This window comes from Geotrypetes seraphini, chromosome 7 (assembly GCF_902459505.1).
Source record: "Geotrypetes seraphini chromosome 7, aGeoSer1.1, whole genome shotgun sequence".
Classification (NCBI taxonomy): Eukaryota; Metazoa; Chordata; class Amphibia; order Gymnophiona; family Dermophiidae; genus Geotrypetes; species Geotrypetes seraphini.
The window spans coordinates 159362050-159938765 of NC_047090.1; the positions used below are offsets into that span (position 1 = coordinate 159362050).

General features: G+C 42.9%; 3 protein-coding genes and 1 long non-coding RNA gene across 12 annotated transcripts in view; 1 reads left to right on the top strand and 3 right to left on the bottom strand.

Moving 5' to 3' along the window:
• Nucleotides 1-1063: 1063 nt before the first annotated feature.
• LOC117363327 lies at nt 1064-34756 on the bottom strand. The gene is made up of 3 exons (XR_004540023.1): nt 34683-34756; nt 5325-5521; nt 1064-1391 (listed from the first exon to the last, which is right to left on the bottom strand). It is a non-coding gene; the product is annotated as an uncharacterized LOC117363327 (long non-coding RNA).
• A 9410-nt stretch (nt 34757-44166) lies between these two features.
• CDC42BPB (CDC42 binding protein kinase beta) lies at nt 44167-388648 on the top strand. 3 transcript variants are annotated; one of them, XM_033950846.1, is made up of 39 exons: nt 44167-45101; nt 85904-85995; nt 102114-102197; nt 110638-110733; nt 112738-112886; nt 117136-117229; nt 123207-123407; nt 135501-135749; nt 147373-147452; nt 160020-160183; nt 160289-160408; nt 170677-170810; nt 177435-177677; nt 188215-188325; nt 209715-209959; nt 216588-216693; nt 228555-228679; nt 237140-237245; nt 240081-240140; nt 249196-249344; nt 256828-256922; nt 257020-257099; nt 273895-273987; nt 299626-299703; nt 304766-304871; nt 305996-306132; nt 312120-312259; nt 316784-316865; nt 327149-327365; nt 328543-328605; nt 338360-338956; nt 339625-339722; nt 340023-340107; nt 343946-344066; nt 348728-348845; nt 375011-375134; nt 375260-375330; nt 386239-386301; nt 386394-386502. In XM_033950846.1, the coding sequence occupies exons 1-38, from the start codon at nt 44927-44929 to the stop codon at nt 386281-386283; spliced, it is 5133 nt and encodes a 1710-aa protein (XP_033806737.1). In that variant the 5' UTR covers nt 44167-44926; the 3' UTR covers nt 386284-386301; nt 386394-386502. The 3 variants fall into 3 exon arrangements, with proteins under 3 accessions (XP_033806737.1, XP_033806735.1, XP_033806736.1); XM_033950844.1 differs by lacking the exon at nt 386239-386301 and having other exon boundaries at nt 44168-45101; nt 386394-388648; XM_033950845.1 differs by lacking the exons at nt 240081-240140; nt 386239-386301 and having other exon boundaries at nt 44169-45101; nt 386394-388648.
• Nucleotides 388649-412931: 24283 nt separating this feature from the next.
• On the bottom strand, nt 412932-493662 carry AMN (amnion associated transmembrane protein). 3 transcript variants are annotated; one of them, XM_033953286.1, is made up of 12 exons: nt 493538-493662; nt 481667-481785; nt 481549-481593; nt 447695-447788; nt 445494-445729; nt 443760-443897; nt 440221-440329; nt 436532-436614; nt 430819-431005; nt 424497-424665; nt 421440-421536; nt 412932-413204 (listed from the first exon to the last, which is right to left on the bottom strand). In XM_033953286.1, the coding sequence occupies exons 1-12, from the start codon at nt 493575-493577 to the stop codon at nt 413097-413099; spliced, it is 1425 nt and encodes a 474-aa protein (XP_033809177.1). In that variant the 5' UTR covers nt 493578-493662; the 3' UTR covers nt 412932-413096. The 3 variants fall into 3 exon arrangements, with proteins under 3 accessions (XP_033809177.1, XP_033809178.1, XP_033809179.1); XM_033953287.1 differs by lacking the exon at nt 481549-481593; XM_033953288.1 differs by lacking the exons at nt 430819-431005; nt 436532-436614.
• A 26242-nt stretch (nt 493663-519904) lies between these two features.
• Nucleotides 519905-576716, bottom strand: part of TRAF3 (TNF receptor associated factor 3) — a 136976-nt gene continuing 80164 nt past the window's right edge. For 4 of the 5 annotated variants that reach the window (XM_033952950.1, XM_033952952.1, XM_033952949.1 and 1 more), the window contains exons 7-11: nt 561869-561943; nt 555568-555660; nt 542778-542918; nt 532854-533022; nt 519905-522438 (exon numbers count right to left, since the gene is read on the bottom strand). In XM_033952950.1, the coding sequence (XP_033808841.1) occupies nt 521867-522438; nt 532854-533022; nt 542778-542918; nt 555568-555660; nt 561869-561943 (1050 nt within the window). In that variant the 3' untranslated portion in view covers nt 519905-521866. The remainder of the gene's footprint in view (nt 522439-532853; nt 533023-542777; nt 542919-555567; nt 555661-561868; nt 561944-576716) is intronic. The other variant, XR_004540177.1, reaches the window with a different exon arrangement.

Below are 576716 nucleotides of genomic sequence, written 5' to 3' on the forward strand. Positions count from 1 at the left end.
GTGCCCTGCGCTGTAACAGCTCAGTACTGAGTCAGATGGGCGAGACTCAGGGAGGAGTAATTCTACCCAGACCTGGCTCAGTTAACAGAGGTCCCAGAGGAAGGAGAGGTCAGGGACAGACATCTGGTGTATATATGCTTGGCTGAGGTAAGCCAGAGTATTTGTCTATTTAGTTTGAGGCAAACTGTAAAGAAATAAAAAAAAGTGTTTTGTTCCTATGCCACGGGTAGGGGGGGGGGGGGGGTGCCGACATCTCCCAGAAATTCAAGACAGGTTGTCTGTTACTGCTTACAGTAATCTATTGCTCCTTGGTGACTTTAATTTTCATTTAAGATCCTCGTCCCCAGGACACATTCTCTCTCTCTCTCTCTCCTTTCTGATCTTAACCTTGAGCAATACATCTTTTACCCCACGCATACTGCAGATCATACTCTCAACCTAATCTTTTTTTTTTTTCATTATAATTATTTCTTTTTGAAATTTCTGTTTTCCATGATCAAAATCAATCATTTAAAATTAACAGTATCAACATACCAGAAAAGGAAGATAATAAAAAATTAGGAAATTACAATTTTTTTGTACTGTTAGCTAGTCCACAATTATGGAGAAGTAGCTAGAGAATACGACGGAGATTAAGTAATTACATCATATTAAACGGAAATAAAGATGGCCAAACCTGAATAGGACCTAGTCGTTTTGGAGTTGAGGAGTGTGTGGCGCAGTGGTTGGATCTACAGCCTCAGCACCCTGGGGTTGTGGGTTCAAACCCCGCGCTGCTCCTTGTGACCCTGGGCAAATCACTCAGTCCTCCATAGCCCCAGGTACATTAGATAGATTGTGAGCCCACTGGGACAGATAGGGAAAATGCTTGAGTACCTGATTGTAAAAAACCGCTTAGATAACCTTGATAGGCGGTATATAAAATCCTAATAAACTTGAAACTTGTTTTCGCGGCAAAGATTATACTTGTAAGTCAATAGGGGTACTAGCGGATACAGCGTCTTTACACAAAATAAATCTGGATAACTGTGAAGATTTTTTTAAAAAACGTATTTAACACCTCGAAAATTAACCATACATTTACAGGGATATCTAAGAACAAATGTAGCTCCCAGTTTTTAAGACCTAAAGTCGCAAAAGTAGAAATTGGCTCCTCTTCTTCTGGATTATTCTTGATACGTCCGGATACATTCTAGTTTTGCGATTCATGAATAGTTTATCTTGATGTTTAAAGAACATTTTTAACAGCCAATCTCTATCAGAGTCCAATGCTAAGTGGCTAAATAATGCAGCCGCTGGAACTGGTTCCACATCTGATCTCTCCAGTATGTTTGTCAACTCCAAACTGTCTACTACGAGGCCCTGCTGGACTTCTACTGATTTCTTCTTTCCTGTAGAGAGACAAAAAAAAATATCTTTGAGTTTGGTAGATAGGAAGTTTCTGAAACTTCTCTCAACCTAATCTTATCCCCTCATTTCTGCCCCCTGTTACAGGTCTCCTATCTTTCACCTTCTCCTATTCCCTGGTCTGACCACTTCATGGTTTCATTTTCATATCATTTTTCTTGGCCTCCAGTTGCTCCTGTAATTCTACTGTCTTAAGTCATAAGTACATAAGTACATAAGTAGTCGCCTCCGCCGGGGCAGACCAGAGGTCCATCCAGCCCAGCGGTCCGCTCACGCGGCGGCCCATCAGGCATATTGCCTGGTCAGCGGTCCCTGACTAATTTTATGCCTACCTCTACACTTATCTCTAAACCTTCCACTGCTCTTATCTGTACCCCTCAATCCCTTTGTCTTCCAGGAACCTATCCAGGTCATCTTTGAAACCCTGTACTGTGCTATTTCTTATCACGGCCTCCGGAAGGGTGTTCCATGTGTCCACCACCCTCTGTGTGAAAAAGAACTTCCTTGCGTTTGTTTTAAACCTGTCCCCCTTCAATTTCATCGAGTGTCCCCTTGTTCTTGTGGTTTCTTTCAAATTGAAAAATCTGTCTTTGTCAACCTTTTCGATGCCCCTCAGGATCTTGAAGGTCTCTATCATATCTCCTCTGAGTCTCCGCTTTTCCAGGGAGAACAGCCCCAGCTTCTTCAGTCTGTCAGTGTATGTAAGGTTTTCCATACCCTTAATCAGTTTAGTTGCTCTTCTCTGGACTCCCTCAAGCATTGCCATGTCCTTTTTGAGGTACGGTGACCAGTACTGTACACAGTATTCCAGATGCGGGCGCACCATAGCCCGGTACAGTGGCAGGATGACTTCCTTCGTTCTGGTCGAGATACCCTTCTTAATGATACCTAACATTTGGTTTGCTTTCCTCGAGGCTGTGGCGCATTGTGCCGACGCCTTCAATGTCGTGTCTACCATCACTCCCAAGTCTCTTTCCAGATTACTGACCCCTAGCATTGATCCCCCCATTTTGTAAGTGAACATCGGGTTCCTTCTCCCTATATGCATGACCTTGCATTTCCCTACATTGAAGCTCATTTGCCACTTTTTCGCCCATTCTTCCAATGTCGTAAGATCTCTTTGGAGATTCTCGCAGTCAACCGTGGTTTCAACCTTCAAGAAATATCTACCTTCTAGACCCCAAATCAATTCACCCACGTTTTGCAAAATTTCTGTGATGCTTTTGTATTGCTTCCTCAGAATGAATAAGTTACAATCTGGACCTTGGTTTGTTGAGCAAACCTAGATCAACATGCCCCAGAGCGACTGCAGTCAACGAAACGCACCTCACAAGCCTTGGCTTCACGCTGACCTGCGCCTCCTATGCCACCCACATAAAGCAGTAAAAATGCCTTTGGTGCAAATCTCCCGCAGGATTTCCTAGCACTTCTTACAAGAATGATTATTCCTTTTAATCATGCTGTGTTGAAAAAAGAAAAGTGGGACTATTTCACCACCCTGATCAACAATGCCCACAATAAAATGCCGGAAAGAAATGTTTTCCATCATTACCCAGCTGATTTCCCTTCAAAGAACCTCACACCTCCTCCTTTTTTCATTACTGACATTGAGTTTGCTATTTTCACCAGGTCACATCCTTGCACCTCTCTCTCCTTGCACTTGCCACTCACCCAATACCTTCAGACACCACTACCCCTACAGTCCACTTCCTGTCCACAATGCTTCTCTCTCAGGCCAGGATTTTCAAAAACCCACGTTAAAAAGGGACGGTCTGCTACCGCAGCTTTTTTGATACTGAATCTATAAACCTGAGACATTCTTTAAAAAAATCACGCATGCAAATAAGATCAGCAGACAACAGCGAAAATTTCCCCAATAATAAGACAGTGTCTTATATTCATTTGGAGCCCAAAAAAGGCATTAGGTCTTATTTTCGGGTTATGTACATGATAATCTCTCCCTTCCTCTTCTTCACCCTAATTCTTCCTCTTTCCTTTCTTTCCCCCACATGTGCAGCATCTTTCCTCCCCTCCTTCCCTCCCTCCCATCCCCCTTAACAGCAGAACCCTTGAGCACCCTCCGCCCCCACCGTGCAGCCGAACCCCTGCTGACCTCCATCCCTCCCTCCCCACCGACCGCGAGCGAGCCCTACCTTCATCCAAAGCAGCGTCGGGCTGGCAGCACTCTAAACAGGCTGCTTGGTCTTGTCTGTCGGGGATTTCATTCTGCCGCATTATTGATGATGTTACTGATGACATCATCAGTAACGCGGCAGAGTGAAATCACCGACTGACAAGGCCAAGCAGCCTGTTTAGAGTGTTGCTGGCCTGACGATGCTTCGGTTGAAGGTAGGGCTCGCTCGTGGTCGGTGGGGAGGGAAGGATGGAGGGTCAGCAGGGGTTCAGCTGCGCGGGGGGGTTGAAGAGTTGCCAGCGAATCGGGGAAACACGGTATAATACAAGTAAATCTTGTAATTTGTTTTTAATGTAAAACTTAATCAAGACCCACAGCCAGAAAGACACAAGACAAGGGTATCATACAGGCGCTCAAGAAACGTTGACTTTTAACAAACGCACATGAAACATGCCTGCCTCACCCAAAAACTCAGAAAAAGCGTGATTTTACTACCCTCCACTAAAAATATATAGATACACATTTTGTTTTCATTAGCCACAGTCAAAACACAAGTGCTGGCACTGTAATGGCACCCCCGGACCAGTCACTGCTTTTTGTCGCCAAAAGCCGAAGCCGCTCTTTGAAAATGCCTCTGCGATTTTTAAGAATCCACCCTAGGGTTCATTTCAATGTTAAAGAGTCCATTTGCATGCCATTGCCGGAGACTGCTAGAAACCTCGCTAAAGACAATCCGTTTTGATAATCTGCCGCTAAATTGCGTGCAGGCTAAACTGCCGGAAAACAGTTTAGCGACGGCGTTAAAGTTTTGAGAATCTAGTCCCCAGTCTTTCATTACCGTAGCTTTCCATTACCCAGTTGACAAAACTAATTTAATCAACGTGATCCACTGCTTGTGCTTCCGATATCATTCCTTCACCTTGATCTCTCGTCACGGCTTCCTTCCATTGATCCTTTTGATGATTAATTATAGGGCTCTTTTTACTAAGGTGCGCTAGCGTTTTTAGCGCACACACGAAATTTCCGCACGCTAAACCGCGCGGTATGCTTCTAGAATAACGCTAGCTCAATGCTGGCGTTAACGTTTCGCACGAGCGGCAATTTAGCGCATGCTATTCCGCGCGTTAAGGCCCTAATGCTTTTACTAAGCGAGGCCTTAGTAAAAGGAGACCATAGTCTCAGCTCTGGAGTTTGCCCTGACAGCTGGAAACACACGAGCATGCGTCCAGTCCTGACGAAGCCCACTCTTGACTCTGCATAAGTTTCTAATTTTCAACTGTCAACTGATCTCCAATCTTTCATTTGTTTCGCAAATTGCAAAAAAGGTCACCTAAAATCAGCTCTCTCGGTTCGCCGATTACACCCATATTCCTCCAGACAGTACAGGAAATTAAATTCCAGGGCCGGGGATGAGCTGTTTTACAACTGTTGCAAATCAAAATGACTTGCAAGTTTTTACGTTTCACTGACCTTATCCGTGCCCAATACTTAAACTGAGCTCTTAAACCCTTGAATGCAAAATTGTGGCCATTAGTTCGTTAGTTATCAGGATTTTAATCTGTCCTTTTGCAAAATTATAAACTGAAACTAAGAATATCACCAAGAGAGAGAAAAAGAGCCAAGAAAGTAGCATAGTGATATATAGAGGAAAGTAAATAGTGTTTCTGCTTCTGTAACTGAACTGTCAAGTATATTGTCAGTACTTCTCCTGACACAAACCATATATTTTTGCTCAAAAGGTATAGCTTAAACTCAAATTAATCAAGCCACTCTCACACTTTACCTTGAATAATGGTGGAGAAGGGCCAGAATGGCTTGGAATGCTACTCAGGAAGTGGAAATCACAATGGAAGAGAATTCCTGTCTCGTTTTTTTCAGCACTGACTCTAAATCTGATCATCTTCTCCAAGGCAATGTGCCATTGAAATGGGGAAATGAGGCAGGAAACAGGACACCAGATCCCTATAGCTGCAGTTGGCTCTGAAAATGAGAAACTGATGAGGTTTGCAATCATCTGTGATGCAGGCAGAATTGAAGCTAAATCTGAGTGCTGTCTTATGCCACTGCTATCATTGATTTCTATTAAAATTAAATTTATTGCATTCTTAAAATCCTGGTCACCACAGCTGAATAAGACACAGATGTTCTCTTAGGCTTCCACAGATAGAAAAGCACAGCTCTTAATGCAAATATGCCAAGGGTGAAACATCCCAGAAACTGAGACTAAAGGGGTAGGCAATTCTAGTCCCTGAGAGCCGGAGCCAGGTCAGGTTTTCAGGATATCCACAATAAATATGCATGAGCTAGATTTGCATCTCAAGGAGGCAGTGCATGCAAATCCATCTCATACATATTCATTGTGGATATCCTGAAAACCTGACCTGGCTCCGACTCTCAAGGACCGGAATTGCCTACCTCTGATCTAGGGTATCAGTCTAGATGAAGATCCAAGTGTTGTATTGCTTTGCAAATGAATCAAGGCAGCATTAAATGATATCGGATTTTCTTTGGAGCCTCTGAAAGAATAAAAATAAATTGGGGAGCAACTGGGGTAGATTTTTTAAGCTAAAAATGGTCTTCCACCCAGTAGTTAAAAGTGTACTTGCAGTAAAGCAGGGGTGTCCAATGTCGGTCCTCGAGGGCCGCAATCCAGTCGGGTTTTCAGGATTTCCCCAATGAATATGCATTGAAAGCAGTGCATGCACATACATCTCATGCATATTCATTGGGGAAATCCTGAAAACCCGACTGGATTGCAGCCCTCGAGGACCGACATTGGACACCCCTGCAGTAAAGGGAGAAAGGATAGGACAGGGGGAAGCGGTAAGCAGAAAGATGTACTCAGATTTCTTCTTACTGGTAGGCCCACTTGGTTTAATTCTCTTTGCCTCTCATGAAAGCAGTAGGGGTAAAGCCAGAAGTTGATGGGGGGGGGGGGTTTGGAGGCCTGAGAGTGAATTAGGGGAACATGCATTTCCTTAGTCTTTTATTCACTGCCCCTGTTGCTGCACCCCCTCCCCCAATCATATCTATGCTGGCAGGGATGCGCTAGCCAAAGAATTTCCCTGCCAGAGCTCGGCTCACACTGCCTGAGCAGCACAAGTCAGCAGGCTGCTCCAGCCTCTAAGGCCAGCACTTCTGCGCATGCTCAGTTCAAACATATGAACCTAGCATGCACAGAAATGCCACATCAGCTGTACCAATTTCCTGCTGCTCAGGCCTTTGCAGGAAAATTCTTGAATGCCTCTGCCAGCCGCGCACTGGCTACCACAGTGTTTGGAGGGGGCCTGGTGGTTTCTTATCCAGATCTGGAACATAACTGGAAATATCAGTTCACACAGAGGATGTTCAAAAAAATTCAACAATTTAGAATCCAGTTGTGACCCTGGTGAGAAATCACAGCCTATACCAGTTCCCAAATTCTTTGAAAAGTCTTCCATCTGTCAGGATGAATCCAACCAACCTTATGACGTTCCATGACCACAGTGGCATACCTCAAATATTCATTAAAGTACAAAAACACCACTTGAAAGGCTAAGGGTCTCAATCCTACGAAAGAAAAATCCTCAGGTCTTATTGTTTGAGCCCAATGCTCATACCACCTCCGCCCACATCATGGGCAAAAAGCTTCTGTTAGAAGTGACTATATGCTGCAAAAGTTATCTTGGGGGAACTGAGATTATTAACACCGTTACAAAAAACTGTGTTTTCAAAAAATTATTATTTAGAGGAGTCCTTCATCTAGCCAACGTTTCACAGAGTCAAGCCGTTTCCTCGGGGCTTATGGACTTCCAATGTACAAACACAGCTCTGTGGAGATCATTGAGAATGCTATATATGCTGCTTCCTTCTACTATTTAACACCAAATATTGCCTTTGCATTACATTAGGTGGTGTTACTTGTCTCTAATGTAACGGAATGATTCTACACGCCAAAAGAAACAAATATCGGTGCTATAACAAAATATGTTTTATTTTTTATGGCTTAGTGGTTAAGGAGAAATAATTATCAAACAGCACAATTTGATGCACCAAAGGGAGAGGAGATACTAACGTTTGTGAAATCTTAACAGACTCAAACTCAAATAATCCAAAACTGTTGAATGAACTCAGAAGACCAAAACAGATGGCCTAAACTTTAAGTAGCATCAACTGTACCACATTTAAGACAAGCAAATGACTAAGCAATTCCCATCAAAAAAATGCTTGATTTGGAGAGATATAACCTCTATGAAGTGATAGGCTTTTCATGTAATTATTTTTTTACATATTGCAAGGACTCAAATCCACATCTGAGGTTTTTATGGCATGCTACTCCCAACCCACTTAATTTTTATACCAACCTTTTTAACAATATCAGTTAGCATAGCGGGCTTTCCAAAAGGTTTGGATAACTTCCTAAAAGAGAAGTCCATAGACCATTATTAAGATGGTTGGGGAAAATCCACTGTTATTCCTAGGATAAGCAGCATTAAATCTGGGAACTAGCTATGTACTTGGGACCTGGGTTGGCCACTGCTGGAAATAGGACACTGAGCTTGATGGACCTTTGGTCTGTCCCAGTATGGCAATTCTTATGTTCTTATAAATGTTTTACTGTTCTTTGTGTGGAAGTTCCTTAAGGTTCTTTTTCATTAAGTATCTGAGATATTACAAGAGATATACCAATGAGTTTTGAGATGTTCCTTGAGGTTCTGAGTGTTTTAAGAATGGTTTACTGTATTTTTAGAGGGTTTTCAGTAAACCTCGAGGTTCCCACAGGTAATGACGTCACAACAATGTGATGACACCACTGAAACGCACAGAGTGGAAGAATAGCATTCCAATTTTGTTTATTTTATATTCTTTTTAGAGTGTAATCATTGGATTTATATGGAAATTGGGACTGGATAATCCACAGGAACATTCAGTATTCGGCCCTAGAATTTCAAGGTTTTAAACCTTTACTCAGGGGTGTCCAATGTCAGTCCTCGAGGGCCGCAATCCAGTCGGGTTTTCAGGATTTCCCCAATGAATATGCATGAGATCTATTAGCATACAATGAAAGCAGTGCATGCAAATAGACCTCATGTATATTCATTGGGGAAATCCCGAAAGTCCGACTGGACTGCGGCCCTCGAGGACCGACATTGGACACCCCTGCTTTACATATACTCGATATCTACAAACAGCTCATAGTGCTTCAAAACAGCTTTTAAGAGCACATGAGTTAATATTGACCAATGTGATGTAGAGCCAGCATAAGGCTTTGCAGGTGTTTTCATGGAATTTAAAAGTGTTTCTTTGAATGATCATGCAAATTAGAAGCCCTCCTGAGCAATAAAGGGCCTCTTTTATCAAGCCAAGCTAGCAAGTGCCACATGGCAAATGCACTAAAGCCCTTTGAATCCCTATGGGCTTCAGTGCATTTAGTGCACCAGCCCACCCTATTGGGCTTGATAAAAGAGACCCTAAGGGCTCCTTTTACAAAGCCACCGTAAAGGTTTCTACCATGGGCCAGTGAGGTAAATGCTCTGACACTCAGTGGCGTAAGAGGGGGAGGGGTTTTGTTTTATGACACTTATTTATTGTCCTTTCTATATTAGATTTTACCAGTTGGTCAAGGTTGGATTTTTAAAACCAATTGGGTGACTTCACTTTTTTAAGTGGTTTCTGTCTAAGTGGCAGTTGTGCTTTTAATGTGTCTACGCCAATCTTTGGTTACAGTGTTCTTAATTGTATACTTGTTGCCTTTTTTTTATAGTTTTAGATTATTTTTTGAATTTTCAACCTCTTTATACATGAATTAAATATGAATTTATAATTCTATGAATATGTTCTACAAGTTATAGAAATGTATCACTTGTTACAGAAATACAGAACATAAAATTTTTTTCAAAGAAAAAACATATTAGAAAGGTAATAGTTCAACAAATAACTTATAACTGGAAAGATTGTAAAAGATTAAATTATTGTTTTTGGTGGAATTCGGTATGTCATGTGTATAAAATGGAAAGAACATTAGCTGTTAAAAAAGGATATTTTAATAAATTTAAGGATGTATGGGGGCCATTAATAAATTATTATAAGGAATAATTAGCATTTTTCCCCAATTAATATATGTGTTTGATGGGTGGGAGGGTGGGTTATTAGTTTTTCAATGATAAATAAAAAATGAATGATATAGCTATTATACTATGTGATATTTATCTATAAAATATGTTTCATGTGGAATGGGTTGGGGGTAAATTCTTTTTTGTGTGAAAATTTTAGAATTTCAAGTGGAATTGTATATTAGTTAATGAATTTTTTGTACACTTGCTGAAAAATTTAAAATGAATAAAGATTTATAAAAAAAAAAAAAAAGAAAGGTAATAGTTCAATTCCTTCCTTAGACCGAAATGAAACAGGGTAATCCATAAAATTCCATGGAGAGAATAAACAGGAAAATTAATTAATTACAGGAAAGCTGACTACGCTTGACAAACCCCAAGAAACTTAAAATCCAGCTGATTGTCTGAATTGAATTACATTACTTCAGAGATCTTTTTAAGGTCTAGAAAGACTCAATTATGATGGTAAAAAGAAAGTGTACTTAATCCCCAGATAGCGAATCAAACATTAAAGGGGGTATGCTAAAAGATAAGAAGCCCCCAATCTTTTTGTTTCATCTCGCATAGAAAGAAACTCTTTTCTGCGATCTTGTGTTATCTTGGATACGTCTGGATAGATCTAAATTCTTTGTCCGGAGAAATTTTGATGTAAATTCCTAAAGTAAAGTTTTATTATATATAGTTCAAGTCTTGTTCAAAAACAAAGGAGACCAAGAACGTCCCCCTTTCCTTTACATCAGAAAGGGATTCCTCCAAAATTGCAGTCACGAATATGTTTTTATGTAGACTGTGACGTGTGTTTACAGTATATTATATGCCCCTGAAGCAGCCCTAAGAAAAACATGGCCATGTCTGGCATCTGCTTTTAACAACCTGGTGCAAGTGAATAAAGAAAAATTTTATTCTTCTCATTGGCTTACTATTTGTTTTCTTAACATTAATATATGGTGTAACCGGGACTGTGGTCTGAGCGAGACTCAACAGCGCCCCTCAGTGGTTACAAAAACAATAGCACTAGCGTGTGACCCGGACTGGAGTCACCCTGCAGGCTTGGACTGACACCAATAGGAAAAACAAAAATAAACCACAATCTTCTCAAAAAGGGAAGTAAATCAAAATCTCAGGTTTATTCCTTCCAAAGCATCAAAGTCAGGATAATTATGAGTTCCACAGAACAGGTAAGTAGAACATCCAACTTCAAATTGTTCAAATTCCAAAAGTAAGAGTAATAAACAGTTCAAACATAAAGTCCCAAAGTGTTTTTCTTTTTCACACCTGAGGTTTGTGCTCACCTCAGCATTCAAATCAGCCTGCTCCTAAGCAGGATATTCAGTTCATCAAAAAAAAAACAATAGGGTTAAGGCACTGGATACCCTATTCTCAGTGCTTCAAAGTGAGGCCTCTGGCAGCCTTTCACTAAACTGCCAGGCAATGGAGAGTGCCTTAGGTTTGCTTTCAATTAGCTATCATATAGCCTACAAAATTGCCCTCCCAGGTAACAGCAAACCTCTCCCAAATATCAGACACTATCAGCTTCACAAAAAAAAAAAAAGCAAAAACAGTAAAAGAAAAGAAAAGCAAAATCCCAAAAGGTTCAGCTTCAATAAACAGTCTCTCAAACAAAGCAAACTGAAACACACTCACAGTTTCTGCCAATTAGGATCTGCAGCTGGTGGAAAGACCAACCTCCATGGCTTCCTCAGTAGGACTCACTTCTTCAGGCAGGTTGTCAAGTTCCATTGGAAGTTCAGTGTCAGAAAGAACTTCCTCCAGCAATTCACTAGCCTCCATGGGTGAGGCTGTATCGTCCCTGCTTAGCCCAAGGAGACTCTCAGGGAAGAAAGGTCTCAACCTTCTCCCTAGCCTGCCTCCCTGCTTGTGCTCAGGTGCTGGCTTTTGTACTGCAGGGGCACGCCCTACTCTACCTGAGTCAGCAGACCTGCCTGTGGCTCTTGGGCTCCTCCTGTGGTGACCTAGATATGGCTCTTCCAGGAGATCCTGGGAGATTTCAGGCTCCCCCTGGTGGTTAACCTGCAAATCATCCCTATTTTTCCTAACACAACCCTGGTCCATTCCCTTCCGGGTTTTACTCTGTGTCTTAGAAGGAACTTTAACTGGAACCAGGTCAGGCACAATGTCTGTCTGGTTACAATGGCCATTAATACAAAAAATAGAAACTTGGCCATTTTAGGGCTATGGTTAAAATGGGCTTAGCACACAGGAAAACCCCATGCAAGGGCACACTAAGGACATTGTTTACTGCAGCTTAATAAAAGCTCATTGCGGTAATTTTCCTGTTTCTGCATCAGAGGCATAGCCTTGAGGGAATGGCCTTAGAGGTCTGGTCTGGGCTCGGGCTCGGGCTCGGGCTCCCCCCCCCCCCCCGAACTGCAGCATCTCATTGCCTTTGCTGGTGGGGATAAGCAATACCTCCGCCGGGTCAGACCTGAGGTCCATCGTGCCCACCAGTCCGCACATATGGCGGCCCAACAGGCCCAGGACCTGTGCAGTAATCCTCTATCTATACCCCTCTATCCCCTTTTCCAGCAGGAAATTGTCCAATCCTTTCTTAAACCCCAGTACCGTATTCTGCCCTATTATGCCCTCTGGAAGCGCATTCCAGGTGTCCACCACACATTGGGTAAAGAAGAACTTCCTAGCATTCGTTTTGAAACTGATCCCTTTCAATTTTTCCGAATGCCCTCTTGTTCTTTTATTTTTAGAAAGTTTGAAGAATCTGTCCCTCTCTACTCTCTCTATGCCCCTCATGATCTTATAAGTCTCTATCATATCCCCTCTAAGTCTCCTCTTCTCCATGGAAAAGAGACCCAGTTTCTCCAATCTCTCAGCGTATGAAAGGTTTTCCATCCCTTTTATCAGACGCGTCGCTCTCCTCTGAACCCTCTCGAGTAACGCCATATCCTTCTTTAAACTGTTCCGTAGAAGCTGTGTGCAGGACATGGGCTCAAAAAGCCGAGTGAAAAATGCCTAATTTGATTCAGACATTGTTAGGCATGAATCTATAAACGGCGTCTAACTCTGAATGACGCGTGAGAGGTGCCATTTTCCTAGGCACTTACTCAGCTAGGTGCCATTTCTAGAATCAAGCCTGTTAAGCCCCACTTTAGTAAAAGGGTCCCTTAGAAATATACATGTGGAAAAAAATAAGTAGCATGTACCTGACAGCTTCCACGTGGAAGTGGTGATTTTGATACTCCCAGGTGTAAGTGGCACAGCTTCTACATGCAGCTAGCCAGTTTTATAAACCTTGACGTGCTAGTGCAGCCAATTAGGTAGTGAAGCCAAAATTTTAATTTTGCTTAACTTTGGAGGTGGAAATAATGAGGGATTAAGGACAATTACTCCCTTAATCCTTCATATAAAGCCCTGGCCAAAGCAAGCACTTTTAAAAATTCTCTGCATGCCTTTCAGTTGATGTAAAATCCATCAGGGAAATCGCTTCCCCTAGAAGTGCGTTCCCTGAGAATATACGTGCAGATTTGTGCTGCCTATCATGTCCTCACCACACTCCCTTGAAGTTTCTTCATGGCTGGAATCTCTGTTTGTAAATATCAGTTTTCTGAAATCACCGTTTAGATGTGTGTGTAGTATAGACATGTAGATGCTGCTATTTACACATGGAGATGCTTCTAAAATGACTCCCTATTTCAAGGGTCTTACCATTATCCACTTATTTATTTACAACTAGTATTTAAGCCCGTTACATTAACAGGTATTAGAATATATGCCTGTCTATCTTTCTTTATTTCTGTCACTCTCCCTCCCACTGTCTTTCTTTCTGTCTCTCTCTCTCCTTGGCCTTGTTACAATCCTCTCATTTCATTTTGCATAATGCTTACTGGACTCCTGCAGAACTTGCTAAGTTTCCACGTAAAATACCTGGCACCCGTTGGTCTTGTAATACCTCAGTATGTTCATTATTTCATATGATTTTCTTTTGTACTAATTTGTCATAATATTGGTCTCAAGTATGGCATACTATATGTAATGTATTTTCTATATCTGTTCTGTTATCATATGACATTGTTATATTACGATCCTCTAATCCTAAGATTGACATTACAGCCACTAGTTCCAGGTTATTTTATTTTATGATAGCTCTGGCTCTGCATATTGTGATCCTCCATTGGAAGAATAATCAGTATGTCAACTATCGTAAATGGTGGAATAACTTATGTGCATATAATAATAATAATTTTATTTTTTTATATACCACCCAACCAATAGTTCTGGGCGGTTCACAACAAGAGAACTAACACATTTCAGTGAAAATAGAATCAGAGAATACATTTCGATAAAAATATAAAATCAGAGAATATAACTATAAAATTAATGTACAAATCTTTCAAACAGGTAAGTTTTCATCGACTTTCTCAGAAAACTCATCCAAGAATTTGTTTTTCCAGCTTGGAAAGCGAGTGTCTTTTCCAAAGAACTCTTGAAACATTACATTACTTACATTACATTAGTGATTTCTATTCCGCCTTTACCTTGCGGTTCAAAGCAGATTACATAAGAATTGTTAAGAAAATGAGAGGTACATATTGTTAAGATATTAAGAAGTAGTTAAGGAATAGTTTGAACATTTTCTAATTTGCTAAGGAGTAGTTGGTAATTGCAGGAAGTGTTCGGAACATGTTTGGTTGTGTTATATTGGTTTTATGTATTTTTTGAAGAGTAGGGCTTTTGTTTCTTTTGTTTCTTTTTTGTAGTCTGTGGTCGAAGTCAGCATATTGATGAATTGTTGGTCCAGTTTTGCTGCTCTGGTGGCCAGTAGGTTATCATACATTTTTCTTCGTTTTATATTTTTGGTTAGCGGGTGTGTGAATATTGAGTGGGTTCCCCTGTGTTTGGTTGAGGCGGATTGAATAAGTCGATTGTTCCAGTAGGTAGGGCTGTCTCCGTTTATAGCTTTGAATAGTAGGCATTGGGAGCCAATGTGATTTGTGGTATACTTCTGTGATGTGGTCGTATTTTTTCAATGAATAGATAAGTCTTAGGGCTGTGTTTTGTATTGTTTGAAGTTGTTTTATCATGGGTGCTGGGCAGGGGAGATATAGTATGTTACAGTAATGCTTTTGGAGTGGGATGCATAAACATACCAGAATTTCTTGTATTCTTACTTGACATGTATAATTTAAATTGAGAGGATAGGTATGTTGGTATTAAACCAAAGAGAGCTTTAAAACAAATGCAACCAAATTTTAAAAATGACTCTGGCTTTGAAGGGAAACCAGTGGAGCTGCAAATAAAAAGGACTCGCGTGATTATATTTTTTCAAGTCAAAAATCAAATATACTGTTGCGTACTGTACTAGACGCAGTCTGGTAAGTGGTTTCTTATATGACCCCAAATAGATAATATTATAATAATCCAGGGTAGATAGGAAATTTGATGAGATTATTGCATTAAAGCACAATCATATATCATCCTTTATTAGAAACTGGAACATCTTAGGCACACATTGTACTCATTGACATAGTTAACTTTCAAGGTTGTTATGTATACATTTGCAATTTATATTATTAATGCAGCTATTATTATATTGTATATGTGTTGAAAATTTATATTAAAAAAAAGAAGAAATTCTATGAAAAGGAATGGAGAACAAAACTGGGAACAATATGCCTCTGTATGGACCAGTGTTTCTCAACTCGGTCCCAGAGCACTTCCTTGCCAGTCAGGGTTTTAGGATATCCAAAAAGAATATGTATAAACTTGATTTACATATACTGCCTCCATTAGATGCAAATTTTGTTCATGCATATTCATTGTGGATATCCTAAAAACCTGACTGGCAAGGAAGTACTCAGGGACTGAGTTGAGAAACACTGGTATAGACTACTGGTGCATCTCCATTTTCAGTAATGTATGCAGTTGTGATTCACACAAGAATTATATAAAGAAGGAAAGAGTAGAAAAACTATACAATATAGGACAAAAACTACTCTCTTCTGGAGCTAGGGAAGGTAACTTAGGACTCCTTTGTCAGGCAAATCTCAACAAGTGGAGAAAAAATTACCTCCGTTAAAGCTAATAATGGCTAGGGACCTAAAGCAGGTACTTATAAGCATACACAGTGGTCCCATCATAGTCATAGGTCTTAGAAAAAAAACTTCACTTTATCTCAGTGGATGAAAATATTGGTCCATTGTCCATTCCTCCCCCAGCATCAGGGAATTCAGAGTCTCGCCCTCAATTGTATAGAATACAAACCCAGTCATTTGTAGTATACAACAGCACAAGTATCTTGTGTTGGTCAGTCAGAAACCGTGTCAGAAGTTTTTAAATCCTCCATCTCAAAAAAGATATAATGCAACTAGAAAAGGCTCAGAAAGAACCAAATTACTAATGAGGTTGAGCATCTCCCTTATGAAGAAAGGTTAAACAGGTTAGGCAAGGACTTTCCAGTCTGGAGAAAAGATGACTGAGAAGGGATACGATAGAAGTTTATAAAAATATGAGTAGGGCTGGAATCATTAAATAGGGAATGACCAGCAGATTGAAAACAAATTGCATAAAGTTGGGGGGGGGGTTTTTTGTCAAGGTGAACACCACTGATGAGATTCAAAAGAGGATTGAACAAGTTTCTGGAGGAGGAACTCGTTAGCCTGGTAGTAGAGAATGACACGGTGACAAAATTCATCACCATTCCCGTCCCCGCGGATAACCGCGGGAAATAATCCCATGTCATTTTCTAGTGTCTATTTCAACCTCAGTCCTTCTACACCAGCATTCTTCAAAGCACAGCTTGCGGGGCAGAAGCAGTGCTTATGTGAGCCAAGGATAATGAAGCCATTGTGACATCACTGATGTGATTGGTTCTTAGGCACTGGTGGAATGAGGCATTATGACATCACAATATCTGCTCTGGATACCAGAGACTGTCATTCTGTAGTGTCTGTTTCAACCTCAGTCTTTCTACACCAGCATTCTTCAAAGCAAAGCTTGCGGGTCAGTGGTTGTGGCCATTCATACTCTGATTCTTCCCTCTCGCCTTAAAGAATGACATGAAGATGGTTTCCCGCGGTTATCCGCTGGGACGGGAACGGTGATGAATTTTGTCACCGTGTCATTCTCTACCTGGTAGATTTGGATATGAGGAAGAGATCTACATTATAGGATAAACTGGATACTTGCAACTTGGACTGGCCAGTTGGAGAAAGGATGTTGGGCGCTATGAAATAAGGCACTCATGTCTTTTTAAAAAATGAACTACCAGAACCACCTCCAACAGCATGCAAATACCAGCACACACAGTTACACCTGCTCTGAAGTTGATATAAATGTATGCATGTACGCTACATGTGTATCTGTGCATTGCATATAATACATGCATACAACACCACCTCCATTTCACCCAAGCAAGCCAAAAAAAAGCAAATAAAATGCTAGAAATCGTCAGGAGATGAATGATGAATTGTAGCAGTGTGAGAGAGGGTGCGGTGCAGAGCTTCAACAGACACAATCACTCAGAGGGGTGAAAGTAAACAAAACACTATTTGTATTCAAAAGAATGTTAAAACCTGTTCCTTTCACAGGCTTGATAAAAATAAGAAACGGAATTCAATTATAATCTTCCAGCAGTCTTATCCCTGACAGAATCAGTCTCAATGTGAACTAGTTTTGGCTTCAAGGTTGATCAAAACCAAGCCTGGCTTTGGCTTGAACTCTAGGATCGGGATTTCCGAAGGGTCCAAGCTAAAACTTGGCTTATCTGCATTAAGCTTCAGCTGCTTGCATGTCTGTGGAAAAGGCTTGTGCTGAAGGGCTGCTATTGTCTTCTCTGGGCCTCTCTAGTCCTCCAGTGATTAGAGTTTTTATCTAGCTGTCTGAACTAGTGCTGCCTGATTCAGGAAAATAAATTTGATTCGATTCAGCCTATTGAATTGGTTTTTCGATTCGATTTTCCTGCCCAATTGGGTGTTTTTTCAAACATCCTGGTGGGTTTACTTTATAGCCTCTTCACCCCCTTTGCCTTCTCCTAACCACACTGACGCTGTGGTATAAACAAAATAAACAAACAAAAAAGACTTTTCCTCTCAGTAAATTCTAGCTCATGTTTGCGGTCTAACACCAGCTCTGGCAGGATACACATTTCAAATCTGACATATTGTAATCACAAAATGGAAAATAAAATTATTTTTTCTACCTTTTGTTGTCTAGTCATTATTCAAATCTTGTTGGTCCCAGGCTCTGGTTGTCTTCTGATAACTTGCTTGCCAGGATCTCCTTCTTTCTCCGTGGTAACCATCCATCTGTTATCTCTGTCCTCCCCTTCCGTTTCCCTTCCCTCCCCCGGAGGTCTGGCATCTTTCCTTTTTTTCATCTCCATCCACAGATCCACCTTTTCTTAACTACCCTTTCATCCAGCATCTCTCCCTCCTTCCCCACCACCCCAGGGTCCACCATTTCTCCCTTTCTTTTCCCAACTACCCTGCTATCCAGTATCTCTATCTACCCCCCTCCACACCATCCCTTGTGTCCAACTTCTCTCCCTGTCTGTTCCTTCCCTCCCTAAATCCCATTGTCCATCATCTCTATCCCTCTCCTCTATTTTTAGACCCATTATTTCTTCCTCCCCAAAGTCCAGCATAAGCACATCTCTTTGAACCCCCCTTCCCTCCCTCCCTCCATGTACTTCTACACTAGGGCCCCCCTCCCCTGAAGGTCTGTCCCCCCCTGAAGGCCTGCACTTCCCCCTGAAGGTCTGTCCCCCCCTTGAAGGCCTATGCCACCATCCCTGGCCTGTTCCCGCTTTGAACGATTACAAACTGGTCAGGACACGATCGGTGAGTTTAGTGAATCTAGGCCATAGTGCAAGACTCAGAAGGTGGTGTCCAGCTCAGAAGACCAGTAGGCTACATCTGGGCCTTCTGCTGAAGATGAGTCAACGGCTTTGCTTTCTCAGTAAGGTGATGTGGAATGACATTTTAGATATGGCGTAAAAAATCAGAGTTTGGACATTTTGTATAACACGCACAAAAATCAAACTGCGAATATGGCCATTTTCAAAACAGAAAAATTTATTTTTGTTTCAAAAATGGCCATTTCTCAGATGTACCTAGAGCCACTTAAGCTCGCCTAAGGCCACTTCCAGACAAAACCATGCCCAGCCTTGGGCGAGCTTAAGCATCCCTACGCGTCTTCCTGAACCACAACAGACTCCCACAGTATAGGTGGCCTGCCTCGGGTTGGTTTTTTTTTAGAAAACGTGTGTCCCTATTGGCTGGTTAGTGGTAGGATGCTTACCACTGTCTACAATCTGGATGCCGTTTATAGAATATGGCTCAGAGAGTCTCAGTGATCGAACTGAATTGCCCAAGTTTGAATCTTATATAGGTAGTTACGGGAGGCTTAAGAGAATGCATTAGTGAATAAGAATGATCTTTCTTAAAATGCGTTTAGTGAAGCCTGTAGGGTGGGTTGGGAGAAGTTTCCACCGTCCAGGGCCTTGACAGAAAAGATTGAGCTGCAATTAGTATCTGAGATAATTTGCCGAAAGGTAGGAACAACCAAGCTATTTTGACTGGTGGATCTGATAGATTGAGATGGACAGTAAGGTGTTAAATGTCTGCTAAGGTAAAGGGGTGAAAAACAGTCATTACATATCTCTCCCTGATAACCAAAACCTAATTTACTATCACTAATTTTTTTAGATCAATTTACCTGTCAGCATGCACTCTGGTGAACATACATTATTATAAAGTGTATGGAAACGAGTGCCTGATTAGCTGAATCTTCTAACAAAGTTATATTTCCTCCTAAACTTCCACTCTGTTAAAGGTGGGTACCCACTTTGCGTTCAGGCATAGTTTTGAGGGTGGTCTTCATGCAAATGGCTCTGTACTCAAAACCCTTAAAATGTATGCCCTCCCAGCTACCTTTCTAAGCCTCTCCTCTTCAAAATGGAGATAATTTCTAATACTCCAAGCCTTTCCTGGCCTCCCCCCAGCCCCCTACCAACATGCAGATTAGTGAAATTTAGTACATAACAATGTTCTGGCATAAAAAGAGAACTTGATTTTGCACCATTTGCTGAGGGTGCCACACATGAACCCACTGTTCTAGGTGTAGATCACCCACTTTATTTAAGAAGTGTGTAGTTTCCTCTGGACCTAACCCTTTGGCCTCTTGTGTAACTGATAGCATTGCCACTACTTCTGATATTGAAACAAAAATTGAAAATCACTATTCATTATATTCAGTCAAATCAGAGCATAAAAGAAATGCAGATTGTCTTTGGTTAACATGGTCCATATGTAAGACAATGTTAAAGGAAAGTTCAGAATTGAAAGATAAGTTGCAAGCAAAAGAGAAAGAATGTGTTATAATAGAACAGGAAAGAGTTTTTGGTAGGGTTACCAGATTTTACTTTACTAAAATCCGGACTCTAGGCTCACCCAATTCCACTCATCCTATGCCCCAATCCCATGTCTCAATCCTGCCCTAGCCCCCCCCCCCCCCCCCGACTGCCTGCTCTCATTGGGCAGGAGGGCATCCGTGCATGTGCAGATGTGATGCAATTATTTTACATGCACGTGATATCATCACATGGCTCTTGCATACTTTATCAATCAGACCCTTCGAAGGAGCAGGTACAGAAGCAAATAGCTCCGGAAGACCAAAAAGCAAATAGCTCCGGAAGACCAAAAAGCAAATGCAAATTGCAGCTTTGCAAATGCAAGCAAGCCAAGTTCCAGGCTTAAAACATTTGGTTAAGGAACTAACATTGCAGACTCCCACCCTAGATGAAAATACAGATCATGTCCATTGTCATAGGGAAATACCAGAGCAGAAATAATAGCTTCAGGATTCCCTCTTGCAAATTTCAGCCATTACTGGGCTTCCATTTAAGCAGTCAGACACAAATAGAGCTGCAGCTAAGCCTGTGTCAGCAGTGATAAAGGTATTACAATCTCAGCCCACAGAAGGAGGAGTCACTCGGACTGTATCTCCCAGCCCTTAACCCAGAAGTTATCGCTAAGCAGATAGGCAAGATAGATCCCAATAATTTTCCCGGTGCCTGTGTGGTGCTGTGGAAGTTAGAGCAGGCTGAAAAACTGGATACAGAGGAATTTATGAAAATTCTTCACCTCTGAATTAAGTCAGGATATGCAGAGCAGATGGAGAAGGCTATTAGTGTGGCCATACAGGTTGGCTTCTCCTTGCTCCACTTGGAAACTGCTCCTTGTGTCTCTTTTGACATGAGAAAGTTCAAGAATGAGGGTACTGAGAGCAGTTTTATTGCTGGTAATGACTGGGCTAGCTTAAAGAGGCCTAGTGCCACAAGATCTCTTAGATTGCAACATAAGACACAGAGGACCCCAGGGAAATTTATCAGGGCAAGCATCCTACTATATAGCAAGAGCTTTCTGTTCTTGGGCAAAGCATCTGCTAGAGATTTATGTATGAAAGCCATGAATGTCCAAAACTACCAGCCCTATAATTCACACCCAGTAGCAGCAGCTGGACCTGATTTATGTTTATTGAAAGCTTCTATACTGCTACTAATGACTGGGGAGTCAATTCAAAGAGGTTTACATGAGCTTCTGTAATGGTGTTATAGTACAGTTAGTGCTTTCTGAGATGGTTTATGCAGACACATTTATACCATAGTCAGTTATCCTATGCATATACTGTGATGGGGCCAGGGGTAAGCCTAGCGCTGGCAACCTGGTTCCCGCCCCAGGCGCAAGTATTAGCGCTTTTTGGAGGACCACTCTGGAATAAGCACAGCAGAGAAAAAGAAAAACCCCCCACAACTTTCCACCAATAATTTTCAGTTCCAAGTTTTATTATTCAGTTCAGTTTGCACTGGTTCTAATACAGTCACACCGGTTGATGATGCTTGGAAGAGATTTATCACAAACAAAAGTTCTCCTTACAGCCACTTTTTGTATCAATCAGAAAAAAACAAAACAAGTCCCTTTTAATCCGGGTTCTTTGATCACAGTTCGGCTGTCATGCTTTGCACAGTTCTGGGCAGCATTCTGGTTTCAAGAACTTATATACAAGAGCCCCCATGGACCAGCCAGCCCTGGCTTAAGCTCCACTCTTTTTAGGTTTGGCACAATTATTGTATTGAGCATATTGTATCTTCAGGAAGTTCTCCCCACCTGACTGAAGTATGAATATCCCACTGACCTTTCTTATTTCTCGGCAGTGGGCTGGGAACCATCCACCCTTGTTTTAATGGTCTAAGATTCCCCTCCCAAATGTTCCCACTATCAGGGATGTGCAATGTCAGGTCACTGAATCCACTCTGGGCTTTATTTCTCCTTTTAAGGTTAGTTAGCATTAACCACCCCCACTCACTATGCTTTGCTTGCATACAGGGATTCTGATTTAATTTCTGCTATTAGGCAATCCTCACATTCACACATCAAACTTTCATTCATTATACAGTCCCACATAAGGACAGAAATGTTTTCTAAAGTACTTTAGACCATTGTTATAGAAGAAACTTTCATTCCCTTCCCCCACACAGTACTTTACTGACTCATGCTGCATTCAGACATATAGTCTAAGACAGGGGTGCCCAATAGGTCGATCGCGATCGACCGGTAGCTCGCCAAGGCAAAGTGAGTCGATCACCCAGGACTCACTTTGCCTTGGCGATCTATCGGGCCGATCAGTCTTCCTCTCCCCGACGTCAATTCTGCCGTCGGAGAGGAAGTTCGGGCCAGCCAATCGCTGCCTGGCTGGGCGGAACTTCCTCTCCGACGGCAAAATTGACGTCGGGGAGAGGAATGCTGGTCGGCCCGAAGCAGGGAGAGCATGGGGCGGCAGCGGCTTTGGGGCCTGTTATCCATTGGTGGCGGTTTGGGTCCTGTTCCCTGATGGCAGCGGCAGTGGCTTGTGGAAGGGCAGGGAGAAAGAAAGGTCAGGGAGAGAGGAAGAAAAAGTTGGGGGAGGGAATGAGGTGTGGAGGAGAGGAAGCATACAGGCTGAAAGAAAGATTGGATGCACAGTCAGAAGAAGAAAGTGCAACCAGAGACTCATGGTAGGAAAAATGATTTTATTTTAAATTTAGTGATCAAAATGTGTCTGAATTTATATCTGCTTCTATATTTTACAATATGGTCCCCTTTTACTAAACCGAAATAGTGGTTTTTAGCGCAGGGAGCCTATGAGCGTCGAGAGCAGCGCTGGGCATTCAGCGCAGCTCCCTGTGCTAAAAACTGCTATTGTGGTTTAGTAAAAAGGGAGGGGGGTGGGTATTTGTCTATTTTTGTATGGTTGTTACTGAGCTGCCAGTGCATAGAGTCATCTGCTTTGACCTCTTTGAAAAAACCCCGGAATAGGAATGATAATTAACAATGCGTACAGTGTGCGTTGTGTTTTTTTAAAAATTTTATTGTTGGTAGATCATTTTGACTTGGTCATTTTAAAAGTAGCTCGCAAGTCAAAAAAGTGTGGGCACCCCTGGTCTAAGACTTCAGGGCTGCAGTCCACTTCATTCCCCTCAGAGACATATCCCTCTAATTCCATAAGGGACTCCTCACTCTCTGAAGCTGGGTACAAGCTATCTTCTGGAACAGCATTAGGCCAGCCCTGCTCATGGAGCTTTTCCCTTCCCTTGGAAAGCAAAGTTTTGTCAGCATGGCAGTGCTGTGGGACTGGAAGTTTCTTAGGAGAAGGCAGTAAGACAGAGCTCTTAGCCTTCAGTTCCCTGTTCTGTGAGGAACGTCCTTCCCTCCAGGTTCCTGATTGCCTGCTTGTGTTCTCAGCTGGCTTTGATTTATCTTGTTGGGGAACTTTCACTGGTGCTCTAACCACGTTCTGCCAGTCAGCTCCCTTTCCTTACTGTGTCAGATTGCCCGACCAGAGCTTTTACAGGATAATTAACAGATGGTTTATAAAAAGGATTATAGTGACTTAGAACAGGTATTCTGTTCTTCTGTGCCATCCCTTCTCTGTTCTGCCCTGCCTGTCTGATCTTAGCACTGGGAACAGAGTTAATGGGCAGCTTCCTTAGCTTAGGAATAATAATAATAACTTTATTTTTGTATACCGCAATACCACAAGCAGTTCAGAGCGGTTTACAGAGGAAGAGACTGTATACAGACAGCGATGTTACAAAAAAAACCAAAAAAAAAACCAAAAAACTTTTGAAGTACATTAGTAGGCACATTTGCTTTAGTGGCAGGATTTATAGCAGGTTTTAAGCCAGTGACAGCGGCATCCCTGTCACAGTACACATATAATACTAGTATCTTGCACTATGTTCCTAATAAATCCTACTTATTTACACACATAATACCTGTATTGTGTTCTATGTTGTGTTCCTAATGGGGACTAGTCAGCTATCTCCTTTATGTTGCTTTAATAGTTAGTATGTGAATAGGATGGTCTTTATACTCTGATTGAAAACCATATCAGAAACAAGCCCCAGCACAGCAACCACAGCACAGCAACCACAAGCCCCAGCACAGCAATCAGCAAACATGATGCAGATAAAGGCCAAATGGCCCATCCAGTCTGCCAATCCGCAGTATCCACTATCTCCTCCTCTCCTTAAGAGATCCCATGTGCCTGTCTCACGCCTTCTTGAAATCAGACAGTCTCTGTCTCCACCACCTTTTCCGGGAGACTGTTCCATGCATCTACCATCCTTACTATAAAAAAGTATTTCCTTAGATTACTCCTGAGCCTATCACCTCTTAACTTCATCCTATGCCCTCTCATTGCAGTTTCCTTTCAAATTAAAGAGACTCGACTCATGCGCATTTACATTAGGTAGGTATTTAAACGTCTTTATCATATCTCCCCTCTCCCACCTTTCCTCCAAAGTATGAAGATTGAGATCTTTAAGTCTGTCCCCATACGCCTTATCACGAAGACCACCACCACGAAGACACCAAGTAGCCTTCCTATGGACCGACTCCATCCTTTTTATATCTTTTTGAAGGTGTAGCCTCCAGAACTGTACACAATACAGTAGTACCTTGGATTACGAGTATAATCCATTCCAGGAGCATGCTCGTAATCCAAAATGCTCGTTTATCAAAGCGAGTTTCCCCATAGGAAATAATGGAACTCACTTTGATGCGTTCCCCCCCACCCCGAGAACCGGCATTGCTCCCCTCGAAGGCCCCCACTGTGATCAGGTACCCCCCCTGCCTCGAATTGGCACCCCCCCTGCCTCGAACCGGCACCCCCCCGCCACGATCCGACCCCCCCGCCACAATTGGGCACCCCCCTGACACGATTCGACTTCCCCCCCGACACGATTGGGCACCCCCCCGCCACTTCTTACCCTCATCTGGGCACTCTAGAACACAGTTCTTCAACCGCCGGTCCGCGGACTGGTGCCGGTCCGCAGAAAATTTCTGCCGGTCCGCGCAGGGCTGGCGAGATCAAGTCGGCAGTTAAATTTCCTGCCGACTGTGGTTCCTGCTGACTAATGTTCCTCCCAGCCTCAGGCGATCAAGACAGGCTGCCAACGTCGGGGCCTTCCCTCTGTGAGTCTCGCCTGTTCGGAAACAGGAAGTTTAAACAAAATAGGCGGGACTCAGAGAGTGAAGGTCCCGACGTCGGTAGCGTGTCTTGATCGCCGCCCCTGCCGAGTTGCTGAAGAGGGCCGCGGGGAAGTTGCGATTAGACCGGAGAGAGCTGCAGATTCAGGTGCAGGTGGAGGGAGATGGTCAGCGTGTGCAAACAAGGTCCTGGGGAGCCTTCACAGTGGCTATTTGCCAGGGCAGTGATTTACCGGCAACTTCCTGCAGGCAAGTACTGAGAGCTGCTGGAAGGAGAGGAAGCCACTGTAGGAGGCTGGGAAGGTGCTGGATAAAGGGAGAGCTGTTACTGGACTTGAAGGGAATTAGAAGGAGAGATGCTGCTGGGAGGGGAGGAGGGAAAGGGATGGGAAGAGAGTTAATGTTGGATAGAGGGAGGAGGGAAGGGAGAAGAAGGAGAGATGCTGCTGGGAGGGGAGGAGGGAAAGGGATGGGAAGATAATTACTGTTGGATAGAGGGAGGAGGGAAGGGAGAAGAAGGAGAGATGCTGCTGGGAGGGGAGGAGGGAATGGGATGGGAAGAGAGTTACTGTTGGATAGAGGGAGGAGGGAAGGGAGAAGAAGGAGAGATGCTGCTGGGAGGGAGGAGGGAAAGGGATGGGAAGAGAGTTAATGTTGGATAGAGGGAGGAGGGAAGTGAGAAGGAAAAAAAGGAAGGAGGGTAGGGAGAAAGAAAAAAGGAAGGAAACAGCTGGCAGGGAGATTACAGGAGGGGAAGGGGGTCAGGGTGGAATGGAGAGATCAGATGAGAGAAAGGGGGGAGAGAGGAATGAGAAAGTAGAGAGACATTGATGCTGGAAAGGGGGTCAGCAGAGAAATAAGAGAGGGATAAAGATGCTAGATCTGGTGTAAGAGAGATAAAAATGAAGAAGGCAGTGAAGCTGGAATGAATGATGTAAAAAGGAGAGAGGAGGATGGACAAGGAAGAGGGGCATAGAAAGAAGTCAGATACATATGGAAGGGGGAGAGGGCAGACATTGGATGGAACGGGCAGATGCTGGAAGAAAAAGAGTGAAAAGAAGATGAAAACAGAAACCAGAGACAACAAAAGGTAGAAAAAAATAATTGTATTTCTATTTTGTCATTAGAATATATCAGATTTGAATTATATATCCTGCTAGAGACATAACTGGGGACTGCAGTATTCTGTTAGCATGATATTTCTATGTAGCATTCTATAATAACTTGGCTTGTTCAGTTTTCTTGATAGTAGGGGGGATATATGTGAAGGGGAGGGGAGACAGGGGTTTTGTTGGTCTGTGCTCTGTATATTTGTATTTATAAAATCACAATTGTTCAGAATATTGTTTCTTTTTATACTTTAATAAAATACGTTCAATATAAAATCATAATTGCGGCTTGTGCAGATGGGACCAGATGGTTTGCGGGGACCGAGCTTGCGGAGATGGGGCGTAAACGGGGTTTTTAAATTTTAGTCCTAGTAGTTTGCCGGTCCACAAAATAATTATTTTATTTCTGCTGGTCCACGGGTGTAAAAAGGTTGAAGAACACTGCTCTAGAAGATCGGACTCCTCATCTGCTGGGCCTTGAGCATCTGAGCATGCTCAAGGCCCAGCAGACGAGGGCCGATCTTCAAGAGTGCCCAGATGAAGGTAAGAAGTGGCAGAGGGGTGCCCAATTGTGTCGGGGGGGTCGGATCGTGTCGGGGGGGTGCCCAATCGTGTTGGGGGGGGTCGGTTTGTGGCGGGGGGTGCCGGTTCGAAGCAGGGGGGGGTGCCAGATTGCGGGGGGGGGGGGGGTGCTCGTAAATCGAGCCATGCTCAGTTTCCAAGGCACCGATTTTGCAAATGTTTTGCTCGTCTTGCAAAACACTTGCAAACCGGTGCACTCGTAAACCGAGGTACCACTGCATTCTAAATGAGGTCTTACCAGAGTCTTATTCAGGGGCATCAATACCTCCTTTTTCCTATTGGCCATATCTCCCCCAACCTAATTTGCATTCTGATTTAAGCTCCCATAAAAGTGGGCCTTTAACTGAAAAGTCAACATCTCAGTACTTAGATGCTGAAAACCGCATACTAGCTTGTGACATTTTAAAATCTTATGGTGAGAACATAGAATCTTATGGTCTGGACCCCTAGACCCGCCCCCAGTCTCACCCCAGCCCCGCCCCCCCCATTGCCTGCTCTTGTCGTACAGGAGGACATCCACGCATGTGCAGCTGTGACGCGATGATATCATGTGCACGGTCATCTTGTGGCATCCGTGCATGTGCAAATGCCCTCCTGCTCGACGCAATGTGGAAGAAAGCTTTTCAAAACACGGACAAAGTGCTGGGTTTTGAAAAGCCATCCGGACATGTCCAGGGAAATATGGACGTCTGGTAACCGTACAAATGAGAAACAAGCCATGTCCTCATAGCCTGAGTTTTGCACATTGTTACACAAAACTTCCATAAGGAGAAAAATCTGCCCCCAGACAAGCAGGAAGTTATAATTGCCTCTCCCACTCTGCTAAAACAGACATCCTCTCATCCCCTCCTCAAAAGACAGATTTTTATGAAAGATGAGATGTGTCCAGCCTGGACTGGACTTTTCCACAAAAGTATCCACTCTGCAGATTGCAGTGGGATCCAGGTGGCAGACATATAATAAGTTTATTCTTGTATACCACCCATCCGTGAGGTTCCGGGCGGTTAACAGAGAAGAACTGTACAGTGACATATACATAAAATTGGATAAAACATAATAATAAGATAAAAATGCATGATTATTTGACAAAGGTTTTGCTCTAAGTGACCTTGATGTTTAGGAGCTCTCTTTATGACTTGCTTGATACCACTCAGATAAGTGGATTTTTATATTTTGTATTATTTATCACCATAAAGCGTGATTTGGCACATTAATTGGAGGTGGCGGAGGAAGGCCAGTGATTAAAATCTTTGTCCGCATTGGCCATTAGGCTGGCATGTGATAGGGACATATGGTCTGAGACTTTACCTCCTTGCCACGGATGATCTATTTATGGAATCATCTGCTTTAAGATCTTAACTCTTTGAAAATGTTTGATATTTAAGGACATACCTATTGAGGTTCATATTTTGAATTATATTTTTGTTTTGCTTTTTGCAATTGCTGATTGTGGAATTTTTGTTTTGGGGTTTTGTTATTGCTATGAATAAAATAGGCAGAACAATTAAGCCAATGTGACTAAGTTTTTCTTTTTCAGAGTTCAAGCAACCATTTTTTTTAATTGAAATTTTACAAATATAAAAGAATAAGAATAAAACAAAACAATAAGCTGTAGATACCAAACTATGCATAATAATATGCAAAATATAGTATAGTTAATATACAAAGTAAAGTTAATTAGGATTTATATGAGTCCTTACATATTCATGTTATTTTGTTTGAATGTTATTTCCTCATACTTTCTGATGACACAAAGGTGATTCCACCATTCGTAAAAATTAAGCCTAGAATTGTCTTTCCAATTGGAAACAATATGATGGATAGCTAAGGCAATCATGAAATCAAATATTTTTTATATAACAGTGGTATTGATATATCTGGATTAGAGGAACGCAATATAATTGATTTATATGACATGGGCAACTCATTAATATTCAAGTTTAAATTGAGCAGATTTTGGACCAAATGTCTGACCAGTAAACTTGTACATTAGGGCATTCATATAAGAGGTGTATTAGAGTCCCAGGTTGCTGTTGGCATGACCAACAGAGCTCTTAAGTCGCATGTAACACTTTAGCCATTTTAGCAGGGGCCCAGTAAGCTTTATGCATAATGAAAAATGTAGACTGGCATATGTCATATTTAGAATCCATACAGCACAGTTACTTACTGTAACAGGTGTTATCCAGGGACAGCAGGCAGCTATTCTCACATGTGGGTGATGTCATCCACGGAGCCCGGATGTGGACAGCCTCGCAAGCAGACTTGCTTGAAGAAAATCAGAAGTTTTGAGTCTGCCGCAATGCGCATGCACGAGTGCCTTCCCACCCAGCACAGGGCGCATCTCCTCAGTTCAGATAGCTAGCAGAGAAGCCAACCTGGGGAGGTGGGTAGGTTGTGAGAATAGCTTCCTGCTGTCCCTGGATAACACCTGCTATGGTAACTGTGCTTTATCCCAGGACAAGCAGGCAGCCTAGTCTCACATGTGGGTACTTCCAAGCTAACTAGAATGGGATGGTGGGAGTGTTGGAAATTCAGGAGAATAAATTTTGTAATACTGCCTAGCCAAAATAGCCATCCCGTCAAAAATGAGAGGTGAAAGTATGAACCGAGGACCAGGTGGCAGCTTTGCAAATTTCTTCAATAGGAGTAGATCTGAGGAAAGCCACTGAAGCCGCCATGGCTCTGACTTTGTGGGCTGTGACTCGACTCTGTAAATGCAGTCCAGTCTGAGCATAGCAGAAAGAGATACAAGCAGCCATCCAGTTGGAGATGGTTCGCTTAGAAATCGGATGTCCCAACTTGTTCGGATCAAAGGAGACAAAAAGTTGAGGAGCAGATCTATGTGGTTTGGTGCGTTCTAAGTAGAAGGCCAAAGCACGCTTACAGTCCAGAGTATGAAGAGCTGATTCTCCAGAATGAGAATAAGGCCTTGGAAAAAAACACTGGAAGTACAATGGATTGATTGAGATGAAATTCTGAAACCACTTTAGGTAAGAATTTAGAATGAGTATGGAGAACCACCTTGCCATGATGAAAAACTGTGAAAGGTGGATCAGCAACTAAATCTTGCAGCTCACTAACTCTTCGAGCAGATGTGAGGGCAATGAGAAATACCACTTTCCAAGTGAGATATTTTAGATGAGCTGTATCCATTGGAGCAAAAGGTGGTTTCATCAATTGAGCAAGAATAACATTGAGATCCCAAACTACTGGAGGCGGTTTGAGAGGAGGCTTGACACTGAAAAGTCCTTTCATAAATCTGGAAACTACAGGATGAGCTGAAAGGGGTTTCTCTTCGATAGACTGATGGAAAGTAGCAATTGAACCAAGATGGACTCAAATGGTTGTAGACTTGAAGCCAAAGGAAGATAAGTGCAGAAGATAATCCAAGATGGAAGACAAGGAGTTATCTCGAGGCTCCTTGTTATGAGAGATGCACCACAAAGAAAATATAGTCCATTTTTGGTGGTAGCATTGTCTAGTAGCAGGCTTTCTGGAAGTCTCTAAAATGTTCCGAACAGGTTGAGAAAACTGAAGAGGAGTTATGTTGAGAGGTACCAAGCTGTCAAGTGTAGAGACTGCAGGTTGGGATGAAGAAGAGATCCTTGACTCTTTGTAAGCAGAGATGGAAAAACTGGTAGAAGGTATGGCTCTCTGCTGCTGAGCTGAAGTAGCCCCCTCAGCCCCCTCAGCCATCGTCCAAGCAGCCGCAGGTGTCTCCAAGGTAGAGAGAACGAGAGGGCTCCCTCTAAAGTTAAAAGTGGATAGATTCAGTAGAAATATAAGGAAGTTCTTCTTCACCCAGAGAGTGGTAGAAAACTGTAATGTTCTTCCGGAGTCTGTTATAGGGGAAACACCCTCCAGGGATTCAAGTTAGACAAGGGATTCAAGTTAGACAAGTTCCTGCTGAACCAGAACATATGCAAGTAAGACTAGTCTCAGTTAGGGCACCGATCTTTGACCTAAAGGCCGCCGCGTGAGCGGACTGTTGGGCACGATGGACCACTGGTCTAAACCAGCAGCGGCAATTCTTATGTTCTTATGTAAGGGAGAACCAGGGTTGCCTGGGCCACCGAGGAGCTATTAGAATCATGGTGGCATGATCGTTCTTGAGCTTGACAAGAGTCTTGAGAATGAGAGGGAATGGAGGGAACGTATACAGGAACAGATTCGTCCATTCCAGAAGAAAAGCATCTGCCTTAAGGCGATGAGGAGAGTATATCCTTGAGCAGAACTGAAGCAGTTTGTGGTTGTGGGGAGACGCAAAAAGATTTATTTGAGGAGTTCCCCACTGAGAAAAAAACGTGATGAAGAGGCGAGGAATTGAGTGTCCATTCGTGAGGTTGCTGAAGATGACTCAATTTGTCTGCCAGACAGTTTCTCTCCTTGAATGTAGACTGCTTTCAGGAAGGTGTTGTGATGGATCGCCCAGTCCCACACCCTATGAGCTTCCTGACACAGAGGGAGAGATCCTGTTCCTCCCTACTTAACGTAGTACATGGCAACTTGATTGCCTGTCCGAATAAGGATTACCTGGCCATGAAGAAGATGTTGAAGAGCTTTGAGAGCATTGAAGATCGCTGTGAGTTCCAACAGATTAATGCGACACTGATGATCCATGCTGGACCAGTAGCCTTGAGTATGGAGACCATCGAGATGAGCCCCCCAAGCATAGGTCAAGGAATCTGTTGTGAGAACTTTCTGATGAGGGGGTGTCTGAAACAGTAAACCTCTGGTGAGATTGGAAGAGAACATCCACCAGTGGAGAGATTGTCTCAACGAAGGAGTGACTGTAATGTGTTGAGAGAGTTGGTCGCAAACTTGCGCCCACTGAGATGTCAGGGTCCACTGAGGAATTCAGAGGTGAAGTTTGGCAAAAGGAGTCACGTGAACGGATGAGGCCATGTTACTGAGTAGTACCATCATGTGTCTCGCTGAGAGTGAAAAAAGGGAAGACACTTTGCAGCAAAGCTGAAGAAGAGCATCCAGATGCTGCTGAGGAAGGAATGCTCTGAGTTGGACAGTGTCCAGAACAGCTCCGATGAACTGTAGGCTCCGAGAGGGTTGAAGGTGGGATTTGGGAACGTTGTTTTGAATCCCAAGCTTTGTAGGAACCACGTAGTCCGTTGGGTCGCTACAATAACCCCCTGAGATGTTGAATCTTTGATGAACCAGTCTTCCAGGTAGGGGAACACCTGAAGACCATGGTTCCGCAGAGCTGCTGCCACCACCGCTAGGCACTTGGTGAACACTCGTGATGATGCCAGACCGAAGGGTAGCACTCTGTATTGAAAATGCAGATTCCCCACCCGAAATCTGAGGTACTGATGGGAGGCCGGATGAATGAGAATGTGTGAGAGAACATAACATATTGTTCTGATCTAGAAGGGGATAAAGAGATGCCAGGAACAGCATGCAAAATTTTTCTTTGACCAAAAATTTGTTTGAGAGCCCTGAGATCCAGTATGGGCTGCAGATCGCCCATCTTCTTTGGAACTAGTAAGTAATGGGAGTAAAACCCCCTACTCTGCTGTTCCAAGGGAACTTCCTCGATGGCACGGAGACAAAGCAGAGTTTGAGCTTCCTGAAGAATAAGGGCAGTCTGGGATGGATTGGAAGGATACTCTCTTGGAGGAAGCTCTGGTGGAATCTGAGTGAAATGAAGAGAGTATCCTTCCCTGATTATTGACAACACCCAGAGGTCAGATGTAATGGTCTCCCATCGATGTAAAAATGATGGAGACGACCTCCGAAGGGAAGAGGAGAGGACAGAGGCAGAACAATGGCAGAACTGTTTGAGACAGTCAAAAAGGCTGAGAAACCTTTGGTGCAGCAGAAAGCTGAGGTTTCTGTTGCTTCTGCTGTTGTTGCAGTTTCTTGGGAGGAGTTTGAGTGTAAGGAGCTGCCCTCGGAGGATAATGCCTCTGATAGGATGGAAGAGTTTGAGAAGGCTTGGAAGGAGCTGGCTTAGGCTTTGGTCTGACGATGGAAGCAAAAGATTTCTCATGCTCAGACAACTTCTTGGTGTCAGCCTCTATCGATTCATCAAAGAGGTCATTGCCTTCAAAAGGAATATTGGCCAGACAATCCTGAATGTTGGGATCCATATCAATGGTATGAAGTCAGGCAAGGCGGCGCATCGCTACTGAGAAAGCAGTGACCCTCGAGGAAAGTTCAAAGGCATCATAAGATGACTGAAGAAGATATAACCTGAGTTGTGCTAAAGTAGCAATGACTTACTGGAACTCTAAAAGCTTGTGTTGATCAAGGTCTTTAGAAAAACCAGGGAGTATATCAATAAAATACTTGAAATAAGTAGTAAAGATAAAATTATAATTCAAAACCCTGGAGGCCATCATCGAATTTTGGATAAAGATGACGGCCAAACTTGTCCATGGTCCTGCCCTCTCTGCCAGGAGGTACGGTAGCATAGACCCTGGAAGAATGACTCCTCTTTAAGGAAGATTATACAAGAAGGGACTGATGAGATAGTTGTGAATTCTCAAAGCCCTTGCAATGTACAGTTCTATACCTTGATTCCAACTTGCCTGAACAGCAGAGATGGCATAAGGAGTTTGTTTGAAAGTTTGAGAAAGAAGCCTGTTAAGAGGAAGTTTGAGAGACTCCGCAGGAGGCCGAGGCAAACTCATTTCCTCTAAATACTTCTTAGAGTACTTAGAACCAGAGTCCAATTTAAGATCCAAGTCCTCAGCCTTTTGACGGAGGAAGGAGGTAAAGGACAACTGATCCACAAGAGGATGGCCTTGAGAGGGACTCGATGACCTCCAGGCGCCTCGAGTGGAAAACGAAAGCGAGGCTTCTCTGGAGTATTGATATCCCAGCGAATAAGCAGCCTGGGATGAGGCACTGGGAGAAGTGGAGCCCTCAGGTTCTGCTATTGGTGTCCTGGATCGAGGAGTTGGAGTCCTCAAAGAGCTAGAAGACCTGGATGAGGAAGGCTTCTCTCTTGGAGAAGGACCTGCACCTCGATGAGGGCTGTGACCGGGCCGATTTCTAGGTTGGTGGAAAGCCGGGCCCGGGCCACAGGTAGATTCATGTAGCGCCTTTTGTATGGCTGGCAGAAAGGAAAACCAGGAAAAGGGATTTCTCAAAAGAAAAACAGCTTCACTTTATTTGTAATTCCACGAGCATGGTAAACCAATAATATGTTCATCAAGGCAATGTCCTATAAGTCCTTTGGAGCAATCCCTCTTGCTCCAGTGTGGGCAACTTGCCCTGTACTTGTCAGCAAAAGCACAAAAAAAAAAAAGTTTTTCCAAAACCACCATTCAGGAGTGTGCTTTAGTTTTCTGGAGCTCACATGTTCCTGGGCAGGCTGGCAACTTCCAGCCAGTGTTCATGAGCTCACTCAGTCAGTCATCCCTGCTGCTGGGCTACTTGCTCTCCCCCCACAAGGGTCTCCCTCACTGAGACAATTACAAACTCCTAACTTTGCCTCTGGAGTCCTTTGGGCTCATTGGAAAGCCTGGAAAACAGACTTCCCCCAAATTGCCTTTAATTAGGCAGAGCTGCTTCTGCCTTTCTTACAGCCTGCTTTAGCTAAGGGTTTTTAGAACCATCCTTCACATTTCATTCCCCCCTATCTCCATGTCCTCCTCCCATTCACTGTCCTCATGAATACTGGGCATTTCCTCTTCATTGGACAGGGAGTCCAGGTTGTATTGGCAAGTTCCTCTATCGTTCTGTTCCTCCCCTCCCCCACCTTGCCTGCCTGTCAGTTCTCTGCCAAAGTGCTCTTTCCCATACACAACTCCCGGGTCACCCTCCCAGGGTCTGTTAGGCAAGGCAATAAACCTCCCAGGGCTTATAATCTCCCTCCTACTAAGCTGACCTTTGTATAGCGTCCTGGGCTGGGGAACTGGAACTCTGGAACTGCCCCTTCGGCAAGTAGCTGCACTCTCTCCATTAGAGCCAGCTGAGCCCCTGCTTGCTCTGCCTCCTCTCTATTTGAGGCAGCTGGTCTCCTCTATCACGAGTGCTGACCCCACCCCCTCCTGGGTTGGGTTTAGGTTTTCTCACTCTGAGGAAAGGATCGATAGGGGAGATAATTGGTTTGCAGTGCCCTTCCCCCCTGGCTGTTGTGTTGTACTGAACCTTGCCTCTGCCCCTTCCCTCTGGGCTGAGTCAGCTGAGTCTGCTCCAGGCCAGGTTTTACCAAGCCCTTTGATGCCTGCTGGGGAAGTTTAACTGTTCTTTTCCTTGGGACAGGGGCTTCCCTGTCACAGGGCCTAGACCGGCGATGAGAGTGCTGCCTGGAAGCAGGTCTTGTGCGAGATCGAGGAGACTTCACCCTATGCCTCGAAACGGGCAATGCCTTATGTGAGGATATAGGGCTGGAAGCTGTAGATCGAAGTCCCTTAGACTCTGTGGGCTGGATCGAGGTATCTTGAAGCACTCGCAAACACTCGGCTCCTTGTATGGAGTGTGAAAATTCCAGACCAGACACTCGCAAAGACTCGGCTCCTTGTATAGAGTGTGAAAATTCCAGACCAGACACTCGCAAAGACTCGGCTCCTTGTATAGAGTGTGAAGATTCCAGACCAGACACTCGCAAAGACTCGGCTCCTTGTATAGAGTGTGAAGATTCCAGACCAGACACTCGCAAAGTCTCGGCTCCTTGTATAGAGTGTGAAGATTCTAGACTAGACACTCGCAAAGACTCGGCTCCTTGTATAGAGTGTGAAGATTTAGCTCGAGGCACAGTCAAGGACTCGACCTCTTGTGAGACTGCTGAGTGCCCAGGCTGGACTGCAGGAAGCAGAGTCGAGGCAGGACCACATTTGGTCAGTAACTGAACAAATTCTTGCTCTAAAATGGTCTGGATGGTAGCTTGCAATTGTGGATCCGAGTCTGAAACTGGACCACTTGCCGAGACTAAATGCTCCGAGGACGAAGAGGAAGAATGCTTTGACTTGGAGGAATGATGTTTAGGTATCTTGAGGAACACCGCTGGAACTGTCTGCTGAGGTATCTGACCTGAGGGAAGCTCAGGAGAAGATTTGGCAGATTTACTCAAGGTCGAGGACATTCCAAACGAGGAAAGTCTAATGAGAGTCAAGGTCAAAGTCGTGGAGGCAGAAGGACACCCTGTAGCAGGCCTGACCAAATCGGAGGTCGAGGGTGTAGCAGGGGTTTCCATACCGAAAATCTTCTCCACTTGAACTCGACGACGTGTGAGGGCTTGAGGTTGAAGAGTTGCACAGCGAACACATGACTCAGGGCAATGGTCAGGCCCCAGACACTGAAGACACCAGGGATGTAGGTTAGTGAGGGAGATCACACGCTGGAACTGGCTACATTTCTTGAAGCCCGTGACCGGCCAGGACATAGAAGAAAAGATAGCTGCCAAAAAGTCGAAGCCCGCAGGCTGAGGTCGTGCGACAGGCCCCGCCAGTCACTCAATGAAAAAATTCAACTTTTGTTTTTTAAACAATGACCGAAAGAAAAGCACAGCAACACGGTAAGAAGAAAATAAAACACGAGCTGCGGTGAGAGAAGGCACGAAGCGAACTAAGTTCAGTGCTGAGCGTCAAAGACGGACTTCTTGGCTCCGCAGAACACTGAGAACTGAGGAGACGCACCTGTGCTGGGCGGGAAGGCACTTGCGCATGCGCGATGTGGCATACTCGAAACTTATGAGTTTCTTCAAGCAAGTCTGCTTGCAAGGCTGTCCACATCCGAGCTCCATAGATGACGTCATCCACATGTGAGAATAGGCTGCCTGCTTGTCCTGGGATATCCCAGACCATTTTTATTGTGCCTTTTCTGAATATGGGATGGTTATGCCATGTATCTATAAATCTACTTTGTTCATGCATGCACACAAGAAGTATTTCTAGCTCTATGAAACTGTATACTGTATATGTATACTGTATAAAGATGCATTTGAGACATAGATAGGATAACTCGTCTACCATTAAATCTTATGCTCTAATACTTAATCTTAATTAGACCCAATATATAGGTCGCAAACTTTTCCACTTTCTCTTCTACGCTTATCCATTTTCTTATATTTATTCTTTGTCACCCTCCAGATGTATTCTCCTTAAATGTTTCCTTATTTTCTTTAAAGATTGCAATTCATCCCCCTCTCCTTTTGTATCGGTAATTAAATTTGTATGTATATACTTATGTTTATTTGTAATAAAATTGTTTTATTTTTGCCTCCTAGTTTTAAATTGTTATATGCATTGAAATACTTGACAATGCATGTACAACAAACTTTTAATAAACTTGAAACTATTGGGAATCCAATTGGATAGCATTGATATAATAGTATGTTTATTTGCAGATTAAGTTCAGCCCTGAATCTTTGACAGACTGAAGATAAAGCTTAAAGCCTGCTGGAACTCTGTCTTGTTTGTGTCATGTGGTCTCCGCTTTGTCTGTCTGTTTTAGCTTATGGGGTATCCCATTGGCCATTTCTAGAACCTTTCCATCATTTCGCTAGTCCAAATTATGCCATGTCCTTTTGCAAAAGGGATTTTCTCACCTGCAAGAAAGCTCTGTAGAAAAAAACATGCTCAAAATAATTTAAAATATAGCTCACACATTCTAATTATAGCTCAGTTAGGGGTTATACTAAAGCAGGGGTGTCCAATGTCTGTCCTCGAGGGCCGCAGTCCAATCGGGTTTTCAGGATTTCCCCAATGAATATGCATGAGATCTATTTGCATGCACTGCTTTCAATGCATATTCATTGGGGAAATCCTGAAAACTCGACTGGATTGCAGCCCTCGAGGACCGACATTGGACACCCCTGTACTAAAGAAAAGAAAATAGGTCTCTTTATATAACCTACCAGATATAATCGGTACAGTAAACATTTCTAACAAATTATTTTGTATTACAATCAATGTGTGTTTATGGTCTCTCCTGAGTGACGAAAACTGCAGACCATGTACAGGATGCAGGCAATGTTTATTATACCATTAGTAAAATGCAGTGAATATACAACCTTATTGTGACGCACATTCATTTTTACTTTTATTTTGAGCATCAGAGTTACACAGGCGTTTGTTTGATATCTTTTTATTGCGGTTTGTTTCAATACCTTATCCACCATGGACCCCTGAGGAAAGTGTGTTGTCCGAAACACGGATCGTGTCGGGTCCCTTGGTTGGCAATAAGGTTGTATATTCACTGCATTTTACTAATCCTGTACATGGTCTGCACTTTTCGTTTTGTTTTTTTGCTTGCTGCTTGTTCTACTGCAGATTTTGTTGGATTCTGTTTTTGTGCTCTCCTGAGTGACATCATAATATTTGTGTGCCGAACATAAAAATATATCTCTTCTGAATGTCCTATTAAACTCATTAAGTAAATGAATATTATTATTTTTTTGTCAAACATATGCATTAATATTGTCACATTTAAATGCATTAATATTGTCACATTTAAAATGCATTAATATTGTCACATTTAAATGCATTAATATTGTCACATTTAAATGCATTAATATTGTCACATTTTACCAAACTCCATACATGAACATGGTCTCTTTCTCTCTCTCAAGGTTTATTTCACTTGGAGGAAATCTTCTGGTACCCTTCCAGGACAATTAGAAGTATTCTTATAAGAATAAGTATGTTGTATATAATAGTAATCTAGGAATTTATTATAATAATTGCATGCTTAGTATAACATGTGCCTTTTGTCTTATATTCCCATTATTATTTATCTATTAGAACTGGGTGCCCGTTTATTATTGCTAATAGTAAGTGTTTATTGTAACTGAAGAGTTGAATCTAAACATTCATGGGATATTTTCCTTTTAAGTCACATACTGGGAATGGTATTCTAGATGAATTGTTTCATCCCATTGTGGTGATATTGATTGGGCAGTTCCTCACTCTTATTCTTATGATTTGGCTAGCATGCTGGGTTAAGAGAAAGTTTCACCAGATCCAGAAGATGACATTGTACAACCGGACCTACAGTACAATACCATGAAGATATCATGTGACATCAATTTGGGAGTAGGAGTAAACCTATATCCCACAGCTGCAAACAAGGGCTGGTCTCTGGAGCTGGGTCATATGACTCTTACATGATTGAAGGCATGTGAGTTGCACTGCAAGCCTATTAACACTGGGGCAAAGCCAGACTCTTACCAAAGTTGCCAACTATAACTGGATATCGGATGACTACAGTGATCAAAAGGTGAATACTTAGCAACCCCAATGTAAACCATAAGTAGGAGCACAAACATAATAATAATGGTTATTAGTTTCATGATTCCTGGTAAGTAACATTTTCCAAGATACAATATCCACAGTTTATTATTTTCTAACATAGTTTTCCCAATATACTTTTATTTATATATTTTGAAAGATATATATATATCATGGTCCATTGAGGTTTGGTTAGTGTCAAGATTGTCACTTTTTCCATCATATACTGATTTTATATTTTTGATTCTTCATTCCAATATTGATTTTAATATTGTCTCTAAGAATCAAGAGAGGGAAATATGTAGCATGATATGATTAGTTTTTGCTGGATTTAGCAATTATAAAATATTGCTGGAACTAAAGTGTGTCTCTGAGAAATCCCAAGCCATCTACCTTCAGCCTGAAACCAAAAGGTGTTAAGTACCCCTTTTAGTGAAAACAAAAGGCAGCTACTCTGTATGATATGCACCAGAATAAAAGATGTATCTGTAGCAAACAGAGGCTGGAGTAGAACAAAAGACACAGAGCCTAAGCCATTCAAAACTGAAATAATACAAAAGTCCTAAAACTCCAAGGCAATGATTCTCTGTAAACCTTAGCCATCAGAGACAAAGCCAGCCATTTCCAAAGACCCTATTAAAATTCAATCATTCAGTCTGAATTGAACTCCTGTATTGTGATTAGCCACTATGTCTGAATTGTGACTGTACAATATTGAGCTCCTGCCATGATGATTGAACCAGACTTTAAGCCCCTAGAGTCTATAAAAAGTGGATTCACCTATTTTTTTCTCTCTTTGGATCATCACTGAATAAACTGTGAATTTCCCAAAGCCCCAAGGATGACCAGGTAGAAAAGCCAAGGTAAAACTCCAATTTTTAGCTAGACTTGCTCTTCTAGGGTTTTGAATGAAACTTCAAAAGTCAGGTACTGCCTCTGGTCTCCATGTATTCAAGATAAAATTACTGTCTTTTAAGCCACTTAGTCTTCATGCTTCCAGAATCCACCAATGCCTGGAACAGACTCCCATCCAGCACAACTCGAAAAACAAAGTTCCATACCCTGAGTGGGAAGCCTCCATGAAATTAAGGGAACGTGGACTCATATCCAAAGCATCTTCATCTCCGCTGGGGCAGTATCTTGCAAAATGTCCTTTTCCTCTACATTTGAAACAACCGAGGAGATCCTGATCCCGTAATTGGAATGGCTTTGGGCACTGAGTCCTTAGCAAGAGTGGCACTAAGTGCTCCGGTTTTCCTGTGTCTCTAGACTCAAGTGTAGTTGCTTCTTTTGAAATTTACAGGCCCAGTCTTGGCCACCAGTTTCCCCAGACTCTGGACTGCTTTCTTTCCTTTGGAGGTTTCAGGGATAGGTTGAACTTAAAATTTCTACCACCTCCAAGGTATTGTCTGGTGTCAGTTAGGGATGTTGGCATACCCATTGCCTCAAGGGCAGAGTCAAACCATCCATGAACTGCTTGAGAATGCCTTTGGCTATCTCAATTACTATCTTCCCTGCTCGCTGTAACCATTTCCAGGCAACTTCTTTAATTTGGGGGGGAAAAACCCTTCCTAAGTGCCTCTGTCACTCCAAGATGGCAGCCTTAACTTCTGTATACATGGGTTGGCATCTTGGAATGTGGCTTACCTGTTGCTGGTTAGCAGATTTTCTAAATAGCCCTTGTTGCCTCTGGGCAGGTGGCCATGCAAGCAGTTCTCTCAAAATTTCTAAAACTAATCTGGGGCATCCTTGAGAGTCATTTTAGATAACACAGAGATGAACAGGTTCAAATGGGATGCAGATCTCTGCAGGGTCTAGGACATCAGAGCCAGAAAGATCTGTTGCAGCATGAATTATTGCTATTGCTTCTGGTTCTCCACTATGGCACAGGCAAGGCTATAACATTCTCCCTACTAGTGCACCCTCTCACTAAACAAAGAACAAAAAATATCCTGCCTATATGGCTCTAGCTACAGGGACATAATTTGGTCCCATCCTCTCCCAATGACTTTTGATTCAACCCATCCCATCCCTGCAGTAGCAATGATTTGCCTCCATTTCCAGGTGTTTCCTGTTCTCCCCATCCCGGTATATACCTCTAGCGTATATGGCATATAATATAGTCAGTCTTGTAGGTGCACATAAATGGTCACACAATTTTATAAAAGTTTTATTTCTACTTATAAAATCAGTCTTGCATAAAAGAACCTCTAAAAAATTATCCCCCCCACTACTGACAGAAGCACTTAAGAATGCCTTAACCAATACAGCAACAAAATAATCACCAGTCTATAATTCTCACAAGTTTAGTCCCCAGCCCCATCCTTCAAAATCAGCTTTATTATTGAACATTTTAAGGAAGCTGGGACCAATCTCTGTTCGGGTGAGACATTAATGTCTTCTCAAACAATCCAAATAAGCCAGAGAAAGTTGTTTTACCAGGATTATAGCAACAATTTCCTGACTTCATCTTCTTTAGATATACAGAAACCTCTTCTACCACCTCCCCAAGAAACATTTCTATCCTTAGATGTCCCTCTAATCATCCTCCCCCCTCACTACGCATTAAGGATGTGTACTTTCAGTTGGAAATATTTTATGCATTTAAAGAATACTTACTGAGGAAGTATTTTTATAAAGCATTTTCCTGCATATAAATGTGGCGACATGATCGAGACATTCAAGTATCTCACGGGCCGCATCGAGGTGGAAGAAGATATCTTCTTTTTCAAGGGTCCCGCGGCAACAAGGGGGCATCCGTGGAAAATCAGGGGCGGGAAACTGCACGGGGACACCAGGTTGATCGCTGGAATAGTCTTCCACTTCAGGTTATTGAGGCCAGCAGCGTGCCTGATTTTAAGGCCAAATGGGATAGACACGTGGGATCTATTCACAGAGAAAGGTAGGGGAGGGTCATTGGGGTTGGCAGACTAGATGGGCTGTGGCCCTTATCTGCCGTCTATTTCTATGTTTAAAATAGTTGCTATATAATTGTGCATGGATATACACAATAAAAAATAAACTACAAGACTGTATCTAGGTTTATGTGATTTACACATAGATGTTCCTGGGGATACAGTTTTTGATGAGTTGTGTTGTACACACATATCTTATAAAATACACCTTTGAAACAGAACTGGAGGTGAAGTACATGCATATAAAACAAGTTGCCTTTATAAAATATCATGTTAAAATGCCATATTTAAAAGGGTCTAAATTTATTCTTCAATATTGCAATCAATTTATCTTCACAAGCCAACGTTGACATTTCTAGTCAGTCTACAAACTTACTACAATTCCAGTTTTCTCCACATCAAATGCAACTAGTAGAATTCAGAACCCCCATAAACATCTCATGCCCAATAGCATTCTAAAATTAAACAATATTTTATGTATGTTGACTTAGCTATTATTTAATTGACTAAGATTATATTTGTGAATGCTCATTGAAATTACCTAGTTTCACTTTGTGAAATATTGACCTGGGGCAGTATCAGTTGATATTCAACTGCTAGTAAGAATCTGAGAAAAAGTCTTTGAAAATAAGGTCACTGTAATAACCTAAAAGAGTCAGGATTTTGAAGCTGAAAGACAGGTATTTTTCACATAGCTGTTTTGCATTCCACATGACTCATACTTGCAAATATATTCTGCATCACATTACATCACATTTTGACCTAGATGCCAGTTTTGCATAAATGTCCAAGTTAGGTGCACAATAAGGTACTTTACAAAAGGCCCTCTAATTCAAAAAATGAAACCTAATTTGAAAACACATCCACGATCGCTCCCTAACCACTTTGAACTAGGTGCCTAATTTTTATAGAACCGTGCTTTATGAGCTAGGTCCTTAACTTTCAATGAAGTCCCATTAAAGGCAATTACGAGGTGTTAAGTGCCAAATATTGGCATCAATTAAACCTATTAATCAATTAAGTTAGGCACTTACATTGGCTAGGCACACTGATGTAATTACCTAACTTTAGGTGGACTACAGGTACATCAAGAAAGAAAAAGGGGGCAGAGAAGAGGTAGGGGAAGTACATTAGGGGGGGGGGGGCCTTCAGAGCAGTGTTTGTTGTTCTCTGCAGTGAAGGTATAGATAAAGTCAAATGTAGCCTCCCTTCATTATAAAAGCACCGGAAACTGGGGCAGAACAACATTCTGCCCATATAAGAAATCAATATAAAGTCAGTAGGCAAATGAATGTTTAACACAGAACCAATCTTTCTTTAAAAGATGTTATTACACTTAATTGCGCTGCTTGCTATACCTAAACATATTCAAAACCCTCTCACCAAACCAATTCAACTCTAGGTGGGTATATCATAAGACAATTGAAGGTCAGATCATATAACTTATAATTGAAGGTCAGACCTCCTATAACTTATATGCTAGCTCAGGTCCTCATCCTGTGACCGTCGCTTTAATCATGTATACTCACTCCTCCTTCCCTTACATTGATCAACTGATACTAATATTGTCTATTCACCACTATGGCTAGTGTGTTTTACTGCTCAACAACTGCTGATACTTTGTTGGCACTTTATCTCTTCATTACAACACTAAACATAACGTCATAAAATGTGAGCTGCATAACATTCAGTCAGTGAACTTCAATCGCTTCTGTTGCAACTATAAACAATAACATTTCAGTTTTTATGATTCCTTGTATAAGCTTTTCGTGTTATTTTATACATGGTTCTCTGAGGATTATTTGTTTGTTTGTCCGATTATGTGTTTTTTGTTTTTTTTTTTACAATTTTATGTATGTAAAATTATGTAAACCGTTTAGTTTTAAACGGTATAGAATTTTTGAAAATAAATAAACGTGTCAACTAGTGTTGGAAAACAAGAGAATGGCAACATTTATCTTCAGTGGTTCTCACCACTTCCCGCGCCGGCGTTAATTTAAATTCGCTATCGAAGCCTTTTAGGAAATATCGAAATAAAAAAAAGAGAGAAATAATTGCACCCGGTTCCGGTACTAGTTGTGCTTTTTCACTCGTATACTACAGTACAACTACCCTAAACCGTCCCCTTCACAGCGCTCTCATTGAGTATTTTCAACGAAGAGAACGGAAATGATATCACCTAAGAAAAGCGAGGAAGAGGGCCCACTAGTTTCCCCCGGGGGAATCACAGCTGAGCGCTCACCCCGGGGCGGAAGTTCACCTCGGGGTCGCCGGACACGGAAGAGGGCGCCGTGGGATTGGGACGAGAGGACATTCCCTCACTTTTGTCACTCAGCAGCTGACGTCACGTCGCCCCTGACGGCTGTTTCCGCTCGCGGCCCCGGGGGGCGGGGCTGCGTTGGACGGTGCGCTCGCGCTTCTCCTGGCTTGTGCGAGGGGTGTGCGCGTGGAGTTGTAAGCGGTAGTCATGTTCGCGGGGGGCCGAGGACCGTCCTTCAAGCTTGCCGCCCTCGAAAGCCCCTTTCCCGACAGCCGCCGAGGGACGCCCCTAGAGAGGCGGAGCTGATTGGGGGGTGGGGGGAGGGGAGAAGGCCCAGCTCTCCGCGCGGAAGGCGGTTGCGACCGTCAGAGAGAGAGAGAGCGCTCACCGGAGTGAGACGCACGGATTTGCGGGAAGGCAAAAAAAGGAGGAGGAGGAGGGGGAGGTCGGCGCGGAGAGGAGGCGTTCAATGGACCGGCTGGGCCTGGGAGCCGCGCGGCCTCTGGGAAATGGGATAAAATGTCGGCCTAATGTGTACTAACGCCGCTGTCCCCGGCAGAGAGTTTCACCTCGATTGCTTCCATTAGGATTATATACATACATGTTGGGAGGCTTTTTCTTCTTCTTCTTCTTCATCCCTTTGGAAATTTAAATCCGGTTGGAAACATTTTTGTTTTCTTGTGGGTTGTTGTTTTTTTTTTCCTCCCCTTCTCAACTGCTGTGGAAAATGTCAGTGAAGGTGCGGCTGAAGAAGTTGGAGCAATTGCTCCTGGATGGACCCCAGAGGAATTCGAGCTCCCTGAGCGTGGAGACCCTCCTGGACATCTTGGTCTGTCTGTACACGGAGTGCGGTAGTTCCCCTTTGCGGAGAGAAAAATATGTGACCGAGTTCCTGGAATGGGGTGAGTGACCCGACACTTGTTCTCTGCATGTGCATGGAATAAACTCCTGAGTCTCCCTCAAGTGCTCTCTGCCCCCACTTGTTGCCATCCAGGCCGATGGCACGATATTATAAAACTCAATTAAAAAAAAAAAAATCAAAAAAATCATTCTAGTCTGTCTAATCCCAGAGCTCCCAGAAATTGTGTTAGAAAAAAAAAAAAACTCTGCCCGGATGGTTTGGTTTGCTACGCGAACACACCTTTACAAATAGTTATGGTAGGATCTGTTATTTCCTGTTCACTTCGCTTTGAGCGCTTAATGTCCTCAGGAATGGGGCAGTGCCGGGGAGGGTTGTCCCAGCCAGACTTTGGCCTAGAGTAGGCACGGATGCTTCCCAAGTTTGTGTGCCTCAGAAGCCAAACGAAAACGAGCTGGGTCGAAAGGAAGAGGACGTTTTAGGATGAAAAATAAAGGCCATTTTCAAATAGGTGTTTCTAATGTTAATTTCCTTCGGCTGACCTGCAGGTGTTAAAATGATTGGTCTTTGTGGCTATTATGTCTTTATTTTAAGTGGCCCAGGATTAAGGTCCTGCAGGGAAAATGTACAGACCAGCCGACAACAAATAATGACCCACTTGATTCTTCCATTCATATACAGTACTGCATTTTCTCGTAGAAAATCCGGTGTTTTGTTTATGCTCAGAAGAAATGTAAAATTAAAGACGGAATGGTTCTTTTTGGTCTCCAGCCTTTACCTTCCGCCGAGATAAGAGACTGCATACTCAAAAGGCTTAATGACAGCTGCTTCTATGTAATTGGAGGGGGAGGGGGCACCAGCCTTAGCTGGTTCTCGTCTGAGACCCTTAACGGTCAGTAATAAGGCAGCTGAACGGTGCGTTATTACAGTATGTATTTTCTGTTGTCGAAAGGTTCCATTTTCCAGACTGGAGCATCCTCTTGAAAGGAAAGCAGATTCATATTTTAGCAATATCCTTCCAAGCACCAGATTAGAGTATTGAATGCATGTGGTGCTGATAATTTACATACAAATTCCAGTTACTGATTGTGATTGAAGGAGAAAGATGCAGTCAGCCTTGAAGATGAACTGCTGCTTTTTTGACATTGCTGTATCTAGGCAAGCTCCATATTGCTATCCATTGTGTGACTGAAAGACACAGAACTCTGTTATGTTCTCAGTTTGGAGGATGTCCCTCCCCCCCTACAAATCAATTTTTGAAATTTTCATTTAACAAACTAATAAACATTAAGGCCGTTGCTTTTTGGTAAGTGGTTGAAAGGGCAATAGAAAAGGAATCTACAGAAATATTCAGTGTAGCATTTTGCTAGAATCACACATGCTGCTTGAGTTAAGAATTTGCTCATAGAACATTGGAGATCCACCCTAACTGATTAGTCAATACAAATTTATGATGTAAATTGTTTATGCCTCTGGAGATTGCTCTCTATCTTTGTATAAGTTTCATGCAATCAGTTGTTGAATAACTGATGCAGCTTATTTTGGAAAGCTGCCTGGAACTACATGTTGGTTTGTTTTATTTGTATTTAAATCAGTTTCTAGTCTTAATTGGGTGTCAAAACTACTTACAAAATCTTTGTATTGTTTTTCACTGGCCCTAACTTTGCAGTCTGTTATCAGTAATAGATCATTTAAGTCAGTATGACAGGCACTATTTAATCCTGTTTCAAGTAAATGCAATAGTCCTCACAGGAGTTCTAATTTTTAGGAACCAGTTGCCACATGGTATGTGAAATATTGCTACTACTCGGCAGAATATTCATACAGGCACAGCAAATGACAATGAAAAGATTTTATTCTACTGCCAATTGAAGTGGGGCAAACCATGCATGTATATGTTCTGCTGATAACAATTTTGTTTGTGCATGGTTTAGAAAAGTGTTTCTTAAGCTGGATTACTGCCTAGCCAGTTTGGTATTCAAGATATGCACAAAGGATATGTAGGCTATATTTGCACAAAGTGGAGACAGTGCATGAAAATATCTCATGCATATTCCTTGTGGATATCCTGAAAACTAGAGTTTCTGGTGGGTTCTCCAGGAATGGCTTGAGATACAGTGGCCTTGACTACTATGGCACTGGGTGCTTATGAAGCTAGAAAGTAGTCTGAATCTAACTAAGGCAATAGAGAGAACAGACAGCTCTTAGTGAACCTTTCAAGTTGAGAGTGAAGACAGGACATGGCATTGTATCATTCTGTAAAACCTATTTGTGTGTGCTCAATTTCATCATTTTCATTAAAAGATAGATTTTTTCCTTCTAATTGCAAAGTCTACTTATAGTTATCACAGGCAGAGAAATGGCATTGATCGTAGCTTAGAATGCTGAGATGGAAATCTTGTGTTGGCCAAAATGTTGCCAGCAATGATGTATATTCCGAGAAACCTATTCTCTCTCATCAATACTTTAAATAGCAGTCAGTGATGAGCTATTTGTGCAGTTTGCTTAAATGATAAAGTTATCTAGCTAGTGCTAGCTGTATAACTTTTGTATATTCCTCCTCTCTCTAAATGTGAAAATTTTAACTATTCATATTGGCTGACTCCATGTTTTTTGAAAAACATAAAAGGATTTGTACTGTTAATGCCAAACTCTACTGCATTCATCCTTTTGAATATAGATATTGTTTTTTGTGACTTTAGTCATGTTTTCCCAGACAATCACATTTTATTCTCCAGATGCTTAATAGTAGTGACATAAACTGGCTTATTCAATTTGCCTGTTGATCTCATATATTGAAAGTAAAAGTAAAAACTATCCCCCCCCCCGCTGTTTTTTATAAATTGCAGACCGCTGCAGTAAAAGTTCCGATGCTCATAGGAATTCTATGATGTCGGAGCTTTTACCGCAGCAGTTTGCGATAAAAAACCTCTTATGCAGCTTGATAAAAGGGTTAAATGTTCACTTGGTTGCCATTCCACAAGGACTTGATGTGAGGAAGGTGATTTAATGTTTAGCTGACGAGTATATAGGCTCCTAAGATGCTGCATCAGTCCTAAAGAATTGCTGTAGCCAGCACTTAAATGGACACGTGAGAAGTGGATATGGACAGTCCTGAAGGACTGAGTTTCATGTGAAAGGGAATTTGTTTTTAAATCCTTGTGAACTAAGATCTCAACATTAATTATGTATGCAGCCCAGTGTTTTTTCTCCAAGCAGTAAATTACATTGCTCTGTTATGAAAAATGTGATGCAAATTCAGTCCTGGTAATATTTGAAAGATATTCATAATATTTTCGTGATGAATAACTTGGATTACTAGCTTAAAATCAGAATCAAAACAGCAAATCTTTCTCTGCATTTATTTTAAACTATTTACTGAAGAGTAATTCTGCTGTATATTTAATTCCAATTCTTCCTTTTATTGTAACCATGAATAATCTTGTCTTCCAATAATTTAATGGTCAACAAAAAATATAAGGCAATATCTTTGTATTGGATTACCTAATGCATTTCTTGACTTACTTTAGGAGTCTATACAATACTTCCATTAGCAGGTCAAAATAGAATATACAAAAACAAAGAATGGTGGTGCTTGGCTATATCAATGATTTGTTAAAATACGTCATAAAATGCATTAAGTTCAATAACTTAACATGGTAAGCTAAGCATTAGTAAATAGAGACCTATAACAAGATGGCAGCCGATTAAGTCAACATTTGTGCTGTCTCCCTTTGCTCTCTTTATTTCTTTTATTTTTGGTTTATTTTTGGTCTTCTTTCCTGCTGTTTTTTGTTTATTTATTTAATTTATTTTATTTGTGTTAATTTTTTGAATCTTCTTTGTTTTTTACTTTGATTGTCACCCATTTGTGGACTCTGAACTGACAGTTCAGATTAGACCGTTATTCTTGGTCTGTCAGAAAAGGCCTCGTTCTCACCTGATGTTCCTGCACCTTGGCGATCCTGAGTTGTGCCTGGCAGCTTGCCTTTTTTCTCATCGGGTGTTTGCTGCGCATTGGCGATCCTATATTATGTCTGGCGACCGATCCATGACGGGCGGTGCTGGTGCTGAGTCGGAGAGGGAGTGTTGCCGAGGTCGATGGAGGGTGACTGAGTCGCCGAATGGAGGCGGTTGCCAAGGCAGAGGCGCCGTGGCTGGGATAGTAGAGTGGACTGTAATCTCCCTGCAGCTATGCAGTTTCGGTTCTCCTACTGACAGTGCGACATCAGCAGGATGGGAGGACTGGAGAATGGCTTTTTTATCTTGCCGGAGTCTTACAACATTAGATGTCCCACAGCCAATCTGGATTAATGTTTTTGAGTGACGGTACCATCAAGGGTTGATTGAACTGTATTATCCAGACCAAAGAGCAGAGTATTGAAGCTGGAAGATCTGTGAGCTGTTGAATATAATGAACAGTATTCCAGAAAATCGAGAAATGCTTCTCTCTGCTTTAAAAAGTGATCCCATGGCTGATGTGTAGAGATCATTGATGGTGGTTGCCCGGCTGAAACAACTAAAGCTCTGGAGACGATAACATTGATGACTGAGGGAATTGAAATCAAGTCCTTCCTGACTTTTGTTCTACTATGCATATCATATCTATTTCTTTTTATTTCTTTTTGTTTAGTTTTCATTTAAAATTTTCTTAGAATTCTATTGTTTAACCGTTATTTCATTCCATTCTATTCATATGCCATCCTCTACCTTTTCTTTTCTCCTCACTTCAAATGCTTATTTTCTTCCTATATTTTTATATTTGATTAATTCTTAAAATTATTTTCTATTTAAATTAGTTTCTTTCTATTACTTTATTACTTTGATATGTACACTTTGTTTTTAACAGTATGATATTGAGAGTTTTTATGTATTCTTGTTAGAAGCTCTACATCTCATTTCCGCTATCTTTATTTTCCTATCTACTACTTGCTAATTTATTTGTCCTTGGTACTTTAGTTAGATTGTGAGCCTTCGGGACAGTAAGGGAATTTCAAAGTACCCATTCTTTATTTATTTATCTTATTTTATTGTATCCTTTATTGTATATTTAATGTATATTTCTCTGTAAACCGCTTAGAACTTAACGGATTTAGCGGTATATAAGAAATAAATAACATAACATAACATATAAGTACTGCAGAGCCCAGTATGAGGATAATTTGTATATTCGAGGCATACTAGTATGTTAACTTCATAACCTTTCATTATCTTATGTTGCATCCATTGCATATAAAAAGTAGTAGAAATAAGGGAACTTAAGTGTGCATTCTGTTAATGCTCTTTAGTAAACGGAAACCTTATCTGCCACAATGTATATTGTATAATGAAACACAGGCGATTTAGAGGTTTAATTCCTGACTTTCAATAGTAGCTTGGAGCTTGAGGCATTCAGATATAGTAGGTATTATTTTACTGTTGCTAATGGACTCCCAACTAATTTGTACCTGGGGCAATGGAGGATGATAACTTTCCTAAGATCACAAGCAGCATTAGTGAGATTTGAGCCCTGGTTTTCAGCCTTCAGATATAACTAGTAGGCTACTCCTCTCTGCAGTGGCTAGGATGTTTTTTGTCCACACAGATAAAGGCGAGTGAGATGTCGATACCACCTAGAAATTTATTATGAAATGTCCACAAAATACATCAATTAATAATAGTCTTCCTGCTTATGCATATAGCAAAATACCAAACTGATAGTTGGAATCGGAGAAGTCCCCCGTGTCAGCATTTGATGTCATCGGAAATGCTAAGGTGGGAGCATGCATGAGAGATCGGAAGATAAATCAAAATCTAATGCATATGCAAAAGCTTACATAACTGATTTGAAGGGGCCACATGACGCAATGAACCTGAACAGAAATGATGGTGCTTGAAAAGAATGCAATGTGTAGCCATCACCATGTTTGTGTGCTAAACCAACATACATTTGTGATAGATCAACCACATCATATTATGAGAAGAGCACAAAAACTGCATGTTACAATGCTGTGATATGAGACAGATATACAGATGGCAAACTATGTATTTTAATTTAAGCCTTAACATATTGTGCACATAGCATTGATACCAAGGCATGAAAAATATGTCCAAATGCTGAGATCAGAGACAAGCAACCAATGAACATAATCTAAAAGCTTTCTTCAGAAACATATGTGTATTAAGATGTCATTAAGTTCATGTCCTTTGTCTTCCCAATAAAGTACTAATGGTTCAGATGTGATCTTTCTTCTAATATCGACCATATGTTGTTTGCACATTAAGATATACACACTTGTCCAAAGATATCAATAAGATTATCAGAATGGAAAATTCTTGAAGGACATGAATATTTCAAAAATAAGAAATTGGTAATTGCTCATTCAAGAGACAGATATTTAAAAAAAAATTAGTACCATCCAGACTTCCAGATGCCTTGAGTAGAGAATGACACGGTGGCTGTTACCTGTGGTTAGTCCGCCGAAACGGGAACAGAAAAAAAGTGGTTGCCGCGGGTATGGGGACAGGCCATTCACAGCCCCGTCGACGGTGAATGGCCTTGTCTCCACAGTTAAGTGAGGGAACGTGCGGTCCAGCACACCCTCCCTCCTTCCTTCCGATTGCCGCTGTCTGGGCATTTCCCTCTCTCCCTTCCCCTCACCTTCGTGGCGATTTTTATTTTCTAGCAGTATGAGCCTTTTAACAAGTCTTGCGCGACTGCTTCAAACTTCCCTGATGCAACCAGAAACAGGAAGTTGCATCAGAGGAGAAGTTTCGGGCAGCCACATGCAACTTGATGACAGGCTCAGGCAGCTGGGAGAGAAAAGAAAATCGGCACGAAGGTGAGGGGAAGGGAGGAGGGAGATGCCCTGGCCGTGGCAATCAGGAGGGGTTGCTGGACTGCGAAGAGCGCTGAAGGGAAGTGGAAAGAGAGGAACAGATGCATGGACATGTGTAGGAGAGAGAGAGGGGAACACGCTGCAAGTTAGTGGGTAGGAGAAAGAGAGGAGAAGATTCTGAAGTAAAGTGGGGAGGGGAGAGAGTGGAACATAAGCTGAAGGGAAGGAGAGAGAGAGGGAGCACATACTGGATGGAAGGAGGGGCTAAAGAAAAAAGCACAGTACTGGATTGGGATAAGAGGATAGATTTAATGAGCTACTGGAAGGGGTGAGGGAAAGAGGTGGCAAGCAATAGGTAGACACAATGAAAGGGAAATTGAAGACTGGAAAGTAAGTAAGTAGACAAGAGGTAGAAAAATTGTGAAGGAAAGGCAGAAATGGAAGAGAGAGGAGGGAGAGATACCAGAGCATTGGGGGGTAGGGGAGGAGACAGATACCAGATCTGAAGGGAGGAAAGGAGAGATGTTAAAAACCACCTAAGGAAGGGAGAGATGGAAGGGAAGAGGACGGATGCCAGACCATGGGGGGAGTGGAGGGAAGAAGATGGGTGCCAGACCAATAGGGGGAGAGGGAGAGGTGGAAGGGAGAGATAGACTGTTTCTGGTAGAGGCATAGAAATAGAGTAGAATGATGCCATAAGGAAGAGGCAGAGAGAAGGCAAGCAGTGGATGGAAAGAAGAGAATGACAAGAAAATGAGGAAAGTAGAAACTAGACAACAAAGAAAAAAATGTCTATTTCTTTTCTTTTCTTTAGGATAAAGTAGTATTGTAGCTGTGTTCAGTATAAAACTATTTGAGACTTGTGTGGATGGGATCCGGTGGTTTGCGGGGACGGAGACCAAGCTTGCGGGGATGGGATGGGGATTGAGTTCGCGGAGACAATTGTGCCATTTTCTACCCTTGAGCTCCACAAATCCTGCAATAAACACCAGGCATAAAAGATGCAGTAAATGCACAATCTGCGCAGTGAGCCTTGAGATTGAAAAATTCATATATCCTGCTACTAATAGAGAATACATTTTACATCACTCTTCAGATTGCAATACAAGCTGTGTCATTTACAGAATCCTATGTCCAAATGACTTAATTTATGTTTGAAAAATTAAGAGTGGTTAAAACACGTATTATAGAACATCGGAGTAACATTAGAAGAAAGATCACATTTTCACTATTAGTACTTCATTGGGAAAACAAAAGACATGACCTTAATGACCTGAGATTTTTGGTATTCAGAACTATCAAGCAAAATCCTAGAGATGATGATATTGATAAAACCCTATTACAGGTTGAATAGAAGATTATTCATGACCTTGATATTCTTCAACTATTTGGCCTTAATACAGAAATCGATTATAGTGCCTTTTTGTAAATTTGAGGCCCGATTCAAACATCTGTTTATTTAACATTTCCTCAGGATTAGACTTCATTAAGAACATAACATAAGAATTGCCGTATTGGACAGTCCGAAAGTCCATCAAGCCCAGTATCCTGTCAACAAGCAACAGACATGCATTAAAATTGTGTACACAAAGATAAATTTGCTGTACTTTGAGGTCCTTATTAGCCTATTAGGAACAGTGGGTCTAAGACAGGGGTAGGCAATTCCGGTCCTTGAGAGCCACAGGCAGGTCAGGTTTTCAGGATATCCACAATGCATATGTATGAGATAGATTTGCATGCACTTCCTCCTTGAGATGCAAATTTATCTCATGCACATTTATTGTGGATATCCTGAAAACCTGACCTGCCTGTGGCTCTTGAGGACTGGAATTGTCTACCCCTGGACTAACATGTTGCTGTGAGTTTTGTAGCTTAAAAATTACTCTTTCTAATGGTGCAAAAAAGAAAAGGATTAGAGAATGTACAATTATGATATATGGCTTCAAACATAGCTACAAATTTGCATAAAATATTTTTATCAATTTTGATGAAGCTTTATCTCATTAACATCATAGCAGGCTTAAAATTTTGTGGGACATCCCCTGGCTGTAGTCTCTTCCATTTCCTGAATTCTTAACCCTTGAATGCTTCTAGATTAGGAAGCATGACTAGTCAAGCATGCACTTGCACATTCCACAACAAACTCTTTTACCAACTTTGTGGCCGCCTAGTGAACCAACAAAGCATCTGTCAGTGTTCTGAGCAGTATATTTGGATTCAGCCTAAAATGTCCTAGAAATGTGGCTTTCACCCTGGTTGACCAACTGTTCTTTCCATAATCTGAATCCAAAGTTGACATCTTTTTAGTATCTTCTGGGGATTCCAGAAAAAAGGCCTAAATAAAGAGGCCCCTAACTCTGGATCTAGTTGAGATCATGCCTCAAAACCTTTGATGTCTTAGAGGTCCCAATTTATCCCCTGTAAAAGTTTCATCAATTTCTGAGATGGCCTTCCCTCTCATTTCCTGTCTTGGTTAAAGACACAGAAAGCATGAAACACATTTACAGACATATGTACACCCCCCCCCCACACACACACACTTACATGTAAGCATGCACAGACTCACAAGCATGTACACTCCCTCCACTCAACACATGTACTCCCTCCCCTCAACACAAGTACACAACTATGTACACCCCCCTTACATGTAAGCATGCACAGACTCACAAATATGTACACTCCCTCCCCTCAACACATGAGCGCACACACATATCCCAACACACAAACATAGGAAAGACTGGATGCGCTGTGCAGATATTTATCTGTCATTATCTACTATATTACTATGCACACATGCACGCGCGTGCACACACTCTTATATGCAGAGGAGTTGGAAAGAATTCCACGACCTATCTGCTACAAGTTTTCCATACTTGTTCTCAGTTAATGGTGAATTGTTAGAGCCCATATTTTAGATGTACAAAAATGGTTTTCTTCCAGCTTTCTTGTGAAAGCACTGAAGTTCTTTGACCAATTCTTACAGGAAATTCCTCCATTTTTTGATGACTAAAGCAATTCTGTAATAATTTAATTGTAAAGCTATAAGATCTTGTTCATTTTAGTACACAAATCTAAGAGCATTTTTTTCTATTTCTAACTGATTTTGGTTGTAATGTGTGAAAGTTTGACTACACATCACCACTTTAAAGAAATCGGTTAAAATGTTTGTGATCTCAAATCAGATGCTTCCTGTTCAATGGCTGCCTGCAGATGGTTTTAAAATATTTGAATATAGCCAGAGTTCATTGTTCACAAACTAATGGGATTTAGATAGCATGATTGTCAGAGTTTACCTTAACCAGAATAATCTTAGAAGTCAGTAAAGTGAATGATTAAAAAAATGTTTTTTCAGTCTGTTTAAACTGAGCTTTATCACACAGGATGGCACGCTCCTTGGTCAACCAGTATTCTCTATCTACAACAGGCGGATGGATAAGTCTTCCACAAGCTCCTGGTTGTTTTTGATACTTTGCTCCTGTTCTGAGTTACTCATTCTTTTTTGCTGAGTGTATTTAGACTCAGTGCTGCCTACTTTAGGGGTGCGCTTGGTGGTCCAGGTTCCTCCCCATTCCATCCTCTCTTAATGCTGCTACCCATTCTCCTTCCTCATGAAAAAAGAACATATTTTTGGCATCTTCTAAATGCTTGCAGCCACAGTTTGGAGGGCGCTGAATTGGTTCTGAGCCACTGAAAACTGCTTCGGGTCAGTCAGCCCTTTATAGTGGTGAGCACATCCCTTTAAGTTTCTTTAGCTTTTGATCTCGTCTGAGACTATTAAGTGCTGCTCTCATGCTGGGAAGTGAAGAGCAGCAGCAGGGCATATTTTGGGATGTCCCTCAGGCTTAGAGCCTTCAAACTTGGCATTGGTGGTGGCCTGAACATTAGGTTCCTATGCAGTCTTGTCACTGGCACCCAAAACCATTTTGAAAACCTGCATTTCAAACTGTGGATGAAAGCTCTCTCTGCTCTTTTCTCAGTACAGTATATGCACAGCTTTCTTTTTCTTATGGCTTACATTACTATTCCTCTCTTGAGTTTATTTTCTTGCTTCAAGTTTATTCTTACTTTCTCACGTCTGCCCTCAAGCTCTCGGGATTTATCACGGGCATCTTTTAAGGTCCTGGACTTTGTTCTTGAACCTGAGCTTTTGCTACCCCTTTTCCCATGCTTTCTGAAGGGCATTCTGTGATTCGTCTGGTCATTTCTGTCAGCTGTTGTTTCTGCATCTAATTATGCTGCCTGATTTTAATTCTGGTCCTTTTTAATAATAATGAAACCCCCTAAGGAGGGGAGGGGGGTTAATTGAGAATTTGGAGAGAGTGGTGTTTTTGGTCACAGTGAGTTTTAAAAGCAGATTTGCTTTCTGTCTAAACTATGTTGGAAAATATGAGTAGTTTCTGCCACTGCAGCAGAAGTATATCAAATTTGAAATGGTTGCATCCTTGAGCTAATATTAACAGTAAAAATAAAAGGCAGCTTACATTAAGTGCCTCCCCTAGAGTCTTTCCATTTTATCATTTCCCAGGTATGGATCCTGAGGTCAGTTACTTGCTAGCTGATGAGCTGTATTTGTGAATATTCTGGAACATATTACTAAAAAAGCCAGGGAAGCAAAATACAATCTCGTAGCACACTTCTAAAATTTGAGTATATAGTATATGCAAACAAACAGAGACTATAGTTACATGTATAGTACATATAACTGTGATTAACACACTTTTCTTCAGTGCTCAGAGATTACTTGATATCAGACCATGGGACAAGCCTGAGCAGGTGAACATCTATATTTCTCCTCTAATCATAACACTGACTTTTGAATTATAAATACTTTCAAGATTGAAATATGAAAAACTGCATGAACTTATCTGAAATAATTGAAGGTGTATATCAGATTCTGTGTTCTGACGCATTTCACTACTCTGCTTCCTCAGAAAACCCACAAACTGGGCATCCCTCCTGCTGCTAGTCTTTGCAGGGAACCATGCTGCCACTAAACTTAGCATGGCGAGTCTTTGTAGGACACCCGTGTGCAATTCGCAAAAGCCACTTAGGCAGCTTCTGAGACTGGGCGCCCTATACAGAATCCAGCCTTTATTTTCCTGTTCATGCACTACACAGTTTAGATTCTCATCTACACCCATGTTTGAAAGACAGTTTAATTACATTCCCAGATGATGTAAAAACATAGGCAACTGAATCTTTGGGAAGGTTGTATCAAAACCAGATCAAAATGGAATGCTCTATTTGTGATTTAAAAACAGTTGTACAGAATATTGTTCCTTTTTATACTTTAATAAAAAGATTTAAATATAAAATAAGTGTTCTTGGCTTGTGCAAATGAGAACAGAGCTCGCAGGACGGGGTAGGAAAAGAGTTGGAGCCTGCTGGGAGGGGGTGGATATGGGGACAGATCCAGTGGGGATGGGGACAGACTGTCCCCATGCCATTCTCTACTGTTGGCTTCTATCAATGTTCCTTCTAATTTTTGCTGGCACACATGTGCAAGAAAACCATTTTGTGTGAATGTTATGCCAGCCAATAGGACCACCTGTTAATCAGTTTCTCTATCTCCACCTGCTGGTAGATGTGTGCTATCCCAATGGTCTCTGGATTCATCTGCTGCATCTAAAGGAAAGAAAATTAACAGGTAAAAACATAATTTTTCCATCTGCCTCCTAAAAAATCTTCACATACGTGACCCAATTGCCCCAGCACTGTGTGCAGCTCACTGGCTACCTATCAACAAACAATGTTTATTCAAGGGCCTGGAAATGGCCTACAAAGTCTTTCGTAACATGGTACCAACCTATATGACCTCCAAACTACCACCTTATTCCCCAAACCAGCAACTTAGCTCACAAGAAGAAAAAAGATTACACACACCTTTAGGACGCTCCCTCAGGCTTGAGAACGCCAGGAAAAGATCCTACTTGCTCTGCCTATCACGCCTCTGGAACCAACTACTACTTCGCATCAGATCACTAGAAGGACTACTGAACTTAAGGAAGGCAATAAAAACTTATCTCTTCTTCTAACCTTCTATGAAATAGCTCCAGTCTAAATACCACTGTCTTAAGCAACAAGATCAACCATCACTGATACTACCATACCCTTCCATACATTCCATACCATGTCATACCTAAACATATTATCACATGTGGTTATGACTATCTTATCGTGCACTGTCATTGCCAATACTTCCGCACTCTGCCAGGCATTCCATGCTATACCACACCTAGCATATATTTTTATTCACAGGTTTGTATTGTACTGACATGCCATGCACACTCACATTCTTTCCATGCTCCTGTGAATATTGTCTGCCATACCATGTACTATCATGCATCTTAATACACTGCCATGCTCTGTTATGTTCTGCCTTGGCACGCTTTGTAGTGTCAGGCACTATAAAGTACTGTCAAGCTCTATTAGTTACCTCGGTGTCATACCAACCCATGTTGTATGAGGTCTTGTCCTGTCATATCCTATTGCCATGTGTTTTGACTACTGTCATGCTATATATTATCCTAGTTTCAAGTTTCTTTATTTTTGATATACCGTCTATAAAAATACATGTCTGGATGGTGTACATTATAAAAAATTATAGAAAACAATTAAAATAAGTAAATAAAAACAATAATTTATCAAATATAAAAAAAAAAAAAATTGGACAAATTAAAATTAACATACATGAAATGGAAGGAAAGTAAGGGAGGGAGAGGTTGTTTAAAATACATCGAAGTAAAATTAATAAAAAAGGATGGTAAATGAGGAATGGTAAGAACATTAGGAAGGGGGATCATTTCAGAAGAAGTGTTAGCAGTTACAAAGCTACATATGAATCAGGGAGTTAAAAGGTGGAGGCTGATGCTAAGGAGTAAAAGCATGTCAGTACCTAAAATGTACTGTCATGTTCTACATTACTATATCCTATTCTACTTTATTATGTAAACCCATTCTGAGCTCTTCTGGGAGGACGGGATATAAATATAAATATTTATTTATTTTAGGAATTTATATACCGCTAATCAAATTTATCTAAGCGGTTTAAATAAATAAAAGAAGGCAGGGAATGTATCCTCAAAGCTAAATGTGTGTTGCACTTATGATTTTATATTTAAATCTTTTCATTAAAATATAAAAAGGGACAACATTCTGTACAACTGTTTTTAAATCACAAATAGAGCATTCCAAAGTCTCAGCAGCAAGTACTACGATAGATACTGTCATATAGGCCAGCTCCCTGTCGCTAACCAAAAATATAATACAGGTGGAGAAAAAAGCCAAATGGTATAAAAAGAAACTCCACCACAAAAAGATAGAAGTAGAGGTAGGTTATAGGATTAGACAGAAACCACTTCACAGGTCACGGACCTGATGGGCCGCCGCGGGAGCGGGCCGCTGGGCGCGATGGACCTCTGGTCTGACCCAGTGGAAGCAACTTATTATGTTCTTATGTTTTTATGTTCTTAAGTGTGAACACTCACATTATGCCAGACAGTCACTACAAACCAGCATGAATGCAGGAGTAGCCTTCTTTACTTTCGGAGCTTGGCATAGCTGCTAGTTCCATGTGCTTGGCTGTAGGCTCTTCGCAGTCTATGAAATGCAAAATAAGTCATCAAAGTGTGACTCTACGCCCAAGGAGCTGGGCACTTTGGGCAGGATTCACTAAAGTCCCGAAATTATCCAATTCGTGTCCTATCCGTTTCCGAGTCATTGTAGCCAATTGATTCAGTAAAGCTTGTCCATGCAAATGATCCCAATCGTAAGCACGCCGCTATTAGCGCAGAAACATCGATCGACACACATGCACACTGTAGCCTTGTTGGTTTTGAAGCACATAACTCATTTGCTAGCTCTTTAGGACGTGACAATCTAGCTGGAAGGAAGGGGGGGATGGATAGTTGGCCCTTAAAAGTTATATTTGATTTTGGATTTTTTTAATTATTTGCCATTGATATTTGAAATGTACAATGTGCAAGGAGAGCACGAGGTTAATCTGCGATTTTCTCACCATGCACATTACAAATCCGAGATTCACTCCCGTGCTCGCTATGCGCATTCCCCCCCCAAAAAAAAAATTTCTAACACTTATGTACATGAAAGTTTACATATATTTAAAAGTTTTGATATATTTTGGATTTTGGGAGGGGTAGATATATATTTTTAATGGGGTTCTTAACATGCACGCGTCAGTTGCTAGGCAGAAATAGTCGGCAAAGATGTAAACGACTGGTCCTCAGCAGTCATAACTTTTTGGGCAGGATAGGCCAGCTGATTTGGACGAAATGGTTTCATGAATCGACGCGTTAAGAAATTTACATGCCTTTTTACACAATCAGTTTGCTTAGTGAATCTAGCCCTTTCTCAGAATTTATGACACTTATGTGGAATGAGTTTCAAAGCCAGCATTCTCCCCCTGCGCAGTCCCAATCTGCCTCCGAGGCATCTCTCAGTGGCGTTGGTCCTTTGGACATGTCCTCAGCTCAACCAGCTGCTGTTCTTGCGCTGCCTGATCCTGATCTGGGGAATCCTGATGATGATGGTCAGCTTGCTGACCTCTTATTTACAGGCACAGTGCTTCCCATGATGGGAGATCAGGGACTGTGTGCTGGATCTGTGGATCCCTCTGGGGTTTTGGAACCTGACGATGATCCCATGGTTTTGCGTTCATTTAAGCCTGCGGCTTTGCCAGATCTTATTCTCAGCCGGCTCCATCCTTTTCTTCTCCTGACTTTGTGGTTTGCGCTCACAGTCTGCTACCTTTCCCTGGCATTCTGTTTGAGTGTTCTGGTCTTGGAGCAGTATAACTCTCTTGAAGGTGCTCTTAAGATAGCCAGAGGCATGTCACATTTGTATCATCTAGCACAGGAGTGTCAGCAGCTTTTGGTGTGGTGCTGAAAGATATGCAGTACCGTCGTATGGATGTGGTCCTCCAAAGACTCTTTGATGCAGCTGCTTTAGGCATCAAAGCTGCTTCAGTGATTTCCTTTGTCATATGCACCTGTCTCTCTCAACTGTGCACACTGGAGAGTGAAGCTGTGAATCCTCCTCCTCATCTTCTTATCCCAGGACAAGCAGGCAGCATATTCTCACATGTGGGTGACGTCATCTACGGAGCCCCAACGCGGACAGCTTTTCAAGCAAATTTGATTGAAGTTTCAAGCTTGCTATACTGCACCACGCATGTGCATGCCTTCTTGCCCACTAGAGGACGCATCCCCACCTCATGGTCCTCAGCTCTGTTTCTTCCGCGGAGCCAGAAGCCCTGTTGAGTTTTTGCTCCGTGCTTTATTGCCTTCTGTCACTGCGGCTGGGGTTTATTTCTTAGTCGCTTTGTTTGTTTGTCGCTTTTTTTGTTTTTTCTTTGATCGCGTTGTAATCCGTCGAAAAAAAAAAAAGTTTTCGTTCCAGGCTCTGGGGGCTCCCGGTAGCCGCGGCCGCGGGACCTTGTTCGTTCGCGGCCTAGTTTTTCGTTCATGTCCCGACCCTTGTCGGGCTTTAAAAAGTGCACCCGGTGCGATCGGTTGTTTTCCATCACCGATTCCCACCGGTGGTGCCTTGTCTGCCTGGGTGCGGATCACCCGACGGACTCTTGCACTAGGTGCTCCACTTTTCAACCTCGAGCGCTCTGCCGCCGGCGCGCCCACATGGCGGAACTCTTTATTGTAGAACCCGCGGCGGGGAAGGCCTCGACGTCTGCCTCGGCCCCGGCCTTGACCTCGGCCTCGGCAACCTCGACCTTGCCGCGGATGCCTTCAACTTCGAAGCCTGCGTCTTCGACGCCGAAGTCGGCCCCGGGTAAGTCTCCGCTTCCTTCCTCTACTCCAGGGTCCTCTAAGAAGCCGACCTCGGGTTCCTCGACGGGGGCGGGTGGGTCGTCCTCGGCCCCGGCCCGGACGTCGAAGTCGGGTGCTCCACGGGAATACTCGCTGCCGAGGTCGCCCTCGAGGGAGCACCCGCCAGCCATGGACATGCCGTCCATGATGGCCATCCCCGTGTTTCAGGACATGCTCCGAGCGCTTATCTCCTCGGAGCTGTCCTGTGTCCTGGCCCACCTGCAGCCGTCCTCGGCCCCGACTGCAACCCCGGCCTCGGCTCCGGCCTCGGTCCCGGTGGTTGTTCCTGCCTCGGCCCCTGGCCTCGGCCTCGACTATTGACCAGCCTGCGCGGAGCGTGCGACCTTGGGACAAGGTGCGCCGGGTTCGCAGGATTTCGTCTTCTGAGTCCTCGACGGGGTCCTCCCGGGGTTCCTCGCCCTCGGGTTGGCCTCGGGCGAAGTGCCGGTCCCGTAAGTCCAAGCGCCCTCGTGGGTCGCCTCGGAGGCGCGGTCGTTCCTCGCCGGACTGGGAGGCGTAGACTCTGCGGGTTTCGGAACTCAGCCTGACTAATCCGCGGCTGTTCCGTTCCCCGGCGGGGAAGGGATCGAGGGATTCCTCCCCGAGGAGGAGGAAGGCTTCGGTACCCCGTACCCCGGGGACTTCCCCGAGGGGCTCCTCGGGACTTTGGAGGTCTCCGACCCCGACGCAGTCCCTCGGGGCGGCTTCCTGGGGGTCCGAGCCCAGATACTCACGCGAGGCTTCTCCGTCCTTCTCGGTGGCGGGCCTCTCGCTCCCCTTCCCCTCCCTTGAGGCCCTCCTCGTTTTCGAGGTTTGTGGTGGATATGGGGAAGGCTTTGGACCTGGACCTTTTGACGGGGTCCCAGTATTCCAAAGAATTTTTGGAGGAACAGGATTTACCCTCTCCTCCGAGGGAGTCTCCACGCCTGCCCTTAAACAAGATCCTGCAACAGACCTTCTTGCGGAATTTGGATGCCCCTTATGCGGTCACGGCTGTCCCCTCAAAGATGGAATCGAAATACCGCACCGTCCCCTGTAAGGGGTTCGAGAAGGCTCAATTGTCCCACCAGTCTTTGCTGGTGGAGTCGTCATTAAAGAAATCCCAGCCTTCTCGAGTGTCCGCAGCGGTTCCGCCCGGGCGTGAGGGGCGTACCCTGGATAAGTTTGGGCGCCGCCTCTACCAAAATTCCATGATGGCGAACAGGGTGCTTAACTACGCATTTACATTCTCTTCGTACCTGCGCCATCTGGTCAAGTCCATGCCCCGTTATCACGGGGTCATGCCTGACTCACATAAGGGGGACTTTGGCAAGCTCATGGATTCTCTGTCCCAGCTGCGCCTTTTCCTTTTCCATGCAGTCTACGACGCTTTCGAATTAACATCACGGGTCTCCGCGTTTGCGGTGGCGATGCGCCACCTAGCGTGGTTGCGCATTGTAGATATGGACCCCAATCTGCAGGAGCGCCTGGCAAATTTGCCCTGTGTGGGCTCGGAGCTCTTCGATGAGTCCCTGGAGGCGGCTCCTTCGCCTCCCTGGTACGCCCCAAGGCGAAGTCGTCGGCTCCAAAGCCGTACCAGCATCCACCGTGGCGTTATCCGCAGAAGTCCACGCCGGCTTTCTCCTCCCAGTCGGCCCCCTCAGCAAGCCAGGGCTCCACAACAGAAGCCTCAGGCGCAAGGGGCGTCCAAGCCGGCGTCGTCTTTTTGACGCTCTGAGCGGATGGGGCGGGCCCCCTCCGCGCTGCAGTTGACCCCGCTATCCATCGGGGGTCGGTTGAGGGCATTTCATCCTGCCTGGACTCTCATCACCTCCGATGCTTGGGTGCTCCGAGTCGTCTCGGAGGGTTACTCCCTCAACTTCAGAGAAATCTCGCCGGACAGTCCACCCGGTGCGTGTCCTTCAAACAGGTCGCAGCTCCCCCTGCTCCTTTCGGAGGCCAGGGCCTTGTTGGGTCTCCGGGCTGTGGAGCGGGTGCCCCCCGACCAGCGGGGGAAGGGTTTTTACTCCTGCTATTTTCTGGTCCCGAAAAAGACCGGGGACTTGCGCCCCATTCTGGACCTCCGGAGGCTCAACAAGTTCCTTGTCCGGGAGAAGTTCCGTATGTTATTTCTACCGGTCCTGTACCCACTGCTGGACGAAGGGGACTGGATGTGCTCCCTGGACCTAAAGGAAGCTTATACCCATGTTCCGGTGCATCCCGCCTTCCGCAAGTTTCTACGGTTCCAGGTGGGGGAGTTGCACCTTCAATACCGGGTCCTCCCCTTTGGCTTGGCTTCGTCCCCTCGAGTCTTTACGAAGTGTATGGTGGTAGTTGCGGCAGCCCTGCGATCCCAGGGTCTGCAGGTCTTTCCCTACCTGGACGATTGGCTGATCAAAGCTCCTTCCAGGGAGGGGGTTATCTTAGCGACCCGACAGACTATCATCTTCCTTCAGCGTCTGGGGTTCGAAGTGAACTTTCCCAAGTCTCAATTGTGCCCTGCTCAATCCCTTCAGTTCATCGGGGCCATGCTGGACTCGGTTCGCCTCCGTTCGTTCCTCCCTCCTCCACGGTTGGAGGTCCTGCTTCGACTCAGTTGCCAGATATCGCTGCTGCCCTCAGTATCGGCGCAGCGCCTGATGATTCTACTGGGCCACATGGCATCTACGGTTCATGTCACGCCGTTTGCCCGCTTGCACCTGAGGCTTCCTCAGTGGACGTTGGCCTCACAATGGCGTCAGGACCGGGACCCGGTCTCCTCCCCTGTGACAGTGATTCCCTCCTTGAGACGCTCGCTCCGTTGGTGGACCAACTCTTCCAATCTTTCCGGGGGTTTGCTCTTTCTCGTCCCTCCGCATCGCAAGGTCCTGACCACGGACTCTTCAGAGTACGCTTGGGGGGCTCATCTCGACGGTCTGCGGATTCAAGGACTGTGGTCGGCGGAGGACCGTCTTTGTCACATCAATGTCTTGGAGCTTCGCATCATTTTTCTGGCTGCTCGAGCTTTCTGCCACCTGCTGCACGATCAGATAGTCCTAGTGCGGACGGACAACCAGGTGGCAATGTACTATGTGAACAAGCAAGGGGGGACGGGCTTTTGGCCCCTGTGTCGGGAGGCCCTCCGCCTTTGGGAGTGGGCGGTCTCTCAGAACATCTTTCTTCGGGCGGTTTACATTCAAGGAGAGAGCAACTGTCTGGCTGACAAACTCAGTCGTCTCCTCCAGCCGCATGAGTGGTCGCTCAACTCCCGAGTTCTGCACGAGGTCTTCGACCGCTGGGGGACCCCTCAAGTGGATCTGTTTGCTTCTCCGGAGACTCACAAACTGCCTCTTTATTGTTCTCGGATGTACTCCCCGGACCGTCTCGAGGCCGATGCCTTTCTTCTCGACTGGGGAGAGAGGTTCCTTTATGCGTTTCCTCCTTTCCCTCTGATCTTGAGGACGTTGGTGTATCTCAAATCGACCAGAGCCACTATGATTCTCATTGCGCCTCGTTGGCCTCGTCAACACTGGTTCTCCCTGCTCCTTCAACTCAGTGTCAGGGAGCCTCTGCTTCTGCCTGTTTTTCCCTCTCTGCTGTCTCTGAGTCGGGGTTCGCTGTTGCATCCCAATCTTCAGTCCTTACATCTGACGGCTTGGTTCCTTTCCCCTTGACTTCGGTTCTTGTTTCTCAGTCTGTAAGGGAGGTTTTGGAAGCCTTGCGCAAGGTTTCGACTCGGCTTTGCTATTCCCAGAAGTGGACCAGATTTTCATCCTGGTGTTCCTCGCACCATCTGGATCCGAGCTCGGTTCTGGTGACTTCGGTCCTGGAATATTTGCTTCATTTATCCCAGTCTGGGCTGAAGACGACTTCCATTCGGGTGCATCTCAGTGCTATTGCTGTTTCCATCGGCATCTCGAGGGTAGGTCTCTCTCCCTTCATCCTCTGGTTACTCGTTTAATGAGGGGTCTTTTGAATGTTCATCATCTGAAACCCTCCTCCTGTAGTTTGGGCTCTTAATGTGATTTTGGCTCAACTGATGAAGCCTCCTTTCGAGCCTATTGACAAATCTCATCTTAAGTTTCTCACTTGGAAGGTGATCTTTCTGCTTGCGCTCACCTCTGCTCGACGGATTAGTGAGCTGCAGGCTTTGGTTGCGGACCCACCTTTTACAGTGTTCCATCATGACAAGGTGGTTTTGCGCACCCATCCTAAATTTTTGCCTAAGGTTGTGTCTGATTTCCACCTCAATCAGTCCATTGTCCTCCCAGTGTTTTTTCCGAAGCCTCACTCTCATCCTGGTGAGGTGGCGCTTCACACACTTGACTGTAAGAGGGCGTTGGCTTTTTATCTTCAACGCACTCAGTCTCATCGGAGGGTTCCTCAATTGTTTTTGTCCTTTGACCCTAATCGGTTGGGACGTCCTGTTTCCAAGCGCACCTTGTCCAATTGGTTAGCTGCTTGTATCTCTTTTTGCTATGCTCAGGCTGGTCTCACGCTCCATGGTCGAGTCACGGGGCATAAGGTCCGGGCTATGGCAGCTTCTGTTGCTTTCCTCCGGTCTACACCTGTTGAGGACATCTGTAAGGCTGCCACTTGGTCTTCGGTTCATACTTTCACCTCCCACTACTGTCTGGATACTTTATCCAGGAGCGACGGCCGGTTTGGCCAGTCGGTTTTGCGTAACCTGTTTTCCTAAATTGCCATCCTCCCACCTGCCCTTTTTTGGTTGGCTTGGAGGTCACCCACATGTGAGAATATGCTGCCTGCTTGTCCTGGGATAAAGCACAGTTACTTACCGTAACAGGTGTTATCCAGGGACAGCAGGCAGATATTCTCACAACCCGCCCTCCTCCCCGGGGATGGCTTCTTTGCTGGCTATGGAACTGAGGACCACGAGGTGGGGATGCGCCCTCTAGTGGGCAAGAAGGCATGCACATGTGTGGTGCAGCATAGCAAGCTTGAAACTTCAATCAAGTTTGCTTGAAAAGCTGTCCACGTTGGGGCTCCGTAGATGACCCACATGTGAGAATTAGAGAATGACACGGTGACGGTTTACCCGCGGCCACCGCATTTAAGCCGCGGGTCACCGCCGAAAACGGGGAAGAAAACTAGCAGTCGCTGCGGTGACGGGGACAAGGCCATTCACCGACCGCGGAAACGGTGAACAGGTTTGTCCCCGCGGGCCAATGTACCCCCTTCTAGGAACCGCTATTTACCTGTGTTTCACCGTGCTCCTCATTTGTCAGATCAACCCTTCCTGCCAATCGCAGCAGAAGGGTACCCAACCCCTCCTGCCGGTCCTCCCAATGGCCTCCCCTAAGATCGCCGGCAGGAGGGTACCCAACCCCTCCTGCTGGACCCCCCCCCCCCCAACGAACCCTCCCGCCCCGGAACCCCCTTAGTCTTACTTTCCAAGTTGGACCGGACAGCTCCTCGCTCGTCTGGCCAGCAGGCCTGCCTCCGTCCAAATGAGGCGGGCCCGCCCCTCCCCTCCCCTGCCTCCCAATGGCCTCCCCTAAGATCGCCGGCAGGAGGGTACCCAACCCCTCCTGCTGGACCCCCCCCCAACGAACCCTCCCACCCCGGAACCCCCTTAGTCTTACTTTCCAAGTTGGACCGGACAGCTCCTCGCTCGTCTGGCCAGCAGGCCTGCCTCCGTCCAAATGAGGCGGGCCCGCCCCTCCCCTCCCCTGCCTAACCCACAGGATCCTAGTGCCTGATTGGCCCAAGCACCTAAGGCCCCTCCTATAGCGGGAGTGGCTTTAGGTGCCTAGACCAATCAGGCCTTAGGATCCTGTGGGTTGGGCAGGGTAGGGGCGGGCCCGCCTCATTTGGACGGAGGCAAGCCTGCTGGCCATACGTGTGAGGAGCCGTCCGGTCCAACTTGGAAAGTAAGACTAAGGGGGTTCCGGGGTGGGAGGGTTCGTTGGGGGGGGGTCCAGCAGGAGGGGTTGGGTACCCTCCTGCCGGCGATCTTAGGGGAGGCCATTGGGAGGACCGGCAGGAGGGGTTGGGTACCCTTCTGCTGCGATTGTCGGGAGGGCCGTTGGGGGGGTCTACAGGAGGGGTTGGGTGCCCTCCTGCCGTGATCGCTGGGGGGAGGGGAGACTTGCAGCCGTAGCCGCGGTCACTATGCTAATCACGGCAGCATTTAAAGTACATGTCGTGTTTGTTTTTGCATTGCTAGCCCCAGGGGTGGTGGAAGATTAGTGATTGAAAAACTGTATGAAAAATAACTATTTTAAATTTAGTGATCAAAATGTGTCAGTTTTGAGAATTTATATTAATTAATTTTTTCTCTGCGTGTTTTGTTTTTGTATAGTTATTAACTAATATTTAACTAAGTTTTAAAGTTTTAAAGAATGTTTCCTTTATACGTAAATAAAGAAAAGTGAATGGGATTGCAGTGGCGGTGACGGGGCGGTGAATGGGGTGGCAGTGGCGGTGACGGGGCGGTGAAGAGGATGGTGAGACGGGGACGGGGCGGTGATGGGGATGGTGAGACGGGGACGGGGCGGTGACGGGGATGGTGAGACGGGGACGGGGCGGTGACGGGGACCAATTTTTTCACCGTGTCATTCTCTAGTGAGAATATCTGCCTGCTGTCCCTGGATAACACCTGTTACGGTAAGTAACTGTGCTTTTTGGCTGGAACATATTATATTGCTGACGCATTGTATGACCTTATTCGAGTTTTGGCAAAGGTTGTCAGCCTACTCCATCTCTGCTTGCAGGATGCTCTGGATCAGACAATGGACTGGTGATTTCGCTTCCAAGGCTACTTTCGCTAGACTTTCCTTTAAGGGGCAGTTATTGTTTGGCAAAGGCCTGGATGACCTCATGGATTCTGTGGCGGACCGGCGGACCTCTAGAGGTTCTGGTCGCTCTAATTTTTGTGGCTCCCAGCGATCCTATCCTTATGAAAGTGCCATATCGCTGAGATTTTCCCAGGGCTTCCGACAACGGTATGCTGGCTACATGCGATCCCAGCCTTCCACCTCCCATTCTGCGCCCTCTTCCAAGAAGGCAGAATGACGCCATGTCAAGGGATGCTCCTCTATAGATAGGAGACAGGCTCTCAGCATTTCTTCCCACCTGTATTCACATTTCATTTGACCAGTGGATCTTGGACATTATTTAGTCGGGCTACAAACTGGAATTTGCCCACCGTCTGGCGGATTAGTTTGTAAACTCTCCCATAGATCGTCCGGACAAAGTGCTCAAGGTTCAAGCCACCATTCAGCGCTTGCTGAATATTCAAGCTATAGTTCAGGCTCAGGCAGATACTCTATATTAGAGAATGATGTGGGGAAAAAAATTTGTCTCCGTCCCCGTGGACTTTGGCCCTCTCCCCGTGGACTCTTTCTGATCCCATCCACACAAGTCTTGAATAGCTTTTTTATATTGAAATCATTTTATTAATGTATAAAAAGGAACAATATGCTGTTCAATATTTTATAAATCACAAATACAGAAAAAGGATCAACAAAACCCATCTCCCATCACAATTTCCCCTCCACTGTCAGGAAAACTGAATGCTACATAGAAAATTCATTCTAACAGAATACCTCGGTCACACATACAGAACACAAATGCCAAATACATAATAACTGACCAAAATGATAAGCATAAATTAAACCAAAATCCCAAGAAGCCACACCTTCCATATAGTATAACACCAAAGAAATAAAAAGATTAATTTTCTCCTATACTTTGCAAAATATAAAGATCACACATGCCAGGGATGGTGTTAAGCCAAGGAGTGCAATTAGAGCAACTACCCCCCTGGCTAGAGAAAGCCCTAAGCCTGTTGGAAGCTGAAGATAGCACGGGCTAGTAGAAGGCTTTGGGGTTCCCTCCCAAATTTCTGCCCTGGGCCCTACTCATGTCTAACACCAGCACCAGCAGGATAAACATTCCAGTTCTTATATATTCTAATCACAAAATAGAAAATAAAATTATTTTTCTACCGTTTGTTGTCTGGTCATTATTCAAATCATGTTGGTCCCAGGCTCTGGTTTCTGTTTATTTTCTGTTAACTCGCTTTCCAGGGTCTCCTGCCCATTTGATGTTTTCTTCTTTCTCCATGCTCACAATTCATCTTCCATCTCTATCCTCCCCCTTCCATCCCCGCAGTCCAGCATTTCTCTAATTACCTCCCCCCTTACTACTACTACTATTTATTATTTCTATAGTGCTGAAAGGCGTGCACAGCGCTGTACATTCTAACACACAATAGACAGTCCCTGCGTTCCTCTCCTCCATGGTATCCGATAAGGCACTACTCTTGCGCTCTTTGAGCCACCAGCAGCATGAGTGAAGATTTCCCACTGCTACTACTTCGCACCTAAGCGGGGCCAGTAAACACACTGCCTTCCAGCCTCAGAAGGCAGTGTGTTTACTTCACTCATGCTGCTGGTGATCCGAAGAATGAGAGTGTGGCTGCAGCGATGGATCCCACCATCCCCACATCCACCATCTCTCCTTTTCTCAACTACCCTTTCATCCAGCATCTCTCCCTCCTTCCCCTCCACCCCAGGGTCTATCATATCTCCTTTTCTCTTCCCAACTGCCCTCCTATCCAGTAACTATCCCCACTCCCTCCACACCACCTCTTGAGTTCAACTTCTCTCCCTTTCTTTTCCTTTCCTCCATCTCTCTCTCTCTTCTCTGTTTTCAGACCCATTATTTTTTCCCCTTCACCTCCGCCCCCCACCTCAGTCCGGCATATGCCCCTCCCTTTGGACCCCCTCTATGTGTACTTCTAATAACTACTACACCAGGGAGCTCCCCAAAGGCCGGAATGCTTTTCCCTTCTCTCCACCAGCATCCCCCTGGTCACCCATTCTCACTTTAAACACTAATTACGGCCTGTGGAGGATCGCTTGTGCCCTTTCCCTCTGCCGCGATCCACCCCAGACCAAAACAGGACAGTAGGTCAGAAGAGGGCAAGACCATGGCAGAGTTAAAGTACACTAGCGATCCTCCACAGGCTGCAATTAATTTTTAAAGAGAGACTGGTAGGCGAATAGGGCAGCACTAGCTTGCAGGTCCAGACGGCTTCCCTCCCTTCCTGCCGCTAACACAAATCTTGCAGAGCAACTCTGGGAAAAACCGAACAGGAAAGGGACCTGGGCGTATTAATTGATAGGACCCTGAAACCGTCGGCGCAATGTGCGGCGCTGGCAGCGAAGAACGTAAATAGAATGCTAGGCAAAAGAAGGGAATCGCGAGTAGATCAGAGAAAGTAATACTACCGCTTTATAGACCACACATGGAATATTGCATCCAACATTGGTCTCCATACCTAAGAAGGATTTAAAAATACTCGAGAGGTTGCAGAGACGAGCAACAAAGCTAATAAAGGGCATGGAGAACTTGGAATATGAGGAACGACTTAAGAGACTGGGATTGTTCTCCCTTGAGAAGAGGAGACTGCAAGGGAATATGATCGAGACTTTAAAAATACTGAAAGGAATCGACCAAATAGAGCAGGATAAAAAATTATTTACAATGTCCAATGTGACACAGACAAGAGGATATGGACTGAAGCTAAGGGGGGACAAGTTCAGGACAAATATCAAGAAGTTCTGCTTCATGCAACGAGTGGTGGACACCTGGAATGATCTCCCAGAAGAGGTAATTGCGGAATCCACCGTTCTAGGGTTTAAGGGTAAGTTAGATGTACATCTTATGAGTGGCATAAGGTGACATAAGTAAGGGTAAGCTAGATGCACATCTCTTATGAGAAGCTTAGAGTGATATGGGGATTAAAACTATGCCAGGGTACACCTGTCGGGGCCTCCCCGTGTGCGGATCGCTGGACTTGATGGACCTAGGGTCTGTTCCGGAGATGGCACTTCTTATGTTCTTAAGAGCCATTGAACGCAGGGTTGCTAGATGATGCTCAAGACCTTGGAATACTGTGTGCAATTCTGGAGGCCACACTACCGAAAAGATGTGCTGAGAGTAGAGTTGGTGCAACGGATGGCCACCAGGATGGTCTTGGGGCTCAAGGATCTATCGTTCAAGGAAAGGCTGAAAAATATGCGGCTGTACTCACTCGAGGAACGTAGGGAGAGAGGAGACATGATCGAGACGTTTAAGTACATTACCGGCTGTATCGAGATGGAAGAAGAGATTCTCTTTCTCAAAGGACCCTCAGCCACAAGAGGGCATCCGCTCAAACTCAGGGGCGGGAAATTTCATGGCGACACCAGGAAATATTTCTTCACCGAGAGAGTGGTTGATCCTTGGAACGAGCTCCCGGTGCAGGTAATCGAGGCAAACAGCGTGCAAGAATTTAAGAGCAAATGGGATGCCCATGTGGGATCCCTTAGAGCAGGGGTGTCCAATGTCGGTCCTCGAGGGCCGCAATCCAGTCGGGTTTTCAGGATTTCCCCAATGAATATGCATGAGATCTATTAGCATACAATGAAAGCAGTGCATGCAAATAGACCTCATGTATATTCATTGGGGAAGTCCTGAAAATCCGACTGGACTGCGGCCCTCGAGGACCGACATTGGACACCCCTGCCTTAGAGGGTTAAGCCAAGGGAACCTGTCACCCACCAGGAGTGGGATCCCTAGGATAGTAGACTTGGGGGTGGGTCAGTAGAGTGGGCAGACCTGATGGGCTATGGCCCTTATCTGCTGCCATCTTCTATGTTTCTATGACCTTCCGTCTGCCGAGCTCTTCCTTATGATGTGACTTCCTTTCTTTGTGAATAAAGGAAGTTGCATCATAAGGGGGAGACCGGCAAAGGGATGGCCGCTTTGAACACCATTCAGCAGCCCTGTGTAGAGATAGGCTCGATCTGCAAGGTGTGTGCCAGCGGCAGGGAGGAAGAAAAGCCGGCTGGAGCTGCTGGACCAATGAGTCAGGGGGGTGGGCTGGAGCAAGGGGGGGGAGCTGGGTGGATCCACTGGACCCACAATGGTGGGATATCGTGGAGCTGTGGTGAGTGGGGTTCCCCACAGGAACAAAGCTTTTTACCACTCGGTGGAGCAGTGAAAAGGTTTGACCTTGTGCCGGTGGTGAATAGATATAGATGTTACCTGTTCTTGCAGTTTTACTGCAGTTAGCTATGGGAACAGGTCACTGTGCCATTTTCTGCTCTATATACTATATCGTGCCAAAGAAAGGCTCCAAAGATTTGAGGCCTATTCCGGAAAGCGGCTTTCGAGGTTCCATGCTTTCGCATGGAGACAGTGCACTTGGTCATTGCAGCAGTGCCCCTGGGAGAATTTCTTGCCTCTAGATCTCACGGAGGTGTACTTGCACATTCCTATTTTTCCAGCCCACTGCATATTCTTGTGGTTTCATGGTCTGGAACAGCATTACCAATTCGCAGCTCTGCCTTTTGGGCTGGTGACAGCTCCCTGGACTTTCATTAAGGTGATGGTGTTTGTGGCAGCTTACCTACAGAAAATGAGTCTCCAGGTTCATCCTTACTTAGAGCTCCCTCATTGTCCGAGGGACGACGCGTGGTGGAGCAGTACTGGGGGACCTGGGCTGGATTGTGAATTACAGAAAGAGTAATCTGATGCCTACACAGTCACTAGAATATCTAGGAGTCTTTTGACATGACTGCGGGCTGCATTTATCTAACAGAAGCCCATAGGCAGAAACTGTGTGCCCAGATTTCTTCCCTTCTGGAGCAGATGGCTCCTTTGGCATGGGACTATTTTCAACTCCTGGGGTCCATGGTTGCCACGTTGGATGTGGCTCTTTGGGTGAGGGTGCACATGCGTCTCTTCAGCATGCCTTACTTTCTTGCTGGGCTCTGCAGAGGGATGCCTTACAGGCCTGTCTTCCTTGGACTCTGGAAGCTCAGGCCAGTATGGACTGGTGACTTCTCCCACAGTTGCTCTCCAGGGGCATATCACTTCAAATTGCCTCCTGGATCGATTATATTATTGATCACTTTAAATTTATTGACAAAAATTTTTTTTCTCTGCATTTTAGATTATTTACATTTCCTAGTATAAAAGGTTGCATATACAAAAGATTTTTCCATAGAATTTTATCTTTTCAAGCTGGATCATTGGATAAACCCTTTTCTGTCCTGATAACAAACTCCAACTCATATCTTTCCTTTAGAAAAATGTTGAAGACATACTTATTTGACAAATTCTTCTGAATGTGATTATAATACATTGTGCTTGTACAGTCCCTTGATTGTTGTTAACCACGTTGAACTAAGAGGTTACTACAGTATATAAGTGAATTTGTTCTGTTATGTGATGATGGATACCACCTTCAGGGCTGGGGAGTCCACTGTAATTGTTATCCTGTTCAGGAGTGTTGGATGCCTTATCAAAGGAAATGGTCAATCAACAGGTTGGAGCTGAGAGGGCCAAGCAGTCAGGGTCTTCTCTGACGGCAGTAGCCTATGTCCATCGCCAGGGAGGGACCAAGAGCACTCCTCTGGCTTAGGAAGCCTGCCTTCTTTTTCTTTGGGCAGAACATCACCTCCAAATGCTAATGGCAGTGCATGTGTGGGAGTCGACAATGTTCAAGCAGACTCTGTATCCAGGCAAGTGGGCCCTGTCTGTAGCCACATTCCGAGCCACAGTGCAGTGCTGGGGCTGGCCCCATGTCTACCTCATGGCCATGGCAAGAAACAAGAAAGTGGATTGCTTCTTCAATCGAAGATCCGAGCCCAGAAGCGAGAGGCACGACGCTCTAGTGCAGCCTTGGCCTCGGGAGTTTCTCCTGTATATCTTTTCTTCTTGGCTAGTAATAGGCTGGGTCATTCTGCGGATCACGGTCCATCAGGGCTGGGTCATTCTGGTGGTTCCAGATTTGCCTCGCAGACCATGGTATGCAGATCTGATGCATTTGAACAGAAGTCACAGCCTTTGAGCGCCCTCCCGGATTTGCTTATGCTGGATCCAGTCTGCATGCAGGTCCTGGGTTGCTTTGCTTTTGTGGCATGGCTCTTGAGTGCGCAGTCTTAGAACACAAAGGATATTCTGATGTGATTATTGATACTTTTCTCAAGTCTAAAAAGTTGTTCACAGTTTCTGCTTACGTTAAGGTGTGGAAGGCCTTCCAACATTGGTGCACTTGGGACCAGGTGGACCTTTTTTTGGCTCCAATCTCATTTGTTCTTGCCTTTCTTCAGGCTGGCCTGGACAAGGGCCTCACTGTGGCATCTCTCCAGGTTCAGGTAGCCAGGCTCTCTTGTTTTAGATCATGGGATCATCAGTCCTTGTTGGCATCCCATCCTGATGTTGCTAGATTTCTGAAAGGGGCTCTTCGTGTTAGACCGCCGATTAAACAGCCTTACCAAGGCTCCCTTTGAGCCCCTTTGAGATGCTTCCCTCTTGGACTTGATGCTCAAGACCATTTTTCTGCCTGCCATTACTTTGGCGCAACGTGTGTCGGAACTACAGGCTCTTTTTTGCAGAGAACTGTTTCTTCGAATCTTGGAGAGTGGGGCTTCCCTATAGATGGTTTCTATCTTACTGCTGAAGGTGGTTTCGGCTTTCCATGTTAATCATTTGCCTGCCTTTCAGCCTGCTGATTCCAGGACACAAGATTGCCTGTTGAGGAAACTAGATGTGCGCAGAGTACTGCTACGTTATTTGAAGATCACTAACGAGTTTCATCTCCTTGATCATCTCTTTGTGCTGTCTCATTTGGTTAAGTAGGGCCTCCAAGGCCACGATTTCCAGATGGATCCATAGGGCCATTTTGTCAGCCTACATTCTTTATGGGAAACAGTCTCCTTCTTCTGTCAAGGCACATTCTACCAGGACTGTGGCTTCTTCATGGTCCAAAGCTAGAGCTGTCTCCCCTGAGGAGATCTACACAAGTTTGTCAAGTTTTACAGAGTGGATGTGGTGGCGAGACAGGACTCTCTTCCTTTGGGTCCTTGGTCTTATTGTCTGGTTCAGCAAGCCCGCCCTAGCTTTTTGGGGACTGCTTTTGTACGTCCCATCTTTCTAGAATGTCTCTCCCATTGTACTGGAAAAAGATATTATGTACTTACCCTGGTAAGCTCTTTCCAGTAGATAGGTGAGACATTCTAGTCTCTTGCCCTGCCTTTCCTGAGCCTGCCTACTGTTTCAGTCAGTTTATGCTTCTCCAAGCTGAATCTTGGATGCCTGTCAGCCCTTGAGGACTGGGAAGAATACAGTATATATGTTTCCATTTTTATGGGAGTAGTTTCTGAGTTCCTTTGAAATCTTTGTTGGTAGTTAATATTATTGTTTCATTTTACTTATTGAGCAGAACAGTTGTTTCTGAGCCTGTTTGCTACAGGTGCTTCTGCTTCACGCTTATTTGGTGGCTCCTAGGGCTTGGGAACTAACTGCAGGTGGAGCTAAGGAGCCCAATGAAGTACAACAGAGGCAAAAAGAAAAATCCGGAATGAATTCCTTCTGCAGATGTGGTCCTGGGGACACACTACCCATCTGTTTCAAACAGCGGTCTCAAAACTCGTGACCCATTGGCCGCATGCGGCCCTCCAGGTGCAATTTTGCGGTCCGCGGTCGCTCTAAGCAAGGTGACAACTCAGATTTTTTTGTGACACATTGGGCAGGAAGAGAGGCGCCAGCGTCGGCTGTCTTGCAACTTCCTGCCTTTTGCTGCCAGGACTCCTGCTTTCCTCTTCTCCGCCAATCAGTAGCCCCGTGCCTCTCTCTACCCCGTTTCTGGCGCGTGCTGAGGCGGGAAAGAGGGTTGGCGGCTGCCATTGGAGAATCCAGCGGAACAGCGTCTGTGCCGGCGTGTGGTTTGTATGGGGAAGGAGAAGCGGGAGAGCGGGCCTCATTCTTGGCGAGCGTTAAGGAGACGGGCTGAGCTCAATAAAATGGGTCGTAGGAAATCAAAAACTCTGGAGACATATAATTTCTTCTCTCCCTAGCCCCAGACCAGCAGCGGCAGCTCAGTGTGATTTTAACTTAGCCACACAGCTGCCGCTAGTAGTAGTTTACATGTGGTTTCATCAGGCAGCCTTGGGGTCCTTGCTAGGCTGGCGGGCCTAGCAAAGGCCCCAAGGCTGCCTGATGAAACCGCGTGTAAACTACTGCTAGCGGCAGCTGTGTGGCTAAGTTAAAATTACATAGTGAGCTGCTGCTAGGCTAGAGAAGGGAGGGGTATTGCTGGAGACGGAAGTAGGGAAGGGAGAAGGGGTACTGCTAGACATGGGGAGAGGTGCTGCTGGACAGGGGGGAGGGAAATGGAAAGGAGGAGAGTTACTGCTGGACAGAGGGGGAGAGAGAAGGGAGGAGAGTTACTGCTGGGTGGGGGGGAGATAAAAGGAAGGGAGCAAAGGTGCTGCTGGACCTGGCAGAAAGGGAGGGAGGGAAAGGAAAGGTGCTACATACTGGAGGGGAGAGTGTGAGGGTGCATGGGGAGAGAGCATGTTGGGTTGAGTATGGGAAGGAGGGATGCCACTCAAGGAAAGAGGCAAGGACAGAGAGAGAAAGCATGCAAGAGGCAGAAAGTGTTGGACTCATAGAGAGGGCGAGATGGATGGAGAGGACTGAAAGGGAAGGAGAAATGTTACACTGAGGAAGGGGGAGAGGACGGAGAGTGAAAAATTGGACTCGTGGAGAGAGAGAGAGAGAGATGTTGGTTGGGGAGGGACGGAGGACCAGAGGAGAAGCATGCAGGAGGAAGAGAGAAAAAAATGTTGGATTGGTGGATTGGATTGGTGGAAAGGAGTGAGAAATGTTGGACTGGGAGGGGTCCAGAAAGGAGGAAGGGAAGGGACATGGAGTGCAGGGGGCAGAAAGGAGGAAGGGAAAGAGAAATGTTACACAAGGAGAGAAGGAGAGAGATGTCATACCATGGAAATAGGGATGGAAGCAGAGAGAGATAGGAAGAGAAGATATGAACAAGTAGATTTTGAGAAGAAAGCAGAAAAATGTAAAAAATGAATATTAAGTTAATGCCAAAGATGGATGCAAGGCAGAAAGTGAAGACGGAGAGAAAAAAAAGTCAATGGATAAGAAGGCCCTGGAAACATAGTTAAAAGCACAGAAAAATAAAGTCACCAGACAACAAAGGTAGGGAAAATTATTTTATTTTCAGTATAGTAATTGAAATGTCAGTTTTGAGAGAGGAAAGATGTTAAAACGCCGCAGAAAAAATAGTTTTTGTCTTATTAAAGAAATGACAATTTTGCATGAGGTATAAGAACATAAGAACATAAGAAATACCTCTGCTGGGTCAGACCCGAGGTCCATCGTGCCCAGCAGTCCGCTCACGCGGCGGCCCAACAGGTCCAGGACCTGTGCAGTAATCTTCTATCTATACCCCTTTATCCCCATTTCCAGTAGGAATTTGTCCAATCCTTTCTTGAACCCCAGTACCGTACTCTGCCTTATAACGTCCTCTGGAAGCGCATTCCAGATGTCCACCACACGTTGGGTAAAGAAGAACTTCCTAGCATTTGTTTTGAATCTGTCCCCTTTCAACTTTTCCGAATGCCCTCTTGTTCTCTTATTTTTCGAAAGTTCGAAGAATCTGTCCCTCTCTACTCTCTCTATGCCCTTCATGATCTTGTAAGTCTCTATCATATCCCCTCTAAGTCTCCTCTTCTCCAGGGAAAAGAGACCCAGCTTCTCCAATCTTTCAGAATATGACAGGTTTTCCATACCTATTATCAGAAGTGTTGCTCTCCTTTGAACCCTCTCGACTAACGCCATATCCTTCTTAAGATACGGCGACCAATATTGGACGCAGTACTCCAAATGCGGGCGCACCATCGCCCGATACAACGGCAGGATAACTTCTTTCGTTCTGGCTGTAATACCCTTTTTGATTATACCAAGTATTCTATTCGCTCTCTTAGCGGCCGCTGCACACTGTGCCGACGGCTTCATTGTCATGTCCACCATTACCCCCAAGTCCCTTTCCTGGGTACTCTTATTCAATAACATCCCTCCCAATGTTGTTTAACATTATCAGATGTAGACTGCTTTACTCTTCAATTCATTGTACGAGAAGTATACTGCTATACTCTTTAATTCATTGTACGTAAAGTTTCTCTTTATTGTATTGAGATGTACACTGCTAAACTCCTTAATTCATTGTACGTAAAGCTTCTCTTTATTATATTTACATTTTCTTTTACTGTATTCACAATCTCTTTTACTGTAAACCGCCTAGAAGTCGCAAGATAGCTGGCGGTATATAAAAATAAAGTTATTATTATTATTATTATTGTATAGTTGTACCTCGAGTTTCTGCTCCCCACATGTAATACTTTACATTTTTCAATGTTGAACTTCATCTGCCATTTCGCCGCCCATTCTTCTAATTTGTTCAAGTCCCTTTGCAACTTTTCGCAGTCCTCTGTAGTCCGAGCTCCATTAAATAGTTTGGTTTCGTCCGCAAATTTTATTATCTCGCATTTCGTTCCTGTTTCTAGATCATTTATGAAGATATTAAATAGCAGCGGCCCGAGCACCGAGCCCTGCGGGACACCACTCGTGACCCTCCTCCAGTCGGAGTAGTGACCCTTCACTCCTACCCTTTGTTTTCTACCCTCCAACCAGTTTCTGATCCATCTATGTACGTCTCCTTCCACCCCATGGTTCTTCAGTTTCCGGAGTAGACGTTCATGGGGCACCTTGTCAAAGGCTTTTTGGAAATCTAGATATATGATGTCTATGGGGTCTCCTTTGTCCATCCGTTTGTTGATCCCTTCGAAGAAGTGCAATAAGTTCGTTAGGCACGATCTTCCCTTGCAGAAACCATGCTGGCTGGTTATCAGAAGTTCATGTTTTTCAAAATGTTGATCGATGTTTTCTTTTATCAGTGCTTCTGCCATTTTCCCCGGAACCGAAGTCAGGCTCACCGGCCTGTAGTTTCCCGGGTCACCTCTTGATCCCTTTTTAAAGATGGGCGTAATGTTGGCTATCTTCCAATCTTCCGGGATCTCGCCTGTTTTCAGGGATAAGTTGCAAATTTGCTGCAGTAGTTCCGCTATCTCCTCCTTTAATTCCTTCAGAACCTTTGGATGTATGCCATCCGGACCCGGGGATTTGTCAGTTTTTAGTTTTTCTATCTGCCTACGAACGTCCTCAAGGCTCACTTCTATGGATGTTAATTTTTCTGCCTGACTTCCGTTGAAGAATTGCTCAGGTTCCGGTATGTTGGACGTGTTTTCGTTTGTAAATACAGACGAGAAGAACATGTTAAGCCTTTCTGCCACTACCTTCTCCTCCTTCACCACTCCCTTCCTGTCTCCGTCGTCCAGCGGTCCCACTTCCTCTCTAGCCGGCTGTTTCCCTTTAACATATCTGAAGAATGGTTTGAAATTTCTTGCTTCCCTGGCTAGCCTCTCTTCATACTCTCTTTTGGCTTTCCGAACCTCACGGTGACATTCTTTTTGATGCTTCTTGTGCTCTTTCCAGTTCCCCTCAGTTTTGTCCTTTTTCCATTTCTTGAATGATTTTTTCTTTTTGCCTATCGCTTCCTTCACTGTTTTGGTTATCCACGTCGGGTCTTTTGTTCGATTCTTTTTACACCCCTTCCTGAATCTGGGGATATACAGATTTTGCGCCTCGCTCACCATGTCCCTGAAGAAGGACCATTAGCCATGTTTTGGAAGTGTTCCTAAGTTAGCCATGTTTTGGAAGTGTTCCTACGTTTCTTCCTTACCAATTCCCTCATTGCTTCGTAGTTTCCTTTCCTGAAGTTAAAAGTTGTCGCAATGGATCTCTTGCCTTTTGACACTCCTACCTCAACCTTGAACTTGATCATATTATGATCGCTGTTTCCCAACGGTCCCACTACTTCTACTTCCTTTGCAGGTCCCCTTAACCCATTTAGGATTAGATCCAGAGTGGCATTTCCTCTCGTCGATTCTCTAACAAGCTGTTCCATGAAACAATCCTGTGTAGCTTCCAGGAATTTTGTCTCCCTAGCGCATTTCAAGCTTCCAAGCCTCCAGTCTATCCCAGGGTAGTTGAAGTCTCCCATAATAACCGTGTTGCCGCTTTTGCATTTACGCTTCATCTCGGCTTCCATTTCCTCATCGATATCTCTGGTTTGCCCCGGTGGGCGATAAAATAGGCCCATCTTTATTTCAGGCCCTTTCCTTCCCGGTATTTTAACCCATAGAGATTACGGCTTGCTGGCCGTCTCTGCTGTGTCCATTTGTGTGGATTGTATGCCTTCTTTTATGTATAGGGCTATTCCACCTCCTTTTTGTTCTGTTCTGTCCTGGCGATAGAGCAGTGTTTTTCAACCTTTTTTGGGCAAAGGCACACTTGTTTCATGAAAAAAATCACGAGGCACACCACCATTAGAAAATGTTAAAAAATTTAACTCTCTGCCTATATTGACTATATATAAAGTAATTCTCTTGAATAGGAATCAAATAAACACAAAGAAAGTATTTTATAATTACTTTATTACGAAATAAAAATTATAAAAATTATAAAATACTTTATTCAGTGCGAAACCTGGGCCTGTTTGGCTGAACACAAAGCTGATATTCTGGCTGGAATCGAAGAAAGACACACACGTAGCTCTTCGTCAACAGCTCTCAGTCTCTCTCTGTATTTGGTTTTTATAGCATACAAAAATAGACAAATATACCCTCCATCCTTTTTATTAAACCACAATAGCAGTTTTTAGCGCAGGGAGCTGCGCTGAATTTCCAGCGCTGCTCTTGACGCTCATAGGCTCCCTGCGCTAAAAACCACTATTGCGGTTTAGTAAAAGGTGACCATATTGTAAAATATAGACAGCAGATATAAATTCAGAACTGTGCATAGTAAGTGAAGGGAAGTTTTCATCTCTGGGAATTTACCCAGTTAACTATTAAGTTATTTGGGCAAATTCCTTTGAAAACTGTGGTAATACTGCCTCCACTTTGCTAAATTTAAAATAAAATCATTTTTCCTACCTTGTCTGGTGATTTCTGGTTGCACTTTCTTCTTCTGACTGTGCATCCAATCTTTCTTCCCTTCTATCAGCCTGTATGCTTTCTCTCCTCCACACCTCATTCCCTCCCCCAACTTTTTCTTCCTCTCTCCCTGACCTTTCTTTCTTTTTTTCTGTTTCTCTTCTTTCCTTCTGTTTCCCTGCCTGCCCCCTTTCTTTCTTTCTCCCTGCCGTTCCCCAAGCCACTGCCACTGCCGCTGCCATCGGGGAACAGGACCCACCAATGGATAACAGGCCCCAAAGCCGACGCCGACGCATGCTCTCCCTGACGTCAATTCTGCAATCGGAGAGGAAGTTCCGCCCAGCCAGGCAGCGATTGGCTGGCCCGAACTTCCTCTCCGCCTGCAGAATTGACGTCGGGGAGAAGAAGACTTATCGGCTCAATAGATTAGATCGCCAAGACAAAGTGAGTCCTGGGTGATCGACTCACTTTGCCTTGGCGAGCTACTGGCGCCCCTGCCTCGGGCCCCCTGTCAGCTCCGGGCCCGGCGGCCCTGCGGCACACCAGGCAACATCTCGCGGCACACTAGTGTGCCGCGGAACAGCGGTTGAAAAACACTGCGATAGAGCTTGTATCCCGGTAGTGCTGTATCCCATTTGCTTTCCTCATTCCACCATGTTTCAGAGATTCCAATGATGTCGATGTCTTCTGCGTTGGCCAAGGCTTCTAGTTCCCCCATTTTGTTTCTTAGGCTCCTTGCATTAGCATATATCACTTTAGATCCTGGTATTTTGCTGTCCTCCTTTCTTTTCCCTGTGCTTCGGTCCATATTTTCTTCTCTTTTGCTGCAGACATTGTAACCACTTCTTCTGGGTTAGTCGACTCCTGCAGTTTGTCCCTTTTTCCTTCCCAGCCATTTTTCCCCTCGGTATCTTCACAGGATACCGTCTTCCGAATCGTCGACCCTTTGTCAACTGTCGGCTTTCCCCTTCTTCTTAGTTTAAAGCCTGTTCTATTCCTCTCTTGACGTTGTTTGCTAGGAGTCTAGTTCCTGCTGCGCTCAGGTGCAGTCCATCTTTCCTGTAGAGCTTGCTCTTGCCCCAGAACGCCGTCCAGTTCCTCACGAAGTGGAATCCTTCTTCCTCACACCATCTCCTCATCCACGTATTTATTGATTGTAGTTCCTCCTGCCTTTTCACATCTGCCCTCAGTACTGGTAGGATCTCTGAGAACACTATCTTCTGGGCCCTCATCTTCAGCTTCCTTCCCAGAATCTTGAATTGTTCTAACAGCGTGCATCTTTTGTAGTCTCTCCTGCTGACATCGTTTGTCCCGATGTGGATCACTACAGCGGTCTCTTCTGTCTCCGCCCCTTCCAGGATCATTCCAATTTTGTCCACGATGTCCTTGGTTCTTGCTCCCGGAAGGCAGGTCACCAGTCGGTCCTCTCTCCCTCTTGCTATGTGGCTGTCCACATGCCTAAGGATCGAGTCTCCCACTAGGATCGCTGACTTTCCTCTCTTCAATTTTCGCTTCGGTCTCAGGTCAATGTCCTCAATGTACTTCACTCTTTCTTCTTTTGGGCCTCGACTAGCCAAAATCTCCCCCTCTTGCGGTAGTCCTCTGTGGGTGTCATCCTTGAGGTAATCTTCTTCTTGCTCTCCCTTGCATGTTGGTATCCGTGTAGCTTCTTCTGTCATCTGAAGTTCGTTCTCTTCCACCTTCGTCCTGTATGCCTCTTCAATGAATCTCTCGAGTTCCCTGACTTCCTCCTCAATGTGTCTCTCCGTGGTGTGAAATCCTTCTAGCTCCTGAATCTTGTCCTCTAGTCGCTTGACCTCCTTCTTCAAGCTTTTCAGTTCCTGACACCGACTGCATACATATGACTGTCTCCCCGAGGGGAGATAGTCGTACATATGACAGTCTGTGCAGAATACTGGAAAGCTCATCTTCTGGCTTCCTTCTGCTTCCATTGTTGTTCCTTCTTTAAGATATCAGTTGAGATTACTTGTGACTTGTGCCCGCTTTGTGTCCTTTCTCTCTCCCTATCTGCTGTTGGTGTCCTCCCTGACTCTCTCTTTGTGCTGGTGCCCTCTCTTTCTTTCACTAACTGTCTCTGGTGTCCTCTCGCTCACTGCCTGTTGGTGGTGTCCTCTCTGTCTCTTCTCTCTCTGTGTTGGTGCTCTGTGCTGGTGTCTCTCTCTCTCTCTCTATCTGCTGCTGGGGTCCTCTCTCTCTCTCTACCAGCCGCTGGTGTCCTCTCTCTCACTCTCTCCCTCTGCCTGCTTGTTATACTTGTGTGAACGGCTTGGCCCTTTGTGTCTGTCTCTTTCTTACCTTCTGTGCTTTCCTTCTGTACTTGTCGCTTCTTTACTCTTCTGTCTTACTCCGTTGCCTTGTCCCTTCTCAAAGGCCCTTCGCAAAGGCGCTCTCGCTAAGGCGAGCGCCTTTGCCGCTTGCCTTCGCCGCATGCCGAACGGCTGCGTGCCGTTGGCTCCGCCCCCTTTCAAGGGGGAGTCCGACGCTGCCTCTGACGCGGTGGAGGTGGGCGGAGCGTACTCTCGCCGCTTCCCCGAGTTCTGTGCTTCTTCCTGCCTCCTTCCCCTGTGCAGAACTCTGTGTCTCCGACTCTCCCTCTCTCAGTCAGGCTACCAGAGCACGCTGCCTTCTTCTCCTTTGCTCTGGCAACCCGATTCAGCGCTCGCCGCGTTGGCTCCGCCCCCTTTCAAGGGGGAGTCCAACGCTGCCTCTGACGCGGTGGGGGTGGGCGGAGCATACTCTCGCCGCTTCCCCGAGTCCTGTGCTTCTTCCTGCCTCCTTCCCCTGTGCAGAACTCTGTGTCTCCGACTCTCCCTCTCTCAGTCAGGCTACCAGAGCACGCTGCCTTCTTCTCCTTTGCTCTGGCAACCCGATTCAGCAGTTAAAGGAAAGATTTATTAACTATGAGTTTTACCTCATGCAAAGTTGTCATTTCTTTAATAAGACATTAACTATTTTTTCTGTGGCCCTCCAAGTACCTACAAATCCAGAATGTGGCCCTGCAAAGGGTTTGAGCTTGAGACCACTGGTCTAGAATGTCTCACCTATCTATCTATCTTTTTATTATCTGAAATTAGAAAGTCTTCCTAATTCAGCATTTTATAGAGTTGAAAAAAAGAAGAAATTCTTTTTGAGTGATCTTTGTGCTTAAAATGCTCCCCCCCACCCCAACAAGAAACAAAAAAACCACAACCCTTACTTTCAGCCTAACAAATGACAGCAGTGACTGGCAGTATTACACTACTATTCTACAGTATATATAAGGAAGTTTGTCTTCTAACAATTCCTTCACAGATTTTCTTTGGATCTGGAGCCAGTGAATGAGAGAGCTCTTTCCATATCTTTCACTCTACATCTCCACACATCTCCAGTCCTCCTCCCTTCTCCCAACCTAGTCTCTACTAATTTCCCCCTTTCAACCTTCTGTCCTCATCTGCAGTAATCCTGCCCCTCTCCTCTAATTATCCCTAGCTAAACAGCCTCTACCCCTAGTGTACTTCTCATTGGTCTCTCCCGTTCTCTCCCTTCCCAACCAGTCTTTCTCCCTAGCTAACTAGGCACCCACTCATCATCTTCAATATTTCCACAGCAGTTAATCTTCCCAGCCATTCACCCCCAGCTGGTTTGTGAGACACTCTAGTGTTAAAATCTAATACTTGACTACATTAAACTGATTTTTTAAAATCTTTGCTTATATTTAAGTCGTTGACTTTATTGAGTTGGAGATGAAAAATGTCTTCATATATTGAGAGATCGGTTCAGTATGAAGGGATGCTTATGGCTCTATTAATTCCATAACAAATTGAATCATTCTTGGTTTTATTTCACTGCATACAAGGACTTGATTTTTTTGGTAAAATCGGAATTTCATATTTCTTCAGCACACAGGGGGTAAAGCCAAGTCTGGATTAGCCTATGCTTTAACTTACTTTTTTTTTTTTAAAGGCACTAGATGGTAAACACTTTGTAGGTGGTAAGGGCTTCTGTATTTTCTGTACACTAATCAGTTGGCACATAGTAATGTAGATGCATAAATTGGTTAGCGCAAGAATGCCCACTGTCTGTCCTGACGTCCTGTCAAAAAAAATTTAGAAATATTTTTTTAACACATGGTTAGTGTGCGCAGATTTCAGTTACTGCAGAATGCTTGAGTGCGTCCCATAGCACTCCATTTTTTTGCTGTGTAGACACACGTTAGCACCTAACGCAGCTTAGTAAAAGGATCCCACTTTTACCTATGTGTCTTGAGTCCACTTGCATATCAGTGGATGTAAATTTCATGTTTGATATTCATAATTAAACTAATTGTCCATTTTGATTTCTTTACAGTAAAACCATTTACACATTTAGTAAAGGAAATGCGACTTCATCGAGAGGACTTTGAAATTATCAAAGTAATTGGCAGAGGTGCTTTTGGAGAGGTAAGTAAATTTTGTGTAAAATAGAAATATGTGGCCCTTGTAGTATTGCTGTACTTTTTTGATTTTGTAAAGCATCTCCTGTAACATCATTGCATAGCCTACATCAACGTGTTGTTAACCAATCAATACACCCTCAGCTTTAAACAGTTGTTTTCATCACTTCATTAGTAAAAGAGCTGCCATTCAATACTAGAATTGAAAATCGAAGGCGACACAGATTTTAGTTGGATATTCAAACTAAAATCAGATTGTGTCTGGCTCTCAAAAGAAGTGGTGGCTCTAAGAAGAAGAAATGATATAGAAGCAGTGGCTCTGTGATATCAAAAGATTTCACTGAGATATGTTGTCTTTTGATAACACTAAAGCTGGTTGATGAATTTGAAATAAGTGAACAAATTGAAAAATATATAACAAAAGAAAGAAAAGATGGCCAAACAAGTTGAAAAGGTGACAAGTTGAAAAGGCGAAAGCTAAAAGGATGCTAGGGTGCATAGGAAGAGATCTGTCCAGTAGGAAAAAGGAGGTATTGATGCCCCTGTATAAGACTGGTGAGACCTCATTTAGAATATTGTGTACAATATTTCAAAAAGAGATAAAAAGGTTGGAGTCGGTCCAGAGGAAAGCTACTAAAATGGTGCGTGGTCTTCATCATAAGGCATATAGGGACAGACTTAAAGATCTCAATATGTATACTTTAGAGCAGTGTATCGCAAAATGTGTGCCATGGCACACTGGCGAGGAGGAGAGTCGTCCACACTGGCTGACTGCCTATAGGATGTGCCTCTCGCGACGAGAGGCATGTCTTGTAGGAAGTCAGCCAGCGTAGATGACTTTCCTCTTGGTCAGCATTTCTGGTGGGCCGCCGCGTGAGCGGACCGCTGGGCTGGATGGACCTCTGGTCTGCCCCGGCGGAGGCGACTACTTATGTACTTATGTACTTATATCTTCTCCCCGCTCCTCCTGGATCCCTCCACTGACAGGTCGCAGCTGTGCGGATGTTGACATGATGAAGAAGTGGTAGAGACAGAGACTGTCTGAATTCAAGAAGGCGTGGGATAGACACATGGGATTTCTCAGAGAGAGAAAGAGAGAATGAATACTGGGGATGGGCAGACTAGATGGGCTATTTGGCCTTTATCTGCCATCATGTTTCTATCTATATGAATGAATATGAGGAGATATAATAGACCAATACATATAGAATTTGTTTTGAAAAAATAATTTTGTAGAGGGAGAAGTTTTTATGCCATTGAGTAGAGTTGGAACTGACCTATTTCACCTAAGTATGGTGTTCCACTGAATAGAGTGGAGTGCTCAAAATCAGACTTTTCCTACCCTCTTTAGAATAGACTACACAGGTCATTTTTGGTAGGATTTTGCTATTTGCTTGTTGATTGTATGTTTAGGACCACCATAATACATTTTAGGTTTTTTAACCAAACCACTTTTAGAACAATCAAAGCTTAAAGTCTAAGAAACAAGACAAAAGATCATAAGTAAAATAAATATTTTTAAAATGGTACATTATAATAAAATTATCAGTGGCTCAATAGCAAAATACCACAGCTCTCATTGTCGGAAAAACTTACAATACTGCAATACATATGGCATGAATCTCCAAACAGCTAGATAATAAGCAGTAGGGAGGTAGATTTTTCACCTATACCCCTAATAGCATGCATGATAACCAACTGGGCTACCCATCTTGAGTGGTCATCAGATAATGACCCACCAGATTGTAATTTTATTGTAAGCCAAAGGTATTGAGTAGCAATTTCCCAGTATGCTGTTCCATAATAAGATAGAAATTTATTACACTACCAAGAGTAGTACTGGAGGACTGGAGAAGGGTGGATGTGGTCCCTCTCCATAAAAGTGGAAGTAAGATGTAGAGAACTACAGGCTGGAAAGTCTTTCTGTTTTAAGAAAATTAAAGGAAACACTTTTAAAACAGAGAATAGTGATGTTTCTGGAATTCAGTGGATTACCAGTGGAGGACCAGAGGCAATATGGATTCAATGGAGGCAGGTCTTTTAGGACAAAACTGATCAATTTCTTTGACTAGGTGACCAGAGAATTGGACGGAGAGAGCGCACAATATGTGGTGTATTTAGATTTTAGTAGTCTTTGACAGTGTTTCAAAGAGGCATCTAATAAATAAACTGAGTGCCCTTTGTATGGGCCCCAAAATGACAGACTGGGTCAGGAGCTGGTTGAATGGAAGGTGACAGAGGATAGTGGTTAATGGAGATTGCACTGATTAGTTGAGTGGAAGGTGACAGAGGGTAGCGGTTAATGGAGATTGCACTGAGGAAAGGGATGTTGCCAATGGTGTGCTTCAAGGTTCAGTTTTTGGGCCTGTTCTTTTTAACATTTTTGTAAGTGATATTGCTGAAGGGCTTGCCTCTTTGCAGATGATACCAATAGAGTAGATACCGCTGATGGGGTAAATAACATGAGGAAGGCCCTAGTGAAGTTTGAAGAATGTTCTGAAATTTGGCAGTTAAGATTTAATGCTAAGAAATGCAAGGTCATGCATTTGAACTGCAAAATACTGAGGGAATTGTACAGTTTAGGGAGTGAAGAACTTTTTGTTCTCAAAAGAGAAGCAGTATTTGGGTGTGATAGTATGTGATGATCTTAAGGTGTCCAAATAGGTTGAAAAGGCGACGACGAAAGCTAGAAGGATACTAGGGTGCATAAGGAGAAGTATTACATTTGGTTAATTTATTAAGGAGAAGTATGGCCAGTAGGAAAAAGGAGGTATTGATGACCCTATATAAGCTCTGGTGAGATCTCATTTAGAATATTGTGTACAATTCTGGAGACTGCACCTTCAAAAGATATAAACAGGAATGAGTCAGTCCAGTAGAAGATTGCTAAAATGTTTGGTGGTCTTTGTCATCAGGAGTATGGGGACAGATTTAAAGATCTCGATATGTATAGTTTGGAGGAAAGGCGGGAGAGGGAGATATAGAAGTTTAAATACTTACGTGGCATAAAAGCGAATGAGGCAAGTCTCTTTCATTTGAAAGGAAGCTCTGGAATGAGAGCATTAAGAGGTGATAGGCTCCAGTGTTCTCCCCAGAAATTTTTTCCAGCCGGGTGGCATGAAAAAGTAGCCAGGTGGGCGGGGCGGGGAAATTTGGTAGTGGGGAAAATTAAATGTATACTATTTTTATTAGTTAATTATTATTATTTTCCAATGCTCGATATGACTTCCTTTTTTAAGTTTTGACACTTGTGCCAGAATATTTTTACTAAATTTAAGAAGTATCCAATTCTAGAAGTGAATAATTAGATATTCACCCTCTTTCAAATAGTATAGAGGTTTAAAAAAGGGAAATGCGTTAATGAAGTCATTAGGTTCAATCTAACCATTTATTTCTGCATGAATTTAAACAACTAAAAAAAAAGATCAATATAGCTCATCCAGTCATACAAGAAATGGCTGTACAACACCTCTAATAATGTTTTGATCACTAGGTTCCTTCCTGAGGTCTCACTGAGGATATGAAATAGATGCTATCCCCACTTCCAGACCTCTTCCACATAATTTATGGAGAGGTGTTACTGAGCCTTGAAGGGCACCTGTGTGATTGATCTTTATCTGCTTCTTTTTTATTTTGCTATAGTGCAAAGTAAGAGCTAGGGCAAAACAGTATAGGTAAAGATGCAGGTAATAATTAGCAATGTATTAAAAATATTTTATTTTTATTTGCTTATAATGTCATTTGAAAGCTACTTGATGATAATACAACTTTAATTTAATTCTTTATAATGTGTGTCTGTGTGTTGGGGGGGACAACACCTACGTCAACAGTAAAGTTAGAATAGAGTCATTAAATCCAGTGGTGTACCTAGTATATATGACAGCCAGTGCTAATCATTTTTTTTACAACCCCCTCCTCTATATAAAAAAATATCTTTTTAGTAATAATCCATGAGTCACACAATAAGGGTGCATCTAGGAAAAGGCAGCATCTTAAACACTGCAGTGAGCACTAGAACACCAACACATGCATTGTAAAACTAAACAAACCAGATCCTACACAGTCGATTGATCCTGTAGTCGATGCTAACAGAAAGCCTTGTCCTTTTCATACACACAGAACACAGATACACCCTCGCCCAATATGGAATAATCACAAACTAAAAATAGAAATATGTAGTCAAAAGTTAAACTGAACCAAGAAGCCAGACTCTGCATACAATGCAACACCACAGAAACAGTGACACATGTCTCCTAATACTGTGCAAAATATAAAGACAGTAGATGTAAATTTGAAAAAAACTTCTACATAAGTCACCACTTTACTAATTAACAAATAGAAATAAAATAATGAGAAATATGAAAATACCATTTTATTGGACTAATCCATTTTTCAATTAGCTTTCAGAGGCCAAATCTGTCTTCAAGACAGTACAGTATACAGCTGTTATGGTATCCTGTCCTGACCTGAGGAAAGGGGTTTATTCCCTCCCAAAATTGCCTTTTCCATCCAGTGTCTGCCCTCTCTCTGTTCCATATGGTATTTTCCTTCTTTCTATGTCCCTTCAATAAACTCTATATCCTGTGTCCTTTCTCTCCTTTGTACATGATTTATTTCAGCTTCAACCCCTCTCCATTTTTTGTCTCCACCCCTATGCTCTGGCATCTCTCTCTTCTCCTTTCCTTCCTTCCTTCCCACTCCACCCCATGGTCTGACATCTCTATCTCCTTCCCTTCTGTCTTCCCCCCTCGCCATTATCTGCCTCCTGTCTTTCCCCTTTAGTCTAGGCCTCTCTCTTTCTCTCCGTCTTTCTTCTGTGAGGAGATCATGTTGATCTTGAACACTGAATAATTCTTCCACATTATCCATATCACTGTACTGTACTCTGGTCCAGCAGACTGCTTTGGCACTATTACATGGGTAATAGTAAATTCATTATGCATCAGCTTTCTACACAGAATGCCACAAGTCTCTATTTCATGTGCTGTGCTTACATCTGCCAGCGTCAGAAACTTGTGAGACAGATCCCTTGGCAATACTACACTTCGGAGCCCTTTGACCATCTGGTTCTGTATGGTTGCAGGCTTTAAAGCTCTGTTTATTGGAGGAGACGGTCCAGCATACATAGTTGCATCACTTTTAAGGATCTGATCAGCGATTACATTAGACAAGGTGGTATTTTTAGGCATTGGAAAACAGGACGTGTTCTCAATCTGCTCAGATGCCTTCAAATGCCCTTTAATATTCGTCTGATCTCGGGCTAAATTTTGCCTCCTGAGCTGATCTTCAAAGGAGAACGGAGTGAGAGCCATATCGGCAGTGAGATCCGTTTTGGGCCGCATGTTGTGCAGGGCTGGACTAAGGCAAGTTGTAAGCTTCCTTCCATCGCTGACCTATCTTCCATAAGTCAGCAACGGAAGGAAGCTTACAACTCGCTGCTCTTGCTTACTTCGGGCTTTCCTCGTTGCCGGGTCCTGCCTACTTTCGGAAACAGAAAGTAGGCAGGATCCGGCAGCGAAGAAAGCCCGAAGCAAGCAAGAGCAAGTTGTAAGCTGACCTGTCTCCTATAGCGAACCCATGCTCCGGGGCGTGTGCATGCCGACTTCCCTTCTCTTCCTCCCTCAGGACGTGACTTCCGGTTTCGGAGAGAAGCGGCATGCATATGTTAGAGCCCCGGAGCATGGGTTCAAGTCACTTGCTGGCGTTAAAAACTTAAAAAAAAAAAAAAAAAAAAGTCAGGCTCCTGCGATTCAGGCTGTGCCGAGTCAGCCCGGTAAATCTCCAAGCTGGTGAGAAGGGTTGTTTTTTTTAAATGTTGAGCAGAAGGCGGTAGCAGCAGCAGGATTGCGATCGAGATTACAGCCGGGCGCTCATCTAAATTAGCTGGGCGGAGCGCCCGGCTGAAAGGCCCTGGGGAGAACACTGGGCTCAGGAGTAATCTTTCACAGAAAGGGTGGTAGATGCATGGAATAGTCTCCTGGTAGGGGTGGTGGTGGAGACAGACATTGTCTGAATTCAAGAAAGCGTGGGACAGGCACAAGGGATTTCTTAGGGAGAGGAGGATATAGTGGATTCTGCGGATTGGCAGACTGGATGTACCATTTGGCCTTGATCTACTATCATGTTTCTATGTTTCTAAGATTACAAACAAAATCCTTCAATTGATTCTGAACCTCTCCAACCTTTCCTATGTGGAAAGACTAAAGACGTTAGGGCTCTTAGGCTTGAAAAAAGAAAAGACTGAGAGGTGTTATGATAGAGATCTCAAAAGTCCTGAATGATGTAGAATGGGTAAAAGTAAGTCAATTTTTTACTATTTCAAAAAGTACAAAGATTAGGGGGAACTCAGTGAAATTACATGATAATAGATTTAAAATGAATAAGAGAAAATATTTTTTCACTCAGTGAATAGTTCAGCTATGGAACTCATTGCTGGAGGGTTTGGTAAAAGCAGTTAGCATATCTGGGATTAAAAACTGTTTGGACAAGTTCTTGGTGAAAAATCCATAGTCAGCTATTAAATTAGACATGGGGGAAGACATTGCTGTCTGTGATCAGTAACATGGACTTTTGCTACTATGGGATTCTGCCTGGTACTTGTGATTGCTGATCTGAACTAGTATGGCTATTCTTTTGTTCTTATGTAATCATAGGTTGACCATTGGGTGAACTTTGTCCAGATCTCCATCCTATAAAAGACTAGGTTTTTTTTCCAAACTAGTTTAAATGAGCTGCCTTCTAAATAATAACTCTGTTGACCCTGAAAAAAAAAATCTGTTAATCAAGTCAAATGACTGAACAAACGAAAAAATGGAGAAACAAATGGAGAGACCACCGGAAACAAGTGAAATAGTCCCAGAAAACATAAAAAGGTAAAATCACTGTCGTTATGTTGTGAACACACTTTATTAAACTTTATTCTCAAACACCTAACATGGCCATATTATGTCCAAATGGCTGCATCAGAAATAACAATTCTGTAAAATGGAAGTGAATGAGGTGATAACATCCCAGAAACAGGAAGAGCCAAAGCTCAAAATCTCCAAATATACCGGATCACTGATCACTATGAAGAGAAAGGTACTGGTGTTGGCTGATACCCTTCTGAGGGGACCAGAAGTGTCCATCTACCAACCTGACATGATGTTTGGGAGGTATGCTGTCAGCTTGGTGCCAAGATTCAAGATGTTACAGAGGGTTTGCTGAAGCTCATCAAACTAATGACCATTATCTGATATTACTCCTCCATGTTGACATAAATAATACTGCTAGATATTACATTACATTACATTACATTAGTGATTTTTATTCCGCTTGTACCTTGCGGTTCAAAGCGGATTACATAAGAAGAGAACTGGACATTTCCAGGATGGTACATGACAATAGAGAATACAGTTTGAGGATAGAGACTTAATAACAGAATGATAGTAAAGACTTAATAACATCGGAAGATGTTTTGGACGGCAGTGTTTTGGTTTCTTGGGGGATGGGGTGAGGGAGGTTAGGTAGATTGTATATATTTTTTGAACAGCAGTGTTTTGATTTCTTTACGGAATGTCTTGAGGTCTGATGTTGTGGTTAACAATCTGGTGATGGAAGGTTCGAGTTTTGCAGCATGTGTTGCCAGGAGGCTATCATAAAGCTTTTTGCGGTGAGTACCCTTGAGTGGTGGGTATGTGAATGATGTCAGTGTTCTTCTTGTTCTGGGAGATGTCAGTGACTTCATGGCTCTGGGAGATGGGGGTAAAGCATATGGGTGCAGAGGTAATAATCTTGTCAATTCTTCCTGTAAAGGCCAAGGCAGAGATCCCTTGCATTATGACGTGAATATATGCTTATGTGTATTGTGTCCTTGTATGTATTTTGGCTTCCTGGACCGTGCGATGATTTTCCAAGGGATATTGATCAGTGATGGGGTTCACTTACCAAAGAAGGGTTGAAGTATTTTCCAAGTAGAGTTGGCTAACCTACTGAAGAGGGCTTTAAACTAGAATAATTGGAGATGGGTGAACAAAGCTCCCAGGTAAATAAAATATTGAATACTTCTAAAGAAATGGGGAAACATCTGAAAGGCAGTATATACTAATAATACCCTTTGTATGGGAAATAAGGTTCTGGATTTAGATGCTGTGATAGAAGAGGTTGACTTACATTTGGTGGCAGTCACAGAGATATGGTTCATTGAGAACCATGACTGGGATATTATTGTTATACTGGGCTACAGTCTATTCAGGCAGGACAGGGTAGGAAGAAAGGGAGGAGGAGCAGTGTTAAAGATAATTTCAAAGTGACAGAATTTTGTGATTTACAGGGGAATGAGGAAATAAATAGTATAAATGCTCCACTAACTGGTTTGAGAGCACTATCGCCATGGAAGAAAAAGCCTCAGGTTTTTGTTTAGGTAGGGCATAAATGCTCAAACCTCCTCCACCCACATCATTGACAAAAAATCTTCCGAGGGGAATGTTCAATTACCACATTCAGTTGTTTGTGCAGGACTGAGTCGGCTGCTATCTCTATATTGCATGGAAACAAGTGATATTTAAGTGATAGCCAACGTTTCATGGTAAAAACCATTTCTTCAGGGCTTGTCCACTTTCACTCTCCAATACATTTTGAGTTGCTTGCTCATTCTCACCTGCGTCCAGGGGAAGGAGGAGCCATTGTGGGTTAATCTGAAAAGAGGGAATAGAAAATCTATTTGTGATGGACTAGCCTCCTTTACAAGCAGCAGTGGACAAAGATTTACTTGAAGACAATCAAAATATAGCTATGAAAAGGGGAAGTACTACTAATAGGTGTTTTTAATATGCCAAATGTTGACGGGGACATCCCTGTTGCAAGGTCATCTAGAATTAAGGAGATCCTTTATTTTCTATAGGGAGAACTGTTCCAGCAGTTGGTACTGAAATCACAAAGGATTGGCCCATATTGGATCTGGTGCTTACAAATGGGAAGAGTATTTCTGGTTAACAACTTACAAATGGGAAGTGTATTTCTGGTTAACAGCTAACATACAATGATCACCAGATTTTATGCTTTCATATTAATATAAAAATGAAGTTTCTAGACTTCAAAAAAAGATGAAACAACACCTCAAGGAGGAGTTAACTAGATGGGAACATCTGGGGAAATCGAGAAGCAGTGAGAAAACTGAAAGGTGGCATTTTAGGAGTAACCATTTTGTTAAGAGTAAATAAAAAGAAGAGGAAAAGAAGGCTCTTTGGTTCTCAAAAGTATTGTTTATTGTAAGACTTACTATACCACCTTTCTAAAAGGTCAAGACAGTTTACATTCTAAAATCAACGGACAGAAAGGAGCTCCAAATTATAAAATCAAAGGATAGGTATCATTTATTCAGATACACAGTATAGTGAACAATCAAAAATTTAAAACAATAGTGTCTGCACTAGTGCTGCCCGATTTCTGATTCGAATTGATTCGTTGTTAAGAAAAAACGGACTCACCAATTCAAAGTTGGCCCCGAGACACATTCAGGCTTACCCTCTGCTGCTGTGAAACCGGAAGATCCATCAGAAGAAAGGATTTGGGAGTGCCGAGCGGACCTCGTGCAGATTGGTGCTGGCGGCAGCAAAGGTGATATTTTTATTTTTTGGCTGGGTCCTTTCTCTTTTGTGCCATGGAAGTATTTCTCCTCTCCTCCCCGCAATTCCACAGTGTAAGTATGAGAATTGGGCAGGGGGCTGGGGAAGCTTAAAATTGGGTAGGGGGGCTGAGGAAGCTTAGGGGATGATTTGCTTTGGGGCTTGGGAAGCTGAGAATTGGGCAGGGAGACTGGGGAAGCTTTGGGGATGATTTACTTTGGGAATGTTTTGCTTTGGGGACGCTGAGAAGCATGATTTGCTTTGGAGAAGCTGAGAATTTGGAGGGGGCTGGAGAAGCTTTGGGGATGGTTAAATAAAATGTTTAAACTTAAAAAACTCTGCCATTGATAGTGAATTGAATCGAAGTGAAATATTTTTCCCTGAATCGCACAGCACTAGTCTGCACAAATCCAATAAACAACCCTCAGTCAGGTGAACCATATGCTGTAAAGGTAGTTTATAAAAACTGATCTCTTTTCCTTTACAGATAAGTAGTGCAAGGGTTAATATTGCAACTTGCTTTATCTCGGAATAGCAAAGACAAAATGTAAGGTATTATAGTTGTTTAATTCATTCACGAGGCTAATTACTAGGGTCTTGAGAATAACCCATTTTATACCCATTTTGAAACGGTTACACTGGCTTCCAGTACAGTAGAGAGTGCAATATAAGGTGTTATCAATAGTACATCAAGTTTTATATAATAATAATAATAACAGTTTATATACCGCAGGACCATGAAGTTTTATGCGGTTAACAATGATTAAAAGATACTACAGATTGAGCAGAATTAACAAAGTTAAGAGCTAGTGATAAACAGCTCTATATCAGATGGCCCCAGTGTATTTTCAAACATTTCTTGAAATATATTGACCAGGAAAAATGTTGAGGTCTGAGGGTGGGATGAGATTGACAATGACTAGGGAATTGGGAGTGCACTATACTGTGATGAGGGCTACAAGGGTCTCAATAGCTGGAGTGGAATACACTAACAGGGATCTTGCGACTCTGCTAATCGTGTAAATTTCAAGAAGTTGCTGAAAACATTTATTTGTTAATACATTTATGTAATCTCTCTTAGCAGTTAGTAAAGAAGATGTAAAGTAAGATGTTCTTGTCTTCGTAATGATATTTGCCTTAATTATATGTATGTTTAATTGGAAACTGCTTGGTAACAGGCGGTATATTAAATTTTAAAATAAATATCTGTAAATGCTAAGGGAAGCTGTTAAAAATAGTAAAGAAAGCAAAGATGCAGATGGGAGAAAATATAGCAAATACAGTAAAATGTTGGGTTATCTAATGCTATCAGTATCCCTATAGTTTTCTTAGAACATTTATTGGAAGCAAAATAAAGGAGATACTTACGATTGCAGAGTTTTTTGTGGCATGGCAGCAGATGTCTCTTAATAAAAGCCACATCTGCTTGCAGACATCAGTTCTTTGAATAAGAGCTGACACTTCATTGGTAAGTTTAAAGTAAACCCCTGGCATTCAGTGTCACAGTTTTTTTTTTTGTTTTTTTTTTAAATCAACCATCAAAAAGTTAAATTCATGATGATGATATTGACTGTACTTTTCTAGGATTTCTGGATGTTGTTTGTATCATTCTTGAAAACAATAAAAATTTTGACCTAAAAAAAACAACAAAACAAAGTTAGTTGTATTTGTAGTCACAAATACAAGCTCAAATCCTTACATGGTCATACATACCCCCAGGGCTGTGGAGTTGGAGTCGGAGGAAATTTCGGGTACCTGGAGTCGGAGTCAGAAGTACAAAAAACTGAGGAGTCGGAGTCGGAACATTTATCTACCGACTCCATTTTTGAACTTGGCATACCAATCACGAGCGATTCTTTCAGCTATAGCATCCACTATATACACAGCACAAATGTTGCGAGCAGCTTCTGCGGCCTTAGAACCTTGATTAAAAGCAAAAAGAAGGTGGTGTCGAAAATGCTCATTTCTCTCAACTTGACATTCCATTTTAACGATCTGAAAATTAACCAGTGCTGCGGAGTCGTAGTCGGAGGAAATTTCGGGTACCTGGAGTCGGAGTCGAAGTCTGAAGTACAAAAAACTGAGGAGTCGGAGTTGGAACATTTATCTACCGACTCCACAGCCCTGCATACCCCCACACACTTTTGCACTTAAGGATGCAAATACACACATTTGTGTAAAGTCCCCAATTCCACCTGCTTACCTACAGTCCCACCACTCTCTTATGCTCCACTCATGCTTCATATCCATTACAAAATCAGATTAAACTTAGTTTTCAGTTGCTTTTCAATAGGGCGTTGAAGTGTAATGATTTCCAAAAGAAACAGTTGTAAAGGGGGCATGTTAAGTGCTCCAACCAGAAATTTAATCTTCCTTCCTCTGCCCACTTCTTGCTTGGTAGAGTCTATAGAAACTAGAATTAAAATGTTTTTTGTTAGATTTTATACAGTTTAAAAACTATTGTTTTGAGTAAAAAAAAAATCAGCATCTTCATCTAATTATAGGATGGCATTTTCCGTATTTAATAGATTCTTTACCATTTGATGCAGAGAATTGGATAAAGGATGTGTGCTAGATGTGGTATATTTAGATTTTAGCAAAGCCTTTGACAGTGTTCCACACAGACGTCAATTAAACTGAATGCCCTTGGGATGGGCCACAAAGTGACGGGCTGGTCAGGAACTGGTTGAATGGAAGGCGACAAGAGGGTGGTGATCAGTGGAGATCGCTCTGAGGAAAGGGATGTTACCAATGGTGCCTCAAGGTTCTGTTCTTTTTAACATTTTTATAAATTATATTGCTGAAGGGTTGTCGGGTAAGATTTGCCTCTTTGCGGATGATACCAAACTCTGCAATAAGAGTAGACACGCTGGATGGTGTGAATAACATGGAGAAAGACCTGGCGAAGCTTGAAGAATGGTCTGAAATTTGGCAGCTAAAATTTAATACTAAGAAATGCAAGGTCATGCATTTGGGCTGCAAAAACCCAAGAGAACGGTACAGTTTAGGGAGTGAAGAACTTATGTGTGTGATGGAAGAGCGGGACTTGTGTTTGATTGTATGTGATGATCTTAAGGTGGCCAAACAGGTTGAAAAGGTGACGGCGAAAGCTAGAAGGATGCTAGGTTGCATAGGGAGAGGTATAGCTAGTAGGGAAAAGGAGGTATTGATGCCTTTGTATAAGACTCTGGTGAGACCTCATTTAGAATATTGTGTACAATTCTGGAGGCCATACCTTCAAAAAGATATAAAAAGGATGGAGTCGGTCCAGAGGAAGGCTACTAAAATGGTGTGTGGTCTTCGTGATAAGGTGTATGGGGACAGACTTAAAGATGTCAATCTGTATACTTTGGAGGAAAGGCAGGAGGATAGTTGTTTAAATACCCACATAATGTAAATGTGCATGAGTCGAGTCTCTTTCATTTGAAAGGAAACTCTGCAATGACATGACATAGGATGAAGTTAAGAGGCTTCGGAATAATCAGAGGAAATGGGTGGTAAATGCATGGAACAGTCTCCCAGAAGAGGTGGTGGAAACAAAGACTGTGTCTGAATTCAAGAGGGCCTGGGATAGGCACGTGGAATCTCTCAGAGAGAGAAAGAGATAATGGTTACTGTGAAAGGGGAGACTAGATGGGCCATTTGGCCTTTATTTGCTGTCATGTTTCTATATAAATCAGATCCATAAATACTGAATACAAATCTTTAGAAATTAGGACTTTGATCTGCCAATTGTATCCTATTCAGTGGTGGCCTCAGATTTCTATTTTATCTAAATAAAATATTTCCCAGAATGGAAATGGTCTTTTATAAGTAAATATTTTTGACTTTCCATTCATGGTTTCCTTGGCCAGCTTTTGAAATCAACTTTTTTATTATTTCTCTTTCTCCCTTTGGCAGCAGCTTTTCCTCTGTGCACTTTTATTGAATGCCACTGTAGTAGCTGGAGGCGTTGTGTACAAACATGGCTTGTCCTTGGCATTTAATGGTATTTCACTGTGCTGTCAAAGGAAAGAATCTGATGCTTACCAGCAACATTTCCTCCTCCCAAGACGCACAACATTGTTCCAGCCTTTAAGTTTTATTTTATTTTTTTTTAACCAAGACCTTTGTACTTCTGCTATTTCATTCCAGAGAAAGTAAATGTAGACCAGTGCTGAATGAAGACCAGATGAATTTTGCCATTTGTTCAATTTTGCTATTTCTCAATATCATATTCCTCTTATAAATCACTGTGCTTGTTACTACTACTATTTAGCATTTCTGTAGTGCTGAAAGGCGTACGCAGTGCTGTACATTTAATAGTCAGTAGATGATCCCTGCTCAGAAGAGCTTACAGTCTAATTAGGACAGACAGGGCTTCTCAGGGTTGGAAAGTTTTTGGTGGAAGGAATGATACAACAGGTATAGTTATCTTTCTTGATAGCGAGTGGGAATTAAGATTTGAAAGTATCTTCAAAGAAGTGGACTTTTTTAGTTTGGATTTGAATACTGCTAGAGACAGAGCATGATGTATTGACTCTGGCAACCTGTTCCAGGCATATGGCGTGGCAAGAAAGAAGGGACAGAGTCTAGTGAAGGAGGTAAAGGAAACAGATAAGAGGGATTTACCCAATGAATGAAGTTCACGGGAGGGAACATGAGGGAGATGAGTGAGGAGAGATATTCAGGAGCTACAGAGTGAATACACTTGTAAGTCAATAAGAAGAGTTTAAACTAATTTCGGAAGTGGTTGGGGAGTCAATGAAGTGATTTGAGAGAGGGGTAATGAGAGCATGGCTTCTCTCACAGAAGATGAGTCATGCAACAGCATTTTGAACAGATTGAAGGGGTGAGAGAAGGATCTGAGTGGAAATGGAGATGGAGGAGTCAAAGATCACCCTGAGGTTGCGAGCTGAAGAGACAGGGAGGAGGAGAGTGTTATCTACAGAAATAGAGAACAGTGGGAGGGATGAGGTGAGTTTAGGTAAAAAGGTAAGGAATTCAGTTTTAGATGGCAGTGAGACATCCAAGTAGCAATGTCAGACAGGCAGGCTGAGATATGGGCCTGGATTCCTATAGAGATATCTAGTGTGGAGAGGAAGATTTGAGAGTCATCAACATAGAGGTGATATTGAAAACTATGGGAGGAGATCAGTGTACCGAGAGAGCAGGGTATATATGGAGAAGAGGAGAGGGCCCAAGACAGAGCCTTGAGGTACACCAATAGACAGTGAGATGGTTGTGGAGGAGGATCCACTGTTACACTGAAAATGCGATAGGAGAGAGAAGAAGAAAACCAGGAGAGAACAGAATCCTGGAATCTCAGTGAGGATAGCATATCGAGGAGCAGTGGTCAACAGTATCAAAGGCAACAGAAATATTGAGAAGGATGAGGATAGGCATTGGATTTGGCTTTAGCAAGATCAGTTTCTGTAGCATGGAGAGAGCGAAAGCCCGATTGAAACAGGTCAAGATTATCATGAGAAAAAAGAAAGTCCAGGCAGTGGCAGTAGACAGCACATTTGAGTAGTTTGGATAAGAAGGAGTGGAAAGAAATGGGGCAATAGTTAGAGGGGGATGTGGGGGTCTAGTGAGGGTTTTTTGAGATGAGGTATAACTACGGCATGTTTGAAGATATCAGTAACTGTTGCAGTGGAGAGTGATAGATTGAGGATGTGCTAGATTGGAGGGATGACAGTGGGAACGATAGCTCCAAGTAAGCAGGTGGGAATCTGATTAGAAGAATAGGTGTTGAGTTTGGATGAAGAGAGAAGATGAGCAGTTTCTTCTTCGTGACTTCAGAAAAGGTGACAGGGGTTTTTGAAGGGCAGCTGGCAGAGTGGACAGCTGGAGAGGGTGGTGGGGGAGGTGATTTGGCTGAGAATTTAAAGTGGATCTTGTGAATCTTGTCATAGAAGAACTCTGTCATCGTCTGGGGGGGAAGTGAGGAGGGGATGGGGGTACTTTGAGTAGAGAGTTGAGTGTGGCAAAGAGCAATGAGGGTTGGCATGAAGAGAGTTGGTTAAATGGTGTAGTGTTCTTGTTTAGCAAGCGAGAGGGCAGATTGGAAGGACGTCAGCATGAATTTGAAGTGTATGAAGTCGGCACACATATGGGATTTAAGCCAAGGATGTTCAGCAGCTTGGTGGGGGTCAACCAGGGCTGGGGTTTGGCACGTTTTAAAGGATGTGAAATGGGAGGAGTGAGGGTATCAATAGAAGGAGAGAACAGAATTATAGGAGAGGACAGCTTCATTGACAGACTTGTGCGACATAGTAGTTGAAAAGAGGGATAAGACAGTGGTGGAAAGCACGTAAGGGTCAATAGTCTGAAGGTTCCTAAATGTATGGGTAGTGATCGCCTGGGTTGGGGGGGAGGGGAAGGTGACGAGTTGTGAAGGTTAGCACTGATAGTCCGAGATGGGAAGAATTGATGTGCAGAATTCAGTGACAGTAATGCTAAATAAATCTTATGTTATATATTAGTAAAGACTGTATTGAAACAATTCCCTAATTTTTCAGTTTCATTTTTTTTGTAGGTTGCAGTGGTTAAAATGAAGAGCACTGAACGTATTTATGCAATGAAAATCCTCAATAAGTGGGAAATGCTGAAAAGGGCAGAGGTAAGGTACTATAATGTATATACATAAGTACACATAAACTTTGAAACTTAAGCTTCAGAGAGAAGTTGTTAGCTTAAGTCTTCTCCAGATTTGAAAATAATTTTTCATGAGTGCTGGCTCATCTGTGTAAGAAGAACGTGATCTAATTAAATGCATTCAAATTTGACAGTTCTTCCAGGCATCTGTTCTTCTTAGTAATACTGTGTAGTGCTTTAGCAGACAGTCTGCCCTAGTTTTAACTTTAGCCATATTTTTTTGTTTACTGCTGAAGCAAGGTACAGATTATCTTGTAATTTCACAGGTTTTCATGTTACTCAAATGAGCTAGCCTATGTGCAAAAATTAAATAAAGGGCACAGATTGTAGTTGCCACTTGTGTTTAGTTTATTTTAAATTTTCCTTTCAAACATTTATATATTTAATTCTTTTGGGTATGTTTGGATTGAAGGAGTAATACAGTGCTTCCTTTTTCTCAACTAGATCAGTCCAGAATACACAGGTTAAAGTCCTTTCAGCAAAGTGGTCTGGTGGAAAAGCTCCTAGCCTCTTTGTTAAAGTTCTGGTGATCTAGCTGAGTAGCCTTGCGGAAGAGAGGTCTAGGATCCAACATAAAAGTTGCCATACTGGGAAAGAACGAAGGTTCATCAAGCCCACTATCTTGTTTCCAACAGTGGCCAACCCAGTGGCAAGATTCCAAGGAGTAAAACAGATTTTATGCTGCTTTTCCTAGGAATAAGCAGTAGATTTCCCCAAGTCAATCTGAATAGTGGCTTATTGACTTTTTTTTATCAGAACCCTTTTAAAACAATGTTAAACTGCTTTCGCCACATTTCTCTGGCAACAAATTCCAGAGTTTTGTTACATGTTGAGTGAAAAAGTACTTTCTCTAGTACTAAGTACAGTAGCTTCATTGTATACCCCCTAGTCCTAGTATTTTTGAAAAGAGTAAACAAGCAATTATGTATACCCATTCCATTCCACTAACTATTTTATAGATCTGTATCACATCTCCTCTGAGCCATCTCTTCTCCAGGCTGAAGAGCTCTAGCCATTTTAGCCTTTCTTCATAGGGAAGTTGTCCCATCCCTTTTATCTTTTTGTCACTCTTCTCTGTACCTTTTCTAATTCTGCTATATTTTTAGTTAAGATGCGGCAACCAGAATTGCGCACAGTATTCGCGGGCAGTATAACTTTCTCATGGGTGCCATGGGTAAGTTTACCCTTTGGTCCCAGAAGAAAAAGAAAAACTGAAGTTGCCAAGGGTGGATTCTTTGGTAACAACATTTGTTGAGAAAGCAGTATGCTTTAATCATAGTTTTGAGATATTAATGTTGGGGGCCTTGAGGTGGTCATCTGTAGTGCCTATATATCTAGAGCATGTTTGCGCTTGGTTCAATATGAAGACAGTTGCTTGGAGAAGGATGATCAGAACTCAAAGCAAATAGCTCACCTACATGTGGTCTTGTCATATGTGGAGGATCTTCGTTAAGAGACATTAACAGAACCTAGGTCAGTTATATAGCAGTGTTCATTTCAGCTAGGCAGCTTCCATGCCTTTGAAAACTGATCTGCAGATACATCCTTGAAGGCCTATCTTAGAAGGCTGCCCTTCAAGGTATAAGCTCTTTCAAGAGGACTTGGAGAAAATAGTTCAAAATCTGAGAAAAGTGAAGCCACAGAGATTGCCAGAAGACAAGCTGAGAGTCTTTTCACATTTGTTGGCAGGAAGAATTAGTTTGAAGGAAGCTATGCTTTACTGCACAGATAAAGGAAATTCTTTATAGTGTGCACAGTTCCTAGATTTGTTATTGCCCTTTTGTTTCATCTGAAAACAAGGTGCCCAAGGTTAGAAGACTACTGGAGCCTCTAGAGCAGGGGTCTCAAAGTTCCTCCTTGAGGGCCGCAATGCAGTCGGGTTTTCGGGATTTCCCCAATGAATATGCATGAGATCTATGTGCATGCACTGCTTTCAATGCATATTCATTGGGGAAATCCTGAAAACCCGACTGGATTGCGGCCCTCAAGGAGGGACTTTGAGATCCCTGCTCTAGAGAAACACGGTGAGATCTTAGAGATCTGCTTGTCTAAGTGGATAAAAGGCTAGTTTCATGTTTAAGGCTTAGACTGAAATTTTCCAGGCAGCCGGTCAGGACTTCGAGTTATGTATCTTGTTTGCTACCTCAGGCTCCTATCTGCACTTCGAAAACTATTGAAAACATCTTTGTTTGTAAGATTTTGGGGAAATTAATGATTACGTCACAAATTTTGTAATTCACTGATTTGTACAGTCTCTTGCTTATGTAAATTGCGTCGATCTGGAAGATTTTGCGGTCTATAAATGTAATGAATTACTTCTGACCAATGGGATCTGAACATGATAAGGAGAGGTTTGTACCCATTAACTCATAAATGCATATATAGAATTGTTGTATCATGTATGCCAGACTGTGGTGGCTTTTGAAGCAATGGTTCCTGTCTCCAAAGATGAATGGGACACAGGCAGCTACTCCATTTAAAGCACAGTTACTTACCGTAACAGGCAACTACTCCATCTATAGCACAGTTACTTACCGCAACAGGGACACAGGCAGCTACTCCATTTATAGCACAGTTACTTACTGTAACAGGAGACAGCAGGCAGATATTCTCACATGTGGGTGACGTCATCCACGGAACCCCTGCATTGACAGTAAATAGTGCATTGGCACTTTAAGACATTCAAAACTTTCAGGCTGCCTGCTACCGCGCAAGCCCGAGTGCCTTCCCAACCATCGAGGACACACGACACCCCAGTTCTTCATTTTCCGCAGAGTGAAGAAGTCATGTTTGTTAGCTGTGCGTCTTTTTTCTAAGAAGTGCCCTCCCTGCTCGTATTTTGTTTTTAAACTATTTAGTTCTTTTTAATTAATTTTATTGGTATTAAAAAAAGAGAAACGTTATTTTCTTTCTTTTCATTTCCTCTTCCTTTGGAAGTGGAGGAGTGGACGTCGGTCGTTAATGGTTTTTTCTGTACTGATACAATTGAGTTTAATTTAGCTGAGTAGGTGTTCCCATCCATGTTGAAACCATTGACAGGGTTTAAAAAGTACTGTTGGTGTCAGCAATATATTTCTATCACTGACCCGCATAGCTAGTGTATCCAGTGTTTGGGGCCCGAACATCGAGTTGATTCCTGTATCCGTTGTTTCTTCAGAAGCGCTCTCTTAAAGCTTGAAGGATTCAACGGGAAAAACTGTTTGGTCCTAACATACTGGATAAATGACAGTCATCAGTGCCATGGGCTTCTGCATCGACATTGGACCTTCCCTCATCTGAAAAACCTGTTAAGAAGCTTTCCATCTCCAAACCAATGTCACTGGCCTTGGCATCGAATCCCTCGATGCAGGCCAAATCTCAATATCAAAGTTTTCCTTCTATACCGCAGTTGTCTCTCATGGGGCATTCATCTTCTTCGAGGTCTCCCACCCCCAGATGTCCTAGGGTACCATTGATGCCCGCTCAGTCTCAGGTATTGGTACAGGACTTTTGATCCCAGGTTGATGACTTCCTGTGGAGAGAGCTTAGTAACATTATCAAACTTGCATCCGCATAAGTGTCAGCACCGAGCTCACAGCAATTAGGTCGCTGTCTTTGCTGATTGAGGGTGTAGCCTACACATTCTGAATTGGTTGATCTCAAGGAAAGGAAGTTAGAAAGTAAAATCAAAGTTTTCCATGTACGTGGCATTTTTTAGAAGTACATAATGCTGTTTTGCCCCTGCTCAGCTGCTTTGCACATAAGCTCTTTTAGCATGTATATTTTGCTCATTTTTAAATGGAAACCTTGCACATTTCTCTTTGAAAATATATTTCCATTAACACTGGTTAAAAGAGCTATCAGACATTGAGATATCATGTCCTCATTCCTTGTAGGTGCTTTAAAGCAGAGTTTCTCAACTTCTTCAAGCCAAGTACCCCTTAAGTCTAACAAATATCAACCATGTACCTTTGCCCAAGCTCCGCCCCAGTCCTATCCAAGCTCCACCCCTGACCCCACCCCCATAATAATAGTATTAATTGTAATGTAATTCCTTCCATCCATTTTTCTTATACACACACTGATAACCACAAAATTTAAAAAACACAAAGCACACTGTACACAGGGAAAATGTTAATCATTTGTATTCATTTTTTTTTTTTCTTCAAAGAGGTCAAGGCAGATGACTTTAAAATATGCAATGTCACCTCAGTAGCAACTATAGAAAAATAGACAAATATAGTGCAAAATATAGACAGCCGATATAAATTCTCAAAACTTACACATTTCGATCACTAAATTGAAAATAAAATCATTTTTCCTACCTTTGTTGTCTGGTGATTTCATGAGTCTCTGGTTGCACTTCCTTCTGACTCTGTATCCAATATTCCTTTCTTTTTGCCTCCTGAAGACTTCCTCTCCTCCGGACATCATTCTATTCCCCAACCAACATCTCTCTCTCTCTGTCCCTTCATGAGTCCAGCTTTTCTTTCTCTCTCCCACCCCTATTGGCAACATGTCTCCCTCTACTTTTCACTGTCCTGCTCTCATTCCCTTTCTTGCTACAAAGGGAGTGGGGCAAGAGAGCGAGATCCAGGGTGCATCTCTCCCACTCCCTCTACTGCAACATTCAACATTTCTCCCTCCTTTCCACCAGTCCAACATTTCTTTCTCTTTGCCTCCTGCACACTTCCTCTCCTCCAGTCCTCATTCCCTTCCCAACCAACATCTCTCTCTCTCTCTCTCTCCCTCCATGTCCAACTTTTTACTCTCTGCCCTCTCCCCCTTCCCCTGTGACATTTCCCCTTCCCTCCTTTCTGCCCTCCCCATCCATCTCTCTCTCCCCATGAGTCCAACACTTTCTGTCTCCTGCACGCTTTCTCTTTCTCCTCGCCTCTTTCCCACCCCCAGTCTATCTCTCCCTAACCCCACTCATGTGTTCTCTCCCCATGCCTAGTTTCTCCCTCTCCTCCACACCATATCCATTTGTCCCTCTCTCATCCATCTCACTCATCCTGCAACAATTTTCCTTCCTTCCTTCCCTCTCCCCACCCTACTCAAAACTAATATGCTGTCTTCCCATGCACCATCTCACCCTCCCCTCCTGCTTGCAGCACCTTTCCTTTCCCTCCTCTTCTCTTTCAAGTCCAGCAGCACCTTTCCCTTTCCCTTCCCCTCCCCTTTTGCCAGGTTCAGCAGTACCTCTTCTTCCTGTCCAGCAGTTCCTCTTCTCCCTGTCCAGCAGTACCTCTCCTCTCCCTAGCGACAGCTCCCTGCATGCTTTTAACTTCCCCACACAGCTGCTGCTAGAGTTAGTTTAGCCGCAGTTCCATCAGACTGCCTCGGGGCCTTTGCTAGGCCGGACCGCCTCTGAAGATGCAACTTCCTCTTTCATCGGCGGTGGTCCAGCCTAGCAAAGGCCCCGAGGCGGCCTGATGGAACCGCGGCTAAACTAACACTAACTGCAGCTGTGAGAGGAAGTTTAAAGCATACAGTGAGCTGTCACTAGGGAGAGGAGAGGTACTGCTGAGCAGGCGATTCCACATGCAGCCTCGGGGCTTTTGCTAGGCCGGCCCGCCTCTGATGATGCAACTTCCTCTTCCGTTGGAGGCAGGGAACGCTGGAGAGCGGTCCAGGCGGTCAGTTGGTGGCGTGATTCTGAATGCCCTCATTTGCATAAGGGCGCTTCATGAATCAGCCCCCCCGGCCATGGATTGGATTGGATCCGATTCATGGCCTTAATAAATCTAGCCCTAAGGGCTAAATTCACTTACCCCCTATTCCGTGTCCGATCCATGCCCGATTGCATGCAGGCCGACGAATTCACAAAAGGCCTGCTTGCAAATGGGGACAATTGTTGACATGCCCCCTACCCACTGCACGGATTGCTAGAGAGCAATCCTGACGCATGCGCAGACCATCTGTAGAGCCGCAATTTTTTTTATTTTTATTTTTACTAACCCAGCAAGCCCATGGTTTTAACCCGCTTTAAACCTGCGGGTTAAAACCACGGGCAGGTAGGAGAGATTCGGGGCGGCAGGCAGGAGAGATTTGGGGCAGAGCAGGGTGGCGATTTGGGGCGGCAGGCAGGAGATATTCGGGGCACAGCAGGATGGCGATTCGGTGCAGAGAGATAAATATTCTGGCTAGCTGAGAGAAGGGCGGCAATGGAGCTGGAGATTTGGTCACAAAGTGATCAGTATACGATGGTTTGCTTAGTGAATCTAGCCCTAAATGTCTTGTCTGGTGTTTATGTACCTGAATTCTCTTTTACAGTATCTTCCTGTTATAATTTGGTTTGTTTGATCTGATGTCTCCTGATTACCAAGGAGGTATGAATTCTTTTGACGGTCCAGCTCTTGAAAACAAGCTGGTTTCTTTTGTTGCTCTTAAGCATTTGTCCTAAAACGTGTAAACTAAGCCCTAAAGGTAGGAGACATGCAGTTTACCTGCACGGACATTACCAAGGGTCAGACTTGTAAAATCTCACAGAGTCCTTTGGTTACACTCTTGGTAGGCCCTGAAGTGTCAGTACACTAACTTGCATAATGCCATGCTGATACTGAGCATCTCTATTTTAGCTGGTTCCTCCTCTGAAATTTGTAATGTTGCACTATGACCAGAATTCCATGCTGTACGCAGGCTTGACCAAGCTAAACAAAAATAAAACATTTATATCTTTAAGAATGAAAAATTACAGGTATGATTTCAATTTTTTTTTTTTTTTTTAGTAATGGCGGTAATCACAGGGTATGCTTTGAGGTCTGCAGTTTGTCTTTATATAGTAGGTCCTGAAACCCAATTGGCTGGAGCTTGAGGTGAATGAGGCAGGAAAGTCCGTTGGTCATCAATTTGAATTTTGATGTGAAAGTCAGCTGGTCTCTTTTTCCCATAGACAAGCATCATCAGTATTGCGGTTTAGAAAACAATTGAAAACTTGTCTATTTCTATGCGCTTTTTCAATCTGTAGCAGTGAATAACGAGCCAGCAGTCAAGTTTCAGTCAAGTATAAGCAATGAGATGTTGGTAATATGTTTTGTGGTTGTCTTTTTTGTCAGTTGCATTGTTGTATGTTTGTTTGTCGTATTGTAATTTGTCTATTGTATTATGATTATCTGTTGGTTTTAAAATAAGTGTTGTATGAGAAGGCTGTAATTTGTGTTTATTTGGATGTTTTATTGTACTCTGCATAGAATTGTAGAATATGCAGAATATAAGTTTTTAAAATAAATAAAAGTCTCTGGTGAATTTAAAGATGTTTTCTCTGTGAAGCAAGGTTATAGGTTCTCTCAGGGTTTCCACAGCTGGCATCATGCTTATTGCAGGTTACCACTGCATCTTGCCCATGATTGGACCAGAGATTGTACATCACCATCTACTCCCTTCTTCTGATGTGTTTTCTTCCCCAACACTAATCCAGCTGATCTGCATATAGCAGTGGAACATTCCATTTTTTTTTTTAAATTTGATTTTAACCTAGTTCTTCAATAAAACACACAAACAGTATCAGTCTCATTAAATGTTTTTGGAACTAAGCCCTAGTAAATTAGACTTGGATAATGACTAGAAGAATTAAATGGTATAGCTTCCTAAAATGTTATTGGATAATTTGGGCCAGAAAAAATGGGGGGTGGGGTCTCTGTTTATATTCAGGTCCTCAGGTCTGCACATCTCTCCCCCCCCTCCCGCCACATAGAACCGTTGCAGGCTTGCCTTAAGCCCTGGTGGTCCAGCATTGAGCTGGGACAGGAGTTGATCTTTCCCGTGTCTTGTCCCAGCCAACTGTTCAACACCCCGCTACCCTCCTGCCTTCTGGACCCGTTGCAGGATTCTCGTGGGCCTTATTAAGCCCTGGTGGTCCATTGGTGAGTCGGGACAGGCGCAATCCCTCCCAGCCAAATGTTAACCACCCCCACCTCTTGGACCCCTCTACAACATACCTTTGAATCCTATGGGTCTAGCGGTGAAGCAAGGCAGGAGCAATCTTCGTTCCCTCCTGTCCCATGCAGATCTGCAATCAGAAACTGTTGCTGGATGATCCTGCAGCAGTCTCGTGAATTCTCACAGTCTCACAAGACTGCCCCGGGAACTTGAGGCAGCCTTTTCTGATAGCCTTTACTGAATACAGTAAAAAGAAAATTGGATTTAAAGGTTGTTTGAAGAAAAAAGGATGAGCATACTTTTAATGTAAGAAGAGTAAATTTTCTTGCAAAACTATAAGCAACAAAATTTGGCAAGTACAATGACTTAATGATGTAGAAACAAGTTCTAGAACAGAGCCAGGACGACAGCAAATATAAATGCAATTACTACTTAAATTAATACCTCAGCACGTCATGTCAAAAATCATTAAGCAAGATAGTAATTTTCATCTGTTTTCAGGGTTAATGCTTAACAGAAATTATTGTTCTTGCTCTCCTTTCCAGACAGCATGTTTTCGTGAAGAAAGAGATGTTTTAGTAAATGGTGATTGTCAGTGGATTACCACATTGCATTATGCCTTCCAAGATGAAAATTACCTGGTATGTCTTCTTTCCCTGCTCTTTAATGCATTTTATAGTGACTTTCCTATAGCAAAACTACTTCTCTGCAGTTAGAGAATGACACGGTGGTTGTTACCCGCAGCTAGTCACGAGTAACCCGCCGAAATGATGACAAAAAAAGGTCACTACGAGTACAGGGCCAAGGCCATTCACTGCCCCTTGGAGCGGTGAATGGTCTTGTCTCCGCAGTTGAACGAGCATGTGGTCTGGCAGCCCCCTCCCTCCCTCCCTTTCCCTCACCTCTTTGTGGCGATTTCTATAAAGCTATCCGTTGTATTGCAGCCAGAGCCTTGCAGTTGTGTCTCATGTGGCTGCTGGAAAAGTCTCCTCTGACACAACTTCCTGTTTCCAGTTGCATCGGAAGAGACTTTTCCAGCAGCCAACGCGATGTGACTTCAAGGCTCCGGCTGCAATACAACGGATTGAAATCACCACAAAGAGAAGGTAAGGGGAAGAGAGATGCATGGCTGGCCGGCGGGAGGGAGCTGCTGGACTGCGCAAAGGGTGCTGGAGGTGGGGGGATGGAGAGGAAAAGACACTGAAGCAGCCTGAAGGGAACTGGGGAAGAAAGAGAGGGGAGAAGACGTTGGGAAATGGGGAAGAGAAAGTGGGGATAAGACGCTGGGAAATGGGGAAGAGAGAGAGTAGGGAGAAGACGCTGGGAAATGGGGAAGAGAGAGAGTGGGGAGAAGACGCTGGGAAATGGGGAAGAGAGAGTGGGGAGAAGATGGGAAATGGGGAAGAGAGAGCGGAGAGAAGAAACTGGGAAATGGGGAAGAGAGAGTGGGGAGAAGGCGCTGGAAGGGAAATGGGGAAGACAAGAGTGGGGAGAAGACGCTGGAAGGGAAATGGGGAAGACAGGGTGGGGAGAAGACAGAGATGCCAGACTATGGGGGGAGCAGAGGGAAGAAGATGGGTGCCAGACCAATTGGGGGGGGAGTGAAGGGAGAGGCACAGTAACAGAGCAAATGGAAGACGCTGAGAGAAGACAGACAGTGGATGGAAGGAATTGAATGAGAAGATGAGGAAAGCAGAAACCAGCAAAAAAGGTAGAAAAAAATTTCTATTTATTTCCTTTTTTTTTTGCTATAGGATAAAGTAGTTTATTAGCTGTGTTGATAAAAATTTATAAACAAAGCCCTGCCAGCTGAACATTTCTTTCTCTAGTTCAGCAGCCAGAACTTTGATTTATAAAGAATAAGCTAAATATTGCAGTACTAAGGCTTGTATGGATGCTGCGTGGACGAGGCGGTGAACAAGGCGGTGAAGGGGATGGTGGTCTGGGGACGGGGCATTGACGGGGACATAATTTTTCCCCGTGTCATTTTCTGTCTGCAGTGTCACAAGACAGGCTCCCCTCATTCCTCCTTTATTATGGTACTGTGGGTCAGACATACCTCATCAGGCTCTTCAGCTTGCTAGAATTTTCTGTGTCACTAGGTGTGAGGTTCTTATGTAGAATGTAGATAGATAACTATAAGAACATACTGCTATTGTCCCTTTTTTCATTTGTAAAATTTGGGAGAAGAAAGTGTTTTGTGAATAACTGGAAATTAATATGTAAATAACATTATTTAGAGGTCAGCAAACAATATTTGTAAATTAATTTTTCATAACTATCCCAGTGGCTGCATAACTGTCCTTGACATATTTCACTTTTTGAGTAACAGTTTATTCTCCTAATAATTTGGAACCATCAAAACTCATATTTTCTTTTGTGGCCTTATGCTAAACTTGAATGCAAGTCCCAGAATTGAAGCTGCTTGCTTTGGGCAGTATATTTTATAGTATTATGATTAGGGATATTACAGTAGAAGCAAAAGCAGTGAGTCAAAGGGGCGTGTCAAGGAAAGAAGGTATCTGCAGTCAACCCTTTGCTCCCTTTATTTGCAAAATTGACAAATGTTGGCTGCCACCTGAATGAGAGTGTATCAACATTTATTAAATTGCTGTGATTTTCTCGATCTTCTCTTTTGTGTATAGTATTTGGTAATGGACTACTATGTAGGTGGAGATTTGTTGACACTCCTAAGTAAATTTGAAGACAGACTTCCTGAAGATATGGCCAGGTTTTATCTTGCTGAAATGGTTCTTGCCATACATTCCATCCATCAGTTACATTATGTTCACAGGTAAGGAAGCGGTATTTAAAATCTGGAAGGTTGCAAGATTCACCTAATTTCCATTCTAGGGGTGATTTCAGGCATGTCCAGATGTTTTGTTATTTAGCTGCTATTCTGCAAGTGTAGTCTAGCTGCTCTCAGCAGATTAAAATTTAAATCAAATGACACCAAACACATAAACCTCATATTTCTGCCACTAACTGTACATCTTCCATTATCATCCAGGTGACTGGGTTACTGTAGTCTGATTTTTGGCAGATTATTATTCTCTGCAATTTATTTCAAAGTGCAAAAATGTATTGATTACAGCTAAACATTCGACTACGCAAATACATTTCTGATAGAACTTGTATTATAAATTGATTTTTCCTTCAGTAGCATACTATCAAAAGATTTATTAGAAACTGTAAATTAAGTACAGCAGCAAGACACGTGGAAGTGACTAGTTTCTATTTATTCCAAAATAAACATTTTTAATTATGCTTTAAAAATGTTTCAGCCCTATTTCTGTTGTGAAAGATATAAAGGAAAATAACCTTCCTTCCTCTAATACAGTGGGAGGAAATTAGTCAGGAAGACAAAGTACACTCTGTGCATTTTTTTATTGTTAAGCTTCACTTCTGAATTCCTGTGCCAGCAAAACATTAGGTAAACAAGTGGGTTATTAGGAAGCAGTGCTGGTGACTCTGCTTGTGCTTGGAGTACTATGATTCATATAGTTGCCAGAAATCATCCATCTGACATTTGGCTGCAACATTGAAAGTAATTTGTGATGGAACCAGTGCTGTGCTTTTCTACTGCAGTAGCTTTGTGTAGACCTGCCAATAGCTAGTAATATTTGCTTACTAGATTTCTTTCTTCTAATTGGTTGAGGATATTGGAGATGTAGCTGAGGTAAACTTTAAAGAACAGGGTTGAGAGAACCTTTTTGCCCACAGGTTAAATTGAGGGCCCTGTCTTTGTAGGGGGCTCAATATTGAGGGTTTGGGAAAGTCTGAGAAGTGCAGGGGAATACAGCATGTTTTCCAGACTCTTATCGCTGTTGCCAAGAAAGACTTGATCCCCCTTGCAGACTTGCTCTGGTTGTCTAGAAGACAGAGAGTAGGATTTGCATGTCTGTGTCCCTATGTAGATTATACATTATGATTTTGGGATACTCTTTTCTCAAACTCTGTGGGTAATCCAGTTTCCTTGACCCCAGTATACAAGTAATGTTTAGTTCTAAATGAGCTTACAATACTCCCGTTTTTAATCAATGTAGGAACAAATCCCTTAACACCTTAGGTCAGATAATATGAGGATAGTAAATTAATTCTCTTTACCAACCTCCAAAGTGAGTACCAATTGCCTAACAATAAACAATCTCTTATTAATATTTGCAAGTGGCATATCAACAAAAGAGATGCAAAATAGGCTGGATATCTCTGAATCTGAGCTAGTGGGATTATGTGAATCTGCATCATTTACCAAGAGTTTTTATCACTATTTTAATTTGTTTGTCTTAATGCTAGCCAATCCCTGGGCAAGCCACTTAATTCCCCCATTGCCCCAGGTACATTAGATAGATTGTGAGCCCACCTGGACAGACAGGAAAAAATGCTTGAGTACCTGAATAAACTCATGTAAACAGTTCTGAGCTCTCCTGGGAGAACGGTATAGAAAATTGAATAAATAAATAAACTGACAAAGGTAAACGAACCTAATCTTTCCTTAGAATATGAAGTTTAGTTTCTAGAGAAATACCTTGGGATTCTGGGACTTTCTATGTTTGTTTGTTTGTTTCATTCATATATCTCTAGGGTGCTATCTCATCACAGGATCGTTAAGACATTGTCTGAATAACACTGAGCTTAATTTGGCCTCATTTTGGATGACATCTACACTGCCACCCATGAAAAGTTGTACAGTCAAACCTCGGTTTACAAGTAACCCGGTTTGCGAGTGTTTTGCAAGACGAGCAAAACACTCAGCAAACTTTTGACTTGTAAACCGAGCATTGACTCGATTTGCAAGCCCCCACCCGACCCAACTGCGGGAATCAACAGTATTGCTCCCCCCGAGGCCACCAGTGCTTCTATCGCCTCTTCCCCCCCTCCCCGACTGGCCCTGTCCTTACCCCTGCACCGCCGGTGATAAAAGTGCCTGCCGCCGGTCTGCTGCTGAGCCTTGAGCATCTGCGCATGCTCAGGCCTTCTGATCTCACTCTCACCTGCAGTGAGAGGCAGCGCACAGCAGCAGAGAAGGAGAATTGGAGAAGCTGTGTGGATGGGTCTGTGGCAGAGGCAGCGGTGGAGGCGACCTTAATGGTAATTAAGTTTTTGGGAATGTGGAACAAATTGTTCAAATTTACATTAACTCTTATGGGAAAAGTTGCTTTGATATACGAGTGTTTTGGTTTAAGAGCATGCTTCTGGAACAAATTATGCTCGTAAACCAAGGTACCACTGTATGTGGCAAACCTACAGTATAATATGGAAAAGTTATGAGCAAAACAAAAAGAATGTGGGATTCTTTTATTGATGTCTGGCTCTTGGAACCTGGGTCTGAGGTTTGCTCTGAGATTAGAAATATGGCTGGTTCTAAAAGAATAATAATAAATTGAGGATTAGCAAAGGACATGCTTTGTTGTTCAAAGTTATATTTTATGATTATTGACTCACTGTTTAGTTATTGAAATAAGCTAAAATGATAATTGTGATATAATAGCTTAGTGTTGACAATATAAGAGATTACTCATCATTTTGTGCAAAGAATATCGCTAGCTTTCTTGTTGATTATGTTGTACATTTGTAACCTGTTCCGAAGGACGTAAAGGAAAAAAAAAGTAAAAAAAAATAAATAGCATCTTTGACCTCTGCTTTTATTCACCATTGTAAAGAATTTGATTGTTGAGTATCCTCTATAATAAATCCCTAAGCGCGCATGTGCATTTAGGACGACGTGTTCCCTGACAGCATGACATGTCCCTCCATGTCGAATTCCATTTTCGAACATGGAGGCAGGGAACATGCCGGTGACCCACCCTCACTCACCACCAGAGAAACCACTGCTGCTGCTGATTCCATAGGCATTGGAACGGGGGGAGGGGGGGCACAGGCGCCCCTGCTGGCATCTACTTCTCACCCTCCTCCCTCTCGCCTGCTCACCCGCCGCCCCGTTTAGCTTCTTAGAAAAGCGCTGCGCCGTCTTCTCTCCACTGTGGCCCGCCCTCTGACAACTTCCTGTTTCCGCTAGGGCTGGCTGCAGTGGACAGAAGATGCCGAGGCCAGCAACAGCGCGGCGCAACGCTTTTCTTTGACGTTAAACACGGCGGGCAGATGAGCAGGCGGGAGGGAGGAGGGGGGAGGAGTAGATGTTGGCAGGGGTGTGTTTATAGAGTGAGAGAAACGGGGGGAAGGGAGAAATGGATGTGGAGGAGGCAAGATGGGGAGAGGATGAGAAATTCAGGGAGGGGACAGAAGGGGGATGGAGAGATATGAACAGAGGAAAGAGAGGGAGAGATGGACATGAGGTTCATGCCGGTGGGCTAGAAGGGGTGCTGCTGGACAGGGGAGATGTAAAACGAAGGGAGAAGGGATGCTGCTGGACAGGGGGAGCAAGGAAGGGGTGCCCCTGGATAGGGGGAGCAGGGAAGAGCTGCTGCTAGACAGGGGGGGAGGTAAAAGGAAGGGAGAAGGCCTACTGCTGGACAGGGGGAGCAGGGAAGAGGTGCTGCTGGATAGGGGGAGGTAAAAGGAAGGGAGAAGGGCTGCTGCTGGACAGGGGGAGCAGTGAAGGGTTGCTGCTGGACAAGGGAGATGTAAAACGAAGGGAGAAGGGCTACTGCTGGACAGGGGGAGCAGGAAAGGGGTGGTGGTGGACAGCCGAGTAAAGAGAGAGACAGAAAGAAAGAAAGACAAACAGACAGAAAGCGGCCATTGAGAGAGAGAGAAAGAAAGACAGACACACACATCTATTCTAGCACCCGTTAATGTAACGGGCTTAAAGACTAGTGGGAGAAATAATTAACTATAGCTTTTCATTTACTCTTTTCTTTGAGGCAACTTATAATAGCCTGTTTGGGTTACAGATGTTCTCAATGCAATCTTACATAACATGTTCAAGTACTAAACAAAAACAGATTAATAATATCCCAAAAGCAAAAATTATGAATACTGAAAAATTATTTAATGGTTGCCCATGTTCATGAGCAGTTACATATGTTTGTTTCTGGATTGTTGTTTCTTGAGAATTGATTTTTTTTTTTTTTTTACCACAGGGATATAAAACCTGATAATGTTCTTTTGGACATGAATGGCCACATACGCCTGGCGGACTTTGGATCATGTTTGAAAATGAACGATGATGGCACTGTATGTATTTGTCATCTTACACGCTTGCTTAGCTGGTAATAGGGATAAGATAACACACTAAGTGCTTCAAGACATGTGAGATGAAAAACTACCAGTTTAGCCAAAGAAGCAAATACGATTTTTCATAACTATGGTACAACAAAGGTGGTTTACATATTATATACAGGTAATTTATCAGTCCCTAGTGGGCTCACAATTTGTTTTGTACCTGGAGCAGTGGAGGGTTAAATGACCTGCCTAGGGTTACAAGAAGCTGCAGTGGGAATCAAACCCAGTTCCTTTTTTAGCCCACTACACTAACCGCTAGGCTTCTACTCCGCTCATAGAAAACTTCAGAAGTCAAGGTAAATAAATAGATATGTTCCCTATTCACAAAAGTGATAACAGAAAAACATAGTAACATATAGTAACATAGTAGATGACAGCAGATAAAGACCCAAATGGTCCACCTGATTCAATTTAAATTTTTTATTTTTTCTTCTTAGCTATTTCTGGGCAAGAATCCAAAGCTTTACCCTGCACTGTGCTTGGGTTCCAACTGTCGAAATCCCTGTTAAGACTTACTCCAGCCCATATACACCCTCCCAGCCATTGAAGCCCTTCCCAGCCCATCCTCCATCAAACGGCCATATACAGACACAGATCGTGCAAGTCTGCCCAATACTGGCCTTAGTTCAATATTTAATATTATTTTCTGATTCTAAATCCTCTGTGTTCATCCCACGCTTCTTTGAACTCAGTCACAGTTTTACTCTCCACCACCTCTCTCGGGAGCGCATTCCAGGTATCCACTACCCTCTCCGTAAAGTAGAATTTCCTAACATTGCCTTTGAATCTACCACCCCTCAACCTCAAATTATGTCCTCTGGTTTTACCATTTTCCTTTCTCTGAAAAAGATTTTGTTCTATGTTAATACCCTTCAAGTATTTGAACGTCTGAATCATATCTCCCCTTTCTCTCCTTTCCTCTAGAGTATACATATTCAGGGCTTCCAGTCTCTCCTCATACGTCTTCTGGCGCAAGCCTCCTATCATTTTCGTTGCCCTCCTCTGGACCGCCTCAAGTCTTCTTACGTCCTTCGCCAGATACGGTCTCCAAAATTGAACACAATACTCCAAGTGGGGCCTTACCAATGACGTGTACAGGGGTATCAACACCTTCTTCCTTCTACTGACTACGCCTCTCTTTATACAGCCCAGCATCCGTCTGGTAGCAGCCACTGCCTTATCACACTGTTTTTTCACCTTTAGATCTTCGGACACTATCACCCCAAGGTCCAATAAATCTTATTTTGGTTGTTGGAACAGCAATTGAGATATTGTTAAAGGAAAGGAAGTGAACTTTTTAGAAACAAATGAGTTGTGAGGTCCAAGGCAGGATGAATTTACCAAAGGAAGATTGTGCTAAACAAATTAAATTGATTAGTTCTGTCGACACCCAGTCAGAGAAGTCAGATCGAAGACACATACTAAATGTAGTTTATTTGGATTTTAGCAAAACTTTTGATACTGTTCTGCAAAGCAGACTCATGGATAAACTGAGTAGCCTAGTCTTGGAGTGCTTATTGTATTATCTTATCCCTTTCCCTGGATAGGAACTTCTGGAGGGAGCTAGGGAATGATATGTTTGTTTGATTTTATTTGTCTTACTGAATTATGTATGTAACGATATGTAAACCATTTAGGTTTAAACAGTATATAAATTTTTAAAATAAATATAGGATGGGAGGCAAGAAGGAGAGGGTACATGGGGGGAAATGATAAAATTTTGACTCAAGGTTTAATACTATTGGGGAATATCTTTATTACACATAGTATTTTACACATTCTTTTCTGAATATTGCTGTTTGTACATATTGGCTGTCATCAATAAAATTGTTTGAAAGATAAACTGAGTAGCCTAAAATTAGGACACAAAATGGTAAACTGGATTAGAAACTAGTTGACTAATGGATGACAGATGGTAGTAGGAAATGGAATTCATTCAGAGGAAAGAGAGATGAGTAATTGAATATCTCAAGGACTGGACCTGGTGCTGATTCTACTCAATATTTTTGTGAGTAACATTGCTTATGACACAAAGGTTTGCAACATGGATGGAAGTGATCTTCAGAAATCAGAAGAATGGTTGGTTTAGTAGTTAAGATTTAATGTGAAAAGGGGAGGAAGTGACATCATCAGCGAAGATGACTGCCTAATCTCGAGGCTCCATCTTCTGGCCATCATAATTTCCCCATAAAGAGATTTTTCATTTGATGAACTACTAATTCTGGTGGGTGGCTGATGCATTAAAGTCTCCTGCAGCTCATGGCATCGAAAAAAAGAGTGGAGGGCAATCGCCAACAGAGTTGCATGTCTGAAAAGACCCACGCATGTTCTCTGTGTGCAGCAGGGCCACAGGATAAAGGCGAGGAACCTACCCATGTATCGAGCACACTGCAGTCGCTGCCTACGAGGACCTCGGAGTAGTGGTGAAGCTATGGAACCTTTCACTAAGGCCAATCTCCGAGATATAGTAACGGAGGTTAAGTTGGCGCTCTCCACAGTGGCCACTCTGGTTACAGAAGCAATCAGGGAGCTGTGGCAGTATCTTGCAGAAATTGGGTCCCACATCGACACTGTCGAGCTTTGAATGGATGTCTGTGAGGAGTCGGCCATAGGGATGCAGTGAGGTCTGGAGGTCATGCAATCTGAATTGCATGAACTGATTGACAAAATTGAGGACCTTGATAATTGGGCCCACCAAAACAATTTGCGGATTCGGGGAGTCCCAGACACAAGTGAATACAAAGATGCAAAGGATGTGATGACTAACTTAGCCAGATGGTTGCTACAGGACAATAGCTTGGATCTGGGCATTGAGAGGGCGCACAGAGCCCTGGACCTTAAGACATCGGAACGACCCAGCGATTTTGTGGTCTACCTTCAAAGTTTTGTGCTCAAAGAGCAAATCCTTCACAGAGCTCGGGAGCCAATGTGCGGTACTGCTGCACATTCCCATTTGAGTTGCTGATCACTTTGAATGGTGTCCCTAAGTGAGTCGCCACTGTTGGAGAAGCCCGGGACTTAGTCGTTAAAGAGGGGATTGACATCCCTGCTGATTCTGCCAGTAGTGTAGCCCCGCAGTCTATTCAACAACGTCTGTCCGGTTTCAGATGGCAGCGCTTGGATCATAGATGGGGACCACCTGCACAGAGGGTGGCGGAAGCTGCTTCGATGGCCTTGGCTGCAGGTCCTTCGTCTTGAACTACTGAGCATTTGTGCCCCCTCCCCCCCATTGTTGTTGGGTTGTTTTTGTTTTTTTTTTGTATTTGTCCTGAAAGTTGGATGAGATCACAGTTCACTGCTCCACAAGTTTGAACTATAAACTGAGGGGTAGGATTTGGGGGGGCTATGGCTCCTCTTATGGGGGGATATGTCTTAACTGTTGTTGATGAGTGCATGTGGTGGTGGGTGTATGTTGGATGGAGGGATGGTGTGGGCTTTCCCTCATGGTTTTTTTGGGGGAACTAAGGGTGCATTAAGGAGTACATTTTCCAGGAGGTACACTGAGTTCACGTTTGCTGATGTTCGTCAACCTTTGGGGTGGTCTTGTGTGCTTGAAGGGTAGTGGAGCCATTCTATGTGTGGTCCCCAATAGACTGGGGTGATCATGGGCTATCTGTAAATGCATGTGTTATTGCGCCTTTGACTACTGAAGATGTTTACTTCCTGTTTGTATGGTGGGAGGTCTGGTTGATCCCACTAGAGGGGTTGTATCGGAGATGGTGGACAGGTAGGTTGGGAGGAGAGGGGGGAGGAGGAACTATCACAGTTTTTATGGGTAGCAAACTCTTTGTCCACTTTGATAGATGTCAGGTTTCAAGGTTGTTTCCTATAATATTAGGGGGTATAATTCCCCTCACAAATGTACAGCATTGTTTAGAGAGCTGGTGTGTCTCCAAGCAGAGCTATACTTCCTACTGGAATCCCATCTCCCCAGAGCCCATGAATGGTACCTGTGGGACTCTGGATTCCCCTCGATGTATTGGGCATTTACTGGGGCTTCCAAAACAAGGTGTGGGCATTCTATTCACCTGGGACCTGCCATTAGAGGTTAAGACAGTGGTTTGGAACCCTCAGGGCCATTATATTTTTGTTGTGGGGGTTCTCCAGGGTTGCACCTATACCTTTGTTAATCTTTATGCACTGAATGAGAGGTAGGGGGGCTTCTTTCATGAGATAACATCTAAGATACTGCAATGCAAAGAGGGCTCGCTGATCATTGGGTGAGACCTGAAAATGACACTCTTTCCATCCTTGGACAACTCTGGCAGTCAGGTGACCTATGGTAGGAGGGATAGGACTGCACTGCACTGCTTCCTCAGAGATCTTAATCTGGAGGATGGGTGGAAATGGCTACACCCTAGGGACCAGGATTACACTTATTTTTCACCCTTACACCGCTCCTACTCCTACAAAATTACATTTTGGTGGAGAAAGAATTGATACACAGGGTGGGTCGAGCCGGAATTGAGCCACAGACCGGTCTGACCACTCATCTGTGTGGGTATACTTGGATGGGGTCTTCCAAAGCACAGGTCGTATTTATTGCAAGCTAAATGATGGCCTCTTGGATGATCCTGTGATCTAACGTAGGGTTCAGACTGTAATTGATAATTATATACAGTTGAATATACACTTCTCCCTCCGTATTCACGGTTTCGATTATTCACGTTTTTTAGCTTGCTGGCTCCTCCCCCCCCCAAATTACATCAGTATGCATAGAGAAATCACTGATTCCAAGCGTTTACAGAGAAAATTGCTGATTCCCAGCACTTTCTTCACCATTTTTTGCCTCTCCTTCATGAACAAGCCCGGTCTCCCACCATGTTATTTGCAGTTTCACCATATTCACGATAGTTTTTAATAGAAAACACTTTTCTGCAATGCAAAACAGGAATAACTTTCAGTTTTCAAAAGTCATAGAGGAGACATCCTACATGGAGCGACAGCTATGAACCTAGGCAAAAGGGGACAACCTATAGAGAACAACAGTTAAGAACCCTAACTATCTTACCAGACAGACTAAATGGTTATGTTAGTCTTTTACCTGCTGTCATCTACTCTTTATCTCCTCTAGAAATTACCAGATATCTTCTTCATGTAATACCTTTTTTGTAATTCTTTTGTAATCCGCCTTGAACCGCAAGACATTGGCGAAATAGAAATCTCTAATGTAATGTAATTATACTGTATGTTTAAAATTCTAACCAATTGCATTCTGGAATGTGTAGTCCTTATTTCCCTGTGGAAAAGCAGGACTTTCAACTTATCTGGAAGTATTTTCTAAAGATACTTGTACAGATTCCATTCCTTGTATCATCTTTTGCAAAGTTTATCAGAACATGGCTGATTACCAGGTTTTAGAAGAACAGCTTCAAAATTTGTTAAAATTAGCCACAAAAGGAATTGATTAAAGAAGGAGCATCTATGTATGTTGTAATCTTGTACACAATATATAAAGAGTACAGCATTCTCTCTTATTCTAACTCCTTTAAGATCTTAGTTTTGAAGAAATATGTTTTTCTGGTTTGTGTTTTCATAGAATTGTAATTACAAAATAGACTGGAAAAAACATGCAGGCTTGCTGATAACAGACTTGGGTGCTCAGGGGGAAGGGGAGTAAGTTTTAAACTTCAGTATTATCAAGCCTTTAAACTAATTTTATAGAGCTTCTGTTATGCGTCCAGATTACCCAGAATGTTAAAAATGTGCTTGTGTTGAAAACTTTTCGTGGCTGAATCCCAGTCTTAACATTCTTTGAAGCACTCTGTACAGAATCAGCTCATTTTAATGCAAGATTTATGGTTTTGTTCCACATTAAGTAAATAAGCATTTCCTACCATCCCAAGTTGCTGGATAGAATGTTCAGAAACTCCTTGAGACTGTACAGCAATTAATTTGTATTTGTATGTGTATATGCATTTGTTTATAGGTGCAGTCCTCTGTTGCAGTTGGCACACCTGATTATATTTCACCAGAGATATTACAAGCTATGGAAGATGGGATGGGGAAATATGGTCCAGAATGTGACTGGTGGTCTCTTGGTGTCTGCATGTATGAAATGATGTATGGTGAAACTCCCTTTTATGCTGAGTCATTAGTGGAAACGTATGGGAAAATTATGAATCATGAGGTATACACTTCTCTTTTATTTAGTATTGTGTTTAGATATGTTTTCAAGATTATATTTATTGGGAGCATGTCATTTGGAGAAATTTAAAGAATGTATTTCCAGCTTGAGTAGAAGCATACAGAATGATGATATTCATTGAGATCTAGCTAGATTCTTGGGTCCTGGGTTGGCCACTGTTGGAAACAAATACTGGGCTTGATGCCCTTTGATGTGTTCCAATATGGCAATTCCTATGTTCTTATATTAACCCTTCTTCATATAGTGCATAGAAAGATATACACACACATCTTTCTATGCACTATATGAAGAAGGGTTAATATAAGAACATAGGAATTGCCATATTGGAACACATCAAAGGGCATCAAGCCCAGTATTTGTTTCCAACAGTGGCCAACCCAGGACCCAAGAATCTAGCTAGATCTCAATGAATATCATCATATATATATATATATATATATATATATATATATATATATATATATATACACACACACACACCTACCTACCTACCTACCATGGATTACGAGCATATTCCGTTCCAGGAGCATGCTCGTTTATCAAAACAAAGTTCCCCATAGACAATAGTGCCAACAGCAAGGATTGGTTCCAGAACCCGGGGTCTGTACATGTCGGGGCCGGGTGCTGCAGCGCCGTCTCCTCCATCTGCCTCCTCCATCTGTCATCAGAAGAAGAACCCGACAGTGCTGCTTCGGAGGGGGGGGATGCCAGCCGCCGGAGAACCTCGCAGTGCCTTCAGAGGGATGCCTCCTCCATCTGCCGGCCAGCCCTCCACGTGGGATGCCCCTTGCATGCTGGAGAGCTCCCACCCGAGCCCACGCAGCCGAGCCGCCCCACCTGCACGCCGCGCATGACATGCACAACGCCGATGATTGACGTTGTGCGCATAACATGCAATGCACAGGGGGGACGGCACCCGGCCACGCAGGCCCAGACAGAGGTCCTCCAACCTGCGGAAGGCACCCGATGTAGAAGGCTGGCCGGAAGATGGAAGAGGAATCCCCTGTAAGTGCTCGTTGAACAGGGCAGTCCTCGGTTTACGAGTCAAAAGTTTGCTGAGTGTTTTGCTCATCTTGCAAAACACTCGCAAACCGGGTTACTTGCAAACCGGGTTACTCCGCGAATCTCGGAGAGAGCGTGAACTCGCAGCCCTTGAGCATGCTCAAGGCCCAGCAAAGAAGAGGATGCAGATTTTCGGGCACCGGCACCAACGCACAGGACATTGCGGTGCCGGTGGCCAGATGGGGGTAAGAAACGTGTTTGGGTGGTCTGGGGGATTTCAGACCATGGCGGGGGGGGGCAGATTGCGGAGGGGGGCCTATAGGGGGAGCAATGCTGGTTCTTGGGGGGGGGGTGGATAGAGCAGCGCCACTGGCCTCGGGGGGTGAGGGTGGATGGGAACGTATCATGCGAGTTTCCCTTAGTTCCTATGGGGAAACTCACTTTGATATACGAGTATTTTGATTTATGAGCATGCTTCTGGAACGAATTATGCTCATAAACCAAGGTACCACTGTATATATATTTTAAGATAGGCGAGCAAAGGATGTGCACCCAAATGAATGAGTGATGTTAACACATGGCAGTGCCTAGGGGATACATGCTTATATTTGTTTGTTTGTCATGACATCGAACTCCTAAAAATGAAACAGCTAGCCAGACGACTAGAAAGAATATGGAAAAAAACAGGAGAATTATCAGACCGTAACAATTGGAGAGCCAATATAAAAACTTACAAACAACTGATAAAAGATAAACGCAAAGCATTCTACTCAAACAAAATCAATCCATCCTGTAACAGCCCACAAGGAGTCAATACAAAAGAGCTGTTCAACCTGATTACGAACTTATTCGACACCACCCGCTACACTCTACCTACACACAACACCAAATTACCCTCTGCGAACGACCTAGCCCTATACTTTGACTCAAAAATTAAAAACCTAAGAAACAATTGCTCAACAAAAGAACCTAATGATCACCACATAGCTAACACACTAGGAAATGAAGCACCTGCAGACATGATCTGGAATTCCTTTCAAGACATAAATTGGAATAACTATACCAAATTATATAACAAATACTCCAAATCACATTGCATCCTAGACTCGTGTCCCCCAGAAATCATGAAAGCGGCACCACTTGAATTTAAACTATCACTATTGCACTAAGCCCATAACCTAAAAAATGGAAAATTCCTCACCAAGAACGGCCACATAATAATAACCCCTATCCTAAAAAATAGCAAAGAATCCTCAGCCCTAGTAACCAACTATAGACCAATTGCTTCCATTCCACTCTTCGTAAAGATCATGGAGGGATTGGTACACTCCCAATTGATGGAATATCTTGACCAGTTCTCTCTCCTAGATGAGACTCAATTCGGCTTTAGACCTCTCTTCAGCACAGAAACTGTAATCGCGGCTATCTTAGATTACTTGCATCTATTGTTAAGCAAAGGCCTCAATGCCCTGATCATGCAATTCGACATGAGCTCCGCCTTTGATCTAGTAGACCATGCGAAAATGCTACAATGCCTAGACGCTATTGGCATCAGGGGTGAAGTGCTAAACTGGTTCCACGGCTTCCTATTGTCCTGCACCTATCAGGTTCGTTTCAATAATGATCTCTCCAACACCTGGAGCAACCCATCCGGTGTACCGCAAGGGTCCCCACTATTCCCACTGCTTTTCAATATATACATGACCACACTAGCGTACAATTAACCAAGCGGGGGATGAAACTATTCAGTTACGCTGATGACTTTACAATCATCATCCCATTTGCCAACTCCATCTCGGAAACCATTCCCAAAGCATCAGAAGCCATAAACTTGATGGAGCACTGGATGACAGACTTCAAGCTCAAGCTCAATACAGAGAAGACAAAATTCTTTGTCGCTTCACCACGCCTGCATGACACCAAAACATCAGTAGGCATTAACAAACTTAACTACCCCATACAGCCCACCATTAAAATACTGGGTGTAACTCTTGACCAATGCCTAACCATGAAAGACCAGGTGGACTCCCTAATCAAAAGGTTTTTTCACCCTCTAGAAGCTCAAATCCATTAAAGCATACTTCGATAACTCTGCATTCAGAATCCTGGTACAATCCCTCGTACTAAGTCAACTTGACTATTGTAACATCGCCTACTTAGCAATCCCCCAAAAGCATATACGACGCTTACAATTAATGCAAAACACTGCGGTCAGACTTATCTTCGGTCTAAAGAAATTCGATCACGTGACGCCATACTACAAACAGCTACACTGGTTGCCGTTGGAAGCTCGTGTAAAATTTAAGTTCGCTTGCTTCTGCTTTAAAGTTCTTTACAGTCTTGCCCCTAAATACATAACTGATCTCTTCTCCTTCTCAGCCTGCCGACACAAGAGAAGCTCCCACTTGCACTTTGTTTCTCCCCCGGTCAGAGGTTGCAAACTAAAAAAACATTATGGACACCTTCTCTCACATCAAGCAGCTTTATGGGGTAAAGAACTAGAACAACTCCTCTCGCCCACCACTTACGAGGTGTTCAGGAAACGCCTCAAAACTCACCTGTTCCTGAAGTACCTAGATAGTTGACCCGTTCCTCCCTTTCCCCTACTTAACAGTTCTCTGGTCATTTCCCCCACACTTGTTCTCCCTTCCCTTAAGTTCTCTCAACTTGTACTTCACTAATCTTTTGTAAACCGCATAGAACTTAATGGTACTGCGGTATATAAACTGTTATTTATTATTATTATTATTACTTACAAGATCATGAAGGGCATAGAGAGGAACAGATTCTTCAAACTTTCAAAAAATAAAAAAAACAAAAGGGCATTTGGAAAAGTTGAAAGGAGACAGATTCAAAACGAATGCTAGGAAGTTCTTCTTTACCCAGCGTGTGGTGGACACCTGGAATGTGCTTCCAGAGGATGTACTAGGGCAGAGTACGGTACTAGGGTTTAAAAAAGGATTGGACAATTTCCTGCTGGAAAAGGGGATAGAAGGATATAGATAGAGGATTACTGCACATGTTCTAGACCTGTTGGGCCGCCGCGTGAGCGGGCTGCTGGGCACGATGGACCCCCAGGTCTTACCCAGCAGAGGCATTGCTTATGTTCTTATTAAAATTCAATAAAAATTTGTCCATTTTAGGGTTCTGAAACAGCAAATTAAAAAAATTATGTTGATCATAATTTGGCACTTACACAAAAAGACGCTTACTCAACGATATGAGTAAAATGCCAACATTAGTATTGTTGTTTTACCATTAAAGTTTGATAAATACGAGTATAACCGCCAAGTTTGCTCCAACAATCCACTCATTACTTACGTTCAAATTGAGGTCACTAGCCATGTGCAAAGCCACTAGGCATGCACACTAGTCATACGCCTAGTGTCTTCCCCATGGTGATTACATTCACATGATAATCGAAAACAAACTTTTTTACCGGCCATAAACATCAAAACAGTAACTAACAAATAACCTGAAGTTGTAGTTGTAGTTACTTTATTTCTATATACTTTTTAATTTCTTAAGATTGTAAAAGATGTCTAATATAAGAAAAATCTACGCCCCCCCCCCCTGTATGTCAGTCACAGCTCCCCAGGGATCTATTAATATCACTTTTCCTTTCATTGTAATCTTGTGGATGTCTTCAAGTAATTCTTGATCTACTACTTCTGTCCGTGGAGGTGGCCTATTTATCACACAAATATAAACGCGTTGTCCATTTGCTCTTTCCAGATTAACTCTTAGTGCCTCTTCCCTTAATGATGGATGTGAATAAAACAGCTGTGTACCTGGGAGGAGCATATAGAGCCTGATTTTTTAAATGGTACCTAGCAGCTAGATACCGCTCAGTGTGGTTGTCAATCAATTGTTAGGCGCCGTTTGTAGAATTGCACTTAGTGGCGCTTAATTCAACAGGTGCTGGTAGGCGTCATAATGTTAGATACAGGCATATTAGGCCAGAGTTTCCTTGGTCTAATTTGCTGTTGCCTAAGCCTAACCATGCCTACTTTTTGTGTAGGTAATTCTTTAATTGGTTTTTAATAGCACTGTTCGATTAACAGTGCTGATTGAACCAATTAAAAATTGTTAGATGAGTAGATGGCTAGGCACACCAATCTGGGTACCTAACAGTAGGCACTTTTTTTTTTTTTTTTTTTTTTTTTTAAATTTTTATTTATAAATTTTCCATTCTTACAATATTTAATTCATACAATATATATTAATTATTACATATCTGAAATATTATCATTATTTATTCATAGTATTTAAAATATAATATGATAAAGATTATTCAATAACATATACAATATAATTCCCTCTCCCTTTTTATATAAATATTTCCATTAATTATTCAAATCCCACCCCATTCATATACTCTTTTTATCATTGTGCTAAGAAACTAATCATTAGAATAATTTGTCAATGGTTTCCATATTTTCATGAAATTAAGAAGATTTCCCTGTTGTATCGCTATTATTTTTTCCATTTTATAAATATGACAAACAGAGTTCCACCAGAATGTATAATTCAATTTGGTATAGTCTTTCCAGTTTTGAGTAATTTGTTGCATGGCGACTCCTGTTAGTATTAATAATAGCTTATTATTGTTTGCTGATATCGGACTCTTAGTTCTCATTGCAGTTCCAAATAATATGGTGTCATATGAGAGTCCTACGTGATTTTCTAGTAATTTATTAATTTGGGGCCAAATTGAATTCCAAAATGCGTTTACACAGGGACAGAAAAAGATTAAATGATCTAACGTCCCTATTTCCAATTTACAATGCCAGCATCTATTAGATCTAGTACTATCTATTTTTTGCAGGCGCGTTGGGGTCCAGAACACTCTATGTAATAAAAACAACCATGTTTGATTCATAGATGCTGACCTTGTAGATCTTAATCTCCAGGACCAAAATCGTGGCCATTGAGATTCAGAAATTGTCTGACCAATCTCAATACTCCAAATATCCCTAAGACCTGTTTTCTTTTTTTTATTTAAAAATCCGTATATCAATTTGTACCATTTTGCGGCTTGGTGACCCAAAAAATCCGTCTGGAAACATAGAATCTGTAAACTATATTGATTATTTAGATTTTTCCATTCAGGGAACCCTACCTGAATGGCCTGCTTCAATTGCATCCATTTAAAATATTGTGTTTTATTTAGTCCAAATTTATTTTGCAATTGTGAAAAACTAAGCAGTGATCCTTCTGATATGACATCTTTCAATGTTCTTATTCCTGCATTTATCCATTGTTTCCAGACGATTTTAAATCCGCCAATCTTGATCCTGGAGTTTATCCATATTGATTGATTTAGAGATTTAGCAATAGGTTCTGATGATAAATTACTGATATATCTCAATGTTTTCCAAGTGTCAAATAAAATTCTGTGATCTTTGTATCTTTTAGGCATTGTTATAGTTATTAACTGTTCTGGATATATAGGGAACAGGAGCCGCCATTCTAAATATAGCCAATCTGGTACATTTTCTAAAAGGTCTGGGAGGATCCAATACATACCCTGTCTTAAGATATAGGCTTGATGATACCTATAAAAATTTGGAAAATTTACCCCCCCTTCCACAATTGGTCTTTGTAATGATACTAAAGCGATTCTTGGTCTTTTCCCACACCAAACAAATTTTGTAAGAACATTGTTAAGTTTTTTATAAAATGACCCCTGAAAAAATATTGGAATCATACTCATTTGGTAACAAACCACAGGCAATATCATCATTTTAACTGTTTGAATTCTTCCCCACCAAGAAAGATGTAGTGGATTCCATTGCTCACACATTTCTGTTATTTTTTTTAATAAAAGTTTTTCATTCTCTTTGACTGTATCTTCAATTGTGTTTTTGATCATAATTCCTAAGTATTTTATTCCATCTTCTTTCCAAATAAATGAATATGGATCAAATAATCCCTTGGTACAATGAACATTTATTGGGAGAATTTCAGATTTGTTCCAATTAATTTTATATCCAGAAAAAGTACCATATTTTTCTATTAAATTAAGTATACATGGAATAGTAGTTTCCGGTTCTCTTAAATATAATAATATATCATCTGCATATGCTGATAATTTAAATTCAAAATCGGTAAATGATATTCCCCTTATCTCCTTAGTTTTGTTTATTGCAATTAATAAAGGTTCTAGGACAATATCAAAAAGTAAAGGAGACAAAGGGCATCCTTGTCTAACTCCCCTATGCAAGTTAAATCTGTTTGATAAATTATTATTAATATATAGTCTTGCACCAGGAGAGCTATACAATGTCTGAATCATTTTAATAAAACCGGATCCTATGCCAAACCATTGTAAAGCTTGGTATATAAAATTCCATTCCACTCTGTCAAAGGCTTTTTCTGCATCTAAAGATATTAAAAAAACTGGATCATTTATATTTTTTGCTAAATTTAATGAGTGGAATGCTAATCTAGTATTATTTGATGAATGTCTTTTAGCAATAAATCCTGTTTGATGTACATCAATAATGAAAGGGAGAGCTTTTGCCAATCTTAATGCTAATACTTTAGCCATTAATTTGTTATCCACATTCAATAATGAAATAGGCCTGTAATTTGAAACCAGAGTAGGATCTTTGTTTGGTTTTGGTAAGACTATAATTATCGATTCTGCCATAGTACCAGAAATATTTTCATTCTTTATTTGATATTGATATAAATTTAACAGATGTGGTAATATGATATTTTGGAAAAATTTATAAAATTCAACCGTATAACCATCTCCACCTGGAGCGGATCCAGCTCTAAGAGATTTCAATGCTGTTTCTAATTCTTTTAAAGATATAGGTTCTTCTAAACTTCCTTTTATATGATCTGGAATATTTGGTCCAATATATGAATTTAAAAAAGTTAATCTGTCTTGTTCTTTATTTTTATAAGAATTGGAAGTATATAATTCTTTATAAAAATCAAGAAATTGTGTTATAATATCTTTTGTGTTGGTATGTGTGTTACCTTGTGTATCTTTAATTGCAATAATCTTAGATTTTCTTTTCTTTGCTTTTAGAAAGTTTGCTAATAATTTCCCCGCTTTATTTGAATTTCCATAATATTGTACTTGTTTGTTGAAAATGTCTTTCCTCACAATTTGAGAAGAAATCTCATTATATTTAACTTTTAATTTTAATAATTCTTGTAGTGTATTATTTTCCCATTTTTCAATTAATTTATTTTCTAATAATTTAATTTGCTTTCCCATCTCAATAAATTGTTTTTTTTTTTGTTTATTAATAAATGTTGAATATGAAATAATATTTCCTCTCATAGTTGCTTTAAAAGCATCCCATAAGATCTCAGCATTAATATCATCTGATTCATTAAATTGAAAGAATTCTTGCATTTTTATTTTAAAGTCTTCAAGAAATTTTGAATCCGCTAATAAATCATTATTAAATCTCCAAATTAAATCAAAATTTTCAACATCATTATTTTGAAGATTAATCCACACACCAGCATGATCTGAAATTATAATAGAATCAATTACTGCTTTTAAGACACGCTGCGCTATATTATTAGAAACAAATATATAATCAATTCGTGAAAAGGATTTATGAACCTGAGAACAAAAAGAAAATTCCTGATCATTAAAATGAAGAATTCGCCATATATCTACTAAATCACAAGATGTTATCAAATTATCTAAGCCTAATGATTTCATAACTTTACTTGGTTTTTTATCCAAAATCGGATCCATTACAGCATTGAAATCCCCTGCTACTATTAAATTAGATGTAGCCAGTGGTAAGAGCAATTGTTGAATTTGTTTAAAAAACTCCATTTGATTCGTATTAGGAGCATACAAATTGAATAAGTTCAGGGTTGTATTTCCCAGGACCATCTCGATATGTACCCATCTACCTAAGGGATCATAATTAATTAATTTAAAATCTGCATTACATTTTTTGTTTATTAGAACAGCCACTCCAGCTTTTTTCTTTAAAGCCGGTGCAAATAAACATTTAGAAATCCAACCTCCAGATAATTTTTTTGATTCAATTTCCGAAAGATGGGTTTCTTGAATGAAGTAAATGTCCGCATTTTGATTTTTAAGGAACGATAATAATTTCTTCTTCTTAATAGAATGATTTAAACCATTGACATTTAGCGAATACATTTTTATATCCATCTGATTAATAATTATATTTTAACCAATATTCTATAATAATTTACACGATTATCTCCTAGCACATTCATTAATAATTCATGTTCTATCCCACCCATTATTTTCCCTCCCCTCCCACCCATTATCATATTCTGATTTGGAACACGCATTGGTCATGCAAAACCTACATCTCCATCTCCAGGCAACTAATAATTCATTATATTATTACTAAAAAAAAAAACACATTTCTAAATTCAATATTTTCTTTATACTTCCACCCTTATATAATTGGAATTTATATCCATTTAATCTATAATATTTTATAAATTTACTAAGAATTATATATATCTAATTTATAAAATTAAAATCAATATCATGCATACATGTAATATTATACTCTTCATAAATAAACATATTACAATATAGCTCTATTTTTCAATATATATCTATATAGATCTTCATATAAATTATATATATTCATTTTTATATAAATATATATATATTAATTTTAATAAAATTTCAAATCAATCATTTTCATAGATCATCTTCATAATAAATTAATTTGAATAATTAGTTGAATAAAATATACATTTTATATCAATAGATAAGTTTTATAATAAATTCATATTTTATTAATTATCAAACAATCAGTTACTTATTTTCTTATTTTTCATTATCATTTAATATGTCTGAATAATTGATTCAAATAAAAATTTTATTTTCGATATCTATTTTATTAATTAATCTTGTCAATAATCAAATTATTTCCTTGTATATATTTCATAAACTTATAATTTTCTTATACAAATTTGAAATATTGTTTTTATAATAAATTAATATATTTCATTTTTTATTCTTATTTTCAATATATCAATAATAAAATTTTCCTATAAATATTTTTAATGATAATTTCTTTGTAAATCATTTCATTATTCCTTAATCATAATAAGTTAATATGCTATATGATTGAATAAATTTTCTATTTTGTTTAAAACATGTAATTTATATAAATTTTAAATTTTTAAAATTTTTTTTTTTTTATATATATATATTTTTTTTTTATTTATTTATTTATTTATTATTTTTTTTTTTTATTAATATTAATATTAATGATTGTGGATGCTAATATTTTATTAATAATTAATTTAATAAAATAATATTATATTATTGCATCCACTATATCAATAAATATGAATTATTTTTCCAGTTAATACCTTTTATTATATCTTAATTTTTATTTTTTTTTATTTTATTTTTTTTTTTTATTAATACTCTTCTTTATTTTCCCTTTTTTCCATCTTCTTTCTTCTTTCTTCTTTCTTCTTTCTTCAACTGAATTGTTCTGTTTTTTATGTAAACTTAGGTTCTTTTTGTGTCAGAAATTCTTTCAGTTTTTCCGGGTCTTGAAAGTATATGGATTTGTTTCCACTGGATATTCTCATAGTGGATGGATAATATAATCCATATATGTATCCTTTTTCTTTCAGCTGCTGTCTGTATGTAAGGAATTGTTTTCTTATGTTTGCTGTATATTTAGCAAAATCTGGTACTAAAATCAGTTTTGATCCTTTATAATTCAAGTTTTTATTTGCTTTTGCCATTTTTAATATTTCTTGAGCTTGTTGATATCTTAATACCTTGAATATCAAAGGTCTTGGAGCAGTCTGATTTACTGGCTTTCTTGTTGGAATTCTGTGGGCTCTTTCAATTTCTAACGGCCATTTTGAATTGAGCTGAAGCAGTTTAGGTAAAAGATTTTCCAGGAATAACACAGGATCTTCCCCTTCAATATTTTCAGCCAGCCCCAAAATTCTGATGTTCTTTCTTTTTCCTCGGTTTTCCATGTCCACCATTTGATTTTTTAAAGCTGTTACTTCTTTTTTATCTTTGTTATATTCCTGTGTGAAGGAATCAAACCTCTCCATTTTTTCTTCCAGCACTGTCATTCTCAGTCTCTCAGTTTGGATCTCTTGTTTCATTATAAGAAGTTCTTCTTTGACTTCAGATATTTTGTTGGCGTTTTCAGTCAGCATTAATTTTATTTTGAACAATTCTGTCATAATGTCTGACTTTTCAGTGAGTTCTTCAGTCTCCATCGGGAACGGCACACTCGATGGTGACAGAGGAGTAACTTTTGTTCTTTTTGCAGAGATACCCGATGTCGAAGGTTTTTCAGCTTTCCCCTGCTTCATATTCGCTATCTCCGACTTTGTTTTATGTATTTTTAATCGCGATTCAAAAAAGTAGAAGTTTTATTTTATTCCGTTTGTTGCCTGGATACGGGAGCGCTGCAGTTAGGCTGCCATATCGTGCGCGCTCCAAGCCACGCCCCCACAGTAGGCACTTTTTAAAGAATCAGGGGGCCTAGAGTTTATTGGAAAGGCCTTTTTGAAATCGGCTATGACATAATCTGATATGACATTTAACCCCTGAGGTAGCCTGTCAGCGAGATATGCCAGTTTCTTGTATTTGATGTACAATAAAAATCTTTTTACATAGAAACACAGAGTTCTCATTCAGTTTTTGTTCTTGATTTGTTTTTATTGTTCATTTTGTGTGCACTCTTTTTTTGTTTGTTTTCTGCTGCGAATACACTTAGATAGCCCCTGCTCGACAGGACTTATATTAAAGTCAGACAAACAAGACAGGGGATTAGAAAGTTACTTGTGAGAGTAATTAAAACATTAATTTTGAATGACTGAATAATGATTTGAGTTAAAACCAACTTTCAGCCTGAATTTGAATATGACTAGAAATGGAGCTTGATGTACCAATTCACAAAGTCCCCTTCTATGACAATCATGTGTCTTTAGGTTTATTTAGCAAGTACCACCCTTACCAATATTTGTTTTACTTTGATATTGTAAATAAAAATGTTAATTTGCCTGTTCAGGTGTCTCAAAATTATGCACATGTATAAACTTGCTTTCTAGGAGCGATTTCAGTTCCCCTCTCATATCGCTGATGTGTCAGATGCAGCAAAAGATCTTATCCAACGGCTTATCTGTGGCAGAGAATGTCGACTAGGACAGAATGGAATAGATGATTTCAAAAATCACAAGTTCTTTGAAGGAATAGACTGGGAAAATATACGCAACTTAGAAGCACCTTATATTCCAGAAGTCAGCAGCCCTTCAGATACATCAAACTTTGATGTAGATGATGATGTGCTAAGGAATCATGTATGTTCTTTTATTTATAATATTTTTGTGTTTACTGTTTTTGTTGTTTAATTATTGAGTAGTAGTGAAATAATAAAGAGAATGATTGCTAGCAATCCATGTATTTTAAAAATTGTTCCCGCTTAATAACAATTTTAATTCTATAGTTAATATCATAATAGAGTTTTATACAAAAAGAGAAGTCTCTTTAGGTCCCCATTTTATTTGTGCACTTGGCAATATCTTGAAACCTAGTGTTATTTTGGAAGTATCCAAAAATGGCGTCCATCTGGCATTACCTACCAAAATGATAGTACAGGGCTGGTGCAAGGGTATTTGACACCATAGGCAAACCTCCAGCCTTGCAAATACTCTAGTTGCCTCTCATATCCTGAGGCCCCCTCCAAAATTTTTATAATTAAACTCACCATAATTATGCTAACATCATCCATTCAAGAGCAATCATGTAAAAATACATAGAGGACATCCTATTTTTTAATATTAATAGTAATAAACAGAAAACAAAGAAAAGTATGATACCTTTTTTTTTTTTTTCTTGGACTAGCAATGTATTTTTACAAGCTTTTGAAAGTAGAGTCGCCTTCAGTTTGTTTATGAGCCAGAGATGATATTAAAATACACAGTGCAACATGAACAATTTAACAATATTGTATGTACATACTTAATGAGGGTAAATTTCCCAGGCCCTCCTGCCCTCGACACAACCCCCCTCCCCCAACGACCGCCCCCCCGAACCCCCGATCGCCCCCCCCTCCGACCCGCGACCCCCCCACCCCCAACCCGTACCTTTCAACGTTCGCCAGACGGATGGGTTACAAGCCTGCCCGTTCGGCTGGCCAGCCGGCTCCAGAAAGGGCCGGATTGGCCCAGGTGGCTGAAACCCCGCCCACAAATGGGGCCTGAGGCGCCTGGGCCAATCAAAATAGGCCCAGGAGCCTTAGGCTCCTCCTGTGGGTGGGGCCTTAAGCCGGGTTGGGCGGGCGTTGGGGGGAGGAGGGTTGTGTCGAGGGCAGGAGGGCCTGGGATCCCTCCTGCCCGTATTGTAGTGGGGGGTGGGGGGGTAGGGGGTCATCGGGGCCAGGAGGGCTTGGGCTCCCTCCTGGCCCGATCGTACTCGGCGGGGGTGGGGCCTGATCGCCGGGGCAAGAGGGCTTGGGCTCCCTCTTGCCCCGGTATCGTCGGGGGGGGGTGATGTATCGCGGCAGGAGAGATTGGCCATCTCCCCTGCCGCGATGCGATCACTCCTCTACCCAAACTGCCACAACCCGCGGCAGGAGAGATTGGGCATCTCTCCTGCTGCGGGTCACAGCAGTTCGGTAGATGGGTGATCGCATCGTGGTAGGGGAGATGAGGCACTTCTCCTCCCGCAATGGTTGCGGTGGGTAGGTTGCTGGGCCACTGAACTGATCGCGCCAGCAGCCATCAGCTCAGCGGCCCCTTTTTCGGCACTTAGACCTGGTTTGACTTTGTCTATGTCAAAAAGGTATAAGTGCCGACTAGGCAACCTGCCTACGGTTTTGGTTATAGCTGCTGCACGCCTAGGTGTAGGTCGGCCCACCTCCTGCCCACCGCCCGCCCTTTACCCTCCTCTAAACATGCCTCTTTTCTCTCTGTGCGTTTAGAGGCAGGGGAAAGGCCTAAGCTGATTTTAGATACGTCTAAAAACCAGCTTTGGTTATGGGTACTTGGACGATCAGGCTTTTTGATCGTCTAAGTAGCCATTTAGGACACTTTTTAGACGTGGTTTTTTTTTTTTTAATTATGAACCCCTTAGCATAGAGAAGCCCCTAATTGTTGAAAATAGACAGAAAAGCAATCATAAGCTGAATTAGAAATGTCTATGTATTTATTTTCAACCATGGAATAGCCATCTCTTATTTGAAAGCCTGGGTAATCTGTAAACCTTTTGGACAATATTAACTTCAGTGTTCTCCCCAGAAATTCGGGTGGCATGAAAAAGCCGGGTGGGGCGGGATGGCGAAATTTGGTGGTGGGGAAAATTAACCCCCTCTTTTATTAAGGTGTACTATCGTTTTTAGCGCACGCAAACCCCCGCACTACGCAGGAAAACTAATGCCAGCTCAATGCTGGCGTTAGTGTCTAGTGCGCATGGCAATTCTGCACGCGCTAAGCGCATGCTAAAATTGCTATCGCAGCTTAGTAAAATGAGCCCTAAATGTGTACTATTTTTATTAGTTAATTATTATTATTTTCCAATGCTCAATATGACTTCCTTTTTTAAGGTTTGACACTTGTGCCAGAATATTTTTACTTAATTTAAGAAGTATCCAATTCTAGAAGGGAATAATTAGATATTTGCCCTCTTTCAAATGGTATAAAGGTTTAAAAAAGGGAAATGCATTAATGAAGTCATTAGGTTCAATCTAGCAATTTATTTCTGCATGAATCTAAACAACTAAAAAAAAAAAAGATGAATATAGCTCATCCAGTCATACAAGAAATGGCTCTACAGTACCTCTAATAATGTTTTGATCACTAGGTTCCTTCCTGAGGTCTCACTGAGGATATGAAATAGATGCGATCCCCACTTCCAGACCTCTTCCACATAATTTATGGAGAGGTGTTACTGAGCCTTGAAGGAGACCTGTGTGATTGATCTTTATCTGCTACTTTTTTGCTGTACACTTCCCCCTCTGTGTTCGCAGGGGTTAGGGGCAAAGCCGGCCTGTGAATATTAAAAAACTGTGAATAATATTCGGACTGGTTCTGCCCCTAACCCCCGCTTCCCCCAGCTATTTTAAGCCCTGAAAGCTCCCCCCCTTATGCCTTACCTGGTGGTCTAGTGGGTTTTCAGAAAGGAGCGATCTTCCCATGCTCTTGCCCCATGCAGATCGCTCACAGGAAATGGCTGCCTTGAGCTCCCGTAGTCTCTCAAGCCATTTCCTGAGAGTGATCTGCACGGAGCAGGAACGTGGGAAAATCGTTCCTTCCCTGAAAACCCTCTAGACCAGGGGTCTCAAAGTCCCTCCTTGAGGGCCACAATCCAGTCATGTTTTCAGGATTTCCCCAATGAATATGCATTGAAAGCAGTGCCTGCACATAGATCTCATGCATATTCATTGGGGAAATCCTGAAAACCCGACTGGATTGCGGCCCTCAAGTAGAGACTTTGAGACCTCTGCTCTAGACTAGAGAGCTGCACGGGAACGGGGATGACGGGAATCCCGCGGGACCCGCGGGGATCCCGCGGGTTCCCCCTTTGGGTCACGGGGATCCCGTGGGGACGCCCCCTAGGGTCGCGGGGATCCCGTGGGGACGCCTCCGAGGGTCGCGGGGTTCCTGCGGGGTTGGATCGCAGCGGGGTTGGTCGAGCCGCGAGGGTAGTCTCCTTCTCCTTACCTGCCCTGTCGCAGCACACAGCCGAACGGAAATCTTCCCGATGTCAGCGCTGACGTCGGAGGGAGGGCTTAAGCAAAGCCCTCCCTTCCTCCGACGTCAGCGCTGACATCAGGAAGACTTCCGGTCGGCTGTGTGCGGCAGGGCAGGTAGGGAGAAGGCAATGGCGAACGAAAGAGGGGGGAGGGGGCGGTCCGCCCCGAAGAATGTGCACAGCCGGTCAGGTCCCCCGATCGACCGACAACAGGCCCGGCCGACAAATCTCCCTGCCCTGTAGCCGCGAATCTAAATTACCTCTTACAGCAGCTTCACTACTCCAGCTGCTGTAAGAAGGTAATTTAGATTCGCGGCTACAGGACAGGGAGATTTGTCCGACCGGGCCTGTTCTGTTGTCGGTCGGGTGCAAAAGCGCCACAAAGGTGGAGGCAGGGAGGGAGGAAAGGTGGAGTGGAGAAGAAAAGACGCTTAAGGGGGGAGAAGGCCGCTGAAAGCACTGGGGAAGACAAAGGGGTGGAAAAGAACGCTGAAAGGACATGGGGTAAACGGGAGATGAGGGGGGGAAGGACCCTGAAAGCACTGGGGAAGACAAAGGGGTGGAGAATGCCACTGAAAGGACATGGGGAAGACAGAGGGGGGAGAAGGCCGCTGAAAGGACATGGGGAAGGCAGAGAGGGGAGAAGGATGCTGCCTGACAGGACATGGGGAAGATGGTGGGGGAGAAGGACACTGAAAGGAAATGGGGAAGAGGGAATGGGAAGAAGACGCTGGCAGGGAAGAAGACAGAGGTGCCAGACTATGGAGGGAGCGGAGGGAAAAAGATGGGTGCCAGACCAATTTGGGAGGGGGGAGAAAGGGAGAGGCACAGTAACAGAGCAAATGGAAGACACAGAGAGAAGAGAGGCAGTGGATGGAAGGAATTGAATGTGAACATGAAGAAAGCAGAAACCAGGCAATAAAGGTAGGAAAAAAATAATAATTATTTTTTTTTTTGCTTAAGGATAAAGTAGTATATTAGTTGTGTTGATAAAAATTTATAAACATTAGAGGCTCTGGTAGAAACCCGTTTACAAAGTATGTATTCTTCCCAATTAATATTTCCAAATTAATAAAGTCTTTTTGCTTATTTTTAAATGGGTTTCTACCAGAGCCTTTAATTCAGTAGCATAATTAAATGAAATAACTATTTCTGTAGTTTATAGGGACAGGTGGGGATGTAGGGGATTCCTCGCGGGGACGGGCAGGGACGGAGGGGATTCCTCGTGGGGACGGGTGGGGACGGAGGGATTCCTCGCGGGGACGGGTGGGGACGGGTGGGGACGGGTGGGACTTTGGCGGGGACGGGTGGGGACGGGTGGGATTTCTGTCCCCGCGCAACTCTCTACTCTAGACCACCAGGTAAGGCTTAAGGGGGCGCTTACAGGGCTTAAAATAGCCAGAAAATGAAACCGCGAATACGGAGGGGGAAGTGTAGTGCAAAGTGAGAGCTAGAGCAAAACAGTTTAGGTAAAGAAGCAGGTAATTAGCAATGTATTAAAATATTTTATTTTTATTTGCTTATAATGTCATTTGAAAGCTGCTTGATGTTAATACAACTTTAATTTAATTCTTTATAGTGTGTGGGGGTGGGACAACACCTATATCAACAGTAAAGTTAGAATAGGGTCATTAAATCCAGTGGCTTACCTAGTATATATGACAGCCAGTGCTGATGATTTTTTAACAACCCCCTCCTCTATATAAAAAAGATACTTTTAGTAATAATCAATGAGTCACACAACAAGGGTGCACCTAGGAAAAGGCAGCATCTTAAACACTGCAGTGAGCACTAGAACATCAATACACCCATTGTAAAACTAGACAAGCCAGATCCTTCACAGTCAGTTGATCTTGTACAGTCAATGCTAACAGAAAGCCATGTTCTTTTCATACACACAGACAGATAACACCCTTGCCCAATATGGAATAATCACAAACTGAAAATAAAACTATGTAGACAAAAGTTAAACTGAACCAAGAAACCAGACTCTGCATACACTGCAACACCACAGAAACAGTGACACGTCCTCTAATACTGTGTAAAATATAAAGACAGTCGATATAAATTTGAAAAAAACCTGCTACATAACAATCACCACTTTACAAATTAACAAACAGAAATAAAACAAATAATGAGAAATAAGAAAATACTATTTTTTGGACTACCGTATTTTCACGCAGATAACGCGCACCCGTGTATAACGCGCACACGGGTATAGCGCGCAGAAACCACGATTTTATGTATAAAAACTTGTATACCGCGCTCACGGGTATAACGCGCATGCTGCCCGACTGTCCTTTCGCCTGCCCCGACTCTCCTCTGGCCACCCCGACTCTCTCAACCCGACCATGTGCCTCAGGCCGCGCCCCCAGGTGGGACCTAAGGCTCCAGGGCCTATTCTGATTGGCCCACGCGCCTTAGGCCCCACCAGTAGGCGGAGCTTTGGGACGGATGGGCCAATCCGGCCTCATTCCGTCGTTGGCTGCCTGCCGGACAGGCGGTTTTGGCTCCCGTCTGTCCCAACTACACAAAGGTACGGGGAAGGGGGGTGGGGGTGTCGTGGGGTCGGCCAGGGGGGTCGCGGGTCGGCTGGGGGGGCGGTCGGAGGTTCTTGGGGGGGGCGGTCGTTGGAGGGAGGGGGGTTTGCGTCGAGGGCAGGAGGGCCTGGGAACCCTCCTGCCCGTAATGTAGTGCGGGGTGGGGGTAGGGGGTCGCCATGGCCAGGAGGGTTTGGGCTCCCTCCTGGCCCGATATTGTCGGGGAGTCGGTCGGGCAAGAGGGCTTGGGCTCCCTCTTGCTCCGATCGTGGATGCGGGTGGGAGCGCGTTCGGGGTGGGGGTGCGAGCGGTCCTGCTGGGGGGGGGGGGGGGGAATCGGGCGTCGGGCGGGGTGGGAACTATGTAGAAAAACTTTTGTATACCGCGCTCACGCGTATAACGCGCGAGGGGTATGCGCGGTAGGTAGGAAAATACGGTAATCAATTTTTCAATTAGCTTTCAGAGGCCAAATCTTTCTTCAAGACAGTACAGCAGGGGTGCCCACACTTTTTTTACCTTGCGAGCTACTTTTTAAAATGACCAAGTCAAAATAATCTACCAACAATAAAATTTTTAAAAACCCAAAGCACACTGTACACAGAGAAAATGTTAATTATCATTTGTATTTGGGTTTTTTTTTTCAGAGGTCAAGGCAGATGATTTTAAAATATGCAGTGTCACCTCAGTAACAGCTATACAAAAATAGACAAATATACCCCTCTCCCCTTTTACTAAGCGATAGCGGTTTTTAGTGCAGGGAGCTGCGCTGAATGCCCCCGCACTACTCTCGACACTCATAGGCTCCTTGCCCTAAAAACCACTATCGCAGTTTAGTAAAAGTGGGCCATAGTGCAAAATATAGACGGCAGATATAAATTCTCAAAACGGACACATTTTGATAACTAAATTGAAAATAAAATCATTTTTCCAACCTTTTTGTCTGGTGGTTTCATGAGTCTCTGGTTGCAGTTCCTTCTTCTGACTGTAAATCCAATATTTCTTTCTTTCTGCCTCTCCCTTTTTCTTTCTGTCTCTCTTTCTTTCTCTCTCCCCCCTGCCTCTCTTTCTTTCTCTCTCCCCCCCTGCCCCCCCAAGCCATCATGCCGATTTCTCCACTTCCCCGATTCTTTCCCTACCCCCCAAGCCACCACGATGATTTCTCTCTGCTGCTTCCCCGAGCCAGGCCAGGCATGTACAAGCGCCAGACTCACAAGACTTCACCTCCGACATCAATTCTGATGTCGGAGAGGAAGTTCCAGGTCAACCAGGCAGGCTAGCTCAGAACTTCCTCTCCGACTTCAGAATTGATGTCGGAAGTGAAGTCTTGCGAGTCTGGCGCTTGTAAACCTTTACGATCTACTAGTCGATCGCGATCGACCATTTGGGCACCCCTGCAGTACAGTATATTGCTGTTATGGTATCCTGTCCTGACCTGAGGAAAGGAGTTTAGACCCAAAAAAATTGCCTTATTTCCATTTCCTATTTATAAACTTTAATCAATACAGTTACAATACTACTTGATTCTACGTAATGCAACAAAAAAAATATTTTTCTACCTTTTGTCGTTTCTGCTTTAATCATCTTCTCTTTGCTCTCTTCTTTCTATTAAGTGTTTGTCCTCGCTCCCTTCCATGCAACATCTGTCCTTTCTCTTTGCCTCTTCCACCCAGCTTCTGCCCTCTCTCTCTCTCTCTACCCCTTCCATCTACTGTCCATCCTCTCTGCCCCTTGCATCCACTATCCATCCTCTCTCTGCCCTTTCCATCCAGTGTCCGCCCTCTCTCTGTTCCATATGGCATCTTTCCTCTTTCTATGTCCCTTCAATAAACTGTATATCCTCTGCCCTTTCTCTCCTTTGTACATGATTCATTTCAGCTTCACCCCCTCTCCTATGCTCTGGCATCTCTATCCTCTCCTTTCCTTCCTTCCTTACCACTCCACCCCATGGTCTGGCATCTCTATCTCCTTCCCTTCTTTCTCCCATGCCCTGGCATCTCCCTCCTCTCTCTCCCTCTCCCTCCTTCTCTGGCACCTCCTCTCCTTACTTTCCCTCTGGTCTGGCATTTTGTCTTCTTTAGTTTCCCTTCCTTCGCCCAATGCCCTGGCATCTCTCTCCTCTCATCTCCCCCTCCCACTCCATTATCTGGCATCTCTTCTCCTTTCTTTTATTTTATTTTATTTATTCGACTTTTTAACCCGTCCTCCCAAAAGAGCCCAGAATGGGTTACAATGAATATATTGGTGCATTAAAATTATAAGTAAGATAGGTACTTCCTTCCACCTGGTCTGGCATCTGCCTCTTTCCCCCTCCCCCCATATGCCCCGACATCTCTTCCCCCCCTCCATGGTATGGTAGCTCCTTTCCTTTCCCTCCCTCCCATGGTCTTGGCATCTCTTTCCGCTCCTCTCCCTTCCCTGGTCTTCCTTCTCCTCTCTCTGTCCTCAATTGGGTGCTGCTGCAGCAGCACTTCTCTTCCCCTCCCCCCTCCCCATTTGGGTGCAACAGCAGCACTTCTCTTCCCCTTCCCCCCCAAAAAATTGGGTGCAGCAACCGGAACATTTCTCTTCTTTCTCCCCCCAAAAATGGGTGCAGCAGCAAAATTTCTTTTCCCCTTCCTCCCTCCCAAAAATGGGTGCAGCAGCAGAACATTTCTCTTTCCCCCTCCCCCATTCAGTGGTGCAGCAGCATTTCTCTTTCTATCCCTCCCAGCTCACACACCCGGCAGTCGCTAGGCAAGTTGTAAGCGTCCCTCCATCACTGACCTATCTTCCATAGGTCAGCGACGGAGGGAAGCTTACAACTTGCTGCTCTTCCTTGCTTTGGGCATTCCAAGCGGAGACTCAGAGGAGACATGATAGAGACCTACAAGATCATGAAGGGCATAGAGAGAGTAGAGAGGGACAGATTTTTCAAACTTTCAAAACATAAAAGAACAAGAGGGCATTCAGAGAAGTTGGAAGGAGACAGATTCAAAACGAATGCTAGGAAGTTTTTCTTTACCCAGCGTGTGGTGGACACCTGGAATGCGCTTCCAGAGGATGTAATAGGACAGAGTACGGTACTGGAGTTCAAGAAAGGATTGGACAATTTCCTGCTGGAAAAAAGGGATAGAGGGGTATAGATAGAGGGCTACTGCACAGGTCCTGGACCTGTTGGGCCGCTGCGTGAGCGGACTGCTGGGCACGATGGACCTCAGGTCTGACCCAGTGGAGGCATTGCTTATGTTCCTCGTTGCCGGGTCCTGCCTTCGCGGAAACAGAAAGTAGGCAGGACCCGGCAGCAAGGAAGGGCTGAAACAAGTTGTAAGCTTCCATCCGTTGTTGACCAGTCTCCTGCCTGTCTCTTGCCTTAGCCCGTAGCAAACTCATGGTTCGTGGCTCTAAGGTGTGCGTGCCGGCTTTCCTTCTCTTCCCCCCCCCCCCGGTACGTAACTTCCAGTTTTGGAGGGAAGAGTAGGGAAGCCAGCACGCACACCTTAGAGCCCCGAATCATGAGTTCGCGTTTCCAAGCCGGTGAGAGGTGTTTTTTTTTATGTTGAGTGGTGGCGGCAGCAGCGAGATTCGCGTTAGATGATAGCCGGGCGGTCATCTAAATTAGCCGGGCTCAGCGCCCGGCTAAAAGGCCCTGGGAAGAACACTGAACTTTAAACAATATTTATAAAAAAATCAGAAGAGTGTCAGTTGTTATACCTTGTATAGTCATTTTATTTTTAATCAATTAAAATTGACAAGGAAATTATAATTATGCATTTCAAGTATATTTAACTTTGCACTATGTAGAGGTTTGTCAGCTTTTGTTTACTTAAGGGATTCACTGAAACATACAGTTTGATCAGGGATGCTTTGCATACTGCTATAGCTTAAGAATGTAAATTGTGATATTCTATTGTCTTCCTTTCTAGTTTTCTATTAGTTTTGGGTAGATGAGCATATAGATAGTTGCCAGGACTTAAATCAACGCTAACATCCCTCACCATGTTTTTCACATAGGGCTAGATTCACTAACCTGCCCAATCATGACCGATCTGTGTCCGATCCGGGCAGGTCTGATGGATTCTTCAAGCAACAATATTCTAATGGGGGCGATCGGTGGAACGCCTCATGTGCCGAAACAGATCGCTAGTGTGCAATCCAGACGCATGTGCAGACCATCTGCTTTCCCTGTAGATGGGCTGCGCATGCGTTCGTGTTTGTTTGCTTTGTTTTGTTTTTAGAGGGGACCCCAACTCGATCCCCAGCGGCAGCAGCAGCCTCTTTTTAAAAAACTTTTTTTTAATCCTCTCATCTTCTTTGCAAGCCCGTGGTTTTAACCCACTTAAACCAGCGGGTTAAAACCATGGGCTTGCTGTGCGGGGCGGCAGGCAGGAGAGATTAGGGGGAGAGAAGGGTGGCAATTCAGGGCGGCAGGCAGGAGAGATTCGGGGCAGAGAGATAATTGTCGGGGAAGCAGAGAGCAGGGTGGCAATGGAGCTGGAGAATCGGAAAGGACGTATGTGACTGGTCCCCAGCAGTCACTTCTTGGGTTGATCGGCCAGCCCAGTCGGTTTGCAAAATTTGTTTTGTGAATCGCGTCCCTGCCTACTTTGCATGCCGTTACCCTCATTTGCATGCGTGGGTCGGAATTGGATCAGCAGAGAGGTAAGTGAATCGGGCTGGAGTCAAATCAGGTTGCTAAGGGGTAGCAAACCGATCGGTACACGATCGGTTTGCTTAGTGAATCTAGCCCATAGTCTATCAATCCTGCTTCCCAGTCCCTCTTGGGTACGTTCAAAATCTTAGTGTTAACCATAATCACCTTCATGGGTAGACAATAACCAATGCAGACAAGTCATGGAATATATATTCATTTTGTAGTCTGCCTTTTCCTAGGGTAAAGGCATAAGGTGGATAATATAGAAGGTATAAAATTCAGAGTACCATATTTTTCACTCCATAAGATGCACCTGACTATAAGATGCACCCTAGATTTAGAGGAGGAAAACAAGAAAAAAATCATTCTGAACCAAATTCTCCCTGCCATGCTCTGGATCCAACCCCACATTCCTTGCCAGGCTCTGCACCCAGTCTCCCCTTCCTGCCAGGCTCTATACCCTATCCCTCATCTGGTGGTCTAGTGGTAGGCCGGGACAGGGTGCATGGCAGGCAGGGACAGGGCAGGCAGGTCTAGTGGCAGGCAGGCAGGCCTAGTGGTAGGCAGGGCCCCCTACTCTGAGGCAGGTAGGCAAGCAGGCAGGCCCCCGTACCTTTTTAGAAATCCTGCCATGCAGCGCTGAATGGCAGGAGTTTTCAGTGATGCTGCTTTTCCCTCTGCTGACTCCCGTGTACCCCCTTACCTTTTTTAAAAATCCTATTGTCCAGCGCTGTATGGCAGGAGCTTTCAGTGATCCTGCTCTTCCCTCCGCTGACTCCCGAGCTAAACTCTGAGCGTCGGAGCGGAGCACGAGGGAGGCGCGAGCTTATCGCGTTCCTGCCTGGTCCTGCTCCGCTCTGTGAATGGCTGCAGTCAGTTCTCGAGAAAAATATGGTAATCAAAAGCAGGTATAAATGCATTAAGTACAGCAGTGAAGCAATAAGATTGATTGTAATAATGGACACTCCTTGTAGCTTACTCCAGCCTGAAATAAGTCAAGATGCAATGTGTCAGGGAGTTGCTTTTTGTCATGATCAAGTGTTGTTTCTGTTATCACCACAGGAAATGGTACCTCCTAGTTCTCATACTGGCTTTTCTGGATTGCATTTGCCGTTTGTTGGCTTCACATACACAACTGAGAGGTAAGGTAATGAATACTTAAAAAGTTATCACATGCTTGATTGAGAGTAAAAATGTGATCGCCATATTAATCACTTGATTATGTACATAGAAATAAAGGTCAATAAATAAGTTATAGGGTAGATTTTTATTAGACTATTAATTCATTTGGAAAATTTTTGGTACGCCACAGTATCATCAGTGGTTTTAAATAATACAGAATGAGCTAGGCATGATGCTTATTTAGACCCAGGAAATTACAGGTTGCATTAATAACCCTGCATTTTGAACAATTGTTGGACCCTAAAGTATCAATTATTGCAGCTTGTAGAACTTAATTGACCCCACTCTACCATGTTGCATGAAATAGGACATCAGTTAGATGTACAGTGATACCTTGGTTAATGAGCATAATTTGTTCCAGAAGCATGCTCGTAAGCCAAAGCACTTGTATATCAAAGCAAAGTTCCCCATAGGCCGTAGTGCAAACTCAGACGATTCGTTCCACAACCAAAGTTCGCTATGATGGCCCAAGGGTGAGTACCTGCCTGTGGGTGCCGCAGCCCCTTCAGCGGGATGGCTTCCTTCCCTTGGGGTCCCCGTGTGGCTACCCTCCCACTTTGGCCGATGCCTCTGCTGTCTGCCAGCGTCTCCCGGCTCCCTATTCAAGCTGGTCACCATCCTGTACAAGCATACGCACGACCTCTCAGCCGGCCACCGCCCCGATAACACGCCGCCACGTGCCTTACAATGTCGGAAGCCCTAAAAATCTTGGCTGTCATATGTTTGGTCAAGACTATTAAAATATTGAGTTGTGATACCAGAATGCAAAAGTTGATTAACCCCTGAGTAAGCTTTAAAAAGTGAAACGGCTGAGCTCTCGTTGAGCCATAACTAAGTACTTTTGCCTTTCTTATGGTGGTTTAGTAAACTTTACAGCATTTAGTCAGTTAAACAGCTTTATTTGGGACACCAATGAACTCATGATGATATTCATACCCCATTAGACACCTATATTTTAGGGTGTTGGGTGTTTGACGTTCACGGATGTACTCGTATAGTGATATCAGTGTATCTGGTTTTGCTATTCCTTGCTTCAGTGTGTACACTTATTGGTTCATAGGCAACCTGAAAAAGTTACATATTTGAACTTCTGTATTTTATTTTCCACATAAAAGGATGGAGTTTGATTGAATTAATGAGTAATATTTGCTCTAACAGAATTCATTAAAACTTTTTTTGTTTCTAGTGACTTTTGTCATATTTTCCCTAGAGATGGTCATATGTTCTGTCAGTGTGGGATTTCTATAGCCTATCTTTCCTTATTGTCCACCAGTCCAGTGCAGATTTGTGGGCTCTGTTCCTCTACCATCAGATAGAAGCAGAATAAAAAGTTTTAAGTTCCACCCTATAATGGGCACTGAGCAACCTACTTACTTTTAGGATTTCTCTTGACTCCAGTAATTGGTAGAGGGGTACTTATGCAGTGGGATTCTGGTTTTCTGTAGATGCTTCTGGGTCATAGTTGGAGAACTGGGTGTCTGCAGTTGACCATAGACAGTGGGGAGGGGTAGAGATCTATCTAGGCACCTATCTCTGGAGCTGGAGGGCTGATAATCTGGAAGACTCCTGGTCTGTTTCCCTGAGAAACGGGCAGTTGAGAAGGGGTGGGAGTACAGTCAAAATGATCAGTCAGTGCCATTGAGGCTCTGCAGGTAAGAAATTCCTGGTGATGAGCCTTGGTGCATTATGCTCACTACTGCGGTTGGCTTCAGAGGCACTGCAGTGATGTTGGGTAGAATGCACTGCAGACAGTTACAGTCGCTCCAGATATGAGGATAGGTAGGCCCTACTGGGTTCAGCACACTTGATCCTTAGCGGAAATGTCATGGCATCACTAGCTGAGAGCACAAAATGGTGCTTCTGATGTGAGGATTCCGTTCATTTTGTCATCAGAGAAACAGGTAGTCAGGTGCTTATGGCCTCCTTGGATCCCCCATTCTTGACCCTGGTAAAAATGTTGGGGAGGAGGTATGAGGAAGGAGCATTTGTATCGGGATTTACCAGGGGCTTCCAAAGAAAAATATTCTCCTGGACAGTTTGTTTTCACAGAATTTGTTATTGCTGCATAAGGCATTTTGATTGAAGCAGGATAAAGGGGGTCCAATCTTTTATTTATTAAAAAAATGTATTCACTAGCATCCAACAATTCTGAATGAGTTACAGTGTAAACATACATAATTAAAATCAACAAGCTAAAACAAACATAATACATAAAAAAACCTAAATTTATAATTAACCCGTCTAAATAGGAGCAGAAATTACACCGATTGCTTTATCACAAAATACAGTCCTTCAAATAAAGAAAATTAGCAGATAAGACTAAATTTCTCATTCCATGTAAAATTTTGCCTTAAGATAAACTTAGGGCTCCTTTTACAAAGGTGCACTAGGGCCTTAACATGTGGAATAGCGCGCGCTAGCCACTACCACCTCCTTTTAAGCAGGCAGTAGTTTTTCGGCTAGCGCACGCTAATCCGTTGCATACGCTAAAACTGCTAACGCACCTTGTAAAAGGAGCCCTTAGTGCATGAACTTAAGTATTTCAGGCATGAGCTCAGTCTAACATAGGACTAGAAATAATAGCACAAGTTTGTTTGACAAGTAACATGAAATCAACCCCACTTAGGTGAATTATAACATCCACCAGGACAGTGTAGCACTTTCAGAAGCCAATGAAGAAAGGTTTGCAGTTGAGCCAGTTCTATTGTGCAAGAATAAAAACTAGAGCTAAAACTTTTTTTTCTGAATTAAAATATCCCTGGTGAAGACACACAAAACCAGAGCCAAATTAATTGCTCATGTAAAGGTGACGAGATAATTGCACGCCAGACACCAGCATGCCGACAATCCAGCGCTGACAATTCGGCACAAGAAAGAAGCGTGCCACGGGAAAACTTATTTTTAAAGAGCTCCGACAGGGAGTGTTTAGAGGGAACCCCCCACTTTACTGCATAGTGTTCGCGCTGCTGTTGGGGGGGTGTAGGGGGTGCAACCCCCCACATTATAGAGAAAACGGAACTTTTCCTGAAAAACATCAGAAAAAGTTCCGTTTTCTCTATAATGTAGGGTTCCAACCCTCCCCCCCCCCGAACAGCAGTGCAAACACTATGCAGTAAAGTGGGGGGTTACCTCCAAACACCCCCGTCGGAGCTTCTTAAAAATAAGTTTTCCCGTGGCGCGCTTCTTTCTTGCGCCGAATTGTCAGCGCTGGATTGTCGGCATGCTGGGGTACATTACATTAGGGATTTCTATTCCGCCATTACCTTGCGGTTTCAAGGCGGATTACAAATGGATTGTCCGGAGATTAGAAGTATTTAGGGAGTAGTTTGTACATTTCTTTGAGTTGCTAAGGATTACGTCTGAGTTGTCATTATTGGAGGTACATATGTAGTAGTTGCAGGTGATGCTTGGGACATTTCTGATTGTGTTAGTTCAGTTTTAAGTGTTTTTTTTTAATAGAAGGGTTTTTATTTCTTTCTTGAAGGTTTTGTAGTCTGTGGTCGTGGTCAATAGGTTGTAGAGTTGTTGGTCAAGTGTTGCAGCTCGAGTGGCTAGGAGGTTGCCACAAAGAAGCAATTAAACAAAAGAACTCTAAGGGGAAAGTAGTAATAGTTAAACTTTGAAAAAAGGAAACAAGTTTACAACAAATAAACTTTTATCTGTCTCTTTCAAAAGGATGTTAAGAGAGCAAAAGATATAATATTGTGTGTCATTTTGGTGGCTATTCTTTATAAATTCAGTTTTTTTGAGAATTAGTAATTGAACTCATATTCTAAGTATGCGTGAAACCATTCTCTTCTGTTTTAACTGATACCGTAGCTTCCGCTAGTGCTACATAATCTAAACCTATGCCTTCCATCCAATAAATCCGTCCAGGCCAGAAGATAAAATTCTAACCAAAGGATTTACTTAACTCAGATGACAAACAAAGGTAAACCACACAGTTCTTATTGTAATTATTTACTGATACAAGTAGTATGAAGATATTCGCCACACTTATGGACTTGTTTTTATTAAACTGTACCCAATGCAGCTTAACCCTTTAATTGGCAGATAGTGAAACAGCTGCTCTACGTAACTTGATGCTGAACGAGAGCAACAGTGCCAAGTAACAGGCATTTAGAGATGCAGATTAGAGAATGACACGGGGAAAAAATCTGTCCCCGTCACCGCCCCGGCCCCGGCCCACCATCCTCTGCACCGCCCCGTCACCGCCATTCCATTCACCGCCCCGTCACCGTCACTGCCATCCCTTTCACCGCCCCGTCACCGCCACTGCCATCCCATTCACCGCCCCGTCACCATCCCCGCAGCATCCATATAAGCCTTAGTACTCTAATATTTAGCGTATTCCATTCTTATAAATCAAAGTTCCTGCTGCTGAACTAGAGAAAGAGATGTTCAGCTGGCAGGGCTTTGTTTATAAATTTTTATTAACACAACTAATATACCACCATAATGTTTCCGACAGAGGACAAGTATGCAATAAATGCATTTTGCTGTTTCAATGCCAGTGCTCAGCAGAACAACAGACAGCAATATGGACATTCACCTTATGTAGTACTTTTTTAATATATAAAAATAGGCAAAATTAGTTGCTGTTTTATCATTATATTTTCTTGCCATTATAGTATTCTTCATTGATCATTTTTCTTTTTAAATTCAAAACAAATTCAACCTATCTTGTGTCCCAGCATGAATTCATGTTTCACTCAATTGGCTGTTTCAAGGGAATTAACCCTCCAACTTCCATTTGCAAAAATGTTGTTTCTTCTATGAGCAATATTTAAATTATGAGGAACAACATTGGGTATTTTTGCTGAATTGTGTGACACCATTTGGGCTGAACATGAAGATTGAAAATGCCTGGTTAGCCCTGGACATATGATTTGAACAGCCAGGAGCCTGTCCTGGCCATTTAAATCATTTGAATATCTAGTCCAATGATAACAGAATTAGGGTGATTATAGAAACATAGAACTTTGTTGATCACTAAAAACAGTGGAGACTAAGGGTCTATCAAGCTCAGCATCCTGTCTTTGACACTGGCCAGTCTTGGTCTTTGGAACTGCCCATTGTGTCAGAAGCAATAGGGATTAAGTGACTTGCCCAGGGTCACAAGGAGTGTAGTGTAGCTCTAACCACTGGATTTAGAAGTTGGCTTCTTTTGGGATCTTTAACTCATCATCGCTAGGACTCGAATCTGAGTCCGTGGCACCTAACATAGAATGGAATTAGTATGGCAAAGTAATGAAGAATGGTCCAGCAGCCCCCACCCTCCCTCCACCTCACCTTATATTCGTTCCGAGTTTGCCGGCTTCCTTTTTCCCTAGCCGCACGCGTTCAAAAAGCCGTGCATTTAGCCAGCTCCCTCCCTCCACCTCACCTTAAATTTCGAGTTTTCCGGCTTCCTTTTTTCCGAGCCGCACGTGTTCAAAAATCCGTGCACGCGCGGCTGCGCGAGTCAATCAAACTTCTCCTCTCCTGCAACTTCCTGTTTCCGGTTGCGTCAGAGGAGAAGATTGATTGACTCGCGCAGCCGCGCATGCACGGATTTTTGAACACGTGCGGCTCGGAAAAAAGGAAGCTGGAAAACTCGAAATTTAAGGTGAGGTGGAGGGAGGGAGCTGGCTAAATGCTACGGGCGGGCGGGCGGTGGCTGCGGGGACCGCGCGATCCTTGATACCTCACTGCGGAGACAAGACCATTCACCGCCCCGCGGGCGGTGAATGGCCTTGTCCTCGTCGCCGCAGCGACTGCTAGTTTTCTTCCCCGTTTTCGGCGGGTGACCCGCGGCTAAAATGCGGTGGCCGCGGGTAAACCGCCACCGTGTCATTCTCTAATGCAGATCTCCCATAAGAGCCATGGAAAACACATGTTGCTTCTGAGCAACAATGCCAAATAAAGGGTTAAAATGGATGCAGCTTAATGTGTCCTGTGGTAAGTCCCATTTTAATCCACCAATCCACACCCCAAATTTTTTTTTTTTTGGGGGGAGGTGGTGGTGGTGAGTGTTCCTGTACTAATCGGCTAGTGTGGGTATATTGCTGCGCACTAACTGGTTAGCATGGGATTACTGCATGAGGTCTTACCACCTACAGAATTGGTGGCAGTTTGTACTTACAGGGTAATATTTTTTTAATAGATAATAATAATAATAACTTTATTTTGTATACCGCCATACCCAGAGAGTTCTAGGCGGTTCACAGTAGTTAATAAGATTACACATGAAAATAACGTTGGAATTTACAATTTTTTGGAATGTACATGTCGTTGAAGTTAACAGGAATTTAACGAGATGAAGTCGATATAAAATACCATCAGTAGGAATATACAAGTAATATACAAGGAGAATACAAGGAGTATGATACAAGGAGAATACAAGGAATATGCAAGGAATATACTGGGAATATAGTACATGGAATATACATGCAAACTAATAGCAATATTAATGCATAGCCATTAATAGAAAAAAAAGGAAAATTGGGCAATTTTACAGCTGAGGCAATAATGGCCTTAGCATGTAGGAAAAATCCATGCAAGGGCATGCTAAGGCTACTTTTTGCTGCAGCTTAGTAAAAGGTCTTGGTAAAGGTTCTTTGTAAAAATGTCCTTCATAGGTATTCTCTCTCTAAACCCAGTTTCCAAAGCTAGCTACTAAAAGGTAGATGGTGTTTCAGGGAGCTGGGCTCATTCAGCCTGCAGATACACAGTCCTTATAGCTGGTTTCTTCCCTGATAGCTGGTGGGCACATTGGATATTTCTAGGCCGGTGGTGGAGATTCCTGTTTGGGAGCCCTTTTGTCCAGCTGTGGCAGACCTCAATTGCAGTAGTTGCCATTCAGATATTATGCCTCTTCTGTCTCCAGACAGTGCTTCTAAATTGGATCTGGCTGATACCCTTGCTGGGACTAGTCATCTCGGCCACTCAGAGAGTCTGGATTTGGGTGATGACCCTTCTGTCCACAGACTAAGCATGGTTCTATCTACCTTTTTATTGCTGATGTTCTGAAAGAGCTCAACTTAAATTCTCTACCTTCCACGTCTCAGGATTCAGTCATGGACCGTTCTAATGTGATGGCTTCCTTTTTTCCATCCCATTCACAGCTTCTTGGTATTACAGAACAATGGGATACTCCAGAAAGCTCTTTCTGACTTTCTAAAGCTATGTCTAAGCTTTATCCACTGCTCCTGATTTTTAGCAGGTTTTTGAATAGCCCAAGGTAGATTTGCGCAGGTTATCTGACGCATGGCCCTCCCTAGTGATGGGGGAGTGATGCTTAAGGATTCTCAGGATCGCAGAGTGGACATTATGTTGAAAAAGCTTTTTGAAGTGGCGTCTTTAGATATCAAAGCAGTGGCGGCTGCTTCCTTTGCGGCATGTGCCTGTCATATGAGACTGCGCAGTGCGTCCTCTGGAGGTGCATTCCTGTCCTTCACTTGTGATGAATGGTGTGGATTATGTGGTGGACACCCTTTATAATCCAATTTGATTTCTGCTTATGCAGTGTCTACGCACCAGACTTTGAATCCCGTCTTTGGGCTGGGGATGCTTCCTCCAAGATTTCCATTCAAGGGCCAGCTTCTTTTTGGTAAAGGTTTGGATAACCTCATGACTATTGTGGCCAAGCACCACTCTAAGTCTTGCCAGACGCTGGGAAGCGTTCGTAGTAATTTTTGTTCCTCCCACAGGTTTCCTCAGGGATCCGCAGGATCTTCCTTCCAGAGATATTCCCAGGGCTACTACCCTCGTTACAACAGTTCCAATTCTAGGCATCCTCAGGCCTCAGGTTCCTGAGCAGCTGCTGCTCCCAAAAAGCCCCAATGATGCCAGAGGTTAGGCGGGGCTTCCTCGTATTGGAGGCCACCTGTCTCAATTTTATCAGGAGTGGACTCACATTTCCTCAGATCAGTGGGTGCTGGACATCATTCAGGAGGGGCATAAGATAGACTTCTTTTGCCTGCCTGGCAGTTTGCCTGGGAGTCCAGGGTTCACACTACTCTGCAATGTCTCTTAGACATCAGAGCAATACAACCTGTTCCAGAACATGAATTGGGCTTAGGCAGATACTCTTTATACTTCATTGTACCAAAGAAAAGCCCATTCTGGATCTAAAGTCAGTCAACCGCTTCTTATGGATTCCTCATTTCCGCATGGAACAATGCACAGTCATAGCTGTTGTCTCTCCAGGAGAGTTTCTAGTGTCCTTGGATCTCTCAGAGGCATATCTCTATATTCCAATCTACCCGGAGCATCACAGATTTATGAATTTCCATGTTCTGCAACAGCATTTCCAGTTTGCAGCTCTGTCTTTTGGCCTTGTGATGGTGCCCCACACTTTCACCAAGCTTTTCTCTGCTGGCAGGGGGTTCAGGTCCATATTTATTTGGATGATTGGTTGATCCGGGCTCCGTCTCATTAGGAGTGCGAAAGTGTGGTGGGGATGGTGGTGTGTCTGCTGCAGGAGTTGGGTTGGATTGTCAACTTCAGAAAGAGCCACTTGACACTTTCCCTGGAGTATCTGGGTCTTCTCTTCGACACCAAGCAACGTCATGTGTTTCTTCCCAAGGCATGCAGACAAAAACTTCAAAAGCAGAAGCAGATCAGAGCTCTCCTGGACTGTCTGGCTCCCATGGCCTGAAATTATCTGCAGGTTCTGGGGTCCATGGCAGTCTCCTTGGAGGCAGTCCCCTGGGCCAGAGCGCACGTGTGCCCTTTACAGGAGTCTCTCCTCTCTTGGTGGCCTCCGCAGGGTCATATACTTCAGATGCCACTCCCCAGGATGGAGACAGCTCACAGCAGCTTGAGCTGGTGGCTTCAGGGGGAGGCTCTCTGCCAGGGCAGGCTTTTTCAGATTTCAGAGTGGAGGACTCTTATGACAGATGCCAGCCTCTCGGGTTGGGGTAATCACTGCGGGAACCGCTCCATTCAGGGGCAGTGGACACAAACTTATTCAGAGTAGTGAAGACACAGGGGGATTGCGAAGATCTGCAACGTGACATCATCAGGCTCGAGGAATGGGCATCAACATGGCAGATGAGGTTCAACGCGGATAAGTGTAAAGGGATGCATGTGGGTAATAAAAATCTCCTGCACTTGGGAGTTCTGATCGACAAGTCATTGAAGCCGTCCGTGCAATGTGCGGCGGCAGCAAAAAGGACGAACAGAATGCTAGGAATGATAAAGAAGGAGATCACGAACAGATTGGAGAAGGTTATCATGCCGCTGTACCGGGCTATGGTGCGCCTTCACCTGGAGTACTGCGTACAGCACTGGTCGCTGTACATAAAGAAGGACACGGTACTACTCGAAAAGGTCCAGAGAAGAGCGACTAAGATGGTTAAGGGGTTGGAGGAGCTGCCATACAGCGAAAGATTAGAGAAACTGGGCCTCTTCTTCCTTGAACAGAGGAGATTGAGAGGGGACATGATCGAAACATTCAAGGTACTGAAGGGGCTAGACTTAGTAGATAAGGACAGGTTGTTCACCCTCTCCAAGGTAGGGAGAACGAGAGGGCACTCTCTAAAGGTGAAAGGGGATAGATTCCGTACAAACGTAAGAAGTTCTTCTTCACCCAGAGAGCGGTAGAAAACTGGAACGCTCTTCCGGAATCTGTCATAGGGGAAAACACCCTCCAGGGATTCAAGACAAAGTTAGACAAGTTCCTGCTGAACAAGAACGTGCCCAGGTAGGGCTGGTCTCAGGGTGCTGCGTGAGCGGACTGCTGGGCACGATGGACCATTGGTCTGACCCAGCAGCGGCAGTTCTTATGTCCTCATCAGAAATGTTGGTCGCTCTCCAGCCCTTTCTGGAAGGAAAAGAAGTGTGAGTATTCTCTGACAATGCCACAAGGGGGCATAAGAAGTGCTCTCCTGGGCCAGGAGGCTCGCATGCTGTTTCACTGGACAGAAGCACATATTCTGTATCTCTCGGCAGCCCATGTGGCCGCAGTCGAGAGTGTTCAGGCAGACTTCCTCAGCTGACAGGTCCTGGACCCAGGAGAATGGTCCCTCTCGCAGAAGGCATTCTGTCTGATTGTACAGCACTGGGGTCAGCCCCAGATGGACTTGATGGCTTCAGCAAAGAACTCGAAGGCCAGGCACTTTTTCAGTCGATAAGCACAGCACAGAAGCCTAGGGCTGGACACCTTGGTTCAGACCTGGCTGGCTCACAAGGTCCTGTATGTGTTCCCTCCATGGCCTCTGGTCAATCAGGTCATCCACAGGATAGCAAAGCATCCCGGCCTTGTGATTGTAGTAGCTCTGGACTGGCCTCATCACTCATGGAATGCGGATCTTGTCCGTCTTCATGGGACGAAAAACTCCAGCTCCGCCTTTTATCAATACCTTCTCAGTCAGGGGCTGGTGCCCTTGGAGAACCCACATCCCTTTGGTCTTACAGCATGGCTCTTGAGCACTCAGTCTTGATGAAGCTCAAGATGTAGTTATTTTGACTCTTTTCCATTCAAAGAAACCCTCTACTATGGCTTCTAATGCCAAAGTCTGGAAGGCTTTCCAAAAGTGATGTGCTAAGGACCAGGTGGAGCCTGAAAGGGCTCCCATTTCAGTAGTCCTGGCTTTCTTAAGGTGGGCATAGAAAAGGGTTTAGCAGTGGCTTCCCTTAAAGTTCAGGTTGCATGACTTTCATGCTTTAGAGCATGCATAGGTGTTTGTTCACTTACTGCTCAACTAGATGTGACCAAGTTTATGAGATGGGTGCTTCGTTTGCAGCTCCCTTTGTGTCATCCTTTCCCTTCGTGGAATTTTAACATGGTTCTGCAGAGCCTTGGGGAAGCCCCATGCAAACCACTGGAGGATGCTTCTCTTCTAGATCTAACTATCAAGACAACATTTCTGGTCGCCATTGTCTCGACACAGCGTATTTTGGAGCTTCAGGCTCTTTCTTGAAGGGAACCCTTTCTCCATATTACAGATGCAGGAGTTGTCCTCTATACTGTACCTTCCTTTCCATGGAAATGTCAACCATGAGGTTTGTTTGCCTATGTTTCATTCCACAGGTTCAGAACGCAAAGATCATATCCTGCGCAAGTTGGATGAAAGGCAAGTCTTGCTCCACTGTTTGGAGAGGACTAATGATTTCAGGCTCTATGATCACCTTTTTGTTCTGACTGCTGCGCCTCACCGTAGTCAGCCGGCATTCAAGTCCTCAATCGCTTGATGGATATGAATGGCCATTTCCGCGACTTACATCACATGTGGCAAGCAGCCATCGATTTCTCTTAAAGCCCACTCAACTAGAAGTCCTGTGTCGTGGGTGGAGTCTTGCACGATTCATCCTGACGAAATTTGCAGGGCAGCTACTTGGTCCTCTCTTCATTCTTTTTACCTGGTTTTACCGAGTAGATGTGGCGGCTCATTCTGATGCCGCTTTTGGGACCTCTGTGTTGAGGGCAGGCTCTTCTGTCCCTCCCTAGCTGCTACCATTTTTTTGGTACGTTACCTAGCATATAGAATCCAGAAGGGTCATTTTTATTTAAAGTATTACTGTATTTCTTAGAATTTTTTTTTTTTTTTTTTTTGCTCGTTGCTTGACCTCTGGTTAACAGAGCGTCTACTGCATTATGGTATACTGTATATCTTGAAAGAAGAAGGCGTGAACATCCGCAGGAGTCTTGTGTTCATTGTTAAAAGTAACAGTTTATTTAACAGAGAATATTTTCTGTACCTTACATAGAAACATAGAGCATGACGGCAGAAAAGGGCTGACGGCCCAACAAGTCTGCCCACTCAAATAACCCACCCCCCTAAGCACTTCCTCGAAGTGACCCCCCATGTTTATCCCATTTATTCTTAAAATCAAGCACGTTGCTGTCCTTTACTACCTGAAGTGGAAAATTATTGTGTAGTGTTACATTACATTAGTGATTTTTATTCCGCCATTACCTTGCGGTTCAAGGCGGATTACAGAAGAGGATTTCTGGACATGTTCAGAGGTGTTACAGAGAAGAGTGGATTGCTTCAGAGGATTGAAATGTTTCATACAGTGTTAGTTAGTCTTCATGGATTTCTTGAATAACAGAGTTTTTATTTCTTTTTGAAAGTTTTGTAGTCTGGGGTTGCGATTAGTAAATTGGAGAGTTGGTGGTCTAGTTTTGCTGCCTGTGTGGCTAGAAGGCCATCGTACAGGCAGCCAAATAACTAGTTACATCAGCAAGCTTTTTATTATTTGATTATTTTCAGTGAAAGATTACAATAGGGGATTTACATTTATCAGAAGTTTATACTGGTTGAATCTCTTGGCAGTAGCAGCCAGTAATATATTCCAGACTTAATAGCAAACCATACTTAAAGAACATCTCCATTATTGGTAACTGAATATTGTCAACTGAATACAGGTTGAGTGCTAATGTAGTTGATCCTGTAATACTTTGGACATACTCAACTCGGTTCTTTTATACTGTATTTTATATCTTGGCTGATATACAGTATTTCAGTATGCATGTGCTATAAAAGATTTTGACAGTATTATGTGCTAGCTTAGTCACAGTTCAACTACTGGTCTTGCAGCTCTTTTTCTGACAGAGGCTCCCTGAAGATTTTGATGTCCAATGCTGTAACCAAAGACGAAGAAGTGCAGAGAGGACTGGAGAACAGTCTGCAAGTGGAGGCATATGAGCGGCGGATACAGCGGCTTGAGCAAGAGAAGCTAGAATTGAATAGGAAACTTCAAGGTTCGACATTTCTCTTCCATAGTGTCATATTTTCTGTTATACTCCTGAATAGCAAGTATACACGTAAGGATTTTAACTGTTCTCTGTTTTATATTTCTACTCCAGAATCCACACAAGCAGTGCAGTCCCTTCATGGCTCAACTCGTTCAACAGGAACCTTGAGCAGAGATAAAGAAATAAAAAAACTGAATGAAGAGGTTGAGCGATTGAAGAATAAAATAACTGGTATGTGTTTAACAACATTTTTACAGAAATGCTATTAGTAATCTGAGTAATACAGAGGAAGATAGTGTACTAGTCTTGCTATTAGAGGATGTAAGAATGATATGAATAGTGTCCAGTTGCCCAATATATAGAGCTACACTCATCATTTATCTTTCAAATAACCTCTTTACTTAGCCCATTGTAGGGAGTGAGAGGTGAAACTTTCACAGCAGCAAAGGTTCTATAAATGAATTAAATAGCATCATCATTTTCCATGAGCAAGCAGACACACGAGTGGGTTGATATCATTTATTGTATGGCAACAGGATGGAACAGCTCTGCCAGAGCTTTTCGAGCAGTGACGTGCTCTACCATACACCACAGTTCACCTACTTGGCAAACTTGTTGCGTATTAACTTTTTTCATCACCATCTTAGGGACCCCTGATGAAGACGTGTTGTTTGAAACACAAACTTTTTTGGGTCCCTTTACCTCTTTAAGGTGGTTCATTTGTGTGTAACAAATTGTTTATTGGAATAAACATTGCCTGCATCTTGTACTGTGCTCTGCAGTCTTTTCTTGTTTTGGTTTCACTGTTCCTTTTCTGCAGATTTGTTGGATTGTTTTTTTGTGTGAAAAGTTCTAAACATGCAGAGCCCTTCTTGAATGCAGCCATCTGCCTAGTCCCCTCTCATTTTTCTTCTCTGCCTAATGAACATGAAACAAAGCTCTCACAAAACTTTCACAATTTTTTCAGTCTTCAATGTTGCATTATTATGATATTGTTGCTTTACCTTTTATTTCTTTGTTGTTGTTTTTTTTTTTAATTTATTGTAATTCCAAAGAAAATGTTCGGGTTTTATTTCTTAGTGCTGTGGGCCTATGCGCAGATAAGGCCCTGCCCAACTTTTCCAAGAAAGATCATGAACTTTGACACTCATGCCAGTTGCCATCTGTGCATGTTTCCCTGAGCCCAAAGTGCCTCAGTTAAAAAAACTGCTGCGAGACAAAAGAAAGACTGCATCTTGCACAGAAGGCAGAGCACACATCCTTATTAATTAAGAGATCGGTGAGTTCGGCATGTTCCAGCAGGCCTTTCTCTGATGTTGTCTACCATCCCTTATGCAGAGACTTTAAGCCCAAAATTGCAGGGTCAGCAGAATATATTCACAACAGTAATGCAGGTCCCATAAGAGTTTCCTTGACCAAAATTGCATTCCTTCTCATGCAGTCGGCACGGCACAAAATAAAGCATCAAAACAGTTGAGATGCACCATCCCAGTGACTGTATTGCCTCTCCAAATGCAAGCAGTTGAATACTCTTCTCGTTTCTTTCTCAGTGAACAAAATGCTTCACCAGTATTGTGATGCAGGCCACCACCTTGCACCATCAGCACAGAAGCACAGAAGCATGAAATAAACTATATCACCGTGCCATCAACTTCAGTGTATCAGATCCTTCTACGCAAGGATGCTTCCAGTGTAGAACTAGTGCAGATGGTGTTTACCAGTACAGATTTGGGTTTTTTTTTTGCATGGGGTACTTGGAATATTCAATTTTCAGAATTTCCAGTTTTAGTCAAAGTGGCCGATTCACAACACTCAGTTTTCTTTCCTGTCATTGATTAAGTCCCAGGCCTCTCAAGCCATAGACCAGCGATGGCGAACCTATGGCACGCGTGCCAGCTGTGGCACGCAAAGGCCTTGCAGCTGGCACGCGGGAAGGTCCTCAATAGAGAGCTGCACGGGTCGCGGGGATCCCGTGGGGACGCCTCCGAGGGTCGCGGGGTTCCTGCGGTGCTGGATGTACTAAGTCGCGCGGCTTTTCTCCCTACCTGCTCTGCTTGCAGCACAGAGCCGAACGGAAGTCTTCCCGACGTCAGTGGGGAGGGAGGGCTTAAACAAAGCCCTCCCTCCCTCCCTCCCTCCGACGTCAGCGCTGACGTCGGGAAGACTTCCGTTCGGCTCTGTGCTGCAGGCAGGGTAGGTAAGGAGGAGTAGCCTCGCGGCTCGAGTGGCTACCAAGGGAGGGGGGCGGTCCGCCCCGCCCCGTGTGCAGCACAGCCGGCCAGGTCCCCTTACTTTTGTGGAGCTAACCCGACCGACCGACAACAGCCCTGGTCCGACAAACCTCCCTGCCCTTAACCGCGAATCTAAATTACCTTCTTACAGCAGCTGTAAGAAGGAAATTTAGATTCGCGGTTAAGGGCAGGGAGGTTTGTCAGACCGGGGCTGTTGTCGGTCTGTCGGTTGCGGAAGTGTCACAAAAGTAAGGGGACCTGGCCGGCTGTGCTGCACCCGGGGCGGGAGAGAAGGAGGGGGGAGAAGGACGCTGAAAGCACTGGGGACGACAAAGGGGTGAAGAAGGACGCTGAAAGGCCATGGGGAAGACAGGGTGGGGGGGAAGGACACTGAAAGCATTTGTGGAAGACAGAATGGGGAGAAGGACGCTGACAGGACATGGGGGAAGACGGGGGGGTGGAGAAGGATGCTGAAAGGCCATGGGGAAGATGGGGGGGGGGGAGAAGGACGCTGAAAGGAAATGGGGAAGAGAGAGTGGGGAGAAGACGCTGGCAGGGAAGAAGACAGAGATGCCAGACTATGGGGGGAGCGGAGGGAAGAAGATGGGTGCCAGACCAATTTGGAAGGGGGGAGAAAGGGAGAGGCACAGTAACAGAGCAAATGGAAGACGCAGAAGGAAGAGAGACAGTGGATGGAAAGAACTGAATGAGAACATGAGGAAAGCAGAAACCAGGCAACAAAGGTAGGAAAAGAATTCTATTTCTTTTTTTCTTTTTTTTTTGCTTCAGGATAAAGTAGTATATTAGTTGTGTTGATAAAAATTTATAAACAAAAGAGGCTCTGGTAGAAACCCGTTTACAAAGTGTGTATTCTTCCCAATTAACATTTCCAAATTAATAAAGTATTTTTGCTTATTTGTAAATGGGTTTCTACCAGAGCCTTTAATTCAGTAGCATAATTAAATGAAATAACTATTTCTGAAGTTTATAGGGACGGGCGGGGACGGAGGGGATTCCTCACGGGGACGGGTGGGGACGGAGGACATTCCTCGCGGGGACGGGTGAGGATGGAGGGATTCCTTACGGGGACGGGTGGGGACGGGTGAGACTTTGGCGGGGACGGGTGGGATTTCTGTCCCCGCGCAACTCTCTAGTCCGCAATTAAGATATGCGGCGCGGCGGGAGGCGAGTGTGCCGGTGTCTGCTTTGCAGCTCACCTGGCAACAGGGCCGGACTGGCCATTGGGAGGACCGGGCATTGTCCCGGTGGGCCGCGGCCCATCCTCCTGTGCTGGCTGTAGTCCTGTGAGTGGATGTTTAGCCTACCTGTCTTCCCCTTAGTATCCTATGAGCCAGGCAGTGTGTGAGGGGGAAGTAGGGGGAGGAAGAGAAGCTTCACACTGAGTCTGTCACAGGAACTCAGTGAGGCTGTAGTGTGACTCCACATGTGACATCTGTAATCAGGAACAGTTCCTAGTGCTCCCATGCTAGAGAGGTGAGGATATGGGGTGAAGTTAATGTGTCTAATAATGTGCTCCTCTGTAAAAACCTCTGTATCTTCCATGGGGGACATGCTAAATTCGAGGAAATAAAAAAGCTGCTTATGATGATTGCATAGAGAAGTTCAGTAAGCTGAGAGGAGGGCTGGGCTCTCTGTGAACAACCAATCCTCTGTGAACTAATCCTCTGCGCTGTACCTTATGGAAAACTCAATATAGCAAAAACAGTAAAGTGTATATGTGGCCCTTCACAGTGCTTTTGTAAACATCATAATAAAATAACAAAGGCTCCAATAATGAAAAATAAAAGTCCTTTTCCCATACACTCAGGTTGCACAAGTCCGGTTTTCACCCGGACAGTATATTTTTTGACCAAAACGGATGTCTACAATTAGTAAAATTCCCCAATCACATATTTTTTTATGGGGACGGATTTGTATACAGCACTTCATTAGATTTTTTTTATTATACAAATTTTATCTTTTTGTAGGCTTGAAGTCTTGAACAAAGAAAATGAGTACAGCAAAAAAAGCAAAAACAGATAGTGGAAGACCATTCCAAGAGGCCTGGACAGAGTACATATGGAGTGATTGAACGCAGTGGGAAAGCATTGTGTATTATGTGTAATGAAAGTGTTGTGTCTCGCACATCAAGTGTCAAACGTCACTTTGAGACCAACCATAACAGTGTTGCTGAACTTGGTTTAGCTCAAAGAAAAGAGTTCCTTGTAGGAAAATTAAAGAAATATCACTCCCAGTCTCTTAGTTTTAGCAACTATCTTTCAAAAACTAATCATCTTACAGTTGCCAGCTTTCAAATTTCACTGTGCATGGCAAAACATGGTAAGCCCCTCTCTGATGGAGATTTTATCAAAAAGGCAATTTTGGCTGGGAGTAATTCACTCTTCCATGATTTCCAAAACAAGGATAAAATTGTGCAGTGCATCTCTGAGATGCCGCTAAGCAGAAATACTGCAAAAGATAGGGTTCTGTGAATGGCTGCTGATGTTAGTCAACAGCTTACTTGTGACTTACAAAAAGCACCCTTCTACTCCATGTGCTTGGATGAAAGTACAGATATTACTAACCATGCAAGACTAGCGCTCATTTTGCGTTATGCTACTGGTGACATCATGAGAGAAGAGCTGGTAAAACTGCTGTCTTTGCCTGGAAGAACACAAGGGATAGATATCCACAATGCTGTGATGGAGGCTTTTTCATCACTAGACATAAGTCCAGAAAAAGTAGTTTCAGTTACTAGTGATGGAGCACCTAGCATGGTGGGGCCAACATCAGGATTCATTCATTTCTTTGCTAAGGAAGCAAAACATCCACTGATTCAATTTCACTGCATAATACATCAAGAGGCTCTCTGCGCCAAAGAAAGCAGCAAAAAACTTGACGATGTCCTCAAAGATGTAACAAAAATGGTGAACTTCATCATGGTGTGTGCTCTTAATTTTCGACAATTTCAAGCCCTTCTTGATGAGGTTCAGGCACAATATAACACTTTACTGATGTACAATAATGTCCGGTGGCTGAGCAGAGGACGAGTGTTAGAGAGATTTGTGGCCTGCTTGGAATAAGTTAGGCTATTTATGAACGAAAAGGGGGAAGACTATCCTCAACTCACCAACATGGCCTGGCTTACCAACCTCATGTTCTTTACAGATTTTACTAACCACTTTAATGTACTAAACAAAAAATTACAAGGCATGGGAAAAACAGCAGAAAGCATGTTTAGTGACATCAAAGCTTTTGAGAGAAAATTGCATGTTTTTGAAAAAGACCTTGAGAGTGGACAGCTAAAATATTTTCCCAACCTAAAAATACATTTGGATAATTCTACAACATTTGTGGACAGTCATAAAAAACACCAGGAAATCCACAAAGCATATTCCACCATTGTAGCCAAAGCAAAGGAGAATTTTAGTAAAAGATTTTCTCAGTTCCATAAGATGGAGACAACCCTTTCATTTATAACTTCCCCAGAAAAGTCCACATTTGAAGATTTTGAGCTTTCCTGCTTACAGTGGTTGGATATTCAAAATTTAGAAATGGAGCTACTGGAATTTCAAGAAAGCTATCTGGAAAAGTAAATTCAATGACCTGCGTGCGGCTCTTGAACGTATTGAGTGTGAAAGGGTGACAAATGAAATCACTGCTAGCAGTTCTGAAAATGAAATCCTAAAAGCGTGGAATTCTCTGCCAGACAATTTTAAGTCCATGAAAGCACTTGGGATTGCTCTTCTTACTTTGTTTGGTTCATCCTATGCTTGTGAGCAGCTGTTTTTGGCTTTGAATCATATAAAATCTGATGCTAGAAACAGATTAACGGATGACATGAGTGCTGCATGTGTTGCTCTGAAATTAACGCACTATGAGCCAAGGATTGACAAGTTATCAGCATGCATGCAACAACAAAAATCACATTAATTTTTTTCAGAGCATGCCCAATGCATATGTTTACATGAAGCAGTGTTTTCAGTTTGCAGTTAAGACACTTTCTAAGTTATTTAAATATTATTTAAAGATGTTATTTAAAAAAGGGACTTTACATGGCCCTGTTGTATTCCAATCTGGAATTTCCAATAAAAACGGTTGGTTTAATTGTAAGCTCTTTTGTTTTCTTTACATCATATTATTAGAAATGTAATGATTTAACTATTTTCTAATTTGATTGTAAATTTTACAAAAAAACATGTATAGACTCTTTGGGAATGCACACCGAGTCTTGACACAGTTAACAGTTTTAAGAAGTTTATCTTTTTTTTTACTCAGGATACATTTGACATGTTATGTGAATAATACATTTAAAATATATTGTGTAACTGAATCAAATTCTTCCTAAATTCATTAAATTGAATGAAATCATTAAAACATTATAAATTGCCAATAAATTGAAATGAAAACCAAAGGATTGTGAATCAAATTGATTCTCTGACAATACAAAGATTCCAACCTTTAAAAATGATGTTACATAGTTCAGGCAACTTTATAAAGAGTTTTTAGATACTAAAATCTTGCTATTAAGGTTTAATTGACGTGCTGGCACTTTGAGGAAATTCTTTGGTTTTGTGCGGCAGTTTGGGCACTCGGGCTCAAAAAGGTTAGCCATCACTGCCATAGACATTACTCCCACAACTGGGGACTTTGGAATGTCTATAAATTTCAGAAGGCCAAAAATATCTGCCATAGGTTCCAGTTCATGGCCCGATTCATATATGACAGACAGCAGTGAATGTGCAGGTGATTTCTAAAATATATGTGTCTTAATAGTCACATAGTAGGTGATGGTAGATAAAGACCTATATAGTCCATCTAGTTTTGCCCAACAAGATAAAATCATAGTATAAGTAGGATTGATACTGCATATGCATACGTGACCTTGGTTTGTCCTTGCCATTTTCAGGGCATACTGTATTTTTCGTTCCATAAGACACACTTTTTCCACCCTCAAAAATGGGGTGGAAATAAGGGTGTGTCTTAAGGAGCGAATGTATAAAAAAAACCACAGACTTTTTTTTTTTTTTTTTTTTTTTTAACCCCGGTGGTCCAGCGTGCTTTCCACGCTCCTGCCTTGGTTCCCCTGCTCTCTTCTGGCAGTGGCAGCGGCACAGCGGTGCATGAGGCAGGCGCGCACTGCACTCCAAATAGCTGCCTGTTAGTTCTTGTCCCGTGAGAACTGACAGGCAGCCATTCGGAGTGCAGTGAGGGACCAAGCAGGCATGCAAAAAGCGCATGCCTGCTACGTGCACCGAAGTGCCGCTGCTGGAAGAGAGCAGGGGAACTGAGGCAGGAGCGGAGAAAGCGCGCTGGACTGCTGGGATGGCAAAAAAAGGTGCCTGCCTGCCTTTGGTCTGGCTGGCTGGCTAGTTTGGGGGTTGGCTAGTTGGCTGGCTGCCTTGGGGGGCTGGCTAGCTTGGGACTGGCGGGTTGGCTGGGGGCTGGCTGGCTTGGGGTGGGTTGGCTGGCTTCCTTGGGGCTGGCTGGCTTGGCACTGGCTAGGGGCTGGGAGCTGGATGGCTGGCTGCCACTACACATGCCTACTATTAGATGTGCCCTGTACCCTGTCCCAGCCTACCACTAGACCATCAGAGGGGGAACAGGGTACACCATTTGGTTCAGAATTTTTTTTTTTTCTTGATTTTTCCTCTACAGGTGAGTGCGTCTTATGGTTAGGTGCGTCTTATGGAGCGAAAAATACCTGTATGTTGTTGGGGCTTAATTCTGCAAACGCGCATCCCAATGGTATGCGACAATAGGCATCCTACTGCTGTCTCTCAGCTAATCGGGTCACATGTTTAAAAAAGGGGGGGGGGGGGAGGATGTGCCTACATTGTAAGCATGTGTTACATGTCTATGGAGACTCTTGGGGATGCTTAAGCACGTCCAAAGTGGGGTATGGGTATGGTTTCACCCAGAAGTGACGTTGGGTGTGCTTAAGCATCCCTACACAACTTCGTAGGCAATATCTTAAATGTAGACCTGCAAAATGTGGCCTACATTTAAGGCGTTTGTTCAGCAATGCAGATGTGATTCTCTTTAGGACACCGATGCATGATTGACAATCGGCAGCTGCCGAGATTGGCGTCCTAAAGAGAATCGGACCTGACTCGCCTTGTTCTCCAACTACTGAAGCATTTATCAAAGCCCAAGTCCAGCCCTTCCAAATCTTTCCAGCCACAATTAAGTTTCAAGTTTTATTAAAATTTGATATAATCACCTATCAAAGAATTTCTAGGTGAATTATAAGTATATATAAAATACAGGTAAAAACAATACAAATATATATATTACAGAACAACAAGTACATGAAATGACATTTGCTGGAGGGAAAACGAATATGAACATGAAGGAAAAAAGGAAAAAACTACAATAATTATAGAAAAGAAAAACATATAAGGTTAACACAACTGGGTGTGGGGAATGAAGGAAAAAGAAGAAGAAACCCCCCCAAAAAAGAGACCGTAGAAGTCTGCCTGGCATTGACCTTGTTCTGCAACAATTAAAGCTGAATCTGTCCAGCCATGATCAAAGCACAGATCACAGAAGTCTGCCCAACACTGACTTTGCTTCTGAAATACTGGTGTTATCATCTAATTGCTGCTAAGCTTGTTTGGTTTACATGCCTTCCATAAAGGACTTCTTTCTGTTTATCCCACACATTTTTGAATTCTGTTACCACATCCATCTCCACCATCTCCTGTAGGTGGGCGTTCCAGGAATCTACCACTCTTTCTGTGAAAAAGTACTTCCTCATGTTATTCCTGAATCGCCCCCCCCCCCTGCAATCTAAATTTATGTCCTCTAGTTCTACTGCCTTACTTTCTCCAGAAAAGGTTTTATATTAATACTTTTCAAATATTTGAATATCTGTATCACTTATATCACCCCTGTCTCTCCTTTCCTCCAGGGTCTTTAAAATGAAAAGATTTAACTAACTTCAGGTTTCAACAAGATGTTAAATACATTGGTGGTAGTTGAGTCAGCCATTTAAAAAATGAAGAAGAAATAGTGATAGTGTAGTGTTGAGACCTCAAGCTGGTTTAATTTTCAACAGGGTGTTTCACGCTTTCAGCTACACTTTATAATTGTGGCTCTTTCTGATCATCTGATATCTTTGGAAATTCAGTGTCAATTTTATACTGTCAATACAGTAATTTTGAAGGTCGCTTGTGATTTGAAAGGTATTCTGGAACAGCTGACCGACGCAATTAATAAAGTAAATAGTAATAAGTTAAATGGAAAAAAGCCCCTGAAATCTTGGTGATAGCCATTATGTTAGTCTTGAAGTTCTCACAATGGTTATGATGGGTGTTCACTCTAATTCTATATCACTTGGTAGACTGGTATAGTCTTTAAGAATGGAATGCCTCACTGCTACCAGCAGGTGGAGACTGAGCACAAACTTGTATATCAGGCTAGAATCTGCCTAGCAACTCAGTCTGTCTCAGTCTCCATAGCAGGTGGGTAAGACTAGATCGGCTCCCCTCTTAGTACTGTTGGAATTTTGTTTTGGACTACTGGGTTCCCCTTTTGTGTCGGATAGAGCTTGGACGGGTCCTGTTTGGGGATCCGTCTGACCTCGGGGAAGTTAACCCAATTGGTCTCGTGCTGGGTCCCTCCCACCACCTTCCTCCACCTCCCCATATTTTTGTAGAGGTGCCTCAGCCGGCAGGCTCCCTGGTTGGTCAGCCCTCCAGCTTTGAGAGCCGTGGAGTCTGTTCTGTAAAAAAAAAAAAAAAAAAAGACAACATATATCACTTCTATCTATAGATCTAGTAGGAGTCACTGCTAAATACATATGTTCAGTGCCTCTGACTTTCTGGAAAGGGTGCTGAATATATGGAATAAATTTAAACGTTGTCACCAAAGTTTAAAAAGAAAAAACAAGCTTACCATGACATTTGAATATTCACTCAAAGGATTAATTGTACACAGAATTCCCTCCTTAATCTATAGAGCTGAAAGGCTGAGGAGATCACTGTACACAGGAAAGACTGCACATACACTGAGTTTTTTCACAAGTTCCGAGTTCTGGTAGAGTTGTTCCATTCTAGTGCTGTGCAATGACATCACCCAATGTGGGATGTCAACTAATGTCTACAGAAAACATCTGTTACAGGTAAGCCACTTTGCTTAGAACAATCCAGAATGAAAGATGTAAAATAAAAATATTTTTTAGTGAAAGCACATGTACTAGGACCCTACAGCTACCTGAAAATATTTTATAAAAAGAAAATTTATCTAGCTTTTGATTCTGTTTAGATTCAAATAAGCTGGAGAAGCAGCTTGAAGATGTGGTGGCACTAAGGCAAGAATATGAGGATTCCACAACCAGACTCAAAGGACTTGAAAAGCATTGTAAACTCCTAAAGCAGGAGAAAGAAGACATTCATAAGGTGTGCCATGTGTGTTGCAATTACATTTTCTGTCAGAAAGTTAAAGGGTTCAGACAAGCTTTGCTACTTTTCAGTGTCCACTTATTTTTATAATTTTGAGCCTTCATCACATTGTTCTCTTCATGCTTCTTTGAAGAACTGCTTTTCAACAAGATAGTGTAATAAAGTGAGCAATTTGATCAAAGTGAGTAAAGTTCACTTGATAGCTCAGCTAGGGAAGCCTGACCCCTTAACTTGGTGGCATCACACTAGGAAGTTGCATGTTCGCATTCAGATGTTCCTATTTGGAAAATAGGTTGGGACACTGTTGTGTGCTTTAATGACAATTGAGCATAACACACAGCTGATTTATCATAATATAATTACAGATCAGTGCTTGTCTAAGTCCATTATAATGGAGAGCAAGATGTTGGAAAAGAATAATGGAGATAATATTCTCAAAACGGGAAAAAAAAGAAATATAAGAAAGTCTAACTGGTATTCATATAAAGCAAGAGTATGTCGATCCAATATGAGCTAACCTAAAAGAGAAGAAATGGCCATTGGAATTGGAGCTATTCTAATTTCCAAATTTTTTTTAGATGTCATGTTTCTAAGAAAACATAAGTATGACTTTGATATTTCATGATACACTTACAAGGAAATTGAAGAAAATAAGTAGCACCCAAAGACACAACCTGCTGATGCAGACCTAAAAAGGTCTTGCATACGCTCTTTTACCTTGGACAAATCAGGAAAAAACAACGCGTTTGAACCACAGAATGTAACATCCTTATATTGAAAATATAGTCTCAAAATCCAATTTCTATCGTGTTCTAAGTCGAAAGTCACTATCAGTGTTAGCCTAGCAGCTATAATCACAGACTGAGAGTTAAAAAAAAAAACAAACACCATAAAAACTTGTCAGATCGAGGCTAGGCGTCTCATTCTTCTTTTCGTCTTTTTCCTTCTCCAACAAACCAGAGGTTAGATAATAGCCCTGGTTAAAGGTGGCATAAAGTTCTTAAGAATCTGTAAAATTTATTTGTAAAAAGTATTTATTTTACCACATTTGTTGGTGACAAGAGAGATGTTTAGGGAAATTCACAAATCTCAAATTTAATCTTCTATTGAAATTCTCAGTTGTCTCCAGTTTATCTTTAATTAGTTCTTGCTGACAATCCAGAACTTTCCCCTGATCTTTTTCTAATTTTTGTAGACTCCCAGAATGTTTATCTAGTTGATCTTGATGTTTCCCAACCTGGTTTTAAAGAAGAAGCAACCCTTCATCAATTTTATCCAAACGTTGACTCACTAAATACTCCAATTTTTCAATAGCTCTACAAACTGCTCCTAAATCCTGTTCAAACCTCTTAAACATGCCAGTTATTCTATCAGACCCCACTTGCTCTACAGTGATGGTACCTGGAGTCTCCCTGGGGCACATTCGATCATCTCCACTTTTTACCTCCTTAATGTATACCAAAAGAGGATTTCATGGGGTCAGAACACCTTAACAGCGATGGGATCCTGCCACCATCAACAGCCATATCAGAACTCTGTGATGATCCTGTCAGCGCGACCAGGAAACCCAGTCTTAGAGGGATCTCGTGTTTGGGATTCAGCGAGGTTTCCAACAACGCCAGAGCGGCTTCTCCAAACGCCGCTCTTGAGTCATCCAAATTATCCACTCCAGCTACAGATGACAAAAAGCCCCAGAAAGTAGTTCACAGGTTGCTGTGAAAACTATCTTTAATGCAGATCCTCTATAACCTCTTTCTTAGAACTAAGCTTATGCACTAGTCCAGCATTCCTCCCCTCAAGGGTCACCTGTGGAACCTGATCTCTTAAGAAAGTCCTCAGAGTTCAGAGGTGGGTCAGCTGGCCAGAGGGAGTAGGCATCCCTCTGGCCAGCCATCTGAAAGTAAGGTAAGGGGGAGAGGGTATCAGAGGCACAAGTTGGAGGGGTTGTGTGATGGTGGGAGAGCTTGGGCATCTGTACTACTGCCAAAGGGTTTTGGGGGATGTCAGTTGGTGGCGGGAGAGATTGGGCATCTCTCCTGCTGCTGCGGGGAGGGAGGGGTGTTCATTGATAGTCAGAGAGATTGGGCATCTCTTCCATTGTCGGGTGGAAGGTTACTTGCAACTCAATTTTTTGTTGTCGTGTTCATTTTTTTTATTTTTTTTTTGCCTATCACCAGCGATGGGCACATTCAAATTTAGCGAATCTTGCTACTCTCCACCATCCTCATTTGCATGAGTGTTTTGGAGAATGGCTCGCATTTTTAAAATCGCTATTATAACAGCTGGGACAGCGGCCAGTTGGTTTTTATTGCTTTCACTTAACATTTCTGCCTTGGCATTGCATGAGATGAAAGACTGAAATATATTCTGGTTGGGTTAGAAATGTTTTCCTAAGGGCTCAGCTTTCTCCTCCTTCTCTTTTGAGTGATGTGTTCTCCATTCATCATATGCAGTGCTTTGTACTGTGCATATTGGCAATCTCTTGCCAAAATAATCCAAATATTATAACATGCATTAACATATATATGTAAAATGATATGTAGATCAATATTAAAGTAAATGAATAATATTGTAATATTATAATATGTAATATTTGCATTATCTGTAATTTTTGAGTTTTATTATGTTTTGCGTATTTTGATATTTGTGGTTTTAATGTGCAATATACAGTGGAACCTTGGTTTACGAGCATAATTCGTTCCAGAAGCATGCTCGTAAACCAAGTTACTCATATATCAAAGCGAGTTTCCCCATAGGAAGTAAGGGAAACTCGCTTGATGCGTTCCGACCCACCCCCACCCCCCGAGGCCAGCGGTGCTGCTCCACTTCCCCCCCTCCCTCCCATGGTTGGGCATACCCCCTGCGATCCGGCATCCCCCCGCCGCGAGTGAGACTAGAAGGCCTTGAACATAAGAACTGCCATCTCCGGATCAGACCCATGGTCCATCTAGTCCGGCGATCCGCAAACGCGGAGGCCCAGTCAGGTATACACCTGATGTAGTTTTAGTCACCCATATCCCTCTATGCCTCTCGTAAGGAGATGTGCATCTAATTTGCCTTTGAATCCTAGCACAGTGGATTCCTTAATAACCTCCTTTGGAAGAGCATTCCAGGCGTCCACCACGCTCTGTGTGAAGCAGAACTTCCTGACATTTGTCCTGGACTTGTCCCCCCTTAGCTTCAAACCATGTCCTCTTGTCCGTGTCACGTTGGACAATGTAAATAATTTATTTTCCTGCTCTATTTTATCGATGTCTCAGTTCCCCTCGCAGCCTCCTCTTCTCAAGGGAGAACAGTCCCAGTTTCTTGAGTCGTTCCTCATATTCCAAGTTCTCCATACCTCTTATTAGCTTCGTTGCTCATCTCTGCACCCTCTCCAGCAGTTTTATATCCTCCTTTAGGTTGGGAGACCAATGTTGGACACAGTATTCCAAGTGTGGTCTGACCATTGCTCTATAAAGCGGCATTATGACTTTCTTCGATCTACTCGTGATTCCTTTCCTAACATTCTGTTTGCTTTCTTTGCCGCTGCCGCGCATTGTGCCGATGGCTTCAGGGTCCTATCTATCAGTACACCCAGGTCCTTTTCTTGTTCGCTCTTACCCAGAGTTGCGCCTGACATTCTATACTCGTGTTCCTTATTCTTACTACCTAAATGCATTACTTTGCATTTCTCCACGTTGAACTTCATCTGCCATTGCTCTGCCCATTTCTCTAACTGATACAAGTCGATCTGGAGTTCCTCGCTATCCTCCTGCGATCTGATTGCCCGGCATAGCTTTGTGTCGTCTGCAAACTTAATGATCTCACTGGATATTCCGTCTTCCAGGTCATTGATATAAATATTAAATAGGATCGGCCCAAGTACCGAGCCCTGGGGCACACCACTAGTCACTTTCTCCCAGTCTGAGAACTTCCCATTTATGCCCACTCTCTGCTTTCTGTTTTCCAGCCATTTGCATATCCACCTTTGTATATATCCCTCTATTTCATGGCTTTGTAGTTTCCTGAGAAGTCTTTCATGTGGAACTTTGTCGAATGCTTTCTGGAAGTCCAAATATATTATGTCCACCAGCATTCCACTATCAATTTGCTTGTTCACGGTCTCAAAAAATTGAAGTAAATTCGTTAAACATGATTTCCCTTTCCTGAACCCATGTTGATTGGGTTTCAGCAAGTCGTGTGTATCTAAGTGCCGGACTATGCTATCCTTGATCAGTGCTTCAACCATCTTTCCAGGGACAGACGTAAGGCTCACAGGTCTGTAGTTGCCCGGTTCTCCTCTCGATCCTTTTTTGAAAATTGGCGTGACGTTCGCTATCTTCCAGTCATCTGGTATCTGTCCAGTTCTGATTGTCAGATTGGCGAGTTTTTGCAATAACTCTCCGATTTCAACCTTCAATTCCTTTAAGACTCTCGGGTGAATTCCATCCAGTCCAGGGGATTTGTCACTTTTAAGTTTGTTGATCTGGTAGTATATCTGGTCCAACTCCACTTCAACTGTGGTGAGGCTGTCTTCTATTACTCCACTAAACACTTTCACTGCTTCTGGTATTTTTGCGGTATCCTCCTCCGTAAAGACGGACGTAAAGAAGGAATTTAGTTTGTCTGCAATTTGTTTATCTTCCTTAATGTACCCTTTTCTTCCTTGGTTGTCCAGGGGTCTCACCGCCTCTTTTGCGGGTTTTTTCCCTTTCACGTATCTAAAGAAGGGCTTGAAGTTTTTGGCCTCTTGCGCTATTTTTTCCTCATAGTCCTTTTTGGCATCCCTCACCGCCTTGTGACATTTCTTCTGATCATCTTTATGTTTTTTCCATGCTTCGGTTGTTTTCATGTGTTTCCATTTTTTGAAAGAGTCCTTCTTTTCTTTTATGGCTTCCCTCACCTGTCTGGTAAGCCATGCCGGTTCTCCCTTACCTTTTGTTCTCCCTTCTTTGGAGATCCTCGTAATGTGAAGATTTTGTGCTTCTGTGATAGTATTTTTCAGTAGGGACCATGCCTGGTCTACCGTTTCAAGTTTGTCCACCTTTTTCTTGAGTCTTTGTTTCACTATGGCTCTCATGCGATCGTATTTGCCCTTTTTAAAGTTAAAGGTTTTGGTTAAGGGTTTGGCACGTTTTCTATTCCCGATGTCAAGCTTAAAGTTGATCACATTGTGATCGCTCGTCCCCAGCGGTACCGTAACTTCTACTTCTTTTGTCAGTCCCGTGAGGTCATTTAGTACCAAGTCCAGGGTGGTGTTGCCTCTTGTCAGCTCTTTTACCATTTGTTCCAGGAAGCAATCCCCTAGCGCCTCCAGGAACTTGGCCTCCTTGCAGCAGTTGGAGGTTCCTAGTTTCCAGTCTATCCTCGGGAAATTGAAGTCTCCCAATATTATTACATTGCCCGTCTTGCATTCTTGTTTGATTTCCTCTATCATTTCTGAGTCAGTTTCCTCTGCCTGTCCTGGGGGAAGATAGTAAAGGCCAATTTTCGTGTCTGCGCTGTTTTGGCCAGGAATCTTGATCCAGAGGGACTCTAGCTTCTCTTTCGTTTCCGTCGTAGCCACTTCAACAGATTCTACTCCTTCCTGAACATATAGGGCAATACCTCCACCTTTCTGCCCTACTCGATCTCTTCTATATAGTTTGTATCCCTGTAGTACTGTGTCCCATTTGTTTTCTTCATTCCATCATGTTTCTGTTATGCCAATGATTTCCAACTTATCATGTCTTGCTATTGTCTCTAGTTCCCCCATTTTGTTTCCTAGCTCAAGGCCCAGCAAAAGGAAGACGGCAGATCTTCGGGCACTGGCATGTCTTGTTCGTTGGTGCTGGTGTTGGTGTTGGTGGAGTAAGCCAATGTGTTTGGGTGCGTGGGGGATGCCAAATCGCGGCGGGGGGCGGATGACACGAGCGGGGGGATGCCGGATCGCAGGGGGGGGCGCTCAGAAATCGAGTCAAGCTCGGTTTCCGAGGTGCCGATTATGCAAATGTTTGGCTCGTCTTGCAAAACACTCGCAAACCGGTGTGCTCGTAAACCGAGGTTTGACTGTAATTTGATTTTACCCATACTACTGATGAAGACTGTTGAAACATGGCCATATTGAAGTAATCTATTAGTTTGATATTTCTCTGTGTTTAGTTTTCTCATGGTATCCTCTCTTTATTCCACCAATGATAGCATTTTCAATAATAATAATTTATTTTTTTGTATGTCGCTATGCCAGAAAAGGTTCGAAGCAGCTCACAACAGAAGAAAAATACATACAGTCAGTGTAGATAAAATAACATAATGAACAATCAATTAAAATTGGAATACATCAATTAAACAAGGATGAATTAAACAGTAACACAGCTAGGATATAAAAAAACATGTCAAACAGATATGTCTAACGATTTTCTAAAATCAGCATAAAAAGCACTAGTGTTCATAATTTTCTGATCAATACTGTAGCTTTGAAAGTAGATCAATAGCAGTATTGTAATATTGTAGAGGCTGCTGTGAAAATGAAATACATTTGTAACAATTTTAGCTGATAACAGAATAGGTGCTTAAAATTCTGGTATCAAATACGTTAGCACCAGTTTTTCTTTGCGTTCACCCAGTTATTTAATGAGGTTTAATTTTCCTCTTTTTCAGCAATTAGAAGAAGCTCTGGAAAGGCAAAAGTCACAGGCCAAAGATCTGAAGGATGCTCATCAGCAAAGAAAACTAGCTCACCAGGAGATTTCTGAAATGAATGACAGATTGGCAGATCTGCGTTCTCAGAAACAAAAGCTCTCCCGGCAGTTCCGTGACAAAGAGGAAGAGGTGGAAGGTGTCATGCAAAAAATTGACTCAATGCGACAGGAAATTCGCAAAGCTGAAAAAGCCAGAAAGGAGGTAACGTGGCTGGTTATTTAAAGACATGTTAACATCTGTAGGCTGACACATAAAAGATTTATGTAATCTGTAAAATCCCCCAAATTGGAATATTTACTGTAAACAGAATAAAACTTATTTTAGATTTTGACTTTCCTATGAAGAAAAGCTAAAGTAGCTAGGACTCTTCAGCTTGGAGAAGAGAGAGCTTGGGAGAAATATAAGAGGTCTATTAAATACTGAGTTGAGTGGAATGAAATGGGTATATGTGAATTGCTTGTTTACTCTTTCCACAAATACTGAGACTAAGGAGTATGCAGTGAAGCTACTAAATAATAGATTTAAAAGACGCTGAAGAAAGTATTTCTTCACTCAGTGTCTACCATATATATTGGAATATAAATTGAGTTTTTTGGGCCAAAAAACTTGACCCAGAAATTAGTATCTTGGTTTATATTTGAGCCACCACCTAGCCAATGGCACAGCTGTCCTTCTCCACCTCTGTTCAACTCCCGAAGACCACCAGGGCTGTAATGTTCCTAGAACAATACCTCCTGCTCTCCCTAATAAACACTGGCATGGCTATTCTCCACATATGCCCCTCCCTATGATGAACATTGGTACCACTATTCTTTGTTCACACAAACCCCTGCCGCTGCTCTCCTCCATGCACTCCCCTCTACCCGGCATCGCGTTTACTATTGGTGCTGAAGAAACCAAAGAAACCTGCTGCCATCACAAAGCAAAGTTGCTTACCTGTAACAGGTTCTCTGTAGATAGCAGAGGAATTCAGCCACACATGCTGGTGAATTCCTGTGATTGAGCTGGAGTGCCGTTGCTCTCCGCAAGGTAGTTTTTTTTTATTTTGGTTTTTTTATTTTTTTTTAACTTACTGAGCATGTGCAGACACCTTGCCTTCTGAGCTCCTCCCCTGTTTAATCAGTTTTGTTACTAGCTTAGAATAAAAGTCTAATGGTGTGGGGATGGTGGGTGGGCAAGTGTGGATGCATTCCCTTCTGCCTATGGAAAACCCCTGTTACAGGTAAGCAACTTTGCTTTCTCTGGAAATAAGCAGGGGAAATGTAGGCATACTTGCTGGTGAGTTCCTAGCTCCAAGCAGAAAATGGGAGGAGGAAATAAATTATAGCTCAAATAAATTGCAGAAGACTGATTATCCAAACTGAATATCTTGCGCTGAACTCTGGTCTAAACAATAGAGTTTAGTAAACGTATGATTCTTGCGCTGAACTCTGGTCTAAACAATAGTGCTTAGTAAACGTATGAACTGAGGACCAAGTCGCTGATTTGCAGATATCTTGAAATGGGACGGATTTCAAATTTGCAATTGAGGAAGCTGTTGCTCGTACTTGATGTGCTCCATTCTGTATGGGAGGAAACAGATGAACTTTAGTATAGCAAAAAGAGATGCAATGGGCAATCCACGAGGATATAGTTCATTTAGATACTGAGTTGCCTTGAGTAGCTGAATTGAAGGAGACAAAGAGCTGATTAGTGTTGCAGATAGCTGCAGTTCTGTCCAGGTAAAAATGTAATGCTCTCCGGCAGTACAATGTTTATAGACTTTGCTCTGCTGAAGAAGAGTATGGAGGAGGGAAAAACAACCTGTAACAATCTGTAACAACCTTTGGGAGAAATTTTGGGTGAGTCCGCATGAGGACCTTATTGGGAAAAATTGGAGGTATGGATAATAGATGGCTAGTGCTTGCAATTCACTAATTCTTCTTGCAAAAGTAAGAGCCATGAGGAAGGCTGTTTTCCATGTTAGGGAAGGTAGTGTGGCAGACCCCAAAAGTTTAAATGGATATTTCATCAACTGGTCCAAAACAATATTGAGTTCCCAAGCTGGAGGTAGAGGCAGAAGGTTAGTGAGATGTCGAAGGAACCGAGAAACTAGACTGTGTGAAATTGACTTCTCATCTAAAAGGTGATGGTATGCAGAGATGGCTGAAAGATGAAAATGTACAGAATTGGTCTTAAGGCCCGAATCTGATAAATGCAGCAAGTATGCCGAAATGTGATTGATCAGGCAGCAAAAAGGATCTTGAGCTTGAGAACATGCCCAGATGGTAAAACTTTTCCACTTAAGTTGACAAGGCTTTCTTGTGGATGGGCGTCTGGCTGCAAGAAGAACTGTTTTCACTGATGAAGAGACTGGGATGTCAGCAAGGATCATCCGTTCAATTTCCATGCCATGAGACTGAGGCTGCAAAGATTGGGGTGTAACAAGTGACCGTTCTGTTGTGAAAGAAGAGATCCCCTAAAGGAAGTAGAGGAGAATCGAGAAGCTCAGGGAGCATCGGATACCAGATTTGCCTGGGCCAATGAGGAGCAATGAGAATCATTTGAACGCTGTCTCCAACAATCTTCTGATGAACTTGGAAATAAGTGGAATCAGTGGAAAGGCATACAGCAGAGTGAGATTCCATGGGATGGAAAAAGCATCTCTTGCGATTGCTTGAGGGGCAGTACATAGGCAGCAATACTTGGTGTACTGAGTTTTGACTTCGGAAGCAAAAAGCTGTATTGCAGGGGTGCTCCATTGTTGAAAAATGTGTTGTACCACTTCTGGATGTAAAATCAACTTGTGAGGATCGAGTTTGCAGCTGAGGGAATCTGCAATGATATTCATCTTGCCTGGAATGTATACCGCTTCTAATTCTGTAGAAAGAGAGAGAGCAAAGGTCCATAGACGGTAGACTTCTTTGCAAAGGGGAAGGAACCCTGAGCCCCCTTCTATGTTCAGATAGATTGTTGGATCTCCACACGGTGGTTCCAGTTCCCCCTCAGAAGTGGGGCACAGGTTGGCACTCGATTTACTTTGTGGTGCTGAAGAAAAAAGGGACTTTTCGGCCCATCCTAGATTTGAAGGGGGTCAACAAGGCTCTTCACCTACCATCCTTCCGCATGGAAACTCTGGAGTTTGTGATTCTGGCAGTTCAGCCGGGGGAGTTTCTGATCTCTCTAGATCTGACGGAGGCCTACTTGCATATTCCAATTCGGGCTTCCCATCATCGCTTCCTGCGCTTTGTGGTCTTGGGGCAACACTATCAGTTCTGTGCACTTCCCTTTGGTCTGGCCACGGCTCCGCGAACGTTAACCAAGGTGATGGTTGTCGTCATGGTGGTGTTGCGAAAAGAGGGCATTCTGATTCATCCTTATCTGGATGACTGGTTGATTCAAGCAAAAAGAGGGCATTCTGGTTCATCCTTATCTGGACGACTGGTTGATTCAAGGAAAGTCGTTCCAGGAGAGCACCTGGGTCATGGCTCAGGTGGTGGAGTTCCTGCAGTCGCTGGGATGGATCGTCAACCCTTCCAAGAGCCGGTTGTCTCCATCTCAGCGCCTGGAATATCTAGGAGTTCTATTCGATAGCTCCTTGGGGAAGGTCGTCCTCCCGGAGGCCTGGGTAAGCAAATTGCAATCTCAGATTCGCCTGCTTTTGGTGTCCCACTGTTCTCGGGCACAGGATTTCCTCCAAGTCTTGGTGTCGATGGCAGCTTCCCTAGATGTGGTGAGGTGGGCTCGTGCCCATATGAGTCCTCTTCAGTATGCTCTTCTTCAGAGGTGGTCGCCTCAGAGGCACAGTCTGGATCATCCTGTTCCTCTTTGGGGTTTGGCTCGTTGCAGTCTTCGGTGGTGGCTCCAGACCTCCCATCCCAGCCAACAGTCGACAACCAGTCGATGGCCCGGACACCAGGATATTCTGAAGAAGAAACTTCAAAAAACCACACAGATATAGGGGAAAAACAAGATGAAACTACGGGAGGCAATGAAAACGAAAAGGTTAAATTGGATACAAAAAGGGGTGGGAGAACCACTAAATCCAGGAAATTAGCACGAGCAGATCTTAAATGTATGTATACAAATGCCAGAAGCTTAAGAAACAAAATGGGCGAACTGGAAGAACTAGCAAGGAATAAACAACTGGATATCATAGGAATAACAGAAACATGATGGAATGAAGAAAATGTATGGGACACGGCATTGCAAGGATACAAACTATACAGAAGAGATAGGATTGGGCAAAAAGGGGGAGGCATTGCCCTATACGTCCAGGAGGAAATAGAGTCTGTTAGAGAAGGGGAGATGGAAGCAAATGGTAAACTAGAGTCCCTCTGGATAAAGATTCCTGGACATAAAGAAGCAGATATACAAATTGGCCTCTATTATCGACCACCGGGAAAGACTGAAGAAACAGACAAAGAAATGATGGAGGAAATTCACACTGGATGTAAATCAGGAAATGTAACGATCATGGAGGACTTCAACTTTCCGGGGATAGACTGGAAACTGGGAACGTCAATCTGCGGCAGAGAGACAAAATTCCTGGAGATGATAGGAGATTGTTTCCTTGAACAAATGGTGGGTGAACCGACAAGAGGAAACGCAATCCTAGACTTGGTTATAAATGGCATTACTGGAAGGACAGCAGATGTAGAGGTTACAGCCCCATTGGGGACAAGTGATCACAATATGATCAATTTTACCATTGGTATTGGAAAGGGGAAACCAATCAAGACTAAAGCCACAACCTTTAACTTCAAAAAAGGGAATTACGACAGCATGAGAACCATGGTTAAAAAATGGCTCAAGAAGGGCAAAGCAGAAATCCATTCAGTTGAACAAGCATGGTCTCTATTGAAAAACACCATCATTGAAGCACAGAATCTTTACATACCGAAAATATCCAAAGGAAGGCGGAAAAAGAACAAAGGTGAACCTGCTTGGTTATCCAAAGAGGTGAAGGTTGCAGTAAGGGAAAAGAGAAACTCGTTTAAAAAATGGAAACGGGAAAAAACGACAGAGGCCTGGAACTGTCACAAAATCGACCAGAAAAAGTGTCATAAAGCGGTAATAGAAGCCAAAAAAGACTATGAAGAAAAGATAGCGCAAGAAAACAAAAACTTTAAGCCCTTTTTTAGATATATAAATGGGAAGAAACCAGCAAGAGAAACAGTGGGCCCTCTCAACGACCAAGGAATGATAGGGTCAATCAAAGAAGACAAACAGGTTGCTGATAGGTTAAATTCATTCTTTGCCTCTGTCTTCATAAATGAGGACACTACAACAATACCAGACACTGGGAGGGTATTCACCGGAGGCATAGAGGAGAGCCTAACAGCAATAAATGTGGAGTTGGACATGATTTACTTTCAGATTGATAAACTAAAAAGTGATAAATCCCCTGGACCGGATGGGATTCACCCGAGAGTGTTAAAGGAACTTAAGATAGAAATTGGGGAACTACTACAATCCATAGCTAACATGTCAATTAGAACCGGGCAAGTACCAGACGACTGGAGGATTGCAAATGTCATCCCAATTTTCAAAAAAGGATCAAGAGGTGAACCAGGAAACTACAGACCAGTGAGTCTCACATCGGTTCCTGGGAAGATAATCGAAGCACTAATTAAAAACCGCATTGTACAACACTTGGAAAAGCACAACCTAATGAGAGCTAGTCAACACGGCTTCAGGAAAGGGAGGTCATGTTTGACAAATTTACTTCAATTTTTTGAGAAGGTTAACAAGCAAATAGATAGTGGAGATCCAATGGACATAATTTACTTGGACTTCCAAAAAGCGTTTGACAAGGTTCCGCACGCAAGGCTTATGAGTAAAATACTAAGTCATGGAATAGGAGGAGAAGTGCACGGATGGATCGGAAATTGGTTAGAGAACAGAACGCAGAGGGTAACCATAAATGGGAAATTCTCGGAATGGGAAAAGGTGACCAGCGGCATGCCCCAGGGCTCGGTTCTTAGTCCCATTTTGTTCAACATTTTTATAAATGACCTGGAGGTGGAAACATCTTGTAATATAATCAAGTTTGCGGATGATACAAAACTATGTCGGGCGGTTGGCTCTCAAAGGGACTGTGAGGAACTTCAGAAAGATCTAAATCAGCTGGAAACGTGGGCGATAAAGTGGCAGAAGAATTTTAACATAGACAAATGCAAGGTGATGCATCTAGGAAAGAAAAACAAAGAACATGAATACAAGATCTCGGGGGTGACATTAGCCAAATGCGAACAAGAAAGAGATTTGGGGGTGCTGATAGACAGAACCCTAAAGCCATCGGCTCAATGTGCGGCGGCGGCGAAGAAAGCAAATAGGATGTTAGGCATGATTAAGAAGGGGATCACGAGTAGGTCGGAAGATGTTATAATGCCACTTTACAGAATAATGGTCAGACCACACTTAGAATACTGTGTCCAACACTGGTCTCCATACCTTAAGAAGGATAAAATTCTGTTGGAGAGGGTGCAGAGGCAAGCCACGAAACTAGTCAAAGGAATGGAGAATTTAAGCTACAAGGAATGCCTCGGAAAACTGGGACTGTTCACACTCGAAAAGAGAAGACTGCGTGGGGATCTGATAGAGACTTTTAAAATATTAAAGGGATTTGATCAAATTAACCAGGAAGCAGCATTACTGACATTTTCAGATGTGACGCGGACAAGAGGTCATAGCCTAAAACTGAATGGCAGCAGGTTCAGGACAAATGTCAGGAAGTTCTGTTTCACACAAAGAGTGGGGGCACTTGGAATGCTCTCCCGGAGGAGGTGGTGGCAGAAAATACTGTGCTGGGTTTCAAACGCAAGTTGGATGCACACCTTCTTGCAGATCATATTGAGGGATACGGGAAATCCGGGTCTCCAAAAAGGAGCATCTAAATGGGCCTCCGCGTGTGCGGATCGCCGGACTAGATGGACCTTGGTCTGATCCGGTGAAGGTGTTTCTTATGTTCTTATGTTCTTATTGTATAAGCGGCGAGTCTGGACCAGCCGCAGTGGACGGTGCTGCTCACTGATGCCAGTCTCCTAGGTTGGGGAGCTCAGTGTCTAGGTCACTCAGCTCAGGGCACCTGGTCCACAGAGGAGGCTTCCTGGTCGATCAATATCTTAGAGACCAGAGCCATCCATCTAGCGCTGTTAGCCTTCCAGTCCTTTCTGATGGGCAAGACAGCCAGGGTTTTTTCGGACAATGCCACGGCGGTGGCCTATGTCAATCATCTTGGTGGCACCAAGAGTGCATTGATGGTGCAGGAGGCAGCTCTGATCATGCTATGGGCGGAATATCATCTTCAGGACATCCTGGCCTCCCACATAGCGGGTATAGAGAATGTTCAGGTGGACTTTCTGAGTCACCACGCCCTAGATCCCGGAGAGTGGTGTCTAAGTCCCACAGTTTTTCAGCTAATAGTTCAGTCTTGGGGTCAGCCCCTCATGGACCTGTTGGCCACAACTCTCAACACCAAAACACCCTGCTTCTTCAGTTGTCGCAGAGATGGTCAGGCCAAGGGGCTGGATGCTCTGGTTCAACCATGACCAATGGAGTGTCTGTTGTATGTGTTCCCTCCGTGGCCGTTAGTGGGCAAAGTTCTTCTCCGCATAGTTCGTCATCCAGGCCTGATAGTTCTGGTGGCTCCGGATTGGCCCAGGTGACCGTGGTATGTGGATCTAGTGAGGCATCTGGTGGCGGATTCCCTTTCTCAGCTGACCTTCTGACTCAGAGTCCCATTCCAATGTTTGATCCGGGTCCCTTCTGTTTTACGGAATGGCTCTTGAAAGGGAACGCCTAGGTAAGAAGGGGCATTCTGATAAAGTGATCTCCACCCTCTTGCTGTCCCGGAGACTTTCTACTTCTTGGGCTTATGTGAGGATATGGCGTATATTTGAGGAGTGGTGTGCTGCGCGTGGAATGGTCTCTTTTCACGCTTCCCTGCCTACCATCTTAGAGTTCTTGCAGGATGGCCTAGACAGGGGACTGGCTTGGTCTTCTCTCTGGGTTCAATTTGCGGCCTTGACAGCCTTTTGTGGATTGTTAAAAGGTCAACATTTGACTTCCATTCCTGATGTGATTCGCTTCTTGCAGGTGGCCAAATTGCTCAAGCCTCCCGTGTGACCCTCTGTTCCATCTTGGGATTTGAATCTGGTTCTGTCAGTTCTGGTTTGTCTGCCTTTTGAACCTTTGGGCGACTGCTCCTTGAAGGATCTTAAAGTGGTTTTCTTGGTGGCAATTACATCTGCTAGACATGTTTCTGAGCTGCAGGCTTTCTCATGTCAGTCTCCCTTCCTGGAATTTTCTAGGGAGTGGGTTGTCTTGTGGCCTGTTCCTTACTTTCTGCCTAAGGTAGTTTCTCCTTTTCATGTCACTCAGGCGGTGGACCTGGGTTGTTGGGAGGGATCTTCCGAGCAGAGACAGTTGTGTAAGTTGGATGTCAGTTGGGTCCTTCGCTGTTATGTGCAGAGGACCTAGGAGATCAGGAAGTAGGAACATCTCTTTGTCCTTCTAGCGGGTCCTCGTAAGGGGGATGTGCTTCCAAGGCTACTATTGTGCACTGGATCAAGGAGACTATTGCTTCCATTTTGCAGAAAAATCCTGTTCCAGAATTTCTTAAGGGTTTTTACACTCGGGGGTCAGGTGGCTTCTTGGGCTGAGTCTTCTCTAGTGCCTCCAGTGGATATTTGCAAGGCTGCAGCTTGGTCTTCTCTGCATTCCTTTGTCAGACATTACCGTGTGGATGTTCTCACTCATCAGGATGCAGTATTCGGTGAGAGTGTTCTGGTGTTGGCCCTTCTGGGGTCCCACCTTTGATGAGTTCTGCTTTGGTACGTCCCATTCATAAGGACTATACTGGTTTAACAGGCGCTACAGAAGGAGAAGTTAGATTCTTACCTGCTAATTTTCTCTGTTAGCCTGTAGACCGGTATAGTCATCCACCCTATCTGTCTTTGTGTGGTGATTACGAGTTTTTTTTGCTCACATGCAGATTTTGTTTTTTTCTGCAGGTTCTAGTATTTTTCTTGGGCCAGGGAGATTTAAGAACAGCGGCTATGGGTCAGCAAGCTTAGCTAGTGAGCTGTGGGAACATTGTCTATGCCAGGTTTTAGTTCTCTACATGCTCCAACAGTTGTTTACAGGTGTTTGTTGTTTTTACGTTCCTGTTTGGAGTCAGTTTTACTGTTTTCAGTTGTAATCTTTCCGAGGTTCTGCTTGGCTATTCGTCAGACTGGATTGCTAGGGGGGAGTCTATCCTAATATACAAGTTTTTGATCTCACTCTCCACCTGCTGGTCACAGTGAGGTATAATACCTATTCGTAAGGACTATACTGGTCTACAAGCTAACAGAAAGAAAATTAGCAGGTAAGAACTTAATTTCTCCTTTTTACTTAAACCACACAATTGGATGAACACTGTTATGGCTTTACAAATGTCCAGGAGCATTCATTGCACCTATAGGGTATGTTATGATTAGTCCTGGCAAGTGAATTTGTAAAGGAAAGGAAATTAAAAGAAAGAGTTTGAATTGCCCATATACTAGAATGAAATGGTATGGTGGCTATGTTGGTCCACTCTTCAAGGTAATATGTAGAAATAAAACAAACATAAAGGAAAAAAAATACCTTTTTTATTGGGTTAACTTAATGTAGTTTATGATTAGCTTTTGAAGATAATCCCGTCTGATCTGAGGAAGAAGGGGTTACCTTGGAAAGCTAATCATAAATAATAATAATAATTTATTTATAACTCACTATACCTTAACAGTTCAGTGCAGTTTACAACAAAGAGAATCTGCCAGATGCAGATGAAATACAAATGGAATTATATAACTAGCATGGTTGGGTTTATTTAGCCAAAATTGTCATACAAAAGAAATTTCACAGGTTTCCATAAACATTTGGTAAGGGGAAGAATTCTCAAAAGAGGTTAGCCCAATTAAAAAGGTATTTTTTTTTCATTGTTTGTTTTGTTTCTACATATTACCCCCATGTACTTGAAAATCCATAATGAAATCACAAGCTGACAACCCTAGTAGTAATTTCACAGTATTGGTGCTAGGAGTCAAGCTGCCATATAAATCATAAGGCCCCCATATACTTCAGCGTGGCTCATAGGAACAGAGCTATGAAACTGCCACCAGAGGTCACGGTACCTTTTTGATCCTTATGCTAACAAGGAATGGAGTAATGGGATTGCTTATGCCTTGTAACCTCGAGACATCAATCATATCAGGTAGGTCCAGTGGAGTGAGGGTGGTGGGAGTTAGTAGAGCAGGAAAGTTCCTTGCAGAGAGGGGTTGCATGGGGGGAAGGGCTTGGAAACGTCATAGTAGGGGGGCTCCAGGATGAAGGGGGGAATTTACCTTTATTATCCATTCCTTTAAGATGTGACCTGAGAGCATCAGGCTTCATATTAGTGGCTTGAGGCTCACAGGCAGTATGATTAGTGCAGCTTGCAAGCTGTGTTTTTGATGTACTATGGGCATGACTAACCTGCATTACTGGAATACCACAGGTTAGTCACTCTCACAAACTGAGGAGTGGTAGAAGTCTGATTTTTACTGTATCTTAATAGCTACCTTCCATTAGAATATTCTTCCTGTACAATACTATGCATGAAAACAGATTGATGCTTTATTAAAATTGGAATTTAAAATGGTTTTAGCTTTGCCAATGCAGCTTGTACACTTAAAGCATTGTTCACTTCTGTTTACTTTGAGAGGCACTAATTGTTAACCTTATCTTGTAGCTGGAAGCACAGCTTGAAGATGCGAGAGCAGAAGCATCAAAAGAACGAAAGCTCCGCGAGCATAGCGAATTGTTTTCCAAACAGCTGGAGGGTGAAATGGAAGCGTTAAAGGTTAGAATGCAAAAGAAGATTGTGCAAGCAGCCATGCATGTTCTGTGCAGCAGGTTCTCGTTACAGTAGGATATCTTTGCTTTCAGCTACCTCATCTGATATACTAATCTACTGACTTTTTAAGTAGTTGGGTTTGATCTCTTTTGGTGCAAAACTTGATGGTAATCTATTTATACATGATCTGTTAAGGAAGTCATTTTAGAAACTTTGTGCATCATGTACACATTTAAATGGCATTCACGTGTATTCCTATGCATTATAAAACTACTTCTTTAGCACTCTCCAGACCAGTAGAGGTTAATCTTTACAAATGGGTATATATCCAATCATGACCAGCAGGTGGAGACTGAAAACAAAACTGTGGGACAGTATATAATATACTCCCTTCTATTTACATTAGTCTTCTTTCAGTCTCCAGCAGGTGTTGAGTGATCTGTACCCATCTCCCTTGGTAGGGCTGTTGGAATTTGTTTAGGGAGTTTCTAGTCCCTGTTTTTGGCCGGACGGAGCTTGGGCGGGCCCTGTTTGGGGGGTCCGTCCTACCTCGGGGGTGTCAAACCCGGCGGGTCTCGAGCGGGGTCCCTTCCCCCACTTCCTCCACCTCCCCACATTTTTCTAGAGGAGCCTCAGCAGTAAGACTTGCCCCCTAAATCAAGCAAGGCATATTGCTTCGAAAGCCTGTGGAGTCTGTTCTGTAAAAAAAAAAAAAAAAATCCTGAGGTAGTGCTGTTCTGGAGGGTTGTTTCCCTTTAAGAAAACTGTATTTTACTGTATTTTTTCATCTAACTGGCACTTTTTTATAGCTAGGTCGCGTATGGAGCAATTGTGCCCTTCTCCGGGGAGTGGGACACAATTAGGTCCAGCCGCGAGGCACTCGCGGCCGGACTGAAATCGGTAGTTTGGCCCGGTGAGGTGGTGGAGCTCTGTCGGCAGCGGCTGCAGGCGCCCAGAGCTCCCCGCCGATGGTGCCTCGCGAGTCGGCTGGGAGCAGTGGGGAAGCCCGGTCTTCCCCAACCACCCACGGAGGGATTCCCCGAAGGATTCCCTCTCAGCTGATTTTTTGACAGCTGATGCCGACTTGTCTGTTTTAGCGGCTGGGACTGTTCAGGCTTCTCAGCCGCTACAGGCCATGGAGGGAGCATTTTTGGCGGGAACTTCGCCATTTTCTCTGTCTGGCCCCTCCATTTTGTCTGCAACCTCAGGTGACCTTCCCCCTGTATTGCAAACACAGGGGCAAGTTTCTGCAGGGACCCCTGCTGGGGCAGGGAGTCCCTGGGGACCCCCAGGGGTTTTTTGTCCCCAATTTAATTTCTTTCTTTGTGCAGACAATTGGGGGTCCCATGTGCACCTGGGGGGTTTCGGGGGTGGTTTCCCTCCGCGCCCCCTATGGCTTGCCTCCCTCTTTTCGTTTGGCGTCCCCTCTTCCTCCTCCCTCATCCAAGCGCCCGCGGGGGGGCTTGGATTGCGAATTGGTGGTCGGAGGAGCGTGTTGGCATGGTTGAGGACCTGGCTGCTTTGGCAGGCTTCCAGGATCCTCTAGAGGGGACGCCCGCTGGCAGCGGGGCGGCGGGTTTCCCGTCTTCCAGAGCAGATGCGTCCGTGGTGCGCTTTTTATGCAGAGGGATGAGCTTTTAGACCTGATGTAGCAGGTCTCCTTGGTGCTGCATTTTTGAAGTTGCGCCACCGGAGACCCCGCATATGGGGGCCCCTCTGCTTCGGGGGGGTCTGTCCTGTTTCCCGCTCTTTTTCTGTGCGTCAGGAATTTCGGGATTTTGTGTTGGCGCAGTGGCCTACGGGCACCGTTTCGTTTGGTGTGCGCCTTGGCTCATGGGTATCCCATCCCGGAGGGGGATAGGGCTACCTTAATTTCGCCAATGGGGGATGCGGTGGTCTCGGCACTTCCTAAACGGCATACCATGCCTGTTATGGACGGTTCTGCTCTTAGGGTCTCTGAGGAGCGTACGTTAGAGACACTTCTTAAGTATAATTTTGATGTCTCTGCCTTGGGGGTCCAGGCGGCTATTTGTGTGGGGCTGGTGGCTCGTACCGTGTTTCGGTGGTCTGAGCATGTCCTGGATCGTGAGTCTGATGACTGGTCCTTAGTGGATCAGGAGGTGGTGAAGTTTGAGATGACTGCCTCGTTCCTCTCGGTTGTTCTTTGTGACTTGGTGCTGCTAAGTCTGGAACTTTTGGTAGCCGCATGCTGTACCTTGTGGCTTCGCGCTTGGTCGGCGGTTGCCGCGCCCAAAACTGAACTTCCCAAAATTTCCCTTTCGGGGGTTGTTTTTTGTTTAGAGAGGACTTAGATCCGGTGGTTCAGACTCTGACGGACTCTGAGGTGCCCCGTCTACCTGAGGACCGTGCCCGCCCGGCATCTCGGGTTGGCATTGCCCGGGGGCGTCTGCGGGAATTTCGCAAGTTTCGCCTGGGGCTTGGGACTGCTTCTTTCAAGGCTTCCGGTTTTTCCCCGGGGTCGGTTGGCTTAGCGCATGCAGTCTTTTCAGGGGGCCCGTCGGGGGGCTGGGAGTTCCCCCCCCGGTTCCCCTGCTGCCCGTCCTGCGCGATGTCTCTTTGCCGGCGCCCCCTTTGGTTCCCGTGGGTGCCCGGCTTCGCAACTTGTTTCCCAAGTGGGCCAAGATCACGTCCGATCAGTGGGTCCTGGTGGTGGTGCGGGACGGTTATGTACTTGAATTTTGCCCGCTCTCTGCCAGATCATATCTAGCCTCTCCATGTCAGGTGGCATGGGAGACGCTAGCCTTTCGCCAGACCCTTCAGCGCTTGCTAGATCTCAAAGCAGTTGTCCAGTGTCCCCTCAGGAGTGCAGTATCGGCTGGTACGCCATTTCCTTTATGGGGCCCTAAAGTGAGGGGACCTTTCGGCCCATCCTTGGTTTAAACTGAGGTCAACAGGACTCTCAGAATTCCCTTTTATTCGCATGGACACACTGCAGTCTGTCCTTCTGGCGGTTCAGCCGGGGGAGTTCCTGACTTCTCTCGCTCTGGCGGAGGCCTACTTGCCTGTTTCCATTCGGGCCTCTCCTCAGCTCTTTCTTTGCTTTGCGATATTGGGTCTGCACTATCAGTTCTGTGTGCTTCCCTTGGGCCTGGCCACGACTCCCCGGACGTTCACCAAGTTGATGGTGGTCGTCACGGCGGCATTGCAGTCAGAGGGCATTCTGGTGCACCCCTTCTGGGATGACTGGTTGTTTTGGGCGAAGTCGTTGCAGGAGAGCGCCCGAGTTACGGCTCGGGTGGTTGAGTTTCTCCGGTCACAGGGCTGGGTGGTCAACCTTTCCAAGAGTCGGTTGGTCCCCGCTCAGCATCTGGAGTACCTTGGGGTTCTGTTCGACACCTCCTTGGGGAAGGTCTTCCTTCCAGAGGCCCGGGTAAGCAAATTGCAATCTCAGATTCGCCTTCTTTTGGCGTCCCGGTGTCCTCGGGCGCAGGATTTCCTCCAAGTCTTGGGGTCGATGGCAGCGTTCTTGGATGTTGTGAGGTGGGTGCGGGCCCACATGTGTCTCTTCAGTATGCTCTGCTCCGTAGATGGTCACCCCAGAAGCTCAGTTTGGAGGTCCCTGTCCCTCTGCGAGGCTTGGCGCGCTGCAGTCTTCTTTGGTGGCTCCAGACCTCTCATCTGGTCCAGAGGATGAGTCTGGATCTATCGCAGTGGACGATGCTTCTCACGGATGCCAGCCTCCTCGGTTGGGGGGGCTCCGTGTCTAGGTCACTCAGCTCAGGGCACCTGGTCCATGGAGGAGGCGTCCTGGTCGATCAACATGTTGGAGACCAGAGCCATCCCTCTGGCGCTGTTAGCCTTCCGCTCCCTCTTGATGGGCAAGTCGGTCAGAGTCCGGTCTGACAATGCCACAGCGGTGGCTTATGTCAATCGTTGAGGCACCAAGAGCGCTCAGGTGGTGGAGGAGGCGGTTCGGCTCATGCTTTGGGGCGGAGTCATGCCTTCTGGACCTCTCGGCCTCTCACATGGCCGGGTGGAGAATGTTCAGGCGAACTTCCTCAGTCACATCTTAGATCACAGAGAGTGGTGTCTCAGCCCTGTGGCTTTTCAGTTGATAATGCAGGCTTGGGGTCAGTCCCTGATGGACCTGATGGCCACGAGTGGCAATGCCGAGGTGTTCCGCTTCTTCAGTCGTCGCAGGGATGGACTGGCCGAGGGTCTGGATGCTCTGGTTCAACCATGGCCAACAGAGGGGCTGTTGTGCATGTTTCCTCCGTGGCCATTAGTGGGCAGAGTTCTTCTCCGCATTGTTCGCCATCCGGGTCTGGTGGTTCTGGTGGCTCCAGATTGGCTTCGACATCCGTGATACGCAGATCTGGTGACACTCTGGTGGCGGATCCTCTTCCTCTGCCTCTCTTGGACGACCTTCTGACGCAGGGTCCCATTCCCATGTTCGACCCGTCTCCCTTCTGTCTTACGGCTTGGCTTTTGAAAGGGGTCGCCTTGGTAAGAAGGGGTATTCAGATAGGGTGATTTCTACACTCTTGGGGTCCTGGAGGCTATCTACCTCTCAGGCTTCTGTTTGGATTTGGCACTTCTTTGAGGGGTGGTGCCAGGTGCGGGGAGTGGTCTCTCTTCGCGTTTCTGTGCCTAACATCCTAGAGTTCTTGCAAGATGGCCTGGATAGAGGCCTGGCTTCGGCTTCTCTCCGGGTTCAGCTTGTGGCCTTGTCAGCCTTTCGGGGGTTTGTGACAGGTCAGCGTTTGACAGCCTTTCCTGATGTGATTCGCTTTTTGCGGGCGGCCTAGGTGCTCAGGCCTCCCGTGCGGTCCTCTGTTCCCTCTTGGAATCTCAGTCTGGTTCTCTCTATTCTGATGCACCCGCCCTTCGAACCGTTGGGCGGCTGCTCTTTGAAGGACCTTACTCTGAAGACGGTCTTTTTGGTGGACATTTCTTCCGCTAGGCGTGTTTCTGAGCTACAGGTTTTCTCTTGTAGGGCTCCCTTCTTGGAGTTTTCTAGGGAGCAGGTTGTCTTGAGGCCTGTTCCTTCTTTTTCTGCCGAAAGTAGTTTTTCCTTTTCATGTCAATCAATCTGTGGTCCTCCCGGTCTTGGGTAGTTGGGAGGGCTCTTCTGAGCAAAGACAGCTGCGCGAGTTGGATGTTGGTCGGGTCCTTCGCTCTTATGTGCAGCGGACCTAGGAGATCAGGAAATAAAATCATCTCTTTGTCCTTCTGACTGGTCCTCTTAGGGGGGCTGGCGCTTCTAAGGCTACTATTGCATGCTAGATCAAGGAGACTATTGCTTCCGCTTCTCTTCTGGGGCAGCAGCCTGTTCCGGAGTTTCTCAAAGCTCATTCTTCTCGGGGTCAGGTGGCTTCATGGGCTGAGTCGTCGCTCGTGCCTCCAGTGGACATTTGTAAGGCTGCGGTGTGGTCTTCCTTATATTCCTTTGTCAGACTCTTTCGGGTAGATGTTCTGGCGCGTCAGGACGCGGTGTTCGGTGTGTGTGTTCTGGTGTCAGCCCTTCGGGGGTCCCGCCCGTGTGAGGGACTGCTTTGGAACGTCCCATTCGTAAAGATTAACCTCTACTGGTCTGGAGAGTGCTAAAGAAGGAGAAATTAGGTTCTTACCTGCTAATTTACTTTCTTTTAGCTTCTCCAGACCAGTAGAGGTCCCCACCCTGTCTGTTGTTGTTGTTGTTGGGGCTGTTTCGTGGGCAGTTTTTGTTTTTTGCTGCGGGTTCTTGTATTTTTCTAGGGACGGGGAGAATTAAAGAACAGCGGCTGTGGCTCGGCTGGCTTAGCTGGCGAGCTGTGGGGACATTTTCCTTCTGGTATTTCTCCTCTACATTTTCCAACAGCATTTGGGTATGTTATTTGTTACTCCTATTCGGAGTATTGTTTTCTTTCTGTTTTCCAGTTCTTAGTTCTGCTTGGCTATTCGGCAGACTGATGTAAATAGAAGGGAGTATATTATATACTGTCCCACAGTTTTGTTTTCAGTCTCCACCTGCTGGTCATGATTGGATATATACCCATTCGTAAAGATTAACCTCTACTGGTCTGGAGAAGCTAAAAGAAAGTAAATTAGCAGGTAAGAACCTAATTTCTCCTTTTTGCTCATATTTTAAAATTCCCTGTGAGCTTGTGCACCTTCTCAAAGTCATGCATCAGTGTCGGGTAACTTTTAGAGTCTGCACGGGAACGGGGATCGCAGGGGTCCCGCGGTGATCCCGCGGGTTCCCCCCCTTGGCCCACGGGACTCCCACGGGGACGCCCCCTGACCCACGGGACTCCCACGGGGATGCCCCCCTGACCCATGGGACTCCCGCGGGTTCCCCCCCCTGGCCCACGGGACTCTCACGGGGATGAAAACAGCCTACCTAAATTCTGGCGATGCAGGCATGCAGCTTACAAGTCCGGCGTCGCAGCGGGAAATAGCCATGCTGAGCAGTGAGCTCAGCACGTACACAGACGAAAGCCTTGCTTGCTGATTGGTCCGGCGGCCCCGCCCCACCGTGCCGCCGGACCAATCAGCAAGCAAGGCTTTCTTCTGTGTACGTGCTGAGCTCACTGCTCAGCATGGCTATTTCCCGCCGCGACGCCGGACTTGTAAGCTGCACGCCTGAAAAAGAAATCATCCTGGCCGGGGTCGGTGTCATGCTCCGGAGCTTCTACAGCCTTCCTTCTACCTGCTTCCAGCCACACCCCCTGCTCCGCGGCTCTCTTCGGCAACTCAGCAGCAGCGATCGACACAAGCTTCTGATGTCGGGGCCTACCCTTTGTGAGTCCCGCTTGTTTCAACTTCCTTTTTCCACAAAGGCGGGACTCTGTAGAGGGAAGGCCTCGATGTCGGCAGCTTGTCTTGATCACCGCTGCTGACGAGTTGCTGAAGAGAGCCGCGGAGCAGGGGGGTGTTGCCAGGTGCAGGTAGAAGGGAGAGGGCCAGATGCAGGACTCATGGGTGAGGGAGGAGAAGAGAGAGAGAGAGAGAGGGGAGGGAAACAAAAGGAAATATTTCATACTGGGCTGGGCCGGAGTGGAGGGAGGGTGGAAAGATTCTGGCTACCGGGTGCAGTAACAAAGGAAAAGGGGGGAAAGCTGAAAATGGAGATAGTGACACAAAGAAGAGAAAGAGTAAGCAGGACCTACTGAATAAGGATAGAGATACAGAGGGGACATGAAGAGGAGGTGAAATAGAGACATATAAGTAATGCTGAAAAAGTGGGGGGGGGGGGAGATAAAGACATTGAAAGGGCAAATGGTGAACATGGGGTAAAGACAAGGACAGAGACAAATGAAGATTCTGAAAAAGTGGTGAGATAGGGATATAGGTGAGATGGACACAAAGAAGGGTGATGCTGGAAAATAGGTGGAATGGTAATTCTGACAAACACAGAAGGGAAATGCTGGATCAAGGAGAGATGGGGCTCAGCCTGGATGGAATGAGGAGAAATGCCTTGTTAGCCCGGAACTTCCTCTCCTACGTCAGAATTGACGTCAGGGAGCGGAATGCTGGTCAGCGCGACGCTTCTGCAGGGAAAGCTTGGGACAGCGGTGGCTTGGGGGCTATTCCCCGATGGCGGTGGCAGCAAACCGAGTGGCTTGGGGGAGGGCACGGAGAAAGAAAGAAAGAAAGGGGGCAGACAGGGAGATAGAAAGAAGGGGGAACAGGGAGACAGAAAGAAAAAGTTGGGGGAGAGAATGAGGTCTGGGGGAGCGGAAACATACAGGAGGCTGAAAGAAAGGAAGAAAGATTGGATGCACAGTCAGAAGAAGAAAGTGCAACCAGAGACTCATGAAATCACCAAACAGCAAAGGTAGGAAAAATGATTTTATTTTCAATTTAGTGATCAAAATGTGTCTGTTTTCAGAATTTATATCTGCTGTCTATATTTTGCACTATGGCTCCCTTTTACTAAACCGCAATATCATTTTTTAGCGCAGGGAGCCTATGAGCATTGAGAGCAGCGCGAGGCATTCAGCGTAACTCCCTGTGCTAAAACCTACTATTGTGATTTAGTAAAAAGGGAGGGGGTGTATTTGTCTATTTTTGTATTTTGTTACCGAGGTGACATTGCATAGAGTCATCTGCCTTGGGAAATGTATATGGCAGATATCTTTGTTTTGTGTTCAAAAGAAAAGGAAATGCATTTCTGGTTTTATTTCTACAGTGTTGAAGTACTTGTTGGCCCTTGCTGTGACTGGTGGGGATCCCCAAGCACCGCCAGCAGAGGACCTCCTCTAGAGATGGTCAGAACTCCCCTCCACCAAGCGCAGCAGTCGCTGGCAGCATCCATGAGCCACTGAGGTGCCAGCATCTGTGACTCAGGGACGCTACTGCTGCCTGCCAAGCTTGGCAAAAGGGACCCCAGGCCAACTGCAAAGGAAGTCCTCAGCTGACAGTTTGTGGGTTCTCATCAGCTGAGTATTTATATTTTATATTTACATTAGAGGTTCTGGTAGAAACCCATTTACAAAGTTCTTCCCAATTAATATTTCCAAATTAATAAAGTCTCTTTGCTTATTTGTAAATGGGTCTCTACCAGAGCCTTTAATTCAGTAGCATAATTAAATAAAATAACTATTTCTGAAGTTTATAGGGAAGGATGGTGACGGAGGGGATTCCTCGCGGGGACGGGTGGGGACGGAGGGGATTCCTCGCAGGGACGGGTGGGGACGGAGGGGATTCCTCACGAGGACGGGTGGGGACGATTCCTCACGGGGACGGGTGGGATTTCTGTCCCCGCACAACTCTCTAGTAACTTTGTTTTCAGAGGAGTGATTGAGGGTCAATTAGGCTCAGTCTTCTGGTATTTATTGTAGAGGGTTATTTTGGAGAAGGGGTGGGTAAGGAGGTGGTGAAAAGGAAGATGGTTTTTATGTTTTATGTTAATTATCATTAATCACTTCAATAGTAACTGACGGTAGATAAAGACCCAAATGGTCCATCCAGCCTGCCCAACCACCCACGCTCTATAAATTAATCATTCAATTTAAATGGTCCTTTTTCTTAGATATTTCTGGGCCAGCCACCAACGGTCAGGGAGCAAAGGGATTCTCTTACCGCCGGTTCAGCTGGGGAATTCCCTTTTCGCGTTGGTCAGTTCCTTGGCCTCAGCGTCAGGAAAGACCCAGGCTTTTCAGACACGACAGGCCGCAGGAGCTCTGATTTTGGCAGTTTCAGGTCCAATTTCGGCGGAAACCTCATTCATTTCGGTTACCTCAGGCGACCTTCCCCCTATTCTGTAAATAAAGGGGCAAGGTATGTCAGGGTCCCCTGCTAGGGCAGGGAGTCTCTTGGGGCCGCCAGGGGTCTTTCCCCCTGAATTTATGTTAGCACTTTGTAAAGCTTATGTGCTGATGGCAGGAGATTCCGTGTCCACTCCGGGGGTGTCGGGGGAGGTGGGGGGAGGTTACCCTTGACATCTTCCCCAGTGCAGCCCCACACAGCGGCGGTTTTGCTCCCCTCTACTGCTCTCTCATCCAAACGCCCAGAGGATTTTTTCCCAGAAGAGCACGAGGTGATTGATGAGGACCTGGATCCTTGGGGAGAATTCCAGGATCCTCTTGGGGGGCCAAATTCCGTCGGCGAGGGGCTCGAGAACCCCCCAGCTGGCGAAGATGTGTCTGTGGTGCACATTTTTCAGTGGGAAGAGCTCCGTGAGTTAATCCTTCAGGTCTCCTCAGTTTTTCACTTTGAGGACCCCATGTTGGAGCCCTCGCATATGGTGGACTCCTTGCTTAAGGGGATTCATCTGCCTCCCACTCTTTTCCTATGCATCAGGATATTCAGGGCATCATGCTTGCCCAGTGTCAGGTGCCGGAAGCCCCTTTTCACTTTGCGCTCTCCATGGCCCGCCTGTATCCCATTCTGGAAGGGAATAGGGATACTCTGAAGTCGCCTGTAGTGGATGCGGTGGTCTCGGCCATCTCTAAGTGGCATACCGTGCCTGTTGAGGACAGTGCGGTCTTGAAGGACCCGGAGGAGTGTAAGTTGGAGTCCCTCCCTAAATAGTTTGATGTGACAGCTCTGTCAGTCCAGGTGGCTATGTGTGGCGGGCTGATACTGCCCCCGTCGGGTCTCCTGCCGCCCGTCCTGTACAATGACTCCTTGCCGGTGCCCGTTTTGGTTCCAGTGGGATCTGAATCTGGTTCTGTCCGTTCTAGTGCGTCCTCCTTTGGGTGACTATTCTTTGAAGTACCTTAATCTTAAGGCGGTCTTCTTGGTGGCCATTACTTCAGCTAGATGTGTTTCTGAGCTGCAGGCTTTCTCTTGTAGGGCTCCCTTCTTGGAGTTTTCTAGGGAGCGGGTTGTCTTGAAGCCTGTTCCTTCCTTTCTGCCAAAAGTAGTTTCTCCTTTTCATATCAGTCAGTTGGCTGAGGGGCCTCAGGCTTCTCCAAGGCTCCTCCCAGGTAGGAGCTTGAGGCGCCTCAGCCAGTCAGTGCCTTAGGCCCCTCCCCATACATCAGATGATGTGCTCGGGCGGGGCCTAAGGCTGCTATTGGGCAGCAGCCGGACAGAGGAGTGGAAGGACTTTTCTCCTGCTCCTGAAGATTGGCATAGGAGCAGCAGGGTCCGGGCACCCCTCCTGCTCCCAACTATTTTAAAGGTACTGGGGTGTGTGGGGGGGCCGGGCCCGACCGCCTGGGCCGACGAGGGGTGGGAGTCCTAGGAGCATGAGGGACTGAGCACCCCTCCTGCTCCCAACTTTTTGGTGTCGGGGGTGGGTGGGACATGCCAGGAGGGGAGAGATTGGGGCAGGGCAGGGCAGGACAGATCAGGGCCTGGGGGGGGTATCGGGCAGGGCCAGTGTGTCAGGCCAGTGTAGGCTCTCCTGCTGCCGTGCTCTGCCCCAATCTCTCGCCTGCTCACCAGATTCTCCTTCTCTCTGCTACCGTTCCCTGCAGTGCAAGTCCACTTTAAAACCACGGGCTTGCACTGCAGGGAATGGCGGCAGAGAGCAGGAGAGTCCGACGAGCAGGCAAGAGAGATCGGGGCTGAGCCCTGACAGAAGGCTGCTACTCCTGTCGGGGTGTGCGCATGAGCGGGGATCGCTCTCTAGTGATCCTGGCGTGTTAACGATCGTCCCCATTTGCATGCAGGCCTTTAGTGAATTTGTCGGTCTGCATGGAAACGGATCACACATGGTTTGGAGGTTTAATGAATCTAGGCCATTGAGTCTGCGGGGTAAGGCAAAAAAATGGCACCCCAGCGTTCTTTAAATCTGTGTAGTGAGAGCTGACCACGTCATTGTTGTCATGTGATCAGCTCACCCAGATCAATTTACCTTAAAGGGCCAGCAAGAGACAACAATTCCTCCATTTTTTGTTTTGATGTGTGTTTATGCACACACATACACTTACACTCACACACACTCACACTCTTTCCATGTAAACTTTGTTTCTGTGAAAGGAAACCCAGCTAGTAGTTGGATGAGGGGGAGAAGAAAGAGGAAATAAAGGACTACCACATTTGGGTAAAATCCACCTGATTGAAATGCTTAGCTACTTGTTTGTCTGTTATACATTTTACATCCATTACAACCAAATCTATTACTTGGCATAAATGAAGCTACTAACTAATAGATATTTCTTCACTTAACATGTAATTAAACTCTGAAATTTGTTGGCAGAAAATATGGTGAAAGCAGTTAGCTTAGCAGAGTCTGCAAAAGTTTGGATAATTTCCTTAGAAAAAGTCCATAAATTCTAGAACTTTGCAGCGCACGAAGATGGCTGGGTAGAGGATTAGCTCTGTTGTGACAGGCAAATTTTATTAAGATTTTGGCAGTTAAAATTAAAGAAAAGTGAAGGAAAAGAGAGAATTGAAGTAAGAAATGGCTTCGGGTAAAACTAGTAAAAGTAATCCGGTGAATTCAGGAGCAGGAAGTAAAAAAGAACAAAAATTGATTCGGTATCCCCGACAGCGGTCCCTTTGCCTCAGGAAGAAATTGATAACAGTGATTTGATGGACAATAGAATAAAAGATGATCTAATGTCCCTGCTTCAAGATGACAAGGCCAGCATCTATTAGATTTAGAGCTATCAATTCTATGTAAACGTGTAGGGGTCCATAAAGCTCTATGTAAAATAAAAAACCAAGTTTGTCTCATAGATGCTGACAGTGTACATCTTATCCTCCAAGACCAAATTCGTGGCCATTGAGATGCATTAATCTGATGCTTAATCTCAATGCTCCAAATATCTCTAAGACCATTTTTTTTCTTTTTATGTACAAATTCAGATATTAATTTATACCACCTTGCGGCCTGGTGACCCATGGAATCTATCTGAAAACATAAGAATTCTATATTATGATAATTATTAAGATTTTTCCATTCAGGGAACCCTACCTGAATGGCCTGCTTCAATTGCATCCATCTGAAATATTGTGATTTATTCAAACCGAATTTATTTTGCAATTGTGAAAATTCAAGCAGTTTACCTTTATTTATTACATCTTCTAAAATCCGAATTCCAGCAATCATCCAATGTTTCCAGATAATTTTAAAACCGCCAACTTTGATCTTTGGATTGAGCCATATTGTTTGGGTCGTTGATTTAGTTATTGGAATAGGAGTTAGATTACTTATATATCTTATAGTTTTCCAAGTATCAACTAATATTTTGTGATCCTTATATAACCTTGGCATTTGAATACTGATAACATGACTTAGACGTAAAGGAAACATTAATCTCCATTCTAACCAGAACCAATCTGGTATATGTTCAATGGGCTCTGGGAGGATCCAATACATACCCTGACGCATAATATAGGCTTGATGGTACCTATAAAAATTTGGAAAATTTACCCCTCCCTCCGCAATTGGTCTTTGTAATGATACTAGAGCAATTCTGGGGTTTTTTCCAAGCCAAATAAATTTTGTTAACATCTTATCCAGTTTTTTATAAAATGACCCCTGAAAAAAAATTGGTATCATACCCATTTGGTAACAAACTACTGGTAATATCATCATTTTTACAGTTTGTATTCTCCCCCACCAGGATATGCACAGAGGATTCCATTGTTCACACATTTCTGACACTTTTTGTAATATATTTTTTTCATTAATTTTCATTGTCTCTTCTACAGTTTTTGTAATCCAAATTCCTAAGTATTTTATTCCTTCTTCTTTCCAAATAAAAGAAAATGAATCAAATAGACTTTTTGTACAATGTACATTGAGTGGAAGTACTTCTGATTTATTCCAGTTTATTTTATATCCTGAAAATTTTCCAAATTTTTCAATCAATTCAAGCAAATTTGGAATGGTTGTTTCCGGATTTCTCAAATAAAGTAAAATATCATCAGCATATGCTGATAATTTATATTCTCTATCTGAATGTGGAATACCCTGTATCTCCCTTGTTTGTTCTATAGCTAATAACAAGGGTTCTAATACGATATCGAAAAGCAGTGGAGATAGTGGGCATCCTTGTCTAACTCCCCTTTGCAAAATAAATTTTTCTGAAATATTATTATTGATGTATAATCTAGCAACAGGGGAGTTATACAATGCTTTTATTATTTGTATAAAACCGGATCCTATACCAAACCATTCCATTGCCTGAAACATGAAGTTCCATTCCACTCTATCAAAAGCTTTTTCAGCGTCTAATGAAATAGAAAATGTTGGGTCATTAATGGATTTTGTCAAATATAACATGTGATGTGCCAATCTAGTATTATGAGATGAATGTCTTTGAGCTACAAAACCTGTCTGATGCATATCAATAATGAAAGGGAGAGCTTTAGCCAATCTTAATGCTAATGCCTTGGTCAAAATTTTTCCATCTACATTTATTAAAGAAATAGGTCTATAATTTGAAACCAAAGTGGGATCTTTATTTGGCTTAGGTAAAACTATAGTTATTGATTCAGCCATAGTACCTGTGATATAACCTTTATTTAGTTGTGTCTGATATAATTTTAATAAATAGGGCATTGTAATGTTTTGAAATGATTTATAAAACTCTACTGTATAGCCATCTCCACCTGGAGCGGATCCAGCCCTAAGGGATTTCAATGCTGTATCTAATTCTTTTAAGGATATTGGTTCTTCTAAACTTCGTTTTATATGTTCAGGAATCTTCGGTCCTTTTATTAACTTTAGAAATTCTAAACCATCTTTTTCCTTTTCTGAATAAGGCTCGGAAGAATACAATTTTTTATAGAATTTCAAAAATTGTTTCATTATGTGATCATTGTGAGATAACATTTCTCTATTCTCATTTTGAATTGCAATTATTTTTGTTTTCTTTTTTTTTGCTTTGAGATAATTTGCTAGCATTCTTCCCGCTTTATTTGAATTTCCATAATACAGAGCTTGTTGTACAAATAAATCTTTTCTAATGATTTTTGAAGAAATTTCATTATATTTTCCTTTAGTTTTTAACAATTCTTGTTGTGTCAAATAATCCCATTTTTCAATTAATTTTGATTCTAGAGACTTTATTAGTTTTTCTAATTCTGTAAATTGTTTTTTTTCTTTTTTTATTTGCATTGCTGAATAAGAAATAATTTGTCCTCTAATGTATGCTTTAAAAGCATCCCATAAAGTCTCTATTGAAATTTCTTCTATATCATTAATTTGAAAATATTCTTCCATTTTTTCCATAAGATTTGTACAAAAGTCAGTATCTGCAAGCAGTGCATTATTTAATTTCCATATAGGTTTATTTCTATTTTGATCTATTATTTTAATTTCAATCCACACTCCACCATGATCTGATAATATAATTGGATCAATGATAGCCTGTGTGACTTGATGTACTAATTGATTAGAAACAAAAATATAATCTATTCTAGAAAAAGAGTTATGGACTTGTGAACAAAACGAAAATTCTCGATCATTAAAACGAAGTATGCGCCAAATATCTTTTAAATCACAAGATTGTACCAAATTATCAAGTCCTAATGATTTTATAAATCTTCTCGGATTTTTATCCATCAATGGATCCATCACAGCATTGAAATCTCCTGCTACTATTAAATTTGAAGTAGCCAGTGGAAGAATTACCGTATTTTCACGCATATAACGCGCGCGTTATACGCGTTTTTACCTACCGCGCATACCCCTCGCGCGTTATACGCAAGTTTTTTACATAGTTCCCACCCCGCCCGACGCCCGATTCACCCCCCCCATCAGGACCGCTCGCACCCCCACCCCGAACGACCGCTCGCACGCGCTCCCACCCGCACCCGCATCCACGATCGGAGAAAGAGGGAGCCCAAGCCCTCTTGCCCGGCCGACTCCCCAACTCCCCGACAATATCGGGCCAGGAGGGAGCCCAAACCCTCCTGGCCACGGCGACCCCCTACCCCCACCCCGCACTACATTACGGGCAGGAGGGATCCCAGGCCCTCCTGCCCTCGACGCAAACCCCCCTCCCTCCAACGACCGCCCCCCCCCCAAGAACCTCCGACCGCCCCCCCAGCCGACCCGCGACCCCCCTGGCCGACCCCCACGACACCCCCACCCCCCTTCCCCGTACCTTTGGAAGTTGGCCGGACAGACGGGAGCCAAACCCGCCTGTCCGGCAGGCAGCCAACGACGGAATGAGGCCGGATTGGCCCATCCGTCCCAAAGCTCCGCCTACTGGTGGGGCCTAAGGCGCGTGGGCCAATCAGAATAGGCCCTGGAGCCTTAGGTCCCACCTGGGGGCGCGGCCTGAGGCACATGGTCGGGTTGGGCCCATGTGCCTCAGGCCGCACCCCCAGGTGGGACCTAAGGCTCCAGGGCCTATTCTGATTGGCCCACGTGCCTTAGGCCCCACCAGTAGGCGGAGCTTTGGGACGGATGGGCCAATCCGGCCTCATTCCGTCGTTGGCTGCCTGCCGGACAGGCGGGTTTGGCTCCCGTCTGTCCGGCCAACTTCCAAAGGTACGGGGAAGGGGGGTGGGGGTGTCGTGGGGGTCGGCCAGGGGGGTCGCGGGTCGGCTGGGGGGGCGGTCGGAGGTTCTTGGGGGGGGGCGGTCGTTGGAGGGAGGGGGGTTTGCGTCGAGGGCAGGAGGGCCTGGGATCCCTCCTGCCCGTAATGTAGTGCGGGGTGGGGGTAGGGGGTCGCCGTGGCCAGGAGGGTTTGGGCTCCCTTCTGGCCCGATATTGTCGGGGAGTCGGCGGTCCTTCGGGGTGGGGGTGCGAGCGGTCCTGCGAGGGGGGGTGGTGAATCGAACGTCGGGGGGGGGGGCATCAGGTTTTCAAGGTGGGGACAGGACTTCAAGGGGGAGAGGAGAGTTGAGGCGGGCGAAAGGAGAGTCGGGGTGGCCAGAGGAGAGTCGGGGCGGGTGAAAGGAGAGTTGGGCAGCATGCGCGGTATATGTGTGTGCGCGGTATATAAAAATTTCTGTACATAAAGTTGTGTTTTTCGCGCGCTATACCCGTGTGCGCGTTTTACACGGGTGCGCGTTATCTATGTGAAAATACGGTAATTGTTGTAGAGTTTTAAAAAATTTGTTTTGATTCGAATTAGGGGCATATATATATTAAAGAGCGTCATGGTGGTATTTCCCATGTCCATTTCTACATATATCCATCTTCCAAGAGGATCAGCTGCCTTAAATTTAAATGAAGCAGTACATTTTTTATTTATTAATATAGCAACACCAGCTTTTTTTCCTATTGCTGCAGAAAAAAACATTGTTTGACCCAATTATCTTTTAGCTTTATGGATTCATTATTTGACAAATGGGTCTCTTGTATGCAGCATATATCAGCGTTTTGTCTTTTTAAAAATAATAATGCCTTTTTTCTTTTAATCGGGTGATTGAGACCATTAACATTTAAAGAGATTATCTTAAGATCCATTATATATTATTGTAATTTGTAATATAACAATCCCATCTTCAGTGTTTTTAATAAACTTCATTTTCCCATATATAAGATAGTTTGAAGAATTTCCTATTTTGCCCGTACCCTTAAAATTTAATACCCTCCCTTTCCCTCCCTTCCCACCCCATATATATACGATCACTTGGAAACGCAAAATAGATCAGGTCTGATATTACTCCATTACAAGCTAAATATTATAATTTTATAATTATTACTCCATATTAATGAACATATCTTATCATATCATTTACTGAATTAGTTTATAATTTTATATCTTTGTTTTCTTTTATATTTACTTTTAAAATTCTATATATTCTTTTATTTCTTTAGTATATAGGGAATTGCCTATATTTGACATCCTCCCTTTACTTTTATCTATCTTATCTAATGAGTATGTTTGATTTCTAATTTATTTATTTATATTTTTTTTTTCCATAAAGAAATATTATCTTAATTTTACTTTGTTATATCTACAAAGCAATATTTTCACCTAGAGACAACATTACAATTTCTCATATATGAATGTCTTTTCTTGAAAGTCTAAGTATGGTTGTATATTACTATATTATTTAAATTATAGCAACCTTTTGGGTTTTTCTGAATTTCTTGGGGTTGTCATACATTGCATTTCTATCATAGAAGAGATCACAACATTTATATTTATCAAAGTAAACTCCATCAGATTCTAAATAGACTTTTACAATTGTATATATTATAGGTGGAGGTGGACTTTATCAATATCCTGTTGTAATATCTTGAAAATAAATAGCCTTTCAATGTATCGATTTCTAACCAGTTGATCAGCAGTAAGCAGTTATGATTACTTTCATAGTAATACAAAAAATTTAAATATCAGTTCTTGCTGGGTTTTTTTTTTTTTTTTTTTTCATCAACCTATTAGTTGTAGAACTAAGCATTTATTATATCAGAATTCTAAAAAGCTGAATTTATTTATATCACTTGAGGTCTATTTTAGACAGATATTTGTACCATGCTCAGTTCTCAGGAGCCCTTGTATTTTGATAGGACTACTTTAACCAAACCCTGCACAATCATCTTTCTACTCTTCCTCATAGTGTATGAGACTGAGATATGAGCTATGGACCTCTTCAGAGTTTTTACCTCTGCTGCAACCTATTTTTCCTTTCCTGTATACAAAGGGGCTAAAAACTGGATTTCCTGATACATTAATATACACCTCTTTCCAGGCATTTTAGTACCCAACACTGCTGATATAAGCCCGTTGATTAAGACATTATGAATAATTGTCTTTTTAAATGCTTTGGTTTTTGCATATTCTTTATCTGAATGTAATGGGTTGCTGTCCCCTGTTAACTTAGAAAAAGTTTTAATATCACTCTTTGTAAAGACTTTGCTGAGTTCTGCTCTGTCTCCAATCTGCATCTACAAGCATCGAAGAGGTACTGGTCTGGAAAGTTATGCAGAAACTGGTCCTCTTCTCAGTAGTTGTTGTCTTAGCTTTATCTTGGTCCACATTTCTCATTCCTTGTGTTTTGAGTGAGCAAGAACAGCTCAGTTTATGGTCAGTTCTCAGTTTTTTTGATTTTTATCGTGAATCAAGTGAAGTGGTGTATTTTCTTTTTATAAGAGTTATTTCTTATCTGTATTTTTCCTTCCACGTGTTATTTTAAACTTCCTTTGAGTTTTTTTTTTTTTTTAGTTTCCTTTTGTCTTTCCGTAGATGCAGTACGTAGAATCTGTCTTTCTTCTTCATTTCCGGTGCGCTTCTCAGCAAGAGGAGACTTCCTGCTTATGCGCAGTTTCTTTCCTTTTACTCAGCGACTGCAGCACTTTCAGTGTTTTTCTTTTTTTCTTTCTTTCTTTTTCACTTCTCCCTGAGAGCATGAAGTGATGATGCCAAACAATTTTTCAAAAGGTTGTCCCATTTCATTCTTCTGGTCTCCATATACTTAGAATTCTCTAGGTAAGTCAATTTTTTTTCCCCCACGTCATTTGGCTATTGACGTGTTTGCATTCTTTTTAAGCTTGTTCCATGCTCTTGTTTGTATTCTCTGTTGTTTTTTAAAGTAATTTGAAAGTTCCAGCATTCTAAACGGTGCATTTTCAAAGCATACATTTTCTGCAGTGAAATTAATTTACAATTTATAATGGAGTAAATCAAAGTGAAAAGTTTTTTATATCTTTTTAGTCTCATTGAAATATTTTAAAATAATTCCAACTTTCTTTTAAGAAGTCATTGGTTGTTCGTATGTGTCAAGGTATTCTGCTAATTTTTTAGGATCTGTAAAATTTTGTGTTTTATTTCCTAATGTTACCTTCATTATTGCTGGGTAGAGAAGTCCGTATCTTGCCCCTAGTGTTCGTAGTTGGGGTCTTAAATCAAGAAGTTGTTTTCTTTTCTGGGCATTTTCTCTAGCAAAGTCTGGTACAATATGTATCCGTGCATCTTGACATCTTAGATTTTTGTTTTCTTTAGCTAGCTGGCATATTTCAACTACATGTTGATATCTTAGTAATTTAAAAATAAAAGTTCTTGGTCCTTTTTGTGTGGTTGTTTTTTGTCCCGGTATTCTGTGTGCTCTCTCTATTTCAAGAGGCATCTTGGATTTTATAGGCAGTATCTTTGGGAGGAATTGTTGTAAGAAATTTATGGGATCATTTTTTTCCACTCCTTCCGGCATCCCAATAATTCTTAAATTGTTTCTTTTTTCTCTATTTACACAGTCTTCCAGATCTTTCTTTAATATTTCCATTTCTTTCCAGGCTTGTTTGTTTTGTATAACCTCAGCATGTACTTCTTCCGATCTTTCCTCCAAGTGTGTCATTTTGTTGTCTATTAGATCAACTCTTTTTGTTAATATGGCAACATCATCAATTGCCTTTTGTAGTTGTTTTTTTATTTCCAGTACTATATCTTTTATTTGTTTTATTTCTGCCATCATATCTTGATCTTCTGAAGGCAATGGTACTTTTGATGGTGTCCCTGGCTCTGGCTTTGATCTTTTGCTACTGCTTGTTCCTGCTCCTCCGGTTCCTGTATCTGTTTTATTTTGTTTGCCCGATGCCATTTTCTTCTTATCTATCGTTTTTTTCCAGTAAAAATTAAATTTTTGGAGTTGTATGTATGAATATTAGCTTGTCTGGTCTGGAGCTCAGCTATTACCCGACCATTTGCTTGCGTGTCCAAGTTCTAGAATCAAAATCTGTGTTGCTTTTTGAGATTTTGCCAGGTACATGTGACCTGGTTTGGCTACTGTTGGAAACAGAATACTGTGGGAGTGCTTGGTGCAATGGTTAGAGCTACAGCCTTGGCATCCTGAGGTTGTGAGTTCAAATCCCACACTGCTCCTTGTGACCCTGGGCAAGTCACTTAATCCCCATTGCTCCAGGTACATTAGATAGAGTGGGAACCTATCATGACAGTCAGGGGAAAACGCTTGAGTACCTGAATAATTTGTAATCTGCATAGAATTATAGGATATGCGGAATATAAATTATTTTTTTTTTTTAAACTGTTTAAATAGACTTTGTCCCAATATGGCAACTCTTATATACTAAGTACAGTGGTGCCTCACACAACGAACTTAATTCGTTCCAGGAGCAAGTTTGTTATGCGAAAAGTTCGTTGTGTGAAACGCGTTTTCCCATAAGAATACATGTAAAACAAAATAATTCGTTCTGCAGCCCTGTTTTCCCATAAGAATACATGTAAAACAAAATAATTCGTTCTGCAGCCCTACATTTCCCTCCCTCCACCTCACCTTATATGCAGAGTTTGCCAGCTTTCTTTTTCACCCAGCCGCACGCTTTCAAAAAGCTGTGCACGCGCAGCTGCTGGAGTTGATCAATGTTCTCCTCTCCTGCAACTTCCGGTTTCTGGTTGCGTCAGAGGAGAAGATTGAACAACAGAGCATGCGCGCATGTGCTGCTCTTTGAAAGTGTGTGGCTGGCCGAAAAAGAAAGCCGGAAAACTCGGCATCTAAGGTAAGGTGGAGGGAGATGATGGAACACTGCATTCAGACAGGAGGGTGCTGCTGTTCCCGGCTCACATTAGGAAGCGGCGAGAGTAGTTCCGCCCCCCCCCGGGCCCCTCGGGCGACTTCGTTGTGTGAAACGAAGTTCGTTATAGGGAGCAAGACAAAAAGTTCGTTATGCGCAGCGTTCGCTGTGCGAGGCGTCCGTTATGCGAGGCACCACTGTATACTGTATAATTAGTTAAACCATATTTTGAGGAACAATTTTCATATATCTGGCTTCTAGAAGTCTGTTTCTTGTCTTTAGAGAGTTCAGGAAACATGCATTCTTTTTGGGCCCCACATGGGGTTATGCAGAAAATAGTTAATTATGACTTAACAAATAAAAAATAAAAATTTTTGTTAAAGGAAAAAAATTGTTTTAACCCTTGGAAAAGGATATGTAGTGCCTATATAATGTAAGACTTTTTACTCGCTTGTCAGAAATGTTTCTTCAGTACTTTGTTATTGGTATAAGAATTTTTCTGAATTCAAGTCTGTGATTCTGAATCCAGGATTTGCAAATTACAAAATTTCTCCATTTGTTAAAGCAATCGGAAATAATTCTATTGCAATTTACTTCTTTCCAATGCTTACTTTTGCAGGTGAAGCAGGGAGGCCGCACAGCTGGAGTCACTCTAGAGTACCAACAGGAATTGTCCAAAATGAAGTCTGAGCTGGAGAAGAAAATCTTATTTTATGAAGAGGAGCTAGTGAGGAGAGAGGCCTCCCACATTTTAGAAATTAAACATGTGAAAAAAGGGATTCATGATTCAGAGAGCCAACAGTTAGCTCTACAGAAAGAAATACTGATGCTAAAAGATAAATTGGATAAGTCAAAGCGTGAGCGGTAAGGTTCAGTGAAAATGGGAGTTGTTTCTGCAAACATTAAGCAAACAAATGTATTTGTTTATGAAGCTAGTAAAATATTTTTGCTTTATATTTCCTGTTGTACTTGGTCAGGGTAGGCAATTCTGGTCCTCGAGAGCCACAGGCAGGTCAGGTTTTCAGGATAGCCACAATGAATATGTATGAGATGAATTTGCATGCACTGCTTCATTGAGATGCAAATCTATCTCATGCATATTTATTGTGGATATCCTGAAAACCTGCCCTGCCTGGCTCTCGAGGACCGGAATTGCCTACCCCTGTACTATGTTAATAGATCAAATCTTGGAAATTGTTCAAAGATTATTTCATTTACTTGAATGACTTGTTTTACGCTGTTATCTGGACTTGTCTGATTTAACTACATTAAGACAGTTTGATTACAAGTAAATTGGATAATTGCAATTCCTTATATATCATAGATTTACAAAGAATGTTTATTTCCTGCAAAATACTGCTGTGAAACTGCTTGCTTTATAAAAATATATATATACTGCATGCTTTATAAAAAAAAAAATATATATATATACTAGTCTTATAGCCCGTTATATTAACGGGTGCTAGAATATATGTGTGTGTGTCTCTCTTTATTTCTCTCTCTCTCTCTCTCTCTCTCCTTAGCCGCTTTCTTTCTTTCTGTCTTTCTTTTTCCTTGGCTGTCCATCACCACCCCTTGCCTGCTCCCCCTGTCCATTCTCCCTTCCTTTAACCTCCCCTGTGTCCACCACCACCCCTTCACAGTTCTCCTTATGCAGCAGCAGCCCTTCTCCCTTTGTTTTACCTCCCCCCTGTCCAGCAGCACCTTCCTTCTCCCCCTGTCCAACATTAGGCCTCCGTTCCTTTTTCTTCACCCCCCCTGTCCATCAGCACCTCTTTCCTTCTCCCCCTGTCCAGCAGTAGACGTCCATTCCTTTTTCTCCCCCCCTCCTCCTTCTTATCCCTATGATACACTTACCTTGCTCTGCCCCTGATCAGAGGTTCCCGACAGCCGCCCAGTTGCACCCATTGGAAAAGTTCCCTCTGCGGCATCCCGCACCCCTCCTGACGCGACTCCCGCTGTCTTTCTTTCTGTCTGTCTCTGTCCCTGGCCCCCTTTGTCTGTTTGTCTTTCTGTATATCTCCCTGCCCCTGTGTCGTTCTTCTTTTCTTTCTGTCTCCCTCTCTCCCTCTGTCTGTCTGTCCGAAGCAGCATTCCCTCCCCCTCCATTTCCCTCCCCCCCATACCAGTTCCCTGTGCACCTGCTCCTGTGTCTTTCTTCTTTTCTTTCTGTCTCCCTTCCTCCCTCTGTCTGTCTGTCCGAAGCAGCATTTCCTCCCCCTCCATTTCCCTCCCCCCACACCAGTTCCCTGTGCACCTGCCCCTGTGTCTTTCTGTCTCCCTTCCTCCCTCTGTCTGTCTGTGCAAAACAGCATTCGCTCCCCCTTCCATTTCCCTCCCCCCACACCAGTTCCCTGTGCAGCATTAGCGTTTCCTCTACCCCCTTTCCCTTCCCTCAGTCACGACTACAAACGCGGGCTCGAGTCCTTTGCCGCCCCCCCCTTCCCTTCCCTTCCCGCGGGCCCGACTACACATGGCGATTCAAGCAGTGTGTGCAGCAGTCTTCACACGCTTCTTCGGGTCCTTCTACTGCCCTGATTTACTCTGGCACGTCCGGAGCAAATCAGGGCAGTAGAAGGGCCCGAAGCAGCGTGTGAAGACTGCTGCTGAATACGCTGCTTAAATCGCCAGTCGGGCCCGCGGTAAGGGAAGAGGGGGGGCGGCAAATGACTCGGGTCCCGGGCAGTGGAAAGTCGCTGGGCTCCTCGCTGGGTGCGCTGAGTGGCCGCGATCCCTCTCCTCCCAGACCCCCTCCCCCCCCCCCGGAGGAACGGAGATCGAGTTGCCGCCATTTTGAAGATCGTTCTGCCCTGCTCCTTGCCTTAGTATATTTTTAATTTGAAAGACACGGTGGCGGCGGCTCCTCTCAAGATCCCCGACTGCATTGGACTTCCGATGCAGGTGGGGCCTCGTCTTTCAACCTAAAAATATAGTAAGGCAAGGAGCAGGGCAGACCGAAGAACAGCAGAGTCTGGTGCAGTTCGAGAGAGGAGCCGGTAGCATGCAGAGTGAGAGGCGGGGGTGAGGAAGGCTGCCGCAGCTGTGTAAGTTTGTTTTTTTATTTGAAAGCTGCAGCCGGGGCCACACTTGCGCACTCGTGTTTTCGCGACGGATCAGGGAACACGACTTTTGAGTGCGCATGCGCGGCCTAGCATTTTATTATATTAGATACATACACACATGATGGCAGATGAATACTGCTGTGAAACTGCTTGCTTTATAAAATATATATACACACACACAATGGCAAATAAAGGCCAAATGGCCCATCCACAGCATCAACTATCTCCTCCTCTCCCTAAGACAGGGGTAGGGAACTCCAGTCCTCGAGAGCCGTATTCCAGTCGGGTTTTCAGGATTTCCCCAATGAATATGCACTGAAGGCAGTGCATGCAAATAGATCTCATGCATATTCATTGAGGAAATCCTGAAAACCCGACTGGAATACGTCTCTCGAGGACCGGAGTTCCCTACCCCTGCCCTAAGAGATCATACGTACTTGTTCCCCACGCTTTCATGAATTCAGAAACAGTCTTTGTCTCCACCACCTCTGCCAGGAGACTATTCCACACATCTACCACCCTTTCTGTAAAAACGTATATTCTTATATTACTCCTGAGCCTCTTATCTTTCTCTTAAGCCCCCTCATTCCGGAGCTTCAATTCAACTGAAAGAGTGTCACCTCTATCATATCTCTCCTCTCCTGCCTTTCCTCCAAAGTATACATGTTGAGATCTTTAATCCTGTCCCCATACACCTTAAAACGAAGACCACCGACTTTTTTAGTAGTAAAAACTATACAAGCACATTTAAATTGGACTCTAAATCAAAACGGGAGCCAATGTAAATTCTTTAACAAGGATGACACATGATCAAATTTTGATTTTCTAAACATCAGCCTTACCGGCAGTATTTTGAATTAACTGCAGTCTTTTCTCATTTCCTTTATTTAAACCAATAAATAGAATTGCAGTAGTCCAGTTGGGCTAAATTGATTGACTGGACCAGTACTGCAAAATGATGTTGGTAGAATAAAGGACGAACACTTTTCAATATACGTAAACTAAAAAAAAACAAAACACATTTCTTAATAAGATGATTTACCTGATGATGGAATGAAAGAGAGGAATCTAAAAAGATTCCCAGTACTCTGGAAGAGAATTCTATTGGCAAAGCATCACCTGCATTAAGAGTAACTGTTCCCAGAAAGTTTACAAGTTCAGGACCAAGCCATAGCAATTTGGTCTTTGTTGTATTTAATTTAATTTGGACCTGAAAAGACCAAAACTCTAATTTGGAAATACAAGTTTGTTTGCAGAAAGATTACTCAGATTTGAGTCTGCTTCAAGTAAGATAAAGATATCATCGGTGCAAGTAAATAACATTTCAATAGGACTCAAATGGTAAAGATTTAATGTGGTCATATAGATATTAAAAGAAAGGGAGGATAATGGTAAGACTTGGTGCCGCAGTCTGAAGACCACAAAGCAGATATTTTACCCCCAAAGTTCACCACATATGAGCGCAGTGAAAGAAATCCTTTAAACCAATTAAGAACTCTTCCTCTAAACCCAAATCTGAAAGAAATTTAACTAGAATATCATAGTTTACTACATTGAAAGCTGCTGATCAAATTGTAACAGTATTGCATAGTTATTCTAAGATAATAAACATTGAATTTTGGAGATCAAGGATAGTAGTAAGGTTTCTGTACTAAAGTTAGAACGAAAACCATGTTGAAATGGTAACAGTATGGAGAATTTGTCTAAATAATTTGAAAGTTGTTTAAAAGTAATAGACTCCATCAGTTTGATTAGTAAAGGGATATTAGCAATTGGGCGGTAATTTGTCAGAACAGATGGATCTAGAGACTTACCGTACCTTTCAATAAAGGGGTAAGAACTATATGACCCATGATTTATCATTGAAGTTAACCTGGCTGGGAATTAATGCTGCCCGATTCAGGGAAAAAAATTTGATTTGATTCAGCCTATTGAATCAATTTTTCGATTTGATTTTCCTGCCCAGTTGGGTGTTTTTTTCAAACATCTTGGTGGGTTTATTTTATAGCCTCTTCACCCCTTTTATAGCCTCTTCACTCCCCCCCCCTTGCCCTCTCCTACCCACACTGGTGCTGTGGTGTAAACAAAATAAATTAAAACGACTTTTCCTCTCTGTTAAATCCTAGCTCACGTTCACGGTCTAACACCACCTCTGGCAGGGTACACATTTCAAATCTGACATATTGTAATAACAAAATAGAAAATAAAATGATTTTTCCTACCTTTTGTTTTCTGGCCATTATTCAAATCATGTTGGTCCCAGATTCTGGTTTTCTTCTGATAACTTGCTTGCCAGGGTCTCCTTTCTTCTTTCTCCGTGCTAACCATCCATCTTCCATCTCTGTCCTCCCCTTCCATTTACCTTCCCTCTCCTGGAGGTCTGGCATATTTCCTTTTTTTCATCTCCATCTCTGCAGCTGCAGCGATGGACCCCACCATGCCCAGATCCACCATCTCTCCTTTTCTCAATTACCCTTTCATCCAGCATCTCTCCCTCCATCCCAACCACCCCAGGGTTTATGAGTTCTCCCTTTCTCTTCTCAACTACCCTCCTATCCAGTAACTCTATCCCCCTCCCACCATCCTTTGTGTCTAACTTCTCTCCCTTTCTGTTCCTTCCCTCCCTTAATTCCATTGTCCACCATCTCTCTCCCTCTCCTCTGTTATTAGACCCATTATTTATTCCCCCCAACCCCCCCATCTAGTATATGCACGTCTCTTTGAACCCCTTCCCTCCCTCTGTGTACTTAGGGCCTCCCTCACCCTGAAGACCTGCCCCCCAAACCCCGATATTGTACCGCTCCATCAAACTTACCAACCCTGCATCCCACCTTGAAGCTTATCTTTCAGAGCACCCATAACGAACTCCGTGGTTTTTCTTCTCAGGTATCACGCCACCTCTAACGCAGTGTCTTTTCCTCAGCCACGACCCACCCCCCTTTGACGCCGCTTCCTGTTTCCGGCGGGGCAGGAAAGATGTTGCATCGGAGGTGGCGGGACGCCGGTGGAAGGAAAACTGTGGGGCCGGTCACGAGCGCTTTGGAAAGATAAGTTTGAAGGTGGGATGTGGGGGTGACAAGTTTGGAGCATGAGGGAGAGATCCCGTAGCTGGGCTTGAGAGAGGTACTGCTACCAGGCGGGGAAGGGGTTGCGTTTGTGTTTTTCAGTGCGTCTTCCGCTTTGCCTCTTGCTGCACTTTGAGACTTAGGGACAGTTTCGACCTCATTGATGTCCCTATGTCGAGATGGTTTGAGAGCCGCCTGGTGGAAAAAAGCGCAGGACCACAGACAGGGAGTAGAGGGAGAAACATGCTGGACTAATTAACAGATATCCCTCCTTTGGGGCCTTCAATTGAATGGACTGAAAATTCTACACGGGCAGAAACATACCAATTGTTTTGTTCCATGTTGAATTCTCTGGTGGATTGCTTGCCATATTGCTTTCTCACATCTAATTTACAGTAGGAATGCAAGTATGCAGGGAAAAATTTCCCATTGGAGTTTTGCAACACCTTAGAGGTATACACGCAGATTTTTAAAAAGTACTTGTTTTCATCCAGGCAGGGTTCTACATGAGGGTTAAAAGATATAAATTGCCTTAATCCTTCAGTTGCCATTTCCAAAATGAAAAAATAAAAATTACATCCTCACTAATTAATTAGCAGCGTTTACATATAAAGGTTTAGTAAAATAGGATGGCTGCACATAGAAATTGAGCCATCTTACAGTAAACTTCCTAATTTCAAACCGTAAAACAAACTCTCACAGCAACAGATTCAGTCCAAATACCGTAGCCAGAATTTCATTTATACCGGCTGAAAGGTTTTATAGAGGACCTAAGGGATATCAGACAGCGTTTGGGGAAATAGCTTGCAGCTGAATGCTAACAAAAAAAGCTAAGTACATCCAATATGCTTAAGAAAAATAAGTTATAAGATTGAAAATAAGAATAAATATACATATAAGAAATTAAGCAAAAGATATATATAAAATAAGGTGGAGAAGGTACCTTGGGACAAATGAGGAATTTACCCATCCAAACTATGCTGTTTGGAGGGCTGTCTGATATCCCTTAGGTCCTCTATAAAACCTTTCAGCCGGTATAAATGAAATTCTGGCTACGGTATTTGGACTGAATCTGTTGCTGTGAGAGTTTGTTTGCACATAGAAATGGCATCATCTTGAAATTGCAAAATCACTTCTGGTGTGTAAGGGCTGAATTCATGCTGGTCATTTTTTCTGTGTGTATAATTTCAAAAAGGCTGTTCCGATTCTGCAAATTTACATACACTCCTGCATGTCCTTATACATTTTATACCAAAAAAATTTGTGTCCAGAAGAACCTTTTGTAAATTACTGCTTGAATTGAGCATATCCTAACCTGGACATCTCAACATTCTATGCAAAATAAAGCCTAAATATCTCTTTCAGACACAGTGAGATGGAAGAGGCGGTGGGGACATTAAAGGAAAAATATGAGCGGGAGCGAACCTTGCTGCTTGAAGAAAACAAAAAATTCACAACAGAAAGTGAAAGGGTAGAGTACAGTGCAATTCTTTGACTCACATAATGAGATTGTGGTATTTTATGTTTTATTCTCTGATTGTAATATATTTTGTAATCCAGATTTTTTTGTTAGACCTTGTAAAATGAGGAATATAAATACAAGGGTTGATTATTTTATTTTATTTTTTTCTCCACCCCTCCCCCCCATCAAAAATATGGCAACACTGGAAATCTGATATATACATTTGGAAACATCTGACATGTACTTCTTTAAAAAAAAAAAAATCTTTATTGATTTTTAATCTTAAAGAGTGTCATACAAATGAAAGAAATAATATGTATTACATACATTACACTAATATCTATACAGGTAACATATATATCTTCAAAATTGTTAGGTTCTTAAATATAATAATAACATATTAAAACATAATGTATACTATAAATGAAAAATAGAGTTACTCAAATATCACTATCAATATTTACATCCCTCCCTCTGACCCCCCACCCCCATGGATGTGTAAAGATAAATTAACCAAAGGAAGATAAGATAAATATACATTATAACATTTTTACAGATTTAGTCAATGGGCTCCAAACTTTATTAAATACATCACTAAATCCCTTACACTCTGCATTAATTTCTTCATATCTGTACGTAGTGCACACATTCACCCACCAAACAGTGCAACTTATTCTATCATGGTTCTTTCAGTTACTTGTGATCAGTTGAATGGCTATTCCTGTCAGAATCATAAATAAACGACTCTTATATTTATCTAGAGTGGGTTTCACATGTAATATTGTTCCACACATTATAGCCTCATATGATAATGGAACATTTGAATCTAAAACTAGATTTATTTGTCCACAAATTGACTTCCAAAATATAAATATAAAAGGACAAAAATATAGCAGATGATCCAAAGTCCCTATATCAATATGACAATGCCAGCATCTATTAGACTTAGGACTATCAATTTTATTTAATTGAACTGGAATCCAGAAAATCCTTTGTAACAAAAATAACCATGTTTGTCTCATAGATGCTGACGCTGTACATTTCAATCTCCAAGTCCAAATTCGTGGCCAACAAGACACAGAGATATATTGTTTTATCTCAGTGCTCCAGATGTCTCTAAGACTATTTTTTGGTTTATTATTCAAAAATCCAGAAATCAATTTATACCACCAGGCAGCCTGATGTCCTACTAGATCAGTTTGGTAGCAAAGGATTTGCAGACTAAAATAAGTGTTTAAATTTTTCCATTCAGGGAACCCACTCTGAATAGCCTGCTTCAATTGCAACCACCTATATTGTTGAGATTTTAGAATTCCAAATGACTGTTGCAATTGTGAAAAATCAAGCAGATTTCCATTAGATATAACATCATCTAGTGTCCGAATGCCTGCCTGCATCCAATTCTTCCAAGCGATCCCAGCACTGCCTATTTGAATCTTGGAGTGTAACTATAAGGACTGCAAAGTAGATTTCATTATTGGAACATCTGTTAATTTATCAATAAATTTAATTGTTTTCCATGTGTCCAATTTAATTACATTGTCCTTAGCATAACTAGGTATTTTAATATTTTAAATATGGGATAGTCGCATTGAGGACATGATTTTCCACTCAAGATATAACTAGTCTGGCTGATGTTCCAAGAGCTCAGGGAGGATCCAGTACATACCTTGACGCATTATATAGGCTTGATGATACCTATAAAAATTGGGAAAATTTACCCCACCCTCCGCAATTAGTTTTTGTAGAGATACTAAAGCAATTTTTGCTTTTTTCCCTAGCCAAATAAATTTTGTCAAAATAGCATTTAACTTTTTGTAAAAGGACCCTTGAAAATAAACTGGTACCATACCCATTTGGTAACAAATTACCGGCAGCATCATCATTTTGACCGTTTGAACTCTCCCCCACCAAGACAAGTGCAAAGGGTTCCATTGCTCACACATCTCTATGACCTTTAATAATAGAGATTTTTCATTTATTTTCTTCTTTTCCTCCAATGTATTTAATCAAAATACCTAAATATTTAATACCATCTTCCTTCCAAATAAATGGAAATTCATCAAATAATCCTTTTGTACAATGTACATTCAATGGAAGAACTTCTGATTTACTCCATTTTATTTTGTAACCAGAGAATTTTCCAAATCTATTAATCAGATCTAATAAATTTGGGATGGTAGTTTCAGGATTTCTCAAATGAAGCAAAATATCATCTGCATATGCCGAAACTTTGTATTCCCGACCTGCATAAGGAATACCACTTATCTCCCTCACTTGTTTAATAGCCAATAAGAAGGGTTCCAGAACAATATCAAATAACAAAGGAGATAATGGATACCCTTGTCTAACTCCCCTCTTCAAACAAAACTACTCTGAAAAAGTATTATTTATATATAATCTAGCAGAAGGGGAACTATACAAGGTTTGAATCATTTGTATAAATCCAGAACCAATACCAAACCTTCCATAGCCTGATACATGAAAGACCATTCTACTCGATCAAAAGCCTTTTCTTCGTCTAATGAAACAGAAAATGCCGGATCCTCCAATTCTTTTGTCAAATTTAGCTTATGAAAGGCCAATCTGGTATTATTTGAAGAGTGTCTATGAGCAACAAACCCTGTTTGATGAATGCCAATAATATAAGGGAGAGCTTTGGCCAAACGTAAAGCTAATAACTTAGCTAATAATTTCCCATCTACATTAACCAAAGAAATCGGCCTGTAATTAGAAACCAATATGGGATCTTTATTTGGCTTTGGCAAAACAATAGTTAATGATTCTGCCATAGTACCTGTTATACAAACTTTTTTCAGTTGATCTTGATATAAATTTAGTAGATGAGGTAACAATATGTTTTGAAATGATGTATAAAATTCTACAGTATATCCATCACCACCTGGAGCGGATCCAACTCTAAGGGACTTCAATGCAGATTGTATTTCTTTTTGTGAAATGGGTGCTTCTAATTTCCTTTTTTCTTGCTCGGGAATTTTAGGGCCCTCAATCAATTTTAAGAAATCTAACCCTTCTTTCTCGTTATTTGTAGAATTCTCAGAAGAATACAAGCTTATATAAAATTTCAAAAACTGTTTTAGTATATTATTATTATTATTTTGAATTTCCATTTTTTCATCCCTAATTGATGTAATATTAACTTTCCGCTTTTTTGCTTTTAGATAGTTAGCCAGTAATCTTCCCACCTTATTTGAGTTTCATAATACAAAGCCTTATGAGACACCAACTGTTTCCTAACCAGCTGAGAAGAAATTTCATTGTACCTAAATTTTGTTTTTAAAAGAGCCTGAAGAATATTTGAATCCCAATTTGATTTCAATTGTTGTTCTAATTTAGTAATATTTTGTTCTAAGAAAAGAAATTCTTTATTTAATTGTTTTATAATATATGAAGAATACAAAATTATATGTCCTCTCAAGGTAGCCTTAAAGGCATCCCATAATGTTTCTATAGATATTTCGTTTGAAGTATTAATCTGAAAAAATTCATTTATTTTCAACTGAAATTCCTCTTTGAATTTAGAGTCCACCAGCAATGTATTATTGAATCTCCATACAGGTCTATTATTTTCTTGTCCATCTATATTACATTCAATCCAAACACCTCCATGATCCGATAAAATAATCGGATCTATGGATGCCCTTGATACCTGCTGAACTAAATTATCTGATACAAATATATAATCAATTCTTGAAAATGATTTATGTACATGAGAGCAAAATGAAAATTCCCGATCATAGAAATGAAAAATCCTCAAAATATCTTTTAATCCACAAGATTTTGCCAAATTATCCAAACCTAAAGATTTTAAAATTTTACTAGCTTTTTTTTATCTAAGATTGGATCCATAACCACATTAAAGTCCCCTTTACTTCTTTTTTTTTTATTTTTTTTTAATTCTTTACTCATTTTTAATCTTACATCAAGTGTACAAATAATAAAACATTTGAAATTAAATACATCACTTGAATTCCCACCCCCCCTTTTCCTTTAACATTTAATCAAAAATATACAATATAAATATTCTTTTTCTTTTGATTAAACCTACAGTAAACTATAAACCACCCTCCTCCCCCCCTTTGCAAATATACTTTCACTAAAAAAATGGTGTCCCCTGTACTTCTTAATGTTACTACCAAATAAGGTTATCATGCTGCTGTACCGGGCCATGGTACGCCCCCACCTGGAATACTGCATCCAGCAATGGTTGCCGTACACGAAGAAGGACATGGTACTACCCGAGAGGGTCCAGAGAAGAGCGACTAAAATGATTAAGGGACTGGAGAAGTTGCCGTACAGTGAGCGATTAGAAAAACTGGGCCTCTTCTCCCTTGAAAAGAGGAGACTGAGAGGGGACATGATTAAAATATTCAACGTACTGAAGGGAATAGATTTAGTAGATAAGGACAGGTTGTTCACCCTCTCCAAGGTAGGGAGAACGAGAGGGCACTCTAAAGTTGAAAGGTGATAGATTCCGTACAAACGTTATGAAGTTCTTCTTCACTCGTGGTAGAAAACTGGAACCCTCCAGGGATTCAAGACAAAGTTAGACAAGTTCCTGCTGAACTAGAACGTACACATGTAAGGCTAGACTCGGGGCACTGGTCTTTGAACTAAGGGCTGCCGCGTGAGTGGACTGCTGTGCATGATGGACCACGGGTCTGACCCAGCAATGGTAATTCTTATGCTCTTATGAGTGCAGTAGTCTTTGGTAGGGGAGAAGCAGAAACATGGCATTTGAAATTATCATTTTATTAATATGTAATAAATGTTAGCTGTTTCACTAAACCAAATGCACAATCAGCTTGAGAGTATGTTTAACTGTTAACATCCTTCAAAGTAGTCTCCCATCCCCAATGCTGTAAACAGTTGTCAGCTGTGTGAGCTGTAGCATTGTCATGTAGGATTATGATGACATGCAACAGTCCTGGATATTTCTCCCGTACTGCACGATGCAGACAACCTGGGAAACTACTTTGAAGAATGTTAACAGTTAAACAGTTTATACTTGCACTTTGTTCATGGTGTACACTGTATGCCATAATAAAACAATTATTTCAAATGTCATGTTTTTTGCTTCTTCCCTACTAGAGACCGCTGCACTCATCTCTCATCTGGTGGCAGCATTAAGAAATACATGTCACACAGTTTAAAATGTATATATTAGATTGCCAGTGCAATAGGAGAGATATTCTAGACAGATGGGTTATTTCCCCATTGCTGCGTGCTGCTGCAGAAGGAATCCACTCTAGATTTTTCACTCTTCTTCTGCTATACTTCACTGGGTTTTCTAGCTCCACCTACAGTTCTTTTCTTCTGCCTGCAGGAGTGTTTTATCTGCTCTCCCCATTTTATTATTTTTAATTCCGTCCCTTTCTTGGGTAATTTGGTGCTTGGAGTGATTTTGAAGTTCTGCTTCTTGAGAATTCATAGACTTCGGTCGGTAGCTGACAGGCCAATCCCATTTGGTACCTATTAGCCAGCCTTTCTGGAGCTCATGGCTGTCCCTGAAGTTTTCTCACCTACTCTTAAGCAGAGATCGAGCACAAGCTGTTAGGCGCTCTTAGGAGGACAGGGTATGGCTGCGTCTTCACGCCTCCACCCATCTCAGTGTGCATCCATTGGTCTGCAGGGGTGAAGGTGTAGTCAGACATAGGAGTCTGATGGGCAGTCCGAAGATCAGCTTTGCAAAAGCGTTCCCAGCATTGTGGCAGTGATTTCTCATCCAGCTACTGTGAGAGAGCTGAGGCAGGCTGCAGCACAGATCCTCTGTCAGGTCACAGTGAGTAAGTACACAGACTTGACAGCCTGTGAGAGGAATTGGGGGAGGTTGGAAAAGCGGGGTTTTGAGTGTTTCTTAATGTTCCCCCTCCTGAAAAATCCTAAAATCATTGTTTTTAGAGTTTGGGAAGAGTGTAAAATACAGTGATTTTTGGCATGAATTTTTTGACAATGACCATCTTGGATTTTTAACTATCTTTTTTTCTAAAGCTCCCTGCTTCTTCAAAACTACAAATTTTGCCTAAATACCTGCTGGGATGGAGTCCTTGGGCTCTCCTCATGTAGATTCTTGCCAGGATTGTGCACATTTAGTACTTTTAGAGCATCCTTGTGCCATGTGGTGCAGCCAGGGACGGCATTGTCCAGCTTATCTTCTCCCCTGCTGAAGCAGATGACCAAATACTCAGCTAGACCGGCAGGGTAGCTTTCATTGTTTTTAGGGCTCATCACAGCTGGTAATTCCGTTAGCCAGGCTGCGGACTCTTCACAGCCTAAGAAACACAAATTTAAGACATCTAAGGACACTTTTTCTAAATTATCAAGTTTTTTGGTCTGAATTTCAGAACAAGTGTTATCCGCCCTCGCGGTGTCACTTAGTGGCGTGCCTTTGGGCACGTCCTTGCCTCAGCCTGCTGAGGCATTTGTGCTACCAGATGTTTCCCTTACTGATCCCTCGTGTGCAGGCACACCGCTTCTCGGGCAGGAGATCAAGGGCTGTGTGCTTGATCTGTGGATCCTTCTGGAGTCGTGGATCCTGAGAATGATCCTACAGTCTTGCATTTATTTAAGTTTGTGGCTCTGCCAGACCTTATTGCTGAGTCTTTCTAGGAATTGAACTTAAGTCACTCAGCCGACTCTGTCCAATTCTTCCTCCTGGCTTTGTGGTGTACACTCGTAGTCTGCTACCTTTCCCTGGCACTGTGATATGAGCGTTCTGGTCTCAGAGCAGTTTGACTCTCTGGAGGGTGCTCTGAAAATTGCTAGAGGTATGTCATGCTTATATCCTCTGGCACAGGAGTGTCAACAGCTTTTGGGTCAGCCCAAGGTGAATTCTTTGGTGGCACAGGTGACTAAGCACACCTCTCTTCCCAGTGAGCGTGGTGTAGAATTAAAGGATATGCAGGACTGCCGTGTGAATATGGTCCTCAGGAAACTTTTTGATGCAGCTACTTTGGGTATCAAAACTGCTTCAGTGACATCTTTTGTTCCACGAACCTGTCTCTCTCAGCTGTGCACACTGGAGAGTGAGGCGGTGGATCCCTCTCCTCAACTTCTGATAGCTGGAACAGATTATACGGCTGATGCATTGTATGACCTCATGTGAGTTTTGGTAAAGGTGTTGGTGTACTCCACCTCTGCCCACAGAATGTTCTGGATCAGACAGTGAGCTGGTGATTCCACTTCCAAGGCTATGTTGGCTAGACTGCCTTTTAAGGGGCAGTTATTTGGCAAAGGTCTGGACGACCTCATGGATTCTGTGATAGACCGTCACCCTAAGACTCTGCCTGATAGAAGACCCAAGACCTCTTGAGGTTCTTGTCGCTCTAATTTTTGTGGCTCAAGGCGATCCCAACCGTATGCAAGTGTCACATCACAGAGATTTTCACAGGGCTCCTGATGACGGTATGCTGGCTACAAGTGTTCCCAGTCTTCGACCTCCTGTCTATGCCCTCTGCCAGAAAAGCACAATGATACTAGGTGGAGGGATGCCCCTCTTCAGATAGGGGGCTGGCTCTCAGTGTTTCTTCTTGCCTGGATGCACATTCCATCCAACCAGTGGGTCTTGACAGATTGATTCGTGGACTCTCCTACAGGTCACTCAGACAAAGCTCTTAGGGTTCAAGCCACCGTTCAGCACTTGCTGGATATTCATGCTGTAGAGTTAGTGCCTCCCAAACACTCAAACTCAGGCAGATACTCAGTATACTTTATCATGCCAAAGAAAGGCTCAGAAGATTGGAGGCCTGTTCTGGATCTTCAGCATGTGAATGCGGCTCTCAAGGTTCCACACTTTCGAATGGAGATCATGCATCTGGTCATTGCAGCAGTGGTCCCAGGAGTTTCGTGCCTCTCTGGATCTCATGGAGGCATACGTGCACATTCCCATTTTCTGACCCAACGGAAATTTTTGTGGTTTCATGTACTGGAACAGCATTAACAATTCTTGGCCCTATCTTTTGGGCTGGCGATAGTGCCCCGGGCCTTCACCAAGGTGATGGTGGTAGCGGTAGCTTGCCTGAGAAGGATGGGTCTCCAGGTTCACTCTTACTTGGACGATTGGCTGATCAGAGCTACTTCATTGGCCAAGGGTCGGCAGATGGTGGAGCAGGTGCTCCAAATGCAGGAGGTCCTTGGCTGGATTGTCAACTTCATAAACAGCCATCTGATGCCCACATAATTATTGGAATACCTAGGAGTTCTTTTCAACACGACGGCAGGCATGTCTTTCTACCAGAAGCCCACAAGGTAGAAGCTGTGTGCTCAGATTTCTTCCCTTCTGAAGCGGCTGGCTCCTTCAGCATGGGATTATCTTCAAGTTCTAAGATCCATGGTGGTTACACTGGTTGTGTTTTCTTATTCTTATTCTTTATTTATATACCACTTATATCCTAAGTAGTTTTACATTCAGGTAATTTATCATATTTCCCTATCTGTCCCGACGGGCTCAAACTCTATCTAGTGACTTTACAGTAGATATCCTGCAAACAACAGGATGTTGGAGTGAGCTTAGATGGCAACTTCAGCAGTTGGAACTTAGGACAATACCAGATGGACTTTAGTCTGTGGACCAGAAATATATAAAAAAAGAGAAGTTAATTTAATCATGTATTTTTAATGATAATAGCTAATAGGCAGACTGGTTAGACCGTTCAGGTCTTTATCTGCCGTCATTTACTATGTTACTATGTAGTGTACATGGTTCTTTGGGTGAGGGTGCCCATGCATCCTGTTCAGCATGCTTTTTCTCTCTTGCTGGGCACAGGGATGCTTTGCAAACCTGTCTACCGTGGACTCTGGAAACCTAAGCAAGCATGGACTGGTGGTTTCTCCTGCAGTCGCTCGACAGGGATGTATTGCTACATATTGCCTCCTGGATCATGGTGATAACAGATGCCAGCCTTTAGGGCTGGGGAGCCCATTGCAATTGTTGTCCTGTTCAGGGGTGTTGGACTCCTCTCCGAGGAAATGGTCAGTCAACCAGTTGGAGTTGAGAACCATTCGGCTGGCTCTGGTGCAATTACAGAAGACTCTGGAGGGTCAAGTGGTTAAGGTCTTCTCCAACAATGCAATGGCTGTAGCCTACGTCAATCACCAGGGAAGGACCAAGAGCACTCCGCTGGCTCAGGAAGCCCACCTTCATTTTCTTTGGGTGGAAAGTCATCTCCTAGCGCTGACGGCAGCTCATGTGGCAGGAGTAGACAGTATTCAAGCAGACTTCCTCAGGAGACAGACTCTGGATCCAAGCGAGTGGACCCTTTCCACAGAGGTGTTCCAAGCAATAATGGGGTGCTGGGGCCTTGGCAAGAAATAAGAAAGCGAATCGCTTCTTCAGTCGAATATCTGAGCCCGGCAGCAAGGGGCTTGGCACTCTGGTGCAGCCATGGCCTCAGGAGATTCTCCTGTATGTCTTTCCTTCTTGGCCAATGATCAGCCAGGTCATTCGACAGATTGTGGCTCATCAGGGTTGTGTCATTCTGGTGGCTCCAGATTTACCTCACAGACCGTGGTATGCAGAACTGATGTGCCTGTTCAGGGGTCACAGCCTACGGCTGAGCTCCTATCCGAACAAACTCACGCAGGGTCTAGTCTCCTTGGAGTATGTGAGTCACTTTGCTCTTATGGCATGGCTCTTGAGCGTGCAGCCTTAGAGCACAAAGGATATTTTGCTATGGTTGTTGATTCTCTTCTGAAATCTAAAAAGTCATCCACAGTGTCAGCTTACACTAAGGCGTAGAAGGCCTTCCAACATTGGTGCACACAGGATTAGGTGGACCCTTATTCAGCTCTGATCTCACTGATTCTCGCCTTTCATCAAGATGGTTTGGATAAAGGCCTCAATGTGGCTTCTCTTTGGGTACAGATAGCTGTGCTGTCTTGTTTTAGATCTCGGGAGTGTCGGTCTTTGTTGGCGTCTCATCCTGATGGCGCTAGATTTCTGAAGGGTGCTCTTCATGTCAAGCCACCGATTAACACCCTTTCTGGGACCTTAACCTGGTGCTGTCAAGCCTTACTAAGGCTCCTTTTGAGCCCCTTCATAAGATGTTTCCCTATTGCCATTACTTCAGTGCATTGTGTGTCGGAACTACAGGCTTTGTCTTGCAGAGACCCTTTCTGCATTTCTGAGACTGGGGTTTCCCTTCAGACAGTTCCTTCCTTCCTTCCTGCCAAAGGTGGTTTTGGCTTTCCATGTTAATCAGGAAGTGTGTTTGCCTGCCTTTCAGCCTACAGGTTCCAGAACACAGGATCGCCTGTTGAAAATGGATGTGCGCAGAGTTCTACTTTATCTGGAGGTCCCTAATGAATTTCATCTCTCTGACCATTTGTTTGTGCTGACTCATTCAGTTAAGCAGGGCGCTCCCACTTCCAAGGCCATGATTTCCAAATGGATCCGTAGGGCCATTTTATCAGCCTACATTTTTTCCGCCAAGGCACATTCTACCAGGAGTGTGGTTGTTTCTTGAGCCAAAGCTAGATCTGTTTCCTCTGAGGAGATTTGCAGGGTGGCAACATGGTCGTCTCTTTACATGTTTGCCAATTCTACAGATTGGATGTGGTAGCAAAACAGGACTCCGCTTTTGAGTCCTCTGTCTTAAGGGTCGGCACAACAAGCCTGCCCTAGCTTTTTAGGGACTGCTTTTGTACGTCCCATCTGTCTAGAATGTCTCACCTATTGCATTGGAAAAAGAGATTATGTACTTACCCTGGTAAGCTCTTTTCCAGTAGATAGATGAGACATTCTAGACTCCCACCCTGTCCTTCCTGCACCTACTTACTGTTTTTCAGTCTGTTTATGCTTCTCTTAGCTAATTCTTGGATGCCTCTATGCTGTTTGGGGCTAGGAAGAATTTGTATATATACTTCAATTTCTGAGCTCCTTTGAAGTCTATGTTGGCAGTTAACATTACTGTTAAGTCCTTCACATGTATTGGGTGGCTCTCAGTGCTTGGGTACTAACTGCAGGTGGAGCTAGAGAACCCAGTGAAGTACAAGAGAGACAGAGTGAAAATTCCAGAGTGGATTCCTTCTGCAGCAGCACGCAGCTATGGGGAAATAGCCCATCTGTCTAGAACAGGGCTGCCCAAGTCCGGTCCTCGAGATCTACTGGCAGGCCAGGTTTTCAGGATATCCACAATGAACATGCATGAGAGAGATTTGCATACCAAGAAAGCAGCGCAGGCAAATCTCTCATATGCATATTCATTGTGGATATCCTGAAAACCTGGCCTGCCAGTAGATCTCGAGGACCGGACTTGGGGAGCCCTGGTCTAGAATGTCTCACCTATCTACTGGAAAAGAGCTTATCAGGGTAAGTACATAATCTCTTTTTCCAGTGCTGGCATATTTTGGAGAGAGATAAAAATAGTTGCTGTGACTTATGAATCAACTTTCATATGGAAATTTATATGCAGGAATTGTAATATACCTGCTTAAGCTGCAGAACATAATTATTTACAAAGGGTAAAAGTGTACAAACGTTTCAGAATGGACAGTGTTAATTAGAACTATTTTAGGATAATTTTTCTGGTCTCCCAAGATGAATTGAGCATATAAATTAGACATTGTTGCCTTATTGTATTCAGTACAGAAGTAGCCATGATGGAAATTTTTTTTTGATTTATTTAATTTGACTGAACTATCTTTTTAGGAAGGAACTCTTCATTTATCTTGGACTTCTGTAAGTTTTGTTTACTGAAAAAAGTATTTTTGTTACAGATTAAAGCAACTGAAATCTCAAATAATTCCTGCTTTCAGTATCAATCTTTTGTGCCAGGTCTGCTTTTAAAAAGCACCTGTAAGTGCTAAAAATTGTATATGGAAACAAAATGATTTGGGGTATATTTTTTCAGCTCTGTTCCTTTGTGGATAAACTAACAGCACAAAATAGGCAGCTGGAGGATGAGTTACAGGATCTGGCAGCAAAGAAGGATTCCGTTGCTCACTGGGAAGCTCAAATTGCAGAAATTATTCAGTGGTACGTTTCTTCTGAATGCTAAAGGGATTTTCAGTTTATGAAATATTGGAATGTTTTTGGTAGTCCAATTGTCTGCAGGCTTTAAATTGCTCTCTGTGCAAATTGATATGGTCATGTGCTTCAGTTGCCTAACGTTTTTTTCTCACGTCAAGTTAATAGAATGTCTTCTGTACTTCTTATTCGTTGGTCTAGAAATAATTTCCAGGTTTTAAAATCTCATGGATCCAAGGAGTCTTTGATAATAACTGCTCTAGCTTGTTAAACTTGTTTTGTACATTTTTTTTTTTAACTTTAACTTTTAGGGCTCCTTTTACTAAGGTGCGCTAGTGTTTCTAGCTCATGCAGCAGATTAGCGCACGCTAACCCCGCGCTTCGCGACTAGAACTAACGCCAGCATCTAGCGCGCACTATTCCACATATTAAAGCTCTAATGCAGCTTAGTAAAAGGAGTCCTTAGTTTGTGTTTTACTCAGACTCCAGACCTAGCTATTTTTAAATGGTCTTGTAAAGCACAGTTACTTACCGTAACAGGTGTTATCCAGGGACAGCAGGCATATATTCTCACATGTGGGTGACGTCATCTACGGAGCCCCGATGCGGAAGCATTTTCAAGCAAACTTGATTGAAGATTTAAGTTTGCTCTACTGCTCCACGCATGCGTGCCTTCCTGCTCCACTAGGGGGTGCATCCCCTCGTGGTCTCCAGTTCACTTAACTAGCCAAGAAGCCAACCTCGGGGAGGTGGGCGGGTTGTGAGAATATATGCCTGCTGTCCCTGGATAACACCTGTTACGGTAAGTAACTGTGCTTTATCCCAGGACAAGCAGGCATGATATTCTCACATGTGGGTGACCTCCAAGCTTACTGAAGAGGGATGGAGGGAAGTTGGCAATTTAAGCAAACAGATTTCGCAACACCGATTGGCCGAACCGGCCATCGCTTCTGGACAGGGAGTCCAGACAGTAGTGGGAGGTGAAGGTATGAACCGAAGACCACGTGGCAGCCTTGCAGATTTCCTCAATAGGTGTGGATCTGAGGAAGGCTACGGAGGCTGCCATCGCTCGGACTTTGTGTCCCGTTACTCGACCATGCAGCGCGAGACCAGTCTGAGCGTAGCAAAAGGAGATGCAATCGGCCAACCAGTTGGACAAGGTGCGTTTGGAAACTGGGTGACCTAACCGGTTTGGGTCGAAGGACAAAAACAGTTGTGGGACTTTCCGGTGTGACTGAGTGCGTTGGAGGTAAAAGGCCAGCGCTCTTTTACAGTCAAGAGTGTGGAGCGCCACTTCTCCGGGGTGAGAGTGGGGCTTGGGAAAAAACACAGGTAAGACAATGGACTGATTGAGATGGAAATCAGACACTACTTTAGGTAGGAACTTTGGATGGGTGCGGAGTACCACCTTGTCGTGATGGAATACCGTGAAGGGTGGGTCCGCTACCAGAGCTTGTAGCTCACTAACCCGCCGTGCGGACGTGAGCGCGAGTAGGAAAATTACCTTCCAAGTGAGGAATTTTGGATGGCATTTGTCTAGGGGCTCAAATGGAGGTTTCATTAGTTGAGCCAGAACCACGTTAAGGTCCCAAACCACCGGGGGAGGTTTGAGAGGGGGGTGGACGTTCAGCAGGCCCTTCATGAAGCGAGTGACTAAGGGATGGAGCGAGAGGGCTTTCCCTTCCAGGGGCTGATGAAAGGCCGCAATCGCACTGAGGTGTACTCGAATGGAGTTGGTCTTTAGGCCGGAATGAGATAGTTGAAGTAGATAGTCAAGGACCAGGGGGATGGGGACCGACACCGGGTCCTGGCTGTGGGAGGAGCACCAGGTTGAGAATCTGGTCCACTTTTGGGAGTAGCAGGTTCTCGTCGAGGTTTTTTTGGAGGCCTCCAATATCTCCTTGACTGATTGAGACACGGGGAGAGCAGTCAGGGGGAGAGAAACCACGCATTCAGATGAAGAGATTGAAGATTGGGATGTAACAGTGAACCCTGACCCTGTGACAGTAGAGAGGGAAGCAGAGGCAGTGGATCTCTGACACTGAGTTGAAGTAGCAGGGAAAACCACGGCTGGCGTGGCCAGCGAGGGGCAATCAGGATCAGGGTGGCTTGTACTGTTTTCAGGTGGACAAGCGTCCGCAGTATCAGAGGAAACGGCGGGAACGCGTACAGGAACCTTCCCTCCCAGTCGAGGAGGAAGGCGTCGGCCTCGAGCCGGTCCGGGGAGTATATCCGGGAGCAGAAGAGAGGCAGCTTGTGATTGTGAGGGGACGCGAACAGGTCTATTTGAGGCGTCCCCCATCGTTCGAACACTCCTCGTAGGGCCTGAGAGTGTAGTGACCACTCGTGTGGCTGGAGGAGGCGGCTGAGTCTGTCCGCCAGGCAGTTTTGTTCTCCTTGTATGTACACCGCCCGAAGGAAGGTGTTGTTGGAGATTGCCCATTTCCAGAGGCGTAGGGCTTCCCGACAAAGGGGCCAAGACCCTGTGCCCCCTTGTTTGTTTACGTAGTACATCGCTACTTGGTTGTCGGTTCGGATGAGAACCACTCGGTCGCGGAGCAGATGTTGGAAGGCTACAGCTGCGAGGTAGATGGCCCGAAGTTCTAGCACGTTGATGTGGCAGCGACGGTCTTGTGCTGACCACATTCCTTGGGTGCGTAGGCCGTCCAGATGGGCTCCCCAAGCGTACTCCGACGAGTCCGTGGTGAGTACCTTGCTGTGGGGTGGGGTGAGGAAGAGCAAACCTTTGGAAAGATTTGAAGAGTCGGCCCACCAGCGGAGCGATCGTTGCAATGAAGGAGTCACTGTCACGGAGTGGTCGATCGGGTCCCGGTCTTGACGCCATTGGGACGCCAGGGTCCATTGAGGGATTCTCAGATGGAGGCGGGCGAATGGTGTGACATGGACGGTGGAGGCCATGTGGCCCAGAAGGGTCATCATCTGTCGAGCTGATACTGAGGTCAGCCGAGAGATCCTTCGGCTCAGACTTACTAACGCCTCCAGGCGCGGAGGGGGGAGGAAGGAACGGAGGTGAACCGTGTCCAGCGTGGCCCCGATGAACTGTAGGGACTGCGAGGGGCGTAGTTGAGATTTTGGGAAGTTTATTTCGAACCCCAGACTTTGTAGGTAGGTAATAGTCTGTTGGGTCGCTGAGATAACCCCTTCCTTGGACTTTGATTAGCCAGTCGTCCAGGTAGGGGAATACCTGGAGGCCCTGGGAACGTAAGGTTGCTGCTACCACCACGAGGCACTTGGTGAAGACCCGAGGTGATGATGCTAGTCCGAAGGGGAGGACTCGGTATTGTAGGTGCCAGTCCCCTACTTGGAAACGCAAAAACTTGCGGTGAGCGGGGTGCACTGGGACATGTGTGTACGCCTCCTTGAGATCGAGGGAGCAGAGCCAGTCGCCCTCGTCGATCAAGGGGTAGAGTGTTGGTAGTAAGAGCATCCGAAACTTTTCCCGTACCAGGAATTTGTTGAGGCGTCTCAAGTCTAGTATTGGGCGTAGGTCTCCCGTTTTTTTCGGTACCAGGAAGTAACGGGAGTAGAAGCCCTTCCCCCGTTGGTCGGGGGGGATCTTCTCCACTGCTTTCAGGCGAAGCAGGGCTCGAGCTTCGGAGAGGAGTAGAGGTAGCTGAGTCCGGTTGGGAGGGCAATTCCTGGGGGGATTGTCCGGGGGAATGGCCCGAAAGTTGAGAGAGTACCCTGATGAGATCACGCCAAGGACCCATGCGTCCGACGTGAGTTGTTCCCAGCGAGGGTAAAAGGCTTTGAGTCGACCTCCGATGGGAAGGCGGTCTGGGACTATGGCGGAGGGGGCCCGCCCCCTTCCGCGTGTCCCGTCAAAAGGACGGGGATGGTTTGGTGGTCGCGGGCGGTTGAGACTTGGGCATGGCCCTGTGATGGGCTTGCGGACGTCTGGGTGGGGGCCGCGAGAAAGCAGGGGTGGACTTTTGTGGGTAGCGGCGCGGAGGGGCCCTGTATGGCCTGGGCGCTGGCGGTTTGGGCTTTTGCCGGACAAGGGAGGCAAATGAGCGTTCATGTTCGGAGAGGCGTTTTGTCGCCGCCTCGATAGTGTCATCGAACAATTCCTTTCCCACGCAGGGGAGGTTAGCCAACCGGTCCTGTAAGTTGGGGTCCATGTCGACCAGGCGCAGCCAAGCTAGTCGGCGCATGGCGATAGCGAAGGCTGCTTCTCTGGAGGAGAGTTCGAAGCCATCGTAGGCCGCGTGGAATAGGTGAAGGCGCAGGTTGGAGAGGGACTCTAGAAGCAGGCTGAACGTTCCCTGCCGGGAGGCCGGTAGGTCAGTCTCAAAGGCTCTCAATAGTCCAATGAGATGTTTGAGGTATGAAGTGAAGGTGAAAGTGTAGCTTTGCACCCTAGAGGCCATCATTGCGTTTTGGTATAGTCTCCTGCCGAACTTGTCCAGGGTTCGGCCTTCTCGGCCTGGGGGGACCGCTGCTGAGACCCGGGACGGGTGAGCCTTTTTCAAGGAGGATTCCACTAGCAGCGATTGGTGGGAGAGCTGTGGTTGCTCGAATCCGGGGTAAGGTACTGTGCGGTACTTGGCCTCCATTTTGGAGGGTACGGCCGTGACCATGTAAGGGGTCTCCAGGTTCCTGAAGAAGGCCTGTTGGAGTACCGGGTTAGGTGGTAAGCGAAGGGACTCTCTGGGCAATGATGGCATATCCAGCTCCGCCAGGTACTCCTTCGAGTATCTGGAGTCGGACTGGAGGTCTAAGTCCAATGCGTGGCCCATGTCTTGGACAAAGCGAGTGAAGGATGGACGAGATGTCCCCGGGGCCCCGTGTGGGGTCGGGGAACGGGACCTTCGTCGGGTGGAGAAGGATAAGGAGGCTTCCCTCGAGTATCGAGGTTCATGCTCTGATCCATGCTCCGAGGCTGGGGAAGCACTGTGAGAGTGTTCCGGGGTTGTCGATCTTCGGCGTCTCGAGGAGCCCCTCGGGGACGATGCCGGGGTTAGGGGTACCGATCGATGTCGGATTGGTGATCTCGATCCGGACTCCCTCGGAGAATGCGTCCGAGGGGGAGTTCGGAGGATGCGTGGGTTGGAGAGTGATAACTCAGCCACCCTTAGTGGTCCTGTACGAGGTGTGGGAGAACGGCCTCGTAGGGTTGGTGAACCTCGGGCCTTCTTGGAGGTACGGCGGTTCGAGGTTTCTGTCGTTCTAGCCCGACGTTTTGCCCCTCGGCGGTCCGCAGAGGGGGAACGTCTCGGGCGTCTCGGCGAGGAGTCCGAGGAGGATGGGATGCGGCGAGGATTGCGCACCTTTCCTCGTTCAGGCTGGTCTGGCACATTCGAGGTCGAGGTCGATTGAAACTGGGCCATTGCAGCGGACAGCTCCGACGTGATCATCGCTCGGAGTAGGTCCTGGAAGACGGGCACGGACAGCATCGAAGGCATGTCCCCTGTCTCGGTGCGCTCCACCGGGGGCGACCTCGTATCAGAGTATTCCCGTGTGGTGGAGGCACGGCCCGAAGGCTTGGAGGGTTTAGACGGGGCTGTAAGCATGGGGCTTCCGCCATGCGTCGCCGTTGTCCCCGAGGCTGGCTTCTTCGCTGTTACAGAACCTGAAGAGGGAAGAGGGGACTTACCCGGGGCCGAGGCTTTCTGTTGTCCCGAGGGCTTCGGGGTCGAGTCTCGAGGCGATGCCGAGGTTTCCGGGGCCGAGGTCAAGGCCGGGGCCGACCTCGAGGCCGAGGTGGAGAGTTGGTCCGGGGTGAAGAGATCCGCCATGCGGGCTTTTCTACGGCGGAGGGCCCGGTTTTGGAAAATAGCGCACTGGGGGCAGGAGTCGGTTGGATGAGTCGCCCCCAGGCAAAGGATGCACTGGCGATGCGGGTCTGTGAGAGAAAGAAGCCGCTCGCACCGGGTGCACTTTTTAAAGCCGCTCAAAGGCCGGGACATTAAATCGAAAGTAGCCGCAGCTCGATTAGCCACGCGGCCACGGGGACCCGGAAGCCTCCGGGTCGTTGAAAACGAAGCAGGAATCAAGTAAAAAGGTAAGGAATTCGCGCACAGTGACTTAATCGTGAAAAAACAAGAAAAAAATCGCGGTGCTAGAAGGCAGTTGGGGCAGAGCCTGAAAAACACGTCTTCTAGGCTCGCGGAAAATTTTGAACTGGAGACCACGAGGGGATGCACCCCCTAGTGGAGCAGGAAGGCACGCATGCGTGGAGCAGTAGAGCAAACTTAAATCTTCAATCAAGTTTGCTTGAAAATGCTTCCGCATCGGGGCTCCGTAGATGACGTCACCCACATGTGAGAATATCATGCCTGCTTGTCCTGGGATAACATAGGGTCCTTCATCCTTTAATATGCTGCTAGTCTTTTAGGGCTTTCCATTGAGTGCTGTTTTTGTGCCTACATTAGTGCTACTGCACTACTTTGTATTCATTTCTTCAATTTATTGTTGAGATGGACAAAAATGTCACATGTGGGTTGAATAGTACAGTGTCACTTGTGTTCGTTAAAGACAAAATGATAAAAGTGATGGAGCTCCTCTCACGAGGAAAGGCTAAAGAGTTTAGAGCTCAGCTTAAAAAAGAGGCAGCTGGGGTGGAGGGCGGTGATATGACTGAGGTCTACAAAGTCCTGAGTGGTGTAGAACGGGTAGAAGTGAAATAAATATTTTTACTCTTTCAAAAATTACAAAGACTAGGAGACACTCAAAGAAGTTACGTAGACATTACCTTTACATCAAATAGAAGGAAATATTTTCACTCGATGAATAGTTAATCTCTGGAACTCGTTGCCAGAGGATGTGGTAATAGGGATTAGCATAACTGAGTTTAAAAAAAGTTTGGCCAAGTTTCTGGGGGGACAAACATGGAGGAAGCCTCTGCTTGCCCTAGGATCGGTAGCATATATTGTTGCTACTACAGTGGTACCTCGGTTTACGAGTGCACCGGTTTGCGAGTGTTTTGCAAGACGAGCAAAACATTTGCAAAATCGGTGCCTCGGAAACCGAGCGTGCCTCGATTACGAGCGCCCCCCCCCTGCAATCTGGCACCCTCCCCCTGCCACGATCCGGCATGCCCCAGGCACCCACCCACCCACCCAAACACATTCCTTACCCCCATTTCACACCGACATCTGCCGATCACCGAGAATCTCAGAGAGAACGGGAACCCGAAGGCCTTGAGCATGCGCAGATGCTCAAGGCCCAGTGCGAAGAAGAAGGCAGATCTTCAGGTACCGGCACCAGCATGTCCTGTGCGTTGGTGCCGATGCCAAATGGGGGTAAGGAATGTGATCAGGTGGGTGGTTGGGTGGGTGGCTGGGGCTTGCCGGATTGTGGGGGGAGGGAGAGGGGGCGCGACACGAGCAAGGGGGATGGTGGATCACGCGGGGGGGCCTTCATGAGCGGGGGGAGCCATGCCGGTTCAGGGGGGGGTAGAGCAGCGCTGCTGGCCTTGGGGGGTGGGTGGGAACGAATCAAGCGAGTTTCCCTTAGTTCCTATGGGGAAACTTGCTTTGATATACGAGTATTTTGGTTTACGAGCATGCTTCTGGAACGAATTATGCTCGTAAACCAAGGATCCACTGTATTTGGTTTTCTGCTAGATACCTGTGACCTGGATTGGATACTTTTGGAAATAGGATACTGGACTACTGTATTTACCCGAAAATAAGACCTAACTGGAAATCAAGCCCTAGCATGATTTTTGAAGATGCTCATAATATATGCCCTACTCCCAAAATAAATCCCAGTTAAGATTGCCCCCCTCCCCCCTGAATATCCGCGGCAAGAGGAGTGCCCAATTCCTCCTGCGGTAATGGCGAACCCTCCTGACATAGTCCAAGTCAGGAGGGATGCCCACTCCCTCCTGCCGCTGACCCCATCATCCCCCAAACACCACGAAAAACTCCCTGACTCCACCCCTGACACTTCCTGACACCCCTTAGACCCCTCTGAGACTCTCCAAATTCATCCTGAACACCTCCCTGTACATTTATCTGATGTACAGCAGGAGGGATGCCCACTCCTTCTTTCTAGCAGGCCCACCACTGCCAAATGGCAGGCCTTCTCGGTGCATTCTGGGATGTACCGGGGAGGTGCCTAAGACCATGATTGGAGGGGCCTTAGGCACCCGGGCCAACCAGTGTCTTAGGCCTCCTTACCAGTACATGACCAACTGGAGTACAGACACAGTGCACTTGATTTAATGGTATATTTAAAGGAAATAATAGCGGTATTTTGACCCCCCTCCCCCCCCCAAAAAAAAATAAGACATCCCCTGAAAATAAGCCCTAATGCATCTTTTGGAGCAAAAATTAATATAAGACCTGGTCTTATTTTCAGGGAAAAATGATAGCTGGACCATTGGTCTAATCCAGTATGGACATTCTTATGTTTTAGTGACACATTGGCCTGTGTGAGGGTTAGTAAGTTTGAAAGGGACTAGGGTACATGCCTAAGTAACAATTGCATAATTCTGTACAGGGTAAGTGATGAAAAAGATGCCCGGGGCTACCTTCAGGCTTTGGCTTCTAAGATGACTGAAGAATTGGAATCTTTAAGGAGCTCTAGTCTAGGATCAAGAACACTGGTAGGTCCCCATTCTTATGATCATTTGAATATGGTGGTGCGGATTTTGTTTTTAATGAAAGGAATGAAAAACTACTGTTAAGGTATTTTGATTGTGTCTTGTTCCTGTGGGAAAAGTTTGAATACCCTGGGTATATATATATATATTTCTTTTTTTTTTTAAGAGAAGAAAGCAAAATGGAGAATCTTTCTATAACTTCCTCTATCAGACCTGTTTAGTTGACATGTTTTAGGGAGGTTCCATTTATTCTGCATTTTAACTGCAGGGTTATAAAGCGGTAAAGATTGTTTGCATTTTTATATAAATATTGCCCAACCTCTTCCTGAAATCCTGCATTGTTTTGTCTGATTTGTGTACCTGGACCCTTCACAAGCAAGAGTAGTGCACAGACTAATAGGTCAAGAAATGAGGGAGTTGGAAAAGCAGAAAATCATTTTTCAAAGCTGTTGTGTACTGAAATTGACATTTGTTTGTTCTGGTACTAACTAAAAGTAGTCAGATACAGCATTAACTTTTAATTTTAAAGTCTATATGGGCATTAAAGGACGGTGACTTCTAACGTGAAACCTTGCATCACATAGTTATAGTTCGGGTTCCTCTTTTCCACATTGCACTTGCTCACATTAAACATCATCTGTTATTTTGATGCCCAGTCTCGCAAGATCCTCTTGCAATTTTTCACAATCCTCTTGAGATTTAATAACTCAATAGTTATTCCCATTTTTAGATCATTGATAAATACATATATGTTAAAAAGCAGTGGTTCCAGCACAGACCCCCAACAACTACCCCTACATAGCCCAAATTCTTCTACCTTCTCAATACTTGTCCCTCTCTAAAACCCAGCTAACTCCTCCATAGACACAACACACACCTATCATGTCTGTTTTGGTTACACATTAAAGCTCTCGCACACTTTGAGAGTCAGATAGTTTTCCTATTGGTTGCTATACGTGTTGCTGTGGGCAGGGTGAGATTGTTATTAGTACATTGTTTGGGCTAGATTCACTAACCTGACTCTCTGTGCCCGATCCGTGGCTGATCCGTACAGGCCAGACCAATTCACGAAACAAAAAAAATTAAAATGAGGGTGAATGGAGGAATGCCCCCCTCCAACTGCACAGATCGCTAGTGTGCAATTCTGACGCATGCGCAGACCATCTGCTTTCCCTGTAGATGGTCTGCGCATGTGTTTGGTGTCCATTTTCGCTGGGTTGTTGTTTTTTACTGGCCTCGACTCTCCTACTCTCCCAGGGAAGGGCGATCCCCAGCGACAGCAGCCTCTTCCCCTTACCTTACCAGCAGGGGACTTTATAGCAACAGCCAGCAGTCCTCCTTGAAAAGAAAAACTCATTTTTATCTAATTGAGAAACTTGTGTAAGCACAAACTGTAGTTTGGTCTCAGTACTTTAAAAGCAGGCAATTATTGACTCTTCTGCTCTCTGCCACCCTTCCCCGCAGTGCATCCCTGCTTTAAAACCACGGGCTCGCATTGCGGGGAAGGACAGCAGAGAGCAGGAGAGTTGGGGCGGCAATAGGGCTCGGTTGGAAGGGTCAGAGAGCAGAGCGGCAGAGATGGGCTGCAGGGCTGGGATTTCAGGCCGAGGACATTCGGAAACGAAGTTTGTGACTGGTCCCCATCGACTCGCATTGCCTTTGCGATCAATCATTTGGGCACCCCTGGTCTAGACAATAGAATAAGTAATGTTTGCAGATATTTGTCAGAGTTTAAAACCTGTATCTGCAGTTCTCTAATTCCTCCCCCCACCCTTAATGAATGAGCTTGCTATGCTTGTGTCTATTGTAATTAGTAGAAGGCATAGGTACAATTGGGGTGGAAGACTAGAAGGCAGCTGTAGTTAGAGGAAGAGAGGAGAAGATCTAAAAGAAGTTTCTGCATCTGGTGGGAAGCTGAAGATAAACTCTTCCAAAAAGATAACAAAGTCCCAATATGAGAAAAGCAGTTCCAAAAACTGCAATGTACAAGCACTGATTCATTATAATTTAGTGTTTAAGGAATTGCACCTTTCAATCTGTCTTTCCCTCTCCTCTTCTGATCAGAAACATAGAAGCTAAATACATGCATCAACACACAAACATTTAAGCAGACACACAATAACAGGCACACAGGCATTTACATAAAGAGGGGTTGGAAAGAATTCCATGGGCCATACTCCCTGTATTTTCCCCACTTGTTATGTTTTCAGATTGTTTTCCCTGTAGCTTAAAAAAATAAAATAAAATAAAATGGATAGTTCCAACAAAAATATTCCTCACTTGGTGGCTAATATTTTTTTATCCTTTCTGCTGACAACACTTACCTAAGGAATCCCAAAAATCCTTCCATTTCCCCTTCAGCGTTTTTCTTAACAACACAATTAAAGTTAAAATATGGAAATGAGGTGAACCCTGCAGCCACTCATTGCTACATGAAAATTACCGCATATGTTTAATGAAAAGTGCTTGCTTTTTGAGAAAGCTCTAGAAAATTCATGTTTGGCAGTGAACAAAGTTGCATGACCCACCTGAAAGACTTGTCAAGTGCTGTCTCCAAAAAATACCTATTATAGCTAAGCAGCTTCTCTTGCTAATCGTTTTTTGTTTGTTTGTTTTTTAATTTGGAGGACTAGGATGTTGATGCAGTTTTATTAACTTCTTCAAAATTCAAGTATGATCTTACAACCCTTTGGGTTAAGTAATGAGAACTTCAGTTAGAAAAATGAATAGAAAAGAACATTTGATAGTTTAATATGTAAAGATGTGTTGTATAGCTAATTTGAATATGCTTCACAAACTTCTAATAATATAGACTGTTTATTCTGATTGTTGCCCTAGCTTCCACCTGTAGACATGTCTTTACATCGGGGCATGGTCCCTTACAGTTCTGATAGGCTGGTGAGTTATGCAAGTGAACCCCAGTGGGAGCCTGATCAATTATTGTATAATCAAATACTCTGCTAATTAAGTGGTGTAATAATTTAATATTGAGGCTATTTACTAATAGTTAACACACACTATTTGCCACAGTGCTTGTTACAAAAAATAGGTCCTGTGGCAAGCAACATGCATTAATAGTGTTAGCACACATTAAACTCTTAGTAAATAACCATTATGTGATTTAGTGGTGGTGACTGATAATCACAAAATTTACAGGGATTCTTGGTGTTATGAATATTGATAAATTAATTTTCTGTATTAACTTCTATAAAATGTCTGAAAATATTCTTGAAATTCAGCTTTCTGGATTGCATATGATTTTTGAAAGGAAAATTAAACATGAAAACTAGTTGACTAAAACGTAGAAAAATGTTGGTGTGAAAAAGATTAGACTATCCTATTTATATACTTTACTAGTATTTTTGTGCTTGTGACCAAAAAATAAGATGTTAGACTGAGGTAGGAAACAAGAGTGCTTATTAGCAATAAATATGCTTTTGCTTTATTCTCATTACAAAATCAGAGTAGCTCTGTAGGAACTACAGTAATTTCTTCCCTGTCTTTATTAAAATGTGGAGTTACTGTGTGGCATTGCAAATTTTTGTTAGCAACTGATTGCAATATGTTTTAATTTTAATCCTATTTAAAATGTAGCTCCTCAGTTACACAATATTATTTAATTTGGCTTCTAAATTGATGATTGAAATAAATAATGTTCCCCTCATTTTGTTTTGGTTTTTTAAATGTACATGGTTTTTCCACATCAAATTTAAACATAAGTTTATTTCTTTCAAGTTTCTTTATTTTTGATATACCATCTATCAAAACCAGTGTCTAAGCGGTGTACAATATAATGAGATTAAAAAAGAAATAAAAAAAGTGAATTAAAAGCAATATAATAATAATAACAGCTTATATACTGCAATACCGTGAAGTTCTATGCGGTTTACAAAAGATTAAGCAAAGGTACAAATTGACTGACTTCAAGAGGGGAAGAAGAAAGAGAAGTAATTAGACAGGAAATTCATTGTTGAGGAGAAAAGTGATCAAAAGGACAGTAGGTCGCTATTGAGGGGAAAGAGATAAGTGGATCAGTTGTCAAGATGTTTTAGGAACAGGTGTGTTTTTAGACGTTTCCTAAATTCCTCATAAGTAGAGGGCGAAAGTAATTGTTCTAGGTCTTTACCCCATGATGCTGCTTGGTGTGAGAGAAGGAATTCATGGTGTTTTTTCAGTTTGCAACCTCTCACTGGGGGGGGGAACGAAGTTGGAATGTGAACTTCTCTTGTGTCTGTTGGTTGAGAAGGAGAAAAGGTCAGTAATGTATTTGGGGGCAAGTCCGTGTAATGCTTTAAAGCAGAAACAGGCAAATTTGAACTTTACATGTGCCTTCATCGGCAGCCAATGTAGCTGCCGGTAGTAGGGTATCACGTGGTCAAAATTTTTTTTAGTACAAAGATTAGTCTAACTGCCGCATTCTGCAACAGTTGTAGGCGTCGCATATTTTTTTGGGAAATTGCCAAATAGGCGATGTTACAGTAGTCAAGCAGACTTAGTACGAGGGATTGGACTAGGATTCTAAAAACTGATGTAACAAAATAAGCTTTAAGGGATCTGAGTTCCAGAGAGTGAAAAATCCCTTTCTGATTAAGGAGTCTACTTGGTCTTTCATGGTTAGGCATTGATCCAGAGTTACACCTAGTATCTTTATGGAGGACTGGATAGGGTAACTAAGGTTATTGATACAGAGGGGTGATTTAATGTCAAGTGGATGTGATGAAGCAATGAAAAAAGTCGTTTTATCTGAATTAAGTTTGAGCCTAAAGTTTGTCATCCATTGTTCCATCATGTTTATAGCTTCTGAAGCTTTGGGAATAGTTTCGGATACAGAATTGGTGAATGGGATGATAATCGTAAAATCATCTGCATACCTAAATAGTTTTATCCCCAGCTGGGTTAGCTTCGTGCCCAGTGAGGACATGTAGACGTTGAAGAGCAATGGGGATAGTGGAGAGCCTTGGGGCACACCGGATGGATTGCTCCAAGTGTCGGAAAGGTCATAATTAAAACGAATATCTTATCAAATATTAAAAATACTAGACGAGTTCACATTGACGTACATGGAACAAAAGGGAAGTAGGGGAGGAGATGTTTTTAAATACATCGAAGTGCCATGCTAGGTTACAGCTCATCATATCTATAACATTGTTCAAGCAGCATCCCAAAACATTTATCTATTCCTTGTTGCTAATTCCCAGGGATAAGCAGGGCTTTCCCAAGTCTGCCTGTCTAATGAACCCCCACAAAGAACTTGTCTAAACCCAATTTTAAATATTGCATTGCAGTACAGTATTCAGATCTATACTGTACTGCTTCTTAGGGCTGTAAAAACTTAGATGAGCACAAAAAAGAGATTTAAATCTAGGGATAATCAGATTTCATTATCTTAAAGTGATCAAATAGGTAGATAGCCAGAAGGAAAGAGACTCGACTCATGCACATTTACATCACGTAGATATTTAAATGTCACATCTCCCCTCTCCTTCCTTTCCTCCAAACTATACAGATTGAGATCCTTTTTTTTAAGTTCAATGTTTTTTATTGGTTTTATGAATAAACAGTAATACAAATATTTGCAGAGACTGTAAAAATGTAATGAGCCATAAGAGAAAGAAGAAAAGAGAAAAAAGGAACACTAGATGACAATCAATCTACAGTGTGTAAAGTTTAACAATTATCCAAAAAAAAAATAAAAGCAAAGAGTACAAACACATCCGGAATCATGTGCACTTAAGTATTCTATCACAGTAATCCAACAGAGGTTGCCAGATATTGTCATGCTTAGAAACACTGTCATGTTTAATAGCAAAACTACGTTCGTATCTCATAGTTAAACAAATGTTATGCCACCATAGAGCATGCGATAAGTTATCTGGATTTTTCCAATTAGTGAATATTAGTTTCAACGCAATCATAATTAAACATCTAAGCAATTTAGCTTTTGGGCCTGGAATAATCTTTGTTAACCCATATGCACCATAAATCACTACAGCTAGGGTTAATTGTTCTTGAATATCAATAATCTCAGTTATAGATTTCCAGACTCGTAACCAAAAAATATGAACTGGGGGACAATGGAAGATCATATGATCTAATTTACCAACTTCTGATTTGCAGGACCAGCAGCAATTGATCTCAGAATTGGGCAACTTAGAAAGCTTATGGGGAGTCCAAAATGCCCTGTGCATCATAAAAAACATAGATTGAGTAATAGCTGCAGAATGTAACGTAGTGTATGTGTCCCTCCACAACTGTGGCCAATTTTTCCTCGCAAGAGTGACACCAGTATCATTTGCCCATGTATCACATAATGCCAAATCATTATTAAATTTGAGATTAATAAGTAATGTATACCAAGCAGCTACATGACCCTTCTGCTTAAGTTTCATCAAATCATAAAGCTTCCAAATAGAGGGTGTGATTTGTTTGAGTGAATTCAATTCATAACCCGCTGCAATAGCATGTCGAATTTGCAACCATCTGTAGTAATGTGTAGAAGGTAAGCTATAAGTTTTACTTAAAGACTCAAATGGAATCCAAGAAGTATCACAATATAAATGTGCAATAAAAGCAATTCCCGCTCTTTTCCAAGAGATCCAATTAATTGTTTTGTTCTGAATGACTATTTTGGGGTTGTTCCAAAGGTAAATGTAGGTAGTGTCTTTATATTTTGTTTTCAGCAGTTTGTCCGTCTCTGTAAGTGCCAAAGTTGAAGAAGAAACTGGATTATGTTGCTTACTAAGGTCAGGACGTGTGAATGTAGAGTGGAGTAGGTCTGTTGAATCAACTGTTTCAGATTCTAGAATAACCCATGCAGGAAGATCATCATCTGTAGATTCACGAATCCAATTAGTGCATTGTCTCAACATCATAGCTGAATGATACTCATAGAAGCTAGGAAAACGGACGCCTCCATCTGATTTATCCCTTTTTAACTTCTGAAGACTGATACGCGGAGAAGAGTTGTTCCACAAAAACTTAGTGAGTACGGACTCAATCATTTTGTAGGTAGACTTGTTAAGATATACTGGTATCATGCTCAATGTATAGTTGATCACAGGTGAGATCATCATCTTGATGGTCTCTAACCTCCCCCACCAAGATAACCGAAGTGGCGACCATCTAGTCGTCATTTTGGATACTACTTCCATCAAATGTTCTGTGTTGAGTTGAAGTATTTCTTCTATAGATGGTGCAAATAAAACACCTAAGTATTTTAGTTTTCTTCCAGCCCAATGTAGACCCAACTGTTGAATCTTTGTGAGCGCCTGAGGAGCGTTCAATGCCATCACCTCTGTTTTTGTAAGGTTCAGTTTGTAACCTGATATTGAGGAGTAGCAATCAATAATTTGCAGAGCAGGTGAGATAGAATCCACAGAAATGTACAGTAAAACATCGTCTGCATAAGCAGATAGTTTTATTTCTTTTTCACCAATGCAGATACCTTTGATGTTAGTATCAGATCTCAAGGCTATAAGTAAAGGCTCCAAAGCCAAATTAAACAGTAGAGGAGATAAAGGACATCCCTGTCTAGTACCCCTCTCTGGTTTAAACGAAGACGAGAATAGGCCATTAATATAAATCCGTGTGTGAGGAGAGGTATATAAAACACGAAGCATGGCGATAAAATGTGATGAGAAGCCAAACCATTCAAGTATGCGAAATAAATAAGACCATTCAATCCTATCAAAGGCCTTTTCCGCATCCAAACTCATAGCGACCAGGGGCTCTTCTATTTCCTTAGCCTTGAGAATAACATTTAGGAAAGTACGTGTGTTATCATTTGAGAATCTATTAATCATAAATCCATTTTGATCCATCGCAATAAGCTTAGGTAGCACAGATTGTAATCTAGTAGCCAACAGTTTAGCATATATTTTTGCATCAGAGTTAATCATTGAGAGTGGTCTGTAATTAGTTACTTTCAAAGGATCCCTATTAGGCTTAGGTAAAACGATTATTGTAGCCTCAGTAAAGGTACCAGCAACATCTTTAGTTGTAACCAAATAGTTGAAGTATTCAATCAAGTGAGGTACCAATTGTTCATGAAAAACTGAGTAAAACTCATTCGTTAGACCATCAGGACCGGGGGTTTTAGATTTCGCCATGGACTTAATTACTTCGCACAATTCAGTGGGTGTGACTGGCTCACTCAATTTGGTATTCTCTGAGTCATCTAAGGTGGCATGTGGCAAGTCAGTAAGGAAGCCCTCTAGATTCCCCGAATGATCCAATTCTGATGCGTAAAGGCTACTATAATAACTCTGAAAGGTTGACAGGATATCCTTAGGATCTGTTGTTAAACTATCATCATCCAGTCTAAGTGCAGCTATATTCGTTTTATCCCTTCTGCCCTTTAAATAATTGGCTAAGCTATGACCACATTTGTTGGAATCGGTATAATAATTAGCATGTTGTGAAAATATTTGATTGGCCGCCGTCTTGCTCAATATGATATTGTAGGAGAAACGCTTGGCCCTTAAATGCACCAATTTGGACATGTTAGAAGGATCAGCACAGTGTTCTCTTTCTAATATTTTAATTTCAGTCTCAAGATCCATCAGTTCATGCATCTCCTTCTTCTTTTTTGATGCGGCATATGATATAATCATGCCTCTGATGTATGCTTTAAAAGCATCCCAAACTATAGGCCATCTGGAATCGCTAGAAGAGTTATTAATGAAGTATTCATCAATAGCTGATTTAATATATAATTGAAAATCTTCCTCTTGCAAAAGAGAATTATTGAGTCTCCATTGTCCTGACAATGAATATTTACCAAATGAGTTAAATTGGAGCTGAACCAGGGCATGGTCTGACACACTAATTTCCTTTATTGTTGAGGACCTGATATATTGAACTAAAGATTGACTGACTAAGTAGAAATCCAATCTAGAATATGAGTTGTGTGGTGCTGAATAAAAAGTAAAGTCACGATCATCCAGATGGGTAATTCTCCAAGCATCCACTAATTTAAACTGAGTAATAATATCTTGTAGTGCAAACCAATTTTTGGATTTCTTGTAAGAAATTGAGGACTTTCTGTCTTTCAGTGGGTCCTGTATGACATTAAAGTCTCCTCCAATAATACAATGTCTATCTCTATTGTCATTTATTAATTCTGCTATATCAGTGAAAAAAGTGGGATCGTCTAAATTGGGACCATAAACATTTAATATCATCAATTTTATGCCAGCAACATCTAAGCATACCTGTATCCATCTTCCTTGCGAATCTGTAATATGTGATTGAATAGTAATGTCCTGCCTTTTCCTGATGAACATCAGAACCCCGTTCTTTTTCCCCAGGGCCGGAGAATATAGAACTGGAAAAGCCCAAGCAAGATGGCATTTTTTAGCTTCTAATTCATTTAAGTGAGATTCCTGAATACAGACTATATCCGCTTGAAATTTTGAGACGTAGTTGAAGATCTTTTTTTTCTTTATAGGATTATTAAGACCCTTAGCATTAAGTGTTAAACAGTGTAAAGGCATTAGTACAATATAAATTGAATTGGCATGAAAAAAGCAGTTTCATATAGGTAAGCACACATTTCAAATATGTGACAAAAAGCATGAAGATTGTCATCTGAAAAGAGTGAAGAAAAAATACAAAAGATGCAGTAGAATGGTAACTCATTAAACATGAATGGCAGTTAAACATAGGTTAGTGAGCACGTGGCGAAAGCTCACGCAACCCCAAACACGAAAGAAACATATTGAGAATATTAACAACAAGGCTACCACAGTTATAAAACAGAACCAAATCTAGAACTTATGGTTCAGTTCAGGTCATATCAGCTGCATATGATACCATTACACCTGAATTAGTATACTTATCAAGTATTGTCAATAAGACTTGGAGACAATTTTTCAAGGTAGTCAGCAAGCTCATCCGGTCTGGTAAAGTCCTTGGTGCAGTTATTCAATGTTACTCTCATTTTTGCAGGGTACATCATTCCGAATTTCGCCCCGAGTTGTTTAAGTTTAGGCCGGTATTCCAGGAGTTTTTTCCTCGCTTTCGCAGTTTGCTTGCAAAGATCTGGGACGAATAGCAGTGTATGGCTTTCAAATTTGATAGGAGCCTGTAATCTTGCTTGTTGCATGATTTCAATCACTTGGGTATATCGAAGTAACTTCACAATCACTGGTCTTGGATATTTGTCTGGGTGAGCAGGCTGCTGAGCAGGTACACGATGTGCTCTTTCTATCTCAAATGCCTGCTTGAAATTCAAAGTTAGCAATTTAGGCAAAGTTTCTTCCAGGAATTGAATCATATTTCTCCCCTCCCGTGCCTCTGGAAGGCCAAGGATACGGAAATTACTCCGTCTGGAACGATTACCATAATCTTCCAGATCAGTCTCCAGTTGCGTGATACGTTTATTCTGACGCTGAATAGTTTTAATGTTTTCAGCATTCACTGCTATTTTCGATTCAGCTGTGTCAAGTCTCGAATTAAGATCAGCGATTTCGGACTTGAAAGTGGAGATTTCGGCGAGAATCTCGTCCGTCACTGTTTTGTTGTCGGCCATTAGGGAGCGGAGTGCACGCAGTTCTTCAAGTAGTGAGGCCGCAGTGACATCGTCGAGCTTGAGCGGCGGTTTGGAAGGAGAAACCGGCTCCAAACTTTTACGTTTTCCCCCCTTGGTAGTCGCCATACCTTTGTTGCAGCTGCCGGTGAGTAATTTAATTTAATTGCTGTGGTTAGACAAGCCGTTTTGAGACTTTCAGGGAACCTCGTGTCGGAGCCGCGCGTTCAGGCAGCCATCACCGACGCGGCACGCTAGCGCCCCCAGATTGAGATCCTTAAGTCTGTCCCTTTATGCCTTATGATGAAGACCACGCACCATTTTAGTAGCCTTCGTCTTCTGGACTATAATGACATTTTTATCAAACCAATATAAGAATAATCATGTTGCAGTATATGAATGTTCAAGGCTACAAAAGCTGCTACATAGGATTGAAAAATTAATTTTTTCTCCTCCCCTTAAAAAACTTGACTAATACAGAAACATTTTCCTTGTTCATACAAATGCAATCATAGTACTTTTATTAGTAATAATGATAATGTAGGGATAAATCAGTAAAAGTCCATACACAAACTGCCAAACTGAAAACCAAAACTTCAACTTCATTCTCTCGGGCTTTCAGCTCTATCAAAGCCAGCTTCAGTTAGGCTAGGTCAGGGGTAGGCAATTCCGGTCCTTGAGAGCCACAACCCAGTTGGGTTTTCGAGATTTCCACAATGAATATGCATGAGATTAATTTGCATGGACTGCTTCCATTGTATGCAAATCAATCTCATAAGTATTCATTGTAGAAATCTTGAAAACCCGACTGGGTTGTGGCTCTCGAGAACCGAAATTGCCTACCCCTGAGTCTTCATGTGTAACTCCCTTGGGGAAGAGGGAGGTTCCCTCCTATGTTATGGTTTTCTTCCCTTAAACTTAATTCAGCCATGATAATGAGGAAAGAGGATGGAATCGGCCTTGATATACCACCATTCCGTGGTTACAATCAGTGATTTTACATATATACAGGTACTTATTTTGCACCTGGGACAATGGAGGGTTAAGTGACTTGCCTAGAGTCACTAGGAATTGCAATGTGAATTGAACTTGCACTAAACATTAGGTTACTTCAATGATGCACAAACCGCAGCTCCTTATGACACCTGGATAATGCAGGCTTCAACCAGGGTTACCAGGTAACACCATTGCATGATGACTGAGACTTGCTTATTGTTCCCTCTCTTCCACCTTAGCAAGAAGCATGAACAATATACCTCCACAGCATCTTCACTCTACAATATTGGACAAGTGTGAATTGAAAACCTCCTCTTATGTTTTGATCTGATAAAAAGGGTCCTTAACTATACTTGGATGTAATGAAAAAAACACAAGAAGACTTTAAATGGACAACTGTTCATAAATGATTTTCATTTTTGATAATAGGATCCACTTTGGAAGATGCGACGCAGTCAGAAACTTGATATGTCTGCAAGATTGGAGCTTCAGTCTGCTCTGGATGCAGAAATTCGTGCCAAACAAGTTGTTCAAGAAGAACTAAGAAAGGTCAAAGATGCAAATATCTCCTTTGAAAGGTACAAAGTCAGTGAGATTCTCAGTCTTGCTGTATATGCTAGTCAATAGTACAATCTACACAGGCTTTATGTGTTATTTTAAAGAATTTTTTAAAAAACATTACTTATTAACAATCACTCACTCCTCCATATCCGCATTCAATCATGTGTGTTAAAGTGCTATGTTCAGATCCGCATATCTCAGTGCTCAAATTGAAATCAATAGTGATATCTAAAGCAGAGGTTTATATATCACTTTAGATCAGAGGTAGGGAACTCCGGTCCTTGAGAGCCATATTCCAGTCGGGTTTTCAGAATTTCCCAAATGAATCTGCATGAGATCTATTTTCATGCACTGCTTTCAATGCATATTCATTGGGGAAATCCTGAAAACCCGACTGGAATATGGCTCTCGAGGACCGGAGTTCCCTACCCCTGCTTTAGATATTACTATTGATTTAAATTTGAGCACTGAGGTATGCAGATCTGAACAAAGCACTTTAACACATGATTGAATGCGGATATGGAGGAGAGTGATTGTTGATAAGAATGTTTTAAAAAAAATTATTTTAAATAAAACATAAAACCTGTGAAGATTGTACTATTGAATTGATTTAAAATCACAGGAAAGTATTAAAGCTATACTCCACATAGTTTGTGGTTGTATATGCTAGTGACAGTTTTCAGAATGGTTTATATAGTACAAATAATCTTCTTTCCAACTCCTCTGCATATGAGTGTGTGTGTATCCATTGTATGCTGTGTGTGTGCGTATGTCTTTGGAGTAAATGGGAGTGGTGGTACAATTTGTGGGGTATTTTGGGGCTGGGGGCATATGTTGTTGGTTTTTTTTTTGGGGGGGGGCAGTTTGCAAACTGACGGGGAAGTTGCAGGGGGCTATGTTATATGAGGTCAGTTGCGGGCCTAGAGCAGTTGTGTGATGGGAGGTTTTGGGAGTGGGGCAATTAGAGAAGAAGTTTATAGATGTTGGTCAGTTAGCAAAAAAGTGGGTATTGCAGGATATATTTTAGGGGTGGGGCTATTTTCAGGGAGTAGGGTAGTTGGGATAGTTCTGGGATGGGATGGTTATTTGGGGGAAGAGCAGCTGTGGAAGGGTAATTTGATTTTGTGGGTAATGCAGTTTGTGGGTATTTTCTGGATGTGGGGCAGTTGAAAGGGATATAATTTTGGGATGACATAGTTTGTTGAGTGATGTGGCACTAGTAAAGGTAATTTTGGAGGGTGGGGGAGTCAGTGAGATAGAGGTGAGATTGTAGTTAGTAGTTTGCAGGTTTTCTGGCAAGTTTCAATGGTATTTTTTGGGAAAGGGCAGTTTGCTAGGAGAGACATTTGCAGGGTGTAGTTTTTTTGGGTGGGGTAGGTGAGAGCAATCTAGAGGGGATGGGTCATCTTGCAGGATGATGGGGCAGTTGAGGTGGTAATTTGGGGGGTAGTTTTTAGGGTGGAGAGTATGTGTGTGGATATATTTCTCGGGGTAGGGTTAATTTGGGTTTCAGAGAGTAAAGAACTTGAGAGACAGTTTGAAAGGAGGAATTTCCTAAGTGCTGCGTTTCCTTTTATGTAAGTTTCTATGCTACAGAACCTGGAACTTCTCCCATAGAAATCCCTTGGGCAATTTTTTGGGAGACCTTTTCTCTGGAACCCTTGATCTGATTTGGCTCATTTTCAAACTTGATGTGTCTTTCTACCAGATGTTCCCCCATACCAACTTAGATGAATTCAGCATTGCTTTGCCAGAGAAAATGTTCAAATCTTGGTTCAGTCATTGATAATCTATCCCAACTAGATTATTGCAATGTCCTTTATGTAAGATGCAAAGAAAATATACGGAAAAAATTACAAATAATTCAAAATATAGCAGCCAGATTATTTTCTGAGCAACCAAATATGAAGTGGCACCCCTATACCTCGAACTACATTGGCTCCCCTTCAAAGCAAGGTGCATTTTTAAACTATGTACACTAATCTTCCATGGCAAAACACCAGACTGCATGTTGAATTTAATCGAAATACCACCCAAAGGCAAATACAACCTGTTCAGCAATCATATGAGAATAAGATTCCCAAATCCTAGAGGAATAAAATACAAAACTATTCACTCTGCAACCTTCCCTTATCTGGCAACAAAATGGTAGAATCCTTTACCAGTATAATTAAGGAACACCCCCTTCCTACCAAAACTTTTATAAAGAAATACAAACTTTTCTATTTGGAAAATACTTTACACCCCTACACGCACACACGCCACCAGAAACCAAACAAGACGCAAATTACCTCTCCTATCTTGATAGATGACCAAGCTCCCTACAAACTGGGAAAGAGAAACCCAGCCCAGAACCTGCAATAGCAAGATTACAGCACCAGGTATAGGCAGTCTTCTCTCCAACCATAAGCCATAATCATACATCTACATGAACACAAACCAAGTTATCTATATCATGAGCCCAAAATAATCCCTGGATATGACCAGGCTCTTCTAAATTGTAAATCAGTTTGAACTCCTGGGGCATATTAATGATCCATAAATCTTAATGTAATTATTTAATATCTAAATGTACTGTAGAATTTATATCTGAATTTTTAAGTCTTACCACAGATCTGAACCATCCACCCTACAGTCCTGACCTGGCTCCTTCGGATTACCCCCTGATCTGCTGCAGAAAACTAGGAGTTGTACACATTGGGTATACTTTCAGAGCTCATTGGAAAAAAAAAATGGAATACCAGTATCTTTACTGGATCTTTTCTGTACACAAATGCAACTCATTCATGTGCAGAGTTGTGGGTTTTTCCACACCCACCAGCTGTGATTTTTTTTTTGAGAAGATTAATTACAAAGCAGATTGATTGAACTTTATAAGGAGAATAGGTGATTACACAAAAAAAGCAACAGAGTTAGAAACGAATATAAAATTAAGAAATAGTTTTATCCCAAATTTTATTAAGGTATGATATGGCATTAGTGTTTAGTGTCACACCACAAAAGAGAACTGGAAAAGTACCTCCATAATGAAGTACAAAGTAGAGATGAAGAGATACTTCCATATGGGATATTGTCACTTGAGATCTTTATTCATTAAAAATTATTGTGATAACATGAGACTCTTGTCACTTGAGATCTTTTCTCATCAGAGATTGTAGTAATAAAACTGGACTCTACACGGCTAGTGTTTCAGCACCTTCGGTGCCTTCTTCAGGAGTCGACTGTACATTCCAATCACTCTTAAGACACTATATTGACAGTCACAAACAAACTGTGCTCCTGGCTGCATCTAGAGGGTGTGATTTGTGAAGAGTTTTGGCTGTTTCTTTAATTGTATGAGAGACAAAATATGAGCAGTATAAGTCAATAGGTTCTCATAGCAGGAACCCTGCAGTGCACCAAATAATAAATTCATTATATCATTCTTTATTATTTGGTGCACTGCAGGGTTCCTGCTGTGAGAACCTATTGACTTCTACTGCTCATTTTTTGTGTCTTTTGAAGTATTTGCAGCAGTATATTTTGGAGATTTATATAGCATTGATAATTGTACTAGAGGCATTCAATAATTTATCTACCTCAGTAGGAAAGAAAAGTTTTCAAAAAACTTTTAATTTTCAGTATAATCCCACAATAGCTCCATGCACCTCATCCATTTTTCCTGCAATGACTTTAACCCCTTTGAAACAAATTCTTCTGTTTGATCTTCAAACCAAGATGTCGCAGCTTCATCATCACTAAAAACTGCTGTCCATGGAGAGATTTCTTTAAAACTTGGAACAGAAAATAATCCGAAGGAGCCAGGTCAGGACTGTAGGGTGGATGGTTCAGCTGCTGAAACTCACATTCTCGGATGGCAGCCGTGATTGTCGTGACATGTGCACTGACACATTGTCATGAAGAAGCAACACGCCTGCTGTGAGTTTTCCTCATCTTTTCTCCTTAATTGACTTCCACAAAATGATCATTGTGTTGATGTAACTCTCCCTGGTTATGGTTGTCTTGTGTGGCATGAACTCCAGAAGCAAAACTCCTTCATCATCCCAGAAGACAATTACCATTACTGCCTTCAGATTTTTCTGTCTTAAACTTTTTTGAGGTGGTGGTTGACTTGTGCTTCCACTGCACTGACTCCATTTTGGACTCAGAATCTCTTTTTGGACTCAAGTTTCATCTCCAGTCACCAAACAATGAATAAATTCACTTGGTCATCACCGAGCATCTCCAAGTTCTCCTGACAGCACTGGAGCCTCGTGGTCTTCTGGCATGGCATCAGCATTCTTGGAACCCATCTTGCACTAAACTTGGACATGCCCAACTTTTCATGAATTATTTTCCAAACTGTAGCTGCTCAAGGTTCTTATGTTCATTTCTTCAGCTATTCAAGAAACCTTAATTCATCTGTCTGACAAAATTAAATCCTTGACTTTATTGCACATTTCTGTGGAAATTGCTACCGTAGGCCATCTAATATGAAGGTCATCTTCAAGGGACTTTCTACCCCACTTAATTACATTACATTACATTAGTGATTTCTATTCCGCCAATACCTTGCAGTTCAAGGCGGATTACAAAAGAAGTTATCTGGCCATTTCCAGAGGAATTGAATAGTAGAGCAATTTGCTACAGAGAATTGGGATGAGTCTTGCGGTGTTAGTTTGTCTTCAAGAATGTCTTGAGTAGGATGGTTTTTATTTCTTTTCTAAACGATTTGTAATCTGTAGTCATTATCAGTAAATTGAAGAGTAGGTAGTCTAGTTTTGCTGCTTGAGTTGCTAGAAGGCCGTCGTACAGTTTTTTTTCGTTTGACGTCTCTGATTGGGGGATAAGTGAACGGTTTGTGCATTCTCCTGTGTCTGGTTGAGGTAGTTTGGATTAGGCGGTTGTTTAGATAGACTGGGATGTTTCTGTTTATGGTTTTAAATAGTAGGCAGTAGAATTTGAATTGTACTCTTGCTTGTATTGGGAGCCAGTGTGAATCTAGGTACGCCACCGTGATGTGGTCGTGTTTCCTCAGTGAATAGATAAGTCTTAGCGCCGTGTTTTGAACAGTTTGTAGTTGTTTTATCATGCTTATGGGGCAGGGGAGATAGAGTATGTTGCAGTAGTCTAGAAGACCTAGGACTAGGCACTGGACCAAGACCTGGAATTGTGTTCTGTCGAAGAATTTTCGAACCTGTCTTAAGTTTCTCATGACCCCAAATGATTTTTTTATTGTTTTGTTGATTTGTAGTTGCATGGTACAGCATCTGTCAATTGTCATACCTAGAAGTTTTAGAGTGGGTTGTATAGGGTATGTGATTGAGTTTATAACTAGATTTGTTATAGTTGGGGTTTTATTATTTTTGAGGAGAATGAATTTTGTCTTGTCTGGGTTCAGTTTCAGTTTGTGATTATTCATCCATGTTGCAGCTGCTTCAAGTGTCCTGTGTAGAGTGTCTGTCATGGAGGACGTTGGTTGGTCAAAAGGAAGGAGAATGGTGATGTCATCTGCATAGCTATAGGAGGTTAAGCCTAATTTGTGCCGAGGGATGCAATGCAGAGATAGTTGGGGATAGTGGAGATCTTTGGGGTACGCCGCAGGGGTTGGACCATGGTTCTGATTTTTCTTTGTTCAACTTGACTCTGTAGGTTCTTGATTGTAGGAAGCCTTGAAACCATGTGTGAACCTTGTCTGTGATTCCTATTGTCTCTAGTATTTGTAATAAGATGTTGTGGTCTACCAGGTTAAATGCTGCGGTGAGATCCAGCTGTATAATCAGCATTTTTTTTTACCTGTGCTGAGGTGTTGTCTAGCTGTGTCTAGGAGGGAACCTAGTAGAGTCTCTGTGCTGTAGTTGGTTCTGAATCCCAATATAGGATGGAGTATGTTGTGGTCTTCTAGGTAGTTGGTGAGGAGTTTGGCTACCTAAATTGCTTGCTCTAAAATTTTACTTTTTAGGATGATGGGGCAGACTCGCCATAAAATGCAGTCATGACTTCATGGATCTCTGTTGGCTTTTTTCCTTCTTTTGTGAAAAATGTTATCACTGAACAATTCTCCAAATCTAGCAGCAGCTTACTTGATTTGCGTGAGGATTCTTCTGACATCCTGTCCCTTGGAATGTTAGACTCGCACTGAGCCGCAACTGTGCATGAGTAACCATAAGACATGTCAAGACATGTCACAACATGCACAGACTTGTTTCAACATGTTTGCTATTTTCTTTCATACTCAGGTAGATAAATTATTGAACACTCCTCATAGTTACACTTAATATATAGGTCTGGAACTGCAGAGTGCCATGATTCAGTAAGATTTAGTAGACCTTGACACTAGGCAAGTTGTGAAGGGTAACACATGACTAGAGATGGGGAGCTCAAGCATTCGTATTATGCTGTTGAAGTATAAGTATATCATATCAATTAGAAACCTGCCAGAAAATGCCAAGTCTTGAGTGGTATATTGAGTTGTTCATTTTTACACTTGAGCCAAGAGACCTAGAATGCTAGGAAAATGAAAAAAGTCACTATGGCCAGCTGACATAAAAAAAATAGCATCCTATATTAGTTATTTCTAGAGTTTGATTTCAATTTAAATAGGTGGGGAGGAGGCAAGATATTGTAGGTGATAGGTACATTAGCCCTTTAATTTCCAGAGCCCTGAGTCTTTCCTAAGTTGGATTACAAATGAAACATGGATAAATGGAAACTAATTATGATGAATAAGTATCAAATAATTGGTTTCATAATTTGGTACAATTGATGCAGGAAAGACCCAGTGTAGGAAGCAGGTATAGCACGGGTAAGGATTATAGTAGATTAGTGGGACTGCATGGTGGAATTTATACATACAATAAATACTTGTTTGCACTTTTTCTAGGTTAAATCATTACCTATTTTAATGAACTCAAATTCATCACTTTCCTCCCCTCTCTACTCCCACAGTTGTACTTTGAAAATCAGAAGTAAAGAATTCATAGAGGAAAAAAAGGTTTATCTTCAAAGGAACAAACATTACTTATGCTTATGATGCAGGGACACTAGCCAGTAAATTTCACTTTAACACATTATTTGGGGACCATTAACAGATTTTTGCAATGATTGATATAATTTTTTCCCATAATAAGATACTTGATAAAGGGGGGGGGGGTAGGTTTATTCTTTTTATCACAAAATAAAAATAAATTATCATAATATTTGTTATATTGTATGCAACTATCAAAATAAGGGGAGGGAAAGGGATTATAATTGAATAATAGTTGATATAATTATTAAATATTATATGATGTCTAAAATTATAGTAAGGACTATATAATGATATGTTGTATTTACAGTAAGTTATGGAAATATCAAGTGTATACTTAATGCAATTGTATGAATTTTTATGATACACTTGTTGTTATATGAAAAATGAATAAAAAATTAAAAAAAAAGAACACATGCATATACTTTCAAAACCTTATTGTTCCAAACATTTTACATCTTTTTCTTACCTTTAATATTTGTATTATATTTTAGTAAATTGAAAGACTCTGAGGCAAGAAATCGGAGCTTGCTGGAGGAGATAGAAAGTTTGAAAAAAAGTCTGGAAGAAAAATACAGAAACGATAGTGGTAAGGGAAAGAAAGTGCTTTGCCAGAAGTCCCTGAATAATTCTGGTGTGTGTTATTTTGCCAACATGCTAAAGCTGGTTCTTCTCCTTTCTTCTAGGTCTAAAACTCCCTGACTTCCAAGACTCCATTTTTGAGTATTTCAATACATCCCCACTTGCACATGACCTGGCATTCAGAGTAAGTGTGTCTGTTAGTTGATTTTAAATGTGTTTAAATGCAAATGTTGTAGACTATTTTAAGTGTAAGATAAAAGTAGTGAAGACCAAAAAGGCTTTGAAAAGAAGGCCTTAATATCCAAGAATCAACTGGTCCATAAATTATAGTTTTAAAAATGTATTATGCATCCTTATGTATGCAAAAGATATATATGTACAATGAGGATAGTTATGCTATGTGTTGTATATCTAAAAAGGCAAATCTAGGACTTGACATGGGTCCATGTTTCGGAGGAATCGCCTGCATCAGGAGTCACATATTCTCTTCCTCTCTTCCCTCTCCCACACATCCAAATGTCTTTTTGTCCAATATCTTTTAGTTTAGTCTAGCAATAGCATTTCTAGTACAATAGGTGTGTCATTCTGGACAGTAGAGTATTCTCCCCATACTCATGAGCTGAGCAAAAGGAATCTACTCCAGGATTCAACTCCTCCTTCAAAGGGCTCTTCTGTCCCCTTCAGTTTTTCCTTCTGAACATGAGCCAGAAGATTTCTTATCCCAGGACAAGCAGGCAGCATATTCTTGACTGATGGGTGACGGCACCGACGGAGCCCTGGTACGGACAATTTTAGAGTGATTGCACTCTAAGAACTTGGAAAGTTCTGGCATGCCGCACCGCGCACGCGCGAGTGCCTTCCCACCCGAAAGAGGCGCGCGGTCCACAGTTTCTTAGTTTCCGCGGAGCTAAGAAGACGCGTTTTTTCAACGGCTGTTGAAAATTTTTTGACTTGCCTTCCCGCTCGCGTAAACCTTTTTGGCTTTTGCCTGTTTCTTTTTTCTTTAATTTTTGTCAAAAAAAAAAAAAAAAAACTTTTCTTTTTTTAGTCAATTTGGCTTTTCCCCTGCGGGGCCTTCTGCCACCATCGAGGCCTCGGCCTTCGATTTGGCTGAAGCCGTTTTTACGTTCATGCCCCCTCAGCCAGGGTTTAAAAAGTGCCAGCGGTGTGCTCGGCCTATATCTCTCACGGACCCACACAACTGGTGCTTACAGTGTTTGGGTCCTGAGCATCAGGCCTCCACCTGCACCCGCTGTGCCACACTTAAAAAACGAACATTAAAAAATCGCCAAATACAACAGCGATTACTGTTCGGTGCCGAGATGTCCGATCCCGTTCCATCGATTCCGGCTTCGGCACCAGTTCAGTCGGCACCCTCTTCTTCGACGCCGCGCAACACCGCCCCGGCATCCCAGCATTCAGGTAAGCCGGCTAAGAAGCCTTCCCCGCTGGAGCGTCCTCCGGTCTCGAGTGCAGTGAGTCCAATCCTGCCGACTGTGAGGCGCCAGCGGAAGCGCTCCGCCCCTATCGAGGTGAGTCCCTCGACGTCGGGCTCCTCATCTCCGGGGTGTCGAGCGGCACCGCAGGTACCGCAGAAGAAAAAGGCGGTACCGGTGCCATCCCTTAATGACCGTATTGCGGCCATTCTCCAGGTGCAGCTCAAGGAGCAATTACAACAGCTCCTTCCAGCTATCCTGGCACCGAACCTTCCGGTGCCGGTCCGCACTGAGCCGGTGCCGATAGTGGAACAACCTGTGCTGTCGGTATCCACTCCTTCGGTACCGCTTCATTCGACCTCATCGGTATCGATGCCAGTCCTTGCACCGGAGCCGAGAGCTCAACATCAGTCGGTGCAGACTTCGGCACCGGTGCCACCGATTACATCGCCTGGCTCGGTATCGATGAGATCGGGTAAGTCGGTGCGCAAAACCCGACATGTAGAACCATCTACCCCAGAGTCTCGGGACCGTTCTTCCCATGTCAGGGATCCTGATCTGTGGGGAGATTCAGAGGAACCCTTTCTCTCTGAAGGAGAATGTTCCTCAGATGAGGAGGATTCTGCTGTACATGACCCATCCTCTAGGCATGACACTTCATCTTTCTCGAGTTTTTTGAAAGATATGTGTGACTCCTTGTCTATTCCTTTGGAGGCTGAGTCCAAAAAGTCTAAAGCTTTTTTGGATGCCCTTGACTTTGACCAACCTCCAAAGGAATTTTTGAAGCTCCCTCTTCACGACATCTTGAGGGAGACTTTCTACAAGAATTTGGAGACTCCCTTAACGGTTCCAGGGGCCCCACGTAAATTAGACTCTTTATACAAAGTAATTCCCATTCCTGGATTCGACAAACCTCAACTTCCACACGAATCTTTACTTGTCGAATCCACCCTTAAAAAATCTTCAGGAGCCAGTGTATATGCTTCTGTACCTCCTGGCAGAGAGGGTAAAGCCATGGATAAATTTGGTAAGAGGCTCTACCAAAATGCAATGTTGGCAAATAGAGCTGGTAATTATGCTTTTCATTTTTCTTTCTACCTTAAACATCTCCTTACCACCATGGCTTCATTTGAGAAGTACCTTCCCCAACGGAAACAACAATCCTTTCACCATTGCTTGTCGTCTCTGTTTCAACTGCGTAAGTTCATGGTTAGGTCCATTTACGACACCTTCGAACTTACTTCCAGAGCAACAGCAATGTCTGTGGCAATGCGTCGCCTGGCCTTTCTTCGGGTATCTGAACTTGATGTTAATCATCAAGATCGGTTAGCCAACGCCCCGTGCCTAGGGGATGAGCTTTTTGGGGAATCCATGGACTCGACTACTCAAAAGCTCTCTGCTCATGAGACACGCTGGGATACCCTGCTTAAAAATAAGAAGAAGCCTCCCCCAACAAGGCCTTTTAGACAACAGTCAGCCTATCAACGCCGCTTCACAGCTCGCCCATTGCCAGCAACAGCTCAGCAACCCAGGCGTCAGCGGCAGCAACAACGTCAGCCTCCCAGACAACAGCAGCAACAGCAGCCTGTGAAGCCACCTCCACAGCAGAAGGCACAGCCCTTTTGACTTAATTCTCCTAAGTATAGCCAGTACTCCTATATCTGCTCTCCTGCCTCAATCTATAGGAGGTCGTCTCTCTCTGTTCCTCAGCCGGTGGGAAGTTATCACTTCGGACCAATGGGTCCTCAACATCATCCGCCACGGCTACTCTCTCAACTTTCAGACTCTTCCGCCCCAAAGCCTGCCAAAAGAGTCTGCTTTGAACAGTCCTCAATCTTCCCTCCTTATTCAGGAAGTCCAATCCCTCCTCCTTCTGAACGCTATAGAAGAAGTTCCTCTAGATCAAAAGGGACAGGGATTCTACTCCCGTTATTTTCTAGTACCCAAAAAAACAGGAGATCTCAGACCAATTCTGGATCTTCGCGATCTCAACAAACATCTGGTAAAGGAAAAATTCAAGATGCTTTCCTTAGCCATTCTTTATCCTCTTCTCAATCAAGACGACTGGCTATGCTCCCTCGATCTCAAAGAGGCATACACTCACATACCGATCAATATAACCTCAAGACAATATCTCCGCTTCATGATCAATCATTGTCATTACCAATACAAGGTGCTGCCCTTCGGTCTTGCTTCCTCTCCAAGGGTGTTCACCAAATGTCTTATTGTGGTAGCTGCTTTTCTACGCTCTCACCACCTTCAGGTATTCCCTTACCTGGACGACTGGTTAATCAAGGCCACATCCGCTCAAGCAGTTCTCCTGGCCACCAACCAAACCATTCTGTTTCTACAAATACTGGGATTCGAGATCAATCTACCCAAGTCTCATCTCATCCCCACTCAGAGACTTCAGTTCATTGGAGCAATGCTGGACACACTCCTCATGAGAGCATTCCTACCATCCAATCGTCTTCAGACCCTTCAGTCTCTATGTCAACAGGTGCTTCCACAACATTCCATCTCGGCCAAACAAATGATGATACTCTTGGGTCACATGGCATCCACAGTCCATGTCACACCCCTCGCACGTCTTCACCTGCGCACTCTTCAATGGACCCTTGCTACTCAGTGGTCCCAAGCGACGGATCCTTGCTCACGACACATATCTGTGACATCATCTCTTCGTCAGTCTCTACAATGGTGGTTGGTATCCTCAAATCTATCCAGAGGTCTTCTGTTCCATCAACCTCCTCATCAACTAGTCATCACCACCGACGCCTCTCCTTATGCATGGGGAGCTCATTTGAACGAGTTCCAGACTCAAGGTCTTTGGACAGCCCAGGAAAAGAAGCATCACATCAATTTCCTGGAACTCAGAGCGATGTTTTATGCCCTCAAGGCCTTCCAACATCTTCTCTTTCCTCAGGTCCTACTGCTGTGCACAGACAATCAAGTGGCCATGTACTACATCAACAAGCAAGGTGGGACAGGCTCTCGCCTCTTATGCCAGGAAGCCCAGAAGATCTGGACTTGGGCCATAAATCACCATCTATTCCTGAAAGCTATCTACATTCAGGGAGAACAGAATTCCTTAGCGGACAAGCTCAGCAGAATTCTCCAGCCTCACGAGTGGACACTCGATCCTGTAACTCTACAGTCTATCTTCGCTCAATGGGGCACTCCTCAGATAGACCTCTTTGCAGCTCCTCACAATCACCAGCTGCCCCTATTCTGCTCCAGACTCTACTCTCCTCACCGTCTGGCAGCGGATGCATTTCTCCTCGACTGGTCCAATCTGTTCCTGTACGCTTTCCCTCCTCTGCCTCTCATGTTGAGAACCTTATTCAAGCTCAACAGGGAGCGAGCCACCATGATTCTGATTGCTCCGAGGTGGCCCAGGCAACATTGGTTCTCCCTTCTACTTCAACTCAGTTCCAGGGAACCTTTTCTTCTTCCTCTGTTTCCTTCTCTGCTTACACAGCATCAGGAGACCCTTCTACATCCCAACCTCCAGTCTCTGCACCTGACAGCTTGGTATCTCTCGGGCTGACCTCTCATGATACTCTTTTGTCTCAGCCTGTTCGTTCCATTCTTGATGCCTCCAGGAAACCAACCACTCTGCAATGTTACCATCAGAAGTGGACGAGATTTTCTTCCTGGTGTCTTCTTCATCATCTTGATCCCACTTCCCTGGCAGTGGAGACGTTGTTGGATTATTTGCTTTCTTTGTCTGACTCTGGCCTTAAGTCCTCTTCCATCAGAGTCCACCTCAGTGCCATTGCTGCTTTTCATGAGCCGGTCCATGGAAAACTTCTCTCAGCTCATCCCCTGGTGTCCAGGTTCATGCGGGGTCTTTTCAATGTGAAACCACCTCTTAAAGCCCCTCCTGTTATCTGGGATCTCAATGTGGTTCTTTCAGCCTTAATGAAGCCTCCATTTGAACCTTTGGCTACCTCTCCTTTCAAGTTTCTCACTTGGAAGGTACTTTTCCTTATTGCTCTTACCTCTGCCAGGAGAGTCAGTGAGCTTCATGCACTGGTTGCAGATCCACCTTTTACGGTCTTTCACCATGACAAGGTGGTTCTGCGTACACATCCAAAGTTTCTCCCTAAGGTTGTCTCTGAATTCCATCTCAACCAATCCATTGTTCTGCCTGTTTTCTTTCCAAAACCTCATTCTCATTCTGGGGAACAAGCTCTGCATACTTTGGATTGTAAAAGGGCTCTAGCTTACTATCTAGAGCGTACGAAACCCCACAGATCAGTTCCCCAACTCTTTCTGTCCTTTGATCCGAATAAATTGGGACGTCCTGTTTCTAAACGTACGTTGTCTAATTGGCTGGCAGCGTGCATTTCATTCTGTTATGCTCAGACCGGACTGTCACTGGAAGATTCTGTCACGGCCCATAGAGTCCGAGCAATGGCAGCATCTGTAGCTTTCCTCCGTTCCACTCCTATTGAGGAAATCTGCAAGGCTGCTACTTGGTCCTCAGTTCATACTTTTACATCTCATTATTGTTTGGACGCATTCTCCAGACGGGATGGACACTTCGGCCAATCTGTTTTGCAAAATTTGTTTTCCTAATGGCCAACCTTCCCTCCATCCCTCTTTTTGTTAGCTTGGAGGTCACCCATCAGTCAAGAATATGCTGCCTGCTTGTCCTGGGATAAAGCACAGTTACTTACCGTAACAGGTGTTATCCAGGGACAGCAGGCAGATATTCTTGCGTCCCACCCACCTCCCCGGGTTGGCTTCTTAGCTGGCTTATCATAACTGGGGACCGCGCGCCTCTGTCGGGCGGGAAGGCACTCGCGCGTGCGCGTTGCGGCATGCCAGAACTTTCCAAGTTCTTAGAGTGCAATCACTCTAAAATTGTCCGTACCGGGGCTCCGTCGGTGCCGTCACCCATCAGTCAAGAATATCTGCCTGCTGTCCCTGGATAACACCTGTTACGGTAAGTAACTGTGCTTTTCTGATCTCTGTATATTTCTTTATTGTTTTTATATTTTTCATGATCTTTATGGCTATCGGTACACTAGAGCTCCCCATTGCAGGGGAAGTCTCTGCTTGCATGGAAAAAAAGCAGACTTGGATCTGAACTGGCAGGTTAATCCATTGGGGACCTGCAAAACCTGCAGAAAACTTTGTGGAGCTCAGGGTCGTCCATAATCCCTAGTAGCTTAGCTCACTTATTGAATAGCAGAGGCTTGAGTGGAAGCTGTTAGTCATTAGCAGGGGGCTCAGTGGGGCTCTTCAGGGTGCTGGCTGTGATTTTTCCTTCTCCGTTTGCCTGGGTTGAGGATCAGTCCAACTTTGACTGGCAGCCCGAAGATCTTAGTGTTTGCTGGACTTGCTGATTTGAGGCAGGGATTCTTCTCCCAGATCCAGCTACTGCTTAGAGCTGTGGCAGGCTGCAACACCTTCAGAGTACATCACAGTGAGTAAGGCTATTAAAGCCTATGGGCAAAATCAGGGGGGTCTGAAAAACCTATTTTTGAAGGTTTTTGTCACATCTTCTAGGGTTCCCCACCTCTAAAATACTGTTTTCTGGGTTTTTTTTACTTTTAGCTAAGGCATTTTGGAGTTGTTTTTAGCACCAAAATTCTGCCACCACGGCTATCTTAGATTTTCCATTTTTTTTCAAAGTTCTCCAGATCATTAAAATCACCTCGTTTTGCCTCAAAACTGGCAGGGATGGAGTCCTCATGCTCTTTTACCCCTAATTCGTTCTAGTTTTGCAATGGATGGATGGATGCCGGGAGAGCGTTCTTGCGCCACACAGATGTGGGAGATGTGGGAGTATTGGGCTTAGCCTTTCCTTTGGTCTCTAGGGCTGAGGAACCTCTGGGGGACCTATCTATTGAGAGAAATACCTTCTGGAGCACCAGAACAGTGGCATACTCATGCATAAGAGCATGGAAACCATTGAGCCCAAGAGACGTAAGATGGAGTTACCTAAAGAGGACTCTTGCATAGTAAAGCCTTTTCTCCTGAAATTGTTAATTTAATGGGGAGAGCTTATTTGGATAGCATGGATCTGGCTTCAAGCCAGGGGTCGTGCAAGGATGCTTGAGCACTCAGGGCGCATCACGGTCATTGGCAGCTGCTGATCAGGATCCTGTGGACCTTTCTGACAGGGACTTGGAGGGCGAGAGATCAGTCTGTATACCCTTGCTGTCACAGAGTGAGTCTTCCCTGCTGGAAGATATAGGGTCGCAAACAGGAACAAGTACGCAGGAAGCAGTGGTGGCCCTCGACCAAGGGGAGGATCCTACAGTATACTGACTGTTCAAGCTTTCAGCGCTATTAGAACTCATTACTGACTCCTGCGAGAGTTACAGTTAGACTCCCAGCAGGCCCCTTCCACTTAGTTTTCTGTCCTAAGCAGAGTGAGAGCGCAACCCATGTCTTTTCCCTGGCATCTTGAAATGAGTGCTTTAGTCACGGAACACTGGGATGCTCCTGAGGCTCTTTAAAGGCAGCCAAAAACAATGTCTATGCTGTATCCTGTGGCACAGCAGTGTCAACAGATGTTTGCTCAGCCTGAGGTGGATTCCTGGGTTGCTCAGGTAACCAAGCGCATGCCCCTATCAAATGAGGGAGACATAATATTAAAGGATACACAGGATTGCAGAGTGGATGTAGTCTTGAAAAGGTAGTTTGACGTTTTGGCCTTAGGGATCAAAGCAGCTGCAGCAGCCTCTTTTATGTCATGCACTTGTCATACCAAGGCACCCTGGCAGAGGATAAGCCTTTGCCCCAACTTATGCTAGTAGGAGTGGATTGTGTAGCCGATGCTCTCTACGACATCAGAGTCATGAGCAAAGTCTCAGCTTATTTCATTTCAGCCCGCAGAATGCTCTGGATCAAGCAGTGTGCAGGAGATTCCACTTTTAAGGCTACTATCGGCAGACTTCCTTTCAAGGGACAGATGATGTTCAGAAAGGGTCTGGACAATCTGATGGTCAATGTGGCAGATTGCCAGCCAAAATCTCTGCCAAACAGTAGACCATGAACTTCTACAGCAGGGGTCTCAAAGTCCCTCCTTGAGGGTCGCAATCCAGTCGGGTTTTCAGGATTTCTCCAATGAATATGCATGAGATCTATGTGCATGCACTGCTTTCAATGCATATTCATTGGGGAAATCCTGAAAACCCGACTGGATTGCGGCCCTCAAGGAGGGACTTTAAGATTCCTGTTCTAGAGGTTCTGGGTGGTCTAATTTTTGTAATTCCAGGTGTTTTCGACAGTACTCAGGAGGAGCCTCGTCTCAGAGATCCTATCAGGGATCAAAACAGAGATTCACAGGATCTAAGTAAAGCCAAGCCTCCGGTCCTCGTCCCTCTTCAACCTCCAAGAAGGCACAATGTTGCCACGGCCGAAGTCTTCCCCTGAGAATAGGAAGAAGGCTCTCGGTGTATGTGGAGGTCTGGGAGCAGATCTTGTCAGACTGCTAGGTGCTGGAGATCATTTGGGGAGGGTAGATGCTCAAGTTTGCCCATCTTCTAACAAACTGGTTTGTGGACTTCCTGCTGGGGCACCCAGAAAAGTCATACAGAATCTTAGCAACAGGACAGAGACTTGTAGAAATTCAAGCCATAGAGCTGGTGCCGCCAGAAGAATCAGGCTCGGGTAGATACTCCATATATTTATAGTGCTTCATTTTTCAAACTATCCCTCCCAATCCCTGAAGCAGCCTTTTGGCAAAACGCTATTTGGCCAGTGGATGGGGTAGGAAAAGAAGCTTGCATAGAGCCAGAGATAAGATTTTGACACACAGCCTGCATAAGAGCCACAGACAAGTTTTTGTAGTTTTTATTGATACAATATTCCATATCAGCATTTAAAAACTGTTTGAAAACAGCGTTTACATTTGGCTATGTGAATATTTGACCTGCACTTTGAAAGCACTTTAAAATGTCAGCACTTTTAAGAAGCATTCAGCAATGCACTTTTGAATGTAATTTTGACTGCTTTAACAAATACAGCTCTTTAAAATTCAGCAGCTGTAACACAGATAGACAGGAGGGGTTTTTTTTTACCAGTGACACTAACCAATTCTGTTAAGAGGTTTTCCCTACAGGGGTCTGAGGCTTTTCCTCCTTGAACAATTGTTTCTGTGTTGCTTCTGTTGATTCTAATGCACTGATCCAGCTTATATTTTGAGAGAGAACCCTATTATTTACCCTTCTCTATTGAGAATATTATTCAATCTCTACATTAGATCTGTTCTAGACATAGCCCACAAATACCAAATACAAATTCACTCCTTCGCGGATGACATCCAACTACATCTACTGCTAGGAGAAGTCCATGATGCCTGATCGCAAAATTCCTGAACTGCCTCTTGGAAATAAAAAACTGGATGTCCATCAACAAATTACAACTAAACTCCTTCAGACGGAACTTCTTTGGATTCGCAAAGAACACTGCAACTATACCCATCCCTCTCTACACTGGGACTCAACTACCATAACTGCAGAAGACCAAACATATAGCCTAGGAATACTCCTCGACTTCAATCTATCGCTCTCCAACCACATCTCTCAGGTGGTATCTTCCTTATTTTACTACCTGCGACAACTCCAAAAAATAAGGAACTACTTTTCTGAGTCTGACTTCACCCAGCTACTCTATGCCTTAGTCCTCTCCCACATGGACTACTGGAATGCACTATTCAACGGTCTCACGGCGAAGAACGTATAACGTCTCCAGCACGTACAAAATGCAACAATCGGACTTTTAAATCCATCCCCATGACCCAGTGTCTCAGGCTTTTATTGTTGGCTCACTGGCTGCCCATAGCCAAATGTTGTGTCTTCAAGGGTCTGATGCTAGTGTTCAAATCATTGCACAACATGGCACCAGGCTAAGTTACAGCCAAGCTTTCTCTATGTATCAAAAAGGTCCCTCCACTCCCAATGAAATACGCTTTAAAATGCCTCCTGGTCGCCGCGGTGAAAGCGTTGTATCATATCATTCCTGAAGTACCTAGACAACTGACCCGCACTCCACTCTCAACAACTGTTTTCTTGACCTATTTCTCACTCTCTTCTCTCTTCAGGTCATGCATTTTGTACCTCTTGTAATCTTTTGTAAACCGCATAGAACTTCACGGTATTGCGGTATATAAATTGTTATTATTATTATTATTATAATCCGCAGGCCACAGTGTTGGTTAATAGGGTTTCCTCGGAGGCTTTTCCAATTAAGAGGGGTACTAGACAGGGTTGCCTCTTGTCGCCTCTTCTCTTTGTGCTCACTTTAGATTCCTTACTTCACAAGATCTCTGCTAATATGGAGGTTCGGGGAGGTCAAGAGTTTAAATTTCAGCATTTGCAGACAATTTGTTCATTTGACCTCCCCGTGGACTTCCTTCCCCACTCTTACGTCGCTTTTCGAAGAGTATGGTGATTTTTCTGTCTTTCAGCTTAATTATGGTAAATCCTTAGCGCTAGCTACTACAGAATCTGTGCGTCGGGAGTGGCCGGGTCAGTTTCCTTGTGCGTCAGGAATGATTCTTACCTTGCTAAAATCTTTTCTAGTAGGTAGGTGTGTCATTCCGGAACCCTGACCTGTCAGTTATTTACTCCGCTTCTTAATGTCTCAATAAGGAAGTTCAAGTCAAAACTGAGATTTTGATGTCTGTGTCATACCTCAAGGATATGAAGAATAATCTATTGCTTTAACACATTGGGGGAATGTTTGAGCTCCATAAATGGTTATTTCAGTGTTTTGATTTTTCATTTAATAGAAACATAGAAATAGACGGCAGATAAGGGCCCACGGCCCATCTAGTCTGCCCACCTTAATGTCCCTCCCCTACCTTTGCCCTGTGAATAGATCCCATGTGCCGATCCCATTTTGCCTTAAAATCAGGCATGCTGCTGGCCTCAATCAACTGTAGTGGAAGACTATTCCAGCGATCAACCACTCTTTCAGTGAAAAAGAATTTCCTGGTGTCACCTCGTAGTTTCCCGCCCCTGATTTTCAACGGATGCCCTCTTGTTGTCGTGGGACCCTTGAAAAAGAAGATATCTTCCTCCGCCTCGATGCGGCCCGTAAGATACTTGAACGTCTCGATCATGTCTCCCCTCTCTCTGCGCTCCTCGAGCGAGTATAGCTGTAATTTGTCAAGCCGTTTTTCGTATGGTAGATCCTTGAGTCCCGAGACCATCCGGGTGGCCATTCTTTGCACCGACTCCAGTCTCAGCACATCCTTGCGATAATGCGGCCTCCAGAATTGCACACAGTATTCCAGGTGGGGCCTCACCATGGATCTATACAATGGCATAATGACTTCCGCCTTACGACTGACGAAACCCCTTGTTTAACATGTTTGTTATATAGGGCTATCGTCTGTTTTGGTACAAACTGAAGGGAACCTCAGAACCCTCTGGAGAAGGAGGACGAGTTGAAAACCTGGAGTGGATTCCTTCTGCATGGCTCGCGAGCATAGGGAGAATACCCTACTGTCCAGAATGACACACCTATCTACTAGAAAATATTAGCCAGTTAAGAACCTTATCTCATTATACAATTCCTTAGAACAGGGCTACTCAATTCTGGTCTTTGAGATCCACAGGCAGACCAGGTTTTCAGGACATCCATTAAAAAAATGCATGAGAGATTTGCATGCTAAGGAGGCGCTCCATATAAATCTCTCATGCATATTCATTATGGATATCCTGAAAACCTGGCCTGCCTTTAGACCTCTAAGACCAGAAATGAGCAGCTCTGCCTTAGAGTCTTGGAGAAGACAGGAGTGGTTTCTTAAGTGCAGGAACTATGTTCCCTATAAGACAGTAGTCTCAAACTCAAACCCTTTGCGGGGCCACATTTTGGATTTGCATAATGTGATTCGGTACTTGGAGGGCCGCAGAAAAAATAGTTAATGTCTTATTAAAGAAATGACAATTTTGCATGAGGTAAAACTCTTTTTAGTTTATAAATCTTTCCTTTTGACTAAGTCTTAATAATAATATTGAAATTTATAGCTAAAGAGACATATGATCAAGAAACTGTTATATTTTACTTTTGTGATTATGATAAACATACCGAGGGCCTCAAAATAGTACCTGTGGCCCCCGGGCCGCGTGTTTGAGACCACTGCTATAAGACATTTTTATTAAATTGAAAGGGAATGTGGAATTCTTATAACAGTGAACCATGCTTCCCTGGTGAACTTGGGATAGATATGCAGGAAAATAACATCTAATAGTTAAGGACTAAATTTTTAAAAACCTCTAATACATCCATCCTAAGTACTGTGTTCTATGTCCTTTGCTTTATACAGTATATGAGGAAGGATCAGTAAATAAGATGAATTAAAGTAACAAAACAGTCTGGTTTTCAGGATATCCACAATGAATACGCATAAACTTGATTTGCATGCACTGCCTCCATTATATGTACATTTATTTAATGCATATTCATTGTGGATATCCTGAAAACCAGACTGGTAAGGGGGTACTCCAGGACCGAGTTGAGAAACACTGTTCTAAACCAAAACACCTTGGTTTTAATGCAAGGATCAGTGACATGAGCAAGAAGGAAAACAGCAACTTGAATATACAGTCACATTTTTATTTATTAATCTGCATGTGCGATCTTTGAAGAAACTTGTCCAAGACAGCGTGTAGCAGTATAAACTGGATATCAGACAATCTACAATGCAGTAAAATATTCATATAACAATATACAGGAAAACATACTAAAACATTTGAATAATTAGCTATACACAACTCACCATATATTAACATATACAGACACGAATATAAACCGAAGTAATCTTTATTCCCCCCCCCAAAATGGAAGAGAAAAGATTGACGTGAATATAAACCAGGGGTTAATATTCAAGTGCCCTGCCCTTCTATGCTCTTTGCCCAGCCCCCCTCTCCCTCCCCTGCCCTGCAAGGCTTTGCATCCTGCCCCCTTTCCCTCCTTGCCCTGCCAGGCTCTGTATGCTGTCCCTATCCCTCCCGATGCCTTGTAAGCCTCCACTGAGCCTGCTTTAAAACCTGGTGGTCTAACGGTGAGCCAGAACGGGAGGGATCCTTCCCAACCGACTCTAAGATCTTTTACCTCCCTCCCGCCTCCCCTGTTTACCTTTCGAATCCCTGGGTGTCCAGCGGTGAACCAAGGCAGGAGCCATCTTCCTTTGCTCCTGCCCTGTGCAGAGCCCACTGGCTGAATGGCTGCCACAAGTTCCTATGAGAATTTGGGGCAGCCATTCAGCTAGTGGCTCTTCATGGGACAGGAGCTAAGGAAGATCACTCAAGTTTTTCAAGTTTTATTCATTATTTGATTAATCGCCTATCATAACTACTAAGCGATTTACATTTACAGAAAATACATGATAAAATTAACAATAATATAATAAAAATCTAAAAATCATTTTAAAAAACTAGACAAATATAGACAGGAACCATTGGGATAGAGGGGGAAGAAATACAATTTATAATAGGAAAGGAGGGAACGATAGGGTAAAAACATAGAATGGATGGGAAAACAAAATATTTATAGCTGACTGAAGTAAAAGGGAGTTGTAAAGAGTAATTGGCATTTCAATTAAGAATTGAAAGCGTCTTTAAAAAGAAAACTCTTAAGTTGAGTTTTGAATTTATCGAGGTTTTTCTCCTCCCTTAAATAAAGTGGAAGGGAATTCCATGTTTGCGGGGCTGTGACAGAAAAAATATACTGTCTTCTGGTATTTATGATTTTGAGAGAGGGAATGACCAATAAAAGTTGTTGATTGGATCGTAAAGTTTTTTGAGAGGTGTATGGAATTAAAACTTTATAAATGAATGATGGAGTTTTGGATAATAACGATTTAAAGGTGAGTAAAGATAGCTTATATAATATTCGATGTCCCACTGGGAGCCAATGTGCTTTTTGTAATAAAGGTGTTACATGGTCAAACTTTTTGGCCCCCATAATTAATTTAATAGATGTATTTTGTATGATCTGTAATTTTCTGATTTCTTTTTGGGCCATTCCTTTGAATAAAGCATTACAATAGTCGATTTTTGCAATGATCAATGAGTGAATTAGTATATTTAAAGATTTAGCACAGAGAATTTTTGAAATAGAACGGATTTGACGAAGTCTGTAAAAAGAGGCTTTGACCACATAACTAATGTGGTCATGATAAGTTAAGTTTTCGTCGAGGATGACACCTAAGATCCGAATTTTGTTAATTTGTTTGAGCGTCACTCCTTGGATATTAATAGGAACAGATATTTTATGATTTTCTTTCCAAGGGAAAAGTAACGTGTTGGTTTTATTAATGTTTAAGGACAGTCTATTGTTGTCCAACCATAGATGAATCTGTTTGAGTTTGTCATTGATAGCAACGATTTCGGATTGATTATTGGGGTCGATGGGATGTAAGAGTTGGACATCGTCAGCATATGCGAATACTGTAAAACCTGCCCTGGTTCACTGCTAGACCACCAGGGATTTGAAAGGTGAGAGGGAGGTAAATGTTCTTACCGAGTTGGCCGGAACAGGAGGCAGGAAGGATCCTTCCTGTCCCGGCCCAGCACTGGACCATTAGGTATTAGGGCAGGCCCGGCATAGGCCTGTAACAGGTCCAGGAGAGGAGCGGGTGGGCACTGAGACACCCATTTTTTGGCCGTTTTTCTGGCCCCAAAATCTCGGTTTATATTCAAGTATATACTGTCAATATAATGCACATTAAATATCAAGTATATCCTTGCTGGTAACATTTTGATATGGTTCCTTCACTGGAATTAGCAAAGAATTCCCAAACAGTTATCTGTCATTTGAGTTGTTGGAGTGTGAAAGACACTCCAAGCAAATGAGGTAAATTTCACTTATAGCCTGCTATATAAAGCAGTGGTTCTTAAACATGTCCTGCAGGTCCCCCAGTCAGCTGGATTTTCAAGATATCCCTAATAAATAAGCATCACCATATTCAACACCATCATCAACACTGCTACAGTGTTCCTTGTTTGTATTGAAGTATTTAACTCATAGAGGCTAGCAATATTGGATTATTGCCCCAGCATATTGTGGATAATAAATATGCATGAGACAGATTTGCATATAATAGAGGTAACAAGCATGCAAATCTGCCTCAAACATATTCATTAGGGATATCTTGAAAACCCAACTGGCTGGCGGGTCCCCCGGACAGGTTTAAGAACCTGTCCTGCTGTAAAGTGTATCTCAGTTTTCGTTATCTCCTCTGTTAATAAGCCCCATAATTCTGTAACACAAACAATCCTAAATGTACAATAAGATGAAAATTTAATTAAAGGCAGCCACAGCATGCTATAATAATTACAACAGAGGGAAGATAACAAGTGTGGTCTTTAAAAGGAAATGGCAAATCTTTAGGAGAGTGCAGAAGGTGAATTTTTGGTACAACTGTTTTGAAACACACATACCACAAAACATGTATTGCCACATCTTTGTAGCATTGATTTTGTAAATATAAAGAGGGAGTTTGCCAAAGGCAATTGTAGTCTGTGCATAACACTCCCTGTGAGACACAATTTCTTGTGGGTGATCATCAATCATTTTTGTCCTTCCTGTTACAACCAAGGATTCTGTTTCTTCTTCGTCTACATCTTCTCTGCTAGCATTTTGGGAAGAAGTAAGTTGTCATTAGTAGCTATTTCCTAATTACCATAAAATAATCATCCTAAAACTAGTGGACTCTCTGCTGTCTTTATAACATTTTCCTTATGCTGCTGAGTATGGTAACTAACTAGACTACATAAAAATGCTTTAGAGTCAAACCATGTCCTATTCTCTACTAAAATAATAATAATGAAGTTCACTAAGCAAGGAATTCACTTACATTTGTATAATTGTTCATCTTTCAGTTTAATGTCTGTTTAACCAATACCTCTTTCATAAAAATAACCAAATAGCTGCATTTTATCTATATATCTAACAGCTTTCGTATTTTAATTCCCTTAGTGACTACTGTAATTCATCACTCAAACTTTAGCACTTATTCTTAACCAGACCATTTCAGGAAAGTCTCAGTCCAAATAAAATATCAACCAACTTTGTGTTAATTGCTGTAGCATATCATGTCTTGCTGCTTGTAACATATAGTAGTTAATTACTAAATTTGGCTTGTATTTTGTCTAGAAGGTTGTGTAGTAGGTTGTAGCTCATAGAGTAATCACTTACCTAGAATTGTTACAGTAATTCTTAAAGGGAAAATGATAAAAAAAGCAGGTGGTGGTGTAATACTTGGTAAACTACATGAGTATTGCTACAGATTGATAACAAAGAATGTTTACACTAAAGATAGTTTTATAGAATGGACAAAAGATTACACCTTCTAGAGATACACACCTGTTCCATACATAATTCTGGGTTTCATAGATCTCATACATATGATGTAGTGCTTCAGTGACTCAACAGCACTAACTGTATTGTACAATCCATTTTTTTTCTTTTTTCTTTATAATTTCAATCTCTGATATCAATTATACACATTCTGTATAACACCAGGTTCAGATCAGATTTTATTTACTGGTGGTTTTTGTTTTTTTGTAGACAAGCTCCATAAGTGAACAGGAGATACCATGTCCCAAGCCAGAAGTCACTTCGTCACTTTCTGTTACAATGACTTCAGAGCAGCAGCAAGAGGTAAGCAAATCTGCTAGCCTTTACATTATCCAATAATTTACATACAGTGCCTGTAACATGTTATAAATATACATTACAGCTGACAGTTCACAACTAAGGAAAAAGTTTTATCTACAAACACCTGAAAGTGTATGACTGTAAACAACATTGTGGGCTGATAACAGCATGCCCATGAAAGTGACATGGGCTTTATTCCTAGCATCAGTTTCTATTTTTAGGATAGGCCAGGACCAAACACTGCAGAAGTAGGTATCTATTCTGTCAAGAAGTCCTTGCCATCACACAACAGTGACATCTGTTGGCTGAGTTCAAGTGGTGCACGTGTTCCCAGTTCAGAGAACTGGGAAAAGGTTTGTTACTGCAATGAGAGAGTGAGGGTGATAGGTGAAAATGGAGAGCATTGCAAGATGTTAACCATAATAAATATCAGGGGCATGGCTTGGAGGCGCTGCCAGATGGTCGGGTGAAGACTGAGCTCCACAGTAACAGGCTTTTGAAAGAAGTTTTAAGCTTTTGAATTAGTTTGTATTTTAGTGAAAATTGGGAGATTAGTTTAAAAAAAAATGGCATTGAGTAAGCAGATGAAGAACGAGATAGCTGGCACAAGTTCGGGGAGTGCAAAAAGATCAAAGACAGAATAATAATAATAATAATAATTTTATTTCTTATATACCGCTGTACCACACCGGTGACTCCTTCGAAGGTGCCATTGCCCAAAGAAGATAATGGAGACATTTTTGCAGAGCTGAAACTAATTAAAGAAATTGTCTCGGACAATGCTCAAAAGCTGCAGGAATTGAAGGACGAAGTTTTACACCTCACAATATGTATGGAGAAGATTAAGTTAAATTAGATCAGATTGAAAAGAGAACAGCTGCAAATGAATCTGAAGTACAGTTATGCAAATCATATAGAGAGAAAGTAGAAACTCTCTCAAGGGAGCTTGAAGACTGTATTAACAGAGGAAAAAGGAACAATTTAAGAATAATTGGGCTCCTAGAGGGAGTTGAAAAAAATGATACAATCTCCTTCCTTGAAAACTTTCTCCCGAAGAGCCTGCCTCTCAAGACAAAATATCCATTGGAAATTAAGAGGGCTCACAGGATTCCTTCAAGGAAAACAGGTAAACTACTGGGGCCACGTTCAATTATTTTTAAACTTTTAAGGCATCAGCATGTCATGGAAATTATACAGCTTGCAAACGAAAATAGAAACTTGAAATGTCAAGATTCAAAAATTCATATAGTGCCGGATTTCGCTAAGGTCACCACAGATAAAAGGAAAAAACTACTAGAATTGCAATCTCAAATGAGAAGTCTAGGGGCAAGATACGGTTTGCTGTACCCTGCTATAATGAGGGTTACATATGCCAATAAGCCAATGAATTTTGAAGATCCTGAAGTTAAGGGTCTTCTTGGATGCATGTGAGCAACCGGTGACTTCATGAAAAAAAAAGGGAACTAATGTCATTCACTTCTAATAACTTATTATTTGAGTAATTTTTAAGTTTTTATGTAAACAAAGATGGAATTTTCACATAAGGAGCTGAATGGAATGAGAGATGGAATCTTTTTTGAATTAACTGTTATAACCATCCTGGATGTAAGTGTTAATGGATGAAACTCTGTTTAGAACATTATAAAAGAATGCTAAAGATTTATGTAAATTAAATGGTTGCCATGGCATATAGAATAACTAAGGAGTATTCCAGACTTGGAACTGAAGTCTGGGTTTGTATCACGCCACTAATCTAGAAGAAGGAGGCAACATTCTGAACTGTGTGTGACACTATTGGCCAGTTCGGCGGCAGTAGCAGCTCATACATAAGCAACCTTGCCCCAATACCTAACTCTGCTGAAGGGGTGAAGAGATGAAGAAGCAGAACCAGAGCCCCGGACACAGTTGCTCCTTGCTCCACAGGTGAACATTGCTATGAGATCACACATTGTGGGCTCCTCAGTCGCTCCTCGCAGCATGAACTGAGGCGGCTGCTTACGAGTGCTGCCACTGTTCTCTGGCTCCTCCTCCCTGTCTTTATCTTGCACTAGCCCTAGCTCCGCATAGCACCTCATCCTCCCCTGTCTTGAAAGGGGAAGAGCTGCAAGAAGGTGGGTGTATAAAATACGTTCTGCAGGGTTAATAATTTAGAGCTTTTGAAGTTGCCAGGAATAGAAATGCCTCTGAAATAGGGATCTGAGTTCCCGATGCTAACATAACGATAGTGATTTGGAGTCACCCTACTAAGGTTTGACTGCATTTATATCAGCTGAAGAAAGATGTAATTCCAGAATCTAAGTATGGATTGTTTCTTTAGAAGATAAAAGGAGGAATAGGATAGATACTATCAGTAAGTCGGGTCTCTCAGCGACACATCATATTTAAAACATCATATTCAAAACTTTAACTATGTTCTTACATTCTTTTACCGAGAGCTTGAAATTAAATTTGCTTAGGGGAAATGTGTTTATGGGAGAAATTTTCGCTTAGTTTCTTATATAGCATGATCATCAATTGGGTTAGAAGATATATTATCTATTTCTTAAGAAATTTATTATTGATGAATATAGTTTTATTTACTATTTGTTAATTCAAATTAAATATGATAATATGTAGGCTGAAATAATTCAATATTGAGATATTACATGTATGAAATGTGATTTTTCTGTGGAGGATAAATATAATTAATGATAGTTTTGATATTGGTAAAGATTATAGTAGAGTAAAGGAATTTAAGTGGGGTTATATGAAATTTTAGGATGGTTAGAATTCATTACTAGTCCATATTCATTAAATGATTTGTTAGAGAAATATTACTTTAAGATTAAATGGTTAAGTAAAAGTAATAAGTATTGAATATAAATAATGTTTGAAGGGAGATAAGGGTAGACATGATAACCTCATTATTTAATGTCATCCTATAGAAGAATATTGTAGATTTAGGAGAAATTAAAAGGGATAGTATAAAATTTTTAGAAGGGATAGAATTGAAATATAGTTCATTTTATCAAAATATTTTATTAGAGGAAATATTCGAATGAAGGGATTTTGGGAATTGTGGAGTCTTTTTATTATAATTTGTCTAATGTATTGATATTAGAGTTGCACCTAATTATTATATTAATTTTGCAAACAATAATTATACATGTCTGTAGGAAATGGATATAATGAGCAAGAAACAAAACAAAAACTGCAGATAATGTACAAGATGCAGGCACTGTTTATTACAACATTAGTGATATAAATCCTTATTACCAACCAAGGGACCCGACACGGTCCATGTTTCGGACAACACGCCTTCCTCAGGGGTCCTTGGTAAATAAGGTATTGGAACAAACAGCAATAAATGGAATAAACGAGTGCCGCTTAGACTCAGATACCGAGTGCAAAAATGTGTCGCAATGATATAATGGATATAATTTAATAATAATTGTTATTTAAACATGTTACTTTATGAAGATGCACAAAGATATTTCTATTATTAGATAATATGGATTCTTTTAGGGTTTCTATTATTTAAGTGTTTATAAATATCAATAATATTTTGAATTGATATGTATGGGTATGTATCAAAGTTAGATTAATAATATATAACTTATGATTCAAATTATATAATTTAATGGCTTATTATAATGTATAATTAATTTTTAAATTTAGCCTGTGAAGAGTTCGTCACCTGATATCAAATGTGCATTTCCAAGTTTTCAATATTAAATTGGGGGGGTTGGGAAAGGCTGGGATGGGGTTATGAGGGAAGGGGATAGGGGATAAGGGTTTTTTTTATTTCAGTTCTTAGATTGGGGAAAAGTGATTGTTTAATATATATTCATTGCAATTTGAATTATGGGAAGATATCTATAAGTATTATGTATAAACTAAATTGATTTTAAAATATTTTCCCTAAATGTTAATGGCCTCAACCATCTGATTAAAAGAAAAAAACCATTATTATTTTTAAAACAACAGAACGCAGATGTTTGTTATATCCAAGAGACACATTTATCTAATATAGAATCTACAAAGCTAGAGGGAGGTTGGGTAAAGCATTGTTTTTTTGCCCCTGCAGTAGGGAAGAAAGCGTGGAGTAGCTATTTTAGTGAATTGGAAATGTACTGCTTTATTTAAATTAGTTGCTTCTGATCCTTTAGGAAGATGGGTACATGTAGAAATGAGCATGGGAAATACTGCAATGGCGCTCTTTAATGTATATGCCCCAAACTCGAACCAAAACAAATTTTTAAATAATAATAATAACTTTATTTCTTCTATACCGCCATAATCTTACTACTTCTAGGCGGTTCACAGTGAAGAGAGCTGGACAGTCAGCGAATTACAGAATACAAATGTCGAGGATGATGCAGTACAGTCAGTGAATTCAACAACTAATACTACCACTGGCTGCCTCTAATTTAATGGTGGCTAGGGATTTTAATGCTGTTATGGATCCTTTGTTGGATAAAAAAACCTAGTAAAATTATGAAATCATTGGGTTTGGATAATTTTGTAAATTCTTGTGATTTGAAAGATATACTTCATTTTGATGGACGGGAATTTTCTTTTTGCTCCCATGTTCACAAATCATTTTCAAGAACACATTACATTTTTGTTTCAAACCAATTAGTACAACAAATAACACAAGCCTCCATAGACCCTATTATTTTATCTGATCATGGACGGGTGTGGGTTGAACTTAAAACAGGAGATCAAAATAATGGTAGACCTGTATGGAGATTTGATAATACACTGCTTGCTGATCCAAATTTTTGTGAAAATTTTCATATAAAAATGAATGAATATTTCCAAATTAATGCCACTAAAGGAATCTCTATTGAAACTTTATGGGATGCTTTTAAGGCAACCATGAGAAGCCAAATTTTTTTTTTTTTCGGCACATATTAGGAAACAGGTCAAACAACAATTTTCCAATCTGGAGCAAAAATTAAATTTTTGGAATCAAAATTGATTGATAAATGGGAATATTCTGTATTCCAAGATCTTTTAAAAGCTAAATGCAAATATAATGAGATTTCTTCCAAATTGGTAAGGAATGATTCATTTTCTCAACAAGCTTTGTATTATGATAATTCAAATAAGGCGGGAAGATTTTGGCAAATTATCTTAAAGCAAAAAAAAGAAAGTCAAAAATATGTGCTATTAAAGTTGAGAAAGGTGATACTTACACTCAAGTTGAACCTATTTTAAAACAATTTTTAAAATTTTATAAAGCTCTTTATTCTTCTGAGCCTTATTTGGATAAAGAAAAAGATGGTTTAGAATTTTTAAAATTGTTAGAGGGACCTAAAATTCCTGAACATATAAAAGGAAGTCTTGAAGAGCCTATATCATTAAAAGAATTGCAAACAGTGTTGAAGTCCCTTAGAGTTGGATCCGCTCCAGGTGGTGATGGTTTCATGGTAGAATTTTTAAAATCATTTCAAAATACCTTTTTGCCATATCTGTTAAATTTATATCAGACTCAACTAAATAAGGGTCGTATTACAGGCACTATGGCAGAAACTTTAACCATGGTTTTGCCAAAGCCAAATAAAGATCATACATTGGTCTTAAATTACAGGCCTATTTCTTTAATTAATGTAGATGGCAGACTTGGCTAAATTTTTGGCTTTACGCTTGGCCAAGGCTCTCCCTTATATTATTGGTATGCACCAAACTGAGTTCGTTGCTCAAAGACATTCTTCTAATAACACCAGACTGGCTTTTCAAATGTTATATTTAACAAAAGCCATGAATGATCCAGCTTTTTCTGTTTTCTTGGATGCAGAGAAGGCATTTGATCGGGTGGAATGGACCTTCATATATCAAGCTATGGAGTGGTTTGGTAAAGGGACAGGTTTTATACAAATGATTCATTCCTTGTATAGCTAGATTATACATTAATAATAATTATACATTAATAATAATTTTTCGGAAAGGTTTTCTTGCAGAGGGGGGTTAGACAAGGATGTCCCTTGTCTCCTTTGCTTTTTGATATTGTATTAGAACCCTTGTTATTAGCTATTCAACAGGCAAAGGAGAGATACAGGGAATTCCCTATTCAGAACAGGAATATAAGGTCTCTGCTTATGCAGATGATATATTGCTTCATTTGAGAAACCCTGAAACAACCATTCCATGCTTGCGTGAATTAATAGAGAAATTTGGAAAGTTTTCCGGGTATAAGATTAATTGAAATAAATATAGAGTTCTTCCACTTAATGTACATTGTACAAAAGGTTTGTTTGACTCATTTTCCTTTATATGGAAGGAAGATGGAATAAAATACTTAGGAATTTGGATAAAAAATGCAATGGAAGACACAATTAAAGTAAATGAAAAATGTGTGTGAGCAATGGAATCCTTTACATTTATCTTGGTGGGGGAGAGTCCAAACGATTAAAATGATGATATTGCCTGTGGTTTGTTACCAAATGGGTATGATACCAGTTTTTTTCAGGGGTCGTAATAGGAGACCAAGACGATAAGCTGGTCTGTTTAGAGGTAAGCCAAGAGGATGTACTCAAGCAGATTGACAGACTAAAGAGCGACAAATCGCCGGGTCCGGATGGCATTCACCCAAGGGTACTCAAGGAACTAAAAGACGTAATAGCGGAGCCACTTCGACAGATATGCAACCTATCCTTAAAAACCGGAGAGATCCCGGAGGATTGGAAAATAGCAAATGTCACGCCCATCTTCAAGAAGGGCGCAAGGGGGGACCCGGGAAACTACAGGCCGGTGAGCCTGACCTCAGTCCCGGGAAAGATGATGGAGGCACTGATTAAAGACAGCATCTGTGAACACATCGAAAAAAATGGGCAGCTAAAACCGAGTCAACATGGCTTCTGTAAGGGTAGGTCATGCCTCACAAACTTATTGTACTTCTTTGAGGGAGTGAACAGCCAGGTGGATAAAGGGGAATCTATAGACATCATTTACCTTGACTTCCAAAAAGCCTTCGACAAGGTGCCACACGAGAGACTGCTTAAAAAGATATGGAACCACGGGGTACAAGGGGAGGTCCACCGATGGATCAAAAACTGGCTGGCAAACAGGAAGCAGAGGGTTGGCGTAAAGGGACACTACTCAGACTGGAAAGGGGTCACGAGCGGAGTTCCGCAAGGGTCGGTGCTGGGACCGCTCTTGTTCAATATCTACATAAATGATCTAGAGGCGGGAACTAAGTGTGAAGTCATTAAATTTGCAGATGACACCAAACTATACAGCAGGGCTCAAACCAAGGAAGACTGCGAGGATCTCCAAAAGGATCTAACGCAGCTGGAAAAGTGGGCCGAAAAGTGGCAGATGAGCTTCAACGTGGGGAAATGCAAGGTCATGCACGTGGGGAAAAAGAACCCGATGTTCACATACAAAATGGGGGGAACACCACTAGGGGTTAGTAACCTGGAGAGAGACCTGGGAGTGATGGTAGACGCAACACTGAAGGCATCGGCGCAATGCGCCACAGCCTCTAGGAAAGCAAACAGAATGCTGGGTATCATTAAGAAGGGTATTACGACCAGGACGAAGGAAGTCATCATGCCGCTGTATCGTGCAATGGTACGGCCGCATCTGGAGTACTGTGTCCAGTACTGGTCGCCATACCTCAAGAAAGACATGGCGGTACTTGAGGGAGTACAAAGAAGAGCAACCAAACTGATAAAGGGAATGGAAAATCTCCCATATACCGACAGATTGAAGCAGTTGGGACTTTTCTCCCTGGAGAAGCGAAGACTTAGAGGAGACATGATAGAAACCTTCAAGATCCTGAAGGGCATAGAAAAAATAGACAGGGGCAGATTTTTCAAATTAAGGGGCGCCACAAGTACAAGGGGGCACTCGGAGAAATTGAAAGGGGACAGGTTTAGAACAAACGCTAGGAAGTTCTTTTTCACTCAGAGGGTGGTGGATACATGGAACGCGCTTCCAGAGGCTGTTGTAGACAAGAAAACATTAAATGGTTTCAAAGAAGGTTTGGATAGATTCCTAGAAGAAAAAGGGATTGGGGGGTATAGATAGGTATAGACCATTGCTCAGGCAATGGGCTTGATGGGCCGCTGAGCAGGATGGACCTATGGTCTGCCTCAGCGGAGGCAACTTCTTATGTTCTTATGTTCTTAGTATTCTTACAAAATTTGTTTGGCTTGGTAAAATTGCTTTAGTGTCTTTGCAAAAGTCAATCAGGGAAGGAGGGGTAAATTTTCCCAATTTTTATAGGTATCATCAAGCCTATATTATGCGCCAAGGTATGTATTGGGTCCTCCCAGAGCCCATTGATAATATTCCAGACTGGTTGTAGTTGGAATGGCAACTCATTTTTCCTCTGCGATTAAACCATGTTCTTAGTATCAAAATGCCTAGGATATATAAAGAAAACAGAGTGTTAATTGATACATGGAAAACTTTGAGTTTTGTGAATAATTTAACACCTGTTCCTATACATAAATCAACAAATCAAACTATATGGCTTAACTCTAAGATTCAAATAGGCGGATTCAAGGTCATCTGGAAGTATTGGATAATGGCAGGTATTAGAACTCTAGATGATGTTATATCAAATGGTAAACTGCTTGATTTTTCACAGCTGCAGCACAAATTTGGTCTTCTTTTTTTTTTTTTTTTAATTATTATTATTTATACTTTTACAAATTAACATATCAATCAATACTTGAAGGAAATATAACAATCCAATAAGAAAAACAAATATTAATTATAAAATAATGCCACATAGTAACTATGAGTAAAGTCCACAATCTGAGAGGAGAAGGAATCAATCACTTCCAAGGGTAGTTGGTTTCAAGAAATAAACTAAATTAATACAAATAACAGAGTGCAGTTGGAGTTATTTAACTAATGGCCTGCTGGGCTGATTCCATGGAGGTATCTGGAATTCTTGTGGTTACTTTACCTTCAAGAAAAAACTGCAGTTGATCGGGTTCATAAAAAATATATCTATTACTCTGATAATAGTAATGCAGCATTTACAGGGGAAACGTAGTTGAAAAGTTGCCCCTAAACTCAAAACAGACTGACGACAAGCCAAAAACTTCTTACGTCTGGCTTGTGTCCACTTAGATACATCAGGAAATATAGAAATTTTGAATCCATGAAATTCCACCTTATCAGTCCTATAGAATAGACGAAGAATTGCTTCTTTATCTTGAAGAAAGACAAAAGTTACCAATAAAGTAGCTCTAGTCATTATATCTTCTTGAGATGTCTCCAGCATACCAGTGAGATCCAATTCTCCCGGTATGGCATTCCCTTTATCTTTATCCTCCTTTGGTAAATTTAAGTAATATATCTTTTGTAATGGTGGCATGTTATTTTCAGGAAATTTCAAAACAGTGTTCAAAAAAGACTGAAATAGATCCCTAGGAGATTGAAAGTTGGAAACAGGAAAGTTTAAAAGTCTCAAATTTAAGTTCCTATTAACATTTTCCAAATTTTCAATTTTCCTAGCAAGTAAAACTTTCTCCTTAAGTTGTAAATTAGTAGTAATCTTCCCATCTGCCACAGATTTCTCCAATTTGTCCATTCTAAGAGACTGTTGCTGGAGTTTCTCTTCAAAAGTTTTAAATTTACTATTGGTATTTTGTGTGGAAAATACAATTTGGGAGCATACCTTATGTAAAGTCTCCATAGCGCTCCATAATGCCTCCATGTCGATCACCGCTGGTTTAATCAGGGGAGCAGGGGTAGCTATTCCGGGGGACTCCATCTCCACCTTCCCCGCTTCCCGCTGACTTTCAGGTCCTCCGGTTTCCAATGCTGACTAAGGAAGTCAGCAAGCTGTGGTTTCCATCCAGGGTCAGGGGTGAGACCTGCAGCGCCGCCGGAGACATCAATTCCGGCGCTTCCTGTGCATCTGAGGGTGTCCCCGACATCATCCCGGGACACGGAGGAACTCCGGGCCTGAAAGGGCTAAGCGAAACATCGCCTTCCAGGACCGAGGTCTGCTCTCCTCGGTCAGCGGATGCGCCCTCTCCAACTGGGACTACATAGGATGTTATTGCCGCTTGCCGAGTCAGTGAAGTGGAAGAGGAGGCATGAGCATACTCCTCTGCTTACCCCTGCGCTTGGGCATAGCAGGTAAATTTCTATGAGGAAAAGTTGAAAAAATGCCGAACAGAGCAGGAGCCACTTAATAGCTCGACTCACTCCGACGCCATCTTGATTCCTAATCTAATCTAATAGATCACAGTTATAGATGATTGCAACTGAAGCAGGCCATTCAGGCAGGGTTCCCTGAATGGAAAAATCTTAATAACCAATATAGTTTAGAGTTCTTGTGCTTTCAGGTGGACGTCCTGGGACACCAGGCTGCACAGTGGTATAAATTTGGATTTATGAATAAAAAACCAAAAAACGGTCTTAGGGACATTTGGAGCATTGAGATTAAGCATCAAATTACTGCATCTCAATGGCTACGAATTTGGTCTTGGAGGATGAGTTGTACAGTGTCAGCATCTATGAGACAAACTTGGCTTTTTCTGTTGCACCAAGCTTTCTGGACCCCTGTTCGTTTACAAAAATTAGATAGCTCTAAGTCTAATAGGTGTTGGCATTGTCATCTTGAAGCAGGGACTTTAGATCATTTATAGTTCTATTGTCCATTCATTTTGGCTTTTTGGAAATCGATTTGCGGCCAAATAAATTGTTTATTGGAAAATCCTGTGGCTTTATAAGAACATAAGCAATGCCTCTGCTGGGTCAGACCTGAGGTCCATCATGCCCAGCAGTCCGCTCACGCGGCAGCCCAACAGGTCCAGGACCTGTGCAGTAATCCTCTATTTATACCCTTCTATCCTCTTTTCCAGCAGGAAACTGTCCAATCCTTTCTTAAATCCCAGTACCGTACTCTGCCCTATTACATTCTCTGGAAGCGCATACCAGATGTCCACCACACGTTGGGTAAAGAAGAACTTCCTAGCATTTGTTTTGAATCTGTCCCCTTTCAACTTTTCCAGATGCCCTCTTGTTCTTTTATTATTTGACAGTTTGAAGAACCTTTCCTCCTCTACTCTCTCTATGCCCTTCATGATCTTGTAAGTCTCTATCAAATCCCCTCTAAGTCTCCTCTTCTCCAGGGAAAAGAGACCCAGTTTCTCAGCGTATGAAAGGTTTTCCATCCCTTTTATCAGACATGTCGCTCTCCTCTGAACCCTCTCGAGTATCGCCATATCCTTCTTAAGGTACGGTGACCAATATTGGACGCAGTATTCCAGATGCGGGCGCACCATCGCCCGATACAACAGCAGGATAACTTCTTTCGTCCTGGTTGTGATACCCTTCTTGATTATACCTAGCATTCTATTGGCTTTCTTAGCGGCCGCTACGCACTGTGCCGTTGGCTTCATTGTCATGTCCACCATTTTTACCTCTATCTTTATTTTTACTTCTCTACTACTAATCGTTTTTCTCAGGTACTTTAGTTAGATTGTGAGCCTTCGGGACAGTAAGGGAATTTCTAAGTACCTATTTTACTTATATTATTTTATTGTATTCCTTAATGTATATCTTCTGTAAACCGCTTCGAACCTAACGGATTAGCGGTATATAAGAAATAAAATTACATTACATTACATTACCCCCAAGTCAATGTCAATGAGGAAGAAAAGTCAAATTTCTGCAAAGAATAATAAGCTATTACTTATTACGATAGGAATCGCCATTCAGCAGATTACATTTAATTGGAAAAACTGGAATAGATTAAATTACAGTTTTTGGTAGAATTCACTATGTCATTTGTACAAGATGGAAAGAATGTTAGCTTTGCAGAAAGGAAATTTTAATAACTTTCAGGAGGTTTGGATTAATAGAATATTGTAATGAGTAGTGATAGAAATATCATTTTTCCTTAATAGGTATAATTGCAAAGTGTGGGGGGGAGGGATTTATGATCTGATATTAAATGTTTAGATTAATAGGAAAGATTATATAATATATTATACGGTATATGTAACTACATATGAATTAGTAGGGTTGGGAGGGAGGGTTTTTCTTTGGCCGCCAGGCCTCATTGTGACTGCAGCCTTTCTTCCTACCTTATGTCCCGGACTCTTACCGGGTTTAAGAAGTGCACTCAGTGCGATCGGGTGATCTCCATCACAGACCCGCACCGTTGGTGTATCCTTTGCCTGGGGATTGACCACCCGACGGACTCTTGCCCTCGCTGTGCCACCCTCCAGCCTCGAGCTCTTCGTTGAAGACGGGCCAAGATTGTGGAACTCTTCAACATGGACCCGTAGGCAGATAAGACTTCGACCCCGGTCTTGGCCTCGACCTCAGTCTCGACGTCGGCCTCGAAGACCTCAGTCCCGAGCATGTCTCCCTCGACCTCGAAGGCTTCGGCAGCTCCGGCATCCAAGGCCTCGGCCTCGGGTAAGTCTCCTCTTCCTCCTTCAGGTTCAGCTCAGCTACCGAAGAAGCCATCCTCGGAGTCTCTGGCCAACCTGCCGGCCTCGACGAGACCTCCTAAACATGCCTCCATATTACGGGAATACTCTATATCAAGGTCGCCCACGGTGGAGCGCACTGCGGCACCTGTTCATCCAAACCCTTTGGTCTCGGTGCCCATGTTCGAGGATATGCTTAAGGCTATCTTGACCTCGCAGATCTTCTCTGCTTTGGCTCAGCTTGCCCCGGCCTCGACCCCGTTTGTCGTTGACCAGCCTGAGCGTCACACCGAGGGGTCTCGAGGCAAGGCGTGTCGGTCTCGACGCTCGTCCTCAAGTGCCCTCTCGCCTGCTCCCTCGAGGTGGACTTCTCCCAACCTCGGTTGAAGCACCGGCCTAAATGTGCTTCTTCCTCAAGAAATCAGTCCGCCAAACGGCCCAGGGATTCTCCCCCGAGGCAGAGTAGGTCGCCGAGCCATCGCACTACTGGGTCCATCAAGCCCTCTGATCTTGTGCTGTCTGAACCTTGTCTTCGCCGTTCTCCCGTGCCATCTCGGTCTCCGCACTGAGGAGCTTCGAAGATGCCAGCCTCTCTGCCAAGTCGTAAGGAATCTCCCTCCCGAGGCTCACCGAGGCAGGACCCCCGGACCTCTGTTCCTCGGACCCTGGGTCCTCACCTTCCAGGTTCTATAAGCACAGGCTGTCGTTGACTCCCCCTCGTTCTCTCAACGGGGCCTCCTCGACGTCCCTGCTTGTGGACACTGACCTGCCGGCACAGTATTTGAGGGAGGCTTCCCCCTCGTTCTCTGCTGACCCTAAGTCCCGCTCGGCTTCACCCCCTGGGGGGCATTCTACGGGCGAGCCGTCTTCCTTCACCAGATGGACATGGGCAAGGTGCTGCAACTGGACCTCCAGTCTGGATCCAGGTATACCCGGGAATATTTGGAGGAGATGGAGCTTCCTTACCCACTGAAGGAATCCCTTCACCTCCCCTTGAACCCTGTTTTGCAGCAGACTTTCTTCCGGAATTTGGAGACACCTTACTCTATTCCGGCCATTCCGTCCAAGATGGAGTCCAGGTACCAGACGGTCCCCTGTAAGGGGTTTGAGAAGGCTCAGCTCTCCCACCAATCTTTGGTGGTGGAGTCTTACTTGAAGAAGTCTAATCCTTCCAAGGTCTACGCGGCTGTCCCGCCGGGCCAGGAGGGCCGGACTATGGACAAGTTTGGCAGGCGCATGTACCAAAATTCGATGATGGCGAACATGGTTCTTAACTACAATTTTACCTTTATGTCATATCTGAAATAGTGCATCAAATCCATGCCCTCGTTTCAGGAGGATTTGCCTGTTCATCGCTGGACGGAATTTCGCTGGCTCCTGGATACGCTGTTGCAGATTCGACTTTATATGTTTCAGGCGACCTATTATGCCTTTGAACTCTCCTCAAGGGTCTCCGCCTTTGCGGTAGCCATGCGCTGCCTAGCCTGGCTCCGCATAGTTGACATGGACCCGAATCTGCAGGACCGGCTGGCGAATCTCCCGTGTTTGGGCAACGAACTCTGACGACTCCATCGAGGCAGCCACCAAACGTCTCTCCGAGCATGAGCGCTCCTTTGCCTCCTTGGTTAGGCCCAAGGCGAAGCCCGCTCCTCCTAAGTCGTACAAGTTGCCTCTCCGGCGTTATCCTCAAAAGTCCACGCCAGCTTTTTCCCGGCCGCCTCCTCAGCGTCCGCAGCAGCAAAGGGCCCCTCAGACGCCTGCGGCAGCCAAGCCTGCACCATCTTTTTGACTGGCCCGGTTGGAGCAGGCCGGCCCCCTCCGTCCTCGAGTCCTCTCCTCTGCCTATAGGGGGCTGTCTCCATGCTTTTTATCACCGCTGGGAACTGATAACTTTGGACAACTGGGTCCTCTCCGTCATCAGAGAGGGGTATTCCCTATAGTTCCGGATGCCTCCTCCGGACCCCAAGAGAGTGCCTTCCACCAGAGCACTACTTCCCCTTCTTCTCCAGGAGGCTCATGCCCTTCTTCGCCTCCGGGTGGTGGAGGTGATCCCTTTGTGTCAGCAGGGCACCGGGTTCTACTCCCGGTACTTTCTAGTCCCCAATAAGACTGGGGATCTGCGCCCTATCCTGGACCTCCACGAGCTGAACAAGTTCTTGGTCAAGGAGAAGTTCCGTATGCTCTCTCTTCCCACTCTGTACCCCCTGATGGACAAGGGGGACTGGCTGTGTTCCCTGGACCTGAAGGAGGCCTACACTCACATCCCGATTCACCCGGCATCTCGCAGGTTCCTTCGCTTTCAAGTGGGAAACCTTCACCTGCAGTATCGAGTCCCCACAAGTCTTCATGAAGTGCCTCGTGGTGGTGGCAGCGGCCCTGCGGTCGCAGGATCTTCATGTGTTCCCGTACCTCGACAACTGGCTTATCAAAGCACCGTCACGGCAGCAGGTTATTTCAGCGACCCAACGGACTATTACCTTCTTTCAGTTGTCTGGGCTTCGAGGTCAACTTCCCCAAGTCCCAGTTGTGCCCCTCTCAGTCTCTGCAATTCATTGGGGCAAATTTGGACACGGTTCGCCTCCGCTCATTTCTGCCTCAACCTCGACAGGCCGCCCTCATCCACCTGTGCCGGCAGGTCTCCCTTCAGTCTACGGCCTCGGCCAAGCAGATGATGATCATGTTGGGACACATGGCCTCCACCATTCATGTGACTCCTTTTGCCAGACTTCACCTCCGGGTACCTCAGTGGACTCTGGCGTCCCAGTGGAGACAGGACCAGGATCCCGCCTCTCAGCACATTGCGATGACTCCCTCCTTGAGGCATTCACTCCGCTGGTGGACGCTCTCTTCCAATCTTTCCAGAGGTTTTCTCTTTCACGCGCCCCCACCTCAGAAGGTCCTAACAACGGACTCCTCCACATATGCCTGGGGGCTCACCTCAACGGCCTCCGCACTCAGGGTCCTTGGTCCAGCGCCAACCGTCGTCAACCTGCTGGAGCTTCGGGCTATTTACAATGCTTTGGTAGCTTTTCGGCATTTGCTTCAGGATCGCATGGTCCTGGTGCGAACGGACAACCAGGTGGCGATGTATTCTGTGAACAAGCAGGGGGGTATAGGATCCCTGTCTCTGTGCCGGGAGGCTCTTCAGCTCTGGGAGTGAGTGATACCTCACAACATCTTCCTTCGAGCGATCTACATCCAGGGTTGGCAGAACTGCCTGCCGGACAAATTGAGCCGCCTGCTCCCACCGCACGAGTGGTCGCTCCACTCCTCCAATCTGTGTCAGGTGTTCGCTCGCTGGGGGACGCCGCAGATAGATCTGTTTGCCTCCCCCCTCAACCACAAGTTGCCTCTCTTCTGCTCCAGAATTTACTCCCTGGATCGTCGCAAGGCGGATGCTTTCCTTCTGGATTGGATGGACCGGTTCCTATACGCGTTCCCTCCATTTCCCCTGATTCTGAAGACTCTCATCCAGCTCAAGTCGGTCTGAGCCACCATGATTTTGATAGCTTCTCGGTGGCCCAGACAGCCATGGTTCTCCCTTCTGCTTTGACTCAGTGTCAGGTAGCCTCTGCTTCTGCCTGTGTTTCCTTTTCTGCTGTCCCAGAGTCAGGGTTCGCTGCTGCATCCCAATCTGCAGTCTCTCCACTTAACAACTTGGTTCCTCTCCACATGCCTCCCTCCTTCAATTTCTCTCAGTCAGTGAGGGATGTTCTCGAGGCCTCTCGGAAGAGTTCCACTCGTCAACGCTACACCCAGAAATGGACTAGATTTGCTGCGTGGTGTGCTATGCACCGCATGGAGCCACTGTCTGCCTCCTTGTCTTCCGTGCTGGATTACCTGTTACACTTGTCTCGGTCTGGTCTCAAATCGACATCTATTCGAGTCCACCTCAGTGAGATTGCTGCCTTTCATCAGCCGCTTGATGGGAAACCGCTTTCTGTCCATCCGGTGGTTTCCCGCTTTATGAAGGGCCTCTTCAATGTTCATCCTCCACTCATGCCTCTTAATGTGGTTCTGGCTCAATTGATGAAACCTCCATTTGAACCCATTGATAAGGCTCATCTGAAGTATCTCACTTGGAAGGTCTTGTTCCTGGTTGCTCTCACATCTGCTCGCAGAGTCAGTGAGCTGCAAGCTCTCGTTGCGGACCCGCCTTATACTATTTTTCATCATGACAAAGTGGTCCTTCGTACTCATCCTAAGTTCTTGCCTAAGGTGGTTTCGGATTTCCACTTCAACCAGTCCATTGTTCTTCTGGTGTTTTTTCCTAAGCCCCACTCTCATCCTGGGGAGGTGGCGCTTCACACTCTTGACTGTAAGAGAGCGTTGGCTTTTTATCTCCAACGCACCCATTCTCATCGGACGGCTCCCCAACTCTTCATATCTTTCGATCCAAATCGGTTGGGGCGTCCTGTTTCCAAGCGCACCTTGTTCAACTGGCTAGCTGCTTGTATTTCCTTCTGCTATGCTCAGGCTGGTCTGCCGCTGCCGGATCGGGTCACAGGACATAAAATCCGAGCGATGGCGGCATCTGTCGCTTTCCTCAGGTCCACGCCTATAGAGGAGATCTGCAAGGCCGCCACTTGGTCCTCGGTTCATGCTTTCACCTCTCACTACTGTCTGGATACTTTTTCCAGACGCAACGGCCTGTTCGGCCAGTCGGTTTTACGTAATCTATTCTCTTAAATTGCCAACTCTCCCACCGTCCCATCCTGGTTAGCTTGGAGGTCACCCACATGTAGAGAATATGCTGCCTGCTTGTCCTGGGATAAAGCACAGTTACTTACCGTAACAGGTGTTATCCAGGGACAGCAGGCAGATATTCTCGCAACCCTCCCTCCTCCCCGGGTTGGCTTCTTTGCTAGCTATCTGAACTGAGGACCACTTTGAGGAGACACGCCCTCTAGTGGAGCAGGAAGGCACACGCATGCGTGGTGCAGCACTAGCAAACTTTAAGATCTTCAATCAAGTTTGCTTGAAAAGCTGTCCGTGACGGGGCTCCGTGGATGACGTCACCCACATGTAGAGAATATCTGCCTGCTATCCCTGGATAACACCTGTTACGGTAAGTAACTGTGCTTTTTCAGTTCTTCTCTGTTGATAACAGGTTATAATTGGACACAAATAGGTAACATCATCAGACAGTACCAGGACAGAATTGCTCTCTCAGCTCAAAACTGGCACAAAGTTCTGATCATGTGCTGCCCTTTCCATGCCCAGCTCTCGGTGCTTCCTCAATTAAGAGAAATACATTTTTTTTTAGTTTTCTGACATTGGTTTTGTTGTCTTCAGATTCTATTTTCTAAAATAAAAATATGTGTTATGTTTTAAATTTTCTTCCTCTGAGATATGACACAAGAAGAAATCAGAACTTCATTACCCTTGCCAGTGTTTCATCTATTTAGGCTCAGATCATCTGGCTGAGTGCAAGAATTGCAGAAGATTGTCTCCATGAGCCTAAAAGTATCAACTCTGGCAGTATTACAAGGCAGAAAGAAAGCTTCTGCTTACACAAAGAATAAAGATCTGATTATTTTTAGAAATAGGTCAACTATGCGCATTCAAGGATATCCTTATCTGCTGATGTTGCATCCTCTCCCCTGTAGATTGATTTCAAAAGTCAAATTGTGACAACTCCATTGATCCTCCAGCTCTCCACAAGTTTTGGCTAATTCTTCTTGGCCTAAAGCACAAATGTCTTTGATACAGTTGCATAGATTTAAGCATGAGACAGCATCTAAGCCTCACTTTAAAGCAGTGAAGATATGCTATCATCCCCATGCAGATAGCATCCAGGGTGCGATACCTAAGCATAAGCAGGTGCACATCCTTTCTGTGCTGCATATACCAAACAAAAGGCCTCGACAAGAACACAGCATTGAACCTTTGAAGTCTTCCAGCACAGGCACTACTGTTTAATTTGGAATCTGATGCAGTGCCACGCTTTGCTCTGCACAGTGATCAATTCAGCTCTATCTTGTTTGACAATAATAGCACAGGCCTCTTTTTTTTTATCTTCTCCTGCATAACAACTAATCGTTAGCCATTTTGACCTTGCCCTAGTGCTAGTTGTAGTGGCAGATGAGTCTTCCTCACCAGTTCACTTCCAGAGCAGTCACACTCATTCTTACAAAAAATGCAAAGATCTGGCAGGTATGACATGACATAAAACCAAGTTGCAGTGCAAGCCTCCCAGTCTACAAGAGAGAGACCTATTCCTCTCACAGTGCAATAGTCTGTCTTTTTCTGCTTTGAGTTCTAAACCACAGAGAGGCATTCATCATCACCTTTTATCAACCAAGATCAGAGATCACACAGAAAAATCTTGAGGGATTATCCAGATCCTGATTCCATTCCAAAAGAATCATCTCCAGAAGGTAATTTTTTAACAGAGATTTCTTCTGAAATGTATCTTCCTACACAAAATATTTCCTTTTGAAGATATCTCCTACTTAAGGTTTATTCATCAAATGGCTTCCCCTTACAACAAACCTAGTTCTAATGTCTTCTGAACTTTTAAGTTCATAAAAGCTCCAAAGGCATCCTGTGCAGTTCATAAGAAACAACTATGTGAGAAACTTCAGTTACTGTTCAACAAAGTGCCATGTTTTCATATTTCTTCAGTAGTTGAGTCAGCAATTTTAAAATAGAGAAATGTAGAGAGTTTTCATAGCCTAAATAATGCCTACATGACCCTGACTGCATGTGGTGGCAAATATCCTTTATTAGGTTTATTGTGCTGCTATATACTCTTGCATGTCCTCATAGAGGGCGTTCCAGCTTCCCATTATCCAGTTGTTTCAAGATTTGCCCTTACATGGAAGACTAACCCTTAGAAGTGGTACTGCGAGTAATAGTAAGATGCAACTTTACGTAAATATCTTTAAAAGGAAATGACTCATTAGAAAATCCTTTGTGTATTATAATCATCATATAAGCACATTCACTTTCTTTCCAACCCAAGGGAAGTTGAAAAGAGTTATACAGGGAGGATTGAGAAAGTCTGTCTGGAGCAAAATTAGTCTCCAAAAACTTAACAGAATGGAATAAAACATAACATGATGGAACAACTGTGCCATTTTGCACCAACAGCCAGAAGAAGCAATACTGGAGAGGGGACTGCTGCCTCATCCCACTAGATAACTAGAGATGGACCTCTTTGCAAGTCCTAGAGTTCTTGGGTAGAGTGGAGGGGTGGGTGAATGGAATTATCTCCTCAATCCCTATGTGGCTACTGACTGAACATTAGCTGGGATCCACATAAATACCAGTGGCCAGCATGTGTCCAATCATTCCCTGATGTTCAGTGCTGGTACTTGGATATGGCCTAGCATTGAATATTTGAGTCTAATTTAGTCAACGATGCTTAGTGCTTATAAAAATCCCCAAGATTCCAAGGGTTTTTTTGTATTTGATATACCACCCATTGACACAGCCATCTGAACAGTTCACAATCTAATCAGGTACTCAACTATTTTCCCTATCTGTCCTGGAGGGCTCACAGCCTATCTATGGTACCTTGGGCAATGGAGAATTAAGTAACTTGCCCAGGGTCATCATTGGCTGAATAGTGTTTAAATATGACTTGTCAAATCTGGCTATTAAGGTAGACGGTTGCTTAGGGCAAGAGACATGCCAGCATAAGAGGTGGGAGTATTAGTCTCTGTCTACTGTGCCATTTTGCATTCATTGCCGTGAAGCTTAAGTAAGTCAGATTTTTTTTCAGCCTTAATTTTTTTGCATGGTGTAGCTGTCGCTTAAGGACTTGGAGAGCCTGATGAAACCAAGATGCACAGTTTTAAGGGTCTTTGTATCTTGTACAGTTTAAAATATTGAGTTCACTTTTGGGAGTATTCATGCTGTGGTTCTGTTGAGCAAGACTAGGAAGGCTCAATGATCTCAACTTTGTTAAATCTTGTATAGTGACTAAGAACACCTGAGATGGTTTTCCACGAGCTAAATAAGGTATTGTAATATGCATGCTAAGTATGTGATGGTCAGATTAAATTATGTCAATGGAAGAAATAGAGCTCAATATGGATGAAAGAAACCTGGAGAGAAAATAAGATCCAGTGAATGACCTAATTCATGGATTTGGAAGAAACATGTTGGCTGAAGCTAGATTGAATATAAAAAAAATTTGAAGGTCGCTCATCTAGACTAGAAGGGAATTCTCAATGGACATCGACGTCTCCAAAGAGCAGAAGATTTAGGATGCAAATGACTGCACTGTATCTGCAGTCAGTCTTGTTACTGGTAATTCTTTCAGGAAGGTTTCGCTTTTGGCTGGTAGCTAATAGATAAGCGACAAAATTGGTTGTGGAGAAGAGGAGAATTGAAGCAATAATATCATTAACCCTAGGGAAAGATGATGATCAATTTCTGCAGTGGGAGAACTGTAGTATAAAATTGCTACACCTCTCACTTTGTTGTTCAGGTCCATTCTTGCATTGAAGAAATAAGGGGACGTGTCATATAAAGCAAGGAATTACTATCCTGCGGCAAAATTTCTGTAGGGCAGCAGTTGCAACTTATGTTCCTGAATCCAAGTCATAAACAAGAGCAGTTTTAGATTTATGGGAGCAAACCTTCAATAAACCACTCTTTAAATTGTAGTGAATAGGCCTGAGAGAATCCTTACAATGCTTGAACACATTGGTGGACATCTGTAGACCCATCAAGTAGCTTCTTGGAGAAGAGACAGTTCAGAGTTGATTTGATAGAAATCTATAAAATAATGAGTGGAGTGGAAAGGATAGACATAAATTGCTTGTTTACTCTTTCCAAAAATACTAGGACTAGGGGGGCATGCAATGGAGCTACTAAGTAGTAGACTTAAAACGAACTGGATAAAATATTTCTTCCCACAACATGTAATTAAACTCTGGAATTCTCTGGTGAAAACAGTTAACTTAGCAGGATTTAAAAAAGATTTGGATAAATTCCTAAAAGGGGGAAGTCTACAGTAGAGAATGACATGGGGGCAAATTTGTCCCCGTCCCTGCAGGAACTCAATTTCCACACATCGTCCCCCCAAGTTTTGTTGCTGTCCTTGTCCCTGCCCCGTTCCTATAAGCTCTGCCTTAACCGCACAAGCCTTGAACATTTATGTTTGAGGCTTCTGTAGATGAAGACAGAACTTTCAGGAATGGGACAGGGGCAGGAAAAGAACTCGACGGGAAATAATTTGTCCCTGTGTCATTCTCTAGTCCATAGGCTATTATTGAGACGGCTTGGGGAAATCTACAGTTTATTCTTAGGGTAAGCAGCATTGAGTGAAATGGTGTGGCGGCCGTGTTAGTCCACTTTCCAAAAAACAGAGGAAATAAGGTGATATCTTTTTTTATTGGATAAGCAGCATAAAATATGTTTTATTACTTGGGATCTAGCTAGGTACTTGGGACCTGGGTTAGCCATTGTTGGAAACAGGATACTGGGCTTGATGGATCTTTAGTCTGTCCCAATATGGCAGTTCTTATGATAACGGTAAAGGAAACAGGCCATGTTGGACAAGGGAACTGAGAAGAATGAAAGGGAGGCGAACCTGCACCATCAAAGCACCAATATTGTATATAAGGGAACAGGCTCCTAAGTTACATAAGGCAACATACCATAGGAAAGCATAAGAAACATGGGGTGTATACAGAATGAGGAAAAGTATTACACAAGATCTATTAAGGAACACTCCAGCTTTTTAGACACATTCCTTTGGCATGCCAAAGTAACGCTTGAGATTTATTAATCATCTGATATGTCTAGGTGAGTCAAGCTTGCCGGTTAGGATTGCTATAAAGGGGCAGAGGAAGCTGATACAAACATGAATCTGATGTGCCTAATGGGTAGGATGTTATGTACTCATCCTAAATTCCAGCCAAAGGTGGTCATATTGTTTCCTATGAATGATTAAATAGTACTGCTCACATTTTATCCTAAATTGCATATGCATCCACATGAGAACTCTCTCTATGAAGAGTAAATGGCTCTTACCATCTTAAAAGAATGGAAACCATCAAAATTCTGTGTAGCTGTTCATATCCTTTGACTCTAACAAATTTGGCTTTCCAGTGTCTAAGCAGCCTCCTGTATTGAATTCTGTAATAAGCACAATGATATCCCTTTAGCTAGTGGAGTGAAACCTCATCAAATGAGAGGATCTGTAACTAGCAGTAGCTCTCTTGAAATCTGCTTTACTGGATAGCATGTGGAAAACAGCTACCTAACCCGCAAAGGAAGCGGTGGGGCGTTGGATGACCATGGAATAAAGGGAGTGCTAAAGGAGGACAAAGCCATCGCCGACAAACTGAACACATTTTTTTGCATCTGTATTTACCGAAGAGGATATACACAATATACCGGAGGCCAACAGGCTATACGTGGGAAACAAAGATGGGAAACTGACAGGGTTGATGGTCAGTCTAGAAAAGGCTTAAAAACAATAAATCCCCGGGACCAGATGGCATTCTTCTGAGGGTAATCAAGCAATTGAAAGGGACTGTAGCTGAATTCCTTCAACTAATAGCCAATCTGTCGATCAAATTGGAAAGGATTCCGGAAGACTGGAAGGTGGCGAATGGAACACCGATCTTCAAGAAAGATTCAAGGGGAGATCTGGGAAACTACAGACTAGTGAGTCTGACCTCGGTACCCAGAAAGATGGTAGAGGCGCTGATAAAGAATTACATCATTGATCACCTTGACAAACATAATCTGATGAGGACCAGCCAGCACGGCTTTAGCAAAGGAAGATCTTGCTTGATGGACTTGCTGCACTTCTTTGAGGGAGTAAACAGGCAGATAGACAAGGATGACCCGGTCGACATTGTATATTTGGATTTTCAGAAGGCGTTCGACAAGGTTCTGCATTTATGACTACTTTGAAAAATTGTGAGCCATGGAATCGAGGGTGAAATACTCACATGGATTAAAAACTGGCTAGTGGGTAGGAAACAGAGAGTGGGGGTGAATGGACGATGCTCGGACTGGAAAAGCATCACAAGTGGAGTGCCGCAGGGTTTGGTGCTTGGACCCGTGCTCTTCAACATATTTATAAACGACCTGGAAATTGGTATGACGAGTGAGGTGATTAAATTTGCAGACGATATGAAGTTATTCAGAGTAGAGAGAACGCAGGAGGATTACAAAGACCTGCAATGTGACATAAACACGCTTGAGAAATGGACCGCGACATGGCAAATGAGGTTTAACGTGGATAAGTGTAAGGTGATGCATGTCGGTAACAAAAATCTTATACACGACTACAGGATGTCCAGTGCAGTACTCAGAGAGACTCCCCAGGAAAGAGACTTGGGAGTACTGGTCGACAAGTCATCTGCGCAATGTGCGGTGGCAGCGAAAAGGGCAAACAGAAAGCTGGGAATGATTAAGGAAGGGATCACGAACAGATCAGAGAAGGTTATCATGCCACTGTACCGGGCCATGGTACGCCCTCACCTGGAATACTGCGTCCAGCACAGGTTGCCGTACATGAAGAAGGACACGATACTACTCAAAAGGGTCCAGAGAAGAGCGACTAAAATGGTTAAGTGGCTGGAGGAGTTGCCGAACGGTGAGAGATTAGAGAAACTGGGCCTCTTCTCCCTTGAAAAGCAGACTCTGAGAGGGGACGTAATTGAAACATTCGAGATAATGAAGGGAATAAACTTTGTAGATAGAGACAAGTTATTCACCCTCTCCAAGGTAGAGAGAACGAGAGGGCACTCTCTCAAGTTAAAAGGGGATGGTTTCCGTACAAAAGTAAGGAAGTTCTTCACCCAGAGAGTGGTGGAAAACTGGAACGCTCTTCCGGAGGCTGTTATAGGGGAAAACACCCTCCAGAGATTCAAGACAAAGTTAGACAAGTTCCTGCTAAACCAGAATGTACGCAGGTAGGGCTAGTCTCAGGACACTGGTCTTTGACCTGGGGGCCACCGCGTGAGCGGACTGCTTGGCACGATGGACCACTGGTCTGACCCAGCAGCGGCAATTCTTATGTTCCTATGTTCACACTAGTGCTTAGACTAGCCCTTTTGATTATTCAGTTGAGAGCTTAGTTATGAACTAACTGAAAGCACTGAGGAGACCACTACACATGCTTAAAATGTTTACACTAATTTTAACCTCATGGTGAAAGTTTGCATCCCACTTCTGTGCAATGACATCATTTTTATGTTTGATTAATCTTGCTATCTACTGAGAACATCTTACAGGTAAGCAACTTTGCTGTACTTCTGTGGCACTTTCCCACCCCCCCCCCCCCCAAAAAAAAAAGAAATTATAAATAAATCAGGATTCCAACAAAGAGCAGCTCATGTGACTGATTATCTGATCTATTGCTTACTACATCTCTGCTGACAGAGCTTGGAGTCTGAGACCCTGATGCTCAAAAGCTTTTCATGGAAGTAAGACTGATTGTAGTCTATGCACAAAAGGGTTCTAAGAGGCTTTTACCAATCGCAGTAGCCACAGAGAATCCTAAACAAATGCATTACAAGGAGCTCATTAGTATTAAAATGAGCACTCAGTGTAATCTACAGCAAGGAACACATACCTTTCAGTGGTCAGCATTTTCCAGTAGATCTGGAGCTGTCGGAAGGCTTGGGTAGTTGCATTTTGTCTCTCTGTTCAAGCTGTTTGTGCGTGTGTAACATGTGCCTAACAGCTGTGTCCTGGCCATAGGCGTGGGACACACATGTACATAAAACACGCACAACAGTTGCGTCCAAAATCACATTGGAAAAAAAGACTTCTGAACTTCAGAAGTCACAGCAGAAGTAACAGAAGTTACTGCTACAGCAGTAACTGAAAAATTGTGTTTTTTTCCCCCTGGCTGCTGCTTGCTTTAGTTAGGAGCTTCAACGATCACAGCCCTGCACTCTGCTGTGCCTACACCAGGAGCTGCACCTACTGCTCAGCTCTTGTGTGCAGGTGCCAGCCATAGTTTCTCCCTCTTTTACTGCGGTACTCAGCACAAACAGCGTTCATATAATTTGCATGCTGCTTGTATTGAGCATCGTCTGGAAAATGAGTGCGTCTCCCGACTCAGTGTTTTCCACCACTTTGTTGGAGTTCTGTGCATCCAGCTCTGAGTGCCCAGTTAAGATAAATGCACAAAGTGCAGTTTATGACTCTATTTGCTACAACATTGTTGGATTTTTTGGTATATTTTTTAAAGAAAATTGTGTAATTAATGAAGAAGATTTGCTTGTGAAGTGTGTGCATGTTAAATTTCACTCTTATGATTTAGGAACCGATCAGAGCTCAGCAGAAACCTCAGACTGTTCCTTCCCCCACCATTCCATCTGGTTCTTTGTCTGTTCAAAAGGTAAGACATTTTGCTGATAATTTTGATATATTACTTTGTGTACTAAGAGGACAATTTGCTAAGTGCCTTGAAAACACAGCCACACAGAGGTTTCAAGGGGAAACAAAAATCATGCATGCAAATGTCTCTCATGAATATTCATTGGGGGTACCCTGAAAACCTGACTGGCTAGGGAGCAGTCTACTGCAGTGGACAATTTCTTCTGACAACCTTCTGGCAACACAAGCAGCAAAAATCAACCATTCCATCTCCAATCTTATGACAATATCAGACAACCTCAAAACATTCAGAAAAGAAATCAAAACCCTGCTTTTCAAAAAATTCATCCAAATATCTTAACCCCTCCTCTTTTACCTCGAGAAGATTCACCTACCTTCAGATAACCTTCCCCCAAATTACCCACCTTAACACCTTCCAATTAAACAAATACCATAAATAGATTGTAACCTACCCTCTCTAACTGCACTCCATATGTATTTTTCATACAGTTCTTCACTGTCAGTTTAATTTCCATCCTATAAGTTCACATAGAATTTTTCTTTTTTCAACCATCTTTATTTTCTCTTCTTTATTAATTTCCAGGTACTTTAGTTAGATTGTGAGCCTTCGGGACAGTAAGGGAATTTTTTAAGTACCTTCTTACTTCTCATTTATAATCTTAATGTATATTTTCTTCAAACCGCTTAGAACCTAAAGGATATAGCGGTATATAAGAAATAAATTAAAAAAAAAATTTCCTTTGAAGAACTATGTAGAACTGAACCATGGTTGTCTATTCACATGGTCACATCTCATTACTGTCAGGACAATATATCTTGAAGAAGGTATATTTGAACAAGTAGCTTATTTTCGCAAAAGGCAAGTTCGACCACGTTTCCCCACTCCTCTTCAAGCTTCACTGGCTCCCAGTATACTCCAGAGTCCTCTATAAATGTGCCTGCATAGCCTTCAAGATTCTACATGGCGTCCTTCCTCCTGTTATCCCACTCTTCTGGAATTCCTCAAACCCGCTCTCGACTAGATCCTCCCAAAAATTGAAACTATCTTTCCCTTCTATAAAAGGTATATCCCGCGCAGGAAAACTTGGAACATCCCTCCCCTTTAGAACCACAGAACTCTGGAACAACCTTTCATCCCCGCTCCTTCCAATCCTTCCGCAAACACTTGAAAACTTGGCTCTTTTCAAAAATCTAATCACCTCCCGTGCTCTAGTATCCTGTCCCCCTCTATCTCCTCAGTCCCTCTCCTATTTCCTTTCCTTGTAGTTCCTTTCCTCTCAACCTCTGTAAACCGTGCCGAGCTCTGCGCACGCGGAGATGGTGCGGTATACAAACCTAAGGTTTAGTTTAGTTTAGTTTAGTTTAGTTCTGCAAAGTCTTTTTGTAATAAGAAGAATCAATCTATATTATAAATAGATATTAATTTGGAGAAGGCACTACCTACTTATAACTTAGCTCTGTGTAATATTTAAAAATAGATACTTAGTTCATTTAAAGAAGAACTTGAATTTTATTTTTACAGAGCAAATTTATAAGATTTGAGATAATGAAGGTCCCTTGCTGGAAGAAAAGTTCTTCAGTAGTTCCTTTCAACTAGCTGCCCCCTACGCCTAGAATAAATTACCCAAGTTTGTCCATCAAGCCCTTTCCCTTACCTTGTTTAAAAACAGACTGAAAACCCACCTTTTTGATATAGCCTTCAATCCTTAATCCTACTCCTCTGCTCTCCAACCCAACTAGCTGATTAACTATTCCCCTTAACTGTATACTGTATGACATCCTGTTTGTCTGTCTTGGCTGTTTAGATTGTAAGCTTTTACAAGCAGGGGCTGTTTTCTTCTTTTTTTTGTGACTCTGTACAGCGCTGCGTACATCTGGTAGCACTATAGAAATAATTTATAGTAGTAGTCATAGACTATTCATAGACTATTAGTGATAGGAGATATTAATCTACTTCTTGAAGACACTAACAACAAGGATGCTTCAGATTTTAATTCTTTTCTCCTTTCTATGGGCTTCTCCATTCCATCTATTGCCCCTACTCACCACCCAACGAACATTTATTGATAAGTCCATTGGCAGAAGGTCCCCTGGTCTGAACATCACCTTGGAAAATTCTCTCTGCCTATTTTTATGTGTCATATTCAGGAAAAAATTCAGCAAAAAAAAAACTTATCACTTTCAGAAAGAAAATTAACCCAGAACTTTTCTGGTCTCAGTTGTTAGGCTCTCTCCTCCGTTCACCCAGTGACCTCTCTTTTGATGGTAGCTGGAGTAAATGGAGAAATATCTCAGAAAACACTTATCACTCTTTGGCCCCTCTCACTGGAGAATTAATATCGGGAAATATAACCTAGAGTTAAGGAAAGCAAGAAGAAATTTTTTGGGTGCAAAATAATCAAGACAGTACCCTGTTCAGACTCTGGTGTTCTTTGACTATTACAAACACAAAGGCTGAACAATCCCTTTCTCCTACAGCTGGCGTCTTAGCTTCTTTTTTTTAAAGACAAAATATCTCTTATCAGGAATTCTTTTCCTTCAGTGGACTTTGAACCACTTATTACAGACTATAAGGATGGTTCAAGGGATATCCCAGTGGATCGTTATTGGTGTTCTTTCAATCCATTAACTCAATCTCAAGTTTCTCAACTATGCAAAAAAATGAGAAAATATAAATGTTCTCTGGATCCCTTTCCATCATACCTTTTCACCTCTTCCCAAGCAATTAACTGGCTGACAGCACTACTGAATTAGTCACTGGAAAAGGGTACTTCTCGCATGACATGGGGCGGATTAGTCTTACTCCACTTCTAAAGAAAATTTAGTTAGACCCACCACTCCTTCTCATTAGCAACCAACCACTAACATACCACTGTTGACCAAATTAATTGAGTTTCTTGTCGCCAGTCAACTTGCCATCTATCTTGAGAAATTCTCAATTCTTTTGCTTTTCCAACATGGGTTCCGTTTTAACCAGTTCTGAAACTCTTCTAGTTTCTTTACTCTCAAAAATTCAACTATTGCAATTACAGAACAAATATGCTATTCTTCAATTTGATTTGTCTGCGGCATCTGACGTTGTCCATCATGATCTATTTACTTTCAGACATCGGTCTTGATCAAGTTTTTTTGGACTGGTTTTCTAAATTTCTTTTGTCCCGCTCTTATTCAGTCAACATCGAAGGTGACATATTGAAGTCTTGGGTGCCTCCTTGTGGGGTTCTTCAAGGCTCTCCATTATCTCCTATCTTATTCAATCATTACATGAGTACATTGAAACATTACAACTTGTCAGCCTGGGAAACTTTACTCACTTACGCAGATGACATTGAGGTCGACTCTGATCTTTCCAACATTGTTTCTAAAATAAATCAACGTATCTCCAAACTTCAATCTTGGGCAGTGTCAGTTCAAATTAAATTAAATGCCACTAAGCTCTTATGGTTGGGTCCAAAATTAGATTGTCTTCCCTCCTATGTGACCTCGGATTCCGGAATATCCCTACAAATTGAATTCTAAGATATTAGGCGTTCTCATAGACTTTTCACTTACTTTCAAGGGCCAAATAAATTCCCTTGTTAAGAAGTGCCTTTTCAGTCTTCATATGTTGAGAAAAATTTGGGGCTTTTTTCACCAGTAGTATTTTTCTGTTTTGGTCCAATCCATTATATTAGCCCAGTTAGACTACTGCAATGCAGTCTGAGCTTAACTATGACCTCCCTGCATAGACTCCAATTAATACAAAATACTGCTACTAAGTTGATCTTTGGAAAGAGTAAATTCGATCATGCGTCTCCATTGCTTTTAAAACTTCACTGATTTCCCGTCTATTGCAGGATTCATTTCAAATATGTCTGTATTGCCTTCAAGATCCTTTATGATATCTTTGCTCCTCTTGTCCATTTATCTTGGAAATGCTTATAGATCCTGTCCTACAAGAAGCACCCAACGAAACAAGATCTCCTTTCCCTCAGTCAAGGGAATAAAATAAACTAGGAATCTCAGCCAATCCTTTATTTTCAAATTAACAGAATTATGGAATGGAGTCCCCCATATCCTAAGGGTCTCTAGTTCCTTTCAATTTTTTTGTAAAGCTTTGAAAACAATTTTGTTTTCTAACTACCTTAGAAATCTTTCCTAGCTGTGTCTTCTCTCACTCATAGGCTCTTTTTTCCTTCCCTTCATTTTGATTTTTTAAATACTGTTAACCGAATTGAGCTCCTTGTTTGGAGATGATCCGTTATACAAAGCTAAGGTTTAGTTTAGTATTAGAATAGCTAGGTGTGAAGAATGGAGTCTTAGATATAGGAGATTCCAGCAAGGTGGGCTGCAGATCCAGCGCTGACCCAAAGAGAGAGCTTAAGTGAATCTCCCCTTTTTATGGACCATAGGAGCTTGAAGTCAAGTCAAATCACAAGTCAGGAATAGTGGCCAGTCACATCAGGAATAGTGTCCAATACAGATAGAACACTCCTCGGTTTCAGATTGCTGGCGTATATATGGCTGAACAGAAAAGGCAAAATGCATACCTCTAGTAGGGATTTCCATAGCAACAGGAGAAATAGATAGGCTGAAATGTATATCTTCCCAGGTACAGTAATTGACTTCTAAACTCGGCATTAAAAACAGTGAGGCAGGTTGTAAAAGTTGTGTGGTAAGTCCAAGTTGGTGTCATCAGATAACATTGACCACCTGTGTATTTGATTTAGAGAATCCCCATTACAAGTAAGCAACTTAGAGCTAGAAATACTGCACTACCGCAGACTAATGTATTATTTGCCTCCAGTCTCATTTTAGGCATTAGGACCTGTTTAGAGATAATATACATTAACTGCATTCATGTGTACTAATAGAGTGACTGACTGTAGTAAATCTAGTCCTTATTTCTCTGTTGTTATTCAGACTTCTTTAATACAGGGAAATTTGTGAGATCTCAATGTTCACAAGTTATGATTCATTAAATCTTCAGTAGGAAATCTGGCACAGCAATTAAATTAAAGGGACAATGGAGACTGTTGCAGTTGTGTTTATCGTATTCTGCATTTTGTATCTTTTTTTTTCAGCCTAAAGCTCATCAGCTCAGTATAAAGTCCTTTTCCAATCCCACGCAGTGTAGTCATTGCACATCACTCATGGTGGGCTTAGTTCGGCAAGGCTTTGCCTGTGATGGTAAGTAATGCAGTATATTTGGTTTTATATTCCATGAACAAAATTTTAAAATTACAAAATCGTGGTCTTTTCATTACTTGTCCCTCAGTTCTCTTCCAATTTCTTTTCAATACAGTTTTCTGGCATCCTGTTTTCTGTTAGAAGTTCTACATTTTCTGTTTTTCATTCCATTAGTAATATCAATCTCAGATTCTTCAGAATAAAACAAAATAAAGTAATGTTTATCATTGATCCTTTTTTTAAAAATAAGTTAATAACTACAGAGATGCAGAATAATAACTCAATTCAAACATAATCGGATGTTCATCTCGGATATATTTGTACATCTTTCACAGTAGCACTTTTATTTTGAGGCACTTGAACCTTGCAGTTTTAATAGGAACTATAATGTGGTTTGCAAAATAAAACTTCTGAGGTTGAATCTTGCCCACTTAGTTCACAAGATCTCTCATAGATTTCTTAATATTGACTTTGTTTAAAATGTGAGACCTCATTAGCTTGCTCTGTGAACAGCTCATTTGTTTAGTGACAGTGCTGTACTTTAGTAAACAGGAAACCAGGATTTAGTTCCTGACTCTGACTTGTTATGAGATCAGCAGGAAATGTGGAATGCTCCGATCAGCAAGAGTTTAGGGAGTGAGATTTTGAGCACACTAGTAGTTGGGCTCATGGTGTGCATATGTTGGGTTTGACTGAAGCCACAGTTTGCAGCCCTAAGTGAGAAATATTGCTGCCATGGTTAGATAGGAAGAGAAAGAGGGGTTAAAAAAATAAGAGAAGTTGTGAATGAGACATGACACCATAGCCTGAATAGAGACTGGTTCTAATTGAGTTGGAAGCCCAAGAAAGGAGGAAGAAAACTACACAACTAATAAATTGGGAAATGTATTTTTTGCTTATCTTTGCGTGATCTAAAATCACTTTTCATTTCTTCCTACTGTATTTTTTTCTATCCCAGTACAGGCATTACATTTTCCCTGCTTTGCATCCTTGCTTCATCTCATAGAGTGTCGCAACATTTTGTTGTATTTTTCTAATTTGCTAAGCATAATGATCTTAATGGATTTTGTTGAGTTTCTTTACATTGTGAGAGTCTAGCAATGTATATTTTTTTGTCCTAACAGTGTGTCCATTCGCCTGCCATGTTTTATGCAAAGACCATGCACCTCAGGTCTGTCCCATTCCCCTAGAGCAGGCAAAAAGGCCTCTTGGAGTAGATGTGCAAAGGGGAATAGGAACTGCATACAAAGGCTATGTGAAGGTAAAAATACTGAATTTACAAGTGTATTGAAATGACCAAACCATTTTAAAGGATAAAGCATATTGTATTGTTTTGCACATTAAGTCATATACATGTACAAATGAGTATGGTGACATAAGATCTAAAATATGTATTTGGACCCATATCTTCCATAATTTGTGTATGTAGAATTGCACCTACTTATGTATATTCCAAAGTTACGTGTATAAGAACAAGCATGCCAGAGGGAGACAAGAACAGAAGCCAAAGAGAATCGAAAAAAGAGTATAGAGTGCAATTGATGGAATAGCATGTACATATACAGAAAAATAGAAAATGTAATACACAGATGCCAAGTGGTAGTCAAGATGCAAAGCTTCTTATCAATATCACTAGAACACTGAAGAAGAAGAATAAATAAGTATATATCAGATCTTAGTGAGGTCGCTTATTATACAGTATAAACCAAACAACCCAAAAAATGGACAGCTTACTTTTATGGTACAAATGCAAAGGAAAAAAAATGGAATCTTCATTAAGCTAGAAAAATCCTGTGGGGAAAACACTACTACTACTACTTATCATTTCTATATTGCTGCTAGACATTTGCAGCACTGTACATTAAATATGTAAGGACAAATAGGGGTTAGGGAATTTGTCACAGAGGGAATGATAAAACAGACATGGATACTTTCCCAAAAATATATTACATTTGTAAAAAAAAAAAAAAAAAGTCTTGTAAATTACGGTACACTTCTCCCTCGGTATTCGCGGTGGATAGGGACAGAGCCGGACCATGAATAGGGAAAAATCACAAATATATTCTCGTCCGGCTCTGACCCACCCCCACCTCTCTCCCGTCTTCCCCCTGGCATCCTAGCCTTACCTGGTAGTCTAGCGGGCTTTGGGGCAGGAGCGATCTTCCTACACTCCTGCCCCATGCAGATCGCCAATAGGAAATGACTGCCGTGAGTTCCCAGCAGCGAATATGTGAAACCGCGGAGTGTCGAAATCGCAAATGGGGAGGGGGAAGTATATTACAAAACCAATTTTCAAAAGATTTGAGTACTGAAGTTTAAAAAAAATGTTTAAATCACTTGTTAACTAAATACCAAAATGTCCAAAAATGTGGCACAAAAACTAAAGAAAGAGAAATTTAAATTAAAAAAAAAAAAATCTAAAGTGCATTGCTAGAGAACATAAGACATTAAATTTAATTAAAACTTACCAAAGTAGTGCCATGGAGACTATCATAATTTGGGAAAATGTCACATGAGATAGCACTATGGCATGACATACTTTTTGACACCATAATGCTATTTAAACTTAGTTTACCCTTAGTTTTATTTATTTCTTATTTTTTTAAATTTATTAATTTTGTTTTCTGCCCATTAACTGTAACAATAGCAATCTTTTAAGTAATGCACAGTATAACACTTTTTTGAATATCTTGGTATTTACCCTCCTCCCTTTTATAAAACTGCAAAAGTGTTTTTTAGCTCAGGCTGGCACGCTGAACGCTCTGCGCTGCTCCTGACACTCATAGAGTTCTTATGAGTATCAGAAGCCGCCGGCCTGTGCTGAAAAACACTTCCACGGTTTTATAAAAGGAGGAGTAAGTTAGCAAGTGGCATATCAGATACTGACTTGTACACTTTTTTGTGTCAGTTTTTAAAATAACTATTAATTGCTCTTTGTGTACGCTCAGATTGCAGTGACATGCCTTCTGGTGCCAGAATGCTTTATAAATGTGACACTAAACTTGCACCAAGTTTTACTAGTTTTCTATATTTACAGCTCAATATTCACATCTTTTGTAAGTTGTTTTTGTAATGTAGTGTTCTAATCTACAAAAAAAAAATTTGTTATACATTTTTTTATATTTCACTGTTTTGTGCTTTCCTGTGGGGTTTTTCTGGCTTATTCAGATTTATTCAGGATTCACTGTTTTCTTAATTCTTTTTCTTTGTGTTTGTGACATAGAAGTGAGCTGTCCATTTTTGGTATGTTGGTTATTTATATAATAAGCAACCTTACTAGGCTCAGATCTATACCTGTTTAATATTACATCTGAGTATTTTTTGACGATGTGGTCCTAAGATATTGCTGCATAGTGAGATATAGGTGGCTATCCTGTATATATATGTGTGTGTGTGTGTGTATATAGATATATATATAGATAGATATAAAGATATATAGATATAGATGATAGATATAGATATACATACATACATATATATATTCTATATAATAAAAGACTAGCCGCGCATGCGCACTCCTATTTGCGTGCTTCCATGATCAGTAGGTCTGTGGTCGCAGGAGTGCGCATGCGCGCTTATACGTCACCAGCCGCCGATCGCCTCCACAAGCCGGGACCGCAGCTAGCTGCCGATCTCCGTTCCTCCAGTGGGGGGGGGGTCTGGGAGGAGAGGGATCGCGGCCGCTCAGCACCCCTACCGAGGAGCCCAGCAACTTTCCGCTGCCCGGGACCCAAGTCCTTTGCCGCCCCCCCACCCTTCCCTTCCCGCGGGCCCGACTGGCGATTTAAGCAGCGTGTGCAGCAGTCTTCATACGCTGCTTTGGGCCCTTCTACTGCCCTGATTTGGTCTACCGCGTCTCTGATGATGTCATCAGGGACGTGCCAGAGTAAATCAGGGCAGTAGAAGGACCTGAAGCAGCGTGTGAAGACTGCTGCACACGCTGCTTGAATCGCCATGTGTAGTCGGGCCCGCGGGAAGGGAAGGGGGGGTGGCAAAGGACTCGGGACCGCGTTTGTAGTCGGGACCGCGGGAAGGGAAAGGAGGGTAGAGGAAACGCTAATGCTGCTGCACAGGGAACTGGTGTGGGGGGAGGGAATGCTGATTTGGACAGACAGACAGAGGGAAGAAGGGAGACAGAAAGAAAAGAAGAAAGACACAGGGCCAGGTGCACAAGGAACTGGTGTGGGGGGAGGGAAATGGAGGGGGAGGGAATGCTGCGTCAGACAGACAGACAGACAGAGGGAGGAAGGGAGACAAAGAAAAGAAGAAAGACACAGGGGCAGGGAGATACACAGAAAGACAGACAGACAAAGGGGGCCAGGGACTGAGACAGACAGAAAGAAAGACAGCGGGAGTCGCGTCAGGAGGGGTGCGGGATGCGGCAGAGGGAACTTTTCCAATGGGTGCAACTGGGCGGCTGTCGGGAACCTCTGATCAGGGGCAGAGCAAGGTAAGTGTATCATAGGGATAAGAAGGAGGAGGGGGGGAGAAAAAGGAAGGGACGCCTACTGCTGGACAGGGGGAGAAGGAAAGAGGTGCTGATGGACAGGGGGGGTGAAGAAAAAGGAACGGAGGCCTAATGTTGGACAGGGGGAGAAGGAAAGAGATGCTGCTGGACAGGGGGGAGGTAAAACAAAGGGAGAAGGGCTGCTGCTGCATAAGGAGAGCAGTGAAGGGGTGGTGGTGGACACAGGGGAGGTAAAAGGATAAAAGGAAGGGACTGGACAGGGAGAGCAGGCAAGGGGTGGTGATGGACAGCCAAGGAAAAGCGGCTAAGGAGAGAGAGAGAGAAAGAAATAAAGAGACACACACACATATATTCTAGCACCCGTTAATGTAATGGGCTATAAGACTAGTATTATAATTAATATATATATATATATATATATATATATATATTAGAGAGAGCCACACATGCCCAGCTTTGGGAGAGATTAGGTGTCCCTACGCGTTTCACTAACAATTGGCTGCCGTGTACCTACAATTGGAATGCCCTAAAGTGTTTCCCTCTTATGTACATTCCAGTTACTCATACCTGTTTTTACACCTACTTCTGGTGTTTTTTTTTCTTCCAAAACCCCATAATCAACCAACAGAAACAATTTTGCATAAGCTAGACTATAGAAGAACACTTGTTTTATTTGTACAGTACCAAGAGCCACAGAAATTGGTTCAAGCTTTTCCTTTCGTATCATCTTTAACATTTGGCCCATTCAATCTCAAAAAGGTACAAAGGTCGTTTTGCATAGCAGACTGTATTTCATTTTATCAACGAGCTAACTTGGCAGATGAGACCAAATAGAGCACTTCTACAACTCATTTCCAGGACCTTTCCTTTGTGGACATTTACAAGGCTGCTATGTGGTCCACCCTACATACTTTCACAAAGCCTTAATGCATAGAGATGCTTCCAGAGCTGAAGGTCAATTTGGATAATATATCATTCAGAATCTGTTTGAATTTGTCTATATTATCCTATGTTTGTGGACCAAGTGTTCTTCAAGAACAGCAGGTTAATGCAGACATACCTCCCCACATACCTTCACTTTAAAAAATAAGAAGAATACCTACCTTTCAAAGCCAGTGAATGCTGTCTTATGAGTTAAGGTGGAGATTCCTTGGAGGTCCATATTCCTATCTTTTTTTTGTCCTAAATTCACACTAACTAAACACCAAACTGGGGAGAGTGCTGATCTCACCAGAGGAGAAAGGAATCCAAGCTACCTCGTTAATTGAATATTCTATTATTAATCTAAAGAGGTTTATTTTGGCCAGGCAGCCTACAGACAAGTATGTCTGCCTTACTCTGTTGTTCATGGAAAAACCCTGTTACAGGAAAGCAACTCTACTTTTTACAGTGAGCTTCACAGCTCTACAGTTTTACTAGCAGTCTACTAAAAAAAAACAAAAAAAACCCTACTCTGATCATTACTTACAGACTACAGTTGAATTTTTTTTGTTGTTTTTTTTTTTTAATTTAATGAAAGAATTTTTTGGAAACAACTTGGAGAGCAGACAAACAAGCCAAAGAGTTAAAGACAATAACAGCTACGAAGAGAATCAAAAAATGTGCATTGGCCTCTTTAGAAAATTTATATATAATGGAGGGAGGGAGAAATAGTATTATGATTTAAATATATGTAAGATTAATAATATGATGGTATTATTATGTACCTGTTGAAAGTTTAAAAATGAATAAAGATTTTTTTAAAAAAAACTAAATTTATACACTAAAATAGTGTTAAACTGCCCCACCTTCCTTGACGATCCCTATAAGTAGCATAAAGCTCTTAACAATCAAACCCAACACTCCCACCCCTACCTTTATGAGCAGCAACAAAAATAAAAAAGCTCGAGTATCTCCAGACTAGTGCTGCCTGATTCACGATTCGAATCGATTCACCGATTCACTTTGGGTGAATCGATTCGAATCGATTAAAAAAAAGTCGGCCTCCCGATTCGGTGACTGACCCTCCACCCTCGCTCCCTAAAGCAGGAGCGGCACCAAGATGTTTGAAAAAAACACCCAATTGGGCAGGAGAATCTAATCGAAAAATTGGTTCAATGGGCTGAATCAAATCAAAATTTTTTTTCTGAATCGGGCAGCACTACTTCAGACTAGCAACAAAAAAATGAAACAAAGCGTTGCCCAGGTTCTCATGTACAAATCAAATGTTTCCAGCTCTTATCCCATTTTCAAATAGATTGTCTCTGTTAGGCCAATTACTTCTCCATAGCATGGAAAAAACAAAATTTAGCTAACCATGGGGGAGGGCCCACTTGTCTCCAGTTATCTGCAATAATTAACTTAGCCTCACTGAAGTGTGTAAAACTGTATAGTTTTCTGCAAAGAGCAAACCCTAGGAAAACTCCACCAAATATGGGCCATAGTTTCCCTATGACCACATTGTCACCTGCAAAAAGGAGCAAGGAAAATAATGACGTAAATGCTTAGGAGTTAAGAATCGCCAATAAATTGTTTTGTAATTCTTCTCTTGGCAACATCCGTTGACAGCTACCCTAATTTTTGTTAAAGCAATTTCCATTTGTTTCCAATCAGCCTCATCATAATGCATGTATAAACCTGTTTTCCAACACACCCTATGAGTATGAACACCAGAGCAGAATGCCAAAAAGAATCTATAAGTAAAGAATACAATTGTAATCTTTTGATGAGTCGCCTTTTCTTCTGCCTGGAAAGTCTCAGAAGCATGGAAGTAACAGTTGAAATGGATTCTTTCCCTACAGGTTCCAAAGCCCACTGGGGTGAAAAAAGGGTGGCAGAGAGCTTATGCAGTTGTGTGTGATTGTAAACTTTTCCTGTATGATATACCTGAAGGAAAATCCACACAACCAGGAGTGGTTGCAAGTCAAGTACTAGATCTCAGGTACAGTCTTGTAGAGGGATTTAGTTCAATTACAAACTTGTATCTGCTGCTCAATGGATTAGCTGAGGCTGGAGATATTGTGGAGGCTGTACTCACTGGGTTAGAGGGGGAAATTGTCTTTGTACATTGGCAACATCTATTGATCAAACGTAGGGTCCATGATTTCAGGGTTCTGAAAGGAGCACTGGTGCATGGTTGCAGCTGTTGCTGCAATGACTAATGTAAGTAAATTGGGAAGAAAAAATGAGAGCTCATAATGCCAGATCTCAGCTGCATTTCCAACTGAGCTGGAAGTTAGAGAGTAAGACAGGGGCAAATTTGTCTCCAGCCCCGCAGGAACTCAATTTCCCCGTCCCGTCCCCATGAGTTTTGTCGCTGTCCCTGCCCCATTCCTGTAAACTCTGCCTTAACCACACAAGCCTCAAACACTTATAATTTTAAAGCGTTTGAGGCTTGTGAAGATGAGTTCAGAGCTGGCAGGAATGTGGCAGGACATGAAAAGAACTCAACGGGACGGGAAAATGAGTTCCCTCAGGGACAGGAAAAATTTGTCCCCGTGTCATTCTCTACTGGAAGTCTATAAGAACATAAGAATAACCATACCGGGTCAGGCCAATGGTCCATCTAGCCCAGTATTCTGTTTCCACAGTGGCCAATCCAGGTCCCACGTACCTGGCAAAAACCCAAATAGTAGCAACAAATGGGCTTGGGATAATTAAATGGGGGGTTATTACTAAACACAAAACAATCTTGTTTATGGGAAATGCAGTACAGAAAAAAAAAATAAGTGCAAGAGAATTTCTAGTTGTTGTTTAATAATAGTGTGGAGATAATCAGTAAAATCTTAAAATTATGAAGGATGTTCAGTTTTAAGAAACTTAGAGGTTTGTCTTCTAAAGTACAGTAAACCTAGCACACAGGCTTTGCATTTATTTTTGCATCTAATGCGCAGCAAGTGCCAATCTATTTGTTGGTGGAGGGAATTCATAGCATGTCCCTGTATGCTTCATAGAAGAATTATTGTACATTAAGGGGTCCTTTTATCAAGCTGCGGTAGGGGTTTAACGCGCGGAATACCTGCATTGAGCAGGTGTTAGTTTTTTAGCCGGCCGCGGGGGTTAGCGCGTGATGAAATGTCCAATGCGCTAACCCCGCTAGCGTGGCTTGATAAAAGGACCTCTAAGTTAATTCACAGCACGGAAGCACTTACTGTCTCCTAAGCAAGGGCATAACCAGACAACAGATTTTAAGTGGGCCTAGACAAGAAGTAGGTGAGCAATAAATGTTCTCTCCAGGTCATTCCACGTTAAGTGGACCAATTTTGAAAATCGTCCACTTTTGACATCCTCCAAATTGAATAAAATTTTGTGTGGACTTCACTAGGGTCTCAAACTAAGTCATGCAAATTTTTTCGGCGAGATCCCTATTGGTTCAAGACTTACAGGCAGCTGAATGGAGGTCACCTTCAGAGTGCCAGGCAACGCATAATACAAAACAGCCACTTTATCCAGGCATTGTAGCCCAACAAAACCTGTCAGGGAACTGAAATATTTGGATTAGTACAACTCTTGGTACCAAGTTCTTGCACAAAGTTTGGAGCCTAGCATGAAATTGCCTTCCTTTTATGGGCCATCAAACTATGAAAAATGTTTCAATAGGAAATCTAAGGACTATTTTGACTCCTCCCCTATGCTTTGATTCAGGCTATAACTGGACCAACTGTCATGGCCCATGGCGTATGTCTAGGACTTGTACTAAGAGGCTTTGCAGCCAACTGGAAGCAAAGCAAAGATATGACATAAAGACATGATGTCACTTTTTTAATGCAAATCTTCACCATTTTGGGAGTGCAAATATCTCTATTGTGTAGTTTTTAGTGGTTTTTTTTTCTTTTTTATGTCATTTGAAAGAGCACCATTTTTGCTGCAAAAACTATACTGTTTCATCTTAGACCCGGCTTTGCTTTGGTCAGAATTAAGGTCCCAAAGACATGCATCATTTGCATGTGTGGATACACTTATACAGACCACCTTTGGCACCCTATTGTATAATATGCAATTGAACTAGAGATATGACATTTTACAGTGCAGCTAAACTTGTCTTACTTATCATGCTTTAAGCTTATGACACATCTTTGCTCAGATGTCATCAAAGTTGTTGCCAAGGGGTGTAAAGCTGGCATTGAGGTTTTCAGTTACATGGGGTCATCACTACCAGAATCAGATTGAGAACCTTTCACTTCTTCCAAATTTGCATAAAGATCTTGCCTGCAACATGGGCAAAGTTTTGGCCTTGTTTAAAGTTTCACATCATCAGCTGTAGCAAGGTCAATTGACCGCAGATTTCTGTGATTTTGCTTTCTGAAGGGATTACAGCAAGGTTTTGTAGAAATTCAAATTTGGTCAGATTCAAAGCTTCATGGTAAAAACAACTACTAGATTTTTATTATTTCTTGACCTTTTGAAAATAAATTGTTGATGGACTTAAGCTACCTTGGCCAGAATAAAAATGTAATGGTTTATGGCATTCAGAACCATTATAAATCACAATACTACATGAACCTAGCGGTTCTTTGCCCAGCAGGAACACTAGAAGATCACTCCTGCTTGGTTCACCACTGGACCACCAGGGAACTGAAAAGTATGCTGGGGAGGCAGGAGGGAGTAAAAATTGTTAGTTGACTGGGACAGGAGGTGGGAAGAATCCCTCCTGTCTTGGCCCACTGCTGGTCCACCAGGTCTTAGGGCAGGCCAGGTGGAGGCCAGCAAGGCATCGAGAGGGAAGGAGGAGGGGGGGCTGAGTGCAGAGCCTGGCAGGGCAGGGAGGATGGAGGGCTGGGTGCAGAGCCGGGCAGGGCACTTGGATATTACCTACTCCCCCAACCCCCGGCTTATATTCGAGTCAACCCTTTTTCCTCCTTTTGGGGGGGCGGGGAAGGGCTACCTCAGCTTATAGTCAGGTCAGTTTATATTTGAGTACATATGGTACATCACAGTTTTTTGCAGAGGTGATACCTTTGTGTAGACTTCCATGAAGTGAATAGCACAGCACAACTTAATGCTCATTTTGAGGGGTCATTTATAAAAGTACATGACAAAGCAAGATGTGTCATAAGCTAAAGCATGAGAAGCACAACAAGCTTAGCTGCATTGTAAAATGTCATATCTCTAGCTCATTGGCATGTTATAAAATAGAGCGCCCAAAATAGCTCTGTATAACATATTGTATTCCTGTATGCAAATGGTGCATGTCTTTAGGACCTTAATTCTAACCAAAGCAAGGCTGGGTCCAGAATGCAATAGGGTGATTTTTGTACAAAAATTATGCTCTTCAAATGACAGAAAAATTAAAAACTACACAATAGGGATATTTGTACCCCAAAAATGGTGAAAATTTGCATTATAAAGTGACATCACATCTTTGGCCATGTCATTATATCTTTGCTTGCAGTTGGCTGCAAAGCCTCTTGGTGCAAATCCTAAATGTACGCCATGGACTATGATTACTGAGGGGATAGGGGAATGGAACTTAATAAATTTATTTTTCTGTGTGGTACTAATATATCTGAAATGGTGGAAGTGGGTCAATAAATAATAAATAAATATAAATACTCCACTTTCTGGGTTAAGAACACTATCTGAATGGAAGAAAAGCCTCAGGTTTTTATCTTGGTAGAAATAAAGGACTGAAGAATTGGAAAGCTCAATCGTAGGCATCTTTAAACAGAAAACATTTTAAGCTACTCTTGAATTTGTCCAGACTTTGTTCTGCTCTGATAAAAAGTGGGAAGGAGTTCCAGATTAAAGGAGCAGTGACCGAAAAAATGGCGGCACGACGAGTGCCTATTATTTTAAGTGAAGGGACGTTGAGGTAGTGTTGCGAGGCGGACCTTAAAGTTCTAGGGGGATCATACGGTATTAAAAGTCTGTCTAGGAATGCAGGGGCATTAGTTTTTTGAATTTTGAAAGTTAATAAGGTAATTTTATATGTAATTCAGTGCAGAATGGGTAACCAATGTGCATTCTTTAATAATGGAGTAACATGATCAAATCTTTTCGAGTAATGGTTACTATGCTCTAATTCACATGTTACTGCTTAGGTCATTTTAGTAAACAGGTCCCTTATTTCCTAAATAGCTCCAAGTTGCACCACGCTATGCTGCCTGACCACAGAGCAAAATGGTTTGTCTTCACTTTTACAAATTGAAAGCAGAAAAGGTGACTTGTGATGCTCAATTTCTTTATTGTGATTTAAAACTCACCTGTGATGTGTTGTCTTGTCTTTACTTTTAGTCACTTATTATCCAGTGCTCAACTGTGGTACTTCCATCAGTTTTAATGAAAATAATTATGGTAGCCTTCCAATCTTTGGTTATAATAAAACATGTTTGGCTTGAATTATTGAGTCAGCTTTTGTAGTTTTAAGAAAACTCTGAAAATGCAGCACAGAGAAAAAATAGGAGGAATAGGTGTTCTCTTTATATGTAATATTTTCTCTCTCCATCTCATGTGTTCTTTTCTTCAGAGATGAGGATTTTTCTGTGAGCTCAGTCCTGGCTTCAGATGTAATACATGCAACCCGCAAAGACATTCCTTGTATATTCAGGGTAGGTTTCTTTGTACACACTGCAATTGTGAAGACCATTTATTTTTAAATGTCAGATTTATTGCCGCTTAATGCTTATGATGCTGTTATGGTGTGATGTGTGCTTTTTGGTGCTATTATAACAGCTGTTTCCAACAATAAATAAAGGTTTGGCAAATTTTTTGTTCATTGTTTAGAAATGCATAGTATTGTGCTTTCTCCAAAGAACTCCAAAGTTTGAGAGCAATGTGGGGTCTTAAGTTTCTCAGTGTTTATGAAAGAATTGTGGAAAATGGAGTTGGGAGTTTCACTATAATTGCCTTTCTAGTAATAGCAACATCACTCTCTTGTAAGCATTAAATCTACTATCAGAAAAGAAGGCTGTGCAAATTTGAAATGGTAGGATGGACAGTGTTCTAAGATTCATCATTTCTCCATGGCACATTGTCAGGTTATGTAAGGGAGGTCGAAGTAATCAGCTGCTTACAGTAAGAGAGTGCAATGATACACAGAAATGCAGTACCCCTGCGAATGTTGAAAAACCGCAAATACAGTTTTTAACAAGGGAGACAGGAGAGGGCAGCCGGAGCGCCGGCGAGTGAAGGAAATCACTCACGGTATGCACTGACCGCCTCTTCCTGTATTAAAGTCGGGCCTCACCAATCAGGAGCTGCTTTGACACGCAGCTCCTGATTGGTGAGGCCTGACTTTAGTACAGGAAGAGGAGATTGGAGCATATCGTGAGTGATTTCCTTCACTCACCAGCGCTCCGGCTGCCCTCTCCTGCCTCTCCGGCTGCCCTCTCCTGCCCAGTCATTCACAGTCGGAAAATACCACAAATGACCAGGACCGCAAATTGCAAATTCGCGGGGGAGCACTGTAATTCTTTTGTGATCTTTGATGTAAACAATTTACATTTCTAGAAATGTTCATTTGATGGCCTAGAGCAGATTCCAGTTTTGTATAACCTTCCTTTGAAACACAAGCCATTTATTTGTTACCTTGGTAAACTATGACTAAAGGTGGCATTGAAGTTTTTCTACTCTATTCTGACCTACTATGTAAAAATATACAATCCTATCAGCATGGGTCCAAGTCCACCAGTTTTATGTACATAGAAAAGGAAGTGAAATATTTTGCATTCCATATTGATGTAATGTGTAAACTGGAATTTTCCAGAGACAAGCAGGGGAGATGCAAGCACACTTGTTGGTGAAGTCCTAGATTGATCCTGCATGTTAGTGCTCTCCCCTAGCTATATGAAGAACATGCCATACTGGGACAGACCGAAGGCCCATCAAGCCCAACTTCTTGTTTCCAACCCAAGTCCCAAGTACCTATCTAGATCCCAAGTAGTAAAACAGATTTTATATTGCTTGTCCTAGGAATAAGCAGTGGATTTCCCCAAGTCATCTAAATAATGGCCTTTGAACTTCTCTTTTAAGAAATTATCCAAACATTCTTTAAACGCTGCTAAGCTAACTGATTTCACGACATTCTCTGGCAATAAATTTCAGAATTTAATTATACATTGTATGAAGAAATATTTTCTCCAGTCTGTTTTAAATCTACTACTTAGTAGCTTCATTGCATGCCCCCTAGTCATAGTAATTTTGGAAAGAATAAACAAGAAATTCACATCTACTCTTTCCACTCCACTCAGTATTTTATAGACCTCTAACATATCACCCCTGAGCTGTCTCTTCTCCAAGCTGAAGAGCCCTAGCTGCTTTAGCCTTTCTTCATAAGGAAGTCAGTCGTCCCATCCATTTTATTATTTTAATCGCCCTTCTCTGTACCTTTTCTAATACTGCAACATCTTTTTTGAGATATGGAACAGCACATTCAGTTTTCGGCATTCCTATTTGAACTGGCTACAGCACCTCGCACCTTCAAGGTGATGGTCATGGTAACAGCTCACCTGCACAAGGCAGGGACCCAGGTGGATCAGTACCTGAATGATTAGTTGAGTCAAGCACTGTCCAAGGCCATCTGCAACATGGCAATATCACAGGTTATCCAACCTTATAAGACCTGATCTGGGTGATCAACTTTAAAAAGTGTCACCTGGAACTGGTGCAATCCCGGAAATATCTTGGAGTGCACTTTGAAACAGTGGAGGACTGTGTTTTTCTTCACGGGCCTCACAAACTGAAGTGCCAGCTTATGGACATACTAGCCTTGTCAGCTGCCATGGCTTGGCAACATCTTCAGGTACATTTCCTCCTTGATGATTCTGCCAACAGATGCCAGTCTCTTCAGCTGGGGGGCACATTGCTATGATTTTCCAGTGCACAGCCGGTGGTCGCCCTCTCAGCAGAAATGGTTTATCAACAGATTGGAGCAGTGCACAATTCATTTGGTGCTGCAGGGGTTGAAGCAGGCCCTGGAAGGCGAGGCAGGGGCTTCTCAGACAATGCCATGGCGACTGCATAAGCCAGCTGGCAGGGGGGCACCAAAAATGTTCTGCTACAACAGAAGTCAGGTTACTATTCAGTTGGGCTAAAGCCCACCTGTAAGCGCTTCCAGCAGCGAAAGTGGCGGGAGCAGGTAATGTACAGGCCAACTATCTCAGCAATCAGATGCCGGACACAGGAGAATGGTCCCTATCCAGGAAAGCTTTCGTCAAGATTGTGAGTCAGTGAGGGTCACCAACATTCGACTTGATGGCATCGGCAACCAACAGGAAAGTTTGTCGCTTCTTTAGCTGATGGTACAAGCCCGAAAGCGTCAGCATGGATGTGCTGGTGCAACCTTGGTTGCAGAAGGAGCTGTTGTATGTTTTTCTTTTGTGGCTCATGATTGGAAGAGTCATCTAAAGGATTTCACATCATCCGGGGTTAATCCTAGTCACCCCAGATTGGCCACGTTGCCTGTGATACACAGATTGGGCCTGTCTTTGGAGGGACCAGCGGCTCAAGCTGCCACTTCACACAGACTCTCTGTCGCAGGGTTCCAGTGGCCCTGAGGGTTCCAGAATGCTATGGGCTTATGGCATGGCTCTTGAGTGCGCAACCTTAGCACGCAAAGGGTGTTCTGACGCTGTTCTGTCTATCTTCCTCAGAACTAAATGGTGGCTGTCTATGCTAAGGCTTGGAAGTCATTTCAGTTCTGGTTCACAGAAAATAGTGTGAAACTGTTTTGGACCCCGCTTCCGGTAGACCCCGCTACAGGATGATCTAGCGATTGGATCCCTTAAGGTCCAGGTGACAGACCTCTCTTGTTTTCAGAGCTGGGAAGAGGATGTTTCTCTGGCTTCCTATCTGGACATGACCAGGTATTTAAAAGGAGTTATCAGGTTGAGAATCTGAACGTGTTCCGTATTTCTTGAACAAGGTTCCATATGAGCCTTTGGAAGAGGCGTCTCTGATGAATCTCACTATCAAGGCGGATATTCTTGTAGCTGTCACCTCGACAAGGAAAGTTTTGAAGCTTCAGGCCCTTTCATGCAGGTTGCCCTTCCTCCATTTCACAGAGGCTGGGGGTGTCTGTGCACAGTTCCTTCTTTTCTAACAAAAGTCGTCTCTGGTCTTCCATGTAACTAGGAAGTTTGACTGCCCACTTTCCATTCCACATGGTCCAGGAAAAGAGAACATAACATAAGAATAGCGGCGAAGAGAGGAAACAAGCCAGGGAACAGGAGAGAGGAGACAGGGGAGCCGGAGACCAGCTTGCAGCAGCGGCGAGGAGCGGGTAGCGGTGAGAGGAGGCTCCGCCCACCACCACCGCATCAGCGCAGCGTCATCGCCCAGACTCCCCCTTGAAGGAGGGGAGCCGTGGCGCGAAGGCAATCCGGGCCGCGTGGTAGCAGCGGCAAAGAGAGGAGAGAGAGGAGACAAGCCAGGGAGCCAGAGAGAGGAGACAGGGGAGCCGGAGACCAGCTTACAGCAGTGGCAAGGAGCGGGTAGCGGCGAGAAGAGGCTCCGCCCACCCCCACCGCATCAGCGCAGCGTCATCGCCCAGACTCCTCCTTGAAGGAGGGGAGCCAACGGCGCACAGCCGTTCGGCGCGCGATGAAGGTTAGCGGAAAAGGCGCTCGCCTTAGCGAGAGCGCCTTTGCGAAGGGCCTTAAGAAGGGCAGGCCGGGTCACTATATCCAAGGACTCCAAGAAAGGAAGACAGCAAGGTAAGGAAGTATACACATACACGCACACACACAAGCAAAAAGGCAAAAGGGAAGCAAACACAGAAAAGAAGGAAGGAGTAGGCCCAGGAAGGACCACACAACAAAGGAACGACAGGCAAGGAAGGCAGTGAGGAACAGAAGCAAGGGCAGAAGACAAGGTAGAAGCAGGCCAAGAAGGTAGCGCACACACATACACAGAGACAGCAGTAACAAGCACAGCAGGACAAGAAAAGGCGGACTCAAGAGAGAACACGAGCTAAAGGAGAAGGCAGCCACAGAGGGTAAGCAAGAGGCAAATAGCACAAATAGCACGCGCATAAGTAAAGGCAAGCGGAAGACGAAGAAGGTAAGAAAGAGCCAGGCACAGGAGTGATCACACTAGCAAAGAGCAACAGGACTCCTAGAGGGCGGACAAATATGGAAGCTGAAGGAACCCGGAGGATGAGCTTCCCAGTGTACTGCACGGACTGCCACATGTATGACTACCTCCCCTCCGAGCGGCAGTCATATGTGTGCGGACGATGTCAGGAACTGGAGAGCTTGAAGAGCGAAGTCAGTCATCTGAAGCTCAGGATCGAGGAGCTGGAGGGACTCTACATCTCAGAAGCCCCCTTCCAGACAGCCGAAGACCCCATGACAGAGAGGTGCATCGAGGAACAAGTCAGGGAGCTCGAGAAGTTCATCGAGGATGCCTACAGGAGAGTGGAAGAACAGGAGCACGGAAATGAGGAAGACACACAGAGCAGAGGATAAGAAACATCTGACACCAAGGTAGAGGATACCCACGGAGGAACCTTGCTGGAAGAAACGAAGAACACCAAGGACACAGACCTGCGACCGAAACGGAGGCTGAAAGAAGGGAAATCTGCAATCCTGGTGGGAGACTCAATCCTGAGGCACGTTGACAGTCACATAGCAGGAGGGAGAGAGGATCGGCTAGTGACCTGTCTCCCAGGAGCAAGAACGAAGGACATCATTGACAAGATTGAAAGAATCCTGGAAGGAGCAGAAACGGAAGAGACAGCAGTGATAGTCCATGTTGGGACGAACAGTGTCACCAGGAGAGACTACAGCAAGAATGCACTGACTGAACAGTTCAAGATCTTAGGAAGGAAACTGAAGATGAGGACCCAGAGGATAGCCTTCTCAGAGATCCTGCCAGTACCGAGGGCAGAAACGAAGAGGCAGACGGAGCTACAATCAATTAATGCATGGATGAGAAGATGGTGTGAGGAAGAGGGTTTTCTCTTCGTGAGGAATTGGACAATGTTCTGGGGCAAGAACAAGCTTTTCACGAAGGATGGTCTACACCTGAGCACGGCGGGAACTAGACAACTAGCAAATAACGTCAGAAGAGCGATAGAGCAAGCTTTAAACTAAGTAGAAGGGGAATGCCGACAGTCGACCTGGTATCGACGGTTCGGGAAACAGTATCCAGTGAGGGTACTGAGGGGGAAGATTGCTGGGAAGACACAAGTGGCAAGCAACAGACTATGAACAAACAAGGGAGTCAGATGAAGCGAGAGGGGGACAGGATGAACATACTACAAGGGGAAGTCAAAATGGAACTGGATGATGAAAAGGAACAAGAGGAGGACAATAGGAACACGCCCCAAGGGGAAGGCAATAGGAACCTACCACAAAGAGAAGATAAAAGAGACAATACTCAGGAATTGGCAGGTCAGGAAGGGGACAGAATGAAGAATGGAATGCAAGGGAAAATAGCGAGAAAGGGAAAATGCCAGGACTTGAACTGCATGTATACTAATGCAAGGAGCCTAAAGAACAAAATGGGGGAACTAGAAGTCATGGCCAATAATGAGAGACTAGACATCATAGGAATCACGGAAACATGGTGGAACAAGGAAAACAAATGGGACATAGTACTGCCAGGATACAAACTCTACCGAAAAGACAGGACTTACCAGAAAGGAGGAGGAATAGCACTATACATAAGGGACACCATTCACTCAACCACTTTGGACACAGCAGTGACAAATGCCCAACTGGAGTCATTGTGGGTCAAAGTACCAGGAAGCAACGGATCCGAGATAAAGATGGGACTGTTCTACTGTCCACCTGGGCAAACTGAAGCTGAGGATACAGAAATGGTAGCCGAGCTGAGAAGGGAATGCAGGAACCCAAACACCATAGTTATGGGAGATTTCAACTATCCTGGGATAGACTGGTGTCTTGGAAATTCAAAATGTGCAAGGGAAACGGAGTTCCTGGAAGCTGTTTAGGACTGCTTCATGGAACAACTTGTCAAGGCACCAACGAGAGGGTCAACGATTCTGGATCTGATCCTCAATGGGCTGAAAGGACCCGCAAAGGGTGTGGAGGTTGTGGGACCACTAGGAACCAGTGACCACAACATGATTCATTTCAAAGTGCAAGTAGGTTTACCTAAGGGAAAGAGAACCAAGGCAACAACGTTTAACTTCAAGAAAGGGAACTATGATGCCATGAGACAAATGGTGAGAAAGAAGCTCAGAAACGGCTCCAAGGAAGCTCGGACTGTGGAGCAAGCCTGGGCCCTATTCAAGGACACAGTAAACGAGGCGCAAAACCTATATATACCAAGATTTAGGAAAGGATCCAAAAAGAATCAGACGAAGGACCCTGCATGGATAACTAGTGAAGTAAAGAAAGTGATAGGAGACAAGAAAAAATCATTTCGGAAGTGGGAAAAAGACAAAACCGAAGGAAATTGGAGAGAGCACAGGAAGCATCAAAAAGAATGTCACCGAGTAGTCAGGAAAGCCAAGAAAGAGTATGAGGAGAGACTGGCCAAGGAAGCAAGAAATTTCAAACCATTTTTCCGATATGTGAAAGGGAAATAGCCAGCGAGGGAGGAGGTGGGACCTCTGGATGAGGGTGACTGGAAGGGAGTGGTGAAAGAGGAAAAAGAGGTAGCTGGTAGGCTAAATAAGTTCTTCTCGTCGGTCTTTACAATAGAAGACACATCCAGTGTGCCAGAACCGGAAAAAATCTTCAGGGGAGATCAAGAGGGAAAATTATCATGCATGGAGGTAAGCCTCGAAGACATTCTCAGGCAGATAGATAGATTAAAAACTGACAAAGCTCCAGGCCCAGACGGGATCCACCCGAGAATACTGAAAGAGCTCAGAGATGAAACAGCAGAGTTACTGCGGCATATTTGCAACCTGTCCTTGAGAACAGGGGTAATCCCGGAGGACTGGAAGATAGCGAATGTCACACCGATCTTCAAAAAAGGATCGAGAGGCGACCCGGGAAACTACAGTTCCGGGGAAGATGGCTGAATCACTGATCAGGGAAGGTATCAATGAGCATATAGAAAAAAATAATCTGATGAGATCAAGCCAGCATGGTTTCTGTAAAGGCCGATCATGCCAGACGAATCTACTGCATTTCTTTGAGGGGATAAGTAAACAACTGGACCAAGGTGACCCCGTAGACATCGTATATCTAGATTTCCAAAAAGCCTTCGACAAGGTGCCCCATGAACGCCTACTGAAGAAACTGTGGAGTCACAGGGTGGAAGGGGACGTGCACAGATGGATCAAAAATTGGCTGGTGGACAGGAAGCAGAGGGTAGAAGTAAAGGGGCACTACTCTGACTGGATAGGGGTCACAAGTGGTGTTCCGCAAGGGTTAGTGCTGGGACCACTGCTGTTCAATATATTTATTAATGATCTGGAAACAGGGACGAAGTGCGAAGTTATCAAGTTTGCGGATGACACAAAACTCTCCAGCAGGGTCAGAACTGTTGAGGAATGCAAAGAACTGCAGAGCGACCTGAACAAACTGAGTAAGTGGGCAAAAAAATGGCAGATGTGCTTCAATGTGGAGAAATGTAAGTTCTTGCACATAGGGAAGGGGAACTCCATGTACAGCTATACGATGGGAGGGAGGGTACTCGGGGAAGGCAGCCAAGAAAAAGATCTGGGGGTATTGGTGGATAACACAATGAAGCCGGCGGCGCAATGTGCAGCGGCCTCAAAAAAAAGCGAGCAGAATGTTGGGCATTTTCAAAAAAGATATCACTACCAGAACGAAGGAAGTTATCCTGCCACTGTATCGAGCGATGGTGCGCCCACATCTGGAATACTGCGTCCAATACTGGTCGCCATACCTCAAGAAGGACATGGCAATACTCGAGAGGGTCCAGAGGAGAGCAACGAGGATGATAAAGGGCATGGAGAACCTTTCATATGCCGAACGGTTGGACAGGCTGGGATTCTTTACCCTGGAAAAGCGGAGACTGAGAGGGGACATGATAGAGACTTATAAAATCATGAAAGGCATAGAGAAGGTGGAGAGGGACAGATTCTTTAGACTAGCAGGGACAACAAAAACAAGAGGTCATTCAGAAAAACTGAGAGGAGACAGATTCATAACGAATGCAAGGAAGTTCTTCTTCACTCAACGGGTGGTAGACACCTGGAACGCGCTTCCCGGAGAGGTGATAAGACAGAGTACAATTCTGGGGTTCAAAAAAGGACTGGATGACTTCCTGGAAGCGAAGGGGATAACAGAGTACAGATAAAGGTTTACCTTACAGGACATTGAGCGAACAGGGTATGGACATTTTAGGTTAGGTAAGGAACACTTACAGGTCATGGACCTGGGGGGCCGCCGCGGGAGCGGACTGCCGGGCACGATGGACCCCTGGTCTGACCCGGCAGAGGCAGTGCTTATGTTCTTATGTTAAGCCCAGTAGCCCGTTCTCACAGTGGCTAATCCAGGTCACTAGTACCTGGTCAAAACCCAAGGAGTAGCAATATTCTATGCTACCGATCCAGGTCAAGCAGTGGCTTCCCCCATGTCTTTCTCAATAACAGACTATGGACTTTTCCTCCAGGAACTTGTTCAAACCTTTCTTAAAACCAGAGACAGAGCAATGGCCTTTCTGGCTGTCAGAAAAGCTCTTATCCATTACCTGGCAGTGATTAATGACTTCCATCTATTAGATCATCTTTTTTTATTAACTATTTCTAGCGGCTAGAGAGACCAGCATCTAAGGCTATTTCTTCAGAATACATATGGAGCAGGAAGTAACCCCCAATTTCTGTGAGGACGCACTCTGCTAGAAGTGTGGTTTCTTCATGGGCGGAGTCCCGGGCAGTTCCACCCAAAGACATTTGTAGGGTAACCACTTGGTCCACCCTTCATACTTTCACTAAGTTCTACAGGGTGGACGTGGCAATGCGAGAGGACACCTCCTTGGTACTGGCAGCAGGCTTATCTACCCTGCCCTAGACTTGAGGGACTGCTTTGGTACATCCCACTGGTCAAGATTCATATGCTTTTTGCATTAGAAGGGAAGATTAGGTACTTATCTCGATAATCTTCTTTCTAGTTGAAAGGCATATGAGTCTTGACATTCTGCTCTGTCAGGTTGACATTTCACCTGCTTACTGCCTCAGTCAGTCATGTTTCCTTGCTATGCTTGATATGCTACATTTCCAAGGTCTGACGTGAAGAGTACCCTGAAGGCCTCCACAGCATCCAAAGGAGAGTCTCCTCAGGAGGACATATCGTACAATTAAAGCTACATTGGAGTTAATGCCAGTTGCACTCAGGTAGGTGATTTGTTGGAGTTAGAGTTTGTTATATATTAAGTTTACTATGTTTTATAATAGTTTCTTTTGCTGTCAGAGCAGACTTGGTCTGGTAGGGAGTTCCCCATGCCTCTCCTTTTTTTTGTTTCTTCCTTTTCTCAACTGCTTTGGTAGGAACTGAGCAACAAAGAGCAGTGCAGAGGAGGTGGAACCAAGAAAAATTAAAGTGATACCTTCTACACAGACTCACGAGAAGGGGTGCAAAACCCACTGGTCAAGACTCATATGCCTTTCTACTAGAAATAAGATTATCGCGGTAAGTACCTAATGATCTCATATGATAAATGAGGAACAGTACATGCTATATGATATGCTTATGTAGAAATATTTTTGAATTTAAAAAAATTCAATACAAGGGAACCACTCTATACATTTTTTCCTGCTATAGATGTTAAATAGTACAGCATCTTGATTACACATCTTAAATACAAAATCTCTTGGCTAGTTCTGAATCAGCAGATCACAGGCAACTGTCTAATGGCTAAATACAGAATTTTTATTACAGTGGGAAGTTGACCTGCATGGTTGAGGGTTCCTTTTTTCACAGTTGTTTTCTTTCTTTTGGCTGTCAAGGTGACAGCTTCCCTCTTAGGTTCACCTCCCAAGATCTCATCACTGCTAATTCTGACCGAAAACGAGACTGAGAAGAGGAAATGGGTTGGAATCTTAGAAGGACTACAGACCATCCTACACAAAAACAAACTGAAAAACCAGGTTGTTCATGTTCCCCAGGAAGCCTATGACAGTACCCTGCCTCTCATAAAAGCAAGTTCCACTGCTGCTATCATAGGTATGCCTAGTTAAGTAGAATGTCTTAGCAAAATAGACACACGGGGCCCACAATGCCTTGGAAACTCCAGCAGCTTTGAAATACATTGCATCATTTTAGTTAGCATTAATACCTTCCAGGAGTGTGTCCTTGACTTCTGATCTATCCTACAATAAATGATTTGGGAGATTTTATGACTTTTATGTCAGTGAATATTTTTCAGTTCTCTCTTTCTTTCATTCTTTAAACTAGAAAATAAATGTTACTTCATCTTCAGTTCTGTATGTGTCCGATATATTCTGCCTCTCTTGTGTAGATAGTGATTCTGTACTTGGATCTGAAATAAAACTTAAGGCACTGTAAAAATTTTTATTGGGGGGGTTAACTTTCATGATAATGAACAGAATGGGAAATATGATGTAGAACTTAATACAGTTTAATATGGTGTCAGGTCAAAAGCGCGCCGGGACAAATGCGCGCCCAGACAATTGAGCGCAGCGCGGAGGCGCACACCGCTCTAAATTATTGTTTTTAGGGCTCCGACAGGGGGGCGTGGGGGGGGAACCCCCCACTTTACTTAATAGACATCGCGCCGCGTTGTGGGGGGTATGGGGGGTTGTAACCCCCCACATTTTACTGAAAACTTCACTTTTTCCCTGTTTTTAGGGAAAAAGTTTACAGTAAAATGTGGAGGGTTACAACCCCCCAAACCCCCCATAACGCCGGCACAATGTCTATTAAGTAAAGTGGGGGGGTTCCCCCCCACGCCCCCCCCCTGTCGGAGCCCTAAAAACAGTAATTTAGAGCGGCGCGCGCCTCCGCGCTGCGCTCAATTGTCCGGGCGCGCCTTTGTCTTTCGCGCCGTTGTCTATGAACCGTTTAATATATATGTATAGGGCCTGCTCTGTTAAGAGTTTCACCAGTTACATTCCTCTTGATGATGAGAAAACAATTGATCTTCTCTTTTTGCTATAAAATTAGTATATGTTGATGATGGCTGGCTTTTTTTGTATTTCATGAAGTAATTTTGCGCTCTCTGTAAAGCTTTTATACAGCATTTCCAGAATCCTCTAAGAAGATAATGCTTTCTTTCCAGGAAGACACTTGGTCCCAATTATGTAAAATCTTTACTTAAGTAATGAGTAAATGTAAAAGGGAGTCCTAATTTTCTTTTATATTATATTTTTTCCATTCTTAGATCAAGATCGAATAGCCATTGGCACAGAAGAAGGATTATATGTGATAGAACTCACCCGTGATGGTATGTTGATATAGATGATGGCACATAAAGCCTGCACAGTCAGTCTAGTCTGCCCAACAGTTACATTCATTATCTATTCATGATAAAACCAAAACTTTATTTTCTAAATTTAGCCTTAAAATGTCTTCCCCTCCCCCACTGAGATACACAGCACCCACAGTCATAGCATATGATATGAATGTGATAAAAATTACATATACTTGATCTCAATCTGTCTTTTTTGGAACACAGACCATAGAAGTCTTCCCATACAGGCTTCCCAACAATTAGAGTTGTCATCAAAGCCCATTCCAGCCCATCTTGATCTGGAGCAGCTGATCCTGGAACCAAACAGAGAGGGGAAGTTTTTAAATGTAGCCCTTAGTGGTACATAGGACTTAGTACAATGCAGTGAAATTTGTTGTCAGAGGGGATACTTAAAAAAAAAAATCCTCTTATACAAAGATATCAGAGCAGCACACCACAAATCACACCTGCCCAAATTCTGCAGTCTGTGTCACCAATGCACTCATCAAATTGGTGTTGAAATCATTGGTGAATTTAATGCCCACCCTGCTTCCAAAGTTTGATGATGACTTTTCTCTTGATGGTTCTTCTAAGAGCCATCTCCATCTGAACAATTTTGATGGTTTGTGAAGAGTTACAGTGGAACGCCAATTATCTGAACTCCAGTTATCCAAATTGCTTCAGGGGGTCTCAGTTTATATTTGAGCTCCCCCCCGAAGTACTATTCTGAAGTACTATCCTTTTGTTTTTAATTTTTAAAATACCTTCAGCGCACTCCCCTCCCCCTGACAAGAAAAGGCAGCATTCCCCCTCCCTCCTTGAACATGCACCACCAACCCACTCCCAGACCTACAGGAAAGACCCCCCTCTTCTGTGTCTGATTTATCATGCTAAGAATGGAGAATACCCATTACAGATGAACAGCTTTGCTGTATCTTCCTGTAATTCTGTGCACCCAACTTTAATAGGCTATTAATAATAATTTTGCTTTTTTTTCTTCTCAGAAAATGACATGCAGATAAGTGTCAAAAATGTGCTACTAAACTATGAACCTAAGCACTACATTTCAGTTTCATCCAAAACCTGTAGTGACTGCAAACTTTACTCTATTCAGAGGGCAATGCTAAGGCAGCTACTTCCCTTCTCTATCCCTAGGCTTTTTCACTCTCTCTGATTACTGCAATACTACTGAGCAAGTACACTGTTTCAAGACAGATTCTGAAGTGAACTGGAACACACTGGGGAAGGAGTGCAGAAGTGAAAAATATTTAGAAACCCATCAAGCATTTTAGGACTTGGGGAAAAATAATTTGCCCAACAGGTTAGGATGCAGTAGTGTAGCCTGCCTCCCCAAGCAGCGACCAGGAGCACAGCAATAGCATGTGTCCACAGCAGCCACGTGAATCATAATAGTACTTTCTCTTCAGAGACAATTCAGTGATCCATCTCCCAACTGGGTGCATACACCATGGCTGTTACTCTTCTCCCTGACATTTTGACTCCATATCCTGCTTGCAGTGCACTATAGACTGCTTACATTTAATGGGTTTCTCAAGGGCTGTATCCCAGAGACTGCTTGATATGTTTCTGAGATAGTGCTTTCATCTCGCGAATCAATTCAAAGACTGGTTTGAGTCCTGGTTTGCCCTATAACACACGTGGAGATTTTCTCCTTTTTTTTCTTATAGCTGTGTAAGTTCAATGAATCAATACTCAAACTGGATCAACTTCTTTGGGTGATCTTACAGCCCTGCTTTGAAGTCCTGTGAAAGTATGAGTGTTCTGTTGCCTTGGAAAAAAGACAGTGTAATTCCAAATCAAATTATTATGATTAGTGTTACGGGGGCGTGGCTTGGACACGCAAGCAAATGGTCGGGTGATAGACGAGCTCCGTGTCAAACAAGCTCTTATTTCAAAATAAAAAGCTCCAGTACCGATATTTTGCTAAAAAAAGTTGTGGATCGCAAGAAAATGGCATCAGGTAAACAAAATAAAAACGATGCAGGAGCTGGAGGATCGGGTACAAGCAGTAATAAACAATCAAAACCGGAACCAGGGACACCTTCTTCAGAAGGAGATCAAGATATGATGGCAGAAATAAAACAGATCAAAGATATCGTACTCGAAATCAAAAAACAACTTCAAAAGGCAATTGATGATGTTGCCATACTTACAAAAAGAGTTGATCTAATTGATAACAAAATAACACACTTGGAAGAAAAATCTGAAGAGGTACATGCTGAAGTTATACAAAACAAAAAAGCCTGGAAAGAGATGGAAATAATAAAGAGAGATCTGGAAGATTGTTTGAATAGAGAAAAAAGAAATAATTTAAGGATCATTGGGATGCCGGAAGGAGTGGAAAAAAATGATCCCATTACTTTCTTAGAACAATTCCTTCCAAAAATACTGCCTTTAAAATCCAAGGTGCCTCTTGAAATAGAAAGAGCGCACAGAATACCGGGACAAAAAACAACTACACAAAAAGGACCAAGAACTTTTATTTTTAAATTATTAAGATATCAACATGTTGTTGAAATTTGTCAGCTGGCTAAAGAAAACAAAAATCTAAGATGTCAGGATGCACGTATACATATTGTACCAGACTTTGCCAGAGAAACTGCCCTAAAAAGAAAACAACTACTTGATTTAAGACCCCAACTACGAGCACTAGGGGCTAGATATGGACTTCTCTACCCAGCGGTGATGAAAGTAACTCTAGGAAATAAAACACAGAATTTCACCGATTCTAAAAAATTAGCAGAATATCTTGAACAATGTGAACAACCAATGACTTCTTAAAGAAAAACTGGGATTATTCAAAATACTTCGATAGGAATAATTTGATATCAAATACTTTTCACTTTGACTTATTTCATTTTAAGATACTTTTTAATACAAAGGAATTTTGAAAATATATAAAAATGAATATACCGTTTAGAACGCTGGAATTTTCAACTTACTTTAAAAAACAACGATGATTACATTCACGAGCGTGGAACGGAACTGGAGTACATGCAAACACATCAATGGCTGAATGACGTAGAGGAAAGACGAAACATTGACTTACCTAGAAGATTCTTATATATGCGAGACTGGAAGATAAACTGAGACAATCTTTTAAAATATATCCTCAGTGCCTTTGTTTCTATGTTCTCCAGAGAAAATAAAAGAAAGGGAAAGAAAATAAAGGAAAGGAAAATGCGCTGGAAATACAGTGGGCGCTGAGTCGATGATAAAAATCTGCGCGAAAACAGGAAGTCTTTCTCCTCAATAAATGATCGCACCGGAAATAAAGAAGATTGGCTGCTTCAACGTTTTACGTCGACGGAAAGTGAGAAGGAAACTCGAGAAGAAAGCTAAAAATAAGGCGTTCAGGTTACCAGAAAAACACGGAAGTAAAGACTCTTATATATAAGAACATAAATAGAATAAAATAAAAGATTCTAAAGTGAAAACTAATAGTTTATGTTTAAAGAAATATATTTATTGAATGATTATAGAAAGTATATTTGACCCATTTTATTGCAAATATCAGTTTTTAACAGGAAAAAAGAGAAAGGTAAATTGATATATCTATCGAAGATTCTCTATGATTGATTTAGAAATACAAGTAAGTATGTTAGTGAGAATGAGTTATAAAAATTTTTATTTATATTTTGTTTTTAAATATTCTCTTATTTTAGAATTTTAGAATTTTTAGAGAAATGATTTTTATGAATGGAATTAAAAATGCATGTGAAGATTGATTTAAGTTAATTAAAAGATTCTAATATCTATAGAATATATAAAAAAGGATTGATTTAAAAATATAAGTAAATATGATTGTGAAAATTAAAAAAAAGAAAGCAAATATATAGAAATTTTAAATTCTGTTAGCAATATATTATGATATATTAAGATATTAATATGGAGTAATAATTACAAAATTTATAATTTTTTAGCTTGTGATGGAGTAATGTCAGACCTGATCTAGTTTGCGTTTCCAAGTGTTCGTATATGTATGGGGTGGGGAGGGAGGGAATGGGAAGGTATTAAACTTTAAGGGTTTAGGTAAAGTAGGCAATTTTTGGAATTATCTTATATATGGGAAAATGGAGATCATAAAGAATATTGAAGATGAAATTGTTATATTACAAATTATAATAGTACATGATGGATCTTAAAATAATATCTCTAAATGTTAATGGTCTCAATCACCTGATTAAAAGGAAAAAAGCATTATTATTTTTAAAAAGACAAAACATTGACAAATGCTGCATACGAGAGACCCATCTGTCAAATAATGAATCTATAAAGCTAAAAGGTGATTGGGTCAAACAATGTTATTTTTCTTCGGCAATAGGGAAAAAAGCTGGTGTTGCTATATTAATAAATAAAAAATGTTCTCCCCCCTGTACTCTTTTAAACCAGACAGCTGATGCTATGTTTTCTCTGACAGTTTAAATTCACAGCACCGACAGCGTTCTTTTGACGATGTTACCACATCGCAAACTTGAAGCATTCTATCAGCATTGAAAAGGTTTTTCAATTTACATACAATAGGGTCTCCTGAAGAAGGAATCGAAACGGGGCCACGTAGAGACCCCGAACCTGTTATAAACTGAATTATCAAACTGCTCTCAATTTTCTCACAGAGCGATGTTCATTTGAAAAGATTTGTAAAGATAAGAAAAAACAAAGTATTTTCATACAAGTGTTTGAAAGACTGTAAAGACATTTATTTATTTATTTACTTTTGTAATCAAACTTGGAGCGTAACCAGAACTAATAAAGTTGCAACGACTGAAAAATATACTTTGGTTCATCACTAGAGGGCGCAACTCTCTTCTTGAAGAACTCTATACCTCTGAGTGACTTTCAAACGTGACGGTTGCAATCCTGAAGTTTGGTTACCAATTTGAATGAGAAGACAGTTCTTTTATTTGAACTCTAATATTTTTCTGACTTCCACTAATATTTAACTATTAGTACCCCAGTGACATTATAAAGAAATTTCATTTAAATTTAAGGCAGCTGATCCTCTTGGAAGGTGGGTATATGTGGAAATGGACGTGGGAAATACCACCATGACACTCTTCAATATATATGCCCCTAATTCGAATCAGAATGAATTTTTTAAAACTCTGCAACAATTAATTCTTCCACTTGCTACTTCAAATTTAGTAGTAGCAGGGGATTTCAATGCTGTTATGGATCCACTGATAGATAAATGTCCGAGAAGATTTATAAAATCATTAGGCCTTGATAATTTGGTACAATCTTGTGATTTAAAAGATATTTGGTGTATTCTTCATTTTGATGGTCGGGAATTTTCGTTTTGCTCACAGGTTCATAATTCTTTTTCTAGAATAGATTACATTTTTGTTTCTAATCAATTAGTACATCAAGTCACACAGGCTGTCATTGATCCAATTATACTATCTGATCATGCTGGAGTGTGGATTGAAATTAAAATAATAGATCAGAATGGAAATAGACCTATATGGAGATTAAATAATACATTGCTTACAGATACTGATTTTTGTGAAAATCTTTTGGAAAAAATAAAAGATTATTTTCAAATTAATGATACAGAAGAAATTTCAATAGAGACTTTGTGGGATGCTTTTAAAGCATATATTAGAGGACAAATTATTTCTTATTCAGCTTTGCAAATAAAAAAAGAAAAAAAACAATTTACAGAATTGGAAAAAGTGGTGAAGTCTCTAGAATCAAAATTAATTGAAAAATGGGATTATTTGACACAACAAGAACTTTTAAAAGCTAAAGGTAAATATAATGAAATTTCTTCAAAAATTATTAGAAAAGATTTATTTGTACAGCAAACTTTGTATTATGGAAATTCGAATAAGGCAGGAAGAATGCTAGCAAATTATCTTAAAGCAAAAAAAAGAAAAACAAAAATAATTGCTATTCAAAATGAGAATGGTGAAATTTTATCTCAAATTGATCCCATTATAAAACAGTTTTTAAAATTTTATAAAGATTTGTATTCTTCTGAGCCTTATTCGAAAAAGGAAAAGGATGGTTTAGATTTTTTAAAGTTAATAGAAGGACCAAAAATTCCTGAACATATAAAACGAAGTTTAGAAGAACCAATATCCTTAAAAGAGTTAGATACAGCTTTGAAATCCCTTAGGGTTGGATCCGCTCCAGGTGGAGATGGTTATACAGTGGAGTTTTATAAATCATTTCAAAACATTATAATGCCCTATTTATTAAAACTATATCAGACACAACTAAATAAAGGTTGTATTACAGGTACTATGGCTGAATCAATAACTATAGTTTTACCTAAGCCAAATAAAGATCCCACTTTGGTTTCAAATTATAGACCAATTTCTTTAATAAATGTAGATGGAAAAATTTTAACTAAGGCATTAGCATTAAGATTGGCTAAAGCTCTCCCTTTCATTATAGATATGCATCAGACAGGTTTTGTTGCTCAAAGACATTCATCTCCTAATACTAGATTGGCACATCACATGTTATATTTGACAAAATCTATTAATGACCCAGCATTCTCTATTTCATTAGATGCTGAAAAAGCTTTTGATAGAGTGGAATGGACCTTCATGTTTCAGGCAATGGAATGGTTTGGTATAGGATCCAGATTTATACAAATAATAAAAGCATTGTATCGCTCCCCTGCTGCTAGATTATATATCAATAATAATTTTTCAGAAAGATTTATTCTACAGAGGGGGGTTAGACAAGGATGCCCACTATCTCCTTTGCTTTTTGATATCGTTTTAGAACCCTTGTTATTAGCTATAGAACAGGTAAGGGAGATACAGGGTATTCCGCATTCAGATAGAGAATATAAATTATCAGCATATGCGGATGATATTTTACTTTATTTGAGAAATCCGGAAACAACCATTACAAATTTGCTTGAATTGATTGAAAAATTTGGAAAATTTTCAGGTTATAAAATAAACTGGAATAAATCAGAAGTGCTTCCACTCAATGTACATTGTACAAAAAGTTTATTTGACTCATTTTCTTTTATTTGGAAAGAAGAAGGATTAAAATACTTAGGAATTTGGATTACAAAAACTGTGGATGAGACTATGAAAATTAATGAAAAAAATTTATTACAAAAAGTGTCAGAAATGTGTGAACAATGGAATCCTTTATGCATATCTTGGTGGGGAAGAGTGCAAACTGTAAAAATGATGATATTACCAGTAGTTTGTTACCAAATGGGTATGATACCAATTTTTTTTCAGGGGTCTTTTTACAAAAAATTGGATAAGATGTTAACAAAATTTATTTGGCTTGGAAAAAACCCCAGAATTGCTCTAGTATCTTTACAAAGACCAATTGCGGAGGGAGGGGTAAATTTTCCAAATTTTTATAGGTACCATCAAGCCTATATTATGCGTCAGGGTATGTATTGGATCCTCCCAGAGCCCATTGAACATATACCAGATTGGTTCTGGTTAGAATGGAGATTAATGTTTCCTTTACGTCTGAGTCATGTTATCAGTATTCAAATGCCAAGGTTATATAAGGATCACAAAATATTTGTTGATACTTGGAAAACTATAAGATATATAAGTAATCTAACTCCTATTCCAATAACTAAATCAACGACTCAAACAATATGGCTCAATCCAAAGATCAAAGTTGGCGGGTTTAAAATTATCTGGAAACATTGGATGATCACTGGAATTCGTATTTTAGAGGATGTAATGAATAAAGGTAAACTGCTTGAGTTTTCACAATTGCAAAATAAATTCGGTTTGAATAAATCACAATATTTCAGATGGATGCAATTGAAGCAGGCCATTCAGACAGGGTTCTCTGAATGGAAAAACCTTAATAACTATCATAGTATGGAATTCTTATGTTTTCAGATAGATTCCATGGGTCACCAGGCCGCAATGTGGTATAAATTAATATCTGGATTTGTACATAAAAAGAAAAAAAATGGTCTTAGAGATATTTGGAGCATTGAGATTAAGCATCAGATTAATGCATCTCAATGGCCACGACTTTGGTCTTGGAGGTTAAGATGTACATTGTCAGCTTCTATGAGACAAACTTGTTTTTTTATTTTACATAGAGCTTTATGGACCCCCACACGTTTACATAGAATAGATAGCTCTAAGTCTAATAGATGCTGGCATTGTCATCTTGAAGCAGGGACATTAGATCATCTTTTATTTTATTGTCCATTCATATTAATATTTTGGAAATCAATTTGGCCTCAAATTAATAGGATGTTAGAAAATCCGGTAGCCTTGACATATGATACGATTTTGTTTGGTACTGCAATGAGAGCTCGAAGTCAAATTTCATCAAATAACAATAAACTTATTTATATTGACTGGAGTAGCAGTACAGCAAATTACACATAATTGGAAAAATTATGACAGATTGAACTATAATTTTTGGTGGAACTCAGTTTGCCATATATATAAGATGGAGCGTACATTTGCAACACAAAAAGGATATATGGATAAGTTCAAGAAGATTTGGGGACCATTAACAGATTTTAGCAATGACTGATTTTAATTTTTTCCCATAATAAGATAATGGTTAAAGAAGGGAGGGAGGGAAGGGGTAAGGAATTTATTCTCTTTATTATACATTATAAAAAATATATCATAATGAATGATAGTCTTATGTGTAATTAACGTGATAAAGGGAGGGAAAAGGGTTCATAATTAAATAATAATTGATAAAATCATTACAATATATATGTTATATAAATTCATAAGAAAAAATAATATAAAATATGGTTTATATAAAGTACATTATAGAGATATCAAGTGTATTGTTAAGATAATTGTATGGAAAATGTATAACACTTGTTATATGAAAAAAATCAATAAAAAACTTAAAGCATTAAAAAATGATTAGTGTTACAGATTTTAAAAATCAGTGTTAAAAATTATACAGTGGTACCTCGGTTTACGAGTGCACCGGTTTACAAGTGTTTTGCAAGACGAGCAAAACATTTGCAAACTTGGTGCCTCGTAAACTGAGCTTGCCTCGCTGTACGAGTGCCCCCCCCTGCGCTTGCGTCTGCTCTCCCCTCCCCCCCGCGATCCTACATCCCCCCTCCCCCCACGATCCTACATCCCCTTCCCCCCCCCCCCCCCGAGCACGGCAATGACATCCCTTACCCCGACTGAGTTCCGGTGTCCGAAGATCCTCCCTCTTCTAGCGCGGGCTGGGCGGTGCGTCGGAGATCCTCCCTCTTCTGGGCTGGGCCGGGCTGGACTGGCTTTGAGCATTTGCGCATGCTCAAAGCCTTCTGGTCTCGCTCTCTCTGAGATTCTCAGATTTTCCGACGCACCACCCAGCCCAGGCCGCGCCAGAATAGGGAGGATCTTCGGGCACCGGCACTGGTGCCCAGTCGGGGTAAAGGATGTCATTGTCGTGCTCGGGGAGTGGGATGCCGGATCGCGGGGAGGGATATGGAGCAGCTTCGGTGGCCTCAAGGAAGGGGGGAATGGAGCAGCGCTGGTAGCCTCGGGGGGGGGAGGAGGTGGAACCAATCAAGGCGAGGTTCCTTTACTTCCTATGGGGAATCTTGCTTTGATATACGAGCAATTTGGTTTACGAGCATGCTTCTGAAATGAATTATGCTCGTAAACCAAGGTTCCACTGTATTAACCTTTTCTCTTCATTCATGTAGTTCTTAATTGTAAAATCTGTGAATGTCAAATCAGTGTGGCAGTTTTCATTTGACTATTCATTATATTCATTAAAACTTGCATTATAATTGCAGTGATAGTTCGAGCTGCTGACTGTAAGAAGGTATACCAGATCGAGTTGGTTCCTAAAGAAAAAATTATTGTTCTCATCTGTGGTCGCAACCATCATGTTCATTTGTACCCGTGGGCCTCTCTCGATGGATCTGAAAGCAGCCTTGACGTTAAGCTCCAAGAAACTAAAGGCTGTCAGTTCATAGCAACCGGAACACTGAAGAAATTCTCCTCAACTTGTTTGTTTGTAGCAGTCAAGCGACAGATTCTTTGTTATGATATTCATAGAACTAAACCTTTCCACAAGAAGTTCAATGAAATCCAGGCTCCTGGAAATGTACAGTGGATGGCCTTGTTCAGGGACAGGCTCTGTGTTGGGTATCTATCTGGGTTCTCTTTATTGAACATCCAGGGAGATGGACAGTCAATAAATCTGGTAAATCCTAGTGACTCCTCTCTTTCATTCCTCTCCCAGCATCCTTGTGATGCCCTTTGTGCTGTGGAGCTCAGTAATGAGGAATACCTGCTTTGCTTCAGCCATATGGGAGTGTACGTCGATGCACAAGGTCGGAGGTCACACTTGCAGGAACTCATGTGGCCTGCAACTCCTGTTGCCTGTAGTATGTATATGTTTTTCTGTTGCTTTATCCCTGTTGCTGCTTTAAATGTTTGCAAAATATTGGCATGTCAGTTTTTGGCTTGCAGGCCTAGAAACAAAGAAGCCGATAGATATTATTCAGAGGTTACTATATTTAAAGAGTTAATACTGTGAACTAGGACCATAAAATTCTAAATACCTTAGAAATGTACACTAAATCGGAAACAAATAGGCAAGTGATTCCTGAGTTGGATTTACTATTGAATATCACTTAGAGTATTACATTTTGATGCTTATTATAATGCCTCTGTGTTCCCAGTAAGATGGGTGGTAAGGAGTTGAATGTATTGTGCAAGTTCTCCACAGTTAATAGGCCAAGAAGTAAGTATCCTTGGTTCAGACCTCCCGCTTGGGTCTCAGTCAAGGAGCAATCACAAATTGTCATAATTTTTTTTCACCTTGTTTGATTTTTGTTAAAGGGTTGTAACCTATGCATTACATTATTTTGCTAATTTGGGGTTGAAATACTGAGGAGAAAGTTATGCTTATTAAATGTATCTGTAAAAAAGATAAAAACAAAAACTTATTTAGGACTATTCTCCCCCCTCATGTTACTGTTCTGTTAATGATTACAGAAAATACCATCAATCTAAACTTTGTATTTCTTTTTTTTTTTTTAATTTATACCAGCTTGCAACTCTTCTTACATAACATTGTACAGTGAATATGGCCTTGATGTCTTTGATGTTTACACTATGGAATGGGTTCAGACAATTGGCCTAAGAAGGGTAGGTACCGTTTCATTCCTTTCTATTGTACAGCTTTGTTTATGATCTTTCTATGAAATATCACCTGATAAGGATGAACCATGTAAACTCAGCTGAGTCGGACATGGTTTTGACTTCTTTGCTACCGTTGCTAATAAAGTTGTCTGCATTTGGAATATCTTTAGATCTTGGTCTCCTTAAATTACATTATTTTTCTAACGGGATTTTGTTTGATCTGCACTATATCTGTGTCATACTGGCTCTTGTTGACTGCCTGACTTTCTATGACCTACAATATTTTTTTCAATCTCTCTAAAACAGATTAGACCATTAAATGTGGAAGGTACACTGAATCTGTTGAATTCTGAACCACCACGATTAATCTATCTAAATAGCAAGTTTTCAGGTAGGTACAATGTGTGAGAAAAACTGTAAAACAACCACCAAGTTATCACTAGTTAAATTTTATTCATAGTTTACCATAAATGGCCTTAAAATCAATAATACTGGAACTCAGATTTGGGAAAGTTGTGATGTGTTTTATGAAACAGGCCTGTTCTATGATATTTAACACAGAAGTATCCCAAAAGGCTGTGTTGTCACAGTAAAGGCATTTCAAATGGATTTGCTTTATCGCCCCTTCTCTTTGCTCTGGCCATGGAACCATTTGCTCAGAGAGTAAAGAAATGTCTAGAGGCTAAGCTTTTCGCTAAAGTTTTGGCTACCCGTCTTGCCTTGCTACCCGAGTCTTATTTCAGATCAGCAGGTTGGCTTTGTGAAGGGCCGCGCGATTGCAAAAATGTGCGCCGTATTTTGGCGGCTCTGGAATGGACTGTAAGGGATCAGGTGCCTTCTTTGATAATCAGCTTTGACGCCGAGAAGGCCTTTGACCAGGTGGATTGGGGCTTTCTGTTTGAGGTCTTGCGAGTGTATGGTCTTGGCCCTTGGTTTATTCAGGCGGTGCGGACTCTTTATGCAGACCCTGTAGCCTGCGTGTGGGCCAATGATACTCTTTCAGATCCTTTCCCTATTAGTAGGGGTACTCGCCAGGGTTGCCCCCTTTCGCCTTTGTTATTTATCTTGACTTTGGATCCTCTTATTCGGGATGTTCAGGGAAACCCGGACATCATGGGAATGGTAGTGCGGGCTCATCATTTTAAACTGGCGGCTTTTGCCGATGACCTTTTGGTCTATTTGACGGATCCTCGGGCCTCCCTACCTGCCCTCTTGGAGTGTTTTCGCGAGTATGGGGATTTTTCTGGTTTCCGTTTGAATCAGCAGAAGTCGGAGGCTTTGGTGTTCCCAGACTCTTTGCGGGTAGATTGGGGACCGGATTTTCCTTTGCACTGGGCGGGTCACTCTTTTCGGTACCTTGGTATTTTATTGTCCATGGATGTCTCCGCGTTGTACCGTTTAAATGTAGATCGTTTGTTGCAGGAGACTAAGGGGCTCTTGCGTCGCTGGTTGAATCTTCCTCTTTCGTTAATGGGCCGTGTTCATCTCTTTCGGATGATTATCTTCCCTAAATGGTTATATGTCTTGCAAACGCTTCCTTTGTTTCTTTTGAAAAAGGATCTCCTGAGTCTCCAGAGATTGGTGTTGTCCTTTTGCTGGGGGGGCAAGAAAGATAAAATGCATCGTTCTTTTCTTCAAGGGTCCTGGGCAATGGGTGGTTTGGGTCTTCCTTCGGTTCATCTGTATAATTTGGCCTGCTTGCTTCGGCATGTCCGGGATTGGCTTTTTGCCGGCTCTCAGTATACTGACCGGGAGTTGGAAGCCGATTATTTTTTCCCGTGGGCTCTTCCTTATCTTTTACATTGGGATGGGAAGGTGCGGTTGGGCCCTGGGGCCCGTAGTTGTTTGGTGGAGCCGCTTCGTCGGGCTTGGAGGTGTGTTTCTCAGTTTTGGGGTCATTCGCCTTTTAGTTCTGTTTTGCTGCCCATAGTGGGCAATGCGACCTTTATTCCTGGACAGGAAAATGTTGTTTTTAAACGTTGGGCGCGGAAAGGGCTCCGCTCTTTGGAGCAGTTTCTACAGATGGATGGCAGTGCTGTTCCGTTTTTGACTCTCCAGGCGTCCTGGTCCTTGGGTACGACGGATCATTTTGCTTATATGCAGCTTTCCCATTATGTAGCCTCTTTGCCCAGGGAATCTCTGACTCAATCTTTTGCTGTCACTTTGCATGAATTTTTCTTTGATGCTCAGTGGGACTGGCTTTCTATTTCTCAATATCATCGTAGATTGGTGGCTTTGCAGCCTAGGCGGGACTACCAGCGGCTCTTGACTTTATGGGCCCGGGACCTGGGGTGTCGCCTGCGGGTGGCGTCCTTGGCTCCTTTGGTGCGACAGATTCCTCGGGTGGTGCAGAGCGCTGAGCTCCAGGAATGTCACTTTCGGGTTCTCCATCGGGGTTATGTCTCCCAGCAACAGGCCTTTTATTTTGTATGTGCCCCTACCGCTATTTGCTTAAAATGTCTCCGGGTTGCTAACTCTCTGGCACATGGGGTGTGGTTGTGTGCCTCTATCTCTGCCTTTTGGTTGGAGGTCAGGTGTTATTTGGAATCTTTGGTGGGTTATCCGCTCCCCTCGTCGGTGGAAGGGATTATTTTTTTGGCGGACGGTCATTTGGGAGGTCTTTCTGCAGGCGACAGTTTGCTTCTTCGTAAGGGTTATATTGTGGGGAAGAAATGTATTCTTAATCATTGGCTTCAGGACTCCCCACCCACCATCTGGTATTGGCGCAATAAATTTTATCTTTTAATGGTCTGGGAGTCCATGTCCGCTCGGTTTTCTAGATCTCGGAGCAAGCTTTTTCTGTCCATTAGGGCCTCTTATTTGGACACTTTGCCCCCTCTGATAAAAAGCCAGGTGGTCAATCGATTGCGGAAGCCAGTAGTCCCCGTATTGCCAGTGGGTTGAGGGAGGGGATTTGGGGGTTGGAGGGTCTTGGGTTGGGGTGGGTGGGGGGGTTGCTTTTGGGATTGGATCTGGAGGGATCCAGGCTATCAGAACACTGGCCTGGACTCTCACTGGTTTCTCGGGTCTCTTGTTGGGTGGTTGACTTTTGTTTTGTATTGGAAAAATATGATTCCTATGTCATGCGTGTCTTTTTCTGCTCTTGTGAATAAACAGTTTGTACAAAAGAAATGTCTAAACATAACAGATATCCCTAGAGGCGGTATTGAACAGAAAATACTTCTTTTTGTGGATGATGTTCTTCATACACTCCGGCAGCCGAGGGAATCATTGCAGGGTATAGTGTCGGCATTATCTCAAAATAGGAGGGTATCCGGGTTTCAAGTTAACATGTCCAAGTCGGAGATACTTAATCTTACCATCTCCCCTCAGGAACAAATAGCACTTCAATAGCTATATCCTTTTTGATGGGCGGCTCACACTTTAAAATATCTGGGTATTCACCTTACTGTGGATTTGCAAACTCTCTATACGGTAAACTTTCCTCCTCTGTTAAAGAGGTTCCGAGAGGACTTGGATAAATGGGAGCAGTTACCCGTTTCTTGGTTAGGTAGCATACATGTTGTGAAGATGATGGTTTTACCCAGATTTTTTTATCTATTTGCGGCTTTGCCGGTCTTCCTTCCTAAGGTTTCGGTTTTTTTTTAAAGTCCCTACACGTAGAATTTTTTCTTATATTTGGAAGCGAAGACCACCACAGGTCCGGCGAACTATGTTGTTTCAGCTGGGAGGGGGTGGGGATGGTGGTACCCAATTTTCAATATTACTATATGGCAGCCCAGTTGTGTTACTTGTTGACTTGGCAGCAGGAGTCCCATAATTCTTGGGTGCAAATGGAAGCCTGGTTCATGGGGGATGTTTCACTCCATCTCAGGCGCAAGAACTGCAAAAAATGGACTATGTTTCATATGACCAAGTTGACAGCCATGAAGCAGCATATACTGGGAAAGTTTCTGCTGTGATGGAAACCCTATATTGACTGATGTGAACACAAGGGGCTTTCTATGTAGGAATACCTACAGACTATTGGTGCTATACCCAGAACTTCGGGGAGGGTGGGGGGAGATTCTAGTACTTATGATTCTGTGCTGGTTGCAACTGTTTTGCAATGTTACAACTGTTTTGCAATGTACTTGTATTTGTCTGTTGGTTCGGACACTTTTTTCAATAAAAACAAATTTAAAATAAATAAAACTTTCTTAGAGCATTGATCACATGTCTAAGCCAAAAGCTGTTGAACAGTGTTTGTGTTTTATTTCCAATTACAGAAGGGTCTGCCCTCACTGTGCCAGAAACCTCTGATAACAGCAAAAAGCAAATGCTTCGTACCAGAAGTAAAAGGAGATTTGTATTTAAGGTGCCAGAGGAGGAGCGCTTACAGCAAAGACGGTAAGGCTTGAATTTTGAACATCGTGAATCACCTTTTTTTTTTGGTGAAAAACAGAATGTATAATCTTAATGTGCACAGAATCCCAGGTCAACCCAGAGACTTTTTGCAAGTGCTACATGCTACCTTGTAAACAATCTCAGATTTTCATTTTCCAAGCTGGCTGAGAATGCTGGGGAAGTGACATTCACAGATTGAGGGTAAGAGGTTTGAGACATTGCTTAAGTGGCCGGGAATGGAATGTGTTAGTAAGATTCTGAAAGCAGGGATAGCTCAAGAGATTGTGGAGCCCTGAGCCAACTTTTGCTTTGGTATTAGAGAATGACACGATGGCTGTTACCTGCTGCTACCCGCGGGTAACCGCCAAAACAGGGGGAGAAAAAGTCATCACCACGAGTATGGGGACAAGGCCATTCACCGCCCCATGGAGCAGTGAATGGCCTTGTCTCCGCAGTTATGGGAGGGAACTTGCACAATCACCGATCGCGATCGTGCATCTTCCTCCCTCCCTCCCTCCCTCCCTCTCACCTTTCCATGGCGATTTTCAGGGGGGGGTTTCTGTTTCCCAGCTGCCCGAGCCGGCTTTCAGGAAGTTGCGTCAGAGGAGAAGTTTCAGCAGCCACATACAACTTGATGAAAGCCAGCTTAGACAGCTGGGAGACACAAAAAAACAACCCAGAAAATCGCCACGGTAAGGTGAAGGGAAGGGAGTGTTGATGGGTTTTACATCTAAGAGATTCTCTTCATACTTTGTATTAATCCTTCTCCAGTATTTGTTATTCAGTATGTTTGTACTGGCTGTTGAATTATTTGGGGGAGGTTTCTATACTAATGCCACTGTAACAGTAATGGTTAAGGACCCCCCCAACTTCATGGACTCCCAGTGCTAGTTGACCCTAAGACTCACATGGCATTGTGTCAGCAACACTTCCTGGTAGCAACACTCCCAGCTTTATCAGCAGTGAGCTGCTACACCTTGTCTATGGGAGAGGAAAGAGCTTTCAGAGCATGTCCGGTACTAACGCCATCTTGGATCGCACCCAAGATGTTTTTATTTTAATGGATGTTGTTAAGAATCAGGGCAGCCGGGAGGGAGGGAGGCTGCTGGACCGCATTTGCTAAAGGGAAGTGGAGAGGGGGGGTGAGAGGAACAGACACTGAAAGGAAATGGGAAAGAGAGAATGGGCTGAAGATACTGAAGGGAAATGGGAAAGGAGAGTGGGGAGAAGATGCTGAAGGGAAATGGGCAAGAGAGAGTGGAGAGAAGATGCTGAAGGGAAATAGGGAAGGAGAGTGGGGACAAGACACTGAAGGGAAATGGGGAAGAGGAGTAGGGAGAAGATGCTGAAGGGAAATGAGCAAGTAGAGATGAAGACGCTGAAAGGAAATGGGCAAGACAGAGATGCCAGACTATGGTCGAGCGGAGGGAAGAAGATGAATGCCAGACCAATGGGATGTGGAGAGGGAGAGATGGAAAGGAGAGGCACAGTAACAGAACATATGGAAGAGGCAGAGAGAAGGCAGACAATGGATGGTAGGAATTGAATGAAGAGAAGATGAGGAAAGTAGAAATCAGACAACAAAGGTAGAAAAAAAATTCTATTTATTTTCTTTGTGCTTTAGGATAAAGTAGTATATTAGTTGTGTTGATAAACATTTATAAATAAAGCCCTGCCAGTTGAACATCTTTTTCTCTAGTTCAGCAGCCAGAACTTTGATTTTTAAAATAACATTTGTACAGAATATTGTTTCTTTTTATACTTTAATAAAATAAGTTCAGTATAAAACTATTTGAGGCTTGTGTGGATGGGATCAGATGGTTTGCAGGGACAGGGTGGTGATGGAGACCAAGCTCGTGGAGACGGGATGGGGATGAGGACGGGATGGTGATGGGGATGAGCTTGCGGGGATGGGGCAGAGACGGGGACAAATTTTTTCCCCATGTCATTCTCTATTTGGTGTCCCCACCCACATCGGTTTATCTTCCCCCCCCCCAACATTGCCACCGCCCTCTCCTCCATTATCAGTGCTCCTTTTCCTACCACCACCATCTCAGTGGTCCTACGTATCAACTCATTTCTAACCAGTCAGCCTTCCTGCATAACTCTAGTTTATCCCAAGATAGCAGGGACAGGATCAGTCTTCACGCATTCTTACCACAACAGCTGCCTTCATCAATATGGTGCTGCTTAGAAGGTTTAGTCCCTCTCTCTCTCGCTCTCTCTCTTGCTCTTAGTGTGTCTTTCTCTCTCGTTCCCATATATAAAATTTCACTCCTCCTTACTATCCACTTCTCAATCTACCTACAACTTTTCAGTAACTTCCTCTTTTCCCATGTCCAGCATTGCTCCCCTGTCCAAAATCTCCTACTTCACTTTCCTCCATTTAGTGTCTTCCCTCTTTTGCTCCCTCTCCTTCCTGTTTCACATCTTTCTCTCCCCCTATCTTCCCTGGGTTTCGCATCTGTCTCGCATCTTTCTTTCTTCCTGTCCTCCCTGAGTCTAGTCTAGTCTTCCATTTATATACTGGGTCACCTCCCAACGGAGTTCGACTCAGTTCACAAGTGATTAAAGACCAGAGTACATAAAGATGAGAAAGTAAATGTTGCAGTGATATCAGTTCGTTAGTTTTATAATAAGCAATTTAGGTATTGAGTAAACAGCAAGGTTTTAAGGACTTTACGAAATTGTTATAGCTGACCTATCAATCTAATAGAGTCAGGGAGTCTGTTCCAAGTTTCTACCAGTTTGAAAGTAAAGGATTGGCTAAGCTTCCCGACAGATTTGTTTCCCCTAAAGAAGGGGAACGATAGCTTATATCTTTGTGTCTCGCATCTTTCTTTCTCCCTCTTCTCCGTCTCGCATATTTCTCTCCCCCTCTCCTCCCTGTCTCGCATCTTTCTCCATCTCCCTCTCCTCCCTGTGTCTCGCATCTTTCTCCATCCCCCCTTCTGCCCCTCCACCTTTGGGCCATTCAATGTGCTGCCTCTTCTTTCCTCTCCTTTCATCCTGGGAACCAACATCCCTCCATCTCTCATTCCCTTCTAGTGTCCATAATCTCTCGTAACATAGTAAATGATGGCAGATAAAGTCCCAAATAGTCCATCCAGTGTGCCCAACCATACACACACTATAAATTAATCATTTAATTTAAATGGTCCTTTTTCTTGGATATTTCTGGGCCAGAAACCCAGAGCTCTGCCCAGTTGTGTGCTTAGGTTCCATCTAATGGAGTCTCCATCAAAACATACTCTAGCCCATCTAAACCTTCCCAGTCATCAAGCCCTCCCTAGCCCATCCTCAACTGAATGTCCATATACTGGACACAGACTGTATAAGTCTGCGCAGTACTGGCCTTTGTTCCTTCAGTATATACCCATTATTTTATGATTAGAGATCCTCTATGTTCATCCCACACTTGTTTGAACTCTGTCACCATTTTCCTGTCCACCACCTCCCTCGGGAGCGCATTCCATGCATCAATCACCCTCTCCGTAAAGAAGAATTTCCTAACATTACTCTTAAGTCTACCACCCCTCAACCTCAAATTATGCCCTCTGGTTTTACCGTTTTCCTTTCTATGGAAAATATTTTGTTCTACGTTAATACCTTTCAAGTATTTGAACGTCTGAATCATATCTCTCCTGTCCCTCCTTTCCTCTAGGGCTGTAGTTTCAAGTTTTATTAGGATTTTATATACCGCCTATCAAGGTTATCTAAGCGGTTTTACAATCAGGTACTCAAGCATTTTCCCTATCTGTCCCGGTGGGCTCACAATCTATCTAACGTACCTGGAGCTATGGAGGATTAAGTGACTTGCCCAGGGTCACAAGAAGCAGTGCGGGGTTTGAACCCACAACCCCAGGGTGCTGAGGCTGTAGCTTCAACAACTGCACCACACAAGCTCCACACTGCACCACCAAATTCGCAACCCAGGAGCCATATGCAGCCTGCCAGGTACTGTTTTGAGGCCCTCGGTGTGTTTATCATAATCACAAAAGTAAAATAAAGCAGTTTCTTGATCATATGTCTCTTTAGCTATAAATGACAATATTATTATAACTTTAACAAGTTTTACCTCATGCAAAATTGTCATTTCTTTAATAAGACATTAACTATTTTTTCTGAGGCCCTCTAAGTACCTACAAATCAAAAATGTGGCCCTGCAAAGGGTTTGAGTTTGAAACCACTGCTCTAGGGTATGCATAATCAGGGCATCCAGTCTCCTCATACACCTTTTAACACAAACCTCCTACCATTTTCATTGCCTTCCTTCCTTCTCTATCTTTAGGTCTGGGACTGGGTCCAGCATTTTTCCCTCTCTCCTTCATCTTCCAGCATGTCTTCTCCCTCCCCTCTGTGCCAAATTGAATATCTTGCCCCCTCAACCCTGCCCCCCACCTCATCTACTATCCAGCAGCTTCCCTGGTCTACTCTTAAATGCCTTTTCCCCCTCCCATGTATTGGCAGTGGTAGCATTTCACATAATGCTGCCTTCACTGACCCTGACCCTCAGGATACTATAAATGAAAATTTATGGTGCTATGTCTCGGTATAGGTTAAATCTGATAAAGAAGCCTAAAGGAACAGAAAGAACTTGCCAGGCTACAACAAAAACTATACATTCTATCATGGAATTATGTGGGTGTCTCTTTTCATTACAGGGAAATGCTTAAGGATCCAGAACTAAGATCAAGAATGATATCCAACCCAACAAATTTCAACCATGTTGCTCATATGGGGCCTGGAGATGGAATGCAAGTCCTTATGGATCTCCCTCTGGTAAAAAAAAAAACAAAAACCAACCACAGATCTATATTTTTACTATTTCATTTCATAAGATTAAAACTAGATTTAAGTATTGAATATGTCCATCATTTAAAAAGAGATTATGTACTTACCCTGGTAAGCTCTTTTCCAGTAAATAGACAAATAGGTAGTATCCCAATGGCCAGGTGCCTTATGCAGAAGGGATCCATCTGGATTTTTTCTTTGCGACTCTGCTTTTCTTCAGCATGCTCTTTAGCTCCACCGAGAGCCACCTTACAAATGCGAAGTAGAGACACATATGGCAATGAAGGCCCTAAACAAGTGTTCTGCTCAAGAATAAATATGAAAGCCACAATTGGAAATTGGTAATAAATGCATCAAAGGAGCTCAGAAATTACCCCAGCATAAAACAGTTACATATATACAGAGTCTTCCCAGCCCAAGGACTGACTTACATCCAAGAAGCATAAACAGTAGGCAGATGCAGGAAGGGAAGAGCGGGAGTCTAGAATGTCTCCCCTGTCTACTGGAAAAGAGCTTAACCTATTGCTTCCAGTGCAATGGGGGAAACACTCTAGACAAGTGGGACGTACCAAAGCAGGGTGCCAGGGTGGGCTAACTGCGCCAACCCGTAAAGCTGAGAACCCAAAGGCTGAGTTCTGTTTCAGTGTTACATCTACTCTGTAATACTTGGCAAATGTGTGCAACGAGGAACATGAAGAAGCCATGGTCCCAGAAGAATGTGCCCAAAGAGAAGGGAAGTTGAGTCCCAGCCAGAATATAGGCTGACAAAATGGCTTTACAGATCCATCTGGAAATTGTGGCCTTGGAAGCGGGAGCACCCCACTCAACAAGAACGAGTTGACACAAACAAAAGGTCAGAGAGACAAAAGTTGTTAGTGACCGCCAGGTAGCAAAGAAGCACCCTGCGCATGTTGTTTCTTCAAAAGGCAATCTTGTGGCTTGGAACCAGTAGGCCAGAAAACAGGCAAATGCATCTCCCGGTTAACATGGAAGCTGAAATCGCCTTTGGCAGGAAAGAAGGAATCGTGCGCAAGGAAGACTAGACATCAAGAATCAGTAGAATAGCTCTCAACAAGAAAGAGCTTGAAGTTCGGAGACATGGCTCACTGAAGTAACAGCGATCAGAAAGACAACTTGGAAAGTCAAGGCCAAGAGAGAAGCATCCCGAATAGGCTCAAAGGGAGCATTTGTAAAGCCAGATAGCACCTGGTTGAGGTCCCTGGTTGAGGGAACAGTGGTTTAATCGGCAGTTTAATGCAAAGAACCCTTTGCAGAAATCTGGCAATGGCAGGGTGAGATGCCCAAGACTAAGGATGGTACCAGGCTCTGAAACAAGAGAGCCCAGCCATTTGGACATGAAGGGAGGCCTGTATCTAGACAGCAGAAGAAAGGCAAGAACAACTGAAATCGGAGCAAAATACAGCTCTATCCTTTCCTGGTCACACCAATGCTGCAAAGTCTGCCATTCCCCAGCATTGGCAGACAAAGTAGTCAACTGCATAGACTGGAGAAGCGTGGCAAGAACTACCTCCGAATAGCCTGTGTGCACTAAAGCTACTCACGAAAAAGCCATGCCGTAAAAGCAAAGTGACCCGGGTCCTCCATGGAGACCGGATCCCAAGAAAGCAGGTCCAGAGGGGCATGGAACTGAAAACTGTGACCTCTGCGAAGATACAGTAGATATGCATACCATGGCCTGCAAGGCTAGTCCGGAGCCACCAGAATGACAGCCCGGAAGGGGTGCAATCCACCAAATGACTCAGCCTATCATGGGCCAGAGAGAAAAGACATACAAGTGAATCCCCTGAGGCCACGGCGGCACAAGAGTATTGAGATATGTGCTGTCGGGCTCAGAGCTGCAACTGAAGATTCTAGGCATCGTCATGCCCTGTGCGGTGGTTATAAGGATGAAGCGGGGCTGATCCCAGCATTGCACAATGGCTTGGAACACCGCTGAGGACAGCTCCCACTTGCCTGGATCCAAAGCCTGTCTGCTGAGGGAGTCGACTGGTATATTGTCAATTCCCGCCACTTGTGCTGCAGAAAATGCCTGCAGAGGACATACCATCCACAGAAAAGAGAAGGTGAGCCTCCTGAGCCAAAGAGGATCTCTTGACGCCTCTCTGGCACGAGACATAGTCTACTACCGTTGCGCTGTCGGAGAAGACTGACCACTTGGCCCTCCAGAAACTTCTGGAATTGCACCAGATCCAGCCACATGGCTTCCAGCTCCAGCCTGTCAATCGACAATGTCCAGTGGGAGAGATTCAAACCTCGTTGGATGGGACAACTAGTACAATGGACTCCCTAGTCCCCAAAACTGGCATCTGTCAATCCACAGTGGTACACCTCTGAAGGGCGATTGTGGGAGAAGCCACTAAGCCATGCTGGCCAGAGTCTCTAAAGTCCAGGGAAGACTGGATTGTAACGCAGTCTTGTACGAAGCCCAACAAGAAAGGAAGGTATGCTTGAGAGGGCACCTTTGCATTCTTGCCTAAAGAACCACATCCACCATGGCTTCCAGGGTCTTAGGACCTGAAGACAGCCCCATGCCGATGAAGCAGGTTCCTACAAGAAGGAAGAAACTGAGAACATAGCTACTGTCAGATTGCCTCTGTAAGATAGATGCGGCCTGCTGCCACATTGAACAGAACACCCAAATATCCCAGAGACTGCATGGGCGTCAGACTGCTCCATCTGAAGCTCACAATTCAACCAAGGCCCTCCAAAATGAGGATTTCCAGATCCACTGTATGGCGACCTTCGGCCAACGAGGGAGCTCTTTATCAAGCAGTCATCCAAGTAAGGGTGTACTGGCAGACCCATGTTCTGTAAATAAGCTACCACAACAAGCATCACCTCAGTGAAGGTACGGAGAGCTGAGAACAGGCAATAATTTATTTTCCTTCTTTAAGCACGCATGGTGTGGCTGGAAACATCGGCATGTGCACATAAGTTTCCATAAGATCTAGAGATGTGAGGAACTCTCCCGGGGCCACTGCTGCAATGAAAGATCGCATTGTCTCCATACAAAAATGTGGAACCATGAAAGCCGTATTTACGTACTTGGAGATACAGAACAGGCCCTCAATCGTCAGAGCCTTTATTAGGCCCAATGAAGTATATGGAGAAGCTGCCTGAGCCTGAGAGATCAGATGGCCCTGGCTCTATAGCTTGAATATCCAGCAAGCATTGAACAGTGGCTTGCACTTTGAGCGCTGTGGCAGGTTGACCTGCAGGAGAGTCAACAAAGCAATCCGTTGGAAGCCAAGTAAGTCCATTGTGAAGCCTGACCAAAGATTGTCCAAGACCCACAGATAGGACGAAAAGTGAGCCCAGGCTGGCAGGCAATGAGAGTCTTCCTCCTGTCTGTAGTGGGGCATACTTCGACCTGGCATCATTGCACCTTTGTGCACGAAATGGGAGGCAGATGGCTGGAAGCGCCTGTAGTTGGAGTACCGCTGCCGGGAGCTCTTGGAAAATCTCAGAGACATGGCAGTCATATACGGGCAGAATCGCCCGAAGCCATGAACAATTAGAGCGACCAGAACCTCTAAGGAATCTGGGTCTGCTATCAGGCAGGGATATAAAGCAATGGTCCACCACAGAATTCATGAAGTCGTCTAGTCCCTTGCTAAACCAAAACCACTCCTTAAAGGAAAGTGTAGCCAACGGAGCCTTGTAAATGGAATAAGCAACTCATTGTCAAATCCAGAGCATCCAGCAAGTAAAAACAGAGTATGCTGGCACCTTAGCCAGTACTCACATAAGAAGCCAAAAGGTGAGGATGAAGCTCCACAGCCTCAGTCTCCATGCGCAAACGACAAAGGATGCTTCTGAAGCAGCCTTAATGCCTAAAGCAGCTTCAGCAAAAGCCTCCGGAGGACAACTTCCAACCCAGTAGTCCTGCATATCCATAAGCATGACACCACCTGTCCTGGGAAAAGAGGTGGTGAAAGTCACCTGCGCAACTCAAAAATCCACCCTAGGCTGACCCAGAAGCTGCTGGCATTCCTATGCCAGCGGATAAAGCAAGACATTGTCCATGCTGTCTTAAGAGCTTCTTCCAGAAAGACATACTGCTCTGAGATTAAGAAGGTCATAGCAGGTGCAAGGGAAAGGTGGAAGACTGGGAGCGCAATCCACAAAGCCAGGAAGAAAAAGTGGATGGAGCCAGCTAAGAGACCAAATTCAACTCCTGCAGAGATGCAGACATAAGATTCAGCAAAGCTACTCCCAACGACTCCGAGGCGCCAGAACACAGTCCCTGAATTCCCATGCCCTGAAGCGCTGTGCTGGAGCATAAAGGGTCAGCGATCTGGTGGTCATCCGAAGGATCACCCAGAACAGGATTAGGTAGCACTGAAACAGCAGCGGATTGAGAGGAAAACATGTCCAAAGAAGTAATACTGCTTAGAGATCGATCAGAGGCGGAGTGTGACTGCACAGGGAAGAATGCCTGCTGTGAGATGCTCTGTACAAATATGCCATAAAGTCTGTGAAGGCTCCTGGGATGCAGTGTCACCTTGAGATAATGGAAGAATGTGGTTCTGAGGCTGCGGAGGATCTACAGCCTTGTACATGGAACCATCAGCCGTGCTGAGCCCCAAAAACAAAATAAGCCGCCTTGGCTTGCTAGCCAAGCGTTTAGTCACCTGCTGCATCAGGGGAGAGGCTAAGCCTTTACCTGCCGCCACTTCCGACTGCACCATGCTATGTGGTGCAAAATATGTCCAATTTGCATAATCCTGGCATGAATCCACATTAGGAGAGCCCAAGGACTCCACCCCAACAAGTTTGGAGGCAAAAATTGCAGTTTTGGAGAAGCAAGGAGCTTTTGAAAAAGATTGCTAAAATTCCAAGAAGGCCATCACTAAGACATTCGCTCCAATATCGTGATATTTTTCATATATAGCAAACATTAAAAATGACAGTTTTTCATTTGGGGGTCATGCAGAAACCTTTAAAACTGCAAAATCCAGACCCAAACCCCCCCCCCCTCCCTTCACCTCACAGGCTGTGTGAGCCTTTACTTACTGTAACCTGTGCCGAAATGCTGGAAATGTGCTGCAGCCTGCCACAGCTCTCTTACAGTAGCTGGAATCAAGAGAACCACTATCTCATGCTTGGAATGCCTCCATGATACTGATCTTCGGGCTGCCAATCAGATCTATACCTGACTGCATCACCACCCCTGAGGACCGACAGACGTGCTCAGGAACATGCGGAGGCATGAAACGAAGCCATCACCCTGCAAGACACTGCTGTGTCTCCTAAGTATGCCCATCAACCTGTGCTAAACTTCATCTGGCAGTAGGAGAAACTGGGATGGCCCAAATTCCTCAGAAGCAGATGCAGGCTGGCTGACAGGTATCCACTGGGATTGGCCTGTCAGCTACAGACCGAAGTCTGTGTGTTCTCCATGCAGGCAGAGCTGAATAAGCGCTCCGAGCACAAGAAATCTTGAAAAAAAGGGACTAAAAACACAGAATAAAATAATAAAAAGGAGAGAGCAGAATAAACACACTCCTGCTGGCATGCATGCAAAAGGAAAAAACTGTAGATGGAGCTATAGAGCACACTGAAGTAGTGCAGAGTCACAGAGAAAAATCCAGATTAGATTCCTTTTGCATATGTCACACGGCCATTGGGATACTACCCACTTGTCTAGAATGTCTCCTCTATTGCACTGGAAAGAGCTGATGTCATTATGGTGACTAGGATCCTAAAAGATGAATGTATGACAGAAGCAGCTGCATGAGTTACCCTAAAAAGCAAATGCATGCATGAGAGAGATTTGCATATAATGGAAGTGTCAGGTATGCTTATTCACTAGGTATATCCTCAAAACCTAACTGGCTAAGGGTCCCCCAGGACAGGTTTGAGAACCACTGCCCTATTGCATGTATGTCACACTGAATGGTTTCTGAATTTTAAACCAATTATAATATTAAACAAAGGGAACACAAGTAAACACATAAGGTATTTAGCTCATAACTTCATTTATTTAAGGAACAAAATTATCCAGCATCCATAGTGCCAATATGAAAAAAATTATAGCTCCCTTAATTAGATAACAAATTGATAAATTTAATTATTAATTAGATATAGTTGATTAAATATAGCCAGGCTTCATCCCAGCCAGTCGTGTTGAATCAAAACCTTACTATATACTGTATATTGAACCTTACTATGAAATTAAAATAGTCGCCACATAGTTTCAATAATAACACTATGCAACAATTAAAAGAAATTCCACCAAATCACATTGGGAGCCATTTTCTCTAAATGGAGAAGGCTTGGATTAGTAGTGAATTTTCCCAGGTGTGGTCAGCCTGACAAAATTAGTCTTAAGGGCACAGCAACAACTCACCTTGAAATTCACAAAACATCCCAGAAGGATATCTGAAAAACTGCAGGCCTCTCTAGCCTCTGCTGAGGTCAGTGTTCATGACTCCACAATAAGAAAGAGACTCCAGGGCATAAATAGGATTCATTGGAGAGTAGCAAGGCAGAAACCACAGTTATCCAACACTAGTGATTATCTCACATTTGGAATTTAAAAAAAACACCTTGATGGATTCCCAAGCCTTTCCAGATAATGTTTTATGGACAGATGAGTGAAAAGTGGCAGGTCCAATTATGACTGGCATAAAGAAAGTACAACATTCTACTGTAAGAACATCATGCCAGCAACTGGATATGGTGGTAGGGTGATGTGGTAGTGGTGCTTTGCTGCATCAGTATCTGGAAAACTATTGTCCCGTTTCCAACTTCCCCTTTCTGGCTAAGTTGACTTAAAAAGTAATGGCTCAACTTCTGAGTTACCAACTCTACTAATAGTTTTTATCACAGGAAATCTGGGCTTCTTAAAGGCTACGGTACCAAGATCATTTTTGAAAGAACCTTGATTTCTTCCCTGTGTCAGAAAATTCTTAAGGAGAATGTCATATCATGTGTTCATGATCTGAAGCAGAATTGTGATTGGGTTATGCAGCAAGACTATGATCCAGAACACAAAAGCAAGTGTACATTTGAATGGCTAAGGAGAAACATAATAAGTTTGGATTGGCCTAGTCTAATTCCTGACCCAGTAGAAATGCTGTAGCAGGATCTGAAACAGCTCATGTACAAAAATAAACACATGAATGTGTCTGAATTAAAACCGTTCTGTAAAGAAAAGTGGGCTAAGATTCATCAACAGCAATGTGAAAGACTGATTTCAAATTATAGAAGGCACTTGGTTATAGTTATTGCTGTTAAAAGTGGTGTAACCAATTAAGTGTAGGAGGCAGTTACCTTTTTGCATAGGTGATGTTTGTTAGATAATTTTGTTCCTTAAATAAAGTAGTAATAATGATCCTTGTCGTGTGAACACGGGTTCCTTTTGGTCTAATATTATCTTTTGTTTAAAAATTAGAAACCATAAAATTTGACATACAGTCAGCTCTCAGTATCTGATACTAAAACCCGTGGATGCTTAAGTCTACCCTACCTACCTTTGCAGCCAGGCTCAGCCCTGCAACAACAGCGTCAACCATACTGAAAGGTTGCCTTCAGCTTGCACCAGGCATTTACCTCTAACCCGGCCCACCCAGGAAATTGCATCAGAAGAGGCAGGCAGCCACTGAATATGGCTGCTGTTGCTGCAGGGCTGAGACTCACTGCAAAAGTATGCTGGGTGGACTTGAGCATCTGCAGATGTGGGAGAGAGCAAGCCACGATTGAGCCCTGGCTGCAAAGATACACTGAGTGAACTTGGACTTTACCTCTATGGATGTGGGAGAGTGGGGAGAGAGTGATTCATGGTTGGTTGAATCTGTGAAACCTACGGATATTGAGAGCCAACTGTACAGTATATGCAATAATAGGGAAAATCAAGGGGTGAGATAGATTAACGCTTATGCACATCTCTGTAACTTTGGGATTTTCAATATGAAAGGTCACTTGGACACACAAAGTCAGAGGCGTGAAGAAAGTACAAGAGATTTATTACAGAATGCATGCTGGACCCCTGAGCTCCAAGCTGGCTCAGAAGTGCCGAAACCAGGAAGTTACACAGAGATATTTATTCATTTTTCTGGCTATACAACTGAATTCTAGAAAAAGCTTTTCACGTGTTACTTTTCTTAACACTCATTGGTTCTAAGCTCACACTTGCAGGTCACTAGCAGGACACTTATCTAACTCTTACAGTTAAATGTACAGAAGGGCAGGGTACATCATGGCTCAAACTCTTATCTGGTAAGGTAGGGACATACATTTTAGGCAGATGAGGTCAATAGATTGTACACTGTTTTCAGCTATGTAGGCCAGAGCAATATTTTAAACAACAGTTAACCATTTCATGACCCTACAAATAAACAAGTGTAGCTCTGGGTGAATATTATGCACTGGAGGTAAAGGTATAGTACATATATTTCCCATGACTGCAAGTAAATGGCGTAAAAGTTTGGAAGTTTTGAAGTTTGCAGTTTAAAATTATAAGTGCTGTGTTTTGCTGTGTTCTACAGTTGGTGTGTGACCTTCTGACCTGTATATATGTGCTTCCTGCATCTGGGTTTCCAAGGGAACATGAGAATTGCCATACTGGGACAGACTGAAGGTCCATCAAGTCCAGTATCCTGTTTCCAACAGTGGCCAACCCAGTCCCAAAGTACCTAGCTAGATCACAAGTAGTAAAACAAATTTTATGCTGCTTATCCTAGGAATAAGCAGTGAATTTCCCCCAAGCCATCTCAATAATGGCCTATGGACTTCTGTTTTAGGAAATTATCCAAACCTTTTTTAAACTCTGCTAAACTAACTGATTTCACCACATTCACAAATTCCAGTGTTTAATTACATGTATGAAGAAATATTTTCTCTGGTTTGTTTTAAATCTACTACTTAGTAGCTTCATCGCTACCCTCTAGTTTTAGTATTTTTGGAAAGGGATCTGGAAGGTAGAGGCAGACAGGCACCTTTGAAACTGCCTTTGGTTTCCAGCAGTTTCCAGAAGCCATAGGGTAATGTGAGAAACTAAGCCAGTTCTTGGAATTTCCTAGAAGGTGATCTCAAAAATGTGACCTCACTCCAGAGGAGTCAAGCCCTAGCTCTTGGCAGGAAGTTTATTTTCTGTGCAGAACAATCCAACTGATCACAACTAAAACTCAAATTTAGGTCTATCCCACACAAATAGACCTGCAATCCAACAAGGAGGATCCCATTGTACCTGAACTATTTACATCTGATTGGAGTGTTGAAAAAAAAACTGTTACTGCTCAAGCATATTGCCTCTTCTGTGTTCCAAGGAGAAGGAAAGGTTTGTGTTACTCAGCAACTTACCCGTGTGGTCTAACGTCATTGGGGGAGAGAGTAGAAGTTTGGTTCTTGCTGTGAAATCCAGCCATTGAAGTTGGCCTTATTCTGGTCCTCAACAAACAAAATAACTTTGTGTCTCCTGACAGCATCTGGGAGAAACAAGAGGTTATTCAAGGAAATACCGCTTTAAAGAGAATAAGTAACTAGCTCTAGCAGTTTAGATAATTTAATAGAAAAAGGAAACTGCGAAGTTGATGTTCTTGATGCAAGGTGCAGATATGTATGTAATCAGCAGAATCCATATTGACTTGGAAAGTATGGACCCAATACAGTCCGTGTTTCAACTAAAACCATCTTCCTCGTTAGGGCGGTTTTGTCTTGCCATAAGACACTCCTCAGACAAAATTTTCAGCAAATTTTGCAAGCTTCCACACTTGCCTCACTTTAACCTTCAAACCTTAGGACCCCTGAGGAAGACAGTTTTAGTCAAAACATGGCCCGTGTTGGGTCTGTACTTTCAATGTGGATTCTGCTGATTACATACATATCTGCACCTTTATGTTGACTCAATAAATCTTTGCTTCATGAACATCAGATCCACAGTTTCCTTTTTGTTTTTTGGTTGCACCACATCATTGTGGACCAATTGGGTTTCCTTTTTTGCTTGTAGATAATTTTATAACACATTCAACCACAGGAATATTGTTATCACTCTGGGCCACCTCATTCTTTTTTCACCATATAGCTCTTGATACGTCTTTCTGTTCAAGGTCCTTTTTACCTAATGAATAACTGTCTTTTGCTTAGAGTCACCTTAGAATTCCTTTTCTTTCTGTACCATTCTTGGTGAATCAAGTGATAGTAGTTGAAGTGTTTGAACATAAGAGTTACTGGTATTTGATTCCACCTGCTGTTTTCCTCTTATGTCGTAAAAGAATAGAAAACCATACAACTTCAAGAAGTTTGGGCAGTACCATAATGGTTATTGATATACATAATTTGTGCCTGGCATACCTTCGGCCCATTCATGGTTACTCAGAGTATCATGAATGTCAGATTCTCATCTACAGATCTTTGTGACTATGAAAAGTATAGAATGGAGCACTTTATTCAGTACTTTATATAACGCCATTCAGAACTGGGAATATAACATCACAGCATTTACAGGAATAAAAAAAATGAATGCCAGTAACAGTGAACAACGAAAAAAAAATAACAAAGAGAAGAACAGAATAGACAATGAGATCACACAAGCTCATGATTTGGCTAGCCCCATTAATGTCCTGAGAAAATTTGCTCAAAGAGTCATGTTTTTATCACAGCCTTAAATATGAAGTTTCAGTCCACAAAGCTGCTAGCAGCAAAGTGAAAAAGAGCAAGGCAACAGGAGCGAAACCAGCAGAGCAAGAAGCCTCTAATCTTAACTTTACTGCCAAAGGAAATGAGAGAAGATTGGCTTGAGAGGATATTAAGCAACAAGAAGACCAATATGAATTAAAATCAGGTTCTAGATAAGCTGGAATATCCAAATATAGCGAGATGAAAATAAGAGGAAATTCTTTTCAGATAATGACAAAAGAACCTCAAGTGTTCACATCCAACCGAAAGTGGAATATATCTAAACAGAAGGACTTAAAGTGAACTTTCACTGGTTCAAAGCTTTGGTTGGATGTGAACACTTGAGGTTCTTTTGTCATTATCTGAAAATAATTTCCTCTTATTTTTATCTCGTCAGGAGGTTTATTAGTCCTAGGACTTTATATTTTCAGGTATTGTTGCTATCCAAATATAGTAACACAATAGCTGCTGGCAGAAAAAGACCCAGTCTGCCCAACAAAGCGACTATATCCCCTGCCTACCACTCCGTGCAGGCCTAGGTCACCCATTTTCAAATGCTGGTTCTGAAGTCACCACCATATCAACCATATAGGCAGCCAAACATGATGAGGATGATAAGTTGAATACTGTCAGCAGTACACCACATATCAGTCAAGATGCTGTCTCCTTCCTAGGCTGCTGAGTGCCCTGATTCGCAGTATGTAACAATAAAATGATCAACGTGCTGGAGATGTCTAACCTTCACCTGCCTCTCTTCTTGTGCGAAACAGACTGAACGAGTCTGTCTGGCACTGGCCTTCATTCCCCCATGCTGGATTTGGCCACGTGCAGAAAACAGGCCATATTGCGTTCTCCGGCATCAACCGCCATTCCCCTGTGCGGGACACAAACCTGTACGTTCCACAAGGATCTGTTTTAGCCCCCCTACTATTTAATATATTATTGAGCCCTTTTTCTGTCATCATTCAGTCATTGGGTTTATAGCTTGCTTGTTCACTATTCAGACTCCTTCACCCTTCTACCTCTACTACAGTGTCTGTCTAAGATTAAATTATGGTTGACAGACAACCGTTTAGTCTTGAATCTTTCCAAATCAGTAGCCATCTGGTTTTCCAATCATTCAACCAGGCCATTACTAACTCTAACTTTAGCTGGCTCCCCTGTTACATTAGTTGATTTTTCTGAGTATCTCAAAATTATCTCTGATCACTAACTAAATTTTCAACTCCATATCTCTAGGGGTGGGGGGGTGGGGTGTTAAACGATACTTCTTTGCACTTCATCAGATTCATTCATTTTTACAACATTCTAACTTAGACACTTATTCATGCATTGGTAGCATCCCGGTTAGACTATTGCAACATTGTACTGGCCGGTCTTCTCCAGCAACTACAATCTTTTCAAAATACAGATATTCATATTCTATTTTATCTTACAAGAATCGAATATCTCACATCTTATCTATCCAGCCTTCATTGGTTTCCTATGAAATATCATTTCCATTTTAAGATTTTACTCTTGACACACAGTGCTAGTCACACTGGCCTGCCACTATATCTTGCCTCTTCTGTAGTATCTTACAAGTCAGTATGTTTGGAGGGGCGTGGCTTAGCTCGCACACAAAATGGACATGTGATCGCGGCGCTCCTCTCAACCTGGCAACGGTCGGCAAAAAAAAGTTTTCCCCTTTAATTCCGATTTCGGCGAAAAACAGCGAAAAGAAGAGCGGGAACATGGCAAGCATCCGACAAAACAAAAATGAAACTGGTGGTTGGCGAAAAGGCAGAAGCAGGATCAAATTACCCCGAGTAAGGTTCCGCTTCCTGCTGAAGAGTCGGATGTGCTGAGCAAAGCCGAAGTTATGGAGGAACTGAGACAAATTAAACAAATGCTTAAAGAGACTGTGAGTAATATGGCTGAAATGAAGGAAGAAATACTAAATATCCACAGACAAATGGAAATAAATAATAAAAGAACAACTGACTTAGAAGCTAAAATGGAGGTTTTAGAATGTGAAGGAAACAGATGTAAAAATGACAGTTTGGAACTGATTCAATTGAAAAATCAGCTGGAAGATTATGAAAACCGAGGAAGAAGAAAGAATATAAAACTTTTTGGAATGCAGGAAAATTTGGAAGGGAAAAATGCCATACAGTTTTTAGAAAATCTAATTCCTAAAATACTGCAATTGGATTTTAAACAGCCTTTGGAAATAGAAAGGGCGCACAGGATCCCATTAAAAAATATGGAAAATCAAGGCAGACCAAGACCATTAATATTAAAAATGTTAAGATACCAGCAAGCAATAGAAATTTTAAATGCTGCCAAGAAAGATAAAAATTTAAATTATAAAGGATCCAAAATATGGTTTTTGCCTGATTTTGCTAAAAACACAGCAAACAAAAGGAAGAAATTCCTTGACTTGAGACCTCAATTAAAGGAAAAAGGATATAAATATGGATTATATTACCCAGCAAAAATGAGGGTATCTTCTGGGGATAAATCTTTGTATTTTGAAGATCCGGAAAAGCTAAAGACCTTTCTTTCAAAATCAGAACCTATGTCATTTTAACATAATGGATGTTGAAATGAACAGAAAATATCAAGTCTGGTTTTGATGGATATTGTGCAAAAAATTTAATGTAAAACTATGAGACTTTGGAGTACTAAATAAAGAAGAATATGAAATAAAGAACAGGAAATAAAATGAACAAAGGAAAAAGACAACAAAAAATATAAAGAAGTAATAGACAAGAAAGATGGACTGGAAACTCAAGAGACTAAACTTTAGACGAGTAAAGGTTGGATGGCTAGAGTAAAGAGTGATCAGAAAGAAATAAAGAACTTGAATAATTAACAAAAGGAGAAAAGAGAAGAATGCACCAGATAATAATACAAATGGGTAAAAGAAGAAAGCAGAATGGATAAAAAAAAGGATATTAAATAAAATGACAAATGACAGTCAAGAGACTAAAGGGAAGAAGGATATAGATAAGAAAACAATATGAAAGATCAGTTAATTTAATAAATTAACAAACGAAAAGTAATGAATGAAAGGATAACAAAAAGAAGAATGTAGAATGGACTAATCATAGACAAAAATGATCTATGACATTTAGATGCAAGTAAAAGAAAGGAAATGAAAATGAAAAATATACAAGAAAGATACATAATATGAAATTATTGATAATTGAAGGAGATGACTAAAAGATTAATTGTAAAGTTTGATTTTGTAATATTATAGTTTCAAAAGGATTGGATTTTAATTGGAAAAGAGGAAAATGTATTAAAAAAAAATTTAATAATAATTAAAAAAATTAAAAATTTCATTTTTCAGAATGGAAAAAAAAAATATTGATATATAAATAGATGATAAAAATTATAAAATTGTAATCAACTTTTAAAGAAGTATATGAAGATATGGATATTTGTTTTTAGATATTAAAAGGATGATAAGGATTGCTGGATTAGAGTGTATGAGATATAGGAAAAATAACACTACTTTATTAAATATATGTTTATGATAGAATTTTGTGGTATAAACTAAAATATTGGGGAAATATAATTTAAAGATTGGTGAGTAGATAAAGATACATGGAATTTTAGGAATTAAATATGGTTAAAGTTATCAAAGGTTAAATAACCGATAGAGAATATAATTATTTTAAAATGGTAAAAAAAAAAAAAGATTTTATGTTTAGAAGAGAGATATACTAAGATACACTGTGGAAGATTAATGAGTTTATTTTAAGAAATGATAAAGGGGATATTAATTAATATTGGTTGCCAGGGGGGAGGGGGATGTTGGGGTTGCTGTTCCAATGTGTGTCCTTAAGCAGTCATATTGGGGGGGAAGGGTGGGAAAAAGATGGGTTTTAAAGGTATTACTAGAATGATTAAGGAAAAGATCAATAAGGGGTTGGATACCTCAGGGGTAAAAATGTGTGTCATTGAGAAAAAATTTTTAGATCTTAAATATGAAGGAAGGAAGGAAGAAGATTATGATGAGAAGTTTAAAATATATAATGTCTTTTAAGATATTTTCTATTAATGTCAATGGCCTGAATCTTGTAATCAAAAGAAAAAAGGTATTAGCATTTTTAAAAAAGCAAAACGCGGATGTTTATTGTTTGCAGGAGACTCATCTGAATATAAAGTAATCACAAAAACTAAAGGGTGGGTGGGTAAAGGAATGTTTTTTTGCTCCAGCAGCAAGTAAAAAAGCAGGGGTAGCAGTTCTTATAAATAAAAAATGTATGGCCAATTTTAAGGTAATAAATTCAGATCCACATGGAAGATGGATACATATTGATATAAGTATGGGAAATAATACCCTGACGTTGTTTAATATATATGCCCCTAATTCGAATCAATCAGAATTTTTAAAAAAGTTGCAGAGTATGTTGTTACCACTGGCTGCTTCTAATTTAGTGGTGGCTGGAGATTTTAATGCTGTAATGGATCTATTATTGGATAAAAAAAACCAGGTAAAAGCATAAAATCTTTAGGTTTAGATAATTTGGCTCAATCATGTGATTTGAAGGATATATGGCGTATTCTTTATTTTAATGATCAGGAATTTTCATTTTGTTCACAGGTTCATAAATCATTTTCAAGAATAGATTATATTTTTATTTCATCACATAAGGTGCAACAAGTGATTAAAGCTTCCATAGATCCTATTATTATTTCGGATCATGCGGGAGTATGGATAGAATTACAATTAGATCAATTAGAAAATAGAAGACCTCTTTGGAGATTTGATAATGCATTGCTTGTGGATGACAAATTTTTGGAAAATTTTAAAACACAAATTAATGATTTCTTTCAAATGAATTTAGTGGAGGATACATCTATTGAAAATGTATGGGATGCATTTAAAGCAACTATGAGAGGTAATATTATATCATATTCAGCTTTTGTTAGGAAACAGATTAAAATGCAGTATATAGAGTTAGAAAAAGAAATTAAAATATTAGAAACTAAATTGGTAAGTAAATGGGAACATGAGGTTTTGCAAGCTCTTTTGAAAGCAAAAGGTAAATATAATGAATTAACTTCAAAAATGATAAGAAGAGATTTGTTTTCCAAGCAAACAATGTATTATGGAAATTCTAATAAGGCGGGAAGATTATTAGCGAATTATCTTAAAGCAAAAAAAAGAAAAACTAATATTAATGGGATAAAAGATGATAATGGTATAATAACAAATCAAACAGATATAATTTTAAAACAATTTCTAAAATTTTATAAGGACCTGTATTCTTCCGAGCCTTATTTGGAGAGACAAAAAGATGGTAAAAATTTTTTAGATTTAATTAATGGACCTAAGGTTCCTGATCATATAAAACGGAGTTTAGATGAACCTATATCATTAAAAGAATTAGAAACAGCATTGAGATCTCTTAGAGTTGGATCCGCTCCAGGTGGTGATGGTTATACAGTAGAATTTTATAAAACATTTCAAAATGTCCTTTCCCCATTTTTACTAAATTTATATCAAACACACTTTATAAAAGGTGATATTAAAGGTACTATGGCTGAATCAGTAGTAATAGTTTTGCCTAAGCCAAATAAAGATCCTACTTTGGTTTCGAACTACAGGCCTATATCTTTAATAAATGTTGATAACAAACTTTTGGCAAAAATTTTGGCTTTGAGATTAGCCAAAGCTCTCCCACATATTATAGACACGCATCAGACTGGTTTTATTGCTAAAAGGCACTCCTCTAATAACTCTAGAGATTATTGTTTCATATGTTAAATTTATCAAAAAAAATGGATGAACCGGCTTTTACAGTTTCATTGGATGCAGAAAAAGCGTTTGATAGAGTAGAATGGAATTTTATGTATCAAGCTTTAGAATGGTTTGGTATAGGTTCTGGATTTATACAAATGGTAAAAACATTGTATAGCTTCCCGATTGCAAGATTAAGTATTAATAATATGATATCTGAAGGTTTTAAATTGCAAAGGGGAGTTAGACAAGGTTGTCCTTTATCTCCTTTGTTATTTGATGTTGTATTAGAACCCTTATTATTAGCAATACAGCAATCAGGGGGGATACAGGGTATTCCATACTCTGATATGGAATATAAAGTTTCGGCATATGCGGATGATATTTTACTTTATTTGAGAAATCCAGAGTCTACCTTATCATGTCAAGCAGACTTCCTAGGGCATCAAGCCGCATTGTGGTATAAATTAATATCTGGATATTTGAATAAAAAACCAAAAAATGGTCTAAGAGACATTTGGAGCATTGAGATTATCATCATTCCAAATAACACTGTATCATATGATATTGCTACATGATTTTCCATCAATTTATTAATTTGTGGCCAAATTGCATTCCAAAAACTTTTAATGTAGGGACAATGATACAGTAAATGATCCAACGTCCCAGATTCCAGATTACAGTGCCAGCATTTATTGGACTTAGAACTATTAATTTTTGCAAACATGTAGGGGTCCAAAAAGCTCTATGTAATAAATAGAACCAAGTTTGTCTCATAGATGCTGACACTGTACATCTCATTCTCCAAGACCAAATTAGTGGCCATTGAGATGCAGTAATTTGATGCTTAATCTCAATGCTCCAAATGTCTCTTAGACCATTTTTTGGTTTTTTATTCAAATATCCAGATATTAATTTATACCACAATGCGGCTTGATGCCCTAGGAAGTCTGCTTGAAAACATAAGAACTCTAAACTATATTGATTATTCAATGTTTTCCATTCAGGGAACCCAACCTGAATGGCCTGCTTCAATTGCAACCATTTAAAACTTTGTGTTTTACTAAGACCAAATCTATGTTGCAATTGTGAAAATTCCAGCAGTTTACCTTCTGAAATAACATCATTTAGAGATTGAATGCCTGCAATAATCCAGTTCTTCCAAAGGATTTGAGCTCCGCCAATTTTGATCTTGGAGTTTATCCATAGAGACTGATTAGTTGATTTGTTTATTGGGATAGGTGTTAATTTACTAATAAACCTCAACGTTTCCCAAGTATCCATTAATATCTTATTTTCTCTGTATCTTCTAGGCATGTTAATACTTGGAAGATGAACTAAATTTAGGGGAAACATAAGGCGCCATTCCAAATACAACCAATCTGGTGCATTATCTATAAGTTCTGGGAGGATCCAATACATACCCTGACGTAGAATATAGGCTTGATGGTACCTATAAAAATTTGGAAAATTTACCCCTCCCTCCTTAATTGATTTTTGCAAAGTTACTAAAGCTAGTCTAGGTATTTTACCAAGCCAAAGAAATTTCGTTAAAATGCTATTAAGCTTTTTATAAAAGGACCCCTGAAAATAGATAGGTATCATACTCATTTGGTAACAAACTACAGGCAACATCATCATTTTAATATTTTGAACTCTCCCCCACCAAGAAATATGTAAAGGGTTCCATTGCTCACACAACTCCGTAACTTTTTTTAATACAAATTTTTCATTCTCTTTTACGGTATCTTCAATTGTATTTTTAACTTGAATGCCAAGATATTTAAATCCTTCTTCCTTCCATATGAACGGAAAATCTTCAAATATTCTTTTTACACAATGAACATTTAAAGGTATAATTTCCGACTTACTCCAGTTAATTTTATAACCTGAAAATTTACCAAACATATCAATTAATTCTAATAGACATGATAAGGTAGACTCTGGATTTCTCAAATAAAGTAAAATATCATCCGCATATGCCGAAACTTTATATTCCATATCAGAGTATGGAATACCCTGTATCCCCCCTGATTGCTGTATTGCTAATAATAAGGGTTCTAATACAACATCAAATAACAAAGGAGATAAAGGACAACCTTGTCTAACTCCCCTTTGCAATTTAAAACCTTCAGATATCATATTATTACATTACATTACATTACATTACGGATTTCTATTCCGCCTGTGCCTTGCGGTTCTAGGCGGATTACAATATAGAAAATATCTGGGACATTCCAGTAATTACTTTTCAGGATAGGAGTAAGTTACAGGAACAGTGAAGAGTTATGATATTACAATTTCGCAGAAGATATTACTTATTACAGAAGATAGTACATATAGCAGAAGATAATGCATTTTGCAGAGGTAGTATATGTCTACTCGATCAGTTAAGTCGGGTGTAGTGTAGGAGAGTTACAGTACATTCTTGATCACAGACAAAGAGATAATATGGATGAGTGATTCCGAAGTCGTTGAATGGGAACTCATTGGGCGGTGGTTAGAGTGATGGGAGATATTTTTTGAACAGTAGTGTTTTTATTTCTTTGCGGAACTCTTTTATGTCTGTTGTTTTGGTCAGTAATTTAGAGATGTCAGAGTCTATTTTGGCTGCCTGTGTCCCCAGGAGGTTGTCATAGAGTTTCTTACGACAGGTACCGTTGAGTGGTGGATAGGTGAAGAGGTTCTGTGTTCTCCTTTTTCTTGGTGGGTGGTAGTAATGAAAACGGTTATTTAGGTAACTGGGTGCCGTGCCATGGGTTACTTTGAAAATGAGACAGTAGAGTTTGAATTGTGTTCTTGCTTTTATTGGTAGCCAGTGGGATTCTAGGTATGCATTGGTAATGTGGTCGTATTTGCTGAGTGAATATATGAGTCTGAGGGCTGTGTTCTGGATGGTCTGTAGTTTTTTTATTGTGTTGGTCGGGCAGGGTAAGTAGAGGCTGTTGCAATAGTCGACGATACTTAGTACCATGGATTGGACAATGATCCTGAATTGGTCTTTTTTAAAGAATTTTCTGATTTTTCTTAAATTTCGCATTGTGAAGAATGCTTTTTGGGTGATTTTTTGGATTTGTGTTTGCATTGTACAGCATCTGTCTAAGTGTATTCCAAGAATTTTGAGGGAGTTCTGTATAGGGTACTTGATTGAGTTTACTTCCAGTTCTGTTAGGGATGGTTTTTTGTCTTTCTGTAGTAATAAGAATTTGGTTTTGTCAGAGTTCAGCTTCAACTTGTGATCTATCATCCATTTATCCACTGTTTCCAATGTAGTTTTCAGGTGTTCTGTGGAGATTGGGTTATGTATGTCGAATGGAAGGAGGATGGTAATGTCGTCCGCGTAACTGAGAGAAGTAATATTTTGGGCATCTAGGACGGTGCCTAGGGAGGATATGAATAGGTTGAAAAGTGTGGGAGAGAGGGGAGAGCCTTGTGGTACTCCACATGGATTGGACCATGGTTCAGATAGAATGTCTTTAGATTTGACTCTGTATGTTCTATTTTTGAGGAAGCCTTTGAACCAGTTATGAACTTTACCTGAAATTCCTATTGCGTCTAATATTTGGAGGAGTATGTCGTGGTCCACTAGATCGAATGCAGCTGATAAATCAAATTGGATGATTAGCAGTTTGTTTCCTTGGCTGAGGTGACTTCGAGCTATGTCTAGTAGAGATACCAGTAGAGTTTCGGTACTGTAGTTGGTTCTGAATCCGGATTGGGATGGGTGTAAGATATTGTGGGATTCAAGGTACGTGGACAGTTGTTGTGCGACTAGTCCTTCTATTATTTTGATGTATGTTGGGATAGAAGCGATTGGTCTGTAGTTTGATGGGCTGTTTGTTAGACCTTTGGGATCTTTCAGTATTGGCGTGATTATAATTTCTCCGAGGTCTGGTGGGAACTGGCCTTCCCTGAGTGTGGTTTGCAGCCATAATGTGTAGCAAGCTTTGAAGTTGGTGGAAGCTGTTGCTAGTAGGTATGGTGGGCAGTTATTCAGATCACATGCTGATTTGCAATATTTTTTGTATAGCCTGTCCAATTCGGTCCATTGGGTTTTAGGGAAGTCGGTCCAGAACCTGTCTGCTGATATTGCTTCGGCTGTTGTGGGTTTTGTTAGGATCTTGTCTGTGTTGTATTGTGAGTTGTTGAATGTTGTTCTAATTGAGATGATTTTATTTTTGAAGTGGTCTGCTAATTGAGAGGCTGTAGGTGTTAGGTTTTCCTGGGTGGCTAGACATGGTTTAGTGTCGGTGAGGTTTCTTACTAGGTTGAACAGTTTTTTTGTGTCTGGTTTGTCGGTGCCTATGAGGTTAGAGTAGTAGTCTTTGCGTTTTTCCTTCAATTTGATTTTGTATTGCTTGAGTTGGATTTTCCATTCTATTTTGGTAATAACTTGTTTCTGTTTTGACCATGCCCTTTCTAGTTGTCTACATTTCCTTTTTAGTTGTAGGAGTTCGGTGTCAAACCATTTATCTGATTGTCTATGTATTTTGTTTTTTTCTCTTAGTGGTGCTAGTTTGTTCAAGGTCGATTCGCTGAGAGACCGCCAGGTGTTTATGAATTCACTAGGGTTGCTGGAATCTATTTCTGGGTCCACTGCGCTCCAGAATGTGTTTGGTTCGATTTTCTGTCTAGATTTTCTGTCTAGATTAATACTTAATACTTAATCTTGCAATCGGGAAGCTATACAATGTTTTTACCATTTGTATAAATCCAGAACCTATACCAAACCATTCTAAAGCTTGATACATAAAATTCCATTCTACTCTATCAAACGCTTTTTCTGCATCCAATGAAACTGTAAAAGCCGGTTCATCCATTTTTTTTGATAAATTTAACATATGAAACAATAATCTCTAGAGTTATTAGAGGAGTGCCTTTTAGCAATAAAACCAGTCTGATGCGTGTCTATAATATGTGGGAGAGCTTTGGCTAATCTCAAAGCCAAAATTTTTGCCAAAAGTTTGTTATCAACATTTATTAAAGATATAGGCCTGTAGTTCGAAACCAAAGTAGGATCTTTATTTGGCTTAGGCAAAACTATTACTACTGATTCAGCCATAGTACCTTTAATATCACCTTTTATAAGTTGTGTTTGATATAAATTTAGTAAAAATGGGGAAAGAACATTTTGAAATGTTTTATAAAATTCTACTGTATAACCGTCACCACCTGGAGCGGATCCAACTCTAAGAGATCTCAATGCTGTTTCTAATTCTTTTAATGATATAGGTTCATCTAAACTCCGTTTTATATGATCAGGAACCTTAGGTCCATTAATTAAATCTAAAAAAATTTTTACCATCTTTTTGTCTCTCCAAATAAGGCTCGGAAGAATACAGGTCCTTATAAAATTTTAGAAATTGTTTTAAAATTATATCTGTTTGATTTGTTATTATACCATTATCATCTTTTATCCCATTAATATTAGTTTTTCTTTTTTTTGCTTTAAGATAATTCGCTAATAATCTTCCCGCCTTATTAGAATTTCCATAATACATTGTTTGCTTGGAAAACAAATCTCTTCTTATCATTTTTGAAGTTAATTCATTATATTTACCTTTTGCTTTCAAAAGAGCTTGCAAAACCTCATGTTCCCATTTACTTACCAATTTAGTTTCTAATATTTTAATTTCTTTTTCTAACTCTATATACTGCATTTTAATCTGTTTCCTAACAAAAGCTGAATATGATATAATATTACCTCTCATAGTTGCTTTAAATGCATCCCATACATTTTCAATAGATGTATCCTCCACTAAATTCATTTGAAAGAAATCATTAATTTGTGTTTTAAAATTTTCCAAAAATTTGTCATCCACAAGCAATGCATTATCAAATCTCCAAAGAGGTCTTCTATTTTCTAATTGATCTAATTGTAATTCTATCCATACTCCCGCATGATCCGAAATAATAATAGGATCTATGGAAGCTTTAATCACTTGTTGCACCTTATGTGATGAAATAAAAATATAATCTATTCTTGAAAATGATTTATGAACCTGTGAACAAAATGAAAATTCCTGATCATTAAAATAAAGAATACGCCATATATCCTTCAAATCACATGATTGAGCCAAATTATCTAAACCTAAAGATTTTATGCTTTTACCTGGTTTTTTATCCAATAATGGATCCATTACAGCATTAAAATCTCCAGCTACCACTAAATTAGAAGCAGCCAGTGGTAACAACATACTCTGCAACTTTTTAAAAAATTCTGATTGATTCGAATTAGGGGCATATATATTAAACAATGTCAGGGTATTATTTCCCATACTTATATCAATATGTATCCATCTTCCATGTGGATCTGAATTTATTACCTTAAAATTGGCCATACATTTTTTATTTATAAGAACTGCTACCCCTGCTTTTTTACTTGCTGCTGGAGCAAAAAAACATTCCTTTACCCACCCACCCTTTAGTTTTTGTGATTCCTTTATATTCAAATGAGTCTCCTGCAAACAATAAACATCCGCGTTTTGCTTTTTTAAAAATGCTAATACCTTTTTTCTTTTCATTACATGATTCAGGCCATTGACATTAATAGAAAATATCTTAAAAGACATTATATATTTTTAACTTCTCATCATAATCTTCTTCCTTCCTTCCTTCATATTTAAGATCTAAAAAATTTTTCTCAATGACACACATTTTTACCCCTGAGGTATCCAACCCCTTATTGATCTTTTCCTTAATCATTCTAGTAATATCTTTAAAACCCATCTTTTTCCCACCCTTCCCCCCCCAATATAATGACTGCTTAAGGACACACATTGGAACAGCAACCCCAACATCCCCCTCCCCCCCAGGCAACCAATATTAATTAATATCCTCTTTATCATTTCTTAAAATAAACTCATTAATCTTCCACAGTGTATCTTAGTATATCTCTCTTCTAAACATAAAATCTTTTTTTTTTTTACCATTTTAAAATAATTATATTCTCTATCGGTTATTTAACCTTTGATAACTTTAACCATATTTAATTCCTAACATTCCATTAATGTATCTTTATCTACTCACCAATCTTTAAATTATATTTCCCCAATATTTTAGTTTATACCACAAAATTCTATCATAAACATATATTTAATAAAGTAGTGTTATTTTTCCTATATCTCATACACTCTAATCCAGCAATCCTTATCATCCTTTTAATATCTAAAAACAAATATCCATATCTTCATATACTTCTTTAAAAGTTGATTACAATTTTATAATTTTTATCATCTATTTATATATCAACATTTTTTTTTTCCATTCTGAAAAATGAAATTTTTAATTTTTTTTATTATTAAATTTTTTTTTTTATACATTTTCTTCTTTTCCAATTAAAATCCAATCCTTTTGAAACTATAATATTACAAAATCAAACTTTACAATTAATCTTTTAGTCATCTCCTTCAATTATCAATAATTTCATATTATGTATCTTTCTTGTATATTTTTCATTTTCATTTCCTTTCTTTTACTTGCATCTAAATGTCATAGATCATTTTTGATTATGATTAGTCCATTCTACATTCTTCTTTTTGTTATCCTTTCATTCTTTTACTTTTCGTTTGTTAATTTATTAAATTAACTGATCTTTCATATTGTTTTCTTATCTATATCCTTCTTCCCTTTAGTCTCTTGAGTGTCATTTGTCATTTTATTTAATATCCTTTTTTTTATCCATTCTGCTTTCTTCTTTTACCCATTTGTATTATTATCTGGTGCATTCTTCTCTTTTCTCCTTTTGTTAATTATTCAAGTTCTTTATTTCTTTCTGATCACTCTTTACTCCAGCCATCCAACCTTTACTCGTCTAAAATTTAGTCTCTTGAGTTTCCAGTCCATCTTTCTTGTCTATTACTTCTTTATATTTTTTATTGTCTTTTTCCTTTGTTCGTTTTATTTCCTGTTCTTTATTTCATATTCTTCTTTCTTCAGTACTCCAAAGTCTCATAGTTTTACATTAAATTTTTTGCACAATATCCATCAAAATCAGACTTGATATTTTCTGTTCATTTCAACATCCATTATGTTAAAATGACATAGGTTCTGATTTTGAAAGAAAGGTCTTTAGCTTTTCCGGATCTTCAAAATACAAAGATTTATCCCCAGAAGATACCCTCATTTTTGCTGGGTAATACAATCCATATTTATATCCTTTTTCCTTTAATTGAGGTCTCAAGTCAAGGAATTTCTTCCTTTTGTTTGCTGTGTTTTTAGCAAAATCAGGCAAAAACCATATTTTGGATCCTTTATAATTTAAATTTTTATCTTTCTTGGCAGCATTTAAAATTTCTATTGCTTGCTGGTATCTTAACATTTTAAATATTAATGGTATTGGTCTGCCTTGATTTTCCATATTTTTTAATGGGGTCCTGTGCGCCCTTTCTATTTCCAAAGGCTGTTTAAAATCCAATTGCAGTATTTTAGGAATTAGATTTTCTAAAAACTGTATGGCATTTTTCCCTTCCAAATTTTCCTGCATTCCAAAAAGTTTTATATTCTTTCTTCTTCCTCGGTTTTCATAATCTTCCAGCTGATTTTTCAATTGAATCAGTTCCAAACTGTCATTTTTACATCTGTTTCCTTCACATTCTAAAACCTCCATTTTAGCTTCTAAGTCAGTTGTTCTTTTATTATTTATTTCCATTTGTCTGTGGATATTTAGTATTTCTTCCTTCATTTCAGCCATATTATTCACAGTCTCTTTAAGCATTTGTTTAATTTGTCTCAGTTCCTCCATAACTTCGGCTTTGCTCAGCACATCCGACTCTTCAGCAGGAAGCGGAACCTTACTCGGGGTAATTTGATCCTGCTTCTGCCTTTTCGCCGACCCACCAGTTTCATTTTTGTTTTGTCGGGTGCTTGCCATGCTCCCGCTCTTCTTTTCGCTGTTTTTCGCCGAAATCGGAATTAAAGGGGAAAACTTTTTTTTGCCGACCGTTGCCAGGTTGAGAGGAGCGCCGCGATCACACGTCCATTTTGTGTGCGTGCTAAGCCACGCCCCTATCTTTATTCATTTTTAATCTTTCAACAAGTGTACAATTAAAACCATACAAATTCCTATAAACATCACTTATAAATCTATCAATAAATACAACAGTTGTATATATAAAAACCCAAGACCCAACCCCCTTCCCTCTTATTGTTATTAATTAACACAATCGTATAAGATCCCTTTCCCCTCTCTACTATTTACAGTGTATATTTCAAGATATAAAATGATGTTTAATCATCACAATAAATAATTTGTATGTAAGATTTAAGGGTTATGGGTTATTAGATTTGATAGATACCTTTTATACCACAGTCAACAAGACAGTTTACAAAAATACAAATCTCTCTATATATACCCCAAGGGAGCACTACAAACAACTCAAAAGACAAAAACAATAGGACTTCTAATACAAATAGCTACCATCTAAGTTTCCAGGTAAATCTGATGAGGCCCAAAGCATAAAAGAAAAGCTAAAATTCAGAACCAGTCACTAAGCAGACAAGAAAGCAAACAAGTGTTTACAACTTTTATAAATCTTTGATAATGAGCTGCTTGCCAATTTACGTACTAAAAGTATTAACTAACTTTCCCTTTGGTATCTAACTGTCATGAACATCAGTTTCTGTAAATTCTAGATTTATATAAAAATTGCTTAGATTTCATGAAAAGAGGAGACTTGGAAAAATATGTATTTCTAAAGTTTGGCAGCAGCTGAGGATGCAACTGCATTTTGATGTGTGTTTCAGGAGTTATTTAGTTTGATTTTTATTTTTTCAGAGTGTCTTACCTTCATCCCAAGATGAAAATACAAGAGAGAGAGCTCGTCCTCCCTCCTCTAACCTCTCTCGACAGCAGCCCCTGCAGCAGCGAGGCAAACCCTATATCTCCTGGCCATCCACAGGTACAGCTTGAGGATCATTGCCATACCAGATCATACCATACTGTTTCTTATACCCCGCAATTATCAACAAGGAATCATTGCAGCTTAATATACATACACAAAAGTGAGACCTTTTTGTGTTCCAGGTGCTGGTGATTCAGGAGTAGCTATGCCACTTCGAACTACATCAGATCCAGACCAGGAGTTTGAAAAAGAGGTAAAGGATTGTAGTGTTTTTAAATGATGCAAAACATTTGAATCCCTTGCTTGTGAAAATTACTGGTGGTTATCTCATTTATACTTAAGAGTGGTCAATTTTTGAATACAGGCAATCCCCCCGGGTTAAGAATGGGTTCCATTTTTTAAACCATTCTTAAGCTGAATTTGTATGTAACTCGGATCCTAGTATTCTTTCCATCTTCTTGAGGCCCCTCTTGAATCTCTTTCCATCCATCCCACTGTTCCCTCTCCTCCACCATATCCAACATTACTCCCTCTAATCTCTCTCTTCCCCATGTATCTCCACATCACTCTTCTCCCGCCACCATGTCCAATAATTCTCCCTTCCTTCCAATGCCCAACAATTCTCCTATTTCTTCATCTCTCCATGTACATCATCTCTTTCCCTCTCACTCAGACACCCAATTCTCCCTTTCTATTTCCTCCCCATCTCAGCATCTTTCCCTCACTCCCTCCAGTTTTCTATCCTATCGCTCAAGCTTATGCTCCCCTCCCTTCCTCCATTCTGTGTCTCAAGTTCATGACTCTCCCTCTCGTGTGCCAAAGTGCCCTTCTCTCTCCCTCCCTCCTTCCATTCTGTGCCCCAACTACATGCCTCTCTCCTGCAGGTATTTGCTAGTGCTGCTCGATTCAGGGGAAAAAATTTTGAATCGATTCAGCCTATTGAATCAATTTTTTTATTCAATTTTCCTGCTCAATTGGGTGTTTTTTGGGGGGGGTTTCCAAACATCCCAATGGGTTTATTTTATAGCCTCTTCACCCACTGTGCCCTCTCCTACCCACACTGATGCTGTGGTGTAAACAAAATAAACAAACAAAAAAGACTTTTCCTCTGTTAAATCCTAGCTCATGTTCGCGGTCTAACTCCAGCTCTGGCAGGATACACATTTCAAATCTGACACTGTAATCACAAAACAGAAAATAAAATTATTTTTTCTACCTTTTGTTGTCTGGTCATTATTCAAATCATGTTGGTCCCACACTCTGGTTGTCTTCTGATAACTTGCTTGCTAGGGTCTCCGGCCCATTTGTTGTTTTCTTCTATCTCGATACTAACCTTCCATCTCTGTCCTCCCCTTCCATTTCCCTTCCCTTCCCCAGAGATCTGGTATCTTTCCTTTTTTTGTCTCCATCCCCGTAGCTGCAGTGATGGACCCCACCATCCCCAGATCCACCATCTCTCCTTTTCTTAACTACCGTTTCATCCAGCATCTCTCCCTCCTTCTCCACCAGCTCTCCCTTTCTCTTCCCAACTACCCTCCTATCCAGTATCTCTATCCCCCCCACACCATCCCTTGTGTCCAACTTCTCTCCCTTTCTGTTCTTTCTTTCCCTAAATCCCATTGTCCACCATTTCTCTCCCTCCTCTATTTTTAGACCCATTATTTCTTCCCCTCCCCTCCCAGTCTGGTATCTGCATATCTCTTTGAAACTCCCCCACCCACCTTCTCTCCCTCCATGTACTCCACCAGGGCCCCCCTTCCCCGAAGGCCTGTCCCCCTAAAGGCCTGCACTCCCTCTGAATGCCTGGTCCACACTGAAGGCCAGCATGTTTCCTAGCTTCCTGCTCTTACCTTAAGATAATCGGCGGCCTGCAGAGAGGATCGCGGTTCTGTAGCGAACCTTGCAAGCTGCCGTCGTCCTCAGCACCACATTCCCTCTGCCGTGGTCCTGCCCCTCCTCTGACGTCAGGGGCAGGATCACGGCAGAGCCAACGTGGTACTGAGGATGATTGCAGCCTTCAAAGATCGCTGCAGCGATGCTCTCTGCAGGCTGCCAATTATCTTAAGGTAGGAGCAGAAGGCCAGGGGAGTAGCAGTGGACAGACTCTGCCACTCCTGCTTGAGGAGGGAGGGTTGATAACCAAGTCGGTGAGGCTGATTTTTTTAAAATACAAATCAATTCGAATCGATTCACCCGATATGAATCGATTTAAATCGGGCAGCACTAGTATTTACCTTCTTCTGGCTGGCTCCCTCCTCCTTCCAGCCTCAGTTTTCTCTTCACAAAGCCGCAGGCAGTGGCTGAGCCGGAAGCCATAGATTAGAGTATGTCCAGTGAAGTCCAGATATGGTTTACTTGATTGGGAAACCAATTTTTTGATGAAGTACTGACTAGGATCCCAGGTTTGACTATGCCTTCCATAGGAGACTAGCATAGCCAAAACTGGGATCCTAGTTGGGACTTCATTTAAAAAAAATTGGTTTCCCAATCAAGTAACCATATCTGGACATACTCTAATCTATAGACTTGATTACAGTAAATGTAACTGTTTTGGTGGTTTAGACATCTCACTTGCCTCTTTTGTTGTACATTTATGCATCTGTGTCATGATATCCCACTAGGCATGTGACTTTATATGATTCCATAGACCACTTTAGTCGGCACCATTCCATCTCTCAGGAACCTAGTGTCTCTGTGTGAATTTGTTAGTGGCTCCAATATGATTATTTTATAGCCTCATTGTAGAATAATCTCAATATATACTTCTCAGCAATGTATAGGTTCTGTTTCCTTTGTTTACTGTGACTTTTGTTTTTCTGGGTTAACGATGACCATTATGCAGCTGTGATTTATTCAGCACATCACCTGAGGTTTTTCTCATTCTTGATGCCCTTGCAGAAGGCTTTGTATAATTGTTCCATCCTGTTAGGTGCCTGCAGGGTGGGTTATTGAATTACATGGATGGATCACTCTCCATCCAGGAAGATGGGTTTTCCCCCATTAAATTAATAGCAATTAAATTGCCAAGGCTGAATCCCTGGCATAAGCACAGTACAGAATAAACCATTCAGAAATAGGATTCCAGCTTATGTTAAAAAGAAGAGACTAAAAGAATGGCAAATGAAATAGAAACCTGCTATTCTTTATCATCCCTCCAGACCGGCACAGAAACGGATGGGTTTATGCTCCTCTGCCAGCAGGTGGCGTATGAGACACCAACTTTTGACATCGGTACAAGTGAGCTTTGCAGTCCCTCTTATAATCAGACAGAGTGGTCTGTTTTGTGCGGTCTATGCTGAGGTTTGTTAAGGCTTGTTGGATCTGGTTAGTGAATCTTTCTTGTCACTTTGTCCGGACTGAGCTTGGGAGACCCTCTCATGGGTCCTACTGACCTCGGGAGTGACACACTCGGATAGGTCGAGTCCCTCCCCCATTTCCCCCACTAGGTTTTTATCTGAATCTAGAGGAGCCTCAGTTGTACGCCTGGCCACCGATACTGGCTATGACTTCAGTTTAGAGTGCCTGTGGGGTCTGCCTTTTCTTGATTCAGCTGGTTAGCTGTGAGAAGAAATAAACTAAATAAAGCTTACAAGACACAAGACATAAAGGAGAGCTATATATAAGAGAGAGAGAGAACCCTGAGGCCATTTTTATATGGCGTTGTTGTACATGGGTTTTTGGTGATTTTATTATGAGCACTTTACAAAAGCAGAAAAAGCGCATATTCTGTGATTGTCGTTTGTTGGATGCGGGTGCACAAAATGTTCCAGCTACCTCGAGGGAGGCCTGGCTTCGGGTGTCGGCATGCCAGGTTCTCCTTTGCCCACACATAGCTCGTCAGCCAGGGGTGAGCCCCAGGCTTCTACTGCTTACATTGGGATTTCCTTGGCTGTCGGCGGTCAGTCGGATTCAGTGCCGCATTTGTTTTCTGGTGACAGTTTGATTGTCCTTCCTCAGTTTTGGCGGGAAGCATATCTAATTTTCCCACGGCCTCAGGTGACCTTCCTCCTGTCTTAGAAAGGCAGGAACAGGTCTTAAATGTGTCTTCTGCTCCTAACATGAATGCTATGTTGAAGCCAGGGTATTTTTCCCCCTGATTTGATGTTGGTCATGTGCAAGGCTTATTTACAGGCAGCTGGGGGTCCTGCTTCGATACTGGGGGTTGCAGTGTCCTCTGGGGGAGGGTGTTCCTTCCATGGCCGCCCTGTTCAATCTCCTGCCATGGCTGCCTCTGTTCAATCCCCCCTTAGCCATCTTCCAAGTGGCTGCAGACATCTTGGGATGAGGATTCTTTTATGGCTGATCAGTTTTCTCCAGATGAGGACTTGGATCTTGGGGAGAACCTTACAGATCCGTCAGGGGGGGCCTGATTTTTTTGGATGGAGATTTTATTGATGTGCCAGTTGGCAAGATCGCGTCTATTTACATTTTTTCTTTAAGACGAGTTCTGGAGCTCATTCTTCAGATATCTGGTTTTACACTTTGAAGAGAAAGCTAAGGACCCCCTCGTGTTGTGGACCCTCTCCTGATATTTGGGGTGTAGTGCATGCTCAGTGGAAAGTTCCAGATGCGCTTTTTCACATGGTGCGGTCAATGGCAAGACTCTACCCCATTCCTGATAGTGACAGAGATACTTTTTTTTAATTATTATTATTTATTCATTTTAACAATATAATTACAAACAATCACTTGTTCTGGCAATACAGAGAAAAGGAATTAACAAATAAAGAAAAAATTAACAATTTCCAGGTAATAGAATTTCTCTTCCTCAGACCACTATAGAAACTAAGAGAGCGAGGAACTGAAAAGATAAGGAGATCAACTAGAATTACCGTATTTTCACGCATATAACGCGTGCGTTATACACGATTTTACAAACCGAGTATAACCATGCGCTTTATATTCGTGAGCGTGTTGTACACATTTTTTTTTTACATAGTTCCCCCCCCCCCCCCGACGTCCGATTCACCCACCCGCAGGACCGCTCGCAACCCCACCCCGAAGGACCACTCGCACTTGCACCCGCACTCCCACCCCGAAGGACCGCTCGCACCCCCACAGCCTCCCCACCCCCCCATCATGGAGAAGCTGCCTACCGTTGTCCTGCTGCTTCCTCTGCTGGCGGTCTCGCCCCTTCTCTGAGCCCTGCGTCTGCGCTGCTTCCTCTTCCGGCGGTCCCGCCCTTTCTCTGACGTCAGGACAACGGTAGGCAGCTTCTCCATGATGGGGGGGGTGGGAGGCTGTGGGGGTGCGGGTGCGAGTGCGAGTGGTCCTTCGGGGTGGGGGTGCGAGCGGTCCTGCGGGGGGGTGAATCGGACATCGGGGGGGGGCATCAGGCTTTCAGGGTGGGGACAGGACTTCAAGAGGGGAGAGGAGAGTCAGGGCTGGCGAAAGGAGAGTCGGGGCTGCCAGAGGAGAGTCGGGGCGGCCAGAGGAGAGTCGGGGCAGCCAGAGGAGAGTCGGGGTGGGCGAAAGGAGAGTCGGGGCAGCATGCGCGGTATATAAAAATTTATTTACATAAATTACAGTTTCCCGCGCGCTATACCCGGGTACGCGTTTTACACGGGTGCGCGGTATATGAGTGAAAATACGGTATATGAAATCAAAGTATATGCTTAGCGGATTATAACAACATCTGTAAATTAGCTGAATTATCCCTGAATTTATTGGAGCAGCTTCTTGGCGTCTAGAAAGACCTTAAGCAGATCAGGGGCAAAAAAGATATATTTAGGCCAGCGTATTTAACAAGACATTTGCATGGGTAACTTAGTAAAAAGGAAGCTCCTAATGCCTTAACTTCTTGTCTCATGCTTTAAAATAGTTTCCTACACTCCTGAGTAGTTTTAGTCACATCGGGATAGACCCATATTTTTTGTCCAAGGAATAAAGCCTGAGAAAAATGAAAAAACATACATATCACAGAATTTAGGTCTTGTTCAAAAACAAATGAAACAAGGAGAGTAGGACGAGATTGAATTTCTAAAGATTTTTCAAAAAAATCAAAAAGGTGGTTAATATCAATAACTTGTGAGTTCTCAGCTTCAAGTTGGCTATCCAGTTTCTTTTTTTCCGGAAGATAATATATTCGATTGACAGGCGGCATTGTTTTAGGTGGGAATGTTAATACTTCAGTCAAGTATTTTTTAAACATGTTGCCCGGTGATACCCCTGTAGCTTTAGGAAAATTCAACAACCTGAGATTTAACCTTCTGTTAAAATTTTCAATTTGTTCCACTTTTCTTTGAATATAGAGTTTGTCTTAACCAAGTTCCCAGTTAAATGTTGAAGAGATGTTATCTCTGCCCATCTGATCAGTCTTATGAGTTGTTTCTTGTTTAATGGAATCTACCGATTTAGTTAAGTCATCTAATTTACTCACGACTGTTGAAAATTCCAATATCGATTTGGTAATAGCCTTTTTCAGCCTCTGTAGAACACTCCAGACTCCGTCCAACTTAGCCACCACGGGGGAGTTCGAATCACTCACTCCCTGGTCATCTCTATCGTCAGCACCAGCTTGCAGGTCAGCTCCCTCTTCGCACGTCCGCACCAACCCACTCTGGAGTGGAGATGTGACAGCGTCGTTGTATTCTGACATTGGGCATGGTGGGGGCAGAGAATATGGAGGAGATAGAGATGTTTCTAGCCCAGAAACTCTGGAGGCTCCTTCCTCCGAAGTAAAAGCAGGCAACTCCACTCTGATAACAGATGGTGAGCTAGCCACAAAGCGGTCCATCCTCGTCTGTCCTGGCAAAGAGGGATTCAGCCGGACAGAGCCCTTCCATTTAGTATGCGGCATTATGAGGATCTCGTCAGTATAGAACGCCAAAGATTCAGGCAGTTCTGGAAGAGGTAAAAATCGAGGGAGGGATAGAACGCTTTCAAAGGCTGCTAATCCGCCGCCATCTTGATTCCTCCCTTCTATTTGTTTTTAAAGTGACAGAGATACTTTTAAGTCTCCTGTGGTTGATGCAGTGGTCTCGGCTGTCACATGCAGACATATCATACCGTAAAATATAGGCTCTGCTCAAATAAAGTTTTGATGTGGCTGCCCTGGATGTCCAGGACAGTGCTTTGTGGTGGTCTAGTGTCCCGGGCTTGTTTCCGGTGGTCTGAGAGAGTTCTTGACCACGAGTCAGCTGGCTGGTCCTTAGTGGATCAGGAAGAGCTTCTTATCTCTCTGATGTCATGTATGGTCTGTTGCGTGCCTCGGCCCAGTCCATGGCTCTTGGCTTTGGGGTTGGTCATTGGATGCGGCATCTAAAGCTAAGTTCAGTAAGTTTCCCTTTCGGGGCTCCTTTCTGTTTGGGGAGGAGCTGGATAAACTGGTTCAGGCCTTGAGTGATTCTAAAGTGCCTAGGTTACTGGAGAACCAACCTCACCAGGCTTTGCGTGGTGATTCTGCCCAGGGACGCTTGCTTGAATTTCAGAGGTACTGCCCTGGCTGGGGTGCGACCTCTTTCTCCTTCCAGAGGCCATTTTCTTTCAATGCATGCAATCCTTTTGGGAAGGGGCCCGCCAGGGGGTGTCATGACGCCCCCAGGGTTTCCTCCACTGCCCGTCTGGTCCAATGACTTGTTGTGGGTCCTTCCCATGGTTCCAGTCAGAGCCCAGTTGTGGGAGTTTTACCGGGGGTGGGCCGAGATTGCCATAGATCAGTGGGTCCTGGAAGTGATTCGGGACAGCTATGCTCTTGAGTTTGCCGACCTTTATCAGATCGTTTCTTCTCCTTGTGAGGTAACTTGGAAACAGGATTTTTCGCCTGACGCTGCTCAGGTTGCTGGACTCCCAGTGTCTCTTCAGGAGATTTGCACCGGCAGGACCTCCATTTACTTTGTGGTGCCCAAGAAAGAAGGGTCTTTTCAGCCCATTTTGGATCTCAAGGGTATCAACAGGGTGCTCTGGGTTCCCTCTTTTCGTATGGAAACCCTAAAAAAAAAAAAAAAACAGTACTTCTGGCAGTCCAGCCTGGAGAATTTCTGATTTCTCTCTCGACCTGACAGAGGCCTACCTGCATGTCCTGATTCGGACCTCCCATCAACGATTCCTTCGCTTTGTGATTTTGGGAAAGCATTATCAGTTTTGTGCGCTTCCCTTTGGTCTGGCCACGGCACCACAAACCTTCACCAAAATTATGCTGGTGCTGGTGGCAGCCTTGCTCAAGGAGGGTATTCTGGTTCACCCCTATCTGGCGACTGGTTGATTTGCACCTAGTCATTTCAGGAGAGTTCCCAGGTTACGTCTCGGGTTATAGAGTTCCTGCGTTCCCTGGGCTGGGTGGTTGACCTGTCCAAGAGCCGGTTGACTCCCTCTCAACATTTGGAGTATTTTGGTGTTCTGTTCAATACCTGTTTGGAGAGAGTGTTCCTTCCAGAAGCCAGGGTATGCAAATTGCAGTCACAGATTCGTTCCCTGATGGCTTGTCGCTGCCCTTGGGCACAGGACTTTCTGCAGTCTTGGGTTCAATGGTGGCCTCCCTGGAAGTGATCAGGTGGGCTCAGGTTCACATGTGCCCTCTTCAGTTTGCACTACTTTGTGGTGGTCGCCACAGACTCATGATCTGGACTCTTCCGTTCTCCTTCAGGGGTTAGTTCGTCACAGCCTGCGCTGGTGGCTACAGTCTTCCAATCTGATTCAGGGAGTGGGCCTAGATCAGCCCCATTGGACAGTGCTTCTCACAGACGCTAGTCTCCTCAGTTGGGGGGGCTCAGTGCCTTGGTCACTCAGTTCAGGGCAGCTGGTCGCTGATGGAGGTGTCCTGGTTGATCATTGTTCTGGAGACTAGAGCCATTTGGCTAGCACTGGTGGACTTACAGTCCTTGCTGGAGGGCAAGTCAGTTTGAGTTCTCTCAGACAATGCCACAGTGGTGGCCTAGGTCACATCTTAACCTCCCACATAGCTGAAGTGGATAATGTCCAGGTGGACTTTCTCATGCTCTGGATCCCAGCGAGTGGTGTCTTGGCTGGAAGCCTTCGGGTTGATTGTTCGGTCCTCGGGTCAGCCAATCTTGGACCTCATGATCACATATCTCAACGACAAAGTGCCAAGGTTCTTCAGTCAGCGCAGGGATTGCCAATCCAAGGGGCTGGACGCTCTGATGCAGGCTTGGCCGATGACGGGCCTGCTATATGTCTTTCCACTGTGGCCTCTGGTGAGCAAAGTTCTTCTTTGGTTTGACCAACACGTAAGCTGCGTGATTCTGGTGGCTCCGGATTGGCACAGGTGCCCGTGGTACACAGATCTGGTTCATCTGCTCATGTCATATCCTCTCTCACTGCCCATGTTGTTTGATCTTCTGTCTCATGGTCCCATTCAAATGTTTGACCTAGGTCCCTTTTGTCTTACGGCTTGACTCTTGAACGGGCATACCTAAGAAAGAAGGGGTATTCAGATAAGGTGATCTCCACTCTCTTGTGGTCTCGGAGATTTTCTACCTCTCAGACTTATGTGCGTGTTTGGGGTATCTTTGAAGAGTGATGCTCCGAGCAGGGGGTTGTACCCTTCCATGCTGCTTTGCCTCACATCTTGGAGTTTCTGCAGGATGGCCTAGAGCCCGGCCTTGGCTAGTCCTTTTTTTAGGGTGCAGCTTACCGCATTGTCTTCCTTTCGTGGTCTCTTGCATGATCAGCGGTTGGCCTCATCTCCAGATGTGAATAGATTCCTGAGAGCGGCAAAGTTGCTCCAATCACCTGTTCAGCCGTCAGTGCCCACCTGGGACCTCAATCTGGTGCTCTCTGTGCTCATTCATCTTCCGTTTGAGCTGCTGGCTGCCTTTTCCTGGAGTTCTCTCGGGAGCGGGTCGTGCTGCGTCGGTTTCCCTCCTTTCTGCCAAAGATGGTTTCGCTTTTTCTTGTCAACCAGTCCGTGGTTCTCCCGGTCATGGGTAGTCGGGAGGGCTCTTTGGAGCAGAGATAGTTGCACAAGTTGGATGTCCATGGAGTCTTTCGTTCTTATGTTCAGCAGACCCAGGAGTTCCAGAAAGCGGCTCGTCTTTTTGTCCTCTTATCGGGTCCTCATAAAGGGGACGGTACCTCCAAGGCTACCATTGCACACTGGATCAGGAAGGCTATTGCTTCAGCATACTTTCTTCAAAAGAATCCTGTTGTAGAATTTCTCAAAGCTCATTCTACTCAGTCAGGTATGGCATCCTTCCTGCCGTTATCCCTCTATCCTGGAACTCCCCAACCCCTACTTCCTCCAGATCCTCCCAAATTTTTAAACTATCCTTCCCTTCCATAAAAGGTATTTCCCATGTAGGCAAACTTGGGTCATCCCTCCCCTTTAGAATCACTGAGTTCTGGAATAACCTCACCGCCCCTCTCCGAACCTCAAGCTCCCTCCAACTCTTCCGCAAACACCTAAAAACCTGGCTATTCTCAAAACTGTAACACTTCCCCCCTCTTAGGCCTCTCACCTTCCCCCTTTACACCTAACTCTTTAATCTCTCCACTGTAGTTCCTCTCTCATCTTTCTTCCTGTAAACCATGCCGAGCTCCGCATTCGTGGAGATGGTGCGGTATATAAACCCAAGGTTTAGTTTAGTTTAGTTTCTTGGACAGAGTCTTCTTTTGTACCTCCATAAAAGTGCGGTTTGGTCTTCTCTTCATTCCTTTGTGCGACACTACCGTGTGGATGTTCAGGCATGTCAGGACATTATGTTCAGTGAGCACGTTCTAGTGGCGGCCCTTCAGGGGTCCCATGAGACAGGGTACTGCTTTGGTAAGTCCCATCCGTTTCTGTGCTGGTCTGGAGGGATGATAAAGAAGGAGAAATTAGGTCCTTACCTGCTTATTTTCTTTCTTTTAGTCCTTGCAGACCGGCACAGAACCTCGCCCTGTAGTGTTATTATGTGGTTTTTTGCGAAGTGTAGTTTTTAGTTGTTGAGGAGTTACAAATTCAGTGGCTTGTGGTTCGTCTGGTTTAGTTAGTGAACTGTGGGATGTTTTGGGGAAGGTTCTTGTTCTAATCAGTATCCAACAGTGTTTTCCTGGTCCGTTTGGACTGGGCTTTTGTCTTCTCCATGTGAATGTGGAGTCATCTGTTCTGGAATAAACCTTGTTTATTTCTGCTTGGCTATTTATAAAGACTGATTGTAAGAGGGACTGCACAGCCCACTTGTACTAATGTCAAAAATTAATGTCTGTTTCCACCTGCTGACAGAGGAGGGTAAATCCATCCATTTCTGTGCCAGTCTGGAGGGACTAAAAGAAAGAAAATTAGCAGGTAAGGACCTAATTTCTCCTTTTAACTCAGCTGAGCAAGCATCTTTTTCATAGCTAACTACTAACGGAGATATTTGTGACTCCTTTTAACAGCCTGATTCAGATTCCACCAAACATTCTACACCTTCAAACAGCTCCAATCCCAGTGGCCCCCCAAGCCCCAACTCTCCACATAGGAATCAGCTTACGCTGGATGGACTGGACCAATCAACCTGCGATGCATAACTCCTACTGCCAAGTGTTGGAAGAACAGGAAGCCTTTCTTCCAGGGGATAGTGTCAAGAAGGATGCTGAATCTCTGATGTTGCACAAGAAAAAAAAATTATAAATTTGAATCTGTAGATAGAAAACATAATTAAAAACAAAGAAAAGTGTTGTCTTTAATACATGGTGATAAGGCTTTTTTATATGCAGTTGATCACTGTTACCAGTTGAGATTTATGGACTCATATATACGTGACAGTGATACTGTTCTTTTGCATTATAAAATATAAATACACTCAGAAAATACTATCCCTCCTTGATGTACGGTGCTGCTTATGCTCAGAAGACCAGATAAAGAGATGCTGCTAGTATTAATGCTAACCAGTCTCAGTAATATTATTTTTCTATACAGTAGTGATGTCTTATTTCAGGAAATCCATTTAGACAAAATTTGGAGCTCTGCATAGGAAATAAAAGCAGATCCAGATACATTCTCAGATAAATTAACTTTTTTCCCCTATGCTGTGTCCTCAGTCCTTTAGAATGCGATAGAAAGCTATGGACTGCTGTCGGCATCCCTGGCAGCATCTAAGGTGACATGAAAGTTGCAGTTATAGTTTGAGGCCTTTGACTCATTTACACACTACATATTGAAATACACAACTATATCTTTCTTTTGGTGTTTAGTCCTGTATATATATGTATATTACTGTTTCCTGTCCTATTCTTCTAGAAGCTTTATATTCCTCATCATATCCGTTAATCCAGACTTATAAGGCATCAGTAAACCCTCTGAAAGCTGAATTCTGACATTTCCTGTCCTGCAGGAAATAACTTACTTTTTAAGTTCAAAAGAGCCTGATGCAGGTCTTATAAGTATAGAAGTGCTCTGTGTGCCAGAAAAAATAGGAAGCGGCCAATCCAGTTGGGAGTTTTTCCTGGGTTGAAAATTTTTCTCTGTGGTCTGACTAGGACTTCCTGTAACTATTTACTGGATTCTCTGTGTACCAGATGTGGCACCTTTTATTAGACCAACCCTGGACATCTCCAAAGATATTGCACATGAGTTGCTGTCGACCACATAGAGTAATATCTGAAGAAAGGGGACCTTTATGGTCATTAAAGCTCACGTGCAGAAGAGTTTATACATCATTCAGTAACAAGTGCCACAAAGAATCCTGTTTTTCTTAGGAATGGTAAGGGTTCTGAAAGTCCTGAGCATAAGGAAGTAGAAGATATTTCTGAAATGTGCAAGAATTAAGTGGTTTGTCTCTTTCATACAGATCACTTGATTGCCTTCAGAGAAAGTAGACTGTGAAGAATGTGGGAGGGAGGGTCCTGCTTAGCTTTTCTCCCCCTGTTCACTTTTACACACGGCTAGTATAAGGATCCCCAAACTATTAATCAAGAATTGATCATGTAGAAAAAGAATGCACAACGTACATATAAACTTTTGCTGTGGCCCTTTTTAGAAACGTACTTCTGTGTATATATTTTAATCTCATGCTTCCATGTATTATAAGATGAATAACCCAAAATTTGTGACCACGTTTCTCTAAAAGCTTGTAATTAATCCTGTGACTGGCATATCCAGTTTGTTATTGTCACACTCGTGTGCCTTCTGTGCCAATTCTGCAGCAGCGTAATATCACTTATTTAAAATTTGGTTTTATTGGGCAGGTAATGCTTTGCCATTGGCTGTTGCTTCTTTCTGGAACACTGTACAGGACTTGCACTTATTTTTAATTTTCAGGCGTGTTCTAGTTGACATTTAATCATGTTCCGTTAATTGTTTGACAGTAATTGCTTTTCTCCTCAGATTATCAATGAAAAGAGCTCAATTAGAGCTGAACACTACTGCTTTGGGGTATTCTGATTTTTACTTTTTTAATGTCTGTCTTTGTAATTATTAAATTGTGAAAACATTTTTGAACAATTGACCTGTTAATAAAACAGAAAAGGAAGGTTTTAAATTCATAGTGGTCTGTCTTAACATATGAAAACATTTTACATGGGGGCATAATGGTGTTTATTAGGAGGTTTTTCCATTTGAAAAACTTGTTTTAAACTAAATGATAAAAGCTTGTTTCCTTTATGAAAATGGCTTGTGTGTAAACAATAAAGAAAACTTTTTTGGATCTCCATGCTAGTATTCAGCATTGCAGGAATTTGTCTTGTAACATAGAGTATATGGTAGCAAATGAGGATAAGTTGTCCTATGCGATCTGCCCAGTTAAAATATTCTTACTCCTTCTCTAGGATCCTCAGATAAATGAGCATGTAAATGCCCACACTTAAATCAATACCAACTTCCATGCATGTCTTTTGCCTAACTACTCTTGCCTGTTTATATCTTTCAAAAGCAAATTTGACCACATCACCCCCGCCTATGTAGACTCTCACTGGCTTCCGATAAAAGCAAGAACTCAATTCAAGTTCTATTGTATACTATTTAAAGTAACTCATGGTACTGCCCCCTGTTACCTAAACAACCGCCTATACCGTTACCACTCAAACAGATCAAGGAGAACTCAAAACCTATTCACCTTCCCCCCTCTCAATGGTACCCGACATAAGAAACTATACGGCAGCCTTCTAGCGACTCAGGCAGCGAAAATTGACCCCACCATCACCAAACTGATGATCGAAACAACAGACATCAAAGTGTTTCGAAAAGAAATCAAAACATTTCTATTTAAAAAACACGTCCCCACTAACTAATCTCCTCCCCATTCGCACAAGCTCTCTCTCTCAAGAATAACACATTAGTCAACTCCAAGAACCTTACCTTCCAAAAACTACTCTGATTCCTAAATAAGCACCTACCTTCAGTATCCAACAAACTTCCTCCTTCATTATTAGGTAATTTTTCTTCTGTAACCAGTATATACTGATATTCTCCACTGTACCCTGTTATCACTTTATTCCCTACTATGAAATTCTTTCGAAAAAATCTAGATCTCTCATAATTTATAATCCTCTACCATACCATGTAAAGTACATGAATCACTGTTATGTAATTCTCTCGGTAATCATTGTTACGTAATTCTCTCGGTAATGTCCAGATCTCTTCTAATTTGTAATCCACCTAGAACCACAAGGCACAGGCGGAATAGAAATCACTAATGTAATGTAATGTAAATATTACCTTGTTAGGGCATTTTAGGCCTTGACACCTTCATCTATGGTTTTATTTATTTATTTATTTCGATTTCTATCCCGTTATCCCAGAAACTCAGAACGGGTTACAAGTAGACATTCACAGTCGTTTGAAAACAGACTAGTCATGACAACAAATAGGTTACAGTAGACAATAAAGAGCTTATTCTAGAGACCAGACTGGTCATAGCGAAGAGTATTAGGAGAAGTATATTGAGGAGGCAGTTTTTAATGGCCCGATTGGCGGAAGAGGAAGGTCTTTACTGCTCTGCGGAAGGTTAATGGTTCTTACAAGACTTGTATTTAATTCAGCACCCAGGTACTCTCCTGTGTCTTATCTCTAGCTTTGATGGCAGTCCACAAGGCCACCGAAAGTAGTGTGGCTCTTGCCAGGATATCCAGCCAACCCTTTATCATTGCAGTTATGGTTAAAACCAGGGCTGTTTTGTGAATCTGGTGTGCCACAGTTTGGGAGCCTGTGCTGCATACCCTCTCCCCCTCCCCTGTGCTTTTGATACTACCATTATAGCTCTTAGCCCATGTTCCGCTCTAAGACATGCCATAATGTGGCACTTAATGCATCATCTGCTTCTTTCCAGCACAATATGAGCCATGCAAATCTCAAGCCTCATACCTTAAACCAGGGGTGTCAAACTCAATCACATTAAGGGGCCGAAATCTAAACCACAGGCTAAGTCGTGGGCCAGACCCTGCCCAATCTCCACCCCAGACTCCGCCCCCATAATAGTACTAATTGTAACACCATTTTTTCCATTAATTTTTCATATATACACAATATAATCTTATTAACAACACAAAATGGTTAACCACAAAATTAAACTACACAGGCGCAGGCTTGCCATAATCTTTTCTGTACTTCATTAGAATCTGTCTTCCATCACGACTACATACATGCTTTCTCAGCTCTTTAATCAGGATTAGGCTATGAGTCGTGAAATCCTAGTAGCCATTGATATTCCACGTGTTCAAACCTAAGGGGAAGGGGAGAGGGGCTTCATTAGAAGAATGAGGGTCTTCCCCAGGTACCTGTGCTTTTATGTGTCAATGCAGCCTTGGGAGATGAAGTAAGTTCTGAGAGTAGGTCCAAAGGTGATCAGGCCAGCCAGAATCTCTCGTTCCCATTCAGGCTTTGACAGATTGTTGTCCTGTGCTGGAAAGTACTTCCATAGCTTTCAATCAGTATATCTTCTGGCCAGCTCCCTCCTCCTCATTTCCACAGTGTGCTCAAAGCTGCGAGCGGCAGCTCCTAAGCTCGTCCTGCACCTAAACCGGAAGCCTTATCTCTGATGTCGCAGCGTCAGAGGGAATGCTTTCGGATGAGGCGCGGGATGCGCAAGGAGCCACTGCCTGCAGCTTTGAGCACACTGCAAAAATGAGGAGGAGGGAGCCGGCCAGAAGATAAAACACCCAGGTGCGGGCAATGAAAGCGTCGCACCACACCGCAGGCCGCATAAAACAGCCAGGCGGGCTGGATTTGGCCCATGGGCCTTGTGTTTGACACCTGTACCTTAAACATTCAAACAAAGAAGCTAGTTACATACTTATTTCAAAATGTTTCCCCATTTATTACACAAAAAACAGTGGGAATGGACAATGAACACTCCACAGGGAATCAAAAATGTAAAAACAGACTTGTTTATTCCAAAACAAAGGGACCAACATCAACTGTGGTTTGAATGTATGGGGGGGGGGCTCTGTTTAACTGTGATTTGTGTGTAGATTATATGATTCATTTAATAGTATTTATAGATTGAGTATTTAATAAAATGATATAATAAATGGTGAAACATTTTGAAATAAGTATGTAACTAGCTTCTTTGAATGTTTAATTAATTATTGAGTGAAGCTATTGATAAATTTCTGATAAGTGCTGGTGGTGCTTAAGTATTGGAAGCCTCATACCTTGAGGTAGAGAATGACACAGGGACACATTTTTTCCCATCCCTGCAGGAATTCATTCTCCCGTCCCTGCAAGTTCTTTTCCTGTCCCTGCCCCATTCCTGCAAGCTCTGTCCTCATCTGCACAAGCCTCAAATATTTTAAAATCATAAGTGCTCGAGGCTTGTGCAGTTAAGGCAGAGCTTACAGGAATAATAACAGTTTATATACAGCAGGACCGTGAAGTTCTATGCAGTTTACAATGATTAGAAAAATGCTACAAATTGAGTGGAACTTACATAGTTGGAGATTAGTGGCTAACAGTTTAAGGGATCAGTTGTTATGGAAGAGATTGAGATGGGAGATTGTGCAGATCCACTATCTAGGTACTTCAAGAACAGGTGTGTTTTTAGGTGTTTCCTAAATTCACCATAGTTATTTGCGTGTATAATTAGTTTTTCCAGGTCTTTGCCCCATAATGCTGCTTGATAAGAGAGAAGATGTTGATGGTGTTTTTTAAATTTACATCCTCTAACCAATGGGGAGACGAACTTCATGTGTGTATTTCTCTTATGTCTATTGGTTGAGAAGGAGAAGAGGTTAGTTATATATTTAAGGCTAAACCGGATAGTACCTTAAAGCAAAATCATCCCAGCTTGAACTTCGCATGTGCCTCCATCGGCAACCAATGTAGGGATGGAGCAGGGACAGTGACAAAACTCATGGGGATAGGACCGGGAAATTGAGTTCCTGCAGGGAAGGGGACAAATTTGTCTCAGTGTCATTCTCTACCTAGAGATTTACTGTGCACCAGAAGGAAACAATTGCTGATTATGCAATACTACTTTGTATGTTAGAGGGAGGAATGCTGCCTCTGAACAAGACCAGAGACATCAGAATTTCCAGGGAAAAGATTGGTTGCAGCAAAGGCTGAGGCAGGATCTCTGGATCTTTTTGTTCACTAGGGATAGGAGGGGATGGACACAGAAGATGGCTAGACAAGGGGGAGAATAATGCAGAAGGAAGATGCTGGACTGAGAGGATAGTGATATTGTACACAGGGGGAAGGGAGATCATAGAACGGAGAGATGATGAAGGCAGGGAGATGGGCACAGGAGAAATACTAGAAAGAGAAGTATAGGAAACTGAAAAGGGAGATGTTTGCTGAACATGGGGGGAAAAACATACACAGAGATGGAAGATGAATGGTGAGCATGGAGAAAGACCACATGTAAAATGAGCAGGAGACCCTGGCAAGTGAGTTAAGAGTAGTCAGACAGAAACCAGAGCCCGAGACCAGTGTGATGTGAAGAATAAAATGACCAGACAACAAAAGGTAGAAAAAAAATTATTTCTATTTTTTGATTAGAATATATCAGATTTGAAATATGTATCCTGCTAGAGTTGGTATTAGACATAACTGGGGGCTGCAAAGCCCAGGCTGTGCTTCTTTAGCTTCCAGCTGGCTTAGGGCTCTCTCTGACTAGGGGCTAGTTGCCCTAGTTGCACTCCCCTAACACTATTCCTGTCATTTGTGACAGAAATATTCTGTTAGCTTGATTTTTCTATTTAGCATTCTGTAGTAATTTGACTTCAGTTTTCTCGATGGGGGAGGAGAGGGGAGACAGGGGTTTTGTTGATCCTTGCTCTGTATTATTTGTGATTTATAAAATGACAATGTATAGAATATTGTTTCTTTTTATTCTTTAATAAAATAAGTTCAGTATAAAACTATTTGAGGTTTGTGCGGATGGGATCAGATGGTTTGCAGGGATGGGGCGGGGACTAAGCTCGTGGGGACAGGGACTGAATTGGCGGGGATGGGAACAAACTTTATCCCCCATGTCATTCTCTAGTTGGAGGCATTCTCTATCTTAAATTTCCCTTGAAGTGTCTGGTGACATTTGATAATTATTTTATCTTCTTAGATTCTATTCACCTGGCTGATTTTTCTTTATTGATGTGATTCAGATTGTATTTAGGGTAACAGAAGTATTTTTATTTTATTTATTCAATTTTTCTATACCGTTCTTCCAGGGGAGTTCAGAACGGTTTACATGAATTTATTCAGGTACTCAAGCATTTTTCCCTGTCTATCCCGGCAGGCTCACAATCTACCTAATGTACCTGGGGCAATGGGGGGATTAAGTGACTTGCCCAGGGTCACAAGGAGCAGCGTGGGTTTGAACCCACAACCCCAGGGTGCTGAGGTTGTAGCTTTAACCACTGCACCACACACTCCCCTTGTAAGATGTTTATTCCTGAAAGTTTCTTTTGCTGATTTATTTCTTACCAGTGATTTCCTCCAAGATGTGGTCTTAATTTCGGAATGTGATTTACTTATTGTTTTAGTTTATTTTTTTGCAATTTACTGGTTGTGGTATGTGTCTTTGTAACATTATGAAAGCTCAATAAAAAAAAATAATAAAATCAGCCACTATAGGGTTACCAGATTGTACTTTAGTAAAATCCAGACCCCCCTAGACCCGCCCCCTTGCCCACCCAGTTCCACCCATCCCTGCCCCCTGCTCTCGTCAGGCAGGAGAGAGTCCATGCATGCGCGGATGCGACGCGATATCATTTGCGGATGCCCTCCTGCCCAACACAATTTTGAGGAAGTTTTTGAAAACCCAGGTTTTGAAAAGCCATCCGGACCCCTGGACATGTCCTCGAAAAGGAGAACATGTCCGGGAAAATCCAGATGTCTGGTAACCCTAAGCCACTAAGAAGTCACTTGCTACTGAAGTTTTATCCACCATCTTGTCCTTCTGCAGCTTAGCTTTCTCCTTGTCTGTTTTTCATGTGTTTTCTCACCATTTTGCCAACTGCCTTAGTTACAAATTTGCATATTCAGTATTTGGGCAAGAAAGGGGTCTTAGTTACAAACTTGTCAAGAAGGTGGGGGGCAGGAGGAGACTGAACTCTACAGTAAAAACTAAAAGATGGAGCCCCATTGAAAGAGGGCCCCCACAGTAGAAGGGACCTGTGTTTTACCCTGCTCACAACATCATGTGATCTGACCTCCTTTATACATGTTTTATTTTAAACTACTAAGAGAAGGCTCCAGCCTGGTTGAAAAGTATAATACTGTAAATATTTCACAATATAGCATTTTATTTCATACATTGGGTTGTTTATCGTAAAATCATGCAAGCAAGGAATATGGACTAGCTGTAGTATCTTTTTGATTCTATTTATATTCATCACTATGCTACAAGTGAAAAAAGAAAACTATGTTTGAGCAGACTGGATGGACCATTCAGGTCTTTATCTGCCGTCATCTACTATGTTACTATAAGTAAGGCCAGTACTGGGCAGATTTGTACGGTCGGTATCACGTATATGGCCATTCAGTTGAGGATGAGCTGGAGTGAGCTTTGACGGAGAATCCAGTAGATGCACAGTACCGGGCAGAGCTCTGGGTTTCTGGCCCAGAAATATCTAAGAATAAGAACAATTAAATTAAATTATAGAGAGTGTATGTTTGGGCAGACTGGATGGACCATTCAGGTCTTTATCTGCTGTCATTTACTATGGGGTCCTTTTACAAAGGCACATTAGCCATTTTAGTGTGCGCTAAACGCTAACGCATCCATAAGACATAATGTGCGTGTTGGCATTTAGCATGCGTATATTTAGTGCATGCTAAAATGGTTAACACGCCTTTGTGAAAGGACCCCTATGTTACATAATGTAATTAAACGAGAAAAATAAACATTCCAAGGAAAAATATTCTACATCCTGAAAGAGAGAAGAATAAAAAAAAAAGAGAAAAATTAAAGGAAAACGTAGTATCTTTCTGAAGATGAAACTCCTCTGCAGCCATGTGACTTTCAGTTTGATGGAATGTGTGGCTGCTCTGTGACTTCTAACTCACATCTGCTTATCATTAATGGCAACAATCGGCTTTTTCCACATTCAGTTCCTAAGCAGTGAATCAAGCATACGTTGTTTGACATCATCGGACCATGACTAATCTAGCACACCACAACTAATCCTGCTAGTGGGCCACAAAAGAAATATGTACTGCTATTCCATGCTTCATACTTCAATTTCGCTGGGTGTATGTTGGCATGCTATACTAGAAGATCCACGGAGATTGCGGGTTTTCTTACGTAACACACAGTCCGTGGGCACCAGCCAGCTTGTCAGGTCAGGCACACACACCCAGGGCTTACAAAAAGACATTTATTTGGAATAGTCTTAAAGTTTATGAGCTTGGACGCAGGCTAGGGCCAGACTTCTCCGGTAGGCCAAAGGACCACAATCTCGGGGTTCAATCACCACACTCAGTCCTTTACTTAATCACTTATCAAGGAATCTTTTTGGTTTAGCATTTTTATGAGAAAATTGGTGATTATGGATCCTGTCTTTTGGCAACTATTTAAATAAGATTTAAACAATATTATTTTTAGATTTTATAGATTACTTGGATTTTTTAAAAAAAATTCTCTCCTTATCTTTTCTTTGCTTTCCTATTTAATATGGTGTTCTTGTTTCTTGTATACACCGTGCTGTTAGTATGTCGAAGTGCAGTTAAAACTTTTAATAAACATACCAACTTGAACTTGATTGCAGCGTCAAAACATAAACTATTTACAATTTCTTCTGACGTGAATACTGAAACTGGTTTGACAAGCTTTTATAATAGTCACTTCAGAAACATTTCCTTTATGTTCTTCAATCTCTTCATACATTTCCCTAATACGCGCAGTGAGCCATTCCAGGGTCCCACCCTCTTTCTTCAGCCTGGGACCATTCTGTCTTCACTGCCAAGCTTAAACACTCCACACAGGTTCTGCAAGAAGCAGGGTCTTTTCACTCACGGTTTCCCTTTGGAAATGGATCTCCACACACTCTTTACTCTGTCCTCTCCTGGTGACCCCTTGGGAAGTAAAGCCCTTTATATATTCTCTCAGTGAAACTCTCCAGGTTCCACTTTTTTCTTACTCTTTTGTCTGCTCTTCTGGCAAACCCTCTCAGACTTTTTTTCCACAAGCAGTCAATATCTCGGGAGTCTCCCTCAGTACTAGGGCTTTGGCAGGAGAATCAGGATAACCAAAGCCTCGATCTCACTCCTCTTTTATATTGTACCTGTCCCACTCAGCCAAAGGGGCATCCAACTCCTCCCACAATGTTCTGCAATCTATAAGCACACACTCGGGGACAGATTCTGTAATTGGGTGCCTAAAAAGATAGGCACCTATTTCATAGCAATCACACTTAGGCGCCCATTACAGATTCATGCTTAACTAAAACTTGGATGCCTATAATTTAGGCCAGGGTTTTAAAAGCCTACATTATAGGCACCTAAGTACTTTAGAGAATTGCGCCTAATGGCACCTAAGTCCTCCACCCCTAAAGACGCCTACTTTGGAGTATTATATAGAATCATGCCTAAAAAGATAGGCACGTATCACCTATTTAATTTTTATTTTTTCAGTTATGGGCTTATTAAAGCTCATAATTGAAGCCAGTATACTAATTAAGTTGGGAGATTGTTTATTTGTATTTATAGACCGCTCTTTGCTTATTACATCATAGCAGTTTACAAAATTAAAAACAAAAAAAAAGAACTCATAAGGAAAGATTTTAAAAAATAAACTTAAAATAAAACATTTTTTTAAAATGCAGAATTTAAAATATGAGGCTGTGACGAGAATCCCTCCCAAGGTTTCAATCCAGAATAATGTTAATTATCCCTTAGAATAAAATTCTGTCTAAGGAAATGCTAAGCCGAAAAGATAAGTTTTTAATAGGCTTCTAAATTTAATATAAGAAAGTTCTCTACGTAGCTCTATTGGAAGAGAGTTCCGCAGATAGGGTGCAGAAGCATAAAAGGCAGAATTGCATTACATTACATTACAGATTTCTATTCCGCCATTACCTTGCGGTTCAAAGATTTATGAAAGGGAGGTTACAATGGAAGAAAATTAGTCATTACTAAAGTTGTAAAGAGTAGATCATTTGTCATTTCAAGAGTTGTAAAGAGTAGAACATTTGTCAGTATTTGAATGGTAAAAAGTGGAGAGGAGTAGGTAGAGATTTAGGAAGAAAGGGAAACTAAAGAAGATAATTTGTTGTTTTTCAGGTTGTACAATGGAAGAGCATTTGTCCTTTCTAGAGTTGTAGAGAGTAGATCTTTTGTCATTTCAAGAGTTGTAAAGAGTGGATCATGTCAGGATTGTTTCAGGAATTTCTTGAAGAGTATGGCTTTTAGTTCTTTTCTGAATATCTTGTAGTCTGGGGTGGTTATCAGTAGGAGATCTGGTTATCTAGTTTTGCGGCTTGAGTGGCTAGGAGGCCATCGTGTAGTTTTTTCTGTTTTACTTCTTTGAATAGGGAGGTGCGTTTTTCTGTGTCTGGTTGAGATTGCTTGGATGAGGCGGTTGTTTAGGTAGGATGGGCTGTCTCCATATTGGGTTTTAAATAACTTGCAGTAGAATTTAAATAGTATTCTTTCTTGGATTGGTAGCCAGTGTGAGTTGATGTACACTTCTGTGAAATGGTCGTGTTTCCTCAATGAGTAGATGAGTCTCAGAGCTGTATTTTGGATTGTTTGTAGTTGCTTGGTCATAGTAGTGGGGCAGGGGAGGTATAGGATGTTGCAGTAATCTAGCAGTCCTAGGATTAGGGATTGCACTATAAGCTGGAATTGTGTTCTTTCAAAGAATTTCCGGACTTGTCTTAGGTTTCTCATGACTGCGAAGGATTTTTGTATTATTTTATTTATTTGCGGTTGCATGGTGCAGCATCTGTCTATTGTCATTCCTAGTAACTTTATAGTGGTTTGGATGGGATAGTTGATTGAGTTGAGTTCTATATTGGTTATGGTTGGGATTTTGTCATTTTCAAGGAATATAAATTTGGTTTTGTCAGGGTTGAGTTTTAGTTTGTGATTTTTCATCCAAGTCGTAACAGTTTCTAGTGTTCGGTGTAGTATATTTGTCATGGTGGTCTTTGGCTGATCAAATGGTAAGAGAATGGTTATGTCATCCGCGTAACTATAGGTGGTGATGCCTAGATTATCTAGCTGTATTCCAAGAGAGGCAGTGTATAGGTTGAAGAGAGTAGGGGATAAAGGGGATCCCTGTGTTACGCCACAGTGATTTGACCAAGGTTCAGATTTTTCTTTGTCTGATTTTACTCTGTAGAATTACGTGTGGAAATCAATTGTAACCAAATGAACTGAGAATAAAGACAATTGAGTGTTAGAAGAACACAAGTTTCGAACTGGTCTATATGGTACCAGGAGCTTTGCTAAATAATCAGATTAGCCTGACTGTAATGCTTTAAAGGTTAAAAATCAAAGCTTTTATGCATTAGTTGAAATTTTATAGGAAGCCAGTGGCACTCTTTCAGAAATTGGGTCATGTGATCATATCTACGGGCATTAGTTAACATCCTAACAGCAGTATTTTGCACTGTTTATAACTTTTTAAGAGCTATTTCTGGAACACCAGTCTGGATGATGTTACAATAATCCAACTTTGAAATAACCAAAGCATAAATCAAAGATTCACAGCAAGCCTTATCAATACAAGGACGTATTAATTGAATTTGACGCAATGATGTAAAACAGGATCTAATCACAGAAGTTAGTTGTGAACTAAATAACAATGATATGTCTAATTGAACTCCTAAATATCTCATGGTGTTCAGTAATTTAATAGGTGGAGAACGCAAAAGCGGAGCAGTAGTTTAGTTGGGAAAACGAGAAGTACCTGTAATCCAGATCCCAGTGGTTTTTTGAGGATTCAGAACTAATTTATTAGCTATAACCTATCTTTAGGCACCTTTTATAGAATTTTCCTCTCAGCGACTCACCAAAGAATCCAGTGCCTGCTACTTTTTGTAGCAGAGGCATTCTTTGGGAAGAGTCACACTTATCAACTACTTGGAAATTTTCAACTGTCATTTGTCTATTCTACTGTTTTCCTCAGCGCTAAATAAAAACAGCAAATGGTGAAGTTTTAGAACAGTTCAATTGAACTTTCTTGTGCTTAATGCCATATGATTGGTAGCCATGCAGTAGAAGGCCCCTGCCTCTCATTTCCTATCTACACTTTTGGTCACATTTTAATGAGGTGGAAATACTAATACTTTAGAACCTACTTCGTCTTAAGAAATATACTCACTATTCAGACCACATGGTCATATGAACTGTAATTCTAGAAAGCGTTATCTTGGTACATGTAGGGGTATCGATGATGCAGGAAAATGTGGGAGGGAGGTTCTGGAAGCCAAATTTAAGTTCTTAGATAAATAGCTGAAATCCAGATCCTCCAAGGTACCACTTTCAGAAATGTTCCCAGTACTCTACCCAGGACCCAAGAGGCAAGCAGAACGCCAAAGTCTCAATGCATGGTTGAGATGATGGTGCAGGGGCAAGGGACATAGATTTGGTAGGACCTGTCCAACCTTCGGGCAAAGGGTAAACTTATTCTAAAAGGATGGGCTCCACCTTAACCAGGATGGAGCCAGGCTGCTGGCACTAATGTTTAAAAAGGTGATAGAGCAACTTTTAAACTGAGTTGGGAAGCCAACAGTCATCGAGAAGCGGATGTTATCCCAGGACAAGCAGGCAGCCTATTCTCAACATATGGGTGACGTCATCCACGGAGCCCGGATCCGGACAGCCTCGCAAGCAGACTTGCTTGTAGAAACGTAGAAGTTTCGAGTCATCCGCACCGCGCATGCGCGAGTGCCTTCCCGTCCAGCACAGGGCTAGTCTCCTCAATTCTCAGTTTTCCGCAGAGCCAAGAAGTCCGTCTTTGACTCTCTGCATTTAACTTTGTTACTTTGTGCCTTCTCTCACTGCAGTTTGTGTTTATTTTCTTCACAAATCGCTGTTATTTTCTTTCTTTACAGTTAAAAAAAAAAAAAAGACTACTTATTTTAATTTTTTCTTCAGTGACTCACTGGCGGGCCAGGCCGCGCGACCTCAGCCTGCGGGCTTCAACTTCACAGCGGCTATCTTCCCTCCTATGTCCTGGCCAGTCACGGACTTCAAGAAGTGTAGCCACTACCAGTGTGCGATTTCTCTCACAGATTAGGCCTGCCCGTAATCCGAGGTCATGCGAGCCCTGGGCTACTCTTCAACCTCAAGCCCTTACACGTCGTCGAATTTTCATGGAAAAATTCTCCAGCATGAACTCATCAGTGACACCCTCGACCTCGAGTGCTACCTCGGTCCCGCCTTCCAGCGAGGGTCCTCCTTCTTCCACCTCATTTGGATCGGCTTTAGCCTCGAGTACAACTGCTTTATCGTCCCCTGAGCTCCCCTCAGGTCAGTTACCTAAGCAGAAGGTTTCTGCGGTGGTCCCTCCACTGCCACCTTGGAGCCTTTAGCCTCAGCAAGTGGTCCGATTTCAGACATGGCTCCACCTTTGCAGGCTTCTTTCCAGACTATGTTGGAGCAGCAATTTGTTCAGTTATTGAGAAAATATGGTTCTGCTTCGACAATGCCTCCTGTAATCCAGCCTGGGCAATCAGCAGTCTCCCGCAAGGTCGAGTCCCTGCTTGTGCCTCGAGCTGAAGCTTCACACTCTATGCAAGGAGCAGAGTCTTTGCGAATGTCTGGTGTGGCATCTACACACTTGATGCAAGGAGTAGATTCTTTGCGAGTGTCTCAATTGGAATCTTCACACTCTTATGCAAGGAGTAGATTCTTTGCAAGTGTCTCGATTGGAACCTTCACACTCTATACAAGGAGTAGATTGTTTGAGAGTGTCTTGACAGGAATCCGCACACTCCATACAAGGAGCAGAGTCTTTGAAGAGTGCTTCGAGATTTATCAATCCATACCACTGAGTTTCGATCTACAGCTTCGAGCCCTACCCATTCACCAGCAGTGTTGCCTGTTTCCATACATAGGGCGAAGTTTCCTTGATCCTGGAGACCTGCTTCCAAGCACCACTCTCGATACTGATCGAGGCTTTCATCGAGACATCCATCGAAGCGCAGATCTTCTACAAAGCAGCCTTATTTGTCTGAGCCTCATTCCAGACCTTCCAGTTCTTCGAGGCCCCCAAGTCTTCACTCCAGGTCACCACTTCCGGACCCTGAGGAATCAGCTGCTTTCATTGCCTCCTCAAATTCTCCATATTCTTTGGATTGTCACTTCTCCAGAGAGGCTTCACCTTTGTTCTCCGCTCGAGGCGCCTCGAGGTCATCGAGCCCTTCTCGAGGCAAGGCCTTGCCAGATCAGCTGGTGATCTGGAAATTCAGTTGGATGCTAAATACTCTAAGGCACAGGTGTCAAAGTCGGTCCTCGAGGGCCAGAATCCAGTCGGGTTTTCAGGATTTCCCCAATGAATCTGCATGAGATCTATTTGCATGCACTGCTTTCAATGCATATTCATTGGGGAAATCCAGAAAACCCGACTGGATTCCGGCCCTCGAGGAGGGACTTTGACACCCCTGCTCTAAGGAGTATTCCGAGGTCATGCACCTACCTAAACCTCCTGCAGAGTCACTTAAACTTCCTCTTAACAAGCTTTTAAATGTTGTCTGGAGACTCCTTATGCTATACCTGCTGTTCCAGGCAAATTGATCTCAAGGTATAGATCTCTGCATTGCAAAGGGTTTGAGAATTCCCAATTATCTCACCAATCTCTCCTTCTGGAGCCCTTTTTGAAAAGAACCCATCCTTCCAAGGTCTATGCTACTGTCCCTTCTGGACAAGTTTGGACGCCGCCTATATCAAGTTCCTTATTGATCTTCTTCCAGGTTTTCTGAAGAACCTGGATTTACATAGATATTCAAGTTCCAAGACGTCACTACTACTCTGTCACAACTCAGATGGCATCTTCTCCAGTCATCTTATGATGCCTTTGAACTGTCGGTAGGGCCCCTGTTTTTTCTGTAGCACTGCGCCGCTTGGCCTTGCCTCGCACCATTGCCATGGATCCTAATCTTCAGGACCGTCTGGCTAACATTTCTTATCAGGGCAATGGCCTTTTTGATGAATCCATAGAGGCTGCCACTAAGAAGTTGTCAGATCATGAAACATCTTTTGCTTCCATTGTCAGACCAAAGCCAAAGTCAGCTCCTACATAACCTTCACGCCCTACTCTGGTTTTCCAGAGGCGTTATGCTCCAAAGCGGCTCCTTACACTCAAGCCCCTTCTAAGGAACCGTAGCAACAGAAGCAACAAAAACCTCAGCCTTCTGCTGCACCTAAGGCTTCACAGCTTTTTTGGCTGTCTAAACAGAGTATAACCTCCATTGTTCTGCCTCTGTCCTTCCATTCCACAATAATCAGGGATGGCAACTCTCTTCATTTCACTCAGGTTCCACCAGAGCTTCCTCCAAGAGAGTATCCTTCCAATCCATCCCAGACCGCCTTTCTTCTTCAGGAAGCTCAAGCTCTGCTTCATCTCCATGCCATCGAGGAAGTTCCCCTGAAACAGCAGAGCAGGGGTTTTACTCCCGTTACTTCCTAGTTCCGAAGAAGACAGGCGATCTGAGACCCATTTTAAATATAAATCAGAATGATGGTTATGTTCTCTGGATCTCAAGGAGGTTTCTACTCACATCCCCTTTCATCCGACCTCCCGTCAGTATTTCAGATTTCAGGTGAGGAATCTGCATTATCAATACAGAGTGCTACCCTTTGGCCTGGATTCATCTCCCAGAGTATTCACCAAGTGCCTGGTGGTAGTAGCAGCAGCTCTAAGGAACCATAGTCTCCAGGTGTTTTCCTACCTAGATGACTGGCTCATCAAAGATTCAACATCTCAGGGGGTTATTGTAGCTATCCAATGGACTATGTGGTTCCTACAAAGCTTGAAATTCGAAATCAATTTTCCCAAATCCCAACTTCAGCCCTCACAGAATCTACAGTTCATCAGAGCTGTTCTGGACACTATCCAACTCAGAGCATTCCTTTTGCAACAACGTCTGAGGGCTCTTCTTCAACTCTGTCATGCAGTGTCATCCCGCTATTCAATCTCAGCGAGACACACGATGGTACTCCTAGGTCACATGGCCTCCACAGTACACGTGACTCATTTTGCCAGTCTTCACTTCAGAATTCCTCAGTGGATCCTGGCATCTCAGTGGACGCAGGCTTGCGACCCACTCTCTCGACACATTACAGTCACTCCTTCGTTGAGACAGTCTCTCTGCTGGTGGATGCTCTCTTCCATTCTCTCCAGAGGCTTGCTGTTTCAAACATCCCCTCATCAAAAGGTCCTCACAATAGATTCCTCGCCCTACGCTTGGGGGGCTCATCTCGATGATCTCCATACTCAAGACCACTGGACCAGTACGGATCATCAGTGTCACATCAATCTGTTGGAACTCAGAGCGATCTTCAGTGCTCTCAAAGCTTTTCAACATCTTCACAACCACGTAGTCCTCATTCGGATGGACAACCAAGTTGTACTATGTCGCCCTCCCTTTGTCAAGAAGCTCTGAAAGTTTAGGAGTGGGCAATCCTCCACAACACCTTCCTCAAAGCTATCTACATTCAAGGGGTGAAAAACTGGCATACAAATTGAGTCTTCTGCAACCTCACAAATGGACACTCAATTCCTCGCTTCTTCACAATTTTTCGCAGTGGGGAATGCCTCAGATAGATCTCTTTGCAGCTCCCCACAACCACACACTGCCCCAGTTCTGCTTCAGGATATATTCTCCTCATCGCCTTGAGGCAGATGCTTTCCTACTGGAATGGACGAATCTTTTTCTATATGCATTCCCTCCATTTCCTCTCATTCTCAAGACTTGTCAAATTGCAGAACGATCATGCCACCACGATTCTGATAGCTCCTCGGTGGCCGAGACAACCTTGGCACTCCCTTCTCCTTCAACTCTGCAGAAGGGACCCATACCTTCTACCAGTTTCTCCGTCTGCTTTCACAGAGTCACGAATCTCTACTTCATCCCGATCTGCAGTCTGCACCTGGCAGCTTGGGTCCTCTCAACATAACTCCTCTTCAGTTTTCTCAACTTGTAAGAGACACTTTAGAGGCTTCTAGAAAGCCTGCCACTAGACAATGCTACCACCAAAAATGGACTAGATTTTCTACGTGGTGCATCTCTCATAATCAGGAGCCTCAAGATTCCTCCTTATCTTCTGTTCTAGATTCTCTTTTGCACTTATACATAGATCCGAATCCATCTCAGTGCAATTGATGCTTTCCATCAGCCTATTGAAGGGGAACCCCTCTCTGCTCTTCCGGTGGTTTCCAGATTCATGAAAGGACTTTTTCATGTCAACCCTCCTCTCAAACCGCCTCCAGTGGTTTGGGACCTCAGTGTTCTTGCTCAATTGATGAAGCCTCCATTTAAACCAATGTCTACAGCTCATCTGAAGTATCTCACTTGGAAAGTGCTGTTTCTCATTGCCCTCGCATCTGCTCAAAGAGTCAGTGAGCTGCAAGCTTTAGTTGCTAATCCACCTTTCACAGTTTTCCATCATGACAAAGTAGTTCTCCATACTCATCCTAAATTCTTACCTAAAGTGGTTTCAGAATTTCATCTCAATCAATCTATTGTACTTCCAGTGTCTTTTCCAAGACCTCATTCTCATCCTGGAGAATCAGCTCTTCATACTTCATACTCTGGACTGTAAATGTGCTTTGGCCTTCTACTTGGAACGCACCAAACCACATAGCACTCCTCAACTTTTTGTCTCCTTCAATCCAAGCAAGTTGGGACATCCAATCTCTAAGCGTAGCATCTCCAACTGGATAGCTACTTGTATCTCTTTCTGCTATGCCCAGGCTGGATTACAACTACAGAGTCGAGTCAGAGCAATGGCAGCTTCAGTGGCTTTCCTCAGATCTACACCTATTGAGGAACTTTGTAAAGCTGCTACCTGGTCCTCGGTTCATACTTTCACCTCTCACTATTGTCTGGATGTTTTCTCCAGATGGGATAGCCATTTTGGCCAGAGAATATTGCTAATTTTATTATCCTAAGTTGCCACCACTCCCACCATCCCATTCTAGTTAGCTTGGAGGTCACCCATATGAGAATAGGCTGCCTGCTTGTCCTGGGATAAAGCACAGTTACTTACCGTAACAGTTGTTATCCAGGGACAGCAGGCAGCTATTCTCACAACCCACTCACCTCCCCTGGTTGGCTTCTCTGCTGGCTATCTGAACTGAGGAGACTAGCCCTGTGCTGGGCGGGAAGGCATTCGTGCATGCGCGGTGCGGCTGACTCAAAACTTCTATGTTTCTACAAGCAAGTCTGACTGCCAGGCTGTCTGCATCCAGGCTCCATGGATGATATCACCCATATGTTGAGAATAGCTGCCTGCTGTCCCTGGATAAAAACTGTTATGGTAAGTGACTGTGCTGTTCGGTGTGGAGTATCCTTGAAGGATACTAATGAAAGAATATTTAGGGAGTCCCAATAGAGAGGTTTCTGGGACTTCCCTGCAGATTGAGTTTTCCTCTAAGATTTTGGGTATCCTTTTCGACTCCTCTCTTACCTTTAAGGATCAAATAAATTATCTGGTTAAGAATTGCTTTTTCAGTTTACGAATGCTGAGGAAGGTTAGATCTCTTTTCCTTCAACGTCATTTTTCTGTCTTGGTCCAATCAATTATACTATCTCGGCTAGATTACTATAATGCTATTTATCTTGGCATCACAAAGATCTGTCTCCAAAGGTTACAACTGATTCAGAATACTGCTGCAAAGTTGATTTATGGAAAAAGCTAATTCGACCATGTGATTCCTTTGCTTTTGAGCCTTCATTGGCTCCTGGTTTATCTCAGGATTCAATTTAAATGTGTATGTATTACTTTCAAAATTCTATATGGTATTTTTACTCTTCTTGTTCCTCTGCTATGGAACGTTTACAGATTTTCCTATGCAAGGAGGCATTCAACAATTTAAACTTTCTCTTCCTTCCAGGAAAGGAATTAAAGGAGTCAAGAACTTCAGCCTTTCTATGGCTTTTAAATTTTCTCAATTATGGAATGAACTCCCTTTAATTTTGAGATGCTCTAGTCCTTTCCAACTCTTCCGCAAATCAATAAAACTTTTTTATTTGCTAAACATTTTGAAAATTAATCCCCTTGCAATTTTAGCATATCTTTCTTAATTATTGTTAACCGAGTCAAGCTTCCTCTGGCTGATGACCCAGTATATAAAGCTAAGTTTTAGTTTAAAATCATGAGTGGTTTAGAACGGGTACAAGTAGATCGATATATATTTTATTTTTCATCAAAAATTAAAAGATTAGGGGGCACTCAATGAAGTTACTGGGAAACAGTTTTAAAACCAATAGGAGAAAATATTTTTTCACTCAGAGAATAGTTAAGCTCAGAGGTTGTGGCAAAAGTGGTTAAAGTAGCTGATTTTCAGAAAGGTTTGGACAATTCCCTGAAGGAAAAGTCCAAGGCTGTTATTGAGACAGATATGGAGAAGCCACTGCTTGCCCTGGATTGGTACCATAGAATGTTGCTACTGTATGGGTTTTTATTAGGTACTAGTGACCTGGATTGGCCACCATGAAGACGGGCTACTGGGCTTGATGGACCATTGGTCTGACCGAGTAAGGTTATTCTTATGTTCTTATTATTTTTCCATAGACAGCAGTTTTGATCAGGTATAAAAGTGGGTATTATCACTGCAGTTCACTGGGATAGAACAGTTAGCTCAGAGCCCAGTCTAAAGTTCTGAGCATGTGCAGCCCACCTGTGGCCAGTGATCTGTTCAGTACCTCAGATAGCTCTATACAGGGAGGTGGGAACATAGCATGATTGATCAGGCACATGAAAACATCCATTACAGGTGAGAAATAAAGTAGAAATGAGGCAGACACACAAGTGGGTGGCAACTTAGCCTGGGGCTTCTAATCTTATTATCAATTGTCCAGTCATAAGGAAAATGCATAGATTGCAAAATTACACAGATAGGTGGTCCAGTACAGCTCCACTGAATACACTGTTTCTGATTCGGAAATGGATCAAACCATGGCGTGATGTACAGGAATAACAAAAGGAACAAGTTGTTTTGCATATCATATCCATTGAAGCAGACTTAAAAGAATGTCACTGTAGCTGCAGTGACTCTGATTCGATGAGGTTTCAGGTTACTGGTACATGGTACCAGTTTGTAACAGAGTTGAACATAAGAACTGCCATCTCCGGATCAGACCTTCGGTCCATCAAGTCCAGCGATCCGCATACACGGAGGCCCAGCCATATGTACACCTGGCGTAATTTTAGTCACCCATATCCCTCTATGCCTCGCGTAAGGAGATGTGCATCTAGTTTGCTTTTAAATCCTAGAACGGTGGATTCCGCAATAACCTCTGGGAGAGCATTCCAGGTGTCCACCACTCGTTGCGTGAAGCAGAACTTCCTGATATGTGTCCTAGACTTGTCCTACCCAATTTACTACTTGGCTATAAGGATGACAACTTTATTGGAGTTGAAGGAGACAAACATGTGCATAGACTTTCTAATGAACTCAGTTCTTTTGACATAGTGAGTAGCAGCCCATTTGTAGTCTAGACCAGTGTTTCTCAATTCGGTCCTGGAGTACCCCCTTGCCAGTCAGGTTTTCATGATGTCCACAATGAATATGCATGAAAGACATTTGCATATAATGGAGGCAGTGTATGCAAATCAAGTTTATGCAAATTCAATGTGGATATCCTGAAAACCTGACTGGCAATGGGATACTCCAGGACCGAGTTGAGAAACAATGGTCCAGGTGGTGATGGTTTCACTGTAGAGTTTTACAAATCATTTTTAAGTACCCTTTTACCTTATCTATTAAATTTATATCAGGTTCAACTGACTAAAGGTTGCTTTACAGGTACTATGGCAGAATCGTTAACTATTGTTTTGCCCAAGCCAAATAAAGATCCTATGTTGGTTTCAAATTACAGGCCTATTTCTTTGATAAATGTAGATGGAAAACTTTTGGCTAAGTTATTGGCTTTGCGCTTGGCCAAGGTTCTCCCTTATAGTATTGGTATGCACCAAACGGGGTTCGTTGTTCAAAGACATTCTTCAAATAACACCAGGCTAGCTTTTCACATGTTAAATTTAGCAAAAGCTATGGATGAGCCAGCCTTCTCTGTATCCCTGGATGTGGAGAAGGCCTTTGATCGGGTGGAATGGATATTTATGTATCAAGCAATGGATTGGTTTGGTATTGGCTCTGGATTTATACAAATGATTCAAACCTTGTATAGTTCCCCTTCTGCCAGATTATATATAAATTATACTTTTTTGGAGTGTTTCTGTCTGGAGAGGGGAGTTAGACAAGGATGTCCCTTATCTCCTTTGCTTTTTGATATTGTTTTAGAACCCTTTTTAGCTATTCAACAGGCAAAGGAGATCCAGGGTATTCCTTACGCAGGTCGGGAATACAAGGTCTCTGCTTATGCAGATGACATATTGCTTCATTTGAGGAATCCTGAAACAACCATTCCACATTTACTAGATTTGATTGAAAGATTTGGGAAATTTTCAGGATATAAAATAAATTGGAGTAAATCAGAGATTCTTCCGCTTAACGTACATTGTCAAAAAGGATTGTTTGATTCATTCCCTTTGCTTTGGAAGGAAGAGGGTATAAAGTATTTAGGAATTTGGATGTACAAAATGCTGGAAGAAACGATGAAAGTAAATGAAAAATTCTTATTACTAAAGGTCACGGAAAGGTGTGAGCAATGGACCCCATTACATCTGTCTTGGGGGGGGGGAGAGTTCAGACAGTGAAAATGATGATTTTGCCTGTGGTTTGTTACCAAATGGGTATGTTACCAGTGTTTTTTCAGGGGTCCTTTTACAAAAAATTAAATAGTATTCTTACAAAATTTATTTTGCTGGGGAAAACAGCAAGAATTGCTTCAGTATCCTTACAAAAGCCAATTGTGGAGGGTGGGGTAAATTTTCCAAATTTTTATAGGTACCATCAAGCCTATATAATGCGTCAGGGTATGTATTGGATCCTCCCTGAGCTCATGGAAAATCTTCCAGACTGGTTAAGGTTGGAATGGCAACTCCTGTCTCCATTGATATTGTGTCATGTTTTGAGTATGAAGATGCCTAGGTTGTATAAGGACAATAGAATTTTAATGGACACATGAAAGACTTTAAAATTTATTACCAATTTAACAGATATTCCAATTCATAAATCCACTTCTCAGTCCTTTTGGTTGAACCCCAAGATTCAGATTGGCAGGTTTAAGGTCATCTGGAAACACTGGATGAAGGCGGGCATACATGCTTTAGATGATGTAGTATTGGATGGAAAACTGCTTGAGTTTTCACGATTGCAACAAAAATTTGACATTGCTAAATATCAAAGTTATAGGTAGTTGCAATTGAAGCAGGCCATTCAGGAGGGGTTCCCTGACTGGAAAAATATTAAAAATCAGTATAGTTTGCCATTCCTGTGCTTCCAGGTGGATTTCCTGGGTCACCAGGCCGCTCAGTGGTATAAATTAATATCTGGATTTTTTAATAAGAAACCAAAAACTGGTCTGTGTGACATTTGGAGCATTGAGATAAAGCATCAGATTACTGCATCTCAATGGCCACGAATCTGGACTTGGAGGATGAGATGTATGGTGTCTGCATCTATGAGACAAACTTGTGTTTTTTTTTGTTACATAGAGCAGTTTGGACCCCAGTTCAGTTACAGAAATTAGATAGTTCCAAGCCTAATAGGTGTCATCTTGAACCTGGGACATTAGATCATTTATTATTTTATTGTCCCTTGATACTTCAATTTTGGAGATCCATTTGGGATCAGGTAAACAATGTAATGGAAAATCCAGTGGCACTAACATATGACACTGCTATTTAGCACTATGATGAGAGCTAAAAGCCAAATATCATCTCACAATAATAAACTTTCTCTTTATTATGACAGGGGTTGCCATTCAGCTTATTCTAAGGAATTGGGAAAACTGGGATAAACTGAACTATTCCTTTTGGTCTCTCTGTCACGTTTTTAAGATGGAGCGTAATATGGCCATACATCAGGGACATTATAAGAAGTTTCTGAAGATTTGGGAGCCATTGACAAAATTTTGCAAAGAATGATTGGTGATTATGCCCTTTAGTCATACACGTCCAGGGTGGATTGGAATGTATTTTTCAATTCTCAATTTGAGTGTAGTTTTTGGATATAATTAGGGGGGGGGGGTGATATATCTTTTTGTCATAGATTATCATTGTAATTGTATTTAAGTGCTTTTATTGAGTTATATGATTGTATTATATTTTGCACTTACTTATGGTTTTAAAATGAATAAAGAAATAAAAAAAATAAAAAAAGAGAAACACTGGTCTAGAGCAGTGGTTCCCAAGCTTGTCCTGGAGGACCACCAGCAAGTCAGATTTTCAGGATAGCTCTAATGAATATGCATGGGGCAGATTTGCATGCCTGTCACCTTCATTATATGCAAATCTCTCTCATACATATTAGGGTTATCCCAAAAAAAACCAACTAGCTGGTGGTCCTCCAGGACAGGGTTAGGAACCACTGCTCTAGAATGCGGAAAGACTTCTCAAGTGGATTTTTAGGAGGCTCAGGCTATGGTGTAAGCAGCTGGAAAACATAACTTACCTTAAAATAACTTTTCCTTTCTGCCTTATGCCTTTGTATTTTAAAAGTACGTATTCTTTTTTGGCAGCCGAAGAAGCACCTTCCACTGAGGTTAAAGTCTTGTGCTAAAAGATGTGTAATTTTGCAACTACTAGTGTGAGTTTCCAACCTGGCAGTGGCATCAAGAAAGAATACACATCCCCTCTCTATTTGAGAGAGGGTTCAGCTTGCTGAGCTGAATTAAAATAAAGACAAGGAGCCATTTGCAAGACCATCCGGACAACCTTAAGAGCATTAATCTCTTTATTTAGCGACAGAAGAAACTGTAAATTTGAGCAGTCCTTAATGTTTCTGAACAAGTGAACAAAATGATGAGAACTGTGGGTGATCATACTTGTAAATGTCTCCTAAAATGATGTGCTGCTTAACTAACACGTGTGAGGAGAAAGCGGGAGGGTAAGATAGTGCTCAGAGGCTTAGGGTATGTATGGATGGAAGCGACTAAGGCATTTGAAGGAGCAGGTGGCACTAAGGGCTCCTTTTACAAAGGTGCATCAGGGCCTTAATGTGCAGACTAGGGTGCGCTAAAATGCCGTGCGTGCACTAGCCGCTACCGCCTCCTTTTAAGCAGGCGGTAATTTTTTGGCTGGCGCATCTTAGTAAAAGGAGCCCTAAATATGCATGCAGAACAGCAAGTGCTACTGCTAAACAACTCCCCCCCCCCCTCCAATATTCAGCTGGTGGCAGTGGTCAGTATATTTTTACATGCTGATCGCTGCCAGTTAAATTATCCAGCGATATTCAATGCCAGGCCCTATCAAGACACCAGCATTGAATATTCCTTGATCATTTTGGGCGGCCTGGCTGATATTCAGCCAGGGCTGCACAAGAGTTATGGGGCTCTGGCTGAATACAGGACTGGACACATAAGAGATTTTTTTTTATACATGAAAAAAAAAAAAAAACCCTGACACCCCCCCCCCCCCCTTTTGTTCTTCCATCCTCCTGACTCACCCAATCCATGCCCTCTTTCCCCAGGCTGTGACCGTCCCCCTCCCCCCGGAATGCCTCCCAAACCCACCTGATGTATAGGTAGCCCCCAAGGCCTACCTTTGTCCCTGGTGGTCCAGCAGGGATTGGTGGGGGCAAGAGCACAGCCCTTTCTCTCCTGCCCCTAGCAGTGGCTCTTCAAGACTGCAGCCTGCTGCTACCTCTCACTTGCCAGTCAGGTTTTCAGGATATTCACAATGAATATGCATAAACTTGATTTGCATACGCTGCCTCCATTCCATGCAAATTTCTTTCATGCATATTCACTGTGAAAACCTGACTGGCTAGGGGGTACTCCAGGACCGAGTAGAGAAATACTGCTGTTGAGGATGAAAGGAGCTATGTGATTAATTTCATTCAGCCAAGGCAAAATTCATTTACTGTATCTTACTCGTCGGGTACTAAGACTCACTAAGTCCATGAGTTTTAGTACAGGAAGAAGCTACAGTAAATGAATCATGCCTTGATGAACAACATGAATCACCTAGCTCAAAACGGACACAAAAAAAAATAAACCGAATGGGTTTTGAAAAAGTGCTCTTCCATTTGAGAAGTGTGTGCTTTGAAAACTGAGCACAAGGTTGCTCCTTAAGGGTCAATAAGTCAAATGAAATGCAAAGTGATTAATTCAGGGCAAACATCAGAGGTGAACTCTCATAATCTCAATAGCGGAATGTCAAAGTACCTAATCAAAAAGTTAAAAAAAAAAAAAAAAGCTTGTGAGTCTTAAACAGAGACTAATGAGTCTGACAGGATTTTATGTTGTTAAAACTGAATTGTTAACAATATAAGATGTCACAGGATTTTTCTTTTTTTTTTTTTTTTGAGATGTAGATTGCTCTGGAAGCGAAAATATTGTAAGTATCTGGAGAGGAACAGATTTGCTACACAGAAATGGAGAAGAACCACAGCACAGTATTCACTCAGTGTATCATTGTATTTCCAGTTAAATAGTGCATTCATCTTCATCAAAGAGAGGGTTGATGAAATAAATGCCACTCCGTTTCACAGTGCTTGCCCTCAGTGCATCTTCTGAGTATAAGCCAGGCACATCCTAGAAGACAGAAAAAGGAAAATATTCATTGGCAAGATTAGAAGTCAACCTAGAGCAGTGGTCTCAAACTCGCGGCCTGCCAGGTACTATTTGAGGCCCTCAGTATGTTTATCATAATCACAAAAGTAAAATAAAACAGTTTCTTGATCATATGTCTCTTTAGCTATGAATTACAATATTATTATTAAGACTTAGTCAAAAGGAAAGATTTATAAACTATAAAGAGTTTTACCTCATGCAAAATTATAATTTCTTTAATAAGACATTAACTATTTTTTCTGAGGCCCTCCAAGTACCTACAAATCCAAAATGTGGCCCTGCAAAGGGTTCGAGTTTGAGACCACTGACTTAGAGGAACTCCTCTCGTATGAGGAAAGACTAAAACGGTTAGGGCTCTTCAGCTTGGAAAAGAGACGGCTGAGGGGGGGATATGATTGAAGTGTACAAAATCCTGAGTGGAGCAGAATGGGTACAAGTGGATTGATTTTTCACTATGTCAAAAATTACAAAGACTAGGGGACACTTGATGAAACTGTAGGGAAATACTTTTAAAACCATCAGGAGGAAATATTTTTTCACTCAGAGAATAGTTAAGCTCTGGAACGCGTTGCCAGAGGTTGTGGTAAAGGCGGATAGTGTAGCTGGTTTTAAGAAAGGTTTGGACAAATTCTATAGTCTGTTATTAAGACATGGGGGAAGCCTCTGCATGCCCTGGATCGGTAGCATGGAATGTTGCTAATCTTTGGGGTTTGGTCAGGTACTAGTGACCTGGATTGGCCACCGTGATAACGGGCTACCGGGCTTGATGGACCATTGGTCTGGCCCAGTAAGGCTATTCTTATGAGCAGTCTATCCTATGTACAACTTAAGTTATGCATCTCTTTTGTATTCATTTCTGGAATAAGAGGAAGGTTTCTAATGCTTTTCATGTCATCCTCAAAATAGTAGTAAGCATTTGTATAACCTGAATATGTCTTTAAAACATTCAGATACCTGGGGAGTTACCTTCAGCTGAGATAAAATTAGGTATGATACTAGCCATGAGTCAAATATGGTATTCTGGAATAAAATGCAGAAACAACAACAAAAAAAATGGCAGCAGATAAAGGCCATATTGTGTAGCCAAAACTGTTTACCCATCCACACAAACTACTAAGCTCTACAGTCCTTTTCTCTCCCTTAGAGAGCCTCTGTGTTGGTCACATGTTTTCTTGAATTCAAATAGAGCGGTGGTTCCCAACCCTGTCCTGGAGGACCCCCCAGGCCAGTCGGGTTTTCAGGCTAGCCCTAATGAATATGCACGAGAGAGATCTGCATATAATGCAGATGCCAGGCATGCAAATCTGCTCCATGCATATTCATTAGGGCTATCCTGAAAACCCGACTGGCCTGGGGGTCCTCCAGGACAGTGTTGGGAACCACTGAAATAGAATGCCCCATGTCTGTGACCTCCATTAGGAGTCTGTTCAACACATCCACCACCCTTTACATGAAGAAATATCTCCTTAGATTACTCCTGAATCCATCCCCTTTCACTTTCATCCTATGACCTTTCATTCTAGAGCTTCCTTTCAATTAAAAAAAGGCCCATTTCTTGTGCATTTAGGCCACAGAGGCATTTAAATGCCTACTGCAGGGGTGTCCAATGTCAGTCCTCGAGGGTCGCAGTCCAGTCGGATTTTCAGGATTTCCCCAATGAATATACACGAGGTCTATTTGCATGCACTGCTTTCATTGTATGCTAATAGATCTCATGCATATTCATTGGGGAAATCCTGAAAACCCGACTGGATTGCGGCCCTCGAGGACCGACATTGGACACCCCTGGCCTACTGTATATGATATTTCCCCTCTCCTATTTTTCTTCTAAAGCAGTGTGTCCCAAACTGTGTGCCCCGAACAGATTCCGCCGGTGCCATGAGAGATTCCAGAATTTTACTTTGTTTTTAAAAATTCTCTTCATAAGTATACACTAGAATAGATGACATGTACGTTGTTATGAGCGTCTGTATGCGTAAGGATACAACCTCCAAGATAAGCATCATTCTTTGACGTGATTGGTCCTTGAAAACTAACGGTGCAGTAGTTATCCTAACTTGAGCAACAAAGCAATCAAGGCTTTGTTACCGTTTGGATCTTCTTATCTTTGCAAACTTGGATTTTCAGCTCTGGCAGAAATTAAATAAAGAAATAAAAGAGAACGGCAGCAGATAGTGGATGGTGAAATGTGTATTTGCTTGTCAACTATCGAGCTGCGTTTTAAGTTCATTTGCACTAAAAAATGAGCACAACTATCGCATTGATTAGCAATTCTGTTCTATCTACTTTAATTTCACCATTCTTACAATTACCCATACATAGCTTTAAGAACTTAAAATTGCAGAGCAAAAAATTAACTTTGAGAGTTAGTTATTTAATTATTTCAATTATAATGTGCCATGAAAAACATTTGCTCTATTTAGTGTGCCAGAGCTAAAAAAAAGTTTGAGAGACACTGCTCTAAAGTAGTGCTGCCCGATTCAGAAAAACAAATTTTGATTCGATTCGATTCGATTTGATTCAATTCAGCCTATTGAATTGGTTTTTTCGATTCGATTCGATTTTCCTGCCCAATTGGGTGTTTGTTTGTTTGTTTTCAAACATCCTGGTGGATTTATTTTACAGCTTCTTCACCCCCTTTGCCTTCTCCTAACCACACTGGCGCTGTGGTGTAAACAAAATAAACAAACAAAAAAGACTTTTCCTCTGTCTGTTAAATCCTAGCTCACGTTTGCGGTCTAACACCAGCTCTGGCAGGATATACATTTCAAATTTGACATATTGTACTCACAAAACAGAAAATAAAATTAGTTTTTCTACTTTTTGTTGTCTGGTCATTATTCAAATTTTGTTGGTCTCAGGCTCTTGTTGTCTTCTGATAACTTGCTTGCCAGGGTCTCCTTCTTTCTTCTTTCTCCCTTCTAACCATCCATCTTCCATCTCTGTCCTCCCCTTCCGTTTCTCTTCCCTCCCCAGGAGGTCTGGCATCTTTTCTTTTTTTTGTCCACAGATCCACCTTTTCTTAACTACCCTTTCATCCAGCATCTCTCCTTCCTTCCCCACCACCCCAGGGTCCACCATCTCTCCCTTTCTTTTCCCAACTACCCTCCTATCTAGTATCTCTATCCCCCCTCCACACCATCCCTTGCGTCCAACTTCTCTCCCTTTCTGTTCCTTCCCTCCCTAAATCCCATTGTCCATCATCTCTCTCCCTCTCCTCTATTTTCAGACCCATTTCTTCCTCCCCAAAGTCTGGCATATGCACATCTCTTTGAACCCCCCCTTCCCTCCCTCCATGTACTTCTATACCAGGTCCCCCCTCCCCTGAAGGTCTATCCCCCCTTGAAGGTCTGTCCCCCCTTGAAGGCCTGCACCCCATCCCTAAAGGCCTGTGCCACCATCCCTGAATACCTGTTTCCCCCTTGAAGGCTTGCCCCCCCCCTTAAAGGTCTGCAGCCCACCCCTGAAGGCCTGCCTGTCCCCCTCCCTTGAAGACCTGTCCCCCCCCCCCCTTTGAAGGCCTTCCTCCCCCCTTGAAGGCTTGTCCCCCCCTTGAAGACCTATCCCACCCCTGAAGGCCTGCCTGTCCCCCCCTTGAAGACCTATCCCACCCCTGAAGGCCTGCCTGTCCCCCCCCCCTTAAAGAACTTTCTCCCTTTGAAGGCCTGCCTCCCCCCCTTGAAGGCTTGTCCCCCCTTGAAGGCCTATCCCCCCTTGAAAGTCTATCCCACCCCTGAAGGCCTGCCTGTCCCCCCTAAAGGCCGGTACCCCCTTGAAGACCTGTCCCCCCCTTTGAAGGCCTGCCTCCCCTCCTTGAAGGCTTGTCCCCCCTTGAAAGCCTATCCCACCCCTGAAGGCCTGTCCACCCCCCTTTGAAGGCCTGCTTGCCTGTCCCACCCCGAAGGACTGCTCACTCCCCCCCCTGGTGTCTGGCTTCCACCCCCCTGGCCTTCCGCTTCCCCCCCTGGCCTCCCTGCATTGTTTACCTTCCAGCCGGTACAGCCTACAAACAAGATCGTGGTGTTAGCGATCTTAATACCGCTTCGGAGCTGGTTCCTCCCCTTCTCTGACGTCATGATGCCATCTAGCCTCAGCACTGTGGCGCAGCGACAAAAGGTTTGCGAGACACCCAGGTTCCACTCTTCTTTTTGAACTTCAGACTCTACGGATTCAACTAAAAAAAATCCTCAAAGGTCCAGATGACAATTAAACAATTATTCAATAGGATTAGTATACACAGTTCCTAGGTAGGAAAAGTCACGTCCGGTTAGGCTTCATTCATAAGTCAATTGGCCAGTCAGATGCGGAGAGAAGGAGATCAGCTGCCGAGACCAGTGATCCTGAGAGTTCTGAATTACGCTGAAAAGCGTACATTGCTGACTCGTTATTATTCCAAGGGGGGAGCTCTCGTATGAAGGCCACTGCATATTGTTATTTCAGGATTATTCGATCCAGGTCTCCAAGCAGTGGCGAGCTATGGCAACTTTTCCAGCAGAAAATCAACTTCTCTCTCCAATTCCCTGCGAAGGTTTGAGTGCACCATGAAAATCGGGTACAGTATTTCACCAAGCCGGAGGAACTCATAGCATTTCTAGCAGGACTGCCCTGATAACCTTTGGAAGCTCTAGTTAGGGAGCGTTTCTTTGGAATCTGCTTGATTTGCTGCTGGTTTTAATGGCTGGAGGTCTGTGGACTGCATTGGGACCTTGAACTAGTTTCTTTTTCTTCTGTGCACAGAAATACGTTGGCCCCTATATAGAACTGCTTCCTTGAGCTTCTGCAGCAAAATTACATGACCCTTTTTGGTTGGGGTTTTTTTTTGGGGGGGGGATTTAGCATTAAATCTTAGCTGCCAAGTTCTAGAGCACACTTCACACATTCCAGGCTACATAGAAACATGACAGCAGATAAAGGCCAAATGGCCCATCCAGTCTGCCCAGCCACAGCATCCATGAGCTCTTCCTCTCCCTAAGAGATCCCATTCTCCGTCTCCACCACCTCTTCCGGGAGACTGTCCATTGCATCTACCACCCTTTCTGTAAAAAAGTATTTCCTTAGATTACTCTGGAGCCTATCACCTCTTAACTTCATCCTATGCCCTCTCATTGCAGAATTTCCTTTCAAATGAAAGAGACTCGACTCATGCGCATTTACATTATGTAGGTATTTAAACGTCTCTATCATATTTCCCCTCTCCCACCTTTCCTCCAAAGTATACTTATTGAGATTTTATTTATTTATTTTTAAGTTCAATATGTTTTATTCATTTTCAAGCATAAAAAAAATAAACAACAATTAATGAACATGAGTCTGGCGTACAATCTCTGATATTTTTTCCATGCAAACTTATTGAGATTTTTAAGTCTGTCCCCATATGCCTTATGACCAAGACCACACACCATTTTAGTAGCTTTTCTCTGGACCGACCCCATCCTGTCTTATCTATTGCACTTTCATATTCACAATAAGGCAAACCATACCCAACAGCTCTTCCACAATATGGCTTACAAAAATGTTAAAAAATGCCCCGTCAAGGACCAATCCCTGAGCTTCACCACTGTTAATGCCCTTATCCTCAGTGTTAATTCCATGTACCTTTATCCCTTGTCCTATCCCACTCAACAAGTTTCTAACCTAACCAGTCACTTTAGGGTCCATACCAAGGGGGTTTAATTTATATTTTGTCTGTGTGGCATTGTGTCAAAGACCTTGCTGAATTTTAAGCACATTGCATCTAATGATCTCCATTAATCCAACTCAATACATAAGAATTGCCACACTGTGACAGACCAAAGGTCCATCAAGCCTTGCATCCTGTTTCCAACAGTGGCCAACCCAAGTCCCTGACAGAAACCCAAATAGTAGCAACATTCCAGAGCCAATATTGTGATGTCAAAATGCCTCATTTCACCAACCTCTCCTCTCAGTCCCTAGCTCTTCCATTTCCCATCTCACTCCTTTCCCAGCTTCCTATTTCCTTCTATCTACTCCCCATTACCACATTTCTACCACTGTATTCACTGCTCTCGCACTCATCTTGTCATCTCCCTTTTGACCTCATCCACATGGCTCACCACTTTCAGAATTCCCCTCCCTCTCTCCATCCCCTAGCATCTTCTTATCCCAGCTCTCTTCCCTCCTGCCCTCCCATGGGTCCATCTCTCCTCTTCTATCCCCATGGTCCAACATTTTGCTCCCTCTCTTTTCTGTTGTTATTGTTCTTCCCTCTCCTCGTGATGTTGAATTATGAGATGGAGAAAAAAAACAGATGCTGCATCTCTCTCTCCCTTCCATCTCCAGGCCTAACATTTCTCCCTCGCTCCCTTCCATCCCCAGGTCCAACTTCTCTCCCTTTCTCTTCCCAACTGCCCCATCCCATATCTCTCCCTGCCTACATGCCTCTCTCCCTTCCTCCCCCAGGTCCACCATCTCTCCCTTTCTCTTCCCAATAGTTCTCCCTTCAAGTATCTCTTTTCCTCTTCCTCTATTTACCATATTATAAAAGTCAAATAATAGCTTGGTAACCATACTCTATTGTAGGTGGTGTGCAATGGAATAACAGGACCTCACTTGGTCCGTGCTTTGGCAATATTAGACCTCCTTAGGATTCCATGTATCCTAAGAGCCCATAAATGACACATCTACAGATCAAGAGTTATAACTTCATTTATGATGAGCAGGAGTGGAGCCCTAGCAGCGAAGCCGATGGCAGATGGACTAATACGGTCCGAGTCCAATATGTGGCACAGCTGATCAGGCTAGGCTTGGTGACTCCAATGTAGTGGCACAGCGAGGGTGAGAGATGCCTGGGACATTGGTGCCCTCTGCCCCCCACTCCATCCGCTCCTTCCCCACGTGCCCCTTCCCTTCCCCGCACCTCTCGTAACGATCCTGGCACGAGCAGCAACCCCAACCTGCTGCTCGCTCCAGAAATGACTTTTCGTCTGATGTCACTCCCTAGGTGCGGGTCCAGGAAGTAACGTCAGAGGAAGAGTCGACAAGAGCGCAAACAGCAGGTTGGGGCTGCTCCTCATGCTGTGAACGTTAAAGACATGCGGGGGAAGGGAAGTTGCATCCACACATGGTAGTGGGGGAGGAGGCAGAGAGGAGATAGGGTGCTGGCACCCCCACCAAGACAGCACCCTGGGTGAACCTCGCCCCCGCTCCTCTTTACTACGCCACTGCTCCAAAGGTGGTGCAGTGTGGCTGATGTTGAGCGAACCACTACGGCCTGTGTCCTGTGTGCGGCAATATGAATCAGGAGCAAGAATGCACATTTTTATATTGCTATAGTTGGAGTACAGGACTTGCCTAACTCAGAGGAGAGGGGAATAACATTTAATAGTGGAACTTAGCAAATAAGGGGAATAATTAATAATAACTTTATTTTTATATACCGCAATACCACAAACAGGTCAGAAGAAGAGACTGTATACAGCCAACGATATTAAAGAAGACTTTCGAAATTACATTAGTATGTTAAGATTAATCAAATTTATCTGGAAGTATTTTAAAGATATGTTAAGGCAGAAATGGGGTCAGAGAAATTTATCAAAGAGATAGGTTTTAATTGACTTCCTGAAAGTTTGATAGGAAAGTGCGTTTGAAATAAAGTTGGTTAAACTTTTATTCCATTTGCCTGCTTGGAATGATAGTGTTCGATCGAGGAATCTCATGTAGATGCAGCCCTTCAAGGATGGAGAGGCGAACATGTAGGCACTACGTGTACAAGTTATACCTGGAAATTCAAAATGATGGGATAGATTGGGGATGAACCTGTTATGGTTTTGAAGCAAAAGCAAGCAAACTCAGGGCTCCTTTCATCAAGCTGCGGTAGGCGGTTAACGCGCGGAATACCGCGTGTTCAACCGCCTGCCGTGCTAGTCGCTAACGCCTCCGTGGACGAGGCGTCAGTTTTGTGGTGTGCCGCGGGGGTTAGTGCATGATGAAATGTCCGACGCGCTAACCCCCATAGCGCACCTTGATAAAAGGAGCCCTTAAAGATGACCCTTGCTTCCACAGGCAATACGAGCTTACATGATCCAATTTCTTGAGATTGTTGGTTTAACATTGCCTCAAAAATGAATGGGACTGTTGGACAGACAGGATGGCCATTGTTTACTATGTTACTGTACAGCCAAGATTTCAATCAAAATATTCAGTGCGATTCTCAGTTAAATAAACACAGTTACTCACAGCAGGAGCATATCCAGGTGTATCATACATAGGATTATCAAACCCTTTATCGAAAGTTTCTCCAAAAGGCTCTAGGTCACTATTTCTCTTCCAGAATCTGGAGAAGGTGAAAAATTAAGGGTGGTTTGTTGTTTTTTTTAAACATGTTACATCATAGTACTAATTACAAACCAAGAAATACAATGGTATACAAAATCAATCGAAAAGAAATTGAGAGAGAATTCAAATTCTTCCAGAGGGAAAAATGACCCCCAGCATAAATGTTCATAAGGTTAATTTGACTCTTTTTATTTCTTTTTAATTTCATTTTATTCTACACCTTTTAGACACTCTTCCTCTCTCTGGTTACTCTGTCCTAAATTTTCTCTTCATTTTGTCTTTTCCTTTCACTGGAGTTCCTTTCTATCCTAACCCTTGTTAACCGTGTTGAGCTTTGCGAATGTAGAGATGATGCAGTATACAAACCCAAGGTTTAGTTTAGTTTAGGTATATCAAAAATAAAGAAACTTGAAGCTTCATGGACGCAGCCTTCTACTGATCTCTCCTCTTCCTATGAAGAACATTTCTCCTTCCGATTGTACTCTCCCTTTTTTTGAATCTCTGTCTGATTAATTATTGCATTTCTACCCCCTTACCAGATCTGTAACATTGCTTGTTTTAAGAACATAAGAATAGTCTTACTGGGTCAGACCAATGGTCCATCAAGCCCAGTAGCCTATTCTCATGGTGGCCAATCCAGGTCCCTAGTACCTGGCCAAAACCCAAGGTGTAGCAATATTCCATGCTACCGATACAGAGCAAGCAGTGGCTTCCCCCTTGTCTTTCTCAATAACCGACTATGGACTTTTCCTCCAGGAACTTGTACTTAGTCTGTGAATCAGTGTGTGACACCCTATATGAATTTTTTAAAAAAATTATTGTAATGTACATCGCTTAGACATTCATTAAGCGGGATATCAAATTTTAAATAAACTTGATTATATTGGCTCAAGTCCTCTATCTGAGGGTTCTTATTCAAAAAAAGGAGAGGTATTTCTTCCCTCCAAAATCTACTGAATATATGATCAAAGAGACAAAAATATATTTACTTCTTTAGGTGGTTCCTCTCACTGAGGAGAATCTCCCAGCCTTTAGTTATCAACTGTGAAGTTTCCCAGAACACATATTTCACTGACTGATATAACATATTTTCAGGAAACTTAAGATAGAAAAAGTTGCTTCTAATTGCAGAACACTAGGATGGAGTAATGAAAACTGCTTCCTCCACTTCTGTGTATCAAAAGAAATATCTGGGAACAAGAAAATCTTTTGGCCCTTAACACATTTTGGCCCAGATTCTCAAAGCAGCGCCATAAATTAAGTGGTGGTATGCACCCTATGCCGACTAACTTAATTGTTTTAATTGATGTTAATCTGCGTGGTCATTGACTATGTCATTTAAAACCAACTAAAATGTCATTTAAAAAAATGTATCAGTAAAGGTAGAATACTCAGCCAGTTATTCAACTCACAACTTTCTCAAAAGTAAGTTGATATTTTGAAGCAATGAATTGGAGCCGATGCATAACTGTGGTATATAATAAAAAGGGGGACTCTATCTTGATAAAGTGACATAGTGAAACATGTGCATGTCGGTGAAATGAAATCCCCTGCCGATCTGAGAAGCTAAGTTACTGTTTTACTCTATTATAGATGGAAAGCTTTATTTGAGAGGTGAAACTAATATACTTTGGAGGAAAGGCGGGAGAGGGGAGATATGATAGAGATGGTTAAATGCCTACATGATGTAAATGCGTATTAAACGAGTCTCTTTCATTTGAAAGGAAGCTCTGGAATGAGGGCATAGAATGAAGTTAAGAGGTGATAGGCTTAGGAGTAATCTAAGTGAATATCTTTTTACAGAAAGGGTGGTAGATGTGTGGAACAGTCTCCAGAAGAAGTGGTGGAGACAGAGACTATGTCTGAATTCAAAAGGCATGGGATCTCGCAGAGAGAGAAAGAAATAATGGTTACTGTGGATGGGCAGACTTAGATGGCCCATTTGGCTTTTATCTGACATCATGTTTTTATGTAATATGAATAAACAGAAAGTATAAAATGAGCCTTAAAGAAGTCGGAAAAGAACATGGATCAGTGAAGAAATTATACCTTTTCTTTAGTGGGAAAGAAGTTATACCACTATTGAGGGACATTGCTGAGATCCTGTAAAAATATCACCTTACTTTTGAGAAAGTTGCGAGTTGAATAACTGGCTAAGGATGTGGTAGGAGCGGATAGCGTAGCTGGTTTTAAGAAAGGTTTGGAGAAGTTCCTGGAGGAAAAGTCCATAGTCTGTTATTAAGACATGGGGGGAAGCCTCTGCTTGCCCTGGATCAGTGGCATGGAATCTTGATACTCTATGGGGTTCCGGAATCTTTTGTTACTCTTTGGGATTCCGGAACCTTGCTATTCTTTAGGATTCAAAATGGAATGTTGCTACTCTTTGGGTTTTGGCCAGGTACTAGTGACCTAGATTGGCCACCATGAAAATGGGCTTCTGGGCTCGATGGACCATTGGTCTGACTCAGTAAGGCTATTCTTATGTTCTTACCTTTCAATATTCATGCAATACCATTCTCCCAGGATATATTCATATTTCCACTTTGAAATTTATCCCAAGCTGCTTAATTGCATATATTTATGCTTCCTGTTTGGCATGCAGAAAAGGTAAGGCCAAGGTTTGACTGGGGGCAGGGGTCGTCTTGCACCAGGGAGTTATGGGGAAGGGGTGTTTCTTGAGGGGGGGGGGAGATAGAATTGAAAGTATGATTGCTTTATCAGTGGATATTACCCCAGAAGGACACTTTTATAACATCTACATCTGTGCATAAAATAATTTTTTTTATTAAGGATATATCCTTTAGAAATAACACCCCCCCTCCCCCTCCCAGTCTCTAGAAGAAAAACTTTTAGTATACGAGTATATGGTACTAAGAACTTTATCCAATTTTTCCCATTCTGTACCTATGGGAAAATTGGATAATCTTTGAATGATGAAGGCCAATGTACCAGTCTCACCTTTTAATACGAGCTTTCAGGAGGAATATGGTTGTTCCAACCAGCAACAGACAAAGAACGCCAAATACAGAAGCAGTAATGTTAACCACAGTCCGTCTTCCGCTGGATTGACTAGAATTGATGCCGGTGGCTACTTGCATCTTTCCTCTCACAATCCCAAAAGACTCTCCTAGGAAATGAAGAACCAGAACTCCTTAGCTTTTCTAACAGATAAAACATAGCTCTTGTTTACTCTTCATCATTTTGTGGATTTTATTTGTCTTTTGTACCTGCAAACGCACACGGCTGGATACAGAACCAAATCGAGTATACTTCACTTCTAAACAAACTTTCTCTTCTGTCTTCTCAATATATCAGATATTTATTCAAAAGTTTCACAGCAGGTTTCATAAACATTCATCTTAAATAAGACCTCAGCGGCTACACGCGAACCTATTATTTCATTGTAGTTCAAGTATGCTGTAGCTAGCCTCCTCGTCTGTCTCTTCAAAAGTCTTATATTCAAAAATCTTAGCCATTCTTTATTTTATATGCAAACACTTATCTTAGTTCCCAGGCTGCTCGGGGCTCCAACATAAATTCACGTTTCGCAAATCAGCTGTCTCAAGGAGTGTCCCCGTTTAGAGAGATCCACCACCAGCTGGATACAGACATATTTAGCTCCAGCAGCAAATTACTTTGGATTCATAGGGCTCCTTTTATCAAGGTGAGCTACGGGGATTAGCGCGTTGGACATTTCATCATGCGCTAACCTCCGCGGCAAGCCAAAATACAAACGCCTCATCAATGGAGGCGTTAGCGGCTAGCGCGGCAGGCAGTTTAACGTGAGGTATTCCGCATGTTAAACCCCCCTACCACACCTTGATTAAAGGACCCCATAGTAACATAGTAGATGACAGCAGATAAAGACCCAAATGGTCCATCCATTCATTGGGGAAATCCTGAAAACCCGATTGGATTCTGGCCCTCGAGGACCGGAGTTGCCTATGCCTGCTCTAGGGTATACATATTCGGGGCTTCCAGTCTCTCTTCATACATCTTTTGGCGAAAAACCTCCTATCATTTTTATCGCCCTCTTCTGCACCTCAAGGCAATATAATCTCCTATAGGAACTATAATATTAATTATGTCTGGACAGGAGATTATTTGAACATGGAATTGGAACTGTTGGATTATTGATTTTTGGCTATTTATCACGTTTTTGGGACTTCTACTTGGAGGAATCATTACTGTTGGCGATAAATTGCCTGGATTTCCATAGCAACAGTGTTCACTGATTACCTGCCTGCCAAATCAGCAAGATAAGCACCCCTTTTGGGGGGGGAATATTTAATGGAAGGTAGGCAGGGAGTGCTGTGATGTATCTATTAACACCATTGTCAGCGGTGTTGGTGTTAATTTAACTGAGCACTATATAATTCACTATTATTGTGATATTTCAGTATATATTTTGTTTTTCTAGATCAGGGCTGCCCAAGTCCGGTCCTCGAGATCTACCGGCAGGCCAGGTTTTCAGGATATCCACAATGCATGAGAGAGATTTGCATACCAAGAAGGCAGTGCAGGCACATCTTTCTCATGCATATTCTTTGTGAATAATCTGAAAACCTGGCCTGCCAGTAGATCTCGAGGACCGGACTTGGGCAGCCCTGTTCTAGATCAGTGGTCCTCAACCCTATCCTGGAGGCCAATTGGGTTTTCAGGCTAGCCCTAATGAATATGCATGAGAGAGATTTGCATATAATGGAAGTGACAGGCATGCAAATCTGCTCCATGCATATTCATTAGGGCTAGCCTGAAAACCCGATTGGCCTGGTGGTCCTTCAGGACAGGGTTGGGGACCACTGTTCTAGATCTTTTTTTGATATTTGATGTTTATGAGTGTCTGCTGATATTTGATTACTTGATTGTCAGAAATTTTTCTATGCATGCATGTATAGACATTGACAGATGTTTACATAAATTTAGAAATGTGTATATCACTGATACCACCTCCTTAAGCAGCAATAATTTCAGTTAAATATCTGATGTAATTCTAGATCACATTCTGATATCGCATTTGAGGAACACTGGCTCATTCTTCCACATGGAACTGTTTCAGCTCTCTAACCTTTCAGGGCTTCTTTGCATGAACAGTTCACTTAAGGTCATGCCATGAAGGTCATGCCACAACATTTCAGAAGGGTTTAAGGTGGGACGTTGACTTGACTAATCCAAACACAAAGGGGTTGATATTCAAACCAACTTAACTGGACAGGAGAAACTCCTACCTAGTTAAATTGCGTTGGCCAACCAAGTAACCGATTATTCAGCAGAATTTAACCAGTGCTGCCAAATATCCACTTCGATTGCTACACGCATTGACATGACAGCATGTACTTTGCCAGTAGGTGAATATGGGGTGAAGCACAGGGTTACCAGATTTTTGTCCGGAGAAACCCAAACACATGGCCCCGCCCCATTCAGCCTCCAGCCCCGCCCCATTCTACTTCTAGCCCCGCTCCCTGCAAAGCCTCGTCTTTTTTTTTCAACCTCCAGGCCACATAATTTATATCCTTTTTCTCAGTTACAACAATGGCATCAAGATAAGAACTTATAATTCTCAATTTCACTTGGGGGTTTTTCTTAGAACTATGTACATGTGTGGAGGGGCATAATCAAAAATGTGACTAAGTCTGAGGCTGGACGTTTTGTGCAAGACATCCACAAACCCAGCAGGAAAAATGTCCATTTTCAAAGCTGCCAAACGTCTATCTTTTATTTTTGAAAATGAGCTAGGTATAAGTTTTGGTCCTTAGGACTTCTACCTTTATTGCCCATTTTCAAAAATAAAAACATCCATGTGAAAAATGTACAAAAGCAAGTTTTGTAGACGTACCCACTGACTACCTTGTCTGATCACGGCAAAAGGAATCCCCATCAGCTGAGCTAGTTTTGGGGATTCCTGGTGGCTCAGCTGATGGGGATTCCCCCTGCAAAGATCAGCTGAGCCACGGAGCTTTACATCCCTCCCCCCTACCATCCTGACATCACCCCGATATCCCCTCACATCCCAATATCCCCCTGATATCCCGTATCTTCCCCGACATCTTCTCACATCTCTGCCCTCCCCATATCCCCCCAATGTTCCTGGGCCCCTCCCACATCCTTGGAACACCCCCCCCCCCCGCCGTACCTTCCAAAGAGCAAACAGCAGGATGGAAGCTCACACCCTCCTGCCTACAGGGCTGAGTGCTGCAAATGATGGGGCTTTCCCCTCTCATTGCATCTTCGGATGCAGTGGGAGGGGCCAAAGGCCCTGATTGGCTCTTCTGAAGGTACCCGGGGGGGGTTTCCAGGGATCTGGGAGGGGACCCAGGATTTGGGGGGGGGGGATGTGGGGGCGGCAGAGATGTCAAGGGATGTTGGGGAAGGTACAGGATATCAGGGCAATGTCAGGATATCAGGGGGATGTCAGGGGAAGGGGTATAGGGCTCTGTGGCTCAGCTGATCCTGGCAGGGAGAATTCCCATCAGTTGAGCCACCAGGAATCCTCAAAACCAGCTCAGCTGATGGGGATTCCGTCTGCCGCAATCAGCTGATGGGAAGCCTACAAGTTTTATTTATTTATTTTTGCTCTTTGGTTGCTGGGAGCGTAAGGGGGGCTCATGCCTCAAATCCTCCAGTGGTCTTCTTGTCAGTGTGGGCACCTTTGTGGAACTTAGATGCAACTTAAACAGGTCTGACTGCCAGCATCTAAGTTCCCTCTAAGAAAGCTTTATGTTCAAATGTTTTTATTATTTCAACAAATAACAAATAAAACAAATAGCATAGTCAGGAAATAATATTGTAAAACACTCCCCCTCCCTCCCTTCCCCTCCCTCCCCACCCCAAGAGTCCAATGCCACAGTAAAATTGAGAGTGAAAAGTAAATCTATTGATTCAAGAGTCTACTTCGAGCATATGGTGTGAGATCCTGCCAGAAATATTCCCAGGTCTGACGAAATCCACGACTCGGCCCATGTTCCAAGTCTCCCACCGATCTTCACTCCAGCGTAGCATGAGTTATCATCAAGGCTCTCCATTGAGCATTAGAAGGAGGATCTCGGGATAACCAGTTAGTAAGAATTGCTTTCTTTCCCATCAAAAGCACTCTAGTGATAAAAGCTGTCATTCCCTTAGGTTTAGGAGTGGCTATATTGTAATATCCGAATAGTGCTCTCGGTTGCGGAAGCCAACACCTTCTCCAAAGCATTGTAATATAATGACCAAGATGTCTCCAAAACTGTTGAATTTTGGGGCAGGTCCAAAACATATGTCCCAATGAAGCATGAGCCTGTGCACATTTCGGACAAGAATGAGATGTAGTTATCCCCATCCGGGCTGCTCGTTCTGGTGAAATATAAAGTCTCAAAACAATTTTCAACTGCATTTCCCAGTGGGTAATATTAGGAGACACCTTCTGGATATTCTTCAGTACCCGCTGGAGCTGGTGGGCTATTAACGTGCATTGCAAATCTTCAGCCCAAGCTGCCGCTAAAATGTCCAAATAAGGGCCGGATTGACCATCTCGAATCCCCACTATGTGAAACCGTAGAGGAATGCTCTGTTGTGCAGAAAGGCTAAAGAGTTCCGAAAGAGCCTCCCTTCTATCTTCCGTAAGATGAATCATTGGGAGAGACTGAACATAATGTCGGATCTGGTAATATGCAAACAGATCCTTTGGCTGTAATTCAAATGTCTGCTGCAATTCTACAAAAGTTGCTAGTCTCCCCTCCTCTGAAAACAAGTGAAATAGATATTGAAGTCCCCGAGCACTCCATCTCTTATAGGTAGTATTTTGCATTCCAGGTTGAAAGGCTCCATTGCCCTGGATGGGTAAATATAAGGAAACCCCAGAAGACAATTTTGCAGTTTTACAAACCCACTTCCATGCATGCCGAGCTGGTGCAAATATCGGATAGTGAGACACCAAAGAACGCATTTGTGGATCCGCCACATGTAAGAAATAGCTCACATGAAACGGAGCCAACAAAGACAACTCCAGTGACGTTGCAGTAAAATCAGATGTCCCCCTAAACCAATCATTAATATGTCTTATCTGGCATGCCATAGAGTACCAACGCACATTCAATAAACCATAACCCCCCCTATCCTTAGGTAAACACATCCTAAGGAATGACATTCGGGATCGTCCCTCTAAGAAAGCTTTAATTATGGCTGGGGTACGTCCAGGTTGAAGCCCGCCCGATTCCTGCCCATATCACACATCCCAACCCACCCCTTTGCTCTCTGGACACACATTAGCTTAGAAGTGCTGCTGCACATCCAGAAAGCTGGTTTTGATTATCGGCACTTGGATGTCCCTGCTATTAGGACGTCCAAGGGTTGACTTAGGCTGGTTTTTGGACGTTTTAAAGTTTTGATTATGAGCCCCACAGAGTACATTTATTTTAGTTTACAATGATAAAATGTATTTTAATCATTTTTATTTATTTATATATATTTAGTGGGGGGGGGGGATTCATCAACAGGCGCTACCACATTAGGACATGCTAATTGCATTAGTGTACGAACAATTAACACATATTAAACTCTAAAGACACCCATAGGAATATAATGGGTGTCTTTAGCATCTGGTGCGCGCTAATCGTTAGCATGTACTAACAAGATTAACGAACATTGATGAATTTCCCCCTTACCCCCTGGAAAAGCGACGACTTAGAGGAGACATGATAGAAACCTTCAAGATCATGAAGGGCATAGAAAAAGTGGACAGGGACAGATTTTTCAAACTATGGGGAACCACAAGTACAAGGGGGCACTCAGAGAAATTGAAAGGGGGAAGGTTTAGAACAAACGCCAGGAAGTTCTTTTTCACCCAGAAGGTGGTGGATACATGGAACGCGCTACCAGAGGATGTGATAAGCAGGAGCACGCTACAGGGCTTCAAAGAAGGTCTGGACAGGTACCTGGAGGACAAAGGGATTGAGGGGTACAGATAGGAGTAGAGGTAAGGTTATAGGGACAGGATTAGAGGTAATTTATAAAATTAGTCAGAGACCACTGTTCAGGCAGTGGGCCTGATGGGCCGCCGCGGGAACGGACCGCTGGGCGAGATGGACCTCTGGTCTGCCTCAGCGGAGGCAACTTCTTATGTTCTTATGTTCAAAGCTCCAGGTATGTTACAACTGTTCAATATATACTTTTTCCAGTAGATATTAAATTCTAACACAAGGCCCGTGCTAAAACCACTAGCTCAGCTTGATAAAGGGGGGGACAGGTGGTAAGTAGACTAGTAGAATTCTTTATTGTATAACAGGTATAATTTGAAAACTCTTACCATGGTTTGTCACATCAGTCATAATTTCACTGGCCAGCTGTTCTGCGCTTGCTCCTGTTTCTGACCCAGTCTTGTTATCAATTATAACGACCTGAATTTCCGGAACCGATTCCCGAGGAACAATCCTCAGGATGCTCTGAGGTTTATACACCTTGGATATTGCAATCTGAACACCTGTATACTTTGACTTTGTAAAAACATAAAAGACACGAGTTCTCCTTGACTAATCATGACAATAAATACAGAATGTGCAAACTTCAATTACACAGTTTCAATGCCAATGGCGTAGCCATCAAACGAATGAGCTGAGCATGGCAGAGGTTGTGTTCATTTATGTTGCTCTCATTGGGATTGAAAGTGAGGATTCAGGTCATGAAGACTCTGATGATGACTCAGAGTAGGGAACAAGATGAGAGTGAATTGATTTTTATAGAAAAAAAAAAGAGCAAAAGAGATTTTTGAAATAAGCGCATCTCCTCAAATTATTGACTAGAACAATCTAGGAGTATATACACTCATCCAACTCATTGCTATAGAGCAGTGGTCTCAAACTCAAACCCGTTGCAGGGCCACATTTTGGATTTGTAGGTACTTGGAGGGCCTCAGAAAAAAATAGTTAATGTCTTATTAAAGAAATGACAATTTTGCATGAGGTAAAACTCTTTATAGTTTATAAATCTTTCCTTTTGGCTAAATCTTAATAATAATATTGTCATTTATAGCTAAAGAGACATAAGATCAAGAAACTTTTATTTTACTTTGTGATTATGATAAATATACCGAGGGCCTCAAAATAGTACCTGGCGGGCCGCATGTGGCCCCCGGGCCGCAAGTTTGAGACCACTGCTATAGAGGAATACGGTTCCTTGAATGGGAAAGGGATTGGGATTTGTATACCACCTTTTTTTATTTTCTAATTTTACAACCACATTCAAAGCAGTTTACATAAAGATGCTTCAAGCATTTTCCCTCTCTGTCCCGGTGGGCTCACAATCTCTCTAATATACCTGGGGCAGAGGCTGTAGCTCTAACCACTGCCCCACACTCTCCTCAAATTCAATATCAGAAGTGAGCCAAGTATAGACCAATGAAGCCGTGCTTCGCCACAGCATGTCTCATCAAAAGCTTGTTTTGGATTACCTACGAGAAATTTACCTGCGAGCCAAGCCGAAAAGGAGAGGCCGAAGCGCCGCTGGAGCCTCGCGAGGCTCAGGCCAGCCCAGCCTCGGCACTATTGATGAGCTCCTGCGAAGAACGCAGGAAGTATCGGCGGTGTCGATGCACCCGCTGGAGACGCTCCAGGGCGAGACAGAAGTGATCTCCTTGGGTTTAGAGACCACCTTGAGCCCCGACGCCAGGGCACTCCCCCTCCTCCCCAGACTGACAGCTCCCCGCGGGTAGAGGAGCAACCGGAGTGCAGAGTGCATTTCTCCCCTGAGGCCGGTGAGATCAGTGAGGGGAACTTGGAGTTGGACTCCCTGTATTTACAGGAGAACCCCATGGAGCCTGGGGTTTTATCTGCTCCAAGGGTAGATAGTAAACAGAAGAGCCCTGACCAGAAGGAGAAGCTAGTTGGTGAGAATATGAATGTTGAAACTCAAAAGATTTCTTTTACATTGGAGAAACCCCTAGAGGTAACATTGGATTCCATTTGGGATCTCGTGGAAGACCTGGCTAAATCGATTAAGCCCCAGCTGGCTCAGCTGGAGCAAAAAGTTAATACTCAAGAAATTGAAATTAAAGATCTTAAAACTGAGTTACAAGACTTTAAAAATTCTACTGTAGTATCTAAACAAATTACGGAAACTCTGGTATGAGACAATATAAATTTGAGAAGGAAATTGGAATCTTTAGAAAACTTATCTCGTAACAATAATCTTAGGTTGATTAACTTTCCTAGAGTAGCGACAATACCTCCTAGAGATATGTTAAAACGCTACATGATGGAAGTTCTGGAAATATCAGAGGATCTGTTACCACTTTTTTCTCAGGTGTATTATTTACCTATAAGAAGAGAAGGACAACTAAAATTACAGGAAGATCAACAATCACCTAATATTACATCGCTTTTGGAACTTTCCGATAGGGAAGTGGCAACAGCGGCAACACTTCTACTTACAGTAGCTTTAGCACCAGATAAAAATTGGTTACTCAGACTTTTCTTTAAAAATAAACAAAGGGAATTTCTTGGATTTAAAATACAAATGTTCCCAGACCTGGCACGAGACACACAAAAACGTAGATGTGAATTTCTGATTATGAAACCGGGTGTTATTGCTCTTGGGGCGACTTTTTCGCTTCTTCACCCATGTAAAGTGTGATACAATATCAAATGCAAAAATATGTTTTCTTTGACCCTAGCCAACTAACAACCTACTTGTCTGAGGCCCGACTGGAAGCAGGGACAACATGAGTGCTCATTGAAGTTTGATATACTTCCTTAACTAATGGATTTTTCTTATTTCTTATGTTACTTATTTGTGTTATTAATTGCTCACTGATTCTAAGCCTTGGATTCTATTTTGAGGACTTGAGTTAAAGTTAAGCTACTATATTCCTATTATATTGGTTAGATTATTATTATTGTTAAAATATTTTTTCTTTTTCGGTTTAACTTTATCTTTCTGTACAAGTGGATACTTGATATGTTAATGAAAACTTGCTAAATAAAATTTTAAAAAAAGAACAATGAAGCCATTGTGATGTCACTGATAAAGTTGGCTCTTATTGGTGGAATGGGGCATTATGACATCAGGGGAAGGGATTGGGACTTGTATGCAGCCTTTTTATAGTTTTACAACCACACTCAAAGCAGTTTACAGACAGGTACTTCAAGCATTTTCCCTATCTGTGCCACACTCTCCTCCAATACAATATCAGAAGTGAGCCAAGTATAGAACAATGAAGCCATTGTGACATCACAATTAATGTGCATGAGATAAATTTGTATATTGTGGAGGTAGTGTTTGCAAATTTATCTCTTGCATATTCATTGTGGGTATCCTGAAAAGCTGACTGGCTAGCTGTGTCCTGAGGATTGGGTTGAGATGCCCTAGATGTGGAGATGGCGCAGTATACAAACCTAAGGTTTAGTTTAGTTTAGTTTTAGTTTTAGACTAGAGGAAGGGAGTTCCATAGAGTCGTTGCAACCTCATTCATTGTATTTATGTTTATATTTGGTTATTTTTAAATTGTAAGTTGTAGGTTAAACTGCACATGTTGTACACTGCCATGGGTGAATTTCTTCATAAAGGCAGTTAATAAATCCCACTAAATAAATAAACACACACTAAAACAGGAGGAATAAATGGCATGTGACCGCCGGATTCTGTAACCAGCGCCGATATCGAGGGCCGCCTGAAAAGCGGCCAGCGATCACGCATCAGTACCAGTTTCAGAATCGCGCCTACATGAAAGATAGGTGCTAGAAACGTAGGCAAGGGTTTTCTGGGCCTACATTTCTGGTGCCTATCTTTGCGTGAATCGTGCCTACGTAGACGCTTTAGGCCACCTAATACCATTTCTAGCTTTGGTCATGCCTAGTTTGGCATTCAGCCTAAGGCAAGTACATAGGCACAATTCTGGTGCATTTCATTTGGACACTGGTAGGCCCTTCTACCTCATCATTTTTCACCCTTTCTAACAGCGTTCTTCAATTAACTTAGGCACTGGTAGGGTGCCTACAAGCGCCTAAGTTTAGGTGCCAGTCAGAGGCATAGCGAGGGTGAGCGGTGCCCAAGGTGGTGGTGCCCCGTCCCTGCCCTCTTCCCTGCCCCCCTGCTGCGCACATGCGTGCACCTTTCCGATACCTTTTTCACTTTGGCGCGAGCAGCCATCAACTTACCGCCCTCGTCGGCTTCAGCACTCCCTCTGATGTCATTTTCTAGGCACGGGTCCCGGAAGTGACATCAGAGAGCGTGCCGAAGCCAAAACAGGCATCAAGTTGGTGGATGCTTGCGCCAAAGTGAAAAAGATATGGGGAAGGGAAGGGGCGGGCATGTGTGGGGTGAGGAGTAGGGAGGGGGACAAGTGCCCCGAGCAAGATGGCGCCCGGGACAGACACGCCCCCCCCCCTCACTCGCCCTCCTTACTTATGCTACTGGGGCCAGTTTTAGAATGTCCCCATGAACGAGTCTGTATCCCTAATCGTTTTGAAATGTTGCTGGGGAATTCGGATGAGACATTTCGGGGTTATGGGGTAGGAGAGTGCTGGGACTGGGGAAAGAAGTGAAGAAGTGTGCTGAGAGAGTATTGGGACTGTGGGAAGCATGCAACAGGAACAGCGCTGGGGCTGTAACAGGACCGTACTGAACAATGTGTAGGTAGTGTGGCCGAACAGGGCGTCAGGGAGATGGGGGGCTCCAAAACTGTGTCCTGTCCATTGCCTTCCCTTTTTGGGCAGGATCGGCGCTCCACGGGGCGTGTCACACAGGTTGTGTTTCCAGCTCAGGATGGTCCTGGCTGGGAGGGCAGGGAGTGTTAATACTGTGAGGGGTTATCTTGAGACTGTGGCATATCCATCAGCAGGATGGAATTTTTGTTAAGAACGTGCCTGGACTTATGGTCCCGAAGCAGCGGACATAAATAGAAAGTCCGCAAAACGCTGGCCACGTCGGCCTTGGTTCTGCCGCGAATGACAGGATCTGAATAAGACTGTGAAGCTCAGCACGACAGGAGATAAGTGCAGTGAATTTTAAAATTAAATAAGAAATCTGTTGACGTGCATAAGTTGAGGGTGATTTTGACAAATGAAAAATAAGTTGCTAAGATTGAGAATAAGAAAACTGAATAATATAATTCAAAAGAATAAAGAAAAAAAGTAGTTCACTAGAGGGTTTTTGCCTATGACTGCAATAAGGAGTGAAGAAACTGATCAACATACGCTAAAGTGGCATCAATGTGCGTAGTGCGCCCAACTCTGAGGCTTTTTTCCCTATATAAAAGTGTTAAAGGGTCCCCCTCAACTATTAAGTGGGATTGATTGCCTTTTAATATTGTAATTTTTTTAACCACTTGGTCGAACAGTTTTGGTTGATATCCAATTGGACTGCATTTATTTCGGAGACTACTGCAATGCCATCTACTTAAGCCTATCAAAAAAAAGTCTTCAAAGACTCCAGCTAATCCAGAATACTGCAGCCAAGTTGATCTTTGCAAAACGCAAGTCTGACCATGTCTCCCCACTCCTAGCCAAACTTCACTGGCTCCCAGTGATTTCCAGAATCCATTTCAAATGCTCCTGCCTGGCTTTTAAGATCATTCACGGCATCCTTCCTCCCTTAATCCCACTATCTTATAACTCCTCAAGTCCTGACTCTACCAGACCCACCCAAAGGTATAAACTATCCTTCCCCTCTCTACACGGTATTCGCTATGCAGGCAAAGTGGGAAAATCCCTTCTCTTCAGAATCACAGGTCTTTGGAACGACCTTACTACCCCGCTGCGGAACCTGGGCTCCCTCCAATTATTCCGCAAGCAACTGAAAACCTGGCTTTTCACTAAAATGTAATTCTATCCCCCCTTACTCTTCTCTTCTATATAAAAGTTCATGTAAAACCTTTTTTTTCCTTCTCTTCCTATATGTTAAGTTCTTGTAAACAGTGCCGAGCTCCACATCCGTGGAGATGATGCTGTATATAAACTTAAGGTTTAGTTTAGTTTAGAAATTCTCCATTGCTGTATGTGTAATGAAAGAAAAAAAAACAAACATACCAGGCTAAGAAAGGTATGAATCAGTCTGTTCCGATATTTCTCTATCTCAAAATCTGGAGAATACTGCAACGAAACAATAGCCCCTGCAGAGAATAAAGAAAAATCCCCAAAGATAAAACCTGTACACCACAGCACAGTCTCAGCTGGCTAAATAAGGGTTCATAGACAACGGCGCGAAAGACAAAAGCGCGCACCGACAATTGAGCGCAGCGCGCGTCGCCGCACCGCTCTAAATTACAGTTTTTAGGGGCTCTGATGGGGGGTTTTGTTGGGGAACCCCCCCAGTTTACTTAATAGACATCGCGCCGGCGTTATGGGGGGTTTGGGGGGTTGTAACCCTCCACATTTTACTGAAAACTGAACTTTTTCCCTAAAAACAGGGAAAAAGTTCAGTTTTCAGTAAAATGTGGGGGTTACAACCCCCCACACCCCCCACAATGCCCCCACAATGCGGGTTCCCCCCCCACACACCCCCGTCGGAGCGCTAAAAAAATTTAGAGCGGTGCGGCGGCGTGCGCGGCGCTCATTTGTCTGGGCGCGCCTTTGTCCCGGCGCGCTTTTGACCTGACGCCCTAAAGAAGTTATTACAGTGGCAGCAGTTTGAGTTCATGCAGCTGATTTAATTAATCTTCAGAGGACACTGTATATTTGGGGCATGGATAGATATCACATATCTAGGCATACCCTGTATGAAGACAGCAATTCAGGGTTATGTTGTGTCTCAAAATGTTCCAGAGACATTCGAAAAGTGTCATTTCAGATACAGGTATCCTTTTTGCAAAAAAACAGACCCCTGAAGCCTTTTTCTGTGCATCCATTTTCACAAAATTCTTACTCAATGAGCTGCTTTGCATTTTCTATTACAGCCACTCATGCAGAGAAAACTATGGGGTCCATTTTGCAACAGGATGTTCACAATTCTGGCGGTAGTTTGCAAACCCAGAACTTTTTATAAAATATGTGCAAGGATGTGCTGTCGTGTGTGTATGTTAGTTGGTATGTACAGTGGGTCAGCCATTTTGTAAACATTACATGCTCAAAAAGGATCGGCATCACCTTGGCAGCTTCCATGAAGCAGTGCTGGCCCTTTTGTGGTGACATTTTCCAAACGTATATGTACAAATGCTACCAATTAGCTCATGAACCCACAATTTTCTTTATTTTAATTTGCAGGCTTACAGCACCATTGTCAAGTTTTTTCAGTATGCGAATAAAGTAAAATCAACTTCCACATTATTACATAGAGCCTAGAGGCCTATGTATACTGTGGCCTGAAGAGTTTAATGTTCGGAAAGAGAAAATGGGAATAAGTAGAGTTACCATATGGCTCCCGATAAAAGAGGACGGATTGAGAAATCCGGGGTTTACTTCCATTGAAAGCAATGGAAGTAAGGAGGACGGATAGAGACATCTGAGTTTTACTTCCATTGAAAGCAATGGAAATAAAACTCGGATGTCTCAATCCGTCCTCCTTTTTCTGGAGCCATATGGTAACCTTAGGAATAAGGGGGTGGGGCGGGTGGGGGGGAGAACTGTTTGACTGTTTGATGAGTTTCCATCCTTAGGACAGATTTGTTTAAGATATTTCATTTAAAAACAAGAATACTCATTACTTTATAGCAGTAATTAACGCTCAGATTGTAATTCATTTTACTACTACCACTATTAATTATTTCCAGAGCGCTACCAGACGTACGCAGCGCTGTACAGGGTCACGAAGGAGACAGTCCCTGCTTGAATGAGTTCACAATCTAATTAATCAGGACAGACAAACAGGATGCCAGGGCAGGGGTTATAGTTAGTGAAGGATAGTTAAACTGTTGGCTAGGGTGATGAACAGAGGGGAGAGGGTTACAAGTTGAAGGTAGTTTTGAAAAGGTGGGTTTTCAGCTTATTTTTGAACAAGGGAAGGAAGGGGACGTGACGCACGGACTCAGGCATATGGGGCAGTGAAGTGAAAAGAGCGAAGTCTGGAATTGGCAGTGGAAGGGAAGGGTACAGACAAAAGTAACTTTATCCGAGGAACTGAGTTCTCGGGGAGGCGTATAAGGAGAGACAAGAAAGGAGAGATACTGAGGGGCTTCAGAATGAACACATTTGTACGTTAGTAATAGGAGTTTGAACTGTATGCAAAAGTGGATAGGGAGTCAATGAAGTGATATGAGGAGAGGGGCAAAGTGAGTGTAGCGAGGATGGCAGAAGATGAGTCATGCAGCAGAGAGTGGGGGAGATGGTTTAGTGGGAGATCTGTTAGAAGTAAATTGCAGTAGTCTAAGCATGAGGTTACAAGGGTGTGAAAAAGGGTCCAGGTAGTGTGCTCAGAGAGAAAGGGGTGAATTTTGGTGAGATTGTAGAGAAAGAAGCATCAAGCTTTAGCAGTCTCTTGGATGTGCCTAGAAAATGAGAGGTCGGAGTCAAAGACGACTCCAAGGTTATGAGCAGAGGAGACAGGAATGACAACAGTATTATTTACAGAGACAGAAATGGAGGGAGTGTAGCAGAGGGTTTAGGAGGAAAGAGGAGCAGCTCAGTCTTGGACATGTTTAGTTTCAGGTGGTGACAGGACATCCAGGCAGAAATTGTCGGACAAACAGATGGAGACTTTTTCTTGGATTTTTGGTGAAATCTTGAGTGTAGAGAGGTGGATCTGGGAATCGTCAGCATATAGGTGGTACTAGAAGCCATGGGAGGAAATAAGGGCACCAAGAGAAGAGGTATAGAGGGCGAAGAGGTTCTAAGACAGAACCCTGGGGTACACCAACTGCTAGCGGGATTGCAGCGGAGGAGGATCCACCAGCGCATACACTAAAGGTGGGATGGGAGAGGTAGGAGGCAAAGCAGAAGAGGACAGATTCATGGAATCCAGGCGAGGACAGTATATCAAGGAGTAGCAGAGACTAAGAGTATCAAAAGCAGCAGACAAGTCAAGGAGGATGAGGCTTGAGTAAGTTGGATCTGGCCAGGAGCAGGTCACTGTAGACTTTGGTAAGGGCAGTCTTTCTGGAGTAAAGGGGGCGAAAGCCAAATTGTAGAGGATGAAGAGTCGGTTGAGATGAAAGGAAGTCAAGGCAATGACAGAGGACAGCACGCTCAAGTAGCTTGGCTAGAAGGGTGACAGGGCAAATGAAAGAAGGGTGACAAGGTGATAGTTGGAGGAGCAGGTGGGGGACTACCAAGGGTTTTCGAGAAGTGGCTTAGCCACTGCATGGTTGAAAGCATCGGGAACAGCTGCAGTGGAAATGAATAGGTTGTGACATTTTATGCAATACAATTTAAAAAAGAGAAATCAATTGCAGTGTTTGCCATTCCAGTTCATGAGAAGATGTGATGCTGACCACAGGGATGGTGGGACAAGAGATCAGAAAATTTGGAAAATGCACACAGTCCTTGAATAAACTATCAAAGTCCAGCCTGACAAACTGTTGTAGGTCTGTCGCAAGAACCATGGAATCATAAAATGGAGGGTTTTTTTGGTTGATTCTCATATTGACTCCATGCTTTCTCATTATTTCCAGTCTCTCTGCTAAAACAGAAGTGTGATAATTAGCTGACAGCTTAGGCCTTCTCAGGCTAATAAATCTAATATCAGGAGGATCACGTGCTCTCTTGGAACTCAGGCAGAAAACAAAGTAAGGACACACTTGCAAGGTTAGAAATATGTGATTAGGCAATGCTGGCAGTCATCTTACCACATATGTCACAGCAGTGACCCACAGGACGTAGGGGGTACATGCACACCACCCCAGGACACTCATTTTCAGAGTGCTGCAGTAATGCAGAACAGATGTTTTCATGGTCCTTAAAAGAAATCAGATTCCGAACATTATTTCTAATGACAGATGTTGAAAGGCAGTTCAACCTATCTTCTGTTTAAGGGGATACTTTTCTAGACACCCCACCCAAATGCAAAGACCGCAGCTAGTTTGCTCCTGCCTGCTTTATATAAATATTCAAAGGGAAATCCATGTATACCTTTTCTTCTAAAATTGCCACTGGGTGCAACTGGGTTGCGGACTTTGCACCTGCTTTATGTGCCTGGAAAATAGCATGCCTAAATGCGTAATGCCCTGAATCATAGAATCTAAAGCAGATACCCAATCAATCCTACAATACAAATTAATTTTATCACCTTCAGAGGTGAGCTCAATGAATTATTGGGTCTCAGACTTCAAAATCTTCACAGAGTTTTTTTTTTTTTTTTTTTCATTTTTGTAGCTTGCAAAGTAGATATCTCAAAAAACTTATATAAAATAGCAAATACTTATCTTATAACAGTCAGTAAGCCATATGTAGAAATTCAAGGAGACATTTTTGACACAGTTCCGTCATGTTTCACATAAAGCTGCTTCAGAGAAAAGTCTCCTTCACATATCAATAGTTACCTTTGCTCACAGGGCTCAGTCAAGATTTGCAAATGTACGTATGACATTTTCAAACACTTCGGTGCCAATATTCAGACTGTGGGAGTTGGCCGGGTCAATTCCTGCGGTCGGTGCTGAGCCAGGATATTCAATGCTGGGCTGTTTCTGGGGGGTTTTGACTGCTATAAACTGGCTAAATCGTTATTCAACGCAGGTTGGCTAAGTTTATAGCAGCCAAAAACAGAGCAGCTATTTACGTGGCCTGATTTGACCACTAATCTTAGCTATCACTTTAAATTTCACGGATAACTGGCTAAGTCATGCAACCTAGCCATCTTAGTTGCTAGCTGCTAAGCGCTAATCAGTGGCGCAATTAACCAGCCAGAAGCCATTCCCGGTCGGTTATTGTTTATTGAACGCTTCTATGCTGCAACTAATGACTGGGGAGTCAATTTAGAGTGGTTTACATGAACTTCCGTAAACTTAACATCTTCACAATAAGTAGACTAAATTTGAAAAAATGCTTATAAATAGAAACAATAGAAAAAAAAATTTAGTGGAAAAAAATGCTGAATCATTACGTGCTTTACTTTATCAATGAATTAATATGATAACTTGCTACTTTTACTCACTTAGCCTCCCTCTTTCACTGCTTCGCCCCCCCAAAATCCCACTGACATAAATTTGTTATTTTACTGAAAATATATATTCAACTTTTCTTATTCTTCCTTTAAAAACATTCTGAACAGCTTTCATTCACTATTTCACTACAAAGCAGTGCCTGTGTTTAATTTCAGGTCTTTCAATGTCATTCGCCCACATCCCACTTAGAAAAAGTGGCTGAATGATAAATTTAAAGAAAATAACTTTGCCTTCGTTCAAACTGCCAGCAGTGTAGTTTACACTTCTCCCTCCGTATTTGCAGTTTCAGCATTCGCGGTTTTTAGTTTGCTGGCTCCTCCCCCCCCCCCCCCCAATTATATCAGTTTGTATAGAGAAATCGCTGATTCCCAGCACTTTCTTCACCATGTTTTGCCTCTCCTTTTTAATACAAAACAGCAAATAACATATGAAAAAGTTATTCACGGTTTTTCTGTATTCACGGGTCTGTTAATCTCCTATCATAGCGAATACGGAGGGAGAAGTGTACAGTGCTAAAACCAATTCCTAAGGGCTCCTAACATAACATAATTTTAATTCTTATATGCCGCAAATACCTTTAGAAGTGGTTCACTGCGGTTTACAGATCAAGAAAAATGGTCACATTTATTGATTTACTTACCATATTTACAGTATATATCACTTTTATCAAAACTGCTCACAAAGCACATACATAATTAAAATAGAACAAAATAATAAGTAGTTAAAAAAAAATCCCATTCATACATATCCATTCAATAATACACACACAAACAATCAATATCCACTCCAAACTACACAGTAACTTAAGTCATGCAATCAGCCACTGGTTTGGTATCTGTTCATTTGGAGGGTTGGGTTTTTAAAAAAAATTTAATATTCGGAATGGTATTGTGGTGGATATGATTTTTTCATTCAGTTCCTGATCTATTGTGTTGAGTAGTCAATTATTGAAGCAAGATCTCTTCCCAAAAATGGGCACAACTGTCTATATGTCGTTGGCCCATAAAACATGGCTAAACCACAGCAGTAACTTGGGGCCAAGAAAGATACCCCGACTTTGGATCACTTCTTGCTCCTTAAGTTCCACATCTTCGATTGGCAGTTTATTTCCCATAGGCCTGGCACTCCTTCCGACCCAACCTCTCACACTTTTATCCATTTAATTTAAGTTTATACCTCCCTAACCTAATTAAGAGATGCTTTCGAATGCTGAACTGGTACTGAGTTCGCCTTGGTCGCTTAATAATCTGATCTCTCTTACTTCCCTTTTGTTATTTACCTTCTGTGTCTCCTGTCCTTTTAAATTGTAATTCCACCCACTTTCCTTTGGTATATTACGTTCATCGAGTTTTGTTCAGTCTACATTTTGTTTGTTAATCGTTTCTCCCTTTTTTTTCTATTGTAAAACGGAATTTATGATTAGCGTTTTATCATAATTTTAATAAACTTGGAAACTCATTGTCTTGAAACAGGCTTTAATGTTTTCAGTAGCCAGGGGTTGGCTTGTCACAAACCTTACACATACCTAAATGTTAGATAAAAGCCAACAATCCATACCATACTTTAATGCAACTTAATTTAAATACTTATATTTCACCTTTTTCATTCAATCAATCATACATAGTCGATTATAGATTTAAAATATTCATTGTGGATATCCTGAAAACTTGACTGGCTATGGATGTCCTGAAGACACAGGTAGAGATCACATACGTCCATCTCAGGAAGGCACTGAAAACGTGTATGTGGTCTATACCTCTGTATCATTTCTAATATTATGTGAGCCGCAATAATTCCTAGTCGACATTTGCAGGATACAAGAATCAGTATGGTATGGGCTTATCAAGTTTCCAAGTTTGTTAATTTTTGATATACCGTCTATCAAATATTTGGCTAAACGGTTTACAATAAGTATTATATAATAAAGCAAAGCTTAAAATAAACATAAGATCAAAAGGGGGGGCATAAAAAAGGGGTTCTAGACAGATAGACCTAGTACGAATTGCAGGAAAGAGCACTGGGATTAAATTACATCGAGATAAAAATAAAAGGGGGAGAAAAAAGTACATAAGGGAGGGGGTCACTTCTTAGGAAGCGTTTGTAGTTCTCTGCTGATGTGTTTGCGCAAATCAGGGGAAGGGGGGGGGGAGATTTCAAGTTTTAAAGAACACAGTCAAGGGGATCAGCCGTTCTGGAAGTACTTTGTGCGTTCATTCTAAACTTACCCCACTGTTTCCACAGCTGCATCCTGTTTGGTCACTGCATTTTGTGTTGGTTACTTTTAAGGAGCCCTGTCCATGGAATTGCTGCTTGGCCGTGTTAGACTGCATATACCGGGCAAAGTCTGCGTCTCTGGTGAATTTCTAATGTTCAGACAAAAACAAAAGCAACACTGCAAAACTGATCGAAAAAAAGAGATGACGGGGTTTCTCATGTCTTCTACAACAGATCACTAGGCTGTCCATTCACCTTTTTTTTTTTTTTTTTTTTTTACATTTATTCAATGGAGATATCCTGAAAACCTCAAATGGCTGGGTGTGCCCCGAGGACTGAGTTGAAAACCCCTGCCGCAGTCGGTAAGTACGAAATGCAGCACTTAACCACCGCATAAAGATAGGACTCACTTTTTTGTGGTCCTAACACAGGGACCTCGGACGGTTAAGTGCTCTTAATGTTGGCACTTAAGCATCCAAGTGCTGACTTCACCCCCAGAATGCACCCAAAAGAGCTGGTTTTGCTAACCAGTTATTTTCAGCAGCATGAACTGGTTAGCCCTGAACAAACAATTTCACTGGCCAGGAGCCATTTCTGTCTGGTAAAATCACTCTATTGACCCCTATGTGTTCTTAGCTATCTACCAATACTCTCAGCAAAATGCCTTTTTCTAAGCATGTCTCTGAAACTCTGTCAAACCAAGGTTCCGTGGTGGGCCTCAACACAATTTTTATGTTATAATATTTTTTTGAAGGAATCAAGTAAATATACAATAATATAATACAAAGAAATATTCATTTCAAGTAATTTCACAATTCTGATATTTCCATACATATTTCTAACATTCCTCCCAAAAAGTTTTTATATAATCTACCCTATCCCACCCTTTCACACCCCTTTTCCCTTCTCCCCTCTCCATCTTCCCCAAAACCCAAAGAGTATCAATATTCCATGCTACCAATCCAGGGCAAGCAGTGACTTCCCCCCATGTCTTTCTCAATAACAGACTATGGATTTTTCCTCCAGGAACTTGTCCAAACCTTCCTTAAAACCAGCTACATTATCCGCTCTTACCACATTCTCTGGCAACGCGTTCCAGAGCTTAACTATTCTCTGAGTGAAAAAAAATATATAGGCAGAATATAAAAATCAGTATGACATGGCATGATATCTGTTCATAGCAAAAAAAAACAAACAAACCCCAAAAACAGCGCATACGTCACACTTCACAAAAGACTGTTTGATATTTTGGACCATCATTAACCCCTCCCCCCCATACATCTTGAAAGATAAGTGCTGAATATTTTTAGTCACTATAGAGAGTAAACAACGTTTAATAAAATTAAAAAGTAAAAATGTTTTTTAAAAACTATGTAAAATATGGACTGATGAAGAAGTGAGGTCCACACATACTTTGTATACCTCTGACAGTCCAAAAATCAAAGTCTTTTGTGGAGTGTGACATATGCGCTGGGTTTTCTTTTCTGTGAACACTTTGACACTGCATACTTTAGAAGAGATTGGTTAAGTCAGTACGTTCTTTACCACTTGAATCTGTTACATTTTTTCTTGATTTAGCTTGATCAAGCTTTGCCTATGTCCTACCACAGTGCACGCTGATCATATTTTTTTTAAAAATTATGCTTCTCAAACATGAACTGTTTTGAAAACAACAGAATAGAGAGGAAGTCCTGCCTGGTGACCAGAAGTGATGGTGTTTGCCTAGTTTCTCATGGGCCACTTACCTGGCCCATCAAAGAAATGCTCTTCAGCTCAGTCATTTGATTGGATGACTGAATGTTTACGCGGAAAGAATTGCCAGTTGGAAAAATGACATCATCATATTGGCACGGAACACTTTCCTCATGCACAGAAAAGAGATAATTTCCAGATTCCAGGTCATCAATGGAAGATGCTGTGTGCCATAGTGTAGGATCCAACCATTGATAGCTGTCAGCATCCCGAAATGTAGTAATTGAGCCTATAGAGAGAGACCAGAGGGAGCGGTTACAAGTGAGAGAAAAAAGTTACCATTGTACGGGTGGCGTAATTTCAAAAGTCTTCTGTAATATCGCTGTCTGCATACAGTCTCTTCCTCTGTAAACAACTTTGAACTGTTTGTGGTATTGCAGTATATAAAAATAAAATTATTATTATTACTACAAATAGTTAACTAAGGGCCATATTTATTAACCAATGTGTTAATGCAAATTAAAGTACATTTTTAGTCAATGGGCCTCATTAAACTCAACAGAGTCAATGTCTGGTTGTTTATGCCACATAGATCAAATCCAGTGTTCCCCCCGCGAATTTGCAGTTCGTGAATCGAGGACTCAGTCTTTCGCGGTATTTTCCGACCGCCTCTTCTGGGAAGTAAAGTCAGGCTACACCAATCAGGAGCTGCTTTGAGGTGCCAGATAGTGTGTCAAAGCAGCTCCTGATTGGTATAGCCTGACTTTAGTACCAGGAAGAGGCGGTCGTAAAATACTAAGCATGAACCCACACCCAATTTTCAGCACCCGCCGGCTCCCCAGCTGCCCTCCCCTGCCTTTGATCCCCTACTAAACCACAGTCGCCGTTTTTTTAAAATTTGCATCCTGCGCCTGAACCGGAAGCCTTCTCTCTGACCTCGTAATATCAGAGGGAAGGCTTCCAGATGAGGCGCGAGACATGTGAGGAGCCGCTGCCCACGGCTTTGTGCACTGCAGCACTGAGGAAGAGGGAGCCGGCCTGAAGATAACACCGGGGGGGGGGGGGGGGAGGGGGCGGCATAAAATGGCCAGGTGGGAGCAGGCCAGAAGTTAAGGCACAGCATGGAGGGAGGGAAACAACAAAGGTAGGGGGAATAATTTTACTTTTGAATTTAGTGATTGATTTACATTTGCTGTCTGTTCAGGAAGAAATGCATTTGCTTCTTTTTCTCTGGGGTTGTACTGCTTGCAGAGTCTTGAATCTTAGGGTTTCGTTTGTATATATTAGTACTTTTAGGTTTTTTTTCCATATTTGCATGAGGTTATCTGTGTTCTGTTAGGAATGAATATTGAGAAGCATACAGTGTGCTTTGTGTAGTTTAATTTTGTGGTTAACCATTATGTGTTGTTAATATTGTTTGTGGGTGTGTATATATATGAAAAATGAATGGAAAAAATGGTGTTACAATTAGTACTATTATGGGGGCGGGGTATGGGGTGGAGAATGGGTGGAGATGGGCGGGGTCTAGCCCACGACTTAGCTCAGTGTTCTTCAGCCGCAGGTCCACAGACCGGTGCCGGTCCACAAAATAATTATTTTATTTCCGCCGGTCCATAGGTGTCAAAAGGTTGAAGAACACTGGCTTAGCACATCTTCCAGGTTGACCAAGATTTCTCTCAGTTTTTCCACCTCATCACCTTGAAAACCATTTTATTTCAGGTAGATCTCTTACACCTTCTTCCATAAAGGTCGAAGCAAAGTAAAAAAAAAAAGAAAGTCAGCTATACACTTTAAGCACCTGTTTAAATGAGGAGTCAGAGTTCAAGAAGGGGTCACTGGGAGTTAGTGAGCAGATAACAGGTTTAGTGAAATGTATTTTAAAATTTCTTTCCCATCTAACACCTAGGCGGGTTAAAAATCAACACACATAATTTCATGTCAAAACACAACACATATGAAACAGTTTCACTCTTCACAATAGGTATTAATTACCCCTCTTCCTCAAAGAAATGCTTGTACAAATGTTTTTTGTATGCATATATGTTTACTCAAATATTGGGTGGGCAATTTTTTAACGGGCAATTTCTGTGCATACACTAGTCCTTTTCCTATGAAAATGTCTCAGAAAAACTGCATTCGTTATGTCAGGTTTTATACGGAAAATGTCACTTTATATTCTTAGGGCAAGAGAACCAAATATTTACACAACATAATGTATTCATCTGCTAATGAGACTGGATGTTACTGGACATACCCGTTTCGCATCCTGGATCACTGCTGCTATGGGTGGTATACGCAGCAAATCCTGAACCTGAGGCCAAAATGAATTCCCCATCCCAAGGAATATACTAGAAAAAAGTAAGTAAAGGTTGTCACTTATCTTTTGAATTCCCAGAAATTTTCATTCCCAGGTACAAAACTGCCCCCCAGGTACAAAACATTCCCAGGTACAAAACTTTTTTTTTTTTTTTTTTTTTTGCAAAAGAGGATTTTAATGCTGGCCGGCGGGATGAATGCTCTGCACTGCTCCGATGCTCATAGAAGCTCTATGACCGTCAGATCAGTTCAGAGCATTCAACACACTGGCCAGCCCTATAATCCTCTTGCGCGGTTTTGTGAGCCTACTAGGGACAGAGAAAATACCTGCATATACTATGTAGTGCAGACATGGTCAACTCCGGTCCTCGAGGGCCGGAATTCAATCGGGTTTTCAAGATTTCCCCAATGAATATGTATTGAAAGCAGTGCATGCAAATAGATCTTGTGCATATTCATTGGGGAAATCCTGAAACCCGATTGGATTCTGGCCCTCGAGGACCGGAGTTGCCCATGCCTGGTGTAGTGCTATAGAAATGATTAGAAGTGGTCATTTTTCTGTCCCGGGAGAGTTTACAGTCCATTTGTACCTGAGGCAAAGGAGAATTAAATAACTTGCCCAAAGTCTCAAGGATGAGTAGTAGATTTGAATGGTGGCAAGTCAAATGCGCGCGGACAATTCCACACAGACGACCGATTCGAACTCCTGGTTCTCAGCTTACTGCTCCAACCCAGTGTCTCTCAAACATTTTTTTAGCTCTGGCATACTAAATGGAGCAAATGTTTTTCACAGCATATTATAAGTGAAATGATAAAATTGCAAAACCAACAAAAAATTAAATTTGAGAGTTTTTTTAAAATTTAAGGTCCTTTAAGCCAGTGGTTCCCAACCCTGTCCTGGAGGACCACCAGGCCAATCGGGTTTTCAGGCTAGCCCTAATGAATATGCATGGAGCAGATTTGCATGCCTGTCACTTCCATTATATGCAAATCTCTCTCATGCATATTCATTAGGGCTAGCCTGAAAACCCGATTGGCCTGATGGTCCTCCAGGACAGGGTTGGGAACCACTGCTTTAAACTATATACCATCGGTGAAACTAAAGTAAATAGAATAGAATTGCTAATCAGTGCAATGATGTGCTTGTTTTTGAGTGCAAATGAACTCAAAATGAGGCCCAATAGTTGACACACAAACACGCATTTCATCATCCACAATTTGCAGTCCTTCTCTCACTTTTTTTTAAAAATTTCTATTAGAGCTGAAAATCCAAGTTCGCAGAGATAAGAAGATCCAAATGGTAACAAAGCCTTGCTTGATTTGTTGCCTTGAAGGAGGGTTGTTTGTTACTACAGAATCCTAATGTGTCTTTTGGTTCTTTGATCAACCAGGAAATTATTGTTGTACGATTTGTTCTCCTGTCTTAAGTGTGGCTTTTGATACTCATGTCCTGTTTTAACCCAGTTTTACAATAACTTTGGACTTTATTGTAAACCATCTTGATATTGGAAAGGCGATATAACAAATATGTGTAAATAAAATAAGGTTAGCACAGCAAAACAGCTGTTATGAAAGTGAATAAAGGTAAGAAGAAAAACTGATAACTATGATTTTTAAAAGCAGCAGCTGAAAAAGTAAGGGAAAAACAAGGTTAGTATTCATAAAAGAGAAAATATGCAGCAATGTCTGGCAAAGTAGTCAGGCAAGCAAAGCTATAAATGGAAAAAAAAAATAGCTGAAACAGTTAAACCAGGGGCTAAGCGTTTTTAGTGGTAGGAGGAAGTGCACAAGAGGCCTTGCAAAACTGAAGAACTATGTCGCAGAGGCAGAATTGTTTAAACAAAATATTTCTGTTCCGAGTTCACTGAGGAAGGGCTGAGAGTAGGACTGCAGAAAACCAGATACAAATGGGAACAGAAATAACAGACCGAGTCCATTTTGGATGGTTCTGTTCTTACAGAGCTACCTAAAATAAAAACAAGCAAGCAAGCAATAGGACTGGATGATACTAAAGGAATTAAGGGAAATTCTGTTGGTTTCATCCGGGGATCCGGATGTTTTTTCATAAACCGGCACGTTGTCTGGGTTTTGAAAAGCTTTCCTTCACGCAGTAGAGTAGCCGCACATGCGTGGATGTCCTGCCCAATGAGAGCAGGCGGGGGGGGAGGGCAGGACTGGGGGGGGACAGGGTAGGGATGGGCGGAACTGGGGGGGTGGATCTATGGGTCCGGATTTTCCAGACGGAAAATCTGGTAACCCTAGTTCCACTGGTCAACCTCTTCAATCAGGGGTGTAGCCAGCCACCCAATTTTGGGAGGGCCTAGGACCAAGTTAGAAGTCCGAATCTTAGAGAATGACACGGTGACAAAATTCATCACCGTCCCCATGGATAACCGCGGGAACTGAGAGGAAGAGGAAAATCATGGAAAATTCTGGTATAAAGTCCTTGTATGATACAGGTGAAGCATGTTAAGTCCTTTGGATAACACTAAAGGTGAAGAAACCAGACCTCAAAGAAGAAACCCCTCCCCCTTTTCTCCCTCCTGCTCTAATAAATCAGTATATTAACAATGTAAAAGACATTTCATAATACACTTGCCAGCTAGCATATACTGATTGGGAAATACCCTGCTGAGCTAGCTGTTAGGCTAAGCGAAACTTATGAGAAACAAGACTTAACTCTATTACATGGCAATAGGGCTCACACCTGGCAGGATATTACGAAAAGATGAACACATCTCCTGGTCAAGAATAGAATTCTAAAGAATATTATTTAGCAAGAATATATCATGTGATAAAAGGGCAAGGCTTGGAATTGCTGATGTGGTAGATTAAAGGGGCATATGCGGGAAAAGATACTTTCTGGTAAACAGGACATGCGTATGGTATGACACAGATATTATGAACCAATTAATGAATTAACAAATGTAATGACGTGTAAGAAATAACCAATAAAGATTTATCATGTGATTTAGACCAACGTGGTGCTGGCCACCAAGAAATGTATAAAAATAGGCCTTTAAGAGGAAGTAAGCAGAACAGACATCAGAGGATCCTCAGGCCTGAAGATCACATTCTGTTACTTTATATGCTGAATGATTTATTCTTGAAAGCTGTTAATGATTTGTTAATAAATATACTTATTGATTGGTACCATTATATAGAGTGTGAGGTCTCTATCTCGGGGTAGGCCTAGACAGCTTGCCAACCTCAGAACCCATCTCCATGTCATTCTTTAATGAGAGAGAGAAGAATCAGCGTATGAATTGGCGCAACCACTGACCCTCGAGCCTTGCATTGAACAATGCTGGATTGATCTCTCAACAGGCCTCCTGCCGCTGCTGCTGCCGCTACGCACCTTTTAAAATTCAAGATCTTTGCCAGCAGCAAACAGTATGACTGATACACTGCCCACGCCAGCCCCACAGCCATCCTTCTGATATAACTTCCTGTTTCTGCTTAGGCGGAGTACTTCAGAAGTAAGGTTGTAGGGCCGGCACAAGCTGTGTATCAGTCATGCTGCTAACTGCGGGCAAAGATCTCATCCTTAAAAGACACAGGAGGGAGAGGTGTTGGGATCCCAGCCAGCTACATCAGAGGTATGTTGCTACTGGATGGGCCCATGGCTACGCCACTGCTTTCAACATTTCCGTAGAGTGAGGAGCAGTTTCAAAAGACTGAAGCCATGTTGATGTGGTTCCTCTGCAAAAAAGTGGAAGTAAAGACGAGGCTGAAAGCTACAGGCTGATAATTATCCCAAACTTAGCAGTGAACAAATGGGATCTTTCTAAAACAGATGCCTGTTAAAAAGGGAAAGTCATGCTTCAAGGAAATTAAATTAAAAAAAATTCTGCTACCCTTCCCCTAGAGACAGGAAAAGATTAAAACCTTTTGAACAGTGTAAAAGAGTAAGGGGTTATCTTCCACTAATGCTACCATTCCACCTTCATACAGCCCAAGACTGAGCGGACTACATGTCCCAGACCACACTGGGCTTTACAGCTCAGTGCTGAGCTACCTTAACAAGGGTAACCCTGCTAAGTCAGGGGGCGGGGTTCAGCAGGGAGGTGGTTATCTGCCACAGAGGAGAATCATTGGCGAGAGGTTCCAGAGTGAGAGAATCCTAGAGGATAGAAACCTTCCCTAGCCATGACTGCATTCAAGCCCTGGGGAGGACTGGAGTGAGAAAACTAGCCGAGAACCCGTCCAGGAAAACACTAGAGAGGTAAGCTTCTAAAACAAGACCTCTGTAAACTGAACCTGCTTGTTTAAAGGTGACTGCCCTGTGTTTGGAGTGTGGCAGCTGAGCTGAAGCAAGTTAGACTGTCGTTGGAGAAAAGGGGTTTCTTTCTCCTTAATGTTCTTCTGTTTGGACTATTTAACAAGTGAAGTAGGAACCAGACTTATGGTTCTTTAAATCTAAGAGAACTGGAGAAATTGGCCAAAAGCTGAAGTTGCTGGACTGAACGTGATATGGCTAACTGACTAAAGTGTAGAGGCTGCTGCATTGGCCATGAAATAAAAAAGTTAAAAATATATCTTTGCCTTTCCTGAGCCTATGAGCAAATAGGCTCAGATAGACGTCTCAATGAAACATTTTGTTGCACCTTCTAAAGTGGTTTGTGTGTGCTGATCGGGTGAATGTGCAGAGTTTCTGGAAAACCCGGCCAGGAATCTTTCACAAAGAGTTATTACCTTATCAGGCAGCTAAACTAACGGCTCATTTTACTAAACTGCAGTAGAGCTTTTAACCATAGCCAGCGAGGTAAATTTGTTGACACTCATTCAATTCCTATGAGCATCAAAGCATTTACCTTGCCTCAGTGGCATGATCCATCCAATAGGGAAAAGATAATGGAGGTTCTATGACTGTACTGATATAGCACCTGCGAAGAACATAAGAAGTTGCCTCCGCTGAGGCAGACCAGAGGTCCATCTCGCCCTGAACAGTGGTCTCTGACTAATTTTATAAATTACCTCAATCCTATCCCTATAACTTTACCTCTACTCCTATCTGTACCCCTCAATCCCTTTGTCCTCCAGGTACCTGTCCAGACCTTCCTTGAAGCCCTGTAGCGTGCTTCTGCTTATCACATCCTCCGGTAGCACTTTCCATGTATCCAGAGGATGTGAGTGTGGAACTTAGTGAAATTAGGTATTTTGGGTTAGTTTTCTAAAGTGTATATGCTTTCAAAGAAGAAAGTTTTAATTTTTTTTCAGAATCTGTTGTATAATGTTTCCATTCTGATGTCAGTTGGGTGGGTGTTACAGGTTTTGGTGCCAAGATATGTGAAGAGCAAGTCAAATGTGCATTTGTATTTAACCCCTTTGGGAGAATGGGAGAGCAGTTGAAGCGATTTCAGTTTTCCAGTTGACGTTGAGCAGAAACTGACAAATAAGTTTAAGTGGTTCAGTGATTTTTGCATGTAAGATCTGGAACATTATGCATGACAGTTTGAAGGTGAAACAAGTTTTAACAGGTAGCCACCGTAAGTTCTTATAGTAAGGCGAGACGGAGTCAATAAAAAATTAAAATACAAGGTGAGAAAGTTTAAAGAATGCAAAATTCACAGGTGGTTCCAGACTTTTGCACGGTGTCAGGTCAAAAGCGCGCCGGGACAAAGGCGCGCCCAGACAATTGAGTGCAGCGCGGAGGCGCGCACTGCTCAAAATTACTGTTTTTAGGGCTCCGATGGGGGGGCGTGGGGGGAACCCCCCCCACTTTACTTAATAGACATCGCGTCGCGTTGTGGGGGCATTGGGGGGGGGTTTGGGGGGTTGTAACCCCCCCATTTTAATGAAAACTTCACTTTTTCCCTGTTTTTAGGGAAAAAGTTAAGTTTACAGTAAAATGTGGAGGGTTACAACCTCCCAAACCCCCCATAACACCGGCGCAATGTCTATTAAGTAAAGTGGGGGGGTTCCCCAACAAAAACCCCCGTCAGAGCCCCTAAAAACTGTAATTTTCTTCGGCGCGCGCCTCCGTCTTGCGCTCAGTTGTCGGCGCGCGCCTTTGTCTTTTGCGCCGTTGTCTATGAACCCTTTTGCACACCACTGTAGCTTATTCCTGTTCCAAAACCAATAGACTGAGTGAGTTTTGGCATGGGGATAAACAAAACATCAAAATGTCACTTTATGCCATTTTTGGACATTTTTGTCTTTTGTGCTGTAGTTTGGCTCACCTTTAATCACAGGCAATGAAATTTTTTTAAAAAAATTAAAAATTAAAAACAGGACTGTTGGCAGCCAGGTGGCAGCAGCTTCCTGACATCAATGTACTTGTACTGGCACAGGAATAAAACCAGAAAAATCATCACCAGTAATTACAGAAATGTGCAAATACAGCAAGCTCCTGGTTCTTATGAGCCTTATAAAGTCATCGAGATGTAAAATCGTATTTCCTAAATCAGAAAGGAATACTCGTGTTACTCAAAATAGAGAGCTGCACAGGCACAACGGAGAGAAGGCTTTGCATCGGCTACGTGCAGCATGCAAGGCCCGCTGCCCTGCGAAGAAGTGCAGCTCTCGCTTGACCTGGATGAGGAGGAGGCGGTAGGAGTAAAGCACCTCGGAACGGGATTGATTTTGCTTGCGCTAAACTTGGCGCGGCTTGGAGAATGCTGTTGTGAGAGAGGGTAGCTAGCGGGCTGGGAAAAGGTTAGGCAGAGTTGTCACGCCTGAACTAAAGTTAGGTTATATTTTCCTGTGAGCGAAGGGATCAACCTAGGCCTTCCTTTTATAAGGCTTGTTTTGCTTCGATGTTGCTGTTCTGGGACATGGGAGGGGCCCAAACGCGGGATAAGGAAGGGAGGGAGGGAGGGAATGCATTTTTGGACACAGAAGGCATAAACTTGGGAGAGAGGACAGAGTAGCAAAGTAACATAGTAGATGATGGCAGATAAAGACCCGAATGGTCCATCCAGTCTGCCCAACCTGATTCAATTTAAATTTTTTTTAAATTTTTTCTTCTTAGCTATTTCTGGGCAAGAATCCAAAGCTCTACCCGGTACTGTGCTTGGGTTCCAACTGCCGAAATCTCCGTCAAAACCTACTCCAACCCATCTATACCCTCCCAGAGGAAAGGGAGGGAAAGAGATGCCAAGGTGGGGAGGGATTAGAAAGGGAGAATTGGACGTGAGAGTGTCAGTGAGAGGGAAAGAGAAATGGTGTACACGGGGAATGGAAGAAAGAGGAAAATTTTTGGTCATAGGGAGGGAGTGAGGTACAGATGATAGGGAAGAGAAAGATGAGAGGGAGAAATGTTGTGGTGGAAAGGGAACAGTGGGACAAATTGAAAGGGATGCAGGAGGGAGGAATGCTGGACATAGTGGTGAAGGGAATGGAGGGAGAGATGTGGCATGGTACTGGAGAGGGGTGATAGAAGGAGAAATGTTGGACATGAGGCTGGTGGGCAGGAGCAAAAGATGAGAGAGGGATAAATGGAGGAATCAATGGACAGCAACAGAAGAATTTGCAGAAGACGGAAAAGCGGAAAAAAGAAACTGGGACCAACTTGATGTAAAAATAAGTCTCTAGACAACAAAGGTAAAAAAAGGAATTTGTTGACTAAAATATGTTAGCTTTGGGAAATTTACATAGCAGATGTCTGTATTGTGTTCAAAAGAAAAGGAAATGCATTTCTGGTTTTATTTCTACAGTGTTGAAGTACTTGCTGACCCTTGCTGTGGCTGGTGGGGATCCCCAAGCACCACCAGCAGAGGACCTCCTCTGGAGACGGCCAGAACTCCCCTCCACCAAGCGCAGCAGTCGCTGGCAGTGTCTATGAGCCACTGAGGTGCCAGCTTCTGTGACTCAGGGATGCTACTGCTGCCTGCCAAGCTTGGCAAAAGGGAGCCCCGGCCAACTGCAGAGGAAATCCTCAGCTTGGGGGTCCTCATAAGCAGAGTATTTAAATTTTATAGTCTTTAAGCCCTTTACATTAACGGGTGCTAGAATATATGTCTGTCTGTTTTTCTTTCTTTCTGTCTCCCTCCCCCTCCATTTCCCTGTGCAGCGTTGTCTCTGCTTTCTTCCTCACTTTGCACTCTCCAGCTGTAACATTACTGCCTCGCTTTTTCTCCGTTGAGCATGTCTGCTCTCTTTCTCATCCCCAGTCTCTTTGCTCTTTTCCTCGTCTTGCAGGGGTCTCTGCTCTACTTTCTCTAAGTGTTCCTGATTCCTGCAAACCTCTATGCTCTACTGTTTTCTCTATATGCTCCTGATCTTGTGTTTCCTTGTAGGTATTTCTTCCTATTTTTTTTCCTTCTTCAGTCTCAGCCCTTCTTTCTCTGAACATTTCCTTTCTCAGTCTCTCCAATTTTCTTTCTATTTTTTTCTTCCTTCTTCAGTCTCAGCCCTTCTTTCTCTGAACATTTCCTTCCTCAGTCTCTCCAATTTTCTTTCTATTTTTTTTTCTTCTTCAGTCTCAGCTCTTCTTTCTCTGAACATTTCCTTCCTCAGTCTCTCCAATTTTCTTTCTATTTTTTTTTCTTCTTCAGTCTCAGCTCTTCTTTCTCTGAACATTTCCTTCCTCAGTCTCTCCAATTTTCTTTCTTTTTTTTTCCTTCTTCAGTCTCAGCCCTTCTTTCTCTGAACATTTCCTTCCTCAGTCTCTCCAATTTTCTTTCTATTTTTTTTTCCTTCTTCAGTCTCAGCCCTTCTTTCTCTGAACATTTCCTTCCTCAGTCTCTCCAATTTTCTTTCTTTTTTTTTTCCTTCTTCAGTCTCAGCCCTTCTTTCTCTGAACATTTCCTTCCTAAGTCTCTCCAATTTTCTTTCTATTTTTTTTCATCTTCAGTCTCAGCCCTTCTTTCTCTGAAAATTTCCTTCCTCAGTCTCTCCAATTTTCTTTCTATTTTTTTCTTCCTTCTTCAGTCTCAGCCCTTCTTTCTCTGAACATTTCCTTCCTCAGCCTCTCCAATTTTCTTTCTATTTTTTTTTCCATCTTCAGTCTCAGCTCTTCTTTCTCTGAACATTTCCTTCCTCAGTCTCTCCAATTTTCTTTCTATTTTTTTTTCTTCTTCAGTCTCAGCTCTTCTTTCTCTGAACATTTCCTTCCTCAGTCTCTCCAATTTTCTTTTTATTTTATTTCCTTCTTCAGTCTCAGCTCTTCTTTCTCTGAACATTTCCTTCCTCAGTCTCTCCAATTTTCTTTCTTTTTTTTTCCTTCTTCAGTCTTAGCCCTTTTTTCTCTGAACATTTTCTTCCTCAGTCTCTCCAATTTTCTTTCTATTTTTTTTTCTTCTTCAGTCTCAGCCCTTCTTTCTCTGAACATTTTCTTCCTCAGTCTCTCCAATTTTCTTTCTATTTTTTTTCCTTCTTCAGTCTCAGCCCTTCTTTCTCTGAACATTTCCTTCCTCGGTCTCTCCAATTTTCTTTCTATTTTTTTTTTCCATCTTCAGTCTCAGCTCTTCTTTCTCTGAACATTTCCTTCCTCGGTCTCTCCAATTTTCTTTCTATTTTTTTTTTCCCCTCTTCAGTCTCAGCCCTTCTTTCTCTGAACATTTCCTTCCTCGGTCTCTCCAATTTTCTTTCTATTTTTTTTCCTTCTTCAGTCTCAGCTCTTCTTTCTCTGAACATTTCCTTCCTCAGTCTCTCCAATTTTCTTTCTTTTTTTTTTCCTTCTTCAGTCTCAGCCCTTCTTTCTCTGAACATTTCCTTCCTCAGTCTCTCCAATTTTCTTTCTATTTTTTTTCCTTCTTCAGTCTCAGCTCTTCTTTCTCTGAACATTTCCTTCCTCAGTCTCTCCAATTTTCTTTCTTTTTTTTTTCCTTCTTCAGTCTCAGCTCTTCTTTCTCTGAACATTTCCTTCCTCAGTCTCTCCAATTTTCTTTCTATTTTTTTTCCTTCTTCAGTCTCAGCCCTTCTTTCTCTGAACATTTCCTTCCTCAGTCTCTCCAATTTTCTTTCTATAATTTTTTCCTTCTTCAGTCTCAGCTCTTCTTTCTCTGAACATTTCCTTCCTCAGTCTCTCCAATTTTCTTTCTTTTTTTTTTCCTTCTTCAGTCTCAGCCCTTCTTTCTCTGAACATTTCCTTCCTAAGTCTCTCCAATTTTCTTTCTATTTTTTTTCATCTTCAGTCTCAGCCCTTCTTTCTCTGAAAATTTCCTTCCTCAGTCTCTCCAATTTTCTTTCTATTTTTTTCTTCCTTCTTCAGTCTCAGCCCTTCTTTCTCTGAACATTTCCTTCCTCAGCCTCTCCAATTTTCTTTCTATTTTTTTTTCCATCTTCAGTCTCAGCTCTTCTTTCTCTGAACATTTCCTTCCTCAGTCTCTCCAATTTTCTTTCTATTTTTTTTTCTTCTTCAGTCTCAGCTCTTCTTTCTCTGAACATTTCCTTCCTCAGTCTCTCCAATTTTCTTTTTATTTTATTTCCTTCTTCAGTCTCAGCTCTTCTTTCTCTGAACATTTCCTTCCTCAGTCTCTCCAATTTTCTTTCTTTTTTTTTCCTTCTTCAGTCTTAGCCCTTTTTTCTCTGAACATTTTCTTCCTCAGTCTCTCCAATTTTCTTTCTATTTTTTTTTCTTCTTCAGTCTCAGCCCTTCTTTCTCTGAACATTTTCTTCCTCAGTCTCTCCAATTTTCTTTCTATTTTTTTTCCTTCTTCAGTCTCAGCCCTTCTTTCTCTGAACATTTCCTTCCTCGGTCTCTCCAATTTTCTTTCTATTTTTTTTTTCCATCTTCAGTCTCAGCTCTTCTTTCTCTGAACATTTCCTTCCTCGGTCTCTCCAATTTTCTTTCTATTTTTTTTTTCCCTCTTCAGTCTCAGCCCTTCTTTCTCTGAACATTTCCTTCCTCGGTCTCTCCAATTTTCTTTCTATTTTTTTTCCTTCTTCAGTCTCAGCTCTTCTTTCTCTGAACATTTCCTTCCTCAGTCTCTCCAATTTTCTTTCTTTTTTTTTTTCCTTCTTCAGTCTCAGCCCTTCTTTCTCTGAACATTTCCTTCCTCAGTCTCTCCAATTTTCTTTCTATTTTTTTTCCTTCTTCAGTCTCAGCTCTTCTTTCTCTGAACATTTCCTTCCTCAGTCTCTCCAATTTTCTTTCTTTTTTTTTTCCTTCTTCAGTCTCAGCTCTTCTTTCTCTGAACATTTCCTTCCTCAGTCTCTCCAATTTTCTTTCTTTTTTTTTTCCTTCTTCAGTCTCAGCTCTTCTTTCTCTGAACATTTCCTTCCTCAGTCTGTCCAATTTTCTTTCTTTTTTTTTTCCTTCTTCAGTCTCAGCCCTTCTTTCTCTGAACATTTCCTTCCTCAGTCTCTCCAATTTTCTTTCTATTTTTTTTCCTTCTTCAGTCTCAGCTCTTCTTTCTCTGAACATTTCCTTCCTCAGTCTCTCCAATTTTCTTTCTTTTTTTTTTTCCTTCTTCAGTCTCAGCCCTTCTTTCTCTGAACATTTCCTTCCTCAGTCTCTCCAATTTTCTTTCTTTTTTTTTTCCTTCTTCAGTCTCAGCCCTTCTTTCTCTGAACATTTCCTTCCTCGGTCTCTCCAATTTTCTTTCTATTTTTTTTTTCCCTCTTCAGTCTCAGCTCTTCTTTCTCTGAACATTTCCTATTTCAGTCTCTCCAATTGCAGCTCTCTTGCCCTCTAGTCTAAGCCCCTGCTGCAAGTGATTGTGCATGTCTTCTCTCCTGCTCCCCTTTCACTGGCCCTTGCCTAGGGGGTCTTGTCTCCCCTCCACTTTCTCTGTAGGCTCCAGACTCTCACAACAAAAGCTAAACTGTAAATCTGCGGATAATTTCAGAAAAGGGCCATGTAAACTTCATGGCTGGGTTTCCATGGCAACCCTGATCGCTAATGTCCCGAACTCAAGCTTAGTTTTCACTTACAGTGATCGTCGTCTCCTTGCTCCGCCTTTTCGTTGTCAACCGGGAGCCTGGACTCTGAGGTGAGAAGCAATAGGAATCATCGAATCTGCCATGTTTTTGACGACGACGCTGCTGCTGCTGTGTGCGAGTGTAGGCAGGTGCTGGGAAGTGCTTAAGTAAGGGTAACAGGCCCGAGCTCCGGCGCTGCCTGCAGAAGCTGCAAACGCTTCCCCACACCTCCCTTCAAATCAGTGCTGAAATGTGAGCGCTTAACCTCGCAATTGCCACAGCACTGTTGCAGAAGTTGCAGAAGACAGTCCTGGGGTCTCACGCATGCGCACTCCTGCCGGCCACGGACATACGGATCACGGAACACGCAGGTAGGAGTGCGCATGCGCGCTTAGCGTTTTATTATAGTAGATTAGAGGCTCTGGTAGAAACCCATTTACAAAGTATGTATTCTTCTCAATTAATATTTCCAAATTAATAAAGTGTCTTTGCTTATTTGTAAATGGGTCTCTAGCAGAGCCTTTAATTCAGTAGCATAATTAAATGAAATAACTACTTCTGAAGTTTATAGGGACGGGCAGGGATGGATGTGATTCCTAGCGGGGACGGGTTTGATTCTACCAGGGATGGGGAGGGGACGGGTTTGACTCTCTAACTCAAAACAGAAACATGAGGAAAACACAGACGATGTATATAGTTCGCAACCATTAGAATGAATAATGTTGGCTGTGGATTGTTGTGAGAGTGGGTTGTGACACTTTTTTTTTCTAATTTTAGATGGGTTATAGCCCAATTTTTTGCATATTGGGTTGGTTTGTTTCTTTTATTTACTTATTGACTGCCTTTATGAAAAGCCACCCAAGGCAGTGTACAACAGGTAACATACATACATAGTAACATAGTAGATGACGGGCAGATAAAGACCCGAATAGTCCATCCAGTCTGTCCAACCATACCCTCTCTTGAAATTACTGATTTAATTTGAAACACTGTAATAAAAGCATAACCATAGCAATACAATCAAATGTCAGTACAATGCACAGTTACAACAATAAGGTAAATCCTTTAACAGCAATAATATTCAAATTAAAATGGCGTGATAGAACATTCAAATAACAGACATATGATACAATGAGGGGCATTTTCGATAGGATGTCTAAGTCCGACTTTGACCCCCATAAACAGGCAGTATCGTTATACTATTTTTAGATTATGTTTTTCAAAAAGACTTATTTAAGTACCATTTCGCAAAATCTTCAGAAGTGCCAATTGCTAGCTGAGTATTTTCTATGGCTAAGCAATGATGTTGGCACTGGCGTCATCATCAGATCTGCTTTATTTTTTGTATTTTGTTTTTGTGCTGTTTGTGATTATATAAATTATGACTAAAAACTTAGCTTTTTTTTTCTTTATGCAAATTTTCTTCTGTATCAGGAAGGGACCTGTCAATTCGACATGTTTTGCCTCATGGCTTTTTCAAGAAAAGTCCCCCCTTTTATTTTATTCCACATCAACCCGAACAAATCTCTTCTACTAGACAAGTCCGACTTTGGACATTTGGAGAAAAATGTCAAAAAATCAGATGGAGAAAATATCCATTATCGAACCCACAAGACGTCTTTTTTTTCTTTCTAAAAATGGCCCAGCTGGATGTCTTGTCCAGCTAGGTGTCTAATTTGTTTTGCCATTATTAGAACCCTCCCCCCCATCCCAAACAAACCATTTGGGTGTAGGAGGAGCCAACATTTTTAATGGACTGGCCATATAGACATGTCAGCAGCGCAATGGGACACCCTAGGACAGTGGTATTCAATCCAGTCCTCAGGGACCATCTGGTCAGTCGGATTTTCAAAGACTCTGTCATCCATATTCATTGTGAATATCCTGAAAACCTGACTGGCCAGGTGGTCCCTGAAGACTGGGTTGAATACCACTGCCCTAGGGGACACTGCTGTGAACTTCACACTAAGAGTGCCAGGTACGCATCTCACCATAAGCTCTGTACATTATATAGTGAGCTCTCCAAAAAAAACACAAATCTACTGTACCCACCCCAGTTGCCCTTATACCTGCAGGTGTTGCACATAAGGCACTTCGGTGGGCTCATACTTTCCACCACAAGTGTACTAGTTAAGGTGGCATATGGGCCTGGGGCCCTTTCTCTGCCATCTACTGCACTGCCCACCAGGGTACTCCTGAGACCTGCTTGCAGCTCTAATGGCACTGGCCATAGTATCTGCAGCTGTCATAGAGACAGATTAAGTATGTACTGTTTCATGTAGATATTTGGGGGGTGGGAGGGGGGTCAGTGACCACTGGGGGAATGTGTGAGGGCTATAGTTTCATCCCTCCAGTGGTCATCTATTCAGTTTGGGTACCTTTTAGCCCTTATTCGTTTTTAAAAATAGGTCTAGCCCAGAACGTCCAAAATTGCACCCTGGACATTTTGTAAAACATTTGATTATCGCTGTAAAACATCAAAGTTCTAATCCCACCCATAATATGCCTCTAAATGTCCCCTTTAATATTTACCAAACATAAGGCCAAAAATGAAAACCTAAGATTTGCCAAAAATATCTATATATCAAAAGAGCGAAACGAAGGGCAAAAAACTTTTTCAATTCCTACTCTCAGAACAGGCGCCTGTGTCTATATTCATTAACAATAGTAATAATAATGACAGCTCAGTTCTGGGGGAACTGCAATAGTCATTCCATAGTCTTAGCCCGGGCTGATGACCCATAGGTGACAAGCACCAAGCTACTGCCTACATGAGTCCGCCCCGTACATCAATAAGTCTTATATGCTTTCATATTAAAGAAAGTAAAATTTAATCAAAGTGTCTGCATAAAAACCTTTTTGTATTGTAGACACATTTAATATTTAGACACATTGGAGACAAAATGACCAGAAAGACGTTTTTAAAATGCCCACTTGAACGTTTTCACTAGCAAGATGTTCAAGTGATAGTTTAGGCCTTCTTTTGGACACACTGATGTAGCGAGAGTGGGAGGTGCCTGGGGCAGGGGCATCCCCCTCGTCCTCTTCTCCGCCCCTTGCTCCTTCCCTGCTCCCCTGCCACACGCACACCCCTTCCTTATTTAGCTTCCCTGGCACGAGCGGCATCTCCAACCCACTGCCAGCGCTGGCATTGGTTCTCTCTCTGATGTTGCTTCATGGTTGCGGGATCCAAAAATAAAGTCATAGGGGAGCACCGAGGCTGGCGCGAGCGGTCCGTTGGAGCTGCTGCCCGCACCAGCAACGAGCTAGAGGTACGATAAGGTGGCTCGCACGGCGAGGGAGGAGTGGGGGGACAGAGAGGAAGAGAAATGCTGGTGCCCCCACCAAGACTGCGCCTGGGGTGGTCCGGCCCCTCCCCCTTACTAAGCCATTGCTTGGATGTCTATCTTATTTAAAAATGAGCCCCGTAGTCAGCAGAATATAAATGATACATCATAATTAGAAGCACAATAGACCAGTGTTTCTCAACTCGGTCCTGGAGTTCCCCCTTGCCAGTCAGGTTTTCAAGATATCCACAATGAATATGCATGAAAGAAATTTGCACATAATAATAATAATAATAATAACTTTATTCTTATATACCGCCAGCAATCTTGCGACTTCTAGGCGGTTTACATTAAATAGAAACTGTAAATACAATAAATAATAGCTGTAGATACAATGAATAGAGCTGTACATACAACGAATTGAAGAGAATAACAGTGTGCATCTGATAATGTCATCATTAATAATAGTACCAACAGTTTGTGTGTAGGGTTAGGGTTAACATTTTACAAGTTCTGGTATATGATGATGTTACAAGGGGGGTTGATGGCCTGGTTCGTAATGGAGGCAGTGTAGGCAAATCAAGTTGATGCAAATGCAATGTGGATATCTTGAAAACCTGACTGGCAAAGGGGAACTCCAGGACCGAGTTGAGAAACACTGCAATAGACCATTCATATAACAGAGATATGAATTCCACAATGTCAGCACAATAAAAGTGAAAAGTCTTTATAGGCAGCAAGGTAGAACATACATAGAACAGGTATAATGCTCACAAAGTGGGCACAATGCAATGAAACATCTTAGTAAACATAAAAGGTTTATAGAGTTTGGCAAACCATCTTGGACAAGCTATTAACCAGAGAAAATGGTATATACATGTTTTGAAATGAATACCTACACAGTAAAACCTTGGTTTACGAGCATAATTTGTTCTGAAACCATGCTTGTATTCCAAAACACTCGTATATCAAAGCGAATTGCCCCATAAGAAATAATGGAAACTCAGACGATTTGTTCCACAAACCATAAACTTTAATACAAAATACTATACGTACTTATATTGCAAGACCTCGCTCATTTAGAACAGTCACTACACTCCTGCGGCGTCAGAGAGAGAACCATTGGCTCAGTTGTGATGATGCAACACGTGTATACTGTATGTATTTGTATTGCAAGACTTTGCTTGTATATCAAGTTAAAATTTAAGAAAATGTTTTGCTTGTCTTGCAAAACACTTGCAAACCAAGTTACTTGCAATCCAAGGTTTTACTGTATTTGATATATTAAACAGTGACTCAATGTTAGACAATAAGCCCTGAAAAAAATAACTCCATAGAAAACTGGCAGAAATGTCCAGTACTGACCGCTGTGGGTCCTTTCTGTAGAGCTATAGCTCCCTGAACTGGTTACCTATGGCTACAACTTACCATTTTGAAAGTGCTAGAAGGCACAAGCAGCATTATACTGATGCACATAGGAGAGATGATTAAAAGAGTTTACAACCTATTCAAGACAAACAAGACTAGGAGAATATATTTATTGTAGAGAATTGGTCTAGATCAGTGGTCTCAAACTCACGGCCCGCCAGGTACTATTTTGAGGCCCTCGGTATGTTTATCATAATCACAAAAGTAAAATAAAACAGTTTCTTGATCATATGTCTCTTTGGCTATCAATTACAATAGTATTATTAAGACTTGGCCAAAAGGAAAGATTTATGGTGGCAAGTCAAATGCGCGCAAGACATATGCGCGAGGACAAGTGAGCACAAGATAAGTGAGTGCAAGACATGTAAGCGCAAGACAAGTGAGCATAAGATAACTGCACCCAGACATAAGCGCGCGGACAAGTGAGCGCCAAGACAAGTGAGCGCAAATGATTTCTAGTAAAAAGCACAAGCATGACATTTGAGTGCCAGCCACGCGCTATTGTCCCGTCACCAGATAATAGCGTGCAGGATCTTATAGTACAGGGATCTCAAAGTCACTGCTTGAGGGCGGCAATCTAGTTTCAGTTCATAATCAAATGCTAATGTAACCATGCCTCCTACTAGAGGTGTGTAACATTCAGTAAGTTCTGTTATTTACACTATTCTAAGCTTAGCACCTGTAATCATTTATTTGTGCTTAATCTAGTCAGGTTTTCAGTATTTCCCCAATGAATATGCAAATAGATGTCAGTTCATAGTCAAATGCTAATGTAAAGGTGAGTGAAATCCGAATTTGGATGTAGTTTTGCTCTCACCAAAGGCGAGTGAAATCCATGCAAGATAAATACCTGTTATAGAGCAAGTTCTAAACCAGACCTATAACGGACACAGTCAGGCAGCGAAAGGAAGATGGACTGTTCTGAGCAAGTATAAAAGGAGCAAACGTAACCAATCGCAAAGATGTTAGCGAAGGGAGAGCGGGCTGTTCCGAGCACGTAAAAAAGGAGCATACGTAATGAATCACACAGAGGCTAGTGAAATGAAGGCGGGCTGTTCTGAGCACAAGTCTTTGCGCTCATTTGTCTGCTCCCATTTGTCCACGTGCTTATGTTTTGGCGCAGTTATCTTGCGCTCACCTGTCTTTGCGCTCATTTGTCTGCTTCCATTTGTCCACGTGCTCACTTGTCTTTGCACTCATTTGTCTGCTTCCATTTGTCCACGCACTTATGTCTTGGCGCAGTTATCTTGCGCTCACTTGTCTTTGAGCTTAGATGTCTTCCGCTCACTTGTCTTGCGCGCATTTGACTATGAGCCAATATTTATAAACTATAAAGAATTTTACCTCATGCAAAATTGTCATTTCTTTAATAAGACATTAACTATTTTTTTCTGAGGCCCTCCAAGTATCTACAAATCCAGAATGTGACCTTGCAAAGGGTTTGAGTTTGAGACCACTGGTCTAGATGTAATGATGGAACATAAAGACCTGTATGGTCCAACAAGGCAGCCAGAGTTGCACCTGCCACTCCCATGCAGGTTGCACGTCTTCATCGTTAAACACTGGCATCACAAACAGAGCAGCCGGCAATGTGCCATCATACCAACCGCATATAGGCAGTTATATATGTGGCAATCGTTGAAAACAATACCACAACAAAACCACAAGGAAGTGGTGAAGTCAAGGAGATGAACAAAGGACTCAAGAATATTTTGTAGTTGTAAAAACATACAGTATCTCTTGACAATCCATTTGGCATGCCCCACCTGCATCAGGGCTATCGACGCATACATTACACATAAAATGTATTGATATTTTTATAACTTAAACATCATAAGTAAAAAAAATAAATAAATAAATCATATATAAAGCATGATAGTTAAAAATGGATTCTACACTTATAAACCAACCAAACTTAAATGAAAACCACAATCATAAACTGGTTTATTCATTTAAGTTTGGTTGGTTTCTAAGTGTAGAATCCATTTGTAAGTATCATGCTTTATATACATTTTTTTACATATGATGTTTTCATCTACTGGCTTTTGAAAGAAATTCACTCGAGGTAGGGCACAGCAAGAACAAGCTGATCATAAACAACAGACAAATATGAGGGTGTGCTGAAAAGTTCTCAGCCCACTCAACTTCCTAAATATACCATAATTTTTTTTATTTTTTTAATGATGTGTCTGGTTTGTTTATGGTCATCCCATTTATTTTTATTTCTGTTAGGGAGTTGAGGAGTTTTATGATTTGGGTGTCGCTTTTTTCTAATAGAAGATATACAGTAATTGGATGTTGTTACCAAAGGAGTGGATTTGGATATAGTTCTTGGCTATATCAAGGACAGGTCAGATATATAGATTGAATAGCAATGGGAAGAGTAGGGCTCCTTGAGGAATGCCATAGTTGAATGGTACAGATTTCGATAGTGTATTTGTTGGGATCTTTGATTTAGGAAGGAGGAGAACCATTGAAGGGCCAGGTTGTTGATTCCAATTTCAGCTAATCTGTTCAGGAGAGAGGATGGTCAATGGGAACTTTAGGTCTAGTAGGACTTAGAGGGCATCATCACCTTTATCTAAGTGCATCAATTATATCTAGTAAGCCTGTTTCGGTGTTGTGGAATTTCCTGAAGCCCGATTGGTACTTGGAGAGGGCAGATTGTTTGCTTGTGAATTCTTGTACTTGGATCAGAGTATTTTCTCCTGGATTTTGGATATGAAAGGTAGGTTTGAGATAGGTCTGTAGTTACGTGGTTGGTCAGGGTCTGAAGAAGGTTGCAGGTACTATCCTGGATGTTAGGGATTTGTTGATCAGAGTATAGATTATAAGAATTTATCTCTAACTGATAGGAGCAGAGTGGAGGGACATGGATCAAGAGTAGAAACATAGAAACATAGAAAGATGACGGCAGATAAGGGCTACAGCCCATCAAGTCTGCCCACACCATTTACCCACCCTCTTAAGTCTACTGACCCCCTAAAGTATAATTGTAATTATACTGTCACTCTACTGACCCGCTCATTCAAGTCCATACCCTAGTGACCCTATCCCTTGGCATGACCCTCGTAGGGATCCAACATAGGTATCCCATTTGTTCTTGAAGTCTGGGATGCTGCGTGCCTCGACCACCTGCACTGGAAACTTGTTCCAATGCTCAATCACTCTCTCCGTGAAGAAGTACTTCCTGGCGTCTCCACGAAACTTCCCTCCCCTGAGTTTGAGCGGATGTCCTCTTGTGGTCGAGGGTCCCTTGAGAAGAAAGACATCATCTTCCACCTCGACCCGTCCTGTGATGTATTTAAATGTCTCAATCGTGTCTCCCCTCTCCCTACGCTCTTCGAGAGTGTAGAGCTGCAATTTGCTCAGTCTTTCTTCGTACTGGAGACCCTTTAGCCCCGAGACCATCCTGGTGGCCATCCACTGAACCAATTCAATTCTGAGCACATCCTTACGGTAATGTGGCCTCCAGAATTGCACACAGTATTCCAGATGAGGTCTCACCATGGCTTTGTACAATGGCATCATGACTTCAGGCTTCCTGTTGACGAAGCTTCTCTTGATACAACCTATCATCTGCCGTGCTTTAGATGAAGCCTTCTCCACTTGAGTGGCTGCTTTCATGTCAGCACTGATGATTACTCCTAAGTCTCGTTCTGCCGTAGTCCTGGTTAAAGTTTCTCCATTCAGGGTGTAAGTTCTGCAAGGATTTCCGTTACCGAAATGCATGACCTTACATTTCTTGGCGTTGAAGCCCAGCTGCCAGATCGAGGACCAATTTTCTAAAGTACGCAGGTCTTGCTCCATGGCATCCTGTAGATTATAGCCGTTTACTATATTGCATAATTTGGCGTCATCAGCGAATAAGGTTACTTTGCCTTGAAGCCAGATCCCCAATGAATATGTTGAAGAGGAGTGGGCCCAGGACTGAACCCTGTGGCACTCCGCTAGTCACCTCCGACATTTTAGAGAGGGTACCATTAACCACCACCCTCTGAAGTCTGCCACTAAGCCAATCTTTTAACCCATGCAGTTAGAGTCTCTCCTAATCCCATCGATTTCATCTTGTTCAGCAGCCTGCAGTGTGGGACGCTGTCAAACGCTTTGCTGAAGTAGTGTTTAAAGGACGGAGCGTGTCCACTGCTTTGCTTAGGTCATCAAAGGTGATTGTCCAGGTGCCACCTGTAGCCATAAGGGCTATTGGGGTGGTAGACAGATGGGTCTAGTAGGTTTTGGCGGGCTCACCATAAATTATAAGGGGGTTATGGTAAGATAGACTTCTGGCACTCTTTGTGTGAAGTTCACAGCATTGCTTTCTAAGGTGTCTCACTGCTCTGTTAGCATGTCTATGTGGCCAGTCCATCACTACAACCACTCCCACATCCAAATGGCCTGGATGTAGATGTTTTGAACATGTACATTTTTGAGGTTAGAAATGAGATATAAAGTTAGGTGTCTTAAGGGTTGGAAGTCCTGTTGGCCAAGACGTCCAATTAGGCAATTAGAAAAAATATATGTCCTTTTGGACATCTAGCGGATCAGCTTTCAAAAATAGATGTTTCTGTGCTTCTGATCTTGGACATTGCGGGAAACGTCCAAGCTGGACTTAGACATCCTTTTTAAAAATGACCCCTCCACATATTTAAGAGTTATTTAATATGTTTATTTTTTTATTAGATTGCAAACTGCATTGTTGTACTTGAGATTAAGGGGCCCTTTTACTAAAGCTTAGGGCATGATAGGTACTGCGTGTTCTATGGGCCACAAGGCACTTCGTACATGCTAATACCTGTAAGTGCACGCTAAACTTTAGTAAAAGGGCCCCTAAAAGTGGTATAGCAAACTCTCAAATAAACCCCCATCCTAAGCATCTACACGTGTCAAACCTTTTCTCCCCCTCCATCTGCCAGCATCAACCCCCTTTTCTCCTCAGCTTTGGCATCAGCCTCCAGCCCCCTCACACCCAACTCGTTTCAGCTCAGCACCAGACCCGGCTCAGAATCAGGCTCCTGCCCCCTCCATCCGCCAGTATTAGCACCTTGCTGTCACTCCCAGCTCTAGCATCTGCAGAGCAACAAGAGATTGATCCTTTCCTTCTGCTTCTCAGCCTGCCTTCCAGCACACCATATCACTGAACAGCTTCCTTGAGAAAGTGGGTCATGCAGGGCCGGGACAATCTTGAAAGCATGGTAAGTGTGGCAGGGGGGTCATTGACCTCTGAGGGGGCACCAAATGCCACCACATCATGCTGTTACACCAGCCTATTGTCTCTCTTCCCTTCCCCAGTTATTGTGAGGCTAGCATCTCTCCACTCTACTCCACTTACTCCACTCCTCCTCCGGCGATCCTCTTGTCCTGAGTTGCAACAGTGACAGTACTACAACTACTATTTTTATTATTTCTATAGCGCTGAAAGGTGTATGCAGCGCTGAACATTTTAACATACAATAGACAGTCTCTGCTCAAAAGAGCTTATAATCTAATTTAGACACAACATTTCAGGGTTGGGGAGATTATAGCAGGTATAAGTATCTGAGTATAAGTGAGGGGCAGTTTAAGAGTTGAAAGCAGTTTCAAAAAAAAGTGGGCCTTCAGCTTGGATTTGAAGATTGCCAGGGACGGAGCATGATGTATTGATTCAGGCAACCTGTTTCAGACATACGGTACCGCATGAAAGAAGGGAGGGAGTCTGGAGTTGGCAGTGGAAGAGAAGGGTACAGATAAGAGCGGCTTGCCCAATGAGCGGCGATCACAGGGGAGATAAGCGAGGAGAGATATTGGGGGGGGGGGCTTCAGAGCGAATGCACTTGTAAGTCAGCAAGAGGAATTTAAACTGTATTCGTAAATGAACAGGGAGCCAATGAAGCAACTTGAGGAGAGGGGTAATGTGAGAATAGCGGCTCTCACGAAATATGAGTCGCGCAGCAGCATTTTGAACGGATTGAAGAAACGAAAGACAGGCACGCGGGAGGCCCGAGAGAAGTACGTTGCAGTAATCTAAGCGCGAGGTGGCGAGAGCGTGAACAAGGGTTTTGGTCGCGTGTTCAGAGAGAAGAGGACGGGTTTTGGTAATGTTATAGAGGAGGAAACGACAGGAATTGGCGGTCTGTTGGATCTGAGCAGAAAAGGAGAGAGAGGAGTTTAAGATCACCCCGAGGTTGCGAGCCAACGAGACAGGGAGGAGGATAGCGTTATCCACAGAGATAGAAAACGGCGAGAGGGGGGAGGTGGGTTTTGGGGGAAAGATAAGGAGTTCAGTTTGAGATGGCGGCGAGACATCCAAGCGGCAATGTCGGACAGGCAGGCTGAAATTCGGGTCTGAACTCCCGCAGAGATATTCGGTCTCGGGCCTTCCTCAGCTATACCTTGCCTCCTCTGATGCAATTTCCTGTTTCTGTGAAGGCAGGATGAAGTTGAGGGATGGCCCAAGGCAGCGTGTTGGCATCACTGACACAATTTCAGGTATATGGTTTTTAAATTCAGGGCAGGTGAGAGAGGTCTGGGGCTGAAAAGGAGGGACAGATGAGACAGTCTGGGCTGGAACTGGGGGACAAAAGAGGGGGGAAGTGAGAGAGGGGGCCTTTACTTTACAAATAGAGCCAAACGATCCTTAAGCATGTATTTAATAGCTTCCTAAATATAAGATAGCTACATTATTCTCCTGATTTGAATAGGAAAAGCAGTCCTGATGGCCAGAATTTGTTAAACATAATGCAAAGATAAGATAGTCTTGTCCTTCAACCCTTTGGGATTCAGAAAACGTAATGGCATAGACAATTTTGAAGACATCGCTCACTAGAATGCATTTGAATCAACTCATTTAGATATGCTGGTGTCAGCCCAATATATAAAAGAGCTGTGCAAACTTTAAAATAGCTTAAAACAGTGAAGCTAGCCACAGAGACGACAACAAGCCAGAGTTCATGTTCAGAGGAAGCAAATTTCATTGTGACCCACACGTCTCATGTTTTGTCTGGTGCAGGGGTGGGCAACTCCGGTCCTCAAGGGCCGGAATCCAGTCGGGTTTTCAGGATTTCCCCAATAAAAGTGCATGCAAATAGATCGCATGCATATTCATTGAGGAAATCCTGAAAACCCGACTGGATTCCAGCCCTCGAGGACCGGAGTTGCCCATCCCTGGGCTAGTGCCTACGTCAGGGATCAGATTTTCATTCTTTATTGATACTTCTTAAGAACATAAGAATTTGCCTCCGCTGGGTCAGACCAGAGATCCATCCCACCCAGCGGTCCGCTCCCACGGCGGCCCTCCAGGCCCATCACCTGTGCAATGGTGCCTGACTGTTCCTATAACCTACCTCAACTCCTATCTGTACCCCTCAATCCCCTTATCCTCTAGGAACCTATCCAAACCTTCTTTGAAGCCCTGTAACGTGCTCTGGCCTATCACGGCCTCTGGAAGCGCGTTCCATGTGTCCACCACCCTCTGGGTGAAAAAGAACTTCCTAGCGTTTGTTCTAAACCTGCCCCCTTTTAATTTCTCCGAGTGCCCCCTTGTACTTGTGGTTCCCCACAATGTGAAGAATCTGTCCCTGTCTATCTTTTCTATGCCCTTCAGGATTTTGAAGGTTTCTATCATGTCTCCTCTAAGTCTCCGCTTTTCCAGGGAGAATAGCCCCAGCTTTTTCAACCTGTCAGCCTATGAGAAGTTTTCCATACCCTTTACCAGTTTAGTTGCTCTTCTCTGGACTCCCTCAAGTACCGCCATGTCCTTCTTGAGGTACGGCGACCAGTACTGGACACAGTATTCCAGATGCGGGTGCACCATTGCACGATACAGTGGCAAGATGACTTCCTTTGTCCTGGCCGTGATACCCTTCTTAATGATACCCAACATTTGGTTTGCTTTCCTTGATGCTGTCCAGGGAGGGAGATATTATATTGGGATTGTTTTCTTGATTATTTCAAAATAAGAGGAGGGGAAGTGAAAATATTATTTATATATTTTATTGAAAGTTGTAAGTGCTATTTTTTATATATATTCTGTAATGTATTCATGTATGCGCAATTTTAAGTTTCAAAATGAATAAAGAATTATTTAAAAAAAAAAGAAAGATTTTCATTCTAGTAGAAAGCAGACTAAAAACATGTCTTCCTAATGACCAAATCAATAATGGTGTTTAAAACATCTAATTCGCAGCTTACTATGTGTTGTTGAGCAAACCAGCGTCATGGCAAAAAAAAACCCAAACAAGCTTCAATTGGCAGCCAATCAGTGTTCCCTCTAAGCGGGCGGGTGTTGTGAGCAAACTTTTTTCACTGTGAGCTAAAAATATCGGGCGCCAGCAAGTTATGAGCCAAATAAATATGTTGTCAAAGTTGCTGATACATGAGGACGAGGTATTCAAAGGAATTTTAGGCCTACACGCTAAATTAAATAACGTTAAATAATATTTTTAAGAACACAGAAATTGTAGGGATGAAATGATATCTTAATAAATGTTTTACAACAAATGTAGTTATGTCTGTTACATCCATATGTGTAAACTGTAAATTAAAAACAGTCCAGAAGACAATACGTTTGATGCTTTCAATTTCTAGACCAGTGTTTTTCAACCTTTTTTGGGCAAAGGCACACTTGTTTCATGAAAAAAATCACGAGGCACACCACCATTAGAAAATGTTAAAAAATTTAACTCTCTGCCTATATTGACTATATATAAAGTAATTCTCTTGAATAGGAATCAAATAAACACAAAGAAAGTATTTTATAATTACTTTTTTATGAAATAAAAATTATAAAAATTATAAAATACTTTATTCAGTGCGAAACCTGGGCCTGTTTGGCTGAACACAAAGCTGATATTCTGGCTGGAATGGAAGAAAGACACACACGTAGCTCTTCGTCAACAGCTCTCAGTCTCTCTCTGTATTTGGTTTTTATAGCATACAAAAATAGACAAATATACCCTCCATCCTTTTTATTAAACCACAATAGCAGTTTTTAGCGCAGGGAGCTGCGCTGAATGCCCAGCACTGCTCTTGACGCTCATAGGCTCCCTGCGCTAAAAACCACTATTGCGGTTTAGTAAAAGGGGACCATATTGTAAAATATAGACAGCAGATATAAATTCAGAACTGTGCATAGTAAGTGAAGGGAAGTTTTCATCTCTGGGAATTTACCCAGTTAACTATTAAGTTATTTGGGCAAATTCCTTTGAAAACTGTGGTAATACTGCCTCCACTTTGCTAAATTTAAAATAAAATCATTTTTCCTACCTTGTCTGGTGATTTCTGGTTGCACTTTCTTCTTCTGACTGTGCATCCAATCTTTCTTCCCTTCTATCAGCCTGTATGCTTTCTCTCCTCCACACCTCATTCCCTCCCCCAACTTTTTCTTCCTCTCTCCCTGACCTTTCTTTCTTTTTTTCTGTTTCTCTTCTTTCCTTCTGTTTCCCTGCCTGCCCCCTCTCTTTCTTTCTCCCAGCCTCCTGTCCAGCAGTAACTCTCTTCCCTTCCTCCCCTCCCAGCAGCATCTCTCCGTCTCCCTCTCCAGTAGCAGCTGTCCCTTTTTTTCCTTGCCCAGCAGCTTCCCAGATTCCTTTCCCTCCTCCCCTCCCAGAAGCATCTCTCCTTCTTCTCCCTCTCCAGTAGCAGCTGTCCTTTTTTTTCCTGGCCCAGCAGCTTCCCAGATTCCTTTCCCTCCTCCCCTCCCAGATGCATCTCTCCTTCTCCTTCTCCCTCTCCAGTAGCAGCTGTCCCTTTTTTTTCCTGGCCCAGCAGCTTCCCAGATTCCTTTCCCTCCTCCCCTCCCAGAAGCATCTCTCCTTCTCCCTTTCCAGTAGCAGCTGTCCCTTTTTTCCCCTGCCCAGCAGCTTCCCAGACTGATAGTGGTTTTCTCCCCTCCCAGCAGCTCTTCTTACTTCCCAGCGCAGCGATTCACGAAGGCAGCCTCGGGTCCTTTGTTGTGTCGCGCCACCTCTGAGGAAAGAGGAAGTTGCATCATCAGAGGCAGCCGCGACTCAGCAAAAGCCCCGAGGCTGCCTTCGTGAATCACTGCGCTGGGAAGTAAAGGAGAGCTGCAGAGAGGGGAGAAAGCCACTGTCGGAGGCTCCCCAAGATCTCTCCGGCCCAGCGCACGCTTCCGATGCTGATCTTGCAGAAGTTCAAATGAGTCAATCTTGCCGGTCCTGCGCTGTGACGAGAAACTTGTGCGCTGCGACCTAATATTTTGTGCGCCAGCGCACGCCAGCGCACCTTAGCGGGAACACTGCAAAATCAATGAACAGTGGAGTGATTCTATCATATTTTAAGGCAGAGAAAATTAAATGGACCAGGGCTTATTTTCAAAGTGCTTAGACACACTGTGTTGTTTTGAATGGTTCACATTTTTCTAATCAAACCTCTGGCTGGTGGCACCATGCATATGTTAAAATGAATTGGGCCTATATGTATAGGGATTGATAGTCCTTATATATTGTAGTTTAAAATGAAAGAGTGGGCACTACCAGGACACACGGTGAAAAATGGAGGCGATTTTTATGACCCTAGATGTTTATGGGTTGCATAGTATTTTGAACTTTTAGGACATGTTAGTTGCCATTCTTACTGATATTTTTCCCTCCACTTTTTGAATTTTCACATTATTGATATATTGTTTGGCTTTTTCCTGAGAATTTTGGGTGTCAGGTCAAAAGCGCGCCGGGACAAAGGTGCGCGCCGCAGAAAATTACTGTTTTTAGGGCTCCGACGGGGGTGTGTGGGGGGGGAACCCCCCCCCCACTTTACATAATAGAGATCGCGCCGCATTGTGGGGGCGTTGTGGGGGCTGTAACCCCCCACATTTTAATGAAAACTTCACTTTTTCCCTGTTTTTAGGGAAAAAGTTAAGTTTACAGTAAAATGTGGGGGGTTACAACCCCCCAAACCCCCCACAACGCCGGCGCGATCTCTATTAAGTAAACTGGGGGGGCTCCCCAACAAAACCCCCCGTCGGAGCCCCTAAAAACTGTAATTTTCTTCAGCACGCGCCTCCGTCTTGCGCTCAGTTGTCAGCGCGCGCCTTTGTCTTTTGCGGTGTTGTCTATGAACCGAATTTTGTTCTGGAGGTTTTAGGTAGATTCTTTGAGTTGTTCGTAAAGAAACAATATAACAAAAACTCCTCAAAATATTGTTAAAGAGGAAAAATCCGTGTGCCATGGATCTTGAGGTTGGTATGTCTAGTTGCCCTGGCAACCATGTTTTTGTCTGAGAGACGTTCAGCAGACCGAGTGCTTGTTCTGCTGTTACAGTCTGGGGCCGCAGTAGGCTAAAAATCACCCTCTGGAATCTTATCTTATGTTTCCTCTGGTAAATGTGTTTGTATACAACATGCAAGTCTTGTCTTCCTTTGATGCCACCCAAACGCAACTGGTACAGAACTGGCAACTGAACAGTCAATAAAAAATCGTAGTGATGGGCAGGCAAGTTTCTCTGTGTATTAAATGTAAATTATATAGACAAAAAATATATTAATCTGTATAGCTAATGAGGAACAGTCTTGAAATCCATACTCTTCAAAAAGCCCTGAAAAAAGAAATAACATCGCAAGTTTCAAACACCACTTCTCTCTAAAGCCAACTACCCCAAACAAATAACCATACTCATTTCTTACTCTCTTTGAAAACGACCAAACTCTTTTTTTTTTTTTTTTTTTCTTTTTTTGTAAGTTCTTGGTAATACTTCCTTGATAATTCTTTTGTAATCCGTCTTGAACTGCAAGGTAATGGCGGAACAGAAATCCCTAATGTAATGTAATATACCGTAGATACTTCTGGATTTTTCTCTTCTTAATTGACAAAAAGAACTACTTCAAATGAACTACATTTTTACTATTAAAACCCCCCCAATATTCTATAGTTTGTTTTGGCTTTTTGACCTTCAACGTCCTATACCTAGAGGCCTCAAGGGTTTTCTTCGCCGGGCGATTCTCTCAGGCCTGAAAGTTCTACTTTTTCATTGAATAGGACCCCTAGCTCCTACTTATGGCCACTGGCGCTCGCGTATGCTACACCTCCTGACTATGGAAACCATGTATCTGATTGGGATACTAAACAGGGCCGAGTGTTGCTTACTATTTGGCAGCCCTTTATGGATACCATGACTCCACATGCCCGTAGCCGTGTCTTACTTGGTTGCCCCTGACTTCTGTATTCTGTACTCTTTTTCTCTCACATTCCTGGGTTGGAAAGGGGGATGGTAAGTTCTTCCAATTGTTGACTTTTGTGATATTCTCTTTGTGATTTCTTTTGTTTGTATGAGAGCTTGGATTCAGTGCTATATTGTTGGATTGTAATTTTTATTTTTAATTTAATAAACATGATTATTAAAAAAAAACCAAAAACCCCAACCCAACAACAATATTGTCTTCCTCTACCACCTGCTGAACTCCACACTTCCAGCACACCATATCACTGAACAGCTTCCTTGAGAAAGTGTGTCATGCAGGGCGGGACAATCCTGTAAGAATGGTAAGTGTGGCCAAGGGGGGGCATTGTTCTCTGAGGGGGCACTAAATGCCACCACATCATGCTATTACACTAGCCTATTGTCTCTCTCTCCACTTTACTGCCTCCTCGTCCGGCAATCCATTTACCCTGAGTTGCAACAGTGACAGTGATGCAAACATGCCGCCTCAGGCCTTCCTCAGCTATACCTTGCCTCCTCTGATGCAATTTCCTGTTTCTGTGAAGGCAGGATGAAGTTGAAGGATGGCCCAAGGCAGCGTGTTGGCATCACTGACACAATTTCAGGTATATGGTTTTTAAATTCAGGGCAGGTGAGAGAAGAGGTCTGGGGCTGAAAAGGGGGGAGAGTAGATGAGAAAAGAGGTCTGGGGCTGGAACAGGGAAATGAAAAGGGAACAGGTGGCTGGAGCTAGAACTGGAGACTAAAAATGGGGTGGGGTCTGGAGCTGGAGGCTAAGGGGGCATATGGAAGAAGGGATTTGGAACTTGAGGCAGGCAAGTGCTAGAAGGGGGCTGGGGCTAGACCTGAGGGCTGACGAAGGGGGACAAGTGGGAGCTGGGGCTTGGAAATGGCCATGATTTAGGGCCTAGAAGAAGGTGGCTGGGGATAACGAAAGAGGCTAATGCTGGAAGGTTGTAGGGGTGACAAATGATCTGATGCTGGGGCCAGAGGCAAGAAGGTGCTAATTGTAGGTCTTGGGCAGGGAAAAGGGAGGCTCAGAGCTATCAGAGTGAGGTTGAGAGAAGGATCTAATGCAAGGCATCAGAAAAGGGGCATCAGAGAAGGCATCAGAGAAGGGGCAGTAGGATATAAGGGTTGTGGGTGATTGAAGGACACTGTAAGGGGATGGGAAGAAACAAGATCATATGCAGTGGAAGGTGAAGATGGAGAGGCATTGGGATGGATACTAGGGTTAAGGTAGAGAAGAGAAAGGGTAAAAATACTGGAGAAGGAGGTAGGTGGACAAATGATGGAGAAGAGGAAAAGGAAGTATGGGAGAAGTGGCAGGGCAAAGGATGACTGGAAAAGGGGAAAAAGAGTACGGATTTTGAAGAGGGTAAGGTACAAATGAAGACAACATAGTAACAAAATAAATGACGGCAGATAAAGACCTGAATAGCCCATCCAGTCTCCCCATTAGTAATACATGATTAAGTTAACTTGTTTCTTCTTTGATATTTTTGGGTCATAGACTAAAGTCCACCTGGTATTGTCCTAGGTTCCAAATGCTGAAGTAGCCATTGTGACATCACTGCTGAGGTTGGCTCTTAGGCATTGGTGGAATGAGGCATTATGACATCACAATCTCAGCTCTGGAATGCTGCTATTCTTTGGGTTTCTGCCAAGTAACATAGTAAATGACAGCAGATAAAGGCCTGAATGGTCCATCCAGTCTCCCCATTAGTAATACATGATTAAGTTAACTTGTCTCTTCTTTGATATTTCTGGGTCATAGACTACAGTCCACCTGGTTATGTCCTAGGTTCCAAATGCTGAAGTTGTCATCTAAGCTCACTCCAGCCAATCCAACTATCCGGTTGTTTGCAGGATATCTACCATAAAGTCTGGCCAGTAACATCCTCATTTTCCAACTTAGTGGAGTTCCCATTGATGCCCTCCCCAGCCCATCCTACCCGAATCACCACATATGGGATAAAAACATTGATCCTAAGTCTTCCTCCCCACAACCTCAAATTATGCCTTCTAGTTTTATCATTTTCTCTTCTCTGGAAAAGATTTGGTTCTATATTAATACCTTTCAAGTATTTAAATGTCTGTATCATATCTCCCCTGTCCCTTCTCTCCTCCAGAGTATACATATTTAGGTCTTCCAGTCTCTTCTCATACTTCTTTTGGTTCACATCCCTTACCATTTTCGTTGCTTTCCTCTGGACCGCTTCAAGTCTTTTTATATCCTTTACCAGATACGGCCTCCAAAACTGAACACAATACTCCAAGTGCAGCCTCACCAACGACTTATACAGGGGCATCAACACCTCCCTTCTTCTGCTGGTTGGTTACTCCTCTTTCTATACAGCCTAGCATCCTTCTGGCTACAGCCACCGCCTTATCACACTGTTTAGATGCCTTTAGATCCTCAGACACAATCACCCTAAGGTCTCGCTCTCCGTCTGTGCTTATCAGCCTCTCAGCTCCCATGACATATGGTTCCCTCAGATTTCTACCCCCCAAATGCATCGCTCTGCACTTCTTTGAAGGGAGATGAGAAAGAGTGGAACTTGGGAAGGTAAAGGGGGCAAACAGGATCCTGAATAAGGGTGCTAAGAGGGGACAAGTGTCGGGGAAGGAGCTTAGGTTGGTAAGGGAGTGAGAGGCAGAGATAAGCTGGGGGATCAATGGTAGACTAGACAGTGGTTGAAATAAAGCCAATAGAAAACTGGGGGAAGAACAGATACATATAAGAACTGGAGAACCAAGGAGGTAAGAACAAGAAGTTAAAAAGCTGGTAAGTACATATATGACAAAGACAAAGATTCTCAAAACTTTAACGCCATCGCTAAACTGTTTTCTGATGGTTTAGCCTGCATGCATTTTAGCGGCAGATTATCAAAATGGCTTATCTCTGTTTTTAGCTGTTTCTTGCAGTCTCCAACACTGCCATGCACATGGGCTCTTAAAATGAGCACTCCAGTGGATTCTTAAAAATCGCTGAGCCTTTTTCTAACAGCGGCGTTGGTTTTTGGTGATAAAAATCAGCGACTGGTCCAGGGATGCCGGTACAGTGACAGCACTGTTTTAAACCCTGGCATGGCAGTGTCGGAGACTGCTAGAAAAACCGTTTGTGACCCCCCCCCCCACACACACACACGCACACACACACAGAGCAGTGAAAGAGATGCTCATTCTCTCCCTGCCACACAACACCCTCCCTGCATTGGGAGAGATGCCCTCGTTGATTCACCTTGGCCATTTTTCCTGTAAACTGCCTTGAACCAAAAGGTTTATGTTATGTTAACACTGGTTGCTGTTTGTTTCATGGAAGTGCCGTGTAATCTTGGAATGCTCACTGAAAGCTCAGGCCTAGATTCTCAAAAATCACATTAAAAACCAACGGGCCACTGTCGCAACCGTTATAGCAGCGATTTTTAAAAAAGCGAGTCATTTTCTACAAAACGCTCATGCAAATGAGGTTGGCGAAGATTCTAAACTAAACTAAAACTTAGCTTTGTATACCGGGTCTTCAACCAAAATGGAGCTCAACTCGGTTAACAATAACTAAATGAAATACAAAAAAAGGAACGGTCAGAAACTATTAATGTGACTGATTTCCGAAGTGTTTAGCAAATAAAATAGTTTTTAAAAGATTTGTGAAAAAGTTGAAAAGGACCAGGACCCCTTAAGATAAGAGGAAGTTCGTTCCATAGTTGAGATGTTTTGAAAACCAAGGATTGACTGAAATTCTTGACTCCTTTGATTCCTTTTACTGAAGGAAGGGAGAGTTTGTATTGTTGGGTGCCTCTTGCATAGGAGAATCTATGAGCATTCCATAATAAAGGGACAAGAGGGATGAAGATACCATATAGAATTTTAAAAGTAATGCATGCACATTTAAAGTGAATCCTGAGATGGACTGGAAGCCAGTGAAGGTTCAGAAGCAAAGGAGACACATGCACCATGCAATATCCCCCCACCCCCGCCAGTGGGAGAGATGCCCACACTCCCCCGCCACCAAACAACCCCCCCCCCCCCCCGGCAGCGGGAGAGATGTCCACTCTCTCCCACCGCTAAGCAACACGCATACCAACACCTCAGCAGCAGGACAGATACCCAGTCTCTCCTGCCGCCAAGCAACACCCACCGCCCCCGGCAACAGGAAAGATGCCCACTTTGTCCTGCCAAGCAATATACCCCCAATACCCCCTCAGCAGCATTAGGCTTCTCCCTGGTGCACCCAGAGAAGGGCTTGAGGCTCTGATTGGTCCAAGTTGTTTAAGGCCCCTCCTATGGTAGGGACCTTATGTGTCTGGGCCAATTAGAGCCTTATGCCCCTCCCCGGATGCACCAGAGAGGAGCCTAAGGCCTCACCCATAGGAGGGGTCTTAAACAACCTAAACCAATCAGAGCCTCAGGCCCCTCCCTGGTGCATCCCTAGAAACTGGCCAAAACCCAAGAAGTATCAACATTCCAGCATCTCAAAGAACAGCAAGATTCTGGAACACCAATGAGATCAACATTACAGAGCTGAGATTGTGATGTCATACTTGGCTGACTTAAGAACATAAGAATAGCCTTACTGGGTCAGACCAATGGTCTATCAAGCCCAGTAGCCCGTTCTCACAGTGGCCAATCCAGGTCATTAGTACCTGGCCAAAACCCAAGGAGTATCAACAGTGCATGCTACCGATCCAGGGCAAGTAGTGGCTTTCCCCATGTCTTTCTCAATAATCCGCTACTAAAATGCATGCAGCCTAAACCAGCTGGAACCAGTTTAGAAACCGCGTTAAAGGCAACCTTAAGTTTTGAGAATCTGGCCCTCAGTGTGCATAAGCCAGAAGATCCCAGCAGGATCTGGTGTTTGTGATAGAAGACAACTGTGTCAGGAAATGTGCTGCATTTTGGAGGGTTTTCGCCTATTTGTCAAAAAATTGGCAGGGAACTCCATGACTGTGTTGAAGCAACATGTTTTAGCAGCTGCTGTATTCTCATCAACAACAAAAGGAGCTTTTAATAACAAAAATGAGCATTTAGGCTGAGATCTTGAAAATATTTGTAGGCTGAAATCTTGAGGCACAACACATACGAAAGGAATACCTTGTGGCGTAATGCAATATTGCCTTACCATTTCTGTTATAGAGTGCATGGACTGGACAAGGACAGACAGCTTCTGTAAGAAAGATGAGAGTGGTGTAGGTTTACTTCATGAAAGACCATTTCTTTTAATGCATCAAATATCATACCTTGTCGTTTTCAAAAACGATTGTCCCTCCAACGCAGGGCACTCTGTTCTTATCCCAGTTGGAGGCATTTTCAAAATTGGTATTCGGAACCCATTGCTTATATGCAGCACCAGCAACGTCTACAAGGAAGGAGATATATCTGTGAAATACAGGCTAATTACAGACAATTTCTAAAAAAGCTGACTAATGAACATTTGTAAGAGTCCAACCTCATTTTATTTATTTAAAAATTTATATACTTTATATACCATATATTACCTATACGGTTTACAAAGCCACAGTCATAAATAATGGAATCCAAACGTCCCAGAACTCAAACAACTTGGAATCCAAAGTTTTTTTTGTAGTAAATTTTGTCTTGGAATCTGAACTCTGCTTTGGAATCCGAACGCCCTGCACATTATGTGTGTGTGTTTGTGCCCCAGAATCTGAATGCTGCTTTGGAATATTTGTTAATATTTTACCTTAAAATCCAGTCTATTTCCTGTTAAAATTTTAGTTTGTGGGACCCAGGAACAGATTAATCCAGTTTCTATTATTTTCAATGGGAAAAATTGTCTTGGAACTCGAACGGGGCTCTGGAACGGATTAAATTCGGATTCCAAGGTATCACTGTACATGCAAATTAAATAGTTACAAAAACACTGGATCTCATTGTATTCGCAGAACAAATATCAACCTGCATTATGAATGGTAGAATGCCGAGATGTTCTCTGGAAAAGCATCTTCTAGCACAGTCTCTCCCAAACTTTTTTGAAGCTCTAACAAACTAAACGGAGCAAATATTTTCGTGGTACATTACAAGAGTTGTGCACACGGCATTGAGAGTGCCCTGCCACTCAAATTCTAGCTGCAATTAAGTCCCAGTGCATAATTTCATTTTTAGGCTATGCTTGGACATGTTCGTCCACTTCATGTACCCACATCATTAAAGTGCCTTAACAATTCTCTTACCCCTCCCCCCTTTTTACAAAACTGCAATAGTGGTTTTTAGCGCAGGCTGGCGCACTGAATACTCTGCGCTGCTTCCAACACTCAGAGCTCCTATATGCGTGTGGGGGGAATCTTTTAAATATATTGTCTCCCCTCCCCCCTTACCTCTTCTAGTCTTCGCCGCCTTGAAGCCCGATTAAGTGAGATATCAAATTGTTAATAAACTTGTATAAACTCCTCTCCACTGCTTGCGCTAGCTGAGCCTGCCCTCTAATATCAATTCCTGGTTCTGCAAGCAGGAAGTGACATCAGAGGGAGGACTGGGGCCGGCGCAAGCAGAGGAGAGGAGTTCCTTCTCTCCTCTCCTCTCCTAGACTAGAAGAGGTGGGGGGTGGGGGAGAATGCATTCAAGTCTTTCCTCCCTTCCCTTCCCCCACACACAAACTAGAGGAGGGAGGAGAGATGCCAGTGCTATGTCACTGGCCTAGGGTGCACCTATAGAGCTCTGCTAGGACTAATTATGGACCCAGAATCTGGGGCAACTTTCTAGAGTAGTGGTTCTCAAACCTATACTGTCTGTACCAGGCGCCGTGGATGACGCCACCCACATGTGAGAATATCTGCCTGCTGTCCCCGGATAACACCTGTTACGGTGAGTAACTGGGCTATTTTGTAGGTTTGCTCCCTGTTAAAATTTGTTGCCTAACTTTGAATGAAATGCGCTAGATGCCATTTTCCTGGGCATCCAGTGGCGTAGCAAGGGGAGTGCGGTCTGCCCCAGGTGCAGTCTTCCTAAGGGCATGGTGGCACCCCTCCTTCTCTCTACCCCCACCCCGCTCGCCCATCTGTCCACTCACTCGCTCGCTCCTCTCCTTGCCGCACGCATCCCTTCCACCGTACCATTTTAGCGCTCTCTCTGATGCCACTTCCGTGACGTCAAAGGGAGCCGACATCGACATGGGCATCATGCTGCTCCCACCTGAGAAGTATAAAAGGTATGGGGGGGAAAGGGAAGGGGGGCGCGCATGCAGGAGGGGGGAGGGGCGCCACTGCCCCGGCCACTGTTCACCCTTCCTACGCCACTGTAGGTGCCATTTATAGAAACGGCCCCTAAGTGCATACCAGAGACAGTTGTGCAGCGCTGGAGACAAATTTAAAGGGGTGCCCAGCAGGGACGGAGGTGTGGGGGGTGCCAGGTTGGTGGGGGCATTGGCACCTCTCCGCCCTGCCCTACCATACCTTGCCACCCTTGTGTCATTTCTCCTCCCTCCCCCCACCCCGTCCTTCCATATTATCTTCGCTAGTACGAGCAACTCCTGCCTGTTGCTCTCACCAGCCTGGGTCCCCCTCCGAATCGCTTCTAGGAAGTGACATCAGAGGGAAATCCAACGCTGGTGCGAGGAGCATGCTTGCAGAAGCCACTCGCACTGGCAAAGATTAAGAGGTACGGGGGGAGAGTACAAGTGTGGAATAGGGGAGGGCGGGAAGGAGCGGGGGGTAAGGAAGGAGTGGGACATGGAAGGGGTGGGGGCACTGCCCCTTATAACGCCACTGGTACCCAGACAGGAACTGCAGTGCTGTGATGATCCTGGGCAGAGCCAGCACAGCGCAGCACAACAGGCCAGGCAAGTTCAATGGGCAAGGGGATGGTCTCCAGAAGGATTCGCCTTCCTGATAGAGGCATATTCACCGTGGATATCTTGAAAACCAGTCTGGCTCTGTGTTCTCACGGAAGTGGATTAAGAATTCCTGGTCTAGGTCGACTGCTATTGATGGAAACTCATGATTATAACACGGCAAAGGTAACCTCAATGCTGCTGGCTACCTAATACTGCCTTTATAACAGTGGTCTCAAACTCACGGCCCGGGAGCCACATGCGGCCCGCCAGGTATTATTTTGCGTCCCACGGTCTGTACTAGTGCTGCCCGCTCTTTGCAGTGTCCTCCCCATGGCCTCCCGCTCTTACCTTCAGATAATTACCGCATCCTGCAGAAAGGATTGCTGGTGTTGTAGCGATCCTTGCAGGCTGCCGTCGTCCTCAGCAGCACGTTCCCTCTGATCCTGCCCCTGACGTCATAGGAGGGGCGGGACCATGGCAAAGGGAATGTGTTGCAGAGGCCGATGGCAGCCTGAAAGGAATGCTACAGCACCGGCGATCTACTCTACAGGCTGCGTAATAAGCTGAAACTAAGGCCCTCTTTTACTAAGGTGCGATAACCGATTAGCGCACGCTAAACGCTAATGCGTGCATGTTAGTCTATGGATGCGTTAGCGTTTAGCATCTGCTAATTCGATTAGTGCGCGATAATCGATTAGCACACCTTAGTAAAAGAGGGGGGAAGACTGGGAGGCTAGGAGGGAAGCTGGAGGACGCTGCAAAGAAAGGGGGAACATGCAGGCCTTCCGGGAGGGCGAGAAGATTTATAAACTATAAAGAATTTTACCTCATGAAAAATTGTAATTTCTTTAATAAGACATTAACTATTTTTTTCTGCGGCCCTCCAAGTACCTACAAATCCAAAATTTAGCCCTGCAAAGGGCTTGAGTTTGAGACCACTGCTTTATAATAACCCATTGTAATGGAATTTCCCTTGTTTCTTTTCCTTATACCCTTTTCTTCTTTTTCGTTAATTACATTTTAATATTGTGAACCCTTAGGTGGGTTTTTATGTTGCTATTTCCATTATATTGAATAACGATGAAGTGTGAAATGTGAAAATTATGCTGTAGAAGAAATTGCCCTTTCAGACTCATTCTCGGAAGACAACCAAGGTGAGAAACCAGTAACTGTAATGTATTATTAATCCTTGTGTTGAGAAATAGAATAATAGAAGGTTCCAGTACTATAATCTGGGCTCACATTCCAATGGATCTCTTTTTGTGTATATTTTTGTGAGAATCTGTAAGCTTCTGCATCCACACAAAGTAACCAGGCCTTTTGGATATGCTGTGGGATGAATTCCTCATGCTTAAACCATAATTAAGAACATAAGAACTGCCATCTCCGGATCAGACCCATGGTCCATCGAGTCCGGCGATCCGCACACGCGGAGGCCCAGTCAAGTGTACACCTGATGTAGTTTTAGTCACCCATATCCCTCTATGCCTCTGTTAAGGAGATGTGCATCTAATTTGCCTTTGAATCCTAGTACAGTGGATTCCGTAATAACCTCCTCTGGGAGAGCATTCCAGTTGTCCACCACTCGCTGCGTGAAGCAGAACTTCCTGACATTTGTCCTGGACTTGTCCCCCCTTAACTTCAAACCATGTCCGTGTCACGTTGGACAATGTAAATAATTTATTTTCCTGCTCTATTTTGTCGATGCCTTTCAATATTTTGAAAGTCTCAATCATGTCCCCTCGCAGTCTCCTCTTCTCAAGGGAGAACAGTCCCAATTTCTTGAGTCGTTCCTCATATTCCAAGTTCTCCATAGCTTTTATTAGCTTCGTTGCTCGTCTCTGTACCCTCTCCAGCAGTTTTATATCTTTCTTTAGATTGGGAGACCAATGTTGGACACAGTATTCCAAGTGTGGTCTGACCATTGCCCTATAAAGCGGCATTATGACTTTCTCCGATCTACTCGTGATTCCTTTCTTTATCATGTCTAACATTCTGTTTGCTTTCCTTGCCGCTGCCGCGCATTGTGCCGACGGCTTCAGGGACCTATCTATCAGTACACCCAGGTCCTTTTCTTGTTTGCTCTTACCCAGAATTGCGCCTGACATTCTATACTCGTATTCCTTATTCTTACTGCCTAAATTAAATCTAAAATAAGCAACAAATAGCCCCCCACACACACACACAACTTTTACTAAGCTGCAGTAGAGGTATCTTGGGGTTACCAAATGGCTCAAGAAAAAGGAGATCAAATAAATACACTCTAGGCATATAACAAGAAGTTCACATCATTCACCACACTTATAGTGTGCCCAGAGAACTGTTACAAGGTGAAAAAACCCTGTCAGTGAACTAGAAAGCCCACCGCTGGAAACGGCTCATGTTCTCAATCATCAAACGGCACAAACCAACAAAAAATGACCCTTGATACTCCACAGAACCAAAGAGCAACTGAGAATTATTGGGGAGGCCATGGCCCCTGTGGCCTCCCCCATTCCAACGCCTATGGCCCTAAGGTTTCTATCGTGGCCCACAGTGCTAAATCCTCTGACACTGCTTGATTCTCATAGGACTTCTATGAGCAGCATCAGAAAATGTTGCACTCTAGGCCGGAGTAGAAACCTCTACTGCAGCTTAGTAAAAAAAAAAATTTAAAGGGTAGGGGGGAATGTTTTGTGAAGAGATTGAATTTTTTTGAATACAGAAGGATTAGAAGTGGACGGTGGGAATATCGAATCAAATTCCAAAACGAGACACCTCGCCAGAACATTGCTGTACAATCTGCTTGAATTTTAGGTGCTTATGGCACTTTAGTAATTGAAATACCAGACATTTTTGCCACGTGGTGCACTCATTAATTTATTATGAATATTTGGGCATGAGACACGTTCAACTTTGACACATGTAGCACTATTTTCACTAGGAGATCAGTGATGTGGCACATATGATAAGCTAGCTGGCTTTGCCAACAATTTGTTAGTGATTAAACGCTATAAACAACAGCTTTTGGGAAGCAGCATAAGAGTTTATCACACTGTGTTACTTCAGTTGTATTAGCGATACTTAAAAAAAATAAAAATAAAAATAACAAAGCAATATTTATGGTACTACCAGTAATTTAACTATTATAAAAGAGAATTTTTTTAGTGATCAATTAAAGCTGAAATAAGTTCAGCTTATGTCTAGACTTTTCACTAGCCCTCTCCTTTACTAACGCTTAGCGCAGGCAGTGGTGGTAACTGCTCCAACGCTCATAGGACTTCTATGTGCATCGGAGCAGTTACCGCCGCTGCCGGCGCTAAAACCCGCGCTACGTGTTGGTAAAGGAGGGGGGGGGGTAGATTTTTATGTATTGTAAACTACCTTAAACTCACAAAAAAAAGGTAAGAGAGGCAGATGATCTGCGAGGGTTCAGGTGTAGAACAAAGAGCAGGCCAAACGAGTATATGGAGCAAAAAAGAAATTTAATGTCACATGTGCCTGACGCGGCCGCGTTTTGCCCGAGGGCTGCGTCGGAGGCAAAACTGCAAATAAAATCATAATAACTAAATCAAACCAACATTTATAACAATCAAATCCTATATATAAATAGTTAAAACTATTTGAATAATTAAGCACTCCTTTGCAATGTATAACTCACCGTAGCTTGCATTTTCACCTGATCACCTTTTGCTAGTCCACTGGCCATCTTGGGCTCTTTAACACTTTTGGCCACCTGCACTTTGCTTACAATTGACATAGTTGGCTTACTTTTATGTATAGTCTTGTTTTTATATGTATGGTACTATATATGCATGATTTCCTTATTCATGAAATATTATCCATTTTGTTTTAGGTAAACATTCAAATGGGGTTGGGCTTTTTTTTTAGAATTCTTTATTTAGAACACCCGCAAAGACACATACAAGAGAAACAACAATGCAGTGCACACGCAGGAGCTGCCCTCAGCTACCATCATCCCAAAAATGCCAAGTCAGTGTTAAAACAGTTTTGTCATACAATCACCCCAAACAGATCCCCCCTCTCCCACCTTCTAACAACCCAACAACCCCAAACCCAAACTCCCCCCCCAAAAAAAAGACAGCTGAGACATCCCAAACCCCTACACCTGATCCCCCCCAAGAAGAGAAAAATAAAAACCAAAGGCCCAAATACTCAAACCAATACATCAATCCCCACACAGATCCTTAGGCCCAACTATTTCCTACCCTCCACCTCCAAATTGTTGTCTACGCCTTGTCAGCAATGCCGAAAGTCTATACTTCTCACACACCCAGCCCAGTTTCTCTCTCATCATCAACAAGGTGGGCGCAGTAGGGCTCTTCCAGTAAAAGGCCAGTACTAGCCTGGCCGCCATGAAAGCCAATCGGGCCAATTTGTCCTGATAAACATTCAAATGTTTTTAACTCTTAAGTATATGATTTATATTTTATTGTTACAAATGTCGGTTTGATTTAGTTGTTATAATTTTATTTGCAGTTTTACCTCTGACGAAACGTGGCCGCGTCAAGCACACGTGACATTAAGTTTCTTTTTGCTCCATATACTCGTTTGGCTTGCTCTTTGCTCTACACTTAAACTGACAAAGTACTAGTGCAGATCAAATTTTAGTAAACATTAAGCTTGGACGGTTGCCACCAGTCGGTACAAGGCATGCAGCTGCTTTCAGTACAGGACAGAATCTCCTCTCTGTAACAAGAAGGTGAATGCAGCCGATGATTCAGATTTTCAGACTTCTAAGCTGACGTCACTGATAAGAGAAATTCTAAATTTAGTCTGATGAAACTGAAGCCACACAGAACATAGTTATACAGTATGTCAGTGCCTCTTATGATGCACCTACACCAGTGGCATAGTAAGGGGGCGAAGGGGAGGGTCCGCCGCAGGCACCATGTTGGTGGGGGCACTGGCACCCCTCCTCCTCTTGGCCCTCTCGGCTTTTTCCCACTCCTTTCCTCGCCATGTGCACCCCCCTTCACCTCTAGTGTTACACCACCGCAAGCAACAACTTCGTGTTCCTCGCAACCGCATCAGCGCTCCCGCTGACGTCACTTCCGGGCACCGCGTGTAGGAAGTGGCTTTGGAGGGAGAGCCACCGAGGTTGCGAGGAGCATGTTGGACGTCGTTCCTCATGGCGGTGAACAACTAGAGGTGTAAAGGAAGGGGGGCCCCCATGCGTGGCGGGGGGCGGAGAAGAAGTGGGGACGGAGACGAGAGTGTGGGAGAAGCGCCTCCGCCCCTCGCTACATCACTGACGTACACCACGGGGTCTGCCGTGTCTGAAAACTTACACTTTGTTATAGTGGCCGAGTTTGAAATCCAGAGGCCTATTTAATATTCAGAGCTGTGATTGTAGACGTCTGATTTTGCGCCTACCTCAATTATGCATGCAACAGCTATACAGGCATTCAGAGGGAATTATAGGATTACAATGCAAGACTATGTCTTTGTTAAGGAGCCAGACTCCGTGGCTCTATGAATGACAGCTGAATTAAAGCCCATTGTAGCATGTTATGTGTGAATCTTAGCTTAGGTGATTTCATATGACATGAGTGGCTCTTATTAAGCACTGAAATTACCTATTTGTCTTATCATTTACATTTTGAATTGAAATGTCTGCCAGTGTGTTGATCCAGAAGTAGATATATCTCCTGGAAAGCGGATGTCCCAAAAGCTCCAACAAAAATGAGATGTATTAAATATCCTACTTCCACTTTATACCGAGCCACTGGAATCAACTTCCCCCGCAGATAAGGACTGCTTAACTTTAGGAAAGCAGTAAAAACATAGCTCTTCACCTAACTCCCCTGCCCACGACCGATGGATTACAAAGAAATGTATATCGGTACTAGATCCCAATACGTGTCACGTTAGGATAAAAACTTGTATCGAAAAATCTTGAACTATAGCTATGGCAAATTGTACCTGTGAACTGTACGTTATATATACACTTCTCCCTCCGTATTCGTGGTTTCCGTATCTACGGATTCGCTTATTCGCGGTTTTAAACCAAAAAATGCATTTTCATTTTTCTGGCTATTTTAAGCCCTTTAAGCCCCCCTTAAGCCTTACCTGGTGGTCTAGTGGGTTTTCGGGGCAGGAGCAATCTTCCCAAGCTCCTGCCCCATGCAGATCGCTCACAGGAAATGGCTACCTTGAGCTCCCATTGTCTCTCAAGACTACGACAGGAGCTCAAGGCAGCCATTTCCTGTGAGCGATCTACACAGGGCAGGAGCATGGGAAGATCGCTCCTGCCCTGAAAACCCGCTAGACCAGTGTTTTTCAACCTTTTTACACCTATGGACCGGCAGAAATAAAACAATTATTCTGTGAACTGGCACCGATCTGTGGACCAGTGGTTGAAGAACACTGGGCTAAGTCGTGGGCCAGACCCCGCCCATCTCTACCCAATCTCCACCCCAGACCCCGCCCCCATAATAGTACTAATTGCACCTTGCACGTCCCGTGCCTCATCTGGAAGCCTTCCCTCTGACGTTGCAATGTCAGAGAGAAGGCTTCCAGTTCAGGCGCAGGATGCCCGTAGTTGCCATTGCCCGTGGCTTTGTGCGCTGAATCAGTTAGGAAGAGGGAGCTGGCTCGAAGATAACGCCGCATCGATTGCTCTGTGGACTGGCTGGCTCTATGGACCGGCAGGAAATTTCTGTGGACCGGCACTGGACCGTGGACCGGCGGTTGAAAAACACTGTTTGAGCCTGATGCACGTGTTGGTCCTATGGACCGGCAGGAAATTTCTGTGGACCGGCACTGGTCCATGGACCGGTGGTTGAAGAACACTGCGCTAGACCATCAGGTAAGGCTTAAGGGGGGGCTTATGGGGCTTAAAATAGCCTGAAAAATGAAAGCGGGGGTAAGGAGAAGAACCGGCCAGAATATTATTTGTGGTTTTTTAATATTCGCGGGCTGGCTCTGCCCCTAACCACCGCGAATACAGAGGGGGAACTGCATTGGTATTAGATTCCTAATATATGTTGAGTTAGGATAAAAACTTGTATCGAAAAATCTTGTAACCTGCTAACTGTATATTATGTATGTTAACTTGTGACCTGTTCTGAGCTCTTTGGGGAAAATGGGATAGAAAAGGAATTAAATAAATATATATTAAGGTAATTTGTTCAAGTGAACAGAGGCCTGGCTTTGTACTCTATTGTATGCAGTGTCTGATTTACCAGACTTCATGTCCTACTTTACGAGCAGCTGCAATTTCCACATTCCATTTACCTACCTCATAAACAATGATCTAGACCAGTGTTCTTCAACCACCGGTCCATGGGCCGGTGCCGGTCCACAGAAATTTCCTGCTGGTCCACAGGACCAGCACGTGCATCAGGCCCAAAACAGTGTTCTTCAACCGCTGGTCCACGGTACGATCGATGCGGTGTTATCTTCGAGCCAGCTCCCTCTTCCTAACTGATTCAGTGCACAAAGCCATGGGCAGTGGCTCCTACGGGCATCGTTGCAACGTCAGAGGGAAGGCTTCCAGATGAGGCACGGAACGTGCAAGGTGCAATTAGTACTATTATGGGGGCGGGGTCTGGGGTGGAGATGGGCGGGGTCTGGCCCACGACTTAGCCCAGTGTTCTTCAACTGCCGGTCCACAGAATAATTATTTTCCTTCTGCTGGTCCATAGGTGATAAAAGGTTGAAAAACACTGATCTAGACCAGTGTCTCTCACACTAAACAGAGCAAATGTTTTTCGTGGCACATTATAATTGAAATTATAGAATTACAATACCAACAGAAAATGAAATGTCAGTTATGGATAATTGTAACAATGGTGAAACTAAAGTAGATAGACTAGAATTTCTAAACAAGGCGATGGATGTGCTTATTTTTGAGTGTAAATTAACTCAAAATGTGGCTCAGTAGTCGACAAGCAAACACGCATTTCATCATCCACCATCTCCAACTGTTCTCTTTTTTTTTCAATTTAATTTCTGACAGAGCTGAAAATCCAAGTTTGCAAAGAAAGAAGATCCAAACAGAAACAAAGCCTTGATTGCTTTGTTGCTCAAGTTAGGATAACTGCTGCATAAAAAAGTAAAAATAAAATTACTTGCCGTTAGTTTTCAAGGGCCAATCATGTCAAAGAATGATGCGTGTCTGGGCGGTTGTATCCTTACGCAGACAGACGTTCATAACAACGTACATGTCATCTATTCTAGTGTATACTTATGAAGGAAATTTTTTAAAATTAAAATAAAATTCTGGAATCTCTCATGGCACACCCGGAAACTCTTTGGGGCACACAGGTTGAGAGACACGGATCTAGGGCATGATAAACTGCAGCACTCTGAATGCTACACATGTATACCAGTATAAACCAGCAGAGACCACCATAATTGGTAAATTATATCACTGGAATTCCTATAAAAGGATTGTTTTCCTATCTGTCTCTATTAAGAGAATTCAAAGCTATATAATCATTCCAATTAGAGAATGACACGGTGACAAAATTCATCACTGTTCCCGTCCCTGCGGATAACCGCGGGAAAACATCTTCATGTCATTCTTTAAGGCGAGAGGGAAGAATCAGAGTATGAATGGCCACAACCACTGACCCGCAAGCTTTGCTTTGAAGAATGCTGGTGTAGAAGGACTGAGGTTGAAACAGACACTACAGAATGACAGTCTCTGGTATCCAGAGCAGATATTGTGATGTCATAATGCCTCATTCCACCAGTGTCTAAGAATCAATCACATCAGTGATGTCACAATGGCTGCATTATCCTTGGCTCACATAAGCACAGCCACTGACCCGCAAGCTTTGCTTTGAAGAATGCTGGTGTAGAAGGACCGAGGTTGAAATAGACACTAGAAAATGACATGGGATTATTTCCAGCGGTTATCCGCGGGGACGGGAACGGTAATGAATTTTGTCACCGTGTCATTCTCTAATTCCAATTTGCTCTTCACATGTCAGTTGGAAGCAGCACTCTGAATGCTTAAGGGCTCCTTTTACAAAGGTGCACTACCCAAAAAACTACCGCCTGCTCAAGAGGAGGCGGTAGTGGCTAGCGCACGCAGCATTTTAGCGCACACTATTCCACGCATGAAGGCCCTAATGCACCTTTGTAAAAGGAGCCCTAAGTGTATACCAGTATAAACCAGCAGAGACCACCATAGGAACACAAGCTTAGGGAGACAGACCCAACTCAGATACTACAACTTAACAGCTAATCATCCTGATACTATTTTAAATTTACTTGCAGGACAAATACTCATGAAGCAATTCTTCTCCCCAAAGCCCAAAAAAAGAAGATTTTTGCAACCTTTCCCCTGGGAATGTTCATTACTTACTGATGAGAAGCAAGAAGAGAAGATACGTGTTGGGATTCATTTCTCACCACAGCTGCAGTGGATTCCCTTTAATCCCTGCAGGGCCTCAGACAGACTTTGGACTTTCTTAAGTCCTCTGCTGTCACCTGATCAGAAAAGAAAGAATGCAGGCAAGTGGCAAGTGAAAAATTAATCTCTATGTCCACTACTGTTTACTGCAATCAAGGAAAAATATTCAGGCTCCAGGACTATTCCATTCTACCCCAGATTTTTTACCTTCTTTCCTTTCTTTCTCCCTCCTCATCTGAGAAATTGGATTCTTCTTTCTTTCTAGTTGATTATTAGTAAAGAGGCCTCATAAATATCCTAATTCTATTAGTCAGACCATAGCAGAAATTCAATTCTGCAGGTACTTATTCAGGCAAAGATTTGAATGACAGAACCTTCAAATGCAGGTTAGATCAAAATGCCACAAGCGAACTAAGATCATGGCTGCAGCTGCATGTCTTGTGCCGACTGGTGGCAACCGTCCAAGCTAATAGTTTACTACAATTTGATATGCAATAATATTTTGTCAGTTTAAGTGTAGAACATAGAGCAAGGCGCACGAGTATATGGAGCAAAAAGAAATTTAATGTCACATGTGCCTGACGTGGCTGCGTTTCGTCCAAGGGCTGCGTCAGAGGCAAAACTGCAAATAAAATCATAACAACTAAATCAAACCAACGTTTATAACAATAAAACCATAGAAATCATATACTTAAAGAGCTTTCTCCAAGGGGAAAATCTCTTTCAAAATTAATGTACCGCCTCCCGTGAATTTGACAAATCTTTTTTCATTCACCACATTTCTAGAGTTTTGTGATGTCAATGTGCCCGCTGTCATAGGCACCAACATTTTTGAATGATTTATATTGTTTGGCACACCCAATTATCCCTCCCTGGACACAAAAAAGGAACCTGATCACTAGTGGGAGTGCTCAGCATCTCCTGGCATCCACAGAGCCAGCTCCTATGTCTACAATAATGAACGTAATATAATATTTGAAGGTAGTTGGCTTAGACTTCCTTTACAAGACAGATGGGAGTGGAAAAGCTTACAGATACTGTAGTTGGGTCAACCATCAAGGATTACTGTTGCATGTCATGGGGATCTTCTAATATCTGCGACAGATTGGTATCTAGGTTATTCCACCCTGGCACACATTATTCCTTAGGAGACAGACTGGCTGGGCAAGAAACGACAATGTCATTTGAAACATGCGAGGTTCTGTTGGAACACGTATTATACCGACAAGAACCTATAATGCCAGTGTCTTTATTACATAGTTGCAAAACAAGTGCTGCTGTTAACCAGTCACTAGAAGGGAATTTGGAATGACAATTAGGGCGAGCATGCATGAGAAAAATTTATCACCGCATTAAACACAGTCCAACAGGATGCCGAGAAGATTTCTGCATATTAAAGTTGGAAAGGTTCTCAAGTTAGATTACTTATGAAAACAAAGCTGAATGTTAAATTATCTTTCCTGGGACGGAGAAGACCCGGGAGGTATGAAAACACAAGAAGGTTTGATCATTCTTATATTGAGCCAATAAATGGTATCAGAACCTGTGGATAATCCAGTTTTCCCTAGTCCAATGCAACTGCTGACACTCTGTACTAAATAAGCAGAGAATGGAACTGGATACGGTTTGGCAGCTATAAAGTAATATACGGTACGAGAGGCATTTTTGACCAAAACCAAAATTTGGTCAGCCTCTACAACAGACAACAATTTCCAAAAACCTTTACCTGAGTAAATGGGCTATTTGAAAATTGCCCACTCTCCCTGTGGTTCTTTCCATTAATGTGACCGTCAGGATCTATCGCTTTGCTGCCGCTCAAAAGCTCCCACCCTAGGCAACTACACGGTTTAAACCAGCCTGAGTTCTGTATGAAACTTAATGCATGATTCCTGGGCAATAGCAGCTGCCATGACTATAGTTAGTTGGGAAAGGATGTAATAATGGGAAAATCCCCAGATAGTTGTGAATGGAGGCTCATTTGACTGGATCCCATCCCTATTTCTGTTTGAGCTGGAAACACAAAGGAGGGGAAAGGAAATTGTAGAGCCCCACCTACCTCTTTTTTTTTAAAAAAAAGGCCCTTGTAATGAGAGTCCACGCCACCACACCAGCCCATATAGGATCCAAGCTACCTCTGTACACCCCCACCCACCTCCTCTGCTCTGAAACAGAGCCTGTGCAAACGCTCCTACAGCCACTTAATCCCTCAACTCTGGAACCAACTTCCCCTGCAAATCAGATTACAGAACTCATTGAGGACCTTCCGGAGAGCGGTGAATACCCTGCTCTTCAACTAATAATGCAGCCGCAATCAATCCCTCTAATCCCCCTCCCCTACCAACCACCACTAACTGCCAGACTCTTAGATTCTTTCCCTGTTCTCCCCCCCCCCCCGAGGAATTCCCTTTGAATACCCCCTCCCAAGCAGATCGTAAGTCACTACTCTTCCAAGCTAGGGCTTAAGATACCACAGTGTCAACTCTTCTAACCAATGTAGTCCCCTTAAATACACACACCCCAAGCTGTCCTCAAATCACTGTTCTTCCAAATTTGTGCTTAAGTTGCTGCATTGTCATTTGTACTGTCCAATGTAATCCACTGTGAATGTTAGCTTGTAACCCATTCTGAGCTACTGGGAGGACAGGTTAGAAATCAAATTAAATAAATAAATAAATATTCTTTAGACATCCAAGATGGAGGGTATCGACTTTACTTTGGCTCATGTCCCTGCTTTGACTACTATTGTACTGTATACAGTATTCCCCCAAATTCACGGAGGTCCCGTTCCAGGAACCTCCGCAAATTTAAAAAAAAACATGAATGCAGTTTTTCACCTGTTAAAAGACAGGGGAGTACCGGCGGGTGAATAAAATCGCGGTCTGCTCTGACTGCCTCTTCCTGTAGTAAAGTTGGGCTACACCAATCATGAGCTGCTTTGACACACAACTCCTGATTGGCGTAGCCCAACTTTACTACAGGAAGAGGCGGTTGGAGCAGACCGTGAATGAGTGAGTCCATTCGCGGGGGAACACTGTATTACTTTATAGACACAGCACTGCTCCATAAAGCCACAATGGATATTGTTTTTCTCGTTTCTTGATGACCCATGAGAATAGAACCTCCCCCCATCCAGAGAGGAGTACCAAAGGTTAAAGATATATGTAAGAAATAGGAAAGAGTGGACTAGGCAGGGAGGGAGGAGAGGTTAGGAGGGGAGGAGGAGAGAAATAATGCACCCAACTGGAGAGAGAGAGGGAGAAGAAAGACCATGGAAGGGGCAGGAGATGACAGACCATGGGCCATGAAGAGAGGGAAAGGAAGGAAAGGAGATGGCAGACCATGAAGGGAGAGGAAGAGATGCTAGGGCATGGGTGAGGAGAGGGAGGGAAATGAAGGAGACATGCCAAACCATGGAGGAAGGGAGGGAAAGTAAAGGGAAGAGAGAAGATACAAGAGCAGGAGGGGGGGGGGGGAGAAGGGAAGGAACTGACTTTTTGGTAAGTAAATTCATGGAAATGGTTTTAAAACAGAGAATAGTGACATTTAAGAACATAAGAATTCCTTACTGGGACAGACCGAAGGTTTATCAAGGTGAATAAGATGAGTAAGGACCTAGCAAAGCTCGAGGAATGGTCTGAAACTTGGCAGCTAAGATTTAATGCTAATCCCCCCACCTCCCACCCCCCACAAGTTCATGCTTTTGGGATGCAAAATCCGAAGGGAATGAATGGTACAGTTTAGGAAGTGAAGAACTTTTGTGCACGAAAGAGGAGAGAGACTTGAGTGTGATTGTATGTGATGATCTTTAAGGTTGTCAAACAGGTTCAAAAGGTGATGGCGAAAACTAGAAAGATGGTAGGATGCATAGGAAGAGATATGGCCAGTAGAAAAATGGAGATATTGATGCCGCAGTATAAGATTCTGGTGAGACCTTTTTTAGAATATCGTGTGCAGTTCTGGAGACCACACATTCAAAAAGGATGGAGTCGGTCCAGAGGAAGGCTACTAAAATGGTACGTGGTCTTCGTCATAAGGCGAATGGGGACAGACTTAAAGATCTTAATATGTATACTTTAGAGGAAATGTGGGAGCGGGGTGATATGAATGAGACATTTAAGTACCTAAATGGCATCTGAAAGAAAGTGGAATGAGAGGGCTTAGGATGAACTTAAGAAGTGATAGGCTCAGGAGAAACATAGAAACATAGAAATAGACAGCAGATAAGGGCCACGGCCCATCTAGTCTGCCCACCTTAATGACCCACCCCTATCTTTCTCTGTGAAGAGAACCCACGTGACGATCCCATTTTGTCTTAAAATCAGGCACGCTGCTGGCCTCAATCACCTGAAGTGGAAGACCATTCCAACGATCTACCACTCTCTCGGTGAAAAAGTACTTTCTGGTGTCACCGTGCAGCTTCCCTCCCCTGATTTTCCACGGATGCCCTCTTGTAGCCGTGGGACCTTTGAAAAAGAAGATATCTTCTTCCACCTTGATACGGCCCGTGAGATATTTGAACGTCTTGATCATGTCTCCCCTCTCTCTGCGTTCCTCGAGTGAGTATAGCCGCAACTTATCCAGCCGTTCCTCATACGGGAGGTCCTTGAGTCCTGAGACCATCCGGGTGGCCATTCGCTGGACCGACTCCAGTCTCAGCACATCTTTGCGGTAATGAGGCCTCCAGAATTGTACACAGTATTCCAGATGGGGTCTCACCATGGATCTATACAATGGCATAATGACTTCAGGCTTATGATTGACGAAACCCCTACGTATACACCCCATGATTTGTCTAGCCTTAGATGAAGCCTGCTCCACTTGATTGGCAGTCTTCATGTCTTCACTGATGATCACCCCTAAATCCCGTTCTGCTACAGTCCTTGCTAGGATCTCGCCATTAAGGGTGTAACTTTTGCATGGATTTTGGCTGCCAAGGTACATAACCTTGCATTTTTTGGCATTGAAACCTAGTTGCCAGATCCTAGACCAGCGCTCCAATAGGAGTAGGTCGTGCGTCATATTGTCGGATATTGAGTTTTTGACCATTGCACTCCTTTCTACTACATTGCATAGTTTGGCGTCATCTGCGAATAACGTTATTTTACCTCGAAGCCCTTCTGCTAAGTCTCTTATAAAGATATTGAACAGGATCGGGCCCAAGACCGAGCCCTGCGGCACTCCACTGATCACCTCTATCATTTCAGAGGGGGTGCCATTCACCACCACCCGCTGAAGCCTGCCTCCAAGCCAGTTCTCAACCCATTTTGTCAAAGTGTCACCCAATCCTATAGAACTCATTTTGTTCAACAGCCTGCGGTGTGGTATGCTATCGAAAGCTTTGCTGAAGTCTAAGTATACGATGTCCAGAGGCTCCCCAACATCCAGCTTCCTCGTCACCCAGTCAAAGAAGCTGATCATGTTGGATTGGCAGGATCTCCCCATAGTAAATCCATGTTGACGGGGATCCCGTAGATTCTCCTCGTTCAGGATCGTATCCAATTGATGTTTGATTAGAGTTTCCATCAGCTTGCTCACTATTGATGTGAGACTCACCAGTCTATAGTTTGCAGCCTCCATTCTGCAACCTTTTTTATGGAGTGGAATGACGTTAGCCGTTTTCCAGTCCAACGGGACTATACCCGTACTAAGGGAGAGATTGAAGAGCGCGGATAGTGGTTCCGCCAAGACATCACTTAACTCCCTGAGCACCCTGGGGTGTAGGTTGTCTGGCCCCATCGCTTTGTTAACCTTGAGTTTAGACAGCTCACAGTAGACACTGCCTGGCGTAAACTCGAAGCTACTAAACGGGTCTACTGAACAATCCCTTGTCTGTAGCAGAGGGCCAGATCTCGGCTCCTCGCGGGTGAAGACCGAGCAGAAGTATTCGTTTAAAAGTTTAGCCTTTTCCGAGTCCGCTTCTACATAGTTCCCGTCTGGTTTCCTAAGGCGTAATATCCCGCCTGTGTTTCTGTTTCTGTCGCTAATATACCTGAAGAAGGATTTATCGCCCTTCTTGATGTTCTTCGCTAACGTCTCCTCGTTTCGGAATTTGGCCTCTCTAACTGCTGTTTTGACGGCTCTTGCCTTGGCCAGGTAGTCTTCTCTCGAGTCCTGATTCCCTGATTGTTTGTAAGAAATGAACGCTCTTTTCTTTTCTTTTATGAGGCCCGAGATCTCCGCAGAGAACCACTGTGGCCTATTGTTCCTTCGCCGTTTACTTACTGATTTTATATATCGGTTGGTTGCCTCCTGTATGGTATCTTTCAGAGCTGACCACATTTCTTCTACGTTATCTGTTACCACTTGGTTTTGTAGTGCTTGATGGATGAATTCCCCCATGCCCTCGAAGTTGGCGTCCTTGAAGCTTAGGACCTTGGTCAATGTGTTAGATTTGGCAAACCCCTTTTTGAGATTGAACCATACCATATTGTGGTCACTGGAGGCCAACGCTTCGCCCACTGAGACCTCTGTGACACTTTCGCCATTGGTAAGTAACAGGTCCAGTACTGCCTGCTTCCTTGTTGGCTCCAGTACCAGTTGTTTCAGTCTTGCTCCCTTTATAGAGTTCAATAGCCTCCTGCTGCTGCTGGATGCAGAGTAATCTAAGGAAATACATTTTTACTGAAAGAGTAGTAGATACATGGAATAGTCTCCCGGTATAGGTGATGGAGACAAAAACTGTCTGAATTCAATAAAATGTGGAACAGGCATGTGGGATCTCTTAGGGAGAGTAAGACATAGTGGATGCTGTGGATGGGCAGACTGGATGGGCCATTTGGCCTTTACCCGCCATCATATTTCTATGGTAAAAAAAAAAAAAATTATTATTGAAGGGCTATCTGGGTTTTGTGTGTGTGACTGAGGCAGTGATTTCCAAACTTTTTACTATGACAGAACCCCCTAAAACATTTTTTTTTCATACTATGGAGGAACCCCTGAAGAAAGTTTGAGCATCCCTAGGGTTCCATGGAATCCAGTTTGGGAATTACTAGACTACGGAGTGGTATTCTACTAGAACTGTGGTTTTTAAACCTGTTCTGGGGGACCTTGAGCTAGTTGGGTTTTCAAGATATCCCCAATGAATATGCATGAGGCTGATTTGCATATAACAGATGTAACAGGCATGAAAATCTGCCTCATGCATATTCATTAGGGATTTCTTGAAAACCCATCTGGCTGAGGGTCACCCAGGACAGAACCACTGTACTAGAATGTAGTGTCTGTGTAGAGATCTTATCGCAATCGTGTTTGTTTTGTGGGGGGGGGGGGGTCCCAATAAATAGCATATTGGTGTTTTAGAGCACAGCGCAATATTTACAGCTCTGCCTTTTCATGTCTGTGTAGAGATCTTATTGCAATCGTGGTTGTTTTGTGTGTGTGTGTGGGGGGGGTTCCCCAATAAATAGTATATTGGTGTTTTAGAGCACAGCGCAATATTTACAGCTCTGCCTTTTCATGTATGTGTAGAGATCTTATTGCAATCGTGGTTGTTTTGTGTGTGTGTGGGGGGGGGGTTCCCCAATAAATAGTATATTGGTGTTTTAGAGCACAGTGCAATATTTACAGCTCTGCCTTTTCATGTCTGTGTAGAGATCTTATTGCAATCGTGGTTGTTTTGTGTGTGGGGGGGGGGTTCCCCAATAAATAGTATATTGGTGTTTTAGAGCACAGCGCAATATTTACAGCTCTGCCTTTTCATGTCTGTGTAGAGATCTTATTGCAATCGTGGTTGTTTTGTGTGTGGGGGGGGGTTCCCCAATAAATAGTATATTGGTGTTTTAGAGCACAGCGCAATATTTACAGCTCTGCCTTTTCATGTCTGTGTAGAGATCTTATTGCAATCGTGGTTGTTTTGTGTGTGTGTGGGGGGGTGTTCCCCAATAAATAGTATATTGGTGTTTTAGAGCACAGCGCAATATTTACAGCTCTGCCTTTTCATGTCTGTGTAGAGATCTTATTGCAATCGTGGTTGTTTTGTGTGTGGGGGGGGGGGTTCCCCAATAAATAGTATATTGGTGTTTTAGAGCACAGCGCAATATTTACAGCTCTGCCTTTTCATGTCTGTGTAGAGATCTTATTGCAATCGTGGTTGTTTTGTGTGTGGGGGGGGGTTCCCCAATAAATAGTATATTGGTGTTTTAGAGCACAGCGCAATATTTACAGCTCTGCCTTTTCATGTCTGTGTAGAGATCTTATTGCAATCGTGGTTGTTTTGTGTGTGTGTGGGGGGGGGGTTCCCCAATAAATAGTATATTGGTGTTTTAGAGCACAGCGCAATATTTACAGCTCTGCCTTTTCATGTCTGTGTAGAGATCTTATTGCAATCGTGGTTGTTTTGTGTGTGGGGGGGGGGTTCCCCAATAAATAGTATATTGGTGTTTTAGAGCACAGCGCAATATTTACAGCTCTGCCTTTTCATGTCTGTGTAGAGATCTTATTGCAATCGTGGTTGTTTTGTGTGTGGGGGGGGGTTCCCCAATAAATAGTATATTGGTGTTTTAGAGCACAGCGCAATATTTACAGCTCTGCCTTTTCATGTCTGTGTAGAGATCTTATTGCAATCGTGGTTGTTTTGTGTGTGTGTGGGGGGGGGGTTCCCCAATAAATAGTATATTGGTGTTTTAGAGCACAGCGCAATATTTACAGCTCTGCCTTTTCATGTCTGTGTAGAGATCTTATTGCAATCGTGGTTGTTTTGTGTGTGTGTGTGGGGGGGGGTTCCCCAATAAATAGTATATTGGTGTTTTAGAGCACAGCGCAATATTTACAGCCCTGCCTTTTCATGTAGAAGGTTGTTGCTTTTTCAGTTTCTGGAGTTAGTGCTGTTAAGGTATGCTAAGGTTCTGAATGTGTTTTTACACATTTGTTCAGAGTGTTTTGTAGTGGAGGGATTGTGTTAGCCTTACTGAGGTGACATCAAAACCTTAATCTAATTTTAGCTTCTCATAACATCAAACAGAGTTTTAGAAAAAGTTGTAGAATCTGTTGTGTGTCGAGGTGGTCGTCTTTATAGCAGATGTGTGCGATCTGTTTTAAAATTCTGAGATATTGCCAATGAGGGATCTATAAATACAGTTGAATTGTTTCCTTAGGTTTTTTGATTGTGGCTTTGGGCTCCTTTGACAAAGGCGCGCTAAGCTGGGTTAGCGCGCGTGACTTTTCGTCATGCGCTAAGCCCCGCGCTGGCCAAAAACTATCGCCTGTGCAAGAGGAGGCGGTAGTGGCTAGTGCGTCCGGCGGTTTAGCTCGCGTTAAACCGCTAGAGCGGCTTTGTAAAAGGAGCCCAAAGCCACAATCAAAAAAACCTATGAAAACAATTCAACTGTATTTATAGATCCCTCATCTGGCAATATCTATTACGCGCGCTAACCCGCTAGCGCCTTTGTAAAAGGAGTCCTTAGTGTTAAGTGTTGGAATAACTGAGTTTAAAATATGCAACTCCTCATCCACGAAGGCATAAAATTGGCCAGCAACTCTTTCTTGGGTTTCAGTCATTTTACATTTATACATTGAATGCACTGCAAGAAAATCTTCACGGTTGACCTTCAGATGTCACTTATTGGGGTGGCAAAACAAGGTCCCAACCTAAACTGCAGTGAAAAACCAACCAAGAGCAAACAAAACAAAACTGCAGATCTGTGCAAGACGTAGGCAAAATTTATTGTGACAAAATAATTATATGCAAACCCTTTTACCAATCAAGGGACCCGACACGGTCCGTGTTTCGGACAAACCTTCGTCAGGGGTCCATGGTAAAAAAGGAAAACAAAAAAAGGTCACAAAAAATTGTAGAGTAGCAGCAAGGTTTAAGCGACGTTGACGGCTTTTTACAGTTAGTGAACCTTTTTAACCATGGACCCCTGACGAAGGTTTGTCCGAAACACGGACCGTGTTGGGTCCCTTGATTGGTAAAAGGGTTTGCATATAATTATTTTGTCACAATAAATTTTGCCTACGTCTTGTCCAGATCTGCAGTTTTGTTTTGTTTGCACTTATTGGGGTGGCACATGTCAAGTCTTCCATAGCTTTTCTCAGTCATATTTCCCACTCTGGTTGCAGGTCCATTCTCACTTGTTATGGTACATATTTACACGGAATCGCATTTTTAGGTTCACTAACACTTGCTTAATAGCTTAGTACATTTTTATATATTCACATCCTTTTTGTTACTTTGCACAATTTTAATGTAACTTTTAAGTTCACTTTAAATTTCACATTTCACTTGTTTTCATCTACTGTGTACATATGTATATTTTTATAATCTTACGTTATCAATGCCATTATATTTGTTCAGTCTACCATGCTCAGGTTTCATTTTTATTTATATAGGTATTTACTTTCACATTATTATCAAGCAGTTAACTGAAGCATGTACTCTGAGGTGTATGTATATATCTTTAGACCAGTTTCTCCATTCAATGCATGTATCCTTCGTTGATTTTTATCGACATGTAATTTTATAGATAAAGTTGGACCCCTGACACAGGTGGATACACCAAAACACAGGCTTTGTCAGGTCTTTACTCCCAGTTTGATGTACATGATTATTTATTTGTATCTATATCTTCATAAGCTTAATTTGTTTTGGTCATCTTTGCTCTCTTTTTTATGTGTGTGTGTGGGGGGGGGAATATTTGCTGCAGAGACCGTTTCTCCTTTTTGAAAGTGTACTCTTCTGAAATGGCCATCCTTTGCATCTGTGTACACTGGGCCAGCATATTTCTTCCCTCCACTTCTCCCATTTCCGTCAGTATCCTTGCATTCCCCCCCACCCCCCACCCTTTCTGATTACACTGTGCAGTCAAGGAGCTCTCAGACAACTGGAGCAACCTGAGGTTCAAGAAGAACCTGTTGACCTTGTAGTTTCCAATCACACAAACCAGTAAACTCTCTGAGGGTCAGAGGGGAGGGAGAAAGATATGTGCGAGAGGGAGGGGCTGCAGGCAAGTGGGAGAGGTGAGAGATGAAACACACTAACTGCAGGCTGCTATAGAGGCAAAGGCATCACTTTTAAATCCACTTTAATTCAGTTACCTAAGAGGCCTATATATATTTGCTGAAGTTTCATTTTTTGTCAGAAAGAAAACAAAAATATGTGTTTACCTCCAGAGGCGTAGCTAGTATATTTGGCATGCATGGCTGATCATTTTTTAGCACCCCCCTCCTCTATATAAATTTTTTTTTAGTAATAATCCACGAGTCACACAACAAGGGTGTACTTAAGAAAAGGCAGCATCTTAAACACTGCAGTGAGCACTAGAACATCAGTACACCCACTGTAAAACTAAACAAGTTAGATTAATACAGACTGATCCTGAACAGTCAATGCTAACAGAAAACCATGTTTTTCATACACACAGAACACAGATACACCCTCGCCCAATATGGAATAAGTAATCACAAATTAAAAGCAGAAATATCTAGTCAAAGTTTAAACTGAACTACCAAGAAACCAGACTCTGCATATAATGCAAAACCATAGAAACAGTGACATGTCCCCTAATAATGTGCAAAAATATAAAGATAAGAAAAGTTAGTAAAAAAAAAAAAATCAGTCCAATATAAAGATTACCTTATTACCATTTTCTATTTATAAACATTTATCAATACAGCTACAATACTTTATTCTAAAGCAAAAAAGTCTTTTTTCTACCTTTTGTTGTTTCTGCTTTAATCATTTTCTTCACTGTCTTCTTTTCATCCAGCATCTGTCCTCTATCTCCTTTCCATGCAGCATCTGCCCTCACTGCCCCTTCCATATCGCATTTTCCCTCTGTCCTTTTCATAAACTGTCTACCCTGTGCCTCTGCTCTCCTTTATACGATACATTTCAGCGTTACCCCCTCTATTTTTATTCTCTCTGTACCTCCTCCCCTGTGCTCTGGCATCTCTCTTCTCCTTTCCTTCCTTCTCAACCCATCCCATGGTCTGGCATTTGTCTCTTTCCCTCCCCTCCTCATGCCCTGGCATGTCTCCCTCCCCCTCAATGCTCCGATATCTTCTCTTTCCTTTCCCTCTCTGGTTTGACATCTGTCTCCTTCCCTTCCCTCCTGCTCTGGTATCTTCTCTCTTTCATTTACTTTCCCTCCCTTTCTCCATGGTTTGGCATCTGTCTCCTTCCCTTCCCTCCCTCCCACATGCCCTAGCATCTCGTCCTCTCCCTTCATGGTCTGCCATCTCCTTTCCCTCTCTCCGTGCCCCATGGTCTGTCATCTCCTTCCCCTTCCATGGTCTTTCCTCTCCCTCCCTCTCTCTCTCTCCAGTCGGGTGCAGTATTTCTCTCCCCCTCCCCTCCTACCCCCTCCCTCTCTCTTTGTCATATCCCAGTTGACAGCACAGAGTTCAGAACTCACTGCTCTTATCATCATTCCTGTTTCCACAAAGGCAGAACCCGGCAGAGGTCAGATGCCAGCAGAGCAGCGAATTCTGAATGCTTACACTGCTGGAAGAAGTTCCCGGAGTCAGACCATGATGCCAGCCCTCTTCCAGAGCACCTTCTTATGGGCTGCACTTGGGGCAGACCACTCCCCACTCTTGGTATGTCACCACTTACCTATGAAACTGTGGGAGAACATTCCTCTGTTTGGTTTAGATCTGCTAATTCAGCATTCTCTGCCACTTTATACATTTCCATGTCTTCAGCTGCAATTTAATCCATACCATTCACTTTCTACATGACAGTGTGTACCAAATCCACAGCATTATTTGTCTGACTGCTGTCTAGGCCTTCTGTTAGAGAAACATTGGCTTCTTGGGAGTTGAACAGCTTTTTCCTACATGGCAGATCATCCAGCGAGATCATCATGCTGATTTCTTGGGTGTTGAACAGCTTTTGCCCACAAGGCAATTCATCCAGGGAGATCTTGGCCATATTCTGGAGCAGAAAAGGGCCATCCATTACTCTTTCAGGCATAGCCCAGCTGTTCTGATCACTAATGTCGCTTTGTGATTCTGTCAGAGTGAATACCAGTGGGTATCCCCGTGCCACTGCATTGAGGCCCTTGAAAAAAAGCCTGAACTGTCTACCTCTTGAGTATCAGATGCTACTTCTGGCCCTCTGTATGTTAGCTTTGTAGGAAACCATATTTAGCCAATGCACTTTTCTGCCCCACCCCCCAGACAGATGGAAAATAGCTAGCTCAAGAATATTTAAAGCTCTGAGAGCCATTATCATTTTTATATCTGTTTTGCATGTGTTATCACATGTTGTCCTTTTATGGACAGATTGGAGCTGATGCTGGGGTTGTTATGGTAACTGGTCTTTGACAGGGGGGGGAAGGGGTTGGCTTGCCTGAACATGTCTTGAATAAACTGTGAGAGGACAGAGGAAGAAGCTGCGATTCAAAGTTTTCATTTTTGAAACAGATATAGTGTTCACCCTTCTTGCATTCTTTTAAACCCCTTTCAAAAATTAAAAAAGAAAAAGCGGGACCAGGACCTGATGTCAGAAGGGAGCCGAGGCCAACGCGAGCAGCAGGTGGAAGATGCTACTCACGCTGGCAAACATTTCAAGAGGTATGCAAGGGAGTGGGGGCAGAGAAGAGGGGGTGCACAGTGTGGCAATGCCAGGCAATACTGCCCCAGGGAGTGAGAGTGTGTGTGTGAGAGAGAGAGAGAGAGAGAGAGTGTGTGTGCCTTTTTTGGGCCCCAAATGAATATAAGATACTATCTTATTTTCGAGGAAACACGGTAAGTGGGAGGTACATTCCATTTACAAATACTGACCCATAGTTGCAGTCCATCCAGAATTTAGTCAACATCCTTTGATGGCTTAGCAAAGAGGCAGCATTTGCAAGAATGCCTAGGCACCAAAAAAAGAGTCAATGAAATTTGAGCAATCTGATGCTGGACACCAGCTATATGGCGATTGTGCTTGGCATGATTCGACAGTAAGAGGAATATCTTGGGAACCTTCAAGACAAGATAGATCTATAGTTGGAGGAATTTTTGCACCGATTGTAAAACAAGTTTTATTATCTCTATGCCATTATTTGTCCTTGCCAGTTAATATATGTTGGTAGAACTAGTAGGAACAGGGGCTCAAGGACCATTCCTCTGGTAGCAAGGCTCGTTCCTGTGTGGCCCCGCATTGGTCCTGAGGGATCTATCGGGTACCAGCTGCATTTTCCCTCCCCTTCGTGACATGTGTGGAGCTGTGGGGGTTTGAGGTCTCAGTTCAATTTGGACTGTTTTTGCATGCTTGTCTGAGGCAGAAGTATTCTCCATTTCCCAGCTGCTGTTCGAAATGGGTCCACGTTCTAATTGCTGGTTGACCACTGGCTGCGTTGCCATCATGATATCAGTGACATTCAGTGGACTATAATTGAACATATATCATAAGGCGTATAGAATTGTCAGCAACTTTTAAATTACTCGTACAGAGAACAGTGGTGGATATTTGTTATACCCGTATATCCATGTGGCTTGAATAGTACTATAGACTGGCTTACTCTTCAATGACTAGTTCTGAATTGAGGCCTTAGGGACATTATTTAGACCATATTTTGAAAAATGCTGTCACCATCTTTTTTTTTTTTTTTAGGCTGGAAAACAGAATGAAAGGAGTTATGTGGAGCAAGTTAATAAAGATTCAATAAAGCATTTCTTCATGTCCTGAGGCAGATTCAAAATGTGATCATGTCAAATCCTTGCTCTTTGCTTACTCTTTCAACTGAGTTTTGCTAAACTGTTTACATTTTGTGATTTCTAATTAATGGATTAAGCACATGGGCTAATGATGAAATAATGCCATGAGGCTTGTGGAAAGTTACTAGACAAACTAAGTCTGTCAAGTCTATACATTTAAACATTTTGAGTATGTATGCATATTACATATGAGTTCAGCATTTTATTTAAGAGGTTTCAACCATCTGATTTTTTTCCGACTAATTAGCAAACCTTTATGCAGGTAGGTGAGCATAGATAATATCCAAGTTCTAGTCTTCAGCTCAATTTTTGCCTCTAGCTCAAGCCAGAGGTAGAGAAACGGATCATAGCATTTCATCCAGCTGAGGCTTATTCTAAGTCAGTGGTCTCCAACTCAAACCCTTTGCAGGGCCACATTTTGGATTTGTAGGTACTTGGAGGGCCTCAGAAAAAAATAGTTAATGTCTTATTCTAGAAATGACAATTTTGCATGAGGTAAAACTCTTTATAGTCTATAAATCTTTCCTTTTGGCTAAGTCTTAATAATAACATTGCCATTTATAGCTAAAGAGACAGATGATCAAGAAACTGTTTTATTTTACTTTTGTGATTATGATAAACATATCGAGGGCCTCAAAATAGGACCTGGCGGGCCGCATTGGCCCACGAGTTTGAGACCACTGTTCTAAGTGAATTACATTTAATTTCTGGGGGTTTCTAGTTCAAGTAATTGCTACTCTACTGTATTTCACCATGTACATATTATTTTTCATGTATAATAAAACCATTATTAGACATGTTTCACCCACGCAATAGTGCTATTGGGGGGGCTCCATCTGTCTCTACATTTATATGGAGTCTGGCCGATACTCAGTGAGAATTAACTGGTTAATTCATGTCTCGGAGGCTAACCAGTCATTTTCAGTGGCATTTAACTGGTTATCACTGCTGAAAATGCCTAAATAGCGCTGAAAAAAAAGCCAGCAATGTTGGAAGCATTCCAGGGGTGTTACAGCTTATCCCAATATTTGGACATTAAGCAGTGAGGCTTAGCAGGCAAATAAGGTCGCACAAAAGGCCTATTTTTGCCTGCTAAGCCAGGGCTGGTTAAGTCTGTATATCGCATTAACTGGCCATATACTAGCCAGGGTTGAAAAACCTGGATACTCAATGATGGTTGCTGGAAACGGCTCTGAATTGAATGTCCAAGCTGAACACTAGCAGCAGACAGGCAAAGTGTGGTCCGCTGCTAGATGAGTACTTAACTGGGCCCAGTGATTCTAGATCCCAATGTTTTAAATGAATCCCTATGATGCTGTTTCAGGTATCCTCTATAATAAAACCCTTAGCGCGCATGCACACTTCAATCTCCGTGTTCCGTGGGGCCATGCCGCCACATGTGCAGTAGAAGGAGCCTGTGGCGGTTTGCGAAGCGTGCGGCGGTTTCCCCAGCTGAAAAAGGAGCCTGCGGCGGGTCTTGGCATAGCTGCTTCAGAAAACACGGGAGACTTATCAGATAAGAGCAGGGAAGGGGCGCTGCTGGACAGCGGGAAGGTAAAAGGAAGGAAGAAGGGTTACTGCTGGACAGGGGGAGTAGGGAAGGGGTGCTGCTGGACAGGTGAGAGAGACAGAAAGAAAGAAAGACAGACAGACAGCGGGCAGGGAGAGAGACAGAAAGACAGACATATATAGAAAGAAATGCCTAAGTCTACACATCTATTCTAGCACCCGTGAATGTAACGGGCTAAAAAACTAGTATGGAATAAAATTCCACCGGAGCTCAAATCTTAAATTTCTGCATATTTCAAAACCACTCTTTGGCAACCTCCTAGGTGACAGGGAGCAAAAATGTGTAGTCAGAAGGTTTACCAGTAAGGCCTGGATTCTCTATTGGGTGCCAATATTGGCGGCTGCCGCTCATGTGTCAATCATGTGATGGCTCTCTTTAGAGATTCATGGCTCTGTGAAAGATAGGCGTTGGAAAATGTAGGCCAAGGTTTTCTGGGCCTAGTTCCGGCACCTTTGTTGTGAATTGTGCCTAGAAAGAAACTTTAGGCCGACTAATACCACTTTCAGCATTAGCCATACCCATAGTGGCATTCAGCGGCCTAAAGCGCCTACATAGGCGTGATTCCACCATGTATTATTTAGACACCGGTAGGTACTTTAACGGTGCCGTTTTAAATTGTGTTTGTTAATTGACTTAGGCACCAGTAGGGCACCAAAAGTTAGGTGCCATTTCTAGAATTTCCCCCTATATCTTTAATCCTTTTTTCCCTTTTTTAAAAAATTATATTGTGTATTTTAGTTACTGTTTTCATTGCTTACATGCTTTCATTGCAATCCATTCTGTATGCTCCACTGAGTGAAACTGCAGAACAGAAATATTTTAAATTAAATTACTGGTTTTGGGGTTTTTTTTAAAGACTGCCTTGGGACGACAGTAATAATCATGGGTATGCCGAGATAGTCAAAACAGAAAAATACGAGGCTTGTTACAGTATGAAGCACCTCGGAAATTTCACAGAAGTAGGGATGTAGGAAGAAGGTTCTGGCAAACAATCCAGCTGAATTGCCCTTGTTCCTTTATACTTAAATATAATGCATGTTTTATTTGTATATGGTGAGAAGTAGTCTAACCTAGAAGTCAGAATGCCAGGCTGGCAACCACAGAAGCTGGTATTCCTCGAGGTCTTGGGGAAGTTACTTAACCCTTCATTGCCTCAGGTACAAACTTAGATTGTAAGCTCTCTGGTGCTAGGGAAATGACTATTGTACCTCACCTTGAACTACTACTGAAAAAGGCGTGACCAAAATCCATATGAATTAATATTCAGATTGTATATGTTTTGGGTTAAGAAAACTATAGGTTCTAGAAACATTTTAAATAGGATTTTCTGCCACCAAGTAGTCAGCAAAAAGATTCACTAAAACAAAAATTGCAGGAAAACAGTTAAACTTCAGAATTGAGGTGATGTACTCATTTTGCAAAAGAGAATGTTACATGGGAGCATAGTTTGTCTTTATGTAATAGGTCATCAATAAGGGAAAGTCATCAACTAATTTTAGTACCAGAATTCAAATTTATGACCAACTGACTTTCCTACTAAAATTCAAATCAGCTGTCAAAACCCTGAGAACATATAACCCAACTTCATGGGGACAACATCTTTAAACTCACCAGAGACTTTTCCATTCTATGGGAAAAAGAGACCAACTGACTTTTCCACCAAAATTCAAATTGGTGACCAATGGACTTTCCTGCCTCATTCGTCTCAAACCCAACCAATCAGGATTGAGGACTTACTATATAAAGACAAACTGCAGACCTCACAGCATACCCTAAGGAAAGCTACAGGATGATGGCTTGACAAGGCACAGTGAGACCCAAAAACCTGCAATAAGTCACATGGTAGCATTTAGCTGTATCCTCCATTATGCCCAGCAGACTAACAAATTTCAGAACGTTAAGGTACACTTATTGTCTGAATACTACACCCTCTGAACAATTTACAATTCGTGTTGAAATGGGAAGCATCTAGATTTTTGCAGCTCTCTCTATTCTCTAAGGGCCCCTTTTACAAAGTCACGCAGGCGAGTGCTGCACGGTAAATGCTGCAATGCCCATTCAATTCCTTTGGGCGTCGCAGCATTCACTGCACCAGCCTGCGCTGTTGGCTTTGTAAAAGGGGGCCTTAATGATCTGTTAAGTGAAATATGGAACTACCCCATATAAATGCCATTTCTAATTCTAAATGTGTAATAGGTATTTGTACAGTGCAAGTTGTCCATATTGCAAGCTACTATGAGCAGAGGCGTGACAGGATCCCGCCTCATTCACACTGTCGGCAAACTGCAGCGATATAAGAGTTTCTACCGTAGCAAAATTTCTTATCTATGCATTTTTTTTAACCTGTTAGTCTTATTTATTTTAAAACTTAACATTTCTTACATTCTTGAAAGTATTTTCAGCAATTGACATCAGCAGACCAGAGACAATACAAGACTTCCAAAACACAAATAAATACAAATCACAATACAATGCCTTTGAAAGTTAAAAACAAACAATTGCAATTTTAAACTGGAGCATTTTTGTCGGCGAATAAATGGCCAGATTTAACAGGTGTTCAGAGAGCACATTTGCTCAAACTGGCTCTCATTATAGCAGTTTACAATATTCAAATTGTTTTCATATATATATATTTTTACATTTTTGTTTTGATTTTGGTAATTTTATATTCAAGTGGCAATGAGGAAAACCATGAGTTACCTGTTTGGACCAGTTTGTCAAATATCTTTATTTCAGGGCATATAACACGATATAGATGACATGGACAGTTCCATCTTATTCATGCCCACTATAGTGAATGCTATTTCATTAAAGTGATCACTGCTCAGCCACAAATACATCTGCACAGATTAGAGGAATCCCACTACTTAGAATTGACTGATGGGTATAAATATCATTCATTTATTATAGGATTTGGCAGATACAACTAAACAAAAAGGTGCATTTTTTGTTTTGCTTTGTCACAGAAAACAAAAAGTCAAGATTACATATATTTATATCACTTTGGTTGATTTTTTTTACAGTTATGTTTTACAAATACTATAGAAAGTCAATTGTGACCTTATGCAATAAATTATTCCGTTGTATTATCAATGCTAAACTACCTGTCTTAAACAAAAAATAAAAGTCTGAACTCACATAGCACCAAAGTATCCTGAAATCAATTTTTTCTTATTTAATCCTAGATTGGTAATTGATTTTTTTTTCTGTTTTGTTTTCATGATACATCTATAAATAATTATACTTTCCTAAATAGTTAGGGTTGTGGTATTTTGAACTGAACATTCTTCTAATTCCATAAGATCTAGTCAGGGAATTCATTTATAGCAGTATAGCTGTGTATAGACTCCATTTTAGATCAGAATTGTTACTTTTATCAGAGAGAGAGAGTTTGCAAAAGGTCGGATGGTTTTTACTATTAGTAAAAGATAAGAATCATTTCTTTTCTATTATTTTTATAGAGCGGAGGAGTAGCTTAATTGGTAATGCAGTGGAGCTGGGGTTCATTTCCTACTGTAACTCTTTGTGACCCTTAGCGAGTCCTTTAATCCTTCAGGCTGTGAGCCCAGAAGGGACAGAGAAAGTACCTACATACGAGAATATGTAAACCATGTTGGTTGTATGACAGAAAGGCGACCCTTTACCCTTTATTTCATGCGCTGTCCAGCTTTCATGTAAATGTCAGCCATTAGCTAAGGAATAATTTTATAATGGGTTTTCTGCACGTAAAGTCTGTTTTACGCATGAAGGCGGCCTTTTATAAAAATTATACACAGAAAGACCATGTGTAATTTACGAATGCAGAGTTGTATACATGCAGATAACACATGTGGAGTATATGAACACATTCATTGAATTTGCATGCTACAGTGCCTGCTTCTGGGCCCCTATGAATATATACATCCTGAAAATTTATCCCCTTAATCCAGTGTATCGCAAACTAAGTGCCAGTGTGCTGCGAGACATAGAGGAGCAGAAGAGGCGCTGGTGCCGGCTGACTGCCTACAGGACGTGCCTCTCACCACGAGAGGTACATCCTGTAGACCATCAGCCGATGCCAGCGCTTCTTCTCCTCCCCGCGCCTCTTCTTTTCCAGCAACTCCCCCACTTGCGGCTCAGGGTCTGGAGGGTCTTTGCACATGCGCAGATGTTGACCTGATTATGTCACACATACGCGTGGTGCTATTGCGTCAACGTCCGGACATTTCCAGATGTCCTCGAGCCGCGGCACCCCAGTTTAGCATTCCGCGAGTTTGCGAGACACTGTCTTAATCAGCGGTTCTCAACCGAGTCCTTGGGGCACAACCAGTCAAGTCCGGTTTTCAGGATATCCACAATGAATATGCACTGTAAGCAGTGCATACAAATCTCTCTCTTGCATGTGTGGATAGGCTGAAAAGCTGACTGGCTGGGTTTGCCCCAAGTATTGGCTAAAATACTCTGCCAGTATTTTAAACTGATCTTCTATATCTGTGGGGAAACTGCAAAATCTTACTAAAGTGGAGTTAGGTTTTGCAGTTACCTCATGGCAACTGCCAAAATTATTGCACCATTTGACTACAAAACCTCTGCTTTAATGGTTGAGGGAGATCTCAAGATTTTGGGGATGGCACTAAACAGTCGATACAGAGAAAAATCACTACCATATGCTAACTGCATAGCAGATGTGATACAGATAGCTATACCACATCAGGTTTATATCACCACACTGATCATGCATGCAAGAAGTCAACCATTATTACTTCTTGTACAACCAAAATGTGTACAATTGCTCAAGGAGAGTACATATAAAGCAGGGATCTCAAAGTCCCTCCTTGAGGGCCGCAATCCAGTCGGGTTTTCAGGATTTCCCCAATGAATCTGCATGAGATCTATGTGCATGCACTGCTTTCAATGCCTATTCATTGGGGAAATCCTGAAAACCCGACTGGATTGCGGCCCTCAAGGAGGGACTTTGAGACCCCTGATATAAAGGGATCTTAATTTTAATTTCACAATTTGAGTAATCCACTTATCTGCTGATTAGCCATAATCCAAAAGTTGTCGTACCAAAATCATACAAGTATAATCGCATAATTCCTATTCACATGTTAGCAGAATCCTAAATGGAGTTCAGACTTTTAGGAGGCAGAGCTGGCAGGAAAAAAAACGCAGAAAATGGCAGCGCAACACTTACAAGCAACAATTCAAAATAGAAAAACATACTTTCAGAACACTGCTACTGACAATTGCTCATCTCAGATAACAAAAACAATTCAGTCGCACATCACATGAAGTCCCAGCAAGATGACCTGGAAAGCTAGGGTTCAAGTCCTGCTTCTTCCGCTGATCTTGAACAAGTCACTTCTCTCTCCATTGCCTTAACCCTTTCAGGACCATAAGGATCGTAGGCCAATTTTTGTGGTTTTGATGACATTTTTATGGTAAAAAGGGCTTGCAGATGCCAAAAAATTGATTTTTTTTGTGAAATATCATTTTTTTTTTTTTTAAAAATCAAACTTCTGGCTTATGGACAGTGTGGCAAGTGAATCTTCTCGTCAATCTGGCAACGACGCTAATGAATGAATGTCGGAACCAGTTTGTTTACATAAAGGCAGTATCATATGGAATCCGTACATATCAAATTTAGAACTGTAGACTATCCCAAACAAAATTTATAGGATTTTAAAGTTATGGGACAAATATGTCCCTTGGTCCTGAAAGGGTTAAGCACAAACTTAGATTCTAAGTAGAGAATGACACCGGGACAAATTTTTCCCCGTCCCCACGGGAACTCATTTTCCCGCCCCGTCGAGTTCTTTTCCTGTCCCTGCCCCATTCCCGCAAGCTCTGTTCTCATCTGCACAAGCCTCAAACACTTTAAAATCATAAGTGTTCGAGGCTTGTGCGGTTAAGGCACGGCTTACAGGAATGGGGCAGGCACAGGGACAAAACTCGCGGGGACGGGACAGGGAAAAAATTTGTCCCCGTGTCATTCTCTATTCTAAGCACTTTGGGCAGGGAAATATCTACTGTACCTGAAAACGTAACTCACCTTGAGCTCAGGAAGGCGAGTGATTAAATTTAAAATCTATATCCTCAACAATATGGTTTTAGAATGTCATACAAAAATATTTTTTTTTACAAAATCAGTATTTCCTAACATACAGCGTCTTTTAATTTAGATAATATATTGGGGTTCTATTTAGAAAGAGTTTCTACCTACGCCTAGACCTTTCTAAACTTTTAACCAATATGACTTTAACACTTCAGTCATGTGACTCTGAACGATGAAAATAGAATAGCAGATTCCCCCCCCCCCCCCCCAAGTTCCCATTTATCCCAAACAGGAAGGCAGCAGTGGTGGAAACAATAGCAGCATTTAGCAGGGTCCTGCATGTCGGTGTTGGCTCACAGACCCCAATACTCTGTACGGGTTTCCAGTCTAACAGGAAGGCCACCCAGGAGGAGGGGGGTGAGCTTAAGAAAATTCACCGACTCACAGGCCCCAAGCTTATTGCCATTACTGGCCATAGATCACTGTGGAAGCCCAGAACCTAGGGGTGCAGCCCTGTTTCTGCGACTCTGTCCACTGATGTATCCTATTTGGAGTCCTGATCCATAATTTAGGACTCACTAGCCTAGGCTTTATTGAAATGCATCTTGGACGGTTATAAAAAGGGATCTTGGGGGAAAAAACCCAAAAAAAACCTTTCAGAAGAACAGTTCACGGGAGGGACAAGACTTATTTGGCTCCTATGCATGTTTTGGATTTGTTTAAGATCTGGTTACTCTTTAGGTACGGGTGGGGGGTAGAAGCTATTTTATTGGGGGATCCTGTCTGGCCTGACATCAACACCCCTGTGATGTCAGCGGCAGTTAATTTCAGATCCTGTAGAGCCATTCTCACTATCCCTCTATCAGTCTGAGGTGTTGTAACCTTTTTTTGATGCTTCTAGTCTTTTCAAAGCACTAGCAGAGTTTCTATATCCCGGCCATATAGCGTGTCAAAGCAGCTCCTGATTGGTGTAGCCTGACTTTAGTTCCCGGAAGAAGTGGTCGGAAAATACTAAGAATGAACCCACACCGGATTTTCAGGACCTGCCGCCGCCCCAGCTGCCCTCTCCTGCCTCTAATCTGCTCCTTGCGGTTTTTCAAAATTCACGGGTGATCCTGGAACGGAACCCCCGCGAATTTCAGGAGAGTACTGTACCGTGAAATCTTACGACAGGATGGAGTCAGTCTAGAGCAGGGGTGTCCAACCTTTTGGCTTCCCTGGGCCACATTGGCCGAAAAAAAATTTTCTGGGGCCACAGAAATGCGCAAACGTTGCAACAAGATGGAGGAGAGAGCCGGCAAGACGGTAAACACCTGGGGGCAGCAGAGGAAAACACTGCATTGCCCTCGACTGCGGCCACCCAAAATACTTCACGGGGCCACAGGTTGGACACCCCTGGTGTCTAGAGGATAGTTGCTAAAATGATCAGTGTTCTTCGTCAAAGCATAAGGGGACAGACTTCAAGATCTCATGTGTATACTTTAGAGCAGTGTTTTTCAACCTTTTTACACCTATGGACCGGCAGAAATAAAAGAATTATTCTGTGGACCAGCATCGGTCCGTGGACCGGTGGTTGAAGAACACTGGGCTGTTGTGGGCCATACCCCGCCCATCTCTACCTAATCTCCACCCCAGACCCCGCCCCTATAATAGTACTAATTGCACCTTGCACGTCCTGTGTCTCATCTGGAAGCTTTCCCTCTGACGTTGCAACGTCCGAGAGAAGGCTTCCGGTTTAGGTGCAGGATGCCCGTAGGAGCCATTGCCCGTGGCTTTGTGCACTGAATCAGTGAGGAAGAGGGAGCTGGCTCGAAGATAACGCCGCATCGATTGCACCGTGGACCGGTGGTTGAAGAACACTGTTTTGGGCCTGATGCACGTGCTGGCCCTGTGGACCGGCAGGAAATTTCTGTGGACCGGCACCGGTCCATGGACCTGTGGTTGAAGAACACTGCTTTAGAGGAAAGGCAGAAGGAGGGAAGTTTAAATATCTACAAGCCATAAATGCATACAAGGTAAGTCTCTTTCAACTGAAAGGAAACTCTGGCATGAGGGACACAGCATGAAGGTGAAAGGGGATAGATTCAGAAGGGTTCAAAGTCATAAGCATGCGAGACAAACTTTACTTAATAGTGTTGGCGCTGCCATTGGGGGGTTGTAACAGCCCCATTATACAGAAAACTTAACTTTTCCCTGAAAAAATAGGTAAAAAGTTAAGTTTTCTGTATAATGTGGGGGGTTACACCCCCACCCCCCCACACGACAGCATCAACAGTATTAAATAGAGCGGCGCAATGAAGTCTTGCGCTCAATTGTCCGTTCTCAAATGTCGGTGTGCGTTTGTCTCGCGCGCTTTTGTCCCAGAAAGAGTGATGAATGCATGGAACGGCTTCCCGGTGGAGAAGAAAAACATGTCTGAATTCAAGAAAGTTTGGGACGACTACATTGGACCTTTAAGTGAGAGGAAGGGATAGTAGATGGTATGGATAGGCAGACTCGATAGACCATATGGTCGTTCTATGTTTCTACATAAAAATGGCACAAGGGCCAAGTGTGTGTGTGGGGGGGGGGGGGGAGCCCAACCTCTTAGGAGCCAAACTGCACATCACCTTTTGAGTCAAAGTCTACAAAAGCATTTCTGCCTGAAAAGGAAAGGGGCTCTGAAAGTAACTGTTGACCCAATACATAGTGCAGAGAACAGCATAAGACTCAACCCACACATGCATCTTGAAGGGGCATTTGACCACGGAAGAACAGTGTGTTGCTGTTTGAACTGGGAGGAAGCAGACACACACATGTAATTGTGCCTCTAAAATATCTTAATTCCTCTCCCAACAAAACAGCCCTTTTAATACAAAAACATGTCAGGAAGCAGAACTTCTCATCAGCTAAGTTTAGAAGACCATTAAAGCCTGAAGTCTAAGCACCATAAGCAGCAATGCAGAAAATATTTAAGAAACTGAAATAGATTTTGACAAAGGAGAGTCAAGTCACAGAAGCTTTAAAAATCACATGTTGATCCATTAGAGCCCTTGGATTATTCACAGCATACGGTAAAATCATAAAAAATTATTTCCACAAATGTAAGGGTGTTTTTTTTGTTATTATTTTTAAAAGTAGGTAAGAACTAGGGGGGGGGGGGGAGTACATAAGAAAAAAAGATTTCAGGGAGGAAAATCTATCTGCTCTGTTTTTTGACATATTTAACAAAAAATACATGCAAAAACCATACATATAGGGGGCCTAATTTATTAAACTGTGTTAAGGTTTTTCCAGTTACCATGTGGTAATTATCAAAATCAATACACCTCCTCTGTGTTTCCAATATTTTGCTGTGTTCAGTCGCATAGCTATGGGTGGGGCCTGGATAGGCACAGGCCCACCCATTCTTGGCTGAAACCCACCCTGTCTGGTGGCCAATGAGGGCCCCCCAAAAATTTTAGCGGTGGCTAATCCACTTCCCTGTCTCCCTTTCTTCCATCCTGGGTCCAGCATCTGCCCTTCCCCTGCCTGGCAGCTCCCCTTCTCTCCAAACCTCTCCACGTCCCCACTCACCTCGGAACTGTTGCCTTGTGGCAGCAACAATTCATATCCGCCTTCTGCGCCGTCTCCACAGACTTTCTTCTGCTGTGTCCCGCCCTCAGTCATGTAATTTCCTGCTTCCTCTCTGGCAGGTTGCAGCAGAAGGAAGCCTGCCAGGCTAGCACAGGCAGCTGCTGCCAGTAATAGTTCTGAGGTAGAGCATGGAAGGAGGGGGTTCAGAGAGCGAGCATGTTGCTGGGCCGTGGGCAAAGGGGATAGAGTGAGATGTAGGAGAAAGGGGGGAGGGGGCTAGAAGGGTCCATTCACATTAACTGTGGACCAACCCAAAAAGGCAGGTCTGGCTGGCTATATCATTGGTGCAGGTAACACAGAAAAAAAAATTACATAACTGTGTATTAATGTATTAACTGCACAGCAGGTAAAACAATGCAGTTACCACTACCTCATACAGTATATTAACAGTAATTTCCATGTTTAACAGTTTAACTAGGCCCCATACCAAATTAAACATTATCCAAGTTGCTCAAGTCAAATCAAACCAAACTTTATCATAGCCAAAATCGTCAGCATAGGAATGCCTTTTCCCATATGTAAAGTGCTATGCATGTAAATTTTGAATTTCTAAAGCATGTATTGTTAACATCATTGTAACAGCTGGAAGAAAGTGTCTTTAACGTGGACAAATATTGAATTTATTATGTTGACACACTTACTAAACATAAATCAAAGGTTACAGTTTGGCTATAGAAAAGGACAGCTTTCAAAGAGGGGATCCCGAAGCTAGATCTATAGAGACCATAATACAATTTCTTAGGTAAAGTGTAACATGTCACTTCCAGATAATGAACAAGCTCTTTGCATGACTTTCACACTACATCAATTTCATGAGTTAAATGTAGGCTTTTGCTCATCACAGCTCCTATAGAACCAACCAAGCTGAACAAAACAAAACTGTTTTCTTCAGATACCATCAAGGAGCAGAAAACTAGATTTTGGAGCACAGAATATATACTACTGGGGAGACATGTTGAAAACAAGAGGAGATATTTCAAAGAACTACCAGGGAAGACTCATGCTTTTAAATTATTTTACTTCCTTCTCGCTATTAACCTATGGAAAAATGATTTGAAGGATGTGATTTATTTTGGGACCCATGATTGTTTTACAGTGCTTGCTTGACGGGAAACAAAAAAGTTCTCATAATTTCAGGACACAGTTCATTCTCATTGGGTAAACTAAAAATGGAGTTGTGGTGAGCAGACTTAAGTAGACGTGGGCTGAAAGTCATTGAGGAAACTTGTTCATTACATACAATATGCTTATTTTTAGAAGGACCTATTTGACCAGATTGGTTCCTTAAGATGAAGCAAAGATGTGATCACTAATAAAAACAGACATCGGGCAAAAATTAAACAGAAATGTTTCCGCCACCTAAAAAACAAAACAAAACATATATTAACTGATGCTATATATTGCTATATGCTGCTAGCAACAGGGGCATATGGACACATGGGCCAGAAATGCAAATTCTTAAAAGTATTCTATTCAGAACTCCGAAGTTCAACAAATGCCCTAGTTTAGGGTGAAAACAATTAGGTTTCTGAAAATGATGCACAGCATCGATGAAGGTTTTTTTCCCCTTAGTTACTGTGTAATAGTGTCATTAACTACGACAAATACTGTATATTGTTGGCTTACATTTCAAAAGAGAAATAACAGCAGATTGAATAGCTTTCCTTTCTTACCACAAGTGATAACAACTGTGTGATATCATAGCTTTCTGCTAAGAAATATCAGCCTATTCTCCATCTTAAAAACAAAAAATGTCTTCAAGAAACAATAGATAGTAGAGTTCTAAATCAAAAATAAGCTGCTAGTTTGGGTTTAGTGACCATCATAAGGATCTGATCATGTGTTCTCTTGGTCGTCTGACAAATAAGCTGTTATAACAGAGACTAGATGAGGTTATAAATAGCGGCAATGTATTTGAGATAAGACTAAAATTTTAGTATTATGGTTGCAAAGTTCCCTGATCATCATTCTTGTAATTAAACACACTGAGAGCCCTCCTGCCTTCTCCCCTCTCATTCAGTATCAATTTTCTCATTTCTATTGTTCGAAAGAACAATAGCGCTTGGCTGGCTGTTCAACAGATGTCATCTTTACTCTCTTCATCTAATCAGCCTATTACAAACAGCCATCAAAACCCATTTGGCAACTTATCACTGAAACGAGTGTATCATTGTTCAGACCTCAAGTGTTTGTCCCGTCTCCTATTCTGTTGGAAAATACACAGTAATGCTGTGTATTTACTCTGAATATGTTGCTACTTTCTGCAGTGGACCCTATGGAGTTATACCTTCAGGCCTTCCTTCTGTTCCACAAGGTCCTTCCTTTGCGCTTTAGGACCTTTTCACTGAAGAATGACTGGTACAAAAACCTGGGCTGGTGCTCTATTCTGTATAATATGCCACCCAATTCTGCTTCAAGGGTCTGGCAAATCTGAGGTATCCACTATGACTTTAATAAAAATAGTATCATCTTTAATGTAGGTTCCATTTTCGAGAACAGTTTGGGCCACAAAGACTGGACAGCCAGACGCAATGTTCATTTCTCCAGTAGGTTTCTTGAAACTACTGCTGTTCGGGTCTGGTTTGAACGCGTCTCCTAAGTGCCGGCGAGAAGGTCCCTGGTCCATTAACATGAGGCTCACCTTCTGTTTAAAAGGCCAAGGAAGCAAGGCATCATATTCTCCCCGCATTATAACAAAAAACAGTGATAGATGTGTTCCTTTTCCCATCCCATCTCCATTAAGGTAAACTCTGGCACACATTTTGTAACCAAAGTATCCAGTATAGAATGGTTGACTATACAAAGACAGAGTCTTGCCCAGAACTGCTTCTTGCTTCCTCCGTTTATAGTCACGTATTTTCCAGATCAGCACTCCGTTGTAACTAGCTGTTTCCAAGACTTGGAATCGGAGGTCCATGTCAGCTAGCCGGATATCGTGAACACTGAGCATCTGATCGTGTCGGTTTATCTGTGTTTCCAGCACTCCTAATAAGAGATGCAGAAAATCAAATGTAGATGTTACAAATCTCTTAAATATGAAGGTTTTCTCTATGCAAATAACTTTCAAAAAAACCTCAAGCCCATAATAAACTGATCTCCGATTTCAAAAACATGTAATTATACACAGCAGCAAGTGAAGCAAGGAATAATTACTTTTAGTGGTAATGACAGTTAAGTGTTTAGGTGTGGTTATAGACTCAAGTTTGAACAACCAACCTACTTTTTGTTATGTCTGGTTTTGCAATCAACTAAACAACTGCTTGATTTATGTGACTTAACTAAAATTCTTATGTTTAATAAAGAATAAATTTGTATAAAACAAATTAGATACTCAGAGAGAAATTCTGTAAAGGCCACCTAAAGTTAGGCGCCCAACTTAATTGTTTTAATCAGCTTTAAGTGGCGCAATAATTGATCACATCATTAAAAGCTGATTAAAAAATAATTTAAAAAAATCTAGGGGCCACTATGCACCTCCCAAGACCAGCGGCCAACACCCAGGCACCAAGCAGCGCTTAGTGGACGCCACACGCCTAAATAGGCATTGTTAGGGGCGGAATTGGCCTTAAGAGTCACTAAGCACCACTAGGCGCTGTTCTACGATGAATTTAGGTGCTAGAAATGTAGGCCTACATTATCAGCGACATTAGCTACGATTCTCTAAGTGATGCCTGAATATGATTGACACACAGCAGGTGCCATTTTTCTAGGCACCTAACATTTCAGGCACCATTTATAGAATTAGCCCCTGAATGTATAAGGGCTCAGAGCATTTGTATTTTAATGCTAACCAGTGTAGCATATCAAAATGTATATATCAGTTTTCTCCATTTCATTTACTTTTGTTTTTTAGAAGTTTGGGGTTTTTTTAAACATCTGTTTATGCTAGTATGACTTTTTTAATGACTAATGAAATAGGTTATTCACAGCTGTAAAAAGCATTTGGAATCTTCTTTTTTATAGGATGCGTAAGGACAATATTGTTAAAACAGATGACCTTTCGGTAATGGAAGAAAGCTTGCCTGCATCCCTGCATTTTAAAGAGGAAGCAAAAAGCAAAAATAATTCTGCATCCAAACCTCCTAAATACAATGGTTCTCATATACTGTATTTTTCACTCCATAAGACGCACTTGTTCCACCCCCAAAAAGGGGGTGGAAAAGTGGGTGGGTGTTATGGAGCGAAGGCTACCCCCCATCTCCTCCCGGTACCTTTTTAAAACACTGCCCGTCCTTTAAAAACACAGCCTGCCCGCCGGCCCTTTCTTCCTTCTAAAACACCCCCCGCCCCACAGTATCTTTTTAAACACCCCTTAAGTCTGGTGGTCCAGTGGTCCAGCCCGCCCCACTTTCTGAATGGCTGCATCAGTTCTTGCAGGACTCGCAAGAACTGACGGCAGACATTTAGAAAGCGGGGCGGGCCTAGGCAGCAGCACAGAAAGCACGCTCCTGCCGGCCCATACACCGCTGGACCACCAGGCTTAGGCATTTAAAAAGGTTCTGCGGAGAAGAATGCATGTAATCGTTAATGCCGGAGTTGTAAGGAGGAACATGGGGATGGGGAAGAGCTGGTGGAGAGGAAAGAAAATGACTGCATTGGAGAAGGGAAAGAGGGGAAAAGATGCCAGCATCGGGGGGGGGGGAGGGGGCAGGCCAAGAAGATGTGTGGCCTTGAGGTGAGGTGAGGTGGGGGGGAGGGGATCTTTAGAAGAAGGGAACACAGGGGAGAAACTGAATATGGGTGAGATAAGCACATAGAAGAGAGATGCTGGGCGAGGAGGGATCGTAGGGTCAGGGATGCAGACTGTCAATGGTAGACAGGGAGAGGGTCGGAACAGTGGAACATAGGGGCAATGCTGGAAAATGGAGGAGATTGGGACAATGCTGGAAAAGGGGCAGATGGGGACATGGAGATAGGATAGGGACAGAGAAGGAAGATGCTGGGTAGGGCAAATAGGGGTGCAGAAGGAACAAAGATGGTGGACCTGGGAATAGAAGAAATGTCAGAGGAACAGGAGACCCTGCACAAACAGAAGAAACAGATAAAAACAGAAAAGAGACACAAGGAGTCTAAGAGACACATGGAGTCTAAGTAAATTACAAAAAAACAACAACAAAAAACGTGTTCAAACAACAAAGGTAGAAAAAAGTATTTTATTTTGCATTTATTAATTTAAATGTTAGCTTTTGGAAATAAACATCTCTGATATCTTGCATTTAAAAAAAAGGTACTGCGGGGGTGTTTTAAAAGGAAGGGCGGGTGAGCACGGGGGTATATGTGTTTTAAAAGGGCAGGCAGGGGTGTTTTAAAAAGATACTGGGAGGGGGAGGAGGAAAAATGTGAGGGGGTGCAGGTTACATTTCAGGGCAGTGGGACAGGGTACAGAGCCTGGCAGGGAAGGGGAGACAGAGTACAGAGCCTCCTCCCCCCCCCCCCCCGGTACCCACCTTTACTTTCATTTTTATGATGTAATTATCAACTTTCCTTACCCCTTACTCCTTTCATGTCCAGTTATGTCCATGTCTTTGTCCTCATTTTGTTTTAATATTTGTCCCCATACATTTATTTTAACATTGTAAACCGGTCAGATACATGTAGATGGTCAGTATATTAAATTATAAATAAACTTGGAAGGGGGGGACAGGGTGCAGGGTGCAGAGCCTGTCAGGGAGTGAGGGAGGCTGCGTGCACAATTTAATTCAAAATGATTTTTTTTCTTGTTTTCCTCCTTTAAATCTAGGGTGCGTCTTATGGAGCGAAAATATGGTACCCCCCCCCCCCCCATTTCTTTTACTAACACATAGCGTGGGTTTTAGCATCGGCAGTAACTTCTCCGATGCTCATAGGAATTCAATATGCACTTAGATGGCAGAATGCCACTAAAAAATAATAGGAACGCCTGTTCTAAAAGGAAGCTCCTGTGGCTCAGTGGTTAAAGGCGCTTCTTCCATCTTCCACAGGTCATGGGTTCAAAACCCAACAACCCCCTCCAGTACCTTAACAGCTTCTTTTTGGTCTCATAAGAGAGTATGGATTGTGGACTTTGTCATTTACATTTACATTCTGCCCTTTCCAGGGTACAGAAGGAAACTTATTTTTACCCTAAGATGGTTATGATCTCCTAAGGTATCATCTCACATGGCAGAAACCCATCCTGCCTAAAAAGAAGTGTCTGTGGCTCAGTGGTTAAGGGCACTGCTTCCATCTTCCACAGGTCATAGGTTCAAATCCCTAGCATGTTCAGGTACCACAGCACAAATTACTATTTTTTTAGTGACAATCTGCCATCTAGGTGCATATTGTTGATGTCACAATGATGTTAAGATTGTGCGTTAAACATGTCTACTTGCTCTGAGCCACAGCCATTGTGAGTAGGGTTTCTCTTCTTATTTTCTTAAACTTTGGGAATGAGGTTTAGTATGCAATACATTTTTTTTTAGTATAATATTTCTTTATTGGGCAAAGACAAGGAGACATAGTACAACAGAATACAGATGCACGTCTATAATGCCAAAATGCATACACATCTAGAATACCCCAACAGCGGATGAACATACCTCCACTCAAGCCCAATACAGTGTTTTATTATAACCCCCCAAAAAACCCCCAGCAGAAAACCCCACCCATCCCATCCCCCCCCTCCCCAACCCAGGCCCGTATGGTGTACAACCTTCCCAAAGAGATAAAAGAAAAGGACAAAAGACAAAAGAAAAAAGAGAAAGCGGTAGGATACTGTAAGAAAGATACCATGACAGGAGACCCATCTTACCCTGCGTTAGGGGAAGTAGCAGACGACCCCCCCCCCACATAGAGAGCACAACCCAAAAGATTAACTATTCAGCAGCATACTCCTCTCCCTATGGGGAAGAGACAACCAGTATCCCTCCCAGACGTCTTGAAATTTAGTCCACCTGCCCTCATCCCGAGTCCCCACCATCCTACGCTCCACAAGCGCCAATTCGTAAAGGAACATTTGCCACTGAGAAAAAGAAGGAGCATGTGGAGTTCGCCAGAATATCAGAATGGCCCTTTTGGCCAGGAGCAGAGCCTTGAACACCAATAACTTCTGCCCACCAGAGCAACTGGAGAGAGCCGCTCCAGCATAAAAAAGTGCAATATCCGGAGAACAGGCAGGTAGTGAGATGGATAGGGAGGACAGGAAACTCCAAACACGCCTCCAAAAAGCCTGTATGAGAGGGCAATGCCAGAACATATGTCCCAAGGTAGCAGGGCACTCAGGGCATTTGGGGCATCGGGCATGCTCCGCAAAGCCAGCACGATAAGCCCTCTGGGGAGAAATAAACATTCTCTGTAGGAATTTGTAATCCTGTTCCCTGTGTAGCATGTTACAGGAAAGAGTGCGCAGGAGGAGAAAACAGTGGGAAAGTAAGGGAGACGGAATAATGCACCCCAAGTCAGCGCTCCATGCCCCAGCCAGCAAATCCGCCCGCTCAGTCGACAACGGCCTCTGTAGCTCATTGACATAGTAACGCAGGCGCGGAGCTGGATCCTCCCACAAAGCCAAACTCCGTCCCAGACTCACCGCCACCGAGGCGCAGCGAGCGGTCTCCCCAAGGCTAAACACATAATGGCGTAATTGCATATAGCTAAAGGCATCTGCTCGGTCTAACCCATATAATGACGCCAGTCCAGTAATGGAGAGAAGGGCCCCATGATCATCAAGAACGTCCCCCACCCTGCGGATCCCCCGTGCATGCCAAAACCGAAACACTCGATTATCACTGCCCGGGCTAAATTGTAAATTCCCCACAAGAGGCAGCATAGGGGAAGCCCCATAATTAACCCCCAGATTTTTACAAAGCACTTTCCAGATGAGTCTCATATAAGCCCACACCACATGTCCTCTCTGAGAAAGGTCTAGCTGATTCGAAGGTGCATGCAACAGAAACAAACCCGAAACCGGATCCAAAAAATCCCTTTCCACCGAAAAAGTCAAGAAGGAGGAGCTCTCCAGACACCAATCGCGAACTAATCTCATACCACACGCCAGATTGTATGCCCGTAAGTCTAACAGACCGAAACCCCCCTGCGCCTCCGGCAGCATCAAGACACGCAAGGGTAGTCGAGGCCTTTGCCCCCGCCACAAGAACATCCTCAGGGCTCTATATAATTCCTCCAGATCAGTGTGGCGCAACCAGATCGGTAAAGTCTGCAACAGATATAACCACCGAGGCACCACCATCATGTTATACAGAAAAATGCGTCCTGCCAGAGAAACCGGTAAAGCACCCCATAGGCGGAGGCTCTCAATAGACCGCCGGAGCAAGGGCCTGACATTGATCTCATAAAGGCGTGATAAAGAAGAAGGAATGTAGACACCCAGATATTTTACCTGCGAAGAGGCCTCCTTCATGGGAAAGTCAGCCCAGAGGTGAGAAATATGTAGGTGAATAGGCAGCGCCTCGGATTTAGACACATTGAGTTTAAGGCCCGAGAGCTCCCCAAATTTCCCAAACAATTCCAACAAGGGGGAGAGGTGCGATACCGGATCCGTGAGCAGAACCATGATATCATCCGCAAAGGCCATGCATCGCAAGGAGGAGCCTCCCATCTCCACACCCACAAGCAAGGGATGAGTACGAATACGTAATAACAGGGGTTCCAAAAATAAAATATAAAGCAAAGGGGACAAAGGGCAGCCCTGTCTAGTACCCCGCTGGAGGGAAAAAACCGGAGATGTCCGTCCATTGACCAACACAGCCGCCTCAGGACTTGCGTACAAGGTGCGGAGAGCTCCCATAAAGAACCCAGCCACCCCATATCGATGTAACAACGGGAATAGGAAGGCCCACTCAACCCGGTCAAAGGCCTTTTCAGAGTCAAAACTAATAGCCAGGGCCGGTTGCTTTTTGGAATCACAATGGGCCAAGGCAATCAAAAGCTTACGGACATTATGACCCGCCTGTCGCCCTTTCACAAAGCCCGCTTGATCAATCCCAACCAGCGACGGCACCAACGGAGCCAATCTATTGGCCAAAATCCGGGCCAATATTTTCAGATCCACATTGATGAGCGAGATAGGGCGATAGGACTCCACCAGAAGCGGGTCCTTACCTGGTTTAGGCAGGACCGTAATCAACGCCCTATTGGATCCAACCGGAAAATGCCCCCCTTCCACAGACTGCTGAAAGTATCGTCTCAGGGGATCTGCAACATAGCCCCGCAGAAGACGATAGAACTCCCCACTAAAGCCGTCCGGACCCGGGGATTTACAAAGAGGAAGAGTCTTAATAACCCCCAAGACCTCCTCCCGAGTGATAGGGGAGGCCAAGCTCTCGCTGTCCGTCCCAGAGAGCCGAGGTAAGGGGAGAGAGTCTAGATAGTCCTTGATCGAGACATCCCTATCCACCACCTCCGCCGAGTAAAGAGAACTATAAAAGGAGACAAAGAGCCGCTCTAAATGAGGTTGAGCGGTAACCAGTTGCCCCCCCGAGTCCTTAAGAGAGGTGATGGAGAAGGATCCCCCCCGCGCCTTAGTCAACCGAGCCAGCATTCTGCCCGGTTTGTTGCCAAAACGGTGCAATCTATATTTGTAGTAAAAAAGAGATTTTTGGGCACGTTCATGTAGAAGGGCATGGAGCGCTGACTGTGCTATCTGAAAATCCCGCTTATGAGACATCGTGGGGGATTGAAGGGCCAAAAGCCTACTCTCCCGAACCCTACACTCAAGGGCCAAGATCTTAGCTGCCATTAGTTTCTTCCGGCGAGCACAATAAGCCAACACAGCGCCACGGAGCACCGCCTTTGCTGCCTCCCAGAAAAGACACCCCTCCTCTGCATGCCCCCCATTAAACTCTACATAGTCCTGCCACTGTTTCTCGAGGTACACTTTAAAGTCAGGGTCCGAATACAGGGCCACCGGAAACCGCCAACGTCCCCCTCCACCCTGGGCGCCCCCCGCCAGGCTCACATCCATCCACACCGGAGTGTGATCAGAAATGACCAGTGCTCCTATTTCGGAGTTATGGACCTCAGAGAAGTAAGAACGGGAGAGAAAAATAAAATCAATTCTGGATGAAGAATCATGCGCTCTCGAAGTATGCGTAAAATCCTTTTCACCAGGATGCAAAGTTCTCCAGACATCCACTAAATCAAGGGCAGACATCCACGCTTGTAGCCCATTATCTGACCTTCCCGACAAACGGAGATCCCCCCTAGTGGAGTCTAATACTGGATCCAGAATAGAATTAAAGTCCCCCAGGAATATCATAGGGACCCCCGGCGGCTGTGATAGAGACATTATAACCCCTAAAATCTTCTTATAGAAAGCCCTTTGAGCAATATTGGGAGCATACACTGATATCAAAATCACTGGACGCTGATTCAACATACCCTGAACTATTACATAATGGCCCTCCGGGTCAGTAGTGACTCGTGAGTGTACAAAGGGGACCGCTTTATGTATCAACAAGGCCACCCCGGCCTTCGCCTTGGGAGAGGAAGCAGAGTAACACTGGCCCACCCAGGACCGTCTTAATTTGCCATGTTCCTTTTCATTAAGTTTGGTCTCCTGCAACCCCACAATGTCCGCCTGGTGTCGGGCTAAGTGTTGTAAAATCTTAGTCCTCTTAATAGGGGAATTTATGCCCGACACATTCCAGGTCACACAGCGCATACCCCGTTTAGGTGACATCCCACACAGTGATCAGCTCGGCCCTCTGATCAATAGAAAAGTAAGCCGTTGCCAGGAGTCCCAGCCCTCCCCCCAGCAACCAAGCAACCAACCCTCTACCATCCACAACCATTCTACCACCATACGAGTCCCTCCCCGCCCCCCTTCCCCTACCTGCCCCACCCCACCCCACCCCCACCCCCACCCCGACCCCCCCACACTCCAAATACCACCTCTCCAGAAAGGGGACCCAAAAGGCCCAAGTCCCCCCCTCCCCAACCTCCCCCACAGCAAGCCCGCACCCATTTGCATAAGGAGAATAAGAACAGAATTGAAAGCGATAAAGATTTCAATAGCAGTAGGTGAGACTGTAACAGTGATCTAAGCATTAATACTAAGAATATAACCAATAAACGGAAACAAATATAAAAACAGAATACAGGGGCCAGCAATCCACAACCCCCAACAGAAACATTATTATGAAACAGGACCACATGCCGCAAACCCTGCACCCTCCAACTGGAGGGCAAACTAAGCACATGGTACAGAACAGGATATCAGAATGCACTTACGGCGGAAAGGGCCCCTGAATAGGGACCCCCTCCAGCTCAATAAGAAAAATAATAAAGAACAGTCCGAGGCGTCTCTTCAAGCAGGTAGGCCCCCCGCCTCAGAGACCCTCTCACAGGCAGATGAGAAACCACCAGGAAATGTCATCACTCCTCAGGTGCTGGGCGCTAGATCTGGAAACCACAGGTATACTTGCGCCCGCGCTGCTTCACAGTTGTCAAACAGAAATGGTTGGCCATCATGCAGCACCCGAAGCTTGGCTGGAAACTGAAGCGTGAATCTCATCTTCTTTTCCGATAGAAGCTTGCAGACGGAGGAAAAGCCCCTACGGAGAGAGGCTACTGGAGCCGAGTAATCCTGGAACAACAAGACACGCTGATTTTGAAACCGAAGATCCTGTTTGTGTCTATAATTCTTGAGCAGCAGATCTTTCAGAGCAAAATTAAGAATCCGAATGATCACCACCCGTGGCCTGGCCGCTCCATCCTGCTTCCTGCCAAGACGATGTGCGCGCTCAATACGCAGGGGGCCCATACCATGTGTCACGAGCAGCTCGGTCGTCAGCCATTTTTCCAAGGTAGCCAATAGGTCCCCTTCCATCACTGATTCTGGGATGCCCACCAAACGTAGGTTGTTCCGCCTGGAGCGATTCTCCAGGTCATCCAGCTTTTCCTCACAGTGGGTCATTTTTTTCTGCAGACGTTGTAGCTCCTCCTGAACTGAAGTCAGGGTATCCTCTGCAGAGCTAACTCGGTGCTCCACTTCCTGCACTCTGCCATTGAACTCTGCCACTGTCGAGTTGAGAGTTGCCAGGGTGTCGTGCACTTTATCTAGGCGGGTGCCCAACGCAGCCACCACCGCCTCGGTCAATCGAGCAAGCGTGTCCTCGCTCACCGTGTCCGCCGCGTCAGGCGCGCCCGCCATCTTGCCCTCACCAGTAGGCCCAGATTTTAGTGTGCCTCGCTCCTTCTTCCCCGATTTTGAGGCCATCTCCACGCTGTTTTTTTGGACAAACTTGTCCATACGCCAGCAGCGATTCCGAGGGTGAGAGCGGGCTGGATTTTGCGTGCAGAGTTTAGCGCAGGGAGGCTGGATAGGAGCGAGACCGCGGAGCTCAGGGAAAATGCGTCTCTCCCGCTCTCCGCACGGCCACGCCCCCGTATGCAATACATTTTAACATGTGCTTTGCTTGAGTAATGCATTATTAAACTTCATTTTCCATTATTATCAAAGAGGAGTCCTTTTTACACCAAAAAATAGAAGGTTTAGTATGCAATATATATATATTTTTCATGTGCTTTGATTAAGGAACACAGAAGCCAAAAGAAGAACTGGACAAGTGTTGAAGGTACATGTTTGATATGTATCCTAGAGAAATGACTGCTTATGAATCAAGAGGATATAAGCTTGGCTTCTGAATTGACATGTGGTTTTTGTTTTTGAAGTGAAAATACAAAAGGAAATATACAATAATCCGGAAACAGATACAACCAGAAACAAACCAAAACACACGATGAAAGAGTCTACCGTGTGGTGTCTGCGCGGAGACAAATGGTCCCAACCAAGAATCCAAACACCAACCCACCCCCAAAACCCCCCAACCCCTATTGACATATGGTTTAATATCTGAGTGTGTGTAGTGCAGTGTTAAAGGTACAGCCTCAGTACCCTGAGGTTGTGGATTCAAACCCTTCACTGCTCCTTATGACCCTGGACAAGTCACTTAATCCCCTACAGCCCACCAGGACAGAAGGGAAATATGATAATGTAGCCGAATATAAATAATTAAAAGATAAATAAATAAAATATAATAGTGGTGCCTCTGTAAAATTGGGCTTCGTTCTGCATGCCATTTTATTGCATACAATTTTAATGTAAAATACAGAATAAAATCACCATTCTAATGATGTCGTAACGCTAAAACGTGATAACGTTATAGACGTTGTTAAGATGTCTATGCGATGCCTAAAAGGCGATTCTATAAAGCTTTCCTAACTATATAGACACACTTACATTCGCTGAGAGCGCAATTCTCTACTGTGCAACCACGCTTAATAGAATCACGCTCAGCGACTTCAGCTTAAGTTCTCCTTTATAACAGCAAAGCTTATTTTAAGCCCATCGGGAGATCACAATTAAGCTCTTTAAAGCTTCTATATTTCTAGGAGTGGCTTCCTCTATGTCCACCTATACTCACCTGAGTTCCGGGCTGATGTGCTTTTACTAATACTTTCCAGCTGTGCTACTCTTGTTTGCAGAGATTCCATGCTGCTCTTCATACTATCAGCCTCATCCCCGTTCTGACGTAAAAAGCGTATTTCTTTGTCCAATTCTTTCAGTTTGTCGGCTTGGCCATCTATAACTCTCTATAAAAATTAAAACAAGGACTATGAGAAAAGGCAGTAAAACTGAAAGGTATAAAGATCATAAATAGAGAAGAAATTGACATTCATAATATACCACCGAGATACAATCAAAGCATCGCTCTAGATGCCAGCATTGTAGTAAAGAAAACCAAATACAAATTATTTGTATCACTTGAATTCAACATACTCACAGCAGCTGTTTCAATAACAGGAGCTTCCCCTCCTCTTGGACCTCACCCTGACTGACTCCCCCCCCCCCTCAACCCATAAGCTCCACTTGGCCTAGCTTACAATTCATGGTGGTCTAGGGGTGTAGCTGGAGCCGAAGCTATCCTTAGTTACTCCTGCCCATTCCAGTTCTTCTCTCAAAATGGCAGTCACAACTATCACTCTTGCCTCGACTACAACACTAAATCACCAAGGATTCTAAAGTAGTCTTGTGTAGGTGTGGGGTTACTCTTTGTATTATTATTATTACTACTAGTGTTTAAGCCCATTTCATTAACGGGTGCTAGTAAAGCCTCCTTCCCTCAAATGTCCCCTATTTTCAGCCCCAGCTCCAAACTCCTTTTTTAGCTCCCCTAGCCTCCCTTCTCTCTTTCAGCTTCCAGCCCCCTTTTCTCACATGTCCCTGGCGCCTTTCCATCACCAAGAAGCCCCACCCTTCCCTGCCACAAACGAAGCGTCCCTTTCCCCCTCTGTGGCAGCGGTTGTTTTTATTTTTGGTTTCGGCCGGGGTTTCTCCCACTCTTCCTCCCCATCCCCTTTTGCTCCCTCTCACTGGTTTGCTCTCCTGTTCTCAACCATTTTCTGCCTCACTTTCCCTTTCTCTTCCAGTACCTGTCTTGCTGCCTTTTCTCGGCCCCCCTCTCCTGTATTTCTCAGTCTGGTGTTAGCGTTTCAGACCTGCCTCTTTCTGACTCTGCAGCCTTCTCACTCCTGCCCACAGTAAATGGGGAAAACAAAGTGCAACAAGCGGCTGAGGCAGCTTCTTCCCGCCTAATCCCGGACAGATTACTAAAATTAGTACCAGCGACCGGAGTGCTTTTAGCTCTCCATCTGGGCACGTTAATGCTTACTGAGCCAACCTGGCTGCCCGGGGCAGACAGACAGCTCATAGGAGACAGCTGCGACTGAAGGTCCGGGAGCTCACAAACTGCTCTAGCTGTGTTGATCGTCCATGCTCCTCCCCAACAGCTTGTGTTCAAGCCACCGCGCGCCGCAAATCGAACACGGCCACAGAGTTAGACACCATGGCAGCAGGGAACATGCAGTTGTAAGTGCACATGCGCGCTTAGGGTTTTATTATAGAGGATTTTTTGGACTGTGATTGCAAGTAATGCAGTTATGATCTTGCAAAATAGTTTATATGATAAACAGAGCGCTCCAAATAAATGCTTTTGATACAAATGTTTTGCAAGAATTTAAACCTATAAATTTGCTGTGGAGTTACGACATCAGCTGTCATTCCAAGTGTGGCACAAAGTCAGCCACTGTAAAAGCACTGTAGCTTTTACTTTCAGTCTATGTAAAGGGTCATGGATTTGATATAACCAAAGTAGTTTATATTTATTACATACAAGCTATTTTGCTTGGAGGTAAAATATGGATCTTTCATTATTTAAATTATTCCATTCTGGCTTGGATTCTGTGGATTTAGCAGAAGGATGCAGACAATTCCAAGTAGTTCTCACTGGTTCCTATTCATTCAACCAAACTTTGGTCATAGCTTCTTTACATTTTTAATAACAGACTGGTCATTTGTCCCATCTGCCCAGTGACACATATAGAGGGTAGTTTTCAAAGTTATTCCAGGGGGCTAAAGTGTTTTACCTATCAGAATAACCCTTACAAACTCCCTAATCTTTACAGCTAAAGTAATGCATGTAGAGCTTCAATGTGTGTAAAGGGCTAAGGAAGGGTTTGCATCTCTACACATACTCATACATTTTCAAAATGCCCACTTTTTTGAAACTGCTTTCAACTCTTAACTTCCCCCTCACTGCTGTCAGATACCTATACCCACTATAACCTCCCCAACCCTGAAATGTCCTGTCCAAATTAGATTGTAAGCTCTTCTGAGCAGGGACTGTCTATTGCAGGGATGTCCAACCTTTTGGCTTCCCTGGGCCGCATTGGCCAAAAAAAAGTGTTTCTGGGGCTGCACAAACGCTGCAGCAAGACAGAGGAGGGAGCCAGCAAGATGGTAAACACCCGGGGGCTGCAGAGGAAAACACTGCATCGCCCTCAACCTCAAATAGTAGTAGTTTTCAAGTTTTATTAGGATTTTATATACTGCCTATCAAAGTTATCTAAGCGGTTTTACAATCAGGTACTCAAGTATTTTCCCTATCTGTCTCGGTGGGCTCACAATCTATCTAACGTACCGGGGGCTATGGAGGATTAAGTGACTTGCCCAGGATCACAAGGAGCAGCACGGGGTTTGAACCCACAACCCCAGGGTAGCAGTATTAGTACCTGGAAAACTAAGCAGGTGTAAACATATGTGCATAGGTTCAGCTGTCTTCAACTCCTAACTTCCATTCACCTTAAAAATTACTTATGTCCATCCTATCATTCTTTCTGCAAGAAACTCCCCAACCCCTACATATCCTGCCTGTCTGTCCAATTAGATTGTAAGCTCTTCTGAGCAGAGACTCTCTATAATGTGTTGATTGTACAGCACTGTGAATGTTATTCAGTGCTATAAAAGTGATAAATACGCAGTAGTAGTTTTCAGTTTTGGCAGAAACCAGGCGAGGATATTCATTTGAAGTTTCAGCCAAAAGCTTTCAGACAGTATCGATTTCAGCTGAAACTGGGCTCCCCCCCCCCAAAAAAAAAATAAAACAAACAAAAACCCAGTTTTGGCTGGCCTCTAATTAGGATCCCTCAGTACAGATGAGGATGATGTTGAATCTTGAGAAATCCTCAGTATCAGGTTTGACGCTGATCAATCCGATGAGGCTCCTACTGGCACACAAAGTTGAGGCATGGGCACTGGGGAGACCTCCTTGATGCTGGTGCATCCCCAATGCCTGATGCAGCTTCGCCAGTCATCGGCACCGATGCCTCTAATGTTGAGGGACCAGACTTAGAAGCGCCATAAAGATTTTCCGTGTCGGGCCTCTCAACTTTTCTGTATCTTAGAACAGAGGTGACAGGACTGCACGGTCAGGTCATAGGCATGGCAAATACTAACTCTATCAAGCACAGATATGGCTTATCTTCTTAAAACCAGTGGGAGTTTTAAGGGAAATAATGGCATAAACAGTCAAAGTGAAATCAAACAGCTCAATTTTTAAGGAAAAAAAGATTGGTGGGGGGGGGAATAGTACCTACCGGATGCTCAGGCCAAGGCAGCTGTGTAAAAAAGAAAAAAAACTAAGAAACAACATGGGGTTAAAAAGAAACAAAAATATGAGGGTAAATCAAAAAGTTAAGGCAAAATAAATTTAACGGCTTTAATAGAAGTAACTGTGAGCAATTGAACATATCAAGTTTCAAGTTTATTAGGATTTTATATACCGCCTATCAAGGTTATCTAAGCGGTTTTTACAATCAGGTACTCAAGCATTTTCCCTATCTGTCCCGGTGGGCTCACAATCTATCTAACGTACCGGGGGCTATGGAGGATTAAGTGACTTGCCCAGGGTCACAAGGAGCAGCGTGGGGTTTGAACCCACAACCCCAGGGTGCTCAGGCTGTAGATCCAACCACTGCGCCACACACTCCTCACTTTTCCACAAAGTCCTCATGCAAGACAATGCATATGTTGCATCATTCAACTAGCTTCTGCATTCCTACAGAGAAGTTTTTTGGCTGTTTCCGAAGCCAGATGAGCACTGCTTCCTTTACTTTATCATAGTAACATAGTAGATGACGGCAGATAAAGACCCGAATGGTCCATCCAGTCTGCCCAACCTGATTCAATTTAAAAATTTTTTTTTTTTTTTCTTCTTAGCTATTTTTTTTTTTCTTCTTAGCTATTTCTGGGCGAGAATCCAAAGCTTTACCTGGTACTGTGCTTGGGTTCCAACTGCCGAAATCTCTGTTAAGACTTACTCCAGCCCATCTACACCCTCCCAGCCATTGAAGCCCTCCCCTGCCCATCCTCCACCAAACGGCCATACACAGACACAGACCGTACAAGTCTGCCCAGTAACTGGCCTAGTTCAATCTTTAATATTATTTTCTGATTCTAGATCCTCTGTGTTCATCCCACACTTCTTTGAACTCAGTCACAGTTTTACTCTCCACCACCTCTCTCGGGAGCGCATTCCAGGCATCCACCACCCTCTCCGTAAAGTAGAACTTCCTAACATTGCCCCTGAATCTACCACCCCTCAACCTCAAATTATGTCCTCTGGTTTTACCATTTTCCTTTCTCTGGAAAAGATTTTGTTCTACGTTAATACTCTTCAAGTATTTGAACGTCTGAATCATATCTCCCCTGTCTCTCCTTTCCTCTAGGGTATACATATTCAGGGCTTCCAGTCTCTCCTCATACGTCTTCTGGCGCAAGCCTCCTATCATTTTCGTCGCCTTCCTCTGGACCGCCTCAAGTCTTCTTACGTCTTTCGCCAGATACGGTCTCCAAAACTGAACACAATACTCCAAGTGGGGCCTCACCAATGACCTGTACAGGGGCATCAACACCTTCTTCCTTCTACTGACTACGCCTCTCTTTATTCAGCCCAGCATCCTTCTGGCAGCAGCCACTGCCTTGTCACACTGTTTTTTCGCCTTTAGATCTTCGGACACTATCACCCCAAGGTCCCTCTCCCCGTCCGTGCATATCAGCTTCTCTCCTCCCAGCATATACGGTTCCTTCCGATTATTAATCCCCAAATGCATTACTCTGCATTTCTTTGCATTGAATTTTAGTTGCCAGGCATTAGACCATTCCTCTAACTTTTGCAGATCCTTTTTCATATTTTCCACTCCCTCTTCGGTGTCTACTCTGTTACAAATCGTGCTTTGTCTTTTGCTCTCCGGGTCGCAGTGATACACCCATGCTTCATCGCTGGTGACAATTCTCTCGAGATCTTCATCATACTGTCTAAAGAACTGGGTCGCAACCTCCACACACTGTTGCTTCTGCAGATCAGTAAGCTGTTTGGGAACCTATCGTGCGCAGACTTTCCTGAATCCTAAGTTATTATGCATTATGGCAAATGCAGATCCATAGCCGATATCGAAGCTTGCAGCCAATTAAGACACCATTATCTGTCTGTCTTCTCTAATCAAGGCATCTGTCCCGTCAATGTGCTCTTCTGTGCACGATGTTGATGGGCAACCGGAATGACCTGTTCTTCCCTCTTTAAACCTTTTTACACACTCATAAACCTTTCGTTGATTCATGGTGCTATGGCCATAATGAGTCAATATCCGACGGTGAATTTCCACAGGTTTCACTACCTCTGCTCAAAGAAAGATCTCTACTGCATGTTGTTCTTCAATGGTGCAATCTTGCAATGGAGCGTCCATAGAGAATGACATGGGGACAAACTTTTCCCTATCCCTAGAGGAACTTGTTTTCCCATCCAGGCAAGTTCTTTTCCTGTCCCCGCCCCATTCTAAAAGCTCTGTCCTCATCTGCACAAGCCTCAAACACTTTAAAATCATAAGTAGCAACATTCTAGAGCTCAGATTGTGATGTCATAATGCCTCATTCCACCAATGCCTAAGCTCCGTCCTCATCTGCACAAGCCTCAAACACTTTAAAATCATAAGTAGCAACATTCTAGAGCTCAGATTGTGATGTCATAATGATTCATTCCACCAATGCCTAAGCTCTGTCCTCATCTGCACAAGTCTCAAACACTTTAAAATCATAAATGTTCAAGGCTTGTGTAGTTAAGGCAGAACTTACAGGAATGGGTCAAGGACAGCACAGCGACAAAACTCGAGGGGACGGGGAAACTGAGTTCCTGTGGGGATGGGGAAAAATTTGTCCCCATGTCATTCTCTATGCCACACGCCTAAAGGCCGCATGCTGCACTTGTGCATGAACAAGCTATCCAACAGGCAAAGGGCGAATACATATGTTGCATTTTGCTAGCTCTGTTCCGGTTATAGCATAATTTAACAATTTCCTTCCATTTCTGATTCACCCTTTTATGAGGAAAAGGTCCCGCATACTGCTAGGGAAGGCACCAAGATACTGGTGGACATGACCGCTCTGCAGCTAAAACAAAACTGATTGTCCCACTTGCTGACGTCAGGCTCGAAGGCACTTGCACATGTGTGGTGCAGCGCCACTAAAGGCTTTGAGATTCTTGAACGCTGGGCAGAGTCCATGCTGGGTCTCCGTCAGGTGATGTCACCCATATATGAATATTCACTAGCCTGCTTGTCCTCAAAGAATAGATTTGTACCCAAGAACCTTTAGCAGATTCATCTTTCCTGTGAAATAACTGTAGGCAGTGTTACAAGGGTACATTAGATAGAACTGAAAATTCAAACTGCACTTGTGTAGATTCCTTCTCTGACCTAAGCACTCCTCCCAGAAACCTTTTTTTTTTTTAAAGTACATGTGAAAAGTACTTGTGAACACTTAACCATCCAGAGTGCAATTTCCATCTCTGTGGTTGGGTAACAAAATAAGTTACCTGCTAGAATCTTCTGAAAATCGTCCTCCATATTCTGAATGACTGTTTGGCTCTTATTTTGAATGCATAATTAATAATAATAATAAGTTTATTCTTATATACCGCCATACCGAAAAGGTTCTAGGCGGTTCACAACAAATAAAATTGATACATACAATGCAGATAAAATACAAGTTAAATGAAAAAGAACTTATTAAAAGTTAAAGCAGATTGCATTAAGATGCCAACCTATCAAATAGTTGTGTCTTTAGCAGTTTTCTAAAATCAGCATAAGAAGGAACCTCTAACATAATTTTTCCAAGCCATACGTTCAATTTAGCGGCCTGAAACGAGAGGGTTCTCTCAAGGAACTTCTTGTAATGACAGGATTTTATGGAGGGATATGTGAACAAATGCACTCTGCGTGCACTCTTATTAGAGTGGCTCAAAGAGAAGTGAGGGACAAGATAGCCTGGTGACATACCAAAGACTGATTTATAACAAAAGCGTGAAAATTTAAACAAAATTCTAGACTCTTATCGGCAGCCAATGGAGTTTCTGATAAAAAGGAGTAATATGCTCCCCTTTTTTAAAACCAAAAATGAGGCGGACAGCAGTATTCTCAATTTTCACCTCAGGAGGGGAAGGAAGGGAAATCACACTGAGTAGTTGGTGTAAGTTCTTGTACTTTCTTAAAACAAAAGGAATTGACCCCAAAATATCCCTAAAGAACAAAATCCAGAGAAAACTAAAAAAAACTCTGTGGAGTGACGATGTTCCCAAATGGACTTTATTTGAAAGTATCGAAGTTCCAAAGGTACACTAAAATCATCCACATAAAATAATTCCATCCGCATAAAAGTAAATCATCTATATAAGAGCCTTAAAGGACCTAGTCCACTAGGGATACAGGACCCAACACGATCCGCGTTTCAACAAAAAGTCTTCTTCAGGGGTCCCTGGGGGTCCTATAAAGGTGAGTACGTGGGAAACAATTGTGTGGTGAGCCGGAAGTGAGACACTGCTTGCATTTGCACCTTTATAGGACCCCCAGGGACCCCTGAAGAAGATTTTTTGTCTAAACGCGGACCGTGTTGGGTCCTGTATCCCTAGCGGACTAGGTCCTTTAAGGCTCTTATGTGGATGATTTACTTTTATGTGGATGGAATTATTTTATGTGGATGATTTTAGTGTACCTTTGGAACTTTGATACTTTCAAATAAAGTCCATTTAGGAACATCGTCACTCCACAGAGTTTTTTTGGTTTTCTCTTGTACTTTCTTAGACAGATCACTTATTAAAAGGAGGAAGACATTCTTTTATCCTGGACTGGATTTAAGTATAAGAAACTGCCTCGGGAGCCAAATTTTAGACACATCAAATACCTAGGCTAAAGAGGGGCTTGCTCTCCTTTGCTTAAGGGACATGCGTTTCAAAGGAGCACCGTTATGACATTCTAACCTCCTCCAGCGCTAACCTTTCACTTCTGCCTAGGGACACTGGAATTTTAAATCTAGCTGCCTTTATCTCCATACATAGAAGACAAATCACCTTATGACATCATTAGAAGATACATAAACAGATAACATAAGAAGACAGACCTTTCTGCTCAAGAAGGATTTGATGTGTCACCTTTTCATCATCTGCGATTTCTTCCAGAGATGACAAGTCTTCCAAGATGGTCTCATGAGTGGATTTGAAGAATGGTTGATAGGATCAATCCAAGATCAGCCTGTCTCAGTACTTCAGCTCTGAAGTAGGATGACTAGCTGTGTGATGCTGGTTTTGTCTGCAATATGCTACTTCTGATTTTCCTGCTCCACTATATTTTATAGCTGTCATAGAATTTCAAAGAGTTGCAATTCATGTAGCAGGTATATCTTCTATTTGGAGTGGTCCTAGGCTAGAGATCCCAACGCAAATTGGCGTCACCTCAATTTTTATAGTAGATTTCAGGTGATTGGGGTAAGGCAGTGTCCTGCAAACTTTCTCGAGCCGTGGCACACTAAAGATAGTGGCCGTGGCTTGAGGCACCTGGAAGTGTGCGGATATCGCCGTGATGACATCACACGCATGCGTGGCATCATCAAATCAATGTCTGCGCGTGTATGAAGGCCTTCCAGGCGGGCCCTGAGATGCCAGTGGGGGGGTTCCAGAAGGGAAGAGGGCCAGAGAGAAGGATAGGTGCTGGCAACCACTGATTGCCTACAGGACGTGCCTCGCGCTACGCTGGCACCGGTGCCTCTCCTTCTCCCCAGTGTACCGTGGCACACCTGAAATCTCAGGAGGCACACTAGTGTGCCTTGGCACACAGTTTGAGATCCACTGGAGTAAGGTATTTGAGGATGAAATCCTTATAAAATCTGTGCCTGTCTGTAAGCCTCCAAGTCAACACTTGAATGTTTTGCCTGTTTTGGACAGCACTTTGGGGGTGGGGGGGCCTAATCAGATTTCTACTAGAATATAGATGTTAGGGAACATGTTAGTTAGTTCTAGTCCTAGTGACTTGATGAACATCATCAAGTTTTCCTGGCAGAATATAGAAGTAGATTGCTGGGCCTTTCTTCTGCACAGTATAAATTCAATGTTGTCGCATCAAACGTGATCCTCCGCCTCCAATACTGCCTATCTACTGCTGCCCAGATGGGTGGTACATTGTTAGTCTGACATCTCCGCTCTCTACAATTTTCTTGTATTTGCCTCCAGCCAGTGCCTGTTCTGATTTTGAGCTGTCAGAAAGCATGCTGCTTCTCCCCACCCCTCATCCAAAATTGAAAGGAGCACATATTTTTCTACAAACGTTCTGTCCACGTGCAATTTGGGCTTTGTTTGCCAACACAAGGAATCCACATTGCTGCAATTTTACTTTACAACTTAAAAACAAAGACCGTTTTATAACAAAACAAAAAAAATAAAGCAATTTGTGAAGCTGATGTTAAACATGGATCACAGACCTGATTTCCATAATTGTTGCACTTGTTTAAATATAGAAAACTAAGCCATTTTCTAGTATGAGCTTATCAACACAGGAAGGACAGCAAAGAAACCCAAATCTTATTCCTTCTCTCTCTAAATAAATTTCTGAAATATTTTCATTGAAAAATGACTCAGCCTGTCTACATGACGCAGCACAATGCCATACTGCTCTGAATTAGTTCCTACCTGTAGCTGAAGTATTTTGGACTCGTTATTCCTCAGCATTTCCTTATGTCGCTCAATTTCTACCTCAAAGCTGCACATCTGATTGTACAAACTTTGTATACTCTTGTTTTTCTCAGAGCTTTCATTCTGGAGCATAGACACCTGCAAATAAGAATGTATACAGTTGTTTTGTGTGATCTGTCTGGTATGCAAAGTTAACATTTTTATTTATAAATTATCAGCCCCTATACAATAATAATAAGGGGTTTTTTTTTGTTTTTAATTTCATACTTCTCTTCATCTTTGGTAAAAAAAAAAAACCCAAAAAAACCAACAATCCAAAAAACCCAAAACTGATAAACCTCCCACCTGCACCTTTGAGTCCCAGACTTCTGGGATTTAGAGGATGGGTCCTTTATTTATTTATTTTTGTATGATGCATATCTAAATTAAGCTAAAATGGAATATTATTTTCACAAATAATAATAATTTATTTCTTATATACCGCTATACCGTGAAGTTCGAAGCGGTTTACAATAAAGATACATTTGACAGTACATGGGATAGAAACGGTTTACAATAAAGATACGTTTAGTCAGTACATAGGATGCAAGTGGGTTACAATATAAGTGGTTTACTATCAAGGTGCATTTTGTCAGTGTAAGGGATACAGGTGGGTTACCATAAAGATACATTATGTCAGTACATGAGATTCAAGGTGGAAAGTATAATTGGTTTCGGGCCTTGGAATTAGGGGGCGAGGTGGAAGGGTCATGGCGAGGAAGAGTTGGGTATGGGAATTTAGAATTTGTTAAACAGTCGAGTTTTCAGGGATTTTCTAAAGTCTGCGTATGGAGTGGCCTCAAGTATGGGCTTTCCAAGTCATGTGTTCAGCCTAGCCTAGACTTTTACAGCAATACAGAACCTGAGAGACTAGTCATAGAACCGGATGAAGATTGCAGACCCACTTTTAATTCCAACACTTTGCTGTGAGACTGAATAGATTTACCTAGTTCAGGGCCGTGCAATTTTTTTTTCTTGTTAATCGTGCCTCTGTGTCAAAAGACAAAGTCCCAATACTTACCAAAATATCACCAAAATATTCTTTCCAATTTTCAAACTGCCTGCATGCAAACTCACAGTTTTTGCACTAATTTTCAAAGTGAAAGTCTGAAGAGTTTCAATTTGAAAAGAGCCACAGAGGCAAACATATGCAATCACTAGCATTTACTTTTTACATAGACAGAATTTCCACAGCCAAGCATAAACATCGAGCAATCTATGTCAACCAACACCTCTAAAACTCCCTCAACAATATCTGTTGAATAGCTGAAATACAGAACCTTCTTTTGTATGTGGACTTGTCTTGTTCCTTGCTAACTTTATCATACAATACCTTAACTAATTCAATGAGCTAGGGTTTTGTTTTGTTTTTAAGAGGGAAGAAACGTGGGTCATTGCAAAGCTCTATCATCTTGTCTAGAATAAAAACATTTGACGTGCGATGTGGTTAGCTATTTCGGTAACTTAGTATGTCCTGGGATTTCCAGTGATTCAAATAATTTCTTATGAATAGGAAAGATGACTTGAAGCAGGAAGTAAGCAAGAGAATCAAACAAAAACTAACTATAAGCTACCCTAAAAGAAAAATGCTGCCAATATTAGTATATAAGTAGGATAACTAATAATTTAGAAGTAAAGAAAACCACATAAAAAGATTGAATGTAATATGAACATTTATTCTATTCAGTTAAAGGAGAAAAATAAATAAAATGAAATGTTAAAACAGCCCAAATGTATGGTGGATAACTGGTTCTTGTGATGTAAAATTTAGGATTCTGTGACAGATGTTCCCAAACATTTTTGGTTGTGTAGACCCTTTAACAACCTCCAACAAGCTCAGAGACACACAAATTCATCCCTAACTCTTTTCCTGGAAACCCTTCACCTCTGTATCAAGCCTGTCCCCACTAGTACTTTATCTCCCATTTCTTACTTATCTCCACCAGTCTCTCTCTCCCTCCCTTCCTCTCCCTGCCAGTCCCCATTAGTCTTTCTCTCTCCTCCCTTTCCCACTTCTTTAACAGTCTCCCCACTCTATCCTGTCTTTACCAGTCTCTCCTTTTCCCTCCCTAGCCAGTCCTTACCAGTCTCCCCACTCTTCCTCCCTGGCCAGTGCTTACCAGATCTCGGCTGATTAGACTTACTTTTGTTGGAATTGCCGTTAAGTCAAAGGTGTGTTATTTTTATTTACTGGGTAGATGGATACAGGTTGATACTGATGAAATAAAGCCTAAATGGAGGAAATGATCTCAGTAACACCTATTTGGGGATCATAGAATATTCACCCCAAAAAATTGGTGATAGTTCTTAATCATCTATCAAAAAACCTCCATCCTCCTACAAGCTATCTTTAAATTTGTTTTATGCTTTATTCTTTTTTAAATTTCTAGTCATTTTATATTGTAAATTCATATTCTTATGTGATCAAATAAATGCAAACTAAAGCCAACAATAATCCGGACTGACTGTGCAGCTATAAATACAAAAAGAACACTTATCTGAAATCAATGAGAGTGTTCGCCTGCACAGGATAAGTGCCCAAAATAGAAACAGAGTGAATAGTTTATCCAACTCTGTGCTGAACGATTAAAATGCTCAGTGCAATAATCGACGGGTCCCATTTCGCCCTAATACCAGGACTTTATCAAGAAACAAGTGCATATATCATGCTATTCTCTTTAGAGTCACCACTTTTTGCATAGTTTATTGGTGACCTCCCTTCCCCTCTTTACGCCAGTGCTGTATTGAAAACAATGCGGGCAGTGTGGGGGAGCTTGGTACACAGACTGGGAGGGGGTACCCAAGAGTAACTAATCAATTGCCTTTGAGGACTGGGAACGCCAGCGTTTTTAACTGGCAGAACATTTTTTGACCCTTGATAGCATTTGGAGATCAATTGGGAGATTATTGGGGAGATGCTTATGCCTATTGCCAAGTGAAGTATTATATTCTCTCTTTCCTACAGGAGCGGATTGGCCAAACATTGGGGAAAGGCCTTCGGGATTTCTTTGCGGGAGCAGAGGTTTTTAATAGCTTGGTATCAGCGTTGCATATGGCCCTCTCAGTTTGGAAGCCTTAAAGATACTCAACAGATACAACAGAATTGGGAACAGGAGTTACACAAATAGCTGGGTCACTGGAATATTTTGGGCACCATTAAGGGGATCCCTAGGTTGGTTACAGGAGCGATGTTGAGGGAGTGTTATGCTCGGGTGCTCTATAGGACCTATTATACGCAAGTACAACTACATAAAATTGGGGGCATTGATTCTCCTCTTTGTCTTAAATGTGGCAGAGAATCTAATACCTTTACCCATTCCTTTTGAGATTGATGGATTATTCGATCCTTTTGGACATCTATAGTGTAATATTTGTATGGTCTGCTACAGTGTACGCTTACAGGAACTGTTGAAGCATTAGTGCTTGATATGCCTAGGGCCTTTCAAGGCCTCCCTAAGGGGGGGGGGTCCCCTTTGGCATTGTAAGGTATCTCCTGGCTCGCAAATGTATACTGCAGTCTTTGACTTCCTCAGACCCACCATCTTTTTGGAGGTGACGATCGCTGGTGCATAATTTGGCCTCTTGGGAGGCCCAAGAAGCAGTGGGATGTGCAAACAGGCGTAAAAGCTTTTTGCTTGTTTGGTGGGCATATTTGGCTTCCTTATCACCTAGGCCGGTGGTAGGCAAACTCATTAGTCAAAAGAGCCAAAATCAGCAGTACAATGATTAAGACTTTTTTTTTGAGAGCTATACCCCATGCCCGCTTACACTATGACGGCTACATCAACCCGACTGATACCCCGCTCACCTGCACATAGTCGAAATCGATTCGTGGCAGAGCCTAGAGAATGACACGGGGAAAAATTTGTCTCCGTCCCTGCTCCATCCCCGTGACTTCGGTCCCTGTCCCCGCAAACCATCTGATCCCATCCACACAAGCCTCGAATAGTTTTATATTGAACTTATTATATTAAAGTATAAAAAGAAACAATATTCTGTACAATTGTCAATTTATAAATCAGCGTCTTCTCCCCACTCTCTCTTCCCCATTTCCCTTCAGTGTCCTCAGCCCATTCTCTCTCCACTTCCCTTCAGTGCATGCACATAAAAACAAGCAAGCAATTTTATATAATTTTCATTCTATTCATTCATAGAAATTAAAATCTAAATAATGCCAGTCACATAACGGAACATGATTTTACAAAAATAATTCCCTGCAGTCAAACCTGCAAGGATTACTAGATATCTTTCAGCAGCTCCCCTCCCTCCCCCTTTACCTTCATGGCCAAGTCAAAATGATCTACCAACAACAAAATTTAAAAAAACACAAAGCACACTGTACGCAGAGAAAGCACAGTTACTTGCCATAACAGGTGTTATCCAGGGACAGCAGGCAGATATTCTCTACATGTGGGTGACGTCACCGACAGAGCCCCCTAGCAGACGTTTTCGCAAGCAGACTTGCCTGAAGACCTTCAAGCTTGCGATTGGCCCGCACATGCGCGCGTGCCCCTCCTCAGCGTGGCCTCAGTTCAGATAGCTAGCAAAGAAGCCAACCACGGGGAGGTGGGTGGGTTGCGAGAATATCTGCCTGCTGTCCCTGGATAACACCTGTTATGGTAAGTAACTGTGCTTTATCCCAGGACAAGCAGGCAGCATATTCTCTACATGTGGGAGACCTCCAAGCTAACCAGAATGGGATGGAGGGAGAGTTGGCAATTTAGGAGAACAGATTTTGCAAAACTGACTGGCCTAAATGGCCATCACGCCTGGGAAAAACATCCAGACAGTAGTGCGAGGTAAACGTATGAACCGAGGACCAAGTGGCAGTCTTACAGATTTCCTCAATTGGAGTTGAGCAGAAGAAAGCAACAGATGCTGCCAACGCACTGACCTTGTGGCCTGTGACTCGACCCAGCAAGGAGAGACCAGCCTGAGCGTAACAGAAAGAGATACAAGCGGCCAACCAGTTAGAAATGGTCTGCTTAGAAACAGAGCGACCCAAGCGATTAGGATTGAAAGAGAGGAACAGCTGGGGAGCAGAACGATGAGGAGTGGTGCGTTTCAAGTAGAAAGCCAACACACGCTTACAATCAAGAGATTGCAGAGCCAGTTCTCCAGGGTGAGAATGAGGCTTCAGAAAAAAACACAGGAAGAACAATGGATTGGTTGATGTAAAACTCAGAAACAATCTTAGGCAAGAACTTAGGATGGGTATGGAGAACCACCTTATCATGATGGAAGACAGTGAAAGGTGGGTCAGCTACCAAGGCTTGAAGCTCACTGACCCGATGGGCAGAAGTGAGAGCAATAAGAAAAACAACCTTCCAAGTAAGAACTTGTAAGTGAGCCCGCACAAGCGATTCAAATGAGGGTTTCATCAATTGAGCAAGGACCACGTTTAGATCCCAATCACAGGAGGAGATTTAAGGAGCGGATGAACGTGGAAAAGGCCTTTCATGACGCGGGAAACCACAGGATGAACAGAGATAGGTTTCCCGTCAATCGGCTGATGAAAAGCAGCAATGGCACTAAGGTGGACTCGAACCGAAGAGGACTTCAGTCCAGCGCCAGACAAGTGTAACAGAAAATCCAGAACAGAAGATAAGGAGGCAGAGAGCGGCTCCTGCTGCCGAGTAGCACACCAGGAAGAAAAGCGGGTCCACTTCTGAAGGTTATATTGGCGAGGGGACTCCTTCTGAGACGCCTCCAGGATGTCCAGCTTAGGCTGGGAGAACTAGAACAAGGGCATCAAGACTTGAGGAACCAAGCCGTTAAGTGCAGAGACTGGAGGTTGGGATGAAGTAGAGAACCTCGACTCTGCGTAAGCAGAGAAGTAAAAACAGGCAGAAGAAGAGGCTCCCTGGAACTGAGTTGCAACAGAAGAGAGAACCACGGCTATCAGGGCCACCGTAGCGCTATCAGAATCATGGTGGCACACGTGGACTTGAGCCTGACGAGAGTCTTCAGAATCAGAGGGAATGGAGGGAACGCATATCGAAACAGGTTCATCCAATCCAGCAGGAAAGCATCCGCCTCGAGTCTGAGAGGGGTGTAAACCCTGGAGCAGAAATGGGGCAACCTGTGATTGAGAGGGGACGCGAACAGATCGACGTCCGGAGTACCTCAATGAGTAAACACCTGACACAGGGTCAAGGAATGGATGGACCATTCGTGCGGCTGCAGATGACTCAACTTGTCCGCCAGACAATTGTGCTGGCCCTGAATGTAGACCGCTTGAAGGAATATGTTGCGCGGATGGCCCAATCCCAGAGCCGCATCGACTCCTGGCACAGGGACCGGGACCCCGTTCCCCCCTGTTTGTTGATATAATACATGGAAACCTGGTTGTCCGTGCGGACCAGCACCACTCAGTCGCGAAGCAGGTGACAAAAAGCTTTCAGGGCAAGGAAAATTGCTCGAAGCTCCAGCAGATTGATGTGACAAAGGCGGTCGGCACTGGACCAAAGACCCTGAGTGCGAAGACTGTCCAGATGAGCCCCCCCAAGCATAGGCCAACAAGTCCGTCGTGAGGACCTTCTGCGGAGGAGGAGCATGAAACAGAAAACCTCTGGAAAGATTGGAAGAGAGCATCCACCAACGGAAAGACTGTTTCAACAAAGGAGTCACGACAATGAGTCAAGAGACAGGATCCCGATCCTGATTCCATTGGGACGCTAGAGGCCATTGAGGAATGCAGAGAAGTTTGGCAAAAAGAGTCACGTGAACCGTGGAGGCCATGTGACCTAGGAGGACCATCATGAGCCGAGCTGAGCCGGGGACAGGTGGGCCATTCTCCGGCATAAGCGAACAAGGGCCTCCTGGCGAGGCCAAGGCAAGAAGGAGCGGAGACGAGCCGTGTCCAGGACCGCTCCGATAAATTCTAGAGACTGGGACAGGCAAAGCTGAGACTTGGCTCTGCCGAGGCTCTGAAGGAGCAAGATGGTTTGATTCGTTGCTCGCAAAACTTCGTGGCCAGAGGACACTTTGATCAACCAGTTGTTGAGGTAGGGAAACACCTGCAGGCCGCGGAGATGCAGGGCCGCAGCTACCACAACTAGACATTTCGTGAAAACCCTCGGAGACGCCGCCAGAACGAAGGAAGAACACGATACTGGAGATGGAGATCACCCACCCGGAATCTCAGATACCAGTGAGAGGCCGGGTGTATCGGAATGTGCGTGTACGCCTCTTTGAGGTCCAGTGAGCACAGCCAGTCTCCCTCGTCCAAGAGGGGGTACAACGTAGGAAGGGTGAGCATTCTGAACCGTTCCTTGACCAGAAACTTGTTCAGAGCATGGAGGTCCAAGATCGGACGCAGATCCCCCATCTTCTTGGGTACCAGAAAGTATCAGGAATAAAATCCGGTGTTCCACTGGTCCGGGGGAACCTCCTTGACCGCCCGAAGGTGGGAAAAGGGCCTGGGCTTCCTGCAGAAGGAGAGGCAGCTGAGACCAGGCAGAAGGAAACTCTCTTGGAGGAAGGTCCAGGGGTACGTGACTGATGTGAAGAGAGTACCCTTCCCGGATGAAAGAGAGCACCCAACTGTTGGTGGTAAGACTTTCCCACCGGGTATAGAAATGATGGAGGTGGGGAGGAGGTAAGGCTCCAGGAGGAAGGGAGCCCGAAGGCTTGGACCGGAATTGTCAAAAAGACGGCCCAGTCTTCGCCGGAGCCGGCGGCTGGGCCTTAGTTTGACATGGCTGCTGTTGTTGTAGCTGCTTCGAAGGAGGCCGAGAAAACTCAGGAGTAGATTTCTGCAGGTACCTCCGGAGAGGAATTTTGTATTGCCGAGCCAGAGGGGTTTTTGGCTTAAGTCTCACCAGAGAGGCAAAGGACCGTTCGTGTTCCGAGAGGCACTTAGTGGCCGCCTCCATGGAATCATCAAAGAGCTCATGACCGATCCAAGATGGCCGCAGGGACGGTTAGCTGAGCGTCCTGGCTGAGACTTTCGGGCGGTTTAAAGATTTACCTGCTTCTTCAACGAACTTTTCCTTTGTTCAAAATGCCAAAACGAAGGGGCCGAAGCGCCGCTGCAGCCTCGCGGCGCCCAGACCCCATCAGAGTCTGCAGTATCGACGAACTTCTTCGCCGGATGCAGGCAGTATCCGTGGCGGCGTCGGCTCACCCGATGGAGGCACTTGGAGGCGAGCTGCAGGTGATCTCCCCGGGACTAGAGATCTCCCTTAGCCCCGACGCCAGAGCACCTCCCCCACTACCTCGGACAGCCAGCTCCCCACAAGAGGAGGAGTTACTGGAAGGCGGTGAGCTCCCCTCCTGTGAGGCTTCGAAAATCAGAGAGGGGAGCTTGGATTTAGAGCAGGACTCCCGTTTGGAGAGCCCTGTGGTCTCTGAGGATATTATCAACAACAGCATTCAGGAGGGACACCTACAAGAGGCGAGGTCAGTTGAATTGTGCAAAACTGTGCCTAAAAAATATACCACAATAGACAAGCCCCAAGAAATAACCCTAGAAGCAATTTGGGATCTAGTGGCAGATCTGGCTAATTCTATTAAGCCTCAACTGTGCCAAGTTGAACAAAAATTAAAAACCCATGATACATATATAACAAATATACAGACTGATATGCAAGAATTAAAAAATTCAAATACGGTCACCAAACAGTTAACAGAAACATTAATGCGAGACAACACAAACTTGAGAAGGAAATTGGAAGCATTGGACAATATTTCTCGCAATAATAATCTTAGACTAATTAACTTTCCTAGAGTGGCAACAATACCTCCGCGAGATATGTTGAAACGATACATGGTAGAAATATTGGGAATTTCAGAAGAACTGCTGCCACCGTTTACCCAGGTCTACTATTTGCCTATACGAAGGGAAGAAGGACAACATTCAAAAGTACAGGAATTACCAATGGATCAAAAGTCATTAGACATTTCAAAAATTTTGGAACAGTCGGACAGGGAAACCGTGACACCAGCAACTTTACTTCTTACAGTTGCCTTGGCACCAGATAAACAATGGTTATTAAGACTTTTCTTTAAAAATAAATTAAAAGAATTCTTGGGACATAAAATACAAATGTTTCCTGACCTGGCACGAGAAACCCAAAAACGACGTCGAGAATTTCTGATCTTAAAACCGGGAGTTATTGCGCTTGGAGCTTCTTTCTTTCTAAGACACCCATGTAAATGTGTGATAATATATCAAAAGCAAAAATACGTTTTCTTTGACCCTACACAACTGACTACCTTCTTGTCGGCTGCGCGCCTCAATGCAGGGACATCATGAGAGCTCATTGAATTAATTTGGATATTTTTCAGCTGACTGGATTTCCTGAATTTCCTGTTTTTTTTCTCTTTTTTTTTTTCTTATATTAATGCTCGCTGTTATTACTTCTTGGATCCATGATTTGTGGACTTGAGCTGGAGTTAAGCTATTTTTCTTTTTGATAGTGTTAAATATAACAAAATTTTTGTATTTTGTATTCTTTAGATAACTCTATCTTTCTGTACAAGTGGATACTTGATATTTTTTTTATGGAAAATGTGATAAATAAATAATAAAAAAAAAGAGCTCATGACCCACACATGGGAGATTGGCAAGACGATCCTGTAGATTCGGATCCATATCCACAATCCTGAGCCAAGCGAGGTGACGCATGGCGATCGCAAAGGCCGTGACCCTCAAGAACAACTTGAAGGCATCGTAGGCTGCCTGAAACATATAGAGGCGGAGTTGGGAGAGGGTCTCCTCGAGGAGACGAAACTCCTGATGCCGAGAATCCGGCACATCCTCCCAGAATGAGCGGAGGGCATCCACACAGAACCGGAGGTAGGATGTGAAGATAAAGTTATAGTTGAGGACACGATTCACCATCATTGAGTTTTGATAAAGACGGCGACCAAATTTGTCCATCGTATGGCCCTCCCTGCCTGGAGGGACGGCAGCGTAAACCTTCGAGGGGTTGGACTTCTTCAAGGAAGACTCAACCACCAAGGTTTGGTGAGAAAGCTGGGAACTTTCAAACCCCTTAACCGGGATTGTCCGGTAACGGGACTCCAACTTAGAGGGAATGGCCATGACCACATAGGGGGTCTCCAGGTTCCGGAGAAATGTTTGCCGGAGAACCTGGTGCAACAGCAAGCGCAGCGCCTCACGGGGCGGATGATCACCACCCATTTCCGCCAGAAATTCCTGGGTATAACAGGACTCAGACTGAAGGTCCAGGTTCAAGGCCCTGCCCATGTCAGAGATGAAATGAGTAAAGGAGGAGTTTCGAGAAGAAGACTCATCCTCCTGAGGAGACCCTGAGCGAGATCTGGGGGCAGCCGAGAAAGAGGGAGAAATTTCCCTCGAATAGTAAGCCGGGGCCTCGGAGTACCGCGAATGGGAGATCGAAGAGGCCTGACTCAAGTGCCTGGGTGGTGTCGAGGAATGCCCCCGTGCAAGGTGGACCAGGGAGGACCCCGGAGTCCGAGGAATCAGCTGGTGGAGCCTCGGAGAGGACGGGGCAAATGAAAAGTCCTCCACCGGTTTCGAAGAAGACCCCCTAGAGACCAGCATCTGCCTCGATGGGGAATGCAAAGTAGAGTCCCAACTCGAAGACAAGGGTGTGCCTGGAAGGCTTCGCGGTCGGAGATCTGCCCCGAAGAGGCGGAGAAGACCGGAGCTTTTTAGTAGGGGCAAGCTTCGACACAGTAGTGGGTGAAAAGCGAGCCCCTGTCCTGGGCCCCCGAAATGTCATAGGTGACTCGGGGGATGAAGAATCGCTCGAGGCAACCCGACAAGTCTTGCGGGCACGGCCCCAAGACACAAGAGAAGGACGCTCAGGCTGGTCAGACCGGGGCTGGGTCGAGATCAAGGTCAGAGGCGTCGAGGTCGGGACCAGTTGGCTCACCACCAAGGAAAGCTGCGTTGTAAGTATGGCCTTAAGCATGTCCTCGAACAAAGGCACCGAGACCAAAGGCTGTTGGATCGTAGGTGCAGCAGTGCGCTCCTTCGGGGGCGACCTTGAGGAAGAATATTCCCTACGTGAGGAGGCACGCTTAGAATGATGTCTCAAAGATGCCGACGATGCGGCACTGACATGAGACTCTGAGGTAGGGTTATTTGCCGGCACACCTGAGGAGGCAAGCGGAGACTTACCCGAGGAGGAGGAGGAACTGAGGCCAGGGCCTTCGAGGCCGAGGGGGACTTCGAGGCAAAGGGCGCCGAGGCCGAGCTTGAGGCCTGTTCTGCAGGATCCAAGGGGCCAAAGAGTTGGAGAATCTTGGCCACCCTCCAATGAAGAGTCTGCGGTTGCAAAGTCACACAACGTCGACACGACTCAGCATGGTGCTCTGGATCCAGGCACTCTACACACCAACGATGAGGGTCGGTGATGGAGATAATCCAGTTGCACTTAGCACAGTTTTTAAACCCGGAACGAGGCCGGGACATAAGAAAAAAACGGCCGCAGCCCCATGAGGCCAGGCGGCCAGAGCAAGACCGGTTAACCCGGTCAAAAATATACAAATGGAAAAAAGAAAAAGGAAAGATGCGAGCATAGTGACTCAACTGAAAAAAATATCACAACATTTAAAAAACTTTTAAAAACATATTTATTTAAAGATGCTTTTGACATTTAATATTTCCTTTAAATTACTTATGCTCTGGTATTATTGTTAATGAAGTACGCTTAAGCCATTTTGTCCTATCTTCTTTACCCTACCTTTTGTACTTTCCCTTTTTTCTTACAAAACCCGAAATTGTAACTTTTTAATTTTCCCTTGCCCCTCAAGTATGTTTTAAATGTTTTTATTTTATGTTATGTCAATATAATTATTATGTTAAGTTTCTTATCTCTTTTTTTATATTATGTACATCGCTTAGAAATTGTTATAGGCGATCCATCAAAAGATTGAATAAACTTGAAACTTGAATCAAATAAGCCGTGATGCAAGAGGGACAACGAGATCGCGTGAAGCAAGGGAGCAGTGCTTCTGGCTCCGTGGAAAACACAGAACTGATGCCACGCTGAGGAGACGCATGCCCTAGACCGGGCAGAAGGGGCATGCGTGGGACAATCGCAAGCTTGAAGGTCTTCAAGCAAGTCTGCTTGCGAAAACGTCCGCTAGGGGGCTCAGTCGGTGACATCACCCACATGTAGAGAATATGCTGCCTGCTTGTCCTGGGATAAAATGTTAATTATCATTTATATTCTGCGGGTTTTCAAAGAGGTCAAGGCAGATGACTTTATGCAATGTCACCTCAGTAACAACTATACAAAAATAGACAAATATACCCCCTCCTTTTTTATTAAACCACGATAACGGTTTTAAGTGCAGGGAGCTGCGCTGAATGCCCTGCGCTGCTCTCGATGCTCATAGGCTCCCTGCACTAAAAACCGCTATTGCGGTTTAGTAAAAGGGGGCCATAGTGCAAAATATAGACTGCAGATATAAATTCTCAAAATGGACACATTTTGATCAGTAAGGGCTCCTTTTATCAAGCCGCGCTAGTGGGGTTAGCGCGTCGAACGTTTCATCACGCACTAACCCCCGCGGCCGGCTAAAAAACGAACGCCTGCTCAATGCAGGCGTTAGCGGTTAGCGCGACAGGCAGTTTAACGTGCGGTATTCCGCGTGTTAAACCCCCTACTGCATCTTCATAAAAGGATCCCTAAATTGAAAATAAAATCATTTTTCCTACCTTTGTTGTCTGTGATTTCAAGAAATTACATTATTTTTATATGCTAAATTTTAATTCATAAAAGTTAACCCAGCAAGCAGTTCTTACCTTTGCTTCTAGAGAATTACTCCACTCTTTCATTAAATTGACATGTTGCACTGCTGAACTGGCTTCATGTGCTTTAATCTGTTGCTTTGTTCCCTGTAAGAATAAAGGAATTAAATACTTATAAGACGATGTATGAATTAATTGGCAAAAAATAAATAAAATTCTAGTTTCTTATGCTGAACTTGCCATTAATTATTGCAGTACCCCTTCTAAGCCTAAGATCTAGGCCAGTGGTTCCCAAACCCTGTCCTGGGGGACCCCCAGCCAGTCGGGTTTTCAAGATATCCCTAATGAATATGTATGAGAGAGATTTGCATATAATGGAAGTGACAGGTATGCAAATCTCTCTCATGCATATTTATTAAGGATATCTTGAAAACCTGACTGGCTGGGGGTCCCCCAGGACAGGGTTTGGGAACCACTGATCTAGACGTTCATTACATATCGCAACTTTATTTGCATTTCCTTCTGTAAAAGACTGCTTATTTAAACACTATTTCCACTGTTTACTTTCATTTCATGCAGCTAGTTGGGATGCTGACCTTTGCCAATTATTAGATAATTCAAATTCTTATTTGCATTTTAGGAAATTATTGAAAGCTTATCTATTTGTTAAATTTTTGGAAAATTGAAGATTTGTATTTTGCTGTGCATTGCTCAGTTCTCTTTTATTTTGTTAACCGCACTGATCTGCAAGGTACGTGGTAAATAAATGTTATGTTATGTTATGTTATAGGTCCAATTTTTCTAAGAAAAGCTGGCTTAAAAGTTCATGGAACCAATGGGTAGAAAGCCAGTACTTATTCAGCAGGTTTCTGATACCCTGGAGCTATCTGGCAAGTGGCAAACCTACAAGTGGAAGTCTGTAAGTAGGCCTCTGTAATACACAACAGCCTATGGAATCTCCAAATTTCAGAACAGTGTTAAAACCTAGCTCACACACACACACACACACACGGGCCCCCTGTTTTACAAAGGTGCGTTAGACGTTTTAGCACACGCTAAATATACACGCGCACTAACTGCTAACACGTCCACAGACTAACATGCACATGTTAGCATTTAGTGCGTGGTTAGCATGCGCTAAAACACTTAGCGCACCTTTGCAAAAGGACCCCTAGATCTGCGTGGTCCAGTTTTGCTGTACCATGTTTTGGCGAGTGGAAACATGTATACTCAAATGATTATATATTTCACTAACAATTCATTCCAACATTAGCTTATGTGATGTAGCAGGTCATAATGCTCCCAATGAAATTAACCCTTTTGTTACTGCCCTGAACTGTGAGATTTAAAAAGTTTCACTTTCAAGAAAACTCTGAAGCGGATGCCGAGCAGTTCTGTAGCTAAGTTCAAACACGCTAAACTAAACTAAACCTTAAGTTTATATACCGCATCATCTCCACGGATGTTGTGGAGCTCGGCACGGTTTACAAGAACTTAAAATATAGGAAGAGAAGGAAAAAAAAAAAGGTTTACATGAACTTATATATAGAAGAGAAGAGTAAGGGGGGATAGAATTACATTTTAGTGAAAAGCCAGGTTTTCAGTTGCTTGCGGAATAATTGGAGGGAGCCCAGGTTCCGCAGCGGGGTAGTAAGGTCGTTCCAATTACTTAGTTATGTCAATACATATCAGTACCTGCAGTGATTGGCTACTTATTTCTTTCAGGGGACCCTTGCTAGCTCTATATCCCTAGGCCAAGTCCTTCATAATCATATTTTTATATGAGATCAAAAAGCTTCCTGTGCCATATCATTGACACAGCTGTACAGTGCATCTTCACTAATTACCAAAGGATAATTATAAGATAAATTCAGCCCTTCTCATGTACAGAACAAAAGTGTATCATACACTAAGGTACACTGAGTATGAGGTGCATAGTGAGCAGGTCTCTCCTATTTCCAAATTCAGATGGTCTAATTTGAAATACCTTTTAACATCCTAAAGTTGAAATTAGAAAAAAAGTGTTCCGGATCTGATCTAAATTGACTGACACTGAAGAAAACCCATCTCTGGCAATCACAGCAACCAAAACAATTAACTGGGGAAACTTTTGTGCTGAAACTAGAAAGCCCCATCTAGACAGCAAAGAGCTTTTGTTGAAGTCTGCAAATAGTTAAGGCAGGGTTGCAGCCATGGAACTTAAAACTTGCATACAGTCCCAAATGTTAGGACTCTGGTTCTTCAGACGTCCCTTGCTTTGAGACTGAAGCTTTTGCATTCAGTGGATTGGAGGAAAACTCTTCCCTTTCGAATGTCAAACAAAACTCTAAGACACTCGAGGGACTGAGTGGGAACCAGTTTGCTATTATCATCAAAGATTGAAGGTGTGGCATCTCGGCAATGACTTAGAAACTCTCCCAATGAGAAGCTCTGATCAACCAGTCCTCCAGATAGAGATGGAGAGATTCCCTTCTAATGAAGGAATGCAGCTACAACCTCCGACAGACTCTCACTCAGACTTGACTTTGTCTTGATGTTTGGATGGCCAGTAAGCAAAGCAGAGACCTGACCCTGAGCACTGCAAACTGAAATGAGATCATCATTTAACCGATTTAGTTGGTGTCATCATGAGGTAAGTCAGTCCAGCCTATTAAATGCAGCCTGTGAGGTAAAATGCTCTCACACTTACTCTACTATAAGGGCAAATGCAAGAATGAATCAAGGAACTTGTTATGTGGTGGTCTCACTGAAACCACAGTTCTTCTGGAAGCATAATGTAGAAAAAGGCAAGAGGAAGATGAGAACTTGGAGAAGGGGGAGGAACTCAGCACTACCAGTTATATAACCCACTCCCTCTTGGTTATCACCAGCCCTTAGGTTCTGAGATACCAGTTACCAACTTGTTCAGAGCATAAAGTCATCCTGCCTAGGGGCTGCACAACCATCTACCGCTTGCTGGACACAGAATAATTCTGGAGTGGCAAAGGTTTTTATAAAGGCTCAGTACAATTTTCTATTCTCTCTCCTGCCTACTGGCTGATGGATGTAAAACCCATAAGTCCTGGACTGGTCTGATGCAGATGCTAAGGAACATGTACATTAAAACATAATAAAATGCAAAGATGATGCATTGTAAAATTTATGCCTGCAGTACCTTGCTCTATAGAAAAATATGCGATTTTACCTCATTCTAAATTTGAGTGTTGCCTTAACACTTTCCAGGAATGACAAATATCCACTTTCAGACTTCTACAACAAATGCTAGCTGAGTCACTACATAGTCAAACTTTTGATGCATCTATATAGATTTGAAACTAAAGATGTACACATCTATATCTTAACATGTACACGTTATATATCTATTTCAGATCCAAAAAATACAGAAGTATCTACTCTACAGATCATTCAAAACTTTTCCATTAACTTCATCATACTGCAGTCTATCAGCTGTACCCAGAAAGGTAATACACTTCCCCCTCCGTATTTGCGATTTCATTATCTGCGGTTTCAGTTATTTGCGGTTCTTTGAACGTAGTCTCCACCCCCAAATTTACGTCACAGGAAATTGGAGGAATCACCCGAAACCTGCAGCTGAGGCAGAGTACGATGAACTGACAGGAATCCAGCGCTGTTCCCAGAGGCCCCGGCACGCCACCGAGCGCACACGCACCTGCAACTCAGCGGGCACGCGCTGACTCTGTACCTGGCATTTGCCAGCGCCAGGCGCGCAGTCTGATCTGGAAGTCCTGCGCCAAACCACAGCAGGTTACTGCTCTCTCCCTCGTGCAGTGGTAGCCCTGCGCTCTGTTCTGGAAGCGGTTCTCAGGAACCAGACCCACACTTTCCTTTACAGCCGCACAGGAACAGGTCAGGTTATTTGTGGTTTTGTGCCTTTTCTAGGTTTTTTTTTAAACAGAAAACCCGGTTTTTCTGTATTCGCGGCCATGCTGTTCCCCTATCACCGCAAATAGAGAGAGGGAAGTGTACATTTCAAACTCTGTGGTTCATAGATAAATCCAAGGTAATGGGAATGTCCTGGATGATGTCAAGTGTGCATTATTTCTGTGCGTTTAAAAGCTACATTTATACACACAGGCACATACAGACAATATGCTATATAAACAGGAGAACATTTATGCACACAAAGAGAAGAGTTGTAATACATAAGACAAAGTACAGTGATTACAAAACTGTTTAGTTTTACAGCCCAGGCAGAAATCGTGGGAGCTATCTGCAAATGATGGATGCTTCAATCCTTTAAAATAAAGATGTGAAAACACTGAAGGTCATCATGCTTTACATTGGAATAGGAGACTTATCCAAAGATGGGTATGACCTTTAGAAATTATGTAAACTGTAAACAATAAGGGTACTTTTATAAAAGGTAATTCAGGTAGAAGTCCAAGCAGGCACCTATTTGGGGACTATTTTATAAAAGACTAAACTAAACTAAACCTTAAGCTTATAGATCGCATCTTCTCCATAAAAATAGAGCTCGACATGGTTTATACTACTATTAAAAAGAAAAAGAAATATACAATAATATTTAAATAATATAAAAAGATAAACAAGAGTTTACAATTTTGAAAAAATCAAGTTTTCAGATGCTTTTTTGAAATATTTGGAAAATACCTTCAACTAACCCCCCACCACTACCACAATTTTACTAAGCCACAGTAAAGATTTCTACCACCACTCAGAACGCTAAATATTTCAACGCTCATAGAATTCCTATGAGCAACGGCGCATTTAGTGCCCCAGGTTGCAGTAGAAACCTCTACCATGGCTTAGTAAAATAGGGCCTAAACTTTACTTCAACAATCATGTGTGAATGCACCTACATATATTTATAGCTACTCGGGAGTTGGTATAAATTTAGGCCTGCGAATTATACTTTGAAACTTTGTACACTGGGGTATATAATAAGAACATAAGAATTGCCGCTGCTGGGTCAGACCAGCGGTCCATCGTGCCCATCAGTCCACTCTCGTGGCGGCCCCCAGGTCAAAGACCAGTGCGCTAACTGAGACCAGCCCTACCTGCATACGTTCTGGTTCAGCAGGAACTTGTCTAACTTTGTCTTGAATCCCAGAAGGGTGTTTCCCCTCTACAACAGCCTTCGGAAGAGCATTCCAGTTTTCCACCACTCTCTAGGTGAAGAAGAACTTCCTTGCGTTTGTACGGAATCTATATCCCCTTTTAACTTCTCGTTCTCCCTTCAAGTAACCCCTGGAGTATATTTTTTAAAGTCATTTTCCTATAGTAAAACAGGGTTTACCAGTGAAAATGTTGATACAATACCCCAATGTGATCTCAAAAACTTAACATTTTTGGATAATTGTATGTTAGTTAAAGAATAAAGCAGCTTTATTAGTCCTGGAGCAAACAAACTATGGACTATAAGAAAAGACCAAGAAGTGGAGCCAATTGCACAGAAGAAACTTGCATTAAGTCTTTTCTGAAGGTCATCTCCACATTTTCCACCTCTTTTATGAAGCCACGTTAGGCTTTTTTTAAATTGCTAGCCACAGCGGTATTAGCTCCGATGCTTATAGGAATTCTATGAGCGTCGGAGCTAAAACCGCCGTGGCCAGTGATAAAAAAGTCTAATGCGGCTTTGTAAAAAGGAGGGGGGGGGGGGTTATTTGTTGAACATCTGTTTACTTTATCTTTGTTTAAGCAACTATTTAACTAGTCAAGATATTTCTTTAAACAATACCTTCAAAGGTTTCTGATCTTAGGGATGAAATTAAGCAGCACTTAGGCGGAAAAGAATATAAACCACCATCTTGTGTTGATCTAAACTTAGAAAAGCAACATTATGTTTAACTTTAATAAGATTGCAGAATAATCTGCCATTATCCACTGCAGCTCCTAATAATCTGCCCCCCCCCCCACCGCCATTGCACTAGGTACAAAATAAGTGCCTGTATAAAATATGTAAACCGCTTTAATTGTAATCACAGAAAGGCAGTATATCAAGTCTCATTCCCTTTCCCTTGTTAAATATTAAATTGCACAGCAGAAACTGTAGCATAGGCTTGATAGCAAAAAGAAAGATGTTTCAATACTTATTTTCACATCAGTTATGTTATTTATATAATACCCATGATAAAAATATTTACTTTTTCGTTCTTAGGAAATGTGCTTGATCTTCACACTGTACAGAGATGTGTCACTCTCACCACCAATTCAAAACATTAAAAAGCTACATATAGTCAGCTAAAGCCACTGTATGATTCTCTCTCTTACCAGAAGCTATACAGAAAGCAACATTTCCAAGAGACAGTTTGTTCTAGTGTCACAGGTGCTTAGTGCCAGCTTAAGGAAGAAGTTGTAATTCTTATATACTGACCTTAAAACTGCATCCATAACGTTTAAAACTACAGGTACTTGGGGCATTAACACATTCTGACAAATGGGCATTCAACTGCAATAGGAAAAAACAGTGAGTTAGGTATACATAAACAAGGATGCATGCTAAACGTTTAATATGTACACCTACTACAAATTCTCTCTTGTACAATGTGACATTCATAAGCATACAAATCAACAAAACAAAGCGGGAAGGTCGAGATGTTCCAGTAGAGGGTCTTTATTGTCAGTACTATAAAAACATTCAGCGACGCAACACTTCATGCGTTTCGGTACTCGGAGTACCTTCTTCAGGAGCCTTGAAATTTGTTGTTTAAAAACCAATCGGTTATATTTTAAAGGCATGTTTTGTAAAACAAAAACCCCATTGCCTCTCTATATAAAGAAGATTTAGGGCTCCTTTTACTAAAGTGCGCTAGCGTTTTTAGCGCATGCAGGAAATTACTGCGCGCTATTCTTCTAGAACTAATGCCAGCTCAATGCTGGCATTAGGGTCTAGTGTGTGCAGCAATGTAGCGCTTGCTATTCCGCGTGTTAAAGCCCTATCGCGGCTTCGTAAAAGGAGCCCTTAGACTGGCTCTGCAATGAAATTTTCTGGTTCACTCTTTGCAAAGGGCTTTACGGCCAAGGATCAAACTCAATAAAGCCCTCTGCAACAGTGAACCAGAAAATTTCATTGCACTTCTTTATTGAGAGCCAGTCTAAATCTTTATAAGAGGCAACGTATTTTTTCCCAAAATGTACCGAGTACCGAAACACATGCAGTGTTGAGTCGCTGAATTTTTTTAAATATTACTGACAATAAGACCCCTACTGGAACTTCTCGACTTTCCCATTTTGTTTTGTTGGTTTGATTGCTTCCCTGGGGATTTCCTGCTGCTTCTAGTGGTGTATTTAGCCTCGCTATGCAGATGCATTAGGCATATACAGTACATCTATGTAGTGCAGTAATACAGACATGGCCATTTTCTGGACACTGAAAAACAACGGCACATCTTCTAAGGTATACATGCTCGTCAATTTGCAATAACTAGGAATCGTATAATCAAAAATTTATTTTTAATTTTTTTATTATTCCTAAGTAATAAGTCCATATTATTGTCAATCCCCCTCCCGTATATTATTATATTTTTCATACTATATTTTATCCTTACATTTTAGTAAAATCACAAAAATCTTTAAAATTGTAATTTTTGCTCAGAAAACAAATTGAGGGGCATAATCGAAAGGGACGTCTAAGTCCGTTTGCATCTAAGCCGCAAGTCGTCCAAAGTAAAAAAACAGCCTAGGACACATTTTCGAAAAATACGTCCAAAATGTTTTTTGTTTTGAAAATCGTCTAATTATACGTCTTGCCGATCTGATCACCCAAGCCGCTAAATCGTCCATCTTTATACCACATTTCCGTCCAACTTTTTGTCTAAGTCAAAAACGCCTAGAACAAGCCCTGTTGGACGTGGGAGGGGTCTGCAAAGTGATGGACTGAACACCCAAACATGCCACCCAAATAGTGGAGTACCTTACTAGGCACTGCTATGAACTTCACAAAAAGGGTGCCATGGCTTCTCCTCACTACAACTGAGCTCCCCAAACCACCTCCAGAATCCCCTAGACCCACTTATCTACCACCCCAATAACCCTTAAGGCTGCAGGAGCCACTTATATGCCAGTAAAAAAGGGTTGTGGGGGTGTATATGGCAGTGCACATGTTTCAATATCAATGCAGTGATTACAGGGGATTATGGGCATGGGTCCTCCTCTCTATGGGTCCCTAACCCACCCCCAAGATGACTTAAGCCGCCTCTGTGCTGGACGACTAGGCTTTCCTATGCCAGGCGGCCAGGTGATGATGGTCTGGAGGCTGAATTGTAAAGGTGTGATTAATATTTTTATGGGGGGGTTGGTGATCACTGGGGTAGTGGGTGGGGGGTCTGTTTTATGTGTTTGCAGTGCTTATCTGATGACTTTAGGTGGGTTTTTGTGACTTAGACCATGTTTTACTTTCGGTTATACCTGCTATACGACTAAGTCTAAGCCGGCTTACGTCCCGCCCAACTCCCACCCTTGACACTCCTCCTGAAACGCCCCATTTAGATTTGGTCATTTAGCGGCACTATGAAGGCTTAGGTTATTTAGAAATATGTCCAAAACCCGTTTTTATTATCGGCACTTGGATGTATTTGGGAAATGTTTGTCCAAGTGCCAACTTAGGCTGTTTTTGGACGTTTTTCTCTTTCGATTATGAGCCCCATTGTGTCCTAACAATTTCATGAGGTCACTTATCACACATTTTTGGATGTTCTATCTTCTTAACTTTCACAATAAGTTATATTATTTGGATGTTATCCACAAGATACCTGTTGTCTTTGATCTTCTCTGTTATACTACATAAAATACAAGGTCTGACAATTAAGTTCACAACCTCATCCTAGAAAAAGTGCTACGTACCTCATTGCTGAATATCACTATGGTCACCTTTGAAGTACTCCCCTTGGGAAACTACGTACAGATACTAGCGCCTAGTCCACCCTTCAAAGCAATTTTGGAACTCTTTTTCTGGAATGCCCATCAGAACTGTTGTATTACCCTTGATGTCCTGAATGTCCTCAAAATGTCTTCCTTTCAATATTTCCTTTATCTTTGGGTAAAGAAAAAAGCCATTGGGGGCCAGATCAGGTAAGTAGGGAGGGTATTCCAACACAGTTATTTGTTTTCTGGCTAAAAACTCCCTCGCAGACAGTGCCATGTGAGCTGGTGCATTGCTGTGATGCAAGAGCCATGAATTGGCGAAAAGTTCAGGTCGTTTTCGTCTAACTTTTTTTACTCAGCCTTTCCAACACTTCCAAATAGTAAACTTGGTTAACAACATCGTTTTGACTCTTGATTTGGACTGGTGGAACTTTTTTGATCGTGGAGAATTGACTGACTTCTGTTGTGCACTTTGATGCTTTGTTTCAGGGTCGTAATGGTACACCCATGTTCCATCACCAGTGATAACATGGCCCAAAAGATCGTCTTGCCTCTCCAAAAGGTCTTGGCAAACTTTGACTCTTCTTTGCTTGGGACCATGACAAGATTTTCAGTTAAGATTTTCCTGTTTCTCTATCGATGTTTACTTGGGCTGCTATGCTTCTCACAGTCAGCTGATGATTTTGACGCACAATTTGATGCTTTTTTTTGCAATGTTTTCATCAGTTCTGCTCGTTACTGGCTGCCCTGACCTTTCTTCATCATTGACGCTTCCTCTCCCCTCGAAAAACGTTTAATCCATTTGTACACTGCCATTTTTTCATTGCATTATCCCCATAAGCTTGGACTAACATGTCCCTGATTTCACTTCCACTCTTGTCAAGTTTAACCAGAAATTTAATGTTTATTCGTCCCTCTAATTCAAGCTCTGACATTCTTGCGACGGCACACAAAAACACGCAACAATAATAATGAAAGCTACTCAGCAAGACACTGCCACATACAAACACAGCTGTGAGATACTGATATACCAAGGTTACCGAGCTTTGTATAGTGCTGCCAACGTAAGCACACGGAGGCAAGTTTGCAAACTTAATTGTCAGACCTCGTACATTCACTGCTACCTGATATACCGTATTTTCACGCAAATAACACGCACCCGTATAAAACGCGCACACGTGTATAGCGCGCAGAAATCACGATGATAAGCACAAAAACTTTGGTATAACGCGCTCACGATTATACCGCGCATGCTGCCCGACTCTCCGTTCACCCCCCTGACTTCCGTGCACTGCCCCGCCTCTCCGTGCGCTGTCCCGACTCTCCGTTCACCCCCCCTGACTTCCGTGCACTGCCCCGACTTTCCGTGCGCTGTCCCGACTCTCCGTTCACCCCCCCTGACTTCCGTGCACTGCCCTGAATTTCCGTGCACTGCCCCGCCTCTCCGTGCGCTGTCCCGACTCTCCGTTCACCCCCCCTGACTTCCGTGCACTGCCCCGCCTCTCCGTGCGCTGTCCCGACTCTCCGTTCACCCCCCCTGACTTCCGTGCACTGTCCCCCCTTGAAGGTCTGTCCCCATCCTGAAAGCCTGATGCCCCCCCCCCCCGACGTCCGATACATCCCTCCCCCCGAAGGACCGCCGACTCCCCAACAATATCGGGCCAGGAGGGAGCCCAAATCCTCCTGGCCACGGCGACCCCCTAACCCCACCCCGCACTACATTACGGGCAGGAGGGATCCCAGGCCCTCCTGCCCTCGACGCAAACCCCCCTCCCCCCAACGACCGCCCCCCCCCCAAGAACCTCCGACCGCCCCCCCAGCCGACCCGCGACCCCCCCTGGCGACCCCCACGACCCCCCCACCCCCCTTCCCCGTACCTTTGGTAGTTGGGCCAGAAGGGAGCCCAAACCCTCCTGGCCACGGCGACCCCCTAACCCCACCCCGCACTACATTACGGGCAGGAGGGATCCCAGGCCCTCCTGCCCTCGACGCAAACCCCCCTCCCCCCCAACGACCGCCCCCCCCAAGAACCTCCGACCGCTCCCCCAGCCGACCCGCGACCCCCCTGGCGACCCCCACGACCCCCCCACCCCCCTTCCCCGTACCTTTGGTAGTTGGCCGGACAGACGGGAGCCAAACCCGCCTGTCCGGCAGGCAGCCAACGAAGGAATGAGGCCGGATTGGCCCATCCGTCCTAAAGCTCCGCCTACTGGTGGGGCCTAAGGCGCGTAGGCCAATCAGAATAGGCCCTGGAGCCTTAGGTCCCACCTGGGGGCGCGGCCTGAGGCACATGGTCGGGTTGGGCCCATGTGCCTCAGGCCGCGCCCCCAGGTGGGACCTAAGGCTCCAGGGCCTATTCTGATTGGCCCACGCGCCTTAGGCCCCACCAGTAGGCGGAGCTTTAGGACGGATGGGCCTATCCGGCCTCATTCCTCCGTTGGCTGCCTGCCGGACAGGCGGGTTTGGCTCCCGTCTGTCCGGCCAACTTCCAAAGGTACGGGGAAGGGGGGTGGGGGGGTCGTGGGGGTCGGCCAGGGGGGTCGCGGGTCCGCTGGGGGGGCGGTCGGAGGTTCTTGGGGGGGGGCGGTCGTTGGGGGGGGGGGGGGTTTGCGTCGAGGGCAGGAGGGCCTGGGATCCCTCCTGCCCGTAATGTAGTGCGGGGTGGGGTTAGGGGGTCGCCGTGGCCAGGAGGGTTTGGGCTCCCTTCTGGCCCGATATTGTCGGGAAGTCGGCGGTCCTTCGGGGTGGGGGTGCGAGTGGTCCTGCCGGGGGGGGGGGATGTATCGGACGTCGGGGAGTCGGCCGGGCAAGAGGGCTTGGGCTCCCTCTTGCTCCGATCGTGGATGCGGGTGCGGGTGGGAGCGCGTGCGAGTGGTCGTTCGGGGTGGGGGTGCGAGTGGTCCTGCTGGGGGGGTGAATCGGGCGTCGGGCGGGGTGGGAACTATGTTTGAAAACTTTCGTATACCGCGCTCACGCATATAACGCGCGAGGGGTATGCGCGGTAGGTAAAAACGCGTATAACGCGCGCGTTATATGCGTGAAAATACGGTAGTGCCTCATGATTTTCAAATCCCCAACATGGTTACAAGTTCCACAAGGGGTACATTCAAATGCTGCAAATACAAAAATGTGTATAACTACACAAAAACTTTTAACCAATAAACCCTTCAATTAATCTTAAACAACTAAATGGCTAAGTAGCAAGGGACTACCGTATTTTCACGCAAATAACGCGCACCCGTATAAAACGCGCACACGGGTATAGCGCGCAGAAATCACGATGATATGTATAAAAACTTTGGTATACCGCGCTCACGGGTATACCGCGCATGCTGCCCGACGCTCCTTTCGCCTGCCCTGACTTTCCGTGCGCTGTCCCGACTCTCCGTTCACCCCCCCTGACTTCCGTGCACTGTCCCCCCTTGAAGGTCTGTCCCCATCCTGAAAGCCTGATGCCCCCCCCGACGTCTGATACATCCCTCCCCCCGAAGGACCGCCGACTCCCCAACAATATCGGGCCAGGAGGGAGCCCAAATCCTCCTGGCCACGGCGACCCCCTAACCCCACCCCGCACTACATTACGGGCAGGAGGGATCCCAGGCCCTCCTGCCCTCGACGCAAACCCCCCTCCCCCCCAACGACCGCCCCCCCCAAGAACCTCCGACCGCCCCCCCAGCTGACCCGCGACCCCCCTGGCGACCCCCCGACCCCCCCACCCCCTTCCCCGTACCTTTGGTAGTTGGCCGGACAGACGGGAGCCAAACCCGCCTGTCCGGCAGGCAGCCAACGAAGGAATGAGGCCGGATTGGCCCATCCATCCTAAAGCTCCGCCTACTGGTGGGGCCTAAGGCGCGTGGGCCAATCAGAATAGGCCCTGGAGCCTTAGGTCCCACCTGGGGGCGCGGCCTGAGGCACATGGTCGGGTTGGGCCCATGTGCCTCAGGCCGCGCCCCCAGGTGGGACCTAAGGCTCCAGGGCCTATTCTGATTGGCCCACGCGCCTTAGGCCACACCAGTAGGCGGAGCTTTAGGATGGATGGGCCAATCTGGCCTCATTCCTTCGTTGGCTGCCTGCCGGACAGGCGGGTTTGGCTCCCGTCTGTCCGGCCAACCAAAGGTACGGGGAAGGGGGGTGGGGGGGTCGTGGGGGTCGCCAGGGGGATCGCGGGTCGGCTGGGGGGTGGTCGGAGGTTCTTGGGGGGGGCGGTCGTTGGGGGGGAGGGGGGTTTGCGTCGAGGGCAGGAGGGCCTGGGATCCCTCCTGCCCGTAATGTAGTGCGGGGTGGGGTTAGGGGGTCGCCGTGGCCAGGAGGGTTTGGGCTCCCTTCTGGCCCAACTACCAAAGGTACGGGGAAGGGGGGTGGGGGGGTCGTGGGGATCGCCAGGGGGGGCGCGGGTCGGCGGGGGGGGCGGTCGGGGGTTCTTGGGGGGGGGCGGTCGTTGGAGGGAGGGGGGTTTGCGTCGAGGGCAGGAGGGCCTGGGATCCCTCCTGCCCGTAATGTAGTGCGGGGTGGGGTTAGGGGGTCGCCGTGGCCAGGAGGGTTTGGGCTCCCTTCTGGCCCGATATTGTCGGGAAGTCGGCGGTCCTTCGGGGTGGGGGTGCGAGTGGTCCTGCCGGGGGGGGGGATGTATCGGACGTCAGGGAGTCGGCCGGGCAAGAGGGCTTGGGCTCCCTCTTGCTCCGATCGTGGATGCGGGTGCGAGCGCGTGCGAGCGGTCGTTCGGGGTGGGGGTGCGAGCGGTCCTGCTGGGGGGGTGAATCGGGCGTCGGGCGGGGAGGGAACTATGTTTTAAAACTTTTGTATACCGCGCTCACGCATATAACGCGCGAGGGGTATGCGCGGTAGGTAAAAACGCGTATAACGCGCGCGTTATATGCGTGAAAATACGGTACTCCCGCTTCAAAACATGATGTCTAAAGCAGCAGAGATGCCAAGCCTTAATTTAAACAGGAAATTTGTGCATGCCCATCAGCGTGCCATCCAATTAATCTCCTATCATGTACTTCAGGATTTACAGTTTGTGGCATTGCAAGCAGTTGCCTACAGGAGGAAATATTTTACTATGCTATTATATAAAGAACAGTGGATGATATTTACCTGAGATAGGATTAAGTAAGGAAATTAATTGGATGGCACTGTGATGGACATTAAATCGAGGCTCGGTGTCTCTGCTGGTAGAGGATGCCATGTTTTGAAGCGAGAGTACTCCCTCGCTAATGAGACATTGAGGCCCAGATTTTGCAAACGGTACTGCTAGTGGTGGCCTGCAAAAGTGGTACTGTTCACATGTCCATCACGCAACAGCGCTGTTTTCAGAATTGCAGCCATGTCTAAAGTAGGCGCTGGAAATGTAGGTCCAGGGTTTTACAGGCTTACATCAACTTCCGGCATAAATCACAACTACTTTAGACATAGCATTCTTCAGCGCCTCTATAATAATAATTTTTAAAGGAACTAAAGGAACTAAATTTTTAAAGGAACTAAACGCAAAAAGATGTGTGACAACTTACTTGCAACACATGCAGCTAAATTGGACCTCTCCATCACCAACCTACTGACAGCATCAACTGACCTCAAGGCTTTCCGCAAAGAAATCAAGACCCTACTATTCAAGAAATTCACCCAAACGTCCTAATCCCTTCCTTTTCCCCTCAATCCCCCTCTTAGAACCCACTCATCAAAATTGCTTTAGTCCTTACACCTTAATTGTAATTTGTATTTCTCTCCCTGGAAATGTCCAGTTATCGTTCTGATGTAATCCGCTTAGAACTGAAAGGTACAGGCGGAATATAAGCCAGTAATGTAATGTAATGTAATTTTATTTCTTATATACCGCTATACCGTGAAGTTCAAAGCGGTTTACAATAAAGATACATTTTGACAGTACATGGGATACAGATAGTTTACAATAAAGATACGTTTAGTCAGTACATGGGATACAAGATGGAAAGAGAGTATAAGTTAGTCTCAAACCTTGAATTGGGGTGGTGGCGAGGTGGGGAAGAGGGCCGTAGCGAGGAAGAGGTGGGTTGGGAATTTAGAATTTGTTAATCAATCGAGTTTTCAGGGATTTTCTAATGTCTGCGTATGTAGTGGCCTCAAGTATGGGTTTTCCAAGCCATGTGTTCAGCCTAGCTGCCTGGAATGATAACATTCTATCTAGAAACTTTTTGTATTGGTAAGATTTCAGGGAGGGGTAATTAAATAGGTTTGTTCTGCGAGTGCTCTTGTTGGACTCGTTGAGAGAGAACTGGGAGATTAGGTAAGCTCGAAGAATCCCAAAGAGAGCTTTGTAACAAATACAAGCAAACTTGAAGAGGACTCTAGATTCTGCGGGTAACCAGTGGAGTTTCTGATAAGGGGTAATGTGTTCCCATTTTTTTAAACCGTGGATTCGTCGGATCGCAGTGTTCTGAATTAGTCTCAGCTTGTTGAGGTTCTTTTTATAAGCTCCTAGGTATATGATATTACAGTAATCTAGAGTGCTTAAGATGGATGATTGTATTAGTAAACGGAAGGACTTTTCATCGAATAATTTTTTAATAGTGCGAAATTTCCATAAAACCGAAATACATTTTTTAAATAATAGGTTTGTGTGATTTTCCATGGTTAGGTGTTTGTCAAGTGTTACCCCCAGTATCTTTATGGTTTGGTCAATTTTGTATTCTCGACTCTGTAGGTGAATTGTATTATCTTTTATCTTTTTCTGTGTTGATGGCCATCAGTTTGAAGGCCATCATCCAGCGCTCTATCTGATTTAGGATGTTGGTTAGAGTTGATGAATTGTGACGTTAGGGCAGTTAGCGGAATCACTACAGTGATGTCGTCTGCGTAAATGTAGAAGATGAGCCCTAGGCTTTGTAGCAGATTTCCTAATGAACTGAGGTAGATATTAAAGAGGGTCGGGGATAGGGGGGAACCCTGAGGTAATCCGCAGTTGTCATTCTAGCTATGGGAAAGTTTGTCATCTTTGAATACCTGGTAGGATCTGTTCCTGAGGAATCCCTGGAACCAATTGTGAACATTTCCTGTGATGCCTATGGCTTCTAGGCAGTTCAAAAGAATGGTGTGATCTACTAGGTCAAAGGCGCTACTTAGATCCAGTTTATAAATGTGGCTCGGCAGTGCTTTTAGTAGGCATCTGCAGACACCTACATTTTTTTCTTTTAATTGCTTTTAAAAATGCAGTCAATTACCACAATGTTTATCATCAATTAAAATAATTAAGTTAGGTGGTGATAATGCCTACTGCCACCTAACTTATGGCACGGTTTTTAGAATCAGGCCCGAGTTATTTAACATTAATTTGAAAGGTTTTCTTTGTGAAAAACTATTGGTGTATTTATGCACATTTTTGTGTTTGCAGCATTTGAATATACAACTTGAAGAAGTCAATCTGGTGAAACTTGGATCCATTTTGGGGGATTTGAAAATCATGAGGCACAGATAACTATTTTTGGGATGTTATCCACAAGTTATTGTGAAAGTTGAGAAGACTGGTCATGAAAAGTGCTTTAATAACACTTTTACTCTAGATTTGTTCTAAACCACACAGAAGCAATTTGCAATATCCAGGTCTGTGTGTACTAACATATAATACATAATTACATGCTTTAATTTCTAGCTGATAACTTGCAATTTGCCAGGTGAAACATTAAAAGAAATACACACACATGCTAAACACGAAAGGTGCATGAAAAACAAAAAGCAGTGGAGCCAAAAAGCCATCACATTAACATACTGTGTATTACGCCATCTTCTTGACTTAAATACTAGCAGGAAGATCCTTTGTAGATAACGTCAACACATTTTTGACTCTGACAACACCTTATAAGCCAGAGAAAATTCTACCTCACCATGCTTGCAAATGGCTACACTGGTTTTCAAAACATCTATATATTGAGGTGAGACCTCAAATGTTTTCAAGAGATTTTAAATATGAACACAAAGATAAAAGTATTCAACTAAACATCGGTAAGCGCAGAAGTAGAAAAATGACTTCAGTTTAAGTAGGCATGAAATACTACAAGCTGGAAGCATCAACTCTACTGTATAACAGCAAAGACATTAGTTAGTCCCTATTGTCTGCCATGCCCCTTCCCTTACTTTGTTTAAAAGCAGACTGAAAACCCACCTTCTTGATGTTGCCTTCAATCCATAACCCTACTCCCCACTGCCCTAGCCAGCAGATTAACTATTCCCCCTAACTGTATCCATGCAATCCTGTTTGTCTCTCTAAATTGTAAGCTCCTTCGAGCAGGGCCTGTCTTCTTTGTGATCCTGTACAGTGCTGCATACATCTGGAAATAATTTGTAGTAGTAGTAGTGTTCACTATTATAGCAGTCAGGGCCTGTGGACACAAGGGGGGCTGAATCTACAAATGGGTGTCCAGATTGTAGGCGTCCTACCACCATCTGGCAGCCAATCGGGACGCACATTTTTAAATGAAAACTTCCCGAGGCAGGACGCCTGCACTGTAGGCGTTTGTCGCTGGTCTAGGGAGACATGTAGGGACACCTAAGCTCGCCCAAGGCTGATGTGGTTTCTCCCGAAAGTGGCTTTGGGCAAGTTAAGCGGCCCTAGGCATCTCCCTAGAGCTGCGACAGACGCCTGAAATGTAGGCCAGCAAAATTATGGCCTACATTTCAAGTTTCAAGTTTATCAAGTTTCAAGTTTATTATGTGATTTGATTAATCGCCTAATCTACATTCTAGGCGATGTACAAACAATAACGAATAAATAAAAACTTGGGTAATTATTTAAAAAAAACAAATAATATTACATAATTACAAAAACTTACAGTCATAAAACATTAGGAAAAATATATTTAAAGGGTTACAATCTGGTTCAAATTTTATATTTCGGGATTAAACAACAGGGAGGGAATAAAAGCACAAATATGAAAATGAGAGGATAGGAAGAAATATAAAGTTATTTAATTAACTAAAAGCATCATTGAAAAAAAAACTTTTAAGCTTAATCTTAAAATTAACTAAATTCTTTTCTTCAAATGTTATCATCAAATATATTTATTGAGCTTGGCAAAGAAAAAGAAAGATACAGCATAACAGAGCAATAAACAAGTTCACAGTTTGGAAAACAGAACCTCAACACAGCAGCCCCCCTGCCCACCCCCCAGTCCTCCTTCAAGCTACAGGCCACAATGTGAACCACAGGAGAAGGCATAGACAGAGACACTGACAAAGGCAATGAACACAACAAGGCACAAAAAAAAACACACATCAACAGTTCAATAAGCGGCTGTGAGCCAGGAGGGGTCATAGTGCTCTAAAAGAGCTCCCAAATACGTTGAAAAGAGCGTCCCTGACATTTCAAATGTTAAAAGTAAACGCGCACGCCTGAGCTGATCGCAGCGAGGGAATTCCCAATCAGCTGAGCCGGCAGGACTCCCTAAAGCCGTGCTTTGGAGAGTCCTGCCAGCTCAGCTGATTGGGGGGATAATACCCCTGCCACGATCAGCTGAGCCGGCTGTGGCAGAGGACATCCCGATACAAACCCCCAAAATGGCAAGGGATCCCTAGCAAAGATAGGTGGCTGAGATGCCTATCTTTGCGATCAGGCAGCGTGATTCTATAACCGGGCGCCGGATTATAGAAACGGAGGGGAAGGGGGCGGGGGGGTTAGGCATCTATTTGTTAGGGCAGATGCAATTCGGCATAGGATGCCGGTACCCAATTCTCAGCCACTACTTAGGTGGCCACCAAGACCGGTGTCCTATACAGAATCAGGCCCAAGATGCTTTACACTCCTTCATCACCACCATCTAAATTCATGATCTGGAATGCACATCAAGTATATCATTTAGGGATTACTTCATTTTTTTTAAACTTTATTTTTCATTTTTAACTTTAAATACAGCTTCAATCAGAGGTCTTAGAATTGCTCCCCCCCCCTTCATATTCAATCTTAAAGCAACAAATCAAACAAAGCAACCAAAAGCAACACAAAATTACAAAAATGCAATCCTTAAGACTCCTATAAACCCCACCCGATATTTAAATAAGATTTCCAGTGTCTCGTGGCACCCCTTGACCCCCAACCTCCCTCCCCATTAACCTACCTAGATGATCAGCAAAATGACCCAGATGGTATCTGGGTGGCTAAACGTATGTCAATTCAGAACTAAAATAAAATAAGGACTTCACATTTCACCTTTATATGATAGACCTGCAAATAATTTTTTTTAAAAATCTAAGCAGTTTACATAATTCAATTTAATGGGAGAAAAAAAATTAACTAGGCTACAGTGTAGTTGGCAAAGTTGCATAAAACTAAAAAAGGAAAAAATTGTTAAGTAAAAGTCCAAATGTAAGATACAATAGGAAAGAAAGGAGCACAAGTAAACACAAGACAATTAAGCTGTTATCGTAAGGCTATGACAACTAACAAGATAATGGAGAACTAAATCAAATAGGGGAAAAATAACTGATTTTAAGTAAAGCCTTAAACTTTTAAGAGAAGGTTCAGGTCTTATTTCTAAAGGAATAGAGTTCCACAGGATACACATAGTATGCATTTAGCTCCCCATAGCGTACATGTTTATGAATTAGTCTCATTTCTCTGTAAGTTGTATGTTATTGATCCTATAGCTTTTGTCTCTCTGATCCTGTAACATGTTATTGACTCTGTAGCGTATGTATCTCTGATCCCGAAAACTCTTGCGTTATGTATCCTTGTAACCCAGTGGTCTCAAACTTGTGGCCCGCCAGGTACTATTTTGAGACCCTCAGTATGTTTATCATAATCATAAAAGCAAAATAAAACAGCTTCTTGATCATATGTCTCATTAGCTATAAATTACAATATTATTATTAAGACTTAGCCAAAAGGAAAGATTTATAAACCATAAAGAGGTTTTACCTCATGCAAAATTGTCATTAACTATTTTTTCTGCGGCCCTCCAAGAACCTACAAATCCAAAATGTGGCCCTGCAAAGGGTTTGAGTTTGAGACCACTGTTGTAACCCGTTCTGGGCTCTTGGGGAAGATGGGCTATAGTGGTGCATGACTATGTCTTCTTCAAACCTGCGACAGGCTTTGGCAATGGATTTGCAAATTTCACTTGATTGGCATTGAACCCCTTATTTACCAATTCGGAACAATGCAGCATTTCAACTGGGCCGTGACAATCCTGCCTTTCTAGAGTAGGACCATAAAGGCATAAGATGCATCTTTCAAGTGGTGTCAAATTAGGGCACTATTAAATCCTTCCAGACCTTGAAATCAGAATTTCAGTTAACTTCTAGAAATGCCTATGCCTATTTATAGCTACATCATTATAATGCTACTTTGGATGTCACCCATTTGAAAGTGGACAAGAGCTTTCGTCCATAGCATACATGCTGGGTTCACAAATGAAGGTCCCACTTCGATTTCACCATAAGGAATCTTCACCACCTCTTGACTATTCTCAGATCACTGGACTGCAGACTTGGAATTTTCCATACCAGATAATCTCATAGTGGATGCCATACATGCTCTCCAATCTTTACGTCTTTATGGGAAATGCAACACAAAATTATTGAGACTACATTTAGCGCCTCAAAAAGAATTTTTGCTTCATATTTCTATGACTAGGGCATGCTTGAAATGTGGTCAAACAAGGGCCTCCTTGGGACATACGTTTTGGAAGTGTCCACTTATAGCTGCATTTTGGAACTGTATTTTTACTCTTATATGAATCATCTGGAAATATCAAATAAAATCTACTGTCCCGTTACTCTTTGATCTTTCTCCGGGATCCAAACCACCCAAAAGGGGCCTCAAAAAGTCTGTTTAATGTTCTTTACTAATGGCTCTAAAGTCTATCTTGACCACTTGGATTTCCCCAGCACTACAAACAGAACAATTTTGGCATTCTATAATGATTCATCTTCTGTATATGGAACAATGTTTGGTAAAAAGATATTCATTCATTGAAGGGGAAACGATTTGAAGCTGTGTGGGAACCTTATTGGTTAATATTATTGCAAATGGGATGCAGTAGAATTTTGAACTTATGAATCCAGCTGTTTTCTTATGGCATTTATCTTATGAATAGTGTGGGGAGGGGTGGGTGGGATATGGGGAGTTGTTGGAGTTAGTTTGGATATATTTCAAGTGTATTTTGTAAAATTAGCAATGTAAATCTTTGTCACAAGAGACTGTTTACTAGCCAACTTGTTATTGTTCAATAAAAACTATTTCAAGATAATCGTTTTGGCAGAATCTTAGAAAAGATTTTAACAGCTAAATTTAGCCTATGGGACCCACATGCTGCTGGGTCCCTACCTTGTTTACACATTAAAGTGATTCCAGCTTAAGATATTGAATCTGCTGCCCCCCCACCCCCCAACAC

Excerpts from the sequence above, each read along its gene's own strand:
- CDC42BPB (XM_033950844.1), top strand. The coding sequence starts at position 44,927 with ATGTCAGTGAAGGTGCGGCTGAAGAAGTTGGAGCAATTGCTCCTGGAT. Across the intron at positions 160,409-170,676 it reads ATTGAAGAATAAAATAACTG|ATTCAAATAAGCTGGAGAAG; the intron begins GTATGTGTTTAA and ends GATTCTGTTTAG. Across the intron at positions 344,067-348,727 it reads GAGCGCTTACAGCAAAGACG|GGAAATGCTTAAGGATCCAG; the intron begins GTAAGGCTTGAA and ends TTTTCATTACAG.
- AMN (XM_033953286.1), bottom strand. The coding sequence starts at position 493,577 with ATGAATCCCAACACGTATCTTCTCTTCTTGCTTCTCATCA. Across the intron at positions 481,786-493,537 it reads TCTCTTCTTGCTTCTCATCA|ACGTTGCTGGTGCTGCATAT; the intron begins GTAAGTAATGAA and ends CCTTCCTTGTAG. Across the intron at positions 443,898-445,493 it reads GCATTTCTTTGATGGGCCAG|AAATTCACCAGAGACGCAGA; the intron begins GTAAGTGGCCCA and ends TCTGAACATTAG.